The sequence below is a fragment of the Scleropages formosus genome, chromosome 8 (assembly GCF_900964775.1).
Source record: "Scleropages formosus chromosome 8, fSclFor1.1, whole genome shotgun sequence".
Classification (NCBI taxonomy): domain Eukaryota; kingdom Metazoa; phylum Chordata; class Actinopteri; order Osteoglossiformes; family Osteoglossidae; genus Scleropages; species Scleropages formosus.
Genome location: NC_041813.1, coordinates 6,452,957 through 7,029,672, shown reverse-complemented (window position 1 = coordinate 7,029,672; position 576,716 = coordinate 6,452,957). Strand labels below are relative to the sequence as shown.

At 45.0% G+C, this 576,716-nt stretch overlaps 15 protein-coding genes and 2 long non-coding RNA genes across 75 annotated transcripts; 6 read left to right on the top strand and 11 right to left on the bottom strand.

Annotated features, from left to right (window-relative positions):
- Positions 1-5,387: 5,387 nt before the first annotated feature.
- Positions 5,388-28,683, bottom strand: opn4a (opsin 4a (melanopsin)). The gene is made up of 11 exons (XM_018766148.2): positions 28,586-28,683; positions 16,288-16,427; positions 15,947-16,080; positions 13,219-13,422; positions 12,770-12,941; positions 11,670-11,831; positions 10,115-10,222; positions 9,222-9,408; positions 8,257-8,418; positions 7,623-7,691; positions 5,388-5,495 (listed from the first exon to the last, which is right to left on the bottom strand). The coding sequence occupies exons 2-11, from the start codon at positions 16,419-16,421 to the stop codon at positions 5,400-5,402; spliced, it is 1,428 nt and encodes a 475-aa protein (XP_018621664.2). The 5' UTR covers positions 16,422-16,427; positions 28,586-28,683; the 3' UTR covers positions 5,388-5,399.
- Positions 28,684-39,180: 10,497 nt separating this feature from the next.
- Positions 39,181-96,154, bottom strand: usp54a (ubiquitin specific peptidase 54a). 6 transcript variants are annotated; one of them, XM_018766244.2, is made up of 23 exons: positions 95,850-96,154; positions 78,958-79,255; positions 78,272-78,703; positions 64,739-64,831; positions 59,510-59,644; positions 57,916-58,029; positions 57,545-57,627; positions 55,635-55,740; positions 53,549-53,695; positions 53,187-53,336; positions 51,903-52,071; positions 51,471-51,650; positions 51,140-51,316; positions 50,216-50,780; positions 49,355-49,482; positions 48,911-49,072; positions 48,329-48,448; positions 46,911-47,064; positions 44,909-45,741; positions 44,687-44,811; positions 44,298-44,441; positions 43,083-43,287; positions 39,183-42,798 (listed from the first exon to the last, which is right to left on the bottom strand). In XM_018766244.2, the coding sequence occupies exons 3-23, from the start codon at positions 78,416-78,418 to the stop codon at positions 42,164-42,166; spliced, it is 4,572 nt and encodes a 1,523-aa protein (XP_018621760.2). In that variant the 5' UTR covers positions 78,419-78,703; positions 78,958-79,255; positions 95,850-96,154; the 3' UTR covers positions 39,183-42,163. The 6 variants fall into 6 exon arrangements, with proteins under 6 accessions (XP_018621768.2, XP_018621760.2, XP_018621764.2 ...); XM_018766248.2 differs by lacking the exon at positions 95,850-96,154 and adding an exon at positions 90,264-90,425; XM_029254243.1 differs by lacking the exon at positions 95,850-96,154 and adding an exon at positions 89,657-89,693.
- Positions 96,155-97,475: 1,321 nt separating this feature from the next.
- On the top strand, positions 97,476-107,878 carry LOC114911077 (uncharacterized). Of its 3 annotated transcripts, none has more exons than XR_003797878.1 (4): positions 97,476-98,071; positions 100,997-101,051; positions 101,155-101,613; positions 107,474-107,878. It is a non-coding gene; the product is annotated as an uncharacterized LOC114911077 (long non-coding RNA). The 3 variants fall into 3 exon arrangements; XR_003797877.1 differs by having other exon boundaries at positions 100,997-101,242; positions 101,478-101,613; XR_003797876.1 differs by having other exon boundaries at positions 100,997-101,613.
- A 2,560-nt stretch (positions 107,879-110,438) lies between these two features.
- On the bottom strand, positions 110,439-119,423 carry myoz1a (myozenin 1a). 2 transcript variants are annotated; one of them, XM_018766097.2, is made up of 6 exons: positions 119,223-119,423; positions 116,873-116,962; positions 112,435-112,622; positions 112,028-112,307; positions 111,736-111,913; positions 110,439-111,493 (listed from the first exon to the last, which is right to left on the bottom strand). In XM_018766097.2, the coding sequence occupies exons 2-6, from the start codon at positions 116,955-116,957 to the stop codon at positions 111,259-111,261; spliced, it is 966 nt and encodes a 321-aa protein (XP_018621613.2). In that variant the 5' UTR covers positions 116,958-116,962; positions 119,223-119,423; the 3' UTR covers positions 110,439-111,258. The 2 variants fall into 2 exon arrangements, with proteins under 2 accessions (XP_018621613.2, XP_018621614.2); XM_018766098.2 differs by having other exon boundaries at positions 111,736-111,910.
- A 6,951-nt stretch (positions 119,424-126,374) lies between these two features.
- Positions 126,375-140,277, bottom strand: synpo2la (synaptopodin 2-like a). Of its 2 annotated transcripts, XM_029253841.1 has the most exons (5): positions 139,959-140,277; positions 134,476-134,627; positions 133,365-133,488; positions 132,758-133,106; positions 126,375-129,544 (listed from the first exon to the last, which is right to left on the bottom strand). In XM_029253841.1, exons 1-5 carry the CDS (start codon positions 140,058-140,060, stop codon positions 127,200-127,202), a joined length of 3,072 nt encoding a protein of 1,023 aa, XP_029109674.1. In that variant the 5' UTR covers positions 140,061-140,277; the 3' UTR covers positions 126,375-127,199. The 2 variants fall into 2 exon arrangements, with proteins under 2 accessions (XP_029109674.1, XP_029109673.1); XM_029253840.1 differs by having other exon boundaries at positions 132,758-133,488.
- Positions 140,278-140,542: 265 nt separating this feature from the next.
- On the top strand, positions 140,543-163,851 carry LOC108918093 (protein transport protein Sec24C-like). Of its 4 annotated transcripts, none has more exons than XM_029254218.1 (25): positions 140,543-140,617; positions 144,092-144,284; positions 144,610-144,696; positions 144,933-145,050; positions 146,444-146,610; positions 146,844-147,614; positions 148,212-148,378; positions 150,053-150,121; positions 151,678-151,789; positions 151,924-152,051; positions 153,384-153,522; positions 155,032-155,144; positions 155,995-156,119; positions 157,727-157,918; positions 158,044-158,137; positions 158,599-158,715; positions 159,454-159,624; positions 160,003-160,099; positions 160,197-160,342; positions 160,556-160,694; positions 160,946-161,064; positions 161,260-161,439; positions 161,708-161,899; positions 162,013-162,102; positions 162,201-163,851. In XM_029254218.1, exons 2-25 carry the CDS (start codon positions 144,110-144,112, stop codon positions 162,339-162,341), a joined length of 3,849 nt encoding a protein of 1,282 aa, XP_029110051.1. In that variant the 5' UTR covers positions 140,543-140,617; positions 144,092-144,109; the 3' UTR covers positions 162,342-163,851. The 4 variants fall into 4 exon arrangements, with proteins under 4 accessions (XP_029110051.1, XP_018580588.1, XP_018580590.1 ...); XM_018725072.2 differs by lacking the exon at positions 140,543-140,617 and adding an exon at positions 142,448-142,568; XM_018725074.2 differs by lacking the exons at positions 140,543-140,617; positions 144,610-144,696 and adding an exon at positions 142,448-142,568.
- Positions 163,852-181,176: 17,325 nt separating this feature from the next.
- On the top strand, positions 181,177-257,336 carry camk2g2 (calcium/calmodulin-dependent protein kinase (CaM kinase) II gamma 2). 20 transcript variants are annotated; one of them, XM_029254246.1, is made up of 24 exons: positions 181,177-181,453; positions 182,814-182,908; positions 208,897-208,956; positions 212,250-212,304; positions 212,954-213,019; positions 216,962-217,034; positions 220,683-220,785; positions 221,356-221,439; positions 221,521-221,615; positions 226,558-226,680; positions 226,918-227,001; positions 230,880-230,922; positions 232,287-232,346; positions 236,265-236,305; positions 238,859-238,891; positions 241,986-242,066; positions 244,050-244,094; positions 244,503-244,557; positions 247,785-247,892; positions 250,330-250,452; positions 252,542-252,617; positions 252,742-252,836; positions 253,058-253,306; positions 254,912-257,336. In XM_029254246.1, the coding sequence occupies exons 1-23, from the start codon at positions 181,389-181,391 to the stop codon at positions 253,288-253,290; spliced, it is 1,896 nt and encodes a 631-aa protein (XP_029110079.1). In that variant the 5' UTR covers positions 181,177-181,388; the 3' UTR covers positions 253,291-253,306; positions 254,912-257,336. The 20 variants fall into 20 exon arrangements, with proteins under 20 accessions (XP_029110079.1, XP_018621779.1, XP_018621778.1 ...); XM_018766263.2 differs by lacking the exon at positions 238,859-238,891 and having other exon boundaries at positions 244,503-244,548; XM_018766262.2 differs by lacking the exon at positions 238,859-238,891 and having other exon boundaries at positions 247,788-247,892.
- Positions 257,337-259,231: 1,895 nt separating this feature from the next.
- Positions 259,232-333,560, bottom strand: ndst2a (N-deacetylase/N-sulfotransferase (heparan glucosaminyl) 2a). Of its 15 annotated transcripts, none has more exons than XM_018725053.2 (17): positions 333,373-333,560; positions 307,744-307,805; positions 307,295-307,327; positions 292,067-292,124; positions 272,556-274,094; positions 266,747-266,834; positions 265,952-266,106; positions 265,095-265,280; positions 264,516-264,644; positions 263,954-264,136; positions 263,544-263,640; positions 263,218-263,341; positions 262,617-262,791; positions 262,203-262,373; positions 262,012-262,121; positions 260,649-260,751; positions 259,232-260,209 (listed from the first exon to the last, which is right to left on the bottom strand). In XM_018725053.2, the coding sequence occupies exons 5-17, from the start codon at positions 273,570-273,572 to the stop codon at positions 260,084-260,086; spliced, it is 2,664 nt and encodes an 887-aa protein (XP_018580569.2). In that variant the 5' UTR covers positions 273,573-274,094; positions 292,067-292,124; positions 307,295-307,327; positions 307,744-307,805; positions 333,373-333,560; the 3' UTR covers positions 259,232-260,083. The 15 variants fall into 15 exon arrangements, with proteins under 15 accessions (XP_018580569.2, XP_018580568.2, XP_018580571.2 ...); XM_018725052.2 differs by lacking the exon at positions 307,744-307,805 and adding an exon at positions 291,818-291,869; XM_018725055.2 differs by lacking the exon at positions 307,744-307,805 and adding an exon at positions 282,647-282,674.
- A 2,474-nt stretch (positions 333,561-336,034) lies between these two features.
- Positions 336,035-373,290, bottom strand: zswim8 (zinc finger, SWIM-type containing 8). Of its 2 annotated transcripts, none has more exons than XM_018724991.2 (27): positions 372,991-373,290; positions 371,527-372,355; positions 366,517-366,670; positions 366,086-366,180; positions 361,740-361,912; positions 358,038-358,145; positions 357,241-357,322; positions 356,752-356,872; positions 355,276-355,477; positions 354,787-354,962; positions 351,993-353,226; positions 351,311-351,442; positions 350,935-351,114; positions 349,979-350,162; positions 349,549-349,647; positions 348,836-348,960; positions 347,726-348,020; positions 347,380-347,532; positions 346,544-346,766; positions 345,907-346,196; positions 345,585-345,808; positions 344,721-345,215; positions 342,595-342,772; positions 342,340-342,510; positions 339,588-339,707; positions 339,272-339,450; positions 336,035-337,486 (listed from the first exon to the last, which is right to left on the bottom strand). In XM_018724991.2, exons 2-27 carry the CDS (start codon positions 371,702-371,704, stop codon positions 337,283-337,285), a joined length of 5,775 nt encoding a protein of 1,924 aa, XP_018580507.1. In that variant the 5' UTR covers positions 371,705-372,355; positions 372,991-373,290; the 3' UTR covers positions 336,035-337,282. The 2 variants fall into 2 exon arrangements, with proteins under 2 accessions (XP_018580507.1, XP_018580508.1); XM_018724992.2 differs by having other exon boundaries at positions 342,340-342,507.
- An 8,042-nt stretch (positions 373,291-381,332) lies between these two features.
- Positions 381,333-399,628, bottom strand: LOC108942666 (neurotrypsin). The gene is made up of 14 exons (XM_029253939.1): positions 399,021-399,628; positions 397,065-397,110; positions 390,872-391,114; positions 390,231-390,369; positions 389,863-390,041; positions 388,070-388,217; positions 387,094-387,272; positions 386,294-386,435; positions 385,588-385,802; positions 385,229-385,370; positions 384,679-384,957; positions 384,216-384,338; positions 383,536-383,816; positions 381,333-382,984 (listed from the first exon to the last, which is right to left on the bottom strand). Exons 1-14 carry the CDS (start codon positions 399,144-399,146, stop codon positions 382,665-382,667), a joined length of 2,562 nt encoding a protein of 853 aa, XP_029109772.1. The 5' UTR covers positions 399,147-399,628; the 3' UTR covers positions 381,333-382,664.
- A 3,241-nt stretch (positions 399,629-402,869) lies between these two features.
- chchd1 (coiled-coil-helix-coiled-coil-helix domain containing 1) lies at positions 402,870-405,353 on the bottom strand. Its single transcript, XM_018766183.2, has 3 exons — positions 405,048-405,353; positions 403,787-403,905; positions 402,870-403,317 (listed from the first exon to the last, which is right to left on the bottom strand). The coding sequence occupies exons 1-3, from the start codon at positions 405,181-405,183 to the stop codon at positions 403,207-403,209; spliced, it is 366 nt and encodes a 121-aa protein (XP_018621699.1). The 5' UTR covers positions 405,184-405,353; the 3' UTR covers positions 402,870-403,206.
- Positions 405,354-417,924: 12,571 nt separating this feature from the next.
- Positions 417,925-419,504, bottom strand: LOC108942754 (uncharacterized). The gene is made up of 4 exons (XR_001966739.2): positions 419,433-419,504; positions 419,056-419,116; positions 418,199-418,334; positions 417,925-418,033 (listed from the first exon to the last, which is right to left on the bottom strand). It is a non-coding gene; the product is annotated as an uncharacterized LOC108942754 (long non-coding RNA).
- Positions 419,505-434,559: 15,055 nt separating this feature from the next.
- On the top strand, positions 434,560-453,998 carry LOC108918142 (rap1 GTPase-GDP dissociation stimulator 1). Of its 3 annotated transcripts, none has more exons than XM_018725178.2 (15): positions 434,560-434,691; positions 435,712-435,772; positions 439,530-439,634; positions 441,712-441,834; positions 442,937-443,062; positions 443,409-443,537; positions 444,647-444,772; positions 446,435-446,578; positions 447,028-447,159; positions 447,797-447,931; positions 448,011-448,136; positions 449,945-450,084; positions 451,410-451,536; positions 451,920-452,048; positions 452,584-453,998. In XM_018725178.2, exons 1-15 carry the CDS (start codon positions 434,578-434,580, stop codon positions 452,709-452,711), a joined length of 1,845 nt encoding a protein of 614 aa, XP_018580694.1. In that variant the 5' UTR covers positions 434,560-434,577; the 3' UTR covers positions 452,712-453,998. The 3 variants fall into 3 exon arrangements, with proteins under 3 accessions (XP_018580694.1, XP_018580695.1, XP_018580696.1); XM_018725179.2 differs by having other exon boundaries at positions 451,920-452,068; positions 452,584-452,653; XM_018725180.2 differs by lacking the exon at positions 448,011-448,136.
- A 176-nt stretch (positions 453,999-454,174) lies between these two features.
- On the top strand, positions 454,175-473,997 carry si:dkey-191g9.7 (G protein-regulated inducer of neurite outgrowth 2). Of its 2 annotated transcripts, XM_018766069.2 has the most exons (5): positions 454,175-454,234; positions 454,549-454,617; positions 458,979-459,147; positions 466,694-467,187; positions 470,354-473,997. In XM_018766069.2, the coding sequence occupies exon 5, from the start codon at positions 470,366-470,368 to the stop codon at positions 471,740-471,742; it is 1,377 nt and encodes a 458-aa protein (XP_018621585.1). In that variant the 5' UTR covers positions 454,175-454,234; positions 454,549-454,617; positions 458,979-459,147; positions 466,694-467,187; positions 470,354-470,365; the 3' UTR covers positions 471,743-473,997. The 2 variants fall into 2 exon arrangements, with proteins under 2 accessions (XP_018621585.1, XP_018621586.1); XM_018766070.2 differs by lacking the exon at positions 454,175-454,234 and having other exon boundaries at positions 454,490-454,617.
- Positions 473,998-478,071: 4,074 nt separating this feature from the next.
- On the top strand, positions 478,072-487,069 carry ncoa4 (nuclear receptor coactivator 4). 4 transcript variants are annotated; one of them, XM_018766011.2, is made up of 10 exons: positions 478,072-478,226; positions 481,874-482,000; positions 482,802-482,942; positions 483,139-483,227; positions 483,450-483,558; positions 484,054-484,146; positions 484,267-484,365; positions 484,497-485,450; positions 485,540-485,632; positions 485,741-487,069. In XM_018766011.2, exons 1-10 carry the CDS (start codon positions 478,189-478,191, stop codon positions 485,744-485,746), a joined length of 1,749 nt encoding a protein of 582 aa, XP_018621527.1. In that variant the 5' UTR covers positions 478,072-478,188; the 3' UTR covers positions 485,747-487,069. The 4 variants fall into 4 exon arrangements, with proteins under 4 accessions (XP_018621527.1, XP_018621526.1, XP_018621528.1 ...); XM_018766010.2 differs by having other exon boundaries at positions 484,051-484,146; XM_018766012.2 differs by lacking the exon at positions 478,072-478,226 and adding an exon at positions 480,127-480,318 and having other exon boundaries at positions 484,051-484,146.
- A 579-nt stretch (positions 487,070-487,648) lies between these two features.
- On the bottom strand, positions 487,649-498,097 carry timm23b (translocase of inner mitochondrial membrane 23 homolog b (yeast)). The gene is made up of 7 exons (XM_018766044.1): positions 497,656-498,097; positions 497,442-497,500; positions 496,345-496,438; positions 495,999-496,083; positions 494,098-494,156; positions 493,511-493,621; positions 487,649-489,064 (listed from the first exon to the last, which is right to left on the bottom strand). The coding sequence occupies exons 1-7, from the start codon at positions 497,756-497,758 to the stop codon at positions 488,952-488,954; spliced, it is 624 nt and encodes a 207-aa protein (XP_018621560.1). The 5' UTR covers positions 497,759-498,097; the 3' UTR covers positions 487,649-488,951.
- Positions 498,098-511,297: 13,200 nt separating this feature from the next.
- qkib (QKI, KH domain containing, RNA binding b) lies at positions 511,298-576,400 on the bottom strand. 7 transcript variants are annotated; one of them, XR_001964821.2, is made up of 9 exons: positions 575,574-576,400; positions 557,721-557,863; positions 547,758-547,874; positions 536,943-537,086; positions 521,329-521,416; positions 519,925-520,218; positions 517,809-517,886; positions 512,530-513,261; positions 511,298-511,747 (listed from the first exon to the last, which is right to left on the bottom strand). XR_001964821.2 is itself a non-coding variant. In XM_018724900.2 (8 exons), exons 1-8 carry the CDS (start codon positions 575,713-575,715, stop codon positions 513,245-513,247), a joined length of 1,023 nt encoding a protein of 340 aa, XP_018580416.1. In that variant the 5' UTR covers positions 575,716-576,400; the 3' UTR covers positions 511,298-513,244. The 7 variants fall into 7 exon arrangements, 5 of the variants coding, with proteins under 5 accessions (XP_018580416.1, XP_018580419.1, XP_018580415.1 ...); XR_001964822.2 differs by having other exon boundaries at positions 511,298-512,719; positions 512,844-513,261; XM_018724900.2 differs by having other exon boundaries at positions 511,298-513,261.
- Between the last annotated feature and the right edge of the window lie 316 nt (positions 576,401-576,716).

The following is a 576,716-nucleotide window of genomic DNA, read 5'->3' as shown; positions in this document are numbered from 1 at the left end:
CGTCAGGAATTGAAGTGAACATTTTACCGTGAGACACAGCAGCTCATGTACCACATTTATTTTCTAGTAGAGTAAACTATAAAGCGACACCTGAAAACGAACGAAGTGGAACATTTTCTTCTGAAGTTTACTGTTTAGTAACTCCCTGAGTGGCACTGTTAGTGTTTTTACTGACGCTGCCACACTAACTAAAAATAAAGACCGGCTCTGTCTTTCAAATTCTCTCCAAACTGCACCTGCTGCTTCTCCGGAGGGAAGATATGGGGGGAAAAATATCACAAAAGTCACTTTAGGTGAAGAGAAGTATGGCCAAAGTGTACAACAATCCGACTGAGTAAAAAGAGTATATAAGCGCTCGGCATTTATTTATCACCTAGTTTCCGGCCGCTGTTGCAGGGTCGCTGGCTGTGCGCGTCCTCGCGCCGGACGTGCGCCAGTCTGAGGCCTCGCGGCTCCGAAGCGTTTCGCTCAGATCTTTCCTCCCTCGGGCTCACAGTTAGTTTGAACGTGGGTTGGGGTTGGGGTTGGCACCGGCACCAAAGCCAGTACCCCTGCTGCCTCACAGCACCTAAGTAGTGAGAGAGAACGTGGGTTTGATCCCCTCTTAGCCTGTGTTGAGTTCCTGTGGGTTTCCTCGGTGCTCTGGTTTCCTCCCACAGTGTAAAAATATGCTGCTGGAGTGGAGTGGCAATGCAAAATTGCCTGTTGGATGAAAATGGGTGTGTGTGTGACTACCTTGCAGCAGATTGGTGTACTGACCCCCTTAGCCTTGCGTCCAACGCTTCCAGGATAGGCTCCGGATCACCGCGACCTTGCTCAGGATAAATAGTTATCAAAGATGGATAGAAGAATTATAATAAGCTCATTTCTATTATATTATTCTCCTCCTTCATATCTCAATACATTTCACTTCCACACTCTGTTTTTAGAATTTGTGTAAGACTCTCATTCTTCAGACAGACCAGTATATGCAAGCTTCCATTTGCATTTATTTATTCATCAGACACTTTTCTCCAAAGCGACTTCCAATGAACTCTGTATAGTGTTACCAACCCACACACCTTATTCACCGCGGTGACTTACACTGCTAGATACACTACTTACACTGGGTCACTCATCCATACATCAGTGCAACACACACACTCTCTCTGTCACTCACACACTATGGGGAACTTGAACAGCATGTCTTTGGACTGTGGGAGGAAACCAGAGCACCCAGAGGAAACCCACACAGAATGAGCAGGGATCGAACCCATGTCCTCTACCATACCACTCAAGCTATTTAAATTATTCTTAATTCACTGACAGTGTAAATTGTAGTGTCCAAGTAAGTGGTGAACTCGTTCATTATACATGACATATAGTACTCTCACTCATCACTCACTCACTCACTATCCTTAACCACTCATCCAAGTCATGGTTTGCAGCAGCCTGGAGCCTAACCCGGCAGCACAGGGCGCAGGACTGGAGGGGGAAGGGATACACCCCGGACGGAATGCCAGCCCACCCAAGGCACCCCAAGCAGGACTCGAACCTCAGACCCACCAGAGAGCAGGACCCGGCCAAACCCGCTGCGCCACCGCACCCCCCCCCAGGGCAATTCAAAGACACCTGATTAAGATTACACTTTAGAACGAGTGTGCAATATAGTTGAGCTCTGAGGGTCATGCAGAAGACAGCTGGCAAAGAACCGGTCGTATTAATTTTCCCCTCTTAGATACCCTTAGATGCAGAGGTGTCGTGGGAATAAACAAAAAAATGAAAATGGCCTGTTCCTCACTGAGGGGGGTACGGTGGCGCAGCGGGTTTGGCAAGGTCCCGCTCTCTGGGGTTCAAGTCTCACTTGGGGTGCCTTGCTATGGAGTGGCATCCCATCCGGGGTGTGTCCCCTCCCCCTCCGGGTTTGTGCCCTGTGTTGCTAGGTTAGGCTCCAGCTTGCTGTGACCCCACTGGGGACAAGTGGTTTCAGACAGTGTGTGTGTGTGTGTGTTTCTCATTGATGAACACATGCACATGACACAGTTATCACCTTTCTGACCTTTTCTTCATTGCCTGCAACAGTACGACCCCGTTGTGTTTTTTTATTGTGTCATTTAAGTCAACCTGCCACTGATAACCTTTGGGAACACATTTGGTTCTAGATGCATTAAAGATCATACCGTATTTAACATTGCTTTCATGGTCTTTTACCACACTACCCTTCGGCATTGAAAGGACCAAGACCCCTGTTTTTTGTATATCCTTATTTCCTCTCTGTCGTGGGATCGTGGGACTTTTTCTGTCGTATTCCATTTCCTTCATGAATGATGGACGGTGGCTGCATACTGCAGTGACACACGAGCTGATGTCCAAACATAGGCTGTCAGTCTAGGGGAATTAGCGGTAGATCTAAGAGCTGCCCACACAGGAGAAGTATATCTGCACAGATTCCCATTAGAGCTCATCTTCCACACACACACACACACACACACTGGCTGAAGCTGCTTGTCCCAAGGCTTGAGGGGGAGGGGACACACCCAGGACGGGACGCCAGTCCGTCGCAAGGCACCCCAAGCGGGACTCGAACCCCAGACCCACCGGAGAGCAGGACCCGGCCAAACTCGCTGCGCCACCACAGCCCCCACCCCCCATATTCTACATTCCATATTTATTGGATTCTGCGACATCTAGCTCAACGGCAAATGAAAAGCAGACTGTTTTATCATCTGGATGTCGACACAAATTAAGCAGAAAAGAGAAAGAGTTTTCTTCCCACTTCTTTGGATTCCCTCTACCCCGAATATCATATGGTAATTTACTGTTAAATGCAGGCAAAACATGTTGCTTTAAAGAAAGTAAAAGATATTTCATTCATACCAATGGAGCATATATTTCAACAGTTTTGAAGAACTGTAATTTCAAATTTTCTTAGAGTGTTATGAAGCGAGGGGAGCGTGGTGGCTCATAGGACTTGGCTGGGTCCTGCTCTCTGGTGGGTCTGGGGTTCGAGTCCCGCTCGGGGTGCCTTGTGATGGACTAGCGTCCCGTCCTGGGTGTGTCCCCTTCCCCTCCAGCCCTGAGCCCTGTTGTTGAATCCGCACAATATGTACTTCATGAAAAGTGTAAACTGACCACACAACCCTGGTTTACTGGTTCTTGTCACGCAATGCGTGCTTGTCCGTAATAGATGCATTTAGAGTCACCGCGGCAAGTTCCCGGAGCATTTGCTGTTCTTGGCTACTAGTAATTCCAACTCCGATTCCACGCCTCCTTGGTGGCACGCTCCATCAGCGTATTAGTCATATTCAGAAGATGCTCAGAAAAACAGCAAAAAATGCCAAAGTCAGGTAGTAATTAATTATGACATTGGAATTATTTTCAAAAGTACTTGGGATAAAACATAATTTCAGCACTTTGATGTCCGTAACTGATGACTGTAGACTGCAGTGTTGGCTCAGTAGTGCTGGCCGTTAAAGTGACGCATGCCAGAAGTATGTGCTGTCTTTTTTTAATAACTCGTCATGAGTTTCTGCTTTCATACACAGTAAAAAAGCAACAAATCCAGGTTGAAAGCATCGATTAGGAGAAGAGTCACTGGATGTTTACTACAAGGGATGTCGGCAAAGAGTGAGGCGAGGGCTCGGTGATGTATTTGTACCCGTCCTTCGCTGAAATACCCAGCCAGACCAACTTGTCTCTATGAGGCTACATTTGGTTGTGTTTTATGAAACCGCTTTGTAAGATCTCTTCCACGGACTGGGTATTATCTTATTTTTGACCATTTTGTGGACTGTCAGAATTTGTCATTTCCTGACAGCCGGAATTTATTTAAAGTCGGTTACACAAAGGACGGCCTGTAACGACGCCCGTTACTCCTTCATCTTCATTTCGAGGAGGGGAGAAAAAAAAAGCACGACTTTATTAATTTCCCTAAACGAAAATAAATAAAAGCAACAAGAACGAACACAGATTTAACAAATCTACAGCAGTCTTTCCCCCCCCCCCCAGCATTTGTTACTTGCAGAATACAACATAAAGACAAAAACTCCATCCCAAGTGTAAATGCAGTTTCTTTTCAAAAATGCTAAACTTAATTGTAAGTCCTCAGATTCATAATTCAGATCAAGCGAGCGGTACATTTATTGCACAAAAACTGCGGCCTTGAATTTGGGTGAAACAAAAGCGCTGTACAAATGACCCGGTACATTCTTGCCCACTTCAGTTTTACTCCAAGCCAGAATATGGTGCTTTAAACTTTCTACAGAAAACATACTACATTAGTGCTGCTATCTTCAGTTTCAGGTGCAAATAGTTGTTTTATTGATGTCAGACTAAATGAGAGCTATTATTAATATAAATTATAGGATTAATACACCATTTAGAAACACTGAACAGGTGTTTAACATAAATACATTACAACATCAAAAGCTAAATCTGAAACTACAGGTATAGAAATCTTTACAGCTATAGAATCTGAGTGGCTGCCAAGATCTTTTTTTTTACAGGTTCCAAGGTTACAGACATGTTCAGTGAAACATCAAATTAAAATGCATAACTCAGCATCTACAAATACTGCACACCCAGGATAGTCAGCTGTGACCTTCTCATCTTAAGTGCGTTCAGATATTTCATGCAGGTTTTCAGTACTGGTGTGCCTAGCAAAAAGTTCTAAACATAGATGGTTAAAGTCTGATTAAACAATTCTAAACAATAAAACAGGCTCTACAGTTATAAAGGACCGTACCCAACAATCTCGCGGGATTGTCATGGTAGATTCTTAAATTTCATACTGTGCAACCCCATAAGCGACAGCCGTGAAATACTGTGGTGTCCTGAGAATAAATGGTCACTTTCCTGTGAAGACATGAAAAGAAATAACATCATTTCTTGAAGTTGTGTCATTCTAGCAACAGGTAGTGCAAGGAAGGGATAGGGGTTTTGTAGTAATAAACTATTGCTGTGTTCACTCAGTATGGGACATGGTAATAATCGCAATACCTGAGATTAGTGAAGTCTTAGCTGACAATGAATAGTCTAGTATAAAAAGAGTAGGAAATGTCTGAGATGGTTGCAAACTGGGGTGAAGAGACAATTACAGCAGTTTTCCTTTGGACATCTAAACAGTAACCCCTCTTTGCCTCCACCTATCCAGAATTTCTTACAATGGCGCAGGTTACCTATACAAAATATACTCCAGTCGTATAAGGATTTAGAGAGCGTTTTCTGCTGTAAAAAGATTTAACAACAATTTATTAGCGTACCTTTATTACCAGTACTAATGAATGGGCCATAATATTGTTATGAAGACTGCAGTTGTATAAAAAGTACATTTTACGTTGTTTTTATATTGAAATGACGCTTTCGAAAATGCTAAGTGATGTAGATATTATGCGTTATCACAGGGGGTGGACATCTCTGCGTCACTGGAAGGTGGAAGAGGTCTCCGTGGGATAGATGTCAGTGGCCTGATGTTGATAAATCCTGCCCCCAAACTGTCGTTGGCCATGCTGGAACGGCTGCAAAAGACAGTTGATCTTAGTGGGCCCACTAGGGTGGGGCTTGATCCTGATGTGATGATGATACTGGGGACCTGCCCCGCATTCCCCCTGAGCAGACCCCCTTCTGTAACATCAAAAACCTATTGATCAAAATGTAAGAGGATAGCGTTAAACTCAGTTAAATAAAAACAATTAGGTTCATTACACGGAGTGCGGTCGTAACCCAAAATACGCCCTTTTGAATCGTAAGAGTTGGACCTTATTTTGAGTTTCGTTCAATATCCCTATTTCGTCTTACAAGGCATTTCTTTGTGTTCACGAGGACCGCGTTTGGAGTTTGCGTGTCTCCTGACAGCTGAGGAATTCAAAACATTTGCGTTTGTATTTCTTGATTTAGGAGACGCTTTTCTCCAGATCGGCATACGGTGGTTCCTATGTTCAGTATTTATCGGACACCATTCTCCAAGGTGACTTACAATGCTAGCTTCAATATGGCAGCATGGTGGCACAGCGAGTAGTGCTGCTGTCTCACAGCGCCTAGTAGTGCAAGAGGACATGAATTCAATCCCCGTTCTCCCTGTGTCTGCATGGGTTTCAACCGGGTGCTCTGGTTTCCTCCCACAGTCCAAAGACATGCTGTTCAGGTTCCCCCATAGTGTGTGAGTGACAAAGAGAGTGTGTTCCACTGATGTATGGATGAGTGACCCAGTGTAAGTAGTGTATCTAGCAGTGTAAGTCACCACGGTGGATAAGGTGTGTGGGTTGGTAACACTACATAGAGTTCATTGGAAGTCACTTTGGAGAAAAGAATCTGGAAATAAATAAATGTAATATAATAAACTCCCTGCAATTATTCATAAATTTCTACAGCAGAGCAATATAACAGATTCACACTCTATAGGTAGTTTAGAGTCACAAATCCGCCCGAAACACATGTCTTTAAACTGTGGGAGAAAATTGGGCATCCAGAGAAAACCCACACTTTAAGTGTACAGTTTATGTAATAGCAACAAAAGAGCTCAAGAACACAGGTAGACAGACGTAAAATATTATACAGTAAAGAATGAAGGCGGACTGCCTGATTTTGAGTTATGATAACTTGTGTTAACTGTTGAAGTAATTGTGTCCATTTTAACGGGATTTTGTGATATTTCATCATAAATGAGAGTCACTTTTGTGGCTCAGGAACACAGAAAACCTTTATGGTTTAATAGTCGTGAGCAGAGCAGCATGGTGATACAGCATGTAGTGCTGCTGTGTCACAGTGCCCTGCCTGTTTAGGCATCGAATTCGAATTCGGCTGTCTGCATGGAGATTGCATGTTCTTCCCATAATTGTATGGCCTTCCTCTGGGTGCTCTGGTTTCTGCCCACAGTCACAGGACTTGCATCTTAGATGAGATGGTGGCTCTAAATTGCCTAAATTCTATGACTGTGTTTATGCTTACTTTGCTTTGGACTAGCATCCCATCCAGGGTGTACCCTAACTAGCCAAGGGACCCTGTACCTCCAGGAGAGACTCTGAACTGCTGTGATGCTAAAAAGTGGTTAAAGAAAGTAAATTGTCATAAGTATGAGGAAAATCCTCTGCTGTGTTGTTGGAATTTTCTAATTAACGTCCTTCTTTATATTAACAATTGCTTTTGAATTTTTCTTCCAGTGCTGAACTCCTTCACATATTTTCCACTTATCCTGCTCTGGTTTCCATTGGCCTGCTGCTTCCCCCAGGGACATTCTTCATTTTGCTCTTTGTTTTGCTTGACTTTTCTGCTAATTGATTGGATATGCAAAAGATTCAGAAGTGTTTTATTTGTGATTTTTTTTTTTTATTTGCAACTCTTCTTCAAAAGAAGACATTCCTTTCAGATGAACAAAACATACTGTATATTTATCATAAGGGTGACATTTTTTTTTTAGTTATTATCCTATCATGCAAAATCTGTCAGTGAGAAACAAAACAAATAGTTAAACGAACCCAGTTTTTATACTTGCTAAAATTGTGAGTGTTTCTGATGTCTTTAACACTGCAGGTGAAAAGCAAGGTTCCAGAGTTCCTAACTTTTCAGGTATGAGTTTCATTTCAGTCTAACTGATACTTGGATGGAATAGTTGGAAGGATTTCGTCAACAGAACCATAGACACTTACAGAAGGAGGGGAACCGAAGTCAGACTGACCCATCTCAGCCATGGAGACATCATCTGCATCAACTGAGCTCTGAAAGGAGGATGAAAAGGTTAGTCCTTTAGAGACATTTTAGATGTAAAAAAGATACATTACAAAATTTACTTCAGTTTTCCTACCATCCTATCAATACCACTTCATCGCTAGGTTCTAAATATAGAATTTTAAGTGGAGTTCACGAACCAAATACTGTTCAGTTTACTGCTTTGTGAAGCTTTGACGAACAATTCACATTTTGTTATAAAGCTGTTCTCGAAACACTGGAACCTTCCGTTTTTTTCACCAGTGGAATTAGCTATTCTGGTATTATTATTTTCTGGGAAAACGCAGAAGGGAAGAACAGATGCCGATAGCTGAAATACGAAAGCAGATCTGTTATGGATTGTACTGATGACTGTGGTTAGGACAAATCAGGTCAGAAGAATTAAACCCCAATGGTTGGACTAATTTGGCAGTGTACAATACATGGAAGAGGAGGATATGTAGTACATGCACATCTTGATGTAATGACTCTGTGACTGCCTCTTATATGACACCAATATGATTTCATTCAGTCAGAGGCAGGAAATATGCAAGAATTAAGAGCTGATGGCTTTACCTTCTCAAAGATCCCTGAATCATGGCTCTTCAGCTTGACCTTGGAGAGTTGCTGCTTGTAGGCCGGCACTTCTGCGGTGTCCCTGCTAATCTCACAGGACACTTGGCGACTGGCAGGGCGCGAGCCAGTGCTGGAAAGGTCTGTCTCGGTATCTGTCCAGCCCTGCAGCAGCAAGACGTGAAAAAGAGCATGGCTTACTCTCTGCACCAAAGGCAAGCTGACAGGACTGCCCAACTACAGCATACGAGCTGAAGGAACATATTGATCAGGAAGAGCCTCAGTAAAACCACAGAAAACTCCCGGATGATGGAAACGAACTATCCTGAGACATGCCCTCTGACAAGGTTGACGATGAAAGCAATATTTGTGTTTTATATTTGGGAAATATTGTAGGCAGTAGGGGGGTGCGGTGGCACAGTGGGTTGGACCGGGTCCTGCTCTCCGGTGGGTCTGGGGTTCGAATCCCGCTTGGGGTGCCTTGCGACGGACTGGCGTCCCGTCCTGGGTGTGTCCCCTTAGCCCTGTGTTGCCGGGTTAGGCTCCGGTTCCCCGCAACCCCGTATGGGATGAGCGGTTCAGAAAATGTGTGTGTGTGTGTAGGCAGTAGAAAAAGGGGGATGTGGCGGCACAGCGGGTTTGTCCGGGTCCCGCTCTCTGTTAGGTCTGGGGTTTGAGTCCTGCTTGGGGTGCCTTGTGATGGACTGGTGTCCCTTGCACCTTGTGTTGCCGGGTTAGGCTCTGGATCGCCGCGACCCTGCTTGGGACAAGCAGTTTTAGACGGTGTGTGTGTGTGTATGCAGTAGTTTTCCTGCAGCTGCACTTGGTTTTAGAGTACCATAAATTCTAAACTTGACACTTGATTTCAGCAGCTCCATAAAGACTGTTGCCAGGGGAATGTGAAGAGATGGGGCACAGAGAAGGGAGAACAGACAGGGCAGTGAGTGGTAGCCAAGGCGTCTGCGTACAGACTCGCTGTCGGAGCCAGAGGAGAGACGAGGCTTCCCAGCACGGGTGAGCTGACCGCTGACGTCGGAACTCTGGCTGGTGACAGTCGAACGGCGTGTGGATATGAAACTGCTGGTGTAGGTGTGCTCCTTTTGTCGGACACAGAGCAGGGCGCCAAGGCACGGGATGTATTTGGCAATGGCTGACCTGACAGGGAGTAGAGAACACACAAGATGATACTCAGAAAAACAGAAGGATTTCTTCATTCAGATATGTTCCATATGGCTTGACTGCGGGGAAAATTTGAAATATTTTTAACAAACAAATGGTAGGCTCACTTGGGTGACAACAATATTTTGCAGCCCTGCAACGGCGGGAAGCCGAACACGCAGTGTTTTGTAGTTCTTAAACAATCAAAACGCAAAGTACATTTAATATTGTCAGCTGCCATTTATTTTTTGCCGTCGGGATCAATAATTAAGTTAATGAACTCATGATTGGCATAAGATGGGATTAAATTATTTGGAAAATGTGCCAGGTTCATTATAATTCTGAAAGCTGATTGATTATTATAGGACTCCATTATCCAGCGGGAAGCGGAAGGATTAGAAGAACTCCTAATACAATAATGTAATTTCCCTTTAGTGCTCATTTTTATCCAGAAACTCATGCAGGTCAGGTAAACAGACAGCTGGCCTAAATTTGAAAGAATTCCTTTTCTAATAATAGGGCTATGCCATTGGTCATAGGAAGGCATAAATAGATAGGAAATAGATTTTATAGGCAGAACATAAATATACTCACAAAAGCAGCACATAAGTATTTTTCTGTGGTTGTGCTCGTTTTACAGCTAGACTTTTCAAAAAGAGTACACAGTCTAGAAATGGTGATAGGTGGTGTAAAAACACTGTACCTGTATTTTGGGTGCGTGATAGCGTATATGATGGGGTTGTGGATGGCAGAAGCCTTGGCTATCACAGCAGGGATGGAGTTCATGTAAGGGGTGAGGATGTTGGCATACCTAAGAGATTGAAGGGAAGATATAATGGCCAAACAACAGGACAACTTCATATTGCCGTATTGTTTTGTCACAAGACAATTGTTTTATACTATAAAGGCTTATTAAACACCCATTCTTCGCAGAACAATGAGAATTTGTTCAGTGAAATCACCGTATTTAATGATTTCCCATTACAAAGGGGTTGAAATACCATTTCTTCTAATGCAGAAAAAAGATCAATTCCCAGACAAAAATATACCTAAAATTAAGATATCCAAATAAAAATGGAGGCAGAAAGTGGTGCAGTGATTAGAGCTGCTACCTTTGGACCCAAAGGGCCCAGGTTTAATTCCCACCTTTTGCTGTAGTAGCCTTGAACAAAGCACTTAGCTTGAATTGCTCCATTTAAAAAGTAATTACTCAGCTGTATAAATTAGTAAATCATGGTAAACCTGTTTCTTTGGGGAAAAAACATCTGCTAAATGAGTAAAATAAAAGTTATTTTTATACATGACAATGAGAATACCAACATATTTTATATGATATTTGTATTTATTGCTATTAATAATATGTTTGTTTATTAATAAGTAATAATAACATTAATAAGAAAGTAATTGTTTGTGCATTGCATGGTAGGATGAAGGGTTCACCCTGAATGGGAAAACCCTATAGTAACATTGGACAAAAGAGGGGACTTAATCTCTTTAATTTTCTTCTTTTTATCTTATTGTGTTTTTAGGAGGGGGGCGCGGTGGTGCAGTGGGTTGGACCGGGTCCTGCTCTCCGGTGGGTCTGGGGTTCGAGTCCCACTTGGGGTGCCTCGCGATGGACTGGTGTCCCGCCCTGGGTGTGCCCCTTGCGCCCTGTGTTGCCGGGTTAGGCTCCGGTTCCCCGTGACCCCGTATGGGACAAGCGGGTCAGAAAGTGTGTGTGTTTTTAGGAAACCTACGTGTTTTATGTGATTTTTAAACATGCCCTATTACAAATTTTTTGTAAATTATATACTATAATAAGATATAATATATAGTATATATAAGCATAAGTATATCATACACAGCGTATATAAGACATAATAAGATTATAAAATATTATTATAATATACACACACACACACACACTGGCTGAAGCCGCTTGTCCCAAGTGAGGTCACAGCGAGCCGGAGCCTAACCCGGCAACACAGGGCGCAAGGCTGGAGGGGGACGGGACACACCCAGGACGGGACGCTAATCCATCGCAAGGCTCCCCAAGCGGGACTCGAACCCCAGACCTACCGTAGAGTAGGACCCGGCCAAGCCTGCTGAGCCATACATATAATAATACATAATAATAATACAATATACATACAATACATAATAATAATAAACGATACATAAAATATAATACATAATATATAAGAATATATATATATATTTTTTTATATATAGAATTATGTAAGTATCTCTGTCTCAGTGTTTGTGTTCATGCTCACCCTGCAAAGGCTGTCAGTGCCACTGTGGAGTAGGGGGACCAGGAAATTACATAGAGAAGGATCACAACCAGGGCAATCTTGGCCGTTTTCCACTCATTCCTCAAGCGATGAAATCTCCGAACGAAGTCCTTGCAGTTGCTTCCGTTGATGTCGCTCACAGCTCTGTGTCAGACGCAAACGTTCAGTGGAAAAGACGCGCGCACAGGTGTCTAATGGAAATTCTTCAGACGACTGACGTGCCGTGGCTCTAGTCTGGGGGAATGGTTTTCGTATTCCATAACTTTGGATCCGATTTGGTGAACGCGGCCCGTCGTGAATGCACGTGCTTTTCAGAAAGCGTTGCTCACACCTACTGTATTATAAACTTTTATCCTCAAATTAACACTTTGAGCTGAAATGCGCTGAGAATCACAGCTCCGGTACTAGTCGCAAGTCCGCCGTTAGTCTCTAATGCCTCTGGGCCATTCCAATATCAAGTGTATGACTCAGAAATGTAACAGGAAAAATTGGCTGTGGTCTTAGGAAAAAAAAAAAAAAAAAAAAAAAAAAAAAAACTGGCTGTGGTTTTAGGCAAAAGGAGTTGCTAGCTTATTCCATTCCAACTCTGTCACTAAAGACTTCAATTAAATAACACATCCAATATGGCTGACAGACACTCCTGTGGAATTTCATACATTTCCCATAATGCTCCACTGTCTTAAAGCAACGATCACATTTGTGACGCACCAACAGATGGAGAGATCTGGATGTAGACATGCCATTGCAGTATAGTACATTGCTGCAGTTAGACTTTTCTCACAAATATGCGCAAATTTCAGTTTTTTTGACATGCTTCAGATAAAATTTGTTTTACTGTTTTTTTTGTTTTACTGTGAATTGAAAATTGGGTATCGAAAGGCAAAAGCCGTAATATAAAAATTTCGGATGAAGAGAATTTGTAAATCAAGGTACGCTTGTACTATATAACTAAAACTGGCAGCTGTATAGCAAATGCACGGGAAAATTTTCATTTCCGCATGCTCTACAGGCAACAAGAAAAACAGAACACGTGTACATAGGCAGTGTGCAGTGGGCCTTGAACCGCACAGGTGGCTACTCACTTGTTGGTAGCACGGATGGCACGGAAGATGAAGAAATAGCAGTACATGATGACAATGAGAGGGATGAAGAAGACAAAGGTGAAGAGCAGCATGGTGTATGCACGGACAGAGGGGCTGAAGGTTATGTAGTCCCAGGAACAGGAGGTCAGTAGACCTTCGGGAACATAGGCACCTGGAGGTCCAGAAAAGCACTTGATTATATGCTCATAGAACTGACATTCCAGTGTAAATTGTGTGTGTACATGCTTAAGAAGTACATTTGTCCCAGGGAAGAGTTTTTAACTTTTTCCAAGTTTCGAAATACATTACGAAGCATTACCGCCTATCAAGGAACTCCGCATGGTAACTACTTGATCATCGTGACATCCATCATTGATCACACTCCATATTTGCTCTACTGCACTTTCTCAGAAGATTCAGATACCAAACAGCGAATGATCCATACTCACTCCAGCCGAAGAAAGGTGGCAAACTCCAGCCCAATGAGTAGGCCCAGACAGCAGTGAGGATGAGCAGGGCTCGTTTGCATGACAACACCCCAATGGAGGCCAGCGGTCTCGTGATGACAAAGTAGCGATCCACAGCTATGACCATGAGAGTGATCATAGAGCAAATCCCGAACAGGGCACCACAGAAGGCATAGAGCTCGCAACCTTCCAGAAAGGAATCACAAGTAAGACAAAACAGTGTTCAGATTAAAGAATCATCCTTAGGAAATTACAGACAAGCACACATACATTGGCTGAAGCCGCTCGTCCCGAGCGGGGTTGCAGAAAGCTGGAGCCTAACCTGGCAATGCAGGGTGCAAGGCTGGAGGACACACCGAGGACGGGATGCCAGTCCGTCACAAGGCACCCCAAGCGGGACTCAAACCCCAGATCACGCCGGCTGTGCCACCGCACCCTCCCAGATAAACCACACATGGATAACAAAAACTGTGGCCCATTTTTCATAAAGAGAAACATAGTGAGCTGTTGGAGGCTCAATCGACATATGGTTTATAGTCATTTTGGTGTCTTGAGAGCGTATTGATAGTTCTGTAGAGTTCATGGTTGCAATGATTCCAAGTGACTACTTTATAGCCTCTTGTTCCATTCAGCCGTATAGGATATATAAATAAGTCGAGTTCTGGGTCCCAAGAAACAATTCTTCCCTTTTAATCATTATTAAGTACTGGTTGCAGACACCGGGTTGCTGTGCAAAGCTGGTTTTTGCTTGACCTCATTCATTCTAGATTGCTTTCCTAACCAAGATTTGTGCTGAGCGCTCTGATTTTTGTTCTAATGTCACTCATGCTCACATTTGATTTAAAAAGTAGTTCATTAACACATACAGCATTCCACCTTGATTAATTCAAGTGGACAGTAATAATTCTCGGTTGACTGGGATTTTCCATAAAGAATAAGTGCTCCATAGTTGTGTAGTAGTATTTACTAGCATATTTAATGTTTCTGTTAGATGAATTTGGGTCATGCAATTTTCTGCATGCAGGAACAAACATTGGCACAGATTAGAGCTTTGCGCTCAGCAAATGGATAGGATTAATATTCAAACGTAGGGCACCGGCAGGACACGTGACACTTTGGACCACCAGCTCTGTTACATCAAGGCAGAAGTACTTGCGGGTCAACTAGGAAATTTTCTGTGGGTTGTACCGTAGAGGTCATCTGATGACCTAGCAAAGGAAACTCATCTTGTCTAAATGCAAAGTAGATAGCTTCTGTCTTTCAGAAAATTTAATTATCATGAAAGGCTTGTTATTCTTGGTTCGTGCATAAATGCTTCTCCGTGGATATCAATAGCGATAATAGTTTATCACTGTCCTTGGCCTTCATAGGAGTAGCTGTAATGAGAATGAACAGTTGCTGCATGTTCTCAGATAATGTTGCACAACTTTGAAGGCAGCCTCTGGCCAAAGAAAATGATAAAGAAATATTAGTCAGCAGATGCCTTAATTTACATTTGCATGTATTCATTTAGACGCTTTACTTCAAAGCAACATACATCCGAGATAAAATAAAATGAGTGCATTACATCAACAGAAGGAGTGATGTGGATACAGACACGTGATTCTAGAGTACAGTCAATTTGTCACATTCTTCCATGTGAACCAGTATATGTCACAAAAGTCGCTGCATAAAGGTTTAGCCATTATTCAACAATTTCTTCTGAAAAAAATTATTAAAAATAAACACTTATCGCACCCTTATGAGATCAGGGGAGAAGTGCATTTTGAAGTGTAGAGAGAGATTCAGCAGCTCTGAGTGAGAGAGGGAGATCGTTCCACTACATCGGGTATATTGTTGCATCGTTACCCTCAAAGTGAACCCATTAACCCAGGGCACCTGAAATGAACAGTATCATGAGGACTGACTGAATGTTTCCAGCTCATTTTGGAGCTTTAATGTTGTGTTATTTTACATCTTAATGAATTAAATCACAGCTAGAGGAGGACTTCCTTCTGTACCTGTCATTTCCATCCAAAAGCAGAAGAGCTCCCTCCCCTTCCCTGCCACTCTTAAGAGCTTGTTTTCTGAAATTGCACTGAAAACAGCAACTCTTTTTTTTCTAGTCAGTCTGATCCGACATTAAAACGGAACAAAAAGTACAGAACTGGAGATAGCATTGTGATTATAAAACTGTGCTGTTATGCTCAAAGTATTATTCAGGTACCAGCTAGCATGAAATGGTAGCACAGGAGGACAAGAGAAAAAAAAAATCAAGAGTCGAAATGTCGTGCTTCGAAGTGTTACTGAGATGGTTGTTTAAAGCGTCAGGAGAAATCGCGAGCTGGCCTGCTGAGAAGCTCAAGGATTTCCATTTCAGAGAGTACAGAAAGCTGCAGTAACTTCTTCCTGGTCCCTTAAACATTTGCTTTCCTCTCCTATCAGATATGAAAAAGTTTTTGGGAAGAGGTGGTGTGTCACGAGAGGTGTCAGGATGTCATATGATCGTATTAATCAATGTTTTTAACCAGTACCAGGCCTTAAACCACAACCAAAATGGTCAGAAGGTCAAATCAAAAAGAGGTTTGTTGTTGTCGATGTCATCGAGTCAAACCTGACCCCTACTGACCACTCGCGTGGATTCCAAGGCAAGGGAGGAATGGAAGTGGAAAAAGAAGTTCAGGCTGTGAAAAAGACAGCAGAACGGCACTGAGTCGGAGGTAGAGTTTACCTTTTTCTCCAAAGATCCATCTTTTGTGCATGCTGTTGATGAAGAAGCTGGGAGTCTGGGTTATACACATAAGGAAGTCTGTGATGGCCAAGTTGATGATGAACATATTAGGGGGTGTCCTTAGACTCCTGCTCCTGGATACAGAAACACACCCACACGCCTTGGTTGGAAACACGTTTTGCCAACTTTTCAATCACAAACTGTGAGACTCATCTTTTCAAGCTATTAAAAGAGAAAAAAACTCTTCAAGAATAGAGAAACTCTTTAAGACGTCAAGAACTTGTGAAAGCTTAACTGCCATCTGTGGCCTGGACTCGCATTCACACTGTATTGGTCCGTACCTGCTGAAGGCATAGATTACCAGGAAGTTGCCAACCATCCCGGTGATCCCGATAGCAAGAATGAACGACCCAATGATGTAGTGGGCGTGGTCTGGCACATCCACAGTGGGAAAAGGATAGACCTTGTGCCCCATCGTCACCTAGAGGAAAAACGGAGAAAAAGGAAATCGTGAATAAATTGCAAAGTTTGAAAATAAGAGCAAACATTCATCACTGTTCTGCACATGAGACTTGCAAACCTACAATACTAAGAACAATTAAGTTTGGCTGTTTCTGCAGAGGGAATTCAGTGTTTTATTTACATATTCAGAAACTACGAACATGCATCAACGTTTAAAAATTTTAAAGTTCTTAAGCCCGGTTCCAGTGGATTTTCTTTTTGGTAATGGCTCCATTGTTCGTCTTTTTTTCCCCATTCTCTTTCGCTAAGGGTTCCAATGCATTGCTCTCGTCTCTCGACGTATCTTGGACGATGCCTGATCGTCACTGTGTTCTCTCCATTTGTTCTAGATCTTCACCTCATCATTTATTGACCGTCTGTCTACACAACGCAAAAGCCTGCGTTTACCACAGAATTCAGCCACATTCAGTACAAGGAGAAGCTGCAGGAATTCAGTTGAGGGTAACATAGTAGGCCATTATAGTTATAATACTGCTGTAATTTTCTTTTTCATTTCCGGACATCCTGCACTCGTGCCCTTTCGAGAATTGTGCTGCAAAATTGCACTGTCTTCATTACTTTCCATCGCAGTCAGGGACGGGAGACAGGAGTTAGGTGGTTCGGACCCAAGCGCGTGTGCGGTCACTCCAGATTCCATCCAACACAGAGAGGCAGGCAAAATCGGTGGTCAAGGACAGGCATAGGTCGATCGACATGCAAACGTCATTGGGAGGGCAAGACAGTCCTCAGAACATGGGAAAGCAAGTAGAGGTCGAAAGCCAGGTAGACAAGAGAACGAGGAACGGGGTACAAGAGATGACACGCTGAATCTGCTAGCCAGGGTGCACAGTAAAGCGGGGTAACATGATGGTAAATACAGCCAATGCTTGCCTGAAAATAAACTTCAGATAGAATAGTGGGGCTCTATGGTTCATAGGACAGTAATCAACAGCTAAAATTACACATTTTTCATGCAGCTCAAAACTCCCACTATTTGAGGATTTTATGCCAAGGGTACAAGTCCTTGGTATTTGAGCATACAGTCTTTCTAAATTGAAATTTGTCACATGCATTCCAGTAACATTATTTCAGCTCTCGAACTAAGCGATTTATTTTCACCTTGAATTTTCTGAAAAACTTCATACGTGTTTTGCCCAGTGAATCATTCTGTTTAAACAGCCTTGGGTCATGAATGGGAACCTCTGCGCTTTACCTTTCTTACCCAACTCTTGAGGGAAAACTGCAGGACTGGAATTTACTTGATGGCGTTGACGTTTTAGCCAACGGATTGACTGCAAACCGGCACAGCAATCACTGGCATCAGTGACGTTTTTCAGTTATGTTTCAAGGCAGTAACTTTACAGATGAAGCTCTAGTCTTTAGGGTGTTTCAGCTCACGAGGGGTCAAATACAGAACAAGAAATAACAGTTTCGAAACCTTTGACCAGCACAACCGATGCCAACTGCTGAACACAGGTAGTGAGGAAAAAGGAGAAGATCCGTGCTCAGAGGAGACACGTTAGGAACTTACTCTTCACTCTTAGTACAATGGCAACATCAAGAGGAGTTAATGGATCACAGGAGAAAAACCAAGATCCAGGTGCTGTGGATCACGGGTATCTTAGCAGCAGCACACCCAACCATCTTTTCCACATGTAGACCAATGTAAGACCTCAAGACGTTTACAGGCCAGACACTTGAGACTCACACAAGAATCAGAATGCATTTAAGTGTTATGTATTTCACCTATTTCTATGTTCAGCTAATCCTGAAAATCCAAAAAAATATCCCGATCTGGTGGAATTTTATGAATGATTGCTGTTTTATAAGCATGCATGTCATATATCGATAATATCAATCTAAGAGTGAGTCAATGAGTCAACGGCTCCAGACTTAGCAGTCTATACAAAGCGAAGACAAAGTCAGGCCGCAAATTCTGGTTCATCGATCGATCCGGATGTCAAACTGTACTCTGAAACTGTCGAAACACTCGTGAAATACTATGCCTCGAATAAGGTGCGTTGTATTTAGCTTTCTGTTTGTTACAAACCCCAAAAGGAATCAACCCTCTTTAGTATGAAAATGAGGCTGTTGTGGAGACATTCGCTTTTCTTCGCAGTCAGTGGAAGGAAGGCGGCGCAGAAGTATGGAGTCACCTGCTGGTTATGCTGGGCCACGGCAGCCTCCATAGTACGTAGTCCCCGCCGCCATCAAGGAGCTGCAGTTACAGCATCTCCTACACTTTAGTTCAGGATCTGTTCTCAGAAAAGCGGATCGATGTCTTTCAAATCTTTGCACCAGCTTCCCTAAGGATTATTGATCTAGGCTTCCTGCAAGCAATACGTAGCGTGTATGTGTTTCACTTTTTCCAGTTTTACAAATCCAGCACGACACTTTGACCAGTCGTGCGCACTTTGAATAAGAGCGAATTTTCTTCTGGCTGGAAGTACACTACGTCTGGTTCAGTTTGCGGTTTTCCAAGAACTGCATGAGCGTTCGTGTACTAAAGATACTATCCTTCACCCTTATACAGCAGAAGAAAACAAATCCATAATATTGATATTATGCAGCAAGATAAAATTGTTCTGTATTTGTCACTACTTACCTTGAAACTGCAGAAATTAAGAGCAAACTTTGAAACTCCCCCCAAAACCATTAAAGGTATTTTTTAAATTATAGGGATTTCAAGGAAGAATTGTTATGTTGATCAAATGTTACATTCCTTTCTTGATTTAACTTGTGTCATGTATCATTAACCCATTACTTTTTACGAACAAGGTCAATGCTGTGATTTGTTTTCCGTAGCTTCAGAACCCTATCGTTACTTTTCATTTCCGAGCCTCTCCGTTCTGCACAAGGTCCACGTTAGAGCTCAGTGCTGCGGTGTTATTTACTCTCCGAACAATTTCTAAGGCAGACTGACTTAGGCGATAATAAAAATAGCCGGAGGAGGTGTACATCCTGCAAAAAAAAAAAGCCCATCTTGTATTTTCTTGACATTTTACAGTGTGTGATGTTTCATTTCCTTTCAATACCAACTTTTAAATCCGGCAGATCGCATTTGCACGGTTTGCTTCTGTTAAAAGGTTAATGAAGCCAGAAATATCTCCGTTGTATGGTTCATGATCGTGCTACATCCTCCGAATTTCTCTCTCTCACATCTACGATAGAAATGTATTAAAAGATGCTCCAGAAACAAAATTAGGTACTAGACTGAAAGACAGGTTAAACGCACACGCATGCACACACAGCAAAACGTAACTATTCTTGCCTGAAAGCAGGGAAATTATTAGTCAACGTTGAGCAAAAAAAACTCAAAGTAATGCAATTAAATGAATCTGCGCCACTAGGGTTGCCAACCCTTGCAGAAGAAAATAAAGGAACACTTTTAGGTTCTTATAGGATAATAAAAGACACTCGCAATTTCTTTATAGCTGATGTGTAAAAAACAAGTCTCTGCCTGACTGAATTTGAATCTGAGAAATTTAATTTGATTTTAGCTCACTGACTGAAATCAAATGTAGTTTATACTGGAAATGTATTTTAACCGATGGATTATGCATTTCGTTTTGAAAAGTAAAAGAGTAAAGAACCGGTACCAAGAGCCAGTTTTCGTCCAGGCAAGGGGAGAGTTTTTGCCCCGGGTGGAGGAGTTCAAGGATCTTGGGGTCTTGTTCACGAGTGATGGAAGAAGGGAGCGTGAGGTCGGCCGCAGACTGGGAGCAGCGGCGCAAGTAATGCGGCGGTGAAGTGGTGAAGGGGGAGCTGAGCCATAAGGCGAAGCTCTCCATTTACCGGTCGATCTACGTCCCTACCCTTACCTATGGTCATCAACTTTGGGTGATGACCGAAAGCATAAGATCGCGGATACAAGAGGTACACCGGGCACGGCCGACTGGGGCGAGGCCCCGAGGTCGGCCCGGGACCAGCTGGAGGGATTACATCTCACAGTTGGCCCCGGAACGGCTGAGGATCCCCCGGGTTGAGCTGGAGGAAGTTGCGGGGGACAGGGGCGGCCGGGCCTCTCTGCTGTCCCTGCTGCCACCGCGACCCTTTTAGGACAAGCGGGACGGAAGACGGATGGATGAAGTGTAAGGAGAACATGCTAGAATATATATAAAAAAATCGCTACCATAATAAAACGGCAGAGGTGGTACAACAAAAAAACTAGAAATTTCTCCTCTTTGCTTGGTCTCGTGCATTCGGTCGTTCCGTCCAGCGCTTGCCGTGGACGATCTTTTTTACGACGACGACGTCGCATACAAACTGCACCGTCACCGTGTCTGACAGAAAAATGTCTCTTACAAACAAAGTTTAAATCACAGTTCGCATAAACTCGTTCTCCCTGACTTTCCTAAGCCATCGCTTCTCCGTCTCCCATTCTTTTTTATACTTTTTATACGTCTCTAATCGTTCCCGTTTACGAGCTGGACTATTAGCAGCCATCATGACATCTAGTCATCTAGTTAATAGCTACCTGCCTTTTCCCTGTCGCGGGGAGATCCCCCTGACCCTTGACCCTTAACCCTCCTCTGTTTCACATCCATTTTTGCAAAGTTTTCCTAATCTTCTTTAACACTTTTATGCCAATGCGAAGTTTACTTATGCAGTAAATATGTAATAAATATTTTTAAATGTCTCTGGGTGTGAAAGGTTAAAATGTGGGGCAAACATGATCCTGCTACATCCTTTGAATTTCTCTCTCTCTCTCTCTCTCTCACATCAAACAACTCTTATTTATCCCTAAATACAGAACGATTCCGTATTATACGGGACGGCTGGCAACCCTATCCACAACTTGAGCAATTTTTTTCTTGTGTCTAATGATAGATGCTGTCTGCAACACATGGGATGCAAATCGAAGTGAACCACAGCTTTTCTCTCCAGCGAAGCGCTTCTGCGTTTCCTTAAGGATGAGCAGCGTGTCGATAAAACATCCTTCATCACATTTATTTCCCTTAAAATCAAACCACTTTCTTGCCGTCATGTCTGCATTACCAATTTCCCCCCACCTCGGTTCTGAAGGCCCTTAGATGCCGCTACATAAGCTATATATTTATATACAATCAACATATGTAAAACTGTGTGAGTGACAGAGAGAATGTGTGGGTTTCCCCTGGGTGCTCTGGTTTCCTCCCACAGTCCAAAGGCAGGCTGTTCAGGTTCACCCATAGTGGGTGAGTGACAGAGAGAGTGTGTTCCACTGATGTATGGATGAGTGACCCAGTGTAAGTCACCGCGGTGAATAAGGTATGTGGGCTCATAACACCACATAGAGTTCATTGGAAGTCGCTTTGGAGAAAAGCATCTGCTAAATAAATAAATGTAAATGTAAACCAGCTAGACACACAAAGGGAAAGTAAGCAGAGCAGAAGCTGTGTGTTTCTAAGATGTGAGCTTTAGGTAAAAATGTGAGTCGTTCTCATTGGATATCATGTCATAGGTGACTCGCTGTAATCGGTACCTCTTCTCCCCCTTTACACTTCCAGCTCCGCGTTCGCTGTTTCCAGGAATACGTGGCTGAGACACGACTGTCAGGCACACGCACACACACACATTGCAGTATAGGACCGCTCCGATGGCTTCTCTGCGCCGCTCCCGCCAGTTACTCTCCGCACCTGAACTTGCAACCTGAACCCACGGCGGCCCTGTGCCGGAGGGACCCGAGAGGCACCCGGCAGGAGACATCCGGGGCCACCGACGATCGGCCCTCCGGGGGGGGGGGGGGGTCACTCACAGAGGTGGCGGGGGTCAGATCCCCCAGCTTGTAGGCGTGTGCCGCCTTGCGGTTCCAGGGAGAAGGCGTCTCCGGCGTCGCGGTGCGGTTGGGCTCCATCGGGAGAGGCGAGGCCCTTTCCAGAAGACAGCGGGGTGGCCGAGCTCCGGTCCCGGCAGCTCCGGTAGATCAGATGCAGAAATAGTAGATGGTGCAGAAAAACAAGCAAAAAAATGGGAGGAAGTTCAAAAAAGTCCTCGGGCGTGGGCTTTCGCTCCAGAGGCGGGAGGACGTGGGAGCGGAGGGCGAGTCGGTCGTCCGCTCTCGCCCCGCACGTTTGCACGTGCGCGGCTGCGCGCGTTTGTGCTCGTAGCAGGAGGCCGCGTAGCGTTGGAGAAAGAACGACGCGCTACCTGGATGTGGAGCTACTCCACTCTGCTAAGCCATCTTCTCTGGAAGTGCGTTCGTAAGGGCATATGTCCTTATATACTGTACGCTCCCTCACTCCATTCTCTCTCTCTCTCTCTCTCTCTCGGGCTCTCTCGCTGTCTCCACACACACACACACACACACTGTATCTCTCTCTCTCCCTCCCTCTCTCACCGACTTTCTTCTCGTCTCATCATATTCCCTTTTCAGGCTGAGCTTCGATAAAGACTTACAGCCTGAGCATTATGTGCGTTTCATTATTTTTACCCAAATAACCTGTCCGCTCTGCTCCCCGTCTGTTTTTTAAGGCAATCAGCTCCTAATCTGCAGAGGGATATTTTGCCCTCATCTGCCGAAGCGCAATTCATGATATGAAATGTCCACGTCGGTGGCTGGTGCTTTTATCGTTTTAGGGCATTTGGCTTCAACGGTAGTTCCCAAATCTTTTTTTCTCGCAGGCCTCTCTATATTCTGCTCTTTATTCCATCCGATACTCTTGTGAATTGTGCCGGACTGACTTTTTTGGTTAAAGAAGTCTCACAATACAGATAATTTTAAACTGGGGAGAAAAAAAAAAAAAAAAGATGAATACTGACACATTTTAATTATTAAACCAAAATAGTGTTAGTTGTGGAGCACCAATAAAACTTCAGGTCAAAACAAACAGGTTGTTAAGCACAGGGGCTGGACAACAGAGGTAGGACCCAATTGCGGGGTCTTTTATTTCGAATCTTGAAGGGCTGGGCAATATTCGTGTGGGTCGAAGAATCGAGGCACGTGCGTCGTTTCGTTGGAGAGTACAAGGTCGTAGTCAAGGAGGTGAGCGATGGTCGGCGATGAGGGAGAACAAGACAAGGGGACGAGGATTAGGGTTTGGGAAACGAAGGGGACGCCGGTATCATAGTGTCACGCCCACAACACATGCAACTACACCTGACTCCGCAGTAGCTCATGAGTAATCGCTCACCCTATAAAGACCTTCTTCAGCTCCCATACCGTTGCGGAATCTCGTTTGGGACAACCGCCCTTCCTCGTGTTACTACACTCTTGCTCTGTCCACGATCTCCGGTTCTTTTTTGACTCCTTGCTTCGTTCTCCGACCACGTCCACGGACCCTCGTTCCTGTCCTGTTCGCCGATCGACCGACCCTTCGCCTGTCCCTGGTTTTGAGACCTTGCCTCTTCCCTCAACGTCTAACGAACAACGCTGCGCTTGGGTTCGGCCGTCTCGGCTCCATGCGTTCCGCGTGACACATAGTGGTTACATTTACATTTATTCATTTAGCAGATGCTTTTCTCCAAAGCGACTCATCGATACTCATTGATATGAAAACCAGGGTATGTAAGAGAGAAAGAGGCATTCTTAAAAAAAGAAGGAATTGCATTACATTCATTGTCTAGGCTGTTCGGGGAACATTATAGAACCAAAACAAAAAGAAAAAAGCCAACTGCAGAGAAAGGTTGGCATTGATGGAGAGCAAGGTGATTCATGATAATTTGTAAAGGGTACAAAATAAAGATCTTTGGCCAGGGCCCTAAACATGGAGAAAAACCTTAAGACACCATGCTGACCCAGTAAGACAAAGTGCCAGAACAGACCCAGTCTTCTTGGCTAGTAAGTACTTTGAAGTACTTGTCATGTGCTCTACCTCCCCTGTGTTAAACCACAGGAAACAGTCAGCTCAGCTATGGGCCACTGGACTCCTGGAACGTGGAGGCCTGTGGTGGAAGAGATGAATGGAAAACAGAGCTTTCAAACTTTACAGAAAACAAATGAACACTGAGTGCATGATCTCTGCCTGTAGTGAGGTCTTGTCTATGACCTGGTCTCCAGGCTCCTCATACCCATGCATGAGTGATCCTTGAGGCCTCTTAACCATACTCTACTGATATTAAAGCACAAAGATAAAATCCAGGTTTTTCTGAAAACTCAATAACTATTAATTATGGTGGTGTCTTGCGGTGGGTGTTGGCAGTACATAGGGTTGTGTGGTATTGGTGCTGCTAAAGACGGCTAGAGCTATGGTAATGGTTTGTACAACTGGTGTGTCTACTGTGGGTGGAGGGCTTTAGTTAAAAATAAATTATTTTAATAAAATAAATTATTTTCTACATTGATGGACCATTGCCTTGGCACTGTGGTGGGGTTTGTGTGCCTCAGTGACCCTGAGATGTATGTCATTTGTAGCCTTGTGCTCTTGGTAGGGTCTCCATTGGTCTGGAGAGTCTAGACAAACAATGCTCCATAACAAACTCCATGAGTACATCTAAAATCCTGAGTGAACTATGCTTGGATCAGAGTCTCCAAGACCCACTCCTGGAGCCAGACTTGTGAGTAGTATTCACTGGCAAGCGACTGGTGGCCAGGCAACCTACATAACCAAGTCAGGCTCAGCCCAAAATGATGATGTGGAGTCGTTTCTTGGGCTCACCACCCACAAAGAGAAGGGGAGGCCTCGGATGCAATGCCAGCCAAGTGGCAGAATCAGCAGCATAGACATTGATGAACTGGTCTAGATCAAAACTAGCTCTCAATGTGTAATCGACAGACTGGCTGAGACAAAGCCTGAGCTGGAGCAGGGGTGGAAAGATACGGGTTTGATCTTTATGCACTGTGGTTTGGAGGCAGTTTGTGCTGTGGAAGGATCGCTGTAAGACACTCCTCAAACTGGTACACTTTTCCTCCTTCTGAGAAGGAGTGTTTGACCCCTCTGGTATGCTGAAACTCATCATTGTTCCTAAAATCACTGCTGCGGCATGAGGCCTTCATAGCAATAAGGTTAAAAACACTGGGCAGTATGGAGGTGACATGGCTTACGCTCCTCTTTGACGTTGCATGGAAGGTTGGCAAGGTGCCTCTGGACTGGAGCACGTGTTGCAACTACAGGGAATCACGTTTGATGGCCCCCTTGGCAAAGGGTCTCGGAAAGGAGGCTCCACCTGACAGCTGAGCCTCGGATTCAGGAGGAAAAATTTTGATTTTGTCCTGGATGTGAAGAGTGGACCAGCTCTTCTCCCTTCTACAGTAGCTTGAGGGACGTGGGAATGTGCTACTACAGATGACGTGTGTTCTGTGGAACTGGAAAAGACATATGCCTGTGTCCTTTGGCATCTCCAATGGGAGGTCCTTTAGAAATATGAGGTACAAGGGATGTGTTCTGTTCAGTCCGCGTATGAGAACACTGTGAGTTGTCTTCATATTTTCAGTGTTAGGTTGTGGTCCTCTAAGTGATTTTCTAAGACAAGATATTAACATGCAGCTGAGGTTTGGAGGTGGTCCAGCAGAAGGACAAGGGGTAGCACTTCTACTTTTTTACAAATGATGCCCCATGGACCTCATCCAGCAGTGAACTTCAACACGCCAACATCACAGCTAAGTGTAAATCAGCTGGTATAAAACTTGACACTTCCAAGACTGAGATTTTGGTTCACTCCCAGAAAAGAGTGTTTTGCTCTTTCTGTATGAGAGGGTGGAACAACCTGAGGTCTGGTTCACAAGCAATGGAGATGAAGAAGAGGGGCTTGAGAAGCAGGCTGGTGCCGCATCAGCAGTTTTGTAGGCACCGTACCACTTTGTGAATCTGCGGTGAAGCAGAACCTGTGGACAAGGTGGCTGCTTTACAGCTCAAGACATTGTCCCCATCCCCACATATGGTGATGAGCTTTGGGTAGCGCCTGAAAGAAAGAGTGACTGAAGACAAGTGACCAAAGTATGAGTTCACCATAGAACTGCTAGGCTAATCCTCAGCGACATGGTGAGGAGATCTGAGATCCAGCGAGATCCAGGAGAGCCTCAGGGTAGAGTCACTGCTCCTCCAGATCTTGAGGAGTCACTTGAGGTGGTTTGGGCATGTAGTAAGAATGCCCTCTAGTTGACTGCTGCTGGAGTTACACTGGGCGTATCGCAGAGGGAGGAAAGTGCAGGGCACTTAGAAAGATGATGTGCCTTGACTGGCCTGGGAACAAGCTCTGAGCCGATGTCCCACCGGGTACCACCTCCGTGTCGGTCATCAGAAGGGTCGCTGCTGATGCTGCTGCTCCTTGGGAAATTACTCGGGAGATAGAAACAGCGCTGGAAAACAATGAAACATTCTGGATTTTGAACCCGTGACGCAGAAACAACCTGCATGTATTTGTTTCTAATTTAGTGCTGCTTTCTTAGACGCGACAAACTTGCTTTAATACGGTGTCGATATTCCCATCTAAAGCGATACGTGGTCCAGCATCCAGATCCGTGCCGCAATATCTACTGGAATGTTTTGTATATTAATATAAGAGTCTTCTCTTTTTAAAACATAAGCAGAAACTGGATTCTGTTACATTTATACAGGGTGGGTTTCCGTTGTTTTTAATAAGCCAAGTAATTAATTTTCAATTAAATCAGTGCCACGTGTTGCGCAAGAGTATTCGCGCGATACGAAGTTAGAAACGAAGAACGGAACTGACGTCTTCAGAGCTACGCGGCGAACTGGATATCATCACACACACATCATCTGCAACCGCTTGTCCCGAGCAGGGTCGCGGTGAGCCGGAGCCAAACCTGCCAACACACTGGGCATAAGGATAGAGGGGGAGGGGACACACCCAGGACGGGACGCCACTCCATCGCAAGGCACCCCAAGCGGGACTCGAACCCCAGACCCCCCAGGGAGCAGGACCAGGTCAAACCCGCTGCGCCACTGTACCCTCCTCGCTGGATATTATCCAATGTACTATAATTCTATAGAAAGTTAAGAGAAGACCAGGAGCATTAGAGTCACACATAACCACACATTATCATAAACACCACCCTTCGCAAAATGTATAAAGCAGGATATTTTCAATCAACTTTAAACAAACCCTGCAGCTGATTTATCAAGGGAACAAACAAGGTTAGGAACATACATTTCAGGCGTTTAAAATTTTTATAATACCGTTCATCCTCATATATGTATATATATCGAACACAAAAGCAAGTGTCTTAAAATAATGAAGTGCAATATGTCTATCCAAGCTGTTATTTTGATCATATTTTAGATTTCCAAGCTTTCCTTTTGCAAAAAGTTACAGTATTCGAGTAAGGGTTTTGTATGTCATTAAAGAAAGAAAGCACACACACACACACACTGTCTGAGGGGGTTGCAGTGAACCAGAGCCTAACCCAGCAACACGGTGCAGGGGACACACCCCGGACAGGACGCCAGTCCATCACAAGGCACCTCAGGCAGGACTCAATCCCCAAATCCACCACACCAAGCAGTTTTTGACAATGGATGGGTACTAAACTTTGTAGGCAGTTTATTAATTACATTACATTCATTTATTTTGCAGACACTTTTCTCCAAAGCCACCTCCAATGAGCTCTATGTAGCATTATGAGCCCAGACACCTTATTCACTGCGGTGACTTACACTGCTAGATACACTACTTACACTGGGTCACTCATCCATACATCAGTGGAACACACACACACACACACACACACACACACACACACACACACACACACACACACACACACACTAGGGGTGAACCTGAACAGCATGTCTTTGGAGTGTGGGAGGAAACCAGAGCACCCAACGGAAACCCACACAGACACGGGGAGAACATGCAAACTCCACACAGACTAAGCTGGGATCAAACCCACAGCCTCTCGCACCACCCAGGCACTGTGAGACAGCAGCTCTGCTCGCCATGCCACCCTGCTGCCCACGGGATTTGGGAATCGACGTTAATCCCATAATAATCTACTTTTACAGCATCCTTCTAATACACACACGACAGACAAAATGCCTGTCGGACATAGCGAAGTCAGCGAAGGGAAAACGCGGCCAGCTCATCACTAAGGTGAGTGGTATTCCCTAGGAGGGCACCGGCTATTTCCAGATTTTGCAAAAATATTACCGCCATATTACTTAGTGCTGTAACACGGAGACATCAGTGGATGAAACTGTGACTGTAAAGTGGAGAATCGCCAAATGTCCATGCGAAAAATGACACGGTCGATGTCTTTACCGGACCAGCGTGTGGCAGCGTCAAGAGATGATTACTGGAATGATACTTTGATGATGCTGTGTGGAGATGGTGCAGGTGCCCTTAAGAGGATGGAATCTCCATGGCAGCAAACGCAGATTCTTGCCTGTATGATGTGTGGCAGAAGTGAACCGAAGGTCTTCCGCGGAACCTCACCTCTTCGGCCTCGGGATGAATTCTGGACCTATTAAGTAATAAATACACTCAGATGTGTCCTCAATATTGTTCCTTAGATTCCCCAAATCCCTCCGCCTTCAATAAAGACGGGGGGCTTTGCTGGATGAAGGCATCTTCCATTGCAAGTGCTGCGCTGGAGAGCGAGAAAGAGAGAAGGAGAAGGAGGAGTGGCAGTTAGGAGGAGCACGAGGAATCGAAGAGCCCCATAACAGACAGGCTGTTCTAATACACCAGCGGAACCAGTGCATTTTAATGCCACCTTTATTAAAAGGTAATTCCCTCGTTTCTGGCCAGATCATCTCTGGTGCACTGGGTCGCCAGTCCTCATTAGTCCGTCCATCCGCTTATCAATGGTCCCATCTTCGCTGTTATACTGACTCTCCATGCCTCACTGGTCCAGTTCTCCTTCATTGGTCCAGTTTTCCCTCACTACTCCAGTTCTCCCTCACTGGTCCAGTTCTCCCTCATTGCTCCAGTTTTCCCTCACTACTCCAGTTCTCCCTCACTGGTCCAGTTCTCCCTCACTGGTCCAGTTCTCCTTCACTGGTCCAGTTCTCCCTCACTGGTCCAGTTCTCCCTCATTGCTCCAGTTCTCCCTCTTTTCTATCTGAACATCCCTCACTGGTCCAGTTCTCCCTCTTTTCTATCTGAACATCCCTCACTGGTCCAGTTCTCCTTCACTGGTCCAGTTCTCCCTCACTGGTCCAGTTCTCCTTCACTGGTCCAGTTCTCCCTCATTGGTCCAGTTCTCCTTCACTACTCCAGTTCTCCCTCATTGCTCCAGTTCTCCCTCTTTTCTATCTGAACATCCCTCACTGGTCCAGTTCTCCCTCATTGGTCCAGTTCTCCCTCATTGGTCCAGTTCTCCCTCTTTCCTACCTGAACATCCCTCACTGCTCCAGTTCTCCTTCACTGGTCCAGTTCTCCCTCACTGGTCCAGTTCTCCCTCACTGGTCCAGTTCTCCTTCACTGGTCCAGTTCTCCCTCTTTTCTATCTGAACATCCCTCACTGGTCCAGTTCTCCCTCATTGGTCCAGTTCTCCCTCTTTTCTATCTGAACATCCCTCACTGGTCCAGTTCTCCTTCACTGGTCCAGTTCTCCCTCTTTTCTTTCTGAACATCCCTCACTGGTCCAGTTCTCCTTCACTGGTCCAGTTCTCCCTCTTTTCTATCTGAACATCCCTCACTGGTTCAGTTCTCCCTCATTGGTCCGGTTCTCCTTCACTGGTCCAGTTCTCCCTCACTGGTCCAGTTCTCCCTCATTACTCCAGTTCTCCCTCTTTTCTATCTGAACATCCCTCACTGGTTCAGTTCTCCCTCATTGGTCCGGTTCTCCTTCACTGGTCCAGTTCTCCCTCACTGGTCCAGTTCTCCCTCATTACTCCAGTTCTCCCTCTTTTCTATCTGAACATCCCTCACTGGTCCAGTTCTCGCTCGTTGGTCCAGTTCTCCGTTATACCTCGTCTCTCCATCACACACAGGTCCAGCCCTTCCTCTAATTTACTCTCCATCCTTCACCGACCAAGTGCTTTTGCTGTACTCAAATTTGTATATTTTATACTTTATCATTAAAAGTAACCAGAATCAAGTTTTGAGATGCTTTTTTTTACGAATGAACATATTCATTCAAAAAACATAGGGTTGGGGTTAACTTAAATCCATCGCAGGGACCAATAATAAATACAAAACAAGAGCGGCTGGGTGCCAAATTACCGCAGGAGGTGTGTAAACTGAATCACACACATATTGTCTGAAACCGCTTGTCCCAAATAGGGTCGCAGCGATCCAGAGCCTAACCCGGCAACACGGGGGAGTAAGACCGGAGAAGAAGGGGACACACCCAGGACAGGACGCCAGTCCATCACAAGGCATCCCAAGCGGGACTCGACCCCCAGACCCGCCGGAGAGCGGGACCCGGCCAAACCCGCTGTGCCACCACACCCCCCCACCTGAATCACTCACAATTATAGAATAATTCTACAATTAAACTATAAAATTGTAGAAAGGAGGGGAATGTAACCACATGCTTTACAAGACGTGCTTACTGAAGGTCATTACTGAAGGACTTGAGGAACTGCGATCAGAGACTTTGCAGTTCCCGTACCTGGCGCTGATGCAGTTGATCAGCACACTTTGGGTGGGGGTGGGGGTGGGGGCCCTTGCCTTTTTTCACTCACCGCAGGAAGTGGAGGTGCTGCTGGGCTCCTTTGGTGAGTGCCGACGCGTGCGAGGACCAGGTGAGATCCTCAGCAACGTGCACCCCCTTCAACCTGGAGCTGCTCACTCCCTCCGCAGTGGTGTCATCGATGGTAAGCGGCGGGGGGGGGTGAGCAGCGTGAGCCTTTCTGAAGTCGACGATGATCTCCTTTGTTTTTACCATGTTTAGGGAAAGGCTACCGGTTTTGCACCAGGTAGCCACTTGGTTCACTTCTCCTCCGTATGCCGTTTCATCATCGTTGCTGATGAGACCCCACCGCTGTCGTGTCATCAGCAAACTCGATGATGCGGCTGGAGGGATGCGTTGCGGGGCAGTCGTGGGTCAGAAGCGCGAAGAGGAGCGGGCCGGAGGCGCGCGCGCCGATCTGGACCGACTGCGAGCGGTTGCAAAGGGAGGCGCCGAGGCCCAGGTGGTTCAGTTTTGTTACCGGGGGCTGTGGGATGATCGTGTTAAATGCCGGACCGAACTCGGTGAATCGCGTCGTCACGTAGGTGTCTTTTTTCTCCGGGTGTCACAGGGCCGGGTGGAGGGCTGACGTCACTGCGTCCTCGGCGGAGCGATTCGCGCGGTACGCAGACCGAAGGGGGTCGAGCGTAGCGGGGAGGATGGACCTATGGTGCGAGACTAACCTTTCGAAGCGCTTCGCGATGACGGGGGTCAGCGCAACAGGTCGGTACTCATTGCGGCAGGACACGCGAGGCTGCTTCGGCGCCGGGATGGCGGCGGTGGTCTTGAAGCGCATAAGGACGAGCGATGGTGCCAGTGACAGCTCAGATCGAAAGTGTACCGTGACGCATCAAAAATGACCAAAGCAAAATAATGTCGAATATGTTTTACGGGGGGCGGCGGCGCAGCGGGTTTGGCGTGTGCCTGCTCTTTGGTGGGGCCGGGGTTCGAGTCCCGCTTGGGGTGCCTTGCGATGGACTGGCGTCCCGTCCCGGGTGCGTCCCCTCACCCTCCAGCCTCGTGCCCCGCGTTGTTGAGTTAGGCTCCGGCTCGCCGCGACCCCGCTCGGGACAAGTGGTTTCGGTGCATGTGATGTTCTTTATCTCATACATCATGCTCTATATCCAGTCCACTTAAACGTATGTGCATAGTCATATTATGTTGACCTAATATTTCCGAGAAACATCTTTCTGCATGTCCCTGGTATTACAGGAGGGAGACCTCCAAGACCGTGAGGACAGCACATCTCTCCTAGCCTGCGCTTCACGAGAACAGCAGTGGCAGCAGGCAGCCGAGGCTATATTTCATGTGCCAACTAGAGCTTTGATAGCTTTTGTAAGATCCCCAAAATCCTTATTCTCGCTGCTCCACCCTGACCTCAATATTCTGTTTGTAGACCAATGTCAAGGTCCAGGGGGCTTCATTTCAAAGCTTACGGTTAAGACACCCGCTGTGCCGCACTAGATGCCCGCGGCCAGGAGGCCCTGGCAACACAAATCGGTCTGCGTCCTCGTTGAGGGGGTGCGGTGTTTCTGGGTTCTGTTCTCAGAGCCGATTGTTGCTCACAGCGGTCAGCCAGATAGAGGTGGAACCGGGTGAATAGCGCAGTCCTCCGTGTGCGTGAAAGGGGGTAAATTAAAATAAAAAAAGGAAAAAAAAAAAACCAAGCATCTCTGTCAATGATGGCAAGAATAAGGCACCTTCCATTACCGTAGAGTAGCAATCGAGAACAATTTGAGCAAGATGACAGGGGCATATTCCTGAAATCACAGAAAATTGTGCAGTGCAGGTGTCTAAGAGAAAGAGCGGTGTCTCGAACATTTTTAAGAGAAAGGAATATTTTACAACATTTAACACTTGGAATAGATTCTGTCCGCAATAGGACTCATTCCCCGTTATATTGGATCCGGTACAGTAATCCAGTGCTTCTCAGACTTGGTCTTCTCACGGTCCTGAGTTGTCAAGCGAAACATAGGGGCCTGGGACGGCCGGATCCAAGCGCAGCGTCGGTCGTCCGGAGACGAGGGACGAGGCGAGTTCTCGGCGTTGGGGACAGGCGAAGGGCGGGTCGATCGGCGAACAGGACAGGAACGAGGATCCGTGGATGTGGTCGGGAAACGAAGCGAAGGGCGATGCTTGTGAACGAAGTGTCGCGGGGGACGGTTGTCCCTGACGAGATTCCGCAAAGGTCTGGGAGTCGCGGAGCGTCTTTTAAAGGGTTGATGCTGAACTGGAGTCAGGTGCCGTCGATCGAGTTGCGGGCGTGGACGTGACATGAGCGTGCTGCGTATTTGCAGCTTGAGTAAATAAATCATTTAATTTATTTGAATTTTTAAAGTGTGCCAGTACAGTGCTCCCTTCGTATGATTTTTTTTCCTGAAATTTTAAAAAAATTGGGTCGATCAAGACTGAATCTCATTTGGATTAATTGTAATAATTAATTCATTACTTAATTAGGACAATCCTATGTCATCATTCTAAGACCGTTCTAAGTAACGCTGTACACTTAAGGAAAATATCGATTTTTTTCAATATTACAGATGTTCCTTAAATAGCAAATGTGTTTCAGAAGCAAAAATGATGGGGGCCCACAGCTTATGCAACCAGTTTAAAATAATATCAGTCAGAGAATATGTTCATCTGATTAATTAACCCAAAATAATGAAGAGCCGTCACAGAGAGCTTTCTCAGCGTTAAGAACCTCTAGGGTGTTTATGCAGTACGTATGCGGTGTGTAATCGAGAGGACGGGTTTCTATGAATTCATTCCCCGGAGCGACAAGCAATGCATGAAATTTTTCAGTTACGATTTACCACATAAGGTCTTAATTATGCACAAAGTTTAAAGTTGTCCGTGAACCCAAGTGAAGTATTTTGCTGGAAGGGACCAAATGTGTAAAAAGCCCATGATCTCAGCGGGCAGGATGAAAAGAGCAACTAGGGACCGTTAGAGGAGCGAAACCTTTAGAGAGAACCTTGAAACTACTTGTTAAAGAAAAGTGAAACGCACAGATTTGAGGCCATACATTCCAGCGCATTGCCTCAAACTGACTGAAGCCATTATCATCCTCATTATCGTCGCTGCTGTGGAAAGCAAATCTGATCAATAACGCTCCACATATTCGAGGGCTTTGAATCCTGTATAGCATCACAACAATAACAGCGCGGAATACGTTGTTTGCAGCTTGAATGCGATGTGTATTATTTTATATTTCCTGTTAAAATGTAACAAAAGGAAGCTTAATCAATATGCAAAACAGCTTAACTGATAAAATGACCACATTTTGCATATTTCTCAATTTTTTTTTAACCAAATGAAGTAATTCAAATGTGTTATTTTCACTTCTACAGACTGAGAAGAGCAAAAATAAAATAATGTCTTTTCTTACAACCGTCTGTGACGGACAGGGATCCTGCTCAGGGTGTTCCAGCTAAAACAACGGATAAACCGTTTCTTGTAGGATTCCGATCCAAAGAAAACAGCAGGAACGATATATATATATATTCTCTGCAGTTGTTTTATTCTGAGCCTTATTTCATACATAAAAACTGCTTTTTGTTCATTTCATTTTAATGTGTCCTTGTGCATGATATAGAAGCAAATTATTTCATTTGTCTGACACTTTCCTCTAAAACAACTTACAATGTTAAGGTCACAATTACTACCCTTCTGAACATGTATAGGGCTGGGTAATTTTACTGGAGCAATTTAGGGTAAGTACCTTGCTCAAGGGTACTACAGCCAGAGATGGGGATGGAACCTGTGACCTTTGCAGTCCAATAAAGTCCCGCACCAATAGACTGAGGAACAGGTTCTTTCCCAGAGCTGTGGCCTCCATCACACCCCTCCCTGCCCAACGAGAGAAAACTGATTCACAAAAGCCAGCAGCCGCCTCCATTATGCTCCCGCATCCACAAGGCTGCTAAGGATTGAGGACTCCAAAGTTTCAATGTAATTATCATTCATTCATTCATTCATTCGTTCTTTCTACTGTTGTTCTTCTGAGAGTTGTCACACAAAATTTCATTGTATTGTATACAATGACAAAGTATCTTATCTTTATCTCATCTTATCTTGTCTTATCTCATCTCATCTTATTTATTTGATCTTGTCTTATCTCATTTTATCTCATCTTATCTTCTCATCTTATCTGATCTTGTCTTATCTTATCTCATCTTATCTCATTTTATCTGATCTTATTTTATCTCATCTTATCTTATCTTACCTGTAGTGCTCAGCTACACCGAATAAAATAAAAACAAATTCACTCAAACGGCTAATAACATCACAGAAGTATTTATACATTTATCTGTGATTTTGACATATTTCAGAGTATTTGCGTTTGGACCTTTCGGCGAAACACAGTCCAAACGGAGCAGTGAGACCCGTGAAGCCAGACGCACTTGGTTAAGTTGCGTAACGCCAAGCCGGACGTTGTTCCGAAAATGCGGAACTGTACTTTGCTCCCTCTTCTGGACATTCACATCTGTAAAACGTTCACTTTTGGAAGTATAAATACATTAGTGGAGTTAAACCGAAAGCAGTTAATCAAATGTGTCAAACCTGGTGTGTAGGAAAAACAAAGTAAAATACAAAAATGTACCATTATTCGATGTCCAGCACGTAACCAAAAGACGATTTCCGAACTGAATCTATGCAACTTAGTATAAATGCTCTTTAAACATTTCCTTAATGGCTGAAATAGTAAAGAATTATGTAAAATGTCTTTTAATGGATGGAATCTTTATCTGCTATTATTAGTACAGCTGCCTTTGGCAACACACACACACACAGAACCGCTTGTCTCATATGAGGAGCCAGAGCCTGGCCCAGCAATACAGAGCACAGGACCGGAGGGGGAGGGGACACACCCAGGACGGGACGCCAGTCCATTGCAAGGCACCCCAAGCGGGACTCGAACCCCAGATCCACCGGAGAGCAGGACCTGGTCCAACCCGCCGCACCGCCACCTTTGGCAATACATTGGAGTATTATTACAGAACACGTTAGAATTAGGTTGGGACGGGAGAAGTGTTTCAAGCACGTAACATTACGCTGCGGTGTGTCTAACACACACCCACACCCACAGACACACCTCTGATTACTGCACAGCGTGCACAACTGACAGCGGATGCAGCACAGCAACACTCACACTTATTACGGTTACTACACACAACCAGATCCTTCAGGGAAATCCTCTCGTCGGGCCGCCGGCACCTCCACGGGCGCCTCGGCACCTCTCCTCCTGCAATCTGATCCCCGCTCAGTCTTCGTAGAGTTTATATGTTCTCCCTGTGCCTGTTGGGGTTCCTCTGGGTGCTCTGGTTTCCACCCACAAGACATGCTGTTCAGGTGGATTGGTGACTCCAGTCACCCACGCTGTGTATGAGACAGAAAGTGTGTTTTGCTGGTGTATGGACTATAAGTAGTGTATCTAGCAGTGTAAGTCACCTTAGCGAACAGGGTGCGGGGGCTCATAACACTACATAGAGTTCATTGGAAGTCGCTTTGGAGAAAAGCGTCTGCTACATGAATAAATGCGTTTGGGTGCATGGACACAGATGGGGGAGCACAGGACAGCATGCAGATGGGCCGAGAAACACCGCGTGGGGAACTCGGCTCTGCTCCGCACACATACGAGATTAGATATGAAGTCTAGACCCAAAATCGTGTCCCTGAAGGCTGCGAGCTCACACAGGTTGGGTGGCCATACACCCAATCTGAAGCGAACCCTCTCTGGGAAGCGCTTCCGATGCCATCGCGCTAGGATCCGGTTGTACTCGGATTAGCCTGAACGTCCAAAGCGCTCTGGCGTCCTGTGGAAAAGTACAGAAGCGGTTGGAGGGAAGAGTCCCGCGGTGAGTTCTGTAGTAATATACCGGGTACCGATGGCATTCCTCCATGGCGACGGCATCAAAAGCAACCGACGCGTCCCAGCTAGCGAAGAGGGCCGGTTGCAGCTCTGTATTTTTCCACAGCTTATGACTTCAATAAGTAATTTGTACATGAGGGAGAGAGTCATACTAACGTCGCATGTAGTCGGAGAAGTCGAGGGCTTTCCGGCCGAATTACGCAGAAACCGTTGTAATTTCCTGGAAAGAGAATAAACCCCATGAAATAGAGATTGATTGATTCTAACTTGTCATCCCTTAGACTTGAGATCCTCCCCCAGGGGGGTGTTTGTCGTTCAATTTCCCGAACGATGAAAAAACACGGGCCTCGATGCTCCGTTTCATAACTTTTCGATGTAACTTGAAGCTGAGGAGGAGAGGAGGAGCACGAGGTCGTGATCATTTCTCATGTCGAGCAATGATCCCAGCAGGCCCACACAGGCCTTTCGGCCACGGCGCCTCCACGAAATTGGTTTCTCAAGCAGCGATCACGTTTTTTGGTAGAAGCACCTCAACTTTACCTGGGTAAACGCTCACTTCTTTCTATAATAGCAGACTTCAGGGGTTTTTGCTTTCCGATGTGGTTTATCGTTAACGGCCCTGAACAAAGCCTGAGGGAGAAATCGGCAACCCGTGTCCAGTTCGAGAAAGGAATTTTAAGGGAAAGATCTTCACCGAGACCCGTTGCCACATGAAGCATCAAGTGTGAACAATCACGGATGCTGAGCTGTGCCGTTTCGGAGGAGGAAGGACTCTCAGTTGGTCTTGGATCCTTCAAGGAGCAGAAGACACATGTTCCTCTGCGCAGGGAGTCGCTAATCTTCAGCTCTGTGATGACCATGTGATCAGCGCACGGAGCCTCCTGCCGCCCCTTACGAAGTCAAAGACGTTGTCAGCGATCGGTTTTTCTGGCTTTGTCCTGCGGTACGAGGGTGGCGAGAGGAGTCTGGGCAGCGCGGAGACGTCAAGGAACGACAAGTTCAGTCTATGTACAGCGAGTGCTCAGATAGGACTTGTATATGCTCTCATACAGCGGTGCTTCAAGTATGGTAACCCCTTGCGTACCCTGCTTTTACCACAAAATGGTTATTTAATGGGAAGCAGTCCGTCTCATCCAACACAACAGGTGTGTAGATACTAATTCCATATGTCGGTTTAGAGGAAATCATGTGTGTAGCAGAAAAACTGAAGTAGTGCAGGTGCAAAAATAAGTGAAGCCCAACTTGCGTTGCTTAAAACAAGTAGGTAAGTAGAATCGGGAGTGTAAATCGTAATCATTTATTCATTTTATAGGTTTTAGATTTTACACAAGAGTAATGACCAACCTCGGGGTTCACATATTTACAAGCAACACCATTAGGTCCTTTTCCTAAGTTTTAACAGCAAAAAAGTTATTGATTCATTCACTGGTGCTTTTCTTGTATACAGTGCAGTATGGAAATGTGAGCTGTTCACACTAATTTGCATTCTGATTAAAAGTTCTCATTAAGGGCTTTACTTTTTCTTTCGTGCCTCTGGGTCACATCAGTTGAATCGTTGACCCAGAATTTGTTATTTGTATGTGCTTGTTGCTGCTTCAAACACTGTGTGCACTTGCTTATCATCTCCTTGTTTACAAGTTCTCGTGAAACGTCTTCTGCTCTCGTGTTCTGTAATCCGCACTCTGGGTGAGTAAACGTTCTCATTTACGTCACACTTTTCTCCAAAGCAACTTACGATGTTAGGGTTACAATTACTTATCCATTTTACACAGCTGAGTAATGTTACTGGAACAATTTAGGGTAAGTACGTGCTCAAGGGTACTGCAGCCGGAGGTGGGGATCAAACCTAGAACCTTTGGATCCAAAAGAAGAAGCTCCAACCACTACACTACCCGCTGTCCCAACTTCTGCTGAATATAGAGGAAGGAGGAGAAACATTTAAACTGTTGTAAACACGAAAGTGTTTATTTCTATGTGCGTGCTGGCTAAAGTTTACAAAAAGCCAGGAGATAAATTTCTGCCTTTGTCTCAACGAGTCGTCTCATGGCGTCTTCTCATCCGTCTTCGGACGGTTCCCGAAGCCCCTTCAGGGGAAGCAGTAAGTCGGAACAACTCCAACTTCAAAAACAGAAAAATCCTACACGGAAGTTTCTTGCATATCTTTACGCAACGTGGAAATGTCATTTGCTCGGACACACGCAAACACATAAATGTGGCGAGTGAAACGTACACAGTGAGCAATGTGAACCGCAGCGATATATATGATTGTTCTCAGCCAATGAAAAATGATGAAAATTTTGTGAATGATGTCCGTTGCTTGTTTTGTTTAAACTGGATATTTAATGACTCGAACTGACCTCACTGAGGGAGCCGAGAGTTGGTTCAGGGAAGCGTGTGTTTGAGCTAAAAAACACAAACGTAAGAACTGAGGGCCACACACGTGACTGTGCCTTGCTCTCACTGGAGCATATTATTAACAACTTTATTGCAAAAATACAAGTTACATCTGCCCGCACAGCATTTACAAACAGGATCAAACTGGAAATCCATGTAAATACCTTTATATTCTCAAGAAATCGTTCTCTTCACATTTTTGTTTTAGGCTATTAATAGCTGTACACATGTTAATATACACAGTTAAGAGCTGCTATAAATCTACCGGTGAGGAAAATACGCTGTAAAAGAAGAGTGTGTGAAGTACACTTCCGCTGATGATCCACTAGAGAGCGATGTGGTTTGGGATTCGCGGTCTCTCCCGCCATCGACCGGATCCCCGCTGACGCGCCACACGGAGTCGTGTGTAATCTTTGGTACGGTCAGGACAGCGACGGCTACGCTCTGTCTCGCTGGGCAGGAGACATTCAGCAACACGTGCTCTCAGTGGGTCTCGGCAGTTCTAGTCTAACTCTCTCTTTCTCTGACACCGGAAACATAAAACAATAAATAAAAGCATGAAAAACAGCAGTTCAGCCAGCTACGCATGGGCAAACACGGTTCATGGCAAACAAGTGTGTCCCTAAAGGCGGGATGTTAACGTGAATCTACAGCGAATACCAAAGCCACATACTGCATCTGTCATACCGGCGCTAGTCCGTAAGGCCGTTATGTGTCACCTGCGTCACGGCGTTCACAGATGTCACATGTTTGCTCGCTAACCGGAGCGGTTATATCCTTTAACGAAAGTTTCAGAAAGCAAGTGGTAAGGCTGAAAAAATAAAGGTTCCAGACTCCTCCGAGTCCAAAGGAGCACAGTGTTACATCTCACCTGTTACAGCGACGTGAGTGAGATCACTATGGAAACGTACAGTGAAGGAAGGTAAACTTTCAGTAGGTATGGCTCTCATCACAGGACAGAAAAGTCAACTCATCATGGTACCGGCGCTCTAGGTCCACAGATATTTCCGTGATTTAAACTGAACTGCACATCAAGCCACATTAAATTCCCACCACATTGCCACAAAGTATGAAACTAGAATGTGGATTTATTCATTTATTTATTTATGTATTTATTTAAAATGTGCTACTACATGGCATGCTACTGGTAAGTCTGTTTTTACACTACAGGAGATTCTCCCCAAAACCTACTGAGTGACACTGCTCTGCATCTTCTGTGCTGTTTCGTTGTGTTATTTGATGCCCCTTTCAATGAGTTCTTCCATTACTGGTCTGCAGGAGACCGTTTGCCGTCACGCAACTTTCTGTAGCTGCTTCCTCACTGGGCAGTTAAGGGGCAGGAAACGGTAAACGGCAGTAAACAGACGTCTACGATGGCTCACCCGCCTCCAGCGCTAGTAACAGCTGACCGCGGCGTCCACCCGACACACATTTCCTCAACTTCAATTTTACGACATATTTCACAACTTCCTCAGGGTGCCTAACCCTAACCATACATGTAGTGGTTCATTTAAGGGGCAAACGAACCCGTGGTTTTACAGGACTCGCCGGGGTGCTCCACACACACTGTGCTTGGTCCTGCGACATCGAGTCTCTGCTGAGAGTGTCTTGAACTCAGATAAAGGACATGTCCTACAAATATAACCCCTCGTCACTAACAAAGACTATCCATGTGCTACAAGTTAAAAATGGGCATATTTATATTGTGATTATTGTTTACGTGGCACCTTTGTCCGCCCAACAAAAAATTAGATTCAACAAGAGCTCTGAGCACCAGGAAGTGCTCTGAGCTCAGTGGAAGCAGCTGGGATGCTGTTTACCCCTCATGAGGGCATCCAGCTTGTAGTTTCTGTCACTATAGAACTTCCGAGGGTTAAGCTCCATGTAGTCTTTGAAATAAATGGTTTATTTGATTTAATCAGCTGTTTTCAACTGTTTGTCTTCAGCTTAACCTCCACAGAAAATCTGCGCACCTGCAATCGTGTCCAAAGTGGGCGGCAGGGAGTCACAACCCACAAGACTAGTTTCGTCTACTTCGTGCCTTACGCAAGTCCACCCTGGAACGTTCTTGGAATTACTTCTGCAGGCCCCGCGACATCGAGTCCCATCTATGTACAACACAGACATCTTCTTTAATAAAAAAATAAATAAAATTTTCAGAGAAGAGAGCGGCTGTTTGAGCCACGCGCTTCATGGAACTCACGTCGCGTCGGAGCTGCTTCCCACTAAATCGGCCCGTGTTACGCTTAACTGTCGAGCGAGGGCCAGCACACCAGGGTAGCTTCACTCTCTCGGGCTCCTGAACTCGTATTTCACGGCAAGTGGTACTGACTTTCTCAATCGGAGAGGAAATACATCCACTGGATCAGGCTCCAGAACGGAAGGCTGGAACTAATGCACACTGAGAGAAAATGCGGAGGCCTCCCTTCTCACACGGATACCCTCCTTTCACTCTAAAGGCCAGACTAATGAGTGGGAAGATTCTCAGACATTACCTGTCCCGCCTCACACTTTAAATCGGAACACACATTGGTCTTCTCACAGCTCAGACTTCATCCTGTTGGAATAAGTTACTGCTGGAATGACACCTGTACCAACACACAAGTCTTTTCTCCAGCCCTACAATCCACTGCACACCCAGCTGTCTTACAGAGGATATCGAAAGCACCAAGATGAAGAGTGTTTCAATAAAAAAAGGACTCCAATGTATGCATATAGAAAAAAAAGAAAAAAAAAAAGACAGTGAGAATAAAGAAAAGGTCCATTAAATGTTGAGTAGGCTGCGAGGTGGGCTCCTTACTGACCTGTCCGAATACAGAATGTAGTTGAATCTAAAGGCATCTTTATGGGACAGGAAGAATCGGGGGGGATACTCCACAGTTTCACTCCAAACACACACCTACTGGATGAACGGCCGGGGCACCAGAGCTCCGTGATGGGAGTTAGTCTGCGGTTATCGGCTGGTGGGGCGAAAGCGTGCCATATAGGCCCTGCAGGGGGGGCAGTAGTTGCGGCTGGGCTTTACAGGTGCCTGGTGACACAGGGCACAGGGTTGGGTGGGGCCTCGTGACTGATGGGTATGTGGACCAGGGCGGAGTGCCGGGGGGTGCTGGGCCTCCATGGGGGGCCTGGAAAATGGTGGGGCTTTCTTGTAGCCGCTGCTCACCCAATGAGCCTCGGGTGGTACGTCGAGCCGGCGGGGCTGGGTGGGGACCTCCAGCGGAGCAGTGAGCGTCGGACGGGGGCGAGCCGGATGTTGGAGGGTGCCGTAGAGGCGAGCTGGCACGGTTCTCGCTGTCTGGTTGCAGCGTTCACCTGGGGTGGTCCTGCCAGTGGGGGCTACGTGCCGCGGCTGAGCGAGGGTGGCATAGCCTTGGTGCGTGCTGCGCTGCTGCATGTCTCTGGACATCCAGGGCCCTGATGTTACGGCACCTCCCCTGGCCTGAGGAGCAGAGGTTCCCAGGGCTGCGCGTCCAGGTGCCCGAGGCAGCGTGCCATAACTTAAGGCAACACTGTTGTAGTTTTCACGGGAGAGAGCTTCACCCCGGTCAAACACAGCCAAAAACTTGTTGACCTTCTGGCAATCTCCTGTGGGAGAGAGTAAGAAGCATTGGGGATGCACAGGAGAAAGGATTAAAATACCGCACAAACACATAGGATGAATCGCCTTCATCAACGAATTAAAACCCTTCGGCGATACTGAACATTACGACATCACTTCTGTGAAGCAGTAAGGAGAGAAATAAGAGATCAGGCAGCGAGGATGTGGTGTTTGAGTAAACAGTGACAGACTGCATCCACAACGAGTCTCAAAGTTTAGTTCTCACACAGCGCATGTCCCCAGGGGTGGGGGGCGAGGGAGTGGCGGTTACCTGAGAGTCCCCGAGAGGGCCCGCACACAGTGGGCTGATGTGGCTGCTGGGAAAGGTGCAAAGGTGGGGCGAAGTGATGGTGTCGGTGCTGGGGTTCAGAGGGGACAACAGCAGGACTGTGGGAGGAGGTGAAGTGGGGGGAGGCTCTAGCGTGACGTGTGACACGGGTGTCCGCATGCTTAGGTATCCTGGCAACCGAAGGCTCCTTTTTGGGCAGGAAGTCAATAAGCAAGAAAACCCGCACAAAGCGAGCCACGGGCAGGAGGGATGGGGGTGGGTGGGGGGTGGGAGAGAAGGAGACATCAAGTTAGAAGAGGCTCACAGAGAGAGCTGGTACCCTCCCTGCTGGACACAATGCTCTCTTGTGAAAAAATATGACAAGACCAAAGCAAATGATAAGGGGGGGTTCGCTATTCAACTTGATGCAAAGTCAGAGCTGTCATAGGATATTTCGTTTTCTGCATCTGAACAGCACAACACTGGAAGTGACACACAAACTGGAAGGCAGGAAGTTCATTCAAACTTCCAACAGAGAGAAAGGCAAGTGGAGTGGCTGTAAAGTCCACATGAAAAAGGACACTTTGAGGAAGGATGGGCTTTCAAAACTACCCTTAGACTTGAAGAATTTAACACATCGGATAATTTGTAGGCCTCGGGTAGCGTGGTGAAATTGAAGTCAACATAAAATACACAAGTCTTTAGTTGTTTGCGTGTTGGCAGATACTTTTTTGGGGAGGCCAGAGAAGAAAGCCTCGAAAGGACAAGATCAATAACCAAAGTGTTAAATGTCTGTCTACAGGGAGCTTTAAAATGCAGTCCTGCCTGAAAGCCAGGAAGCCTAGAGGCAGGAGCAGGGAAGGAAAGGCACCGTCAAAGTACCGAGATGCCATTGCATCATGTGGACACTGGAGGGCAGCGCCACTCACAGAAACACAGCGGAGCGCTCCTCATCTCGTGTTACACTGTATGCATGAGTGGCAGTGCCCAGAGCCCATGCATACATCGGGTTGTCTTCATTCACTGAAAACAACCTTGACTACTGTGTATTTCAGAGTCATGATGAGACAGTCCTCACAAAAACAGCCATGACAGCCCTCCTTTTCTGTCAGCACCCTAGCGGAGTTCCAAGCCTTGTAAGGTGTTTCAGTATGGGTCATTGCTCGGGATTGATGTGTGTGGGTACGTGGGTGTGTGTTTCTGTGCTGTGACACTCACAAAACTGCGAGACACGGAGAGGGGCTCAGAACGCCCCCCAATGACAGTGCCGCTAAGGCTCCTGGCGATGCGTCGCAGGTTCTCCGCACTGTAGGCCTCATCCTCTCCCACCTGTGGCAACTCATCAGTCGTGGTGGGCAGGACCTAGGGACATGTGGCACACACGCTTGAAAGGGCTGAGAAGCAGCATCGCAAATCCAAACCCCAACAGCTACAGATGTTTTTCTGGACACCAGGCCCCTTGGTGAAAGCACTGACTTCTTGGGATCCCATTTTCTGCTCATCTTTACCTTACTGCATGCAAACGGTTCATCCTCCCCTGAGGGGTGTGTCAATCCACAAGCGGTTCTTTTCCTGACAGCTTTGGCCTGTTTGGGAGGTCTGCTCACCTTGCGATGATGGGCAGAGGGGCTGGTACGGCCTGGCGTCCTGTATGCAGTCCTCTCTATCTCAGCTGTAGGGGTCTTTGAGCGGCCCAACGTCGCCGCCCCAGAAAGTAGCTTCCGAGCTGCACCTGTCAGCAGGAATGGAGGTCAGTTAAGGACCATTCAGAGCACCAGCAAAGCAGAATGAGTGCTGATAGGGTCAACCTAGGTAAAACGGCCTTTTACCTGGTTTTCCAGTAGCTGATGCAGGGAGGGTCCTGGGAATGCTAGGAGCCTGCAGGCTGGCCTGATAGAGGGAGTCCAGCTCTGAAAGCTCCTGGTCAGGGGATTCCCTCCGCATGTCAGTGGCAGGCTGGGAGCTATAGTAACGTGTGACATTCTCGGCCCAGCGTTCCACTGGCATGGGCGGCTTTGGCCCAAATCCACCGTGAGGTGAAGGGGGGGCTGCTGCCTTCCTGGGGGCATCATGACTATAATTATCAGGTGGGCTATAGAAAGGTGTGCCGATGACCTCTTGGCTGTCCAGGCTGCGGGAGGACCAGCTGTGGGCAGAAGGTGGAGGGGACACCGGCCTGCTGTTGGGGTGTAGTAGCGTGGGCTCTCCGCACTCCGCAGGTGAGGCAGTGTGTGGCATGAAGCTGTAGTCTGCTGGCCCAGGGCAGCTCAGGTCAGGGGGTAGCTGGGGTGGCGGGGGGTAGCTCTCTCCATCGCTGTCTTGCTGCCCCCAGCCGTCCAGCGGCAGATCGGGCAAGGAGGTGGCATTCAGCTGGTGAAGCGGCTTTGCTGGCACGCCAATGTTGTCCCAGCTGTCGCACTGGTCCCATCCAGCCTCGGAGGGCTCTGGGCTAGGGGGCGGAGGCAGCCACTCGCTGCTGCCCCCCGCTGAGTGGGTGAGTTGTGGAGATGGGAGGCTTGGTGGATCAGGGTTTACGTTTCTACAAGTGGAGAGAGGCCTGTCAAGGGCTGGAGCAGGCAGGGCAGGGGTAGAGCCCTGGGCCACTTCCTGGTCCTCCTTCCCTGTGGCTGTCATCAGTGTTTGGACCGGGCCAGGCTGTTCACTGCGTGTAGGAGGGGTACCGGGGTGGCGGAACAGGACAAAGACAAAGAAACCAACTCAGCAACCGTCAATCAGCTGGATACGACACACACAGTCCTTGTATCAGGGGTGCTGACTCACACTGCTGCCGGTGGACACACTTTCTCACGCACCGATACTCTTGCACAAACATTGTCCTGCAGTGACACACGCATCTTTATTTCCCGTGCGATGACTTGCTCTACAGCCACGTGACAGGCTGCGGTGAAAGATCGGGACAAACGGCGCAGACTTGAACGCCACGGTAGCTGATCAACACTAACTTCCCTTAACCTGGCGCTCTTGGGCGCCGCCTCTGCTGCCCTGCTGTGAAAGGACGGTCATCGTTAGTCTTTATAAAGGTACGGGAAGAATGTTTGCCCCCAGGTTCTGCCTTGGACTTGTATTACTTTACAACATGTCGAGGATAAACACAGATTTATTACCACAGTGCGTTGCACTGCTGTCACTGTCATATACAGTGATAGATGAGTTACACTCCAGTTACATGCGCAGTTTGACAGCCATGCGGCATTAAGTGTACCCAAGAAGGGTGAAGCAGGGCATCTCGTGGTGTACACAGAGCACACGGAACCCTGTACATCAGGTCTCTGTTAAAGAATGCTTAAAGTTACAGAGGAGCAAAGTTTGAATTCTTGCTTGTACATTTTTTTAATTCCCTTGTGTCCCCGCCAACCTCGCTGTACCACCGCAGCCCAGCAGACAGAAATGAACATCCGGAGGTGCATTTCCAATGATCGCAATGTTCCGAGAGGTGAGCCGGAAAATGCCTGTGTATGTGGCGGAGGCCAAGGGGATACCCTTGTGACGTGTGAGATGCCTCCCATCGTGTCAAACTCTCGTCGCAGATCCATCCTAGAGGAAAGGCTGGTAGCTCAAAGCCAGCCTGCTAGGATCACACCTGGTCTACTCAGCTGCCTTAAAAGCAGTACCTCACGAGGCGCAACTGTGTCCCTGACACATTCATGTACCACCACAGTGCAGAGATAAAAACTGTGCTTTTTCTGAAGTAATGGGTCAAAAATCGTTCAAGGCGTTTTTTTTCCCCGAAGGATCTCAGCACAGAAGACATTGGGAGAGGCGTTGGGGCTTGGAGCACGTGCGAGGACACACAGGAGACCGGAGCGGTACCTGGCGCCCTCCCGGGGCTTCGTGGGTTCCGGAGTCTCCTGCATGCGCTGCTGAAGGCCCCGAGCTCTCCTCATGCACTTTTGCAGCTTCTTATCAGCCACTGTTCTGCTATGAGTGTTAGCACTGCCCTCATGCATGGCAAGTCTTAGTTTGGCTACAACGCAAAAGAAACAAAAAGCAGAGGAAACAAACAAAATGCAGAAAACGAGCCGAGTTATGGAAGCATGCAAAACCACTCGTTCACAATAAATAAATAAATTACAGAAATAAATAAATAAATAAATAAAAGACAAAAACAAGAACACAACACAAAAGAAGTTCCAACAATGAGGAGAGGATGGGACAGGTGGATACTCGCAGTTGTATCCAGCTACACTGCCGCTTTGTTTTTTACTTTGATTACACCATGACTACAGTACAGAGATACGTACATACGAAAAAAATGGAAGAATGGCAGAGAATAATGTTAAAGAAAATCAGCAGTGAAGGTAAAATTAAACAGAAAATGGACTAAAGCCTGTCTGTTTGCAGAGAACCGGAGAGTGAAGCACTGGCTCTATTGTGTGACGCTCTGGGATGGGACACAAAGAGAGCCCAAACACGTCCTCCAACTACTAGTACAAGCATCTCTACTAAGTGACCTCACAAGCTTTACTGACGGAAGGAAGGGGAAGAGAAGGTGGGGCTGTGGACAGGTGGGGCTACGGAGGGAAACATGGGCTACTGAGGCACGTCCCCAGTCGGCAACCTTAGTGCGGACAGTACAGCTGCTTCAACGCCGACACAAAGACAAGATAGCAACACGCAACAGAGGGGTGGGGAGGACGAGCATACACACTGAGACATGAATCATGGGAGGATTGCGCAATTGGCCGCACATCTACACTCTGTGAGTGATGCAGGAACAGGCGACCTGGTTAGCACAGCTTTCTGATCCCCCTTAGCCCTGACCCTTGAACCCCAGTAAATTCTGAGCTGAGGACTCTGCTTTTTCCTAAGGACATGCAGAACACTGCCAATCCCTGCTAGCAGATCCCATTTAATATCTTATGGAAACATCAAGGAAGGAAAAGCAGTGTCCAAAAGCTACATTTTCAATTAACGCTTCTAAAGGACAGGTCTCCAGTTTCTTTGTTATGGTGTCCCAGCATCCAGATTTCAAATGCACCAACCGGAAGCTAACACAGAGCCCTCTTATAGGTAAATCGCCATATTAAGGAGGAGAGCAACTCCAGCGCTTCCGTAAAAGCCTACAGCTTGCAGTCTGGCTCTTATAAAGTTTCATGACTGGAGCTCTGCTCACTGTGAGGGCAAACAGGGGACACAACACAGAAAAGGGACAGGTGGAAAGAGCGAAAGACAGTCGGACACTCCATTTGGCAGCCAGTTCCACGTACAGGTGTAGGTTAGTTACTTACACGCAGCTTCGTTGCAGAGGGCCAGCGCCGCCACCAGGTCCTCAGCCTGCTCCAGCTGCAGGGACTGTTCTAGCAGGGAGTCAGCCTCTGCCACACACCTCTCAAAATTGTCCCCCTTTCCTGCTGACAAGAAGAGGGGATCTGAGAATAGTCCAGCCCAGTGCTGGGGACCCACTGCCCACGACTCTCCCTTTGTCTTTTTTCTTCACTCACTGACACAGGAGCGCGCATGTGTGTGTGAGTGAGTGAGTGAGTGAGTGAGTGTGTGTGCGCGTGAGAAAGAAAGAGAGAGACAGTGAGAGCACCTGGCTCCAAAAGTAACAACAGTTGCAGAAAGACACTCAACTACACCCAACCTGCCCCAAAACAGAAATGTAATTTTCCCGCAGCAAGGTTCAGTGCTCATCCAGGCCAACCTGTTCTCCCAGACTTCCCATTGTCAGTGCCCAACACCAGCATTCACTGCATCCAACCAGGACACATTTCTATCTCTTCCCTCCCCAAAGCTGGATGTAAAGCAAATAGTCCCTGTCCAGTCTCTCACATCATCCCCTCTTTGCGGACCCAGAAGGCTGCCATTACCCTGGTTCTGGAGCGCGTCCAAATCCATGAACTTGCTGGGTCTGGGGTTGAAGCCCATGGCTGCTTCCTGCTCCTTCTCCCGCTTCCTCTGCAGCTCTTGCTCTCTTGCTCGGCGGGCCACTTCCTCCTGCAGCTCGTCCAGCTCGCTGCGGCCCTCCCCTGCTGTGGGAGCACGTACACACAAACACACTGATTCAACATTTCCACCGTAAACCAGTGTCTGACTCCCATACCAAAGTGCTGCAGGAGAGCTGGGGTCACAAAGCCAATAAGGAAGAGGACGCATGTGCGCCACAAGGAATTCACATCACCTACTGTGTGCAAATGCCATGCTCACACTGGCCAGAGGTACACACCCTCACAGCAGGCCTCAAAACGCGGCAGTTAAACACCAGCCGTCACTCATGAGACGGACAGACGGACGGACACACACAGATCTCATACCCAGGCTCAGATGACTGCCCCTTAAAGATGGCGTCTTGAGGTCCTGCAGCAGGGCGCTGCTGCTCTTGGACTTGGGCACACTACGCCATGATGGGCCCAAGCTGAACGCCTTCTTCACACCTGGATCCCTGTGAAGGAAAGAGAGCGACTGCTGGAAACACTCGAGACTGGGTATAACCTGAACCTCCTGTGTCTCTGCTTTTACATATGTTGATTTATCCATTTAGCCAAAGTAAAATAATTATTTCATAGTATTTGGCTGACACCTTCGTCCAAGGTGATTTCCAAAGCTACACGCACTACAGTGAGCTCTACAATCATTCGCCAATCTATGCTTCCCAAACATACATTTACATTTATTTATTTAGCAGACGCTTTTATCCAAAGCAACTTCCAATGAACTCTATGTAGTGCTATCAGCCCACACACACCTTATTCCCCAAGGTGACTTACACTGGGTCAGTCACCCATACATCAGTGGAACATACTCTCGCTATCACTCACACACTACGAGGGAACCTGAACAGCATGTCTTTGGAGTGTGGGAGGAAACCAGAGCACCCAGGGGAAACCTACACAGACACGGGGAGAACATGCAAACTCCACACAGACTAAGCAGAGATCGAACCCATGTCCTCTCACACCACCCAGGTGCTATGAGACAGCAGCGCTACTCGCTGTGCCACCATGCCACCCATCTCATACATATCGACACACACTAAGGGCAATTTTAAAGTAATCAATCCACCTGAAACACAGCTTTGGACTGTGGGAAGAAACCAGAGCACTTAGTAGAAATGCCAGCAAACACATGCAGAACACACAAACTCCCACAAACTGAGTTTGAAACTGAGTGTGTACCTGTGTGAGCTAGCTGTGTGGGGGCCCTCGCTCAGGGGCATGTCCAGGCTCACAGGGCTATTGCTGTTCCTCTCGCTGCTCTCATAGCCGCTCTCCATCCTCTGGATCAGGCGTGGCTGGTTGTCAAGGCTACGAACTGGTGGAGGGGGAAGGGTCCAGAAACCCAAGCCATCCAGGGTTACCTGTTCCCCTGTGCCAGCCCCAACAGGTGCATCCACCGGCGCCCTGCCATCCTCAGGTAGGGGCGTGGCACCCAGCGGGCTGTACCCTGCCTGTCGTCGTCGTTCCCGACTAAAGATGTTGTCAATGTTCAGCGTTTCGCGCCTGGGCCTCCAGGCTGGCCGGAACCGCCCACCGGATGAGCTGGACTTAGAATCACTGCTGGTACTCTCCACCTCCCACTCCCGGGTCTTGGCCCCAGGCTCAGGACCCCCAAGGCCTGAGGTGGAGGATGACAGGGGCCTGCTGTGTATAATGTTGCTCATTGTCTCCTTGAACTCCCTTAGGCGGCTGGAGGTGGGCTTGGGAGCTGTGCGGGGGGCTTGCTGCTCCTTCAAAGTCTCTCCTGCAGGGAGAGAAGAAGGTGGGAGGAAGCAGAAACAGCTGTGTAATGATTCTTTCTTAAGTGATATACAGTAAACCAAATGGAACAGAAAGCCAAATGCTCACATGGCTTACCTTCTTGTGAAAATCCAAACCGTAGCAAACAAAACAATGAAGATGTAATGTAATGTAAATGGAGCAGTCACAAAGCACGGTGCTCAACAAACAGCCTAAGGTCTGCAATACCATGACAAGTACCACTGCAACATTATTTCATCTGCAACGTCAAAGAAAGTGCACAGAATACAGTGCTAATGATGCTCTGCACTAAGTGTGTATCGCTGCACTCAAGAAACGTGTGCCTTGCCGAATGCTGCATACCCTCACTGTGGTATCCTGCAGAAGACACCTCATCTGCCTTAGTCGCCCGGCTCCTCTCGTCCCCCCGCCGTGGACGACTAGAGCTCCTCTTTTTGTCCCCGGCCCCGCCCTTCCTGTCCACAGTCCCGCCTTTTCTCTGTGTGTGTCGCTGCGCTGGCTCACTGTCCAGCCCTTGTCCTTAACAACAAGAAACATTACAAGGTTTGAGTCTCGGGTCTGAAGTGCATGCTCACGCGATGACATAGCCAAATGGAGACACAAAGACAAGATGGTCATGATGAATGGTCACCCAGGCACTCTGAGAGGCATCCTGCATCCAAGGTGGGGTTACCTGCGAACTCGGTGCTGCTCTGAGAGGTGGCGTCGTTGTCAGGACCGCAGACGACCGTGCCCTGAGAGTCGGAGGAGAAGTGGCTGGCCATGGACTCGTGGTGCGACTGAGAGTGCTTGTAGGTATAACTGTCCGTGGAGGAGTCTGTGCGGGTGTCGCTAGAGATGGATGGCTCCCGCCCTGGAAATAAAAACAGAGCAAAGCAGGTCCATCAGAAGGCACATCCCAGCATCTGAAGCATCCAAACAGAAGACCAGAGCACTGGCACTAGGCAGCTTCTCCGGTTTTTGGCACAAACTATCAAAAGTCAATCGCACAGCAGTCTGGCAGCTGGAATTCAGGGGGCAGAGGATGGACGGGACATTTTCCTAAGCGGAAAAGGGGGATGTTATGCTGGATTTTCAATGGCTCAGCACAGCACACGGAATATACCAGAATCCTCGCTGTCGTATCCAGCCTTGTTGTAGTGACGCAGGTCGAGCTGTGCAGGAACGTCATGCGCAGACACGGGTGTCCCCCTGGGGTCAGCGTAGAGGAGCAGCAGGGGCTGGTAGTGGCCCTTGATGCACCGGGACACCACGTCCTTCCACTTGGGCCCAATCTGTCAGGGAGAGAAGGAAGACACTAATGTACAACAACCGTCTTAGAAGTTATCGTTCACACAAACTATTAGTCTTGGAATACCGTATAGGATAATAAAATAGTACAAATCACTCATTTGCAGATTTTGCCTTAACACAACTGAGTTCCATGAGGTTCAGTGATACAATCTGTTCCAGAGAAGTGAAAAATACCACAGCACAGAGGTGGAGGTTCCTGTCAACCGCTGAGCAGGACAAGCGGCGGGCTGGATATGAACTCCAAATCAGTGGAGCCGAGTAGCCATTTTGTCATACTTTCCACCGCTGTGTCCCCGCCCAGCTGCACTTTCCAAACTGACAGCCCCGTTTCCGACAACCCGCAGTCAGGCCGTTCCGTTATCCCATCTGATTGGAGGTGGCCCCCGGCAACGGTCCGCAGCAGTGGGGTGGAGATACTGTCCTGATAATGGGTCTCCTGACCCCCCTCAACCCCCCTCGTCTGCCCTACCCTCCCATCCAGCTGGGAGACAAACAATGGAGGGATTTCCTTGTTTTCCATTTCCTTTTGTTAGACCTCTAATGCTCACGTGCTGTCCTAGAGAGGGCCGTAGAAAAAAGCAGCTCTCTGCGCACTGAACCGGAACCCGTGTCCAACGGGACCTTTATCAGAATAAAGCCATGTTTGGAACAGCCCTAGCACCGGTGGGTGGGTCGAGCACCAACACCCAGCCCCCTACAATGGTGACGCACCTCCCTGCCTCCCCTCACCCCACCACAGGAGAGAACATTCTACCAGTTGAACAAACACTAACGCAGGAACAGGCAGCTTACAATCCAGGGAACTACGACACCATAAACCACCTTATTTATGGTTAGAAACCTCCAGCACTTGTGGAATTGCCTGTAATCAGCCAACGGGCCTCCTTGTCTAACAAAACACTTGAAAAAAAGCAGCATACAACAGGGACACCAATTACTGCATCACAGTTGTTTCTGTACGTTTTTACAAATCAAGGATGAAAGATTCATCCCCAGAATAATGTAGATACACTAGATACAAAAAAAGAAAAGAAAAGAAAAAAAAACACACAGATATAAACATAGCTGACTAACACGAGGAATCAGGCAGCTTTACCTCCTTGACATGGGCATCATCAAAGTACATCCATTTGCGGATCTTGGTTTGGAAGAAGAAGGTGGAGTAGTGCTTGCCATAGTAGCAGACCATGCCCACAAGGTAGAGTTCAGCCTGCTTGGCTTTGTCCTCTGTTACCCTGTAGAACAGCTGCAACAGGGGACAGGGGAAATCAGAGCCATGAGACTAAACATGTGAAATAATAAGGCAAGCCAAACTTCAAATTAAGCACAACTGTGCCGTGAATGCTCAAAACATTTTGAAGGTAAACCCTGGACATCTCAGATGGCACTGGACTTCACAGATATAAAGTATGGAGAAGGGCAATGGGGACTGGGGGAAGGATTTCTTCTATCTCTTACATCTCCCAGGCGCAGGCAGGTGCCAAGGCTATGAATGACGTCTTCGGCCAGATCCGAGTGGTCTGAGTCCCACACCAAGCCGATGGTAATGATCTCTGGGGAGTTCATCAGCACTCGTCGGATCCTTAGCTTCTCGCCACAGTTACTCTGTGACAGTGGTGAGGGACGGAGGTGTACAGGGAGGGGGGTTGAAGGGAATAAAACAGAAAGGCTGTCAGCTCACTGAGCAACAAAATCCAGCTAGACCTAATGTACTTTATTTTCTCTTCGGAGCTCAAGACACATACATAGAGTGCAGATGTCAAACTCAAAGTGATTGGTGTTCTTCTCTCCTTTAGTGCATTCCTGTGTATCCATCTCTCTTGATGGAACTAAATGCAACCTCAACTTCTTTCAACTCGCACCAACCCCCCTCCAGGCGAGCAGGTGTCTGATCCGAGAGGGACTGCCCATGCCAGGGGACAGACCACAGGCACCAAAAGTATGATATAACCTCAGTAACCCATATATTGTTTTAAGGATTGTTCTTCCTCGCTATCAATGCCTTTCATCCCACCACTGAGAAGTAGAGCGATATCGGAACCGTGAGAACCAAATGTGAGCCCTTTATGTACTCATCTTGTTAACATGAAGTGTCCACGTAATGTTCAAGGGTCGAATGGGCCAAGACTGGGTACAAGAAGGTCGGTCTTCACAGATACTGGGACAAGGATCCACTCTTAGCAGAAATGTGGTATGGCCATGTCACATGAGGTCCACCAGTAGTAAAGAGTGGTTAGACACAGAGAAGTGTACCTCATTATCAGAGTAAAGACTACCTGGCCAAAGAAGTCAGCACCTCACACAGACTCTTCTGCCTGAAGGACATGCACAGCTCTAGCTCATTCCAGAACCCATTTTTATCACCTAGAACCCATAACAAAGCCTTTGTCATGGGGAAGTATCACATGGCCACTGACTCACTCAGGTAGCACTGTAGCAGGGTTAGGGGGCCAAGAGGTTAAAAAGTACCCTACTTGACTGCCATGTTGACCCTATCCTGTTCCTTATGAGGATCCATTCTCTCTATCCCCTCAGAGGAGTGAGCAGAGTAGGCTGGCGTGGGCAGGTCTCCACCCTTTCACAGGCAAGGATTATCCATGGGCCAAATTCCTTGTAAACAGTGGCGGTATCTCAGAGTTACAGGCTAACCAGCAAGGCTCAAAACAAAGCTGAGCAACACAATATGAAGCATGTATTTCAAATCTCTACCAGGAGACTTTAGAATAAAATCACTACAGAAAAGATACATAATTTCGTCAGCTAGATGAACAAGGGTAAATTCTGTTCTGTACAGACATCAGCTCCACACAATGTCATCTAAACCTTTGGTGGAGGTCAAAGCCAAACCATAGTTTAGATTATAATGAAGGAAGGTGCTATATCCAGGCAAACTTCTCAAAGCAGTTTGTCCTCAAGCAGCTAGGGTTTTAGATAAGACATTCTGGCCAGGATATCTCCTTTAAGTGTTTCTAGAGCACTTAGCACTTTCCATCATTTCCACCCACCAACATTCACTCCCAAGTGGACATACACATGCGCGTTCAGACACACAGGCAAACAAAGCTCCCTACACTCTAGAAAGCATATGCGCCTTTGTCCACACCAGAATCATGCCGTTCCCGGACCTCGTCAAGTACCAGCCGGTGCTCATGCTGGCATCACACTGCTGATGCCCAGACAAGACTGCATGACTGTGGGACACCCCGCTGTGCCTGCCTGCAGGGCCAAACACTGGAGCAGTCGCTCACTGTTACACAACAAACAAGCATTTCACACTTGAGAGCACCATCAGTCCAAAGTGGAGCTCAGGGCTGCTTCATGTGCCACTGTCACAAGTCCATGATTCACTGCAGAGATTTGGACGTTTTTTGAGGGTTTTTCCTCGTTTAAATTGTCATGATGTTGCTTTGGTGATGTCCAGTCCTAATGCTCTTGCGACAGGGTATCCTGTCATGTGTCTTGCTTACTAGCATCACCTAGTAAAGCAGATCATGTGTCCACCAGTGCAGCTGACAAACTGGTACTGGCAAGCAAGGGGGTTTACCGGACAGTTGCGCAGGTCCCCCACGGTGCTGGCATTGCGAAGCAGCTCCCCGAACATGTCTGGTGTAGTCTTCTCCCGGCACTCCAGCATGCGGATGGCCTGGTTGCTGCATCACAGAAACGTGGGGAAGAGATAGGGAAACAGTGAGGTCTAACTGCACGCGGCACCATCAAGGATGTAGGACATGAGTTCAGTGCCACTAGCATGCAGAGATACTTTTACAGATACCACATGGTCGTTGCATTTGTCTGCAGGACTGTGAGGAGGAATCGCATCTCACTTATAACAATACTAGACATGTCCCAGGGGGTACATGTGATGGGACTTTGCTTCTACATTAAACATTATGCCACTTGAAGCTGCATTGTTACAACAAAAGTCCATTTGGGCCAGGCTATGTACTGCCATGGTTTAGTGTGCATTTCGGGGGCACCGTCAGAGAGAGCGAGGGCATGAGTGCGAGTTTGTCCCCCAGGGCATGTGGCTAGAGTTACGATCAGGCAGTGCCTCTCCATCAGTACCTGTAATTCTGACTTCATCCCTGTCATTTCACGGACCCCGTAGGGCTAATCTGCCTGCCTGCCTCAGCTGTTTACACACCACTGGGGGGGGGTCTCGGACCCACGGGGGAAGGACAGTTTCACTTTTGATGCAAGCTGAGGGGGGACCAACCATCGAGGGCAAAACGAGCGCCTCTCCAAATAAGGTCAGTGACTCTGGTGACCCACATCTGGAGCAGAATGGAAACTGCTGTCATTCAAGTATGAGGACCATGGTGCACCTGGGCACTGTCAGCTAAGCCACGGAGCAGGTACCAGATGTGTTGAGAGGCTCTAGGTTCACTAGAGGACAGTCTCCAAAAGAGCTAGCCAAGAGGCTGAACCCTAGGGTCAATCACCACTCATGTGAGCTTTCTGTAAAATGTCCCATCATATCTCTATACTTTTCACACTCATTTAGCTGACCAGCCTCCTCTGAATTAGGAACGCCATCCTCAATTGCCACCACCGATTTCAGCTTTCACTCACCCCCCACAGTGCACAACATCAGGTCTGCACATCGCATCGCTTGCAACTTTGCTTCAGCACAAACATCTCCTTAGATCAGAGGGGGAGATGAACAGATGGTAATCACAGACGAATCTGCAGAGTATAATTTTCTCACGAAATATTCTAGCTAGGCACTGAACCTATTGCATTATCTGTTTTCGTGCAGGTGTGTGACAGCATGTGCTCTCTGTCGATATCAGAAGTGCATGTGCAGGGCCTGCCTCAGGTTGCTGAAAAACACTCTGCCATGGAGGGGTGGAGCTTCAGCTGCACTCGGACACATTTGATCCATTGACTGCTTTATTGGAAAGCTTGTTTATTGTTTTTCATAACTGTTTTTGCAAAACCATAATGCCGCAGTCTTACCTGCACCAATTAGACATGTTACAACCACAGGAGCGTTCTCCCTGGTGTAGACAGGTACCAGAAGAGATAATCACCTACCACAAAATGTCCCATGACTGGTTCCTAAGCGACCTAATATTTAACCTGCTGGACTCCTTCATTTGGAGGCTTTCAGCAGCTTTGTTACTGCGATGTTATTTTCCATCTGGAACCCTGCACAACATTCGGATTCAGTTGGCAAGCAAACCTTTGACTGTCCTCAGCCTGTAGCGCAACTCAATGCCTTTGGCTGCTTTCTCCTTATGCCCTTTAACGAGCATTTCAAATATTGATGTAAATGAGCCTTAGATAAGTAATTCAACCCATTCGTTCTTCCCGTTGGACATTTGGGATGGTTTAGAATGGATCTTTTTTCAAGAGGTTTTGCAAATGCATAGTTCCAGTAAGGTTAATACCCAAGCCCACCGCACTTCTCTGCTCATTTTATCTACCGTGCCAGCAATGCCACCCACTTACCAGAGGGAGGTAGTCGATATGTAGTGGACCATCTGAATGAAGGGCAGAGGGTCTGAGGTGGCCCCACACCTGCTACACACACACTGGAGAACAAAAAGGCTTGTGACCGAAATGCTCTGCAAATTGGAGGTCTTCGCAGGACTTCAGCTGCACTCTACGTACTTTTGCTCACAGACTCTGCTCATTGGAAAACACAAGTGCATATTTACAGTTGACTGTACATCTTCCACCATATTATTGTATTTGTTTCACAACTCACAAACCACAGCATTTACACTGGCAGAGGCTCAATGACACGGTAAATTAGAGGAACACGTGACCTATAACCTGGCTCTGTGAGAGTCCATGACGGGAGAGGATGGCTCACCCACCTGCTCGAAAAGTGTCATGCCAAACTTCTGGTGCGGGATGCAGTGCTTTGCAGTGCAGATGTCCTCCTTGGTCTCATCCGAGATGTGAAAGTGAATCCGCATTAGTAGGTTTTCCTGCAGTTGGAGGCAACGGTGTTATTCATGTAGGTACTGGGATTTTTATGGTGTCTTACTAGAACTGAGTGACTCCGTGTGTGTGTGTGTGTGTGTGTGTGTGTGTGTGTGTGTGTGTGTGTGTGTGCACGTGCAATGGTGCGAAACATGCAAAAAAAAAAACAAACAAAAAAAAAAAAACCATGGGACATAGTATGTAAAAGTATAGAAACGCAATAAATATAGGGAATCGTACTGCAGATCTCTACTGCAAGCACTTAAGCTCTGCAGACACTGGTTCCTTTCTTTCTAATAAGATATTCCCGCTGCCTTACACCATCCGTGACAAACAGCCTGGTTCAATGAACAAGAGGACACAGATTCAGGGTTTGTGGATATAGTCTTACACTTGTCGGGCAGACAAACTGTCAGGGAAAAAAAGGAATCAGAACAGTCTTAGCCTCTGGTCCTTCTCTGTCTCTTGCTCCAGGTCAAGTCCCTTCTCATGCATAGTAAAGAGGGTGTATGTGTTGGTGTGTATATGTGTGTGATGTTGTATATCTAGTAAATTGTCATGTGTTATGCTATACATTGAAATGGTGTTCATGTGTTCTGTGCATGTGTGTTGTCCTGTGTTCAGTATACGTGTGTGTGTGCCGTCTTTCAACGGGTCACGCTATTACTCCAAAACTTGTGAATGGGGCTGATGCTGTCGAGTGCGGTGATGAACACAACTAATTAAGAAAAAAACATGAATTGCAGTTCTCTGGACAATCCTGTTGTTAGCATATCATGCTGGTTTGCAACACGAGCAGAAAAGATCTGGAGCCTCAAAACAGAGACTGGAATTCAGAACAATCTGTTGACAGGTGGCTTCAAGTACATTTAATAAAAGAATCTATCAGACAATGAGAATGTCACGTTACATAAACAACATCAAGCGTGACTAAAATGCAACCAATGCCGGGTAGGAAGCTGAAGACTCGCTGGTTTTTTCTTAAGCACAGGAGTGTGCGTGCACTCCGATGCACACTGCAGGAATACACTCATGTGACACATTCATATTTAAGTTGCTACAGTGCAGACCGGATGCCGCAAGCCTCGGAAATGTCCCATGGATAAAGTTGTGCAGACTAACTAGGCAGAACTTGCTGTGAGGGTCAACTTGAGTTGCATAACCTTACACAAGACCAGAGTGACAGGCAAGCAATAACAACGATGGATCAATGCTTCGGTGGCAGTAAATACCAACCCTTTTGACAGCATATTACAATGAATACCAGGGCCAAATAAACATCCCCACAGTCGCAATTACTTTGAATAATAGAAATAAATAAGCTAATTAAATTGGTTATCTTACATTGTGTAACAGTGCTGTCAGTTTTGTTCCTGGTTGCATAAGCATTCGAACAATTTCCAAGGAATGCACTGTCAGCTTCGCTCACGAGAGCCAGTAAAATACAGGTCGATTGTGGAAGGAAGTGGGGGAGGGGTAGCTTACGAAGCATTCGGCCGCGTCGTCCATGATGCCCAGCTGAAAACGCTGCTCGTCCTGGAAAGTCTTGGCCAGGGCGCTGCGCAGGGCGTCGGACGGCAGCACCTTCTCGCTGCTGAACTGGAACTGCGCAAAGATGCTCTGCAATAACAGCGTAAGGAAAAAAAGAAAACATTGCATGCATTCACCCTGTCGCTGGGGAAAGGCATTCCACGTAGAGCAGCGCCAATAGGCACTGTGCTGGTTTGCAACACCGCAACTCACACACATGACACAGCTTCAAGATGCTATGACTAAGGCTCACTCATTCGAGAGCAACAACAAAGATGTTTTTCAGCTGCACACAGTAATTCTAAGTGTCCATATCTGTGTCTGGCTGGTATTCTTGAAAGAAGGAATGACAGTATCCAAGTATGATATATGTGTGTGGGGTGGCTCTGCTTTCTGTCACTGTTTATGAAGCATCAAGTCTAGACCCCTGGAACCTCAGGGCACACAATGCAGCGATGCATCGGTCATGCAGCTTGGCTAAATGGTCTGTCATCACAGTGCACTGTGAGACATGCTACCTGGCACATCATCTAAAGTCCCGAAGACAGATCACAGGGGTCTCTCAAACAATCATTCCCAACTCTATTCGTGACAATCGACCCACAGAGAGGTCCAGTATTGCTCCTTTAGGCCACCAAGGTGCAAACAATTCCCACTCTGTTGAAACTGTGTAGAAAGGCAAAGGCACATCAGCTGCAGTGTAAAAACAACACATTCAACTGCTTAACTGCTGTGCTGCAAGAAGAACCAATAAATACATCATTGCCCCTGGGAACGAGGATTGGACTTGTCCTGTCTTAAAGGATGATCTCTTCTAAGTCACGACAACCTCAAGAATTTAATGGCCTCCTAATATCTAGCAGATATCCCTATTCACCTGCAGGATTAGCCTAAGCACTGATGTACTCGTGTGTGTGTGTGTGTCTGTGTGTGTGTGGAGAGCAAGGGAAGGTGTGTCACCAGATTCAGAGGAGGGAGCTGTTTTATGAGCTGAATGTCCTCACTCTCACCTTGTGGAAGAAGGGTTTACCTTTCATGTCAGCTGCAAATGCAATGTCAAGTAGCTTGTACCCATGACCCATGGTGGTGGTGGGTTTCACAGGAGGGGAGGGACTGAGCCACCAGATTTCCCTCCTAAGAGAGCTGGCACTGCCCAGCCAGCCCTTGGTCACCTCTAACTCCAAGTACCCAGCTGCAGGAGGATGGTGACATTCAACATCGAAGTGACTCTAGTACCCTTCTCCATCTACCAATATTGCTCTTCTTATGCAGGTGAGGACTGGGAATGACTGAGCAGCAACGCAAAGTAAAGCTTTCTCCGATTCCCTCCTTGGCACATGCATCAGGCCCTTTCCATATAACTGACACACACAGATATACTTTCCATGAGCGCAGCACACAGATCTTCAACACTTGCAACTGAAATTTTGCGGATGTCATGCCAGAGAGCTCCAGCAGCGCACCTCTGTAAGAGGCAGCAGCAGAGAATAACGTGGACCTCACATTTGTCTCATTACACAGGGTGCTCACACTTCCGTTAGCATTCGCCGCAAGGAGCCCTGATCTGAAAACACCCACAAGATGGGAGCGCAAGCGTCGAGGCCAAGAGAGCTTCCAGCATAGTTTACATTAGATGAAACAACCAATTTAACTGAGGGAAGGAAGCCAGGAGAGGACTGCCGGTGTAGGTGTGGGGCATAAGTTCTAATCAAACAATCCCAAAGTGTTGCAAACAATCCAGCTGCAGCACTGTGGCATCTTCAAGACTGAATCAAGGTGATAGCAGTGAGGAATGATATGGGAACCTGTGCAAGTCCTCTGTGGTGTAAATGGTATAAAACTGTTAACTGTGCTGCTCACCCTGGGTAAAGGGTACAAACAAAAATATGTAATGTACAACAACGTGCCAATGTAGTGTACAATTATCTGCAATGTGTACAGTGACTTCCAGGCTCCAGGTTGGTGAAGTGTTTGCTTAGTGTTTCCAAGAGGCCGAGGTGTCTCCCATAAGGGGATGAAGAGTGTGACTGATCTGGCCCGGGAATAAAGAGGACTGGAGAGGATACACTTCACCAGGACTTCCACCCTCTCTAGTAGAGCCCCTGGGGCCCCTTCAGCTTCAGATGCACCCCACAGCCCTTCTTGCACCATTGTTTGGGTTCTGCTCCCACCGGATAGTCATGTGATCACTGGAGTCAGTTCAGGACATTGGCCTCCTCACCATGTTCCATTTCACCCACCAAAGTGATACTGGAGGGAGCCACTTCACCAAGCTTCCTACCCTCACTCACGCCTTGCTCTTGACTCCGGGCCACTAGGGACATCTGGTTAAATTCAGCCGCTGAAATGTTTGCACAGTTAATATACACCATGTGGATCACACTATGGTGGAAGACCTGTACAAGCCCAAGCTAGCTAATGGCATGAGAATCCATTGCTCGCTTCAGATATTAATTATTCCCCACTTTGGATTCTTCCAGTAGATTAATAAAGCTGCCATCTGTTCTGCTTTTCCTGGAGTAGCAAACAAAGTCAGTTCTTGCCAGCTAATTACTTTGCCATGATTTGCGGCATAGCGTTTTTATCGGATTCCTTGTGAGGGTCGGCCAGGCCATTCCCTCCGCAACACACAGGCACCAGAGAGATGCGAAGCGGAAGGTGCAAAGAGCAGAGGCACAGCAGGGTGCAGTGAAAATGTCTTATCCAGGCTCACCCCTGACCATCCAGCACAGGGTGATAAAAGTGTTTCTTGGGCAAAACATGCCAATAACACTATTGTGTGATTTTGCGCTTGTTGTTCTTACAAAAACTTGCAAAAACAAAACATGTTGGGGGTGAGGTGTCCCATCAGACGAAGGCCAGCGCAAGGCAACATCTGAAACTCCGTGTCCTCAAACTACTTTGCTGTTTCCATATATTTTCGGTTTAAATGAAAAGTTAGAGGAACGCGTTTTCTGTAATCGACATCCTCTGCCTCTCCATGACGTCAGCATCGGCCGATTGCAAATACGATTGAGAGAACCGCTCAGTGAAGCATCCCTAACGCTTTTCCATCAAGCAGAAGCAGGAGGAGACTGCAGGAAGTCTGCGTGACACCAGGCTGGAATATCAAACCAGACAGAGCCTGCAGCGGCACCATCCCGTCCCACACCGGAGAAGGTCAGATATTGCATCGTTCTCCTTCCCAACCCCCAAAACAGCCCCATTTTGGTCCGGGTGTGGAGGACCGCACGTGTACAGGGAGACTTCCCCGAGCACGGGAAAGGAGGAGAGGTGGATGGCGGCATGCATGCGTACACACATACAGAGTTATGCCAGCAAGAGCAGACACATCAACAGTCACGGCCAATCACAGCACACGGACATACGGTCGTGATGGGGGAGAGTCGAGAGGAGAAGAAAGACTTTCCCTGAGTGTCGCACAAACAGTAAGACGGAGAGACATGGGCGGTCTCAGTCACAATCCTCATAGACAAGAAAGAAACCTTGATAAGGCGGTCTCACAAACCCAGTGGGGACTGAAAAAGTGCCACTGGCACTGCTGCACATTCGACAGATTTAGAAAAATTAGGTGGACAAGAAAGAGAATGTGACAAGGGGGAAAGAACGAAAGAAACAGAGCAAAAGAGAAGACCAGTGAGAGCTGGACAGAAACAGAGAGAGAGAGTGGACGGTCAGCCATAAAGCAAGAGGTGAAGGTTAAGAGAGCACAGAAACCACAGGTTACATGGAGTATGTGGGAGAGGGACCCAGGTGTGTGTCTGGATGCTACTGAGAGGTTCACCTAGATAAGGGCTCCAACCTGGTGGCTCGCTGCGGCAAAGTATGCTCAAGAACAAAGCTAAGAACAAACAAGCTCCCTCAGGTGCTCCACAGCCCAGGAGACCTGGGGAGCCCAGCCAAAAGTGGCAAGCCTTGTAACCACGGCAACAGAATCCACATACACAGAGAGACTGTTTGCATCCAATCAGCAGAAGGCATCTTCCTGGGGCAGCTGAAAACAGCATAACATAAGCCTGGTATCTTCATCTTCCTACGGTCATCCCAAATTCTGCTAATATTTTTTAATCAGAACAAGTTTAAACACACTTAAGTCAAAATTACTTACTACATTTGTTCATTCAGCTGATGCTTTTCTCCAAAGTGACTTACAATGTTAAGGTTAAAAATATTAGTTACAAGCTTACAATTATTTACTCATTCATACAGTTGGGTAATTCTACTGAAACAATTTTAGGGCGTGAACCTTGCTCAAGGGTACAACAGCCAGAGGTGGAGATCAAGCCTGCGACCTCTGGATTTAAAGCCAGCAACTCTTACCACTGGGCTACCAGCAATCCCCACAACTATTAACAAATGCCAAATTTTTGGACTGCAGTTTTTGTATTGTTTTGAGTTATTAAGCACAAATTACATTATTTCCAGCACTAATGTGTTGAATTTTCAGATGAGCATACAACCATTGCATCAGACACCTGCAAATTGTGGAATTAAATTATTGATATTTACTACCTATTATTCATTTCACCTAGAAATGAATAATGAAAAAAGCATCAGAATCCTGCATAATGGAAAGGAAACTGAACTCCCCAAAGCTATTCATTTTTAATCTCGGCAAATCGGTTCTTACAGTATCTCCCACTCCCAGTGTTTCTAATGCTTCCTGCATGTGATCTATATGTGCCTATAGGCAGAGGCTCTGCACACAGACACAATTTAAAGAGCGAGGCCCAGTCAAAATGCCCTGCCTTTTGGTTGTCATATACACTCATTTGTCCCGAAAAAAAAGGTCTTCGAACATTTATCATAAGTGCTTTGTCTTACTGTTTTTTTTCTGCCACTCACTTACTAGTTGCAGCGGTTCAGAAGTGGACAGCTTGCCTGCACTCCACAGGAGGGTCGACTTCGAGTATTTATTGCCCAGCGTGCGGGTGACCGGAGAGCCATAAACCTCTGCTCTTGTACTGTGTCATCAACCGTTTAGCGGCACTTATCTTCAGCACAGGCAAAGGGAAAATGTGGGCTGCCATGGAGCCAATGAGCCATAGGAAGAGCAGACAGATGCCCTGCTACCTGACTGCCTACACCAGCCATAATGCTGAATTGCCAGACAGCGAGCGAGCAAGCGAGAGCAAGAGCAAGAGCGAGAGGGAGAGAGAGAGGTCCCCCCCACCGGATCAATACCTTGAGGGCACAGAAGATGCAGGAGTCCTCCATGCACTTGTGAGTGGTCAGCTGACGGAAGCTCCTGCGGAAGATGTCAAGGTGCCAGAGGACCTGTGGAAAAACAAACAAGGATTTCATCCTTCCTCTTCCCTGCTTTCTTGTTGGTCTCTTTCTTTCTTTGCTTGCTTAAAGAAGCGCTTCAGTGAAACATCTTTGCCCTCCTATTCCTGAACACTGGTCCCATCCCATTCTGCACAGGCTGGATGACATCACTGGGGACCATGACTCACACATGTTAAAACAGGACCGGGTGCTCAAATTAACGCGATGTCCGACTGCCTGCATCCACACCACCAGGTTTCAAACGAAGTCATCATTTTTTGTTTACTTTCCCTGGTTCCCGCAACTTAAAAGGCTAAAACACCCTCCGAGCATGGTGTTGCCTTAGTCCAAGCTGGACAAATGTAACAGAAAGTCCATTTTCATCCAGCGTCTGATGGCGACAGCACACATCCCAGGCACAAAGTACTGATCCCTTTGATTCCTGGTTACGGGAGAAAGGGGGGGGGGGGGAGTGAAATTAACCTCCTCTGGCTCTGACTGCCCCGTAGAGCAGCAGTGTCCCATCCCCTCCTCTATAAGCATCATCTCCATTCCTCATGGATTGACCATGGGATTCCCACTTCGCCCAATCCTCTCCACAGAAGAACATCGCCCCTTGCTTCAACCGCTCAATTCCACAACTGCCCTGCTTAGGAAGTGCTTTCGAATCACGGTACTAAAGCTGCAGAAGAGAGCAGCGAGGAAGAGGAACAGAGAACTTTTATATCAGCTCAGTCCTGCCGGCAAGCTGCTCCCAGGATATCCGACACCCCCTGGAGTGGACGAGATCAATGGTGGCAGTGGAAGAACTCTGGCTGCTGGTCGTGCACTGGGAAGCTCACGTGTGCCCCCCCCCTCCCATCTGCCTGTTTCTAGGTATGTCAGCTGGGTTTGGGGCACCAAAGGGACAGAGTTCCAGTCAACTCACCAACACTCTTGTGTCGGGGCCATGCCATGGATCGGGTGATCACCAACACACATCACCCTGTGACTGCCTCCACGCAACACCATTCTGTAACCCCCACCCATTCAACTCCCCAGCATGAGAATCTCTTGACACAAAGCAACAGTCATTTGTGGCTGAGACCTATTCTTGTGTCTCTTTGACCCCAGCAATCAGCTGACCCCACATCTGAGGCAGGTAACTTGACAAGACTCAACTGAAGCAGTTAACACTAACTGACAGTATTGATCGCTCTTGACCCCATGAGTTAATTACGTTGACCTCCTCTGAGCTCTCCTGTAACTGACAGTAACGGCTTTGCATGTGAAAGAGCTGGAAGCAGGAAAATTTAAGGGCATGCATGAAAACGCCGAAACTGACGCGATCACGATCAAAGGTGCTTAAGTACATGTGCTTTCTCAAGCGTTAACACACAATATGTTGTGTGTGCAGTAATGGACTGCAATGTACTGCATACACCAAATGAAGATCAGCTTTGCACAAACAGCTAGGCACTACACACTGCTGTGCATACTGACTGAAAGCTCACAAGTTTCCAAGGAACTCTCTTTGGGGCAAGTGTTTTGCAGTGAAAGGGGCACAGTGGATTTGGCCGGGTCCTACCCTTTGGTGGGTCTGGGGTTCGAGTCCTGCTTGGGGTGCCTTGTGTGGGACTGGTGTCCCCCCCCTCCAGCCTTACGCCCCGTGTTGCCATGTTAGGTTCCGGCTTGCCGAGACCCCACTCGGGACAAGCGGTTTCAGAAAGTGTGTGTGTGTGTTTTTTCAGTGTAGTGGGCAAACAGCCACTCCAAGCTGAGTTTCCCTGTTTTGAGAGGCAACTCTGAAGATTTTTCTGATGGTGTGGTAACAGGCCAAGCGAAACCTGCTGGCTACACATCATGTTTTGACGGCAGCAATATAAGCTTCATAACAGCTGCCCAGCATAACATCAGATCCGGCTCAGAGACAGACGAAGCAGTGGAGAGTCAGACCGTTTGTAGTCCCCCTCCCAAATCCCTTATCAAATTTTTAAAAATGTATGAAGCTTCTGCTTTTCCAGTGATTCCCATATGTCATCTATACAGCCAAGTCTATGTATTGCAGTGCTATACATCGGAGGCACACTTCAAAACCATTTTGACTCAGATTTTGAGTGTTGTTACTCATTTACGTTTTACATTTACATGTATTCATTTAACCGACACTTTTCTCCAAAGCGACTTGCATCTCGTACATACACACATATAATGTGTGCATTACATTAGCGGAAAGACTTAGATGCAGATGTGTGATTCGAAGGAGTCCACTTCTTATATTCCACCATGTGACTGATGTGCATCACACAAGTAGTTGAATAAAGGTTTATCCAAACAATCGACAATTCCTAATCACATTCCTTTTTTATATTAAGCATTTGTAGCTATGTGAAAGTTTATTCGTTATTCAACAGTTACGATCTCCAAGTTATAGAGCATGAACATTTACACATTACATGAACTTTAGAGATCATGGGAGAAGTGAGTCTGGAAGAGGAGAGTAATGAGACCCTTCTTAAATATAGAGAGATTCAGCAGTTCTGAGTGAGAGGGGGAGGTCGTTCCACCACATCGGAGACCAAAACGAGAACTTTTGTGCTTTTGTTTTTGGACCTTTTGTGACTGTACTTGTTTTTCATCCAACACTTTTCAATGAGGGCAACGTTTACTTAAATGACTGCCAAATACAGCAAAGATAAAGGGGAAAAAAATATCTGGCTAAAAAGGCACAAACAGGTGATACAATAAACTCCTCATTTCCCAGCCTAATGCCGCTGTGACGTCAGGTTTAGCAGATTACCCCGAGTCAGGTGGGTCCGAGCCAGGGGGTAGAGAGCAGGAGCACCGCGCCAGAGTCACGGGCCCCTTGTTTCCAGATAGTAAATGGAGGAGCACTCCATCTCTCTCGGTAACAACACGCCGCCAAAGAGCAAGCCTCAGCAAAAGTCCGTCCGCAGCATCATCAATCTGAGCCCAGCAGCCTGATTTATGCTGCCACAATGGCCTCTGGCACAGGCCGTAAGTAACCGCCAAGACAGGCCCACGGGTTGAGATTTAGGGCAGAAATGGACCGCATTTCTGCTGTGCCCGCTTTGGAATCGCTAGCGGCCAGTATAGAACGGTTCTGGTGGAAGGCTGCCGTTGAAAGGGGGGGATGCTGTGACGTAGCACGAAGTACACTGTTACCACACATATTTCCTTCGGTGTCTGGCTCGGCCCTTCCTCTACTGGCGAAAGCAATAATCCATTTGTAGAACTTCATACAATTTTGTTAGGACATAAGCACAAAGGCAGCCGGAAAATGCTAAAGTTTGACGTAGTTCAACAGCGGAGTCTCTGCTCTTCATCAACATCTGCTGTTTATCCGCATTCCACTTTACCGTTTTTGGAGGTAGTTGTAGGTTACCCTGAGTACAGCCGTCACGGAAGTTACCTGTTGCTGTCTGCACGATGGGGAATGAAAGCACACTCAATTCATTCAATGAGAGAGCGGACACATAAAGTCAGTCTGGTGTCACGATCTACCCCTTCTGAAACGGTGTTCCAAACATTTTACCACGGCTTACCACTCAATATACCCAACTGGCCAGTTTGCTGGAAAATGCATTCTTAACTTCCAATCAACTTTACTATCAGGAGGACGATGTTAGATGGATTTCCAGTAACTTGTTTACACCCTTATTATATTGCACAAACTAAAATTAAAGATGTCACTTTGTAAAACTGCTCTTTTTTTATTGCTAAGTTTGTAAGTGAACCAAAATTTATTCGCTACTCCAAATTTCACAGGAAGTAATAACTATACTATACTACTGTATAACAATTTAGGAATGTTTCTGAGGTAGCATCGGAGGCTCACAGCACCGAAGGCTGTGGGCTCAAACATGGGTTTGAATCAGGCTCCATTTGTGCGGAGTTTGCATCGGTTTTCATGGCCCAAACACATGTGTTTGGTGTGAACTCATCTTAACTGCCTATATTGTGTGTCTCTGAGTGCATGAGTGTGAGAGTGTGTGTGTGTGTGATTGCCCTTTGATGGACTGGTGTCTTGCTCAGTCTACCCAGCTTCGCACCCTATGCTGCTGGAAGAGGCTCCGGACCATCCCTACCCTGCACTGAGAGAGTAGCTGTTGATAACACATGGATGGGCAACATTTATTTGGTTTCCTACCGTTTATTTGTGCTGTTTTCTATGTTAATTATACCTACACAGGTTACAAAATCGACACCGGAAACACAAACATATCATGCTGATGTTCATTCCAAACAAACATTCATGCATAAAAGCAATAATTATGTCTTCAGGAGTCACAATACTAAGAAGTAACAAACTGCCAATTAATAAAAGTTTACAGTTTTCATTTACAGTCAATCCTCGCTGCCCGTGTTGCGTGTTTGCTCATTCACTTGAAAATGAAGCGTAACCCGTTTTTCACTATTCACCTCACGGCTATTCACCGCCATGCAGAGCAGGCAAAAAAAAAAAAAAAAAAAAAAAAAAAAAAAGAGACTCCTACCACGCATCATCACAGATGGGCTCCAGCGAGGAGAGGATTCTTCTTTGTTTATGTGGCTCCTGTGTTAAAACGTGTGTTTGTCGAGCATCTTGTAATCAACATTTTTGCAGCTTTACGCTGCTTTTCATTATTATTTTTTTTTTTTTAAATTAAAAATGCCATCCACACGTACTGCAAATGCAAGCAAAAGTGTGTTGGCAAGCGTTCCCAAGGGAAAAAAGGCTGAGATGAGCTATACTGATAAAATATGAGTATTAGAGAAACTTCGTTCTGGGATGTCTGTAGCATTCGTAGGCCGTGAATTCGGTGTTAATGAATCCACTATTCGGCTGATTCGCCATAAGGAAGAAGATATGCAAAAGTTACATCTGTGGTTCGTGATGAATCAATGTACTGCTGTACCATTACAAAGAAAACAGTGTATAACATACATTTATAAAACACACAATAGAATAAATAAGCTGTGTTTTACAAGAAGGGTATATGAAATGATGGGTTTATGGTGACAGATAGCTAAAGTATATGGTGAAGAGGGATCCGCAAGAACATAACCCCCTTTTTTCCATAGAGTCAATGGTTCTGTAGTCACATTTTCCATATTCACTGGGTTTTCTAGGAACCAAACCCCTGCAAACAGCAAAGGCTGAGTGTATTTCACTGTACATCACATGTTCAAAGAGCTACATGGACTCAATATCTTAATCCAACAAAGAGCTCTGTGTGCTTCCCCTTTAAGGTTACATTATCGGAGGGGCCCTGGGGTTTGAAAGTGGGTCCTAATTCCAACAGCGCCACTCTAACAGCCCTTAGAGAACAATGTACTTTCTCCATGAGATCTACTGAGCGCTTCCTTAGACTCACCTTCTTTGGCAAAAGGCTGCTCATTAAGTGAGATGGGATCACTGTTGGTTAGTTTCAACAGTGTGTGGCCAAAAAAAAAAAAAAAAAAATCTGTTTGCCACTGAGTCGAAAATATATTAAACTAATGCACAGACTCACATGCAGGGATGTTTTCTGACATCGACAAACAGCTGTGTTATGTCTAGTCCAGTGGCACTGAAATATCATTGGAAGAGAGGCCCAAAACTGACCGCACGGAGGAGAAAGCAGCAGCCGAATAAAAGTGGCACTGTGGACAGTCCGTTTTGCATTTTCACACACATATGTAAAGTAAGCACTGGAGGAGGAACCAGGGCGGCTCCTCTGCTTGGCAGGACCCCCAGCATCTGCTTCCTGAACACAAAAACCAGCTGGCTTCTGTTTCTGGGGTTGTTTACTTATCTTGTCTTAGAAGAGATGCACCGACACAGTAGTCACACCTAAATCTTTGAGGCTTTTCAGCGCTTCATGGCCTGGTGTAGTACCGAAACAGTGACGTGCGGGAGAGACGCGAGCCCATCACTGTGCTGTGGAGAAAGAGTGCGATCCACTCCTTTAGCTCTTTGATTGGGAAAGCAAAGAGAAGGCCAAAACAGCAGCACATTCCTTCATACTCACATATATTGCTTCCTCTCAAAGGCCAGTAAGGAAGCGAAGGATACTTCACTTCCTCTCATGCCATTCTAGTTGGACATTGTTGTGTCATCACATATTTTTCTTGTTTGCAGTTCTCTCACTCTCTAATGGATGTTTCTATGATCAGTGTCACTGTATTTTCTAAGTAGTGAATAGAGACAAACAGGCAGGCAGGCAGGCAGGCAGGCAGGCAGGCAGGCAGGCAGGCAGGCAGGCAGGCAGGCAGGCAGACACACACACACACACCCCTCCAGCTGAGAGAGGTGTTCACCATCACATTTTACCCACGGCATCTTCTCTGATCCAGGACATGATGTCTTGCAGAGTAACAGGTCAGATGTTTCAAACTCAAAAAAGGCCTCAACACACCGCCAGGTGTAAAAGTCCACTTCTATGAGGAGCAGGGAGTGCTGGGATATGAGCGAGATACTCATTTATATTCTGTCAGACTCTGCTGTGACAATATACTTAAGGAGAACTAGGACCCGTTCTTCCAGTGAAAACAGTGATCCATGGGAGTTTCCCCAAAGTGTTCTCTCCAGGACAACATCCTTCTAGAAGACACTCCAGCGCATTATTATTATTATTATTATATAATTATTCATATTGCTGTATTTAGCTAATGTTTCTGATCAAAGCAACTAGCAATGTAAGATGTTGACCCCAATGTACTCAGTGTCTTACCCATGTTTTACAGTGGGAGCAGGGATTCGAATCCAGGACTACACTATCTGTGTCACTTCTGCAGTAGGACATGAGAACAGGAACCTGGGGGGCAACTTTGCTTTTATACTTTCCTAGCATTTCAGCTGGAGAGTGACATTAACCCTCTTTTTGCAGTAGAGTGGGAGGCACCTCACAGAACCAAAAAGCCTCTTTCTCAGCAGAAATCTTTGCGGTCGCTCTAATCACACCATTGAGAACTGAGAAGACCAGGCAATAGTCGCGCCTGCCCCCAGGATGCTTTGTCAACAGACATGTGCTACCAGTTGTACAGAATCACCCACATGATAGCAGGGTGGTTAAAGCTACTGCCTTTGGATCCAAAGATTGCAGGTTCGAGCCCCCCCCCCAGTTGTATTATCCTTGAGTGTGGTAGTTACCCTAAACTGCTCCAATAAAATTACCCAGCCCTATAAATGGGTAAATAATGGTAACCTTAACAGTGTAAGTCACTTTGGAGAAAAGCTTCAGCTATAGGAATAAATATGAGAACCCACCCCTCTGTATCCTCTTGCTTTGCCTGGTTCTTCACTGCCTTCATACATGACTCCTAACATTGTCATTTCAGCTGTAAAATTACTGTTTTCACCTCCCTCAGACTCTGCATTTTCAGTCTGGGTTTATTGTTATGACTGAGGTCTGAAAATAATACCGCCGTCTACACCCACTCCACTCACACATAACTCTGCCAATTTATGGCTTTAGTAGTATTATCAAGTAGCCAAGTAATTTAATGTCTATATTGTCTAATTATAAGGTGATTCAGCAGCGGAAGAAAACCAAAGACAGGCCTCAGTCTGGGTAATTACAATGTGAGGTAGGAGCTGTCTGACAGTTGCTCAAGGTCCAACAGCATCCTACCAGCAATCTGTGAATGAGAGGTAGCATATGGTGAAGTCATGCAAGCTGGTGTGTCTCCCATCACACACGTTTACCTGTGATAGGCAACAAGCAGGCAGTCTAATTTCAGTTCAGTCTCTTACAAGTACATGAACTCACGTTGGAAAGGCTAGTTCAGGAGCCACAGACAGTCCCTTAAAGCACACTGAGTGTTGGAAATTTCACTGCCCCCATGACATTTGTGTCAGAACCTGGGCTCAGCAATTAGTCCAATTCAGCCTTCGAGGACCGATCCTTTGGTTCCACTACTTTTTCCAGGGTGTTTTTTCAAAAGAGGACTGCATATTCTGGCAGTAAATTCCAGGGCGGATGACGGATTTGTTTCAAATTTGAAAATGGCTAAAATAACAGAAAGACAAGAAACCAGCGAGGAAACATAATGTGTCTTTGGGAACCGACAGAGAGAAAACGCAAGCTAAAAAGGAAGTGAAAAGAAGAGCAACAACTCCATAGCTGGTAGAACACGTGACTCAGCCAAGGGTAAAGGAAGTGGCCATTTGAAAATGACCTCCGACAGACCCAGCTATATAGGCCAGTGCACATCTGCAGCACAGCGACGTATCAATTCAAGCCAAGTCAGGTGAGCAGCATATTACTGCCTTGTCAAAAAGGAATGCAGCAGGTGGCGCAGTGGTTAAAGCCACAATATTACAACACAAGGACCCAGGTTTGAATGCCTGTTACTGCTGTAGTACCTTTAGGTTCGAATCCTAAATTGCTCCACTAAAAACTTCCCAGCTGTGTAAATGCGGAAATCACTGCAAGTAGCCTAAATTTCTAGTCATCTTGGAGAAAGGTATTAATAAAATTATAGTAATTCAGCCAACTGGTAATGTTATTCTCCTCCGTGAACCGCCACCTTATCGTGGTGGAGGGGTTTGAGTGCCTGAATGAGTCCAGGAGCTATGTTGTCTGGGGCTACATGCCCCTGGTAGGGTCTCCCATGGCAGACAGGTCCTGGATGACAGACGAGACAAAGCGCGGTTCAAAAACCCCTTATGACAAAAAAATCAAGGCGTCCGTTTACCCCGCCCGGTATGGGGTCACCGGGGCCCCACCCTGGAGCCAGGCCTGGGGGGGGGGCTCGCATGCGAGCGCCTGGTGGCCAGGTCTATGCCCACGGGGCCTGGCCGGGCTCAGCCCGAAGCCACAACGTGGAGCCGCTCTTCGGTGGGCTCACCACCTGCCGGAGAAACCATAAGGGGCCGGTGCGTTGTGATTTGGGCGGTGGTCGGGGCCGAGTGCCCGGCCGACCCAAACCTCGGGCGCCAACTCTGGTTTTTGGGACTTGGAATGTCACCTCACTGGCGGGGAAGGAGCCTGAGCTGGTGCGGGAAGTTGAGAGATACCGTCTAGATATAGTCGGGCTCACTTCCACTCACAGCTTGGGTTCTGGAACCACTCTACTCGACCGGGGGTGGACTCTCCACTATTCTGGCGTTGCCCAAGGTGAGAGGCGGCGGGCTGGTGTGGGCTTATTAATAGCCCCCCAGTTCAGCCGCCATGTGTTGGAGTCTACCCCGGTGAATGAGAGGGTCATCTCCCTACGCCTTCGGGTCAGGGAACGGTCTCTCACTGTCGTTTGTGCTTATGCGCCTAGCGGCAGTGTAGAGTACCCGGCCTTTTTAGAGTCCCTGGGGGGCGTGCTGGAAAGCGCTCCCACTGGGGACTCTGTCGTTCTACTGGGGGACTTTAACGCCCACGTGGGCAGCGACAGTGATACCTGGAGGGGCGTGATTGGGAGGAACGGCCTCCCTGATCTGAACCAGAGCGGTGAGTTGTTATTGGATTTCTGTGCTAGTCGCGGTTTATCCATAACGAACACCATGTTCATGCATAAGGGTGTCCACCAGTGCACTTGGCACCAGGACACCCTAGGTCGGAGGTCGATGATCGACTTTGTAGTCGTTTCTTCTGACCTTCGGCCATATGTCTTGGACACTCGGGTGAAGAGAGGGGCTGAGCTGTCAACTGATCACCACCTGGTGGTGAGTTGGATTCGATGGCGGGGGAAAAAGCTGGACAGACCTGGCAGGCCCAAACGCATAGTGAGGGTCTGTTGGGAACGTTTGGCGGAGGCCCCTGTCAGAGAGGTCTTCAACTCCCACCTCCGACAGAGCTTCAACCAGGTCCCGAGGGAGGTGGGGGACATTGAGTCTGAATGGACTATGTTCCGCTCCTCCATTGTCGGTGCGGCTGTTCGGAGCTGCGGCCATAAGGTCTCCGGTGCCTGTCGCGGCGGCAATCCCCGAACACGGTGGTGGACACCGGAAGTAAGGGATGCCGTCAAGCTGAAGAAGGAGTTCTATCGGGCCTGGCTGGCTCATGGGACTCCTGAAGCAGCTGACGGGTACCGACGGGCCAAACGGAGCGCGGCTCTGGCAGTCGCCGCGGCAAAAACTCGGGCTTGGGAGGAGTTCGGTGAGGCCATGGAGGAAGACTTTCGGTCGGCCTCAAAGAGATTCTGGCAAACCGTCCGGCGACTCAGAGGGGGGAAGCGGTGTTCCACGAACACTGTTTACAGTGGAAGTGGTGCGCTGCTGACCTCAGCTGAGGATGTTCTCGGGCGGTGGAAGGAGTACTTTGAGGATCTCCTCAATCCCTCCGACACGCCTTCCGTAGAGGAAGCTGAGGCTGGGGACTCGGAGGGGGACTCGTCCATTACCCTGGCTGAAGTTGCTGAGGTAGTCAAAAAACTCCTCGGTGGCAAGGCTCCGGGGGTGGATGAGATCCGCCCCGAGTTTCTCAAGTCTCTGGATGTTGTGGGGCTGTCTTGGCTGACACGCCTCTGCAGCATCGCGTGGAGTTCGGGAACGGTGCCTCTGGACTGGCAGACCGGGGTGGTGGTCCCTCTTTTTAAGAAGGGGGACCGGAGATTGTGTTCCAACTACAGGGGGATCACACTCCTTAGCCTCCCTGGGAAAGTCTATGCCAGGGTACTGGAAAGGAGAATCCGACCGATAGTCGAACCTCGGATTCAGGAGGAGCAATGCGGTTTTCGCCCTGGCCGTGGAACACTGGACCAGCTCTATACCCTCACTAGGGTGTTGGAGGGTTCGTGGGAGTTTGCCCAACCAGTCCATATGTGTTTTGTGGACCTGGAGAAGGCATTCGACCGTGTCCCTCGTGGCATCCTGTGGGGGGTGCTTCGGGATTATGGGGTTCGGGGCTCGTTGCTACGGGCTGTTCGTTCCCTGTATGACCGGAGCAGGAGCTTGGTTCGCATTGCCGGCAGTAAGTCAGACCTGTTCCCGGTGCATGTTGGACTCCGCCAGGGCTGCCCTTTGTCACCGATTCTGTTCATTATTTTTATGGACAGAATTTCTAGGCGCAGTCAGGGAACGGAGGGTGTCTGTTTTGGTGGCCGCGAGATCTCGTCTCTGCTTTTTGCGGACGATGTGGTCCTGTTGGCTTCATCAAGTCAAGACTTGCAGCGTGCACTGGGGAGGTTTGCAGCCGAGTGCGAAGCGGCGGGGATGAGAATCAGCACCTCCAAATCCGAGGCCATGGTTCTCAGTCGGAAAAAGGTGGATTGCTCCCTCCGGGTTAGGGGGGAGTTGCTCCCTCAAGTGGAGGAGTTTAAGTATCTTGGGGTCTTGTTCACGAGTGAGGGAAAAATGGAGCGGCAGGTCGACAGACGGATCGGTGCGGCGTCTGCAGTAATGCGGTCATTGTACCGGTCTGTTGTGGTGAAGAGGGAGCTGAGTCGTAAGGCGAAGCTCTCAATTTACCGGTCGATCTACGTTCCTACCCTCACCTATGGTCATGAACTCTGGATCATGACCGAAAGAATGAGATCGCGGATACAAGCGGCAGAAATGAGTTTCCTCCGCAGAGTGGCTGGGCGCACCCTTAGGGCTAGGGTGAGGAGCTCAGTCACCCGGGAGGAGCTCGGAGTAGAGCCGCTGCTCCTCCGCATCGAGAGGAGCCAGTTGAGGTGGCTCGGGCATCTGTTCCGGATGCCTCCTGGACGCCTCCCTGGGGAGGTGCTCCGGGCTTGTCCCACTGGGAGGAGGCCTCGGGGCAGACCCAGGACACGTTGGAGAGACTATGTCTCCCGGCTGGCCTGGGAACGCCTTGGGGTTCCCCCAGAGGAACTGGAGGAGGTGTGCGGGGAGAGGGAGGTCTGGAGTACTCTGCTCGGACTGCTGCCCCCGCGACCCGGCCCCGGATAAAAGCGGAGGAAGATGGATGGATGGATGGGTAATGTTATTTAGTCAAAGCTGCTAGAGTCACCCCATGTAGCAGGAAATACAGGCAGAGCAGGAAGTTTCCCTGAATGAGAGCAACCCTACACACACACACACACACACACACACACACACACACACACACACACACACACACACACACACACACACACTTTCAGAACCGCTTGTCCCATACGGGGTCGCGGGGAACCGGAGCCTACCCGGTAACACGGGGCGTAAGGCCAGAGAGGGAGGGGACACACCCAGGACGGGACGCCAGTCCGTCGCAAGGCACTCCAAGCGGGACTTGAACCCCAGACCCACCAGAGAGCAGGACTGTGGTCCAACCCACTGCGCCACCGCGCCCCCCTTAGCAACCCTACAATTTATTTCAATTATTTGACAGCATTATTGTGAGTCACATTTTTCAGGAGCAACGGTTGTGTCTCATAATGTTAATGCGTGACTTTTTCCTTCTCCTCCGTCACTTGTCAGCTGCTGCTCAGCAGGAGGAGGGATGTGCAACTGGTTTTTGTACTTCAACAAGAACGGAGGCAGGGAAGGGCACCCGGGGCATCAATATCACACACGTACAGGAAGAGGGCAGAGACAGGGTTATTCCGCAGTCTTCTACAAAGCCTTCCAAGTCTGAATGCCAGAACTGAGAGCAATTAGTGTTACGCTGATTACAGACAACCCAACCTCCCCACACGGCGCCTCCCTCACGCAGTGCCCTGCACAAGGCAGTCCGAGCGGAACTCGCAATCTTGTGAGCTGCTTTTCCCACCGTCCTTCCAGTGCAGTCACAACCGCGTCTATGTTTTTCATTCTTGAATAAAATGTTGAAATAAAGTAAATCTTAAACATATAAAGTGAATAAATAACTGATTCATATGTCATTCTACTTACCTACTTGTCTTTTTATTTAGACCTGCACACTACTTCCATTTTTCTATTACACACATGATTTCTTCTAAACCAACATATGGAATTCGTATCTACACAACTATTATATCAGATGAGGAAGACCGGTTCTGACCGAATAATTTGTGGTAAAACTAAGGGACACAAAGGGTTCACATAGTTTCATGCAGCACTGTAAGGTGAACACAAAAAAATATATATGAGCAGAATACTTTGCACTTAAATTACACCAGCAAAAGTGGAAATGAAAAATTAAATGTCAGCTGTTCCAAGGTAGGACCTGTCACAACACATACCAGAGACGTGTATGTAATGCACGAGTGTCACCCCTGCAGGGCAGCAGATTGTAACAGGGAGTACATCACCATGAGCAGCAGAGCTCACTCGGAGAAAGCCACACGGGACGCTAATCCAGCCAACGGATACGGTCGACAGAATCAAACACCTCCTACAAGGTGGTTTGTATAACTAACGCATTGTCTTTTGTGAAGAGAGAAGACTGAGCACAGAGTACAAGTTCCCTTAGTCCACTCCGGCTCCAGGTGATCTCAACAAGAAGACATCTTTCAAGGAACGTGCCTTTGCTTTTGTGGGAGGAACGAGAGGTTCGAGTGTAAATGTAGTCCCTTATATATGAGCCAACGCCTGTGTGAGTGGCTTACACATCCAGGGGTGGGTGTACACCAGGACATTGATCTCACCTGCAGGGCGCTGTTGAGGAAGCAGCTGTTCTGGCCCGGCTCGTTGCTGAGTCCTTTGCTGGGCGCGATGGATGTCATGGTGCGTGGGGTGAAGATACCCTGCAGCCCGCTGCTGCCTGACGCAAAGTAGTTCCTCTTCCAGGACATGCTCCCCGCAGGCGGACGCCTTGCCCGGGACCCTCAGGGACTCTCAGAATCAGCAGAAAACTGCCCTTTGTTGAAGAGACTTGGCCAAGGTCATGATCACAAATTGATCGTGGCTGGTAGACAAGAACACGTTTAAAAAGAAACGCCCACCGTGCAGGGAAGAGAAAACAGCAGCACCGCAGTATTTTTGTGCCACCCTGGTCACGCTTAAGATGGACCCCACGTCCTGAGAGAGTCCCAAGGTAAAGAAGGCGAGTTTAACTTTCCCCTCTGCTCAGAAAATCTCTGCACAAAGTCAAAAAAAAATAAATACAAAAACAGCTTGAATGCTCCACAAGGAATGGCACGAACATGGAATCTTATGACTTCTGTACAGTTAGAATAAATCAAAAAAGGAAAATCTGAATTAATCCCAGGTCCTAAAAGAAAACAAACTTCTTTGCCTCTGATGTGAAGCGGAGTAGCAAAACTTCAGGAAGTGGCGGGAAAACAGTGGTAGCTCTCTCTCTCTCTCTCGACTCCTTAGCTGCTCTCTTTACCTCTGCGTTTCTGCGGTTGTCTAAGGAGACGCTGTGACGCAGCTCATTAGGTGTGCGGCTGCCACTGCTTCCCACCGTCTTGGGACCGGTTTGTGGAATCCAACACGGCTCTCACACCAGAGGCCTCGCACTTGTTGTTGCTGGAGGTGAGCGTGCCTGCGTGTTGAGTGTGTCTGCTGCGTATGTGTGTGGATGTGCGTCTTGGGCCTCTTCTGAAACAGCCGTCACCGCTGTGCCCTCTCTACTTCTACATTGGCATCCTCAGGGAAGGGGTGGCATTGTTCGCTCTTGGACCAGTCTGGAGGAGACAAAAAGAGAGAGAAAGGCACATGAATTAAGAGCCATCACGATCTCCACCCCGCTTACAGCAAAGCAGCTATAAAAAGACGAGACCCATGTTAGGCGAAGCAGCATAGCACTCCACCTCCACAGCTGAACGACCCGTCTTGTTCGCTCCGTACCTGCAAACTGCCCCCAAGGTTTGAACATACATACTGAAATCTCTCATGCCACCACACCTGGCCCTGGACTCCAAGGACGAGAAGCGAAACTCAGGACAGGGCGTAGGCAGATATATGTACAACCCCCGAAATGTCCAGCGCGTTGCAGCAACAAGTTAACCCACACAGCATTCTCAGGTATGACCCACTACCTCTTTGCCTCTCTCTGTGGATAAATTAATCCACAATGATGATAATTGCATTGTCGATGTTAGACAGTGCGATAATCGCATAGCAACGCTACTTTCACAGCTTGCAAACAAACACAATCGGCGACAGGTCATTTAATCGCTCGATGCTGGTTCCCCAGAGACGGAAGGTCCGGGGGATCCGGGGATCCACCCTCAACGGTGAGCTGCCAGGCTGCTCGGAGCGATGAGTCACAGGCACCTGACCAACCTCGCGGAATGTTTGCCTAACACTGAGTCACCGATTGACCTTTGACCTGTGAGGCGGGCCAGTCAAAACATGCATTTGTGCCACCCAAGACGCACACCTCCCCCCTAAGGAAAGCAGGCTAATAAAGTGGCACTCCAGCAGATCGCCAACACACAAACCCTGCATCGCAGTGACGGCTATTTGTTTGCAATAATTACAGTAGCATGCAGCTAACTGCTTGTTCCCAAAGGGCAACACTAGAGTGAAAAAAAAAATAACCTGACTGATTACATAAGAATGACCCCAGGGTGAATTATGAATTCTGAAAAAAAAAATTAATCTCTGACATGTTAAACTTTGTCCAGAGGGCAATTTGTACTAAAGAATACAAACAATGAAAAATAACAAGGCAGCATAGTGATTAGAGCTATTACCACCAGACTCAGGGGTCCCAGGTTTGAATCCCACCTCCTGCTGTAGCTCTTACACTGATTCAGTGAGCTGACGCTTTTCTCCAAAGCAATTTATAATGTTCGCCTACCTACAACTGTTTACCCATTTGTAAACCTCGGTAACTTTTTTACTGGAGCAATTTAGAGTAAGTACCTTGCTCAAGGGCACAACAGCCAGAGGGAAATTCAAACCTGCTATGTTTAGGGCCAAAGACAGAAGCTCTGACCATTATGCTACCAGCTGCCACTATTCAATCAAGCTTCTCACCGCAAGTTGTTCCAGCAAAAAGAAAAAATTGCCTGGCTGTATAAATGGGTAAAACCTTGTAAGTAGCTTAACACTAAGTCAGTTTGAGGAAAAGTATCACGTAAATGAATAGATGTAAACAGCAAAAAGCCTCTGTGATGCAGGTATATGAGCTTCCAACTCATCCAACAAGTTTCCCATAATGTCCAAGCCCATTCATCTACACACTGAGTTCCTGACAGGGAGGGGAATCAGTATCATGCTGGGGGGACTGGTCGCCTCATGGTGCAGTCAGTAACACGCAGGCAGCTGGGGGGGAGGAGTCGTGGGGCTTGTTTACTACAAGGAAGAGCAAAGCCCCACATGGCCATGCTCTTGGGCCCAACAACTCCTGGACTCGACTCAAACCTCACCAGGCACCCTGAAGACCATGAGCTCTACAGCACGTGTTCCTGATCACATGTAACGTGTACATGCTCATGCGTGTGAGGAGACGGCCACCGGTGTCCTCTTTAAGGTAGCTATTCCCGGTCTGAGCCAAGTGGTAGGTCACAAAGGGAGATTAGCCCGATCAGACACACAGATTAGTCTGTCCCGGGACCTGTCTGGAGCCCAGCGTAGCATCACACCTCCTGTCACACAGTGAGCAAACACACACACACACACACACACACACACACACACACACACACACACACACACACACCCTGGTGACCCTCACTCTCTTTGGCCTCACTGGCCCAGATGTCTTTCCTTCAGTTAAATCACAGCACCAAGCTCCAGGACCCCTAGCCCCAAGGTGTAAATGGGTTCTGTGTTGTGCGTGAGAGGGAGACCTGGGCTTGGAGTGGAAAGCGCCCAGAATCTCACAGCTCCAAGTCAACCACAGTACGGGAAGTTTAAGGCCTTCATAGATTCAGGTTTAACCTAACAGGTCAGAAAGCGGGAAAAAAAGAAAAGCTATTTTCTCATTGTTACCGAGTTCACAATTTAAAAAAATAAAAGCATCCTTTGTGAGCTCCTATACCATGTTCAGTTACAAAACTGCTGACTGTGCAAAGCTGACCCCTTGTTTATGGTGACACAATGATGTAGAGCCGATAAGAGAAGTGTGAGAACTAGACAAGAGGAAGGACACCAATGTCCTTCGGAAAGCTGAAAAACCTGCTCTCTGGGCACTGGAACACTCAGGTTCTGCGTTCGCACGGTTCAGTACACATTCAGTCCAAACCCTGACCTTAGCTCAATGCCAATTATGCATTTTAGATGAGTCAAGACCAGTCAATGCTGAATTAACATGTCCGGTAATATTTACATTTATAAATTAATTCATTTAGCAGACGCTTTTCTCCAAAGCATTATATATTGCTGAGAACAGTACAAAAGCTGCAATACAGCAATACAAGGACAGATCTGGATGCAGATACATGATTCTTGAGTACAGTAAATTTGTCACTTACCATCATGTAAACCAGTATACATTACATGAGTAGCTAGATACACTAACCAAATATCTGTTAAAAACTGTATGTTTACTTAGCACATAGCAGATCAGTGGAGAAGATGGAGTTTTGAGATCCTTCCTGAATATTGAAAAAGGCTCAACAGTTGTTGAGTGAGAGAGGACGATCATTTCACCACATCGAAGCCAGAACCAAAAACTTTTGTGCTTCCAATTTTGAACCTCTTGTGTGCGGGACCATCAAGTAGGCACGGGTGGAGGTGTACAGCAGTCTGCCTGAAGCATAGCAAGTAAGTGGGTCTTGTAGACCACTCGGTGTCTGGAACAATGTAAAAATTTTACTGTTTGAATTGACTGAATGTACATGTAATATCAACAGTTACACTGACAACAGTCCATGTTCATGATCCCCACCTCTGGCTGTAGTACCCTTGAGCAATGTACTTACCCTGAATTGCTCCAGTAAAATTACCAATCTGTATAAATGGGTAAATAATTGTAACCTTAACACTGTAAGTCGCTCCTGGAGAAAGTGTCAGCAGAATGAATAAATGTAAATGTCCAATCGGTATACTGTTATGACAAAGAGATGCTTGGCCATTTCACAGCCAAAGCTGCAAAAACTTAAATCACCAACTGCACAATCGTACAACTCCACAATCACACAGACCAAGAGCTTCTGAATATGCAAATTTGATTTAAAATGCAAACACAACATCCATAATCATAATAACCAGCAATGTAAAGCGCATGTTAAGCACTCTTGTGGGTTCAAATCATCCAGATGACAGTAAAACCAAGTGAAAAGGAAAGTCAATAGGACAGAAACTATACTAGAAAATGAGTATATTTAGAACACAAGCTCGGCTTGGCTGAGCATCGCAAACAGTCCTGTGCATGCAATGCTCCAAATTCAGTGCCACTTTTACAGTTGTTACGCCAACTGCAAATGTTGCCCGAACATACTGTACTCGTGCTCCGATCCCCACGTCCCGAAAAGGCCAAAACAACACATTTACTGGAATTGACCGTTTAGTTATTTCTGAAGCAGCTGGTAAATACACAGTTAAGCGCTTTGCACATGTATCCCCCGGTTCCTCTGAGTGTTACGGAAGCTCCCAAGGTAAATAACCTACTGTTAACGTTTACAGCGAGATTAATGGCTGCTGAGGGAAACGTAGGACATTCTTGTCAATATCATAGCAGATCTGTGGCACGCTTCCTTGTATCCGTGTTCGCACGCACACCGTGTGCGTTCAGGAGCTGTTGGCAGTGCCTGTTAGAGCCCCTGGTGTGTTTGCAGAGAAGACCAAGTCACAAGTCTGCTCAACCTGTGAAGATCCTGTTCTTTATGTCATGGACTGTCCACAAAAAAAAACCTAATGCCATCAGCTGCAAATATGTGCTGTCCTGGTGTGTCATGGAGGTAACAATGTGTTGCTGCATTAATTTCATTCAGTCTGCAACAAAGCTGCGCTACGCAGGACCACGTTTAAAAATAGCAAACTGCCAAACACACTCAGCAGCGTTGGAAGATATTCTGATTATCCGCTCACTATCAACAGGAAAGCCAGCCATGATGTTTTCTAAGGGGCATAATTTAGATTAATTACAGCTTTTCTTTGTAACATGTCATCCAACATGTCAATCTTCTACATTTTCGTTCCCCCCACCTCCTCAGTTGAGTACAGTGGCGGCAGCAGTCAAGGACTAGCGACTAGGCAAGGCTTCATTTAGCATTTCATTCACAAGATGCCAGGAATACTTTTTAGTGGAGTTTCAAAACTGACATTTTAGTTTTGGAAACAAAATTGCCTGTATGCAATAGTTCTGGAATGATTCTTACAGGTAACTGACATGGGGGGTGGCTTCCCGCACCAGAGCTACCTCTGGTCAAAGAGGTCCCACTTTTACTTCTTCGGCAGGACCATTGTCATAATGTAACTGGTAAACTAATGTGAAACCATCCCTTCCACGCATTAGCTTATGTACATGTTCATCAGCACTGGTGCCTCACAGGCTGTGGCTTCACATGTGGATTGGAATCCAATTTAGACTGCATGGACTTTGCAAATTCTCCCTGTTTTCTTGCATGGCTTTACCCCCCAGATGCTCTGTTTCCTCCCACAGTCCAAAAACCTGTTTCAGGTGAAGCACTCACTCTAAATTGCTCATTGTGTGTGTGTATGAGAGAGAGTATGAGTGAGTCTCAGTTGTACCTTGCCTTGCGCCCTGTCCTTCCAGAACAGCGTCCAGACAACCACGGCCCTCAACTGGTCAAATGGCTGATGAAAACTCCAAAAATAAAGAAATAAACAAATATTCATCAAATGACTGCAAATCTTTAGAATACACAGGTTTAGCTGGCCTGTTTCAAAATCAATTATTCAATGCACAAGACCATTATGGAGATGCAGCCCCACTCCCCCTCCAAGCATGTCTAATTCCTCAGGCTGGCACCCCTCCAACACTGCAGGCCACACTGGCACAAAACCACAGGGGTGCCATGGGAGTGGTGGGCACACTCAGCTTGCTGCTAATGATTCCCCCAGCACCCTCCCAGTGCCCCTACAGTTTGCATCTCTGCACTGCCTTCCAGATCCCTGAAAAAAAGAGCCATTAGCACTGCATTACACACACAGGGCTCTACTGTGACATGAAGGGGGGTGCAAGATACTGACAAAGCAATCACATCCTTGTCCCATAGGGTTCAAGCCACCATCACTCTCATTCCCCAAGATGGGCTGTGGAAGGGACACCAGCAGATGGTCAGAAGTCAGAGCTGACCTGGGGCACATAGAGAGACAAGGCCGGGAAATGGTGCGAGGCCCAGGCTGTTGCTGCTGGACATGTAGCATTCACACCGTTAAAATCAGCACGACTCTCACCCGGGCTTCACATCACACCTCCAGATGACACTCACATCACTGACAGGGTGGAGAAGTCCTCTGTGGCCACCAAAGTACCTCCTTGTAGCAAAACAGAAAATGCAAAAAAAACAAAAAAAAAAAAGGTACTAGAAATGCAGCGCTACAAAAATTATTAGATAATGAGAGAACAGAGGGCAAAGAAAACAGACAAGGCCAACCAGCATTATGTCCCAAACGCAGTTACACAAACAAGCTCAGCTGTGCTCACAGGTGTGCAGACGTGATAAAATAAAAACATTGTTAACACCCTACTGGTCCTATCAAATGAATAACAGGATGTGGACCCAAACAGCACATGGAACAGGGGGGGGAGAGCGCAGATATTAATGTGCACAAGGCCCCTGCCAGCAGGCCCCCAGGTATCGAGAGCGACCCCAGCTGCTTGTCTCCTCTGCCCGCAGTATGGCCCTCTTACAGTCCTCCTGTGCCTGCCTTCAAGTGTCAAGGTGCCATTGCCCGAGACCTGTACCCAGATGACATCCCGTGACGCCCCATACCGAGGGCAGCAGCCCCTGCATCCACGCACAAGGGACACATTCGCTGGCACAGCTGTCCACAGGTGACCTCACCACTCCTACTGTACCTGTCCCAAAATATCGGTCGTCTGCTTCCATGGCTTTAAATCTCAGCTGTCTGGGGATTTATTCTGTCCTTGTAATACAATTAATGTGGAATTACTGCATTTATATAATAAGCAAACCCTTTTTAAAATAAATGTTATAACCTGAGTGTGGTGGTGCAGTGGGTTTGACCGGAGTCTGCTCCCTAGTGGGTCTGGGGTTCGAGTGCCTTGTGATGGACTCTCATCCCATCCTGGGTGTTTCCCATTATGCCCTGTGTTGCTGGGTTAGGCTCCGGTTCGTTGCAACCCCGCTTGGGACGAGCGGTTTCAGATAGTGTGTGTGTTATATCCTGATCACCAATGTTTGTAGGTGTCTGTAAAACAGTGATTCGGATATTCAGCTCGAGTAAACATTCATGCCCAGAGGGGTTCGAGTCCAGTTTTCACCCCTCTTTGCTAATCACAGTTTGGATTTTATTTACAAGTCAAAGTTCATTGCCTCTATGACTAACTGCAGAACAACTCATTTTTCTGAACTGAAAAAATGCCATTTGCCCACTGATATACACTGATTGTAAGGGATTACGAACGTTTCAAAATGTCCAACAGCACAAAAATAAAACATGCACTCTCAGTGTCTGAAGTCAATTTCCACAAATTCTGGAAGCCCTTCCTGTCAGATGTCAGTGATTTTCACCTCGCGCTCCAATTTACTACCTCCCTGAATGAGCACAGTCTCTTAACTGCAGTACGCTAGAGGCAATATTACATTTTCAGTTTCGGATAAAGACCACCACTCTTTACCCCATTTTCAGTGTGAGCTGTAATAAGAGTTGTCATTCATTTTTAATCATGTCACCACAGTGCATTTCATGATCTATGCATCTGTACGTGTTCTTTTAAAAATATTTAAAAAACCCAAATGCAACATATACTTGCTATAACAGGCAAAGAAACTCACACAGTACAATTTTGCATACGCTAGTGCATCAGACAGTCACACAATTTCACTAATTTAGCTATCGCAATAACAGTATTATTCATAACAACAACGGGCACAGCTAGTAACGCAGTGGTAAGAGCTACTATCGAAACTCAAAGGTTGCAGGTTTGAGTCCCACCTCTGGCTGTAGTATCCTTGAGCAAGGTATTTTTTGCAAAATTGCTCCAGCAAAAAAAAACCCCAGCTGTATAAATGGGTAAATAACTGAGTAACTTAACATTATAAGTCACTTTGGAAAAAAGCATCAGTTTAATTATTTATATATACACTCACAGCTACCACAATAATAGTTTGAAGTTTTTCCAAAAGTCTTGAACTTACTTTGTTGGGCAAGATGGTAGCACAGTGGTTAGAGTAGCTGCTTTTGGATCCAAGTTTGAATCCCACCTTTGGCTGTAATACCTTTGAACAATGTACTTACCCTAAATTGCTCCAGTAAAATTACCCAGCTGTGTAAATGGGTAAATAATTCTAAGTCACTTTGGAGAAAAGCATCAGCTAAACGAATAAAAGTAATGAGCATATCAGACTGCCATGGCTCAGACTTAGAAAAGCAATTAAGGATATGAACTGAAAATACACCTTTTTCTTTTCCTTTTTTTTTTTTTTAAAAAAACCCATGTAATAACAAACATGACTAATGATTTTAATGGTGAGACAGCTTATGTCAAATGATATGTATTCATAACAGAACCGTAGAAACTGCCCACTATAAACGCAGGGTGACGCTAAGCCAAAAGTACCACATCGCGGCACAAGTACACCAACGGTAGAGTCCTTCATGTCCGCAGGACACAAAGATAGAAGCAGTGTCTCCAAGAACACAGAGTTCACCAGACAATACTGATGATTCAGCTACATGCTTTTCAGCAAGCCCCCGTCTGGCATATTCTCCTCAAAAGAACAACTACAACAAAATAATTTACTTCATTGTGGAGGTGAGCAGAGATACGGTTTCGGGTCAAGGGGCAGGGCCCTGCTGTTTGCGATGAGTCAGGCGAGCCCTGCGGCCTTGGTGATCTGTTTTCCCGGAGATTGGAAAGGCTGTCATGGAATGTGTTTGCACTTGGCAGGGACGCGAGGCACAGACCCCGCAGTGTCCCCCAGGTCCACACCGACACCCTGCCTACAGAGGACACATGTCCGCTGCTCAAGCAGAAACCTGAAGTGACACAGGACCATAGAGGGAAAGACGGGTGGGTAGGGGGGGGTTCCAGTAAATTTCCAAGAAGCGGTGAGCATAATACTAGGAACAAGGGCCGCACGCCACAGAACCGCCGCCTGTTTCCGAGGAAACGCGCTGGGTGCTGTTAGGAAGGAGGGGGCGTCGAAATTCTCTGACTGGAGGCAATGTCAGCAGTCGATCGGGAAACATCAGCTGAGATTAGCCAAAGCGGTCGGGACTGATGTGGTGTTGGGGGGGGTTTCGTCTCCAACAAGGTGCTCAGCACAAGCAATCAACACTCATTTACTCCAAAATCAATTATTGCTCGTTTGTGTCACCGCCTCTGCAGCACAGTCAACCAATTCTATGTAGAGGGTTTTAAGAACACAAAATGTGCTTGTTCACCTTTCTCCTCCAAAAAAAAAAAAAAAAAAAACACATGAATACACCACCTGCAAAAAAACATCACTATAAAAGACCAACATGCCAATCAAAGCAGCCCCTACTGAACTGAAGCTTTGTGAACAGGCCTCGGCAAAAAGGTATCGTTTCCAGGAGGGAGACAGCAGCCACCATTCACTTGTAAGTCTGAAGGTATTTCTTGAACCTTTGTTCATGGGCATTATATATTAAACTATATAGTTAAGGTATTATAATTGAGAACCTCCCTTGTACTGTTTCCTCCTGCAGTCATCCACCTGTTTCCCTTAACACCAGCAATAGTTTTATTCATTTAGCTCAATTATTCAGCCATTTATACAGTTGGGAAATTTTACTGGAGCAATTTGGGGTAGGTACCTTGCTTGAGGGTACTACAGCCAAAGGTGGGGATCGAACCTGCACCCTTTGGATCTAAGGCAGTACCTCTAACCACTCCGTTACCAGGACGATTAACATTAGTATTTTAATGATTATAATCCATGACCATTTAGAATCGCTGTCTACACAGCACTGGAACATGCAGTTTCTCGCTATAGACATCATAGTGCTATTATAGACATTCCCTTAAACCGGAGGAGTTTTCCCCTCTGGTGAAATAGAAAAATAAAACTTAAGCAGAAATGTGGATTAAAAAAAATACACAGTAGGGAAGGATTTTAAGCAAAATATAAACAAGCAATTAGGGTAAATGGATAAGGAGCCAGTGCTGGCTGTAACATCAAGGAGCGTGGGGCTCCTGGTACGGTTTAAAGTGGGGGGGAGGGTGCGCAGTATGGATGTAGCAGCATGGACGCATGGAGCACGAGACACACGTGACCCTCTTGGGTAGTCTGTCTTGTCACCTCCTTGTTAGGACCTAGTAATCTGACCGCAACCAGCATGGCCTTAGGACCTATCCAGGGTCTACTTAACACAATATGCACCGAGACCCTTTCAGCGTCTCATGGGTTTGCCCTGGCCTCTGCTAGCCCCCTTGGCTTGGTCCCCAGGGTGCGTCAAGCTCGGGCCCTCCATCTGTCCAAAGATCCTCGACATGGTAAAGCTCCTTAACCAACGCCGTGGAGCGCAGGGATGACCTCATTACTGGGTTTCAGCACTCCTGTAACACCCACCCTACAACCCCCCCTTAATAGAGAGGAAGACAAAGAAAGGGGCAGCGGTACAGCTGATCGCCGTCTCGAACCTGTTCGCAAGTATCCTTCATCAAAATATTGACACAACGGCGAGACACGACGATGGCAAAGTGGACATTAGAAAACACTTGACGTCACTGATAGGGCCATTATTCAGAGGCGCACACATGACATGTCCAGATTCAGATTGGAAAGGTTTAAACATTCCGATTTATCAATAGCACCTCATCCCACCATCTCTGGCATTTTGACACGGTATCACTGCCCTTCTTAGAGAGGCTTGAATGCATGTGTAGAGTAAAGTACCATGATGTCTGTTAGAGGACAAGCACCTGTTGATAGGCTATGGGGCAACTATGATTTATCAAGTAGGAAATACAAACACAGAAAAAAATGACTGAAGAGAGGGAAGGTGTCCACTTTTACCTTCGGTTGTCTACTTTTCTCCTTCTTCACGTTAAATCCGATCCAAGTAGTGTGTGGGTGACAGTCAGTGTGAGAGAGAGAGAGATAGGTGACGCTGCAGTGCGTTGATGGGGAAAATGCTCCTAAAGTCCTGTAAAATTCAAATAAAAAGTAGGTCTCCGCATGTTCTGAAGCGTGAAAATAAAACTGTTGCTTTTTCTCCGGCGTTCGTTTCCGAATTTTTCTTTTTTTTAAAAAAAAGGCGCGGACACGGACGGACGTCAGTCAGTCAGTCAGTCGCGCGACTATTCACGCGGATCGCGTAACGCGACGTGTCCCCCCACAAAAAGTTTTGGTGTTAATTAATGTAAAAATTCTTGGTGAAACAGACGAACCACTGAGGACTTTCTCTACCAAGAAGGGCTGAGAGGCACTTATGTCTGACTAGCAAAACTTGGGAGGGTGCGAAGTGGAGGAGAGAAAACGCTCCTGTCCCGCAGAGAGACAGTGCGCCTAACGGTACAGCTCCCGCTCCCCCAGCGCGCGCCGCGCCGCCTTTTTCTTCCCGCGCACCAGTTGCAGTCGTTTCAAGCGCCGCGGTATGTTAATCATCAGTAAATTAACTCACCCTTTCAATTGATTCCGGAGAAGAATTCGCAGTAAGAACCGTGCTGCATAAAAACAAGTGTCCACGCTTTCAAGCGTTTGCATCACCTTCGGCTTCGCTGCCCCTCTCTTGCGTCCCAACTGTGGAACGCAACACTGCACGGCAATTAGCGCGCGCGCTGGACCCATCATAACGACCGAAGCTTGGGGGGGAGGGGCTGCTGAGGGAGGGGAGGGGCTGCTGAGGGAGGGGAGGGGCTGCTGAGGGAGGGGAGGGGCGGCGCCATTACCTGCCTTTTCAAACAATGACAACCCACCAAACGTACGTACGTCGCGGAACGCACGTGCAAGTGGGCGGCGCCAAGGCCGCCCGCGAGCCGCGACGCGCTGCGCTGCGGGTTAGGAGACGTAACGCAAACGCGCTGTAGCTCTGCTGGATATTTTCTTTGCACCTTGATTTACAGTGACGCCGTCGATGGAGCAAGAAGAAAAGTGAGGTAAAAGTGTTGCTAATGGCTTCATCAGAATCCTTCTTGACCGAGGAGGCGACTCCGTGGACTCGTTAGGGCACTGAAATAGTCCGGGCTACTCCGAGTTACAACGCAACGGTGGCTAAGCCGGGGGCAAGTATTAGTATGAGTAGTACTCAGTGTACTCATACAGGTTTCCTGTGTATTGAGAGGTTACATTGCTAAGAATCAGAAAATAAATTCAATACATTTTACTCATTTAACTGACGTTTTCTCCAAAGCTACTTACAAAGTACTGGGTACCTATATTCACCCATACAGCTCGGTAATTTTACTGGAGCACTTTACCTTACTCAAGAGTACTGTAGTGTAGTCTAGTAGTTGGAAGTGAGGATCAAACCTGCAACCTTTAGGTCCAAAGGCCACAGCTTTAACTACTACACCACCTGCTGTCCTTTATGGACACAGAGATGAAAATGGACCAGTTTATCCTGCCATTTCCCACAGCAGAGACATCTTGTACAGTTTACCATTCATATTTAGTTAATGAATTTCTCTAAAGCAAATTAGTAATGTTTTACTCACTTATACAGGTGAGTCTTTTTCACTGGAGCAAGTACCTTGGTCAAGGGCCCTGCAGCAGGAGGTGGGATTCGAACCTGGCTCTAACTAGTAAGATGCCCGTTGCCGGAGAACAGTCTCATGGTCTCTCCGCTCCGGCAGGTGATTGATTCCTCGACAGCTTAGTGACAGAGACATGATGAGAGTCCTAATGACTAACGGATTTATATCTTAAACTGCTGAGGAATACCGTATCATCCTCTCGCTTTTAATTCGGTTTATATTGCGTGACAAGCCTTGGTTATGATTCAGAAATTAATAGTCCAAGATGAAGCATTGTGCTGTAATATAGTAGAGAGCCTCAGCATCCTGTGTGCTGGGAAATGGGTCTTAGGCCCGGTAAAATTAAACACTGTACCTGGGGTTGTGAACTTAAGCCAGGAAATTGCTGCAGGCTCTTTTCTTGGCAAGTTACACAGAACAGAAATGGCAAAAGCAAATTCTTTTGCTATAATTGAGGACAGTGATGGAAAAAAGCCTCAAGGAGCCAATGTATGAAGCTGAAGCTGAAAAAGACCTTTTTGCTGGTTCTGGTTCTCCTTCTCAAGTCCGGCATTAATAATCTGAGACTGATATGGATTTGTGAACAGTTATAGGAAATAGTTAAATCACTTAAATATTTAAAGCAATGTATAAGAATACAATTTTTAACACATGTGATGTAAAACGGTATGGAGGTTGAATTTTCTCCCCATGTTTGCATGGTTTTCCTCTGGGTTCTCTGGTTTCCTACGACAGTTAAAAGACCTATTTCAGGTGGATTGCTGATGCTAAATCAGCCATAGTGTGTGTGTGTGTGTGTGTGTGTGTGTGTGTGTGTGTGTGTGTGTGAGAGAGAGAGAGTGTGTTTTGCGCTAGAGTATAGATAAGTAATTGACCGTAATTGATGTACTGCAGCGTATATTACTCTAAATAACCTCGGATGGGAAAAAAGTGCCAGCTAAATGCTCCGGAGAAAAGTATGTGCTAAATGAATAAATGTAAATATAAAATCTTTAAGATCATTGTCATGGCAAAATGATTTAAAAAAAATCATTTCAATGATTTTTCCAATCATATAAATGTACATTGGAGTTGGAATGACAATTAATAGAAGGATCCATTCATGTGAGAATGAACTGTACAATGTGGTGACCTTTCAGCACGCTTAGTTTTTTACCTTGACAAGGAAAGGATGTATATGTGTGTGTGTGTGTGTGTGTGTGTGTGTGTGTGTGTGTAAGGCAAATACGCCTGCATTGGAAATTTTCTTTCCCTAAGACAGAGCTCACAACAAGAGGCCTAGCAGTTCTTGGTACATTGTTCACACACTAGAAGGTAGTCTGATGTCTCAACAGCAACACAGTTTTTTTTTTTTTTTTTTTTTTTTTCCTGGTAGCTGAATGAAACCATGAAAACCTCTAGCTTGAAAGGCAGCATATGTGAAAGCACAGCGACAGCAATATTTCAGAAGAGTTCCGTACTGGAGAGGTCAGAATGTGATGCATCGCAGCTGAGACAGACAGTGGGGTTTTCAACCAGCTGAGCAAGCGAGTAGTAAAATACAATAATGTTAAGACAACAATGTTAATCTTTAGTCTTTTTCTGCAGCTGCTTTGCAATGGACTACGAAATCCTGATTTTCTGAAGTGCATATAATAATATGAATTACGTCTAAAATATAACGGCTCTAAAATTTCACAAAAATGACTATTGGCTCTGCTAATTATATTCATGTTGATAATCACTGTAATTGACTCATAATAGTCCCTACTGTGATACAGATTACAATTTTCGCCTCTTACATTTTTGTATTAAATTATGGACTTGAAAGTGTAAAAATGAAGACAACTGGCATATAAAAAGTTTCAAATGCAGTGGTTTTTCTTCTAATATTACAAGTGTTCCGGGATGCTTTGCCTGTTTATGATCTGTTGTAACTCATCCACACGTTTCCCCTCCCTTCATCTCCGTTTGTCAGTATTGATAAAGGATTCAGAAAGGTATCACTGCTGTCAACTTATCATTGATAAAACATCCCTAGCCTACCAAAAACCAAAATCAATGGTTGTACGAACCCAAACCAAGCTACATCTCATCCAAGAAAGTGCAGAATTCACTGGCACAGGAAGAAGGACGTAAAATATAAATGGGAGACAACTTACTTGCTCTGTTAGTAGCCTAGAAGCTTTTTAAATCAGGGGTTTAAACTGGCAGTGAAAACACTATTAACACAATCAGCTATTCATGTGGAAAAACAAAGGCCAATGTTTGAATACAAAGGCCTCCCCAGAAACAATGATGGCGCTTTCAGCTCAAGCGCAGCTTCCTCTCTTCTATCCCAAACCCTCTTCTTACTCACAGTGGAATCTGCAGCAAACAATCCAGATTTGCGGGAAATGTGAGTAATTTTTCCCAGCTAACACAATGACAAGGAGGGGGGCTTCGGATACAACTTTTACCTAAAACATTTATGATTACCTGATTAGCAGCTGGTTCTTTCAGAATAATTCTGTGGTCCTGTAGTTACAAGAAATTTTTTTTTTTTTTTTTGCACGAAATCTCAGTATGTAAGATGCTATGACGCGAAGATGGCAATATATCTTTGACTACTTCACAGATGCCTGAACAGGTTTTATCTTTTTATTCTTTGTCCTGATGGACATGTACATTTAACAAACTTATGAAGCCATACCCAAACATATTAGCCACAAAATAAAAAGATTAAAAAGAACAAGCATTTAGAATATTTGGTATGAATTTTGGTATGGTAGAAGCACAAATGACAGACTTTACAAAAAAAAAAAAGAAACTGAACTGTGGATACAATTTTGTTGTTATTCTAAAAAACCATTCTAAAACAGACAGCAACAATAAGAAATAAGTCAAGAGAACTCATGTGTTTGTATTTCATGACTCAGTTTTCCGCCCCCTGTTTCAGCCTGCTTATATGGCCCCAAGGTAAGAAGAGATGGGGATTTGGGCATTTCTTGCATGCATGCATATATAACTTTTTCGCAACCACATTACTTACAAAACAAGTGGATGTTATAAATATTTTTTATGATGAAGCACTGTCTTCCTTAACACATCTGGAAGGAATAATAAAGTACCCTCATCTGAGAAATGTTACAGGGAAAAAGTTACATTCATACTATGTATGAAAGGAAAGATACTTGCGCAAAAAATTAAAGGTTAATAATAGAAAAATACCCAAAGGTAAGACAATAGTTCATGCAGAAGTTTCCTTCTCAATTTCCTGCATGCCTGCTGGGGGCACTGAAACAGTCTTACATATGAAGCCCCTTTAAATTACATGGATCAGGATTCCTTTAAAGAAAGGTCTCTAATTTAAGATGACTTAGTAGTAAACATAGGTGTGCTCATTCTTTACCAGGATTTCCTTTGTTCAGGGTAGTTTCGTGGAGGATAAAAACGTCAGCAGTCAAGCAGCTCAACAAGAGGACTGTGTAACCTCTAGGTGCTCTACACACAGTATCACTAGCGAAGAACAGAAAGTACGATGCCCGCCTCAACAAACAGTGCTGTGGCACATGATCGTTTCCTGTTGGCAAGCTCGAGTCCCTCACACACTACGTGTCCTCACTGGCCCCATTGCTGCTACTGTTTACTCCTCACGCTACATGCGCACACACACACTGTCTGAAACCACTTGTCCTGAGCAGGGTCGCCGTGAACTGGAGCCTAACGCAGCAACACAGGGGGCAAGGCCAGAGGGGGAGGGGACACGCCCAGGATGGGACGCCGGTCCGTCGCAAAGCACCCCAAGCAGGCCTCGAACCCCAGACCCACCAGAGAGCAGGTACAGGCCAAACTCGCCGTGCCACCACACCCCCCTTTGACGCTACACTATGATGCCTAAATACCAGATCATAGGCGTGCGACTGCTTCTAGTGCCAAAACAATGTCAGGAATGTGACCATACAACAAGTGGAAGAACTGGTGAAACATTCAGTTTATCTGTCAGTATCAGCTGAACTGTTTTATGCAGGTGAATATATGTCTTCTGCCTTCTGGGCTTTTGTCACTCTTGCTCCAGCTGGTGACATGAGTAACCCATTTATCACACACTTCACAAATACACTGCTTACCCATTCATAAGGCGCAAAAAAAAAAAAAAAACTATTTCTATCAACCACATAAACCTGGGCCAAACTAATTAAAATTGTTAGTGAACTCTAGTCACACAATATTGTAAATGTAGATTTACATTAGGCTGCCTGATACTGTATCGTTTAATCTTAAAGAAAAATCAGACATAAAATGGAATTAATCAAAAAAAATAGACTATAAATGTTGGAATACAAAATGAAAAGGTTAAATATATGCAATATAAGACGATGTGTACAGTTGCGAAACACAAAGCATTAGTCACGAACAAGGATAACACTAGTCATCTATGCACAGATGATAATTGGAGTATTCTTTAGTGTTCTGAAGAAGTCCGAACTGGTTCCGAACCCTTCGCTTGGGAGTATAAGAGTTTTCAATTAGCCAGATAAACTGTTTTTACTGACCTGGAACTTGGCAGGCTTCTGAGGATCAGCTCTATCAGCCGTACTGTCTCATGGTTCTTCCCAGGTGAGATTAAAACAATGACATCACTGTTGTCCGCACACACACCTGTTTCCTGAGGAAGCCACGCCCCCTCCATGCCTTTCTACACTTTTAAAGAGACAGGTCAAAATTGTGGCTCCTGACAGCAACGAAATCGAACTGGGAAGGCTATTGAGTGGCACATTTTTCAACGTACTCCTCAAAGGTGTACATTTGCTGACATTTTTGTTTAGTCTTTCTTTTTTAATTAATACTTGCTGTAAGGGGGGCACGGTGGCGCAGCGGGTTTGGCTGGATCCTACTTTCTGGTGGGTCTGGGGTTCGAATCCTGCTTGGGGTGCCTTGCGACAGACTGGCATCCTGTCCTGGGTGTGTCCCCTCCAGCCTTGCGCCCTGTGTTGCCGGGTTAGGCTCCGGTTCAACGCAACCCCGCTCGGGACAAGCGGTTTCAGGCAGTGTGTGTGTACTTGTGTATTTTTAACATGTTGAGTAGTTAAGTAAGGCCCTATAAGTTCTCCTCGATGTGACAAACTGAGGCATGCGCTGTGTAATACAGAACCTCATAGAAGAACCCCTTCAAATATTCTCATTACAATTTTTGCAGGACCGTTGAGAACGACTTGCGTTTCACTCAGATTAATAAACTTGCGCTGATGAAGTTCACACGTAAGTCCTTTCGGGGTAAAACAACAAACTCCCGCTGAACACTGAAATCAGCACACCGTGTGGGTGGAAGAGTCATAACAAATGTGTATTTTTATTGTATTTCCAATGAAAGATATGTAATCAGCTAACAAAATTTACTTTTCCACGTATGTCCCTGAACAGACTGTGCTGGCATTTGATGTGTTATTTTGTACTCTGTTACACAGACCGTGTGCCGAAAATGTCATTCTGCATTAACAGGAGAAAGGTCAGTTAGTGAAAACGAACATCGATGATGCCCTTGGGATATTTGTAAATGAATTGCACTGTTTTTTTCATACGCTCATAATGAAGGTGTTACAGTCCTTAGATGATTACACCGTGTTGCACAGTCAAAAAATATTTTTTCCTGAATATCGTGACTATGAACGTTGTGACTAAGGAAAATTATCCAGCAGCGAACCCATGGTGGCAGTCGGAGCAGCCCAGCGAGGTACACCGACACTAGGGTGCTACAGGAGGACACCCAAGAAGACACTCAAAACACACAGAATGGCATAAAGGAAGAAAAACAAACAAACTTAATCAGCTGTCATACAGGTTGCTTTCTGAAAACTGTGGAAGATGGAATGGTAGCGAGCATTCAAAAGAAGCGATGTGAGTGAAAGCCACAAGAAACCAGCTGTTCTGTAGTCCAAAACCACCTGTGGTCAGGAAGCCACATTCCTAACTTTTTTTTCTTTTAACTGAAATATTCAATTCCGGGGGCGCAGTGGCACAGCAGGTTTGGCCAGGTCCTGCACTCTGGTGGGTCTGGGGTTCGAGTCCCGCTTGGGGTGCCTTGCGATGGACTGTCGTCCCATCCTGGGTGTGTTCCCTCCCCATCCAGCTTTGCGCCCTGTGTTGCCAGGTTAGGCTCTGGCTTGCCGTGACCCCGCCTGGGACAAGCAGTTTCAGACTGTGTGTGTGTGTGAGATATTCAATTCCATCTTATAGCAGCATTGTGTTGTCAAAGACGTTTAAGGTGTGTCATTGGGTCACAGTGAGCCTCATCTTTGCCATGAAAATAGAGAACTAGAATGGTTACTAATTTTCACCTTACAACACTCAATTGTCCACTTTTTACAAAAGTGTAAACAAGGAAAACGGTACACTACATTGGCCATAACCAACCAGAGATAGAAAGTGTCATGACCAGAAGCCCCAGGTCCTTTGAGACAGACTGGATGGATCATCTCGATGGATACTGACATGTTCACGGTCCATCTGCGCTCTGCAGGAGGTCTTTTTTTTCCCTGTTTTGAAAGGTTACTCTGAAAATTAAACCTTGCAAGTTTGTTTTTTTGTTGTTGTTTGTTTGAACTGGGCAGGATTAAGAAAATTTGACTTGTTTTGCTTTCCCCTTGAGGTTTGCAGGCACACCTATGACTGTGAGTTGGCCAATTAGAACCCAGTGAGTCACAGTGCATCCAGAGGCAGAAGAACAAGATCCCTGTGTCTTTTTGTTGCTACGCATCAAGCCGCATTCAGCTACACGGTATGTGTTTACTTTTATACACGTGTCTCTTACAGGCTATTATAACAACCGGCTCTTCAAACAGACTCTTGGAAACGGGTTATCGGGCCCTTTTCACGTAGCCTGCTTGATTTAAACAACACGCTCTGGTTTAGATTTTCACTGAAGATCCACAGAGAAGTAAAAGTGCGGCGAGAGCTCCAGACATTCTCCGTTTTATGTTGGCCTAGTGTAGGACACTGCGGCATTTCAATCTATTAGTGCCTGGCCTGATTACACCCTGACTGAGAGCAGTACAAGGCAACACAAACCCTCCCATCGTTGATGTATGGATTTCGCTCTCCCCTCTAGCGAAAGAATGGGCCCGACCTGAGTCATTATGTCGCCGGATGCTAAGAATAGGTCCTCAACTGCATTTCTGCAGTAGCATGGAGGTGAGATGCATGGGACTGGGAGGTTGTGTGGGAGGTACTAAACAGGGCATATCAGGGTAGTAACAGACTAAACACATGTGACCGTTCTAAGAACATGGCTCATAATCCAAGATCTTCATCAACCAAGACTCTAGTTGTTTTGATCCAACATTCGAATATTTCTGGTTGTAGTTCTGAGACTCTCTCTGTGTCTCTTGTCTTACTGCAGTTACACTGCTTCCCTCTTTGTCCCAGGTCACCCTCTTCCATCAGGCCACTCTGTCTTTGGCCCCCCCACCGTGCCAATATTTTCTGTGCATCTTTATAAGTGGGCTGGAGCAACAGGGCCTGGTCGTTCCCATTCACGTTTAGCCAGAGTACCATGCAGCACGGTCGTGGTACGGTGTGGGTAAACTCTGCTCCAGCCTCGAGGGGGGTGGGTGGTCAATTGGGCTTCCTAGGACTGCTGTATAGCTAGAATGATTAGTGTTTCCCTGCAAGCAGTTCACTTTCAGCCCATTTTTAACCTAATCAAACATATAGTCGTTGACAGTTTGCATTCACCAAGAGCTCTATCCTACTGTATACATATTCCACATGCACAGGGTACTGCTTTGGCCACAGCATGACTGTTTTTTTCCCCTTCTTCGGAAAAAGGATGAGTAGTTGGGCTGGGTTGGCTCTTCCCTTCCTGAATTCCACTTTTTTAATGAAATTCCATTCCAAAGCCCACAGTTCATCAACTTACACTGCAGGTTGTTAGTTGTTGGTGCAGGCATGTGCTCTTTCTCCAGGCCAACCAGGTACTTGAGAAATTGTTGGGGGGGGTGACTGGCAGGACAGCAGTAATAAGCACATCCATTACATTTACCCTACAATGCTCTGTAATGAAATGAGCCTTTCAAGGGTTACCCCAGCATGCTGCTGCAAAAAGCGGAGCCAGAATTACCATCCTTTTTCAGGCCAAATAAAAGCTTAAAGTGTCAGCCATTCTTCTGTGATTTCTCTGTTTCTATCTGAAAATATACGTGAAAAAAGAAAACGAAAGGCGCCACAAGTGCTCCACAAACGTCTTAAGAAAATACAGTCTGATAGCAGATAAAGGGAAAACTAATCAGAAAGTGAACACTCTGAACGTTGAACACTTCTTGATGTGCCAGAACTATTTGGCTCTGATAGTTTAGTGGTGGGGGGGGTGCGGTGGCACAGTGGGTTTGGCCTGTACCTGTTCTCTGGCGGGTCTGGGGTTCGAGTCCCGCTTGGGGTCCCTTGCAATGGACTGGCATCCCGTCCAGGGTGTGTCCCCTGTGCTGCCGGGCTAGGCTCCAGCTTGCCGCAACCCCCTTGGGACAAGCAGCTTCACTCTCTCTCTCTCTCTCTCTCTGTGTGTGTGTGTGTGTGTGTGTGTGTGTGTTTGTGTGTGTGTGAGTGTGAGAGTGAGAGAGTAAGATGACTACATATTGCAGTGTGGGACCAAAATTCTGCTTCTTCCAATTCCCAAAGAGCCCCTGTTGTATTCAAGTGCAAGTCATTCTGTATACATGAGTAAAATGTCATAAGCTCTAATTCACCTTTGGAAAAAGGTGCCAGGCAAGAAAATAATAATTAATGTTAATAATGAAAAACCATAATATCTTATAGATTTTGACTGATAAACCAAAAACAGCTCTTGTTCTCAGACTGTAACACAGATCCTTTTAGGCATTTTCCCTTTGATTGAAACCGCATCACTGCACATCTAATGCAAACATATTTTCACATCAAAAAGAAAAAAACGGATGCATTCTTATATTCCTTTAGCAGAAAGAAAGCGATGCCCTCTTGAATCCACCTGACAGTGTCATTCTTTGTTCATAGCAATGAACTTACACATTTTTCACAAAGAATTTATGTACAGTGCCTCAACAGCTTTTCAGAATATGAAGAAATTGTCCATAACAAAGAAAACAGCAAAATCCTCTTAATCAGTGCTGGACTCAGACTAGTTACTAAAATGATTTGAGATATTCTATATGAACAGTGCTGTGTGAAAGTCTTAGGCACTTAGATGTTTCACAAAAATATTTGTTTTAGACGGTTATTTAATGTCTTCTGCATTAGTGTCAATGGGAAAGAGCATATTTTAGATTTCCAAGCTTTCCTTTTGCAAAAAGTTACAGTATTACAGTAAGGATTTTGTATGTTGTCAAAGCGCGCGCACACACACACTGCATTTCCCAAGCAGGGTCCCGGCGAACCAGAGCCTAACCCAGCAACACAGGGCGCAAGGCTAGAGAGGGAGGGGACACACCCAGGATGGGACGCCAATCCATTGCAAGGCACCTCAACCAGGACTTGAACCCCAGACCTGCCAGAGCGTGTGAGCCAACCAAACCTGCCACACACCAAGATGTTGACGATGGATGGTTACTAAGCTTTGTAGAAAGATTAATTAAGAGCATTATTTTTTTTGGAAGCATTCTCCCTTTACAGCTTTTGCACAGTACTGTTTATATTAATAAAAAGAAACATTTCCATTCTTTCCGCCCCATAGATAATTTGCAGACCGATGTACAAGACCAGTCAACACCGCCTCATCAGAGACCTATGTGGGAAAGGCACTGTATTATCAGGCAAACACCAATTCAGCAAAGCACCAGTTCCTCAATTGGTTTACTGTACGTTCCTCTCCCTCTTGTAACTCTTATTCAGGTACAGTGATTTTGAGCACTTCCCCTGCTCAACAGAGTCTCCGTGACAAAGGTTGCAGTTGATAAGGAACATACGGCTGATTCCGAAGGTAAAGCTGAAACTGATGAAAGCGAGGAGCCACAGTTACCATGTTGGTTACATCGCCAATAGATCTAACGAGTACACTGGAAATGTAATACAGTAACCTAGCAGCAACTTGACAAATAAGCTTCCATTCAGGTCCTATTCTTTCTTAGTTTTGCTCAACTGCTACATAGGTTTACGACCGCTTTCTTTGGTACAACTAAGAAATACCAGGTGAGATCCAGTTTTTTCCTTTACAGATGCATGAAATCAATAAGTGTGTTGGATACAGATCTTAAGGCTTTGGGTCTGTGCTGGCTGGACAGTTTCATACAGTTCGTGCAGAAGGAACATCGCATTCCACCTCACCCCAAGGATGCTCTGCTGGCTTGAAAGGTGGGAACTGTGCTGGCCGTTCGAGTAAAGTTGTAATGTTTGCGGAACCAGTCTGAGATGATATATGCTTTGTGAAATGGTACATTGATGCTTCAAGCAGGATAATCTGAGAAATTCCAGACTCGCCATGAAAGGATGCATTCCCTCGGCAACAGTATTCTGGCACATGGTGGCATTCAATCAATGCTCAGATGGTACTAAAAACATATTGTGTGCCAAGAAAACGTTCCCCACACTGTTAAACCACGGCCGGAATCTGCTCCATTGATACCGGGCAGGATGAATCCATGGATTCACTTTTTTTACTGCCGTTTTTGACCCTGCCATCAGCAACCGAGATTTGGCAGACTAGGCAATGTGTTTTTTCCCGTCTTTACTTGTCCAGTTTTGGTGTCTGCATGTCTGCTGAAACCTTGTCTTCATGTTCTGAGCTCACAGATGAACCTGATGTGGTCCTCTGCTGCAGTAGAAAAATCAACTTCAAGGTTTGATTAGTTGTGTGTTCAGAGATGCCTTTCTGCACACTACCGAGCTCTTCTTTTTGTCCCAGTGGCCTTCTTCTTAACTTCATTCTTCTCTGACCTCTCCCATTGATGTGGTGTTTTCACTGACAGAAGTGGCACTGAGTGCATGTTTTTTGGTTTATCACACCATTTTCTCTAAGCATTTGACACTGCAGAATGTAAAATCCCAGGAGGGTGGCTATTTCTGAGATGCTGGAACCAGGGTGGCTGGCACAACAGTCATGCCACTTTCTAAGCCATTTAGATAATTTGTCTTTTCCATTCTAATGTTCATTTGAACAGTTAACTGGACCTCTTCCCCTTTTCTTAATGATTTACGTACTGAGTCACAACCATATGACTCTCAGACTGGGAGGGCAAGATGAATGCTGAATGTGTAAATGGCTGGGTGTACTTAATAAAGTGCCCACTGTGTGTGAGCGTGCTTGCGTGCATGCAGGTGTAAAATGATGTGCATCTTCTTCACCTGGATGCTTTGTCAAGGAATTTAAATTAATGTGAAATAACATTCTTTCGGACTTTCCACACGAGTCACGGGTGGCATGGTGACACAGAGAGTAACGCTGCTGTCTTGCTGCGCCTGGGTGGTGCGAGAGGACGTGGGTTCGAGCCCTACTCAGTTTATGTGGAGTTTGCATGTTCTCCCCATATCTGCATGGGTTTCCTCTGGGTGCTCTGGTTTCCTCCCACAGTCCAAAGACCTGTCATGCATAGTGTGTTCCACTGATGTTTGGATGAGTGACCCAGTGTAAATAGTGTATCTAGCAGTGTAAGTCACCATGGTGAATAAGGTGTGTGAGCTGGTAACACTACATAGAGTTCATTGGAAGTCACTTTAGAGAAAAGTGTCTGCTAAGTAAATAAATGTAAGTTAACAAAAAAAAACCTTTTGCTGTAGAGATACTACTGCAGCTTCTCAGCACTGGACTATTCACTGGTGGAAGACAAAAAGCATCAGTCTAATACCTGGCTATCCCCTCCCACCAAGTGAACAGAGACCAGCTGGTGCTCCATCTCAGGAAGCCGTGTTTCCAGGGTGGCCTGTTGCCTTTCAGGGTTGTGCTGTGGTCACGGAGTGACAGCATTTACACCAAACCCCCTGTCACAGCCTAATCCTGTCCAGGCTTTTTCTAATGACACTAAATATTGGCGTTATTCAACACCATCACATTCCCACCATCTCGTTCATGTTTTATGTGTACCCGATACCCAGTTCTTTCCTCTTAACTGGGTTATGCGTTGCTCAAAATAGACAGTCAACAATAGAAAGGTAACAGGTCATCCCCACTCGCATATCCCTGAACTTTTCGACAGACACGGCGGCAAAGTTTCCGTTCCACTTGCTAATTTATTTAATTCTATACGTGTAGGCAGCACCGTTGAACGTTTGACAAAGTCAAGGGAGCGCCACTTTTCTTCATTTTCGGGACATGACAGCAATTTCTGTTCTTTGCATCTTGTGATCCGGGACACATGCGAAGCATTTTCAGTAAGTCAAGCGCTGTCTCCGGTCTGCGCTGCAGTGATAGAAGTGATTTTACTGATTAATTATAAACACAGGAGGAGGCAGCATCCCTCACCATATGTATAATTTGCTTAGAAAACAGTGACATGGCATGTTTTTTGGGGCAGAGTGAAATTGAGGTTTCTGCACTGTTCTGCAATGTTTCCGATCAATCAGTACCGTGAGCTGCTGTAAGGGAGTAGCCGGTTTGGCCGGGTCTTGCTCTCTGGCGGGTCTGGGGTTCGAGTCCCGCTTGGGGTGGGGTGCCTTTTGGTAGACTGGCGTCCCGTCCAGGGTGTTTCCCTTCCTCTCCAGCCTTATGCCCTGTGTTGCTGGGTTAGGCTCTGGTTTGCCATGACCCCGCTTGGGACAAGCGGTTTCTGTGTGTGTGTGTGTGTGTGTGTGTGTGTGTGTGTGTATAAAGACATGCCTTCACAGCACTGCTGCAGAGAGTATAACAGGTGAACATATTGCACCCCACACAGTAGCTTTACCGGGTACGTGCAGATCATTGTTCAGCACCTAATCTGCAGCAACTCCCAGAAGTACACAGTCTTCGCAAAATTAGTCGAAATTCTCTGCTCCAGTCTGATTTTAGCTGCCCCCTCGAACGAGAATTTGGCGAAGTTCCTTCGATACAGCTTTTCCACCCCTGCTGTCCAAATACCCTACCTGCAGTGCTCAAGACCATGAATAAGTCCCCAACCCCCCACTCCCCAAACCAACCATTCACTGCTTCTGCCCAACCACATTACCCCCTTCACAAATCCTGCCATCTCTCTATGAGGATGCATGGGAACAACAGCTCAAATTACCATGAGACGTGACCATCAGTATGTTAATTTATTCATCCCTAATTTTTACATAACAATCCTCATTCTCATTTGGCATGCATGCCAGGCTCAAATTTACTGTTCATGGCTTGGTGGTAGGGGAGATGAACTGAAAGTGAAGGAATTGGGGTGAAATGGAGAGAATTGGTTTTGACAGTGGTGCTGGGAGGTAATGGAAGGATGTTTGGAGTTATAAAAGTATGTTGTATTTTCATATTTCATAGAAATGGTTACCGTGATGGTCACATAGATTCAAGGCATATCTGAGTGTATGTTCAGTAACATTTGTACCAGATCTCAAATGTCACCAAAAGAAGTGACAAGTGATATCAAGCAGGCAGCACGGTGGCACCGCGAGTAGCGCTGCTGTCTGACAGAGCCTGGGTGGTGCGAGAGGACATGGGTTTGATCCCCACTCAGTTTGTGTGGAGTTTGCGTGCTCTCCCCGTGTCTGTGTGGGTTTCATCCGGGTGCTCTAGTTTCCTCCCACACTACAAATACATGCTGTTCAGGTTCCCCCATAGTGTGTGAGTGACAGAGACAGTGTGTGTGTTCCACTGATGTATGGATGAGTGACCCAGTGTAAGTCACCGCGGTGAATAAGGTGTGTGGGTTAGTAACACTATACAGAGTTCATTGGAAGTTGCTTTGGAGAAAAGTGTCTGCTAAATAAATACATGTAGAACAGTTTATTGGATCAGATCCTCACTCAATTGCATTGTCACTAAGATCACAATAGCTCTGAAATGGCTTATTTATTTTGTCCTACAGCAGGAAATGAACATGAGAGCCTCATGAGAATTGTGAGATGAGGAGCAGTACCACCCTGGTGGGTACACACAGGATGAGGTGGTAAACACACCCAGTGTCCACCGTGTAGATCCAAGCCCCATAACATGTGCACTGCCAGAAATGACACTGTGCCATGGGGGACAACAAGAAGAATCTGATAAAATCCTGCCATTGGTTTCACTGCAGTAGAACGCTTTGAAAACGGGGTGGCGGTCGGGGGGGGGGGGCGCGCTTAAAATAGCTTTACAATCATGTTACATAAGTCAGTACTGTATGGGCCAAATGACAAAACCCAATGGAATTTTTTTTTAAATTCTTGCTTTACTATTTCCTTTCAGTCCTCTAATATTACTCTTATTTGTGTGACCTGGGGGAGGGTGAACATTAATATAATTAACGCGCTGTATATAATTTTGTTCCTATATTATACCTATACGATTAGTAAATAAACAGAAGTAATCGATTGATTACGATTTGATGTAGGGCATGAGCAGAACTGGATATCTGAAATTAGCTATTTGACCCTTATTTAAATGGTTTTAACACGTTCTTGTTCCGTCAAAGGTAAACTTTACAATACAGGCAATCCCCGGGTTATGAACATCCGACTTACATACAACCCGTACTTACGAACAACCCCCTTACTGACCGAAAGTACATTTTTTTTTGTCACCCTTAAGTAACAATCAAATAAAAACTTCATAATTAACCCAATTATATTAAAAATCTGAGTTACATACAACGGTTTGTAATAAACGGGCGCTACCTGGCGACCCGCATCAAAACATCGCACGTCTACGGCGCTTTGTCGGCTCATGGGCGGGGGCGCGTGAGCTTGAGGTAGGACAAAGACTTCCTTCTTTTCAGTCGAACCACACTGCTAAGTGTCTCGTGTGTTATTGTATTTGGCTTTATTTTTTTTTGTTTTTACCCTCCTGACCATGGCACCAAAGCATATATGTGATGCAAGGTGATGGTGATGCATCAAAGAAAAGGAAAACGATCACGACTGAAACTAAAGTGGAAATAATAAAGCGACTGGAAACAGGTAAAATGCCAACGAACGCTGGAAAAACAAACATTCGCTCCCTTATAAAAGACATGTCTTCCCAGTTGCGGAATCTCACTCGAGACAACCGTCCCCTCTGCGTTCTGAAACCTACCTCGCTTTGCTCTTCCAAGTCCCGTCCCTCAACATTCCCCAATCTCGTTCTAAGTCTCTTTGATAACGACCGCCTTCCTTGTCCCTCAACCACGATTTCGGATCCTCGCCTCTGTTCGGTTCGCCGACCGACCGACCATTCGCCCGTCCCCGACCACGAGAATACGTCTAATCCTTCGATTCTGAATAAACGATCCTGCACTTGGGTCCAGCCTCCTCCGTGTCCTCTGTTCATCGTGACAGTAGTAACATTATCCCTATCTCTCTATTATAAATACTGTAGTTACATTTATTATCATTATTGTTATGATTACATCATTATATTGTATTACCATTATTACTATTACTACTACTGTATTGTTACAATAAAGATGTTTTAGTGTATCCGAAGTGTTTTTTTAATGTTTTTTTATGCATAGAAAGGTACACGACATACTATATACTAAGACATATAGTTGACAAACTGACGTTAGATACCCACCAGACCTAAATGTTCCGACTTACATCAAAATCCGACTTAAAGACAGACCGAGGACACGGAACCCGTTCGTAATCCGGGGACTACCTGTATAGGTGAAAAGAACAAACAGAAAAAAATGAACTGATAACCTTTATGACCACTGGTAGATGGTATGGCCACTTTTCCAGGACACTGTACTTCTTCAAAGGCTGTAACAAAACCAGAGTATTTGGGAGCCTTTGAAAGACTCTCTCTGTGTGTGTGTGTGTGTGTGTGTGTGTGTGTGTGTGTGTGTGTGTGTTACCATACCAAATTTGATTACCAGCTCACCAAAAGAAGTGACGTGTCGTGACAGCAAGAGAACAGTTTACCGGATCAGATCCTCGCAGCATCACTCCACCGCATTGTCACTGATCACAATATCACACCCTCACTTTTACCACTCATACCATAGTATCCCTTCATCACACACAGTCATACTGTGACTTCATCGCACCATCATTATTCTATTTATTTATTTTTTAAATCAAGCCATCACTCTGTTACAGTGTCACTCTGATCAATCCAGTGCGTTTGTCCCGTTAGGAGCGGCGAGGATCAAACTGCACGGCTCGGTGGCGGCGCGCGCGCGCCGGACGCAGGAGCATCACACGCAGTGAGTTACTTTCACTGAAGTGCACCTCGCTGCCAATGTTACCGGTGCGCTCATCTCGGTTATTTTGCAGTCACGCATTTAAATTAAAGCACTGTTATTTCTACGTGAAGGGACAATCAATGTGAACTCTGACTTTCACACAGGACACGGACGGACGCGGAGGGAGGCTGTCGTTCCAATTCGTGCCGCGCGCGACACACAGTGCGTGTGCGCCGGCGAATGTGGTTAATTTTTTTTTTTTTTTTTTTTTAAAGAAAATTTTTAAAAAAAGATCAGACGCTGTCGTTACCTGGGTTGTGCTGCGTGGGGGCTGCGGGCAGCATCCTCCGATCCCCACGACTCGACTGTCCGTTCCCAAAGGACACGCACGCACGCAAAACTAATCATAATCGACTGCTCTTCAGCCTGGACTCAGTTGCTGCGCCTTCATTCTTATTGCTTCTAGCTCCTCCGCCAGTTTGGTGCTCCTAAGTCAAGTTGCGCGGGTGCGAATCCAGCCCTCGCCCGGGTGAAGACGCAGCCCCATCTACCCCCGACCGAAGGACTCCAGGCGCTGAAGCTCTGCCAAGATCTCGCTGCGCTGCGGCCGAGGCCACCAAATCTCGCGATATCGCGACGGAGCCCCCCTCCCTCCCAGATCGTTAGCTTTTCGTGAAAGCGCGGGATACGCTGCGCGATGGTGCTCCGCTCGGCCGCTACTCGCTTTTGGAAACCTTTAAAACTCTTTCCTGCTAAGCTTATGTCTACAACAGCGGCCTGCCAGTTTATGGAAACACTTCTTAACCTAGTTTCCCGTAGCACCATAAAAGACCCACAGCTTAATGTCTCAAATCTCATGAGCACCTCAGAGTGTTACCGACACTTTGCCTCAGCTGATTTAAAAAAAAAAAGAAAAGAAAAAAAAACTGACACACATCCTATTTCGCAGCATAAAATGCTGTGTTTCCTTTGAGTATTTTTCAGTTTTATTTAAATAGCTGACACAGAACGCTGCTGCATGAGTTGTGTCGGAACTACCGAAGCGTTCCCACGTATCTGCTCGTCTCTGCGTTGGCTTCCTAGTCGACCGGATTAAATTCAGGACTCTGGTTACGGCCTACGAGAGCATCGCTGGAACTGCTCCCTACGTCTACAAGACCCGGTCATCCGGTACACCCCAACCGGACCGCCACGCTCCTCCACCTGTCCCCCGCTTGGCGGTCCCACGCACGAAAGGTAAAGCGCGGAGGTTCTCGGTTCGGGCTCCGTTGTGGTGGAACGACCTCCCCCCTCTCACTCAGGACTGCTGAATCCCTGCCCGCACCTAAAAAGAGTCTTAAAACTCATCTCTTCCAGACTCACTTCACCCATGATCTCTAAAGTTCAGGTAACGTGTAATTGTTCACGCTCTATAACTTTGAGATCATACCTGCGAAACAACGGATAAACCTTCGCGTAGCTACTCGTGTAATGTAAATGTCTATATAAATGTATGTATATTATTAGGAATGTGATTACGAATCGTTGATATTCAGATAAACCTTTATACAGCTGCTCGTGTGATGAACATTGGTTCATCTATGTCTCTCTTTCTGCTGATGTAATGCACACGAATTTTCTATGTGATGTACAGACGTTTGGAGAAAAGCATCTGCTAAATGAATACACACACACACTGGCTGAAGCCGCTTGTCCAGAGTGGGGTCGCGGCAAGCCGGAGCCTAACCCGGCAGCACAGGGCGTAGGGCTGGAGGACGCACCCAGGACGGGATGCCAGTCCATCGCAAGGCACCCAAATTGGGACTCGAACCCCACACCCACCAGAAAGCAGGACCCAGCCAAACCCACTGTGCCACCGTGCCCCCCTAAATGAATACAAGTAATTGTAAATACTGAAGTATGAAGAGAAATGTTGAATGAAGTGGTTCAAAGCAATACAGTGCATCATCCATGAAATTATTCCCAATGGTAATAGCACAACGGTACTCTGGCATAATAATGAGTTTTTAAAATCAATACTTCTGTTATGCTTTGAAGCAAGAATTGGTGCTCAATACTCACCATGTGCACATGCATCATGGGTGCTTGGAATGCTGGTGTCCAGTGCAATCTCAGACAAGGATGACCCCCCCAAACCTGCAACCTACCAGTGTCGCTCTGCACCTCCCTCCGGCGACACAGGATATCCACAGTTCTGTGAAACAGTACCGTGGTGCAGGAGAGAACACTGTGTATCGGTGCCAAGGCGAGCGTGCTCGTGCGTGAGCAGGATTGATGGGACTTTTTGCTCTGCACTATCTGCAGCAGCCTCAGCAGCTAGGATGGCGTGGCATTTCTGGAGCGGGACTTTAGCCGCATGGTCATGTCACCTCCATCTCTGCCAGGCCTCTCTGGAGAAGGGATGACCGCCATCGACAGAGGCACGAGCACACTGACCACCTTGCATACCTGCCCTGTCTTTGCCAGCAGACTCAGAAAGGCATCAGCTGCCTGGTTTTCGTTGCGTTGCCAGGACAAACGCATTTCTCTGATCTTACACACACACACATCATCTGAAACCACTTGTCCCGAGTGGGGTCGGGACGAGCTGGAGTCCAACCCCGGAACGCAGGGCGCAAGGCCGGAGGGGGAGGGGACACACCCAGGATGGGATGGCACCCCAAGCAGGGCTCGAACCCCAGACCCGCCAGAGAGCAGGACCCAGCCAAACCCACTGCGCCACCACACCCCCCCCATGCTGCAATTCTTATTTAAAACAGTAAACAGAAATTTTAACTGCATTCTGCACACTTTAGTCTATTCAATGTGAGTCTAATCTTTTCCTTGCACAGACGACTTAATCTGCACTTCCCCTTGTGTTATACTGTGTATAATCGCTGTGCAAATAGTGACAGGACAAAAAAAGGCATGTTTCAATTAGCTTTAAAATGTTTATTGCCTTAGTAGGTAATTAAAAAGGAGAAGCAGCTATGTGAAGTGCTCCAGTGTAGGAGGCTGGCATCCCAGCGTTCACTATAGCAGCTGGGTGTATCGGCATGGTGGTGAAAGAGACAGTTTAAGGGCCGAGCTGCCAAAAACAGTCTGATGCATGATGAGGAAACACTAACTACATGCCAGCTCTGTCACCTAGACGTGGTCGGGCACTGAGAGAAACGGATGAGACCAGCAGTCGAAGTATGTACTTGAAAGCAAGGGACACAAAAAGCAAGGGAAATGCGGCGTTGTTCTTGTCTCTAGTACTGCCATCACAATCAGCGCAAGTCATGCACTCACTTCTAAGCAGGGGAACCGTTTGTTCGGCGTCTTTAGCGTGAAATTCCCGCAGCGGGGTCGCTGACATCAACGAGAACAAATGTCTGAATGAAACCAGGAAAGCTGCACATGGTGAAGATGAAGCAGTAAGGCATTTTGTGGTGATTCTGAGGTCAGCCTTGCATTTGTTTTCTGTTGACAGTACTTTAAAGAGTTTTGCTGAATTCCTAAATAAAAAATGTAAAATCTACATTTGAGGTGGTTCAGTTTCTCCTTCCCCTTTTCTGTGTTAATGCTCTGGAGCTGCCCAGTCATTAGCGAGGGGAGGAATTATGGTCAACTGTGTTCCGTCTCCTTTTCACAAAGTGATCGTTTAAGGGATTTGGACTGACCCAGGGAAAGCTGTCTGAACCGTTGGCTACTACTGTGTGTGTGTTGTGTGTGTCTGTGTCTGTGTGTCGGGTTATGAGAGAGAGGGAACACATCACAGATCATCGGTCTCCCCATCAAAGGGGATGGTGTCCACCTCCACGTGAATGTGGCTTGTCTCCCCACTGCCCACCCAGCCTATGGGTGTGCGGTTAAAGGAGGGTCGTGAGCCGATGTCCTGCTGGTAAACCACCGCTGGCTGTGGCTCCACGGGGGCCACGTCAACCTCTGGCAGCTGAAAGGTCATAAGCTGGGTGGCTTTCTCAAAGCCCCCATAGGGCATGGCACTCCTGGTTGGGTGCGGGGGAAACAAGACAAGCAAAAAGGCTTTAAATGAATCATATAACCACATATGGACGGCAACCATTTTTGTAGTGTGACAAGTTGTTGTCTCATTGCTATTAATTTTGTGCAGCCCAATTTTGCACTTTATTTTCCAGTGCCTTTGATGTTGTGTCACATTCCAGTGCAGTTTTCTATCTTCCACACACTGCACACACAGCGACCGGGGGGCTGTCAGTGGATGGCTCACCTGTTAAAGCACTTGTACTTCGGCAGTTCCCGGTACATAATGGGTCCCGGCATCTCAGCCTTCATGGTGGCCATTAGTTCTGCGTTGCCCTTCATTGCTCGTTCCCACGGCGATATGTACGTCTTCACGTATTCGCATTTCTTCTTGGACTTGTCCGAAGCCGAAGCCGTCCCACCTGCTGGGACGCAGACCCAAGTGTACTTTCAGAATCTCTCTTTCACAAGAATGAAATTGCATTAAAGACCTTTAAATAAAGCCCTCTGGCAGTCTATAATTCTGAACTTATCCTTGCCTTGTTGGCTGGTTCCACCTCCTTGTCCTCCAGCACCCTGCCCACCAGCACCTCCTGCGAGTCCTCCGGCTCCTCCGGCTCCCCCCGCACCTGCAACACCCACAGCGCTCCCTCCCGCACCCGTCACCAGTACTCCCTTGACCAGGCTGCCAGGTTTGGGAGGAGGGATGGGTGCACGCCCAAGCCTGCCAACATGACCAACCATCTGCCCTCTCACAATGTGGCCGCCTACATCCATCATCTGTCCCCCAAGAGTGGGCACCAGCTTCTGAAAGTTCTCCTGAACGAAAACATCACACAAAAAAAGCTCAGTATTCATTCCGGGCTCTTTTAGAAATCCAACAAAGTGAGCTCAGCACAAGTTTTCTACCCCCATGTAACATGCACCCCTTCCTCCAGCGCCTCACCATGGATTCACTGGTGAACACATCTGGGTTGTTTTCATATATGAACTTCTCCACACGCAGCTGCCTCATCTTGAACATCTTGGAGCCCTTGTTCTTGAGCAGGGACAGCTCCTCCAGCATGATGTCCTTGGGGGTACTGATCTTGGGGCCCAGGTCGAACTCGGAGGCTTCGGGCTCGGATTCGTACTCTGTGGGAAGGTGCGCGGGGTTGCAGACTGTGCCTCAGCAAACTACTCCAGAGCGTAAAGAGTAAAGTGAACACGGACTGTTGGTGTCCTGTCCTGTTTTACGAGATTCTGCGCTCCCGTAACTTGTTCACTAATATGGTTGTTGTCTCACAAACACGAAGAAGCAGCTGACTGAGACAGCAGACACTCGCTGGTTGCAGATATCAAAGAACTCTGATTTTGAGATGCAGATGAACGGATCATTGGTTCATTTTCGTGTGGGTATGACTTCTGTTCATCCATCCTCTGCATTCATCTCATAACTACGAGTCGCAGAGCTGAACAAGCATGGTGGCACACCCTGCCATAGACCATCTGTCACCTCCGTGACACATTCTTGCAATATTTTCAGTACCGTGTGAAGAATGAATCACCTCTGGATGTTTCTTTGCCGTGTTTTTCTCCATATGTGTATAAAAATGAAAACTTGGCTCCCGTGAGAAGCATCCCCTCCCTCCCGTCTATGTGCCGCACTCCACATCTGATATGACGTTAGCTGCCAGTTTACATAATGTGCTCTCACCTTTCCGGCTGCTTCCCTATGACTCCGCTCTATAGAGGCAGAGTTTATCTTTGGCTGAGTGACATCATATTAGACGGTGCTGTTTTATATTCATACTTCCTTCACGGGAACAGTAGGGACAATCACCACATTCATACCACTAGTAATTATTCACACCTTACTCCGAGGCCCATGAAACAAAGGATTTTAAATCCCTCGTTGCATTTAAGATCTTAATTCATGAAAGACAGTAATTTAATAGCCTTTCCAAGCAGACCAGGTGCTTCAGTAGGAGTTTGTCTGGGGTGGGGTAGTGTTAACTATAGAAGAAATGCATCTACTTGGCATGGTGACTCGTTTACGTTTCACACTGATGTGGCAGTGCGATTGCAGTTATGGATAATACCTTGGGTGAAGTCTCCCACCCTGATGTGATGAATCCTAACACCCGGGTAACAGCCAAAGGCACGCAAACCTAAGTGCTGGTCCCTTTCCGTGTGAAGTGTTCGCCTCGGACGTCCCTGCTGAGCAGCGTAAGTCAGCTCCCGCCATTCTCTGCGTGTGTGGGAGTGTGTGCTGCCTTTGCAGAAGTGTGAAGTACACAGTCAGACTGGAGAACCTGGGCTGTGAAATCCCCACTAGAAAAGTCCCACGAGTCGCTTCCCTTATGAAAAGCAATTCGCACAAATGTACTCTTCTGGTGTACAAAAGCACGCTAAAGATGAATTACGCACACGCTGTCTGAAACCACTTGTCCCAAGTGGGGTCGTGGTGAGCCGGAGCCAACCCTGGCAACACACAGGGCGTAAGGCTGAAGGGGGAGGGGACACACCCAGGATGGGACGCCAGTCTATCGCAAGGCACCCCAAGTGAGACTTGAACCCCAGACCCACCAGAAAGCAAGCAGCACCCCCCAAAGATGAATTAATATGAATGTATTATGTTTACTCTAATGGGTGACACACGTACACTAAAGATGAGGTTAATATATAACTAGAATAAATAAAGTAAACTTACCAAGTATGATAAGCATCACTGTATCTTAATATTTACTTATTTTTTAACAATGCCTTTTCCCATTATGAAAGGTAAACTTGCGTGTGGAAAATACAGTTATGAGAAAGGGCCACTTACAATGCATTTATTGACGACAAACGCAACCTCGCGGGGAAGATCTGTCAAGGCCGGCGGTTCGCGTAACGTGTCCCCTTGTTTACGGGCCCACCTTTCACTTGTGGACCACGTGTGTGATTTGCAGCTGCTTTTCCTATTTTGTTAATCGCTATGGGATAATGTAACGTACAGGCCTATCTGCGCATTAGCTCACCACAGGTCTCAGAGGAGTATACAAAATCAACACCTGCATGTTCCTGTGGACAGTCGCTGTGTTCAGGACTCACAGGCTGGTGGGCGGCTTTATCGATACAGACAGTCTTCGATTTATGATGGTTCGACTTGCCATTTATTTGGCTTTGCGATGGTGAGCCCGTGATAGACATTCAGTAGAAACCATGCTTTTAGTTTTTAATCTTCATTTTTTTTTCCCCCAGTCAAGCTAGACACAGAGCAATACTCTCTCACGATGCTGGGCAGCGACGGCGATCCACATCTCCCGGTCTGCCACGCGAAGGTGTGTATTAAATGCATTTTCACACATTGGCTGAAAGCACTTGTCCCAAGCGGGGGTTGCGGCGAGCCGGACCCTAACCCAACAACACAGGGCGCGAGGCTGGAGGGAGAGGGGACACACCCAGGACGGGACGCCAGTCCATCGCAAGGCTCCCCAAGTAGGACTTGAACCTCAGACCTGCCAGAGAGCAGGACCCGGCCAAACCCACTGCACCACCGCACCCCCAAAATGCATTTCCGACTTATGATATTTTCAGCTTATGATGGGTTTCGAGGAACATAACCCCATCGTAAATCGGGGATCACCTGTGTAGCATTACCATATTATTAACCCCTTTGGGCCGGCAGTTTGCTGAGCACCACTTCAGTGAAGTCCCACCTGTATCACTCACTTGCGCATACCTGTAAATGATCCTGTAAACAATTCAGCCTTTAGCGTGATCAGTTTTCAATTGATCCTTCCTGTCTAGTTTTATGTTTTTCATCGGTTTGATATGTTCGTCCCGTAACTTGCAGCCCGGATCCCCCCGTTTTCAGCAATGCATTTGCCATCGGGTCGCTTGCTGTGTGGTGCTCGAGACAGTATATTGCACCACTTTTATTCTGGTGGAGAATGATTGCTGCTGGAAACCATAATTAATCTTGATGAAAACAAATTTGATTTTTCACTCCAGAGGAGGAATTGCACAAATAATTACATTACTCAGCCGTACAATAAGGCAAGCTTGGTTCTTTTCTAATCGTGTTTAAACAGAAAATCTTTTATTTGTTTGGTTGTTTAATGTCAGCACGTCTCATTATATGTCTCCTTGACATTTACATTTATAATTTTTGCACTTCATGTTTTCGGCCATTGCAATGATTCGTGCACACTTGGAAGGTATTATGTCATAAATAATTTTTTAAATTTCGCTCTGATGAGAAATTGTATTAATACTGTTGTCTTTGGGAACTTTTGTACTGCTGTTTTTTTATTTGCTGTCATGTCCCATCATTTGCAAGAATCGAAATGCCACGGTGTGGGGGGGTGCAGTGGGTTGGACCGGGTCTTGCTCTCTGGTGGGTGTGGGGTTCGAGTCCCGTTTGGGGTGCCTTGCAACGGACTGGTGTCCCGTCCTGGGTGTGTCCTCTCCCCCTCCAGCCTTGCGCCCTGTGTTGCCGGGTTAGGCTCCGGCTTCGGCTCTGCCTTCCGAGAGAGAATGTGTGTGTGTGTGTGTGTGTGTGTGTGTGTGTGTGTGAGAGAAATGCCACAGTGGGAAGATTTGCAAGATTGGAGTGAAGGAGTTGCAGTGCCAGCCAGGCCTGGGCTCTTTGTCCAGATGCCAACGAACCCAAGCTCAGTGTTGCGGTTATGTTACGCGGCTTTAGCATCTTCCTCTAGGGACACCAGCAAGTGCGAGCTGGGTATTGAATTGCATTTTATGGCATGATCAGAAGGAGTCACGAGGAGGTAGATTATCACCTATGACTGACTGACTACTCCACAATAATACATGCTGTTGATCTGGAAGTCTGCACTGGGCCTAAAATGCTGCGTGACGAAGGACATGCAATCTATCGAATGTTGGGCGGCACGGTGGCACAGCGAGTAGCGCTGCTGTCGCACAGCACCTGGGAGGCGTGAGCGGACGTGAGTTTGATACCTGCTCGGTCTGTGTGGCGTTTACATTTTCTCCGTGTGTTCGCACGGGTTTCCTCCAAGTGCTCTGGTTTCCTCCCACACTCCAAATACCTACTGTTAAGGTAGATTGGTGACTCTAAGTCACACATAGTGTGTGAGTGACAGAGAGAGTGTGTTCCACTGATGTATGGACGAGTGACCCAGTGTAAGTAGTGTATCTAGCAGTGTAAGTCACCGTGGTGAATAAGGTGTGTGTCCTCATAACACTAGAGAGTTCATTGGGAGTTGCTTTGGAGAAAAGTGTCTGGTAAATTAAGTAATATCTTGAAGTAGAAAGCTGGGATGTGTACCCTATCAGCGTAGAGTCAGTTGTCACCCTGCGGAGAAGGTGTGTGTGTGTGAATGCGAGAGAGAAACAGTGAAAGAGAGACCATGACGGTGCTCCTGCTGATTTCTTACCATCCTGTGTGATGTGGGAGAAGTCAGTGATGATCCTCGATGACTTTTTCCTTTTGATGGGCGCGGGTGTCCCTGACAGAGGCATGATTTCTGCCAGGGGAGATTGAACAGATAGTCACTATAAGGGTTGTGCAGCCCTCACACATCCACTGAAGGCTCTGCAGGGCAGGCTGCTCAAGTGAGGAACTGCAAGGGGTCCCTCCAGTGGCCACCACGTGTCACTGCAGCCTTTCCATCAACAGTCTGCCAGCTGGAACCAGGGATGGGAATTTACAGAGAATCAGGCTAGTGAGGAGTATTCCAGTCACTGGGGGTTCGAAAACGCCAGGATTTTTTTCTTAAACGGGCTCAGCCTTATGCAGCCCACAAGAACATTTGCAAAATGTATCATGGATACGTACTACCTACCATAAATTCTATAAATTCAACTGAACCACATCATCGTAGAGTTATAGCGACAGCCCTATTTGAACACACGCTGCACCTAAATGAAATACAGTACAATAAATAGTAATACTTAGAGATTTAAGGTTCAGGACGTCATTCGCTATGATTTTTATATCTGCGACCCTCGGACCAGTTCGCGATAATGATTTTGGCCCTTGGTAAAAAAAAAAAAAAGGCTGGACACCCCTGCCTTATGACATATCATATATAGAGAGGAAGTGCTGGTGAGTCCTGGACAAAGTATGAAGTTTGGAACATGGCATGATTGATGAAAACAAGCCACATACAGCATAATTCTGGACTATTATAACAGTAAATGACAACGGAGATGAAATCAAGCAAAACATGAAATTTATAAAATACTTGATGAGTTTAAAAATCAAAGGTTATAATCAGCCATTCCCTAAACAAGAGAAGGAAGAGGATTGTAGCCCAAAATGAACACATTAATTAATTTTATTCGACGTATAAACTACGTGCAGCGAGTTGATTACAATAATACACACACACACACATTTTCAGAACCGCTTGTCCCTTACGGGGTCACGGGGAACCGGAGCCTACCCGGCAACACAGGGCGTAAGGCCGGAGAGGGAAGGGGACACACCCAGGACGGGACGCCAGTCCGTCACAAGGCACCCCAAGCGGGACTTGAACCCCAGACCCACCAGAGAGTAGGACTGCGGTCCAACCCACTGCGCCACCGCACCCCCCCGATTACAATAATAATATTTCATAATTCTTGCAGACGTTGCTGGATTAACCAGATTGTTTCCTCCTGCATTCCAGCACTTCTCAGTGAGGTGCCTTTTAGAGGCTGCCCAAGTTCTTTATGCATGGCTAACTTTACACACACACACACACACACACACACACACACATTCCTGTGAGTCATGAGAATGGGCAGGCAGTACATCTTACGCATATGGAAACAGAGGCAGATGACAGCCGACAGAGGCGATGATATCGGAGGCACTAAAATTCAAATAAGAGTTTTTTTCTCTTTACCAGTATAACTGTGCAAATGGTTTCCTTTCTGGGTGTGCAAGAGTGAAATATATAATATTATTACATGGGCGCACTGGAATGTCAAATCCTCACTATCACAGGTAGTACAAAAATGGACCATGTGCACGGGGCTGACGCTCTCGCTGCCCAGCGTTTTCCTACATTTTCCCTTGACGCTCCTGTCTGCATTTTGCAGCTTTTACAGTATCATTTTGTGTTTCTTTAAGGAGACTGAATATTGCTTTGCGTTGCCCAGATTGTAATCCTATCATCTAAGGCTATTTTTATTCACTGTTTTACAGCGAGACCTTTCCTCTGCATGCACGGCTGTCAGCGGAGCAGCGGACACGCAAGGTCTGTGGAGGGACACTCTTGGACAGTCCTCGTACATGCACAGTCGCACGACCGGTGTCCACACCAACGCAGCTCGAGGGACAAGTGTAGAGTGTTTGCTGCGGTGCAGCGCGGGCCGATTCGTAGGCGCTGCCAGTTCAGAGGCCATGCTCCGCTGTAAAACCATCACACGCCAGCCTTGGGGTTCGAGTTTCTCCCACTGGTATTCCTGGCTTTGCAAGCCATATAAATCTGAAGCGGGCAGCTGAGAGGGGCGGTCAGCAAATAATTCTGGGTCAGCCTGCGCTTAAAGACGTTGCGTTCTTAATGTAAAATCAACGCATCGGTGCATTTTATTGAGCGGTAGAGCCCATAAAAGAGAGAATGCATAACTGCCCAAGACTGGAGAAGGAATTTGTAGTATACAGTGATGTGACATCAGTCCGTCTTTAGAGAATGACCCCTTATCTGACCTTTTGCTAAGAGTTTAAAGACTGCCACGCAACTTTGTTCAAGGGTTAGGGAATGCCAGTAAGTGCAGACGCAGTGCTCATCCACTCACCCGATCTTGAGAAGTCCCAAGTACGAAGAGCGTGTCGGAAGAATGGAGCCTAGAGATTAGTCAAAAGGAGCGTCGCACAAATCCCAGATTCCCTCTGACCTGTCCCTCCTCTGCATCCCAGGGTACACAAGATCCCAGCAGGATTTGGATGGCAGGTCTTTTGGGGGGGGGGGGTCCTGTTCTGCCCAGCACAAAATGCTGATGCAAAGCGCACGGCTATCAGCGGACCAATGCTTTCTTGCAGATGCATCACAGGTCTATATATAGAACTGCGGAGAGTGAGGAGACCAAGGGAGGTCATAAGATTGGCCCCCTAAGGCTGTAGGGAGAATTAGAGCTAATTGATTTGCCCTTTTCCCCCCCACTCTTGAGTAATTTGTGAAATTCCATACTGGATTTTCACCCTTTCCCTTATGAGGGAGTCCTGGGAACTGCAGCTCAGCCCCTGCGGTGGTCTGATTGACCGGTCTTTTGGGATGTCCTTCCCGCCTCATCACACTGAGACCGTTCACCGATAATGGATGCACGGGTTGAACCGACTCATTTCCTCACAACTCCACCGACCAATCGGCCAGCTGGTTCCGTTGTTACGTGAAGAGCGGCAACGCCGGCAAACGCCCTGTGCGTGTGATCCACAGCCAGTTCGCTTCCAGACTGGAAACTAATAGTATGTACTGTACGTGTATTCATTTAGCTGACGCTTTTCTCTAAAGCAGCTTACAACGCAAGGCTACTTTATGATTATTTACCCATTTATGCAGCTGGGTAATTTTAGCGGAGTAATTTAGGGTAAATACCTTGCTCAAGGGTACTACAGCCAAAAGTGAGATTCAAACCTGCGACTTTTGGGTTTAAAGGCAGCAGGTCTAACCAGAACACTATCAGCTGTCGACATGTCAATCCCAGGAACTTTTTCTTGTACAGATGTCCCTATCTGTCTTAGAATATACTCCCACTTCATCCTCTGCTGCTCTTTTGCAGAAGTATTTCTGCTAGCCTACCTGGCTGCGCACAACCTAAAGCGGTTTAAAAATTGCTAGCCGATATGGATATCTGTTGTATCACATGATCTGAAAATCGTGGCCTCATCTGCAGGGGTGTGAAGCTTTGTTTTGTCTTTTTCCTGCCGTGAAATTCAGCAGCTCTGGAGCAGCCCCCTGTCACTGAAGGACAGGTGAAGGACAGGTGAAGGACAGGTGAAGGACAGGTGGAGGAGAGGTGTCCTTCAGTGGCAGGGGCTGCTCCAGAGCTGCTTAACTTCAGCCCCAGAAAAAGGTCCCTGTATACACACTGGCAACAGATGAAGAAAACCTCACGACACAAGCAGTTGTGAAGCTCTGCTCAGAATTCCCTCATAAGAGAAGTTCCTTGCCTGGACTCTCCTACTATGTAAAACCATCATATGAAGTGTAACCTGCTGCTCAACCCTTTGATAGGCCCAGTCTGAACCCTTGTCACCTAATGGTCTCTCTGACACCTTAGTAACTTCTCCAGCCATTGATGGTCTGACCATCCATCCATCATCAGCAACTGCTTGTCCCGACCAGGGCGCAGGGCCAAAGAGGAGGGGGGGGACACCCAGGACAGGATGCCAGTCCATCACAAGGCACCCCACGCAGGGCACAAACCCTAGACCCACCACACAGCAGGTACCAACTGAACCATCACACCACCGCATCACCACACCCCCCCGATGGTCTGACCATAAATGTTCAAAGAAAAATTCTTTGCAGTTACGGAACATAAATAACAGTAAATACACGAAGCAGGCATGTGCACGAAGGTGGGCGCCAGTGGAACGTTCCCCTCACCTCACCCAGTATTCCTCCTTATTGCTTGGGACCTGGGTGTGAAAGAGCTTCCCCCTAGAACCGACACAGTTCAAATGTTGGAGTGGCCCGATTCATCCCATGACCCTCTCGAGGGTTTTCTGGTACCAAACAAAGGTCATTGGGTCATGAAGCACATACAGTTATGACGCCGTAAGCGCCTGAGTTTAAGAACTGAATTTAATGACTTTTTCTGTACATGTAAACCCAGATGGACCTCTGCATATTCTATTAATACGGCGGATAAAACGAGGGTTACTAAATTTGCCGAGGCGGTTCAGTTGCCCCCTCTTCGTCTAACGAAGAATATAAAAAGCCCAGGGAAGGTCGGGCATCAAAATTAAATCTTGAACACCATCTTGTGGTGAACAGTAACACACACAGTATTGGAAGTGTCTGTCTTGAGCAGTGCTTCTCTGTTTACATTTCCATTTAGGTTTACATTTATTTATCAGACACTTTTCTCCAAAGCGACTTCCAATGACTCTATGTAGTGTTATGAGGACACACACCTTATTCACCACGGTGACTTACACTGCTAGATACACTACTTACACTGGGTCACTCATCCATACATCAGTGGAACACACTCTCTCTGTCACTCACACACTATGGGTGACTTAGAGTCACCAATCTACCTTAACAGTAGGTATTTGGAGTGTGGGAGGAAACCCACACAGACACAGGTAGAACATGCAAATCTCATCTTAACGTTGACGACGTTGACGACACTCGTCATGCTTGCAGGCCCTCTCCGCTGAGCAATTCATAAGTATCATGTGTGATAAAGGAGTAGTAAATGTATCCTTTATAAGAGAAGAATAAAAAAATCAAATCACAGAAATTCACTTCTAATGATATTGCCTTGGGTGCGGTGGCGCAGTGGGTTGGACCGCAGTCCTGCTCTCCGGTGGGTCTGGGGTTCAAGTCCCGCTTGGGGTGCCTTGCGGCGGATTGGCGTCCCGTCCTGGGTGTGTCCCCTTCCCCCTCCGGCCTTACGCCCTGTGTTGCCGGGTAGGCTCCGGTTCCCCGTGACCCCGTAAGGGACAAGCGGTTCTGAAAATGTGTGTGTGTGTGTGTGTGTGTGATATTGCCTTTTAGAAGAATTCTGTGTGGTCACGTTTTAAACTGATAGGTAAGGCTTTCCTTTGTCTTCCCAACTTCTTTTTGCACTTTTTCAAACTTTTTGCTTTACAGCTCATTGTGTTGCCGGGTAGGCTCCGGTTCCCCGCGACCCCGTATGGGACAAGTGGTTCCGAAAATGTGTGTGTGTGTGTGTTATAAGGGGACGCGGTGGCACAGCGGGTTTGGCTGAGTCCTGCTTTCTTGCCAGTCTGGGGTTTGAGTCCTGCTTGGAGTGCCTTGCGATGGACTGGCATCCTGTCCCCTTTCAGGCTTGCACCCTGTGTTGCTCGGTTAGAATCTGGCTTGCCGCAACCCCCGCTCGGAACAAGCAGTTTCGGACAGCATGTGCGTGTGTGTGAGCTCATTATTATGATAGGTTATTGTTTTCCATTATGATAAAAAGTATCAAGGTTTTTCAGAGTTATTTGAGCTGCATGGTGGCATGGAGAGTAGTGCTGCTGTCTCACAACACCTAGGTGGTGTGAGAGGACATGGGTTCAATCTCTGCTCAATCTGTGTGGAGTTTGCATGTTCTCTGTGGGTTTCCTCTGAGTGCTCTGGTTTCCTCCCACACTCCAAAGACATGCTGTTCTGGTTCCCCCATAGTGTGTGAATGACAGAGAGAGAGTGTGTTCCACTGATGTATGGATGAGTGACCCAGTGTAAGTGGTGTATCTAGCAGTGTAAGTCACCATGGTGAATAAGGTGTGTGGGCTCATAACACTACATAGAGTTCATTGGAAGTCGCTTTGGAGAAAAGCGTCTGCTAAATGAATATAAACGTTTGTGGGCAGGCGCACAGCTACAGGACGACTGAGATGAAGGAATACTGTACAACAAAGTCGTGGGGCGTCTGCATGCCTTGTGTGATGCTTGTGTTTTAAATTAGAACATATGCTGTCTTCAGGCGTTTCTCTTAAGGGAGAGTTGGTAGCTTGTTATGTAAATTTCAGGTTTCAAACTGGATTTGCTTGGAAGCCCAAATTCTCACAATTTCAGTGCTCATCGGAAGCATTAGTTGTATTTATTTGCATTCAGTTTCCATTTTTCATCACTTTTCTTCATTGTCGTTGCTGTTTTTAATGGAAATGTTCCTTCGGCAATGCTTTTGTAGACCGATGCCAGAAAAGTACTCGTAAGTGAATGCATTTCATGCAAAGCAGGTTTATTGGACAGCCATAAGTTTCTTTAGATACAGTCGGCTTTGAGACTGTCCTTCAGACAGAGAGTCTGTTTGTTTTTGATATTTTGCCATCGGTTGTGTGTCGTATTGGAACTGGTCTCTCTCGAGGAAGAGCTGCTAAATGCGTGGCTGATTTTGAGCTTGTATCCTCACCCAAAAAAGCGGCACTGCCGAGTAACGGATATGAGTTTTAAATGGGACTTCTTTCCCGAAATTTCCCCTTTGTCACCTCCAAAGTGCTCCAAGAGCCATGGTTTGTTGGGCTGTAGACTGAAAAGCAGAACTCTGCATTACGGTCTTTCGGCAGAGCTCAGAGGATGATTGATTAAAAAGGAATTAAATAAATAAATACATCAGTGGCTGATACTACGGGGGCAAGGTGGCGCAGCGGGTTTAACTGGGTTCCACTTTCTGGTGAGTCTGGGGTTCGAGTCCTGCTTGGGGTGCCTCGCGATGGACTGGCGTCCCGTCCTGGGTGTGTCCCCTCCCCCTCCAGCCTCGCGCCCTGTGTTGCCAGGTTAGGCTCTGGTTTGCAGCAACCCCACTTGGGACAAGCAGCTTCAGACAGTGTGTGTGAAGGATAGTTGTGCTTCCTGAGCTGCACAGAAACTGAAAAATATAAGAGAACTATTTCTGAAATATCTTCTAAAGGTGAAAGTGCAGATCTGTCACACACATGCAGAGAAAAATGTCAAGATCCAGACATGTGGAAGCTTCACAGTCTATTTTATTCCCATAAAACTGCATTTTACAGCCAGTAAGAGCACAACAATACTCGCTTCACATTGCTGAAGGGTTTCAACTTCACAGTAGTATATTCATCATTTCTAATCTTTCCTTCTTAACCCTTCAAGATTCTTTTTTTTTCATATATTAAAGAGGAGTCACAAACATAATACACAAGAGAACTGAAATAACCAACCTTTTGATTTTAGATGTATATGAAAATTACACTGACATAATGTGGCCCTTTGTTATCCTATGCAGTGGATCAGTTTTCCACCTCAAATCCACAGAAGTCATCTCTTTCACTTCATGTTCTGTGTATCTCTCTTGGTGTGATGGCATTTCTCGCTAAATCTCAGCCCACAGAGTCAGTTTTCTTCAAGTAGCACAATGAAGCATGCCCAACCCATCCTCCTCATCACATCCCATTTCTACAAGTTACTATTAAACCACCTGGACAGTTAAAACGGAAGTTATCGATTGCCCTCCATCCTCTGTCCCAGTAAAGACTCCCAGCTAGTCCCACACCTACAGCAACTCACATTGCAGTTTATACCCCTGTGCCAATCTTTCCTTGCCCTTCTCCCTTAAACTGACAATACACTGATCACATTCACAGAAAGAGAGAAAAACACTCTGGTGATCCTAATGATCTGGTTAACAGTCAACACAACGTGAGCAGTGATAAAAATGCCAGACACCCAATTGCCAAACTGCAAGCAGCCCCAAGCTTCATGCTGGATTTTCCCATCTATGCGTAAATGCAAAGTTAGCTGCGGACACCGTGTCTCCGCATACCTCTTTCAGACCTAGACAGGCGGGTTTGCGTACATTTCCAAAGATCTCGGTATGCAGAAGGTATATGTGAAGAAGGCCCAGTGTGAAACAGTAATGTAGGCGAGTCACTCAGTCCTCATCCCTACACAGCCATGTCCACAGAACGGTAACCCCGTGGGGACCTGGTTATGCAGGGCTCCGCCATCCAGGTCCAGACGAGACTGCGTACGGCTACACACAATCCAGTCCAAAGTCCCACTGACCCTGTGTCAACTGATGGAGCCTAAGAGGTGCATCGAACCTGCTAAGACCATCCAACTCCCAGTCCTCGATCCTGTCCACCCTATGTACTCTCACCCCCACCGTGAGGCAACATACGAGATGAAAGACAAACCCTCTTTCGGTTACCTGCAATGAATCTCTCCTCTCAAGGTCAAAAATGAAAGATGACAATAAGACTCACACTACTTTGACGAAAGGTTCTCATCATCATCGCCCAACGAATGTCTTCTTGAGGAAAGTCACAGTCTGAATTTCACAAACACAGGTCAGTTTCGACAAAAAAAATTATCATCCAATTCCTTCATCTCTCTTACAGGGCAATTCCCCACAACTCATTCCATCATCGAAGGTACAGTACATCACTGAAACACATAATTGTTAGGCTCTCCGTGTCTAATGCATCAAGATTTTCATGATAATATGACTATATTATCTAACGGCATGTAAATGACAAGAGTAGGCTCACTTAGAACGTGCTGAAAGAGGCAGTGGGTGGACAATATGATCAGCGCTACTGTATGTGAACATTGAAAACGATAGAGCAGGATCATCTTTTCATGTAAGAACAGCCTCAACCCTTGGGAATATTATCAGATTTTGTCTTCATTGTGTTTCGTGTGCCTGTTGCTGAAGAAGGAGAGCCACCATGTCTTTGAGGAGCAAAGGAGTCTGGAATCTGCTCCACTCCTGCTCCAGAACTTCCCCCAACAAAGACTATATCAGTAGACACCATACTTTTCGTCTTACCCAGGGGTCCAGGTCTTAAACTTGTGGCTCCAGGTTATGTATTTTTGCACAGTGGCCTTGGACACAAGACATTTTTAAATGACAGCCCTCCCATAAATACAAGCTTTGCGAAGTTCACAATATAGTTTTCGTTGAGACTGGGTCGCAGCGATGTTCATTCAGTTCTGAATTCATCTTCAACGCTGATGTTTTCACTATGTTTCCATTCTTGCCAGTGAGCTTTGACAGCGAACAAGCCCCATTCTGTTCAGGTGTAGTTTTTTTTCTTTCTTTGGAATATGTTCTCATCATTTTCAACATTATTCTCCCTGCTACAAATTATTTTACATTATTGTGATAGAGAGGGGGTGCGGCGGTGCAGCGGGTTCGGTCGGGCCCTGCTCTCCGGTGGGTCTGGGGGTTCGAGTCCCGCTTGGGGTGCCTTGTGATGGACTGGCGTCCCGTCCTGGGTGCGTCCCCTCCCCCTCCGGCCTTGCGCCCCGCGTTGCCGGGTTAGGCTCCGGCTCGCTGCGACCTCGCTTGGGACAAGCGGTTTCAGTCAATGTGCGTGTATCTATCGTGATAGATGCACCACCAGTTCAGTCACCGACCATCACACTTTGTTCAAGCCCCATTAGCTGCCTCATGTTTCCTAAGAGGCTCTCATATCCAGCTGACACATATTGTAAATAGCATTTAACTTAACATGATTGCCCTGCGCACCTGCATTTGAAAGGATTATTTTACTGCTTTCTAGTTTAAATCCTTTTGTCAAATGGTATTGGATACGATGTCTCTACCCGCTATTGCGAAAGAAGTCCCCGAGGACAGACAAGGCTGGGTACAACTGATTTTAGGAGGGGCTGAGGGTCATTCTTGCGAAAATAAAATGAGACAACATCGCACACATCATTCCAGGTCCCCGATTTCTTTCCTGTGAAAAAAGTAAGCGGTGATCACTGCTCCATCGTGTTTCGCTCATCGTGCACCTTCAGCGCGGCATCGGAAGGTATACGCAAATCTGTCTGTCCAGGTCTTCGTGAAAGTGGATAAAAAAGCGTCGAAACGATCTATAAATGCATTTCTCAGCACTGGAAAAATAACTTTTTAGTCTACGCAAATTAATCTGAATATCGTTTATTTGGAGGAACGATTATTTGTACACTACTTTATACTGTTGTGAGCAGGCAAGCTTAAAGAGTTTGTTTGAGTTTCATATTTATGACATGAATTTTTAGCTCTGCAGATTTATTCAGCATTTCACAAGGGGCGGTTTCGGGGTGGGAGACAGGTGCGAAACAGCGTGGCGGTAGCAAGAGAGTATTCCCTTCAGGGTTGCATGTAGCCGGGCCTCCACACGCTGGCGTGGACCCCCCTCCTGGAGGCCACAAAGCGCGGCTTGGGGGCTTGAAGCGCAGCTGACCGCTGAGGTGAAGGCGGCAATGGGCTTAGCTCGGGAGCACTCTGGAACAGCTTGGATACATGCAGGCCCGTGTAGGCCGGGCCTGGAAAAGGCACCGGGCCCGAGGCGTGGACCCTGCTGGGTACGGGGGCGCTGCTTATTCTGGGCAGCTCGGGCAGGGCTGCCGTGGGGCCGGGCGGTGGGGAGCGTATGGTGGGGGGACGCTGCTGAGCGGGGGTCGGGGACGTGGCGTCGGAACGCAGCAGGGGGTCGCCGAGCGTGGTGGCGGCGCGCGGCGCGATGACGGTGGGCACGAGCGAGGTGGGTGCTGACATTGGTGTGGGCGTCGAGAAGCGCCTGATCTCGTGGACGCGACCGTATTTCACGGGAACCTGCCTGGGTGGGATCAGGGAGCTGCCCATCATGTAACTGCTCTGGTGCTGCATCTGGGACTGGTTGACCTTTGATTGGCCGCTGGTGCCAGTGAACATGGCCGGATTGAGTTGGTAAGGCTGCCTCCTTATGAAATCCAGAGCCGGGATCCCCTCCTTGTGCAGGCCACCCTTCTGAGCCCCTCGCTGGGTTTCGGACACCCTGCTGCGCTGTGCTCCAGGGGGGCACGATGGGGACAGCAGGGGGTTGTAGCTGATAGGTGGGGGAGCGCGGATGTTAGGTGAATATTTCCAGTGCGCCGGGAGGGATGGGGTGGGAGAGAGCTGATGCAGCCGCACAGGTGACGGTGGCTCAGCTGACTGTTCTCCGCTGCTGTCCACCACGTACCTGTCCATTCGGCTCTGCCTTCGGGCAAACAGCTCAGCACCTTTGCCCTCCATCGGGGGGATGTGAGGGGTCTCTGGGATCACACGTGGCTTGGGTGCCACCGGCGGTGGGACTTTAGGCTTCTGACCTTGCAGGAAGTTGCAGGCCTCTGTCTCCTGGTTGAAGATGTCCTCTTCATGGCTTGACCAAAGCCCTACCTTAGGCTTCTCGTCCAGGTCTTGCACCAGAGACAGCAGCTCTGGGTTTGGGGTGGCACCCTTCTTGTCTTCGTAAATGCTAAACATTGGCTTTTTGCTGCCACGGCGTAGTGCCTCCTGCAGGATGCCAGTGCGTGCTTGGGGCGCAGAGGTCCTCTGCTCATGGGAGACCGGGGCTACTGTGGAAGAACCGGAACTCGGAAGTGGAGCTGGAGGAGCGGAGGGCACAACTTCCCATACGGTGGAGGACACGAGAGGAGGCGGCTGCTGGTTTGCACCCGAGGAGGGCGTTCCAGGAGAATGGGTGGGAGCAGGTGTGAGCGGGGGGGAGAAAGGAGGTGAGAGGACTGATGGAGAGCCACTGACAGGGTCCTCTTGGCCTGACATCTCGGAGGAAGCAATGGAGATGGAAGGCTTTGCCTCCGTTGAGGCTGCGCAGAAAGACGTCTGCATGACCTCAGCTGCCATCGCAGGCTTCGTCTTCTTGGTGACATGTGGGCGGAAGACCACGGGAGCCGTGGCAGCCCGGTGGCTGATAAAGCCGGGGGCAAAGGGGCGTGCAGTTCTATTTACCACAGAGCTGGGAGGCAGGACGGGTAGCTGGCTGGAGACTGGGCGCGGGAGCAGGGCTGGGTGAGGCTCGGCTGGCTGGCTTCTCACAGGGGGCAGTGACATCACCACGCTGGCTGTGCTCAGGACCACAGGTTCTACGTTTGGGATGCTGAGGCTGGGAGGTGGGACAGGAGGAGGGATGTGTGACTCCTGCAGCAGGGGCTGTGACAATGGAGGCTTTTCCGGGCAGGGCTGCGCTCTGGGTTCCGGGAGGGCAGGGTGCTGTTGCTTTTGTGCGGCCATCTTCCTCATGTGCTCCACCACCCTCTTCCTCTGCTGCTCAAAGAGGCGAGCTCCTTTGCCTGAGGTGGCCGTCAGCCCCGGGCCCTCGCCATTCTCAGACTCAGCTGGTGGCTGCACTGCTGCGCTCCTCTTCTCCAGGACCTCCAGGTAGTCGCTATCCCAGGTGGGATCGGGGACCGCAGCAAAGCCATCCTCGTCAAACTCAGACTCGCTGCCGGGGAGGAGGCCATCATCCTCGTGCGAGTCTTGCAAAGCGTCCTCTTCCACACTGCCGAAGCTGGTGAGGGTGTATTTCTTGGAGCGCTGCCTTCGCTTCTTGAACATGAGTACGCCTTTGGAGTGGGGGTTGGGAGCATCCGTGAGCAACGAGGCAATTGTACGACATTTAGTGCGGGCCTCCTTCACCTGCTTGTCCTGCACTGTGTCCCCCCGGTGCAGCTCTGTGGGGACACACAGATGAGATGTCACAGGTCACGGGGGGCAAAACCTATATCCAACACAGTTCAGATACCTTCCAGCACATGTGAAAACTCAGATCAGTTAGACCGAGAGCAAATCCTCACACCGAAGGATAACAAACCTGCTTTCTTAAGGTCTGTACGTGGCAGTAGGATGTCTACAGCTTACTTCTTAACCATAGAGTTCTTTCTATACTCTTTTTTCTTACCATGAGCTATTTTTTTATGGGACGGCTGGTACCCTAGTGGTTAGATATACTGCCTTTGGACCCAAAGGTTGCAGGTTCAATCTTCACCTCTGGTTGTAGTATCTGTGAGCAAGGTACTTACCTTCCCTTGCTCCAGTAAAATTACCCACCCAGCTGTATAAATGGGTAAATAATTGTAACCTCAACACTGTAAATTGCTTTGGAGGAAAGTGTCAGCTAAATGAATGAATGTATAACATTCCCATTTGGTAATTTGACATAAAAGCACTGAGTGACTGGATTGATTCTAAAGTTTCTACAAATGTGTTTCAATCCAGTGCTCTTTATATGGTGAGGATCTTGGGTCCTGGATGTTGGAATGTCATTCTTGGGAAAAATAATATTCATATACATTTTCTTAAGATGCACAACCTCAAAAGCATTCGCCGCTCACGTTCCTCAGTAAATTAGTCATGAGCATTTAGTACGTGTGACATTTAGAACCCAAGCTGGACACGGCCTGGATGTAGGTCAGAGAGGTTCCATCATTTACAAACAACCAGATATGACCTTTAAACTGAGAAGTCCCTGAGGTCATTCCCTATAAATAGCCGATGCGGATTTTAAATCCAGCCGTGATTGTCGCAACATCCAGCAGAACGACTTACTGACTTCTGGGGTTTTCTTAAAGTGCTTCAGTAGGCAAGTCAAGGAATTATGGAGGTGGACTTTTCTCGGTGAACTTCAAACTGCCAAAATCTCACACGTCCAGTGAGATACTAATGACTTTATTCAGATGACAGGTGCACAGAAGGATGAGTGAGTGTGCGACCCATTTCCAGAAACTGTGTTTTGGAACCAGCTGGTTAACATAACGCAAACCGAGAGTGTCGGCTGCCCCAAAATGTGCTCCCAGCTCGTTTTAGTAAGCGATCTCTTACAGAACAGGAACTTAGCGGCTACTGAGCAGAGGTGGTTAGGAGATCTATATCCTCATATCCCTAAAAATAAAAAAGTGCCTGATAAATGTAACGCTGACAAAGTGTGTTTCTCCATTTTCCTTTTGACGGGGATCATTTATAGGCGCTTATTTATATTACCCCCTAAAACAGAATCCACTCGGACACATTCTTTCATTCCCCTTATCCATGTGAAAGTTAGTTTAGGTAAATCTTTACACCTGTGTTAAAATTCTTTTTCAAAAGTCCATTACAGATGTAAGAGCCATGAAATATTACACAGGCCAGTAACAAAAGGTCGTTAGATTAACAACTCCAAAAAAACAGCTCCGCAGCAGTTTCAATAAGTTATTGAAATTAAACCGTTATTCACAAGCTATAAATAATACATTTGTCCGTCCACCAGCAATATTTTATTTATAGTCCTTCATTTCCACTACCTGCTTTCGGAATTGTTCCGCACACAGGTCGGGTAATTCTTATTTACGGTGGCTGAATCACGAGGACTCTACTGCCACACTGAGCGAGCGAAAGGCTGAGCGACGATCATTATTAGGTTATTGTTGCTCTGCTATATTATTAGGTTATTATTACTAGGGTTACTTAAGAATTGCATGTCTGCAACTATGTCTCTTTCTCTTAATGTAAAGAACAGGTTGTATTTTTGCTGAGATGTACGTCGCTTTGGAGAAAAGCGTCTGCTGAATGAATAAATGTAAATTTAAATGTATTAAACAGTCCTCTTCACAAGCTCCGGCATGGAGTGAAGTAACTGCTGACACAAACCCACATGATGAACAATCGGTCCAAGTCCACTCCCACGCTGACCCCCCCCCTTCGCCCCCATGCCCACCTCGCATGCAATTCCACTTTGAGATAGGGGCCGTTGAGCGGGTCCAGTGTCACCGCTGACCTGTGCTTTTTTCGTCCGTTAGACAAAGGGAGGGCACCCACCGGGCAGATCCAGGAGCGATAATGATGTACAAAGCACTAGGACAGTCTGCTGCGCTATCGGTGAAACATGCACTGGCATACCCCTGATCTCAGGGGTCTCTCAGGGTAAAGAGTAGCCAGGCTCAACGAAGCTTGGCCATCAACATTTTTGAATGGCTATTATAGTACAATAGATAGGTCACCATTCCATTCCCGTGAATAAGTAAAACACGGCCCCTCCGTTCAGTTCTGCAGGAAGGAGCAAATTTAGAAGTCCCATCAGCGTAGCATCCGCACCTGACAAACGCACCAGGGAAGGACCGTACCTCCGTGGCACCTTCTCGACGTTCTGCTGCCGGCGTGCCAAGACCCATTCTTCAGTCTCGCCACACTGGATTGCAGATCAACTGCCTGTTACACTAGCTGGAATGCAGCCCTCAGAGTCTATAAATAGCTATTGTGAGACACAGAGTCATGAGATTGAGGTGTCTGAGATTAATACCTGTGTTTGCGCGCGCGTACGGCCGTGTGTAGGTGACGGAGGGGGAGAGCTGAGCTACACCTCCGCTTGAAATCAGAGAGCTTCTGGAGGTGCTCTTCAAAGTTGTTGAACTGGATCGTGAGACAAATATAGTCCTTATCGATAGACCTGGGCTGATGGCCCTTTTCCCTCCGTGAGGTTCTCTCAGTGGGGTTCCATGTTGAGCTACACCTTACAGCTGTCAACCTTCTCTCTACTGGTTCTTCAGACATGGTCTCCTCAGGGTTCTCCTCTTTCTTCACACTGCTCTGATTACCGTTTTTATCGCTTTGTTCTGCTTCACCGAGCTGGATATGGGAACTAATGTTATATATTTAAAAAAAGCTACATTTTTTCCTCATTCCTCATTTTATGACTCAGGGTACAACTAAATAGGGACTCTTTGGTTCGATGGATCCATAGCCACCACTCAAATCATCTTGAAAGACAACACCTTGTCAGGGGAATTTCACTGCTTTAGCTCCGGAAGATCCAGAAGCTGCACTGGTCAATAACCTCGGGTCGTGCTGAAATCAGACAGAGGTAAGACAATGCAAAGACCGCGAGCAGTAAAGACAGCTAGGGGTATACTCACTGGCTTGTTTGGCCTTGTCCATGTAGGTGACAGTGAGCTCTTCATCCACAGGGTTCTCTACTGGTCCCACCATGGGTACCAGCTGCTTTCTAGATGCCAACTGGAGGGCTCCCCGGGCCCGCTCAGGGGACACCAGTGGCGGCAGGCTGGAGGGCTCCTGGAAGCCGCTGTCCACCTCTGTGGCTCCTTCACGTGGGTTCTGGTCATCTGTGCTCACAGAGGAGTTCTCTGCAGAGGTTTCTGTCTGGGAGGACCACCCCCCAGGCGGGGGATGGTAGATCACCTCCCTGCGTGCCACTCCAGTGGGGTTGCCCAGTTGACCTGCCGTAGCGTCAGTCGAACCATGCCCCTGGGTGGTAGAATAGGTACGGGCGTCAGGTGCACTGTCATATCCACTCATCTCGGACGTCTCCTCAGGAGTAGCCCTCCCGGTGGGCTTCGCCGGCGTGGTGCTGGGACTGCGACGCTTCGGACGCCGCTGCTTCTCATGCGTGACATCGGCATCGCTGTCTGTTTCACCATAGTAGGCCTCACTGCCCTGCGGGGATGTTAGGCACTCCCGCCTGACTCGTTCCTCACTCCCTACCACGGGTGCTCCCCGGCGTACCTCCCTGGCTGTCGTCTGGGGAGATTTGGGGGACATGGCTCTCAGGGTGGCCCGGTACTCTTTGTCAATCCTTGGGGACGGAGCCCGGGTGAGCAGGACCACAGATTGGAACCCCACTGGTGCTCTGTGGAGGAAAACACCTGTTTCTATACTCCCATGTAAATTTGTGGCAAAGAACTGAATAAATGATTCAATGCTAAGACCACTTGTTAAGAGCAACTGTGCAAACATCCATTAATTTCTAACTTCCTATTGCAGAATTATGCCAAATGAATACAATAAAACCCGTCACGTTGTTAACCTTAGTAGCTCTAGAGGTGAACTCCAGAAAGGGATGGCTGGTACCCAGTTAGAGTTGCTGCCTTTGGACCCAAAGGTCACAAGTTTGAATCCCATCTCCAGCTGTAGCCCTGTGCTTACCCTGATCTTCTCAGGTAAAATTACTAAAACGGGTAAAGAAGTGTGAGTTGCTTTGGAGAAAAGCATTAGCTAAATGAATACATGTAAAGCCATACATTTTGCACTTCACTTGATTGTTTATGTTGGTTTTTTTTTGCTTGGTGTCCTACCTAACAAGGAGGGGCAGCGGCGCAGCGGCGCAGCAGGTTGAACTGGGTCTTGCTGTCTGGTGGGTCGGGGGTTCGAGTTCCGTTTGGAGCGCCCTGCAATGGACTGGCATCCCGTCCTTGGTGTGTCCCCTCCCCCTCTAGCCCTTCGCCCTGTGTTGCCGGGTTAGGCTCCAGCTTCCCACGACCCCACATGGGACAAGTGGTTTCAGATGGTGTGTGTGCCCATCCTACCTAACTGGCAAAAGCAATGACAATTTGAATAAAGAGATTTCTTGAGCTAATATTTCTTTGCATGATGAGTGACCCTTCTGGTTTACATTTATGTATTTACCTGATGCTTCTCTCCAAAGCAACTTATAGTGTTAAGGTTACAATTATTTACCCATTTATAGAGACAGGTAATTTTATTGTAACAATTTAAAAGTAAATACCTTGCTCAAGGGAGCTACAAGCAGGGATGGGGATCAAACCTGTGACCTTTGGCTCCAAAGGCAGTAGTTTTAACCACTACATTACCAGCTGTTCCACTGCAGGACGCTCACCTCTTGACACGAATGAGCAGTGTCCCTGGTGAGCTGTCAATCAGGTTCATGGCCTGAGCATGGGACAAGCCTGCACAGGTCTCCTCGTTGATTGACACCAACTCGTCGCCCTCCCGGAGTCCTGCCCGGCACGCTTTGCTGCGTTTGCGCACCTGTCCCAACAGAGGGAGACACACGAAGCAACCACAGTCTCGGGGTTGGTGGACTGCATGAAGAAATGCTGCAAAAGCCCATCGTCCACAACTGCTTGTCTCAAGCAGGATCGCGGCGAGTCGGAGCCTTACCCAGAAACACGGGGCGCGAAGCCGAAGGGGGAGGGGACACACCCTGGATGGGACACCAGTCCGTCCCGTCGCAAGGCGCCCCAAGCACAGCTCAAACCCCAGACCCACCGCACAGTGGGCACCGACTGAACCCAACGTGCCACCACGCCCCCTCCTCTTGCTCCTAAAAGTGAAAATTCTCAAACTCTGCAGCTGTGCTGTTCAACATTTATGTAAATACAGGTTCATCTCTTATTCAGCGACACTGGGGGGGGAGCGTGGTGGCGTGATGAGTTTGACCAGTTCCCCCTGTGTGGCGGGTCTGGGGTTTGAGTTCTGCTCAGGGTGCCTTGTGGTAGCCTGCCATCCCATCCAGGATGTGTCCACTTGGTCTTGCGCCCTATGTTGCTGGGTTAGGCTCCGGTTTGCCGTGACCCTGCTTGGCATAAGTGCGTGTGTGTTCAGTGGCAACGAGTGCATCGCTCTCCTGAACGCAAGGCCATACCCCAGCAAAAAGAAAAGCGGACAGATATTGTAAAGGACGTGTTTAGGGCTCGCTAGTCTCTCTCTCTTCTCCTAGATAGAACTTCTATTCTGAGCACAGAGCCACTGAGAAATGAAATAGCACAGAGTTTTACATCATCTGCATTGTGCTTATACACTGACAGGTATGCAAGCCCGAGCGTGAAGCAAGGTCAGAACAGGCTAATTTCCAAATAAAATGAAGCTGCGGTTGACAGATAGTCTCCACAGCATCCCATGTTGCGATCGCTATTGAATGGAAAGGTAAATTCTGGACCCAGGTTATATTCCCAGCTCCTTGTACACAAAAAAAATACATTTGAAAATATATTTCTCTCATGCAAGTAAAGCTGTTCTGAAACATACAAATGAAAAGATCTAAACATTGGTGAAATATAGATAAGGAAACTTTGCGATGCACGTTTTTCCATAAGCATGATTTCTAAAGTCTTGCTTATTAGTCCAAAGTCTAAAACCGGAACCCTGCAACCAGGCCGAGCGACATGAGGCAGCATGGATAAAGAACCAGTTGGGGCCCTGATGTTGTACCCTTAGGCAAAGTCTTTAACGTGAACCGCATCATATTGCTGCGGTAAAATATTGACCTTTATGAAAGGGAGAAACTCTAAGTTGCTCTGGAGAAAATGAGCTCTTCATCAATGACAAAGTGGCATCTGTCTCCCAAGCTTGAAATAAAATGAACCCAGTGGGGGCCATCAGCCTCTCTGGAAGATTTAACAGACACAAGCCTCCTTAATAAGGTCCAGTCCCTGGAGATGTGAGTCCAGTAAATCAGATGCTGATTCCTCAGGTCCAGAGAACTACAGGTTATCATTAAGCCACCACTTCTGTCTTTATGCACAGTGACCATGACACCTAATATCTTATTAAGATTTTCATTATTCAGGTTGATCCCAGGATTATTCTCCTGCCACTTGATGAGTTTCCTTACATTCAAGGGGCATGAAGGAATGAAACCACACACACACACACACACACACACACACACACACACACACACACACACACACACACACACACACACACACACACACACACACACTTTCAGAACTGCTTGTCCCAATTGGGGTCAGGGGGAGCCAGAGCCTAACCCGGCAACACAGGGCATAAGGCCGGAGGGGGAGAGGACACACCCAGGACAGGACACCAGTCTGTCGCAAGGCACCCCAAGCAGGACTCAAACCCCAGACCCACCAGAGAGCAGGACCTGGTCCAACCCACTGCACCACCACACTCCCTGGGAATGAAACCACTGACTTCGTAAAATAGAAATCCGTAATATTCTGGCAGCAAGGGATTACGTGGATGAATTAATCAAGGTTGCCAAAGTATTAGTCCTCTGTCTATGATTACTGGCAACTTTTGAGTCATCCCTTAACCACGTCCTGCTTGTTCATCGTCCTTGGCTTAAGATACACCTTTATGTACAAAAGGTCTATAAGCCTATGTTGCAATGAACTAGAGATAGCTGGTAGTGTAGCAGTTAATACTGCTGCCTTTGGACCCAAAGGTCACAAGTTCTATTCCCAGCTTCTGTTGTAGTACCCTTGAGTGAGATACTTATCCTAAATGGCTCCAATAAAATTATCCAGCTGTGTAAATAATTGAAAGTAATCCAACATTATAAGTGCTTTGGAGAAAAGAATTAGCTAAATGAATATTACATTATAATGTAAATGATGGTGTTATGTGAGGTCATTGAAAGTGTACAGGATCTCCTAGTTATATTGCAGTTATGTCCCATACTGTTCCCTGGTGCCACAGACGAGAAGAATGTCTTCATCTGATACGGTCATGGGGGTGCGGTGGTGCAGCGGGTTTGGCTGGGTTCTGCTCTCTGGTGGGTCTGGGGTTCGAGTCCTGCTGGGGGTGCCTTGTGATGGACTGGTGTACTGTCCTGGGTGTGTCCCCTCCCTCTCTAACTTTACGCCGTGTTCCCGGGTTAGGCTCCAGCTTGCCGTGACCCCGCTTGGGACAAGTGGCTTCAGCCAGCGTGTGTGATACGATCATGTGGGCAAACTTGGTTCACAAGGATAAGTACGCCCTAGGTCACACAGCCCCAAGTACACCAGTGTCTGCCTGCTTGCCTGCAAACTAGCGCTGCCCCCTCAGCTGAAAATACCAACCAGGGCAACTGTGTCCCAAGGGGCTGATTGTCATTTCCTGATAGTTACTGCCCACCATCACTGCATGTTTGGAACCTTGACCTCTAGTGACACTTTACTCAGAACCCTTCGGTATCAGGCCACTAAAATATCCCAGTTACATTTAGCAGATGCTTTTCTCCAAAGCGACGTACATCTCAGAGAAATACAACGTGTGCATGACATTAGGAGAAGGAGACATAGTTGCACCTTATGTACCGATGTCCATCGCACCAGTACGTGCCAAAAACTCGGAACAGACGAATCCTGATCGCCTTCCTACGATTTTTCTTTCGTTTTTTTTTCTTGCCGGAGTCATAATGCTTTGTGTAACGTGCACAAGATACTCACCGAAGTTGCCTGGTTTTGGTTTTACACCAAGATTTCCTGTTCCACTGATCTGTTAAAACGAAGAGCGCTGATATTTTTTTACGCCGTACTAACGCCACGCTTCGGCGGGAAAACTCGCGAAGCGTGACGGCCGATTGCCGAGCCCAAGCCGAAGGTGGACGGTCAACGGTCGGTCACCTTGCTCCTCACCTGGCAGTCCAACGAAGCACGCATTCCTTTTGTGGAAACAACATGCCGTACGTGCCTACACCACAGCTGCCACTTTGACAGCTTATTCCATAAAATACCACAACTGCCGCTGTCCTCGGTCATCCAGTCATCCCCACCATCACAAACACCTGTTCAAGGCACATCAGCACATAAAATCATCCCGTAATCCCCTCGTCTCTGGTTAGCATGAGATCGGCTTGTTTTACCCCGCATCCTCCGAAGAGCGAGAGACCGCATTGTCGTGGATGTATATATATTTCACTTTAACTGTCCTTGTTAACAGTTAACAGCCTGCTAAATCAGGACGCTTTCAAAGGATGAGCCGTTTGTGACGAGCTTGAAGAACAACCGAAATTACTGGGATGCTTCACTTAAGGGCCGCGCTTGACACCGGCTCGCCGCTCAGGAGCGGAGATCGGGGTGGGCTCTTTGGCAGCCAAGAGGAGAATTTTAAGCATCTTCGAAGTTACTGATATCAACTAGCTGAGCTAAATTGTCACTGGGACATTAGTCAAAGGCAAGATTAAGACAAGTCTTTGCTGAGCTTTAAGCTTCCTACAACTATCACTCTTCTGAAAGGCCTAGCGACCAAGAATAGCCTTTTGAAATTGGGGGTAGAAGGAAAATTCTGACCGGAAAATACCACGAGGATGTAGTCCCTCGTCGGGTCCTCGGAAACCCATGAATAAAGACCTTGTCCTAAAGCCTCTAGACAGAGTGGTTGGGAAGAGAATCTCAGTGATGAGAAAAGCCGAATACCTAGCAATGTGATGAGCCGCTGGACAATTATACCGTCGAAACTATTCGACTTTGGAGAGAGAGGGAGAGAGAGAAAGGCAGATGCTTCTGCCTTTACTGATTTTGCATTAAATTTTTAAAGAAATTTTAAAATAATGCTCTTTTAAGATCCCTTATTATTTAGCAGTTTTTAAGCAGAAAATAGGGGGGCATGGTGGTGCAGTGGGTTTGGTTGGGTCCTGCTCTCTGGTGGGTCTGGGGTTCAAGTCTCACATGGGGTGCCTTGTGATGGACTGGCATCCCGTCCTGGGTGCGTCCCCTTGCCCTCCAGCCTTGTGCCCTGTGCTGCCTTGGTTAGACTCCGGCTCCCCGCAACCTCACATGGGACAAGCGGTTTCAGATGGTGTGTGTGTAATCAGAAAATGACCATAGAAGAATCAAAAAGGCTTTTCACAGAAACTGAAATACTGTATATTTGATTCAATGCTTACTATTTAATCTAATTCAACTGACCTGGCTTTTAAACTCGTGGTTGTTTTACAAAAATATAGAACGCCGAGGATACCAGTGAAGGGAAGCTCCTCAAAATGCATTAATACGGAAAACGGTCTTTAACAAACAAAACACTCAAGGTAGTGAACCTGGGTTCAATGCACTTTGTGTTCCCCGCCGCTCTCGGTCCAAACTTAGACGTGCTGAGCACTTCGCACATCAGCGATCCAGCAGGAACAAACCATCTTCCGAGTAATTATCACCTCCAAGATATAATAACCACAAAAAGGCGCACAGAACAGGACTCGCTGCCTCTACTTAAAGCTGGAGATTCAAAGTAGGCTCTTTAGAATCAGTGGCAAAATGTTACATCTAGAACTCGAAAAAGCTGAGGGTTCAGCCGCAGCTTGTAACGCACGAACGCAAATCATCAAGGCTCGGTTCCGGCATAGATGGCGGTCGCTCAGACCTCCAGCTATGACCCCCTCGCTCTTCTTGTCCATGTGTTTCCTGCCAGTAAATGCAAGTCTGGTGTCCCATTAAATAGCCTTTTTACACAGCCTTCATATCACTGACACCAACATCACAGTGATACGCCGAATGAACCAACGAGAGCAGCAAGATGCCACATGACCTCAAAATCCATCTAAAAAAAAAAAATCGAAAACGATCTTTTCAGGACCGCATCAAAAGGATCTCCTGGCCGTTGTCTCCATTTCCTTACCCAAGCTCTGCACCTTACCTTAGCCACCTGGAGTGGCTTCTTCTGCTCGGCACCGCCCTGCAGCCTGAAGCCCCACGGCGCACCCCCAGACAGGGTTATCATCACCTCCTCCACAACCATTGTCCTCTTTTGGGTCTCTTGGTTTTTGTGTTCTGGCCTGCAGAGGCCCTCAGTAGCGCTGTGCCATGTCTGGAAGGGCTTCCCTATTGTCAGAGAGTCCTTGCACTCCTCTACTGTTTTGGTATCTAGGGCCGGCCAGGATTCACATGCTCCCTAGAACCCAGGCAGACCCATACGCACATGCGGCTTGAGTGAGGGTCCGCAGGGGGCATGCTGGGAGAGTTAAAATAGAGAGCAGGGCTCTGGCTGTAGTGGTTGCTTACACTGTGGAATGTCTCACAGGGTACTGGACCGCCCCATCGGCCACACTTGTCCTGTCAATCTAGCCCCCGCACTGCCAGGGGATGCTGATAGACCCTCTCAAAATAGCCCCTTGCCTCCAGAGCTTTGTCTGGGTAACCCCGAACCTGTAGCCTGAAGGAGAGGGGTATTATTTCAGGAACATGACTTGACCAAACCGTGGCCCAGGGAAAGTGGGGAAATCTTATCAGGATTTTATGATCCGTTGAGGAGACGGACAGGAACAGCGTGACTCTCAGCTGCGGAGACTAGCGAATGTGAGTTTGCAAAAAAACACGAGCGTGGAGTTTTTCAATCCAAAAATTTAACCGAGCAACAACGACGTACGTCGCTTTGGAGGAAAGAGTCTGCCAAGTGAATAAATATAAATGTAAATGTTAAAGGATGCCATAATCTTTATCCAGTATAGTTATGGGTGAGGGTCTGGGGTTCGAGTCCCGCTTCGGGTGCCTTGCGATGGACTGGCGTCCCGTCCCGGGTGCGTCCCCTCCCCCTCCAGCCTTGCGCCCTGTGTTGCCGGGTTAGGCTCCGGTTCGCCGCGACCCCCACTGGGGACAAGCGGTTTCAGACAGCGTGTGTGTGTGTGAGTTATGGGTGAATGCAAAATGTTGAATTTTTTTTTTTTTTTTTTTTTTAGAGAAATTACTATTGTGAAAACTTCTAAAGTTATTTCACAAAAAGAATCCTTCTTGGGTCGGGTTGAGTTGGGTTGGAGGGGCTGAGATTAATAACAACATCCTGACCACAAGGAGCTGATTGGATTGAGTCAGTGTCCTTACTATTGGTTCATAGCCAGTTCAATAAAGCCATCATATAAGCCCAACATTCCAGCACTATATCAGACCGACACTCGCGAGGATCGCCAGCTGGCGTAGGATGAAAGATAGATGACTGAGAAAAGAAGTGACAATGGCTGGAATAATTATTCACTTGTAATACTATCAAAAATAACAGCAACGCTCAGTCAAAAATTCACATAACACCTTGTTTCAAAGCACATAATGCAAAAAATAAAACAGAAAACTATAAAAGAAAGCACACACGGAGCAAATTAAGTTTAAAAGTTTTTTTTTTTTTTTAAAAAAGATTTTCAGATTTAACAGCTTACACAGTAGGCAATTCTCAGGTTCATTTAGGGGGCTAAAAAAAGTAAGTCAAATTTAAGATATATTTTCATCCTACATTTATCCTAAGAAATATTTTACTATTTTTCTTAAATTGGGAATCTCAGTCTCTGCCCTTTTTCAATGCTGCAGGTGTGTTTATAATAACATAATAGCACTTCACATACTTGTACCATAGTAATAAGAGAACAGCTGGTAGGGTTAGGGTTCCCGCCTTTGGATCCAAAGGTTACAAGTTTGATTTTCACTTCCCTTGAGCAAAACCCTAAATTGCTCCAGTATAATTACCCAGTTGTATAGATAAATAATTGTAACTTTAACATTAAGTCACTTTAGAGAAAAGCACCAGCTCAATGAATAAATGTAAACCTTAATAGGTACCAACGGACATATAGTATATCTTTCAGAAAGGTAAATGTTTATATTATGGGCTAAACTCTTTGGAGTATTTGAGTAAAGGTTGAAAGGAGCTGGAAACTCAGGGAGGGAACCAAGTAGACCCTGAATAGGCCAGCAGCACAACGCAGATTAATTAATGTAAATAAATAAATGTAAATGTAATTACACAGAGTCGGAGACATTATCTACAATTCTGATACCACAATTCGCCCGAAACACTATGGTTACTGCGGGGCACCAGCGCTACTGCTGAGCCGCCGCACTGCCCTAATTTTTCCTTCAAATTATTATTTTATCTTTTATCAAGAAATTAACTTGAATTAAGACAAAGTACTACAAATAGCAAGCAAAACACCAGTGCGAAATGGGTTGCGACTCGTTACATCTTCGTTAAATAAGTACGCGGCTTAACCGCTCGTACGCGAAAAGAGCGCGCAACACTACCGACTCCAATCTGTTCTCACGCACTAACTGTACAATAACTCCCAAGTGCGCCTGCGCAGCATCCGGGGGTTTACGTGGCGCACAGTTGTTGAACTTCCGGTGTATGTTTCTGACATCCGAAGTGCTGGCGAGGGGAGGGATTAGAGGCTCCTGTGTAGCGAAGGACCTGAAACGAAGGTGGACGCGGGTGGAGACAGGTGTCCCCCGGGTTTTGTCAGCACCCTCTTTGGCTGCCTTTCAGGTGGGTGAGGAAGAGTGTAATTTTAAGTTGTACTCCGCCTGGCAGGGCGCTGCGCCGTCCCCCTCCCGGAGTCACAGTTGATGTAGGCCGCGTTCGGAGCCGGGACTGACTGTCCGGCTCGTCAGGGAAGGTCCGCGCGCGCTGATCTGTGCCACCGCGTTTCCCTCCCCGAGGCATTTCCGGGCCGGTCGGCCGGCTGCTCCCTGTGCGGTAGCGGCTTGTGCTGGAGCCCATGACGGCCTGCAGGCGGTCAGCAGCAGCCGCTGCCGGCGGCATCTCGTCTCTGGTACGTTAGACTAACTTAAGTGAGAGAAGCGTGTAGTACGAGCTTTTTTATGCTCTTCTTGCTTCAGCTAACAGTTGTATCAGTTTAGTAATTGGTATCGAAGCAGCGTAGTGCAGTATTACAGGTGCGGCTGACTGGACATCATCATGATCATGATGGTTCAGTACTACTGATAGCGAGCAAGTGTCCCTCATGTCTTCTCCTTATTTGTCTCTTTGTGAGAATTATTGTTATCAGTGTTATCATTGGCAGCTAATAAACAGTGCTGGTGAAAAGTGGATCTAGGGTGAAGAGGAGAGTTCATCTGGTGTTACTGTGTAAACCAGTACAGTACATTACTAAACACACCTTGTGTACCACATTTCCGATGGATCCCTACTGCTGGTGCTTGGTTGTAAGCGCTCCCACCTTGAGATCCAAAGGTTGCAGGCTCAAGTCCCATCATCTATAGTATTGTACTATCCCTGATCACTGCTTACCCCAGATTGCTCTAGTAAATGTCATCCCACTGTATAAATGGGGTAAATCGGCGTAAATGGCTTAACGTTGTCACTTTCGAGAAACCCGTCCAAGACGAACGAATAAATGCGAATGTAGGTAAACTGGTGTACTGTAGCATCATAAGCGTGCTTGATGTGGCTCCACTTACTCTGATTTATTTCCTGCCATGTGCTGTGTGTGTCTGGTTGTTGTCTATCCTTTTCATAATAGGCCAGGAGGTATTGTAGTCTTTAAAGCTGTTGTCTTAAGATTTATGGATGGAATCCCTCCGTTGCAGCAGTACCCTTGATCAATGGGCGCACTCTGAATCGACACAGTTAAAAATATCAAGCTGTAAAAATGGTAAAGTTGATTAACATTGTAACACACCTTGGGCAGAGACATTTGCTGATTAAAGGTTAATATTATAACATATTTGCTGTCTTAAATATCCAGCAATACAGGGAAATACTGCAAGAAAGGTAGTGTATAAAATGTATTTAGAATTCAACTGTCATGAGAAGGCAAAGCATGTATTCTACTCATTATACTTGGTCTTGGAGTTTGAGTTCTCTTTTGACCTGTTATAGTAGCACTGTTCCTGGTGCTTCCAGATTGCTTCTCATAAAATATACTGTAGTGCAGTATGTAGAAGTTCTTGTAATTTGCCTCGAAGCACTGGATTCTTCTGAAGTCTTGCCTCATTGCACGTATTGACCATTATGTCTCCTCTCTTTTTTCTGGTGTCGTGCTACAGATCTAGGAATGCACTAGAATGAATGTCAACCAGCAAGCTCACATGGCCTCACCATATGGACAGTCCCATCCTGGCTACCAGGGCTACCCTCAAGGAGGCTATGGGGGACAGCACATGACAGCTAGTTACTCTGGACAGTATGCACCCTACAATGGCCCAGCTTCAGGATATCAGCAGGGAGGCCTACCTTCAGGTTCTGCTCTCTTTTGTCGGATTCCGTCTTTATTCTTCCTTGGAAGTCTAACAATGTCTGCAGCTCTTGGTCTTGAAAGACTGGAAAATGTGTGCTTTGTTATGAACACTTTCAAACCTGGAGACCCAGGCAGTCTGCCATGTAGTGTCCCTGGAGAAGGTTTCATAAATGGAGGCTAAAAACCAAACACTTTGCCTGTCTTGGTCTTGAATTGCTTTTTCATGGAGGTCAACAATACTTAGTACTTGGATTCATCATAACTTTATAGATTTGAAGACAAGCATAACTTCTTATTTTATGCTTCATATCTTTTCTTGTATTCCAGGATATTCTCCCAATACAAGTTTTTATTCTAAGGCTCTGACTGAAAATGTAATTTCTGACCTGTCCTCTCCCTCTCCACTTCACTTGGGTAACTTTACTTTCTTTGGTTGGTCTGCCTGAGTGGATTGCTTCCTGTTTGTGTCTTTAGTTGTCAGCTACTGTTTATGTTTCAATGTATAGTACAACAAAGTTCTGAACATTTGTTGAGTCAATGTTAGCATAATACCTTTTATGTATTCTTCCAACTCTTTGCCTTTTGTGAATTGCAACATTCTGTTCAGGGTTTTCTGCGGATTAGAATTTGACTCATCTTTGCTTGTCCAGGTTCAGTACGACCACCCCTCACATCAGGGGCTCCAGTCTTGGCTTCTCAAGATTACAACCAGTATGCCCAGGGAGGGGTTCAGAATGGTCCTCCTACCATGAGCAGTCAAGCACCAAGGTTAGCTCCAGTATGCTGCTGTTCTCTTAGTTAAACAAAACACTTCTAAATGGTAGTGCTGCATTATTAAAATTAATTTGATTGTTTGGTTTTAACTGATTTATTCGAATCGATAATGTTTTGGAAAAAACTGACATTTTAATTTGTATGTTCGGTTTGTGTATCATTTTTAAACATGTTAGATTTTCACCAAATCAGTGATGAGTTTGAAACTGAAAAGTTGGGTAGTATACTGCACGTACACACATCCATGCCAATAATAGTATACATTCTGCATTACTTTGTATATAATACCCAGCAGTGATTTATGTAGCTTATTTAATTACATAAACATTTGTAACAAGATTTTTTTTTTTTTTTAAACATATTCCAGATTCTTTAAAATAGCAAATTTTGGCACTGAGGTCTAAGCACCAAATATTGCAGTACCTTTAAGGGTCTAATGCTTTCTAGAATGTTTTGGTGCTTTCTAAAAACTTGTAATGGGTGTACAATACCAGAATAAAACTGACACTTTAGAAGAACAAGTGGCAGAAGTCAACATAACTAAGAACTTGGAAATGCTTCTATTTTGCATTATTTTCTAATTTTAATACAGAACTTCTCATTACAAGTCATGTTATCAGCATGACAATTTGAGTGAAATGTAGTAGTTTTTTTTTTTTTTTTTTGGCAACAGTGATCACTGGCTCTGACTACATGACCAGTAATAATGTCTCGTGTCCCAACATACTCTGCCATTCAATAATGGCAGTATGGTGTTAGCAAAGCAAATTTAAAAAAAATCAATTCATGATCTTGAATTGAAATAAATCAATAGTTTTTCCTCCAATTTGCACAGTACTACAAAATGAGTGACCATTTTGTAGGAAAAATAAGTCAAATTTGGACAGCAAAATATGTAGTGGTTAGAGCCGTTGTCTTGTAATGGATTCATAACCTGTTGCGGTACCATTGAGCAAGGTATTTACCATGAATTGCTCCAGTAAAAATTAGCCTGCCCTGTAAATGGTTAAATAATTGTAAGCATTACCATTAGTAGTATTGAAACCTAACATTGTAATTGACCTTTGCCAAAGGTGTAAATAAATAAATGTGAAATAGTTTTTCCCCACCATTTTCAAACTATAAACATGTAAAATGTTTTAAAGGAATTATGGGTCATATTTACAGGTAGAAACTGTGTGCTTTGACTTGCCTAGGAATTGTACTTCAAAGCATCATTTCCTTATAGCTTTTATTTCTTAGTATTTCAAACACATGACATAATTGTATGGGTATTATACTCATTCAGTGTTTGGTTGTAATATATTATTGAAGTTTTAAATTGTGAGCAGCGATCACCAGTGTGGGAATATTGCACTTGCTGCAAGTATCCTGTGTATCATTTCAGGCCCCCTGTCTCCCAGTCCTACGTGCCTGCTCATGTGCATCCTGCTGGCCCCCAGCCAGCCTACCGACAGCAGCAGAGTGGTGCTCCGCCCGCAAGCGTTCAGCAGATGACCAATCAGATGGCCGGAATGCAAATGGTTTCTAGTGCGTCGTCCCTGGCTGCTCCGGGTACGATGGTATTTTTAAGCAATTTCGATTGTACAACTAAAGCAACAAGGATATGAAATGCAGTTTCAGTCTTTAATGTCCAATTGCAGTGTTGTCATGGGCTTAAAAGGCTTTTCTGTCAGAACCAGCGCTGAAAATGTCTTGCACTGATGTTAATGGCCCCTGCAGATATTGCTGTTGGTAACTTAAAACCTCTTATGATTAATTACTAAAGGCTCTCTTGTTTCTTTCAGTTCCACCAACATCCTCACAGCCTCCCCTCATACCTGCCCCCCCTTCATTCTCTCAGCCTCCCACTAATGTTACCATATCACAGGCTTCCCCTCAAGGTTTCTATGCAGCTGCCCTTCCCTCACAGCAGTCCTTTACCATGTCCACCCCACCATCCCAGCCCCCTGTTTGTGGAACAGCACCTCTTCCTTCACAGCCACTGTTCTCCAGTGGGCCACCTCTTCCAGCTCAGTCCTCATTTAGTGGGCCACCCCCTCTTTCACACTCCTCTTTTCCCGTTGGACCCCCACCTAGTTCCCAGGGCCAGATAACCCCCACACCCCCACCTGCAATCCAGCCTGTTTTTCAGGGGGGTCCTTCACCTTCTTCCCAGTCTCAGTTCCCTGGTCCCCCATCTCAGCAGCCCACTGTTTCACCACCTTCCTCTCAGCCTCAGTTCCCTGGCCCCCCAACTCAACAGCTCCCTGTTCCTCCACCTACCTCCCAACCCCAGTTCCCTGGTCCCCTACCTCAGCAGCCCCCTGCTTTCCATCCTGCCCCTGCTCCCACCTCTGGCTTCCCTCCAGTAGGTAGTGCTTCCCCTAGACCTCCAAGCATGCAGGGACCACCCCTGTCTCACCAGTCCTTGTCAGGGCCTCCCATGTCCCAGGCCAGCCAAGGACCTTTGTCAGGGCTGCCAGCCACATCTGGGATGCCTCCTGGCCCACCTCCCATAGCCATGCAAGGCCCTCCAATGCAGCCGGGAATTCAGGGATACCAGTCACAGCAAAATGGTGAGTCCTTGCATTACCTATCATCTTCAAAGCAAAAATGGACAGGCTTCCTTGTGGCTGCCCTGTATGTAAAATATTTCCACGTTGAAATAATTGTCTGGGTCAGTGGTGCGGTGGTAGCCCCAATAGGCTGACAGAAATGTGCCTTGTCGTTAATTCTTGAGATGTGGAGTGGGAGATTTTTGTAACCATAAAGACCCAGCTTAACCTGTTTTTTTTTTTTTTTTTTTTTTTTTTTCTCCTGTGTAACTGAACCAGCCTGGTGTGAGTTACCTAATGAATGGTGTGCCCCATTGTCCATTACCCACTGCAGGACAGTCTGGTCTGTGGTTTCAGATATCTTGCTTGAGGTCCAAACAGAAAGTAGTTCATGTGGAACAAATGACCTCCCCTGCCAATAGGTAGATCTCCGTTTAATGTTGAAGTTAGTGATGCCATAATTTGTTTCCAGACAATGTCTTCTCTGCTGATTTTTGCTTTTTGCCCGTTTACATATTCATTTATCTAAAACTGTGTAAACCTAAGTCCAGCAGAGGTCTATTTAATCAGAAGTGTGCATAACTTACAAGACCTGGTCCTTTCTATTTTTGTTCCAAGGTGCTTTTGGGCAGGGCGGAGCACTGCAACCTGGTTATTCCAGTCCCTATCCCGTGCAGCAGAATTTTGGAGCTCCACCCATTCCTCCTGGCCCAGCCCCAGGCCCAGCCCCAGCCCCCTCTCTACCAGGCCCAAAGAGGCTGGATCCTGACTCTATCCCCAGTCCGGTAAGCTTGCAGCCCCAAGCTTTGCTGGTCCTCATTGGAGAAACCTATGTAACCAGATCTCAGAATGTTACTAATCTGAATATTTGAATCATATTCAAGTTGAGCTACCCATCGTATCCTCTTGGGTTCAGCATTCATTCTTTTTTTGTGCACTTGCAGCGTTTTAACAACTTAATTCTCATTGTAATGGCTGAAATGTCTCTTTATTTAAGTGTTACTCATTGGCCTACAGCTATTGAGCATGTACTTTGTGGACTTGCTTTTGACAATAGGTTCTGATGGGCCTGCCTGTCCTATCTGTTATGCTGTACACGTGATGAATTGGTTTATTTTTAAAAGTATGGTTATCTTAGCAATTTGCACTGAAGGCAGCTGGTAGAGTAGTGGTTAGAGCTGCTGCCTTTGGACCCAAAGATCGCAGGGTCAAGTCTCACCTCCAGCTGTAGTACCCTTGAGCAAGATACTTACTCTAAATTGCTCCAGTAAAAGTTACCCAGCTGTATGAATGGGTAAATAAATGTATGTAGCTTAACTTTATAAGTCGCGTTGGGGGGGGAAAAGGGTCAGCTTAGTAAATACATGTGGAGATAGTTAAATGTATATTTACATTTAGCTGATGCTTTTCTCCAAAGCAACTTACAGTGTTAAGGTTACAATTATTTACCCATTTATACAGCTGGGTAATTTTACTGGAGCATTTCAGGGTAAGTACCTTGCTCAAGGGTACTACAGCCAGAGGGGAGGCTTGAACCTGTGGGTCCAAAGGCAGTTGCTCTAATCACTATGCTACCAGCTGTCCCCTGGTATATAAACCATTTTAATATATACAGCATGTAAATATGACTCAAAACATGGCTGTGGTTAAGTACAAATTTAACAAACTAAATCTGAATGTGAAATGTACATGCATTTCCTTATGTAATGTTTTCTGTCGTACTGTAATTAACAGTTGAGGAATTCCATGTTGCCCTATTATTCTCAAATAGGATCTGGAGCAGCAGTAATACTAGATCTGTAAGGCTATGTAATGTGGTTGATCTGGAAAGCCATACCTAGAACTCCATTACATAGTTATTCTGTTGCACTTGTGGATCACTGGCTTACCATAGTGTTTTATTCAATCTTTATTTCATTGTACACTCTCTGAACTTTTGGTAATTATATAAGAGGTATAAGAAGTTTCTTCTCAAAGCCACTTTAAGTATATTTGACTTATATGCAAATTATTTACTTGTTGAATGCAGGGAACTGTTGAAGCACTGATGTAAAGTACAGTATTGAGACCCTCCAGTAGTAACTCGTGCTAATGTGTGACCAATTCTATCATGTGGATCTGGCATTATTATCTAAGGGAGGGATAATTTTGATGTGACTTACCTAACGGGAAGCCCTACATGTAATGTAAATGGTCTGAAAACTACAAAAGTGACGGTTCCAGTTATGTTTTGTCTCCTGTGCTCAACTTCTGTTGACTTTTTTCTTTTATGCTGCTTGATTTAACTGGAGTTTTGCATGTGGGGTAATGTTTGAAAGCATGACTAGTGTTTAATCTCTGCGAAGACATACATGACAAGCTGTTACCTTTCTCTATTTTGTATCTCTCCCATCGATCCCTTTTCATTTGTTTTATTTTATTTTAACTTTTGGGATATTGTTTAACTCTTTAAATAAAAGCAAGCCTCTGAGCTTCCTCCTGCGCAGAGAACAAGACATAGAATAGATCCAGATGCTATCCCCAGCCCAGTAAGTGCAGTGTGTCTGCAGTGTGGTGTGTACATGTCTGTGTGCCTTCGTAACCACCCACTTTTATCAATGCTATCAAATGCAGTTCCCCAAACCCTATGTCTCCTACTTCTGGCCTGCACCCATGCATGCTGAAGCTCCCCTTCTTTCTCTTATCTGCTATGAGAAAACCACCTCTCTCTGTGTGTAGACCATGGAAATGTTTTATAAAGCACTGAAGTACTCTTTTGGCATATTTTCTGTGTGCCCAGACACTGAAAACAAAAAGAATGCGAGCTTGAGATGGGAGATGAATTACGACTGTATCCCACATTAAGGAAAGAGGCATAGTCTGACTGGCATGAGATGTTCCTGTGTATGGTCCAAAGCAGTATTGTATTCCAAGGTACACTTGCTTTGGAGACTGGTTTATTGAAATACAGATTGAAGCAATTTCTGTGTTTGGGTGCCATCACATCTGCTAATCTTTCTGACATTCTTAAGAATTTCTCTAAGCTGGATACAAGCAAAAATCAGTAGACTGGTGCTGTTGTGTTCTTCCTGAGTACATCCAGCCTAAAATTGGCTTTCCTCAACTTCTGTGTTTTAGAATTCACTTTATAATGTCCCAGAATTTTCTGTAGTGGGACATATGTTGGCTACGTCTTGGTAATTACAGCACAAGAAATGCAGTGAATGAATTGGTTGAGAAAGGTGGAAAGTGTGTGGTCCCTGTGTATCTTTGTCTATGAAATAGTAGCAGTTACTGACATTCATTTGTTTTTACTCTTGCTATGAAAAGTTTTTCTCTGATTTGTAAAGTATTTATTTGTACAGGTTGTTTCTGACAAAATGATGTAGGTGCAATAATTTTAAATCCCTCTTTTATTGATATTTTTGTAAGCTTTTTAGTATGATATTGTCTTTTATTTTAATTTGGATTATTTTTGAAAATGAATACAGAAGGTCCCCGACTTACGTACTGTCGTAAGACGGAAGTATTTGTAAGTCAAAAATGCATTTAATACACTCAACCTACCGAACATCATCGCTTCTTATCCTTTAAGATGGTTGAGATCGTCGATGGCAAAAGTCCAAGTTCACCTGCGATGGCCGTTACAGGCTTTTTCCTCAAGAGTAATTGCCTTCCTCTTCTTCTTCTCGCTAGTAGCAGGAGACACAGATGGACATTTCGTAGACATGATAGATACCCCCCCCCCCCCCCATATCTATGTTGTGTATCTAAACTCTGGCAACACAGTATACTGTGGAGTATCAGTTGTATACACTAGTGACCACGTGGCAGACTGGGAGAAGCAGATCACTGCCCAGCATCACGAGAGGGTATCGTACCGCATATCGTTTGCCTGGGAAGAAAATCAAAATTCAAAGTACAGTTTCTGCCGAATGCGTATCACTATTGCACCGTTGTAAAGTGGAAAAATCGTAAGCCGGACCATCGTAACTCGGGGACCGTCTGTTGTATACTTTTATCCGACCCAACTTCACTGTCAAACAGCCACTGTGTTTTGCAGTGAGGGATGTATGATAATGCTGCCTCACTTCTCCTGCTTCAGATTCAGGTGATTGAGGATGATAAAGCCAACAAGAGCGGTGAGCCGTTCAGTACAGGGGTCAGAGGTCAGGTTCCCCCCCTCGTAACAACCAATTTCCTGGTCAGAGATCAAGGTGAGTACTGAGCACTTCCACTTATATTAAAGGCCAACTTATTGATCTGTACTACAGTTGATGTCATTTCTCAGCTTGAAATCTAGCATTGCTTAAAACATGACCAAACCATGCCTGATCTGCTTTCTGTCCAGGCAATGCCAGCCCCCGGTACATCCGCTGCACAGCCTACAACATACCCTGCACATCAGACATGGCCAAGCAGTCGCAGGTGCCTCTGGCAGCTGTCATTAAGCCTTTGGCAACATTGCCCCCAGATGAGGTAAGAGATGTGGGAGGAGCAATAGGCCCATCTTCTACCTGTGTGATACTATCTTGGTGTACTGTTACAAAGTAGGACTGTTTAGGGACAGCTGGTAGCGTAGTGGTTAGAGCTGCCACCTTTGGACCCAAAGGTTGTAGGTTCGTAGTTCACCTTCAGCTGTAGTACCTGTGAACAATTGCTCCAGGAAAATTACCAAGGTGTGCAAATGGGTAAATAATTGTAAGTAGCTGAACATTAAGTGGCTTTGGAGAGAAGCGTCAGCTAAATGAATAAATGTAATGTAAATGCTTTAGTGTTCTTACCGTTGCAGTCCCCGTGAAGAAAAGACGACGACTCTGTTACATTTCAGATTTTTCATTTATCAGCCTTTTCTGTTCCTCTTTTTATGTGGAACCGGCATCCTAACATCAGTGCATATACATTTTCTCCAAGAAATATGTTATGTTATTAGTTTGCCTCGATTTTCCCTAAAGTGACAATGTGAGCTGTTGGTTGGGCTGAAGTGTTTGAACCCCTGACATGGGTGCTCCCGGTGTTGCCCTGGTTTAGATTTATGAAGTACCTTGATTTAGTAATTGCTGGGGGACATTTTGTTTGACGACTTCTAGACCCATTTCTTCTTTTTCACCATGTGCAGCATTAAAAATGGTGCTTAATGAAAATGCAGCCATGTGCAGCAGTGTTACTTGAATTCCTCAGCTTTTCAATTTTTCTTGTTCCTCTTTATGCTTACTCTCCTACATATTTCCTGTTGACACCATCCGTACCCCTCCCCCCCAACCTGACTCCCTCTGTGTGCTTTCTGCCTTGCCCCTCTGCCCCCCATCCACTCTGCCATGTTTGTGTTACTAATGATAGATGCTTGTTTAGCTCTCTTTGCTGCAGCTGTCTGAGTACATCAGGGGGAAAGTGATCCCGCTTGGACATGGAGCAGGTGCTCCTCCATTGTGACCACAACACCCCCTAAAGTCTAGTGTAGGAAATACATGTTGAGGAAATATACACACGAAAATTGCTGTGTGTTGTGTGGGTTCAGTAAGCAGATGTTGTGTTATCAGTGTGCTGTATCCCCATGAATGGTGTAGACCCAAGCGCCAAAGGTATTCCAGAACTAAGAAAAACTAAATAAAACATCATTGCATTAGTGTGTACAGGTTGTCAAAAAAAAAAATGGGTAATGTAATTTTGGTATTAATATTCTCATAGGTAAGCAGTCAGTCTACAGAGCCCTAAATGATTTACTTGAGTTCAAGACAGGCATGTGTAGTATGCCATTTTACTGGTGTGATGAATTCATTTGCTCTCGTAAAAGAAGTTTCTGCATTTTAGGCCCTATCCTACCCTGTGGACCATGGTGAGCGAGGTCCAATCCGCTGCAACCGCTGCAAAGCATACATGTGCCCATACATGCAGTTCATCGAGGGTGGCCGACGCTTCCAGTGTGGCTTCTGCAGCTGCGTGACAGAAGGTGGGTGAGCTCATTTCTCTCCACGTAATCAGGGGTTCAGCGCTTGGTGCTTTGATAACCCCTAGTTGTTTGAGATGATATCACCCAGCTGCTGGGAAGACTTGAATTTCATTTTTCTAAAGCCCCAGTGTAATTTATTCTTTTAAATGTGAAGATATGACTAGTGGTTCCTATATATTCATTTAGCAATCACTTTTATCCAAAATGATGTACAACTCTGCAAAAATAAAAGTGCATTTCACCAACAGATGGAGAAAAATAGATGCAGACATTATTGAAGAACTGTGACTGTCTGCCAGCATATGTTACATTGATAATTGCCTATAGAATAGGTACAGTAGCATTACATGGGTAGCAGCATATACATATTATAGGAAGTACAGGGATATTTGTGACAAATTATGTCAATTTATGGAGTAGATAGGAGATCCAAAGAGAAGTGAGTAAAAACATGTGTTTTGAGACCCTTCTTGAATGCTAAGTGGGAGTCAGAGGTTCAGAGTGAGCTCATTTTACTACTTTTGAGCCACAACCGAAAACATTCTGGCTTTTTATTTTGGACCGCCAAGTGACCAGGAGTGGAGGAGCATAGCAGTGTGGTTGGAGCATAGTGGGGAATCAGGTCTTGTAAGTATCATGGAGCAGATCTGTTGATGATTTTAGGTTGTAACCAGAGTCTTAAACTTGATACAGGTAGCTACAGCCAGGCAATGGAGAGAGCCAAGGAGGGTTGATACATGAGAACATTTTGGCAGGTCAAATACAATTTGTGCCATGACATTTTGTATCAGTTGTATCAGAGGCTTATGTAGGAAGCTAGAGAGAAGAGAGTTACAGTAGTCCAGGTGGGATATCACTATAGCTTGTACAGGAAGCTGTGTAGTTTGTTATAAGAGCAGGGTGTAACTACATGACAGGGTTATGGTAACACTATGTTGAGAGAAGCAGAGATGCAAGTTGGTTGTTACTCCTAGATTCTGAACCAATGTGGTAAGTGAAATGACTGAGTTGTCCACTTTAATAGAGTTCCTTCAATACATAGATGGACCAGCAGGGAGGTGAAGGATCTCCGTTTTGGACAGGTTGAGTTGTAGATGGTAATCACCCAAGCAGAGATGTTTGAGAGGCAGGTAGTAATATGGGAGGAGCAGGTGAAAAGAGAAGAAGCAGGTATTGTTGGGATGGCAATGGTAGGAGACTCAAAGAGAGGCAGTGACAGATAACAAGAGAAGAGGTGTAGATGGAGAAGAGTAGGGACCCAGCGCTGAGACCTGTTGAACATCAACTGAGAGAATGAGAGGTAGTCACACCAAATTATCAAACAAGATCTATGTGATAGGTAGGACTCATACCCTTTCAGTGCCAATCTTTTGAGGCCATGTTGTCCAAGAGAGGAAAGTAGAATCCAGTGATGGATAGTGTCAAATGCTACCAACAAGTCGAAGAGAATGAAGACGGAGGACAGGGAGGCCACTCCTGCTGATTGGTTTCCTGTCCTCCCCATCCTAGTACCTCCATACTACTTCCAGCACTTGGACCACACTGGGAAACGGGTTGACTGTGATCGGCCAGAACTTTCTTTGGGCAGCTATGAGTTTCTGGCCACTGTGGAATACTGCAAGGTCAGTATGTCCAAGACTTCAGCTAGACAGTGTCATTCCCAAAGACCTCCAACCGTTGATTAGTGTTGGTCTCTTCTGAAACTAACTTCATCAGTCCTTAAATCAATTTTATAGTTTTAATAAATCTGTTAAATTTATAGTAGGTGGATTTAATGTCTTTAAACTTGCTGTGTAAAAAACAGCGGTCCCCCTTATCCACAGTTTTGATTTCTGCAGTTTGTTACCCAAGGTCAACCACTGTCTAAAAATATTAAATGGAAAATTCCAGAAATAAACAATTCATAAGTTTTAAATCGCTTGCCGTTTTGAGTAGCCTCATGAAATCTCTCACCATCCTACCCGGGACGTGAGTCATCCCTTTGTCCAGCATATGCACGCTGTATACGCTACTTGCCCGTTAGTCACTTAGTAGCCATCTAGGTTATCACATCAACTATTGTGGAATCGCAGTGCTTGTGTTACAGTAACCTTTTTTTGATTTAGATAAACTTTTATAAAAAAGATCAGTTCTACTTGTGCCTAATTTATAAATTAAACTTTATCATAGGTATGTATGTATAGGAAAAAACACAGTATATATAGGGTTTGGTACTATGTGTGGTTTCAAGCATCCGCTGGGGGTCTTGGAACATCTCCCCCACGGATAAGGGGGGACTACTGCGTTATAGACCATTGTGCAGTTGATTTTCTGTAGGAACACACCCTCGGTAGTGTTTTCCAGCAGTGGGAGAAGCTTTTGCCCTGTAAAATAACAAGCCAGAGATTAAGAGGCCGACTTAAAAATATATGCTTAGGCATTTGCTCAACTGCGCTAAACTGACATCCAGTTTTCTCCAACTTTGCCTGGCAGAACAACAAGCTGCCCCAGCCGCCAGCCTACATCTTCCTTATTGATGTATCATACAGCGCCATGAAGAGTGGTCTAGTCAGCATCGTCTGTGAGGAGCTGAAGACCTTACTTGACTACCTGCCGAGGTACGCAGTAAAGGGCGCCACAGAAACATTGTTCCCTGTATTGGTAGGCTGTGAGAGTTCTTACAAGACCCTTACAGCCACCCCTGGCTGTCAATGTACTATGTCTGGCAAATGTAGGCAATCAGGTGCACGTGGGGTGTTCAGAAATGTGGTGTGGACCAGCTTCCTCTACTCCTTCAACGCTGAAAGAGGGAGAGCAGAAGCTCACAATTCACATCCTGCATGCAGAAAATATAAAGTCCATCGAGCCGTTCTCAAAAAAGAACTTATAAAAATCCATGCCCTCCACCAGATTCCCAAGTGTTTCCCGTTCAAAGGATGTCAATCCAGAGACACAGATTCTTCTGAAAGAATCTCACGAGAAGTTCCATTCACCACTGCTCATACAGTATAAGTCTACATGTGACAACCTGCTATATCCTCTGAAATGTGTAATCTTTTCATTTAACTCATAGGTTACCAAGTACTAGAACATACGATGAAATAAATGTGGGAGTCAATTTGGGAATTGTGTGTAAGGAGTGGCTTTAGCAGTCATGACTGGTTTTGGAGAATTGAAGTCTCTGCTTTTTGCGGACGATGTGGTCCTGTTGGCTTCATCAAGTCAAGACTTGCAGCGTGCACTGGGGAGGTTTGCAGCCGAGTGCAAAGCGGCGGGGATGAGAATCAGCACCTCCAAATCCGAGGCCATGGTTCTCAGTCGGAAAAAGGTGGATTGCCCCCTCCGGGTTAGGGGGGAGTTGCTCCCTCAAGTGGAGGAGTTTAAGTATCTTGGGGTCTTGTTCACGAGTGAGGGGAAAAATGGAGCGGCAGGTTGACGGACGGATCGGTGCGGCGTCCGCAGTAATGCGGTCATTGTACTGGTCTGTTGTGGTGAAGAGGGAGCTGAGTCGTAAGGCGAAGCTCTCAATTTACCGGTCGATCTACGTTCCTACCCTCACCTATAGTCATGAACTCTGGATCATGACCGAAAGAATGAGATCGCGGATACAAGCGGCAGAAATGAGTTTCCTCCGCGGAGTGGCTGGGCGCACCCTTAGGGATAGGGTGAGGAGCTCAGCCACCCGGGAGGAGCTCGGAGTAGAGCCGCTGCTCCTCCGCATCGAGAGGAGCCAGTTGAGGTGGCTCGGGCATCTGTTCCGGATGCCTCCTGGACGCCTCCCTGAAGAGGTGTTCCGGGCTTGTCCCACTGGGAGGAGGCCTCGGGGCAGACCCAGGACACGTTGGAGAGACTATGTCTCCCGGCTGGCCTGGGAACGCCTTGGGGTTCCCCCAGAGGAACTGGAGGAGGTGTGCGGGGAGAGGGAAGTCTGGAGGACTCTGCTCGGACTGCTGCCCCCGCGACCCGGCCCCGGATAAAGCGGAGGAAGATGGATGGATGGATGGAAGTGTTAAGGTTTTATGAAAGCAGCCAACTGGGATCCACCCACGTTTCAGTGGCTTTCACTTGTTAAATTTCATCCATCGTGGCCAATGAGGTAGTAGCTGAATTGAGTGCTTTGCGTTATCTTCCCAATGCCAAGGCTGTCATGTGAACTGCTCAGAGCATAGGGAGACTCTGTGAGTGGGGTCAGCTCTTTAACCCAGCCCTGTGTTTGCTGCTGCAGAGAGACCAACGAAGGAGAGTCAAGCATCAGGGTTGGCTTTGTCACCTACAACAAGGTGCTGCACTTCTACAATGTGAAGAGCTCCCTGGCCCAGCCCCAGATGATGGTGGTCTCAGATGTGGCTGACATGTTTGTCCCTCTACTTGATGGCTTCCTGGTGAATGTGGGCGAGTCCCGCGCTGTCATAAATAGGTGAGGACAGGGCACCATGTATCTGGAGAGCCTTTGAACAACTTCTTTCTTAATGACTTTGTTTTTGTATGTGGGGATCATGGAAGTTTGTTAGTGGCTTTGACAGCATGATGCTTTTGTTGCAGTTTACTGGATCAGATACCTGAGATGTTTGCCGACACGAGGGAAACGGAGACGGTGTTTGGACCTGTTATCCAGGCTGGACTAGAGGCCCTCAAGGTTCAGAACTCATTCCTTTCACCACGTTTTCCTAAAACCACATTGAATTATTTTTTGTTTGTTGTTCAAGAGCTGCATTCCACTAAGTGAAAAGGCAGAGCAACCCAACGAAAGCACTCCCACAGAAGGAATTTTAAATATCAGAAATATCTTTAGATATTCTGTCTCTAAGTAATTGGCTGAGTTTAGCTAAAATGTGCCTTATTATATAGTAAACCAGCAGAAAGTAGTAAGTACAAGTTGGACTTTAAAATCCATTATATACATAGGGGACCTTTTGTTGGCTTTTTTTTTTTTTTTTTATTATTCTTTAAGAAGAATTGTGTGGAAAGCCAGACCATTGCAATATTAAACGCTCTGTACAAGCTAGCCCCCGGAGCACACTGCAGGCTGGTGGAACCAAAGTCTGGTTAGAACAGCACTAATAAGGAAAGGGATTTCCTTGGTTTACTTCCCCACAGGCCGCTGACTGCGCTGGGAAGCTCTTCGTCTTCCACTCATCGCTGCCAATTGCAGAGGCCCCTGGGAAGCTGAAGAACCGTGAGGATAAGAAGCTCATTGGCACCGACAAAGAGAAGGTGTGTGTACTTGTGTGCATGCACGTACAGTCATGTGCCACTTAACGACTGATCGTATCTACGACGGTGGTTCCATAAGATTATAATGGTCCTGAAAAATTCTTATCAACTAGCGACGTTGTAGCCGTCGTAGTGCAGTGTGTTACTCACGTGTTGGTGGTGGTGCCGGTGTAAACAAACCTACTCCGCTGCCAGCCGTATAAAAGTATAGCACATACAATTATGTACAGTATATAATAATTTTCAATGATGATAAACACTTATGTTACTGCTTTATGTATTTACTATACTTATTATTTTAGAGTGTACTCTTCCTAGTTATAAAAAAGTTTACTGTAAAACAGTATGATGCGTTATGGCAGCAGCAGCATCATAAATCTCGTGTTTACCACGTCTGTTGACTGCATCGAGGCTATACCATCTAGGTTTGTATAAGTAGACTTTATGATGTTCGTACAGCGACAAGCGGTTCTGAAAATGTGTGTGTGTGTGTGTGTGTACAGCGACAGTTGCTTAACGATGCATTTCTCAAAATGTATGCTACTCTGGCCATGTTTTGGGAAGGTTGTGTGTCTGTTTATGAATGGTACCTATTAGCACTACGCTTTTGCTGTTCTTGCTTGTGATTTATTGTGTTCCAGCAGATGAGCAGCATACCCTCCTGGAGTCACAATGAAATGACAAAAGATCTTCTGCTCATAACACAAGAATTAAGCTGGTTCTTTTATGTGCTTCCAGTCCCTGTTTCAGCCCCAGGTCACTTTCTATGGTAACTTGGCAAAGGAGTGTGTGGCTCAGGGTTGCTGTATGGACCTTTTCCTCTTCCCCAATCAGTATGTGGACGTGGCTACGTTGGGCATTGTACCCTCCTTCACTGGAGGCTCTCTCTACAAATACACCTACTTCCAGGTGAGGGTGTACTCCAGAGCTCCTTAAAACAGGTGGTCAAATGACAAAGAGATGCAAATGAAAATATCCTCTCCTGATTTATAAGCACAGAATACACAAAAATATGTAAGGATACATAATGCTTGTCCTCCTAATGGATAGGTCCATATGCATGTGCATTCTAGAGGTCTTGTTAGGTATGTTTTCATGTGTACTGAATAGGTCCTGGTGCATTTTCCTGTCCTGCAGTGGTCTGCTAGATGAATGTTTCCTATTTCAATACCTTAGAAATAAGCAAAGCTTTTAATTTAGTCAGTTGGCGTCAAAGACTCCCCCCCATCCCCATTCCAGTCTGTGGTTTGGGTACATACTCATATATATGGTGTGGTTTGTCTTTAGGCTACCACAGACAGGGAATGTTTTCTCCACGACCTGCGCAGGGCTGTTCAGAAGCACATGGGCTTTGATGCTGTGATGAGAGTGCGGACCAGCACTGGCACGTAGAACTTCGTCCAATTCACTTGTTCCTGTGTGTGCTGCTTTGATCCCCTTGGCCTTGCCACTCAATCCTCGCCTTCTCCCTGTTCTGCCAGGTATCCGAGCCATGGACTTCTACGGCTCCTTCTACATGAGCAACACCACTGACGTGGAGCTAGCTGGACTGGACTGTGACAAGACTATCACAGTTGAGTTCCGACATGACGACAAACTCAGCGAAGAGACTGGTGCCCTCATACAGGTAAGACGGCTACGCACATTGTCCAGGTCTCCAGCTCGGTACCCTCTTCATAGCGCTGCATCAGTATGGTGATTGATCCTGAATCATAAGTGCTGTCCGTAAAATGATAGTTCCATTTTTCACTTCTATGTTTGAAGTAAATTGTTGGATGAAGTCTGCTGCTTTAAGTTCTCACATTCCCCCTGTTTTGTAACTCCTGTCTCCGCTACCCAGTGTGCCGTGCTCTACACTAGCTGTAGTGGACAGCGGCGGCTCCGGGTCCACAACCTGGCTGTGAACTGTTGCACGCAGCTAGCAGACCTGTATCGCAACTGCGAGACAGACACCCTAATCAACTTCTTCGCCAAACACGGTAAGGGCTTGGCAAAACGCCTCTTTTAAATTTTAAGGTACCGCTGACAGCTTCCAAATATGTAAGAGAGACTTGTCACAAATGGCTTAAATGTACAAACTCAGAATTTCCTGATGTGCAGTACAACGTACTGCTGAACAGATAATTATTTTTTACTGAAACAATGTACCCATGTTCAGATCTGCTTATTGTTTGTTGCTTAAATTTTCACAATTTCTTTTAAAATCTGGCCGCCTCCCTCGTGTGAGCAGCTTATCACAGTGTTCTCAGCAATCCCACCAAGAACGTGAGAGACGGCCTCACCAACCAATGTGCCCAGATCCTTGCCTGCTACCGCAAGAACTGCGCTAGCCCCTCATCAGCTGGACAGGTATGGCTATACTTCCATCCTAAGGAAGGGTGGGGGGAACTGGGCTGTTACTGCTGAGCACTAAGTACATTTGAGGAAAGTGAAATTACACCCAGTCTTTACAAGATATAGCTCCTTGGCTAAGACTCGTAAAAAGCATCATACGAAGCTCAGAATCCGCCTCCGCACCATGTTCTGACTGCGACTGTCCTATAGTTGATCCTGCCAGAGTGTATGAAGCTTCTGCCGGTCTACCTGAACTGTGTGCTGAAGAGCGATGTGCTGCATCCTGGGGCTGACGTGTCCCTGGATGAACGGGCCTACCTGCGTCAGCTGGTCTCCTGCATGGATGTGGCTGAGAGCCATGTGTTCTTTTATCCACGCCTATTGCCACTGGTGAGGCACCTGCTCATCTCATTCTCTCTTGCTGTATAACATGTGTATGAGTACGGTGGGTAATTGTTGCCTCTAATAATGGTATGTATGCTGTCATTGACTTTTGTACATGCACTTTTGTTTACATTCATTGAAGGCATGCATTGTGGTTCACTGAACACGGTTGCACAGTTGTATGAAATATGTCTATATATGTTGTGATTTGCTGTTGCTTGTTCTGTGTTTGTGTATAGGTGCTGCCATTGACCTTCTGTGCATGTTCTTGCAGCAAAAGCTGGATTTGGAGAGCGAAGCCCTTCCAGTGGCTGTGAGGGACTCGGAGGAAAGGCTGTCGAAGGGAGGGGTCTATTTGCTGGAGAATGGCCTGCAGCTCTTCCTCTGGGTGGGAGCCAACACTCAGCAGGAGCTACTGCAGAACATCTTTGGCATCTCTTCCTTCGGGCAGATTGACCCCAACATGGTGAGTAACCCCATTCCCTCATCAGTCACTTTACCCTTTCCGGTAATTGCATCAGTCACTGTAATTTCCAGTGCAATGGAAAAAAGTGAATTAATATTTTTACCCTCTTACAGACAACTCTACCAGTGTTGAACAATCCTTACTCAAAGAAGCTGCGCGACATGATCAAGTCCATTCGCGATCAGCGGTCCCGCTATATGAAGGTATGGTGCTGCAGTGAATTGTCTCTCACGTGTTGCTCTCTGGACTGTTGGGGAACATCTTGGCCGACGCTCATTTCACTTCGCTCCTCCTCCCACAGCTGCTGGTGGTCAAACAGGAAGACAAGCTGGAGCTCATTTTCAGGCACTTTCTGGTAGAAGACAAAAACAACAGTGGTGGTGCATCCTATGTGGACTTTCTGTGTCACATGCACAAGGAGATCCGCCAGCTGCTCAGCTAGGAGGAGGGGCTAGTTTGGCCTTGCCCCACCCATTTCCTAACCCTTTAAATGAGACTTTCATGTTTTTATTTTACTTTATCACAAATAGGTCTCCATCTTGTTACCCACCTCTTTGTCAGTGAAAAGTGGGATGGAAGAGTTTGCGCTGTCGGGTTTTAATGGCTCTTTTGGGTTGAGCCTTGATCTGGTAACTAAAATTGCTGTCGTTTTGATGTTATGTGGTGAGCAAGCGTGTTGTGCACGTGACAGCATGGCGGCAACTGTAAGTGCTGCTGCTGGTGGTTCTAACCTGTTCTACAGATGAACAAATAACCAGCCCCTAACCCTGAATGATCTGCTGGTGAGAAATGCTGGCAGCTGAGGATAACGAAATCCATCATTTCCCAAAACACGAAATCGTCTCGTAATTTTTCCTCACGTATATTTTTCTTCTCTGCTCTAGTGATTTGTCATTCTGAGCCATGACCTTTCTTGCTGCATTATGGCGTTTTCAGACCCATTAATTTTCAACATTGTCCCCGGTTTTGTGTTGCAAGTTTTGTTACGCGAGACAGGAGGCGCTGTTAGCGTAAGCCACAGCGTGGGCTCATTGGAGCAGCAGCACACTACCCTTTAGTCCTTATCAATCTTTCCTAAACATAACAAATCATCAAGGCTAGAGCCTTCGGAGATGTGGGCACGGTGGCGGAAGGAACTCTGCCTGCTACCTCTGTGCTGCTGTCCCTTGGGCACAGAAGCTCTGCGTGTCGTGTAATACACCTCATTGCTGGGCTGCTTTCGGGGCCGCAGTGGCTCAGAGTCCCGTTATTGTTGGAGGCAGTCCCACCGGTAGATGGATGGGGTTTGGGATGGGGGGGGGGGTCCCTGCTTGTCAGAAAATTGTGTTGTGCTGGAGCACGGCTGGAGTTCATGTGTTGCTTTTATCGCGGATTATCCGCAAGCCTGATTACACTTCGTTATTATCAAAGTCCTGATGGCTGAGTGTAACTTGATGGTGAGTGATTGGTACCTGTATTGACTATATAAGTCTGCTTATTCCCTCAATTTTTTGCTTTTCTTCTTGAAAAGGCCTCTGTTTACTGGTCACATCTGACATGTGTGGTGCACTGTTGTGCTTTTTTTTTTTTTTAATCTCCCCATGTAAATAATTTGAATGATTATAAACTGTTTTTCCTGTGTACATAACATGTAAATGACTGGATAATGGATGACTTTCCGTCAAACACTGGACGCAAATCTCCAAACAAACCCTGTCCATTACCGCTCGGTAGGAATTGCAACTGTTTGTCTGTTCACCTACTGAGGTCTGCTGGGAAGCGTTTGCTTGGTAGCACTTAACTTTTATTCCCCACAAGCTCCTTTAGTGGGACGTTTGTGGGTAATAAAGCGGGCGAGGTGAGTCGACACACATTGTGGTGAATGTGTAGTTAATACCCAAGAGCTCTTTAACCATTTTAAACAATGGCAGAAAATGCGAGTTCATTTGTTTTATTTTTTCTTGAAAAATTTCTGTTTTTTTTTTTTTTTTTTTTAAATACCTTGTTTTTTGTGTCTGTACCATTCTCTATTATGTGACATAGCTACCCTCAATATCCCTGTTGGAATGTTATCTTTCTACTTTCTTTTGCAAAGTGTATTTCTGCCTTTGGACTGCTACAGAAAATCAAAAGGTATGACTATAGCATCTTATCATGGTGGCTGGTAATATTTACCACATTCTCTGTTTTAAATTTCCACATTTCTGTGCAAACAGAAGAGGTTAGGCCACTTGGCATAATAAACTACTTTTTCCCTAGCCTCAAACAGCTATCTTTGGGAATACCATATTATGCAGTTAAATATTTCAAAAAGCATGTAAATACTATATCTGTAAAATCTGCTACCAGTCCATTAATTTAACGGTGATGCCTCTGTGCATCAAACCAGAACTGATGACACTGTCTGGATTTTAAATATCTCAGACATGCACAAGTCAAAGTGCAGGACTGAAGTGAGTCACTAAAGAAAAAGAAACCTATAAATAAATTAAATGTGTCCTGCTTTAGCTGGTGCTCTGTTAAAGCAGTGCTATTTTAAAAGTGACGTTTGGAAAGGTGGCGTCTAAGGGAGCTTCAGTCCTGCTCTACTGATTGCGCGCTAGTCGCGGACAGTCGTCTCGGCAGCATCAAAAGCGTTGTGGAACTGGCAACGTGCAACATGGTGAGGACATGATGGTGTCCACTGGGGGTTGGTTTCACAATGGGGACAGTTGGCTTTTCACTAAACCATCGGGACAAGTGTCTTCGCCTCCTGAAACCACGAATCGGCCGCGATCCCCTGTGGAGGGGAAGGTAACTGCATCATTGTGAACGTCAGCCTTTCCTCCCCCCTTGCTGGGACTCTCACCGAACTGTTCCCCCAATTCTAATTTCCATTCCTGGCGCATGATGTCCGAACGTATCATTTTCAGAGGCTAAACCTTAAAGCCATTTTGAACCTTATATGTCCACCCCATGTGGTTTGTCATTCTTCTGGGAGTCTGTGATGCTATTGTTTTTGTGATTGTCCTCAGTTTTTTTTTTTTTTTTTCTTTATTATTATTATTTTTTAAATCATGTCGTTCTCTTGTGTAATTTGTGATCCCATTTTAGTCGACTGCTTATTGAAATGTCTACGAAGGGCTCTAACGAAGTGACTTCACACCGTATAGTCCATCTGTGGTAAAAGCTAAGTGAACAAGCATTTGGAATCCATGTCTAACTGTGGTACGAGCTGTCGTGTATGAAACTGAATGCGTGAAAGACGACCAGTGAGCACATTCAAACTGGGTTAACTTTGTATGCAGTTTTTGTCAGGGCCTGTTCGGGGTGACTCTGCTTGGGCTGGGCTCATCGAGTGAAGGCATGTGGCATGTTTCCTCCACCTGAGCTGCAATAACAATAGTTCTTGGGGAAGAATAACACCTTGAGACAGTGCAGAAGAGGGAAGAGGGGCACTCTTTTTAATGCTTAGACATGAGAAGTGAACCCTGTGCGTTATTTATTACTGGACTTGTGCTCAAAATGCCTTTTCTCAAGCCATGCGAAGTGAAAACCGTGATCTCCGGACCACCCCCGAACCCTGACCTCAGCCTCTACATAACCTTCCACTTCTTGCACCATCTATGCAAAGCTGACGGGAAGGAGGGACTGCTGCGCAGCGGCGACACAGCCGCTGTTGAAACTCTGCTCTGATTGGCTGCCTCGATCACAAGGGCTTTGCGCTGTTGGCGTAAGACTTGAGCCTCAGGGAGATGTGCCCAGTGCTGCGCTCACCAGCCGCTGGCGCCATCGCCTTCTTCACCTTTTTGTTTCTTCCTCCCGTACCCTCGCAGTCAAAAGCATTGCCCCCCAGCTGACTTGTCGGTGTCCCTCTGGAGCACAGGGTTCAAGCAGTACGAGACAATATACCAGTTTTGGACTCGCCTCTCTACTCGCTCCCGCATCTCCAACCACGAATGACTGCTTTCTTCAATTAAGGCTCTCAAGATGACCCGTCTAGATCGCAGCATCCCTTCCCCTCATGGAGCAAGGATTCGCAGAAGCAGTTGAGTGCTTGTGATCAAGAACTGTTTACGGTTCGGTCCCCCGGTCGTCATCTCGCACTTCCTTGCTCCGCTTTAAACGGACTCTGAAGAATTTGTCCAGCCCTGGCTGCTGGCAGGAAATGGACTTGTTCGTTTGCATCTTTTTTGGTTTTTGTTTTGTTTTGTTCCACCCCCAGGTATGGTGAAGCAAGGCTGGTAGAGGGAAGGGGACCAGTAGGGTCCTCTCAGCACAACGCCGAGACACACACGACGGACTGGCAGCTGACACCACAGGATGGATTCCATTTCACTGTCCCCAAGAGAAGTCATTCCTCTTCGTGCGATCCGGTTACACGTCAATATTCCTAACCCTTATGTTAATCTTAATCACTTTGAAAACAACTGCAAGATGTGACTATTCCTAAGATTGTTTGCATTTTCTTTCTTTTTTTTTTTTTTTTTTTTTTTTTGAATTTAGATCTTTATTGGTTGTAACTTTTTAATATGCAAATAAACTATTGTTTATCCTTTAGGTGCTGTCTGTTTTTGCCCGAAACATGACCGTGCGCAGCGGAGAAGCTGCAGGTGTTCCGGGTTGACCCACACAACTCGGTTTACGGCGTGACGGGGAGAGTCCTGCGCTCGGAAGCGGAAGGTGTTCGTTTTGGCTTGCGTCTCGGCTCTTTCGTACCGCTACGTGTTCGTCTCTCGTGTTTAAGATGGCCGTGCAGAAGACCGTGACGGCCTTTCCTTGGGGCGTAGCCGGTCTTTGAGACACGACAGCAGTTAATTGTGCATGTAGACATTCTTTTTGGCTGCCTTGGCTCTCTCGCTGCGACACACCTTAAAGGGACCTTTTGTCTCAAACTGGATTTTCTACTGACCCTTTTCTGTAGATTGTGAAACAGGATGACAAGTATGTGAGCTATGATCGCAAAGAATGTACATCTGTTTTACATTTATTTAGCAGACTCTTTTCTAGAAAGCAACTTCCAATGAACTTTATGTAGTGTTATCAGCCCAGACCTTATTCACCGTGGTGACTTACACTGCTAGAGATACTACTTGCAGTGGGTCGCTCATCCGGACATCAGTGGAACACACTCCCTCTGTCACTTATACACTATGGGGGAACTTGGACAGCATGTCTTTGGAGTGTGGGAGGAAACCAGAGCGCCCAGGGAAAACCAACACAGACACAGGGAGAGCATGCAAACTCAAACCCACGTTCTCTCGCACCACCCAGGAGCCGTGAGACAGCAGCGCTACTCGCTGTACCAGCCTTTTATTTTATTTACCTGACACTTTAAAGTCACACAGTGCTGCATTAAATTATTTAAAAATTTCTAAATTTGTACAGCTGGGTCGTCCCCCCCACCACCACCTTTTGACTGAGGCACATTTGTTGTCTGCACTTCAACAGGAACAACATGCAGCTCTCATTTTTTTTTTTTTTTTTTTTAATGTCTTATGCCTTTGTGTCTTATTAATACGCTCATATTGATCATTACTAAATTTCATGTGATGTGAGGTTTAAATGAAAGAAAGGAGTGGGTGGGTCCTGGTACAGAGCCCAGCACAGTTCTTTGTTGGGCTTTATTTACAATATGTCAAACGCTCCTGCCAGAGGACTCCTAATGCCCAGGTGTGAGGCCTCACCCCAAGGAGGGGCGTCCGTCCCGTCACTTTCCGCAATCTGCTACAGAAAGAGCCTGTCCTTGAAGCTCCCGTTTACCATGCTGTCGCTTCCCAACCTGTAGAGCTCGCCAGATTGCTGACCTTCTTTTGTTTCTCAACAGCGAAAGAGATCCAAATGCAAAGCCACCTGGTCCAGTACTGATGTTGTCACCAGCATGCATTGCACTGGTATCTGCATATACAGTTTCTGAGGAACCCTGGCCGCTCTGTGTTGCATATGACTTACAAACGTAGAGAAGCGAAGAACACCACACGCTCGCACACTCTGAAACCGCTCGTCCTGAGCGGGGTTGCGGCAAACTGGAGCCTAACCCGCCAACACGGGACGCAAGGCCGGAGGGGGAGGGGACACACCCAGGACGGGACGCCAGTCCATCGCAAGGCACCCCAAGCGGGACTCGAACCCCAGACCCACCAGAGAGCAGGACCCGGTCAAACCCGCTGCGTCACCTCGTCCCCCTGTGAAGAACAGCTCGATGGTCCCAATGAAGTCAGTAAGTCGAGGCCCAACTCTTAGTTCCTAAACCAAGTTTGCAGTGTGATGTAGTAACAGCTGTTGACCAGCAGGGGCTGACAGTGTTTTCACAAGTGCTCTAATTTATTTATTTATTTATTTATTTATTTATTTATTTATTTAAAAGCTGTTGCCCAGGGTGATGGGATTTCATCCTAACCGTTCTCTCCTCCCCTCTGCTGTTTCTCGCATTTTCCTCCCACCCACTTTCTTCTCACTCTCTTATCCCACCTCTCTACTCCCACTTCAGCTGCAGCCCCATACCAGTGCATGGACATCTCTTCTTTCCCGCTTCCCTGATGCTCTCGCGGCTCTGATTTGTAAGAGGCCGAGCCGACCTTCGTCCGACTTTTAATCCCTATTCTCGGCAATGGACCAAACTCGTAAACGCACACCCCTGTTCACATCTGCCCTCATTCTCCCCGTACCAGGCTGACCAGCTCGCTTTGTGTGTGCAGCTGAGTCTGGGATCGCTTTCTACGCAGCGCCTGTCGATGAACCTTTGAACCGAGATCTGGTTTTTGTAATCTTGCTCTTGATGGTCCAATAAGCCCATATGTGTTCCAGGGTCAGGGGGGTGTGGTGACACAGCAGGTTTGGACTGGTCTTGCTCTCCAGTGGGTCTGGGGTTTGAGTCCCACTTAGGGTGCCTTGTGATGGACTGGCGTCCCGTCCTGGGTGTGTCCCCTCCCTCTCCAGCCTTACGCCCCGTTTTGCCAGGTTAGGCTCCGGCTCACCGCGACCCCGCTCGGGACAAGCGGTTTCAGTCAGTGTGTGTGTGTGTGTGTGTGTGTGTGTGTGTGTGTGTGTGTGTGTGTGTTCTCATTCCGGGGTCTTTCGGTGAGTTCTCTCTGCATGGGTTCAAATCCCTCCTTGATACCCTAGAAACCAGTTAAGGAGCAGGCCAGAGTAACCCTTGATGACCTGAAATCTGAGCTTAATAATCCCAAAGAGAGGCTTCATCAGATTTGCTGTTCTTCCAAGAAGCCTCCAACCACTCTGTTTCCCTTGGCTTGTCCCCAGAGTGGCCCACCCCGCTGGTACTGCATCAGGGCCACTTCCAAAATACAGCAGTTGGATTGTATTAGATTTCACGCTACAAGACCGTACGTTTGTAATGTTCCGAGACGTGACCTGAAAGATCTGAGAGACCGTCTCTTTGAGCGGGAACACCCAAGAGGGCGGGAATGTGGGACAGAGAGCGGAGACACACAGCTGATCGTTTTCGCTCCACGCGTCTCCGACCACGTCAAGCGAGAGCGCCACGGAAGCGGTTCGGTCACGGACAGGACAGGCCGGTCGTACCTGCGGTTGCTCGATAATCTCGACCCAGCGGGAGTTTTCGTAATAGCCTTCCTCTAGGGCAATGGGGCAGAGGGCTGCGTCGGAAGTGGCGGCGCTCCAATTCAGGAAAAGAACGGCGCTGGGAGAAAAGTGGCTCTTGCTGTTCGGTGCTCTTCGGCAGCCAAAAAGCCAGAGGGACCAGGTGTTCCGTGAGAAAGCGGATATAGATAGGAGCCAAACGCAACCGAAATTGCGCTGAGGGCAGCTGATCGGCTTGGCCGCCACGCACATTTCGCCCCGCGTGGTCACACGTGATCGTCATCGTGGTGGACGACCAGGAATTCGGTGCCTCCGGCATCCAGATGCCAGTCATTTAAGGGCTGACTAGAGATGACGTGAAAGTGTAAAATTACTACGACCAGCCCGTGTGCACACAGCCGACGAAGGAGCGGAGAACGAGTCCTGCCGCAATCCTGGGAGGTCCAATCCTGACAGCACCACGGTGTCGGCCGGAACATTAGTGCCCTTTTTATAGCTGTCTGGTGATTTTTCTTCTTCTTTTCTTCTTCCTCCAAGGTGATGTACAGTGTTAAGCTACTTACAATTATTTACCCATTTATACAGCTGGGTAATTTTACTGGGGCAATTTAGGGTAAGTACCTTGCTCGAGGGTACTACAGCTAGAGGTGGGATTCAAACCTGCGACCTGTGGGTCTAACCACTATACTACCAGCCGCCCTGTTCTTTGAGTGAAAAGTGTGATCTCCACCCGCAGGGTCTTAAATCCATTTATCTCAGAATGTTTCATATGAATCGGTGCACAGGGTGGAATATTTGTTTAGAAAATTGTCCACGGTATTATCGTATACACAGTTGGTCCCCAACGTTTAACTTAATTGGTTCATCACTCAAAGTGTGTAATTCAGATAAGGGTCCGGTGGTGCAGCGGGTTTGGCCGGGTCTGGCTCTCTGGTGGGTCTAGGGTTCGAGTCCTGCTTGCGGTGCCTTGCGATGGACTGGCGTCCCGTCCTGGGTGTGTCCCCTCCCCTCCTTGGCCTTGCGCCCTGTGTTGCCAGGTTAGGCTCTGGTTCGCTGCGACCCCGCTCAGGACAAGCGGTTGTAGACATTGGTTGGTTAGTTGGTTAACACCTCAGAGCCGGAGATTGAATGGTTATGTTAGTTCTCTTTATGAAAAATGTGCACTAGATACTCCTCAAGAAGCACACACCAGCCAAAAACTGGTTGCTCACATCTTGTAAGTAGGGGACCCGCTGCATTAGAAAATGTGGATTTTGGATTAGCTGCCTTCCTTAATTTCACTTTTCAACGTACGATGTATTCAAAGAATGTATCGATACCACCTTGCGTGTCGTCTGAGAGAAAATCCATGTCAGGGAAGTTCTGAGCGAGCCGGAACTCACGCTTTGCCACGATGTGAAGCATCCTTGGAGATTGATTTTGACGGAAGGAGAAAGATGGAGTCTGCCCATACCCTCATGGTTTTCGTGGAGTTTTTGGATGTATTGCCCAATTTTGCTTTGCACTTACTCTCATAAGATCCACACAGGTCTCCAGCATTCCACCATCTGGCATCGACAGCCCCTCTGCATGCCCTAGGACACCCCAAACTGGTGGAGAGGTTGGCAGGTGGACACACTATGTCCACGCTTGCTGGACGTAGAACCAAGAACGATTTCATGCAGGTCCTGCCACTGCCTGTGTTGCAAGGTTGTCTCTTGTGCCTTTCAACTGACTGCAGCAGTGAGTCAAGGGCTTTCAATGCGGGTGGAGGACCTGGTGGTCTTCATCCACAGCCTGTTGCTAAAGGTCTTGGTAAGGAGTGTGATACCCTAGATGGAGAAATGCATTAGCAAGGACCTGATGCATTTCCCCATCTAGGGTATCACACTCCTTACTCTGACCAGGATGCCTAAGTAACATCTTCAAGGGTCTGGAGAACAACAGTGCAGTGGACACCAGTGAAGGTTTCCTCTTTCTGACTACAATTATTCAGTGTATTGGTGGTCCAGGAAGGAGGATTCCAGTATCCAGCAGCAGAGGTTTGAGTTCTGGAACATGGCTGGACAGAACTTGATCCGGGAGGACGATCCAAAGCTGCGATGAGGAATCATTGGCTCATCCCAAACTTGAAAAGTCAGTCCCGTGAAGCAGAAGTCTGGCTGGTTCTTTAACATTACTGTTGATTTGCAAGGGAGTTTTCATCTCTTTGGCAGTCAGTGACCAGGATGTTTTTCTGCCATGTAACCATCCTGAGTTCATGGAGGGGAATGTCCTTCTGGTTGTGCAGGTTGAAGGGTAGACATGGCTGAACCAGTGTGGCAGTAGAAAAAGGTAAAGACAATTACAGTGAGACAGTGTAGGCTGTGCAAACTTCAGGACCTCTTCAAGAGAATCAACAGGCACTCTGTCCTCTATTGGTTGCAGGTCACAGGCCCCAGATTCAATGGCTTAGTGTCCCTTCCTCTGTGAAACACTTCACTGGGATCATCAAGCATTCATGTCCGGTATCATTTTCACAACCAGATGGCACAATGGGGCCTTTCCCGGGCGGGCGTGTGACAGGCGGTGTGACTTGTGCCATGTTTTTTCCTCCTCTTCTTCCTTACCGGTACGCTCCTGATAGACAGCCGTGGGTGTGCGCGTGTCACCCGCCCATCTGTCCAAAGAAAAATTCACGACGACAGCAAACCTCAAGAAAGAAGCTGTCTTCCCAACGACGTCTCTGACCTTCCGCTCATCCTGGCTCCGCTCGAGCTTCACACTCGGCCTCGTTGGTCCTCTGTCGCCTCTCTTCGCTCTAAAAACGGCATCGGTCTATATAGCCAAGGCCGTAGAAATACGAAAAGAAAAGGGTCTGTTTAAGGGGAAGACTCCTATTACTTTCTCAATCCTTTTCACTGTTGGTGTCCTCTGGGAATATATACACACACACTTTCTGACCCACTTGTCCCACATGGGGTCGCGGAGAACCGGAGCCTAACCCGGCAACACAGGGCATAAGGATGGACGGGGAGGGGACACACCCAGGACGGGACACCGGTCCATCGAAAGGCACCCCAAGCGGGACTCGAACCCCAGACCCACCGGAGAGCAGGACCCGGTCCAACCCACTGCGCCACCATGCCACCCTCTGGGAACATATTGCCTCCTAAACTGATCATAAATGTTATACAATGCCGTTTGCTCTGTTTTTTTTTTTTGTCCTGTTGTCAGACTGATGAGACTTTGCAGAACAGTAGTGCGGAGGATTTGAAGCCAAGCGGGGGCAGATGGGCTGGGATCTGCACAGAGGGGACCGGCAAATGGGTCAGGCCCTCTTCCGCATTTCTGTCACCTTCGACCAGGGACGGAGGCCCACCCTGCTGGTACTGCATCAGGACCACTTCCAAAATACAATAGTTAGATTGTAATATAATCAAAGACACTGGCCTTGGCAGAGGGGGTGAGCAGTGTGTGTGTTTATGGTTGGGGTAGCTCTCACTGTCTCTGCCAAGGCACTGTCAGCATTCTCGCCTTCTTTACCTCCCTTGGTCACCCCCCACTTCATCCCCTGCCAACCCACTTTCCCTCTCTTTCTGTCTCCACCTCTCTCTCTGCCTGCTCCCTTCTCCAAGCACTGCTGAGCTTAGAAGTAAAATTTTAAAGGTTTTTTTTTTTTTTTTGAAATCTTATTTTATTTGTTGGGGAAAGCAGCTCAAGACCTGATGGTGAGCATTCCGAATTGTGATGTGTGTGTGGTTCCATGAGCGGCATAAGAAGGGGAAGGGCTCCCCGTGTCCCCGTTGTTGCGCCATCCGGCAGCTCCGTCATTGTCCGACGTTCATCCTGGTGTTCAAGGGATTTAGAAGGCTGTCATTTGAATAACTACATATGACAGTGTTACTCACCTTCTTCATTTATTCTAATGGCCCCATCCAGCACTGCTTATAGTATATGGAAATAGCTGATCTGGCAAGCTATGGTCAGAATGTTAAAGGTCTGCGAATGAGATCTGGGTTTAAGGATGAAGGAAAAAAGTATGTGTGCTGTTGAGGCATTAACATTCAGCTTTCAAACTGATGATTTCATTTTTTTTATATTAAGACAAGGGGTTCTGCTGTTCTACTCTTCTACATGCATGCTTTGCTTTAAATCCAGCTGTGTAAATAGAGGAAAACTGAAAATGTAATAATAATGGATATGTATGGCAGAGTAGGGGGGGGTGCGGTGGTGCAGTGGGGTTGGCCGAGTCCTGCTTTCTGGTGGGTCTGGGGTTCGAGTCCCGCTTGGGGTGCCTTGCGATGGACTGGCATCCCGTCCTGGGTGCGTCCCCTCCCCCTCCAGCCTTATGCCCCCATTGCCAGGTTAGGCTCCGGTTCCCCGTGACCCCGTATGGGACAAGCGGTTCTGAAAATGTGTGTGTGTGTGTGTGTGTGTGTGTGAGTGTGTGTGTGTGAGTGTGTTGGAATGACAATACTGAAAAAGACCATGATAGACTATTCCCCATTGATATGTTCTGTGCAATTTAATATGCATAAACAGTGAAACTGTTTTCTTTTTGTAAATCGAAATAGAAAAATATCGTGCTGGTCGCGGTGTTACACCAAGTGTGAAAGCTGTAGTTCTTTTGTCCTCGCTGTAGAAAGTTTAAAATTACCGCGGCGATGTGCTGAGGTCTATGGAGCCGAGAGAGAGAGATTTTTAATTGCCTCTATCAAGAGAAGGCTTGAAGGCTTCAGTCTTTGTTCTAAATGCTGAGGCTCCTAGGAGAATACGGTAAGGTGAAGGTCTGATAATGTCCTATGCAAACACAAAGTAATGGGACAGTGATCGAGTTACTCGTAGGGCTTGGAGAACAAGTCATGGCTTATGGACACAGACAGCAGCTCCAGCAATATTTCATCCATTAGGTCTATTACTGTCATCTTTTGCGGAGCATGTTGGCAAACCTGATGAATGCAAACAGAGCTCCTGAGTGTAAATGTGTGTGTCACGCTTGCAAATGCATTGTAATATATATGTTAAAATTTAAAAAAAAATATATATTCTATTTTATTTTTGGGCTCCTTAACCTTACAGAAGTTCAATTAATAAAATGAACAGAAATAAGCTATTCCTCCTGGGCCAAACGGTCTGTCTTGGTTCAATGTCCTGAATGTGATTAACAGAAGTTGCAGTCTTTTCTAAAAGAAGCCAAGAAAAAACATGAATTTATTTGGTTGTAGCTGTTAAGTGCAGTTTTGATTGTATATAATTAATTAGGCTTGCTATGTTGGATTTACTGTGGCAATACCTAATTACACACACACACACACACACACACACACACACACACACACACACACACACACACACACCTAAACCGCTTGTCCCATACGGGGTCGCGGGGAGCCGGAGCCTAACCCGGCAACACAGGGCTAAGGGGACACACCCAGGACGGGATGCCAGTCCGTCGCAAGGCACCCCAAGCGGGACTTGAACCCCAGACCCACCGGAGAGCAGGACCCGGTCCAACCCACTGCACCATCATGCCCCCCACAAATACCTAATTAGTGAATATATAAAAAAAAAAAAAAAAAAAACCAAAAAAAAGTCCGTATAAAAGTGTCAGCTCCATGGGATCAAAATGTTTTGGCGCAATGAAAAATAAATTGTATGCATGCAAATTTAAATGCTGGCTTCTCTGTCCAGCACTATCTACTGCATGTGACTCCCGTGTTTCAAATGATAGGAGGAGAGCTGATGCTTCTCAGCACTAGGTGTTGAGACCGTATCTGAAAGTGGAGGTTGTCATTTTGGGAGCCGAAAACAGGGTCCTTGCTGTTGCAACATGGGAACAAAAGCGCTTCTGTCCATTTGTGCGGCCACCTGCTGACACTTGAGATGATGGAATGGGAAGCAGAAGAGGAAGCGGGTGGCAGCTGGTGGTGCGGATCGGCTGGCTGTTTCTACATCGGCCGCCGGGCCTCCGGCCTAGGATAATCCACTCGCCGCGTCTCCCCCGTTGCCTGGAATACGCAAGGTGCATCTGCGTGTCTGAGCTGTCTGACGCATTTGCTCCCCTTGAAACTCCTTCTCCAGTTGGTCACAGCCTCACCACAGCCTCATCACACCTCCCGCTCTCCCTCCACAGACCCTACTTGTAGATGCGATCGGGAATAATCTGTGGCACACCCGCCCACGCAAATACACTCGCACTGAATGGTGGCACCCAGATGCCTGGATGCTACAGCGGATCGCTGCTCACTGTGTGTGTGTGTGTGTGTGTCTGTGTGTCTGTGTTTCCTTCCAAGACACAAGGAGGGGTAAAACACATTGAGTTCTCTATAGTACTTTGGATGTATTATAGATTTGAACACTTTTAATGAATTTCCTTTTAACGAACGGACTCGGAGATCAATATTTTCTTCAGATTGCCATCTGAATTTGTGTAAAAACTGTTTTGAGATTTGCTGAACAGCAGCACCCAGTTACACAGGGGATTCGTCTTACTAGTGTGGGATGAATGTTAAATCTCGCATCGCATGACTCAGCTCGGAGTGCTGTGAACAACTACATTTTTATCCATTTTTTGAGAGAGACTTGAATTCATCAAGTAAATGATGAGTTTACAACCTGACGCTATCAGCCAAATCCTGCGGTTTTGGATCCTGGTTCTTACCCGTCGTGTCATTTAAACCACAATCCTTCGAGATTAAGAAACGGGCAAATCTGGCATTGCAGTGTGACTTTTAAGGGGCGCCTTGCAGATCGGGGTGTTTTCGTGAGTGAGGCTGAAATAAATGCATTTTGCTGGCAGAAAAACTCTATTTTTCTCCAGCACTATTACCTCCATGTTGCAACCTGAGCGTTCTTCTCCTCTAGCTGTCTGCAAAATAGAGCTGTCTTCTCTGCTCCGTCTAAACATGTTTCCACTTACCGGGAAAATGAAAACCAAAAAATAAGGTGAGAACCTGTAAGGCAGCAGCCCCACTTGAGTTCTGTAACAATCTGCTTACAAGTCTAAGCGGCACACGACGTGTATTGATTTGACATTTTCGGCCGCGCGTGACGTGAAAACGGAACCTGTTCTACGCGGAGGAGCGTAGGGTGGAGAATCAATAACTCGAATTTTCCGCAAGACGAGATCTTTTTCCCGTCGCTGTTTTTGTTAGCGTTGCTAATCATCGGTGTCATCTTGTTCCATGCACAGCGGAAAGCCTGGAGGGTCTTTATTAAGGATATTTTAGACAGTACGTTGAGGTTTGGAAGAATCGGATAGGGTTAGGGTCAGGCACGGGATAGGGATTGGCACGGAGGAGGAGTCTCTTTGCTGCCTGGAATGGGCCGCAGAACGAGTACGGCAGAGCTGGACAGTCGCAGGAGCCTTCCGCTCCCTTCATGCACACAGTTATGTCTGAAGGGATCAACACAGATATCCAGCAATTAATTCCAGGGAACTTTTGCACCACTCTAATTAGACTTTCACATGGCTCTCTCCCCTGTAATTACCACAGAGGCGTCTGCTGCTCCTATAGGGGAGGCAAGATCACTTTAATCACTGCTGCTCCTCACAACGACGGTTCCGTGAAGATTCGTGCTCAACGGCATTCTGGAAAAAAGGAACGCATTGAGTAAAACGCAAACGTCAGCCCGGACCTGGTCACTGGCTGGGTTTGAGGACACTGGGCAATGGGCCTGGATCCAGGGTGAGATTCTCATTGCCCCGCTGAGCAGCTTCTTAATCCACTTCCCTGCGAAAACAGTTCAGACAGCTATAAAGAGTAATGTGCTTTTTGCAGAATATGCTTCATTGCACAAGCAAATAATTTAATATTCTCAACGTAGAAAGCAGACTTTAGATTGCAATAAAACTTTATAATTATAAAACAAAATCAAACAAAAATCTGTGTCTGGAATTACGTAAAAGTGGGTCTTAGGGTCTTAAATTATTCCTAGACTTTTAAGAAAGGTTTCCATTATGTTTTATTTGTGTCAATTTCCTGGTTAAACATATGCAGTATGGTTTTATGGGAGGGGGGTGCGGTGGTGCAGCGATTTGGCTGGGTCCTGCTCTCTGGCGGGTCTAGGGTTCAAGTCCTGCTTGGGGTGCTTTGTGATGGACTGGCATCCTGTCCTGGGTGTGTCCCCCTCCCCCTCCGCCCTTGCGCCCTGTGCTGCCGGGTTAGGCTCCGGCTCACCGCGACCCCACTCAGGACAAGCGGTTTCAAACAGCGTGCGTGTGTGGTTTTACTGCGGCCCATTTTGCCTCGTGGGGGGATGTTCATCTGACTCCATGAGGAATGGGTGATAAATAATTAAAAATGGCATTGCCATCGCTCACCGGGTGGTGGGGCTGAGCTGAGCGTACACGTTCCTCAAATGCAGTGTGGCACTTGGGGTTTTGGGCACAGGCCAAACCTGGGAAAGGGTCTGCAAAACATGACTTCAAAGTGCATACAGTTAGAGTCTCTCTGGTTGCAGCTGACAGGCCTGAAGCACAGCAGTGGGTCTCGTGGCTGGGAAAGCAATTGCAAGAGGAGGGCAATGACGTACACCGAGGAATATGGTCATGAGAATATGGTAATGTAGCTGGTTGCTTGCCAAATTAAAGCGATCAAGAAAAAAAAGCCTTTCGCTGTTGTTTACTGCTGTCGGTTCGTATGCCTGCATGGATGCGTCCGTTTGTAAGGGGAATACGATCAGTTCTCAGTTTACAAAGGCAATTTGTTTGCAGAAATCCGTTCACAGTGTGAAATTTTCAAAAGTTAAACACTGTCCAAATGGTGTTATATGGAGAAAGTTGTAACTCATTCCTGATCCTCAAAATGTCACCCAAATGTTTGCTTTTAAAAAAAACCTAACAATCAGTTATTCAGATTAGAGCAGCAGTAACACATACACACGCACGCGGTGGCTGAAGCTGCTTGTCCCAAGTGTGGTCGCGGCAAATTGGAACCTAACCTGGCAACACAGGGTGAAAAGCTGGAGGGGGAGGGGACACACCCAGGACGGGACGCCAGTCCATCGCAAGGCACCCCACGTGGGACTTGAACCCCAGACCCACCAGAGAGCAGGACCTGGCCAAGCCTGCAGTACCACTGCGCCCCCGTGCCCCCAACCCCCCCAGTAATACATAGCGTATGTATTTTTTCTCGAACACTGTATTTTTTTAATCAACCCTAAAAAGGTACTTCTGTGGTGGTTTACCAAGTCAATCTATTCTGCAAAGTTATTTTTGAGTGAAATTACATTGATATTTGAAAGTTACGAACACTAAAAATCAATGAAGAGTTTAATGTTAAACTAAATAGAAAGTGCAGAAAGATTAAGTGAGTCATTCTTTGAGTTGGTGGTAATGTACTTTGGATACATATATAGAAAAATTGGTATAAATAACATGTTGCGTTAATCTTGAATCCAAGAGAATGGGTGAGTTGCCCTTTGGGAGATGAAACCTGAGCTTTGTCGGACAGCATCTGACTGACGGCATGATTAAACGCACATGCTCAAAAAACCGGTGTGGGATTCATCATGATCCCTGAGCGTGCAGTGCTCCGTTATGCATGCAGAAATGTGCGAAGCCACCTGCGTGCACCTTGCTAAGAGTAAGACTTGGCTACTGTGGCAGTGCAGATGGACCAAAGGCAGCCATGAATAAAGATCCAGAGCTGTCTGAGCCCAAGCAAGCAGGTGAGAAAGCTAGCAGGCCCCATGGGATGGCAGGGCTTAGCCCATATCCTTCCTCATAGTTTCCTCAGAAAGAAACACCATGCCCATAAAAGGCAATGCGCTAGTACGTTTTTTTTTAAAAAAGTAAAAGTTGTACGTTTTTTTAAACTTTTTCTACTTGATAGTGATACTGAGTCAAACCATCAATATTGTTCTGTTGAGCATAACGACAATGAATACTTTTTAGACTTTCCATCAGCAAACAGAGTGTAAATAATCAACTGAAAAATCTGATGTTAAAAGCAGACCAAAGGACAACTGGCTTCCCGTACCATAGCTCCATGATAATATATTGTAATTAAGAAACAAACTCTTGTATTACTTACTTCATAGCTTAGCTAATGCATTTATTCATAGCATGAAATGGTCTGAAGAAAGTGTTCTAATACCTTCCTCAAGGATGCTACAGCAGTAGCAGGGGGTTGAGTATTAACATCATGGTAAAAGTCAATGTCCTTTAGAAGTACCGGTGCTGGTTGTTTTTATAACAAGCAAAAACCACACCGGATCAGCTTTACCGAGCTTACCATTTTAAGCGTAAACGTTACATGTTTACCCATCTGTACAACTGGCCGTCTAGCACTGGATTTCAGATCAATAATCGGAAAAGGTGAAACTGGCAGAGGTGTACAGTACGTGCCTACTATTCCCACCTGGACTGGATGTGCTCCTTCGAGTGCTGGTGTCACAGGAAATCATGGGAAAAAGTAGGCTATTCATAAGGTTCTCTTATGCAAAGCATGGTCTCTTTTTTTAACCTGGAGGTAGGTGCATATGGCCTGTATGAAATATTTACCAGGCACCTTTCAGATGGCAGACAAGAACAGGAACTGGAGGCCATGTGCGGACCAGGATGTTTATCTCTTTGATGGCACGATCACCTGACAAGCTCCTCGATGCCCAGCTGGTGAGTTGGCCAGCTTGACCGGGCAGCAGGCCATGGAGCAACCGGGCCGGGAGCGCTAACTCTCAAGGAATACGGCCCGGGCGGCCTTAGGCCTCGGTGATTCTCGTGTGCTGGGGACGCGTGTCGTACTCCCGAACGCGTAATGGAAAGATGCGTTTGCAACCTCAGCAACGGCTTGCTGTCATTACATTTGTACAGAAGCCCAGGAAGACACGGAAGTATTGCTACACAGTCCTTCGACATCACGTGCACTGCTTTGCAGACAATCGATGGTCTTAATTTAAGATCCTGCGGAAACAAAACTACGAGGCAGCAAAAATAAGGACGGTTTTAAAACTTGACTACCGACGAAACAAATCTTTCAATAAAACCGAACAGGAGCGGAGGAATCCCGCCTACGGGTCGGACGTAATTCACGGAAAGGTCAAGAACGCGTCAGGAGAAGGAAGGGACGTGCGGGAAGGCTGCGGATGCCGAGACGCACGGATAGTATCGGAATTTAGGTGAACTTATGCAGATGACGCTCGACACGTGGCAAGGGAACAAGCTAAAAAAACAGGTCTATTATAACTACGAATAATTAGCAGTCTGAAGCGATTACTATTGGGGTGAGTTACAAGGGTGTTGTCTTTAAGTACTGTTAAGGAGTGTGTTCTAGGCTATGGGTTACATGAAAACCCTTCACGTATTATGCCATCCCTGTGAACACAGATGGCGGTACTCCTTCGCCAAGCCACAGAATCATGACAGGCTGAAGCAAGATTTAAAAAAAAAAAAAAAAAAAAAAAACGAATAAACTATTTTTGACAAATGAGAATCTAAGACTGAGTTATTACTGTTAAGAAATAAAGGGACATTGTGGGTTGCATGCACTGTTTTACATGGGAACGTTACAAAGGCCTATTTCATACACCGTAAGAGGCCCGAAGGGCTAGCAACCAGAACACTTCCCGCCAGTGGGGCTCGAATGAGTGGACTGCCTGGACTTCCCTTTTCTGTCACTCCCTTTACTTTCTAGATTCAGACACCGATCTAGGATCAGTTTACCATCCCTCGGGCCCAACGGCCGCCACTGCGAGCCGAGCGTTTCGAACTGCTCCGGGGTTAGTTTCGGTTGTTGAGCGCGCGATGCGCGAACGCCTCCCCTTGTCTCGACCCTTTGGAGAAAATCTCGCGTTGTTGGCCGCGTTTCATCCGCACCTCGGCCGCCAGCGGCGGCGGCAGCAGCAGCAGCGTAGCCACCTCCCCCCCTCCCCGCTCCTCCTCCTGCCCCCTCCCGCCTCTATGTCTCTCTCTCTCCGAGCGCAGGACACCCGGAGCGCGCGAGCTCTTCTGCCCGAGTCCGAGCAGCGCGTTCAGCCCTAGGAGAGGCGACACCCCGCGCGCGACATGGCCACCATCGTCACGTCCACCCGCTTCACGGACGAGTACCAGCTGTACGAGGAGTTGGGCAAGTAAGAGAGAGAATTCGCGGCGTTCGTCCGTCGCCGGCGGCGCCGTCGTCGCGCGCTCGCTTGCCCGTCCACTCCTCGCGGTCGCGCATCGCGCCCATGTCGCTGGATGTTGACAGGACGAGCGCGCGCGGGGGGGGGCTTCTCTGCGTGTCAGGAGCGCGCGCGACGCCGGGTTTTGGCGCCGTTCAGCCCCGGGCCGCCAGCAGCTTTACATCCGCCTGACGTGTTTTAACAAGAGCCCGCCGAGTCAGTGGGTTTGTTCTCCATGGAGCCGAAGCTAACCGGCTAACCAGCTAATCAGCTAGCTTTAGCTAGCGCAGCATGACGGGCTTGCGTGTTAACGTGTGTGTGTGTGTGTGTGTGTGTGTGTGTGTGTGTGTGTGTGTGTGCGCGCGCTGGGTGGTATAGACAGTCTCTCTGTCAGGCGCCGTCACACACACACACACACACACAGTGCAGCTCTCCGTGGTAGGACGAGTGTGTATCCGTGTCTGTGCGCGCGCAGTAACTCAGTCACACTGGTCATATTCATAATAATGTCTAGAAAAAAGCAACTCCCTGTTTTCTGTGTGTGTGTGTCTCTTATAACTCTCGCTTTTGTATCGTGTGTGTGTGTGTGTGTGTGTCACTCATAACTCCCTGGTTATTTCATTTGTATGTCTATGTGCCTAAACTCGCTGGTTATCCTACTTTCCTGTGTGGGGGAACCAGGCCAGTGGTGTGTTTACTTTACATACATTGTGTTGTGTACTGAGTGCCACACAGTTAGGAGTTGCGTAATTATACTGCTGACACACACACACACACACACATACACACACTCAGTAGAATACACCTCATGTTTCCTGTGTAAAGATCATTTATTGTTACACGTTGGCGGCACATCCACGCTCACACTGCACCCATCCCTGTTGCACGCGTTACAGTAAAGGGGGATGGAAGGAAGGCTGTTTGACAGAATTTCTGTCGAGTTTGTGTGACTTCGAACAGCTCGCCGGTATCATCATGTATGTAGCGTGTACAGTAGGATCTGATCAAGATGTTAAGCACTTTATCAGAGGCTTCTTCTCTCGGTTCTTTCCATCACTGGTGCAGCAGTTACAAAGGGCCTCCTGTTCTCCTTGTTCCCTTCCGTGCCCCTTCCGACCCTTTCGTTCTGCTGCTTATGATACTTAGTTATTTTGAGCACATTTCAAACTAGGAATTATCTTGTCAAGTCTGTGCTCCTGTGAATACTGGCATATTTTTTTAGATTGATTTTTATCTTTGCGTATTTCAATTCTTTTTTTTTCTTTTCTGATGACAAACGTTGAAGGTCCGTGTTGTGTCACGGTTGCTTCTCGTTTTCTCTCAAAAACAGGGGCGCCTTCTCTGTAGTCCGCAGGTGTGTGAAGAAATCGACTGGCCAAGAATATGCTGCTAAGATTATCAACACAAAGAAACTTTCAGCCAGAGGTAAGTGTGTGGTATAGATGAATTTAAGTGTCACTGGACTGTATTAATTTGCTGAAACAGATATGGCACAAGCATCAAGGTGTTACCGCTGGCATAGTCTTTGAATCACATTTTCTCGAGTTTTTTTCCTGGATGGCATAGTAAAGTATTGCAGTGCTTTCTTGAGTCGAATATTGGCAGTGTGGAAAAAGACAGATTAGGGAGTGAACCAATTATTGTTGCAGAGAGCTTTGTGTTTTGGTTTTTTCAAGTCGTTTCTATTGTCATTCCTCTATACAGCTTGTGTGCAGTGGAACGAAATGTCGTTTCTTCGGAGACCACGGTGCAACACGGAACATAGCACAGGACAATAAATAAATACGCAGGACAGTTCGTGGACGTGGGTATGGCTGCGAGCTGTAGGCAGTTGTGGTGTGGCGTAGTGCTGAGTTAATTGTTCGACGGAGCCAGGTGAGCGTTGGGAGGCAGCTGGGTGTCGAGTAGTCTGACTGCCTCGGGGAAGAAACTGTTGCGGAGTCTGCTGGTGGTGGTGCGGATGCTCCTGTACCTCCTGCCAGATGGCAACAGGGCGAACAGTCCATGAGGGGGGTGAGAAGGTTCGTCCACGATGCTGGTGGCCTTGCGGATGCAGCGGTTTTTGTATGTGGAGTCGATGGCGGGAAGAGGAACTCCCACTCGCTGTAGGGTCTTGCGGTTGGAGACCGTGTGGTTCCTGTACCACACGGTGAGAGCTGGTCAAGACGCTCTCTGTCGTCCCACTGTAGAAAGTAGTGAGGATGGGAGGGGTGAGTTTGGCTCTCTTCAGCCTCTTTTCTTTTTTTTTCTTCTTTTTTTTTTTTTTTTGTGTTATGGTGGCTTGGCCTAAAATGATGTATTCCCACACAGCATCCAGTTTGCATCTTTGCAGTCTTTTACACAGGGCTCTGTTCCTGCTGCACACCTCCCTCCGCCAAGCTGATTGTTTACCCTCTGAAGGAATGAAACTCTGATCAAGTGTTTTGTGTTCCCACCAATATATGTGCTGTGTCATGATAAGGAAACGGAGAAGTGTTTTTCTACCTGTGCATTTTCACCTTATTTCTGTGTTTAGCATCTCATTTTAACTGACCACAATTTAAACTGTAATCTGTGTTCTGCAGCATATGTTTAGGCCTACAGTTAATCTCAGCACCAATAAGTTAATGCACTGTATCATTGGTTTTTTGACTGGAAATCGTGTTAGATTTCCACACTACTTACCTTCATGTTTATATTTTGAATTAACATAATATTCATGATTTGGCTTAGGGAAAACTACTTGTTTGAGCCTCATTTGGTCCTCTGGTCACTGTGGGCTGCTGTATAACGTGATTCCCCCCCCGAGTGGTGATGCTGTCATCTCTGCCCTCTAAACAAGGTCCAATGACTATAGTGCTTGTTTACACTTTACCCGTGTCCACAAGGTCCAATGTAAGCACTCACTTTTCTTACTGTAGTGTGTTCTCCCAAGCAACAGAGTGTGTCTGGATGTGGTCTTGCTGCAGCATTACTCCCTTTTTATGGTGTGAGTTGTATTAGAAAAGAGTTTGAGAAGAGTGAAGTGGAACTACTGTAGCACGGTGAATTGTGAGGGGGTACCTGGGGTGAAACTGGCTTCTCAAACTGTGTGTCAAGAGGAATGTGGTGGTATTGTATGCTTTCTGGAGCACCGTCGCTTGAGAAACATTGAAACCAGTACTGCTGTGCACGGATGTTGTGCTGTCTTCCGATCTTGCATAGGAAACTTGCAGTAAACTGGTAGCTCAAATATATTTCCAGACATATTGTCTTATCCTCTGGCCTGTACCATACCATACCATCCTCCCCCCTGCCCGTGTCTCTGGAGGCAGAGTGAATGCATTCGGTCCTGGGGATGCACCTCCATGTCAGTATCGCGCAGCCTAATTGAATGCGGCAGAGCAGAGATATGTGAGCTGCAGCTGCCCTGGAAAACAAAAAGTGCAGGATCTGTTTCTCGAAAGCGGACACTACGTGTACCGTTCCATGGCCATGGAGCGGGGGGTTTTATTTGCCCGTGATTTAGCCTGATACTGAGGTGGAGGTTAAGCTGGCCTTTATTTACTGCTTCAGCCCGTGTTCCTGTTTTCACTGGAAATTCGTTTTCCTCAGGCACCTGTAGTAATTTATAGCTGTTTGGTTTGTAGGCAGTGTAGGTTAAATGCCATGTGTCAGGCGGTTTAGTAAGTTGGGATAGTGTTTAAGTGTAAAATTTAGTCATGATCTGTACTTGTATACACAATTGACCTGAACATCCTACTGCAACAGAAACCCATGTATACTGGCTGGGCATTTCCATGTGAAATAATTGCTGAGTCAGAGTTAGTGTTTCTCTACTCACTGTCAAACCTAGGGGTTTAGGGAAACATCCAGATTTTTACATATATGGCAAATTTGTCATAAGAAACTGCGGACATTCAGAACGGATGAGAAAACCTTACTGTGTCTCTAATGGAGCTGTTTTCCTCACTCTGTTTATTCATTGGAAGAAAACCTGAATAGTTACAGACATCTTAATAGAAAATTGTTTACCTTTTATTGACTGTGGTTTGCCATCATTGTGCTGAAGCCACCTTTAGACACTTAACAATTATGCAACCAACTCCAAATACATTTACTCTGTACTTAGAATGTCTGTTGAGCTGTAAGTTAGTAGCTGATGTGCAGTTTGGTGCCAACTCCTTTAGCAGTGTGCTCTTTTTGTTTTTGTTGCCGAACCACTGCTTGGTGTGTAATAAGTGAGGAAATTTGAATTGAGCCAGCATAATGACAGTTGGAAATTGGTCTTAAGGTATTTCTACAAAATGAGGTTGAAATGTAAATATTTATTTGGTTCATACATGTTGAGAAATATGCAATGTGTACAGCACTATAAAGTGCTAGTTATATAGTTGTGTTCAATAACTTGACAATCTGTTCGATTTTTACTTCCCATAAACTTGTGCTTCTTAAGATTTTTAATATTTATGTATGTAACCCAAGTAATTTTCTGCCTGAGAATATGATGAGCAGAGTGGTGTCTTCAGATCTCAATGCGTTTGACAGTGATTGTAAGCTGTCATTCAATGGCTTTTGTAATTTCAGACTGATAGTAAGTAGAGTCCTGATTGAAGGACTTTCTTTTTAAAGAGCATTGAGGATTTGGGTGCAACATGTCCTACCTGTAAAGTCTACTAATATGGCTGGAAAGTGAATAAATTAAACATTATAAACTATTATTTAGATGATATGTGAATGGATGTGTGTTCCTTTATCCTATTGTATAGGGCATTTTTCAGACTTTGATAACGGTTTCGTTGTGTAACACATCTTTTCATGATCTGTTTTTTGATAAATTTATAAAATTTTTCAAATGGCAGTTTCACAGTCAGATGTCAACCCCGTTGTCTTTTAAAAAAAAAAAAAAAAAAAAAAAAAGTATAATAATCATTAGCTTAAAGTCCTTTTCATAAACAGGCTGAACAAAATAGCTGCTGTGTAGATAATGTGTGTGAAAAACAAACATCTTTAATTTTGTCAGCTCTGTCTGACATTCCTTCAGATGAAAAGTTATTGCTGTGGATTCTGAACATCGTGATGTGGAAGTAGAATTTTTATCTCTCAGTAGTCCAAATGCCCATTTTTAACCAAGACGTGGCAAAGATGCATCTTTCTGTCCACTTGTGAGTTTGGTATCCTGTCGTTCTTCCATTTGTATAAGCAGAACAATAGAAATTTACAAAATTTCTCTCGATGTTATGGGTTTTATTGATGGGGAATGTCAGTTGTCTGCTACCCAGTAAATATAAAAGAACTGTATGTCATGTGGCGGTGAAGGCAAATGTATATGTATTCAGAAACAAATGCAGGAAAGGGATTTTAAGAAATTATTTAAAACGGGAGATTATTCCTTTATTAAATCTGATAGCGAAGATCCTAGTCTCTCAAAACATGTAGTAAAATGTTGCTTAAACCAAAAAAATCCAAATTAAGAAACAAAATCTTCTTTTGCCCCAGATGTCAAGAATGCCTGATCTTTAATCTGGTAAATATTTAGTGTCCTCTTCTAAAACGGAGAGGAATTGGTTTGCCGTCCTGCATGGCTTTGGATAGTTGACATTCGGGCCAAAAGCCATAGGCTGATGCGACCGTCAGTGGAGATGTTGTCCCACCCATTGCTCCCTCACAGGAACAAGGGGCTTTTGTGACTGTCAAAAACGAGAAGCTAATGGAGATTACTAAGAATTGAAAGTAGAATGATGGCCATTGAATATATCACATGATTTTTTTTTTTTTTTTTTTTTTATTAAGTGATCAGTTTTTAGGCATCTATAAAAAGCCACCATTGTTATTCCCCCCCATTAGCCACCATACTTCTGCTCTCTTTTCAGAGAGTGAAGAGGTCCTTGTATGTGTCGGGTCCTGCAGCGTTAGATCTGTTTCACACTGACTGGCTCAAGCGATGGATTAATAGATACAAGAGTATGTCTCTCTGTTCATCTAGTCTTTTTCTAGGAGGTTTTAGGTCACCGTCTTGCACAGCATGCCTCTGGCTGGGGCCATATTGTTTGTCTGCTGGCTGTGGCAGTATTGGGTCATTTTCAGGTACTCACGAGCAGCTTGTGTGTGTGTTATATAAAAACACATAACTAGGCCACACGGGGGGCGCGGTGGCGCAGTGGGTTGGACCGGGTCCTGCTCTCCGGTGGATCTGGGGTTTGAGTCCCGCTTGGGGTGCCTTGCGATGGACTGGCATCCTGTCCTGGGTGTGCCCCCTCCAGCCTTTCGCCCTGTGTTGCCGGGTTAGGCTCTGGCTCCCTGCGACCCCGTATGAGACAGGCGATTTCAGATGGTGTGTGTGTGTGTGTGTGTGTGTGTGTGTGTGTGGGCCATACAGCTGTCTTGCGGACAGAGAAAGCATTTTTGAAATGTTGAGAAACTGTGTATATGTGATGTCGCGTGTCAGGCTAGAACTGCAAAGCACTTATTCTTCTGTTTTCAAGACTGGCCTCTGAATTATAGCAACTCTGCTCTTCTGATGGTCCCTATGGATGGCCAGTAAACAAAGAATTTATTTACAAAAAATCTACGAAAACCAGCAGGTAATTAGATCTGCACAGTTTGGAGGCTTTGGCAGAGTTCCTTCAAGTAACCAGGCAACTGTTTTATTGAAACTATTCATCATTGGCTGGTGCTGCATTTAAAAAAAAAAAAAAAAAAAAAAACAGCAGTGCTATTCATTTTGGGCAGAACAAGAAAGAGCCCATTTCACGTAATCTGCTCAAGACCATCACCCTAATAGGCACTAGGGACCAATACTGGTTTACAAATACAGGATTCCATCTTATTTTTTTTACATTCTAGATTGTATAGGTGCAGAATACATGCAGTTTTCTTGTAACCAGGACAGACTGAGACTTATTGTATTTAGTTGTTACTGAAGGTTCTCAAAAATGCTGGGTTTACATTGCATTTATTTATTTAGCAGATGCTTTTCTCCAAAGCTACTTCCAGTGAACTCTATGTAGTGTTATCAGCCCTTACACCTTATTCACTAAGGTGACTTACATTGCTAGATAAACTACTTACACTGGGTCACTCATCCATACATTAGTGGAACACACACGCTCTCTCTGTCACTCGCACACTATGGGGGGAACCTGAACAGCATGTCTTTGGACTGTGGGAGGAAACCGGAACACCCAGAAGAAACCCATGCAGGCATAGAGAGAACATGTAAACTCCACACAGACTGAGTGGCGATCGAACCCACATCCTCTCGCGCCACCCAGGCACTGTGAAACAACAGCGCTACTTGCTGTGCTGCCGTGCCGCCCCTCGTTGCACTTGGGCTGCGCGGTCTGAGACCTGCTTGTGTTTAATTAAGATGCTGCTTCAACTGCGTGGAGGATCGCCCATAAATGGTTGAGGCACTAGACAGCCTGTCACCATACTGACACTATAAAATGCGGTATTGTGCCAAGCCAAACAAAACCCCCATACCATTCTGTTTGTCCAGCCTGCACAGTTTCCTGCATGTGCTGTGCCAGGTGGGATTTGGCCCTTGCTAATTGACTTCTTGATTGGCTGAAGCTCATTGTTGGTCCCTGGTTCTGGAGTGAATCCCTGGCGTACAGTTGCTTTTAGGTGTCAGGAATAGAGAAATGTCCAGTATTTCATCTGGTGTGAGGCATCATCGTTTCTTAGATACAGCCCTGGTCTCCTGGCTTAGTCTCTCTGTTGCTTCTGCTTTCTCCATAGTGTCCCAGGGGATAGCAGAGCACATAAGCCTCCACCGTTATGCATGTCATCATGGGCTGGCAAACTGGTGATCCCCCAGTGGCTTCCTCCAGTTCATATAATCATTCGTATTTGTTTTTAGATCATGCCCCACTCTTATATGTTGCTCCCTGCTGTAGGGTCGCTGACCGAGTAGAACTCGGACAAGGTTTAGAATGGGACATTTTGTCACTTCCCACAGAGCCCCAGAATTAGAACTGATTATCGTACATGAAGTGAGGAATATGGACTCCATCCCTCAGTTGCGGGCTGTGTTTATGAGTAGAGCAAACTTGCCCGTTGTGGCTTCATATCGCAAAAGGTCCAGAAGCCACTTTTGTCCTTCTCTCTTAAATGTTTTGAGTCATGTTGGCACTTTCAATAAAGGTCATGCTCAGTGTTTTTTGTGTCCTCAACATTTTCTCAGACTATGCCTACAGTTTGACCCAACGCTGTGAGCAGCCTGGCCCGGTGCCTGGTTTTACTGGTTGCTGCAGGCTCCTCTGGCGCAGCAGAACTCGACACATGCAACTCGCCACGCTGCTGGACTGAGCACGCAGCCACATTGCTGAATAATTGACATCAACTGGCTACGGTGCCATACATGTGGGTGGGGTGCTCCTGGCACCCTCCTCCTCCAATCACTGGGTGGTATCATCTGTGCTGTGCTCTTCAGCAGGGGCTTGCTCCCTGCTTATTGGAGGCTTGTCACCGGGTACCTGACAACGCCCCATTCGATGTGATGAATGTTTAATTGGACAAATGTGTGCTGTAAATTTTTAATGAGGCAGTCAGTGGTGATGTTGGAGATGCCTCTGTGTGCCTCCTCCTGCTCAAAGTACACTTCATCCCCAAGAGAAGCAGCCCACTCACTGTTTTACATCCCTAGGGGATGAAGCTTCCTCAGCTGCTGTGGTTTTAATTTGAGTGCCCTGGGTCCTTGTTTGGGCTGTGAACACATAGAGGCGACTCAAGAACTAGCTCATGCCTGCATGTAATGGATGTAATTCTATGATTCATTCACCATCAGTGGCCCCTTGCCTTGATCTGGTCATCTGTCAGGGTCCTGTCCTTCCTTTTGTCATTTGCACTTTCATGGGAAGTATCATTATGGGTCGCATAGGTCACTGAATTGGTCAGTGTTTCTCCTTTTTCCTGACTGTTGTTACACCCTGTGTTTATGTTTTGATAAAGTGAACTGAAGATGTTTTGCTGTAAAGCAAGCAATGGAGGAGGAAAAATTTCACAGTTTTATGTGAACAAGTGTGTTGTTGATGAAAGTTTTGTCTTTTAATGTGTTTAGTCAGTCTCAGCCTACAGGTTTTGAAACAGACAAAATGGGAGGTAGGGACTAAATGCAAGCTAAGGAGTTTCTGTGATAAATAAGAGAATCAAAGCTAACGTCCTTCAAGAATCTGGCACTTTTTGAAACGCTGTCTACACTAGAACATTTTGATTGTAACGATGAGCTGCTTTCTCTCAGCAAACATCAGTGATTTAATCCTGCCTTCCTTAGCTCTAGACCAGGAGCAGTTGGCCTAAAACTTGTAGAAAACTTCTTGCACAAGAAGGCAGCTGCTCCTTTCACCCATTGACAAACTCATGAACATTCTCCACCGCTCACTGATTTTTGGGGCTCGTGTCAAACAATTGGTTGTAATTTCTAAAGTGAAATCAACTTGTTGCTACTGTAAAGATATTGGCCACTGCCCCTTGGGAACTGTAGCTTTTAAGTCATCAGTGGCCATTTCCTTAATGGCTGTTTCTTTGGCAGTGCCTGCTGGAACAAAGTAGGAACATAGTCTCCCCCCCCCTTCCCATTTTACCTTGAAGCTCATTACTACAATGCTTGTTTGTTTTCAATGTGTTACTGTACAGGTTTCACTGAGAGAATAGTTAGTGTTCAAAATGTCATCTTACGGATTTCCTTCCTTCCTGTTTGCATGTGAATCTCTGCTCTGAGAATGAGGATAATGCTGTCTTCAGATATGTGTTTCTGTGAGCTGTGGTACCCTTACTGCAGACTTTTAGTTTCCATTATCTTATGTGCGGGCCTCTCCTTTCAGTACATTGAGATACAGTAGATGTGGTGAGCGTTGTAGAGCCATACAGTGAGTCCATTGGACTGTCTAGTTTTGGCATCTGAACAGGTTCTCATTATGCCTGCTGTGGTTGACTGAATTCCTGTATGGTGGTTAAGTCTTACCTCAAGCATAACTGTCATTGATAAACAATTTATACTATAATAACACAGACAGCTGGGGTACAAGGTATTTATAAATTATTTGACATGGTTGTGTGGTCTTGCATATGATAACATCGTAGGTTGTTGAGTGTAGTCCACAGCAGAGCTGGCTGTGGGCTTTGTGTCCTGGAGCAGATTGCATCTCGCTGTATGATTGGCATAACAATGAGTGAACAGGCACACTCACTCCATCAATGTAGCAAAGCTCAGAGAAGAAATTGTCCTAATTTAAGGGTGTGCAACTCATAAACTGCAAAGCTGCAGTCCATTCTACCTTTCATTTGTTTAAACCACTGCTCGAGCCACATTCCAGGGCCTTTTACATGTGACCTTGTGTTACCTGCTTCCAGATTTTCTGGTGGAGTCTGGGCATCAACCACCTAATCAGTTTCAATAAGTGATATTAGATGTCTGTTCACCCAGGTACATGTGGTTTGGAATGATATTTTAGAAGAACTGTGCTGAGACCGGGTTTAAGACCACGACTGGGACCAGTGTCTCCTGTTGTTGTTGTTAAGCCTTCTGAACCCCTCTCTAGGGTCTCCCTTGGTATTGTGTTGAATAAAAAAGTGAGAGTAGGTGCAAGTGCCTATTTCTGCAGGTGCCGAATAGAGCAACAGAGGACAGGACACGCATGACAAAATGCGATACAGGAAGCTGCTACGTTCCGTTAGGTCACATTGAAATTCGATGTGATTTGTGACCTTGCCTCATGCCAATCACTCGTCTCCCTGAACAAAGAACAGTGGTCATGTTTCAGATCCTCGCTGCGTGTCTGCAAATACAAGGAACGGTGAGGGAAGCTCTTAGCTGCTCAGGTGAAACAAAGCTACTGAAATTCAGCAAATGAAGCCTCATCTGAGTTATTGCCTCACTGATGAGTGACAGGACAGGGTTATAAGCTTCATGTAACCATGGTTACTGTGTTCTCAGCTGTGTGCATTTGTTTAAAAAAAAAAAAAAAAAAGGGGGGGGGAGGGGTTTGTAGGACCCCCCCCCACCCATACTCAGCTATTTGGACTGGTACCAATCTGATGTGTAACAGCACAGATTGAGGAGCTACACTTTACTGAGCATGAAGCTGGGCCTTAGGGTGAGGGTATGTGTTCCTGTTTCCCAGCTGGGTGGCATGGGCTGGGGCAGCCGTGTCAGTCTGACTGGTCTTGAACCTGGGCTGCTAACCTCACAGTTGAGCAGAGCCTGCTGTGTTTCAGACATGCAACAGCTTAATCCCCCATTGATTACACGGGAGGCGTAGGGACATGCTCAGTCAAAATCTGCCCCGAAAGGAAATTCAGTAAGCACTGTGTGCATTTGCACACACTGATTTTAGGAAACTTGAATTTATTGTAACATTTATGAATATAATTAGCTGTTAACAAATTGTGTATGTACTGTATACCCTTTTCGTAATGCTTGAACAGTTATTCGCGTTGATAAATTTGTTCTAATATAGCAGCTTGAGTAGCAAAAGAGATTGTGTCCCAAACTGGTGGAGTGTTTGGTAAGAAGTGTGCTGAGTTGCTTTGCCTGAAGGCATGAGGTGCACAGAGCTTCTGTAATCGCTGGGTCTGTGGGTTTGAGCTCTGCTTCCTCTGTCGGGTTGGATGGCAACGTATTCCAGCTCTCCAGCCAGCACTCTAACGAAATGCATCAATCTCATTAACCTGGAGCTTTTTAATTAGAAAAAAACAAATTGCTATGCTTGCTAAAGTTCCTGAAACTGGTTCAGGAAAAAGGTTATGTAAAGAGAACCTGCTGAGGTTCTGTTCTGAGCTTCAACACTGAGTGCTTCAAAGTTGTTGCAAGAAGAGCCGTATCAGCTGTGAAGCAGTAGTGTCACTGCCCTTTTTTGTAAAATGTTATCTCACAGACACACAACACACCACATGCGCGTGACTACATACACACACACTCTCCACACACCCTGTCCTCGAGCACCTTGTCCTTGTGAGTAAATATTGAACCAGCACTGGTAATATTTGTTGTACTTCATGGCTGCTGTCCTCTCCAGGAGAAGGAAGTAAAAGACTTTCCCAGGAGGATGTGTTATTTCATTCCTGCTGTTAAAGAGTAATGTAAACACAGTGTTAGACAGGGCAAATGCTCGGCCCTTCCATGGCAAGGTTAGCAAAGACAGCAGACCAGAAAGTGGCAGATGTCACCCATCACACATGGCAAAGCCTTCCTGAACCACAACCCATTTCATAACCCTTTGAGCTTCAAGTTCGGTACTTGAACCAGTGTACTGGTTTTGAGAGGAGGTAAAACCATTAATTTATAGCGGAAGATCGTGGGGTCATGGACATCAGGGGAGTTCGGGATCAGTTTGCTTTATTGGTTGTAGCTCATCCACTTGCTGCCACTAACTTTCCCAGAGCTTGAGTAATGAAGGTCAGGGTGCAGGCTATGTGTAGAGCTCCACACTTTTCCTTACAAGTGGCAAAGTGCCACTGAATCAACGGAACAAATTAAATCATTGTCACATAGCTCCCTGGATACCAACATGAAGTTGCTTTTGCTATGGTTTAGCTGTAAGTCTTGGTTGCTAAATAAATCCGTTGATCTGCGCTGGGTGAATGTGGCTGCGCTAGGCCATGATGACTGGTGCCATTCTGTGAAGACTGTGGTTGTTGGCAAAGAGGGCTGGCTGTGTGATTGCATGCTCAGTTGCACAGGTATGATCAGAAACCTGGTCATGGCCCACTGACCTTTCACTGCAGTCAGCTTGATCATAATGGGAACAGTTAGAAGCCTGCATGGTGTCACGTGAGCCTCAGGTATTTGAGGAGCCCCACCCTGCTCAAATGGAGTTGTGTAATCCTCTCCCTGGCCACACCCCTGACACAGGCTGACCTTTGACCTTGCTTCAGTGGACATAGTGCACCTGTCTCACTAAGTGGATCGAGACAGTTCCCCACAGTCTCCACTCCACACCTGATCAGGTTTTCACTGAAAACAAAGAAACAAAAATAGTGGTGGGTTTCAAGGATAACCTAGTTGAAATTAACATTGGGACAACTTTGCCTCTCAAGAATTGATAATGAAGGACTCTCCGAATTGAATATTCATAAGGGGGTTTTTTTTTTTTTTTTCCCCTCCTCTAGAATTTTCTCAGATGTCTGGTTCCTGCTGTGCTGGGACTCCCCCCCACACACACACACACACACACACGATTCTATTCTCGAGCAAAACATTAGTTACCTGGCAGCCTAGTGACATTCTGCATGTCATGCTACAGGCCTCTCGCCTGACCTCTGACTTTAAGCCTTTACTCAGTCTTGACAAATATGCATGTGTTGAAGATGCATTTTGATAAATGTAGAGCCTTTTATGAAGACATCATTTAAAAACTTGTTGACTGGACAACAAGGAAAATGTGTTTGAAACATACAGGGAATCTGTTATTTTTTTCATCCAGATTTGTTTTGTGTGGTATTTGCTTTTATTTGTTGCCACCCACCCATGATCAGTGGAATGATCAGTTTTGGGCAGCTGTACCTGGGGCCCACAGTATGCAGTGTAATTGCTATTATCCTTAGCTATCACCAACTTGACCTGTTTCCCAGGTACCCATCTGACAGTTTGCACCCACAGAGCTGTTTGGGTCACTTTGTAGGGGGGGAAAGAGCAGGGTGGTCTTTGTGGTACACATAAGCACCAAGTGGCTGTAGGCTGGAAGAAACCTTTTTTTTATATTTCTACGTTTATCATGTTATAATGGGTAGATTTCTGACATTAAAATGAAAGGTAAGTTCTTACACGAAGCAGGACACTTTTTCAGAGAAAGCAAAAAGTGAAATCATTTTATTTTTTGCCAGATAGTTTATTTAGGGACCTTTATGGAGATTTTCTATTATACTTTACTCATTCTTACTGCTGGGACTGAACAGGAGAAAGTTTTTTTTTTTTTTTTTTTTTTTTTTTTTTTTAACCTGTGCATTCTGTGGCCTTCCTCATGGTCAGTGTCATAGTTTTTGTGTGTGTGCACATGTGCACATGCACACACATTTGTCCTTCTGTCTGGGTGTACATATATCTGAATTGCATCATATGACTATGTTTTTGTTGTTTCATTCCCTTCACTTTCCTCCATTATAGTACCTTTACATCTACCATTTGCTCAGAACATAAGTTAGCTTGCCCCTTGGGCTAACCTTGACTTGCAGAAAGATTGAAGGAAAGAAGCTTCACACCTCCATGTGCAGAGGAAAGCTCATTGATGTGGCCTGGAAGTACCTGCTTCGCCACTGCTGTGAGTTTTTGTCCGGTGATGGAATAGGAATATGCAGCTACAGTCTGCTTCTTTGGCTTGTTCACAGTGGGAAACGTAGGGAATGCAGTGAAACCATGACAAAGGTGGTGGGCAATGGAGCCGATAGTGTTCCAGCACAGAGAAAGGAAGACGTGTCCATGCGATACCGACTTTCTCCCCAGGGGTTCATCTGAGCTGGCTGCTGAAGGACAGTAGTGAACACGACGCTTATGCTATGACTGAGTTGTGTTTGTATTTGCTCTACATGCCATAATAGTTTGCATTCAGACACTTCAGGTACTGAGTATGCATTCTCTCACTTTGCGGAGAGAGGGATGAGATGGAAACACTGTTGGGTGGGGTGCCATTCTCAAGCAGCAGAGCGAGGTGTCTGGCACAAGTGAGATAGAGTATCACAGAGCTGGCATCGAGCCCTGCAGGGACCTGCAGTCTGGCCACTTTGTGCACTGTGTTTGTGTATTGTTTGAGGCCTCAGAATGTGGCTCCTGTCATTCGTTCTCCCTCCCACACCGATGACTTGGCTAACACTGTTTGCAGTGGAGTTTGGACGCCCACGGAGCCAGTTGCTGGGTGCCAGACTCCTTCCTCTTATGCTCCCGTTTCTGTTTGGCTGTTAGGCCACTAGCTGTTCTGTTCACTGTTTGGTGTTAGGCATCTTTGGTGTGCTAATTTTCTTGGTCCCTGACAGCTGGTGTTACCCCACCACAGTCCCCCTGGCACTGTGAAAAGAGTCGGCGACAGAGCCGCTGCAGAGAGAAGGGTCACCTTCCTGTGTGAGGCCGGACACCACTCGTGTTTGGTGCTTGGAGTGAGTGCCATAGTCTTTGTCCAGTGTGATGTGCTTTAGAGCAAATTATCAACGTACCCAATTACCCGAACGTGTCAGAAGCCCGAGAGCCCGGTCACTGAAACTTTGGCCCTGCTGGATGAGCAGCTGTCGTGGTGGTATTTGCTGAGAGGCAGGCACAGCATGACAGGCGAGAGTTTGAACCCTGAGTTAAGAGTGATGGACTGACGATGCACAAGTTGTGAAGTGACTTGCTGAAGTTGAGGGCTTTTATATGAGCCTCCTTGTTCTTGCTTACAGTCACCAAGGTTCCCTCCAAATATATCCACCCATGTCCCAAGAGGACTCCCTACCCTTCCTGGGCTAATTTTAGGCCCCCTCCTTGCGTGGCCACTGCATCGGTTCACATCAGACTGGAAATGTCACGCAGGCTGGCCGTCAGCGCGGTCCCCAGAGATGGATGGGCAGTACAGAGAGGGGCCTGCTATCTGTACATTGCCAGTCTCCTGTCTGTTAACTGTTAATCCTCTCTTTGGCATTTTCCTTTTGCTTGGTTCAGTGTTTCTCAATCATGCTTTCTGCTTTTGCTAATCTGTGTCAGTCCCCTCCTTCCTTATTCACCCTCTCTCCTCTCAGCTCACCCCCAGGCCGGTGCATTGAGGTTGCGTGTGACAGGCCCGCTGTGTGCTAACCACTGAGTCATGGTTTACCACACATTTACCACTTAGCAGATGGTGCTGTGCCCTGACTGAAGGTTCATTAGTCAAGATGGAGTAACAAAGTGATCAGCCCTGAGAGAGCCTCGCATGGCTCATGAACAGGCCACTGAAATGGTGACTGAGGTGTGAAAGTAGGAAATGACATAGTAACAGTCTGTATGAGCAGCTTGTGGTGTGAATGCTCTCACTATGTACTCATTCCTGTTCCTTTTCAGAAGTCTGCAGTGAGTGTGAACAACATCGTGAGAGAGAGACACAATCAGATGTCTGCCTCTAGTGCAGTACTTCTGCACATGTGCATTATCTACATATGTCTATACTTAGCTCAAAATGTATTTTCTTGGCCATATTTGACTATATTTTGACTGCTGTTGTCCATCCCTCCAAACTTTGCTGAAAAAGTTTGGCATGCAAGACCCCTTGGGCTGTGTTGCACCTCTGAGCATTGCGTGCGTGCACACTTGTACGAAGCTGTCACTTCACTGCTGAGCTCCCATTCGGTAGTGTACCTCCGTGTTCCTGGTGTGCCTCCTGTAATTCCCAAAGCACTAATAAAGGTACTAGGCTATATCAGCTGACATTGGTTTTGTTTTAAAACAGTTTTCTGTTAAACCTTCTCTTTCATGTGCTGTCCCTGCAGCTGGTTTGTACCTTCCTCATCTGTAAGACCCTTTGACAGTAGTCTGCTGTGCTGTGACATGGGTTCATGGTTCTGCTGCCCTGCAGGAAATGCTCCTGCCACCCGCAATGGCTGAATCAGTTTTCTGTGTCCTCCCTTTGGATCCCAAGGTTGACACTGGTCCTTCATTATGGGCTGAAATGTAGTACGATGAAACTGGTAAGTTGCGGACACCACAGACAAATTGGACAAAGCCAATGCTGAAGTCCTCTGTTAGTATTAACTACATGAATTTTGTGTTGTCATTGTAACAGCTGCATGAATAAGAAAATGGCCATTGTAGAAGTTAATTAAATACCATGGGGGAGTTTGTATGGCTCTCCCGTTAGATGTGTCATCCAAGACATAAGAAGGATCATGCGACAATGACGCAAGAATGTCGAGCAGAATCCCTTTCCTTCAGTGAACACATCTCAGGATTACTTGTTATCCCCTGTCCCCACTGTTAGGGCTTCTGTTGAGACCACCCTGTGCTGTCAGAAGCTGAAGGTCTGAATCAGCATTTTTAATTATTTAAAAAAGAAAATCTCTTCTAGGATGTAAGCCCTGTTTAACTTTTATACTCCGAATGTCTGAAGACACTTTGTGTGGCAGGCACTTTCCAGGTTCTCCATGCTTCTTCGGTGTGAGGTCTTGAAATATTTGAGAGAGATGTGATGGAAGCTTTTGTGTGGGGAGGAAAGGTACTCGCTAAAACAGTGATTCAGTGTTTGTGATAGCAGTGGAGCTTGAAGAAAACAACCCCAAACTGTAAGGGTTTAGACTGACAAGTTCTCTTCTAAGAGTGATACTGTCATGGGTTTATATGCTAAACTGTGTGAACCGCAATCTAATTTACTTCTTGAGAAGGGACTTTGACATATTTTTCATACCCATATTTTATGGTTTTAAGAAGCTTGGAAAGCTGTAGTCACTGAGAACTTCTGGCTGTTCCTCTCAGTCTCAGAAAGCAGTATCTCTTTCCTGGAGCTTAGCTGTGCTGTAAGCTAATTATGTGTTGGTGGCTGAGAAGTAGACCAGAGCTAACTGAACCCAGGTGGGCCCTGGTGCTCAGTCTCGGGTGGACCCTGGGCAGACATGCTAAATGACAAGCAGTAGGAGTTGATCTAGTTTATTTCACTTTTGGACCAGAACAAAGGAATTGCTGAAGACTGTCAGTAGAAGGGAGGGAGGAATGATGTAGCAAGCAGACGGTAATGAAGATTTATTAGTATGGAGGGTGTACTAAAGACATACGCAGACCCTGCGTCCAGGGCGAACTAGATAGATGCCTGCTGACAGTCTTGGAGACCTGCTGGTCGAGGGAATTATGCAGGGATGATACAGTGAGAGAAGACCGTGTGAGAGACCAGCTAGATGAGCTAGTGGAGGGCGTGGGTGTGAACTATTGACTTGCTTGAAAACGCCTACAGTTCAGAGCGCTCTCCGGCTATCGCTCGTGCAAGAAAGGAGGACGAGGAGTAATGCGGAGAGGACAGTGCTCTGAATTTCCCCCCCACACGATTATGATGGCATAAGCTCTTTAAATACTGACCTTCAGAGGAGAGTGGGGGTGACGTGATCTGATGAGATGATCGTACAGACAGCTGGGGTGGGTGGGTGTGGGAGTGGAGGGTAGCACAGGCAGGCCTGTGGGGAGTGGATGTATACTAGAGCCCAAAATGGATCACAGCAGGCTTGGGGGCAGGCTTCTACTGGGGTAGACGAGCAGGATCTCTACACCCAGGTGCTGAAAGTTCCAGTTGGACTGATGTGAGGTGGGGGACACCTCTTCTACACCTGTGGAGTTTGTGTAGTAGACCTCATGGTCTACCTTTTTAGGCTGAGAAAGTGCTTTTCAGTTGAATCTTCTCTTATGTATGGGTGTGCAGCAGATGCATGCGTTCATTGCGCAATTAACAATGGCAGCCTCGACATTTTGTACCCCATCTTGCGTGAGACAGTGGTGATTTGGGGGAGTTTCTGTGTTTGCTTGCTCTAACTTCTCTCTCACACCTCGTCTCTTGCTGGCCCTTCATCCAGCCCACTCCTAGGGGCCAGAGAAGCCATCCGTGGGTAGCTCAACCTCATCTGCAAGTTGCGGAGGTGGAGGGGGTGGAAACTGTTCCTGGCACGGAGTGTTTCAGCATGAGGAGCGTCTGGGAGAGTAAGGCAGTAAACACACCATGGCGTTAATAAGAGAAGAGAGGCCCGTTATGCAAGCAATTGTATTCCCACCTTCTTGCTAAACCTGGGATTCACCTAATGCACCTCTCTGCTGCTGGGAAGATAGTTGTGGGCAGGAGCCATGCTGGATTGCTCTGCTCCATGGGGGAGTTCCTCCCCCATAGGAGCTCAGACTCTGCTTTTCCACATAAGATTTTCTATTCCCCACCTTTCTCCCCTGTCACTATGTCACTGTGTTTCTTCTTTTGCTCTCTTGTTCCTCTGTCAAATTACTGTCACTGCTTTCAGACTCATTGCACTAAGGGTACCCTTGTCCCAGACAGTGCAGCTACATCTCCCTCTATTGCAGCTTACCATTTATTGGGTGGGGCTTTCTGTTTGCTGGGTGGGGCTTGAGTCACCTTTAAGCTTCCCAGGGCTGCACTGACCTCTCCCTCAGCTGTGGGTAAGTCTCTTAAATCTCAGATAAACATGGTAATCTCTCAGCGATTTCCTGCTCATCTGCCTCAGCAAGGCCGTTGTTTGTGTCTCCTGAGGCCTGCCTTTCCAGGTGACACACTCTGTGCTGTTGTGTCCAGGTGGCAAAAGGCAACAGCTCTCCGTTCTTGGATTGTACACATTGTCTATGTTCCATTGCAGTCCTTCTCCCTTGTAGCTCCATCCCTGCTTCTTTAATAGAACAGAAATGAAGCTTCAGTACTTAGAAACATTGCATAATGTGTGCTTACATGTATGCCTATGTATATTTCTGACAGACGCTCTGTAGGTGTATGCTGGTGCTGATGCAGTTTTACCGTGGCTGAGCATCTGCACAAATGGTCGTGAAGTCCTTGTTGACACCTGTCTCGGAATGATTGGGACGTACTTGCAGGCTTTGATTAAAGTAGGCACGCAGTGATCACAGCTGTACTCACTTTAGACCGTCTGCCCTTTCAGCCCCAAGTTCTTGACACACCCTCCCAATGTTGGCCATCTTTCTTGAGTAGAGAACCTGGTATGGCACAATACTGATGTCGTTTCATGGACTGTGCCCTGCTAGCATGGGAAGGGTTACAAAGGAGTCTTGTGTTTTTTGTCTTCTATGTATGCATGTAAATCTTAGAATTTCTAATTTAAACAGCTGGGTGTTTCTGCTAAAGCCTGCATCCATCAATCCATTAATCCATATACCATAATCAGCAACTGCTTGTCCAGTACAGGGTCACATTTATTCGGAGTTTGTCCGAGAAGCATAGGGTATGAGGTGGTATACGTACCCTGGACAGGATGCTAGTTTAAAACACGGCAGTCACACTCAGTCACGCACATGCTGTCTGTAACTTAGTCACCAGTTCACCTGAGACATGTCTTTAGACTGTGGGAGGAAATGTGATGGCTGGGACAACATGCAAACTCCACACAGTTTGAGTTGGATCCGAACCCACGTTCAAACCGACAAACCAAAAGCTAGAAGGCAACGGTACTACCCTCCGCTAATTATGTCTCTCTTCTAAAGCAGTACAAGGTAAATGCCTTTCTCAAAGGTCCTGAAGGATTTACCTTCTTGCCATTTAAAATTGCAGTCTAATTGCTTAAACATCACAGCCAAGCTGCTACAGTGACAGTGGGGGAAGTGGGCTATGTGAGCTCAGTTGTGTCCCTGTGCACATTGTGCTGAGGCTTGGGTTGTCTGTGTGGATGCTTCCTCCGGCTGGAGCGCTTGTGCTTCCTCATAGCCTGCAGATTCCTTTGTCATGTCAGTGGCATCCGTAGTTTCTGTAGAAGTGTGTGTGTGGTTTTTTTTTTTTTTTTAAAAATTTATTTTTTTAATTTTAAACTTTTCTGTGGTGCCTTTAGAAAGCAGCTGGCTTTGATCACGGTAACTGTGTTGAGGGAAGGATTCAAAACATTGGTGAACACTGTGGCCCGGTGGAGTTCTCCCCCTAAAACACCGCTTGCCACAGCCTCTGCGGGTTTGTCGATGCAAAGCCTGTTTATTAAACGTAGAATCAAAGCTTGTCTGCCTTACTTTCCTCTGAACATAGTGATGTACGACGATCAAGGTATGGCGCGCTTTTGCAAAACGGTGAAAAATTCAACCCCTTTCTCCCTCGGATGACTCTCATTCCCACAGCACGGAAAATCTTGGCAGATGCCACAGAGGAGATGAGAGCTGTGTTGTTTTCTGTGTACCTTTTGGAACTTTGGGCACTCTAATGTGAATGCCACCCAAACTTGGACACTTCTGTTTCCAACACATTTATTTCTTTGTCTTCTTCTTGCCTGAGAGGGTGCTCAGAAACCCTGCAGCTCTAGCAGGCCTTGAGCAGGTTTAGCAAAGCCCCACTACAGACCCAAAGGGATGCTCAGGATCACACTGGAGATCCAGCTGGCTTTGCATGTGGTGTGTTATCAGAGTTGGCTATAGGAGTATGACAGCCAAGAAGTCTGTATTTGCATAACAGCTGCTCACAGCACTTGGAAAGAGTGTAAACCTGTACCAGAGCATTTTCCTGCAGTGTTATGTTTGTTTAGTAGAAGGAGTGGGTTTGATATACAAGCCTCCTTTGCTCCCTTCTGCAGAGGGCGTGTGATGTGCGAGAGGATGAGAAGTCACTCTCTCCACCAGCACAGTCTCAGGGACCAGCAGAGAATTACTTGGCACACACATGCTGGATGTGCTGCAGGGGTCAGCTGAAGTCCGTTTGATAGTTTCATTCAGCTTAGTGGTGTGTGAAACGTGACGTGAGCTTTGTGCGTGCGTGCGTGCGTGCGTTGAGTACCTTTGTGATTGACCAAACTTACCTGTGAATCTCCTGAAGCATACGGTTAGTTTTGTGCTGCCTCCGCCCTAAGGATGCATGCACACCCAAGTGCTATTTGTATGATCCATGCAGTAGATGAGACTGTCACCCTGATCCAGAGAGTCCTTGCTGTGGAGGCCTGAACTCTACAGCAGCATGACATGTTTTTGTTCTGGGAAATTTTGCAAGGTCAACTGATCTGGGTAGAAGTGCAGAGACATTGACACCGCATGACTGGCAGCTAATGATGATTGCTTCATCCTGTTGAAATGTACACACAGCTACATACTTTGTTTCAAGGTCATCACTTGATTCTCCCACTTCTCATGGATCCCATATGCTGATTTTGATCACCGAAATGCAGTGATTCCAAAATTCCTGATCATTTATGTTCCCACAGTACCTCCCTTTTGTAAATCTGGTGAATATTTCATAAAACATGCATATGTATTTCCCTGAGATCAAAAGGTTGTCAGTGAATCTCAAGTTGCAAGATTTTTTTTCCCCAGCTTGATAGGATGTTGGTTGTTCCTGGAACCCACAGGCACCTCCATCTTCTCCCCAAATCCCCCTGTTAGCTAGAGAAAACTATGGCAGTTAGTTTCTTCATTGCCAGCAATCAATGATGTTAATCTGCACTTTCCCCATAAGGTTGTGATTTATTTAATTCAGTAAGAAAACAACTTGGCTGGACTGTGAAGTACAGGCTTCCTTTGTATAATGAAGGCTTGCTATTGATTTATTTATTTATTTAAAGTTGTAGGCACATGTAATTTCTACTCTTAACAGTTGCATAACAAGTATCAGTCATACGAGAAATGTTTTTCATTGAAGAACAGAAATTTCAATTTAAAATACGTGACTTGGCAGTGAAGAATTACCTACCGGTTTATGTATCTATAGTATCTACTAGAATTACCTACCAGACTTGGTAAATGTTATAATGCATAGAATTCTCCTGAAGGACCACATGATTTGATCATTTAATTTACTATTTTATTGCAAATACCAGCTTGATAAATAGCTCAGCACTGGGGGATTACAAGTGATGACATTACCTAACAAGACAATTCTGAATGTAATTAATGTTCTAATTATAATAAAATTCTTTATCTAGCACATTTAAGAGCAGCTTCTCAAATTAATTCAAAGATACTGGATATAACTGTTAGGGATTTTGTAATATTTTTAAATTGCAGCAGTATAACAGCAGAATCCAACAAAATAATGGTAAAATAAATGAGGAAAATGAGATCGGAAAGAGCAAGCAAATGTGATGCGTATAAGTGCTTTTGAACAACTTTTGAACTTTAGGTGTCTAAAGTAGTTCTAATGTTAGTTTTCAATTTCTTTGTTTAAATTGATTCATTTAGCTGGCTCTTTTCTCCAAAATGGCTTAGTGTTAAGCTACCTAGAAGTGTTTATCCATTCATACAGCTTGGTACTTTTTTATTGGAGCTATTTAAGGTAAGTATCTTTGGGTCCAAAGGCAGCAGCTCTAACACCTACGCTAGCAGGTAGTTAAGAAATTGGCATGTTTGAGGAGGGGAAAAAATGGGGGAACCTTTTTTCGTTCAGAAACACCTTTATTTTTTCTATTAGTATTAATTCTAATTAACTCATTTTACAAGAATTCATTTTACAAGGAAATTTCCAGGAAAGAATTATGCTTATTTTCTGAGGAAGCCTCTATGCAGTGGACCAGCTTTGCACATGGAGTTTCTAAAGACTTGAATACTTTCTGGAAACACTTTCCTTCTGGCCTGGTAAGGTGGATGTATTAGGAGTGTGGGACCCCCTCTTTCTGATGGACATTTCTAATAGCTTTAAGCAATTTGTTAGCAGCAGAGTTAAGGCAGGTGACTGGCTCTGGTAGGAGCAACCCCTTAAATTACTGTCTTCTCAAAGGACCATTGGTGATGTGGCAGGGGGTGAGACTGTGCGGGACCCTTTGATGCTAGGGACATGATCATTTCTTAATGTGGTGTCACTGTGTCCCCTGCGTTCTGGGAAAGGGATAGTGTAGTGGGTGATAGCTTAAAAAAAAAAAAAAAAAAAAAAAGGGGGGGGGAGAAGCTAAACGGGCAAACACAGTTGTACAGGCATGTGTAGATACAGTATGTGCTGTGTTTCAGCATGCTGGGTATACAGATATGTACACGTGCAAAATGCAGCAGTTTGCTCTGTGATGCTCATAGGGAGATGGTGGTACAGGAGCATAGGGCTGAGGTTTCCACTGGGAGGGATGTGTGAGTGTGTGGTTGCTCCCGATAGCCTGTGTGGGTGTCAGAGGTCATGTTGCGTTCTGCTCTAATCCTGTTGGCGTTAGCATGCTGTGCTCTGTGTGAGAGAGGATCTAATCCACTGCTGTAGAGGAGACGGGAGGTGGTCTGGGTGGGTTGAGCCTAGATCTGAGCTGCTGTAGATCTTCATGTGTGGCCTAGAATTCTTCAGGCCGCGTGCATGTGCGTGTCTGTTTACATGGTACAAAGACCACTGGTCCCTGTCAAGGCCATGCTGGATTAGGACTCAGCATTGCGGCTAACCACCTTGATGTAGCAGCCCTCGTTTCTTGCAGAGGTCACCTCCAAACACTCGCTTGGCTCTTTCTACTTCGATTTAACACATATACACAAGAGTGGCTAATGTAGATGCTGGCTCTGATTATTTATGTGAAGAACACAGCTAGTATCTCTGTTCCTGTTCATTTCCTTTTAAGTCTCACTCCTTCCCACTGTGGCAGTAGCAGACAGTGCCTGATGAGGACAAGGATCTCAGAGTACAGAAAGAGAGCAGAGCTTTCACTCTCCACTGGCAGGTGTTTCACTGGCGGTCTGTCTCGCAGAGCTGTTTAGCTAATGGCTGCAAATTGTGCCAGAATCCCATCTCACTCTTTAGGTTTGTGTCATTGCAGTCTGCTCCTTGCCAGCACATGTGCTTTCTACTTATCGGTTATTAGAAATGAAGCTTCATCTCATTTAACGGACTGCAATCCCCTTTACGTAATGCAGACTGCCTCTAGATCCAACTGCATGCCCACACTGCTTTTTGGGTGGGTGTTTGGCATTGGGCTGCAGCAAGCTTGGCCTGATTGCAGATTGAGAATGAGCTGCGTCTTGTTGCGCATTGAGGACTGAGCTCAGTGCGCAAGGCACTGGGGCATTCTAACAGCATGTTCTAACCTTAAACTTGAGTGTCTCGGTAGTACGTGCAGTATATAAAGGATTAGAAAATGTGGCCCAGTTTTATTCAAGACTAGGTGATTTGTTTATTAAAATCATTAAGTAGAAGCAAAGCCCTTTTTAAGTTACGCCCATACTTCTTGTGTCACCCTTGTGCATGTTACGTGTACATCTTGCTGTGTGCCGTTGTAGTGGCTACACTCGCCAGTTCAGTAGAGTGCGAGACCAGCACCACAGTCAGAATTGGTGGAGTCTCACTGGAGGTCTTGTAGTCCCCACTCTAAAATCATGGCCACAGAAAGAGAAGGGGTAATGCGGGTGCATGATTACGGAGGGACGCGCAACCTCCCTGCCTTCACGCTTGGCTTCATTATGCAGGCATATGGCCCTCATGTATACGCACACATGTCCTCTCTACCCGTCTAACACCAGCCTGTACCTCTCCTTGCACACACGTCTTTTGTATAAATGGATGTGTGCGGAGGGGGACATTGGTGAGGTGATTAAGGAGCCATACACAGGCCCTTACAGCAATCTGTTGTTTGCAGCTTGAGGTGTTTATGAAGTCGGACTCAGGGTACTACACTTAAATTGCTTGAGAACTCCACGAGCTTGGTTCCAGTGAGGATTACGCCATCTGACCAGAGTAACTTCATTGATCTCCTCACGACAGACAGTGTGAAGAACACATTTAGATGCATACAGCAGCCCCTGATGTATTAAAGTACTAATTCAGAGCTCCCGTTTTTTTTTTTTTTTTTTTTTTGGTGTCACCTGTTCCACAGGGAAGCCCCCCAGGAGCAGTATTATGGATACTGATGTCTGTGGTTCCTGACTGTGTCAGACTGTACTGCAGATGTCTATCTGTAAGCTAGGTTATACGAAGTGGAGGGGCTTCCAGGCACCTTTTTCCTGTTTCCCTGCTCGGTTGACCCACTCCAGAGTGCTGAGGTCACACATGCAGGGGTGACACTGGCTTCTGAAGTGAGTTGGCTAATCGAGCTAAACCAATGACAATAACAATAGACAGTCACTGAGCTTGTGGTGGGCAATAACGTGTAGGGGGGACCACATTTCCCAGGAGCTTGCCTTTGTCCAGATCAGCTTTCAGGGAAGTGGCACATGCTTTTCTTTAGTAAGAAACTATATGACCGGAGTGACTGTGTCTGTGACAGTCCCTCAGTCAAGATCCCACTTCACCCCCTTTACTCAGCATGTGTTTTCTGCAGTTGGCATTCTTGGGGTTGCTTGGTGCTGGTATTCTAGACAGTCCATCATCTAGAACTGTAGTGTGAAGTTTTTTTTTTTTTTTTTTTTTTTCCCCCCCCTCTTTTTTTAAGCAACATTATGGGAATGATTGCTTTTTTCCCAGGAGTGCTGTGTGATGAAGGAGAATGGGCTTTGGCCCTTTCAACGTGCCTAAATTTCTGTCTTTTACTATTTCTATTACCCAACCTGCCTTGTGTCAACAGTCCAGGCTGGTGGTGGTGGTGGTGTAATGGTGTGGGGAATGTTTTGTTGGCACACTTTGTGCCATACTTTGGGCACAAGGCAAGCATTGCTTGAATGCCTGTCTGAGTATTGTTGCTGACCATGTACATCCCTTTATGGCCACAATTTACCCATCTTCTGATGGCTACTTCCAGCATGATAATGCACCATGTCACAAAGCAAATTTAGTCTTAAACTGGTTTCATGAACATGACAATGAGTTCAGTGTTCTTCAGTGGCTTTCCCAATCACCCACCAGATCTGAATCCGTTAGTGTAGTGTTCCTTATAAAGTGCTATTCAGTGTATATCAGACTGGCAACACAACTCCGTGTAGTATGATGCTGCTCCCAGTAATAGCGATTAATGGGTTAGTAGAGTTTATTCCAACGACGTATTCACTCAATACAACTTTGAATCCCCGTGTTATGTTGAAGGCATGGGCTGATTTGGAGTAGGGAAGTACAGAAAGCTTTAAGTGGCCCAGGGAGAACAGGGTTTTAGGGTTGGAGGCTAGCAGCAATGCAGCAACGTGTTAAGGGTTTCTCTTGGGTCTCTGGTTTTTCAGACTTTCAGAGGAAGATTTAGGCAAAGGGATTCTACAGTAAAGCCTCAACTTTTTGATTGATCTCAGCCCGCACCCCTTTTCCTTCATCCCTCCTGCTGCCCTTATACTCCTTCGCCCTGGCTAGCAGTTACACTACCCAGGAGCTAAAGTCATTAGTCCTGTCTGCAAACCACTGTGTTCCCATTAATCATGTGGATACCAGTTACCACAGGCTGACTTTATATTTGCAGGTGAGAAGAAGAAGGATCCTGGCCTCAGGGTGGCATATCCCCTAGTTCCAGATTCGGGACTCTCGTCCCGCAGTTCCTTTCACTGAGGCAGAGCTTATTGCTTAGGTTTCAAAGTGTTGCTTTTGTTATGTGTTTGAGAGCTAGTGCTTTGCTCATGCATCGTGTTGAATAGATGCTTCGGTGAATAAATGCAGGACCCCTCTTGGGGCTTCAACCTGTAATGATACAGTTAGAAGTTTTGATTGATACCCTACTGTAAACAGCTTCAGAGACAGTCACCGTTCTGGTTGTGGTTTTGCTGATATTGGTGACTTGTATATCTCTTTCTAGTTGGATCAGCGGGACCTTAGAGTTTTTTCCTTCCCATGGTGCTGTATTGTTGAGGGTCGGTTTTCTGCATAGTGTGATATTATTAAGAGTTAAAATAGTTTCAGCATTCGTGGACCTGTACTTTGAAATTGTCATTTTCCAAATGTGGTGCTCACAAAAGTCATGAAAGGTTAAAACATCACAAGTATTAGTCATTCCTTCTCATTTTGTAATAATTGCACCTGTTTTTTTTCCTTCAGATCACCAAAAACTGGAACGAGAGGCTCGGATTTGCCGCCTGCTCAAACACCCCAACATTGGTAAGTAATTTCCCAGCATGCTCTGCTGCTTGAATGTCTTCAGAAAACAGAGGTGTTTTCAGCAGTTGCATATTACTAGAAATAGTACATATTTTTCTGAAACCAGCATGTCATAAGATAAACAGTAAAAACTGCTAATGTCTTTGAGAAGATGAATAGTTCAATATTTTGATGCTCATCAGTTCAGACTAAATTACTGGCTGGACAAAACAGCAAACGCAATCTGAGAAAGGAGTTTAACTTTGAAGTAACTAAATGACAATTACAAATGCATTTGCAAAAGTGAGTCATATTAGGGTGATTGCCAGTTAGCAGTGTGTCTCAGCTGTAGAAGGGGTCTGACAATTAGCACTTAGACACGAGTTTTCAAAGCAACCTGAGGCAACTAACATAGTTACAAAGAGGTGAATAGCTGGTGCCTGAGTTGCAGGGTATTTCGTGTGTCAAAGGTAACGGTCTCAGAAACAGTGGCAGCACAGGCCAAACACAGATAAATGACATTGGTAAAGAGGAATGGTGGTCGTGAATTGAAGCTCAACAACAGGGAGAGATGGACACTTCACAGGATAGTTGCTTAATGAGACCGAAGTACAGTCTCAAATTACCACAAAATTGAACTAGCACCTTTGTGACTGAGTCTCAAAAAAAATGTATGTTGTGAGCTTCACAAAGCTCGAATTTATAGCAGGGGTGTCATTTGGAAATCGCTTGTATCCAAGGCCAATGCACAAAGACTCATAACCTGGTGTAAGGAGCATAAAATATGGAACCCTGACCAATGGGGAAAAAGGTAATATGGTCAGATGAGTCATCTTTCACCCTAATTTCAACATCTGGACAGATCTAAATTTGGAGAAAACCAAAGGAAGCCCATAATGTCTATTGCCAACTGGCAAGGGATCCGCAAGGACGTGGGGTGCTGTCTTTCTTGTAGGAGTCATTACATCTGATTGCTATGCCTGGTCGTATATCGGCCAATGAATGTGATGCCTTTTTAGAGGACCAGGAACACCGTATGGTGCAAGTACTGTTCCCTCATCATGTTCCCATGTTCCAAGACAATAATGCCATCATACACATTACTAAACAAATTCTAGTGTTTTTTTTTTTTTTTTCGAATTGGATGAAGCCAGATAGTTTCTAGGCCCCCCAGTCACTAGATCTAAATATCACTGAACCTTTATGGGAAGTCCTGGAGCACAAAGTGTGAAGCAAGTTTCTATTTGAGGATTCCAAGAAGGACCGAAGCTGTTCTGAAGGAAAAGCGTGGCCCAGCTCCTTACTAGGTCCTTGGTATTAACATGTTGTTAAGTGTTTCTCTTGTTTGGCACAGTCCCTGTGCGATGATTCTGTACAAACTCAGGCTTCAGTGGTACAACACCTCTGCAACTTATGCGCTTTGCTCGCCTGTGTATGTCAGAGTGTTGTCTACAGCGGGGCCTCATGTCAGGAAAGCGGGATGGATGCAAATGGACATTCAAACTGATGGAGGGCAATTTGCATTGTAGGGCCAAGTCTGCATGATGTCACCTCATGCAAATCTGGGACTCGTAGCGCTTGGTGGCGTTGCAGTCTCCTCTCGCTCGGAGCCTCAGAACTCTTTTCCGTACCTGTCTGGTGGATGGATGCAACTGTGTGTGCCTGCCAGAAAATATACATGTACGTGGCTTTGTGTGTATGTGTTCCTAATACTAAGAGAACAAGGGAAATTGTAAAATAAAGGGTTGGATTATACTACAAACTGGAAGTGTCAATTTTGTTGTCATCTTTCATATTTTTGTGTTCTCGTGTCTTACAGAGGGTTTGTTTGTTAGATTTGAGAGTGTTAGACTACGCGATGATATTGAATTTGTGTGAGGCCATGTTGTCTTTACCCCACCTGTTTCCTCTGGGGAAGCAGGAATGTCTGCTTTCCTATCCTCACAAGGATGTAGCAAATAAGAACTCTAGCAAGAAGAGGTCTATGCAAGAAATATAAATAGGAGCCTTCATAAATTCTGTGGGGGTGTAGGAGGTGGGCTGGTGGCAGGGGGTGCTGCGTGGGTGGCAGCAGGCAGTGGAAAGTGGGGCTCAGAGAGACAGAATGTAATTAAAATGTAATTAGAATGTGCCTGCTGTGGTATGTGTATGAGGTGGAGGGGGTCACACTACAGATTCACCCACGTATCATCCAGGGGTGGTGTTCTACTGTTGGACCCTGGACCTGCAACCCCTCAACCCACAAGCAAACATACACTGGTACCACAGGTCTGTGGCATTAGAGTGCAGTACAGAGCTGTGCACCTGTCTTCAGTACCTAGCCCACACTCACCCTTTCTCCAGTAAGAATGTGCAATAAAAATGCCATCTTTCACTATACTTCTGAATCATTGTATAAATAGTGAACAGTCTACAATGCAGTCCTACAGTTGCTTTGATGAAATTCCCAGCAAAGCCTGGAGGGGACCTGATCGCCATTGTTTCCATAAAGGTATGATAAACATTGCAGGGGTGTGGGTTAGGGTTGACAATGGCAGCTGGCTCTTGTGATCACAGCTCCAGCTATCCTGGTGTCCTGAGGGGCTAGTCCTGTGACACAACTTTTCCCTCCAAAGACTGGGAGTGGTCAGACGGACGCCCCATACCACACAGCACTCTTACGCTGCTACCCCTGCCTAGCCGTCCTTGTCCATTACTTTCTCTCTCTCCTTTTTTTGCTCTCCTTCCCTCCATCTGTTGTTCTCTGCCACTCCCAGAATGCAGGCTTGATTCACCCTCTTTATGACAGGCTGAAGTTGGGTGTGGCAACCAGTCATGGGAGTCCATTTGACCTGGATTAGGCCAGTCTTGCTCTGTTATGCACAGACCCAAACTTGTTTGTTGAAAGCACATTTGATCTGTATCCTCAAGTATTTCCCTTTTCCCTCCCTCCATAAGGTAAAACATTATATTTAATCTCCTAAAACCTGCTGCGATTACAGCGATTCCTTTTGTGTTGGTGGGCTGATACACCTCTCTCCTTGCCCATTTTGGATTGAGGGTGTCGCTGGGGGTAGGGGGCTGGATCTTACTTGGAAACGAGCCTTCTAGGAAGGAGTCGACAGTGTGAGATAACAAGATGACAGCCCTTTATTTTGTCGGTCCTGACGTGTTGCCACGTGATGGGGAGGGTCTTCTGAACCGGGGGGCTTGAGGCCCAAAGTGTCTTGCATCGTGTGCTGTTTTGCTCTTTACCACACATTTTTTTTTTTTTTTTAAGTCCTCTCTGCATTTGTCTCATTCTCCCTCTCCCTTTTTCTCTGTGTGTCTCTCAGTGCGACTCCACGACAGTATCGCTGAAGAAGGCTTTCATTACCTCGTCTTTGACCTGTGAGTATGAGTGCTCTGAGAGGGAAACCCTGACAATGGTGAGAATGTATAGTGGCTAGTACTGATGGTGTTTCATGGATGCAGTAATGCCATCATTGTATTCATGTTTAGGATGGTATATGGAGAGACACTAATTCCGCCCAAACCTTACGGACTGTCCAGTTTTCACTGCGTGCCGCATAAACACCAGTCAGGATAGAGACCTTAGAAATGTCCTTCCAAGTCTGGACGGCTTCTGTAGTCAAAGATGAGCTGCTCTTGGGAGGCTGCCAGTCAAGGGGCTTTATAAGTTTGGGGAGAGAGGGGGGGGGGGGAAAAAAAACTAAAAATCCTGCTCTGGGACGCATCCCTGCTACTCCAAGGATCAAAAGCATGCTGAAGCTGCTAGGCCCTCTTCTAGTTCATAGGGTGGATCAGTGGGTTATTTAGTGTAATGAATAAAGACCTGGACTTGTGTGACCCAAAGGTAGCTGATAAAAGCCACAGAAAAAATTTTTTTTTTTTTTTTTTTTTTTAAATTTTTTTTATTTTTTTAAAAATGCACAGCTTCATGACTGCAGAAAGTGTAAATCGGCAACACAACTGCAGCTGACCTGATGAATAATGTTATCCCTTTCATACTAACGGCCAGTTGTTGTTCTCTCTGCAGTGTCACTGGTGGGGAGCTTTTTGAGGACATCGTTGCCAGAGAGTATTACAGCGAAGCAGACGCAAGGTGGGCACTAGAATGCACCGTTTCCATGGTTACCAGCCTGTAGGGAGCGGGTCAGAGCAATAGGAGATTGGTGCGATTATAGACCCACATGCGCGCACACAGACATACTTTCCCTCTCCTGGAAACAAAAAAAAAAAAAAAAAAATGCATTCATTCATGTCACACTCATTCTCCCAATGAAGAAAACACAAATTTATTTCCCTCCTTGTTGTTGTGTCTGTCACATGTTTAGCTATAAAACAGGTCTAGCTTTTAGTGTAGAGTACAAAAACACGGACTTCTGCATTTCCAGAAATATGTACTTCATTACAGGTATATCAACACACATGCAAAGAAAGAAAGGGACCCTCTCTTTTATGTGTGGCCCTTTGAATAGTTTCTGTGATGAATTGTTAATAAAGAAGAACGTAGCAGATAGAGCTGTAAGCTTTTACAGCGTTTGGCTTCAGTTTCCTACATGAAGTTGTGAAATACAAAACTGTGGCACATTTCGGTATAGTAAAATTAATCTGAAGTGAGGATGCAATTTGATTATTCTTCCTCGTGGCCATTGTATTTATGGAGTGGAAGCCAGACTGAAGCTCAGTGGGGGGAGGTATGTTTTGTGTGATTATTGTGAACTGAAAACATAAATGAGAAGTGAACCTACGATAGGAAGAGAAATTGAAGTCAGCCTTTAAAAATAAAAACTCCTGCAGTCCCTTAAAATAGTCCCAAAAATAAAAATAAACATTTGAAAGGCCTGAAATTCAGTGATTCACAAAAAAATGCATTCACAGTATACACACTTGTGGTAACATGGAGAGTACACAATTATTTCTGGAGCGGTTATTTGTCTTCCTTGTGTAATATTGGTTAATAATATACTTAATTTTCTGTTAAAATTTAATAAAAACCTCTGATCCTGTTTCCAGCTTTACTATGGCCCAGCTCCTCTTAGGTGTGATGTCATTGCAGTGAATTTGACTTTGATTTGTTCGTGTTTTGACAACTGAAAATATTATTTAAAAGTAACAACTATTGCAGTTTACATTTATTAATTTGTTCATTTCCAGTGCAATTCAAAACTAAATAAAATTGCATTTCACAACAGACAAAGCTTTAGGTAGACACATGATTATCAAAGCACACTTACTTTGTTCGCTACCACCAGTTTTGCTGTCACCTATTACATGAGTAGCTGCAGATACACTTTATACACAAAGGCAGTTGTAACATATGCTAAATAAACTTGTATAAATTCACATTACATCATCTGCTAGGAGATCAGGAGAGAAGCCATCCAGAAGAAGTGTTTTTAGATGATTCTTGAATCCTAGGGGGGATTCAGCAGTTCTGAAGAATAGATGGCGTTCACTCCACCACACTGAAGCTCTAGGAGAGATAATTTCATGCAGCTTCTCATGCGATGAACATTCATATGGTAAATAAGCAGGTAAAGCTGGTAAAGAAACAAACTAACTGCACTTAATCACATTTTGGCATCTATGTCTCTCTTCCTGCTAATGTAATGCACACATTGTATTTTCGATGAGATGTACGTCACTTTGGAGAAAAGCGTCTGGTAAATGAATAACTGTAAATGTCACGTAAGCCAAAACTGAGAATCTGTGGACTTTTGACTTTGGACCTCTTGCGAGTGGGGTCATCGGGTGGCCAGAGCTAGAAGAGTGTAGCACCCTTACTGGGCTGTAAAGGATTATTGGGTCCTGTAGGTTTCAGGATGGTGATCTTTTACTCTCTTGTAAGCAGAGGACTGAACTTGATATGGGCAGCCACAGGAAGCACTTGGAGAGAAAGATATCCAGATAAAACTGGGAAGGTTTTTGTTCACATGTAGCCCCTTTGATCCCTCTGTTATCCTCTTCCTATCTATCAGAACATGACTTTCTCTGTGTGTAAGGTACAGAATTGGAGAAGTGATGCTCGTGTCCACGGTGGTCATTGTGTTGAAGCCTTTTTGCAGCTCCCAAAGCTTAGTGTGACTCAAACACCACGATGGGCACCAACAGCTGAGAGAGCTGCTTGCACCACTGTGAGGTGGGGCTCAGTGGCCCAAATATTTACTTATCCATGAAGGAATGCAATCTGGACCTAGCAGGTCTGTCGTAAACCACTTTTATTGAGCAAACAATGATAAAGGAAAATCTGATAGGGTGCAGAAGACCCTGGCAGTGTGTCTTGCCACAAATAGGAGGGAGGAAAAAGAAGACAGAGCAAAAGAAGGGGAAGAACAAGAAAGATGAGTAGAAGGAGAAAAAGCACAAGGGCTAAGAGAGACACTGGGAGAGGGGAATATTGGGAGAAGAGGTTTTTGTTTTCTGTACATGAGTACTGTGAAGCCTGAATAATGGACTGGAATGCAGGGCACAGAGTTAGCCAAATTTGGATGCAATAAAGTTCTCTTCTTCTGATTGCCTGAGAAGAAAACACTGGAGACTATTTCGAGCTGCTTCCATCTCTCCCTAGCTCTCTCTCCTCCTTTCTTCCCTTGCTCATTCTTTTTTCATCCCACTCCCACTTCATTTTCCCTCTTTGTATCTTGGTCAAGAAGGAAAGGTTTTTAAATGCTTTGAGAGAATTATGAATTGTCTGCCACATGTCCTTCCTCCCAGGTCCCTCCTAGCTTGCTCGGCACAGTCCCTGCACGTGTTCGGAGTGGAAGCACGCTGTGCCACGTAGTACGCATGGCTGCTTAACCCATAGGCCTCACAGGCTCTGCTAGCACTCTGGGCTAGCTCTGACTTCACGATGTCCTTCAATGTTACCAAAGAATATAGGAAATGTAACCAGTGGGTGAAAGTTGTTTTGCTGTCTACATGGAAACTTTGGATCAATTGTAGTGGAATTCATTGGGAATGTTGATTCTAGGGACAAAAAAGGATGAGAAGCTACAGCTTTTTGGTTGCTCTAGTTCATTAGCAAATACACTTAAATACCTTGGCTGAAGTAACCCAAAATTAGTCTATGTGGTGTTTTAAAAAAGAATGACAGTTGTAATTTTTCAGTGCTGTAGATAAAATGTGTATTTTGCCATCGAAATTAAAGCACTGAACAAAATACTGAAACTATATTGTATGTGTTGTATCTGTACTGCATTTACATACTGGCACTGCATCAAGTTCTGTCTTTTGAACCAGTTTAGCTATGACATGAAAGTTTGGTCTTAAAATAGGTGTAACATAACATGCAATGTTAAAGTCGTTGTCTTGGATTCTGGGATATTGAGTTCAGCCTCAGGAAAGCGATCATCACCTAAGAGCAGCAGCTGCTAGATGTACATATTCCGCAGCCCTTATGCAGAGAACCAGGCACAGACTGTCAGCAGCATATTGTAAATACCATTGGTTGATTGGACACGATAGCCAGGTTGCTGGGCACAATCTAGAGATGAGGCATCTTCTAAGACCTGTTTTTGGGTCACACAGCTTGAAGAATGTTGGGAAAATTTTTTTTGGAGCAGCGTGACGTGCACTAGTGTGTTGTCTTTTTTGACAAATGGATACAATACTGGTGGTTCTGTAATGGTACCCTTTATTTGCAGTGCCTGAGTCCACTTAGTCTGCTGAGCAGTGCAGCACAATCCTTTACTAGCCTGCATGGCACTCTTGATCCTGCATTACTGCTGAGTGCACTGTCTTTATAGACAGCAGTTCTTATATCCTGCAAGGTACCTCTTGTCAGTGGGTGGTTTGAAAAGCATAAAAAAAAGTTGCTCTCTACTGTCACTTTCAGCACAACCTTCACCAAAGAAATCCTTGTCTAATAGAGCATCTATATGATTGTCTGAAGAGATACTTGTGAAAACAGTTTTCATTTTTCTGCCTGCGTCTGTTCGTGCATGCCCTCCTGCCTTTCTGGCTTTTGTATCTTGGCTTTGCTGTTGAGGATCTAGTTGTCCTGGTTATTTCTGCTGACTCTGCCATCTCTCGTTTTCCACAGCCAGTGCATCAATCAAATCCTTGAGAGCGTCAATCACATCCACCAGCATGACATCGTGCACAGGGACCTCAAGGTGAGTGCTCATCACCATGGCAACTTCAGATTAAACCTGCATCACTAATCTCCATGGCGACTTGCTGCGTCACATTCACTGTCTCCTTCGCAAGGGACTGATTGCTTTCTGATAGGAGGCAGTAAGCCTCCGAGCCTTTGTAGGTGCTGAGCAGCCCTGTTTGTTCTGCATTTCCACATCATTGTGGAAATACAGAACAGTCTTTAAGTGAAACTTATTAATCAAAGGCTGGGAAACACACAAGTGCGTTTAAAATTATTTTACACATTGCATTGGGGAATGTTTTCTTAGTTTTTTGGGAAGTTTCCTTAAATATTTAATGAATAAGAAATGTGTTCCACATGGAGTTATGCTTCTCACAGACTTCTTTGTAGGGTTCATCAGGTAAAGGTATTAAATATTTGGGCTCTTCAATCCCCACTGCTTCTCCGGTGTCATCTTGACCACTTTTTTCTCTCTGCAGCAGTTTTATACAATTTAAATATGTCACAGAATGAAGGGAACTTAGCATCTGACATGCAAAGGACAACATCTTTTTGAATATGTTGTTATATCCAAGGTCTTGCTGTACCCCTTGCCATGTGTCATCTGACCTCATTACCACCCCATCTCATTGGCTGTCTGATTTCGAGTTCCAAATGCTGGGCATGGTGTCTGCCTGGCATTAATCCATCCAGTGCACTGAAGGTAAACAGGAGATATGTGGAAGGCGGTTGCTGTAGCAACAGGCATGACGTCACAGCTGCGCCAGCTTGGGGTGGGGAGGGGGGGTGGAGGGACTCATTATGCCACCTCTCATCCATCATAATGGTGTCATTGCTACCGACTCTGTGAGAGAGGACAGTTGAGATGCTACAGATGCGTCATACACCCCAGCCCCCACCCTTGTACACTTTGCAAGTTGCCATTCGTCTTACAAGGTCACCCCATATTGTCACGACCCAGACAGTGGGGCTCCTTTTGTTTTCGGCTGCTCTGTTTTTGCTTCACTTGCCTTGCTTATAACCCATCAATTGTGTGGGAATGGAGAGAGTGCAAGCAAGGTTGTCTAAGCAAAGATGGAGCAGCTATACAGAAAAGGAACTGACTGCTTCTCTTTTCAAGTGTAGCTCGCTACCCCATTCTCATGTAACTGGGAGTAGCAGATGACATAGTGAATAAAGCTGTTTGTTTTGGATCCGAAGGTTGTAGGTTCAAATATCACCTACTGCTGTAGTACTCTTGGGCACCATACCTACCCTAAATTCTTCCAGTAAAAGGAAATTGCCCAGCTGTATAAATGGATAGACAATTGTAGGTAGCTTAATATTGCTTTGGGGATAAAGCATTAGCTGTATGAGTAAATGTAAATGTGTGTGGGTGGAGAGCATTCTTCCTGTTCACCAGTGGTAACTCCCCCCATGTGTACCCCACTGTCCCACCATCCGCATATAGTTTGCAGTTTCCCATAGATGACAGCGAGTGAAAATGTTTTCTTCTAATTAAATACTAGTCACCTTCTAAGCATAGACTTGTATTCATTCAAGGTTTTACCAAACTACAGTTACACCTGGAGTTCCCAAAAGCAAATATACTGAGTGCACTTGGCCACTATTAGAAAGGATGATAAACCAGGGACTGATCAAGACGATGCAGAGTCTTACCTTTCCAGCCTGCACTTTGTGTTTATCTGCACACTGTAGTCACGCTACACATGTCATGGTGTTTTCCTTAATGACAGTTTTTTCTTTTATGGGACCTTTCTGGTGAGTGATCGTTATAGAAAATGGGGAAATTCAGTTGATTGACACTACCAGAATGAAGGATGCTTTCTTCTGTCCCCCCCCCCTCTCTCTTTTGGCCAACATGACCTCTGGAGAAGAGTAACTGTGTAGGTGTGGTCCTTGAAAAGCTGATTCTGGGGGCCCTACTATGTCCATTGAAATTGCTGATAGCTATCATTTTTTTACCTTCTTGTCTTCCTCCACACCTATTTAGGAAGGTGGCTCCTGGACCAGGTTAGTCTTTCTATACAGTGGAATTCTTTTTAAAAGCCCTCTCCAAATACAGTATATAAGTCCTCGACCTGTCTACAGCATTCGACACAGTCAACCACCGGATTCTACTCTGCTTGGTCAGCTTTGCATCAAAGGAACCACACTAAAATGGTTTGAGTCCTACTTATCAGACAGATCCTATCAGGTGGTCTGGTGGGGCTCCCCTTCTTCTCCTCTGCCTCTCTCAACTGGTTTCTCGCAAGGCTTTTTACTGCACGCGCTGCTTCTCAGTGTACACCTCTTCCTTCGGCCCCATCATCGCCTCCCATGGATTCAACTGCCGTTGCTATGCCAATCATACCCGGCTCTTCCGCTCATTTCCACCTGGAGCATCAGACATTTCTATGCGCATTGCTGCGTGCCTGTCAGACATCTCTGCATGGATGTCTGATCACCACCTACAACGCAACCTCTCCAAAACGGAGATCCTTCACCTCCCAGCTGGCCCGTCTTCCAGTTGTAAAGTCTCTATCAAACTGGAGAACTCACTGATTTTGCCTACCTCCTCAGCTAAGAGTCTGTGAGCGATGATTGACTCAAGTCTGTTTTTCTCTCAGCACATTGAAGCCAAAACTCGTACCTGCAGATGCATCCTGCACAATGTCTGCAGGATCCATTCTTATCTCACAATGGACTCCGCGCAACTACTTGTCCAGGCCATGGTGACATCCCACCTGGACTACTGTAGCGCTCTCCTGTCTGACCTTCCTACTACTGCCATCAAACCTCTACAGCTGATACAGAATGCTGCTGCACGAGTTGTTTGACTTGCTGAAACATTCCCATGTATCTCTGCTTCTCGTCTCTCTGCGTTGGCTTCCTATAGCAGCCTGGATCATATTTAAGACCCTGGTTATGGCCTACCAAAAGCATCAACAGAACTGCTCCCAGCTATCTACAAGACTTGATCATCTGCTACACCCCAGCCAGACTGCTATGCTCCTCCACATTTGCTCAGTTGGTGGTCCCACGCATGAAAGATAAAGCACAGAGGTTCTCGATTCTGGCTCCGTTGTGGTGTAATGACCACCCTTTCTTACTCAGAACTCTTGAATCTCTCTCCACATTTAAAAAGGGTCTTAAAACTCACCTCTTCCAGACTCACTTTGCCCATGATCTCTTAAGTTCATGTGATGTCTAAATGTTCATGCACTGTAACTTTGACATCATGCCTGTTAAGCAATGGATAAACCCTCACACAGCTACTCCTGTAATGTAATGTAAATGCTTATATGTATATATGTATATAAAATATATATATAAAAGAATTATTAGGAAGGGGATTAGGAATCGTTGATATTAGAATAAAGTTTTATGCAGCTACTTGTGTGAGGTACAATTGGTCATATGGTGAAAAGAAACAAACTGTACTTAAGTCTCTTTCTGCTAATGTAATGCACACATTGTATTTTCTGTGAGATGTATGTCGCTTTGGAGAAAAGCTCCTATAAAATGAATAAATGTAAATCAGTTCTCTGGTAGCGAGTGCTTCGGAACATCCGGCAGGTCTTCCAGAAGTTGTAGCCATAAGAGTGTTTTGCTGGTGGTTTTTATCTCTTGCTGAGATGTCATATAAGAACCTTTTTTTTTCCTCTTGTTGTCCCATCTGCAGCCTGAGAACCTGCTCCTGGCCAGCAAGCTTAAGGGGGCTGCTGTGAAACTTGCAGATTTTGGCCTGGCCATTGAGGTGCAGGGTGACCAGCAAGCATGGTTTGGTGAGCAAAGCCCAACTCCTCCCTGTTTATCCAGCAGTCCTTCACTGCACATTGTTACTGTGCTCTTTTTTGACTAGTTTCTGTTGAGAATCTGTGTATAAAGAAGTATTGTCATGTTTGTTACTGTTATGCATACATATACTGTATATACATAAGTGTGTGTGTGTGTGTGTGTGTGTATATTATATATTACTGTGTTGTGTCTGAGATGCCCACTGCTACTGCTGGAACTTATGATCAGACCCACAACAGGAGCTGCTTATAGAGGTTTCTTGAGTTAAGGAGGCCTTCCAGGTCTTTGTCAGTCTGCTAGCTGTTGCTTCCCTTCATAAGACCTGCAGGAGCTGGTCTCCAAGTAGATCCAAAATCTTTTACCTATAAATTGGTGGGGGATATCTAATGTCTGTGTTGTTGGGCTCAGGTTTACTTTTGAATGGTGTATTTGAAATTTTAATATTTTATGTTCTTTGTCCTATTGGACTGAACAGTTCTGAGAATATATTTCTTTGAATTGCAGTATGGATTTTTAGAGATATCGTGGATGTCTGTGATGTATATGTTTGTGTTCAGGTTTTGCAGGCACCCCAGGTTACCTCTCCCCAGAAGTCCTGAGAAAGGACCCCTATGGCAAGCCTGTGGACATCTGGGCCTGTGGTGAGTCCTCCAGCCTGGGTGGCTTCAATTTCAAAGTGCCTTGGGAGCATTCATGCTAGAAGAACCTGCTTGTCTGTTTAGGTGTGATCCTCTACATCCTCCTGGTGGGCTACCCTCCCTTCTGGGATGAAGACCAACACAAGCTTTACCAACAGATCAAGGCTGGTGCCTATGATGTGAGTGCCCAGTATTCTTTACTCACATGCAGTTAGGTACTAGGTGGTTTAGAGTTGGTTGTTGATTTGATGAGAAGTAAAGGTGAGATTTTATTTTAATAACACCTATAAACTAGAAGTTTTACTGGTAATGACTGACATTAACCATCCTCAGTTCATTGATTGCAACCTGCGTTTAAATGCGGCTGGGTGTAGAAAGTGTCCTGATTAATCTCATGATTAGCATAGAGCCTGGGATCCCTCATCACATTGTAATTTTGACATAACAAAAGGGGTCAGGGGCTCAGTGCTCCTGTGGCTGGGTACCAAACACTCTCGTTCTCAGGAGAATGGCCCACATTGATCTGGAGAAGGCAGTTGCTAAAGGGTCCAGATGACATGCTTGTTAATTTTTAATTGGCCACAAATTGAGATCTGCCTTACTGGTATTGATCCTGCCTGGGTTCTTAGGTGGAGTTGGAGGGGAGTTTTGGTTAGAGGTCCTCATATTCATTAGAATGATCTTTGATGGCGCTGACATTATCACTGCTCTAGTATTATTCTGTGCACAGCACCATTTCTTTTACCTGGCCTCATCTTTTGCATCAGTGTTCTTTACAATTAGTGGTATCTGTTAGTTTTCTTATGGTCATCAGGTGGGAGTACAGTGTTGTATAATGGACTTGTATTGCAGGACTAAGTTATGGTACAGTTATATGTGATGTGCAGGTTCTTGGATTAATGGGCAAAATACGCAAATAGTTTGGGCTTTTTTCCGACAATTTCATCCTGAGGAATGTTTGAAACTGGCTTTTCGGCCTATGCGCTGTAACATTTCCAAACAGTGAAATCTGATAGAATAATATCCATCCATCCATCCATCCATCTTCCTCCGCTTTTATCCGGGGCCGGGTCGCGGGGGCAGCAGTCCGAGCAGAGTCCTCCAGACTTCCCTCTCCCCGCACACCTCCTAGTCTCTCCAACGTGTCCTGGGTCTGCCCCGAGGCCTCCTCCCAGTGGGACAAGCCCGGAACACCTCCCCAGGGAGGCGTCCAGGAGGCATCCGGAACAGATGCCCGAGCCACCTCAACTGGCTCCTCTCGATGCGGAGGAGCAGCGGCTCTACTCCGAGCTCCTCCCGGGTGGCTGAGCTCCTCACCCTATCCCTAAGGGTGCGCCCAGCCACTCCGCGGAGGAAACTCATTTCTGCCGCTTGTATCCGCGATCTCATTCTTTCGGTCATGATCCAGAGTTCATGACCATAGGTGAGGGTAGGAACGTAGATCGACCGGTAAATTGAGAGCTTCGCCTTACGACTCGGCTCCCTCTTCACCACAACAGACCGGTACAATGACCGCATTACTGCGGATGCCGCACCGATCCGTCCGTCAACCTGCCGCTCCATTTTTCCCTGACTCGTGAACAAGACCCCGAGATACTTAAACTCCTCCACTTGAGGGAGCAACTCCCCCCTAACCCGGAGGGGGCAATCCACCTTTTTCCGACTGAGAACCACGGCCTCGGATTTGGAGGTGCTGATTCTCATCCCCGCCGCTTCGCACTCGGCTGCAAACCTCCCCAGTGCACGCTGCAAGTCTTGACTTGATGAAGCCAACAGGACCACATCGTCCGCAAAAAGCAGAGACGAGATCTCGCGGCCACCAAAACAGACACCCTCCGTTCCCTGGCTGCGCCTAGAAATTCTGTCCATGAAGATAATGAACAGAATCGGTGACAAAGGGCAGCCCTGGCGGAGGGTATCTATCTAGATATCTCAAATCTATAGATCTAGATCTATATCTAAAATAACAATAACAGAATATCACATCTGGACAGCACTGTGGCACAGCGAGTAGCACTGCTGTCTCACAGTGCCTGGGTTGTGCGAGAGGACGTGGGTCTGATCACTGCTCAGTTTGTGTGGAGGTTGCATGTTCTCCCTGTGTCTGCGTGAGTTTTCTCCCTGTGCTCTGGTTTCCTCCCACAGTCCAGAGACTTCAGGTTCCCCCATAGTGTGCGAGTGACAGAGAGAGTGTGTTCCACTGATGTATGCATGAGTGACCGCATTCTACATAGTGTATCTAGCAGTGTAAATCACCTTGGTGAATAAGATGTGTGGGCTGATAACACTACATAGAGTCCATTGGAAGTGGCTTTGGAGAAAAGTGTCTGCTAAATGTAATAATGTACATCTGTTATTTTCAGCTATCTTGGTTTCCAAGATGTTTCTACAAATAAATGTTCTGCTTCTTGTTTACAGGAATACTAATAAAAAAATTAAGGCATGTGTTTTCTTCATTGTTTTTATTAGAGATTTACAAATCTTTTTGCTTCTGATTATGATGGGATGAAATGTGCTGAAATACATCTGTTTGAACACGTAGATGTCAATCTGGTAATTACTATACCAGCTGAGGCAAATTTCCTTGTGAATTACTCACTGGCCCTGCAGTGCTAATTGTTTTTGGGCATTTTGCTTGCATGCAATGTTTTGTTTCAAGGAAAATCTGGAAAGGGAGAGAAAATATGTCTCTTTGCGGTGCTAGTTAGGTTTTAAATTGATAGTTTAACTATTAATTTAATACTAAATAATATATCGACTGATAATATAGCCAATAACTGTAAGGTGCACAGGTTGCGTAGTTGCCAAACAATCCCAAATCATCACCTCCAACCTGCTACTTCACAGGTGTTGTGAGGTGTTTGTGGTCATTCTTTGTGTTTAGTTTTCGTCAAAAATGCTTTGGTTCAAGGGGGCGCGGTGGCGCAGTGGGTTGGACCGGGTCCTGCTCTCCGGTGGGTCTGGGGTTCGAGTCCCGCTTGGGGTGCCTTGCGACGGACTGGCATCCCGTCCTGGGTGTGTCCCCTCCCCCTCCGGCCTTACGCCCTGTGTTGCCGGGTAGGCTCCGGTTCCCCGCGACCCTGTATGGGACAAGCGGTTCAGAAAGTGTGTGTGTGTGTGTGTGTGTGTGTGTGTGTGTGTGTGTGTGTGTGTGCGTGTGCTTTGGTACATAATAACCAAAAATCTCCACTTCGGTCTCGTCCATCCAAAGAGGATTGTTCCAGAAATCTCATAGTTTGTCCAGATGTAACTTTACAAACCTATGTCATGTGCTCATGTTATTTTTTGAGGGGTTTTCTCCTGGCCATCCTTCCATGAAAGTTACACTTGTTGAACAGCAGGGTTTGCCGATTTAGATCACGCTGATTTAAATCATGATTTAAATGAAGTGATTAAAAAACAATCTGTTGATTTAAATCAAGTTCACTCCCCCCCCCCATTTTTTTCCTCCTCTCTTCCTCCCTCAATACATTTTTCATGAAATCTTAGAAGGTTTGTTTAATATATTTAGAACTACTTGAAAACTGCTTTAAATTATAGGAAACTATCAGCACAAACAATTTAATAAAAGGAATTAATTAAATGGCATTATTTATGAATTAAACAAGGACTCTACGATAATTAAACCAGTGTTTAATACACTTGTCTGCCTTAAACAGCTTATAACATATCAAAATATGTCAAATTAAATTACGCCACAGGTTTTGGATAATGATGATATTATCGTTCTTCATTCCCAGACACCAACAGTTTTACGTGACATATAGGTTACTTATGTCTCATCGAGCTCTTGTTCTTGTTCAGGGTCTTAAAGAGAAACACAGGTTTTGCCACATGTTCTTTACTAAGCCTGTTCCTAAGTTTAGACTGGATAAGTCCATATGTGCTAATAAAGACAAGCTCTACACCTGCAGAGGGTACAATGGCAGGAAGATGCTGCTTGACAGCAGCCATGGATTCCACATCAGTGACATCACTTATTATCAATTAAAATTTAATGATTTTAAACATATTTAGGAAGAAACCAAAACACACACACACACACACTCACACTTTCTGAACCGCTTGTCCCATACGGGGTCGCGGGGAACCGGAGCCTACCCGGTAACACAGGGCGGAAGGCCGGAGGGGGAGGGGACACACCCAGGACGGGATGCCAGTCCATCGCAAGGCACCCCAAGCGGGACTCGAACCCCAGACCCACCGGAGAGCAGGGCTGTGGTCCAACCCACTGCGCCACCGCACCCCCCGAAACCGAAACCAAAACATTTCATTACTATTAAAGTAAACATTTAGTTACACAGAATGCTCAAGATTAAAAAAAAAAAAGACTAAATTGCCGACCCTGCTGAACGGAAAACTGAAGAGCCAAAACACAAGAATGACCACAGAGAAAGCTGCTAACATGAACTGTGCAGAACAGTTCACAAACTTTAACGTTTTATATGTTAACAAACTTGTAAGTCCTTGGACGTAATATTCTCACCGCACTACTGTCCTCACTGTTGCATAATGGATTTTGAATTATTTGGAAATGATTTTATAACCTTTCCTATACTGATCAATGGCAAGAAAATTACTGATGTATGTTCTCCTTGGCATGGTGTTAGAGACCTGAATGCTCCAGACCACCAAACTGCCAAAAGCTCTGCTTTTATAGAGGTGAAAACTGGAAATGTCTTTCTTGGTTAGAGTGGAGAAAAGTTCCTAAGGAACAGAAAGATTTATCTGGATACAAGAAACATTTGGAATCTGTGATTTCTGCTTAAAGGGGTGTTACTGACTCACAGGGTGCTCAAACTTTTGTACATTCCACATTTAAACATGTCTTATTGTTAATGTATGACTCTTTTCTCAGCACAATAATCTCTTTCAGACAAGTTGATGAGGTACTGAGGTACCAGTAAAAGGTTATAGGAGTTTTAGATAATTTTTTGCAGCTGTAAAGTTTTACTTTTTTTTGCTCTTCTGTTGAAGTTTGAAGCACATCCAGAGTGTTTTTGTGAAAATGATTTCCAAACCTTAGTCATCTCTGGATCCTTCTGAGAAGAATGCTAAATGTTCTCAGGGAACCAAACTCACCTTGCCCTTCCTCTCTCTCTCTCTTTTCCACCCCTCAAGTTCCCTTCTCCAGAGTGGGACACGGTCACCCCTGAGGCCAAGAACCTTATTAATCAGATGCTGACCATTAACCCGGCCAAGAGGATCACTGCTGAGCAAGCTCTTAAACACCCATGGGTCTGTGTAAGTACCCCTCAGAGCTGACAGGAGTCAAGTCCTCTTTCCTACAGTTATACTCTCATTCGACATGTCTTAAACATGGGTGAGAGTGCCATGAGTTTGAGACCTTTGAGATATTTGCAGTATATCTCAAAGACCTAGCTCATACTAACTTCTCTCTGCTATTCATTTTAAATGTAAAAGTTTGGTTTCTGTGCCATCGCTTGACATGCTGTACCCGTCTTTTTGTGTTCCATGAAGCAACGCTCCACTGTGGCATCCATGATGCACCGCCAAGAGACTGTGGAGTGTCTGCGTAAGTTCAACGCCCGGAGGAAGCTCAAGGTATAACCCTCAGATCGCCACTCAGACTGTACTACTCTCTCTGACTTCTGCTTTGTAAATACAGCAAGGAAAAAAACCTTACTCGGTCTCAATAAACACGAAAATGCTCTTTGTACCTCATTCTTTTATATCCTGGTCCACCTTTCCTTGCACCATCCATGTTAACAGCTTCCTCTGTGGTCATTCTTGTTCTTTTTCAGTTGTAGTACTGTGGTGCAAATGCTGCTCTTTGTGTTTCCAGCTACTAACACAGTGCTTTCAGAAAATGTTTTTTTTTTTTTTTTTTTTTTTTTTTTTTTTTACACGCTTTGTTTTGTTGTAGACTTATTTCAGAATGGATTTAACTTTTTTTTTTTTTTTGCTATTAATTGGCATTAAATACCCTGTAATGACAAAGTGAAAACATTTTTAGAATATTAGAAATAAAAAGCTGAGATCCCCTATTTACATTGGTTTTCGGGCCCTTTATGGTGACGTCCAAGATTGGGATGAATGTTTCTTTTGATCATCTTCGAGTACTCTCTAGAACTTGATTGTAGTCCACCTGTGAGAAATTCATTTGATTGAACATGAGGTAGAAAGGCACACACCTGTCTTTATAAGGTCTAACAGTTTACAGTGAATGGCAGAGTAAACACCATACCATGAAATCAATAAAACTCTGTTGACCTGTTAGATAGGATTGTGTCAATGCAAAGATCTAGAGGAGAGTATAAGAAGTTGCCGATGCACTGAAGGTTCCCAGGGGACATTAGCCTCCATCGTTGTCAAACTGAAGATGTTTGAAACCACTAAGACTCTTCCTAACATTTGCCATTTGGTGAAATTGGGTATTTGGGCAATAAGGGACTTTGTCTGGCGGGTTTCCAAAAACCCCCCGGCCACTCTAACAGAGCTTCAAGTTCCTGTGTACAGATGGCAGACTCTGTCAGGAACACAACCATTTATTCAGGACTCCCATCAATCAGGTCTCTATGGTAGAGTGGCTAGATAGAAGCCACTCCTGAGTAAAAGGCATGTGACAGCCCACTTGCAGCTTTCCAAATGGCACTCACAGGACTTTGAGAGCATGATGAAAATGATTCTCTGGTCTGATGAGGAAAAAAATTGAACTTTGTGCATTTAAAATAGGTATTTTTCATCACCTGGCTAATACCAGCCCTGTGGTCAAGCATAGTTGTGGCAGCATCATCCGGTGAAAATGCTGCACCACAGTGACAGAGCCTGGGGGACTGGTCAGATTTTAGACAAAGATGAATGGAGCCAAATACAGAAGAGGTCCTTGAAGAAAAGTACACACAACCTTGGACTAAGGTGAAGATTCACCTTTCAGCAACAATCCAAGGCGCACAGCCACTAAAATGCTGGAGTGGCTTGTAACAAGTCTCTAAATGTCCTTGGATGGCCCAACCAAAACCTGGACCTCTACCCCATAGAAAATAAGCATAAAGACTTAAAGATCACGGTTCACTGACGCTCTTCATTCAATACCAAAGAGCTTGAGAAGTTCTGTAAGGAAGGGTGGGAGAAACTTCAAATCTGGGACAACTCCTGGCATAGTAGTTAGAGCTACTGCCTTTGGACCTAATGGTTGCAGGTTGGATTCCTACCTATAGTAGTACTGTTGCACTAGGTACTTACCCTAATAAACTGCTCCAGTGAAATTACCCAGCCTATAAATGGGTAAATAATTGTAAATACCTCAACATTATAAGTCGCTTTGAAGAAAAGCATCAGCTAAATGTATAAATGTAGGTAAATGCATACCCTGGTGTGAAAAGCTAGTAGAAGCATACCCAAGAAGACTCACAGCTGTAATTGCTGCTAAAGGTGCTCCTACAAAGTACTGAATAAAGTGTCTGAATACTTCTGTAAATGGGAGATTTCAGTTTATTTTTAATGCATCTTCTAAAATTCCTAAAAACATGCTTTCACTTTGTCATTATGCAATATTTTAATTGTCAAAGAAGAAGCAATCAATTTTGAAAAAAAGTTTACAACCCAACAGGGGGGGGGAGTGGCGCATTCTGAAAGCTGTGTAGTACATAGTTATGAGTAAAAGGCCAAGGGATCACAAAATTTATCTGGTTTTCTACGTGATTTGTTCATAACATGTCATCTAATCTTTGTCCACGTCTTAATAATAGTCTTTTTTAACAAGCAACGTGGATATTTTACATAGCTGTTATCTTTATTGAACAAATTGTTTAAGCAAGTTCATGGAAGAAGCATCTGAATCATTATGTAGTAGTTATTGGAACCTCCTTTATTAGCAATAGCCTCAACTAAATGCTTCCTGTAGCTTGCTGATCAGATCTTCAAAGTAGTTAGCTATTTTTGCTCATTTCTTTATATTCAGTTGTTTCCGTTCATATGTATTTTTGAGATCTCTTGCTTGAGAGGGCTGTCTAGATCACACCTAAGCATTTCAATGGGACTGAAGTCAGGTCTCTGACTTGTCCATTCTAAAATACAGAATTTTTGTTTGAGCCACTCTGTTGTTGATTTACTCCTGTGTGGATCCCTGTCATGTCTCATCACCCTCCTTTTGAGTTGTAGATCATAGACATCCTGATAAAACTTGGAATTCATTGATCCCTCAATGATTGAAAGCAGTCCAGGCCGTGCGACGACAAAGCACTCCTCCACTGTGCTTCATAGTTGGGAAAGTTGTTCCAGTAGTGCTGTGAAACATCTACTGTTTAGTCCATTTGTTCAGTAGAGAGATGGCAGTGGGAAAATGTTGCATGTGTTAATCAAATAAGACTATTTTTGACTAAGATTTATTTTGTCTTAGATGATCTGACCACATTTAGGGGAGCCAATTATGCAGAAATCTAGATAATTCTAAAGATTTCAGAAAGTGTTTTCAGAACTTGTGTGTGTATGTATGTATATACAGTGTGTGTGTGTGTGTGTATATAATATATCCCCCTATTGTGTATGCTGTACACATAGGGCATGCATGTACAGATGCTCCTCGACCAACAATGAGGTTACGTTCCGATAACATTGTAAGTCAAAAAATCGTACATCCAAAAAGAATGCAGTACCACACCTACCGAACACCATAGCCTAGCCTACCTTAAACATGCTCAGAACAGTTACCATAGCCTACAGCTGGGCAAATTTAAGGAGGAGACACATATGGGCATTCAGCAGACATGATGGGATGCGAAAACACAAAATTAAAAAAAAAAAAAAAAAAAAAAAAAAACCACTTTCAACACAGTATCAGTTGTTAACGCTTGTTTTTGTGATCGCTACAAAGACTGCGAGCGTGGTTGAGTGGATGCTACGACTTGCTGCCGTCACCCAGCATCAGGAGAGAGTATTGTACTGCTTATCGCAAGCGTGGGAACAGATCGAAATTAAAAATTCGAAGTATGGATTGTACCGAATGCGTATCGCTATCGTACCATTGTAACTTAAAATTGTAAGTCGAACCATCATTAGTAGAGGAGCATCTGTATAGGTTAAAGCAGTAGCATTCCTTTTACGATGCATTATTCCACATAGAACAAGTCCGAATTTTAAAGAAAGTTTTGTTTGATCCCCAACTGTCATTCGTCAGGTCTCCAGTTTGCTTTCATGGGTAAACCACTTGTGAAACATGAAGTGATGTCAGCACTTAAGTAATATCAATCAAAAATATTGATTTCCCCCCCCGTGTTGACATTTTACATAAACTGACAGATGTTTTAGTAAATGTCAGTGCAATGAAATCCAAAATACAGGCTGGAAAAAGTTTCTGAAGCGCAAATATTTTTGGCACCAAAAAAGGCTGGGTCGCTCTTAGTGTGTGTGTAACGATGTGTCTGGGTTACCTGTTTTCCAGCCATCCTGCCTCCTCACTAATTCTTGCCTCTGTCTTGCAGGGGGCTATTCTCACAACCATGCTGGTGTCCAGAAACTTCTCAGGTGAGTTGCAGATGGGTGATGAGAACAAAAGATTGGTGCAAAGGCTCTGGGGCCACCATTGAAGGCCATGTGTAAGGCCAAAACAAAGCAGGCCAGACATGGTTGGTTGGTTGGTTGATTCCTAGAACTGCGATTCTGAGCCATGAGAGACTATGTACCGCTGTTTATTCCATCTTTTTTTTTTTTCCCCCCCCCCTCCCCCTCCATTTAGGTCTGTAGAGCTGTGTATTGAATGTATGACAATGTTTAGCCATATACGTTAGTGAAGATTTGTTTAATTTCGAATTTATGCCTTAACTTTATTTTAAGGATGACTTGCAATGAGCAAAAATGTTTTTCTTTTTTCTTAAAATGAAATATACAGCCGTCAATATTTCAGTTAGGGTTAGAACTGTTGCCTCTGGACTCGAAGGTTGCAGGTCGACTCTCCCCTCTGGCTGTAGTACCCTTGAGCAAGGTACTTACCCTAAAATTTCTCCAATAAAATTCCCCAGCTGTACACATGGGTAAATAATTGTAGTTAGATTGTTACATTGTAGTCGCTTTGGAGAAAAGCATCAGCTAAATGAATAAATGTAAAAGTGTTATCCTGATTGTCTATCTTGGTTTCAGGACAGATAGAATAAATGAACGATTGACCCAGTAACATTTTTCTTACATGAATTTTGTTTGTAGATTCCTTTGCTAACACATTTGATTTAATGTTTGGAGTTGTCTGATTTTTATTGGTTATGTTGAGCATAATTAAGAGGTCACCTGCCACAAGAACCAGCACTTATATGAAGATTAGGGTTAAGATGAACTGAACATGCTGTGGTGTCTCCATGTGGAAAGGTGTTTATATTGTACATAGCAATAAAAAGTAAGTTTACTATACAGATACTTAGCCCCATGAGTGCTTTGGGGGGGTGGCCTAGCCTAAAATTTTAGAGAGAAGGCTGATGTTTTAATTTTCTTTAAAAGGTGGTCATCATTTGGTGTTGTACCTGCCAAGAAAATATTTTAATATGTATTAATTTCCTCACAGATTATAACATAAGTAAGCAAGTAAACAAACTTATTGTATTAAAAGTACGTAAAGATGAAAATGTTACCATGGACTCAGTTTACCTGTGGCTGTGTTACCTGTGCTAAGGCAATGAGGTAAACCTTTCCTTTTTTTTGGTGGATGGCTCACACACAGGTGAGTAGGGGTTCGGGGGTTGGGTTCTGCCAACTCACTTCATATTGTGTCCAAAATGTGGACACAATAGCTCAGTGGCACAGAAGCAGCCCTAGAAATGGTGCAGGGATGGGTCATCAGGTCGCAGTAGGTGTGTAAGCCATGTGCTGAGCCCTCCCAACTGAACCTTTCTGTCCGATAGTGGGCCGGCAGCACACCAGCCCTGCCGCCACCACCAGCACTGCTGCGCTGGCACAGGAAGGTACGTTTATCAGGGGAGATCATGCCCCAGCATGCTGTTTAGGGAGGGAACTTTGCACTGGCACGAACATGCAGAGTGGCCATCTATCCATTGGAATGTTGGTAAACTCTCCACCTTGGTTCAGCATCATGTTCTCCCATTGAAGTACAGACTTAAGGTCAGGGGCACCTCTAGGAAGCCCACTGATACTTGGCAAATTCCAATATTGAGGGCCTCGAGCACATGCTTACACTCTCAATTCTCCTCATGATAGAATTATCATAAGTGAAGCAAGGGGTTGGAATTGGGCAAAAGTCTCAGCTTGAAGACAGAAGGGCAAGTGAACAATTTTAATGTCCCACTTCGATTTCACGTATGCGAACCCTGTGCCCTTTACTCATCTGAATTCCTTGGCCGAGTCTGGGATACGGAGTTAGTGTCGAAATTAGACGGGATATGTTTCCTCCCTCTCGCCGGACAAATTTTCAGTGTACCTTATGACAAATTCATCATCAGTCTGCATATAAGTTTTCAGATGTCCTCATAAAATCAAGAAAAGAGAGCTTTCTGGACCTTTTTGTCATTGGTGCACGTTGTGTTGAATGCTTTGCTTTTCACACTCCTAGGGTGCTAAGTATTAGAAAAGCCGCTCTCCTGGTCTTTCCTGCATTTGCCTCTTCCAGTATTTATTGCAGAAACAACTGCCTTGAATTGCTAGAGACGCAAACATCATATTCCAAGAACGGGGGGTGGTATTGAATTTTTTTATTACAGCGTGGTCTGAGAAGTTAACTCTATAGTCCCCTTCTTCACTGCTCTAATGGCCTTTCTGGTAAATGATTAATGGCATCTTGTGTCTCAAACTTAAGAAGCACTCTGTAATAACCAAATTCCTTGCCACTGCATCGCTTGCCTGTTTGCAGCGTGAGACGTCACAGCAAGCCAGCATGCCTGGTCTGTGCATGTGAAAGCAAATGATCTCGAGTCTGTCATGTTTTTCTTCTTGCTTTGCCTGGTATGTTGTGTGTGTGTGGAGGGAGCTCATCTGAGATGTCACTGAAAGCATGAGGAGAGCCTGCATTACCTGGACAGAGTACCCCACTGCAATCCTCATGCCATCTTCCTTTGGGCTCAGCAGAGTGTATGGGAATGGCTGGGTGACCAGCAATTGGTCTGGTTTGTCATTGGGGTTATGTGGGCATTCTGTTAGCCATCACAAGTTTCTGACTGGGGGGGGGTGCACAAGAAGAGCAGATCAGGGAGACTTTGCTGGACGACAGGTGAGCAACTAGGCAGCGATAAAACTGCGCACATTGCTCAGTGTGCCTGCAGAAACACGAGTCAAAGTATGCATCCGATTAGTTAAGTCTCAGGAAGAAGTCACTGGGTGCCTCAAATCTTTTTGAATGAGGACAGGCCTCACATTCCTGTGTCTGGTTGGCTTTTCAGAACACAGTTTCACAAGCAACTACATTAACATCATTGGGAACATCTTGAGTGTGTACAAAGACCGCTTCTGTCCATAATTAGTGTTTTAACGGGGATGTTTTAAAACCCATATAGTAGTGTTTGAATTGCTTTTAGTATGCCTTATTGATTCTTGTTCTTAATCATCAAGGCTTTGCTTTGGCTTTTTCCTTCGTTGTCTACTTCTTCATATGCTTTAGGTGGTTGATTTTCCTGGTTGTTCAGCCAGTACAGGCAGTCCCCGGATTACGAATGAATCCCATTCCTAAATTTGTCTTTAAGTCAGAACAAGAATTAGGTACAGTTTGTGTCTAACGTCAGTTAGTCAAATGATTGTCTTGGTATACAGTGTATTGTGTACCTTTCTATGCATAAAAAAAAACATTCAGAAACTTCTGGATACATTAACACATAGCTAACATCTTTAACATAATACAGTGTAATAATGATAATAAAAAATGTAACTACAGTATTAGAGACACAAAGGTAAATGTTACTACAGTATAATAGAGATAGAAGGAAGAGAATGTGTGTGTGTGTGTGTGTGTGTGTGTGTGTGTGTGTGTGTGTGTAAGTATAAAAAGCATTGAAGAATCTTTGTTTGCTTTTCTAGTGTTCGTTGGCGTTTCACCTTTTTCCGATTGCTTTATTATTTCCACTGTAGTTTCAGTCATGATTGTTTTTCTTTCCTTTGCATCACCATTACTTGCATCACATTTATGCTTTGGTGCCATGGTTAAGAGGGTAAAAACAAAAAAAAAAAGAAATTAAAGCCAAATACAGTAATGTGCACAAAACAATGTTAACAACAAATTGGTCCATGTCACACTAAGCGGGCAGGAGACTGAGGTAGGTGTGTGGACCCAATTGCTGGATGTTTATTGTCCGTACACAAGGGAGCAGGAGAGCGTTGTGGTCGGGGACAGGTGTGGGTTAGTTGATGCACAAATGTAGGTCTTGGGGAGAATCCGATGTCATAGTCATGGAGGTGATGCAAGCGTTGGGAGCCGTGGACATCAGGAACGGGAATGAGGGACTTGGAAGGACGGGTAGGTTGTTATGGGTTCACTCGAGAGCACCGGAGAGACGGGTTTCTCAAATGAGGTTCCGCAACCAGGTTGCGTGGCTTCTTTATACCCTGCTGCTCTGATTTCGGCCTGGTGCGGATGTTATCAGTGAATCAACACATGGAGTAATCCTTTTAGAACTTAGTGGGCTTTATATCTCCACTATTCCATTCTCATTCCACATAGGCATTTTCTGTCGCTGGAATTACTGTAGCAACCTGATGAGACAGTGTCAGACCAGGGATTGAGAGCTAAGTCATCTTTCCCTTTTGCTGGGAAAGTTTTGCTCTTTGGGCTGCATTTTGGTGTGAAAATTGCATGTCCAGCCGTGGATGTAACCTACACACTGATTTCCACCATGTTCTAACTGCCGCATGAAGCACTCCAAGCCTGACAAATATTTTTGTCTGCAATTGAAAGCCTTTTTTTGTGTCATTATTGATCTTTTTTTAATCTTCCATTTTTCTCCTTGCTTTCCTTCCTTCCTTTTTTTCAATGGAAGGTAAGATCCTTCAGAAGAAATTAGGAAGTTGGAATAGTTTGTCATTTTTTTCTGTACATTGGTGCTTGAAATTATGTGAACCCTATAGGGATGGTCATTGTTGTCTGTATAAAATATTACATTCATAAAATGAATAAATTGATTGATTTACATGTCTGATTGTACTTATCTACTTGGTTTAACCAGTGCAACTTGGAGTTCACTTATTATTGCACCTACACTATTTCTGTTTTTCTTCTACGTGTGTGGTTTCCTCTCAAACAACATATGGAATTGGTAATTACACATATATTATGCCAGATGAGCAAGACTGGTTCTGATTAAGTAATTGTGGTAAATGGGACACATTAGTTCACATACTTTCAATCAGCACTGTATATTTGTGTGTGATATTTGTACACACACATTATTAGGACAGTCTTGGAAAGAAAACACTCAATTATTGATATTTAGCTGCTTGTTGCTGTTAAGCGCTGAAGTTATTACAGTGTGGGCTATCAAAGCACCACCACCACCGACAGCGTGAGGTATGGAATCGGACAGAATCGAGAACTTTGTCAGTGCTTTAACTCGGAACCATTTGGAAGGTTTTTGATGGATCGGTTCTACACTTGTAACTCACTGCCTTGGTCTGATCTGCTCATGGGTGACAAGCAACTGTCTAACTTCCTTGGACAACTCGGCTCTTGGGAACCTCAGTAGTGACTATCTAAGAATGAACTTGTACGCTTTTTATCAAGATATCAAAGTTAAATGACATGTTTTTGTATTGAAAGTAAAATTGGAAGGTTTTTTTAAGAAACAGTGGACACATGTTGAGTGGGAATGAAACTGTTTTTCATGTTGTCATGGAATCAAGGAGCCATCCTGACTGCCTTCTTTCTCTTTTGTTCTTTCTTGTAGCATGCAAAAGCTTGTTAAACAAAAAATCCGATGGTGTAAAGGTAAGAGCTCCATGCTTTACAATACTTGTCTCTTGATCCTTTTGTTCTTTTTTTTTTTCTCCCCCCCCTTTCTCTCGGTGTCTGTGTATTTCTTTCCTCTTTTTCCAATTTTCAACTTCTTAAGCTCATTTACTTTTTGCAGGAAATGTTTGAACTGGACCCCAGGAGGACCATCTTGGGTGTGAGGGGGACTTGGGTGGTGGTGAGGGCAACATGAGGTGGCAGCAGGTCTCCCTCTGTGGTCTTGTAGGAGAGAGATTGAGCGTAGAAATGTCTATTTGCCCTTTATTTACAGTGTAGCAATGCAGACCAGGCACTTCAGAAGGGAGCACTTCCAAAAATAGCCCTTTGTGCCATAGTTCACTACTATTACTACTGCTTCCTATACACTTGTTGGGTAATGGTGAGTTTTATGTCTCAGTTGAAAAGTTACGACATGTAACCCTGGTTTTAAGACCCCAGATGTGGCCAGTGACCTGAAGTATCTCAGGAGTTTTAGGGCTAAGTCCTACCAGATGAATGGAGCTATGTCTCCAGGTTTCTGTGGAGCTCCTCTGCTTGGGGGGGTTTCTCTGGAGTCACCAGCGGATCTCAAAGCCAGGAGATGGTAGCTGTTTGGATGTTCCAGGCCTGAGAGTTACAAATAGTTCGCAGCATATTCTGTATACTTTTGAAGATTTAGGAAAATTGTAATTTTTCTTTCAATTACAGATAAAACTTTCCAAACCATTTTAGATAATTAAAAACCTTGAGCTTGAAGGAAAATGGTGGCCGAATGCAGTGCATGCAGTGAAGTGTCATGACTGATGAGGGTAAAAGCTGGTGTCTCAAAGTTTAAAAGCTGTCTGCGAGGGGCCACTTTGCACCCCAGCACACCCCCTTCAAAGCTGGTTTACTATACCCTAAAGTGTTTAGGGTTAGTGTTTTCTCAGCAACCATATTGGCCAAAAAGAAGCATCTGTGGATGCATTTGCATTGTGAAACTGCAGATTTTAGCACGAGTTTCCCTTGTTGAACGAAGGTTCTTTTTACAAGAATTCTGAGATACGAGCAAATGTTGTTTGAACCTTAACGTTCTAATAAGCTATCTGCTCAAACTTTTGAGAAATGCCTTATGAGAGCAAAACTTTTACTTCCAATATGTCAGGCACCGTATGAGGTGGGCAGGCACCCACCCTCGTGTGGGGCGCGACTTCTCCCGCACATCTCTTGTCTGATGGGCATGAGCCCATATGATTGTCATGTAAAAGTGAAAAGTTTATCACCTAAAGCAAAAAAGTTATGGAAAAGCCCAACATAAAAGTTTCAGTAATAAAATGCATAGAATTCTCTGGAAAAGCAAAGTATCACTATGAAAGACTTTGTGTGATTTACTATTCTGAAGTAATATTTTACGCATACTTCAGCAGATAGTGTTTACGAGCGTAATGAGTGATTACTGTAATTATGGAAATTGCTTACTTTTGTAGTGTTTTAGTAACAATAATGATCAAAATATTTATTTTATATAGCATATTTCAAAGCAGTGTCTTGAAGTGCTTTACAATAAAGAGAATAGATTTATGATGGATATCTCTATTTTTAAAAACTACAAACAACAGAGAGAGGAACAGAATCCACATATTATTAATGGTCACTTGTCCAGTGCAGGTTCACAGCGATCTGACCTTTATCCTCAAAACACAGGGTGTGAGGTAGGGTACCCCCTGGTACAAGGGGCACTCTTTGTCGCACGTACACACGCTGCAGGCAGTTCAGATTCACCGATTCGCCTGAAGCTCATGTCTTCGCACTGTGGGAGGAAACTGGAGCACCTGGAGGAAACCCACACAAATACAGGGAGAACAGACTCAGAACTCACAGACCAGGAGCTGTGAGGTACCTGCTGTGCCACTGTGTTGCCCAAGCACTACAGAATAAAACAGAATAAAAAGAGAAAATGGTAATAAAGAAATGATGAGAAGGGAAGGGGAAAAAAGGAACATGCAAATGTGTTTGAGTTTAAGCGCTTTTGAACACATGGGTCTTCAGCATATATTTAAAGGTGTCAAAAGTAGTTTGGATATTTCGGGCTTAGTCTTGGATTAGATTTTTCCCATGCTTAAAAGATAATGCTGAGTTTTGCATGTTTGAATAAATGGATGAAACCTTTGTGGCTCAGGAACGCGGTATTTATATTGTCATTTAAATTCACGGTAATCAGATAATTTTGCAGAAATTCAGTTTACGAGCAAATCTTTAGGAAAGAATTATGCTTATAAGGCAAGCGAAGTTTGGACTTGAACTTACCTGTAATCACTAATCAGGTGATTAAAGAAGGTGTATTAGAGATGTGATTTCTGTTTGTTTTGTGTTTTGGAGGAAAAGAAAAGATGCCCTTCCACTATTGTGTTTTTCTGGTGTCCCTTGTTGAAATTCCCGTTGATGTTTTCCTGTTGGATCGTCTAACCGCCAGCTCTGTTCTTTCTGTTCTCTTCTTTATTCTTTACTTCTTTTTCCCCTTCTACTATGATTTCCTTGTTCTTTCCTCCTCTCTATTTTCAATCTGTTCAGAAAAGGAAGTCCAGCTCCAGTGTTTATTTGATGGTGAGCTCTGTTTGGTGTCTTTCTCTCTCTTGTGAGATGAAGGAGGGCTGTGGGTTTGTGATGTTGTTGGAGTTCCATTGGCTTTTCGAGGTTCATATTCCCCTTTCTCCTTACCTTATCTCCATCATTGTCATTATTGTCGTTATCATCATCACATACACACTTCAGTACACACACAACCTTCTATGCTGGCTGGCCTCCTTGGCACATTGTCGTTGCCCACACTACCTTATAAGTCTCAGTATCTCATCATGTTCTGGACAGGTGTGTGGCCAAGCCTTCCTGTCCGTTTGTCAACCTGTCCCCCAGTGCCACTTTGCCACAGTTCCAGCACCCCTGGGGTAGTGGTGCACAAGTGGACCAAATCATAATTTGTAGCTTCCATCTGGGAAAGGATCTTTCCTCCTGTAATGCAAAGCTCTACAGAGCCTGTTAAACTGAAGCTGAAAAAATAAGGTGCAGTTAACTCCACTTGGTTGTACATTTCCTGATTTAATTTATCTTTGTGTCAAATGGAAGGTAATTTCCAGGGGAAAAAAGGCCTTAAGGCTTCCCCCGGATGGGCAGGGTTTTTTTATTTTTTTTATTTAAAAAACACAAGTCTTACCTAAGTGGGGGTTTCTCCTGTACAGCTTAATTCTCAAACTGTCAACTCTCAGGATCGGGTGATTGCTGTCACTGTGGTGATATTGGCATGGTGACAGACTTGACTTATTGGCAAGAGAGGAAGAGATGAGTGCTGTGGTTTTGTTACATTTGACAGTTTTTGCTTTATGGAACTTGTCATTCTTTTATTTGTTTTTGTTTTGCTTCCTTGCAAAGTTTTTTTCTTTGAAAATCAGAAGCGTGACGAATAATCCATATAAAGGGGAGAAGTGCGGAAATGCACACTCAGATTTAACATCTAGGTCCCAGGATCTCCTACCTTAACTCGCGTCCTGCCCTAGCGCTGATACACATTCATTGTTTTCCTCATCATCTTGGTGGTCTTGTTATATTAGTTTTTTGTACCACATACATCAGCAATGTGAGATTGGTTGAAAATGTCAAAATAGCTGATCAGCCTGGACCACTGTGACTGCCAGAATGCTTGGCTTCAGGATGGAAGGCTTTATTTTTGTATTAAAATATGCATTCAGTTTAGCTAATCTTACTGTCTGGTCGTAAGAGGAATTTTAAACGTGTTAAAATCTCCACCAGATTAGATATAAACTCACCTTTTACCACTTTTTGCATAGTGGCAGTGAAATGCAGATGAGCCTTTAACTTCTGTAGACAGGCAGAGGGAGGGTGGGCCATGTGCACATTCCAAACCCCAGCTTTACAGCCCTGGTACAGTTCCCTCTACACAGATTTGGAGTTGTCCTTGACCAGCCTGTCATTATTTGGGGCTCCGTATGTCATCTGCTTCTGCATCCTGGACTTTTCATGAACTGAACTGTGGCACAATGTTGTCTGAGCAGACAGCTTCAGGCCAAACAACAAATGCTGGGCTGTAAGCTCTTAGCATGCAGCTGAACTGTCACAGGGAACGCACATGTCCTGTATATGAACGTCAGAAATGTGCAAGCAGGACCCCCAGAGGCCATTTCATAATTTCATATTCAAGGACATGAACCTCCTCTGTCTCATCACCACCCCACTGGGGGTGTTATGCAGGAAAAGGAACAAAGCGTACTCACTCCCTTCACTGCCTGTTCATAGTCTACTCTCAGGAATCTACCTTTTCAGGTAGAAAGTGTTCTGTTGAGGAACATCAGAAAGGGAACATGTGCACACACAGACAGACACACACACACGCACGCTGCTTCTTGGCATTTGTAATGATTCTTTTGAAACTATGAGGGGGCAGTCATCCCTCATGGGAAAGCAATCTTGATTTGCATTTATTAGCAGCAATGCTGCGCTCTTGTCAGAGGACCTGTGGTCTTCTCCTGATATACAGTGATTCCTGCATGCTGATGCATACGCAGTAAATTTCTTAGATATGAATGTGTTTACACCCCACTCTTTCCTGAACAAAACCAGGGCTTCCTAAAACCAGCCTTGCCAGCACCCCACTACGTTCCCTTTCCTTTCATCCGTACACAGCTTGTAAAAGGAATTAATTCAAAGCACAAATTTTTTATTTTTCTTTTTTCAAGGACCATTTTTTATGTTTTTTCAGCTCATATCTCTTTGTTGAGGACAAAAACAAGCTATGGTGATGCCATTGGCAATAGAGTAGGCTAAACGCTGTCTGCTATGTGGGGAAATTAGTGTTTGTGCTGTTATATATTAAAAAAATCATTACTCTGCATGGATCCCCTGGCCCCACAATTGAACTCCTTTTGATTTTCCCAGACAAGGAAAAGATGTATGATGATACACATTGACCGTAAAGAAAAAAGAACCCTTTGTATCAAGGCCATTCACTGCATGCACAGGCTGATGAACCACTGGAAATGTGTAGTGTCAGTCAACCTCAAGGCTCTCTGATGTTCAACCAGCAGGAGGCACATGGTCAGATATCCTGCTGTGGGATTAATTCCGATGCATCCTGTTATACTGATTTATGATACATTAGGTGTTGCTGTCTGTGAGGTACTTGGTCACTTGTTCTTCCCCAGCAGGTACTGAATTATCTTTTTTTAATCTAACCAGCGCTTTGGGACTTATTTAGTGTTATCCCTTATCCCTTGTCTTTAGAAATTCTTAATATGTATATTTTCATCTGTGTATATTTCAAAATGTCACTACACTTGCTCATATGTATAGAGTCTATGAGGTAATGACGTATAAGTAGTCTGAAGCTAATAAAGGAGAGACAAATGAAGATAAAATGATTAAATGTAACCAGTAGCATGAGGAACAGATCCTGGTTCAAGGTGTACACATGCACACACATGGAAGCCCAAATCTGGAGGTGTCTTGTACTTGTGTAAGTTGTCCAGACCATGACCATGGCCATGGCCCATGTCCCCCAGGATCAAATGGGCCAAAATGGATTTCTCTATGGGGTGGGAGTGTTCTCCACCTAGGGTGGTTGTCCATCTGGGTCCTTGCTGTGTGCTAATGAGAGAATTCGATCTGTGTTGTCTTGTTTTTGCCCCAGCCACAGACAAACAACAGTAAAAACACTGTAGTCAGCAGCACCAGCACCAAAGACAGCAGCATTTCATCCTCTGCACCAATGGTATCTCATCTTAACTTGTTTTCTCTCATTGCTTTGTACTGTCATTGTTATGGTTTCAGTTCTTTTGCGTTCAGTTTGGATTTAGTCTCTGACTTAACCTTTGTTGTATTTCGTCCTACCCTCCTCTGTGCCCTACGCCTCCATTTTGTAAATGTGGCATATTGACAATGTCTTGCTGATGCCGAGCAACTGGTCTGCATCCCGTGGCTTGCATTTGGCTCCTTTTTTACCTGTTTTTAGGACATGGCATGTTCAGTGTTGTGCAACACATTGGACTTGGTGCTATGTATTTTCAGTAGGAAGTCCTATTCCTTTCTGTGGAATGTCCAAATAGCACATGTACGGTATGATGGTATTGTGAAAAAGGAGACAGTCTGTCCTAAATGGAGGAAAAGGGAACTGTTACTGCACAGAAATAGTGTGTAGACTTCAGAAATATGCATATTTGAAAATAGAGAGAACTAATATTGATTTGCTTTTCTTACCACTTAATGACCCCTCAAATGTTGTCATCCTATGGTAGCTGTAGCTGAAGTTGAACTGTGCAGCTTGGATTCAGATTCAGACATACAAAAAGGTCTGCTTGGCAGCAATATTTGGCTTCCTCAGCCAAAACTGGAATCTGGAGCACACTGTTAGTATGATGCAAAAATGCTTTTCCAATGAAGGTTCTGATAGTAAAACTGGAGCCAAAACTGTCCAGAGACTGTATATTCCAATTGCATTGAAGATGCAGTACCGATGTTTTGTTTTACAGCTCAGGGGCTTGTACCATGTTAACATCATGGCCATGAGATGGCTTTGAATTTTTTTTTTGAGATCAAGAGCTTCCAGAGAAGGGCATGAGAAACTGATATAAAGAAGAGTACATCTAACTGATGGCAATGACTGTGGTGCATACATAACAGGGATTAAGTGCTATCTAATACTGGCTACCTGTTGTGGGGCATTAACTGAAGCTGTGCAGCTGTCTGCTGCTATGTTGAACTGGTGCTGAAGCACCAAGATGTGACATGTGACATCTTAAGGTAGGAGAACTAGTCATAGTGAACATGTACAGCAAACAGCAGAGCCTGTGTTATTTCAAATTCTCTCTGGACAACTCAGAGACGAGATAATTTGACTGATGTACAGTGGCTACTTTGATTCGGTAAAGAGGCCAAAATTAAGTTTTCATATATGTCCTTTACAGTAACTATGGTAATGGTTTTCTTAAGTGGACCAAATTCAGTTAAATCAATTATGCTCTTTCATCACCTTAGACCAGGATTTGCTCAGCTTGACTGAAACAAAAGAACAGACAGGGGAGTAAATTCTGTACCTTGAAATGTGCGTACTTCTTGGAATCTCTGTCTCCAAAAACATACCGGCAGCTTACCTGCGACGATTAGGAACTGCATCTTTAAGTGTGTAACTTTGTTATGATGAAGTGGCTTCCTGTGTGAGTGTGGGGTGTCTCAGGGTGTGGGGAAGGTGGTGACTGGTTGTGATGCTATGCTGTGCTATGAACATGGGTCTTGTGAGGAAGGTGAGGCCTGGTTCCCTGGCAACAGCACGTCCTGAGTGGAATCAGTGGGCGACAGTGACAGATCACCAGTTTCCTCCCTGTTATGCCCCCTCATTCCTTCTCTTCTAGTTTTCTCCTAAAATTGTAAGACCCTTTTCTTACACTTATGTCCAGGTACTTTATTCATCCTTGATACTACTCCTACCTGGTCTACTACACATTTATAATCTTTCATTTTTCCTTGGCTCATTTAAGCTAGAGCCTTGTGTGTGTGTATGTGTGTGCGCGCTTGCCCCTCCACCTCCCCCCACCCCACCAAACACCTTCCCTGTTTCAGCAGCGCAGGCTGCTAGCCTGGAGTCCGGTCAGGTGTGTCTCTCTCTCTCCCTTTCACAAAAGCCCTCCCCCACTAAACCAACCTGACACACACTTTTCCTCTTGTTCCTGCATGTTAAACTATCTCCTGCTTCCCGTAGGAACCACAGACCACTGTTGTGCACAACCCTGCTGATGGCATCAAGGTAAGTACCCCTTGAGCCCCTGGCCCCTCCCCTCTCTCACCTTCACCAGGAAAGGGATCTATGGCAGCACAACCATTAGGCTACTAGTGGTAGACTCACAGGATGGTGGTTGAGTGAGTGATCCTCTCAAGCTGAGACCCACGTAAGCCCTTATTGGAAAGGTATCCCTGCTACTTGAAGATGTCAGCCTGCTTTCCCACTGATGAGCTGATATCTGTACGTGCAGTTGCTTCTCAACACAGTGGCAAAGTGAATGTGAATTGTGGGCTCTTGTCCTGCTGGATCAGCCTGTTTGTATAGCGCTTGTTGCATTACACATTTCTCCTGGTGTGTGCATGAGATGTTCACTGGGATGTGCCTAAGCTGATACGTGACTGTCTCTCCTCCTCTTGTCCTTTGTCTTTGCAGGGTTCCACTGAGAGCTCTAACACAACAGAAGAGGAGGATATGAAAGGTAGGAAAGGTACACATGGACCCCCATTCATTCTATGCATGCCTTTCAATTGAACAGGTTATCTGCTTGCAGAAGATCTTTACTGCTTCTTGAACTATATTTGTATTTGAATTTATGCATGCATTTCTGTATACAGAAATGTACTTTGTTTGTAGACTGCTCAGTACAGAAGATGATGAAAAGCAATTGGGATAGATATGGTTCTGTATTTTATATAGATCTAGTATTAATTTTTATGTGTTTTTGGTATATCTGGTGCTATTGTGTGTTCAAAATGTTGCGAATGGGGTCAAGAAGTGTGTTGCATGGTAATTAAAAGCAAGGTGAAGTACCATCCAGACGTTGTTAACCACTTTTCAGGAAGCAGATAGCCCTAAAGTAACCTCCAAACATAGCTGTTCAACACTTTATTTTGGTGGCCTATACATTCTGATGCAAGTTTTTTTTTGAGAGGATTCTGTCCAGGAAAGTACTCAGATGTAGAATATGTGTGAAAATTGTAGGATTTCTGTGAAAAGTGCACCCCAACTACTTCCATATTAGCTAAGGTAATTAGAACATTTACATTGCATTTATTCATTTAACAGATGCTTTTTTCCAAAGCAACATACTATGTAGTGTTTAGCCGACGACTTTATTCAAAGTGACACGGTGCTAGATACACAGCGCTAATCCTTACACTCATTCACCCATGTGTACACCAGAGGAATTAAACACACACATTCAGCAGGCAGTTCAGAGTCACAAATCCATCTAAAACATATTTTTAGACTGAGAGAGGAAACCCGTGCAAAGAGAACATGCAAACGCCACACAGGCTGAGCGGTAATCTCACTCGCGTCCAAACCCACAGCCCAAATGCTATGAATCACCCACGCACCACCTTGCCACTACAAGTGCTGGTAATCAAGTGTACATCAGTTATCATCAGGTTTACAGCATAACAGTTACAAAACATAGTATGTTGATATGATCTCAGACATTCATCATAATCTTGCTGCTTGTCGGTCTGGCAAGGGTTAAAAAGCCATTCCCAAACATAGTTCAGCATTCCTCAGTGAAAAAGAGAAATGACAAAAGAAGGACTTTTCCAAGAAATGTTTCAGTCCAGCCAGGAGTGGCCGTCCTTCATCAAACCATATGATGTTCAGAGAAATTGCGAAGAGCCCAAATGCTACATCAGTGGATCCACAGGCTTCTGTCAAAATTGTAAATGTTAGAATTCAGGACTCTACAGTTAGAAAATGATTGAGTAAGTATGACTTGGAAGAGGACCAAGGAGAAAACACTTTCTCTCAGGAAAAAACTTTACCACATGGCTTAAATGTGCAATATTATACTTGAAAGATTCAGAAGAACATTTCTGGAACACTACTTTGGAAAAGCGAGACCAAAGTGGAGTTACTTGACCATTATACCCAATGCCATGTTTGGCAAAAACCAAACCCCTCATATCATCACAAGAACCTCATACCAGCATGGTTGTGGAGAGGAGGTGATTTGGGGCTGTTGAAGTCAGTGACGACTTTCTGTGTTTCTCTAGAAACATGTTGTTTCAACTTGTGACTCTTCCCAATGCTGGTGTGTTCTAGAGAAAAATGTAACGTCATCATCTGTCAACGAGAGAATAACCCTAAGCACACCAGTAGATCCACGAATCAGTGGCTGAAAAGGAAAAGCAGGTTTTCGGAACAGCCAGGTCAAAGTCCAGACCTCAGCCCACTGACATGTGGTGGGACTTGAGAGTTTTGCATAATCGAATTGTCACGCATCAGTATGCGGAAGCAGTTTTGTAAGGTAGAGGGCCAGAATTCCTCTGATGCGATGTAAGGCACTAATCCACATACGGTTCACAATTACTTTGTTTTTGTCACCAGGGATTCTGCCAGTCACTGAATTATGGCGTGCACTTTCCCACAAATGACTTTTGCATATTGACTTAATTTTGGTTAAATAATAACAAAGTAAAATGTGTATATTTGTCACAGGTTGGATTTATGCACTATTTGACTTGATGACTAGATGAGGGTTATTAATGTCCTAATAAGTAAAACATTTGCATTTATTCATTTAGCGGAAGCTTTTTTCCGAAGCAAAATACAGTAAAGGGTCTTGAGGTCTTTAAGAGTCTAACATTTGCCCCCATATCTTCCTGAGATCCAGCATAAAAGGTGCTTGCATTTATTTCTAGGAAGCTGTCCAAGTTTTCCTCTATAAGATGGATTAAGACTTAGTATTGTAATATGTGGTTTAGAAAATACAAATAAAATATTTATCCTCTAGAGTAGACAAAAATTAATGGCTTAGGAGATCAGATGTTTTATTAAGAGAAGTTTTGATCATTCCAGCACTGTCTGTTGGTGTTGCAATATTCTGTATGCGAGTCTCTGGAGTGAATATGCACTTTGAGTCACTTGCTGAATGAACAAGTTGAAAATGTGCCAGGGTTTTACATTTACATTTATTTATTTGATGCTTTCTTCCAAAGCAACTTACTAGGTTAAGCTACTTACAACTATTTACCCATTTATACAGCTGGGTAATTTTACTGGAGCAAATTTAGGGTAAGTACCTTGTTCAGGGGTACTACAGCTGGAGGTGGGATTTGAACCTGCAACACCTTTGAGTCCAATGGCAGTAGCTGTAACTACTACCACTACCAGCTGCCCCATAACACTATGTGCAGTGTGTAACACTGTACTACACTACAGAACTCACACTTTGTATTGGAACTTCTGAGCACTAGTGTACACACACACACACACACACACACAGACAGCTCTAATCAGCCTACTGCATGGAAGTACAGTACGTAGATGTACGTGTGGGATTGGACAACGCTGTGTTGAGGGCTGTCCCTCGGTTCACCTTGGAGCAGCAATCTGCTGCATGTACTGTGAAGTGCAGTTAGGGTAAATATGGTGAGCTCCGTGATTCCTCATTAGGGGACTGCTCTGCAGTTTTCTATGGAATATGAATGTCACTTTGTCCCTGAGCTTGCGCACAGTGTACTCCAGTAGAAATCCTCATATTTCTCTACTCTTAGGTGCACATTCTTACCTATATGGGTATTCTTAATCTAGTGTCTCCCATAAAAGATGGGGGCTCACGCTGGTATGGAACTACTTTAGTTGCTAAAGGGTGGAGGAGGCTGAGGATGGGGGGGTCAAACTGTAGAGAAGACCTGTGTCTCAAGTCTCAACCCCACCTTATTTCTCTTTGGCTGGGTTCGGCAGCAGCCGCGCCGGCCAGCGGCACTAGCAGCGACAGTGCAGTGGTGAGCCAGTGCAGCGCCAGCGAGGAGCCGGCTGCTCAGGTTGAACCACCCCAGTGTCCACCAGCCAGTAAGTGTGATACTCTCCCAACCCACTGCTCCTCACTATCACTCTTGATATCTCTGAGAATATAGAACCCCCTACACCTTACCTCTAGCTCCTTCCTCTAATGGAATTGAGACCCAATGATTTCCTTTGCCCACTCTACTATACATGGTCTTCGCGTCCTTCTACCTTCTGTTTTGTCTCCAAATGAGCCTCTTGGCCACTTCCCACATTCTACTCCCTCAACAGTCCTTACCTGTCAAGACAAGTACTTACCTGCTCTTAGAGACAGCCCTCTTTCATGATAAAGGCCTGCAACATTAGGTCTTTTGCTGATGTCACAATGTCTTCAGAACCCCAAGCACCTAACCTCCACGATTGCCTTTGTCACTTTGCCGACGAGTTGACCCCGAACAGGGGTTCGCATGTCTAGCTAACCTTCGCTTCTGTGGCATTGCCATATCCTGCTTTAAGCCTGCCCCACCTTCTCACTTGAGCAGGCTGAACTGGAGTGTCCTTGACACTTCTCCACTTCCGTAGGCTGTGATTCCACACAGCTCCATCCAGCTCTAGGCAGTGACAGCTGTATACATGTCTTCTAAGCACATGCTGCAAATGAAAAGTTTAGAAGCTGCATACATCAGACCCTCCTGGTTTAACGTGGCGTCCCCTTACGCTATTGTCCGTTTCTCTCTGGAGTTTTCATGTTCCCCCCCACCGTCTTAACAAATCAACAGGTAGGGAAAGGCAGATTCTGTACTGTGTTCACTCCTGACTATTCTCTTCCTAGGTTTTCTTGGCATCCCTATCTGGATCTTTGCTCTTCCATTTTCTCATAAGCTTGCTTCTGCAAGCCATCTGCAGCCAACAGGATCTGGGCTGGCACGCAAAGTGCCGAGTGTTGAATTAATCTGTTCTTTTTCAGTCCATAATCCTCTATGTAAGCATCTGTGTGTGTTGAACAGTGGCGGTGTCACTTGTACTTTGCTGTCACGAGCGCAGGCGTCGTCAAGCTGCTGAAGCTTCCGGACTCTGACTTGTGCGGAACGAGCCGCGGGACACGCATCCTATGTACGTCTTCCACAGGACTGTTGTCTAGCTCCTCCTTTTGCTGCGTGCAGTCAGTGGCAGATGGGCAATGGCTTGGAGGGCACGTGACTTTGAGTGCTGGCAATTTTCCTTCATGTCTGCTGCATAGGACCTCAACCGTGCCCTGCATTGGGGTGGATTAAAGCATTGTTTTTGTGCCAAAAATATAATATTCAGAATATTAATGTTTCAGCTCTTTTTTTTCAGATTACTGCAGACAGTTTGTGTGCATTTCTGCATAAAGTCAATGTCCTTCTGATTTGACTCATCACAAAAAACTGCCCCCATCTTGTTTGCTTCATTCCACTGAGCAATGAGTGTGTCCAGAAAGTCTCCCTGCCCCTTTATCCTTGTGTTCGTGTGCCTGTTCGTTTCTGACAAACCCTAAGGAACTCGAGCACTAGTCCATGTGCATTCCAGCTTTAAAACTTTGCTGGGAATCTGAAATCTGCTGTTCCACTGGACTCATGTGAAACAAGGGCTCACAATAGAAGCGAGTGGAAGGTACAAAGTTCACTCCTAAAACCTGTGCCAAGCAATGAATTCCTGCGGGCTGCTGTCTGACCCCCTGCAGATTGTCCTGCCTCAGCCTATAATGGGCTGGTAGTTGTTCTCTGCTAGCCTGAATTGGCTCCCCCTCTCTTCTCTCTTTCATTGTCTCTCCGTTTTCAGTCACGGAGAGAATGAGGATGACCTTGCAGAGCCAAACAACCTTCTCACTTTTATCTCTCCATCTGACATGAGCAGATGGACAGGGAAGGATGCTGGACAGTGGCAGTGTTACTGCTGTCAGAGCCGCAAGGGGAAGAGTTTCTGGTGTTTGAGATCTATCTTCCCCAGTCCCAGTCCCAATAGCTGCCCACCCTCACCTCCCCTCCATAAATTGTGTTGTTGCTAACTGCTGCCCCCTGTTGGCTTGCTTGGTCATGTGTTCCAGCACCAATTAGCTGAATTTCAAGTGACCTTTATCAGTGCATTGTTTTTCAGTGTTCAGCACTGCCTCTGTGGGTGGTCTGTTTTTGCCCCTGGCAGTTTCCCACCTCACTCTGTTTACCACTCCAACAGCTGCAGAGAGAGAGCAGTAAAGGCCAGTCAATGTACAAATGAGCAGCCTCTGGCCCAGATACACATTGCATATTGGATGCTCCATTCTGCAGCACATGGGTGCTGTAGATGGATGGTTGTTTTTTAAACCACCTATTATATTTGTTGTCTTGTATTTTATTTCTGTTGCTTTGCTATTAACATTAGGTTTTTCTTTTTTTTTTTTTTTTTTTTTGGTTTTGTGTGCCCGTGTTTTTCTTTGCTGCAAACAGTGAGTGCATGTGTGTGTGTCCACTTTTTATGTTAATCTTTGTGCTGTGTTTTCCAGCTGCCACGCATGATGTAAAGCGCATTGCATGGAACAGTTCAGGACAGGCCTCCTGTCCCGATTTAGAGCATGCTCAACCGGGGGCTGCCACCGTGCCTCTAGGGGGCAGCAGCACGCAGCAGTGTAAGTTCAGGGCTGCATTGGCTGTCTTGAGGGGCACTGTGCTCAAATGCTCCTTCTTCTAACACGCTGATCCCGTCCACCTGTCGATTGTAGCAAAATAACAGAGGTGCCGCTTCAGCACCTGCTAGCAGGTTTCCTCGGCGTTCCCTTTTTGTCTGACCCAATTTCACATTCAAACAGTGACATTGACACACAAGCTATGTTTTATTATTCAATATATAGTATAATATTAATAATGTACTATTTATTGGAGGTTCCCAGGTTTCATTATAAATTTTAAAATTATGGATGGCACAGTAATGTGGTCCTTGAGCACTGCTGTGATTTTGCACAAATTGTTCCTCAAAATTATTTGTGAAAGTATTCCATTCAAACTGATAAGACTAATACATCCGAGTAGACTTCTCAGCTGCTGAAAAACTGATGTTCAGCAGTAGGAATTTAAGGACTGATCAGTAGTGCTTTTGAAGAAGGGGTTTGGACTGTTAAGACAGCTACATATAGAAAAATACAGTGTTGCAATAGTGTTTTATTTCAACATAATGTGCCTAAGTATGGGATCCACGGGATCCACTTTCAAAGTTGATGTTCTGTTTATAATTGCGTGTAATAGGTGAGGAAACCCCCCCCCCCTTTTTTTTTTTAAAAACAATTTCAGTTACATCAGCACTCCTAACTAGCCTGTGATTTAATCTGTTTGGCTGCCATTAGGCACAAGTGGGCTTCAGTGCCCTATTGCTGTATTTTGCTTTGTGTTGGGGGTGGCTGGGTCCGAAGTGGCCAGCCTCTGTGTGGCAGATGACTGAGAAGGTCCACGGTTCCCCTTGCTGCTGCTGCCTACTGCTGTTAGGAGCTTCATACTCATAACCTTGGCTAATAATTCCTCTATTTTAGGGATGACCAGTTTGTGTGCTCGAGTGGCTATAGCTGTGAATTACTTTTAATTTGTGTGATCTACGGCACCAACTCTGATGCATACAGAAGCAACGGTTGTTTAATTTTGGGAACACTAATGAGCTGTTTTTCTGAGTATGTGCTGTTTTTAACTTACAAAAACACAATTGGCACAAGAAGCCTGTTTGTCAAAAGTTTAATAAGAGAAGACCTCCCTTGCTATATTCACCGGTCTTTTGCTGGGTGTTGGTGGTCCATAGGTTATTTCCGAACCATGGTGCAGAAGGCAGGGTACAACCTGTGCAATATTCATCAGCATCCGGTTACTTTGCTTTATTATCTATACAGTCAATAACATTAGTATTCAAACCTCTGTTTCCTAGGGAGGTTCTGTAAAAGTCTCGGCTATAGCTATAAGAATGTGGTGGTATTAAAGCTTGTGTAACATTTCTTACTACACCCATTGCTGATGTAATGCGGCGATTTTTGCTGTGAAACTGTTAATATTAACAGTAGGCGGTCTGCAACACATTATGTGGCACTGTGGTGTGCTTTGTAGATGCAGTAAAAAATGACCAGATAATGGGACAAAAATGTAGCTTTATAAGACACACCACAGCTGCATGTACATTAAACTTATAAGCATTCGCTCTACAAAATCCTTTAGAATGCTGCTTGTTGACTGAATTGTCCTACATCCCTACTCAGTTTAGGTGTGTAATTGCAGATTATGTGAAAAGCACAACTTGAGGTACATTTTCCAATTTATCTTCAGATGTGTGTAGCTGGAATGTTTGTCACACAGACTTGATTGTACAGGAAGAGATGATTTTGGTGCTCAATTTTCTGACGCGACAGGACTGTGTTCTTTACTTTGAGCTGAACTTCTGCTGCAGGTTAGTTGTGAAATGAAGACGGTTTTTGCTCTCTTTCATCAGTGATGGCCTAGTAGGTAGCAGAGCGATTAGAGCTGTTGGCTGCAGCTCTGAAGGTCACATAGGTTTGAATCCCACCTGTTGCTGTAGTACCTTTGAGTAAAGTATTTACCCTCAAGTAACAATCACACAGCTGTATAAATGGGAAAATGTTAGTTAGCATAACAATATAAATTGCTTTGGAGAAAAGCATCAGCTAAATAAGTTTTACATCTGGGTGTTACAAGTCATTCTGACATTCTCCTACTTCCGATTTCTAGCTCGCAAGCAGGAAATCATCAAGATCACGGAACAGCTGATCGAAGCCATCAACAATGGGGACTTTGAAGCCTATACGTAAGTAATGATTCTTTCGGTGACACCATACAGCACCAAGTCAGTCTTCCTCTGTTCCAACTGTCTTAACGGCAGGTTGTCGTGAGCAGCGGAGACTGCAACTTATCACGTGACCTTCTTTCAGGAGAATCTGTGACCCTGGATTGACCTCCTTTGAACCAGAAGCACTTGGGAATCTGGTGGAGGGCATGGATTTCCACAAGTTTTACTTTGAGAACTGTAAGTAGATGTGTGACACATATTGTACTTGAGGGAGAGCGGGTAGCGTAGTGGTAAGTGCTACTGCCTTTGGACCCAAAGGGTGCAGGTTCAAACCCCACCTTGGGCTGTAGTACCCTTGAACAAGTACTTACTCAGCTGTATAAAGGGGTAAATAATATAAGTTGCTTTGGGGAAAAGTGTCAAACATAGCATGCGCTGCTGCACTCCCTCTCTTTCAGTGTTGAGTAAGAACAGCAAGCCCGTCCACACCACCATCCTGAACCCCCACGTGCACCTGATTGGCGAGGACGCCGCCTGCATTGCCTACATCCGCCTGACGCAGTACATCGATAGCCAGGGCCGGCCGCGCAGTAGCCAGTCGGAGGAGACGCGCGTGTGGCACCGCCGTGACTCCAAGTGGCTCAACGTGCACTTCCACTGCTCTGGCGCCCCTGCTGCCCCCCTGCAGTGAATCCTGCTGGGCACAGGTACTCCTGCACACCTCCTACTGTGCCCCATAGCCTATTTCCACTGAATTTTTTTTTTACTGGGTCGTTGACAGCAGTCAAACACTGAGCAGGGAAGCTGTGACCTCTTTGTTAGTGCTCTCAATGTTCACAGACAGCAGCCGTTCTTGTATACAGGCAGTCCGTGGGGTTACGAACATTAGTTACAATGCAATAACAATAATTAATGTATTATATTGGTGTAGCTGGAAGTGTTTAATGTTTTATGAATAGAAAGGTATACACTATACTAAGACACCAACAGTAGACATGAACAGTACCTAACTGTTCCGACAGACTGCGAACTCGTTCATAATCCGGGGCCTGCCTATACACCGCTTGCATACTCAAATCTCTGACAAGTCTCAATTTTTTGAGTATTGAAATTGTACAGATGCTATACTGAGCACAACTTGTATTTTCCTTTATAAGATTCCTGGAAGAAAACATCCTGCTGTGGAACAGCCTCCATGCATTGATTAAACTGCTGCACAGGGGGACCATAACCAGAAAGCACAATAAGGAACTTGGCGACTTGCTGCGTAATTTATCAAATAACCAGCACTTAGTGCTAACAAGGGCTGCAGTACCTGAAATCGCTCTCTCTTTTTGTGAATGGAAAACAACTTCTGTTCAAACAGTGACCATAATAAAAGGCTGAAGAAATTACAGCCCCTGATCCATATATCTGGTATAAATTCACTATCTGCAATGTTAAAATTTAGTAAGTACAAATTTTACACTGATTTAATTTATTATTGCCACAAGCAACTTCAGGAATTTGTATTCAGTCCAATTGCTATTTCAGCATCGGCAAATTCTTTCACTTAAGCGAATGAAATATCCCTTTTACATTTAGTACGATTTACTTTGCTTTATATGCAGTTAAATGTAAATATGCAACACATTACTGAAGCGGTCACCTTTTAGGAAAGGGTCGTTACCTTTATTCTGAGGACCCGTCTGTAGCAAGGTGATGGGTTACTGCGCCTGCCTGATTCGGGCACAGAGCCCTGCAGTCAGCAGTCCGGAGAGAGACCACCAGAAAAGAAACGATTGGAATCCAGTGGTGTGTAGGAGATGCTGAGAGTGGGTTTTAAAGCCGCTCCTCACATCGTCTGTACGGACCACCTGTCCTGACACTACTTGAATTTATGTCTGGAACGTCAGACTGTCCAGTAGCTTCTAAGCTGGGGTTTTTTTTAGCTCAGCTGACAAACAAAATGGTATGAAGTCTGGTACTTTAAACACTGAAGTGGACCATAGCATCTCTGATGTTGGAAAAAGGACCTCGATTCAAATGTGCACCCGGGATCATCAAGGATTAACGTTATGCTGTTTTCATCTGAAATCCAGTGGTTCCTGTAAAGTTCTTGACCACTAAAGACAGAAATATCTAGTCTGGCAGATGAGAGTTTAGTGCAGTGATGTATAAGATGTTCACGTTCAATAATTCATTTTCATGTTTTAACAGCTGGGCTGTGTACCTTGGACTAGGTCGTGCACTGGCTTTCACACCACACAGCTCCATCTCTCCTGTCTGCTGCCTGACTCAGTGATGTTCACCAGCCCTCTTCTCTCCTGCAGGTCACACGAATTCTCATGTTGACTGGAGTGTTTCTTCTCCGAGGTGGGATTAGCGCCGGGAGCCTGGCAGGACGACACCTTGAAGGTTAACACATTTTAAAATCAAAACCTACAGCGCCCAGCGACCACCACCACATATACAACACAACCTTGCTGACGTGGGGGGCCGGCTGTGGTGCTGGCTACGCCCTCTGGACGGTGCATGTTTGTGGTGCCCGCATGGGGGTGCCGTGGTGCCCTTTCATGGAATTTTTTTGGCCATCTATGCTGTCCAAAGGGTGTTTAAAAGTATTGATATATACACACATACACACAACAGTACATTTAAATGTAACAGAATTGACATAACCTGTAAGTAAATGGACAACAGGAGCTGAAGTTGTTGCAGTTTTGTTTTTAACAAACTCACCCCCACTTAGTTTCAGGTAATTTAATTTTTTTTTTTTTTAATCTTAAATGCATATCTAGATTTGAATGGAAACGTCAGCAGTAAAGTAGGGCAGAAGTTCTTTTAACTGTGTTAACATAACTAAAAGCACCAAAGTGTAGACTGTAGGTATTTGATATTGTTTTACTATTTTGAGAGGGGGTGGGGTAAGTTTTGTATTCTGTGTGTTGTCTCCTCAATGATGCTGTATTTGGAAGTATTTTGTGTTTAAAGCAAATTCATTTTTTAATTTAAGACATGTATAGATGTACAAGGTGGAGGGTGGGGGAAAGGGAGCAGTTGTGTGTCTCCTCTGTCCTGAGCCCCAGTCTGCCATTCTGCACACAACCTGAAGTTGCAGAGTAGAGGAACTAACGACGTAATGTTAAGGCAGCTGTACTACTGTCCCATGGCTGAGAGCCCTCGCTTAGGCCTCGTACCGCCACCCCAGTTCCCTTATCTGCGCTGTTTAGTACCGTGATCGGACCCGAGACTCAAGGCCGCGGGCCCTCCGGTGGACTCTTCTGCAGCTTCAGGTTGATACCTATCCCCTACTCCCACGATCCTGTCTCTCACGCGAAAGGCCACCGATTCGTGGGTGGGTGGGGGGCAGCTTGCTTAATGGCGCCCCAAAGGACCAACGGTGTCTGTCCTCTGCCCTTCTTTCTCATTCTGGTTGTTTCTAGACACAGCAGCATAGGGGAGGAACAGATGTGGGTGGTCACATGAATGTCAGCCAGAGTGGTGCACGGTGGCAGCAGGGGCCCCGACTATGTACCGTATTAGTTAATTCTGTGTCCTGTTGAGTAGCTGATTTTCATTCGTGGTGTAAATAACGAAGGATAAAGAGGGAGGCAAAGCTTAGACCTCAGCCCTAGTGAGCGAGGTAAGTGTGCTGCGCAGCGTAGCGGAACAGCGCGTAGCTCCACACTCCTCCACACTCCTCCAAACTCAGAGGGCTGGGGATGGTTGAGAATGGAGAAAGGAGACATTTTGCACCCGCTCACCCATTCGAACTAAATGTTCCCTTTAAGAACAAGACATATCACCGTGTTGACTGAACATCGGAACACTGTTTTCACTGTGTTGTAGTGTGTCAGTTGCAATGTTGGGGGACTGGGGCTCAGCGTACCTCTCACCGTCACGTTCCAAACAGCCCCATCGTAGCCTGCGAGAGCCTTGCAAAGCTGTTGGAGGGGAAGAGAAAGCCCCTACTGGGTGTAGTCCTGGCCCCCCATCACCCTACTTTGTACAACACACCGTTAGCCGTAACACATTAATACCGTGACACTGTGTCTCCGCAATGACGCAATGTACAGTACTATAAAATGTGATATGTTTATCTTGACTTGCGCTGTGGGTTCTGGCTGTGCTGCCTGGTGATGTTTCTTTCATTCATTGTGTGTGTAGATGCGCACAGAGCCAAGGATGTGTTGCGTGGAAGAGTACAAGATAATGCGCCATTTACTTCAGCAAAATCGGAAGTGAATGTGGGGGGGGGGGGTATGACACTAAAAAATAAATACCCTTCAAGTTACTTAACTATACCGGTTGGAAGTGATTATATCCAAAAACAAGATACTGAAAACAAAATTAAGTCTCTGAATTGAACAGGAGGAAAAAAAAAAAAAAAAAGAAAACAATCATAGATGCAGTTTTACTCGAAGGAAATATGCATGTCTACTTTCTGGTAAATATTTTTCACTGTCTGTGTTTACTTGATACAATGGAAATCTATGTTAGTTGCATCTGAGGTAAATGAAAACTGCGCAGTTGAAAATACAAGTGATACATCAAATTGAAAAAAGCCTTAGCTTGGTATGTTCCCTCCTTATTAGTAAATTTATTGCATTGTAACAGTATACTATGGGGCTACATATATACTCTTGAGTTTTAAATTGGATGCTGGATTCTGCATGATCGTATGATGAATAAACCATGAATTTAAAACTTACCCAGTGTTCGTTTGAATGTTTGTAGGTCCTCAGCTTTGTTATTGAAAACTGATCTGAAAGTATTTAATAAAAATATTTCAACAGTGTGTGTGTTGTGATTTTGTCAGGGCTGATAGAATCACCCAAAGAACAAGAGCTACGGGTTTCCTTCTCTTACAAATGGTCATAGAAGAACCTGGTTACATGAGCTGTCACCACATGACACACCTTATAAGAAATTAACTCAAAATACTAAGTTATCATATCTAAGGGTATTTTCTTCCATCTACTTAGTAAAATTTCTCTCTTGTGGAGCGAAAATGGTTTGTGATTCACATGGCTTACCGCAGACGGTGTGTCCGGCTGCTCCGTCCGCATTCGAAAATCAGCGCCGCCTCCCTCTGGGCTGCATATCCACTTGGTCAGTGAGGGGAAAGTCTCTTTTCCCCATCTAAATAATGAGAATTCACTTTATAAGCAGAATTCCAGGAACAATTAACGCTTATTTTGTAAGGGAAGTGTGTAATAAAGAACATTTTGGGGAAAGTAGAAAATGGAAATTTAGAAGTTCTCAGTGAAGTCTTACATCCTAAACCAGTCAGCCCTGTGACCGTAAGCCAGGTTCAGGAAGCACATTTTAAAACAACTTTCAGTCACACATCGCTGTCATAAAACCACATTAGCAGCAAAAGCTAAATTTTATGACAGTTTGCAGTTGCTGAAAAATGGCTTTGCTATTTGTTTGGATCATTTTAAAAATCAATGACTTCTCCACCAAAGGTTAAACGATGAGAGATGTCCCACACGTCACACCTTTCCTCTCCTTGAGTGATGACTGAATACTACAGTGATGTGCTCAAAGTCAGCTGCTTATTGTACTCACTGATACGGAGGCAAGCAGTCAGCAGTACAGGTATGATACACAGAGAAGTGACACTTCCGAAGTGCAGAACTGCCATTCTTACCTCCAAGTTGGACCTGTGCTTCTTGCAGATCTCTCAGTAGCTCTGGTAGGATGTGTGCGCAACCTGCCAGTGAAAGAGCATCGCAAAAAACAGACAGCAAAGGTGCTAAAAGAAATCTCCAGCACTGCTCAGTTTCATGATGTTTAACAGTTTGTTTCATTACTGTACTTTTTCAGGTTGGTTTCATTTAAAAGTTTTCAAATTCAATTTCACGTTCGTACACTTTTCAATTACGTTGTGAAAGTAACATTCACGAACGGCTTCCGTACCGTAGTGCAATACAACTTAACGAACGATAAAATCACTAACTTGCGTTCTTTCTGCACTTATTCACTGAAGCATCAGATTGAACCTTCACAGCACAAGTGATGAATGGGCACTTTCAAGCAATGTATCCTGCAATCTTCAAGGTCCCTGGGCAATGAAATACTTCACAACCATCAGAATGGAGGTCGAGTCCCTCGTTAACGGTAAGATTCTGATTAATGCACAAGATGTGTCAAACATTTTTCACAAATTCATCATGATGGTGTGATCAACAGCGTATATAAATCAGTGCTTATTGGCCAGCTACAACTACAAAATAGCTTCTACCCTGATGTATGTGGAAAACCACACCTTAGGGTTTGAAGGGTGTTCTGGCTCACACTAGAACTGATGTGGAGAAACTTGCTGAGGCTCTAAACTCCAAAGGCTGCAGGCCGCAACATCGGCGATAGCTGCACCTGCAGCTCAAGATCCATCCATTTGAGTCTTCATGGCTCTCCAAGCAGAGAAGCTGAGGAATGAACAGGTAGAAGGGCTGTGTGGGACAAACCCCTCAAAGATCTGGCACAAGCATCTCGAGCTGTTCACAGTTAAAACGTGACACTAAGCTACTCCCGCATCACCCAAGAGACACTGCACAAACGAAGCAGAACACAGGAGTTTCCCAACCTCTTTATGTGTTTATTAGAGGTGATACTGCGTTGGTATTTTTCTCTTTTTTTCCCCCCTTTCTTTTTTTTGTTTTTTTTTTTTTAAGACCGTTTTTACAAAATACACAAAAAAGAGCAGCTCCTTGTTTTTGAAAGTCTCACCACAGCTTCACAGTGACTCCCATACAGTTCATGTCCTTGAGGGTGGAAATACATCTCCACCTTGTTTCCTGCCCCACTCAGTGAGCATGCAAGGCTCTATTTAAACGTTTGATTGTCTGTAGATATGTGTGCGCATCTGTAGAGTGGTCTGGTCCCAGAGAGAGTGGCCAGCAGAGAACGTCCACGGGGGGGGGCAGAGCTATAGCAATGCTCATCAGAGGCTCTCCTTGAATGGACAGGAGGAGTAGAATGAGGAAGAGCTCACAGGCTGCTTTACTTTTGACTTCAGTTCGCAGGCCTTCCTCTTAGTCCATATCTGTTCTGTCCTCAGAGACAAACCCAAAATATACAACAGATTCAAAAATGTACAATGTTTTACAATTGTTCTTCACAATAAATGCATGATGAGGCTCATGCCTCCATTCTGTGTTGCCAACCTGTAGTGTTTCCTGCCTGCTTAAGTCTTTGTGGTGGTGGTGGGGGGCTAGGGGTTATTTTGCTTACAACCCAATCACAGAGCACAAAGTCCAAACTGAGCCAGTGCAGTGCCAACTCCAAATGTGGAAAAATATACTGCATGTGTACGTATGTCCGGCAGGCCCGCTTTATCCCTTGCTGCTGCAAAGCTACGTCAGCTCCCATGCTGCTCCTCTCCAGCGAAACAAGAGGAGGTTCATGGACTCTGGTGGCAATTTGAGCTCGGGAGTGTGCTAGCTCCTGGCCCCCAGTCTCCATCCTCCCAGTGAGACTCCTAGTAGAGGTTCCACTCAGCTCCAGCTTGTGTTCTGGATCTCCTCCCTGAGCCAGGATGGCAGTGCTTGCCCCAACCGATTCAGCAGCTTCAGAAGCTCCATGTTGTGTTCACGATAGTACTCTGTCAGGAAGGAGCGCGTCTGCAACACAGGAGAACCATCAGCAGGGAGCACAAAGGGCTGAGAACATCTACTGAGCGCACCTACTGCTCCTCTTTTCCTTTTCGTGCAGGACCGTTCTACATCACAGAAATAACTCCACTAAGGAGCGTTAACCTGGAGCAGTTTGTCATGCTGAAGGATCGTTATGAAATCCAGGTGTCGCCAATTACAGAAAACCCTGAACATTAGAAACCAATCTGAATAAAAGTGTTAAGCAAAGGGAAAAGGTTAACCACATTTGTAAGACAGGAAAATTGAAGCTCTGTTTTAATAATAAAAAAAAGGGGTGTTTCTACGATTCCAATATTACATGCAACGTTTCTCTCACGCAGTGTTCCCGTCAACCCCTGGATGCAGGCACAACCAATACAAGCCAGAACCACTCAGTGGTGACAAATAAGGGTGAAATAACCGATACCTCTGTGCCCATCTCTGGGTACTTCCTGCCCTTGCTCTTCCCCAGGCATTTGGGGCGACTGCCCTCCGTTTTCTGGCACCAGAAGCCTTTGCTTTCATCAAACCTAAAACAGAAAAGAAAGCATATGGGAGGAGGGTCCCAGGAGGATGAGAAGGAGAAAGCTTTGGACAGATACAGTAAATATGTATAGTTCACATTCAAACATAATTACACCAAAAATTACAAAAGTACCTTAGGTTATGAACATCAGAATTCCAAATTCTCAAGTATTTCCAATTTTTTTTCTTAATTGCATTTTCTTCCCTGTTGTACTTTCTAAAATATCTCTACTGCACACCAAAAATGGCCTGTTCAGTTATTTTCCCCCCACTAATCGACAGTAAAACGCACTCAGAAGGGGGTGGTTCACAGTGTTTCGCTGATTTTCCGCATAGATTTCATTTTCTGAATTTCATTCATTCTAGCTGTTTCCAGAACCTTTACAGAAACACTCCAGTGAATAAGGAGAGGTATGTGGGCAAACTTTTTTGACTGCAAAACTCAAAGTGGCCAGATGCTGACAATCATGTTTTTCACCAATCAGTTGCTTCCTCCTGGCCGGTAAAGTACAGATAGGATTTTTAAGTGAAATATTTGTCACTACTTTTTCCAGCTCACTTACTCTACTCCACTGTTTCTTTATTCTCTGGCACCTTAAGAGCAGAAGTAACACATGAAGTAACATGCGACTGTCTTGCATGTGTGAAGCAGGACACAGTGAATATGAGATGGTAAACACTACATATACGTTTTTAGTCTGTTTAAAGGCGACTTTACTGTTGCTTCATCTTAATAAACAATAGCGAAATAGTGAAACTTGCGCGATGAACGTCGGTGCACATAGTGAAGGAAACTAACTGTACTTAGTCACATCTGCAGCTATGTCTCTTTCTTCTAAGGTAAAGTACAAGTTGTATTTTCTATGAGATGTACATTGCTTTGGAAAAAAGCATCTGCTAAATGAATACATGTAAATGTAAATAACCTGGTGGCCCACCCATGGGGTTCCCCATCTCACACCCTGTGCTTCCAGCATAGATGAACACTGAGACCCTGCACTGTATGAGCTGTTGATGAAAATAGAATGTTTACAAAATCTTAACGTTAAAATGAATTAAAAATTCACCTGATGTTTCTAACAGAACCTAACCTGTTAATACATACAGGGATTAAGCTGTTTTATTAAGATTTTATTGATTTTGATATAGAAGATTTATGAATGACTGAAAGTAAACAGACTTCCAGTAATCTTTGTGCTTGTAAGCTGAGGTACAAGTCTATTCCAATAAACAAGAGAGATGGGAACAGAGTGACATGTAATTACATCAGCGCCTGGGTATAGTTGAAGATGGGGGTGACACCCAGGAACCTCTGGACACCATCCATAACTTGCACAGGGTTGGAGCGCAGCTGGGCTCCATCCACTATAAACAGCTAAAAGAGAGGGGTCAAAGGTTACACATAGAAAGTCTGAGTATCATTCTCGTCTGCTGAGCAGCTGGATTAGGGTGGTACCTGGGTGGGCTGGTAGTAGCGAAGCCAGCGCTCTAAGTGTGTAGCGTAGGCCCCTGGCACCAGGCTCCGGCGCTGCAGGGTCAGGAGCTCGGGTGAGGATGTGGGCCCAGCTGTCACTACCTGGTGGAAGGTATAGTTGAGGGCTGCGGGGTCTTGATGGGCCCGCTGGTGCTGAAGAGACAGGAGCATAGAGAGTGAAAAACTATCCAACAGCCCCCCCCATCAAACACCTAACAAGCCTCTACCATTTAACAGCGAAGGAACAAAGAAAAGGTATCACAATCCATCAAAGTTTTAGAGTTATGAAACCACAATAGTTTTATGAACGCATGACAACAAAAGCAGAGCAAACCAGTTTTTAGCCAACCTTCCATTGTACAAATGTAAACTTGTGAGCTGGAAGGAGGGACTCACCTGGTACCAGGAGTATGCCCGGTCAGCTGGGTTGATGAGCACTGCCAGGATCTTGGCTCGGGGCAGCAGGGCGGCTGCTCGTTTGGGAGCCACCTCCGTGTCAAAGTAGTTGGCACTCTTCTCAAACATGAAGTCTGTGCTGGCATTGGAGGGGAAGGGAAAGAAGTCCATGTACCTACAAGGATAACAGAAAAGTGTCATTCAAGATCCCCCCTACTAATAAGAGGTTGAGTAGGACAGAAAACAGAAAACCAGGAACAAAGTCTACATTCAACAACCCACCAATATGTAACTGAACACTTGTACCACTGGACACCGTTTACCTAAAACATTCTTTCCTAATAATGTTTATAAAGCTTTGTTGAAAAAAAGAATAGAAGGTTAAAGGCAACAATTTATGTCTACCAAGTGCCCACTAAAAGCAGTCCACAGAGAGCGGTAAAACAAAGAAACGCACTGGTTGGGGATTGGGACCCTGAAGGGTGTTTGATTTGACCCCTTGAGTCGCGAGCCGTTATGTCAGTCTACGTGCTCAAAATGATCAACCATCGTGCGATCTGAGGTAAGAGAACTGCCAAGAAAATCTAAGAGATGTGGTTACCAGTCGATGCCGTTATGATAGTTGGGTCCGTTGAAGAACTGTATCTCCTCAAAAGTGACAGGGCTTTGGAAATTGGCAGTAACAGCAGGATGTAGGCTAAGGAACGAATGTAGTGCTGTGGTACCTACAAGGGAAATGGCATAATTCAAAATCAGAGTCCCATTCATACTTTTTATTTCACTCAATAGACTTGCATAAGCCACAGAAGTCATGCTCAACAAAAAAAAAAAAAAAATCTCCTGGTTTACCATTTATTGGTTAAACTTTTCTGAATACTCCAATCAGTCTTTCAGCATTATACAGTATTTTTTAAATGCGGACTGCACCTGTTTTCTGTGGACCAATGACCAGAAACTTTGGTAACCGGTCACAGGTCTTCTCTTTAGACCAGATGTCTTTGTGTCTCTTGTCGTGGCAAGGATTCTAAAGAGAAAGGCACAGTTACTGACCCTGTCTGAACTCCCGAGCAATCACTCCGAGTGGCGAAAACTGGTTTGAGAAAATGTTTAGCAGGTATGAATTATGGGGGAACAACTGTTTATGCATGTACAAATTCCAAAAGGTTACACCTTTTTAGTTGAACTTAAACCAAACTGGAGACAAAATCAGACCTGCTGTTCCTTAAATACTTTTCATGATCAAGTTACATTAAGCAAAGGTTCGTACTTTTAAGTGTGTTGAAAAGGGTGTAAAAATCAAACTTTGCAGCAGGTGCTGAACAACTTATTAAACGTGCCTGCCACAAGGGGTCTCTCTCTTCAGGGAAGATGTGGAAGTACTTCTCAGCCAGCTGCACTGGAGGCAGCGTTTGCAGCCGCAGGTTTGTCCAGCACTGCACAAACTTCACCAGGGACTCAAAGGTGTATAGGCCTAGCCGGTCATTGCCATAGTTCGACAGGTGAGTCATGAAGATGCTGATCTAGAGAGAGGTTGAAAACATAGCGGTCATGCAGCATCAACACACAAGATCGGATACAAAACATCACATTCTTAAATGCACGAAGACGGATGTAGTGCAAACGAGTGCAACCCTAAGCCCCTACACCCATCTCCTCTCCGGTGTACTTTTACTGGGTTAAACACAAGACGACGAGCTTACAAGAAGGATAAAGGTCTGTACGGGTGATGTTTCCAGAGATGTTCACATTTTTAACCGAACAGGTGTCGTCAGCTGCTTACAAAAACTGATCGCTTTCATCTTTAACAAGTGCCACTAGGTGCTTGTTTAGTTCTGAAGACCTGTGGCCTGGTGTTCCTCTATTAAGAGAAACAAAGAGTAGCAGGTTGGGAGCTCTCACCGGGTTCAACAGCACCGTTAGGAAAAGCTCTCCACCGCGGATGCTCTTGTCCAACTCCTTGGATCCCCCTGGATACTCGTTGTAGAAGATGGTGTGAGTGAAGAGACCACACGTCTGTCTGGGTAGAACCTATGGGGAGAGGTCGATAAACCGATGAAACTTTGCAGTATTGTTCTCAGAGATACATGTCATTTTGGAGAAAAGCATCGGCTAAATGAATAAATGTAGATGCAACAATTTTATACTGACAGAAGACATGTAAACTGTAAAACAGTTTGGCTTCCCAGGTGCTGAAGTGTAACCAATCTCGATAAAATGGTGATGGAGAAAGAGAACCACAGAATGTTAAGTTCACTCAGTAATGACTCATTTAATCACCCTAGAGCATTGTGACAAATCCAAAAAAAAAAAAAAAAAAAAAAAAAAAAAAAGCTACTCATTGAGTGCATTCATCAGTTATGGAACTTGAAGAGACTAAAGTTCAAGTTCAACGTCACCTAGCGCTTATCTGGAGATTGTGGGTTGGGGGGGGGGTATTGATCTGGAGTTGGACATGGGCGTGAGGACGTTCAAGCTCACCATGATGCTACTGTGGATGAATCCACGGCGGTAGCGGGCAGGACGCAGGTGGGGGTACTCCTCTGTGCTGGTCACCCGGATCCCCCAGACTGCCTTCCAGGCCTCATACAGCTGGCTGTGCACAGGATACACCCCTGAATGGTGGGGTGCCACGGCGTAGCCCATATCTGTGGGAATCCCATGCTCCTGTGTGCATGTGGGGCACAGCTCATAACAAAGTTGACAAACACCACCAAACCAAAGAGCTGTCGAAGAACATCATGCTATATTTAATACAATATGCAAGAGAAATGACTCAAGTTTGTCACCAAACGAATGAAAACATGACATCACTACCAGAAGACACTGAAAATATTTTCCACAAGTAATTGCTGTACAAAAACTAATATCCTTAACAGAAATAAGGTGCGAATATCAGGAGTGCAGGCTCTGACTACACCTTTCCACTCTGACAAAATAAAGGAATGGACTGGGGTGGTGAGAGGCATTTAACAGCAGTGTACCTCTTCATTGTTTGATGGAGAACAGGTATCAGCTACAGTGGCATAAGAGCAGAGGCTGGTGGCACACTGGAATGCTGTTGAGCTGTGTGGTAAACTGTGTTGGAAACAGGCTACACCTACTGGTGGCGTGTTTCTTACCAGGACACCATCTTTTTCGGGGGGGGGGGGTAGAATCTCGAAGAACAACCTAATTTTGCTTTGCCCGTTTTCTGCCTCATGGTCTTAGTTTGCCTGCAAAGTTCTCCGGTTTCATCAGCAGCAAGTGTGGGCAGGACAGACTGATATCTGGTGCTGTAGTGCAAGGAGTCCCGCAGACCTCAGTGTGGTGAAGAGAACCCCAGCCTCGGCGCTCACCTTGGCGAACAGCATGTTCAGACGCATCTGCTCGGCCAGCACGGTAACGTTGTGGAACAGGTGGGGCTGCATGTGGCTCCACATGTGGGGGAACCACCAGAACTCCTTCCTGTGCTGCAACAGCATGTCATCGCCGCGGTCCTCCTCATCAGTCCCTGAGGAAGAACGGGGCCATCATCTCAGCGTATTACTGCCAAATCCACTACAATCCGACACACCGAGATCAGCTCCTCCACAAATTCAACAATATATAAAACTACCTTAATCACCTTTGTGAGAGCACCCATCTCTGCGTGAGGTTTGTCACGTGTGCGAGAGACGGCACACAGACGTGCGCGGGAAGAGACAACAGCGCACTGAGCCAGCTCTAAAACACCGTGGCGACAGACAGCGAGGCAAAACCCGAAACATTAAAGAGCCTCTAATAACACAACACTGCCAGACCTTTAAGGGATCGCTGGTGATGCCATGGATTCTCATGTTTCAAAAAAAAAAAAAAAAAAAAAAAAAAAAATGCTGGATCTTGTCAGTCAGACCTATTTAGACACCACATAGTGCAGGTCATACTCACCACAACAGACAATGCTGGGCTTTAGTCTCAAACTTAAAAACCTGTGCTGAAGTGTTAAATGAGGGGATCGGAGGATATACCTCACTCAAAGACTGGGAGATGAGCAGCACAGCCTCTACATGTCTGTTGTATTGACTGTTGCATTCCTGTCAAGTCAGGTGGTGCTCTCCTCTGGCGGTCAAGAACACGGCTCAGCCCAGAGCAGTTATTCCTGCAAGCCTCACCTGTATGGTAGAACTTTCCAGAAAAGCCCAGATTGAAGGTGAAGTTGGGGACCAGGGTTCGAAGTCTATTCTGAGTGTTAAGCAGAGCCTGAAAAACCCAGTGAAGAACAATTTGACAGTTTACACAAGAGAACTCAACAGGATTGAAATCATCAAGCACCCACTTGCAGGAGGAAGGCTGTGAAATGACAGCATTAACGTCTGTGGTACCAGTCCCGCCACTAAGGCGGTAAAGCTGACTATCCCACTGTCAGATTTCACTTGTCCTACCATTGATGACTATATACCAACAGCGATGATGACGACGAGGACGACGGTGACGGAAGTGCTACTGAGCCAAAGCCACCTCTTGGCAACCATTCATGCGGTTTAGTAAGCAAAGGAGGGAATGGAAGTGGTTTGCCATTGCTTTCTTCAGTGTGTATTCATAGGGTGCAAACACACAGAACATGCGAACTCCACACACTCTGAGCTGGACTTGAACCACAAAGCCACTGAGCAGCACAGGAACTGCGAGACACTGGCATTACCTGCTGTACCACCATGTCCTTTCACCAACAGTGAAGGCAATTCATTATTAAAAGGCAACAGAATCAAAGAGCTGTAGACGTTGCTGTACAAATTAATTGAAGCCACAGGACAGTTTAAATACATATGAACGCTGTCAGAAAATGTTTCTATGCTGGTGAATTAGCTGCTCCTTGCAGCTGACTGACTTACACGTCACCGGTCTGTCTGACAGCTTGATGACCACTGATGGGCTTTAAATAAATTCGACTCCAACAACATAGAGACGTAATGTGCTTTTAAGGAAAATGCATTCGAATCAGGAACACAGCTGAACAAACATACATTTCTGGCACCATCACATGCAGCATTTTCAGAATATGTCCATTTCAAAGTGGCTCTCAAAATTAATGTAAATAATGCAATGCAAACAGGCAAATTCTATATTACCCTGCTTCCCATGTTAAATGCCGTGAAAGGTCAGAACTTTCCGGCAAGACACCCACTGCCATACCATAATCGAAACCGGTCAAGATGTAATTAGCAGATTTATCAGCATTTAGGTCATGGAAAGCTAGGATCAGGCTAATTTGCAAAATGTTGCAGGAGGGTACTAATCCTACGTAAACAAGGTAAACGCACTGTTGAAAGAGCAGGTCGGCCCGTTTCGGGGAAAGGCAAGCAGTTTGAATGCAACACTGTTAAAGGGCAAAGCACCAAACTAAACTTTGTTTCAGCTGAAAATACCTTTGCAATTTATCATGATTCCAGTGATATCAGAATGAGGCACTGTGTGCAAGCATGTAAAAATTATCCAAAATCAAAATGTTCCTAGAACAGTATCATGCGACACCATGAGAATGTAGTTTCAACTTTTCCAAAGTTTTTTTTTCCTGAATTTAGTTCAAATTTTTGCAAATAAGCGATGAAAATGTTCCAACAATCATTATGAGAGTGCGGTACACAAATAGCCTGTCCTACACAACCCCTAGGTGGCATCAAAGTGGTGGAATAAAACGACGTGCTATGGTAAGAAACACGAAATAGAAAACCATGATGGGGGGGGGGGGGGGGGGGGTCTGAACAAACACATACATATTAATGTGGATCGAAATGAGCCTTTCTGAAGTGATCTCTCAAGCTGCACAGCTCCACACACTGCAGCACAGAAGCTGGACGCGGGTGATGGGGATTCTCGTCCAACTCCAGCACCACAGGGGTGGGCCTGCTCTCTGCTCTGTTCCTAGCGTTTCCCACCGAGACAGCCAAGCCGCCCCACACACGCTCCATTGTCGATGACAAGCCAGCAGACAGGTGTGTGTGTGTGTGTGTGTGTGTGTGTGTGTGAGAGAGAAAGAGTGAGTGTATTTCGTGAGGAAACAATGTAAACAAGGCACGGCTACGGGAAGGACAGTGCCCTGGTGTCCCCAAGCTTCCTGTCACCATCCCCAGTGTGTCTGTTGTCACACGATCAGTGAGCCTCCTCAGATGAAAACACACACTTCGGGGCCGGAGCCCAGTAAGCCCCGCAGCGGACACATTTTAAGCCAACATAACGCGAGATTAACCTACACGGCCCTCTTCCCTGCCTTGTGATATGGGTACATCTGCTTTGATCAAGACCAGTTAGCAAACACTAAGAGCTGCAGTTCTACCAGGGGGTGCAGTCTGCGGGGAGCGATGCAAAACACAAGCAAAACCCTAAACTAAACTAAAAATGATAAAAGCTCAGAACTGCAGAGATCCTGAGGGCAAAATAACACTCTAAGCATTAACACAGCAAGTGGACTGAGGAATGAAACATTTTGTGTGTGGGAAAGGAGTGGGGGACTGGGAGGGGAGATCAAGGGGGTCCAGCCAGAGCGAAAGCCCACATCTCCAAGGCAACACACAGCACTACAGCCGGAGTACAGCTGTGAGCCAAAACGGGGTCAGTGGAACTCAGGTAAACGAAGAAACTCTTTGCCCTGCCTCATCTCCCACTTGTTTTTGCCGAAACACAAGCACAAACAGGACATCACGGGCCTCGCCAACATCAGCAGCGGGATGCTTTCCAACATGCACACTATTTCAACTCAGCCTTGAGCAGCAGGCCCATGGGCGATGACCTAGCACCACTAAGAGAACCAGATTAATAACTACTGGTGACTGAGGGAGAACTTGATACGAGGGAAAAACAACAGAAAATTAACAATGCAGGCTTGTTCTGAAAACATCTGTGAGCAGTTTCCACAAAGTTCATAGCTAATGTAGAGATGTCTAAAAGGAGAAGTACTGGAAGTACTCAGTCCAGAGGAGGGAAAACTGGTTCCTAGACCTCTCCCTGACAGTATCGGGTCAAGAATGGCACAATGAGGTTCGATCCCTGCTCGTTCTGTGCCGAGTTGGCACGTTCTCCCTATTGTGTGCGCGTTTGCGTAACTGGTATAGGGACTCATTGTAAGTAGTGTATATAGAAGAGAAAGTCACCGATGGGTGAATAAGGTGTGGGCTGCTAACACTAGTGCTCATTGGAAATTGCTTTGGAGAAAAGCAGCTGCTAAATTAAATGCAAATGGTAAACACGGAGATGAAAATTTAAAGCAGAGCCACAGTGAGTCCTAGCTCCAGCTGTGTGGTCCTCCTGCTATTTTGTGCCCGAGGCTCTGTTTGTACAGGAATTACATTGCAGGATTCCCTACTTGGGAGTGGCTATCGCACAGTCTGTCCAGTGAGGGCTGGAAATGAGCTTTACTGCTACCATACCGTGTTGGGGTTGCAGAGCGACTGAGAAGAATGCGGATTAGCTGGTCCCTTTCGAGGGAATCGCACCTTTAAACCCCATCCATTGCGCTCACATGTGCAGGAGGCTCTCAGATAAAGTGCTGCGCGCCAGCCAGCATAAGTAAATCACCGCTAAGCAAAAAAACAAAAAAGATGCCATAGCCAGCATTGAACACTTAGGGATGAAAAGTGGCACCAGTTTGATACATTTAAAATAACTCAGACTACCAAAATAATTAGGCTTTACAGTTACAACTGCACAAACAACTTTTGGAAACCCACCCAGAATGCTCCAGAATATTTTTCCATCTGTGATTTTGCCAAGAGACTGCCACCAGCTGGCTGTGTGTCCTTTGCGCACTCTGGCAGCTGGTAAGGCATACCATGCTCAACTTGTGGATCAGTCAACAGGCAACACCAACACCTTCATTTTTTGACTCATTCCTGCATTTGTAATTCATGCGTTATCAAAAACGGTAAAAACGACGTCTACGCTTGCACAACTTCAGGCATGACATTAAGACAGAAGTTTGCGCCCATGACAAGTCCATCGCCCACATGGTCTGCAGGCAACGAGTGACCCAGCATGCAAATGCGGTGCAAGTAGGTACAGCATGCGGCAGTCCTTCCCACTGCTTCCTGGCGCATCCAGCTGCAGACCAATGTTGACAAATTAAACTGAAGACAGACTAATTAATTGCCTGACTGACTCCAGCGAGGAAGCTCTCGGCTTCAGAGTGCAACGCATACAAACAAGGCTGTTCCTTCACCCGGCGTGCACCCCTCACTCTTTCGTTCCTCTGGCTGCATTTTACATGCCACCAACAAGTAATTAATCTACTCATTATTCCAATTATTTGCAATAATCTCGTTTAACGCATCTGACAGAGGAGACCCTCGGGGAAACGTCTCGGTTTACGGTGGAACAAACAGTACGAAGTTTCAACAAACTCTGCACAGAGCAGCTGGAGTCTGCAAATTGACATTTATTCATTTAGCTGACACTTTTCTCCAAAGTGACATACAATGTTAACATACATACAGCTACTTACCCATTTATACAGCTGGGTGATTTTAGTGGAGCAATTTTAGGCTAAGTACCGTGCTCAAGGGTACTACAGCTGAAGGTGGGATTCAAACCTGCGCTCTCTGGGTCGAAAGGCAGCAGCTCTAACCGCAACGCAACCAGCGTCCTTCTGGAAACTGCTGATATGACCAGTGACCAGACTCATATATGAGCTTGCTGCTTCAACAGAACTTTTAATTATTGAAAAAAGGAGACTCACAACCCCATTAAAGGAGATGTCTCCGTCTCAGCATGTCCTCACTCCCACCACAATGTGAAAAGCTATATATGCCCAGGTAACAACTGGATTTTTCAGGCTCTAGGCAGAAACCTGTTATGATGACAACACATTATTGCACTGCTGACTGCACTAGCAGACCACAATAAACCCTTCCCAGCAACCAGATACACTTTGTTCCCGTCACTGTGTCTATCAAGGGAATTACCTTAGAAGAATGTTTTATAATGCAGTTATTCCTTAGGTGAAATGTATAATATACTCCAAAAAATCCACCAAAACTATACTAGAATGACAAAACTGTGACCTGTAGCCATGCAAATTTTGAGAAAATGGACAGAATGAAAATACACAATATCAATAACAGTAATAAACTGCTGTTTAACAATAAAATGTACTACACTCCTTTTGTAATAAGTGATAAACGCTTTAGACGGCACAAAAACATTCTACAATATCACGAATAAATATATGTACTAACTGTCCAACACTTTGAAATTACCACTTAGAAGAGGGGATTCCATGACAATGTGTAAATTCTATATAAATCATCATAATGATGATTGTGACAAATGTTTGCATGCTAAACGGCTTGATGGCTATTTGGCTGCTTTCACTGCTAGGCCCTCGTGAGCTCAGCAACTTCGGAGTCCCTTGGAGCTGGTGCCGGCGCAGCTTCAAACATCTTGGGGTGACATATTATTCATTTCAACACTTATTCATGTGGACTCCACATCAAAAGACTTCCTCTCTGTTTCTTTGTGCACATATTACCAGAAAGGGACAAAACATAAAATAAGAAGTGTGACAAATAAATCTGACTGTTTGGAGGAGACAGCAAAGGAAGAAAAGGGGGACTCTGGAGATACTTTGCAGCAACGACAGAGAGAGGGGGAATTGCTTTAGTTTCCTGTACTTGATGTACGCATGCTGTGCAGTGGAAGCACCCTGCTATATGGAAACATTTCAGGGACCTTCTGCTAAGTTAAGAAATTGGTATAAACTTGCTCAACTCTAAACTCAAACAAATTTCTGTAAAATATCCACTAACTGGTGATAAGTGTACCTGCATATGTGTAAGCCATTCATCAGACCTATGCTGTAAGTAACATGTCACGTTAAACTCAAATAGCGTGTCAATTTCTTTGCCTTCTCTTTAATACAACAGCTTCCAGACATAGTTCTCTAACCACCCCCAGCTCTAACCAGCAAGTGTGCCAAACCGACGTACTCACTTCCACGTCTGAAACCTTCATGCGGGTGCCTTCTTTGCCCACAAAAATGTCATCCACATCCACCAGCAGGTAGCGCTCCAGTGACAGGCAGAGACGCTTGCCTGTCAGATAAGCAATGGCATCTACAAAGATTAGCTTGTGCAACCAGAAGGAGAGGTTGTTGCCAAAGAGCACCCTTTGGATGCCATCATGAAGACCAAGATCCTGCACAACAGTGGCATGTGCCACACGCTGGGAGCCCAGATGGGAGCCAAGATGGGAAAGTGCGTCCGAGGTCCGTGTGCTGGCCAGAAGCACTGGCTCGTAGGTACTATGGTTGGACTGGAAAACGGTCCAGTCATCCCCTGGCAGAGGGCCCCGTTCCACCTCATTGGCCTGAGTGATGTAGAGCAGTGGAGCGGCGGGGTTGATGCGGTAGTCCCTGAGGCCCAGGTTTGAGTACAGGAACAAAGGGAAGCCCTTTAGTTGTGCACTGAGCAGTGAGTTCTCATTGGCCTTGAAGAAGCCAATGATTCCCACGCTGAACTCCACACAGTACTTGTCAAGGAGCTCGCGGTTCCATGCGTCGAGGTTGACGTACTTGAGGATGTTCTCATAGATGATGAGGGCATAGCGACCACGGTTACCTTCTGTAAGTGTGGGCATGTCCCCCTTGCCAGGGGCAATCTCAGTTCGGTACTTGAAGCGACTAGACTCTAGGATGGCCACAATCTCTTGGCCCAACTGCGAGTAGATGCTCTCAACGAAGACTAACACTACAGGTTCTGTGCGTGAATTGTCCACTGTCTTGACGAAGCGCCTGCTAGCCTGCAGCGGCAGGAAGAGGGGCGCCCGCTGTCCCCCCGATGAAGCAGCTGCTGCCCCACAGTCACTGAAAGGCAAGGGGGGCGCCTCCTTTATCTTGGGGCTGCTGCTGACATAGTAGGCCAGGAAAGCCATAGACAACAGGGAGAAAACGATGAGCGCCAGGATGAGGCGGTGAAGCTCCAGCTGCCTCAGTTTCCAGACGCCCACCATGGCAGCAGCGGGCAGGCCAAGTTGAGGGTGGTGGGAACAGGGCAGTGGCGGGCAAAACCACAGAGCAGGGACAGGAATGGGAGGGTTGAGCAGCAGACAGTGGCACTGAGCTCTCCTCACAGACAGCCATTTAAGCTAGGTCACCATGGCCCCTGCAGCCCATGACTCACTCACTCCTCTTTCTCCTTCACCACTGTCCAGATTCCCCCCCTGGATCACCAGGCTCTGGTCCTCCTCCTTAAAACAACTATCTGCTTCTCACACTCCCAACCTCACTCCCCCCAGCTCCTCAAGAGGATTGCATTCCACTCCAGTTTTCAGTCAAACCTCTTCCCATTTACAGTCGATGATGAAGCTCTGTCTCTCGGCTAGCCACCCCGTGCTACGTCTTCAGTAACCACGTGGCGCGTGATCCATTTCAAGCGGTGCGGCCCAGGCAGCAGGGGTGGCTAACACTAAAAACCGCCCCCAAGGTAATCCCTGGCAGCTCATTCACAGGGTGAGGGCAAGGGGGTCTCATTCCTGTGGGTAACGGAGAAAAGAGATTGGTTAGTGGAGCACTTGTACAGGCCACTCACCATATAATTATCCCCCGTCTGACCCCAAGTCCTTAGTGCTCCTGTACACAAATACATTAGAATGGAACAGAAAAATAAGGCAAGCAATTTACAGCAGTTCATTAAGACCACAGTGTGGAATAATTTTCACAGAAGACCTGAAAAATTTGTCATAGATAAAGTTCCTGTAACTTGGTTTGTAAAATGATTTCTGGTCCATAAACCACAAGTACTATGAGCTCACAAAGTTGGATGTGGGAAGTCAGCTGACATCTAGCGAAGTCTGGAAGGGGATCAGGAAGCGTGCCCTGAGGAACCTGACAGACTTGTTAACCCACATCTTTAACATGGAAGTGACACACAGTATATGCCAGAGGCGAATATGTTCCGCAAGGTCACGTGTCCATAGTAGCAACCTTTGCAGCGAACAGCAGCCTTGAAGTGTTGAGCTATCATGGGCCAGTAACAGCAGTTTCTGTACTATGCTGTACATTTTCCCACATGCAGTGAGGGGATCTGGTGCTCACAGTAGCCTCTTAACACCACATCCATACCCTACTTTTTTTTTTTTTTTTTTTAAAACATGGATCTTAAAAGAGCTGCTCAAAGTCCCCATCCTCCTCCACTGGGATAACCTTACAAGTGTGGTGGAAAATGTTATACTGCGGTGAATGACGTTACACCACTGATGGTTTAAGTTTTTTTTGGAGTGTCAACCACCGCTTCCGCTTTCCCTCTGCTGCACGAATGCAAATCAGCTTTGCTCCTCCTCAGGTTCACCATTCAACACCTCCTCACTGCTTCAAAGCACACAGAAAATGAGATAACCTAATACTCACCGCCAAGGATGGCTCAAGTCAACAACTGTCAGGACCACCATATCAGTAAAGGCAAGAAATCATTACCAAGTGGGTGGGGGCAGGACTCCTGACCAGTCCCTGAACTCCCTACTTTTGTATTAAGAACACCCAAACTGGATGCCCCCATCCCCAAATAACCCCTCTAACCCTACCACATTGTGTTCAGTAAGTCTTAAATAACTGCAGCAGCAGGGTGTCATCTCTTCAGCACAGAACGAATGACCATTTACATCAACAGCTGTCACCAAGGTTGAGAAAAGCACTACTCAACGCGTACCTATGCTCTGCGCTGACCCTGCAAGCAAAACGCATGAGTTACATTAGATAGTCAGTCACAGCAGCATATCTTTAAAATGGTCAACCTTGCAGATTTATAGCACTTAAGCACAAGTGGAACCTGAGCAAAAACAGAGTTCCCGGTGTTAATGAACCAGTGTCATTCTGGATGTTACCGGCAATTCCGTGTCCCTCTGCCCCCAAACATATTTACACTCAGCGAAGGGCTTTGAAAGCTCACTGAGCTACAGATTTGCACTGTACCTGTACATTTTCCATTTACCTGGAAGCAAGCGATGGTGGTGGTCCTTGAAACCTAACCAAACAGTGAACACATTAGCTTAGTCACTAACCCCACCCACACGCAAACTCGGAAATAGCTGACCTCCTGTCGTACAGGACATGGCTCCGGTTTGCCTGGCTAATGGCCTACTAATGTCTGTCCACCAGCCCATGGCCTCCCTATCTCTACACCCATTATGTTAAGAGGCAAAGTTCATCTTACTCTGGAAAAGTGAGAGTGAAAAGAAGCAAAATCCTAAACATGACTAAAATATTCTGTGTACACCAACTTGCCCAAAGTAGTATTGTTCTATTGTTCTTCTTCACTTGTGAACATGCCTTCAAATCACACTATTATGAATGAAGTACAGAAACTGAAGTCAGATACATGATTGACAGCAGGTTCTCCTGTTTGATGTCCCTCTGCTTGCTGTAAAAGGCCCGATTCATACCGAGCAGAACAACAAAATCAAAATAAGCCTGAAACAAAAGGAAAGCCAGTGTGAAATGTTACAAGTTACGGCTTCTGAACTAAAAAGCCAAGAAAACAGCCCCTGTAGACAGTGCAGGCGTAAAATTGGAGATCAAGCCTTTCTGTGGTGAAGGACCCTGTGCGAATAGAAGCGAGTGCACTTGTTTCAAATAAAGTGAGCGTTCAAAAGGAGGTTGGAGACTTCTCTCTGTAGTGTAGTCAAAGTGTGAGAAGGGACTACACACTGGTACAAGGAACCAGGGTATGAAACACATCTGTATATACCTGTCTAGAAACATCTACACATTTGGAAGGCAGAATAGGAGAAGGAAGTCTACACAGTGCTGCTGCAGCAGTGAGACCTCACCAAAAGCCAAGGACATTACAAAAGCCAACATTTAGACACTCAAGCTCTTATCTAAACAGCCTTCCAGGTCAAAGCACACAACCTCACATAAAGACTCATTTCCACTCTCTGAAGCACCTTGGCAGCCACACTGTATGTTAAGAATTCTTAAACACAGTGTAATAAAAGGCAGTGAGTACATGTAGGAGGAAAAGTGCACTGGGATCCAGGCCGCTTGAAGGGAAAAGGCAGCAGGAGAAAACCCTGGCGAGGAGTTGGAATCTGGGGTTGGAAGAATGGCTTTTTCTTGTTCGGTTTGGTTCCTCTGCTCACTGACATATCAGCCCACCCAGAACAGCCCTCATGGCAAGCCTGAGCCGCCCAACAGAGTCCCCACCATACCCGATAACTACCACTACCTTTGTGCCAAAGCCTACAAAAACGCAGCAGTTGCACATGTTTGGGGGAACAAGCCTTAACATTGGCCCAACTATACAAATAAGCCCATAATGAGCTTTCAGGGTCAATGCAATTACAAACCAAGTCCCACCTAGGCATGAGCTGCACCAAAAATCTAAGAAACCTCCCATGAAGACAGTGTGTGTATAAAGCGGGCAGGGGAGTGTAGATTTGTGAAACGCCCAGACAAGGTTAATTCCCACCACTTCAGCAATGGTACCAGGAAGCACGCACCCACGCGCACACACAAATACAAAATGATTGGCCCACACAGCAGTGATCACAGAGGTCCTAATAAGAAACAGTCCATTTCTTGCTTATGAGCAAAGCAAATAACTTACTGCTGATGGGCACTAAAAAGGTATTGCTATCTGGGAAAATGTATAACTAATCAAAGTCTACGTGAATTCATAAAACAGTGATTTTTAACATGCTACATGATTTTATCTGACACCACATGTTAACCACAAAAAAGTTTGACCATCTCTATTAAGCATTTTGCAAGAACACCTGGCTGAGGCCAGAAACCATCTGCTTTTCATATGGACATTCAAACCACTTTAATGTTTCTCAGCAAATCAGCCATTTTATTGCCGACAGAGGAGGAAAAAATAAGAACAATAATCAAACTAACCCAGTATGAAGCCACCACAGGTTCTGTATATATTCTCTAAAAAGTGCTGTGAGAAGTTGCAGAAAACATTTCAGGTGAGGTCATGAAGCAAACCAGTGAGACTATGGTACGAGACATGTATACCTTCAACTGAACTGCAGTATCATCCCATCAACGGAAAACAAACTGCCCCAAAGGAAGATGGGTCTTTAAGCGGGCACAGTTTACGCCCCTGTTGGGGTCAGGCTTGGAGGGTCCGGGACCGGCTTAGCAGAAACAGGGTGAAAAAATGCAACTGAGCATTTGTTACACAGCACAATGAGGTGCGACTGTACATAGAAGTCCTCTCAAGAACACCTCACAGCTTACCCTTGTAAGTGTCACACCTTGGTCAATTAAGGACATAACGATGGCGCTATGGTAACCAAGAGGAGAAGATCGCCACTGCTCTGTATTTTTGCAGTTACGGCACAGCAATGTCCAGGAGCATGCTTTGAATGCCAGTGCTGCAACGAGAAAGGATTAACCACCAGTTAGTTTCCGGTGCTGAGCAGAAAGCAATATTTTCCAGATATCAACCCCCACCTCTGCTCTGGGTTACTTGTATCATGAACATATGGAGCTTCTAAGAGCCTTTTCTGATAGTTGGCCCATCACATAAATAAAACCTATGAATACAACTTACTACACGATTAGGAAACTCCAGCCAAACAGTTAAGACATATGAAAATCACTGTGGAGGTCTGCACGCAGCCTTCATGCATCTCTTGGAATATTCTATATGGATGCGGACACGGACACACGGAAATGATATTTAAGCACCCTCCAGAAGGGGGTGATACAGCTACAGTGGCAGACCATCTCTGTTGACCCACAAGAAGGTCTGGAGATGCAGCTCCAAAGGACGCAACTGTTGATTACCCAGAAAGCCATATATGAGGAACAGTCCCAAACTCACTCCCTAAAGTTATGATCTCACAGCTTGCAAAGTGGAAGACCTTCCAAATTCCAAGAGGGCAGATGATTGTAGGGAGATCACTAGGGCAAGTAAACAAGATAAACTTTCAACATTCGTGTTGGTGCCTACTTAACGTTATCTTTGAACAGCCTCTTTGCCCTGATTGTACATGAGTGCATGATGAGGGTAGAAGAGTCGGGGGGGGGGGAAAGCTGCATTTCAACCATAGCTCATCACACAGATGTAATATCAGATACCCTTGTGAGACGGTGACTCATGCTTTTAAGAGCAGATTCTCCCTTTCTCCTTTGGCACACAAATTCACGAACCCACAGACGTGTCAAAATACTTCTAAAATAGCAGCCATCTTGACACATCTGCGCTTGCAAAAACAGCTACTGTACAATTCATGTGTCTGCAGAAACCGCTGTCAGCCATACGTGACGCTCGCAATGCGAAAGCTTTCAGACACATTCTAATTAGCAGCTCCATAATTACACATATTGCCAATTTTAAGGGGAGGGAAAACTGAAGTTATCGCAAGGCTCGCTTGACAACAGTGAAATATTTCAACCCATAGCTGGTGCAGTCCCTGAAGTACCGCAGGAGCAGTCACAGTTTTGTAGGGCAGTCGGCTGGGAGAACAAACGGCTCACCGATCCACAAGCTTCTGCAGCAGACCGGTTCAGTGTACCTCACAAAGTCAGAGAAATTGGCTCAGTAAAAATGTGCTCTGGTAAAGAACACTGTTATCAAAGGTCCCTATCCCTCCCTTCCTCATCACCCTGAGATTAGTCTTCCTGGCAGAAGGCAACATAAACGGTGTCTGCTTCCAGAGCAGCACGTCTTTTTATTCCACACCCTTAGCCGCCAAAGTGCTCAGGGATAATCTCTCTCATTAGAGGTGGATAAATATTTTAAGATTAAAAATGGCACTTCATTAGCAGGCCAATCTGTCTCGTGCCTGCCCTGCAGTGGGGTGGGTGGGTGGGGTGGGGTGCAGAGACTGGCTCCTGCAAGAAGAGCAAAGAGCAGTAAACTAGCCCTGCCCACGGCATATTGATATCCCAATGGCACTGACCCATGTGTCAGACCCTGATCCTTTGTCTGATCCGCGTGGGGTTAGCTTCACGGTCATGGACCAGGCTGATGGTAAAAGCAAGTTCAGCTCCACACAAACACATCTGTGCTAAACGTATCGATGACAAACGATCAATACGACGTTCCAGCTGAAAGCCCTGCTTACAGGAACAGCACCGACCGTAACGGAGACTTCTGTCAGAGAAAGGACTGCTGTACTCCTGCTCTCCATATGCTCGTCCCATTGTTGATTCTCTCCTCTGCGTTTAGCTTTTTGTTCCCAACAGCATATGCTCACATTCTGAGCACATGAAAGATGTGTCACGTGTGAGAAGGATGGAGAATCATCTAATTCTGCCAGCTGAACCAGTGGCTTTGAGAATTCTCCCTCAACAGTGGCCCAATGATGACCAACTACCTTTAAGTGCAAATTTATTACAGAGTTTCCAGGGACACCTTCTCCTTCTTTGGGAGCAAGGACTACTTGCCTCATGCCTCCACGGCTGTGGGTAGCTCCTCCTGGCCGCCAGCATCAGTGCACTAACAAAATGAGTGAAGGAGACATGCACATTCTTTCTTCTCCTTTCTCCCAACATCACTGGTTCTAAGGAAAAGTACCATGCCTGCTGGGAACAGAATGACTGCTCTACCCTGAGAGTCTTGATGGAGAGAACTTCAGGTCAGAGAGGAAAAGTCTAAGAGGAGGCATTCAAAGCTCTGAGCACATTTGATCAAAGAATATTCTGTAGATTCACAGTTAAACATCAGCTGCCAATAAGAGAAAAAAATATATATTTTAAACAATTGGACTTAAATTCCAGCAAGAGAAAACCTCATTCCACTGGCATAGTGAAACTATTTGGCTCAATACGATGTGGTGCCATGTACGGGAGAGAAAACAGAACCGTAAACAGTGCTTTTCCAGGAGTGTGGCTGACACAGGAAAAGACAAAAAGTATTTATTCAATTTAAAAGAGAAAATTATAGGGCATAGTGCACACAAATAATAGCTTGGAATGAAATTGTAGAAAATCATGAAAATAATAACTGGGGGGAGGGGCCAAATCCTGTTTTACAGCACCTACAGAATATCTGTACTTTGTAGAGTCCCTTTTGTGAGTGAACATTCTGCTGTTCTTGACCTTTATGTGATACAGTGAAGAATCCATGAGAGACAGTATAGCAGTACCACCCCTGTGCAAATCATCATAACCAAGTTCAAGCTTTGGTATCGCATTTAAATTGTGAATAAAAGATCATGCTGGTATTAAGGTACTGTCAAAACATCTCTGGAAAGGTACTGGTACTTTGGACTTAAGGTATCCGTTACCTCAGTGAGTTGCAGACAATCACAAAGTTGCTGTTACTAATGAAAAAAGTAGAGGAAACAAGTTTTTAAAAAAAAAAAAAAAAAAAAAAAAAAAAAAAGCAGTGTTTTAAAACTTGTGGATTCAACAGTCGCAAAACAATCTGAGAATTTACACAATGAACCTTGCGAGAGCAGGGTCTGTTTATTTTTATGTTTTCAGACAAGTGGAAATGAAATCTTAGCATCATGTTGCAAGCATAGGGATGTTAGGTAATACAGAAGTAAATAGTGTGTTCAAACACATCAATCTGGTATTACGATCCAAGCTGTTTAACAGCCAAAAAAAAAACTGTCCAATTCATTTTCAGTTACTGCATATCCGGTACAGGTTTACAGTACCAATCTCAGGAATCACATGGTACAAGGTGGTGTACCCTGGAATGGCCACCAGTCAATCACACGGCAGTTACAGACACCGTCACAAATTAAATCCTTGCTAAAATGTACATGGATTGTTACTAGCATATAAGTTATCTTAAACTTGATATTGTGAATTACTGTAACGCACCACATTACGCTTATCAGTGAAACATTAAGGTGTTTCTTGATCGGTATCACTACAAACTGTAAAAATCAATGTTGACGTGTGACTAAAGATCATCCTGAACAAGATGTTATCTGACCAAATGATCCAAAGATAAACAATTTCTGATGTTGCTTCAGGAGACGCATTAAGCTTGAATTCTGTCGCCATTTTTTTCCCCATTTTGCTGACACCGAAACAATAAATCTTCATAAATCTCAAAACCAAATGCCTTCTGCTTACTTTACATATCTTTAAAATGTCACTTATCAACTTTTACAAGTGACAAGGGGATGCAGCCATGAGGAAGTGCTGTATGTTTTCACTATACTGACTCCAAGCCTGGCATCTGGTGACTGTCCAACAATTCTGCAATATTTCACTATTTAACTGAAGTTCATGGAGGTAGTATTTCAATATTATTGTCCCTATATTGACAGCATTCTCATATGTGTCAGACCAGGCAGTGATATTTTTAGCTCATCTGGGCAGTGTACAACAAACCCTGGTTGACTTTAAAATGCATCATCTGGAACATCCCCCTATCCCCTCTGACACAGTCCTCAAATCCATGTTCCCAGAGAGGCCAAGAGTTTCTCTCGAGTTCAGCTCCTTGTTCTGAAAGAAGACAGCAAAGACGTGTGCGTGTGTGTGTGCGTGTCACGGAAAAAAGGTAAAGTGCGAAGGTTCTGGTTCCGCTGTGGTGGAATGACCTCCCCTTCTCGCTCACAACTGCCCACATCTAGAAACGGTCTTAAAACTCACCTCTTCCGGACTCAATTCACCCATCATCTATCAAATTCATATAAGGTATAAATCTTCATGTGCTATAACTTAGATTGTGCCCAGATAAACCTGTAACACAGCTACTTCCATAATGTAATGTAAATGTTTATATGTATCTCCAAAAAAGGGAAGGGAAAAAAAATCAGAACCGTGGATATTCTGACAAAGTTTTATGCAGCTACTCGTATGATGTACATTGGTTCATATGGTGGAAAGAAACTAATTATACTTAAGCATTCATCTGCATTTAAGTCTTTCTTTCTGCTAATGTAATGCACACATTGTATGTTGCTTTGGAGAAAAGCATCTGCTAAATGAATAAATGTAGATGTGTGTGTGTGTGTGTGTGTGTGTGTATATATATATATATATATATATGAGAGAGAGAGCGTGTGTGTGTGTATATGACAGACAGAGACCGAGTGAGTGTGGGGTGAGATGAGACATAAAAATCATCTCAAGTTCTAACAGCAACAAGATGCCAATGACTCACCAGAATTAGTCCTCCCTTAAGTCCCACTCTGTGGAAAAAAGAAAGCCACAACTAACTTTGAGGAAGCATCCAAGTACCATTATTTCTGTGAACGGATTATCTACCTGAATTAGTCAGGATACAAAACGTGCTGCTCCATGGTCTGTAAAAGTGTTTTGGGACGTTGAATCAACATGACAGCCACCAAGCCACAGAGCTGCTGTTAATTGTCTTGAGTGGTCGCCGTGGCGACAGGTGCCATGAGGCCTGGAATCCTCTCAGCACCTCTGCAATGCACTAGTATGCTGGACCAACTGCTCTTGCCATCACTAATGACATTAACAGAAAGCCTGGCAATTTTTCCCCAGTGTTCCCCAATCTGAGCATACCTAAAACTCCATGGGACAGGGTCCATAACCAAGAATCCTGTTTAGAACCCTAACAAACACCAACCCAATGAAGGGCCTGCTGTTTCCGATTTCTTGAAGTCTCCTTCAAGACAGGTTAAGACAGCTCTGCAGTGAAGGACAGAAGAACCCCAGAATATGGCCTCTAGGCTTTTCATCATCTAAAATCTGGAGGACACTGGGGGACAGATTTTACCTCTACGAGCACACTCTGCTATGTTGCGGATAACGAACATCTTGCAGGCGTGAGCACACATGGACAATCTTCCATGTATACAGCCTCTTAGAGCTACTGACAGATGTTCTGCTAGCAGTGGTAGCCCAGAGTGGTGAGAGAGTATGCCTATATCAGGACCGCGCTCTTGACTGTCAGGTCTCATTATCAGCATTGCCAGCCCCACCGACAGTCGAGTGCCAGCATGAGGGGCTGCAGAAGGCCACTCCAACATTAGAGTGGAACACTTAGAGACAGTCTGAGCAGAGAAGATGGGCCTGGTGCCGACTACCACCAAGACATCCTGAGGCAGCACTATGGAACAGGCTTTTCTACCTCCATACCACCGGAGAGCGAGCGCTCCGACACAGCAGAGGCACGGCGCAGAAGTGAGAAACTTATGTTCACAACCATTTCAGATAAAACCTGTGAGGCTATATTGTCTGCAAAGCAAGGGGTGTGCTAAGATGCTCCTAAAGCAGACCTTGGAGAAACACTCTACAGCACACTGCAATTTGTGGTACTCGCCAACGCATTCTACACTTTACATTTCAATATGCCTGGAACACAACTGGAAAGCACTTTACATGCATACAGAGAAGCAACACTCCGCACATATGGAAATGGAGAGTGTGTGTGTGTGTGTGAGAGAGAGAGAGAACAGGGCTGATTTTGTGTGTTGAGCCCAAAGAAAGGGGTTGCCTGATCTATGATTAACAAGTCCAAAGAAAAAGGGAAGGAGGTAAGTTCCTAACAGACCACAAACTTTTCACAGATCCAGCTGGGAAGGACACTATGCTGTTCTCACACATGCAGCAGGTTCATTTTACTGCCGTACTGTTAGGTATAGAAGGCAGCGGGGTGGGGAAAAAAAAAAAGAGGTTATTTTTAAGTAAAGCTCAGTCAGCACAATTGACCAACGGGGTCAAAAAACGATCTGGCTCTGCTCACCCGGCAGCGTGCAGTACTAAAAACTATGACCTTCCTTAAAACTGGAACAACTGAAGGAGCAGAGGCGCAGAGACCCTTTGTAAGAAGCATGTAAGAAGCAATAAACACCGAACCCAGCCCCCATCCAGCACCGGCACTCAAGATGCACTACTCCCTGCTCCCGCTCTGGAACCTCTGCAATAAAAATGTAGAGTCCCAGATGGCCACCCATTTTCAAATACTGGGCACATAAGGCTGTCAATACATACGTGCCCCTGTGATATAACCTCTGCCATTTACTTTCCCCCGTATGGAATGTTTACTGGTCTCCTGTTCACCTTCATCTTATTGCACTGTCTCTTGTCCTGGCCCCCCATCATGTGTACGTGACTGACAGCCGTCATCCCTCCTCATTTAAAACCTGTACTGCCAGTGCATTTGCTTCCGTGATTGTGTAGCAGGTTTTTTTTTTAAAAAAAAAAAAAGCCATGGAGTAGTCTACTAACACACACACAGTCAGTCACAGCTGACAAGCACAATAACCTAACTCACAAACAGGTTTTTCTGGAGGAAACCAAGTTCCAGACTGAAAATGGCCTAACATGCCTTTGTGTTCCTCAGTCTACCTTGCCCAGAAAATCTGACGTGGTGGTGTGGATAGTACTGTGCAGCACAGAGGAGCGGGTCTACGGCCAACTGCAGACATCTTACGAGCAGAGGGGGGCACTCGTGATTCTACAAGCTGAAGGGAAAAAAAAAATCCTTTCATTAATGTAGGGTTCCAACAACCACACACATTTGTTAGGTTCAGTGTGCAGGCTTGTTAGTGCCACCATCTGATGGAACTCTGTGAAATGCACCCCCAAAGCAGATTGTTCCTCTGGATGAGGGACTCTGCTTAGCAGGAGCTGTGAGACCTTCAAGCACATACTTACTGCCCCCCCAAGAACTCCATTCAGCATCTTTTTTTATGAAGCAAGAACCCAAAACACCGATGTTCCGTCAAACCCTACCCACTCTGCCACCTAGTCCTATTTGTCCGCTTTCGTCCTCACCGTTTAAGGATGACAGTGTGATGGGATACTATATATTTGCTTTCTACCCAATCACTTCAGTGATTTTCAGGAAGTGAAAAATCATCACGAAGAAGCACTGTGCTGCACTAACATTCTGAAGAGTTGGCCCTGAACAAGATCTGTCGGCACATGGGTTTTGTCTTGACATCTGTGATCCAAATGTAGTTAACCTGCAAAACTCATGAACCCAACATAATGTTAGGAAGAAGAAATGGAGAAAGCCAAACCAATCCTTTCACGGGAAGATATTGCTCTGGATCTTCAAAGAGATAAAAGGACGTATCACTTTTTCCAGAGACCCCTCTCTTCCATTCCAGACCATTTCTGCAATCATGCCAATGAACAATAGCAATGTAAGGCTCTGGAAAACTGACAGCTCTCCACCTAGAGACAGATCAACAACAGACACATGCAGCCTCTACCCTGACAATACTAAACACAGCACCGCTGAGAGTATCTGTTCACAAAGGTGGCCGAATGTTTTTTCAGCAAAATTATTCACACACACACACACACACACACATTTCATATGTCACAAAAAACGTAAAATTGACCTTATTTCATTTTTTTTTCTCTCATCTATTAAAGTATTAAATTATAAAAACATTACAATGAAACCTATGAGCTGTTCCGTAAAAAGATAATCCTTGTTCAATGGAACCTCATTCTTCCTTTGCGCTACCTTCACTAAAATATGGAAATACAATTAAATTCTTGAATATATTACAAAATTTAACTTCTATACCACAATAGCATCAGAGTTCAGCTAAACTACGTGATCTCTAGCAATATGAATTATGTTCCATAAACACACAGCTGGAATACCGTACACTGAAATCATCATTCTTATCCAGCTAACATTGCAGGATGTCACAACTGTCACAAAAGAAAACATCAAACATCCCTTCAGCTTGACCTAATAAAATTTTCTCCAGTGCCTTGCTACTGTTCAGATAGGGAAATGAGAGCAGTGGTGCATATGGCTTGTTTACCCAATCGCAGGTAATGCTGATCATAACGGCCTGAATGAGTCAAGTTCCACACCTAAGAATGCAAGAGCGGGGGAAAGGGAAATCAAGCTGTAGACTCACATTGTGCTTCCTCACTTCATCTAAATGGCAGAGAGAGTGAAGCCTAAGCATCGGGGTTGTAAGCCTTCAGCATGTTGACATGCCAATAGCACAGGTGTGCAGGCCCCAGGAAGGCAGGGCCATAGTACCCCAGTAGACTTCCAGATCAACACCTAGTCACAAAAAACTACTCTCAGTTCCGCTGAGTGCTTCCACGACTGAGCGAAGGCAGACCGGAGCAAGCACGCATGCGCTAACACACACGGAAGAAAAAACCACCCCACGGCTCGATGGCAGCATGCCTCATTCACAGAACCGGCCCATGAACAAAAATGCACCATTGTTGCACACTGTTCTCTCTCTCTGAGGTGAAAGCAGGAGGGGGTTGCTCTCCATACAGGAGTAAAGAGCCCAAGAGTTGATTTACTGAACACCATGCAGCTTACTGCACCCAAAGCAATGTTGCAAGACATCAAGTCTTCTTTCTCATTTACCAAAGAGATAGTTGGGGGTTAAAATGAGTACACAAAAGAAACATCCTTTAAAGATCCATCTGTCCACAGCATTCTGCAAGAGATTAGTTCAAAACATACATCACACTCGTCTGAACAGGTAACAGCCGCAGGGGCAACAAAGGTTATCAATGAACCGCCAGTGAGATCAATGTCCTGAGCTTGAATTGCAAAAGAAGGGAGTATCTGACATTTCCAGTTAATATTGGGGAGACTTAACTTTTGTGGGTTGAAAATGACTCCAGATTAATAAATTATTTTTCTGAGCCATGATTGTAGCTACGATATGGACAAATATTTGTGCTCATCTATAACAGCACCCATGCTTTCTTGAAAGTTTAAAATACTTATTAGGCAAGATGACAAATCAATCAATCAGAGCAATTGACATTTACGGCGCGAGTCCTCTTTACTTCAATTTAGATAAAACTTGCAACATGGGGCATAAACAGCACTAAGAGTCAGCTAAAGACAGCACCTTACCTTAGAGCTTCTTCAGCTCTGCTCCAAACAAAGCTCAACCCACGCAACGCAGCTCTGAATGGCAGACCTGCTAATCTCTGCCAAACTAGCAGCTTCTTCTCACTGGATGGAAAATTCCTTTCAAAACAGACTCGCCATTCACATCCATGCCCCCACCCCACCCCACCCCCAACAGCACGCTATGCTATACAATGTCAGAAGCTGTTGTGCTGTTTCCTCATGCCAACAAGTAGTGATAAAGAATGACAAATGATGGACTAACCTCGACGGAGGCTCCTCACGCATTAAACAAATGACAATCGGGATGTAGGTGAAGCAGGGCAAAATCCCACTGCAGTGCTGAACTCCGCAAGTCCCTTGCTCAGGGGCTTCTCTTACATCTTTATCAAAGCAATGCAATGCAGTGGGAGACACGGCAAATAAAAGCAAAGGGATTGCTTATAAGGGTGACAATGAAAATGAGCTATGACTACAGAAGGCACATTTAAACTCCCTCATTCGATGACTGTATTCATCCAATTCGGTGCAACCTCCTACCAAACCTCCCCATACTGACCTTAAAAGTTTTTAGAAGAATGGAGGTACAATCCTGACAAAGCTGCACCTCATTACCACTCCTACAGACCATTGATTTTCAAGATTAATGCCACAGACAACAGCTCCCTGGCTCTTAAATTAAGTTCACTTTGATCAAGTAACATGGCATCAGTTACACTTACCATGCCCCCCTTGAAATAAAGCCACCAATACCAGAATACATTTGGATGTTTCCTGAAACACAAGATCAACCTTTTTGCACCACCTCGCAAACCCACAAGCTATTCCACTGAAGACACTGTCAGTTTTGTCAATTGTGGGGGGGGGTTGGCTTCACCAGGATACTACATGAAACTAAATGGATTAATTCGGTTTCCAGGTGACCAGACCAGAGCTCAAGAACACAATGGAATGGCAGTCATAGCAGACAGCAAATGTTACAGATAGCAAATGTATGAACAAACAGGTGCCTTATCAAAGACGTGCAGGGCTGTCAAGCCCCAGACTTCTGTGACAACTACCAAAATTCTCTAAGTCTCGGTTCAACAAGACTGCAACAATCCCAACACTACAAAGAAAAAAATGGACTAAATCCCAGCGAAACGAATGGAACTTCATACACCACTCTAGCCTTTTCCTGCAGGAAGTCTTTCCTCTTCTGTACCGACTGTAGCTGGAAAGCATTGTTTCAGTTTAAAAGCAAACTGCTTAGACTCAATACAGCAACATAAAAGGCAGAGCTATCAGCACCTCCAGCTCTCTCAGATACTCTTTTCCATGCAAGTCGCTTCACTTTGTTCCATTTTATTAAGACTTCCATGCATGAACAGCGGGAGGCATTCAGAGGGAAGAACCGCTCCTCATTTGTTATTCAAAACAAAAGGAATCCTCCAAAGATCTGGCAGACCGACGCCTGTGGAACAAGCAGTCTTTGCTTCACAACAGGCCCGCCAGAACAGGCCGCCAGAGCCCATCGCCAAGCCGTCAATCAGCCGGCAGAGAAAAGACATGCTGATGTCTCAATTTCACTTCTCTCTCTCCACGTGCTGTTGAGGAACTGTGGAGGACTGAGGTGGAGGAAGCACCGTGAGAAGCGGACTCCCGACAAACACAGGAGAAGGAGAGCATCGTGGGAGTGACAAACCAAAGCAGAAGGGTCTAAACAGGGCAGAGAAATGGAGATAACAGTGTTGAATTCAACCCAAAGTGTTCTTTTAAAGGGGTATCCACAGAGAGGTGCGTTTGCAGTGACTGCTGAACACAGCCCTATTAACACCGTCACTTTTGTTGCCTTCGAGCAGGGCTGCGTGTCATCAATGGAGGAGGAACCAATCCTTGGAGAGCGGGCTGGGGTAGCCTCAGGTCCACTTCCATTACAGGGCTCAGCCTCGCACCTCTTACTCCCAGGACCAAATGCTAATTGCTTCCCTGCATTTAAAACAAGTTGGTGCAGAGCACTCTGAATTCTGTTTGGCACAGGGATTGGCTCTTAGCGTCGGGCTCTTGCAAGCGGGACCACAGACTTGTCTGATTAATAATGGAGGAGAGCTAAGACTCAAGAGCGAGGACACTCAGGGGTACAAATGTTCCAGCAGGCCTCCTGGGAAGATCATCCACATGGCCTGCATTCTCCACATCACACAACCTCACGCACCACTTGCTGCCCCTTTCCCAACCGCCACAGAGCAGGACAGCACCTGACAGAGATGTCATAAATCACACACAGCGCACTAACTAAAATGCTTTTTTTTTTTGTATAAAAACATGTTTTCGGAGCACCTGATAGCACAGTAGTTAAGAGGTGCTGCCTCCAAACCCAAAGGTTTCCAGTCTGAATCTTACCTAGTACTGAAGTACCCTTGAGCAAGGTACTTGCCCTTACTACTCCAGTAAAATTGCCCATTTGTATAAAAGAGTAAGTAGCTGTTGGTTGCTTAACAGGGTAAGTCACTTTGGCTGAATAAATAAGTGTAAATGTGTTGTTCTTCATTATTACTCTTATTTTGGTACAATTGATCACTCCAATGTGTGCTCATAGTCACTGGACATGGTAGTAGAGCCAATCACCTGCAACAAGTGGTGATACTGAAACTTGCAGATTTATCTTCATTTTGCCAGATTAGGTGTTTTTTGAAGAGCTCCCCGAGTTTGAAATCCGCACACTCCGAAATTACAACAACATGGGCCCCTGCAGGACTTCTGTCTTTTGTCCCTCGAACGTGATGGCTGCAAAGAGTAAAATAAAAGGCAATGAAAAGAAACAAACATCCATCACTCCCCCGCCCCATGCTGGCAGCACACTGACCCACTGACCCTAACACCCCCTTTATGAAGTCTCCTCAGACCACCCCCTTCCTCCTCACGCCTGCTCCGGAATATTCCATTAACTCATGTGACCCCCCCCCCCCCCCCACACCTCCCCCCTGACTGCGATGCTGACATTTCACAGCCATCTCAATTAATTCAGTTTTCATCTGGGAGGAGTGTGACCTGCAGACTGCGGCTGTGTGAGATGGTCTGCAAACCCAATCAGACACGAACACTAAAGCAACACACGGACTTCGCTTCCAAGACAAATGAATTCCCAGCCTGGGGAGTATTTTTAGAGTGCTCACATTCAATCTTCATTTGCTATTCTGACTAAAATAATTTTCTAAATGAACTGGAAAGGAGAAGGAAAAGAAAACTCAAGAGTCCCCACACAGACCCACAGCCGCCACCCCCCCTCCGCAGCTTTGTGTCCTGAATAACGAAAAGAAAGACAATAACATGACGTTAAGTGCTCCGACGGAAAGACTTCCAACAACAGCTCCTTCAAACTGGCCTTGAAAGCACTATTCATTGTGGAGAATGAAGAGCAGGGCCATCGATCCTAGACTTTTTAAAAGTTCACTCTCTCCAAAAGGTTCGATTACACAGTGGGATTGCTTGTCAGGGAGCGCTCGCTGCTCTCTCCCCCAACCCCCGCCGCAGGGTAGTCGTCAAGCACCGCTCTTGGAATTACACATGATCGATCCCACCACCCCCCCCCCAACGGCCAGCGATTACAGGAAGTGCGATAGCAATATACTATTACGGCCTGGAAAGCCCGGGAACGCAGTAATACCCCGGGGTGCCCGCTTATTGGTGGCACATCCAGGTTCGAACAAACGCTTGGCAAAATCAGCGGTCATCGTTGGAACGCATCAGAAGCATAAAGCAGCATTAAACACGAGGGCAAACATTACACTGATTTTTGACATTTCACCCCCTTAATTCCTTTCATTTTAGTCAGTTACGCGGTTTTTAAGTCACCCCCTCGGGGGGTGAACGGAGGCGCACACTGTGGATATCCACACACTTATCTTTGCTCCGTGGGTACTGTTCCACTATATTGATCGCAGGTGTTGCTGCACCCGAGGAGGAGCTGAGAACCCTTGCCATCAGCCAGCTCTTACCCACCCATGGGCCTCCACACGTCCTGCAGTGTGGCGTGATAGATACTGTAATGTAGCGATTTAGTAATGCCCCACCGGGCATGTCCCCATTAAACGGATTTCAAAATATGGACAAAAGTGGATGTTAAGTCCTGGAGCAGAAAGATGACTTTTGATCATTTGTATATGGCCACAGAGAACTAAACCACACAGCAAAATCACTTTTTGCCGTTTCTGCCTACACATGAACGTTAAGATGCTGAACCAGGATTTAAAAAATAAAAAAATAAAAAAAAGGGAAAAAATTTGCTGTTTAATTACCTTAGCCAGACAGTGGCATTCGACTGCTAAAAATTCTCACAGCTTACGATATTATCATATCCCTATGCCACAGCTCAAAACAATGTGTGCTAAGACAACTGCTAATTAGCCAATACAATTGTACTTTTGAGACAGACGTTATTGCTGTAATTAAAAACAACAATGGGTGCTTTCGCATTCCAATCTACCTTCAGTAAAAGTGTGCGGCAAATATTACACAACTCACCAGAAAGTGCTAATGAGGTACATGCCGTCTGTTACCGCGCAAATGTCAGGGGCTGTGGAAGAGATGGATCACTTTGGTGATGACAGACTCCCACTCTTCCAATAACACCTTAATTACACAACCCTGGCTTCAGGATACACATTCTGTACCCATCCTTCACCTTAAACACATACAGACATGCCAGCTGCTCATAGTGTACGTTGCCCACTTGACGTAATAACCGGCTGATTTTACACACAGTATCCTCACCATTTGTACTGTCCATTGCTCTCACCACATGGACTTCCTGCCCCTGCTCTTGTTCTTCCTATTATACAGAGAGAGAGAGAGAGAGAGAGAGAGAGAGAGAGAGAGAGAGAGAGAGAGAGAGAGAGAGAGAGAGAGAGAGAGAGAGGCTTTTTTGTTATCAGCCGTACTCAAATAGAAAGCCAGAACAGGTCCACTGGGGGCTTGCAAAGTCATGTAGCGAGAAGCTATTGGTGAGATTGATGGGAGGTCAAGAGAAAGTGTAACGTGAAATGTGTGTACATTTTTATTCATTCACTTAGCAGACACTTTTCTCCAAAGCAACTTCCAATGAACACTATGTAGTGTTATCAGAGCACACATTATTCACCCAGGATGACTTCAAATGCTTGATACACTATTTGCAATGAGTCACTTATCCACACGTCAGTGAAACACACTTTCTCTATGTCACTCACACACACACACACACACATGGCTCCTGCGTGTAGCCCATTCTCAGTCTTCCCTAGAACTCTTCATTCCCAACAAGGTACAGTCTCCATGATTACACAGCGAGCACCCTGTCAAATAAGGGAATGGGCATTTAGGATATATGAGCAATGATGGACAAGTACAGGCCACAGAACACTGTGCCTTTGCAGATAAGTTCAGTTTAGACACAGCAGGACCAGCAGGCCGAAATCATTGAAACCAGGTATCGTCAAACATTCTGGAACTGAACGAGCCAGCAAAACATTTTTGCCACTGTGACATGTTGAGTGTGCCAAAGCAAATGTTTAAATCAGGTAAACATACTGAAAAAAGAACTAGAGATATGAAACCATTATGCAAAAAAACCTCCAGTAAATCAAGGGGGGAAAGGGAACAGAAAACACTGTTAGGGAAAAACTCAGAAGGGCACATGTAATCCCATATGATTTCATCACACCTATTAAAATTTGTCTTTTCCAAGCTATATTTCTTTTCAACATGTCTCAGGGAATCATTGTATTTGCAGTAACTCATCAAATCGATACGCAGATATTAAATTCTGGACATGAGCTTAAAGATACAGCTGAAATGTGAACAGAGTTCAGATATTCTGCCAAATGTTTATCTTCTGCTGAGAAGGAAAAACTGCAAAGCTCCATATTGTATTTTCTGGATCATTGGAAATCCTCCATTTTTTTTTTATGTTCTACCCAAAGTCTGCAGTGTTTAAAAAGCCATCCAAGCAAGTTTTTCTTTCCACTTTAATGGCGGAATGTAAGTTTTTTTTTTTAACCATGTGTGGCAAATTACATGCTTCATTCACCAAACCTGTATCTTAACTCAAAATTCTGCTGCCTTCCAGAGATTAAGACTTCAGTCACACCTTAACACTTTAACCAAACAGAGAAATCTATGAAATGACCATCACGTTGCATTGCTATTCTTGTACGTGCTAGAGAAGTTCAAATGAAAAGTGTAATGGGATACTATAATTCTCCTGTGTTCTAGGAATATCAGCAATTAAACTGCCCAAAACAATGTTTAACAGCCCTCTCTGGAATACAATTAAACTGACTAATGGAGTGGGTGACAAGGCTGTGCACTCCTATGGGGTTGCCAGCTACTGGGGATTGCTGGGAGTGTGGCACAGGGTAAAGACTCCACCATCAGCACCACGTTCCCCGCTCAGCACATCTGCCGGGTTAACGTTCCTGAATGCAGGACTAATTTGAATCTCATTGGAGAACTTATTACCGTGAGTGAAAGGAGTTAAGAACTAACCCGAGCTATGCCTCAGTCCCTTGTCCCCTCGGGCATTTGGGACATGATGCACAATGTTTAAGGACTGTGAGACAGATTACAACCCAAAAACCCGTTTTACATTTCTTTAGCTGACGCTTTTCTCCAAAGCGACTTAAAACGTTAAACTACTTACCATTATTTTATACAGTAGGGCAATTTTACCGGCGCAATTCGGGGTAAGTACCTTGCTCAAGGGTACCACCCCTGGAGGTGGGAATCAAACCTGCGACCGTTGGGTCCAAAGGCAGCAGCTCCAACCGCTATAATATCAGCTGTTCTCAGTCTAATATGATGGCTTGAGGTCAGTATTCAAAAGAAATAATTAGTACAACAGGCAGTGAGCACAGCCACTACTTGAAGAGAGTAATGAAACTGTACAGTGGTTTATGCGATATACACAGCACTACAATGACAGATGGGAGCATAAGATGATGATGCTGCTGCTGCTGAAATAACAGGATAAACTGACAACTGAACTCAGATCAGTGACTCCAGGTTACGCAAAAGGGGTAATGGAACATGGGCACCCCAACTGAACAGGGGTTGCACTCACTCCCCACCATGTGGTGTAATTCCATTTCCCCATTCAAAGCTTCTGGAGACACCTCAACACATCTCTTTCCACATGAGCAGCATCATCTCCACAGACCCCTGCCTATATCCTTTCACTTTGTCAGTATTGAAAAATACAATCTCTATGCGGCGGGTGCTTCTCTACAGCAGCAGACTTACTAACTGGAACGCCAACAGATGAGTGGCTTCAGCCTTTGCAAATGTTAGCAGGGCAGAGCTGCAGCGGGGGGGACAACAGCAGTTGGAGCCACCTGTAGACTGTGTTCATACACTCCACGTTCTGCTAGAACCATTTCGACTGGGGAAGCCGCTTGTAAAGCCCATGTAAATTAAAAGAGCGACTCCATCATTACGGTGACCTTTTGCTTTGCTTTCGGGGACAGGTTGTAGGCGAGAAGCCTTGTGGTAGTACCTGCAGAGCGGAATCGACCCAGCCCGTTTGGTCGGAATTGCATGTCTGGACCATACATTTGCAAATCTTGAGATAGGAATAATCTGGGGTTTAGTACACCCATGGGACACGCCTGGGGGCAGGATACATACTGGAATAATTCAGTAGGGTTACTCCCTGCTATTGCTCACTTTCCAAACACACCACACATATTTAACACTGACTAAACAAAACCGCAGTTTTAGAAGCACATCACTGTTAAGAGAGCAAATTATGAAATTTTCCGAATGATCAGAAAACATGCACGCGTGTTAACACTTCAGACACGAACAAACTTTCACGTCCTTCCTCCACCACACTGCCTTCTGGATTGGATAGGATTCATGAGCACAGGGATTTCATGCAAGCCGTGCTAATTCAAAGTGACCCTCCTTTGTTCTAACAAACAAACAATCATTAGGAGAAAACAGACCCGCCGGTCAGCATCACCAAGCAGACCCCAGGGACACACAGCTTGAAACATTACACTCGAAAGGGAAAAAGTTCATAATTTTTGCTGATTTCAGACAGAAGAGAAGGAAAGGAGGCAAAATGTCAGATGACTAAGTGCTGTGACGTGCTGAGCGGCGAGCAATGCAAGACCGCCTGCGGGGCTCTGTGTGGGTGTCCGCATGTGTGCGGGGAGACGATAACGCAGTACAAGGCCCCGCTCTCAGAACTTCAAACAGCTCCATCAAACAGCGCTGTCAAAGCGCTAAACTTAGTGGCGTGAAACATCTGCCTGGAAACAGCCTTCGGTTCTTTGGGAACTGGTGTGCGAGGGGGTGCTATGGATACAGCCACCATCTCTCCAATCTCTCAGAACAAGGTGTACAATAGCCCACTCCCTAATTCAGGACAATGTTCATTAAACATTAACAGCACAGCAATACAGTACTACAGAATTTCTTCCACAGGGTGATTAGGATTACCTATAATGGCCAGGGTCTGCATGAGCAGGTGTCCTGTTTGCAGAGCTCTTTCAGTAGGACTCCAGTCTGCGTGGGCAGTTCTTTAGAGCAGTCCCTTAGAGCAGTCCCTATTGCTATGCAGTAATGGACAGAGTAACACAATCCAGACCAAGACACCTCCTATCAGTACAGCATGCAGCAGCGAGTTTACCTTAACAGTACAGCTTGGTGGGAGTTTCTCAGTGAAACTCAAAACTAGAACAGCACCCCCCCCCCCTCCTCCCTTTGTGAGTCCTGTCACACCTTGCTTCAGATAGGTACTGGCTCCTGGAGTTCATAGTCATTCTCTTTCACAGAGCAAACAAGGAATCTACTCTTTTTTTTTTTCCTCTAAGGATTGGATCTGGACCTGTGCTACACATTCCAACCTTATGCAAAATGAGACAAGTCACAAAGAACACGGGCTTAAGGCCAGCCGGACATGTTGAACCGCTGCAAAAAAAATCACACACGCAGTCTACGCTCCTAGTCAGCTGTTAATGTAATGTTTTTGAAACAGCTATTCACTAAAAGAAAAAGAAAAAAAAGCAGTTCAACAGGCAGCAGTTGGGTCGTTTTGTGCCGAGGGGGCTTTTGGATTACGGATCTGTCTCCATGACACCATGTTTACACACTTAACTCATACAGAAGGCATCTTATTCTTAGGATACTTGTGATGAAAAGCACTAATTTGCTGCTACACTCCCGATCTATTGAATCCCTAAATCCTACCAAATACAAAAGGATTGTGGAAAACCAGTATTTCTGGTTAAGACGCAAACTACTGACATGACTACGTACTGAACTGGTAGTCTATTCCTACTGTTCACACTAAAAGGAGACTGAGTAGTGAACTCTTACCCTCCTGTGAGAGAGGTCTGGGCCAGAACAAACCTTCTAGAACTCCTCTATCTGATATAGGGGCTTCATCACAGCACCAGTGACCAAGGCAAGTTTCTAGTTAAACTCCATAATAGCAATGACTACAAGGAAAACATCAGCAGGCTGGAATATTCTGGCACTGATTCTTGCCCAGCAGCCAAGGAAAAAGACTTTTGATTCTGTTTTGTATGCAGCAGGCAAAGTTGTTATTGGTGCTAGGTGTTATAGCTTATAGCAGTAATTGTCCCATATATAAGGGCAAGTCATACGTATCCGCAATATTAAAAATTCGTCTAAAGCAAATTACTGCGGATACTTTGAGACTTACCCTCGTGTATTACATAGGAACAAACACTCAAATATACGGAAAAAACTATGTCAAATATCGCTATGTAATAAAACATTTCTGAAGGAGCTAAGGGAAGATTTGAGTAACAAGACAAAAGCTGAAAGGCTGGGGAAAGCAGCTGAGGGAGCGTTTTAAACATCCCTCCGTGAGTGTGGGGAATGAACAAAATCGTGAAAGTGATAAGGCAGCCCTGAAGTGAGGACATGCCGCCTGAGAAGAGAGGATAATCTGCATGCAGACTGAGGAAGAAGAAGAGAAGAAAAAAAAAAGAATTTTCAATTGAAGGAATGGAAAAATACTTGGATTCAGTTTAAGGAATTCCCAAGCAAGTAACAACCATACTGCCTGCCTTACGCATCACATTATCTCTCATGAGAAGGGGAAAAACTTAAAGAAAAAAAAATTGTGATGGCGCTGGTGTCAGTGAAATGAATGCTCCTGTTAAACGGAAGCTGTTAGCACACTTTGAAGTGTAATCTCTGGAGCTAGTGATCCCTCAGAAGTGGTGCACTGGACATGCTCAGACTCCTACACTCTCCCCATTCAAAGTGAATTTGGCTTTAAAGTCCTTTCATGAGCTCCTCATTCGCTTCCATGCCATGGTTCAGTTAGCAGCACTCAGCAGAGGCCAACTGGCCAATTTGATATATTGACTTTGAGAGAGGGGTAGCCAACGAGCTGTACAGCCCGAAGTATTCGTGAAAACCAAGTATTGCTTTTTGTCCGCAGAGGTGTATTTTTGTACGCAAGTACAGATGACACTTGCACGCAAGGGTCATGGGAGTGAGGTGAAGGATGATAACCAAGGAGAATGATGATCAAAGAGAAGGTGTTAGAATTCTAAGACCAGTAAATCTGGAAGGGCCAAATACATATATCTTCCAGTTGAGCCAAGGAGTCCAGTATGGAGATTTTACTTCAACGGCTCAGCCAGACACTCTTTTCATCACCAACAAATGGGCCCCAAACACCCAAACTCCTCCATCACATTCTCTTCTAGGCTTTTTATGGAGGGGGGGAAGGCAAAAAAACTGAAGAATTTAGAGAATGTGTGCTGCGTGTTAAGTTACCTGGGAATTTTAATGAACATTGGAGCTAATTTTACTTTGGCACAGTCTGCAGGGAATAGGAATGCAGGTTATTAAAGCAAAAATACAAGAGCTCTTAACTGCAAGTTAATGGAATATAAAAGAACGAATCATACATTTGCACTGGTCATTGTGTTCTGCTCTTAAAGAACATTTGCCACACGCCAGGAATGTAAGTGTGCCTATCTTCCATCGTCAAAGTTCATTGTAACTCCTGTGGCTGTAACACTACTTGCTTTATTGAACAAGCAAGAAACGTCAACCATGGCCAGCAGGCATTGATAAACAAGAAACGATCCATAACGAAGCCATAAGCACACAGACCGGACAACTCAAGCATCGAGAGCTGGTATAATTAAGGCAGTCCAAAGTGAATTTGGTATTAACACTAATTACAAGGAAACTGATTACACTGAGTGCTTTCCTCATTAATGAAATTCCATTTATCTTCCTGTGACAGGAAGTGACAGCATTCTTCAGTGATGTCATGAGACCCGTGAGATAGTTGTGCTGCTCATTATAACGAAATGAGCATTGTTTTGTCTAACTCCTTGGCTTTTTACGGAGAGTACAGGATTAAAAGTTAGCATTTTTAGAAGTAGTCTCACTGATGCTAACAGCTAATTGGTTTAGAATGTCTTCAAATGAAAGAAACAAATTAGAAATGTAATAAGAGGTACAAAGATAACTGATTACATATGCATCAACCAAGACGGAGAGACCCTGCTTCAAGTTACATGGTTCATTAATGTACAAGACTAGGAGTCAGAGCAACTGACACCACCCAGCTCGAACCTGGCAGCACTGCTCCTCCTAGGGGGCTTTTTTGTTTCTCTGAATTCAAAAAAAAAAAAAAAAAAAAAAAAAAAAACACTTCTCATTTGCCTTGCCAAAGAGGTGCATTAATGCCTTCCAATAACTTCTCATCTGCTCCATCTGCCCAACTGTTGTTCCCACTTGGCTGGATAGCACCTCCACTTAGTGCGAGCTTCTGCATACACCTGGCGGTGTCCACAATGTTAATTTTTCCTAGATCACCTGAATAACCCTCCCCCCCAGCCAGTCAGCTTCCTCCAACGTGTCCCCCTCGGCTCACAAATCACCTTCCATAGCCCTCACGACTGCTGCTCCAAACGACGCCTTGCCTTTCACGCTCCACAAGCCAAAATGGATGGCTGCAATTACAACTATACAACCTTGAGGTCTTCAGAAAACCTGGGAACAAAACAGTGAGAAAAAGACAGGAGGGGTGTGGGGGAAGCAACTGCCTGGGTACAGCCTTTCCCCAGACAATCCACTCCCTGCTTGAGGCAGACTACATTACACACAGATTTACAGCCAAGGATAAAATTTGGTCCACCTCCCTCCCACCTGCCCATCCCATTGGCATTCAGCCCTTTCTTCAGCTCAGTTGTAGCCCTCACACAGAAAGCTCCTCCCATGAAGGCCATCCTCATGAGAGGGGTCCTCTCCAAAGCAGGATCCTACAGGAACCAATGGTGTCAGCTGCAGAATCATGACCACAAGCAGCAGCGCTGCACTGATATATTGGACAGAAATGACACGGTTGGAATTTTTGGAATAGTAAAATACTATTTGATGATGTCAACAAGTAACATAATTACAGAATGTGAGCAAATCTTACTCATAAATATTCTGGAAGTACACAAATAAAAACTATTAATGGGATATTTGCAAAAGCAAGAAAAACAAGAAAGCGGGGGGGGGGGGGGGGAATCAAGGGCAAGGTAGCTATTATACTGGACACAAGTGGGACGTAAGAAGGCTTGCAGATGGCAAGATTCTTCAGTGGAATTTGTTTGCTAAAAATTAGAAAAAACTGTGCATATTATGCTACAATTAACATTCTAACACCATTCTCTTCTAACTGACTCACTGTTTCCCATTAAATAAATGTAGAAAGTATACTTAACTCCTTATTATACTTATTCAGAAGAAGTGAAATCAAAACAGCATTTGCTGAAACTCATATTGGTCTCTTGGACAGTTGCAGGACAGGATGTGCACTGGTACCAAAGATAAATATAGTATTACCTTGGCGACGTAGTAAGAACAAACATCTAGATTTTTTTTCCATCATACAGTCACCACTTTCATTCAGGCCTGTTGTCAATCTACAGTGGTATTACTGGTGATGTAGAAGTCACACATCAAATATATCCAGTTAGGAGACTGTATGACTAACATCACTTCAACTTTTACTAAATCATATGGAAAAAGAAAAAAGGAAACTTGCGGCAAACTCGTCTCCAATTTCGCTGGACTTTCACCAACAAGATGTCAATGTTAGCCAGTTGGTTGCTCACAAAGCTTACTGGCTGGAACTAAGCTGGACATCGTACATCACAGAATTTTGTATTTGTGTCCCTTTTAGCTCACGAACCTCCTGAATGTCATAGTGCTCTTTTCAACAGGTCACACAGTGTAAGCAAAGACGATCAAAGTCTACATGAGTCACATGTTGCTATAGTGACACAAATTCCATATTCAAATAAAAGACAACGGCCATGCTGGCATTCCTAAAATCGATACTGCCATGTTCAAAACCCTTACTAGTTCACCTACACTTCTAATGATCTTCTGTGTAAAAGGTTTGAATATAAAAAGTTTCATGGTTACAAAACAATCACTAGTAAAACATTTAAGTGCAGCAATAATGTCAATTATAACTTTATTAAGAACTACTAAGCAAAATATATATAATTGGTGGAAATGTTTCATTGAAATTACATGAAATGCTACCAGGAGGGTTATAGAAGGAAAAAAAGTTTAATGAAATGACAACCATCAGCTCTGATTCCATTGTTTTACTGTGGAAAACATTGTACCACGACATCCAACGTGAGCACCGAACATCTGCAACTTCACAGGCAGCGCTCATCAAACAGACAAAGAACTAGATATGATGAATGGACATCAATGAAATCATTGTGCCTTTTGGGCTTCACACACACAACAGCGCGCATGGAATTCATACACAGAAGACTTGAACCGTCCGAATATTGTCATCACCCGTGGACCAGGGTCAAACAAAAATCAAAACATCTTAGGTCGCATAAGATATTCTTCCCTGTTGAGAAAATGTACCTGGGAATCAGCCATGTTTATGTTCCATGCAGGCCCAGAGCCAACCATTTGCAACTCAAGAGATCTTAAACCCATTTAACTCCCACTGTCACTTCCAGGCATGAAAGGTGAACTGAGGGTCAGAGAAAAAGAAAAACCTTACTTGACTTGTCCTTCCATGTCTAGAACAACAAAATAACCCTGTTCACGGGCAGAAACAAATTAACATGGCTATAACAACGGTTACACAAAGGCTTGCTCAACCGTATTTTCAGAAATTCAGTTAATGAGGAGAGAACACAGCCGAAGGGCAGATCCTCAGACTTCTGCGGTCAAAAAGCAGAGCACCTATTCCACCTTAATCTTAACTGAACCTGTGTAGCTCCCTTTAAGCTGTCAGTGATGGTAGAAAGAGTTGGGAACAACCCTCCAGGACCATGTGCTGAATAACCCTGGTATCAAATATACACTCCTCCCCAATTATTTGAATTTTCGTGTATTCAGTCTGCAACATTTGGTCCGGTGCAATAAACGGTGACTACAAGGCTGTGTGAGAGAGACTGAGAGATGCATCGAATTGTTCGAACTGCATATAGATACACCACGGTACTTTATTATTCATATATTTAAATGTGACATATAACCTTCCTCTTCTTCAGGCCAATCCGTGTAAGTTGATGATCTAAAAAAACTTCACATATGCTAAACCTTTCATGAATGAAAATTTTCACAAGTAGCTCAGTTACCCTATAGAGCCAGTAAACCACGAAAAACTATAATAAAAAGGAAGAAATCGATAAATCTAATTTCAATGTTTTTACAGTAGAAGAAAAACAATATACTAAAAAAAATATTAAAATTTGTTCCACTCTAGTTAAACTTTTTTTTTTTTTAAATAATTTAGAAAAAGATGTTCGTACAGGCTTATGTTTGCTACTACAACCGCACCTGATTCATAAAAGCTTTGCAGATATTATCAAAAAAATAATTTAAATGATTTTTATCATCATCTTTACCATAATATAGGATGTATTTGGGATGAGCTTGGAAACTGGAATTTTTATCTTGTTTTACGAGGTGAGGTCTGTTTTCAAAAAACAAATCAGGACCAGGGTGGGCAGGAAAAGTGTACATCAATTCAAGGCTAACAAGAACTACAAGCCAGACCTTCTTGCAACTCAGCCAACCAATGACAGCTGATGCATCAAATAAGCAATACTGCACTGTAAAAACTGTACATTTATTTTTGTTACCTGGTGTTTTTCTCAACTCCTACTTTTTAAGCTATTTACAATGACTTAAATATTAATACAGCGGAGTAATTGTTACTGGAGCAATGTAGGGAAAGTACCTTGCTCAAGGGTTCCACAGCAAGAGAAGGGTATTCAAAACTGGATCCTTTGAGTCCAAAGGCAGTTGTTCTATCCACTAACCTACCTGCTGTCCCTGCAACTGTCAGTCAGTTGTAAAGAGTGTCTACTTATTATACATCCTGCTTACTGTAAGTTGTTGCTGCTTAAGGTGTATATCAACAGGCTTGCATTACACCTCCTGGAAATGAACAGAAATGCAATCAACAATATAATGAAGCCGCAGTGTCAGGAAGGTATTTAAAATGTCACATTTTAAATATGTCTTGTTATTGATTCACCATATCTGGTACCCCTTTCACCCTGTACTGCATTTAACAAGGAGTCCCGGAACAGACACGACTGACATTGCCAACGACGGCAAGAAAGCTCTCAATCACACCGCACCAGAAACCTCTGGAATGTCTGATACTGAAACATTAAAGAACATTTTTGCTCACAACAGCATTAATCACCCTGAAAAACTCAAATGAAAAGTGCCAACTGTTTCAGAGAGACACATCATGCTCACATTAATGTCAGAAACAAAGTGCTTGTCAGTTGCATCCACTGAAAGAAAAGCTGTGCATTTCAAACAAAAGCCCCACAAAACCACGCCTCTGCCCCCACATCATCTCTTTTTTTCCCCCCCCTTCTCCCCTCCCTTGTCCTGTTGCTTCCCTGTCAAAATATGTCCTAGCCATTTCACCAAGCAACTAATGCAGTCAAAATTACTGCTGGGTCTACACTTTACACAGAGAGATAAATTTCAAGGCACAGAGCAGAGGATGTGGTCCCTATTCCCAGTTCCGTGCCTCCTTTACATGCTGTCTTTCTGCAGAGCCCAGGAGCACGATGTGTGCATTTGTAAGGAGGCTAGTCCATCAGCAATGGAAGACATTCCCATAAAGCACGGGACACCACAACCGCAGCATGTTAGTAACAATGTTCTCACCTGCAGCACCTGTAAACACACTACTCCCTCCCTCTCCAGTGCCTTCATCGCAGTGAGTCCATTCTACAGTTCCCTTAAAAACCCTGAAAGCCTTTTGGAATCAACACCTGATAATTATCTTAGTTCACACCTCCTGAACTGCATTCATGACTCAAAGCACAATACGACCATTCAGATATGGACTGCTGCAGCTCCCTCTCAATATGTTTGTCTAACCTGGCAACACATTATGGCAGCTTTTCAACACCTTGCAATCAGCAGTACACAGAGAAATGCACCATTGTGCTTAGAGTCTCTGTCACACACAGTGACAACGTAGACTTGTCAGCTTCTGTTCCCTCATCACTGCTTGTGTGTGTGTGTGTGTGTGTGTGTGTGTGTGTGTGTGTGTGTGTGTGTGTGAGAGAGAGAGAGAGAGAGACAGAAAAAGAGAGAGCGAGAGTGCAGGCTGCTTCCCAGACGTCAGCACACACACACACACACACCATGAGCCAACGCCTCTCGCTTGGCTGCTGTCCGCGAGGCAGCCAAGAGAGACGTTGGTTCAGAGTGACGTTGACAAATGTCCAGCACTGGCCCAGACTAGACCCCAGAGAGCTGAACAATGTGGAGGCAGCGCATGTCCTAGACAAGGGCATCTGCACTGCGCCAGAATGGGTGGGGGGTGGGAGGGTGATGGGTTTTTCCTCTCACCCTTAACTCCCAACCAATTAAAAACAAGATACTCAGACATAACAAGGACAGTTTCAGTGCGCATCTCACACTCATTTATCTGTTTTAGTTGCATCCGCTCATAGGACATCCCACCTCAAGAAGACACCGTTGGGCTCTGTCCAGCTGTCTGTCAGACACCCATCTATCTCAGGGTGTTAGTATTCTGCTCATGCTACAGGCTGGGCTAACAGATGCCACCCTCAGACTGCTCTTGTGGTTGGCCAACACGCTCAGGTTCTCTCCAGCCTTGTGAAAAGGAGGCTGAGGAGAAGTGCCTCAGGTCAGGCAAGCCTCCAGGTAAATCCCATCAAGGAAGTAGGTGAAAGAAAGGGCAGCAAGACTGACAGACAAAGGAAAAAGAGGAGAAAACAGAAAAAGCTGTCAGAGGTGCAGAAAGAATCATTAGCAGACATCCCCTGGGTGACCTGAGTGATGTCCTTCACCCCCATATCCTCCTTCAAATGCCTGCGGCCCGTTACTCATCATCCCAAAAGGGCCTTGCAGTGCTGACCTGAGCCCCCTCACAATCACACACTCCCGGTCACTCAAATACTTGAACCAAAATTTCCATTGCCAAATACTGAGAGAGACTGTCATGACAACTGATGCTACTTATTCACAGGCTTTAAAAATGCAGCAGTAGTGCAGACATAGCTCCCCACCCAGAAAGACAGTTGGGGATGTCTGATAGCTTATAATGGCAATGATGACTTCAGCAATACAAGTATCTGCCTCAGGCCTAATCTTCAAGGCTAGGTGTGAAATAAAACACAGTTCATGAGGAAAAACTGGTGCTTAGCAGGGAATCATGCAGGAGATGCAGTTGTACGAAAAGAATCAGTGCAGAATACGTCAGCCGTGAAATTTAGCCTCTATTCGTTATTGGAGACACCGGTGGCGCAGCTAGTAGCGCTGCTGTCTCACGGCACCTGGGTGGTGCGAGAGGATGCGGGTTGAATCCCTGCTCGGTTTGTGTGGAGTTTGCATGTTCTCCCTGGGTCTGTGTGGGTTTCCTCCCACAGGCCAAAGGCATGCTGCTCAGATTCATCCCTAGTGTGTGAGTGACAGAGAGAATGTGTTCCACCGATGTATGGATGAGTGACCCATTAGTGTATCTAGCAGTGCAAGTCACCTTGGTGATTAAGGTGTGTGGGGGTGACTTCAGTGGGCAACTAAGCAAAACAGTCAAATCTTAGTGATGGAAATAGAGACTGTTTCTGCAAGACACAGCCCAGTTCAAACAACTGAGGTCTATCCACCTCATGAGCTCCTGGATCTAAGATACCAGCAAGTCACCTATCCCTCCTGCGTAGAATGAGTTGCAGCCCCACCGCTCTCATGACTGAGAGCCAGACAGCCACCATCACGCAAAAGACACTAATCTTGACAGCAATCAATAGAAATTATTGCTTCATCAGTAAGGAGGCTATGTCCTGCACTCTCATCTGAAGACATCTGGGGACAATCTAATCCTTTTAGGTGATTAGCTACAAGGAACAGATGGATATGATCAGAAATCAGTTGATGGGCCAAAACCTGCTTAAACTCCAGTTTGTTATCAACCAGCCATATGGACACATTGAGCTTTTGAGAGCCGATACATCAGGATGTCTTTGCATCTGCTTGTGGAAAATGTCTGAACCTGGATATTAAGTCCACAAAACACCTCACGGGGGATGTCTTCAACAGCTACATTTTCCAGTTATTCTGCTTTTAAACACAGCAAATGTAGAGGTTTAGCTGTTGAAAACATTAATTTCTTCAAGTTTTCCTGGGTTGTGGTTTAGGAAGGACTAGCAGAATTTTATCAGCAAGGATGAATGGTAATAAACACGTTTTTCCTATCTGCGCATGCGCAAGAAAAAAAAAGTCCAGGAACTCTGCGATGCACATCTCTCTCCCCCTTAAACTGCATGTTACCGCATAAAAAGGAAACAAGACATGAAGCCAGGAGAGATGAATGCTGTAGGTCAACTACAGACTGTGATTGAGGACACACATCCAGATGCATTACAATGTGTAACAGCTTCTGTTAAGGAAATCCATTTTCTTCTCTGCAATTATCCCACCCCCATCCCCTTGACACGCACAAAACCACCCCCACACTGCAATACACATCAAAAATGGTGAAAGAGAAAACAGGGTTTTTTCATTCGCTGGGGGAAGGATCAACTCCAGCCTGGCCTCTGCTTCCTGTGGGGGACACAATGAATTGCTGCTGCCGCTTCCGGGAGCGGAGATTTCCATTTGTTCTTAATTCCAACATTAGTCACAGGTCCCAGGCCATCGTCTCTCGGGGCAGGTAAACACTGTGGCCCAAACAAACCGTAAATAACACTGTCTGCTTTGGTGCAGAGACTGCAATGCCTGACAAGTGCTGCCACACGGTGAGACAGGAAAAGAAAAACGGAAACACAAACATACAAGCTGGCGCCGTAACACAGCAGAAATGTCCAAACCTCAATCAGTATGAACCCCATACCGGTCTTTTTAAGAAGACCCTATGTTGTTAATTACTTTAGTTTCTTCTTTTGTCACTTTAATATATTGAACACTGTAAGGAAAGCATCAAAAAAAAATGCCTCACCTGCATGATAAAGAACTTTGCTTAGACATGAGAGTAAAAACAGAGGAAATTACTTATCTGGATGGGGGGGGACACACATTCTAAAACTCGTCATTACGCCAATAAAAGCTTAATCAGGCCTAATCAATACCACTTCTTTAATGCGAGATCCCTTTGTGAACATGGTAGTATAAAAACCTAATTACTAACACTGTATGGTGGATATCAGTGGTCTGCCCAGGCCTTGAAAGCCCCCAGGTTCCAGTGGGAGCTAACAGGGAGGGGCAATTCAAGGGGGAGTTGTTACAAGGACAAGCACAGAGCTGTTCCAATACAGACCACAATTAGTACAAAGCTTTCTACTTTCACTTAATCATCCACTGTGAAGGATTTTCCTTAGAGTACTATTAGTTGGTTAACAGAGTTTTAACACAGAAGGCCACACACAAGTTGACTGGGCAGAGCGAAGCCAACCACCACCCCACACACAGTATAGAGAAGAGCTCACTTACCACTATGCTTGTGAGAGGGCAGCTGAAACAGACCTGGAAGACAGAAACAGGAATCATTATGAATTCAGCACACAGCCACACGAAACAGACCCCCTGCTGCACACATCTACATTTATAAGCGCCCCCCCCCTCCCCTCCAGCTCAACTAATGGTGGGAAGTAAAGAGGCAGACTTGGTTGGGTTCTTTCAGCTCCACTGCATCTGATTACATGTGTCCTCTATAGCAATAAGTTCTAACATGCAGGAATGCCACTTTTTTTCCCCTATCTATCAGAGCAGCTTCAACGCTGTGCAGAAATACAGAAGTCACAACATTTGATTACCACCAACCGGTAGAGGAAATACACACACACACAGACAGGTGACAACCTTCTCATCATAAAATTCCCCAACCGAAATGAAGTATGAAGTTCACCCCATAGCTGGTGGCTTACTGTTCGCATGCATACCAGCAATGCACTGGTGTTCCAGCCACACGTCAACACTTCTTGGGGTTGGACCTAAACCAAAACTGCCAAAAAAAAAAAAAAAAAAAAAAATCCACATTACACACCTGCAGAAGCTCGAGGCTCATTGCAGTTCAGTAAAACTTCTGCAAATTTTCTCTACCGGCAGTCAACAAGGGCTTCCCTGCAAGGAAGAGGTCCCTGACCTTCGGGGTGAAACCAAGATTCAATTAGTGAGTTGTGGTAATCAAAGTGGTAGTAACAAAGAGGGTCCTTCGAGGATAACTCTGTGGGAGGGTCAGCTGGGGAGAACCCCAAGCTGCTGGGCCAAAATGAGAGCTGGAAGGATGCACCCACACTTCCACAAGAACTCTTTTAAGAAATCCCTCATGCAGTCATTAGTGAGATAAAAGCATGTGCTTACATATTGCATGAGTGAGCAAGGTTATATCCTTCACATGTTTAATGTTAATCTAGAAGCATGTCCCTGTGCTTCTCTATGTCTTCTCTTGTCTCCAACTTACTGCTAGCCAATATACAACCTGCATTGAGATGCACAGATAACAGTGCTGTGAGAACGCAAGGTGCTGTCAGTAGTGAGGAGCCAACAGCAGAGTGGCTTGGGCACACCTGGGCTCATAACTGACCATGGCTACAGGTAAGGATACGTTGCAAAACTACAGGTACATAAACCAGCCGCGGAAAACTTGCATGGCACTTAGTGACTTATTTTACAGATACAGTGACTACTTTGAGAGCTGTCATTTTGGCATGTTTCCCAAGCTCAGACTATTCCTAGTCCAATGATTCCATTTAGTACTTCTGGGGAAACTTGTCATAGCAACCCTGGCCAAACTCCCCAGGAGGGACACAGAAACAGAAAAATCAGTACAGCATCAGTAGACCAAAGGCTGCGTGCAGTAAGTCACCAAGGCAACTGCACTTAAAATTACCCTAGACTGAGGAGTAAAACAGATGCTACCTGTAAGTAAGGGACTCTGACAAAGCAGAGCTCGGGAGTAACCGGGGTAGCATGCGAAGGGAAGGGGGAGTTGGGCATAAAGTAGCTCAAATGGCAACGCGCTGGATGTGCACTACATCACAAGCAGCACGCACACAACCATTACCAAATCAGATGACTATTCACCAGGAAAGCAGCATCTGAGTACGATCCATATGTCCTCAAGTGAAGGTACATTAGTGTTTATAGAAAGGAGCTAACTACATACATATTACAATTTAAAGCCCAACTGCACTCCCCTGACCCATCTGCTTATTCGACACAGTGGAGCATAAACAAAGTTTCAGCAAAGTCAGACACCATAATCCTGCTACATCTCCTTCTCAAATTGCCCTGCTCTCAGTAGGGGGGGGGGAAATAAGACAACAGCCAAGACCGTGTTTCTTGACAGCATCTAGGCTGGATTGTTGAGGGAGAACCTCCACTCTGCTGTAGAAACAATGAAGACAGAAAATAACAGCCAGGCTTGGGCACAGGACTCTACTGCAGCTCAGGTGGTGTCGTCTATGACTTAAGGTGTCTCACGCCACTAGGTAGCTACCTCAAGTCACTCAAAAATATTTTTAATACATTCTACCACTAGATAGAAGCGAATCATGCGGACACAAAGTAGCTGCATTTAATTTATAATCTTAGGTTGAATTTCCAGGTCTTCCTGCAGGTACGGTTTTCAAAACATATGGGTTACAAGTCAAAGGTGACTGAAGGAGAGTAAACCGTCATCATTAATCAGCATTAGGCAGAGCAGCATCTTCACAGCTCCAAGGAGTTCGTAGTGTCAGTTCCTCTGTGATCTGTTCAGATGCACCTGTAGCTGCACAGGTCCCAGTTCGTGCAGTACTGTGAACCGCAAGTAACTGATCATTTAAAATTGCTGTTCTTTTATCCCAGGCAACTTGTAAGGCACTGCATGCAGGTAGAACTAGCACATGGAAAAGAAGCAGGTCAGCTCAAAATCAACATGTACATTCATATTAAGTTTGGAGTTCCTTCCTGATACTTCTATATGAGATGGATAACGTGAAAGATACTAAAACGCCTGTGTAGCGATAAGAAGCCAAGCTGGAAGCCTCTCATATGCTGAGCTGAAAGTGCTGCTTGAAGGGGTGGATTTTAAGGTAAGGTAAGAAAGGCTTTTGTACCAGCTGTAGTGTAACACAAAGAGATGGCAGCTTGTTAAACATAAAAGTTAGTGAAAATGATAACAAGAGGTTAGGGAAAAGAGCACTGACCATCTTGCTGGAAATGCAATAAAATTTGAATATGTAGGCCACATCAAGACAATGTTCTCAATGACACACTGCAGACTCCATGCAGGTCTATAATCTAAACAGCAATGTCTATCACCCTTGTTTTCATCCCCTTTGCTTCAGCCACCCCTCACAAATATCTCCACATCTGCTTTTACACTTCAGGAGCAGCATATTTAATTTTAATGCGATTTTTTACGGTTGGATCCACAGGAAGTCCTGGCCAAAATTCCCATCGGGAATTCAGTCGGTCTCCTGTTTGGCAACGTACCTGTTCATGCTCAAACGTATAATTTGTGATTATTAAATCTTTGCTGCTCACCCAGCATTCCCAGGATAAAATATGTTTGTTTAGATCTTTGGCAATGATCTCACAGTATCACAATGTAGCGAAGTGCAGGAGATCCCAGGCATCATATACTGTACAATTCAAACTAAAAACAATCAACCCATTTAAAATGCATACATTCTAAAGGCAATAAATTACTGTACAATAAACATTTCAGCAGAAAAATTAAATAAAGCATGGCAGACAACCAACAACAGGAATTTCCACCTACCACTGTCCACCCAACCAACATGTGGTACAGTTGTCCCCAGCATGATGTCCAAATCCCTTTTCACTGCCCTCTCTGATTCATACATGGACAGGATGGACGAGGTGCTTGTGAGGGCAAAGGCACTGTCTGGTTGAAGAGCGGAGGTTGGTGGCAGGCTGTGTTCAGTGTGGAAAGGTACAAACGACTGCCGATGCTAACATTAACACAAGACACATGAACTCCTGCGATGCGCACAAAAATATTGCAAGTATCAGCTAATACACGAAGCCCGATCATGGCCACCAATTTAACACTGATTACTGTAGTAGCAGCTGGAAGGATCTTTCTGGACGGACAGACTCCTGGAGAAGCCCAGAATCCCTAAATTGAACACCATGCAAAACACAGCTTTTGGCCTTTCTCTCTAAAAGCTGCATATTGCAGCCAAGTGCACTTGCTCCGCTCAACACGATTAAGCTTAATTAAAACGGTTCTTGTTCCATTGAAAACTGGAGCCTAAAATATCACCCCTATTCCTCACTAAATTCATCCTGCTGAATGCATCGTAATCTTTGGCTATCTCAGACGTCAACCCCGACACTTCCCTAGTCCTCATACAAGACTCCCACCATTCTAGGGTGGGACTGAGTCCATAACTGGACCCTCCTTTCAGGTTCGAATGCCCCTGGAGTCTCCCCTCGGTATATTAGGGCTCCGTTTACAGCTTCAGTGGGATTACTGCATTCTCCTCATTCAGTGAGGCAAGCCTCAGGCACGAACAGGACACACAGAGACATACAGGCACAATGCAAACAAACACACAAACAGCAGAGGCTCACACAGACAGGCCATGCACAACCACGAGTACATCTTCAGAATGAGCCCAACAACATTTTGTCTACCGCATCAACACAAACCCTGCTTTGCGCTTCGATTAGGAAGCAACACACTGAGTAGTGTAGATCGGATAAAAGTGTAGAAACAAGAAATATGAGCAGAGGTGCTTTGAATGTGGGTGCATGAGCGCATACACACACACATTCAAACGTACAATGGAGCCTGTGAAGAAGCACCTGCCTACGCGCCAAGTCTGCACTGCCTTCGGCCGTCAGTCACAATGGGAGGAATCCGAACAATGAGGCAGCCGTGCTCAACACTGCAGCCACGCCAACAAGGGAAGGGAAAATGACCATGGTAGTTGCTGAGCTCCAAGCGATCAGAGTGACCAGTAAGGAAATAAAGGCAAGTTTTGTCTAGCAGGCCTAGGTGAGCAAACAGATCAGCAGTGTCCAGTGAGGCAGATGCAGGCACCTAGCATCCCCATTACTTTGTAAACAGTACCATGCTCCTTACAGCATCCACAGACAGCTGTTTCACCAACTCCAGAAAAATTCAATGAAACCTCAGTTTGAGGGTCATGCCAATCAACGACAGCAAGACCACGGATTAAGGGCCTCGCAGGCCAGGTGTAGAAGCAAACAGCAAACTGCATGTGAGCTCATTTTCAGTGTGTTATTGAGTCATTCGAGTTGGCCAAGTTATGAGCTCTTTCATTCATTTAATAGGTGCTTTTTCTACAATGATGTACAATGATTACTAACTGGTGTTTTAGCCTGATACTTTTGTCAAAGGTGACTTAAGATATTGGATGCAGTAAGACAAATTCCCTACAATCACTCACTCTGAATGTGTGTGTGTTTGTATGTATATAGGAGTAATGCAACAAAAACTGATTCACAAAAACATACTTGGAAGAGGAAAGGGGCAGTCACAGTAAACACACACAAACAAATGGAAGAATATGCAAACTACACACAGATGAAGCCAAACCAGAATCCACACAGAAATGCACAATCTAGCTATATGAGGCATCAACACCAACCACTATGCTACCACGTAAACAATCCATGTCCTCCAACCCATGTGAGTGGCCACCAAGAGTAAAGCGACTAGGAACCTAGCCCGAAGAAGCTAAAAAGGCATCATCCAGATGAGATTAAAAGAGAGGGATGTGTGGACATCTACTTCGCATGCCATATGTGTAGCAATCAGAGACAAGATCCTCCGGCAGGTCAGAGGTTACTCTGGGCACGGGGGGTGGGGACAGAGTTTCCAGCTGTCTGCCCCCAGAACCCCACCTCTGCTGCTGTGGTGCAGAATGTTCTGGATTCTTCTGCCCGACTGAAACGTTAGCCTCGCCGTTCCCCCACAGAGGGGGCACAACAGGGCTCTTCCCTCAGAGGAATGCATAGAGAAAGTTCTGTTGTTGTCATGGATACCACACACATAGACATTAAATGGCTCCACAGACAATTCAAAGACAACCTGGAGCAGTAGAAGAACCCTTTCTTCACCTCCATACAGAGGTGTGAGAACTATGGTGCCGGAGCTGTGCGCTGCCCTAGAGTTAGGACCCCATGCTGTGGGTGGAATAAGACAACCAACAGAGGACGTGGAGGGCAGTTACCTCTGCTACAAGCTTACCTCCATATCCTCAGCTAAACAAAAAAGTGAGACAAACCCCCAGAGACTGAAAGAAGCATCACACACAGCCTGTTCCTAATTGTCATAAGTTAAGGGTATTCCAGAGGAAGAGCTCTGGCTGCTTTATTAAAACTGCCAAGCACCAGCCCGATGGGTTGTCAATCACCCATTTCCATAGCAACAACACAGGCCATTTACACAGTCCCACAGAATTAGATTAGAACTGTAAGTCAGGCAAGCGTGAGGCAGCAGGCCACTTCTCAAAATGATTAAATTCCTATTGCTGTGGGGGCTGAGATCTCTTTTTGGTAGAACTAAGTGAATTAAAGCAGAGGTCCTTCACTAATGTCTCCACCCAGCCATGACACAGTGCAGAAGGAAAAGCACGTCAGCTCCAGCTTTTCTCCACTGTCTGAGTAAAGGTAACTCTACCGATGCACAACAGGAGTGAGAACAAGTGACAAAAAGCTATGTTGTGTAGGACACTTGCTGTTCACATCCAGTCGCCAGGCAACCAAATAACAAAACCCAAGGAATCTGGTATATCTGCATGCAAATAACTGTACACCAGATACAAGAGACTCAAATCTCCTTCCCTGCTAAGCAAGCTCTCTGAGCTGCTCCGTACCATTTGTTTCTGCTCTTCTGTAACAAACTTAAACTTGGCCCAGACTGATGAGCCCTGGAGTTCCTACAAAAATCACATGGCCAAATGAAAGGCAGTAGGCGTTCTTCAAGTCCTGTCCAAATGGGCACAGCTCCTCAAATTACTATCTGTCCAGAAATTCATACGAGCACCCACGAACACAAGGTTTCTTTCAAATGCAGTGTTAACAATGATCTACAGTAGTGCATTCAAGGTCACTTGCTGAATGGGGGAAGTGTTTGTTTTATTGTCAGCACAAACAATAGAATGTGACATTTAACACCATTAGCTCCCAATTAGTAGTACATTATGAACACACAGAGAAACAGTGTGCTAAGTATCCAGGTATGCTTGTATGTCTCAATTTTTTTTTTAGCCAAGTATCCATCCAGGCCCCCCCCATGAAACATCATCTCCTGCGGCCATGGAGTTGTGCAGCAAGAGGATGGGTGGCAGGGGGCTCCTTTTCCCTTCCCCAAAAAGGCTCAAAGGTCAGCTTTCCATTGCTCCTGAAGCACAGTGGGGAAACAACATTCCGTGTATACTCTTTGTGAAAACAACCTTCTCCCATCTCCCTCAAATTAGCCAAGTTGGCCAAGGAAAAACAGACAAAACCTATGGAGATGGGGTCCATGTTGCCCCCCCCCCAAACATCTTGTAGTCTGGTCACAAGCCTGCACTGATACACATCCCTTCCTCTACACTAATGGCAACAAAGCATTAGTAGCTGGAAGGAATTCACTTTTGAAAGTGTACTCCGTATTGGCAAGAGTTGTCTGACACCCTGGTGCCAGATTAGAGGGTTCCTCTCATCATAGATCTGTGGCTTTGTCCACTTCCAAGACTGAAAAACAAAACAAGCAAGACAACCCCTAGTACCTCCAGAAAGTCCAGCAGTGTGTGACAAACAATAGCCATTATCCCTGCTCACTACTTTCACGTCCCAATAAAACAGTACTCCTGCAGTTAGACTAAGTGGGGAAAACTACAGAGGACAGTGAAAATGCACTTTAAAAGGAATAAAGGAGGAGGAGGATTAGGAAGTGTTTGAGGACAGGTTTCTAGATCTGTAAGAAATGCTACAGCAGAGAGGTCGCAGATACTATGAGACTGGATCTGGGAAAATGGTCTGTTCTTCCAAAAGTCTTCGGATTACTCTGCTTTCTGGGCAGTAAGACGATTCTCACAACAGCTGGACAGATTGTGTGAAAAGGAAAGACTGGGTCAGACAAAGGACACATGATGAATAAAAAGGTTATTCAGTTCTTTAAATCTTGCAACACACCTTTGCCTTACAGAAAAGCAACCAGAATTCGCTGTCAATTCTCGGTGTTGCTAAGAAAGCCTTTTGCAAAAAGTTGAGCTGACATTCAGTTTAGAGTGATGCAAAGTTTAATGACTTCTTTGAGCTAATCAGATCATCAGTAGCTTGAAGATACACAGAACAAGCTTAAAATACATTCACAATACATAATAGGCCAACTGAATTGAACTGTAAGAGGTCAGGCTGAATAAAGCCTCGGCTGGATAGATCTTAATGCAAAACTCTGAAGAGATAGGCACCGCAGCACTGAAAAAGGCACCAAAGCTTTTAAAAGGAACACAAAGAGGCATGAAATTTCCTCCCTGAGATTTTAATGTTGCCTTTTTCTCAGCATAGCCTTTATAAGAAAAATCAGCAACAAAACTGACAGTGACATTGTAAAGAGAGAATATCAGATATTTTCATGCAGCCGGGTTAGGTGGGGGGCCCGGGTGCAAATTAACAGCAAAAGCAAAGAATTCCATCTAGAGCTGGGCCTTCTGGGTAATGTTACCCTTCCTAAAAACACAACCAGAATATTATTTGTTCAATTTTTGGATTAGCCAGTATGCAAACATTCTAAAAACTGAATTTAAAAAAAAGCTACAGTCACTGCATTGCACGCTCACCATACAGACAACAAACCAACCCATACTACACTTTTTGTTGCAGATATGCATAAAATACACACACTGGCTGAAGCCACTGGTGCTGAGCGGGGTCACGGTGAGCTGGAGCCTGAACCTGGCAACACAAGGCGTAAGGCTGGAGGGGGAGGGGACACACCCAGGACGGGACGCCAGTCCATTACAAGGCACCCTAAGCGGGACTCGAACCCCAGACCCGCCAGAGAAGGGGACCCAGCCAAGCCCGCTGCGTCACCACGCCCCCCATGAATAATACAGGAGAAGGCAAATCTAAATATTTATCTGTGCTCCCCCTTGCCTTTGCACTCAATGACTACACTAAACCCTTTGGGAAATGGGGCACGGAGCCAAGAAATTGTTCCACATGGAGGAGCCAGATGGAGACGTCACCGAACTCTTCCTCAAAGCCAACCTCAGGCATCGTTGGTGGGCACAGAAACAATGTGTTCTGTTGATTCTCTATGCTGCCGTGACTTCTTGTATTTGTATGAATACGGGCTACTCCACGCAGTGAGGCATTCTAGCTGCAATCAGACAGCACATAGATACTTTTAAACTTAACTCATTTCAAGCAATGACTAATGAATGCCACTTTTTTAAAAATACAAACCATGTATTAAGAAAAAGTTAATTTTGCAACAAGGCAAAATGTGGAAAACTAAAATTAGATGCAGAGAAGGATGGATCCTAGGTGTTACTAAGACAATCTTATAGTGAGTGCCTGAAGCAACCATCTTCATCCCCACCTGCTGCACTCAGCGTGACCCAAGGTTTCAGCATGGTGGCGTTTCCGCTGCAGTCCTCCAACCCCACCCCACGGTTGTGGAAAACCAAACGGGGGGGGGGGGGAGCAAAAAAACTTAAAAGCTTCCTGAAGCCCTCCAGAGAGGAAGGGTTTGAGAAAACAGCAAAGCACTAGAGAGCGCTTCACTGGCTCACAACAGAGTGTCACAGACAGCTGGAAGGAAGCAGTGGGAATGATGGAGCTGGGAGGGAAGGAAAGGAGGAGGAGAGGAGGCCAAGACTTTGAGAAGGGTCCCCCACATAAGTCAGAGCATTACTGGACCCCCAGTGATGGAGGTGAAAGTCATTAGAAAGACAGAGGGGCTTAAGTGCTGATCCCCTGCACATGGCTCAAAATGGGCAACTTGATGGATGGAGGAAGGCATTTGTGAGGAAAGTACCAAATGATACAAGGGAGGTAGGGTACACAGCATGATGAATAGCGAGAGAAAGGAGACAGCGTGAAAGAGAGTAAGACACAAAAATCAAAGCAAGGGGAGAATTCACTTCCACAGATGACCGAAGAATTCAAGGCCTCTGGACAAGTATCACACCATGCTAGTAAAAGCCTAGAGACATTAACTCCTCAGGTAAATAGAACTGAGGCTCCAATACTGCTTCAAGCATCAGGCCTGGAACTCCCTGTATCTGAGAACGCTTTACATGTCACATGATGCTAGATGACACAACCTCCACCTAAGCACAACACAGCATTTCAAGTGACTTTAGGGGCCTCAGATGGGGCCTAGCTCCAAGCACAAGGGTATGGCATTTGACAAGCCCAATTTGGTCCCTTGGCACCATCCTTCTGACTATTGTTTACATGAGATCACACCTCCAATAAAGGGCAACCTACTGGTGACAAGAGCACCATTTCAAGAGCTGGGCAGCTTCACAAAACAGAAAGCTGAGTTATGATTTTTTTTTTAATTCGTTTAGCTGACATTATTTGCCAAATTGCCATCTTAAAGACTGTATACTAAGCTAGTTACAATTAATTACTCGTTTAAACAATGGGGTAATTGTTAACGAAGCAATTCAGAGCAAATATCTAGCTCAAGGGTACTGCGGCAGGAGCAGGGATTCAAACCCAGGTTTAATCTGCCGTCTCTTCTAGTTCTCGCCACAAAGCATTCAATGTCGCTAGGGCTTAACAGAAAAGATAATCTTGGTGGACTGTCACCAAATCAGATGAGCAGTGATGAAACTTGTGCATTGTAGCGTCAGTGTTGTAATGCATGCAGCACAACCTACCCAAACTCAATGAAACCCCAGCAGCAGGAGATGGAAGCCTCAAAGCTCACACACTCCCTTCTGCTTCGAACACTCACAAAGTCATACCAGAAACACGTTCCAATGTCACTCCAGGTAGTCATGTCAGTGCAGATAAAATACTTTGAGAGGAAAAGAAAACTCAGACACGTGTAAGAAGGGACGGAGGTGAGTCAACAACCTGCCACAAAAACCACACTCTTCAAGAGTCTGAAATGTAGGTCAGGAGCCTTGCTCGTGACATGTCGAAAAGTGACTTCTGCATCAACGCTGATGTTCAGCAGAGACAGCAAGCCCATTAAAGTGGAGGGGAGGAAGAGAACTCCACATGGCCTGCTACACAATGCCATGACCTTCAGTGAGCACACTTCTAAAATGTGGTGCAAGTGAAGACACGTCAGATCACGGAATGAAGATGAAGAACGATTTGAGGCTCCGCACCTCGGCCTGGGGCTGTAGCTACAGTGACGTGTAGGTCACAGTGAGCAGTGAGGTCGGCAGGTTTTCAAGGGGAGGGGGGTAAAAAGAAAAAAAAAAAAAAAAAAATGTACCTTTTACTTGACCATCAGAATAAACTGTCCAAGTTGCATCACATGACCCTAAATGCTGCCATCAGGCTGGAGCACCTTCTGCCAAAAGCACCTCGACAGCTCCCACTGCCCTGCCTGCTGTCGTGTGCTAACCCCCCCCCCACCACCACCCCACCGAGCCTCACGCAACCGTCTGGCTGCTTAATTACTCTGAACCAGCGGAGACAGAGCCGTCAAACCCGTCTGATACCCCAGGCCAGACAACAGCAGTGCTGTTTTTGTCAGTTGAAATTATGATGAAAAATTAGTTGACGATGTGTTTTTTGATGAAGATGATAATGTGATAAAAATGCTGCGTAGGCTCGATGACAGTGGCTAAATAATTTCGTATATTAGTCTGACTAAAATATGACAAGAACAATGTGTCTCGTAAAATGTGGAACTGTACAAGATTGCCTGTGTAATTTATCCTCCAGGCTAAAGTTGTTTAAATGTATTTTTCTTCATCAAGGTAAACATGAGGTTCAGGAGAAAAACTGATCAAGTGAGCACACACAGAATTAGGGAGGTCAATTAAAACTGACGATTAAAAGATATACCTTTAGTGAAAGATGCGTGCGCACACACACACACACACTTTCTGAACTGCTTGTCCCATGCGGGGTCGCGGGGAGCCTAACCTGGGAACACAGGACACAAGGCCGGAGGGGGAGAGGACACACCCAGGACGGGACACCAGTCCGTCGCAAGGCACCCCAAGCGGGACTCGAACCCCAGACCCACCGGAGAGCAGGACCCGGTTCGACCCGGTTCAACCCACCGCGCCCCCCCGTGAAAGATGCAATTAATCTGAATTCAACTGTAGCATCTAAATGTCTCATTCAAGGGCACAATGGTAAGCATGTGTGCTTAAAACTTTTAACTTCCAAATGTTTAAACACTGCATCACAATCACTAATTAGCTTGTGGCTAATAGCTATATAAAACAAGAAAACTTTGGTTGCTCAAAATTCAACTCAGTAATTTCCTATCATCAGCCTGCATTTGATTGATAAAATTACATATATAATTATTTCTTTTACACACTTGTACCCATATGCAGACCAAAGGCTAAACCAAGGTCAGGTGACAAAACTGTTCTGGACAAAGACGGGGGGGGGGGGGGGTGACGACACACACCTTGTACTAGCTAAAATTTGAATGTCACAAAATAAAAGGAAGTTGAAAAAGTTAAATATTTTCACTTGGTCAGGGTTGTGACTGATCAAATGGGCTCCGTCTATTTGTGTTCTCCCGCAAGAGGAGAAAAGTGCTCCTACGTATGACTGGCAAAGGATTCTGTAGAGAGGAATGAATATAGACAGAGACTGACGGCTGGAGTCCAGTTCTGAACAGAAGAAAACACTGTAGGCTTTTTTCTGCGTCTACCCGAACTGATCTGCTCACTCAACCTGGAAATGTTTCAGGATGCCATTACTGGATGTTGTTACGGTTGAGATGCGTGGACTGGAAAGTTTCCTATGTGAAAATTGATTAATGAGATCACTCGTGGCAAACTATGGCTCTGCCGTCAGCTGATTTGGGGGAAAGACCAATTACGGGTTTACTTCTCAGAATAGAACATACAATAAAAATTAATCAGAAGTACGTTGGAAAATTATATAAAGTGTACTGTGAAGTTGGTTTGAGCGATGGAGCTACTATTCCCCTCTTGCTCAAGCTATAACCTCCCCGCTATATTTCACTAACCTTTGGTCAGTACACAAACGCTGCTAAAATCGCTTTGAAGAGTTTTAGGTCATTCAAAGGGGGGTGGGGGGAGGGTGTTTTTCCTGTGTCTCGCCAGCGTGACACAAAATCCTGGGCTCCACAACTTTTTACCCTAGTTCTGAGTAAAACTTTTCAACACAAACTCGATCACAGAACGGACAGGAGTTCTACCAAGATTCAGATTTTACAAAAAAATAACTGAAGTCAAATATAGACACTGTCCTTAGACAAGCACTCAAAAGTCATCAGTACAAGGAAAGAACTGCTGCACCGTCTCATCAGGAAAAATCTCAGCAATCCTCAAAATAAACCCTAATATACCGACTCGGATCAGCATGGAGACAACAGGCCCATTTCGTGCCATTCCGGTAGTAACTGAATTTTAGGTACATTTCAATCTTCCTCGCCAAAGACTTATTGAAATGTAACTGAAAAGAGCTGATTTAGGTGGGAAGGAGACTCTTCTTGCATTCTGAACAAGGTGCTGGCACAGCCGACGGAGACTAGGGGCTTCCTGCACAGTATGCCCAAGAGCTGGGCGAGCGAACGGCCTCAACAGACAGCTCCGAACACAAACGGAATGGCTGGGTCTGCTTACAAAACAAACAGACTTATCAGTCGTTCAGAGAGTACCTCCAACTCGATGATCCTTCCAAGAAAAACAGGACCTCAGTGTTCCTGTAAACATTTACTCGAGAAGAGAGGGGCTGGAGTGGGGAAACACCTCAAATTGAGGCAGAGTACACGATTCCTCTGTTGCGAGCAGCCTTCTTTGGTGCCATTGTGTGAGACTGCAGCAACCACACACGCAATGCTCCGCGGAGGAAGCTCACAATGGCCGTCGTTCTCCAGCAAGCTGGAACACATCACGCTCTTGAGCACGTGCCACCCGAGGTTAATCTTTTGAGTCTACAAGTCCCTGCGCTGTACAATATAGTAGTGAAGCTCTAATAGGCCAATACATTAATGCAATCCAGTGTGTTTACACAAGCAATCGGGTGAGACAAAGTCCCATCTGTACACTGATGTGAAGCAAGCAAAGAACTCTGCAGTGGCTGGAGAGAAATCTCTGTTTCGCCCTTACATAAAAACTTGGGAACATTTTACATTTATTCATTTAGCTGATGCTTTTTTTCCACGGCAACTTACAATTTTAAGGCTACTTACAATTATTTACCCATTTACACAGTTGAGTAATTTTATTGGAGCAATTTTAGGGTAAGTACCTTGCTCAAGGGTACTACAGCTGGAGGTAGGATTCAAACCTGCAACCTTTGGGCCCAAAGGCAGCGGCTCTAAGCACTACAGTACCGGCTGGCCCATCCAAGTGGCTGCTTTCATCCAATTAGCTCATAACACTATGGATTTACCTATATTAAGCTATTATCGGCATAATGTAACTGTCTGACAAGTTGCAAGGAAAAAAGATAAATGACAAGTGGGCTTGATTCAAATAAAAATGCTAGTCATCTAAAACCAAGACCCAAATACTATATGCAGTCTACTAACCAACACCTAGTCTTTAAATTAAGCAACTCTTTCACTGAAATTGACTTACGTGCCATACCCATTCACACAGCTTTGAAGTCTTCACTTTTATATAATAGTGCTACAATGATTTACCCATTTAAATAGGTGAGGAATTTTTATTATATTAAATCAGAGTACCTTGCTGGAGTACAAGTACCTTACAATGAGGCACCGCAGCAGAAGCTGGGATTCGAACCCAGGACCTTCAAGAACAAGGTTGACGGCTTTAACTACTACAATATGCACCACTCTCCTGAAGCAGTTTAAGTATGTTGGCCTTAAAAGGTACGAGAGCAAGATTCATGGGATTAAAGGAACTAACCCATACACCAAGAACCACTATACCAACTGCAGTAACGCCACCCCCTACACACAGCCGCCTGTTCCTTTATTCTGAAAGTCAGTGCAGTTAGTCCCAGTTTTACTCGGTGCAAGCCTTACTGGTACATCATTACAAACCAACAACCATAAACCTCATCAATAAGTTTAGAAAGAGCAAGAGCTCAACAATTCAAGAAACAGTTTAAGACTACACATACACAACAATACATCTTTATAAGCAATAAATCACCTTTACAAATGCTGCATCATTAATGGCCAATTTGCTTACCCTGTATCATCTGATACACTTTCTATTAGGCACTGTAACGAGATTCTGTAAAAGCTCTCGGGTGGGAACCTACAGCAAAGCAGCAGAAGTCTTCATCTGCCCAAAGGGTTATCCCCAGCTGGACCTTGGCAGCACATTGCGCATACCCCAGGGCGGCACTGAAAACCACCCTGAACAGGCTGCTTCCTCCCAACACGTAGCCTTGTAAACAGGGCCCAGCCAAATCCCATTTGTTTACACGGCTCCAATTAACATTGTGCATTAATGGAACTGAGAAAGAGCAAAACAGCACCATCCCCTGTGGCTAACCCCACAAAGGGAAGTGCAGTGCAGGGGGAGAATGCACAGAGAAAACCTGAGGAGAGTAGTGCTCAGAGAGAAGCAGATAGCAAGAGTAATAGTGGGCATGCTGGGCTGTGTGGCTTCATGTTCCTTGATAACAAAGGGCCGCAGCTCTGACATATTTATATGCCAAAATTCCTCGATGAACAATTCATCACCTTCTGGGTGCCATAAATTGACACTTGCTGCCAGGGGGCTCACGGAGGTGGCGACTCCATCCAAAGACCAGTCTGATTCAGTAGATTTTGCCAAAACCATCAATATTTTGTTCCAGTTTCAAAAGTCTACAAAAGAATTCTAGGAAATTTGAGGGACATGAGAGACCCCAGGGTTGTCCCATTCTCTGCTAAAAGCACACGACTCAAAACATTGAGTAGTGCTGCAAGCCTTACACTTCATCTGCCTTGGCCCTACAAGCTCTACCAAGGAGAGGCTGGAACTCGGCTGGGTACCAAGATTACTGAGGACAGACAGCTTTAAAGGACAAATGCTTTTAAGCAGGTAGTGCAGAGGCATGGTAGTCCATATTGCAACAGCTGTCCAACAAAGTGCTTTGACTGACAGGGTAGCAGCAACCCAACTTAAACAGTCCAACATCCTAGCCAATGAAATCAAAGGTATGGGTCTTACTCTGTTGAGCCTTAGTCTTGAAATGGACCAGGAATTAATTCAGCCACAAAATAATTGTTTGCACACCCACAAATTGCCATGAGTATTAAGATATCCTCTTCTGTAGGAAATAAATATACCAGGAAGCATTTGTTGCCAAGTCTATAACTGATCTAACAGCAATAAGGGAGCCAATGCCTCAGCTGCATAGCATGACTGCAGGTGAGCAAGGTGATTATGTTCAGGAGGGATGACAACAATTGGCAGCGAAATCTCAAACACCACCAAAAATTTTCCTCTCTGCACCTACCCCGACTAGCCCTTTCACAAATTTGACAGAATATGGATAGTTCTCTGGAGAAGTTCACACTGGCACACTACTACATAGCATAACCTTTCCTTGTACCCATGCCAGACCCCACATGACCCAGATGTCAACTTGTGCCCAGCAAAACAGAGGTCAACTACACAGAGCCCATGTGGGAGCTTGTATTCAGGTACATGTGGGGTTGTAGCTGTCACTTTTAGACCAATTCACCTTCTTCGAACTTTACAAGCTCTACACTCTACAAACATTAACTTTCTCATGTAAAAGAACAACATCTGATATGGTTTAATACTTGATTTTATTCTTCAAAACTTTTGTCAATCACATATACTAAACACTGACCAATACTCATGGCCAAACCATCATCAGAGGTCTAAGTGTTTTTACAAATGAAGTTTGTTGAGATACTACACCAAGGCAATAAATCGGGGTGACTAGAGAAAGAGGTTGTTAAATTAAAGGAATCCCCACAAAGGGTCTCCTAGCGAATCAGGATAATTGTGATGAAAGAACTCCCAGTCAGTTATGGCGGATGAGATACATGACAGTTGGGAAGGATTTGAAAAAAAGAGGTTACACGGCCAGAGTTACTAAAGGGCCCTGTTTTTACCTTTGTCAGATATAGCCCAGTCCTGCTGGGTATGATTAGAGTGAAATGCACAGCCATTTACCGACCTGGTGCTCCTCCCATAATCCTTGTTCACCAGCTGCTGGAGGCTGTGGAAACATGCCCTATGAAAAAAGATGAGGTATGCACAGTACCACGATCAAAACAGAACACCAAAGGCTGGAAAGGTTGTTGTTGAGGTTGAGGAAGCCCAAAGGTTGAAAAGAGAGAAGAGAGTGTCAAAAAGCCTCAGTGCTTCATGAAAGGGGCACTCAAGTTCCTACAGTAAACCATATGGCTATGAAGAACTCAAGCCCACAAGAACCAGCTAGAAAAAGGAACACACACAAGCTATTAATCAAGACAGGTAAAGACAGAGCTTCCTCCACATTCGAAGATAAACGCAAAGTGGTTAGGAAAGATGGGTACGGCAAGTGTTATCTAATCAAATTTGACTCTTACCAATCGCTAGCAATGTTTTCACGGTGAAGGATGATACAGAACTTGTCCATCACTGCTTTCTCCCACAGGTTTTTGGGGCTACGGGAGGTTGGCCACACGAACATGAATAGGACATGCAAACAACACAGACTCAAACACATTCGAGTCCGAGTCTAAACCCACAGCCCAGGAGCTGCGACACGTGAGCATTTTCCACTTCGCCAATATGCTGCAACAGTCAGGAAAGAGGAAGAAAAAAAATCCCTAGCTCAGAAAAAACAACATTCTGGGTAGCACGGAAAACAGTTCTAACCATTCTGTCATCTGTTCTAAAATGTAATACCAGGACTAAAAGTCATTCCCCTGGTCAAAGAGCAGGTCAGAACTGTCAGGTGAGCAACACAATTGCCTCATGAGGTCGAAAGCACACCTCCAAAAGTATACGTTGTTGAGACAGAGAAGGCGTGACTGCTACATATTACTCACCATCACCTATAGCCATTACACCTCCCACCGTTTAAGCTCAGTGTTGCTTCTGTTAGTAAGTGCAGAGCCTTTACATAACAGCAAGCACGTGAACTGTAACTCGCCAAGATCGTTTGTGGAACTACGGGCCCTATTTGGCTTGATGCTGCTCAGAGTCTGTAAACTTACAGATCTCGTTCATTTCCAGCAACGATATGTTGATACAGATAGAACAGAATTCTTCACTAATGATGTATGCATTTATAGTTTTCCATATGTCACATGTGGAGAACGCATGGCCACCGGGGCCCGACGATGCCTCGAACGGCCTCATTAATGACTTAAGCCATTTGTTTTTACCGCACACTTTCTACCAATTCAGTCCTTATTGAATCTACATGTGCACACAACAGAAAACTGTGTGCTTTGTGGGGCTTCTATTCATTTTGCCAGCATTATGATCCTGGGTGAAAGGAAATTATTTCTAAATTGCACTTTATAAACAAATGTTATGAGTGCATGTACGGGGGCTTTCTATAATTGTCTTCCCACTGCCCTTCAAGCAAGCAAGAAAAAATAGAAGCCTTTACCCCTTAGCCAATTTTTTGTCAAAGTCATTTAAGTGCAGCACTTGTAAAGGTACGAGCTGTTCAGAGAGCAGTCTATTAGAACTAATTGCAAGCCTATGGCTTCCCATCTCCAGCCAGCAACACTCCACAGCGTCTCGAATCAGCGCCGGCGTTTAATGAACACGGATCTTTGTGGATCCCGGCCGGACGCAGGCGCACAGGCTACCTGCGTCACACCGCAGCTGCTGCTGGATTTATCGTGAGAATGCCAAGAACTAATCAGCCTCTTGACTTTACAAATAGTACATTAAGAACCACTGTTAGCCACTACCGGTAAAAGTAAGTGTGGTGGCACAAGCAGAAATGCTCCATTTCTACAAGGGGCACAAGCTCTGGGACCACCCTTAACGCATGACAGATGGCTTGGTCGTATCAGAGGACCCAAACCTAGCAGGGAAGAATCACTAACTACGAAAGGTGTGATTCAAGCAGTATTCTCCCTGAGACAGCATTCAGCCAGGGGAAGGCCTGTTCTTCAGCAGGGTAACAGCAGCAACACAAGCTTCCTTCCTACATGGCTCCAGGAGCTTGATACGTGAAGCAAAACTAGCGTATGAAGTACAGCCGCATTGTGAACTGAATACTGAAACATCCCTTTGTTTGAGAGCACAGCACAGAGCTACAGTCACTCTGGCAATCTTAATTCACTTAAGGTTTTTAAAAAAGAAAACAAGCAACCACTAATCATTTATTTTACATTAACTTCTCGCAAAATGCTTTTACACATGCATAGCTAACAAAAGGACACCGGAGATCTCCATGCAATATGCAAAACACATGCATTATTAAAAAAAAATTGGTTAAAAGCAAACAAAGGACAAAGCAGGGGTCTTTTTAAATTGTAAGACCTAAGCACAGTGGCACAATAAAAAGATCAAATCACCGATTCGGTCCTCAGCAAGGCTTCAACTTCAACTTGGTCAAAAAGCAGGATCGGCAACCAACGGCTAGAGAAAGCTAAAGAGCAGATTGCGGGAGAGATGAGCCCAGGTCTTAACACATCATATCCGCTTCGACCATCTCTAGGCACAAGTGGGGGAAATATGCACCGCCAGACAAAGATTAAAGCAACTAATCTGCTTCTGCTACTTCCAAAAAAAAGACTCTTTGATCTCTCATTTACTGCTTACAGAACCAGTGTCTGTTCCTCACCTAAAGGCTTCTGCAGCAGCGTTCAGTCCTTCCTCTCCCCTGAAGCCAGTAAAGTGATCATGATCATTGATCATTTCTTTAACGCAGAAGAAATTAGGAGGTGGTTAAACCTGGATATTACCATAAAGTCCTACTCTAGCCCAGGAGTAGAGTAGGCTGACTTATTTATTACACACACGCGTCTACAACTGCTTGTCCCCAGCGGAGTCACAGTGAACGGGAGCCTAAGCCGGCAAAACGGCACGGGAGGGGAACGACACACACCGCGGACAGGACAACGGTCCGCCACAGGGCATCCCAAGCAGGACTCAAACCTCAGACCCACCACACAATGAGCCTGGGCCAAATCCACTGCGCCACCACGCCCCCCTCTACACAATAAACACATATAATATTACATAAAAAATAATAAATATATTAACTTATTAACTTAATAAACACCTCAATATCAGTAAATCTCTACATAAAAATATATTGCCATGGGACAGCTGGTAGCATAGTAGTTATAGCTGCTGTTTGAATCTCACCTCTGGCTGTAGGACCCTATATTGCTCCAGTAAAAACTACTCAGCTATACAAATGGGTAAATAATTATAGGTACATTAATATCATGAGTCACTTTGAAGAAAAGTATCAGCTAAATAAATAAATGTAACACTGCAACTACATCTTTAAAAAAAAAACCATAAAAACATCAAAATATACGTCAAGGGCCGCTGTGAATAAACCTCCTCCTGTATTTTCTGGTGTTCCCATGGCTTTAGTTCCACACTCCAAAAACATGCATTTCAGATAAACTGGGAACCTTTATTGCCCATAATGTGTAAGTGCAAGTGGGTGTTTTACTTTGCTGTACTGTATAACAGTACACGGCTGTAGGATATTTTGAACAGCATATGCAGCATTGTAAGTCACCTTAAATAAAGGTATCAGCTAAATACTACATAATAGTGCATCTGTATCTCTTGGCCTGTTGATAAAACACACTTATGTTTACTCAAACTGATCGTCACTTTGGGGGAGAAAAGCATCTGCTAAATGAATAAACGTAAATACAGATGCCGCTCAGCTGTTGAGAGCCATGCAAAAATCAAATTCAGTCCTCGTAAACATGCAGCAGAAGTAGCGGTATTAAATGAAACTCCTTGTAAGGAGAAATTCTCATAACCGGAACACGTGTATCTCTGGGTATAACCAATGCTGTTTGAGTACCAAACCAGCAAAGCTTCTTCTAACACAGCCTCACACACAAACCGGTTCCCACCACTCACAGCCTAACTACTGACACGTCCAGACCTTCCTGGACGCAAGAAGCTACTATTATCCGATACAAAGAGACCAGGTTTCCTCACCTGCCTATCAGCTGTTACGCACATGGATGTACTAACCACTCCAGGTAAGATAGAAGTGTTTCACCAGAACACCAAGTGCTGCTAGAGCCAACACGGAACAGAGGCACTTCTTGGTAAGTTGACTGCAATCTTATGTGTGATGGGGGGGGGGGGGGGGGGGGCTATGCAACACACCTGACAGCAGGAAATGGCCAGTTCTCAAGGCCAGCAGCGAATAACTGATGATGACGCAAGGAACAATGCAATACAACAATCAATTCTTATATGCAATACGTTACAGTAGAGGTGATCCCCGATTTACAATGGTTTGACTTGCAGTTTTTTTTTTTTTTTACTTTACGACGGTGAGCTGGCAATAGAGATTCGGTACAAATCGTACTTCGAATTTTGATTTTTTCCCCGGGCAAGCTATACGCGGAGTGATACTCTCTCACAATGCTGGGCAGCGACCCGCATCTCCCATTCTGTCACGCAGAGGTGTGTATTAAGTGTATTAAATGCATTTTCGACTTACAATATTTTTGACTTACGATGGGTTTCGGGGAACGTAACCCCATCGTAAATCAGGGACCACCTGTATATTTAGGATCGAGAGCTAGCACACCTATGCAAATCACAGACCAAAGCATCATCCGTTTTGCCAACGGACAGTGATCGTGAAGATCGTGAACAGCTAGGACTGCCCTAAGTTTTTCAAGACTGAAAAAGGTGTAGAAGGAAACAAAAGGCAAACAAGCTGTAGATGATCCTGTGTGTTCTGCATCTACCAGTTTTGAGCAGTAGTTGAACTGCCGCTTCTCTATCCGTCGACACCTCCAGGGAAAACCTCCAGTTTCAAGATGATGCACATTTGTTGTCTGTGCTTCAAGGAATAGAACATACAACTTTTTGTTTTTACTTCATATAGCTATGCTTTTACCTCTTATTGTTTGTATTGGGTATTAGTGAATTTTGTGTGATGTGTGGACTAAACGAAGGGACCAAGGAGATGCAGGTGAGCACCAAGACTCATTGTTGAACTTTCTTATTTTCACCATGTTTGAACTATTTCTGCCAGGAAACTCAAAACACCCAAAAACAACAAAAAAAAAAAAAAAAATACTCTGACTCCATCCTAATTTCAAGGACACAGGTGTGGCTGGACTTGCTCCAACTCACCAGAGAGAAGGGCTGAAACCTGCCCAGATGTCCACGATTTGCTCAGCGGGAGAGAGACACGCTGTGGTGTTGCTCTGCTCCCATCTGAGAAATTCCACTTTTCCCTCCTGCTCCACAGAGCTGTCCGGTTTGCTGATATTTACTTTACGTTTACTCATTTAGCAGACACTTTTCTCCAAAGTGGTGTACAACTCAAAATGCAGCCACACAACTGTCAACGTACAGACGCAGTCTAATACCACCATTTTTTTTCCCAGCACACTTTACAAGACCAACTGTTAACAGAATTGATGACCTGGTTCACTTCATGTCACATTCAACTTTTCAAGTAACAAACTTTGAGTAAGGAACCAGCTCTCGGTTTCTCTTAAATCTGTAAACCAGGGAAATAAACCTGTGAAGTTAAGAACATGTTCACTGAGGGATAATTCGAATATAAAACCTTTAAAATCTGTTTGGGAAACAGAGCATATTTAAGACAACGGGAAAGAAATGAAGGATTTAACTATGTTTTTATTTACTACGAGGCTTATTCACAAATACTGAGGAGTCCTATGGCTTTTTCGCATCAACATGATTTGCTAAAAACGGAATCATTTCCGGAGCTGGCAATTTTACTGACGTCCAAACTGTTTTTACTTACAACCATCCAACCCTACCTAGCAGTACATACATACATACAGCAATACAGTGCAACGTGAATTTTATAAAGTATCAAATTATGAATAGGTTTCTGAGTGCATTTTTAAACTTTTCTCCCCCTCTAAGTTCGTGCATCAGTTTACAGCAATTACATCACATTACAACCACTTAAGTGGTAAACACTTAAAGATAAACTTCCTAAACTATCCTTCTGTTTGGAAGCAATCTGCCTGAAATCTGCTGCAATAAGCAATGCTTGTCAAACGGCCTTAACTCAAACAATCTGTGTGAGGTCAACACTGTCTCCGTACCGTGCAGGAATAGGGCACCGAGACGCCACGGAGTTTAATGCCAAACAAGTTCTAACTTAAATCACTTTGTTGTTACCTCCACCCCACACCCATCTGCTGCACAAACCTCCAATGTGCTACGTATTAATAACGCAATCTATTAAGGAAGCATACAATGATAACCAACAAAATGTTGGGGTTTCATCCTCTAATGGAGTTCCTGCCTTGCTCTCTCATTTAAGCACATCCAATCTGTTGGCCTGAAAAGAGAATGTATGTCTGACCTGCAACTGCCATGGATTGGTTCAAAATTCTCAAATCAAGAAGCCTATTGTGCTCCTTGGAATTCAGAAGGCGCAACTGCTGGAACATGCTTCAAGTGGACGCCACGCAGAGATAAACGATTCAAGGCACCTGGAAACAGACTGAATCCAATCACAGCCTGCCACTCTGCAGTTTGTTCTGCTATAGAGATCCAGCCTTTACAGATAGAATGGCAAACGTCTACAAAATGTAGTGGACGCAATGCAGGATACTCCCAACTGGGTATGGCGAATTTTCTCGCTTTAGATTCAAAATGCAAGCTGGCAGCTGCTCAAAGAAATTCTAGCTTTACACACCAAGCAGAAATGGGATCCAGTTCCTCCTAACCATTACATGCGTGTCCCATGGACTGAAAACCTTCTAACTCCTACAAAGAAGCAAGAAACCATGTACATCACTAATGCCACAGGCCATAGCAGCAGCTGTACAAACCCACATTTGTGACAATTATGGACTGGATGACTAAGAACACTTAGTTCCCATCATGCTGACAGATGGCACAGAACTTGCAGTCTGAGAGTGAGCTGTGAGACTGAGCATTGGAGTAAACATGGGTAATGACTAGCCAGTGTTACGGTAAGCATCCTGCAGGACTAGGACTGCAAAGAGGGCATAGTCAGGCCAAACTCCACATCTGTTCATGAACCTTTAATGAAAAGGCATTAAAACAATCCATATTATTTACTCCGTTACACTCTGAGAAATTGATAATACGGCAAAAAAAGAATTTTACGCACTGAAAAGGAAAGCAAGTAGCTATGGATTTGCAGAATTAACTGGGACAGTTCAGACAGGGCAGAGGATGAAAATGGGACAATATCATGATATGTTCCATTTAAAATGTGTTCCTACAGAAGATGAAAACCTTTCTGCACTGTGACATTAAAAAAAAGGGAAGCCAACTTTAGTTCTTTCAAAGACAGATTAACACCCTCCACTCACCAATGCTTTCCTTGGAAACGCTACCCCCAGGCCTTACTCTTAATTATAAAACAGCTATCCGAGACATCAGTAATATGCTCTCTGAAAAGAAATCTTCATTTGCCTACAGCCTCAAAGTAATTGGGCTTTTCACTCAGAAGTGGAATTATAGAATGTTTTAATAAGGAAATTAAGCTATTGCTTATATCTCTTTGCACTACGAATATTTTGCTCTTACAAGAACTTGTTTCAGGTGAATGACAAAAATTACAAAGAAATCCAGTTTAGGGAGCATTAAAAATAAACTGTAAAGTCTGAATTATTACAACACATTAAATGCCATTTGTAAAGTTTAAAAAGATTTTTTTTTTTACTGAACAGATCAACTTTTACTGTTCACCAAAATCTGAAGAGCAAAAGAAAAATGTGTCCTGAGACAAACAGGAATAGACTTCAGGCAACTAGTTCATACAATGGAATCCACATCATGTGCAATGTGATCCCAATCACTGAAAAGTCCTGTACCCCAGGGAGAGCTGGTAGCTCAGCGGTTAGAGCTGCTGCCTTGCTTTGCATCTGAAAGTTGCTGGCTCAAATCTCACCTACTGCTCAGGTAGCCTTGGGCAAGGTACTGACCTTTACAGTGCGCACACACACACACACACACACACACACACACACACACACCTTCTGAACCGCTTGTCCCAGTGCTCCAGTAAAATTACCCACCTGTACAAAAATGGGTAAATCACTGCAAGTCACTCTAGTGAAAAGCATCAGCTTAATGAATAAATGTAAGCCCCACACATCATGTCAGCAGATGATATCCACAGGGGTTAAGGCCAGCAGTGTTTTAAACAGTTATGTTACTTAGTTAAGTTGTAGGGTCCCACTGTGACCCCAGGCTGAGTTGGATGTAATTTTCCTGAACAGAGCACAGTGCACACACCTTCCACCACAAAGCAAAAAAACCAAAAAAAAAAAAGTGCATCCTGTGTCAGCAAATGAAACAAACACAGCTGACTACAACATTAGGTCAGATAACCGCAGGTAAAACCACTCCGATCCTCAGCGAAGGTGGGATGTACGTACGTACTGTGTATACACACAGTGTCTATGTTAACGCGCGCGCTGTCTGTGTTACTTTGTGTCGCGGTGCGGCACGCGCGCGCGCGCGCAAACGTGTGTGGCTAACAGGTGACTCAGTGCAGCAGGGGGAGGCTTTCAAACACATCATCAGCGGGTAAAACTAACCTGTCTTTTTCGCGCCGTACGCCGCAAACTGGAAAGAAGTTACACCGGCTATCGCTCCTCTTCATTTTCTACACACACAGCCGCGCACACAACGCGTATTCGGCTACACAACTAAAGCAGCGCGGCACTGAAAGTTACAAGCAATCATGGACGCGCCGCGACACACACAGCCGCAGAGACCGTGCGCGCCAGAGGTTTAATTTAAAGCGCCACACGACACGTTAGAGTTACCAGGACTGTTAGTTACTAAACAGAGCGCCTCTCGCTCAGCGCCCCCTCCTCCTGCGATGGAGACTCCGGCGTGTGTCACGGAAGAGGAACAGAAGTGTGTCCACCACGTCAGAAACGCAGAAAAGGGGGGAAAAGGGTGTATGGAACGAGCCGCCGGCCTCGCGCCGCTTTCGGTAAGGGATGAAAGGGACAAAACTTACTTGAATGTGGTCCGACAGTCACGTCACTCAGCTCGTTATGGACAGTACAGTAGTAGCCACGAAATCACTACTTGGTCCGTTCCGACGGACCCAGTCAGTCGCCCGGCAGAGCGTTTCCACAGAAGCACCGTTTTTTATTGTTTAATAAAAAAAAAAAAACCAACAGAAGTAGCTCGCCAAAGCTGGAAGGGAGTGGAGACGAAGCTAACAGTGTCGTTAGCCTGTTAGCACACACACAGTCGGAGCGCCTCACCGTCCCCACACAAAAGCGCTATAGAACAGAAGGAGCACACGCCACTCACCTGGCGGTGCCCGTGTTGTCCAGACCCGCGAGGCAGCTCTCACGGCCCACTACATACATACGTATGTATGTTAAAATATATACGAAATATATTTAGTTACGGTTCGGACGATGAAGTTTAAAGTGTGCCTCAGCGCGGCTCGCGCCACTCCGCCATGTTCGCGCGGCCACTCGCGGACTGTGCCGAAGCTGTGGAGCGAACCACTGCGCTGTGCCGGGGGGGGGAAGGTGGTGGACAGAAATGCACACAACTGCGCGCACTGTAAGCTCCTGGTTCAGGCTCAGCACCGGCGTCGCCTCAAGGGACGTAAAGCCCTCTCTCTGTGATTATTTCAAGTGAAGATTCAAAAGTATTTATTCGGCGACAAAATCCACCACCCCCAGAAAAGTAACTGAAATCGCCGCAGTTCTGTGCCGTCGAACGAGCGCTGGGCGCCGCGAGGACGTCGCTCAGCTCCGGATACAGTTACCTCAGAAGAGCCTCAACTCGACTGTACTCAGGGTTTATACACGCTTTTGTCGTTCGTCAGTTTAAACGGACACAAACTCACTCCCTCGGATTTGTACATGTATGATTTTACGTTCAATAAGTTGTATTCCGTTAAATTTGTCCATATTATATATATTCTGATGATTTAGGGCATAAGTCCTAATTATTCTAACGCTTACAAACTCACTTATACTCATCGTCCATTTTTTTTTAACTAGTATACATTAATAAATATTACAACCGGGCGAAGGGAAAGATTTTCTGTGAAATTAATCTCAATATTATGTAAAGGAATTCCGTCAAAGACGTGAGCGCGCATGTGAATGAAGTCATACCGCCACCTAGTGGCTGTGGCTCCGCACGCAGCGGACCGCTGCTGGCTGCTTGCGGTCACCAGCGGTGCCGTAAGAACTTAATTTCTATGTAAATCACAGCACTGCTTGAATAGTGCAGGGGTTCGATTACACTCGGTTTTTTACCAGGACGTTTTCAAAATTAATTTTTCCAGAGCTGTATTACCTCATTCTACTTGCTCTGTTACTTGTGCTAGTCTTCAGACTAATTTGGCAGTTTCCTCTGTGATGCTTATGCATCTGCCTCCCGTGTCAAGGACACATTGCGGGCCTTTTCTCATCCAAGGCCGACCCTGGTTTTCTTCGTCTTCCACAGTTAGTGAGACTTTTGTTGAAGAGAGCCAAGGGTGGTTTCACTGTATAAATAGTACATTATTAGCAGTAAGCTTAATTATTACATCTTTGACCCTGTGATTTTTAGCAGTGATACCTGGTCCATGTTGGAGACATAAGGATTCATGTTTTGCATGGATATGAAGCCAGGCACTTCGTGTGCGGTTGGCATATCCTCGATTTCTGACACATTGCAAGATGGTTAGAACTTCTAAAGACTGATAACTCTTAAATTCATCCAATTCATAGCACTAGATATCTTAAATACAAACATGTTTCAAACTACAAAAATGTCCTTACTAAATCCTAAACCCATCACTTTACCATCAGCACAGCATATAAAATTAAGTACCCTTTACCACCCTGTTTAATCTAAAAGATTCTTCGCTCCGAAACATACAACTCCTAAACAAAAGTGCATTTTATCAACAGACCAAGAGATAGATGCAGACATATGAATCTCAGAAGTATACTTTGTCTAGTACCACTTTTTACTGGCGCATGTTACAGATGCAGCTGTATATAGAACTGATGGGGAATCTTTTTTTTTTTTGTTTGTTTTTTAGAACATGTAAATTTACAGAACAAATGGGAAATCAGGAGAGCAGTGGATCCAAAAGAGATCTGAGATCCTTCTTGAATGTAGGGAAGTACTGAACAGTACTGAGTGATCAGGTCCTGCCCCTATCAGGAAGCAGCTCCGTCGATGGTCTTGCCGTTGTGATGTTTTGAATTTGTGGGATAAGGGCAGATGTTATGCAGGACATAGCTGCAGGATCAGGCTATAGCTTCAATGTGTTGGAAAAAGAGACAAATTTATCATTACTTTCAGGTTTCTGCCTGATGAAGTGGATGAAATTAGCAAGCTTTAGTTCGACAGGTAAATGAACCAGCTAGGAGGTGAAGGATTTCAATCCTCCCGAGGTTTGGTATCAGCAGAGGAGTGATGGGAGAACCTGTGAGATGTGATGACAGAACCAAGGGATGTAGTGTCGATTCAGAAGAGGCCCAGGAGGGCACCGGTTTAGAAAAGGAGAGGAAACCAGGGAGCCACACCAAACCACCAGACAGAAGCTGTCTGTTAGGCAAGATTCAAAGCATTTCAGTGCTGCTGCTTTTATTCCATGCTGTTCTAGAGAAGAAAGCAGGATCTATAAAGGATGCTGCAGAGAGACCAAACAGAATGAGGACTGAGGAAAGGGAGGCGGTTTAAGCCAACTACAGTGCTTCTGACACTGCAATGAGGGCGGTGTTAGTGGCATGGTCAGTGTTGGAATTCAGAATGGTAATCTTCAAGGAGATTATTCAAGGCAAGGAATGGATTGACTGGCTATGATAGGCTGCAAATTCCAATTTGAGGGAAAAGGAAGACTAAGCTACATGAATACCTCCCCTGATGTGCGACACACACCTGCTGAAGCAAGACAACATGCTTGGTTTTTTTTTTTTTTTTTTTTGCATCACCCAACACAAATCCAGCTGCAATCTTAGAATAGTGTTTTGAATTCTTTATTAAGTAAAATCTACATTTTCAATATTGCTTTAACCTTTTTCAATTTTTCTAAATTTCACTTCTTGCAGTCAGCACAGTTCATATATATTTATATAATTTCCCCAGACTGGTTTTTCCTTAAACTTTGAAGAATACAAAAATATCACAATACATTTTCTACACAGTAGCTCTCCAGCTCACGAGCTCCTGGGACAAGGCAGGCCTCAGGCTCCCAGCACAGTGGTATCTGATAATTGCCAGAACAGGACATGGCCTGGATGGAACATCAGGGTGACCAACCTATCTCCATGGCCACTGCCCTACAGAACATGAAAGGGCAATGTGCATGTGCACATTTACGCAAGTAAATGCAGGCATGGTGCTTCTTGTACAAAGCCTACTCTGACACCAGGACCCACTCAGGGAGGCTGCTGGTCTGTGAAGGGTTTGTTTGGTCCAAACAGATACACTTGTGTGCTGAGGCCCGCAGCCTTGCTCTCACCCTTACAATGGAAATGGAACTCTCCTTATGCTTCTTTCTTTTCTTTCTCTGAAAACATTCTATAGAAAATAACAAAACAAAATCTTCACCCGTACTCAGGTTATTTTAATATTAATAACAAATGTGTTTTTTTTTTTTCTCCTTCTCATTTAAACACTGTCAATACCGAAACGTTAAAACTGTAGTAGCGGTAAGAGGTGATCTCTTTCCCTGGGAAGGAGGAATGTTTCAGTACGGATCTTGCTTATTCAGTGGTTTTTATATATAAAAGAACCTGCCCAACTTTTTTTTTCACAACCACATTTACAACCAACTTTCCATCTGAAGGGTCACATGAGGAACTGTGTGTAGGACTTGAAAGTGTCAATGAAAAGTTGGGGGTATTATGAGGCTATGAGTTGAGGTCCCATCTTGAATTATGGGAAGGTGTATTTTGTTGGAAGAGAAAATGCAAAAAAAGGCAGGGTCTGCTCAGTCAAGACACAGATGGTAAAAATTTCCTGATCTTACCCAGCATTTCCAAGGTATCCAAGTCCAAAGTGCTGCATCATCAACCAGTGACATCACTAAGGAGTTTGATGAATTGGTGCAAAGTGCAGCCTGTGTGTTTACTGTCCATTTGTGCCCACGTACAAGACTGAGGTGGAGGAGGAAAGAAAGGGCCAGGAGGGTGTTGGGGAGTGGGTGTGTGTGCTTGTTCTAGGGCAGCAGTACAGGATGCTCCCTGCATTCCCAGTAGCCTCAGGGTGAGAAGGTAGCCATCTCTAGGGAGATCCTCTGCCAAAGCTCCTTGGTCTGTTTGCCCCTCTTAAGGTTCTGCAGAACATCGTTGAACTGCATCATGCCCACGGGCGTGAGGCAGAATGCACCACGTGCACTGCGGATGATGTTAACAAAGTCATCGTAGTCCGCTGGTGTCAAGTGGATCAGCCGATGGTGTATGTACTGCCATGAACAGAGGGGAAAGGCACACAAAGATGAAGTTAGACTGCTATATGTATGACATACAGCCTGTAGAGCAGACATTCCTTGTGCACACGCAAGTCAGGTTACATCAAACATGAAGCAGATATATAATGTAAAATATGACTTATGTTCTGTTGAAAAAGCCAGTTCTGTAGCCCGACAGTCATGTTCAAAAACCTGAGAACTCAATATTCTTTACATACTCAGGTTGTGCTTTCAGTCCATTATTTGTAGTCCTGAGCCAGAAGTATTTTCTTCCTGTGTTCTGATTGAACTTTTTAAATTCCATATATCATTTAAAAATACAAAACTCTATTTTTGTGGTCAATAAATTATTAAATTAAGCACACACTACTGAAACAATATGTAAAGATGGATTCCTTCAGTTCTTTGTCTTTCCAGCCAACTAAATTACTGTATACCACAGTAAATAAGATGTAAATGTACATTTTCCTATCAAAATAGGAATGATATTTCAGATAGTGATTATGTTAGATCCGTTTCAGTATTCCTTCAATTGGCTCTATTTTTTGTATACTAAGCTACTTACAACTTTTACACATTTTCAAAGAGCAATTAAGGATAAGTACTTTGCTGAAGGGTAATGCAGTGGGAGCAGGGATTCACGCCCAGGTTATTACAACAGGGTGACAGCTCAAACCACTATGCCACCTGACGCTACTTGCACCATGGAGCTACTGTATGCATTAGTTAATGTGTGCTCTTTCTACTGTGGTACAAACGCAGGCATGAGAAGTTTGGAGTAACATTCATTTATCAAGCCAAGTGTCACTAACCTTGGCACAGATGGACTCACAGCAACTAGTGTCATTAAGTAATACAAGGAAACATTACTAATTTATAAAACAGAAATTCAACCATGCTCTGTTGCCACGCAAAACATATCAAATTGCCTACCTAACTAGCTACTTTTGTCAGTTACAGTAGGTTTGTGTGAACAACTCTGAACATCTCATCAGGGCAATGATGCGTAGAAGAGACATTACCCTCACAATCAGACACCAAATTATTTAGAGGGTCTGCCATCTTTGCTACTGGTTCTACCAATGCAAACACTGCCTCTCAATACCAACGATGTCCCTCATAGTCTGCTTCCATACATCCGCAGCAGGTGGATAAAGAGTGAGATGCTAGCGAATGAGCCAAGACTGTCTGATGTTGATGGTTAAGCGCAAAAAAAAAAAAAAAATCCTCATTCCTTGTCTTCCTTCATTAGACTTTCAAGAGCTAATACCTCCAGCACATACTGACCTTCACCATAGAGTTTGCATTTGTCTGAGGGCCCACTGAGTCCAGTTTTAAAAGTACTGTGACGTTCAGTCTTGACCTTGTATTTGTTCATTTTTTTGAATGTGCCACTTGACCATAGAACGAAACAATCCCAGACAAGAGAAGCCATGAGAAGTACTACAGAAACTGACATCTAATGTGGAGCATTAGACATTACTAAAAGCATGTTTGGGTCAGATCATCATGCGACACAGCTGGGAGACCAGAGGAAGGACATCTTTGTTCTTGCTACCTCAAACAGCACATGCGAACAAGAACAGAACTGTTTTCTAGCTTTAAGGATTAAATTCATATTCTGTTGGACATTCTACTGCATATCGATTACGAATCACATTTATCAATAATCATTTTAGCACACAACCTTAGTTAATAGCCCCCTTCATATCCCTAACCATGTGAAAGTCATGTAATCACAACCACTTCCTTTCTTTTTAACCAGCCATCATTCAATACCTGTAGGTAGGCCTGCTGACATCTCTGTACCAATTGGTGGAAGGCAGGCGTTCTGAGATGGGCATGGATGTGGGCAGGGTTGAGCCGCTGCAGTGCTTCCATGATGATTTCCTGTAGGACGAAGGGGCTCAACACACCCTTGGCTGCACCCACGCAGAACTGGTAAACGTGATTCACACCTGCACGGGCGCCCCATTTTATTAGTACAACAAAGGCAAAAAAAAAAAAAAAACCAACCAACCAGAAATGTTGATACCACTGTACTGATGCAACAGCCACCAACTCTGTATCTTAGAGCTGGTAATCTTCTGCTTACCCAGTCGGGCAGCCAGTCCTAGCAGCCATTTGACGTCTTCAGTGTAGGGGGGGCTGCGGGAGAAGTTGTTGGGATGGTCATTGTGAGCCCTCCGACCCAACATCTCAAGGGCCAGCATACCTGCAAGGAAGAGGAAGGGATGATCCACAGCGCATCCATGTACTTCAGGCCCCACAGCTACCTGAATTCTACAGCAATTTTGCACACTTCAGCCGAGTTAAATGAACTGAATGTACGTAGGAACCACATAGTTGAGGCATATTATATCAAACCCACGACTCTTGTTCTGGGGGAAAATTAAAAAGCCTTTGAGGAAACCAGAAATGAGGAGGGAAACTGGACTTAAGACCACAGACCATTAATACAGAGGCACGCAGAAATTAGATTAGCACAATCCCTTTATATATTCATGACACTAAGAAGATAAACATGTCCTTTCATCATTTGGCTCAAAAACATTTATCTGTATGCTCCACTCAAGAGGTGATGTTGGGGCAATGTCTCATTGACCAGTATGGGTGAATAATTCACAAATCTATTTTGGTTTAATCCTCTTTATGGTCACAGTACACCCTAACAGACAGTAACTAAGAAATTCATTAACTCATCTGAGTTGATGTTACACTTAATATGTAGTTTAAATACAAGCACATCCTTCCCTTATACAGCAGGGTCCCACACAGGAGACAAACCACTACAATAGCTTTGCAAAATTCAAACATAAATCAAAAAAAGTATCTGCAACAATTTGATTTTCACCAGATGTTTAAATACAGGTATAGCCTGGTGTACAGACTCAGTGGGGTGGAGGACCTGATAATGTAGAATTTATGGACCAATCAGGCCCAGACTTTAAGATATGATAAAACCTCTTCTTAATTTTGCACTGTTTTCAAAATGTTTCATAACAGTTTAACAAAAAATGGAAAGAAAGCATTTCTCATGTACCTCCTCACATTTAAGAAGGGGTCTCAAAACTCACCTCTTACTGACTTCTCCCTTGCTTTTTTAAGCGCCCCATAAACGTGGAGGTGTTTGTCGTGCTTAATTTGTTTAATAATGGAAAACCCCATCTACCACTACTCATGTAATGTATACTGGTTCATTTAGTGGCATATGGAAAATGGACTATACTCAAAAATCTGCATCCAGATCTCTCCTTACGTTGGGGGTAACGTTTTTGTATTGTCCTGAGAGATATGTGGTGTCGGAAAAAAGCGTCAGCTAAATGAATATATGCAAATGTCCTGTGTCTCGTATGTTTGTGTACTTACTGTACAGTAGTGAAAAAACTCTACCTTAATTTAGTCTTTGTTAATTTCCTTCCTTATGTTATCTTAATAGTTTGATTAGTATTTCTTCAGACTGTTAAGTATTTGGAGGATATTTGTGGAAATATCTGGGCATGTCTACAAAGTCCAGTAACTAATCTTTTACCCAATTTAAAATAATGGGAAAGCACCTCTTGGTTTACAGACTCTTGGTATACAGACCTTTTTCAGGAACAAATTAGGTCCATTTAAAGGGGGATTACCTGTGTTGTCGACATTTTAGTATATACCATTTTTCCATACAATGGGCTGATTATTCAATACAGTGGTATTTTTGCCCAGTTACACTGCCATTTTACCTCTACAACAGGCATGTCACACTGCAAAGCATGCAGACACTACACATGCCTCCCACCACACTGAAATTCATCCAGTGAGCAGTGATTATGGCAAATCTAACTCACAACTAAAACAGCAGATTCAGTACAAATTTTACAAACAACTGAACATACAAATATTTACATCTTAAGACCTTTTATAATATGAATTTCCTTACACTATCAAAAAAGAACCTTTAGTGTCCTGATTAAAGGAAGATAATGTAGTGTCAAATGTTACACATCTCTGGTTCATACTTTGAAATATAGTCATCCGATGATCTCATAAATATCCATGAGCAAAACTAAGAATGCCTCCTAAAAAGTTTGCAAATGCAGAGAAAGGTAAGTTAAAAATGGGGGAAAAACATTAAAAGACAAGTTTGAAATCATTAAGCATTTTGAATGTGGCTATAACAAAGATATTATTGCAAGTATTGGTTTAGCTAGCCCTATTGACAATTTTTCAAAACAAAACAAAAAAAAAAAAAAAAAAAGCAGAAACTTTAAACTGGTGGCGACAAATTATTAAAAGACGTCTCGTTCTCAGCATGAAAAGACAGGAAAAAGAAAATGGAAGTGGACGGGAGAAACTCACAAAAGAAGAAACAAGAAAATTAAGTGAACCTAGCTCCGATACCGCACGCGTCTCTGAGTTTTCCCACTTCAGAATCAAAATGTTTCTCTTGTAGTTCACGAATCAGTCCGAAGGGGGACACTGAAAGTCCAAAAATTCACTTTTGCACAATTTACGATGTTAGTTTTAATCATTTGGATAACAAGTGAATTCTATCATTTTTTGTTACAAATATAAAATAGCATGTTATTTAATTTTAGGTGTGGGTTTGAGGGGGGGGGGACCTATCCATCCCCCAAGAAAACAAAAGTACTTTCATTCCCTCACAATTTGAATTGCCTACAAGGTGAGTTCATAGAATGAATTAACCCTGTTAGACAAGGAATGGGTGTATACAGCTTTGTGATGTATGAATGTAATTCCTACATCAAAAAGGAAGGCATACAAACCAGGTACATAAAGATAGGCAGGATTTCTTGGATGAATACTCAGAACAAGCAACAATGCACTACAAACATCTCTCTCACCAACTCTGTAGGCCGAGTGTAGGTAATGCAGGCCCTGCTGGCTAATTGGTTGACTGTGCTCATCTTCAGAAGGAAAGGGTGTGCTGACCAACGGTGTAGGTTGGGAAGACAGGCCAGGAAGCGACGGCCCCTGGATGGCTTGGATGGTAGAGTTGGAATGGACACCGCCTACTAATGACAAAAGATGGATTAAAGTACATTGGCAGAATAAAAAGATGCCGCATATACAAGCAGTAAGGTGATCTTGCTACCCACCAGCCACCGTGGTGCTCAGGGGCAGACCCGCTTCTGTGTGATAGGGGTGCACAGCAATCTGGGTCATGGACGGCACAGGCACCCCAGGGAATGTGACTGCGGTCGCTGCCATGGGTGGGTGGGGGCTGGCAGCCACTGAAAATGGGTACTGGGTGCCAATAAAGGCTGGGTGCATTCCCTGGGGGGCACATTAATTGAAATCAGTGACTTCTTGTTCCTGCCCACATATTGTGTTCCTAATGAAACGCAATACAATTAAGCATTCCCTTAAGCATATAAACTGGGGCGTCCAACTCGTAGCCTGCCATTCCTCGCGCTACAACCAGGAGAACGTTTGCAAATTAATACGTGCTATACCTACCGTAAATATTATAAATGCTACAGGATCACACGCTAAAACAGTCATACACAGTCCGCCGTGGCTGGTAAGAGCAAGTGACAAAACAGCAGACAGTGGTCCTACTGTCCTTGGTCAAAGTACATTTTTCAGCTGCAGCTTAGGTCATCCTTGGTAGCTGTAGTCTTGTTTTGCGTATTTTGCTGAGCATAGTTTCTGAATCAAGCAAGAAAAGTTTCAAACAAACGTAGGATGTTTCACATGAGGACGACAAACTTTCACTTCTCTTTACTGAGTGAGGACATCTGATGTTGAAAGATCCAAAACTCCCAGTTACTCCAGATTATGGTACTGATGTGTCCAGGTCCATTGCAAGATGCATAATATGAACTAAACACAAAAATCTCATTTTTATACGCAATTAAGTGGTTTCAGTTCTTAAGGAATAAAACCTCTGCAATACAACGGCATGAAACAAGCATCTACATTTCACAGATTAATTCAAATTTCATCAAGACAAAAATATTCAAACTAAAAGGTAAACTTTTGGTACTGCAATCACTTATGAGCATGTCCTTCTAGTTAGAATCACTGTTCAAAGCAAGATATGGAATAACAAATTATTGCCAAGAAACAGAAAGTGCTTCTGCATGGTAAATTTGTAAAGAATGTTTTCAGCGAGCTGCTGATTTATGTCCTGAGAAAGAGGAGAGAACTGGGTTCTCAACCGGGTGGCCTGGTGGCGCGGCGGGTTCAGCTGGTGTCCACTGCGTGGTGCGTCTGGGGTTTGAGCCCTGCTTGGGGTGCCTTGCGACGGACCGGCGTCCTGTCCTGGGTGCGTCCCCTCCCCCTTCGGCCTTGCACCGTGTTGCCGGGTTAGGTTCCGGCTCGCTCCAACCCCACTCGGGACAAGTGATTGTTAACAACGGAGGGAGGAGGTTCTTAGACTGGCTCAGGGTACTAAGGAGTTTATTAGTTTTCAGAATGTTATACGAGACAGCTGATAGCACAGTGGTTACAGTTACTGCCTTAAGAACTAAAGATCACAGGTTTGAATCCCACCTCCAGATGTAACACTTTTGACCAAGGTACTTACCTGAAATTGCTCTAGTAAAACTACCCACTTAACCACTTATCTTCAACCAAGTCAGAGTTGCAGCAGTCCAGTGCCAGAGGCACAAAGCATGCAAGGCTAAGCAGGGTACACCCTGGATGGCACACCAGTTCACTGTAGTATTATGAGTGTATTCATTTTCAGCATGCATCCAGTTTGAATGAAAAATGCTGCAATTTCTTTGACTGCCACAAGAACTTTGTATTGCAAGAAAAGAATCCTATATCCCTCTTTATAGCACATAAACGATATCTTGTAAAAGCTGTTAATCTCAATAATACTGTTCCCTTATGCAATTTCCCCCCCCCCCCCCCCCCCCTCCTCCATGTAGACATTTAAGATTCACTGTCATTTGTGTTTTCTACACAAGCATCCCTCAAACCAGTTCAGAGTAATGACCGTCACCCTTGGCAATCCCTGATATAAATAACCCAGAATGGTTTTACTTGTCTCAAACAGGCCCATTTGAAATCACTTTAATTAATTTAATAAATTGCTACCCAGAGGAAGCACAGGAAGTGCAATATTATTAAAAAAAATACCACTACACACAATTTTGAGTTAGATTTAATAAGTCTTGGATTAGTACCATAACCAAGACCAGATTTCAGCCTTTTTTGTTCATACTCTGTTTACCAGGCTCCTGGGTACTGAAAGACCTGAGATTGCATTTACCTGTGGGTAAGCTGTTCCAGTGACAGGGAAGACAGTAGGGCGTGGCACGTGCTGCAGAGGATGACCCAGATACTGTGGAGTGCAGACGGTGGGTAGGTGGGTCTGGATGGTTGTGTAGGGGTGCAGGCCCTGCGGGTGGGGGTGGGCGATAGCCGAGCCCGGGATGGCGTGAGACTGGTAGATGGTGGAGCCCACAGAAATGACCGGCACCACAGCAGCAGCCGTCACCGTGGCTGTCACCGCTACCCCTCCCGAGTCCATGGGCCCACCGCTGTCCAACGTCCCCCGGCCAGCCTCGGGGGGCCTCCTCACTGCCCCACCGTTGGCACCACAGCGACCAGAGCCCTCACGTTGGGACCCCGTCCCGCCTCCCACCGTCTGCTCATACAACCAGTACCACTGATGTGCCACCTCAAACAGCACCTCAGGATACACACCCCCACCCTTAGCAGCCTCCTCCACTGCCATACAGGCCTTCTCCAGCATCACATTGTCCTGTGGGAGGAAATATTGCCATGTGATAAGCACCTGCTTCATGTGCGATCAGCTACCGTATTGGGTTGAACTGGTACCTTCACTGAAGCAAAAATTCAAATATCACCTATGTCCTTAAACAAAAAGATATCTGAGCTAAGGAGGAAATTTGCATCCATGTAACATTACAGTAAAAAAAAAAAAAACCACAAACACTTTACAAACAGATCTTATAAAATGCACAAAAAAAAACTTCAAACTAAATCCTCCAAAGGCTTGAGTACATGCCCTGATCACAAATTACACACAAGAAACATTTATCACAAAATATTCATCACTTTGCTCTTGCAAGGCACAATAATAAGTTGCGATATTTCAGCTACAAAGTACCTGTTCCTTGCACTGCACCAAAGCCCTCTGGATCTCATTGGGGTTTAGGGCGTGAGCATGTGGCAGGCAGCTTAGCGCTAGCTCTGCAGCAGCGCGCACCATGTTGGGGTCCCGCGCTCGTGATGCCCGGTCCGCCAAAGATGCCACCTCAGGTGGGGTCAAGTGCCCGTCCCAGCACTCTACAAGGATGTTGAGTGCAGCACTGCCAATCTCCATAGCTTGGCCTGAAAGAGAGGAACAGAGGACACCCAGAATCAATAGGAGAAAGAGTAGCTGTCAAGAAATCGTAACTTTCCATTATGCTCCACCATGATGGCCCTACCTGTGATCCAAGACACATGCGAAGAGTAGGTCCTGGAGAGCCAGTTGGGGGAGACAAAGTTGTGTAGACCCAGGGCGTAGAGGCCGATTTCGAAGGCACACAGGTGTAGGTTGCGATGGGGACCCTGGTGACCCCCACTGGCGGACGGCTGAGTGAAGATAGAGGTGGAGCTGTTGCCCCCTGCCTTGATCAGCACAGTCTTGGCCAGCTCAAAATAGAAGTGGGCCGCAGCCTCAGACGGCTGATTAGGGACATGAGGAGCGTGGCACTCGGGTCGTCTCCCTTTGTACCTGCAAGTGGTTCGTCAATCCAACAATAAAATTATTATTATTAAAAATAAGCAAGGACCGACGTTAATTATTCTTACCTTGATGGCAAATTGTTTCACTGGCCTGTCATGTTATTAGAGATCAGCTGCTGAATTCTGTATTTTAGTGGTCTGTTCATTTTCAAAGCAATGAAAGACTGCTGCATCAATGGTTTGACACTGTGCACTATAGCACTATTTATATGTTCATGTCTTCCTCCCTCTTTTTCCACTTGTCTGAAGCATTATCCTACCTAAAATTTTGACTAAATTTCAAGCCAAACCAGCTTTAATGTATGGAAATGAGCACATGGACAGAAATCGCCTCACCTGCTGGTATCAGTGCTTTTAGCCCTAGCTCCACCTCCAGCTCGACGGGAGCCACTTGATGACGATGAACCCAGTGAATCCGATGACGAACTGCTAATACTGTCACTGTCCTGGCCCCGCCCCCAGGAGGCAGCTGCCCAGCCCCCACGGAGTGGGCGTCGGCTGAGCGTCGGAGAACTGTCCGACGTGGTCTCAGGGGCACTGCTGTCAATACTCGCCATGCCTGGGATCATAGCCAGTGACAGAGACCCTGCCATGAGATCTGCTCTACACTGGCAAGGTCATTGGTCACTTCATAAAAAGGTACCCAGAGACACTGGTACGTGTTGTTCACACCAATACATTTACATTTATTCACTTTGCTTTTGTCCAAAGCAACTTACAACGGATACTACGTGGTGTTATTAGCCCACACATCTTATTCGCCAAGGTGACTACACTGCTAGATACACTACTTAAAAGGAGTTACTCATCCATGCAGCAGTAAAACACACTCACAATAAAATAAATTTAATGGAAAAAATTCAAGTGAAGCCAGTTGAGCAACTACATTAGGTTAATGTCTGAGGGGGGTATATTAAAAGACATTGATCATCCCAAATAAAAAAAAAGTGTAGAAGCATTCTTAGAAATTATTTCAGGGAGGAATGCCAAAGAATCAGTTTCCTAGCAAAAACATAGTATGGCCAACATAACATCCAGCAGAAAAGGGGAATACCTGTTGAGCGTTGCTGTGAAACCACCACAAGAGAACATCTTGCCTTACAACAGAGCTTCACCATGAAGGAGCTTTAGAGGTGGGTATTACACAGTGACAAGGCAGGAAAAGGGGTTACCTGTGTGTTTCTTCTTTTGCCGGACAGGTGAGCCCCAGCAGCGGCCGCTGTAACCGCCACGCCCCCCCAATGCCAGTCGGCTGGGTACTGTGCCCTCTGGTTTGAAGGGGGCAGCCTCAGTCTGCTGGTCACAGACTGGGGGCTGAGCCCCATCTGTTAACAAAAGAGGGTGGCAGCAAAGTCATAAATCATCATTTAGTCTAATCACATACAAAGTCCACGGACGTGGTTTACTAATGATTTTTAATTGACCAGTTTCAAGTGTACAGCCAGAGAACACGGCTCACGGAACTAGCACAGAAAGCAAAAAGAATAAAGTAGAAATAGATGTTCTTCAGCCACATACCCTGCTCACTGTTCTCACTGAAGCCCTCTCCTGCGGCTGCATTCTGAACAGTGCCAGGAAGCGCCGCCTGTTGCCCAGCCGCACCCCCACTAGCCATGCCCTGCACTGAGGCAGAAGCTCCTGCTGCAGGTGCTGCATGCTTGGACACACCACCAGGTACACCAGCAGCATTGCTGTGCGCTGCATGCTTAGAGGGGCTCTTCTGGCTACTGGTTGCTGGCTTGCTGGAATAGAAGGAGCTCAAGGTCTGAGGTTTATGAGTTTGACTTTCACGGTCCAGAAGCTTGTCCAGGATCTGTAACATCATGCAGAGTCAAAAATTGATGAGTATAATCTGAAAGATACACTTAACCCTTTCTAGGCCTTAGGCCCCTTAAATACGGCACATTGCTTGCCTGAGAAATCAATCAAATTCAAAATTCAAAGTACGGTTTCTACTCAATGTCTATTGCCAGCTCACCATCGTAAAGTCAAACCATTGTAAATCGGGGACCACCTGTACACTTAAGCTGGATAGTAAAAGCATACAAACAAACACTTTTCAAAATTGTTTAAACAAGCCTGCACTTCACAGAATTCAGGCTAAGAACTCCTGATCTAATTCTCCAGAGGATCTAGAGCATTCTCAGTCTAGACCCAGTCCTGGTACTAAGACTTGTTGGAAGGCAAAAAGAACTTGAGAAACGTGACACCAGAAAGCTGTGGGTACAGTATTGTCACATTCCATCTTAGAGTTACTCATTTTAGTTACAATTGCAAGAAATAAGCAATTACAGAATACATTTACGCAGAGATTATTGCTGCTAAAAGTTGCACCATTTACTAAATACAAGGTGTCATATACATTTCCAACCTGAACTGTGGATGTTTAAATTATATATTCAATACTGACAAGCAGCACAATTTCTATTATTAGTTTAAGCAGATTGTGTGTCTATTATTGTGACTTAGTTGAAGATCAGATCACAAGTTATACTAATTAATGCAGAAAGATGTATGTTAACGGTTCACATATTTTTTCTTCCAACTATTTTAAAGCAGTATGTTGCTCATTACAGTAGGTGCCATGTGCTTGTGAGCATTTGTGCATCCCGTGACACACATTTTCACCTTTTTCAGCTTGCTCTGGTCATCTTTGTATGTGATCATGAGCGCCAAAGCCAGATCTCCTTTCTCACGCCGAGTACCCTCACAAAGCAGGGGGTGTTCTGCCTCACTTACTGTAGTCTTCATCCCTGTTATGGGGGGGAGAAAAAAAAAAAAAAGTCTCTAAAGTTCAGGCAAGAAAAAGTCTAACCCTGCAGTATGCAATTACAGTAAATTATCTCCACCTTCAGAAACCTTTAAAAATGTAAAATATTCCCAGGTGTTCATGAATTACTGAAGGGGGAGAAAAAAAAAAGGGAAAAAAAAAAATGTCCTGCCTGCAGCATTTCTGAATGGTCAAGAGAGGGCTCCAAATGCACAGGGGTGATTTAAACAAAATATTATATACATTTATTTATTTAGCTGATCATTTTCTCCAAAGCAACATATGACATTAACCTACTCACACTTACCCATTTATACAGTTGAGTGATTTTCAAGGCAAGTACCTTGGTCAGGTTGGACTAACAGCAGAAGGTGGGATTCAAACCTGTAACCTCTCGAGACCAGAGCTGGCAGCTGTAACCACTAAACTACCTGCTGCACAACAAAATCTCAAGGTACATTACGTCACCTTCATTAGAGCATGTCATTAAATATCAAAGCAGACCCTTAAAGTGAAATGCTCTTCATTGGAAAGATGTAGAAAACGAGGGGGACACCAGGCACATTCTTACCCAGTGCTGCCACTGCTGCCTCAAAGCCCAGCTCCTCATCACCTGGCATGTCGTTGTTGCGGTTACGGCTGGGCGGACGAGAGCCCGTAGGAGAGACCACTATGCACAAAGACAGGTTTCAGGGGAAAGAGTCAGGGTCACGGTAATTTGTGTCTTACTGAGAGCCACGTGTTAACTTTTGTGAGGACATTTTTACATCATGGTAGCTGTGGACAAGTCCCAGACCTACTGGGGTTGTCAAAGGACTCCTTTCACCAGAACACATACATTTCACATTCTTCAGATCACTAAATCTGCAACATCTGCATGCACTTACACAATGTGTGTAATCTGTTTAGATATACGGTTAGATGTGATGGATTTGGAGCATGTGTCTATATCCATGCATGAACAACAGTGTACAACGATCCCAACTGTCTCCGTGTCTCACCTGGGGTGCAGAGCACATCAAATATAAAGCTGGCCAGCATGAGGGGAAGTACAGGTCGATAGTCACAAAAGCTGCCGTCACGGAGCTGCTCAGCTCGGTCTCTGATTGCGCTCATCTCCACAACACCCAGCGGGATCTTCTTCAGCAGGGCCACCACCTCCGATTCCTGATATGCAAGCTTCACCTAGAGGAGCAGAGCACAGCTTCGAGATGTGAAAATACGTCCATGCTCCTGTAAAACGTGCACACTCAACACTACAGGACATTCCAGTAGGGCTGTCTGTAGCTCTAACACCTTCCCCTTTCGCCTGTTCTTCACACTCAAACTGACACAGCAGAAGACATGGAAAGCAAACAAGTCAATACTTACTTTCTCTATGATTAGCAATCAAGTATCATGTATCATCAAACAGAAGCAGCCCATTGTGTCACCTCCAATGTGCTCAGCACATACTGTGCAACCAAAAAAGATTCTTTAGTTGCTCCTGGACACTAATATCTAACACACAAATCAGAGAGAGACCGCCAGGACCGACAAATGAGCCTGCCAGGATTAGCTGCTTTTTAAGCGTTTAGTTTGGTCCACTTTTGATCACTTTATAAACTATTTTCATTCATAATTGCATTTCAAAAAACATGCTATATAAACGCCAATTCGGTAACAGAGAATCAACATGTTTTTTGTATGCAAAGGATTACACCATCACCAAACGGAATGATCAGATGTTCCTATATTTCACCTCAAGCATCTGACTCCTTTTAAAATGATTTTCACAGCAACTATTAAATTTTTGTAGATCGAAAATAATTTTGTAGTAAAATTACTGCTCCCCTTCACTGAATTCTGAATCAGTAATTTTTTTGCTAGTTTCTTCTCTGTTGCTCCTTGATTTAGGACAATGTTGTTGCCCATCTGACCCCACATAGGATGCCAGGAAACAGGAGACCACGCCCACCTCCAAGGCCTTAGTGGAAGCAGGCGGTCTTTGCAGCTCCAGAGAGAACATGCCTGTGTTGAAGGCTAGGTTGTGATGCTCTATACGTTCACTCAGCACAGTCAGCAGGAAGGCTGCCTTGGACAGGGTGTTGGTGGCAACCTGTGTCTGCCGCGTGGTTGAAACTTTACTTTTCTTTCCCTGCCAAGACAGACGGGTAGTTGCACAATGTGTGAACTCTGAATTCAAACAAAAGCCATTTATAAACAAAAGTCACTACCATGAAACTTTCAAGACAAGACTCTTGAAAGGCCAGAAGCTCTACAAAGATGCAAAAAACTTTATCTGAAGCCAGAAAATCAGTCCTGTAGTAGTCAAGACTATTAAGAGACTGAACCTTTGTCTGTGGCTGTTCGACTTTGAGGTCAGGTGGGTTGGCTAGCAAGTCTGTGGCCAGCTCCACAGCAAGTCTGCACGCTTCACTGCTGTATCCATGGGCATACAGGGCTTCGGCACAGGCAAACAGCACCTGGTGTATGGGTATACAGACATTACGGCATTTAACTTCTAATGAAAAACCACACATCCATTCCCTACTTTCCAGGGTGAACAAATCACTGCTTAATAACAGAGTAATTACTAAAGCCACCAAGACACGCTTATAATGGCAAATTACATTCCAGACAATGTACCTCTAGCTAGGGTAAAACGGCAGGATGGTCAATTTAGTTCTTCATTATACTACTCATAACTCTCAGTGTTTGGGGGAAATTAAACCAATTAGCTGGCTGCACTTTAGTTTTACATGACTCATTCATCTATCAAGTTATCAGGACATTCATCTCCCTCTTAGAAGGGATCCCAGGATTGATGTCTGATGAAGCCATGTACAGACAAGCACAGAACAGCAAAGCAGCTGTATATGGTACTTACTTTCAATATTAATTAAATGCTGTTCAATTATCTGATAATTAGTGGGTCACTGACCACTTGGCCAACTAGTGTCTCCACAATGCTGGAAATCACAGGATCAGCAACCTGTGTTTAATGTCAAATGCCCAGTTTTAGCTGCTCCTGACCTCCATGCGACCCTCCTGCTCCAGTGGCTTGATCCCAGCAAAGACATCAGGCTCTTCCTCATGGCTCCCATCAGGAGGTGCACGCTCAGCCCCCTCCTCAGATGCTGCACTCAAATAGTAGGCCTGATAATCATCCTCTCCTCCTGGGTCTGCCACTGCTTCTGGGACCTGGGGGGTAGACAAAGCCTGTCCCGCTCCACTGTTCGTGTCCCTGTGAATGTGAAGAGGCACAGTGGCTGTAGCAGATGCAGAGGTGGTAGGTTGTCCATCCTCCACGGGATCCTCACTCACATCATCTTCTATCTCCACCTCCAGCTCTACCTCCTTCTCCATCTCAGGTGCTGCTACTTTATTAGGGTATAAGGGTACAGCTTCAGTGGCTGAGGGCAGCACGTGGGAGGCTTGATTGCCATCAGAGGTGGACTCCTTGGGAAAGGGAATGCTGCTGTATTTGCGGGGCTCTAGAAAAAGGGGTCCAGGAGCAGACAATAACTCAGGCGGGGCTGGCAGGAATTCAAAAGTATTGCTGGCCTCTGCCCCCAGAGCCAGGCTAGAGCCATCATCCAGGCTGAGCTCAGCCATATCCGGCTCCAGAGAGCTGTCTTCGCTGCTTGTGCGCCGTTTGCTGCCCCCGTGTTTGGCACTCATCCCTGCAGGCCCACTACCTGCCTTCCCTCCCTGGGCCAGCTTGGCTTTACTTCCCATGGAGGAGCTACTGCAACTGGGCTTGTATGTCCCCTTGCTGCTTTCATCCAGAGCCAAAGAGACCCCCCCACCAAGACGGACCAGCATTCCACTACCACCCCCCGAAGACAGACCCTTCCTCTTGCTCATGAGTGTCTCTTTGGGTCTGACAGCCAGCTCCTGCTGAGGCAGGTGGCTGCCGCGACTCTTGTGCTCAGATCCACCAATTTCTGAGCAACCCAAGCGTCCACCCCCACCTCCAGTGCTCCCAGCACCACCTCCAGGCTCTGGATGATCACTCAGTCCACCTCGTGCACCCCGCTGTTGCTGCACTGCACGTGCCCAGCAGAAAGAGGCACTCTTTTTGTCAGCGCTGCAGTAGGTGATGCCAGGTAGAGGATAAGCCACCTCCCAGCTGAAGTAGCAGGACTCCACGGCTGGCTTGAAGCCCTGGAAGAGTTTGTCCAGGGACTTTCGGTGCTGACCCCGCTTCACAATCTCAATCACCTTGAGGTGCCAGCGCTTCAGTTGAGCAGACAACTCTGAGCGCCTGAAGAACAGAGCAGACAGAAACGGGAATATATATATAGCTGCGACACACAAGGACTCAAGGGTAGCGCCATGCACACATTAAGAGTCATCAGCACCAGAGAGACAGACATCCTTAGGCAATTGGTAACTTTCTCATACATTTATAAAAGTGTAAACTATGTCTTAAAGAAAGGTGCTTCCACAGGGAGAGTACACAGATTGTCAAAATTTTTCTGGTTCATGTTGCTGAAAACATCTATACAGACACCCCTCGACTTACGTAAATAGACCGTTCTTCAATCCCTTACATAACCATTCAACGTAACACTAATAATTACTCCATCTGTTACTGCACCTTGACGTTACTTCGTTATTGTCATTTTCATGCAAGCTGTTCCTTTCACGTGCAGCCTCCTTCACTATCCTATTTATAGTCGATATGGCTAAACCTGATTCCCATGCTACAGACTATAACCTTTGTCCACCTTCATACTTCCTTATTTCCAATTTCATCTCCAAATCGATTGCTGTACTCTTGCGAGAAGGTTCTTGTTTGCCTTACAATTACATTTATTCATTTAGTATACACCTTTCTCCACAGTGATGTACATCTCATAGAAAATACAATGTGTGCATTACATTACCAGAAAGACACTTGGATGCAAATGCATGATTCTTAAGTACAGTGTTTCTTACCACCATATGAATGAATAGACATCATAAAAGTGGCTGTGTAAAACTATCTGAATATCAACAATTCCTTCCTAGTTTTTTTTTTATACATTATATTTAACCATTGTTTAACAGGCATGATCTCAAAGTTATAGTGCATGAATATTTACATGTTACATGAACTTAGTACATCATGGTCGAAGTGAGTCTGGAAGAGGTGAGTTTTAAGACCCTTTTTAAATGTGGGCAGATTCAGCAGTAAGTGATTCTTTGAAGTGCACGTTTACCACCAGGCATTGTGAATAATGAAAAGGTTAAAAAAAATAAATACATACATACATACATACATACATACATACATACATACATACGCGGAAAAAAAGCACTTCCCTAATGGGAAGAGATGGGTTCACTGCTCAAAACATGCGAAAACTGGGAAGATGCAGCATCCTGCCTTGCGTGGCTATGCCGACTTGCACTTCTGCGGCTCTGTATTTCAAAAGTTTTGCGTACGTGCCATCCTCAAATATGTATGCTGGGAATTTTTTATGCAAATCCATATTTACGCAAGTCGAATTGACTTAAGTAGAGGGGGGGTGTGTACTTTTTTAAACCGTTAAGTCTCTATCTGCAAAACACAACTGGACTCCGATGTAAATTGGGGGGAGTACATAGAGAAGCTGCTGGCAATGTGCTTTAACTGACACCCGAATATGATACTTCTGCCACCACCTTGTTTTGGTTAATTGAGATATTGACCAGTTCAGGACACAAAGGTGAGCATGTTACATCATCTTCATGTCTACAGGGTGAACCATTTCTCAGTGTTGGGAAAGGTAAGCTTGAGCATGAGGCTACTGGCCTGTAATGTGTCATGTGTGTCAATCTGTGCATATGTTCAAACTACCTCTGAGGGCTCATAGTTGGGTCTAACACAGCCAGCCTCCACAGGACCACCATCTCATCACACATGCTGGCACAGGCATGTGCTGCCACCTCTGACTGGCCATTGCTGCGGCCTGTATGGCCACTGGCACTGCTGTGGGAAGCTGAGGTGCGCACGCTGTACCACCATCCAATGATCTGGGGAGAAACAGGAAGCTCTCACCATACCCTCTTTTCAAGGCCATTTAGAGGAGGAACAGCAACAAAAAAGAAGGGGAAAGGGAGAAAGAGCAGCAGAGCTACTAACCAGGCCAACACAGTTAAGCAATGACAGATTATTCAAAATATTGCCAATTACACCAATTCTGTATTATACATTTTTTTACTGTGTGAAATGCTGGAGGGGACCATGTAAACATGGTATATAACAATTTGAACTGAGGAAAATAAGAGCACATTGAGGAAGAACATGGATAAAGGTAAAGGTGAGTGGTTCTCAACAGTACGCTACCTGTTCGTAGGTGAGGCACTGCTCTGTTAGAATCTCCAGTAGCGGCGCTGCGTTGCTATCTCTCCGCTTGAACATCTCTCTTACAATGGACAGCAGATTCCAGATGCCCTCGGGCTCCCGGCCCCTCAGGGGCCTGAGAAGGCATGCCCATTCCGCAGCAGCTGGTGGCTCCGTGGAGGACAGGTACATGGAGTTCACGTCACTGCATAGACAGCGGATGAGGATAAGGACCACAGCAGACCACAGAGGAGAATGCACCCAGAAAGCTGTGGGGTTGAGCCATATGGCTCAAGAAACAATTCATATATTTAAAAGAATAGATTTTTTTTAAAATCTAGTTTTAAAATTGTGATCAACTAGCAAGTTGAAAATTGCCTAGATAAAGGGTAAACAATTGCTAGTAACTTAGAATTCATAGGAAAGCATCCACTAAATGGATACTAAATGTACTAGCAAAAGAAAGCATTACAAATGGTCATGACGACTACTGAACCGGAGGGGCACCGTGGTGCAGCGGGCTTGGCCGGGGCCTGCTATGTGTTGGGTCTGGGGTTTGAGTCCTGCTTGGGGCGCCTTGCGGCGGACTGGCATCCCGACCAGGGTGTGTCCCTTCCGCTTTTGGCCTTGCACCCCGTGTTGCCGGGTAGGCTCCCGTTCGCTGCGACGCCGCCCGGGACAAGCGGTTTCAGACAGTGCGTGAGAGACTATTGAATCAAAATCACCTATACAGTTGCTCAGATAAAGAGAATTAAATATGCAATACTAAAATTCCGTACTGCTTCAATTTTAATGGTGATGTGTGTGAAATTAACTTTTTATTGGCACAAACGCAGTTTTCATAGATAAACACAAACTCAGTTTCTGGTACCAGAGAAAAATTATTCCTCCGCACAAGCGGTTTTGTTCAAAGTGGTTTGATTCATTAAATCAAAGGTCAGTCAAGCATAACCATTTATGAGCTCAGCTATGACAAACACATCAGCATATATTCATTCTTTTGCATTTATTCATTTAGCTGACTCTTTTCTCCCAAGTGACTTACAGTGTAATGTTAATACTTTTGTTGAATTGTTGTTCTCCAACAGGTTAAAATGACAAAGCATCTCTTGACTCGACTCCTTAGAATTATTTACCCATTTACACAGCTGGTTGTTTTTACTAGAGCAATTTTAGGGTCAAATACCTTGCTCAAGGGTACTACAGCTGGAGGTGGGATTCAAACCTGTGACCTTTGGGTACAAAGGCAGCAGCTTTAACCACTATGCTATCAGCTGCATACATGGCAATGTGAGGAGATTCCTTTGAAATTGCTTCGATTACTGCAGACTTTCTCCACACAGTTACACCACAGTTGCTACCTAAACACATTTTAACAAGAGTCGCAAAAACAAGGTGCATTATGAATGGCAAAGGCCTTGCTTCACACAAGTCAAGGACAAGCCATGACCCCAACCCCACCACAAGCAGTTCTCTTACCTGAACACCACAGGGGAAGGCCCACAGAACTTATGCAGTGTCTTTTTGATGTTGTCACTGAGCGTTGACTCATCCAGGTACCAGGTACTCTGGTCAGAAGCTGAGGGGCCTGCTGTCGGGTCTGAACAGACAGGAGAACGTGCGTCATTGGCCTGGACAGAATTTCATGCCTAAAAGATTTGGTGCACTTTTGGCTAAAAGGAAGCTTTGAATCAAACACTGTGTGTTACTGGTACAGGTGAAGTGTTTCAGAAGCACACGCCAATGTGTGTTCTAAGGCTGGGAGATCAGGTTGTGTCATTGTCTTGACTAAGTTTCCACACATGTAGACTTCTGACGTTCTTTACACTCAGCTCTGTGCTCTTTGTTTAAAGATCTAAGTCACATAAGTCGTGAATCCATTGTGGGTCTAAACCTGATTTACACAACATTTCTGCTCATCAGGGGACCCACGGAAAAGCACAAGCTAGGAGCATCTGAGGAACATACCTGGAGCTCCACACACTGTGTTGATGGCGGTGGACTGGGAAGACAGAAGCTCATCCAGGAGACGCTGGGCTGTAGGCAGAATCTGAAATGACACAACATGGTGCCAACTTGTTCTGATCAACCCAGTCTCCTTAGAAACACCTTTCGGCTTGTTCCACAAACGTATGCACAAACTGATACAAACACAGAACCACCCACAACAAGCAGCCAAACCTTCCACTTTCAAAGTGGATATTTCATTAGGCTTTGTGACCTCCGGCCACTGGGTAACATTACACCACCTACGCTGTTCTAAAGGCTGTAATGCACTGGGAGACAATGGAGCCAGTGTGTTGCTAAGACAAAGTGGAGACAGACACTTGAGGGGGCAGCTGCCAAAGCACAGAGAATGGCTATCTCTACCAGTCCGGGCCCTGGAAATCCAGCAGTCGTCCATTAGATCGAGTTACACCATACAGATGGATCCTTTTTATTACAATGACTAAAATTAAATGCACCAAACCTTTGTCTTTTAATAAAAGTGTTCAACTACACAAAGATAATTAAGTATACATTTTTCCTGCCTTATGCAAGTAAGCTGAGACATAGAATAACCGAAGTTTTAGTATTATTCAGCTGTAGTACACAATGGCCAAAAATGTCATTGTAAGAGACTAAAGTGATCTATAGAACAATAAGCCATGCAACAGATGCCAGTAAAAAAAATCATTGGGCAGTCAGCTGTACAGAACTCTAAAGGTGCAGGGTCTTTGAGCTTCTTGTCTAGTGTCTGCATTTGGGCAGGGAGGTAGTCTTACCTGCTGGGGAAGCTCACTGATGAGGTACTGGGCAAATTTTTGCAGCTGGTCCCTCTGCAGCCTGGACAGGGATTCCGAGACAGGGGCACGCAGGCACACCGCTGATGCCTACAAAGATGGGGGATGTATCACTACCATCAGCTGGATGGCACAAACCCATCTCTACTGCATCCATTACCACTACAAAAGCCACATCTGCTGCCCCACATGGGCACCACAAACACATTTAAAAGACCTATGAAACGTCAAGCTTTCAAATCAGAACACGTAATGACAAATTATCTTTTTTTAAAAAAATAAATAAATAAATAAAAAAAATAAAATAAAGAAACCAGGTTGTTGAAAACACCCCAACCAAATATCAAGCCCTTCAACCAGGAAGAGTGCCAAAGCATAGCCCCTATGTTCTGACTCATTACGTGCTCCTCAAACAGCGTCAACCAGGAAACCTTGCAACCATTTCACGCTATTCATCCCTTTAAACCAGCAGATTTAAAGAGCCAACACACTTCAGCTAATGTGCTCAAGCAATTACTTGGAATCTGAACTCGTTCACCTCCAGTCTTCTGACTATGGTTGCTGTATCAGCCATGACATTCTTCATGTAACCAGTGTGAGAACACCTGCTCTGTTCCCCCTCTGTGGTTCACATCAACACTCCTCCTGAGCACACTAAACCTCTCATTTGCAAATTGCAATCTGGCCCATGCATTATACATGAAAACAGAGGCAGCCAAGGTTTGAAGACAACAACTAATTTTCTCTGAGGCTCATGAAAAGGTCATTGAAGGGAATGTTGAATTTTCCCATGAGGCAACTGAAAATGCCACTTGTTTAAAAATGCACTCTGCTGCCCATCACACACAAGGGAGGGGGTTACGGAATGGGATTAACACTTGAGACTGGCCATTCACAACACAGAAAACACCTGGATCTGATGAGATGGGAGAGTACCGCAACAACTACAAGAACATTCATCATTACTAATTCTCAATACTGTGATAAACTAGACAACATAGGAACCAAGCAAAACACAAAACAGTGCTGCTGACAAACCTTGGATCATCAACCCATGGGAGGTAGAGTGTGGGGGAGGGCTGAAGGGGAATTCTAGGTGAGCATGCAGCTGCAAAGAAACACATAACTCACTGCAAAAACCACACAGCCTCTTTACAGGCACGGGCTAGCAAAAGGGCAAAGCTAAATTCAGACAGACCCACACAAAGCTCTGGGTTTCACTAGCCTTTTCCTCGGAGCACAGTGTCTAGAGTAAGGCACCAGCTGAGGTTGTGTCGTTTCATTAAAGAGGAGAAAAAAAAAACTATAGCATGATTTTAGTCTTAATTACAAAATGCAAAGTACAGGGCACAGGTCTGAACCCAGATCAACCTCACCTACTAATTAAATGTTTCTAGAACAGTGGTGCCATGCTTGGGTATCACTTCCATAAAGGCAGAAAAATAACTGCCAAGGAGGAGATAAAACAGGCCTTCTGTCTGGAGACTCAGAGCAGTTAATTACTTTACTGCTAATCCAGCAGATTCAATATTATATCTAATGAGGCTCATGCATGCCTGATGAAGGTCACAAGCCAGTTATGGAGGGCTATAGGCTTTAATACTTCCTTGGGAAAGGAGTTTGATGACTAGGGTGACGGGATGCCAGAAATGGATTCATTCGGCACACTTCAGAGTAACTGACCCCTTCTACGTAGCTGAAACCAAACAGACTTCTCTAGCAGCTTCTTGGTGCTTTTCAAAAATTAGGCATTTCCCCCAAATGCCATTAAATTCAATTATATCTGATCTTTCATGCATTACCGGATTAAAAAGGATGACAATGCTTCGCTTCCGATTCCCTGGATACTGAAGAACAACCATGAAGAACCAGTTTAAACTCGGAGAATAAAAGTGATGATTCTTGTAACCAAGAATGGGCTATGAGTTCAAGTTCCACTAGCACTTCCAAAGTAGAATTCCACAACAGGGCCAGCAGAGAGACATGTGTTGTTAGACAATCAAAGACAAAAGTACTGGGGGTCTACAATGTAGCTCTGATGAATTTAGATGTGCAGCTGAGCAGTGGGCTAGGTCCCCACGAGCACGTGCACAGAGCAAGCAACCTGCCTCCCACACACACTGTTCAGCCAAATGGAAACACTTTCTACAGCACACATGCTGGAGAGGCAACCGCTGGGTCACCACCAGCAACACAGCTGGGGGCAAAAGGCCAAGCCTGGTCCCACCAACTCCAGCTAGGATATCCAAGTCAAGGGTGGTCCCTCCCAATTTTCCTTTCTGGTTAGATCAGTTGTGCCAACCCACAGCATGAGGGCCACAAAAACATTTGTAAACTATTACTATGCCTACCACTACTAGTAAAAATAATATTGCATCCCACAGTAATACAGTTACAGACAGAAGGCAGTACGTGACCAATAAGGAAGATGACACTGGGGGCTTCTCCAAGTGCTGTCCTGTGTCCAGCTGCACTTCAGTTATCTTTAGTGGCAAGTGTACTTTATATGCCGTGATTTTTGCACCGTTAACGTTCACAAGTCAATAACTTATTTTGCATTTACTTGAAGTTGACCACTTAACATGGCTTCTAAATCTAAAAAAAGTTTGACAACTGTAGGATATTTCAGGTGAGATGGACAAACATCTGATACAAAGAAGCCAGTGATTTGTAATAAAGGAGCTTCAATTTTTAAGCAATGAAACCGCTTAAAGATACCACACGCAACATGCCATCTACAGCTGACAAATTTTAAGGCCAATCTGGTAAAGTTTAAGCATCCAAACTAAAAAAACTAAACTTTTGCGACAGCGATGGGTTTCTTCTCCCCCCTGAAGCAGGCCCTCTAAGTTAGGGTCACTGATCACAGCAAGCTCTGCAGCAGTTGAAATTATTGTCAAAAATCAAAACCAGTTTTGGACAGCAAAATTGTAAAGAATGCTTTGAGCAAACTGTGGACAAAATATGTCCGGAGGTGGGTGGGGGGGATTGTAAAATAACAGATTATAGGTTGGAGTACTGAGGAGAACATTATACAAACAAAATGTTCAAATTTTATTATTACTAGATTCACTCACTGTCCTTACCCAATCATCCAAGTTACTGTCACAGTGTTGCAGAGTCTAAGCCTGAAGTACAGGGTGTAAATGTAAACAGAATTTTTTTTCCCCATTTAAATATCACCAACCCTGATCCATCTATACATGAAATGACATTATTTGTTGTTAAAGCAGGTCATATATTTAACACTGCTGCACTATATTATATATATACACACTTCTTTTTTCTCCCAATTGAGACATTTAAGATTCAGTACATCACTGATTCCCCCCTCACCACATGCAACCCTTGAACCAGTTCATAACTGCAACCCTTGCCCACAAAACTTACAAAATAGAACTAAAGTGAATCCATCCAGTAATGAGCAAAATATAGTATTTGATACCTTATTCATAAGTTCAACCAAAAAGTATCAAACTCACTGTGTCCTTTTTAACCTATGTACAGGAAATTCATTTCTCCAGACTGGTACAGACATTGCATCCACACTATTTCCTAAAAAATAGGAATCATCATGTGTGACATGACTAAACCAGTTTCACTGCAATACCTCTGACAGCTTGGAGCTACGAAACACAAGAAACGGACTAAGACTTTGATTGACACTTGTGTGTCTTTACTCACATTGTGGATCCTGAAGAGGCACAAGGCCACAACGTGCGCGCACCACTTGGCTCCAGCTCCGCACGTGCAGCTGCAGGAAGTGATACGGCAGCGGTCAAACATTACGGCCACATTGTAGGCTCCCTTGGATTGGCCAGCTTGCGGTGACACCACGGTGGCGCTGAGGTGGAACCCTGCAGAGAGGAAGAGGGGAAACATATCAGCGGTCCTACCGAAACACAACCAGTAATAAAGCCCAAGCATACATTAGGTCAACCAATCCCACAGTGAGAAGAAAAAAAAAAAAAATTGCATGATGTTAGCAAAACAAAATAGATTAATAGCAACAGAATAACTGAAGAATGAGCAAAACAATGTCTAACATCAAAGAGCACATTTAAAAGGGGAGGAGGGGGGGGAAAAAAAAAAAAAAAAACTGGTCAAATAACAAGCGTAGTACTTTTTTCAGCAAACACAAGCAAGCTCCCCAGTCATGACCTTTAGAAGTACAGTACTATTCACAGACAAATTAGTATCTAATGTATGCAGTTTCACTTCAATTATTTTGTGTGTTAAATGAAAACTTTATAAAATTTCACTGTATTTCTACTGTTAAATGTATGGTAGCAGAGTTGCTCATCATTTAACTAAAATTACATATGCACATTAAACATTTGTATTTCACTGTGAATCTTTATTCAGTGGATAACATTATTTAGCAATAATAGTAGAGCTATAATAAAGGTAGAGTTCGCATCATAAGAGACAAAATCTGCCGAATTCACAGAAGCATAGTTATTTTTGTGTCATAAAATGTCCAGATATATTGTAAAAATCATGAAAGGTCCAATGCATTAGTTTTTAAACTGACTGATTTTAACATAATGGTGATCCTAACACTTGAATTCTGTTGTACACGTCCCTGTTTTCAGTTAATTTCATTTAACAGTGCATTTACACACCTATGACCTTTTGAAGAAAAAAAAAATTAACATTTCTGCAAAGCATCAGTTATGCTACAGCTTACTGACATTAGATCATAAATATATTGAAGGACATGGACTATAACTTAAATACATAACATTTACAACACTAAAACAAATGTTTTAAACGTGAAACAAACAAAACAACGTTTTAAACTAAACCGAAATACTGTTTTAATTTTAAAATTTTAAGGGAAAATATAGATACTATATACACACACCCCTCAAAAAACAAAGTAAATTTCAATAAATATCTACAACTTCTGTGTTAAATGAACAAAATCAAGTTGGTACACCAAGGTTCTACAAAAGAAAAAAACTGAAAATGATAATGGCTTCCTCTCTTTGTCTCGTCTGAGAAATTTGTAAAAGAATGTGTTTGGGTTAGAGGGTGGTGTTGCTAGGAAACCCAACAGATTTAAGGAGGAAGGACACAGGTAGACTGAAGTAATCAAGCAGTGAGTAGAATCAAAAATGCAAAACAGCAGATGGGAGATCTAGCAAGTGAAGATTTCCACTTGAAGCTGGTTCTGAACAGTCTTAGATAATAAAATGTTGCTTTGATTTAACCTAGTATGCTAAATAAGGAAGAATTCCCTCTGAGTATCTGAAAAATTCTAATTATGTGTTTGTTTATTACAAACCTAATAGGAAGATTGTTTTAATAAACCAACAGAGAATATATCTGCTGATTATTAAGTAAACAGTTGTTGCTTTGCAACAGCAGTAGAAAGTCACTTGCCATCAACACAAATGCTGCAACATGAAGATGGAAGAAAGAAAAGCAAACCTCTGGTCCAAAACAAGTGCTGTTCACTCCATTTACATTTATTCATTTAGCTGACACGTTTCTCCAAAGCGACTTACAACGTTAAGCTACTTACAATTATTTACCCACTTATACAGCTGGGTAATTTTACTGGAGCAATTCAGGGTAAGTACCTTGCTCAAGGGCACTAGAGCCGGAGGTGGAGATCAAACCTGCGACCTTTGGATGCAAAGCCAGTAGCTCTAATGACTACGCTACCAGCTGTCCTGAACTCCAAATAAACTCGCTGCTAGTACTTGTGTGGGGGAGTTTAAAGAGGTTCAGGAGAGACTAAGAGCAGGTGAGGACAGAGCCTGAGCCTTGACCCCCCCCCCCCCCGCCCCGCCGCCCAAAGTACAGGTCTTGAAATGGACAAACTCCTCTACAGCAGCCAGGAAATGAAAGACATTTTTACTCTTATGCGAGGGGGAGTGAGAGGAGGGGGCAGCCAAAGGCTTTTACCCACTGGCCGGCTGCCCGTGCTCTCCTAGGGAACCGGGGGAGACGCCACTATGCAGTACTGTGCTGCTCCGTGGGTCCAAGCTGAATGAGGCCCACCAGGGGTTGGGTGCAGTTCTTGTTCCCATCTCCGCTCACATGTCAGTTTCACCAAAACAGCTCATCCCCACCAGAAAGCAACTTGCACATCCAACATGTCCCCACCTCTACAGACAGACATACACTGGAGCAGTTCAGGTTAAGCATAGCTCTCAAGCATTAAGCTGCCAAGAACCTGGGGCTCACACCTTTTGAGATTCACCAGCAAGATGTGCAATAGGAACTTCAATTTGTTTCTCAACGCTGTTTCCAAACAGCGTTTCCACAGAACACATGGCTATGATGTATACAGCGAACAGTGTAGACTTATACAAATTAGTTTTGTGCATTTTCTACAGTACACACTGTGTGCTAATGCTGTACTGAATACTTGGACTCATTTGCCAGGTCTGTAGCCCCAGTGCTGCAAACTTCAGGCCTCTGCACAGCTTGTCCTCTTGCGCTCCTTCTCAGCATAGCTCACCACCTGAACTGTTTAGGAATATTAAAGTTCATAATCCTTTCACATCCTGGGACAATTCCTCTAAGCCTTTCATCTGGCAACACCAACAGAGCACAGCTGCCTGCTTTAAAGGGACATGCACAGCTTTTCTGTATGCTTTTATGGAAGTAAAAAATATCAAATTAAACCTTCTTACGCTGATCAAATACATTTGGCCATTTTTAAAAGCATTCCCCTGTTATACAATGATAAGTTAATAAAATAATCTAAGCTTCCACATGCATTATGGAACATGGGGGAAATCTGTTGTCAAATTAAAATGTTAAAAAATGCAAGCTAAACTAACATCACACCAGCCACTTGTGAGATAAGCAGTAATAGTGGTTACTGCAGTACATCCTCCTACAGAACAAATCTTTTTGTTCAAAGTCCAAAGCTTCAACACTGCTGCTTTCTTGAGTTAACAGATCTCCTCAAAAAGCTTTAATACACTATGAAATAAAAACACGGAACGGTCTACGTGATGTGTTGAAATGAAAATGCGTGCCAGCCTAGCAGACGCCGAGGACAAAACAAAGAATAGCGTGATAGAGGTGTCCACAAGCAACAAGTGAAAGAACACCACATTGCAAGATATTTGTTCTCAAAATCTGCTGTGCCTTCTGCCCCATGTAATGTGGTAACCATCATCAGATGGGTTCCTGAAACCTATGGGTTGACATAGCTATGCTGAGAATGTGATCACTAGCATTGGTTATGGAAAGATGCTGCTAGTCACAGCCACTACTACTGCTCCTTCTGGTGCTCAGGCCCTGGGGTGATGGGTGGTGTTCCCGTGGGTGGAATCCCCAACCCTCCCCCACAACAGTGCATGTGTAGTTCTTAGGTAATTTCCTCTGCTCCCACGCTAACATTTCTAACAGTCAAAAACTATAAAGGTCAAGCTTAGAATGATAACCACAGGCTTGGTAACCCCATCCCTGACTCAGGAAACTAAAGGACCAAAGAACCACCAGAAATAAACTATTTCTGTTAGAAGTCATTATGCTGCCATATTACTCACAAAATAAGGAGGAAATTTGTGTGCGTACACCTGATTTCTGTGACATCTCTACCTCATCAAAAAGCAGAGTTACAAACAAGATCCTGAAACTCTGATCCAACCCACCACGTTCAATACGTCAGCACACTAATCCAGCATCTTACATGGCACAAAGACCGACTACACTTAAGCATCCAAATACAAGCAATTTCAGTTAAAAACAAGTGCACACAAAAGAATGTTTACTGTTCCAAGATGCTTTGGTGAGCAAACACCACAAAACTCATAATGAGAGAACTGCCATCATCTCGACAGTATACATGCTCACCCGTCCGATACAAAAAAAAAAAAAAAAGCGGCTAAAATGCAGCCTATAGCTTAATGTACCAAAAAAGTAATAGGTTATACAGGACTGCACATCAGTTCTGGGGCCACAAACAAAAGTGATGAGTTCCACATTGTCACTGTGGTTAGAGCCCTCCCACATGCAGCTGACAAAGGTGAGTGGGCTGGTGAAGAGGAATGGCTGCTCACCAATCTGTAGTGGGTCTTTCACTGCCCTCATTCTGTAAAGCTGCTCACCACGCTGAAACTCATCAGGGCTGCCATTGGCCAGACAGGAGTACAGCCTATAGTAAGAGGGGGCGGAGGGGAGGGGAGCGAGAGAGAGAGAGAGAACAGACTTGTCAGGACATTATCTTCACAGTAACTTTAGCAGACGGGGACATCCTGTGTGAGTCACTATCAAAAACCTGATGTTCTCCTCTTAGCCTAAATCACACATGCCCTTAGCAGCTGATCTGTGCATGACTGACTCAGATTTTAAACACACACCTCTTAGAGATGACCAAAAAAAAAAAAAAAACCTCACCTGACAGAACAGACAGTAATAAGAACCAGAGCAGAGGCACCCGAGACAGTGTATAGCTGGAGAAACTCCATGCATGTACCCTGAGAATCCTCACCGGATGTCCTCCTCGTTCTCAGGGAAGCTCCAGTAGGCAATCCGCAGCTGCAGTTGCTCTGGGACAGGTGGATAGACCTTCTCCACCACTTCGAAGGGGATGTGGAATGCCACCTGTTTAGCCGACAACTCCACCAGAGGGATCACCAAGCCATCTGGACCATGGAGACAAAGATGTACTGTTAATACTATACATTCAGCACGTTAACTGTCAATATTCAGGTTTCGAAACTTTTACACAGCAAGGTTATAAAGCTTAAATTCCTGCTCGCGGGACAGGAGTGGCACAAACAGTTCCTGGGATATGAACCAGTATCCTTCTGTTCCAAACCAGTAGCCACTGGGCTACAACCTGCCTAGAGGAGAGGAAAAAGTACAAAGAAGGTCTCAGCATCCAATCTACAATAGGGATGAGTGGAAAACCATTTGTCACCAGCATGTCAGATCAACTGCACAGCCAGCACCCATGTCACAGGAAGAAGAAGGGGGGGGGGACAACACAGTGTGCATGGGTTGTTCACAGGAAGCTAAATGGATTATGCAAAATACAGAAACAATCATCATTTTAAAAGTGTCTTACTTCATGAAATATATTGTCAGCTGTGGTTGTGAAGTTGTATAGCAGTGCCATCATCCACAGTTTTGGCAGAAAGAGACAATCTTACCATTTTCTTTTGTGTTAACACTAGAGGGATCTTCCGTAACAACCTTTCCTGCCTGGGCTACCTCAATTTGGTCATTCCAGACTTTTTCCTCCTCAAGAACGTAAGTAAATCTGTGATGGAACCCATTGTGACAAGCGAACGGGCGAGGGTCAGAAACACTCATCAGCCCACTCCTTTCATCCTGTAGAGGGAGAGCATTGTGACCTTTCTCATGAAATAATTGAGGGGCCTTGTTACCCCACAAATGAAAGGAAATACAAAGTAGAGGGAAAAAAAAAAACAAGCCCCCCCATTTCCAAATCATTTTGGACAGGGCGTTCAGGAAAACCCCACATTGGACTCAAGACTGTCTGCACTCAAGCACCACTAGGTCTGTAATACCCCAAGGAACACAGCTTTCTGCACAACATCCTGTGTGGACGCTGTGCTGCTCTGAAGCCCCGCAACACTTCTGACAATACAGCAGGTACCACTACCACACGAACACAGACCACGTTGAGAAAGAGTGCCAAAGAAACAACACAGACCTTCCAAATATCTTTCAAATGCATAACCAGCATATTTCTTCAAAGGAAGTTCATCTTTAAAAATCCTGTCCTAACTCCATCTACCAAAAAACTACAAACAAGGATCTCAGCAGGAAAATTCGGGAGTGGAAATAAATATAATCCGAGAAATTAAAAACTTTCACTAAGAATCAAACCACACCTGAGCCCAGCTTCTCTTTGGCAGCATCATCTAGAGATGACATTTTGGTACGTCCATCTTATTTTTGCCAGGTGTATGGTTACCATTTAAGTCCAACTGCAGCAGTAAATGTTCTCGCACAGGTAGTCATAGAACTTAATCAGTCTGAGAGCAGCCCACTAACTGTAGGCCAGAACTTTGCAGGCTGAAGACAGCAGCATCAAGAAAGCCATGGTCAGGCAAAAAAAAGTCTACGATGCGGAGGTGGGATATCCACTCCAGTTTAGTTTAGCAATAATAGGGGAACGGCTTGTGACCCGGGCAAGACACGACCCCTCTTGGATCAGTGTGATCAACTGTGCCAGTACATAATGCAACACAGTGGTCTGCGGTCTGCTTCAGCCCCCACCCCACCCCACCCCACCCCACCCCACACACACACACACACACACACAAAGAGATGCCAAGCTGGGGGTGTTTTATCACTGCAACGCAAATCGACAGACGACTTGCACAGCAGAGGCTTTCGAGGATATGCCTGGCAATGCGGGTGGGATGGCAATCACTCTGACCTTAAGGGACCCCTCCATCTAGCTGAATCAGGATAATTTCTCTTTCCAAACAAGGACAACTCAAAATACTAAACCGAAACAAGGACCGAAAGCCCAAAAGTCCAACCATAAACATCTAATTTAAAAATTAAATGAAAGTTTGCCTTAACTTTTTAAAAATTCAATAGAAATATTCAAGGCATGTTTTATTTTGAAAGCAAGATTGGGCCTATTGCAATATTTTAAATTTGCTTTTAAAAGTCTAAATTTTAGTTTAAGCGTTTGAAAAGTGGTCTTATCTTGTATTCCCTCAGATCATGCGAGCCAACTCATTGTGTGCAGTACAAGCCGTTAGCTGTAAGAGTGGTCTTCTGATTCAGGCCCAGCTGCTAAAGATCAGAGAGATGAGGGTCTTCACCATCACTATCCTCATCGTGGACATTCGCATACGACAACTGCAGATGGGAAGGGGACTTTTAAAGGACACAACCCATAGCCAACGACTAAAAAGTATTATTTAATCAACCATACATGAAATGGAGGACCTTCAAACTAAAGCACCCCAGTAAAGATGTTCACAGGTGAAGAACTGCTTCTCATCCAAAAACTCTGTTCTGCAACAAGTCTGGGGGGGGGGGGGGGGGGGGGGGGGGAATCCAGATGAAGTTCAGAAGAAGAGAAACATGAGTGCTCAGAAAACTTGAGATTTTCAATTACTACAGGGAATTAAGGAATTGTTACATATGGATCCTTTACATATCTGCAGTATCACTGCCATATTGAACAGTTACTTGCCTTTGCAAAAAGAGGTATGTATAGCTCCACAGCTACGACATCCAAAAGGCATGGACCTGTCACATTCTATGCTTAACACAAAGCAGAAAGAAAGAAAGAAAGAAAGAAAAAAAAAAAAAAAAAAAAAAAAAAAACCCACTCCTATTATTCCTGAGGCTTCCACAGTTCATACCTCACTTAGTTACCACCAGCACCTTATCTCCTAGCCTCTCATTCCATGTCAGGGCTGTGGACCCTGTATCATTTTTTTGTCCTTGTGTAAGACCCATCAAAAATGCCTCCAGTCCCCCAGACAGTGTTTACTGTGACAGCTTCCCTCAAGAACTGATAAGTTCAAACAACTGCTATTCCACCTCATGAACATCTTTTTGTGCAGCAGCTAACAGAAAACACAGTCAGTCCCTTTGCATTAAATTTGCTTTTTTCTCCAGCTGTGTGGACCTCTAGGAATAAAATACCTGCTTAACGGTGCAAGTAATGCCAATGGGTGTGAAAGAGCTAAGCAGATAAGATTTTTGTACAGGAGCACACTCAGACACGCGTGGTTTTGGATGTGATCAGCTGAAGATTCCTGCCACAAGTACTTCAGCCCATCATTGCCAACCGTACTGGAATGAGTCGCGCCGCTTCACGGTAGAGAAGGCTGAACAAGCTCAGCAACGCTGGCTTCTGCATGCTGGCAACAGGTGCATTTTTGGTTTAAGGTAACCACCTTACAGAACTCTCCCAGACACCAACCAGAAGAGTCAACGAGTTATACTGGGCAAGCTTCAGACTACTTCAGGCAAAGGGAGGCTGATGATCATGTCAATTCAACACAAATGTTAGATACATACAAAACACGGTACTAAGGAGGAAGCTGAAAAATGCACTAGTAAGTAAAACAAGAGGGAGGGTGTTATGACAAGTACTGATATTTATTTAAAGGGGGGAGAAAAATTCATGGAACTCTTTACAGTAACTACAAAACCATTCCATGGTGTAATTAATAAAGAGAAACTTAAAATATCACAATGTACAATATAGGAAAACGCATCGAGGCCACGGTATCGTTTATTGTCCCTGGTTCCTGCAATGCAAAGAAACGGATCGATATTCTTATGAACAGAGCAGCGAAAACAGTTCTCTCAACACAGTCCAGACATTTGTTTTGAGAACACCTATGATGTATGTGTCCTAGGGGCTACAAGTGAGGCCTGAGGCCTGACCACAGGCAGTCGTGGAGAATTCAGGGCCGGCTGAAGAAAACAATCTGACGGAAGAGCCACTGCTGCAGAAGCGCGGAGAAAGGTGTCCATCCTTAAGCCCAGAGAAACCTTAATCTTCATCGGCTTCAAATGCCTGCATAAATCGGCCAGCTCAGATTGAGATCACAGCTTATGTGGGAACTCATTCAAGTGTGAATGGCCTATTAGCGGAAGCACATGAAATGAGGCAGCCCTGCCTCCCCCACCCAACACCCCAGCCTTTTAAGTATTTCAACTTGCTGCACCCTCTTCCCCCCAAAATTAGATAGCTCTAAACCAGGATTATGGTCATGTCAGGATTCAGAGACATAATGCTGCTGGTGACGGCTATAACACCACCTTTGGGTTTTTAATTAGAGCAACAAAGGCAGCAAATTCCCATGAACCCAACCAGCCAAATCAGATCTCCACCCCCCTGCCCCCAACAATTTTTGAACATATCTATGCAGTAGCCATTAACCAAGTCCCTAAGGAGTTTCTATTTAATATAAAAAAAAAAAAAAAAAAAACTGCACACAAATTCCTCCAGTTTATGTTATTATTGGACAGGGAGAGTAGAAGTGGGTACAAGGACCAGTTCATCGGAATCCAGCGTGCCAGGCAAACTTGCTGTGGGCTACTTGCAAGCTGTCTAACAGAAGATCAGAGACCAGCAGCAGGACAGAAGCAAGATGAACATTAAAGTACCTTTGAAAATACAAAGGAGGGGATGCTCACAGGGCAAAAGGGAAAATGACAAACTGAGACCAGAAGGGCATTAAACTCACTGACCTACAGTTCTACAAGAATTCAGAAAGACTGGGGCACTGCCTTCGAACATCATTTAACAGGAGCGGCCAGTAGTGTCGTTTCTACAGCTGTCGTCTTGGTGCCTTAAGGTGGTTAGCTCAAATCCCACCCCAACTGCAGTACCCTACCCAAAAGGCTGTGCGCTGCTGGTAAATCGCTGTAAATGATACTTTACCATGTTATGCACACTAAGCATCACCTAAGATTAATAACATTGAGAATGATTATTAAAAAGTAAGAATTAGGAGCTCAACTTAAAGGTCCCTGGGACTCTCACCTTTGATTTTGACTGTGGGCGAGTTGGGTCCTGCTGACTGCTTCCTCCATCCTCGCCAGTTCTGACAGAGGCTCTCCGCTTCCGAGATGAAGGAGCACAGCGAGTCCTCCTCGAAGCGGTCCGAGTCCTCGAAGGAGAACCGCTCCCCGTCCTCCCACTCGGCGAACATCAGTTCCATCACATCGGCCGGCCGCTCCTACCGAAGGCCGCAGCAGGGCGGAGGAACACTGCGCCCTGTCCGTCCGTTCTGCGGCTCACTGTCGGAGAAGTGGGACGGACGGAGTCCGTGTAGCGAACCTCACCGACGCCTGTTAGTTGGAAGGTTAATTTTTGCACATATAAAAGGTTAAAACACGAGATTCTTCTTTTAAAAAGACCAAAAAAAAAAAAGTTCACAGCGGAGCCTGACGGGTGAGGAGGGTCTCCGAACCAAACCAGCCGGGATCTTCTCGCGTCTAATCTGCCGGACAGCGGAGCTTCACAGTCGTGCGGTCCGCGTCGCACCCGACGGCCCCTCCGTGATCAGCGCTCAGCGACGAAGACATTAGAGAAAAGCGGGGGTGGGAGGTGGGGAACTCGTTATCTCCCTCCTCAGGGCAGTGCGGTTCAATGCGATACTGTTATCTGGAGGTGCTGTCTGTGTCCCGGGCGCAAGTTGAAGTTGATCTTCGCGCGCTATCACCGGCGCTGCAGCCACGAGCCGAGCGTCCCTCCGCCACGGCGCGGGACCCGAACCCGGCTCTTACTGGATGTTCATCCACCCCCAGGGTGCTGGGTGTCGCCTCCCCCCCCGGGGAGAACTGGGCGGGCAGGTTGGGGGAAACGAGACCTGTCAAACGGACGGAAAGAGGAACGGATGATTAAAAACAACAGCACAACCCAACAGAACTCGATGTGAGGATAAACACAAGAAAGAAAGAAGGAAAAAAAAAAAATGAAATTCTGACTAATCTGTTTGCCCATCCGGTCAGCAGCGTGACACCCCCTCCCCTCCCCTCCCCTCCCCTCGCCGGGTAGGTGGTGAGTGGGAGCAGACAGGGGGTACGCGCGTGGCACGCTCTTCGTACCGAGACCTGGAGCCCTCGGTTCCCGCAGCACCGTCCTTAGCCCGAAACAACAACCCTCGATGAATAGGACAGGCAGCCCGCTGCCGCCGGCATTCGTGGGCACCGGCGTCCTCGCGGCTCCTGTGACACACTGTCACTGTGTGTCACACACGACCGACGACTACGGCGCTCTGTGTGTTTTGTTGTGTTTTGCTCCCCCGCACACCGGCGACAGAGTCTGAGTCTCCGGCAGGAAGCCCTCGGTCTCCGTTCGCGTAACGTTCCACAGACCCAGCGCCAGGGGTTCGCTTCGTTAATCTGACACCTGAGGTACATCAAAGTCCATTTCCAACCCGGACCGAGTCACCCTCAGACGGCTGTCTGTCCAAACAGTCTGTGTGTAGTACGGTACACTCACTCGTATTCCCTCTTCTTCCTTTGTTTTTAAAACCCTATTTTCTCCGACCGCTCGCCGCTCCGACCCGGCTCTCGCTCCGTCCCCGTTCCGGAATCGTTCAGCGGGGTCCCGCTACCACTATGTGCCCCTCGCAGCGCCGGGAATCCCCCCGGCTTCGGCGGCCTGTCCCCCCCGCTGTGCCTCCGCTAGCTCGGGAAGATGGCTCTCGCGGACTCGGGCTTGAGCACGGGCGGACTCTCCTCCATCAGCTGATCCCCACTTCCGCCCCGCTCGTGCGCGTACGCGCGCCCTCCCCCCCTTCCGCACGAAGCAACGGCTATTTTTAATGTTACCCGACGAGCCTAATATGGCCACAGCGCAAGGAAGTGTTTTAAACGTTTAAATTTAAAAAACCACAAGATGACATCCGTTCCTGCCACTTTGAAATGTTTTTTTTTTTTTTTCAAAATTAAATAAATTAACCTTTGACCCTTAACGCCCACCCCTCTGTTGCTATGAGGTATTTTCTTTCCTTAGAGTGGCGCTGACGCGTCGACGTCGGAGGTTTATTATATTTACAACCGTAATTCACAGGAAAACTGAATGTTGCAGAAAATCTGTCCATTCATTATGTACAATATATTTGTTTTGGCACAAATTATCAAAAGAGCTTGCGTAAACCTTTAAGTATTTTAAATTACAGTGTATTGTGTATACTTAGTATAATAATATACTGTGTGTATAATAATAATGTGGTTCAAATTTAACACGTTACTTGTTAATTTGCTTTGATGTCTTTGGGGGAATCTATAAAAATCTGGTTTTTGAAGAAATTTGGAATATCTGCTGGCAAAAACCTTTGCAATGCACCTTCGGGCTTTTCGATAGGAGAATAATGAGTAACCATTTACTTTAATGCATGTTATATATTTCCATTTACACGTAGTCCTCCTTTTTGTGTCATCAGCCGGCGCAACGTATCTGCTTTACGGTATTTTTTCCGAATGGGTGTGAACTGCACGTTGTGAAATGTGAAAGCAACCCCATGAGGAGTAGTCCAGATATACTGCCCCTACACCTAGAACCTGGAGCCATTCCAAGGGTCTGTTTTAAGTCCTGTACGTGTAGTTTGGGGTGAACTGCCAGGCTGGGTTAGGGTTGGGGTTAGGGTAGGGTTACACTAGGAGGGTTAGGATTAGGGTTACACTAGGAGGGTTAGGGTTACACTCGGAGAGTTAGGGTTAGGGTTACACTCGGAGGGTTAGGGTTACACTAGGAGAGTTAGGGTTAGGGTTACACTAGGAGGGTTAGGGTTACACTAGGAGGGTTAAGGTTAGGGTTACACTAAGAGGGTTAGGGTTACACTAGGAAGGTTAGGGTTACTCTAGGAGAGTTAGGCTTACACTAGAAGGGTTAGGGTTAGGCTAACACTAGGAGGGTTAGGGTTACACTAGGAGAGTTAGGGTTACTCTAGGAGGGTTAGGGTTACACTAGGAGGGTTAGAGTTACTCTAGGAGGGTTAGGGTTAGGATTACACTCGGAGGGTTAGGGTTACACTAGGAGAGTTAAGGTTAGGGTTACTCTAGGAGGGTTAAGGTTACACTAGGAGAGTTAGGCTTACACTAGGAGGGTTAGGGTTACACTAAAAGGGTTAGGGTTACACTAGGAGGGTTAGGGTTACACTAGGAGAGTTAGGGTTAGGGTTACTCTAGGAGGGTTAGGGTTACACTAGGAGGGTTAGGGTTACTCTAGGAGAGTTAGGCTTACACTAGAAGGGTTAGGGTTACACTAGGAGGGTTAGGGTTACACTAGGAGGGCTAGGGTTAGGATTAAGGTTACACTAGGAGGGTTATGGTTACTCTAGGAGAGTTAGGCTTACACTAGAAGGGTTAGGGTTACACTAGGAGGGTTAGGGTTACACTAGGAGGGTTAAGCTTATACTAGGAGAGTTAGGGTTACACTAGGAGGGTTAGGGTTAGGCTTACACTAGGAGGGTTAGGGTTACACTAAGAAGGTTAGGGTTAGGATTAGGGTTACACTAGGAGGGCTGTCAGACTCAGACCTGAGTAGCCAGTGTGTGCATCTGGAAAGGGACAGAAAACGTAAGATGTATGCAGGTAATGTACAACATAGACCTTTTGAGGAAAGCCAAGCAAAAGCTTGGGTAATATGTTTTTCTTTCAGGCTATATAGTACAAGCATACATTGACCCAGGCAAGCTTACGTGTAGTGCTCCTGCATTTATGGATTACGGTATTCACAAAGCATGGATCAATTCTGAAACACAGCCACAGGTTAGACACCAGCATCGGAGAGGTGATGCGCGGCACTGCTCGTGCACTGTGCGGTGGGGAGCGTAGGCTCCTCAGCCAAGCAGGTTTCTCCTGTCGAATGATGAACAGCTGGCCAGCTCCGGGGGGGTCCGGGCTCTCGAAACAGCCACAACTGTGAGTCTTGAGCTCCGAAGAGCACCAGCTCCACAGTGAAGGAGAACAAACCACCTCCTCTTTTGCACTGGCTCACAGGAACATATGTGTGGCCCTTGTGTGATATCACAGAGTGCATGTCGCTTTAGTGATTGCCGAAAAGAAGTCGTAGCTAGATTTCTTGTGAAGACTAACAGTACGATCTTTCCAAACATATGGATTTCCTCTGAGAATCTCTTAAATAAATCATAAACTACGTTTACATTTATTTGTTTAGCAGAAGTTTTCCTCCGAAGTGGCATATATCTTTGAGAACAATACAAAAAGTGCATTCCTTAGAAATACCGACACAGACCTGACTGACAGATGCAGACATGTGACTCTTGAGTAAAATTTATCATTTATCACAATATGCTCCCTATACCAACCAATCAATTTCAGTAATTGCTTGTCCCAAGCAGGGTCATCGTGAGCCGGAGCCTATCCCAGAGACACTAGGTGCACACCCCGGACAGAACGGCAGTCCATGGTAGGGCCACCACTAGGTACTCAGGCACACACAGCTGGGCAAAAGTACTGGAGCAATTGTAGAGAAAGCACTTTGCCCAAAGGAACTATGGGCTGGAGGTAGGGATCAAACCAGCAACCTTCTGAGCCAAAGGCAGCCACTCTAAACACAACACCACCAGCTACCCCTTAAGTGCATATAAGTTTTTTTATTACCATTTTAAATTGAACAGAATACACATTACTGAGTACATAGGAGATCGGGGAGAAGTGAGTCCGAAACAGTTCTGAGACCCTTCTTGAACACCGAGAGACATTTGGAGTATGGAAATGCAGTTCGGAGGGAGGTCATTCCACTGCGTTGGAGCCAGAACTAAACAAAGTGATTGAACTTAAAGTCCTCTTTATAGTTTAGGGAAAAAATAATATTTAATTGGTGTGTCCAAGCTTGACACATTTTTTTGCTCCGCAGTTGTAGGACAGTCAATAAGTTTTAAGACAGCGCGACACTGCTGGGCTCTTATTCATGATGGCTTGCAACCACAGCAGCATCTCCATGTTCACTGCACCAACTATGAGTGCAACTTACTTAGAAATATCTAGAACTATTAGCCTATATTTTACACCACTCCTATGTACTTCACCATTTCTGTACCAAAAAATAGAAATTGAGATACACTGAACTGTCAGAGGGGGCGCAGTGACACAGTGGGTTGGTCCAGGGTCCTGCTCTCCGGTGGGTCTGGGGTTCGAGTCCCGCTTGGGGTGCCTTGTGACGGACTGGCGTCCCGTCCTGGGTGTGTCCCCTTACGCCCTGAGTTGTTGGGTTAGGCTCCAGTTTCCCGCGACCCTGTACGGGACAAGCGGTTCTGAAATGTGGTATTAGGCTGAAAAGTTTTCTCCCAGTAGCTCATCTGAGACAATCAGGTTAGCAGGGGTTGAGGGACAGCTCGGTCACCATGTTGGCAGTGTTACAGTGCCTTCTAACTGAACCTGTAACATCGGTTTCTTGGAGGAACCGCACACACATCGTCTGAAACCGCTTGTCCCACATGGGGTCGCGGGGAGCCGGAGCCCAACCCGGCAACACAGGGTGCAAGGCCGGAGGGGGGAGGGGACGCACCCAGGACAGGACGCCAGTCCGTCGCAAGGCACTCCAAGCGGGACTCAAACCCTAGACCCACTGGAGAGCAGGACCCGGTCAAACCCGCTGCACGACCGCGTCCCCGTTGGAGGAACGCATGCCGTTTAAACAAGCCCTCAATGGGGTCACGTGGCAGCAATCTTAATTTATGGGAAATTGTTATATACGTCCCTGGATTTGTCAGTGCTTCTTCTGTCGTCACGGTATTCCTCGAAGGTAGTTGGGGGAATAGTTAAATAACCGCTTAGGCTTGAGTTCATTAGATTAGGGTCTTACTACCAGGTTATGAAGACTTGTTATAATACGCAGAACGAATTTACCGCAGCTTTTCAAACAGTACGCGCCTCTCACAACAGCAAACTGCAGAGCAATGTGCTTTCGAGATCCGTATTTTTGAGCAACAATTAGAAGGTCCTGGATGTGATTCGTTGTCTTTTTCACTTTCTCTATAGTGGAATGTTTTTTTTTTTTTTTTCCATCCCTCCCCACCAACCTCACCCCGCTTTAAAGCATCTGCCATTGTTTTCACAGGCTGCCAATGCAAAACAGTGCACCGATCCAGGATTCAGCAGTTGCCAGTGGTCTAAATATACACCCAAAATGAATGAAATGTTTCAAAGGGCTGTTCAGAAAATGCTGTCATAAAGCCAAGGAGTTTGGAAGGAAGGCGTCTGGAATCCATGCTTGTGGCCGTTTTTCTTCCTGGAGAAGGAAAATGCGTTCTTCTTTGTCCCTCGGTCACACACTATGGGCATCATTACGCTTATATCGGGACAAATGAGGATAAAATGAACTTCTGATCACCCAGACAGCATTAGGAACAATTCATCCCGCTTATTGTTACAACCTCTCATCGGATGATATCAGTTCAAGATGACATTTAGGTCTCTCACTGTCGTACAGAGGCACTAGAGAAATACAACAGCTTTCCTGTAGGTGTGAAGAGGACGTTTTATGTAAACGGGGTCCAAGTTGAGTAGATCAGCTGTCCTCATATTTCCAGCTCTCATCCCTGCTTGGGTACCTCACTGTGGTTATCCCCTGAAATCCACAATACTTACATTTATTTACTTAGCAGATGCTTTTCTCCAAAGCGACTTCCAATGAACTCTATGTAGTGCCATCAGCCCACACACCTTATTCACCAGGGTAACTTACACCGCTACGTACACTACTTACACTGGGTCGCTCATCCATACATCAGTGGAACACACTCTCTCTCTCTCTGTCACTCACACACTATGGGGTGAACCTGAACAGCATGTCTTCGGAGTGTGGGAGGAAACCAGAGCGCCCAAAGGGAGAACATGCAAACTCCACACAGACTGAGTGGAGCTCGAACCCACGTCCTCTCTCACCATCCAGGCGCTGCGAGACAGCGGTGCTACTCGCTGTTCCGCCACGAAGCCCGTTTAGTTACTTACCATCCTGCAGAATCAGTGTTGCATGCTTTTAGGCAGGGGATCGAGAATTTTAACCTGGAGAAAATGCGGTTCTGACAGTAGATAACCAAGCGCTTCTTTTACAGCCGGGCCTTTCAAAGACAGAAGTCTCTGCACCCTCGGTTGTTTGCTGGTAAAGAGAAAGCACCTGTCTCTCCATAACCTTTGCTGAGTTTTGACATCAGAAGGTATCCTTAGTCTCTGATGGTATTCCTCTAATGTTTTTTTGCTGGGCGGTTGTTCGGTACTAAGGAGACTAAATGAAATATAATCGAAGGAATAAAATGATTCGCTAAAACCTTTTCTAAAGAACAGGTTCACCGACGCCGAGTTATTTCGCAGCCGGGACAAGCCCGGAGACCTTAACGTGTTTCAACTACAGCAAGACTGCATTACCAGCAGTACAATCCCTTCTACTGGCACCATCCTCACGTGGAAACAGTGAAAGCGTGCCTCAAAGCCAGGGTAATCAGATTCGTGGCGTGTGGCCGCACCGATTACAAACGCCGCGGCACATGAAGACAGTTGGTGTCACAGCGTGGCGCGCAGCCTGGGCTGAGACCAAAGCGCAGCTCGCAAGTTCACTGGCCCTCGGGCTGCTGCGTCCGCCCACATGGCAGCGCACCGATGGCACCGTCTCAAAGTGGAAAGGAACGTGCTCCACATTTAGAGTACGAAGCGGCGAGCCCGCAGAGAGCGCCAAAACCGCCTCTCTCCCCGCGCTAGCTATGCAGCCCGTCGGCGTCGGAGCGCTTGACAGTTTCTCTGCCGCAGAAGGGATAATCCAGTCACGGTTGAAGGCTCGGTCTTGGCGTGCCGCAAGGTGTTGCTGGAGCCTTTCCAGCAGGCCGGTCCTTTGAGAGCAGGAGAAAAGCGGGGACGAGGTCTGGATTCCAAAGCCCTTCCTCCTGCTTCCTGTCTGGGTTCTTCTAGGACCGGACGTGGAGCTGGAGGCTGAAGCAGGAGAGCGGGGGAAGACTGTTTTGGGAAGGAAGCGAACACAATCCCGAGCCGCACCCCCCCCATTGCCGGGGTGGTGGCACAGCGAGTAGCGCTGCTGTCTCACAGCGTCTGGGTGGTGCGAGAGGACGTGGGTTTGACACCCGCTCAGTCTGTGTGGAGTTTGCATGTTCTCCCCATGTCTGTGTGGGTTTCCCCTGGGTGCTCTGGTTTCCTCCCACACTCCAAAGACATGCTGTTCAGCTTCACCCATAGTGTGCGAGTGACGGAGAGCGTGTTCCACTGATGTATGGATGAGTGACCCAGTGTGGGCTCATAACACTACACAGAGTTCACTCGAAGTCGCTTTGGAGAAAAGCGTCTGCTAAATAAATACACGTGAAGGTGCCACCAACAGGAAGAGTTGCAGATGACTGGCAGAGCCTGGGTGGGCCGAGAGCACCGCGAGGGTTCTCCTGGAGCGTCTTCATCACCGTCCCGCTTCTGCTCGTGTCCAAGTATCTGTTGAGGAAACCCCATGGCAGACGCCTTTGATGTGCCGCATCGAAATAACACAGCGATACGTCTCCGGGAGCACCGTGTGGGAGCTGTCTTTACACATAATTGGGAATGAAATCTTTTCTTTCTGCTTTGCCTCCCACTTGCGCATTCGCACGAGCCCTTACCAAAGCCACCGGACACACTCAAACAGAGCGAACAAGAAGGTGGCAGAGAACAAGCCACGCAAACATTCGGAACAATACGCAAAAACTCTACATGCGTTAGTTACGGCGATGACAGGTACTCGGCGTGAGCGTAACCAGCTCCCCATTCTGGGGGCTAAAAGGGAGAGAGGCACATTTCAAAGTCTGCATCATGCCTCTTTACATAAGTCAAGAAAGATACAAAACATAAGTTACAATGAAATCAAATGCACGCACGAGATTTTAAGATGATTTACAGTATTGGCAGCACCTGTGAGAAGCGAACTGTAGCGACACCTGCTGGACAAGATGTGAACAGCAACTCCTCCCTGACTCCTCTCTATAGAAAGACAGTCCAGTGAGGCTTTGGGGTGAATATATTTGGTCTCCCCTGTATAGATTCTTTATTAGTCCTTTGAAGAGGTAAGCACAAATTTCATCCCAAGAAATGGTCCCTTGTCAAAGATCAGTCACCTTGAGCACGAAGATGTTTTTCCACTGAACAGCGAATATAGACACACGCGCGTTGACTGAGGCCGCTTGTCCCGGGCGGGGTCGCGGCGAGCCGGAGCCTAACCCGGCAACACAGGGCGTAAGGCCGGAGGGGGAGGGGACGCACCCTGGACGGAACGCCAGTCCATCGCAAGGCACCCCAAGCGGGATTCGAACCCCAGACCCACCGGAGAGCAAGACCCATAGTAAAGACACAAAGAGCCAAGTACAGTACATGAAGATGCCTATATTACCTACCTCCTGTACCATATTACCTAGCACTCTTTCCACATTCTGAATTCCAGTGACTATTAGTACGCCTACGGAAAACTTCCAGCGTTAACAGTTGGCCATCCCTTGCGTTACAGACACTGTGACACTACCAGCGCAGCAAAATGAATTCCGCACAAGTAACTGACAACTCTATCATATCTAATATCTCAGCATGCTTAATTCCATCATAACTCGTTGGCAGGTTTTCGAAAGATTTTGAAACCGGACAAGTAACCTACTAACTATATTCTGCCCTCGATAAGAAGCTCCTGCTAGAAACTCAATGTTCTCATTTATGCATTTAATATCATTAGTTTGTTGGTTATGCCTTTAACCGCAGCCACTTACGATATTTGACCCTCCTATGCAGCTAGATATTTTACCAGAGCAGTTCGGGGTAAGTACCTTGCTCGAGAGTACAACAGCAATAGTCGGGAGGGGGATTTGAACCGACAACCTTCGAGCAACAAGTCTGCACTGCCTGCTGCCCCCATACATTCAATACGCTCCTGGGCTTCTTATGGATTTCTCGGGCAATTTCTTTCCTGTTTTCGGATTCTGACTTTCTGCGCGTGAATTTCTTTGCGAGGCAGTCACTTTTAGCTGTTATACGGGTAAATGTGACTCGGCTGGTCCCGGAGAAAGGTTTACGGCTCTGCCCCTGGACCGGGCCTGGAATCAGACAGGGTGTGGCCAGCCCACTTTGTTGACACGGTGCCGCACCCCCTGGACTTACTGGCACTCCATCAAAAGCTGCAGAAGGTGCAGAAGGAATCAGCAAAGGGCCTATAGTGCAACAGAGTCCTGGAATTCGCAGCCTGGCTAGTGCTTCACCAGGAGTCACACGATTCTCACTTGGATTCATACAAAGTTGGAGACTACAGGGTTCACGTTGAGCGTTTCTGCCAAACGGGGGCTTACGTTACACGTGCGACGCTCTTTCCGGGGCTATCAATCACCGGAGTCGACTCATGCTGGAAAAATGCCGGTCGTATACATGCATTTTTTTTTTTTTCCCCCTTTCCAGAGCGCATGGAAAATGACAACAGAATGACAAGAAAAGACCGCAGCTGATCCCTTTACACGGTGAGCTGTAGGGTCTTTGCGTCACCGAAAGAGAGCAGCTGCACTGATTTGAGAGCGCGCTCCCCTGGACCTGGGTCCATTGACACTGGCAGCCCAAGTCAATGGGAGAGTCAATGCCACAGCTCCTTCAGGGCCTTGGAGAAGGGAAGGCAAACAGACCGGACACAAAAGGCACAAATACATGCAGACGTGGAATGTTTATAAGGCATAATAAAGTTCTCCGAGACTCCTCGCTGAAGGTGAACTGTCCTCCTAACCAGCAGTGAGGGTATTGAAGGAAGTCTCCCATCACAGCTATACTAGGTCACCCTTAAGTCCAGTTAGGGCCATTTAAGAATAAATATGAAAACCGGTCAGTCATTTTAGTGCGATTTTCCTCTGCTTTTTTTTTTTTTTTTTTTTTTTTTTTACACAGCCTTTTTAAACTTTACATTTCTTCTGCTGATATGTGTACGCCGGGTGCGGCCATTTCGGGGACCGCTGGCGACGCGAAGGAAAGGTTTAGAGAAACTCGGAAATGGTCAGTCTGTTCAGGTTTGGGCACAGGACCGCAAAGACTGGAGCCAGAGCCCCGCGATGGACTTTGATACGGAACACGATGTCAAACGTTGAATGATTTCGTGGATTATCTTTCCACTGAAGCCCCCCCTCCCTTCCAGGACCACCCTTGACCGGTGGTGGCTCATATCTTGGTTTTGTTGTGTGTGACCTGCTGGATCCAGCGCAGGAACCTGCTGACGCGCGTGTACACTCCGGGGTAGGAGGGATGTCCGCAGCCGTGGCCCCAGGAAATAACCCCGGTAAGGACCCAGCGCCCCCTCTCGTCCTGGCACACCAGCGGGCCCCCGCTGTCTCCCTGGCAGCTGTCCGCTCGGCGGTGGGCCGACAGGCTACCGGCACACAGCATGCGGCCGGTGAAGCGCTCGCCGTAGCGCTTCTTGCACCTCCACGAGGGCAGGATGGGCACCCATGCCTGGAGCAGGGTGCGGGAGTACTCTGAGTCTGGGGGGAGAGAGGAAGGGGGTGACATGGGGAGAGAGGCATGAGGAAAGAGGGGAATTTCATGGGGGGGAACAGCAAGACGAAGGTCTATTACTTATCTTGCAGTGCTGTGCTCTGAAAAGAGTCAAAAAGGGAGGGATTGAAACGGAAAACCCAGAAACACACACCGTCATCTGAAACCACTTGTCCCATATGGGGTCGTGGCAAACCGGAGCCTAACCCGGCAACGCAGGGCGCGAGGTCGGAGGGGACGCACCCAGGACGGGACGCCAGTCCATCGCAAGGCACCCCAAGTGGGACTCGAACCCCAGACCCACCGGAGAGCAGGACCCGGTCCAACCCGCTGCGCCACCACGCCCCCCAAATATATATATCTTTTTTCAAACACTTCTCGAAAACGTTCAGCGTGAAGTTTTTCGCTGCAAGGTTTTATGTAAGGGGCCAGCTGTATTTGGAGTTCAGCTGACCGATCACGTACGAAACGTGGCACGAGAAGGATACAGGTACGTGCTTCGGCGGGAAAGACTCGGCGTGCTGCGGGGTCATCCCACCTGTGACGCCCCATCCGGTGATGACGCAAGCTGCCGGCCTCTCGCGCCGCTTGCCCCCGGGGCCGGGGAGGCAGGCGGCGTTGGTGTGGGGGTTGAAGGCCACGCAGTTGCCCTCGGCGCCACGCAGCCGGAGCAGAGCGATATCGTACTCCCAGCCCTGGCTCTGGTACTTTCCGTGAACTACGATGCGATGCGGGGACAGGCTGCGCTCGAAGTCATCGCGCTCCTCGGTGTGGTAGTCGCCGAGTCGCAGAACGTAGCGAGAGGGATCGCCGCCGAACCTGAGGGCGGTGCCGTAGAGGTCAGCCCCTTACCGCCAGCAAATATTTAGATTCTGGCCGAAAAACATCAAACAGGTACGCAAAAGACACACTGTAACACGCCAGACTGAAGGAGAATCTATTTTCCGTGCCAAGCTTCGGAGGGGGAATAACAGCGGTGAGACATTTTTGGCAGAAACGACCGCGATGCCACGTGCCAACGCGAACGGGGTTTTAGGCCGAACGAGACGGAAGCGACGGGACGTGAGCGAGACGGGTTACGAACAGAGAGGAGCGTCGTGCGGGGAGAAAAGTGCGCGCGCGAGAGCTGGGAGACGCACCTCGATTTAGGATGGACCGAGAAGACCGAGCTTAGGGCTGTAATTCGGAGCCTTTGACCACGAGGCATCTCCCGCTTACCTCTTGAAGCAGTGGGCAGCGGTGAGGACCCAGCAGGAGTTGATGAGCGTGGCACCACACAGGGGGTGGTTCCCTTTGGACTGCGACTTGAGCCACAGGGATACCTGCCACGGCCAGTCCCCTCTGCGAGAAGACGGATAGGGAAGGACGGATTTAGGGACAGCAGCGACGTCACAGCGGACACACACACACAGTGCCAGAGCCTAACCCGGCAACACGGGATGCCAGTCCGTCGCAAGGCACCCCAAGCGGGACTCGAACCCCAGACCCCGCGCACCCCCCGTCACAGTAAAAACGAAAGTTAGACATGCGCTCGTCCACTTCGTACGAGAGGGGTGGACCGGCATGAAACTTCCCCTCAGCAAAGAGTTGATCTCCTGAAAAATTTCCAGGGTGAGCTTGTGTGTGTGTGTGTGTGGGTGTGTGCATATAAACAGCATGTGGGTGTTTGCTGACGTTGCACCTGAACGATTTATCCCCTCCGACGATCCTCCTCCTGCGCCGCTGCATATTGGGCCTCAGACCGCAGGACTGGGTTGCCGCGGCGACGTCCCGCACGGGCTCTGGCGCATAGTCGCAAATGACCCCTGCGTCTTCGCTGTGCCGGCAGTCGTGGGTCCCCGGTCCCTCGGCTGGGCACTCCCCCAAAGCGGCCTCCTTTCCGGAACATCTCACGTTATCCAGGTGGATGGGCCCCCGGCCCTCGCCGAAGTAGGCGAGGGAACGGGCCTTGGAGACGCCCCTGAAAGCCAACGACGTGGGGACAGTGGGAGAGCGGGGATGGCGGGGTCCGGATCACGCGGACCCAGGTCCGCGCTGACACACTTACGGGCGCGACAGCGAGACTCGCTCATCTTCGCAGCCGTCTTTCATTCGGGCCGCGAAAGCCGAGGGTCCCCCGGGAACGAGCCGTCGCCGACGCGCGCGGTTTTACTTACGGCGGCCGGACGGATGAGAATTTTTAAAAGGGAGCGTCGGCCGCACTTGGGAGGGAGTAAAGAACCGGGACCTACACAAATCCCAGCTGCCTGCAGACCACGGCGGCGTTGAGGTCATCCCACCCGTCATCGCAGACGCTGCCCCACTGGCCGTTCAGGAACACCTCCACCCGGCCCTCCCTGCGGGTCTCGCCGGCGACCAGGCGGACCAGGGGTCCTGGAGTCGATGCACATGTGCAAGTGAGAGCACACACACACACACACACACACACACATTGCTTTTACATTATACAGACAGATGCATTTTCACCACCGTTGTTCCAGCATCCTTCACATGAAGAATAGAGAGACTGAGATTTACAGCATCGGAGCACGGTCTCCATCCTCAGCTCTGACTTCTCAACCTGTGCTGGATTCCCTGCCCCACCGCGTACCTGCGGCCGGCGGCACCTCGGGGACCACGTTGCCGTCGCCGCCCCGCTCGCAGCGCACCCCCACGTCCTCGCCGTGCGAGCAGTCGTGTCGGCCCCATTCGGCATGACCGCAGTCCAGCAGCGAGGCCTCCGACCCTTCGCACCGCACCTCGTCCAGCAGAATAAAGCCGGCACCCTCGCCGTAGGCACCGTCCGGGGCCAGCTCTGCTCGCCCCCTGTTGGCCACACGCAGGAATCACAGAGCCGGGAACCGACAATTATCTCCCGGAAGGCGAAACAAGAGATAATGCTGGAGGTGTTACGCCTCGTATAATAAGCATAATAACCTACATCCAAAATCCCACGCTACAGCTGATCAGCGGCAAATCACACCCTTTCAAACGTTCTTATTCGGAGAAAACCTTTCGCGCGACGCGGAAAAACGCTCGGCCGGCGTGCGGAAACGCGATTTAAAATGATCACCACCAAACCAGCCGGACGTTTCGTTTAGAAGCTTTGAAATATTACGCATTGCCTTCACGTTAGGTGTCGTCAATCTGGTACGATGTAACGTCCGCCCCCTGGGGTGGCGTTACGCGAAGGCCGAGCGAGTACGGACACGACGCGCGTATCCGGGAGAGGTGGCTGCGCGTGTCGGAAGCAGAAGGTCCCGTCTTCTGCAGGGCTTCCGGAGGAGACTCCAAAGTAGGGGAGCTCGCGGCCTCACCTGAATCCCAGCTGCCGACACACCACCTGGGCGTGCTGCTCGGTCCAGTTGTCGTCGCACACGGTGCCCCAGTCGCCCGAGTGATACACCTCCACCCTGCCTTCCCAAGGACCGTCGGCACCGACAAGCCGCAGCACCCCGTCTGCAAGACGCACGCGCATCCGAAAATTAGAGGTGGGAAACAGACAGCAAGAGCACCGGCTGAATGAAGTGTGCGTTTGTGGTTTTATCGCATGTACATTTATCTGACGCTTCTCTCCGAAGCAACTTACAACTACACACACACACACAGATTTTCGGAACCGCCTGTCCCATACAGGGTCGGGGGGGACCGGAGCCTATCCCGGCAACACAGGGCGTAAGGCCGGAGGGGGAGGGGACACACCCAGGACGGGACGCCGGTCCGTCACAAGGCACCCCAAGCGGGACTCGAACCCCAGACCCACCGGAGAGCAGGACCCGGTCCAACCCACTGCGCCACCGCGCCCCCTATAACTTACAACTATTTACCCATTTATTCAGCTGGGTCATTTTTACTGGAGCAATTTAGGGTGAGTACCTTGCTCAGGGGTCCGACAGCTGGAGGTGGGATTCGAACCGTGGGTGCAAAAGCACAGCACTATGTTGCCGGCTGCCCCCGGTCGCATAACTAATGAGCGTTTCACAAGCAGTCTTGCTTGCGGTGCCACATTGGCGACGATGAGCCCAACCCCACAAGAGCAGAGAGCGAGGGGCGTGGAGGCGGCCGTGGACCAGGCGGGGCCAGCGAAGACGTGTATGAACGGGTGGGCGGGGCATACTAGTGTAAGGGTTGCAGGACACCCCCGCATCCTCCATGTGGTCACAGCTGTGCTGCTCCCAGCCACTGTGGGGACACTCCTCCAGGGACAGTTCGTTGCCCGTGCACTGCACGTTGTTCAGCAGGATGGGGCCCTCGCCCGGCCCGAAGTGAGCCCACGACCACGCCTTGGGGATGCCCCTGCAAGCAAACGAGCAGGAGTCACGCGCCGCCTGCCGCTTTCCCGTCCCGCGATGCGAACAAGTACCTCGCTCGAGGGAACCGCAGCCGGAGTCGGATCCTGCGACCTTTGGGTCCAAAGCCAGCAGCTTTGCACTGTGCTACTAAAAATGGGACAAACGGGTCCAATCTTCATTTTGCGAGTAGCAGTATCTCTACTGGTCACTTCTTACTCTCGCTAAACACTTATATCAGCACCAGGACACACACACATCATCTGCAATTGCTTGTCCCATACGGGGTCGCGGCGAACCGGAGCCTAACCCGGCAACAAAGGGCGCAAGGCTGGAGGGGACACACCCAGGACGGGACGCCAGTCCATCGTAAGGCACCCCAAGCGGGACTCGAACCCCAGACCCACCACAGAGCAGGACCTGGCCAAGCCCGCTGCGCCACCCCCCTTCTCGCACCAGGACACAAAAACCTAATTAGATGTGTACTTGTCTGTGATTGTGAACATGTTTGGTGTATCCTCCCCCCCCCCCCCCGTGAGCTGTCCCGTAACACTCCAGCTCTCAGTCCTCAACCCCAGGGCCTAGTGGGCCGAAAGCAGCAGTGAGAAGCACATCAGCAGCTTCTGCTCCCCATCAAATATTTATTTCCCACTCCTCCTCCTCCGCGTTAATGCAGCAACAGTGAATGGTCTCCTGAAGGGGGGGTGTGAGTCGGATTACATCCTGCGGTGGACGCAGACCCGACCTCAACAACGTATGAAATCAGGGCAATCCTCCGAGCACCGGAAAAGGCACAACACGTACCCGAGACCCAGCTGGCGACAGACCACCTCGGCGTCGATGTCGTCCCACCGGTCGTCGCAGATGGTGCCCCAGCGCCCGTTACGGTACACCTCCACACGGCCCTCAAAGTCCTCCAGGCCGCCCGCTAGCCTCAGGGGGGCGCCGTTGCCTGAGCCAAAGAAGGTGACACCCGTAATCGTCTGACTGGACCGCGGGGATTTCCTCTGCGTCTCGCAGCATATGTTTCCATGGAAACGCTTACAACCGAGCAAAATGCTCCGATGACGTTACCGCACATGAGAGCACTTTAAGGGAAAAAAAACGGTTAAGTGTGTCAGTTAAAATATCGCAGGCGATATGTCAGAGCGTCTAAGGTTCTGGACTTGTCACACTTTGTTTTATTGACTCCAGAGTCCAGACCGCCTTGGTTTCCTGTCCCAGTGTCTGCTGTAAGTCAGCTGGGGAACAATGGGGAAACGAAAAATGCACTTTGTTTCTTTTAGGCATATTTAGACCATTATGCTGAAACATAATTCTGATGCAGTTAAGCACCCAGAGAGTTTCTGGAATATAGAATTCAACTTTTATTCAAGAGAACTTTGCATGATCAGTGACTTCCAATACATGCGGTCAGCCCAGACTAAATAAGACTTCCTTTCCTAGATGGTCTGTTTCTTATTTATATCGAGTTGACTTTTCTACAACAAATCTGAGGGGACTAGCACTGGGAACATTCCTTCTTTTGATTTTAAAAGTAATTGGTTAAAAGAGGAACTCGTGGACCTTGCAACGTCCGCTTCGTCTGGGGACAGATGACCCAGTATTCAAACCCCTTCTTCGCGCAGTGACGTCAGATCCGGACTCATGGGTCATTAACGAAAAGCCCAAATCAACAATCTGCCTCCTCAGAAATCCCTTTTCTAAAATAAAATCGCATTCAAGTATATTTATAGTTTTGTAAAATGGGCAAATTGGGGCAAAGCCGCTATTACATTATGTGAAATATCACACGTCGACTTTATATCATATATAGGCTTGAAATATGTTTTTCGGCACATTGAGGAAAAACCAATGAAGTTATTCGCATGACTTATCTACTTATGCATCCCCGTGTCTTCAATGAGTATCTGTATGCATGTGTGTGTACGTATGTTGCATATTGTAAGCTTCTGCAAACAAGGTTTGACTCTCCTGCCGAATATCTTCAGCTCTTGCATGCGACAGGTCTCATGTGAGGTCAGCCAAGCCTGAGACCAGCTGGTCCTTAATGCAGGAGGCAGGACGGCGAAGAAGTGCATGTAGTTAAAAATCAGACGCGGGGCGGGTCGCATCTGTGCCGCGCTCTGTGGGGTGGGCTGGGTGAAAGCCGCGCGATTAGGGGGCCCCCCCTATGAGGTTTTGCTGCACTCGGATACCTCTCACTCTCTTCGTGTTCCAGCTTGAATTATTCACAGCTGGGCTAAATATACCAGGTGGTTTCCCTTCCTAAGCTCCCGTGCTGCTCCTCCTTCTCCCTTGATTTTGGGACGCGCTGACGGAGCGAAGTTCTGTTTGGTCTGTGGGCCCGGGAGAGCGTTTTTGCGCCGTGATTTGCTTAGTGCATTTCGAACCGGGAGGGTAGAGCGGCCTCGGACATGCCACGTCGGCACGCTCAACACCGGAGCGTGATCGCAGAGGACACCTGGGAGTCGGAGGTGCCGCACGGACACGGCTGTTATAAAAAAAAAAAACTGGCGCTAAGCTCCCTCTGCCGTTTCGATCCGTCTGCATAACCCGAGCGCATTGGTAAATTCATCACCTCCAAGGGTTCCTACCTTCGGGTGGAGCGCACACGACTCCTGCCTCGTTCCCATGGTTACAGTCGCCGGTGACGAACCTCCTGTTCCGGCACTCCAGCAGGGAGTTCTCGTTGCCACGGCAGCCAAGGCGCTCAAAGTGGAAGAGCCCGGAGCCGGGGCCAAAGTAGGAATGCTGCAGGGCTGTGCCGATCTCTCTGAGAGGGGAACCAGGGTATAATGTTGCCCCGTGTGGGCTTGCATTGCGCACTGGGTTTTTTATACAATGTACATGTGACAAAGAGAAAGACGTGAACGCAAGACAACGAGAAGACAGACAGAAACAGAGAAACAAGACGCGTACAGGTGAACTTTGAGGTGACTAGTGTCAGTAGAGGGGTGCTTACCCTTGACCCAACTGCCTGCAGATGACACTGGCATCACGGTCTGTCCAGTGTGTGTCACACACCGCCCCCCACTGGCCGTTGAGGTACACTTCCAGACGACCACTTTTTGTCGAGGTGCCACCCGCAAGCCTGGCAGCGCCTTGCCAAGGGAGACCACAGGGCTATTAGAAACTGATCTGCCCCTGGGTACAGCATGGCTATAAAACGTGCACACACAGAAATAACAGCAAGGCACATCATGGCAGACTTGACAGATGTAACACATAACGCCAGACAATGGATTAAACAGAAATGATTATATCCCCAGATAATGGTAATCACGCCAAGTCGATGTAATTCATGCCTTGCAAGCATGAGCACGTATACACACACACACACATTTTCTGATGGTTTGAAAGAGAAAAGAAAGACAGACAGAGAGAGATGATAAGAAAATCATAGGTAGCACAACACCCTTCATTACCCGAACATTGCCAAAGGCATCACACACAAGCACTGAGCCGACGGATTGACAGACGGAGCCAGACAGCTCCTTGCCTGACAAGCAGGTTTACAGAACGAGTCCGAGGCTCGGAAAGACGGGCGCACTCAAACAAGATGCAGGTACGATGGGCTAAAACACACCAAATGGACAGACTCACCCTGGTGGCAATCGCAATAGGCCCAGCCTATGGCCCCTGAATTCTGGCGGTAGAAGCACCAGGGGTTGGAGGCACGATCGGGGTTGCGACAGTAGCTGTGATCGCCAAGACCGCGGCCCGGATACTGCTGCATGTAATCGGGGAACTCGGTCCAGCGGAGGCAGGCTGAACCCGAGTCCGTCTGGGACACGGATCCATTGTAATAGCCGAGTTCTGTGAAGCCCTCCGAACAGGAGAGTGGGACTAGTGACAGACACAAACGCACACAAGTGAAACCATTAGCATATAACACTTATCACATATGCCATGAAAGATCCATCAGGACAGGGTAGCAGGGGACCACATCATATCCTGGAATGAATGGGTGCAAGGCTGGCGGGTCGTATACAGCCAGTCCATCACAGGGTAGCCACACCATGGGCAATTTAGCATCACCGATCTACGTGATCTATGTGCATACTGACAAGGGAAGAACATGTAAACACCACACAGACTGATCTGGATCCAAACCTAAACCAAAACAGCCCAGGTGCTGTGAGGTTGACGCGCTACACACCATGCCGCCCTTGCATGTTCCAGTATGCAGGAAATAGTTTTATTCATGTACCATACTAATTAAAGTGAACAAAAAAAAAAAACCTTATCCCTTTGAGCAAAGTAACTTCTTTATTAGAAGCTCGGCGGAGAAACGTGACACAGTGCAGCTCTGAACACACACACACACACATTGTCAGAACCGCTTGTCCCTTACGGGGTCACGGGGAACCGGAGCCAACCCGGTAACACAGGGCGTAAGGCCGGAGGGGGAAGGGGACACACCCAGGACGGGACGCCAGTCCGTCACAAGGCACCCCAAGCGGGACTCGAACCCCAGACCCACCGGAGAGTAGGACTGTGGTCCAACCCACTGCGCCACCGCACCCCCACCCAGCTCTGAACATTTAAATGTAAATTTTTCTATTAGCAAAAAGAATCAGTAATAAGTTCTGAGAGGACCCATTGGTGTGCTACTGGCGTGACTGAGTTGAAGCACAGGGAACAAAAACAGAGACACCGGTATCATGATTCTAGTGAGATGTCAGTGAGAACACAAGCGCGGAGATCGTTGTCCGAAGCGTTGTAGTCGTGATCTGCAGAGCGAGGGTTGAAAGCCTAAGAGTTCGGGTTCAAAGGCGAAGATTGTAGTCCGAGGAGTCGTGGTCATGGTCTGAAGAGCAAGGGTCGTTATCCAAAGACTTGGGGTTCGAAGGCAAAGCTTGTAGTCTGAGGAGTCACGGTCATGGTGTGAAGAGCAAGGGTCGTTATCCAAAGAGTTGGGGTTCGAAGGGTCGTTATGGAAAGAGTTGGGGTGCGAAAGCAAAGATTTCGGTCCAAGGAGTTGTGGTCATGGTGCGAAGAGCAAGAGTCGTTATCCGAAGAGTTGGGGTTCAAAGGCGAAGCTCGTAGTCCGGGGAGTCGTGGTCATGGTCTCAAGAGCAAGGGTCGTTATCCAAAGAGTTGGGGTTCGAAGGGTCGTTATCCAAAGAGTTGGGGTTCAAAGGCGAAGCTCGTAGTCCGGGGAATCGTGGTCATGGTCTGAAGAGCAAGGGTCGTTATCCAAAGACTTGGGGTTCGAAGGCAAAGCTTGTAGTCTGAGGAGTCGTGGTCATGGTGTGAAGAGCAAGGGTCGTTATCCAAAGAGCTGGGGTTCGCAGGGTTGTTATGGAAAGAGTTGGGGTGCGAAGGCAAAGATTTTGGTCCAAGGAGTTGTGGTCATGGTGCGAAGAGCAAGAGTCGTTATCCGAAGAGTTGGGGTTCAAAGGCGAAGCTCGTAGTCCGGGGAGTCGTGGTCATGGTCTCAAGAGCAAGGGTCGAAGAGTTGGGGTTCAAAGGCGAAGATTTTAGTCCGAGGACTTGTGGTCACGGTGCGAAGAGCAAGGGTCGTTATCTGAAGGGTGACTGGCAAGGACTGAAGTACAATGCTGGGTGTGAGGAAAGGTGAGGTTTCTTATGAGATCCCACAACTACTGCAGGGAGGTGTACTTCCTTTATAGGGTGTTTTTAATGAGGTGCAGGTGTTCGTCATGTATGTGGATTTAGCTCTGATGACCTTTTCCTGTGGTGCTCTGGTGAACTCTCCCTGAGGTCGTGACACCTGGACCTGCAGTTTGACCAACAAGACTGCGCTGCATGCCACCGGGGCATCGATGGAGGTCTGGTTCAGAAACTCTTGTAGGCTGCTGAACAACAGTCTAAACTTGTGACAGCAAAGGGCATGAGCCCAGCTCCCTACCCACACTCACAGCGTAGCTGCACCAGGACAAGAAGATGTGTGTGGAGCCAGAACAGGACACCAAGGCTCCTCGTCTCCCTAACAGCAGCAGGCTGCCAGGTTTACTGTATCTACTTCCACTCCTTCAAAATGTTGGCAATGTGCAAATCTCTGGGCGGCATCTCATGTTCACCCTCTTTGAAGTAAGAAGGCCTGCAAATGAGCACATGGTCCGGGAACTCAACAAACCGCAATTCCACTAACACTCACGAGTCCCCATGTGCAAAACATTTGCCAGGGTTTTATATGTCCTTCGCCTCGAGGACTTTTTGCAAGATTCTCCAACCAGCTGAAGAGTACTTACCATAGAGAGCATCACAGAATGCATGTATGAATGAATGTAAAGTCAGGATGTTGAGGAAAACAAGAAGAAAGCAGTTCAGATGCTGCTAAAGTATACTGGTTGTGAAAGATGCATTCCACTGAAACTCCGAGGCTTCATTTTAAATGAGTCTTGACTATTTTTTTATAGCTTTGCACGTGTGTTTAACTGAATTTATAAACTGTGCAGAGGAAACCCAACGGCAAGTCTTGGTTTTGGAAGTCTGGGCGCGACATTCTTTGTATCTATGCACAAAAAGTACACAACAAACTCACAGGAAGAAGGGTTTTACATAGTAAAACATTCCTCCTATATAGAAAAAGTAAAATAAATAAATAAATAAATAAATCAAACAGAAATATGAAGTCTAACAAAGGGTCAGTGTGGCACAGGGCTCACAAAGGCTTCAGATAGAAAACAATTAAGCGGAGTAATAAATCACTTAAGAGCTCCAAATAGCATAACTGCAGTTGTTTTTTAGTATTTTGAACAGTTTCGAAGTGTGGAAGCCTTTCTTCTTTGGTTTTCGTCATTGCGTGAAATATCGGGGATGTAATGGAGGCCGTATGAAGAGCAAGCCATATGACATCATTCCCAGAGCGCAGTACCTGGTGCCAGATCCTCATCTCCTGAGCCAGGGAGAGGCAGGCTGGCCGAAAAGGTACGGAGGGCACTTCCCAGCAGACCATCCAGATACACTCTCCCACTTACAACCTAGTCCTCTCACCCTCAATGAAGGACGGGTGATTCCACAGTGACGCAGGACGTCACATGCGAAGCCAACGCTTGCGATCCATTTCTGACCCACATGTTTGTTTTGAAGGCAAAGGGCTGTGACTGCAAGATGTGACCGCAGAGGGATCGTGGCAGTGCTGCATCAGACGGATATCAGAGAGCGGCACCGAGCCGGAACACTAGCCGGCCTTGTTCCGCTCCATTCCAGAGCGGGATACTATGTCTCATTAGCCGGATTGGCAGTTCTTTGGCCCGAGCCACTCCTCTCTGAGAGCTTTCACGTATAATCTCATTCTGCAGAGCCAGTCGGTATCTGACTGACTGAACCTGATCTGTCTAGTCAGATTCAATGGAATATAACAATTTAGCACAGCAAGCAAGAGTTAATGAGAAGGGTAAAGAAAGGCTGAACGTCTGTGCCGCACATAGGCAATGGTGCCACCTTTAAACACAACCATGCCCAACTGCCACCGACCCCCTCAGATCCCCCATAAATCCTTTCTTACACCTGCTGTATGCCCTTTTTACTTAGCACAAATAGCCCAGCACCGCAAGTGCCTTTCCCTCTTGGCATTCCAAACAGTGTAATGAATATTTGATACAGCTCATGCACTGCCGTGCCATGTGAGGGGGTCCTGTGTGTGCCATCACAAGAACGAGGCATGCAGGAAGCGGGAGGATACTTTGGGCGCAAGCCTACAGGCCAAGGTAAGTGGGGATCATCTGCTATGACATCCTGCCACACTATCACACCCCGGTTCTAGCAAATGGTCCCACTGATACACGTTGAACCATCAGCCAGCATCTCCTGCTGCTCAGCTCTAAATGAGCTTAGCTGACATTCTATAATTGAATCGGTTCCCAACCAGCATCGCAGCAGTGTGCTGCAAACAGTACAATGGAAAACGGAGTGTGATGCTACAGTTTATGGACCACCGTTGCGACAGACACCGGCAGAGTACAGTAATAGCTCTCCTGAAGCGCGGTGGCACAGGCAAAGCCCAGCAACAGCATGGCAGGCGGTGATCCAGTAAATGACGTCAGTGCCGCCGGGACGGCTGCATCCACAGCACGTACCCGGCATGACCAGCTTATTAACATTAGAAGCCTGACCTGGAGTTAAGGGAGATTTCAAGACACTGCTTCTAGTCTGAAAATGAATATTGCACAGTTTTTTTCACAGAGCAACTGCTGTGAAGACAAGGCAATGTCCTTGATCCCTAGATGTCCAACCACCCTTCTGGAGATTACCACGAAGGACGCTTGCTGAAGACAAGTTCCACAATGATAACTGGCAATGCGGGTTTTAGAAAACACCCAGTGCAAGTGGTATAACGCCTTTCGATTCATTTTAGCCTCATTTGTACCACTGCGGCTGCACAACGACCGCGGTGAACCTTCGTGATGAGCAGGCCGGGACAGGTGTGGACAGGGAAGACACCAACCTGCATCACATTTGGACTTTGGGGTAGGAAGGCTTGACCTTGACGAGAAGATTTCGGGCGCGCTTATTCGTACTGCAAAAACTATCAAGCTGTGATGTGTCTGACAACGTTATTTTTCCCAAATGTTAATTCGTACTATACTCCGATCACGTTGCGGACAGGAACAAGGACAAAGTGTCCATTTCGCAGAATATGGTTCTGTGCTGCATTTCTATGAGTGAACAATTCATTAACCTTGCCGCCGCAGACAAGTGCCGATGAACAGCAGTCAGCAGAGACTCACCATCACTTTGATAAAAGTATCATCCATTTCAACTGTTTTAATGTCAAACCAAGGGAAGGATTTGGGTCTGGAACCCCAAACCATGTGTTTGCATCAAAATGCTATTGCATTATACTGAGCAACTCTTCCCAGACAGGGAAGGAACTGCTGCAGGGTTTCGCCCACCCTGACCGAACCCCGTCCTTCCAAGACCCGAACCCCACGCTCTGGTTGAGTAAATTCAATTACCCTTGGCAGGAACATCAAAGGACTCCCAGCAGTGAAACTATGCCAACTTAAGTTCCTGACTTCAGGACAATTTATATACAGATGCTCCTCAACTTGCGATGCTTCGACTTACGATTTTTCAACTTTACGATGGTGAGCTGGCGATAGACATTCAGTAGAAACTGTACTTTGATTTTTCACTTTTTTTCCCGTTCAAGCAATATGCAGTGCTATACTCTCTCGTGATGCTGGGCAGCGACAGCGATCCGCATCTCCCAGTCCGTCACTCAGAGGTGCATAACTGTCATGACCACGCCCGCACCTTGAATGACAGCACCTGATGATCACCAAGCACCTGACTCACCATACACCCTTTAAAAGACCTTCCTCGGCTCCCATACCTTTGCGGAATCTCGTCTGAGACAACCGTTCCCTTGCGTCATGTTTTGCTTTTCCTCATCACTTGCTTCCTGTCTCCATTCTCCGGTTTTCAACTCTTCGCTCCGTCCCCCGACCACATCCTTGGATCCTCGCTCTCACTCCGTCCGCCGATCGACCGACCCTCCGCCTGTCCCCGACAACGATACCTCGCCTGACCCCTTGATTCCTGACGAACGAACCTGGACTTGGGTCCAGCCTTCCTGGCTCCCTCGGTTCCACGTGACAGCATTAGGCGTATTAAATGCATTTTCGACTTACGATATTTTTGACTTATGATGGGTTTCGTGGAAAGTAACCCCGTGGTAAGTTGGAGACCACCTGTACACAACCTAGGGTGGCAGAGACACGCACGTACAAATATTACAGGCACTCTGTATCAACAGTGCTGCACTGCTCCAAAATCATTATGAAGGAGAACAAATTAATAAATATTCCGAGAATGAACTCACCTACACTCCGCACTGTGTTTGTGTTAACGTCTTCGGAGATTACCTGCTGGAAGAAAATCAGTTTCAGATATAGAATTTTGCTCAGACACATCCTCCGTTTCTAATGACACACCGTTTCCTATCGCCACACCGTGTTCCCTTATAAAGCAATGGAAACCGGAAGACATAATGGAATCCGAGGAGGTGCGGTGTCGCCCGGTGGCGTGCTGGAGGGCAGCAGGCCCAAACACGACCGACACCATCTTCCTGACCCAGTCAGCGCTCAAATTCGGACCGAGAAAAAAACTGAAACTGTCATCTTCCTGCACTGCAGGTTAATACTACAGGTTCACTCCTGTTGGGTCTTGTCAGGCCTTGAAGCACTTTTCCACTATACCTTGACAGGGCAAGCCAGTAGATAGGATAACTAGCGTGCTTTTATTTGGCAAAGTGTCGAGGAAAAGCATATATGGACGGGCAACTCCGTCAGTTACGTCTGAGGCTTTCAGAACCTTTGGGTTTGTGGTCTGTTCCTATTTTCCCTGATGTTAATTTATTTTCTTTACTGCGGTTTTCCAGGTGCTACAGTTCAGCAGCTGGAGGTACAGGCTGTATGTTGAGGACATTCAAAAGCTTTCTGAGCAAAAAATATGCTTCAAAAAGCACGTTTTTACTCAACTTTCAAAAATACTGAATTATGTGTATTAAGATACATTTTTCATTTTGCTGTTTACATTATAACAATTATTACACTATAATTAATCCAAGAGGCCATCAAATGTTAAATATATAGGCATTTATGCCAGCTTTTGCAAAAAGAGATGCAAAGAAAAGACACATTTTTGTAGCCTATGGGATGCCTTCACACACAAACACACACCATCTGAAACTGCTTGTCTCATACGGGGTTGCGGGGAGCTGGAGCCTAACCTGGCAACATAGGGTACAAGACTGTAGGGGGGAGGGGTCACACCCAGGACGAGACACCAGTCCGTCACAAGGCACCCTAAGCGGGACTTGAACCCCAGACCCACGAGAGAGCAGGACCCAGTCCAACCCACTCTGCCACCACGCCCCCCAGGGATGCCTTCATCCTGACCTTATTGATTAGGGCACCAAAGAAGCCGTATTGACCCTTAACTGATTTTTAATTGGTCCTGAATTGGCACTAAAGTGGCTCTAAACCGATTCTGAATTGTCCCTAAACTGGTCCTGATTTCATGAAAAACTGGTGCTGTGGGATATCCAATGTGCTCTACGAAGTATGGTAAAAAAAAACATTTCCACACAATCGTCACTGCCTTTGTTCCAACACACTGTGTGTTGCTGTTAGTATTTGCTGAAAAATTCTGTCACTGCAGCCAAAAGCTGGGCGGGGTTTCTGGGTTTCTTAATTACCCTGTATATTCGGACTTTTTTCTTCCTTTTCAAGGGGGTGCGGTGACGCAGTGGGCTTGGCTGGGTCCTGCTCTCTGGTGGGTCTGGAGTTCGAGTCCGGCTTGGGGTGCCTTGCGATGGACTGACGTCCTGTCCTGGGTGTGTCCCCTCCCCCTCCAGCCTTGCACCCTGTGCTGCTGGATTAGGCTCTGGTTCTCCGTGACCCTGCTTGGGGCAAGCGTGTGTGTGTGTCTTCCTTTTCAATTTCTTTTGAAACTGAATTACTTCTACTAAATGGCAATAACTTCCAGGGCCGGTAAATAATTACTCCTCTATACACCAATGCAGTAGAAATAAAATGTCAGGGTAGCCCACACTCCCTCCCTTATAAAGTTGCAGAATTTAATCTGTATATTTATACCACAACAATTACACTGTTGAAATTAATTGCCCTGTAAAAGTACTTGCCAAAAAGCAAAGCTTTTGTTAAACTATTCAGCTACTGAGGGTGGATATGAGACTTTGGACCGAGAGGTAACTTTGCTATCTGTATATAGGCTGCATTTATCAGATGGGGAAAAGATTAACTGCACCACATACCTCTGCAGAGATCCGTAGCACAGAACATGCAGACACGATGAGAGCAAAAATGAGCACTTGAGCTGCATCCATCCTGGCTGTTTGAGCGGATCTCCAGATCACTGTGACACTGTATCTCTGTATCATTCACTCCAGATCCTCACGCATTCTTCACACCCCACTGTCCCTGTTCTTGGCACTTGAGCTCTGCTTCCACCCTCGCATCTCTGAACTTCTCTGCCACATGGGACGGTCGAGGGGAGACTGGGCGACGAAGCCCCACGAGCAGGACAGCAGCAGGACAGCAGCCCGGTCCAATGCAGTGTTGCCGGCGCGGAGACCCCCAACGTGGCTTCGTGCGGTCCTTTCAACAGCTTCTTCTGAGCGAGCGCCGCTGCGATGTGACATCGCGATCCACGCGCACCTCCACGTCCCTCTGTGTGTGTCGGGAAGTCTCTCCAGACTTAGGAGGGCTGCAAGCGGGAGCGCGGCGCTGTGAACGAGCAGCTGTCTGACTCTGCCCCCCCCCTCCTCCTCCTCCACTCCCCTCCTCTTCGTCCTCGGCGCGTCTCCAGAGGGGATCATACTAGACGACACGCGTGGGAACGCGTCGAGCCACCTTTCGCAGGCATGCTTCAGCACCTCCACCTTCGCGACCCCACGGAGGACATATGAGAAACGTGACTTTTCCGTCCGATCGGAGCCGATGGACGGACGGTGCCCGGCGAGGGACTCGGGCAGCGAGTGTGACACTCAGGGTGACACCGAGTTCCCGACGATCGGATCGGGAGAGCGATCCCCGTCCCTGCGGAGCCCACAGCTGCGAATTTACCTTTTTCTTCAATTAACTGCGGGCGGCTCCTTTAGTGCTATGAAAAGCGCGCAGGTCTGCGGCGGCTTGAAGCGGCGTTCATCATATAATCTTTTCCACGACGTTCCTCCTCGCTTAAAAAAAAAAAAAAAAAAAGGTGCGATGCGATGACCGCGCGCGCGACGTATTTGTCCGTTGCTGTCCTTCCGTCACTTGCGACATTTACTTCAGCGCTGTCTGAGCGATTAAAGTGAGATAAAGTGAGAGAGAGAGCGATCCCCCCCCCCCCCAATCGGGCTGTTTATGAGGCGAAACCAGTTGGCAGCTCAGACTGAGCAGTTGGGTGCGTGAGCGCGCGGTGAGCGCGCGGTGAGCGGGGCTGCGCCCAGTCCCGAGCTCGCGCCGCCGCACCTACGGCCGAGCGCGGAGCGCGAATTGACTGGGACACGTGTCCGAAAGTGCACAGCAACGCCGCGCGTTTCCACGCGTGGACGGGGAGGCAGAAGAGGGCCGGTAGGGGGACGGTGTGAAGCGGGGCTGGGACTTTTTTTTACCCACCTCATGGTGAGACCCCGGGTCGGGAATGGCACGAACTCACCGATCTGAGCTCCGTTCGTTTCGTTTGCAAAAAGCAACAGCGTGAAAAGGCACAATACTGGAGAAAAATTATTCATTTCATTTATTTATCTATCAGACGCTTTTCTCCAAAGCAACTTCCAGTGAGCTCTGTAGTGTTACCAGCCCACACACCTTATTCACCGTGGTGACTTACACTGCTAGATACACTGCTTACACTGGGTCACTCATCCATACATCAGTGGAACACACTCTCTCTGTCACTCACACACGGGACTGAATAATCCCACTGTGTGTATTATATATTCATTTAACTAAAACTGCAGTGACTGAAGCATCTCTATGAATCTATATAGAGTCATGCGGTTTCAGCTGTTGGGTCATGACCCCTGTGTGTACATTTGATCATAACAGTTCATATGTTGTGGATCCAGTTGATGGAATTCACATTTCATCAGCCTTGAGTATTAAGATAAGCAGAAAGAGTCAGACTGTAACAGAGGTGCTAGTCAGTGATTTGAGAAACCGCTCGTTTTCACTGCTTTCAAAATAGACAAATGAAGGACTCAACTGTGCTGATAACTTCTATATCACCTCGAAGAGAAAGACAATTTCTATGGGGTTTCGGAGTTGGTTGCATCAGTTCTTGATGCTCCCTTGAGAAAAGAGAGATGGCAGAAAAATTATTTTGTAGAAACTCTGGAACGTATTTGTGAATTCTGGTCGCACAACGTGTAAGAGGCCGAAACAAAAGCACAAAACAATTCCCTATTGCTATCTTGAAAGCAGCTATTGGGTTGCATTATCACGTATTTTTCTTCATTCCGGAGCTAAAAAAAAAAGTTTGTTTGATCACATAGGAGGTCTGGACTATTGTACATGGGTGTGACAGTTTACTCTGGGAGGTGTTTGTAGGGAGCAACTGCTGCAATGCCTTCAAATATCTGACCATAGATGTGAAACCAAATTGACAAAAAAAAAAGGGCATGGTTGGTATGAACAGGTTGAGTTTAAATTTCCTGAGTGTATTTCAAAATGTTTTCATAGTCTACCATCCACTAAACAAACAGACATCTTTAAAAATACTGAAAATAAGAGTCTATGCATATAAACATCCTTTCTACAGTTTATTTTGCTGGTGAAATCCATGGCAACAAGGCAAACTATATTAAGATGGGCATTTCCTTCTCAGACTGTTTGTGATATCATTTAATCAGGAAAGATAAGAAGCGGAGAAAGGAAGCGTTTTTACTTAATGAACAGAGAAGTCTCAAATTAAGGCAGTCTGGAGCAACAGAGCTCAAAGGAGAATGTGGGACCCGGTGGAAATACTGTTAAACACAATATACACATTTCCCATAATACAGGAAAAGCCCTTTTTTTCCCCCCAAGGTCAACATCCAAAAGTCTAAAATGAAAATACATCTAAAATTGGGCAAGTACAAATCTGACTACATGAAATAATGTGGAACAGATCACAAAATAGTGTGCGATATTCAAAAATTTCTAAAATAGGCACAAATTTATATGAGCTACCCTCATATCCTGATAAGATTTGCAATTTGAGTGTGGTGGTTAACATGAAGTTATTTCCTGGCCTGAACTGTAATTCTATCCAGGAATTTATAAGCATTACAGACATGCTATTACATTATATAACAATTACCATGTAGTATAATTAAATTTTATGTTGTATCCCAGACATCTCAACTGTAACTAAACAGGATATCCAGTTTAATAAGTACTCATGTATTGGCGAGACAGAAACAATAATGTTTAATTTGCTAAAGTAGTCCCTCAAAATTGTCAAATTTATAGAAAGTGGTACAACCATGCAATGTCAGTGGAATATATCAGATTTAGCGGAATAAGAATAGTTGATAATCACTGATTTACCAACTTACTAATGTAATAATAGAACAAATAATAGCTAAAGGATCATATACAGTAGAACAATGAAACGTGGCCCAACTGTTAGACTGGAATAACTGTAAAACACATTACAATGAAACAGGCCTTGTGAAAAATGAGTTGACCTGAAATGTCACAATTAAAGTGGGGGGGGGGGGGGGGGACCCTGTTCAAAATCTACTTCAGAAAATTAGCAGTTGCAATCTGATATAAAGGCATGTTCTTCCCCCATGCAGCCGCTTTGTCTTGTGCCAGTGAAACACAGCAGGGTACTTGACTCTTGAGGCCCAGAATAACACTTGGTTATTCTGGTAAACCTGCTGGCAAATGGCGTGAGGCTGACAGAGTTTTCGAATGGCTCAGCTGGGTTTCTCAGTCTTTCTTTGTGATACACAGTAAAAGGAAAACAAACACAAAAATAGCCCAGATTTGACTATCCCAAAGAGTTCAGGGTGACTAGGCCTGTAAAAGAGAGGCAATCTGCCGGAAAGGGCACTACAGAAAACCCGAACTGAAAATGCCACTTTAAAGCTTCCAAACAATTTGCTACGGATTCTTTAATCTGATGGCAACCCGGTTCCCATTTGTACACCACCAAGACAACAAAGTGCTCATGATTTTTTTTTTTTAGTTGTATTTGCTTTTTTATTTCAAATAAAGGATCCTACTATAACGGTACATCAATGACTCTCTACTTCCATACAAAAAGTGTGAAAACATTTCTTTTCCCTAGAGCAACACAGCATGTACATGGAAATAAATCCATTCAGCATCTGGGAGAATTAAACAGGGTTGGTGAAGAGTGTAGTTCTGCCCAATGAGTCCTCACCTACCGGTTACAATTTTACACAGAAAACCCCCAAGTTAAAAGAGAATGTCTGTACACGACAGGGCAGAACTAAGATGATTCTAAATCTCTTTATAGTGGTTGGGGTACCGTCTCAGCAAGGAGTTGGCCTGTTTTGGGTGCAGGATTCCTTTCTGGCCAACTGTTGTTCCTTTCTCGGCTTTCCTTGCAGCCTGTGAGACAAAGTAAACAGAACATTTCAGAATTTATTAATCAACTGGCCAATTTTAATAGCTATTTTGTTTTTTTTTTTTCTTTAATTATTTTTGGACTACTGCTCTGTAAGTTGTGTTGGGGGGTGGGGGTAGTTGCCACTCGGCCAAGTGTCATTTTTTAATCATTACTTTAAGCTTGTCCTTCACGAACACTGAGAGTGCAATTATTTCTGGCTGCCCAAACACCAGTGCAAAACCTGAAAATGTAAAGGCGTCTGGGGAAGGAAGAGCTTAACAAAACAGGGGTAATCATGACTCTGAAATGCCTCCTTTGTTGTGTCTCCCAGTCCAGGAAGTACATACACACAAAAATCTTACCAGCCTAATTACCATTTCCCTTAAGTTAATGAGTTAAAGTTTATTTAAGACCTCGACACTGCCAAAGTAACTGATGTAAGACAAGCTTCCCCTTCAGCTCCACAAGTACCTCTGCTTTTTCTGCACACTTGAAGAAGGCCCGTACTTCGCTGGAGCAAGCTGCATCGCTGAAGTCATTTTCCTTCCAACACGCCATCAGTAGCGACATCTCCGTGATGCACGTGGCCTCTGTGAGACAACATACTTCACTCATTTCGGAGTCACACTTACATAAACATGCGAGAATAAACTCAGCCAGTTATAAAGTAACAAAACGGTCCTTTTGTGTTTACGCACAGCACTGGTACATAGGCTTCGTGTGACATTACACTGGTTCTGGTGTTGAGGCCACCAGGCTGGGTTATAGCTCTAGCTCAGCCTTTTCCCTTTTCTCTCTTATGTGCAGAGCCTTGGTATCTTTGTAAGACCTGATCTGGGATATTTTAGAGGTGGTAATTGCACACACTCCACACTTTGGTTTATAGTACAACTGTGCTTGGTGTATCTGCTCACACTGTGGTACAAGGTGCCCAAGACTGTTCCTTTCCTGTCATGCAGCTGTCAGTTTAACTCTTCTTCATCACTTCAGCACACAAACTGTTTCACTACTGTACATTGCTGTCATGTAGCCATCTCTGTACATACACACTGTTCGACAGGAGCTGAGGACTGCAGACAGTGCGGTGGGTTTTTCACCAGTAACCTGAAGGTTGCTGGTTCAGATCCCTAGCTGTAGCACCCATGATCCACTATTTAATATTGAATTGGTACAGCAACAACATAAATGGGCTAATTATTAAAAAATATCTCCCGATGCCATTCGCCTTGGACAAATGCATGAGCTAATTTAAGAAGATTCAGAGATGCCGTGTGATGTGCACGGGGACAGAAACTCTGCATCTAAGTCCAAGTGAGGAAGAGTGGGCAGCACGGTGGCACAGCGGGTAGCGCTGCTGTCTCACAGCGCCTGGGTGGCGTGAGAGGACCTGCATGGGTTCGATCCCCGCTCAGTCTATGGAGTTTGCATGTTCTCCGTGTCTGAATGAGTGGGTTTCCTCCGGGTGCTCTGGTTTCCTCCCACAGTCCAAAGACATGCTGTTCAGGTTCCCCATAGTGTGTGAGTGACAGAGAGAGTGTGTTCCATTCATTTATGGATGAGTGACCCAGTGTAAGTAGTGTAGCTATTCACCTGAAGGTGTCAGTTTGGGCTGATAAACTAGTAGTACTAGAGTTCATTGGAAATCAAAGTCTTTGGAAAAAACAGCGTCTGCTAAGTGAATAAATGTAAATGTAAGAGACGTCAAGGTGCTGCGAGCAACGGTTCACGTTACCCCCTTTCTTCAGCTTTCGGTTCGCCACCTCGTCCTTGAGGGCCAGCGGCTTGTTGGGCTTCAGCACAGGTTTCCCCACCGACTTGCTGAGCATGCGGCCGAGCTTCTGCTGCAGCGCCACCCCCTGGGACGCCATGGCGGCCGGGTCCCGTCCTGCTCGGCACAAGTTTCTGTCCAAAACCCCTCAAAGTCCACGCAGCTGAAGTGCACGACCATCTACTCCCCGCACCGCCTCTCCATCACCTACCGTTCGCACGGGTAAGACGCCATTTTTGCCGTACGCGAATGTAGGCTGCTACGCCGACAAGCACTGACGTAAAACTGTCGTAAACTACCCTGCGCGAATTCGTGGCTCACACGTCAACTGCAAGTAACGGTGAAAATACCCGGATGTTCCTACATGACGTAATAGGCGTGTGTTCTGGAGCAAAATGTAGTTGTTACTGCATAAGTATTTGCTCGTAAATAAGGCCAAAGAGGTATAATTTAAGCTTATCCACAGATTTTACCCAGCTAGTCAGTATCTTCAGAAATTCAAAAATGACATTAACCCAAACTGGGCATTCTGTGAAGAGCAATCTGAAACTCCTGAAACTACTGTAACAGTTTGGCAAAAAGTTCAAAATTTAATTAATGTAAACACTCATTATCGCAAAACCATCGTCACTATTGCGACAGAATGTGTTGTTCAGTTTTTTGATTGCTGCAAGGAGGACAACAACCAGTTTTATTTATTCCGACTACTTTTTATTATTGTTAACCAAATTTCATATCCATAAATGCAATTTTTTTGAGAAACCTTGTTTTATAGTGCTCTCAGATGAAATCACAGTACATTACTACTGCTCACACTTTTTTAAATATTTTTTATCCCTTACTCACATACTCTATCTTCTCATCTGTGTCTTGTCACTGTCATTCTGTCTGTGCTGTAGTAGTTCCTGTCACCAAGACAAATTCCTTGTATGTGCGAACATACTTGGCAATAAAGCTCGTTCTGATTCTGATTCTGATTCAAGACTCAACTAACAAAAAAGCAGTTGAAGCTCTTACACTCTGTAGATTGTAGATTGTCGATTGTAGACTCAGCATCTAGTGTCATTTGTATTTGTATTCCCCTTGTTCCCTTTTCTTTCTTTTTTATGCTATATTTATACTGTTGTCTTTATTGCTGTCTTGTGCTTTTGCATTGTGTTAATTTAAAAAAGGGTGAAAATACCCAGATGTCTTGTACTCATTGTTTTTTTTATGCTACAGTTTTGAAACATTCATTGTACAAGATTGTCATATATAAAATCAAATACTTGAAGCAGTCTTGTGAAAAAAGGTAATATTGCATTCAGTCCCCCAACCACTACACCACCTCTTTGTTCTGCTGGAAGTACTAAAGTTGGACTTGACATTAGAAGGAACTGTTACATGTGCTTTGGTGAATAAAGTTTTCCAGTGGAAAGATCTCCCAGCTCATAAATGCACTCTAGCAATTTGGATCTATGACAATGTAGGACAAGCTGGAACACATCCTTGCTTTTTCTCTGCATAGCAAAGAGTCACCAGAACTGTTATCTACAGACAAACACGTTGGAAGACAGAATTAGTGGATACTTTGGGAGTGTGGGCCTCTCTTTGTCATACATCAGAACGGTGCATGGAGTTACGCACACTTTTAAAAGCTACCGTGCACACATTATTATTTTGTTTCTTTTACTTAGAATCTTCAGATGCGAATCGACCCAACATTTGGGTTGCAAGTTCATGTTTTTCACCACAGTGTAAACTGCTGCCATATGCACAGAACTGAGACAATAGTATGTAACATTTTCATTCATTTTTAGGTGATGCTTTTTTCCTCCCAAAGCAGCTTATAGTATTGAGGTTACAATTATTTACCCATTTATACAGTGGGGTAATTTTACTGGAGCAATTTAGGGTAAATACCTTGCTCAAGAGTACTACAGGCAGAGACAAGGCTTAAACCTGCAACCTTTGTGTCCAAAGGCAGTAGCGCTACCCACTGCACTACCCGCTGTCCCTCTAACAGCCCTTAAATCCTGCCCAGTTAGGATGTTGATAATTTGGATTAATATATAACATTTTCACTGGCAATCGCCCCATTCTTGGAAAGGGATCTACTCTGTTGTGGGATCTGGGCACTTTAGCAACCCCTCAGTTTTGGTCCTCTGCAAAATATACATGGTGGATTTTGGCTTTGGTTCAAATGTTAGACGTTTGCTGTTCCTTTTCTAAAAGACTGCACCTATGCTTTTTGCCCCGGACGGTTGCTTTGAGCCGAGGAGCAAAGAGTCAACAAAGCTCAGAAGACCCCTCAGAAGAAGGCCCCTTTCAGACAGATTTCAGGGTAACTGGGGAGCATTATCTTCCTCCCCTTGACTCGTATGGGAGGTACATTCCACATGTGTGCATCCCAGCAATGTAGTGGAAAATGAGATGGGGATTATTGATATGCAGCCAGAATCAATTGACAATGCAATGCAAACAGGACAATGAGGGTGCCTCAAAAACTCCCAGGCTCGTTCTTGCTCCATTGGTCGCCAGTGAATGGTATACACCCTCTATCCTCACAGGGTCCCACCGTGACCTCTCAAAGGCCACTGGACTTCGCTGCCATTCAGGGAAACCATATATCAAACAATGGCATTTGTTCTGAAGACAGTTTTAAACAATACATCTGATTTGGAGTCTTAATTCAGAATGAACAATGACGTTTTTGATGCCATGGTGCCAATTTATGAGGAGCTTTTAAAATTCATGGTAGTTTAGTATGGCAAGATTTCATATAGGAACACTTGAACCTTCTTTTCTGCATTGCATTGGATTGATGGTGTGGCAAATGATCAGAATACCGTGGTATAGCAGTGCTACTGACTTTTCTTCATCTGGGTATTACTTGGTACACCAGAGTACTGTTTTGTGCCATCGTTGTTCTCATCCGTATAAGTGATAGTGGCAATGGCAGCATACATGATCATTTTCTATCAGCTTTTGAGTTTACTGCTGCCCGGTTAGGATTGGGGTTGTTCTTCATGTGAATTAACCCCAAAAAAGATATCATAGGAGATATCAGGTATGCAAGCATTGTTCATCGCAAAAATGTAGCCTGAGATGCCATTATTTTTCCCTGGTTTGGCCACTTGGGACTTGGTCAAGGAGCTGTGAAGTGTTACTTGTTTGGCCTGCTGTGCTCAGAACCTCATTGCCTTACCTTGACGTGCTGACCATCTCAGGAGCCATGACCTGAGGATTCCAAAGATCATTTCTCCTGAAGCATCACAGTCTATTCAGTAGCAAGCACTTTTAACCTACTGATCGTTGTATGTCACCTGTCCCCATATAGAACTAAAAGGGCTCTGAGAACTTATATAAGAAGTTTGCAGGGTGCCAAGTGAATCCCATAACTGCAATTCACTGGTTTGAACCAGGAAGTGACTGGGATCCAGCAGAGAAGCCTGTCTTTGGCTTCTCCCTGGAGCTCTTGATCTTTTCTTGGTGGGAGGGGAGGGGGGCATTATTGAATGCTGTTACAATAATATTTTAAAAGGATTCAATAAAAGAAGGACAGGGCACTGCTGGGGGAGGTTTATATAAACGAATTTTCACGACATGGTGGGATGATTTAGGGAAGACTGCTTCCAAAGAGAGCCCGAAGAAGAGAGTGTGTTGTGTGGCCCAAGAATAGATGGCTTCACTACTAGATTTGCACTCGTTAGCACTGTCTATATCTGGAGCACAAATTTTCCACCTCCTTGGGTGGCATGGTGGCACAGCGAGTAGTGCTGCTGTCTCACAGCACCTGGGTGGTGCGAAAGCATGTGGGTTTGATCCCTCCCTCAGTCTGTGTGGAGTTTGCATGTTCTCCCTGTATCTGTGTGGGTTTCCTCAGGGTGCTCTGGTTTCCTCCCGCAGTCCAAAGACATTTTGTCCAGGTTCCCCCATAGTGTGTGAGTTACAGAGAGAGTGTGTATGGATGAGTGACCCAGTATAAGTAGTGTATCTAGCAGTGTAAGTCACCTTGGTGAAGATGGTGTGTGGGCTCATAACACTACATAGAGTTCATTTGGAAGTTGCTTTGGAGAAAAGTGTCTACTAAATACATAAATGTACTTCTCTGTGTGTTCAAGTTACAATGATCTGCTCTATAGATGACTGAAAGGAGTACTGTATCTAGCATTGTAAGTCACCCTGGATAAAGGTGTCAGCCAAGTACTACTTAGTAATCACAGTACATTGCTCAGGGCAACTGCTAAATGAATAAATGTAATCTGGCCCTTCCAGCCTTATAATTTGTGAATGTTTGTTGGGTTTATTTATTAGCCCTTTGTGTTTTATACTGCACTTTATTGCCACCACGACACATTCCCCCCTGCTACAAGGTGTACCCCCACCCTGCTGGGCAGGACGGCGACGGGCAATTTAAGGTCAGGCAGTCTGCTTGAACGCCTGTCAGAGGGAGCCAGTCTCAGCTCTTTGCATATACGTGCTTTGCATATGAAAACCTGCCCTTCCAAATGGAGGGTTTCACACCCAGGCCACGCTAAGGAAGCTGTCGAATAAACGAAAACTGGGTCACGGGTGTTGGAACTAAAGTCCTTGTCAGTAAAAACTATAGACAATGGTGACATCTTCAAAGGTGGCTGAACTTAATAAGAAAATTCATTTACAATGTTAATGAGTTTGAAGAAATGAATACAGGGACCGAAGAAGTATGTATTGTGATTTAGGATATTTTCTGAATGCTCAAATTTCAGTATCTTCCTCTCTTTCAGTGAAGGAGGCACTTGGGGGCCCTGGAAGCTCCCTAGGCATGGGGAATGCTGAATATTTCATGATGGGGCATCCCCCCCTGCCCGGTTCAGCTGGCATTGTAGACACAATTCAGGCATAAACATAAGTAGGAAGATGTTTACATTTACATTTATTCATTTAGCAGATGCTTTTCTCCAAAGCAACATACAAAATTACATGTACATGTTCTTATTAACATTGTTCGTGCTGCTTTTGACTGTATGATTTTTCTCCATAGGGATCTTTTTTACAAGTCAATCACTTACACAGATATTTGTTCTGAAACAGTTTTGCTCTAAAACCTGATCAAGAGTACAAGTCAGCCCTTCCTAGGACCTGATCCAGCAGCTTTTCTGTTTTCTCAATTTATATTTAGCTAAAAAAATTGCTGCTGATGACACACATTTTCTACATGAGAATTTTAACATGTTACCCTCAGGGAGACGATTTAAAATTCTGATCAAATCGTTAGAAAAATTCTTTTGTGCTAACTGCGGTTAAATTATTGAATAGAGAATTCCAAATCTGAGATTTTAGATTGGTATACAGTAGGTTTTAATATATTTTGATTGTTGCTTTATTTCTTACTTATTGTATGTTATGGTATGTATTGTTTTATGTGAGTCCAATGTTGTGCACTGGCCGTGTCATGGTTGTCCAAGACAAATTTCCCAGAAATGGGACAATAAAGTATGTTCTATTCTATTCTATTCTATTCTATTCTATATACTACCTACTGCATCACTGGTACATTATTACATAACATATCTGTTATTTATTAATTTGGCTGTTACTTATCTCCAAACATACAATGATTTACTCTTTATACAACCGGCAGTGTTTTTTAGTGGAGCAATTAACGGTAATTACCTTGCAAAAGGTGCTACAGCAGGATGTGGGATTTTAGCATGGGTCCTCGAGTGCAAAGTGTCAACTCTAACCTCTACATTACCTGCTGCCTCTTTTGCAACTGTGTTTTGTTAGCAAACTCTTTTCTCCAGGTTGACTGAATATACCGGAAGCTTTTATGCTTATTCCGTGTATATTTCGGTTACGCACCACACTCTTGGGTCTAACAGCAGTGCTCCTCTTTAACTGCTATGCCATCTAGTGTTATTGGATTAAAATAGCAGTCAGGCTCTGATTGGCTTTTTCCGATCAAAAGAACATTCACCAAGACGGCGTGGCATATTAAAACGTTCATTCAGCTTCACCTTGTTCTTGCAGTCGACGCTACGATTGATCACACTGGCATGTTTGTCCCGTTGTAAATATTGAATGGTAAGAAAATCCTATTAAACCTTCACAGCCACCCACTCCAGTCAGGAACATTGGCATTACATGGTAGAATATGTCTGGGTGAGTGAGTGCGAGACGAGGAGTGAGAGAGCGATTGAAACTCCCAGCTGAAAGAGTGCTGTCTGACCGAGATGAGCCGAATTGATTTGTGCAGGACAAAAGCAATTAGCTAATGGATTCTGCTTAGACGACAGCTCCACATGAGGTCATTGCTTCGACTCAGCGTCTCTCCTGGCTTAACCACACCCTGGAATGCTGAGACGAGGCGGATGAGGAGTTGTTTCCCTAAAGCAAAGCACCGACATCCTCTTCTCACTATCAATCATCATTCGCTGCACAAGTGCACTCAGCCAACATGCAGAAAATGTGGATGCGCTCAACATTTGGGCTATTGAATCTTCAACTCTAGCCGTGTGACCCGAACTTCAAAATGAGTAGCAGAATTGCCATAGCCAAGGGCTGGGTCTCATTTGAGGAATTTAACTAATGTATCCAACCAAGGGGATGAAATCACTTTCACAGGGTTTTATATCATAAGTGTAGCGTGTTACAAATATTCATTTGAGAGAATTGTTCCATGATGTATAGCATAATCATCGTAAAATCCTGTACAAACAAGGACTGCATCAGTTAAAATGACATGTAGTATTCGTAAATTATGTAGATCCATCATCCCATACGTCACAAAGCTTTTTTTTATATCAAGCAAAATTTTATTGGAAGAGTGCAGCCCGTGCTCCTTTATAGAGGCATCTCAGCAGGAGCGTGTAACCTGCACCCTTTCGGCCCTTTCCTGAACCAGATGCAACATTTTGCATGAAGCCTTCGTGAATTTTGTCCCAGAAGAAATGATCGTAAAGTGAAAATGTAGAAAACTGGGGCTCTTGGAAACACTGATAACACAGAGGTCTTCTTGACTTATGCTCCCTCAACTTTTAGAGCTAGTTGGTCCTAATACCCGGCATTATTAAACATTTCTAGTGATTCTGCGATTGCTATTCTCCTTTTTTTTTCTATCCTCGTCAACTGGAAGGCTCCTGAAACTGAAAATCAGCAGGCCAAATTTTATGATCTAGAGCTCCATTCCGGCAATTGAAATATCTCTCGTTGTTTCATGTTCTTCACAGATTTTGTTAAATGTCATCCGCTTGGTACCGTGACATCCATCAGGCTCTTTTGCTGCTGGAACGTTCTATCTCTCGTCACGTCTGTCCTTATTTTAGCTTCTGGGGCTGCTGAAGAACTGATCGACCAGGCTGGAAGACCACAGGCTGACCAGGGTGATTCCAAGAGAATCCACGTGCAAAGACTTCCATCGCTTGCTCGACGGTTCGACTCCGGTCAGCAAAGGATTGCTCAGATGCCAACTGGAGGAGCCATGATCCTTTGACCCTCATCCTGACCTCAAGATACAGAAGGAAGGGTTTACACCTGCAAAGTGGGTCCTGCGTTACACTGTCAGGAAGGCCTTTTCATCGGCGTTGCTGTCCCTGCCCAGTCAGTCATTTTTCAGTGGTCTGTAGTGGTTACAAAGCCTTGAACTGAGAAACTTGAACTTGTTGCTTAAGTGACAAGCGTGAGGCGCTCATTCAAAAATAACATAACTGATGTTAAGCTGTTATTTTCACTACAAATGAGTCTTCCACCGATGAGTGTAACTAAGGTTTTGCCTCAGAAATTTAAAAAAAAAAACCGCTTTAATGTGTTTAAGTGAAATATCTGTAAGTTGTAATTTTTGCTTTGCCGCGAGCTCGTAGCAAGAACTGCTTCGGTTTGGGGCTCATATGGTGTCATATTGCCCCCTGCTGGACAAACGTAAAACATTCAGTTAGGGGGCCTTCGTTGGGAACCTGTTCACTTCCCATCCAGTAGGTGGCGCTGTGGGTCTGAAAGCGCTTCCCCTCCTCGATTCTCTAATAAACCTTGAGCGTTCCGGAGATCTGAAAAACAGCCACTTATGCTAAAATACCACCAAATCCTGTTAAAAGTTAGGCAGCTACTTAAATAATCAACACTAGTCATCATAAAGTTACCCAAAGGTTGCAGGTTCGAATCTCCGTTCCAGCTGTAGTACCCTTGAGCAAGGTACTCACCCTAATTATTATTATAATTATTTATAATGCTCCACTAAAAATTATCCAGCTGTGTAAACGTGTAAAATAATTGTAAAGTAGCTCTGCGCTGTAAGTTGCGGGAGAAAAGCATCAACTGAACGAATAAGTGTAAATGTCTGGCTGTCTTCCTGCGCTTATTCAACACTTTTGCTGCGTTTATGCACGGTACGCTTAACAAGCACTTACAAACAAAACAGACGTATATATCATGCACAGTTTTTCTTTATTAATTCAATCGTTAATGGAAAACTCTAAAAAGCGAGCAAAAAAAGAGATTGAGGCCTCTCAACCATCAGGCCAGACGGATGGGTGTCGCATATTAGTACCGGTGGCTTTTGCACATCATAATTCACAGCTAAACATCCTGCAACAATGTTGTTGCCTCCTTGCACAAGACTGACAAAAACCAGCAAGTTTTTGACACCTGAATTTTTTTTTTTCTTTTAAAGTCAATTGATTTCTGAAAGGTGAGAAGCGGACACTGTTCGTTTGGAAGTGTTGGATGCTCAGTACAAGTGTTTTTTTTTTTTTTAACGCTAACTTCCAGTGCTTACAGGCTTTGAGTCTCTAACAGCAGAGAGGTGCACTTGATCTTTTCCTTATCTTTTCTCTCTGCAGCAGCCCAGAGGCCGAGGATCACAGCACGCCTGGGAGGCTTGTCCGCTGTCCATGCCCACGGCCGCAGAGACCATACATACATATATGGGGGGGTGCAGTGGCGCGGTGGGTTGGGCCACAGTCCTCCTCTCCAGTGGGTCTGGGGTTCAAGTCCTGCTTGGGGTGCCTTGCGATGGACTGGCGTCCCGTCCTTGGTGTGTCCCCCCCCCCCTCCAGCCTTACGCCCTGTGTTGCCGGGTAGGCTCTGGTTCCCCGTGACCCCGTATGGGACAAGCGGTTCTGAAAATGTGTGTGTGTGTGTGTGTGTGTGTGTGATTTCTAAAAGCAGGTTTTCATCTATGTAAGTGTCATAACTTTCTGTTTTTTTGAAACCTCTCAATTATGGGAAAAAAAAATTAGCTTCGCCAGCCAGAGTTTACTTCTATACCTTCCTTGTTTTAACACTTTTAATTCTACATGCGATGACATTCCATTAATCACTGCAGGGAAATTCATACAGAACAGCTCAGCACAGCACATGAAGTGCAGTCATACCTGATAATATAATGAACAAATGAACAAAAAAAAAAATCAAACTCAGCATTTACACGGTGCAGTTCCACTAGAAAATAAGGCAATGAAACGAGTGCAATAACTCAAGGTACTCAATCCACTTCCCAGCACCACCGTATTTCGGAGGTAACAGGCCCTTTTGTAGCACGATAGAGGCGGATGGCTGTTGGTAAGAAGGACCCTCGAAACTGCCGATTTGTACATCGTAACTAGGCAACCCAAACCGCCTGAAAAATGTTGACATATTCACGTTGGCAGCTCAGTCCGTCAATGTTCAGAAACTGCTTATTCAGCACAGAGCCGTTGCAAGCATGAGAAGCATAGGGCACAAGGCAGGGTATGCCAGGAACGGAGGACCGAGCCACTGCAGGGCAGTCGCACCCTAAGTCGCACGCTGAAGGCACTTTTAAGATTCATCAGTCATGTCTGAAACACATGTCTTTGGGCTGTTTGAGGAAACCAGAGCATCTAGCAGAAACTGAAATGGAATCGAGGTAATAAATGGAGTGGTGGAGCAATGCAGAGGGGGGTGCGGCAGCACAGTGGCGCAGCGGGTTTGGATGGGTCCTGTTCTCTCCTGGGTCTAGGGTTTGGTTAACGCTTAGGGTGCCTTGCGATGGACTGGCGTCCTGTCCTCGGTGTGTCCCCTCCCCCCCAGCCTTGCGCCCTGTGTTGCCGGGTTAGGCTCTGTTTTGCCTCGACCCCACTAGGGACAAGCGGCTTCAGCAAGTGTGTGTGTGTGTGTGTGTGTGTGTGTGTGTGTGTGTGTGTGTGTGAGATTTCTCTTTACTTGCCTCTCCCCATGACATTTGAGACAAATTGGAATGGAGGTCAAAAGGGCTGGTGGACATTTATTTATCTGCAGATGAAATGGCAGTATGTTTCATATATCTAAGAAAAAACTTTGATTTATCTACAGATTTGTATTTGGTTTATATTGTCTTCTGCAAATGTTTACAATTCCAACACTTTACTATAGCTCTAGAAAAAGAGATCAGACTATTGCCGGAGTTAAGTGAAGATGAAAAACAACTCATTTCTTTGGAAAGTTCCAGGCTGGATCTTTGGATTACATTGTATTTTAACAAGTATTGGTACCTACTATTATGATGCACTGAGGGAGACATGAAAGCATGACCTTGATTTGTCTTTCGGCGACAATGTATGGATTTCTAGCTGTGCCAAAGTTGTCAACATCTGCACCAACCTTAATTTTCTGGGACAAAACTTCAAGTTCATTCTCAACATTTAATTTACTTAATTCATTTACATACACAGTATGTAGGGGTACTGTAAATACAGTATAAAAAATCATAATAAAGAGATGTGAACCCTCATCTCAACCCACATCATGCACTGTTTCAGTTAAAACTTAAGTTTAAAAAATAGAAAATGCTATTCAGTAAAAATACTGTAGCTGGTGCCCAGTGTCTCTAGTCTAGTCTCCTATGTCTGATGTCTGTTGTAGTTATCTTTTATTTTTATAATTTTTTCTGCATTATATGATCTATGTGGTAAGGAGGTCCAAAGAGAAACGGAACTTCGTTCTTCTGTTTGAATAACTCACATATGGGCTGAATGAAATAAAGTTGACTTTGACGTTTCATTTAAATCACTGTTTAGAGCCTCTCGGAGCAGCAGGTGGCGTAGTGGTTAGTGTTACTGCCTAGGACTCTGAAAGTTGTAGGTTCAATTCCTGTATCTAGTGGTAGTACCCTTTATCTTGCTCCAGTAAAAATTACCCAGCTGTATAAATAAGTGTAACTGTAATCTTAACACACACATTTTCAGAGCCGCTTGTCCCATACGGGGTCGCGGCAAACCGGAGCCTAACCCGGCAACACAGGGCGTAAGGACAGAGGGGACACACCCAGGACGGGACGCCAGTCCGTCGCAAGGCACCCCAAGCGGGACTCAAACCCCAGACCCACTGGAGAGCAGGACCCAGTCTAACCCACTGCGCCACTGCACCCCCCCGTAATCTTAACATTGTTAGTTAAATGAATGAATGTAAATTTCATCCATTTCAATAGGAGGATTTGATCTTGATGCACTATGGTATTATTTTCAGAAAGCCGGATAACTTTTAAATCAGTGTATATCACTGGTTTACATTTTCCATTTCTGAGAAACCACTCTATGTTTGTTCAGAAATGTTGTGTAACCGGTTGAGAAAATGTGTGCTTCTGCATACGTTTCTTGTTTAACATGCTTAGGGTTTAACACCAGAGCATGACAAAGTGCTAAAACAGTCTCTAAAGTGTCGCGGTTGTGTCTCTAAAATTAACCAAGCTCAAAATACGCATAAAGGAAGTACTTGAATAATGTAAACAACCAACTTCAGGAGATGACAGTGCTTTAAAAAATTAACTAAATCCAAATTCGAGCTATAAATATTTGTTGAGTTTACAGACTCAAGAAATGAATCGTTCAAATAGTTTGTTTTATACACGTGTGATCTATCAGTTACAAGCACTGGATGAGGCAGGATGTTCAGCAAAAAACTGCATGATTGACAGTTTTGTTTCAGAAAGATTTAAGAAATTAAACAAATGTTAACTTCTTTATGTCTTCCCGATTTGGGATTTTTGTTTCTTCGTACAGGGGGGCACGGTGGTGCAGTGGGTTTGATCGGGTCCTGCTCTCCGGTGGGTCTGGGGTCCGAATGGACTGGCGTCCCGTCCTGGGTGTGTCCCCTCCCCCTCCAGCCTTGCGCCCTGTGTCGCAGAGTTAGGCTCCGGCTCACGGCAACCCCGCTTGGGACAAGCAGTTTTGGACAGTGTGTGTGTGAAAGAGTGAGCTTATTTTGTAGGTGCATTGTGGTGTGACAGTTAGATTAGTTATTGTGTTTAACTCTTCAGTAGCCAGTACTACTAAGGTCTGCTCCGTAGAATACAATTGAAAATGAGTCCCACACCAGCTCTTCGAGTCATTATTCCGGTCATTATCCGTATTGTGTTTTGGATTGTAGAGTATGTCTTAGTGGATTACAAATTGATTCTGTCAAATGTTGCAGTATATCCATCTGTTGAACTTCAGTTTTCAGAGATGAAAAATAAAAGTGCATTATATTTCAGCATTAACTCATCAGGGTGCCTCCGCTCCAGGAACTGACCAGACATGAGACAATAATGGGGGGGAAAGAGTGTTTATTAATTGTTTTACAGTCGATGACTAGAATAAATCATCAAAATGCCAATTAACATCATTGAGAAACAAAACCAATATGTAAAAAGAAAGGGAAACAAATCTCCATTGTCATGAACTGCTTTGTCTGATTCAGGATGGTGTTGGATTGGTGTTGATCCTGGGTGGTTTGGAAACTTGAGGCACAGTAGACTCTGGATGGTAAGCTGTTCCATTGCAGGGCACTCACACCTGTTCACTCACACTCCAGGCAACTTGTGGTCAGCAGTTCATGTGAAACACATTGGAGGATATTGACTGTGGGCGGAAACCAGAGCACCGGGAGGAAACCAATGCAAACTTGGAGAGATATCAGTATGTATTGTTTTAAAATGTTGCTTGCTTCATGCTAGGGCTCAGGAAGTCTGGGTGGAAATTTTTAACTCTTCAGGACTGATGCTTCCTGGTCAAATCCTGGATGGGGCAAAAGATGACAGAACTCCTATAAGTACAAAAAAAAGTGCAAACACATTCATTGTTTCCTGTTTTGTCTGTGTGCTCTTTTCATGAAGTTTTGTCCTTCATTCACATGCTTGTAAATGATAACATCTGTGTCCAAAATTTAACAGCAATACTTACAGAAGCACTCAGCTGGATCTAAAGCGATGTTCACCAAAACACATGGATCTTTGCTGGACTCGATGATGGTGACGTTGTCATAGTAACCATGGTTCTCTTGTTGATGCACTTCAGGAAACCCCAGGTCAGAGATCTCCTACAGATTTATTGCAAAAAATTTGCTTATTTGTACAACTTTCTTGGAATATGTTGCAAGCGTCAATGTCAAAATAAACGTATATGTTCAAAAAACAATGCAGTTGACTAGGTAAAGCATGAAATACCTTGTTTTTATACTGTTTTTGTTGGAATATAAGTCCAAGTAAATTTACAAATCACTCCTTTTTGTTTTTATTAGCATTTTCCATACTGTCCCAACTTTTTTTGGAATTGGAGTTGTAAAATAAAATGAAAAATAATATAGAACTAATTAAAGGAGCGCGCAGAACGCTGTGTTGGATTAGACACATTTTACTGGTGATTCCCAGGAAATCTATGCCGGACGGCTGTGCACCTACAGTAAAATCACAGTGAAAGTCAGAACATAATCATTTGTATTGTTGACTTTTTGGATGCATGCGCCCTCACAGTGATCTCGGAAGTGACACCTAATCACAGATTTATTTATTTTTTTTTTAATTTAATTTAATTTAATTTAATTTTATTTTATTGAAATGATGAAAACAGTTGGGAGTTTTATCTTTTCATTCAATGTCATTGGTCAGTAAGTCTAGGAGAAATTTTGAATTCTGTTGAATAGGTGCTGTCTGGAAAAAGAAGTGGATTCTGTCACTAGATGTGACAGAAGCTGACAAAACCTCCGAGGGTGTAAATTTAATAAAGCAAAAAGTTAAAGTAAAGTTAATAGCAATACTTACAGAAAGACACTGGTGGATCTCCACTAAGATGGCCAGTTTGGTGATGGTTCATGGCTTGTGCCTGCAATTTCAGAAATAATTCTTTTGAAAAGTGCTCATTTTAACATGTTAGAAATACTAAAGGGGAAAAATAAATTGTAGAAAATCTTAAGCTAATGAAACACTGCTCTGCTGCTCAAACTGAAAAATTGTGGATTCGGTGTACAGTGAAGGTAAAGAAAACCATCTGAAGCTAATTTGTTCAGTACAACATTGTCAGGGAGGACAATCTACCGGCATTGCAGGGGCAACATTTCCTTTCAGTGTATTTCAGCAATCATGTAGACCGCTGTTCTGTAGGGTATAGAGATTCTCTAAGGAAACATGGTGATACTTACAGAGAACATTTCAAAGTCCAGAGTTTTGATCCGAGTGTGGAATTGAACAAGACTTGGTGAGCACCAGAGCTGAAGCAAAGATGAAGGGATTCTTGCTCAACTGTTGTCCACTGCGTCCTCCTCCATGGCAATTAAGCATCGTGAAGACAAGCTGCTGACTGGTGGAGGGAGAGTCAAGCCAGAAGACTGACTGCAGCATGTTTGAGGAGTGGAAATACTGACTCTTTTGGAGGGTATCAGGATAGGGTTTAATCTGGATTTTTAGTCTGTCATGTTCCTTTAAAGTGACACTTAATCGCAGTTTTCTTTTGTTTTATTTTTTTTTCTTTTCTTTTCTTTTCTATCGATAGAGAGATAGATAGATTTTTAAAATGTTTCTTTTTTTTTAATTTTTTCTTTTATTTTTAAATTTTTTAATTTTATTTTAAATTTTATTTAAAATTTTTTCTTTTCTTTTTTTTTAACATTTTTTCTTTTTTTAAATTTTTATTTATTTTATTAAATTTTTAATTTTTTTTTTATTTTATTATAAGTATCAGAAGTGTCCAAACTTCCCAAATAACTGAGCATTTCCCAAGATTTTTCTATAATGGGTTTTATCAGTGAATAATTAGTGTTTTCTTTGTTGTTATCGATGTTTTTAAAACCCAATAAAATGTCAGCCATTCTTACACAGCAACCATAACCCCAACCTCCATATTCCCCTCTGTACATCCCTAAAAGCTTCCAATCATGGGTAAAAACTGGGCAACCAGAATTGCCCTTCACTCCAGCTTCACATATAAAAAAATCACTTGTGGATAATTGGTTATTAATGTCTTCTACATCTGGCTTTTTTAATTTATAATTATTCTTGGATGATATCACAACATTTTTCCCAAAGTGCTTAACTGACCATGAAACCCCATAAGCAATGGCACGTACCTTCTGTTCAATTTCTGGTTTGCATATGCTGCTTTCAGTAAAATTATATTTTTTTAATACAATGTTGCCATCAAGCTTTATTCTAGCGCAATCAAATGAGTCTAAATGTGTAACGTTGTCAAAATTAACAGAGTAAATTAACAAATAATCATTTATTTTAAATACAACAAAAGCATCTCCTAGACTGTGCAATGTTTCTGAACCAGTACATTCCATTGCTTTTTTAAATGTATGATATGTTGTGTATATATATCTTTTGTCATAAAGGAAACAATTGCTGTAACCTACTTTAATAAGAAGTATGCCTCCAGGGAATGTTATTTCGGGCATTTTTGATGGAGTTTCAATGTTCTTAGTTTTTAGATTATAGACGATGGGATAATTTTTATAATTTTTTTTTAAATTAGAGAAAGTATTATACAAATCGTGCATTTCTTCATTCATCTGGAAAAAAAACACAAAGCACATATGAGAAAAACTAATTGCAAGTATAAACAAACAGCTGTGGGTTTCAGTATGTTCTTGCACTCAGTTAACTGAGTCACAGCTGATATCTTTATTCCCAAATGCAACAATTTCTGGGGAAAATGCTATCAACAGCCCACAAGCCCAAGACAGACACATGGCATATAGTTTTCCTTCATATACATTTCACTCACACACACACACACACACACACACTTTCTGAACCGCTTGTCCCATACAGGGTTGCGGGGAACCAGAGCCCAGCAACTTAGGGCGTAAGGCCAGAGGGGGAGGGGACATACCCAGGACAGGATGCCAGTCCATCGCAAGGCACCCCAAGCGGGACTCAAACCCCAGACCCACCAGAGGGCAGGACCCGGTCCGACCCACTGTGCCACTGCGCCCCCCTACATTTCAGAGACTTAACAAAAAGTATAATTACCGAATTTAATGAAGATTGAATGACAAATTACTTTTTTCTAGTTATTCAACTTTGTGACATTTTACCCACAAGCCGAAAGAGAAAAAAATCAAATTTACATTTACGTATATTCATTTAGCTGATGCTTTTCTCCAAAGAGACTTACGATGTTACATTGTAATAGGAAAAACTTTGAAAACTTAAAGACTAGACATAACAGACCTACATAGGAAGCAGCACAATAAGTCACACTTACCGTTGCTTCAGCTCTAGTACTAATAATTTGCTTCACAGTCACCTTTTTATCTACTATGTCCACCAATCAGAGATCAGACAGATCCTGAAACTATGCATCGACAGCAACATGTGGGAATTTTTCACATATTACTGATGATGTAATTGCGCAACTATTGCGCACTGTCAAAATCGGATGAAAAATCTGAGACTGAGCACCTGAATGAGCTGAATGTTGGATTCTGTTTGCTTTGACTGACAAAAGACACACGTTTAATGCTATCAAAATATTCTGTGCCCATCTTCCCCTTTTGTGCCCTTCCACAGCTGCAGCACCTGGAGGAAATCCACTCAGACATGAGGAGAAGATGCAAACTCCATGCAGAATAAGAGGAGCTCGAACCCACGTTCTCTTGCACCACTATGAGACTTGTGTGCATGTTCTGGAAATTCTGAAGGCTTCCACAAACAACTGTAGACCAAAAGTTTTGGGGGAAGCCAGCTTTTTTAAACTGAAAAAATGTCCATCTTACTGGATGAGGTGGAATAATCAACAAATAACAGCAGGCTTGACAGTTTACAGCTCTTGTAAACATTGTTCTTAGTCAACGAGAGTGTTGACGAGAGAGTTTCTATTTCTTAGAAACCCCAGGGCCAGTTATTCAAAAATGTTGTGTTTCAGGTTCAGAAATAAGAACGTGAACTCCTTCATGTCTTTCCTATTGCTGCAGGTGACGTGCACAGACTCAGAGGGAAGACACAGCGATATCGGGAAGCTGAAAAGTGCAGGATGAAGCAACAATAAGAAACAATAAAAGAAAGTGTTGAAAAAAGTCATGTGTAAAATTTAAACTTAAACCAAGACTAGAAACTCTATTACTGAATCATAGTCTAAAAAATTTGGAGAAGTTCTCGCTGCACTGGTGCAATTAAAAATATTAGTCATGACTGAACAAATCCCAGCAACCTCCATATCAGTCTGGTCAGTAAATTCATTTATGAAGCACATTCCTAAAGTTCAGACCTTAAGCGTCTCAATCAACAGAAACATGAGAAGCTGCCATTAGCAATCAAAGTCATCTCCAGGGCTGCATTTTTTCATTGTTTACAATTTTTAGACAAAATGATTGCTGAGATTTTTTCAATTTAACATGACACCACAATACATATATTTACTCCGTACCCATAAGAAGTGAAACCTGAGTGTTGAGTTTGCTGAATGACATATAGTTCGTATAAGCAATGCACACAATGAGGAGTCCATATCAACTGCACTAACCCTGATGTTATGGGAGGAAAAGTGAAATATTTTTTTCAGACATTTTGTTCATCTATATGAATATCGTGACTTTCAGTTTCTTAGAAATTATTTGTTCATTCAGGAATGTTTGCTCCTTCAACTTGGCGACATGCTCCCAGTGCTTAATTCAGGGAGACTCCAGGAAGGGTGTGGTGATGGGTGGGCTTGTGGCTGTTTCTTACTTCCCATAATTGGCAAACAGAACAAAAAACAATTAAAAACAAGAGTCAACACCTCGATAAGATCACTCACAAGAAAGCAAAACCCAAAGTGAACTTTACACACATGGTTTTAATACCAGAAGCATAAGAACAGAAACCTCTCTTCCCTCCTCCAGGTTCTTGGTTTGAACTTTTATTTGGTTCTTCAAATGGCTGGATGACAGCACCTATAGCTCATTATCCCCCTTAAAACTTTTGGACTGAGTGTGGTAAGATTGGAGATTGTGACACTCTTTCCACAGCTTGTCTGCCAGCCAGTGCTGGAAACAGTTGGCAAGCCAGAGCAAAGAGTACATAACATTATGAAGTTTCTTGTTCAGGTTCACCTATTGTGTGTGTGTGTGACGGAGAGAGTGTGTTCCACTGATGTGTGGATGAGTGACCCATTGTAAGTAGTGTAAGTCACCTTGGTGAATATAATGTGGGCTGGTAACACTACATACAGTTCGTTGAAAGCTGATTTGGAGAAAAGCGCCAACTAAATGAACAAATGTAAGTGTCGGAAACACTGTACCAGTCACAAACAGTGAAGCTGGAGGAAAAAGGTATGGCATATGGTACGAACAAACTAAAGTTACTGCCAGCCACTACCCAGTTGGGTTTATTTTTGGAACAGAGGCAAATAAAAATGAAAACTCTGAAATTACAGCAGTATTCTGCATCTGCATCAAGGTGATGAGGTTATAGTTTCTTTGGCTTTTTTCCCTATATTGCAATTAGATAAGCAAAAAAGTCTATTCAAGCAGCCTTTAAGGCTATATTATCATTTATTGGACCACAGTGCCTCTGTGTGGCAGAAACTTACCAAGACTAAAAAAAAGTTTGTTAGACATGTGGAAGAGCTTTTCTACTGCAGTCATGGGTTGTTTTGGGTCTTTCCTCAACAGAAACCCTAACCCACAATATCTCTGCTGTGGAGCAATAGTTCCAATTCTCCAGATGACATTCAGGATACTCCAGAGCCTATGGAACATCTTTGGAGAGTGCTTGTAGACTTTATCGAATATTTCATTTGGGCCATACCACTTTCCAAGTAGGTTCACCCTCATCCAAGGTAACCAATAGATTATGTGGTTCTATTAAGGCCTTGCACTGTTCCAGCTCCTGGTCTCTGGTAGAATCACTGAATGTGGTTTAGAGGTAGCCGTCAACCTCCTCCTTTGAGCAGAGAAGCTGCCCATTGTGTTTGTGCAGCAGTAGCCATTGCACCGAAAAAGATAAGTTTCAAGCTTCACATTTATTGTCATGTGTATGCAAGACGTGTGGTCAGCATGCAGTGAAATCCCTTGCATATGTCCTGCAGACCATGAAGGTACTAAACACAGACAGACGACCCTGACAATAAATAAAAAACAATAATTACATTAATTCATACAATAGATTCAGACAGCAGACAAAGTAGACACCATAACGCAGAAAATAGAACAGGCAATAAATATATAACGTTGATGCGTTATATACAATATGCAAGAAATGTGGAGCTGTCAAAAAAGTGTGAGTGCATTTGAAAGCCTTATGGCCTGTAGGCAGAAGCTGTCCTTGAATCTTCTGGTGCAAATGCTGATTGTTCTGTACCTCTTATTTGAGGAATGAAAAGATCATCGGAGTCCCTCTACCCACCATCGACACCTCATACAACAACTGCTGCATCCACAAAGCCACCAGCATTGTGGATGACCCCTCTCATGGACTCTTCACCCTCTTGCAATCTGGCAGAAGGTACAAGAGCACCCGTGCCTCCACCAACAAACTCAGCAACAGTTTCTTCCCTGAGGCAGTCAGATTACTCAGCATCCTGCTGCCTCCCAGTGCTCACTTGGCACATTCAAACAGCTAACCCACCATGACTCCATACACTACAAACAACCACCCACACACACACATTGACTGAAGATGCTTGTCCCAAGTTGGGTCGTGGCGAACCGGAGCCCAACCTGGCAACACAGGGCACAAGGCTGGAGGACGAGGGGACACACCCAGGGAGGGACGCCAGTCCATCGCAAGGCACCACAAGCAGGACTCAAACCCCAGACCCACTAGAGAGCAGGGACAGGCCAAACCCGCTGTGCCACCACACCCCCCACTACCACCCATGTCCTGTGTATTTATTGTCCTGTTGTGTACTGTTCTGTGTTGCACCATGGTCCCTGGAAAAACAACATTTCGTTCACTGTATACAAGCTATATAGAGGAATGACAATGAAAACCACTTGAACCTGAACTCGAACAACAGAAAAGTGAAAAACGGCTAAGATTTTTGCTTAGAAGCTGCTCGCCTTCTGGCTCTTTCTTTCCTCCTTCTCCTCTACCACCCTGGCCTCCATAAACACAAAAGCCTCTTCCTTCAAAAGCACATTAACTCTGGTAAGTAAATGGGTTCAGTAAGCAGGTGTAAAAATAAAAAATAGTGAAAGGTCATCTTACATGAAACATGCACTCGCTTTTGATTCTAAAAGCTTCAGAAGAACAGTAATTGTGTTTTCATGCAGGTTTCCTTTCACACACAGAACAGTTGATTGATTTAGGGTAGTTATCATACAATGGGGACCCTACCATAAACCTCAAACTACAAACTAATTTCCCAGTCATACCTCTAGGTATCACATAAAGTGACCAGCAAATCACTTTTCAACAAAGATTACGACTGTACTGCAAATCCAAAATCCAAACTCAGTCAAGCACAGCCATAATCATAAACAGCAATAATCATTTCAGGCAAGTATTTTCTCCACTAACTTTATGTTGACATGTGAGGCTATTTTTAAGAAGGCAATTACACATTCTTTACTTTGTCAACAATCCTTCATATAGCCTTTATCTGATATCAAGTTGGAGTATCTTCTGTGAAAGAACACAGAAAAAAGGATTAGAAAGGACACACACACAGAGTCTGAAACCACTTGTCCCAAGTGGGGTCATGGCAAACTGGAGCCTAACCCGGCAACACAGGGCACAAGGCCAGAGGAGACACACCCAGGATGGGATGTCAGTCCATCACAAGGCACCCCAAGCAGGACTCGAACCCCAGACCTGCCAGAGAGCAGGACCCAGCCAAACCTGCAGCACCTCTCCGTGCCCTGCCATGGCCCACCACGCCACATAAAGTCACATCATGCCGTGCCACCGCACACCCCCTCCTGATCTGAAAAAGCAGCAGAACTGAAATGCTATTTATCTGTGCATTAGGCACCAGAAATTGCTTATAACAGTATTTGTTAGCCTGAACACTTTATGGGTATTTTTTACTTTCCTTGAAGCACAGCCTGAAACTCGTAACCTGGCCATCGTTGGCAAAAAAAAAATCCGACTGATTTTATCTGCACTGTGACTTTTGATTTCCTCGAACTGTGTTGGGAGTTCCTGTAAGCATGTGTGAACATGAACGATCACCAATGGTTGGGTTCAACTGGCTGGCACGTCCATACACACTGATGTAAAACAGAATTGTACAAGTGTTGCTTGTTTCAAAAATATAGTTCATTGGGATAAATACATTTACATTTATTCATTTAGCAGACGCTTTTGTCCAAAGCGACGTACATCTCAGCAAAGGTACAATTTATGCATTACATTAAGAGAAAGTGACATCGCCACAGACATGTGACTCAAGTAAACTTAGTTATTACTTACTGCACTGAGGTTCATCGTTCAAGTAGGTACATAAAACACAGGATAGACAAATCCTGATACCCTCGCTCCTACAATTTTTTTTTTTTTATAATATTAAGACACAAGCAAGCAAATACAATGCTGGAGTAGTGGCTGATAAAAGGCTTAATATACTATACTTAGGCTTTATATAAATACTATACTCATCAACATTAAAACATCTACAGAAAGGCTGGGCTTTTGGTAGTTTTAATAAAAACTCTATATTATCTATACCTTAACTTTCCATTTCCTCTGAAACGCCTATCCTGAAAAACAAAATTGGCATAGTGACACTAACATGGCGAAGTGAATTGTAGTTTTTGTCTTGTTGGATCTTGTTTGCTTCCTTTTCACCCACTGGCGTTACTGCATTCCTGTCGTACTTTTCATGTCATATTGCATGACCACGAAGGTATATTAATTATTGTTCTTATAACTTAAGTCAAAACTGAATTAAACTGTATGTACAACTGTGCCTATATACATGTGCAAAAGAAACCAAACTACATTTCATGCCTGCTTTTTCTCTCACTGAAACCGTATTTGTCTTTAGATTTAGATAGAGAAAAAAACAAGAGATTAAAAAAGAGGAATTAGGTTATTAAATTATATTTTGCTGTTTGAGAAATACAATCTCAGTCCAAAAAAATTGGGACAGCATGGAAAATTCCAGTGTAGCCCCTTCTAAAATAATTAAATAATTTGTTCCCATGTTGTATGGTTGTGTGTCTGGGATGTAAATTCTCATTGGTGTAAAATAATGTAACAGCGCTGAGGGGAGTAAATGTGTAAATAGTTGGCATTAGTGTTTATGTGTGTGTACATAGTTGTGTGTGGTTTCTGGTAGCTCCGTAGGGGAACGCTACAATAATTTTATTAATATGGAGAGGGTTATAGCTTTGCAAGCTTTGTTTTTTTTTTTTTTTTTTGTTCTCGTATTGCAAGTTTTTTGGGGTGTTTATTTGACAGGAAATGCTAATGGGGAAAATGCTCGCGATCTTCCGGGGAGAGTTCGAGAAGAGTCGAGTGAGGGGAAGAGGGTTGGAGAACGTGTGAAGAGGATTGCGGTTTTATTCTTTTAAGAGACCGGGCTAGAAGAGTAGAGAGTAACTCCGGGAAAGGGAAGAACTCAAGGAGAGCGAGCCACGTTTGGCTTCTTTTTTCGCTCGGATACTTCACTAAACTATGTGAGCGAAATAGCCACTGGGCATGCACTGATGCGGTGGTCAGTTAGCTTCGATTAGCTAAGTTAAGTAGAGGAGAAGGAACTGAGCGCGTCTGTTGAAGACCCCCGTTGCGTTGAGTTTTTCGAGTTGCGACCCCTCGTGGTGGCAGTGGAGGAGCCTGGAATTTGCCAACGTGACAGGACAGCGGACAGACGGAGCGCCGACAGGGTTCGCCATTTTCCCGCCCTCGCTGGAGAGAGAGAGTTTGTGAGGACGGGTCGTTGACTGTTTCCTGCATTACACGGAACAGTGAGTACCGACAGAGTATTGTGGCGCGCAGCGCAGCGCCGTGGGTTTGGATGGGGTGAAAAAGGACGCAGAGGCAGTGTTCACCTCTAACGTTTATTCGTACACTGGCACACAGGGAAATAACGCTCTCGGTTCCAGGACCCCGTTTCCTCCAGGACCTGTGCTGTCAGCCAGCCTCCAGCCTGCTAGTGTCCCCAGGCTTTCTCCTCTCTCTCTCCCCTGGCAGACGCAATCACTCCCTTCCGCGTACGTCACCAAGCGCTGACCAATTACAATCAAACACATTTCCCGCTCAAACACGGTAACGCGGGTCGTTACGGTATTTTCCATGGTGCTTAAATGAGCTCCAAAAAGCGCGCCAACGCGACGGTACTATAGACTGAGTAATAAAAAAAAAAAAAAAATCCAGGGTATAAATGTGCACTTTCTGTAGTGTTGAGAGTACTGTAATGTTTAAGCCTTAAACATTACAGTACTCTTTCTCTCTCTCTCTCTCTCTCTCTCTCTCTCTCTCAACACTACAGAAAGTGAACATTTACAATACAGAACCAAAGAACATTAGTATAAAAACTAAAAATTCACACCTTGAATTATCAGTTTTTATATTGAATGTTCTTTGGTTCTGTATTTGCACTATGTTAACTGGTCCTCTCCTCACTCTAGCAAGAGTCATACACCTCAGATTGGAAAGCAACAGTAGACGCATCCCAAAGTTATGTTTTCGTAGACACCACCGTGCTAATACCGATAAACCAGAATTGAGTGGGTGGGCTACGCCAATAAACACAAGAAGGAGTGATTTGTAAATTTTCTTTGACTTTCATTCAAATAAAAACAGTAAAAAGACCAGGTATTTTATGTTTTACCTGGTTAGGCAAAACGTTTTATGATTTACCTGACACAGCAACACGTTCCAAAAAAGTTGGGGCATGGATAGTTTAGGGCTAATAATGTCACAAGTTGAAATAACAGTGGTGTGAAACAGGTGATGTTAAACAGATGAGGCAATCGTGTCACAGTATATGAGGAGCTGCATTAAAAAGTCTAGTCCTTCAAGAGCAAGGGTGGGTCGAGGCTCACCAACAGATGTGTCCGCGAATGATCCAGCATTTTGAGATCAACGTTCCCCAAAGAAAAAGTCGGTAGGAATTTGGGTATTTCACCCTCTACAGTGCGCGATATCATGAAAAGATTCAAGGAATCCAGTCAAATCTCGGTACATAAAGGGCAAGTCTGAAAACCACTTCTGAATGCACATGATCTCTGATCCCTCCAGCGTTACTACCTTAACTGTCATGTGTCTGTAATGGATATCATGACATGGGCTTGGAAATACTGCGGTGAGCCTTTGTCAGTCAACACCGTTCGCCGCTGCATCCACAAATACAAGGTAAGGTTTTACTATGCAAAGCAGAAGCCATACATCAACAGAGATAAACTATTAAAATATATGTTGATATACAACCCGAATTCCAAAAAAGTTGGGACAGTATGGACAATGGTTCCTTCATGGCCTCCACCCCCCTTATTCCTAGGTGGGTGCACCTCTATTCAGTGACTGCATGACAGCTGACCAGAGCTCATTGCCTATGTCAGGCCCATGGATACCCTGGATGTGGTGACCAGTGAGTGATAGGTTCATTGGTTTGCCATTGGCAGTCCAGTTGAGGAAACTCTTCACCAGTCATCCAACCAGAACCACCTGGCTGACTATAATACTGTAGTTACTGAATTTTTGTGAGTCCTCACCAGATTTAGACCCATAGTATAATTAATGCCATTTACCCCACTAGTCCTGCCTGTAAGTTAATGGTTTGAACACAGAAATTTGACATATGCATAATATACAGTATATTTAAATTTCAAAGTATGTGTATTGGTATGAAAACTGTTTTGCTATGCGTGTATTAACAGTCCGGTTATCTGTCAAGACATACAACACTACCTTTGGGTCCCAACCAGTGGTTACCAGATACATAACCAATGGCCCCCCCTTGGATCCTCTTAGAGTTACTGGTTCTATGGGTATCTGATCTGGCTCACAGATAGTGTCAACCCTATAATTTAAGGACACAGAAGTATACAAGTTTTCTCACCTGTTTGGCCTTCCAGCTACTGCCATCAAACCTCTACAGCAGATACAGAATGCTGCTGCACGAGTTGTTTGACCTACTGAAGCGTTACCATGTTTCTTCCCTCCTCGTCTCTCTACATTGGCTTCCCATAGCTGCCCGGATCAGATTCAAGGCACTGGTTATGGCCTACAAAAGCATCCGTGGATCTACTCCTCGATATTTACAAGACCTGATCACTCGCTACACCCCAACCAGACTGCTTTGCTCATCCACCTCCGCCTACTTGGTGGTTCCAGGCCCAAAAGCTCCAAAAGCAAGAGCACAAAGGTTTTCAGTTCTGGCTCCAATGTGGTGGAATGACCTCCTCCTCTCACTCAGAACTGTTGAATCGCTGTCCACATTTAATAAAGGTCTTAAAACTCACCTCTTCCGGAGTCACTTCTCCCATGACCTCTTAAGTTCATGTAATGTGTAAATGTTCATGCTTTATAACTTTGATATCATAAGTGTAAAATAATAGATAAACTTTCACACAGCCACTCATGTAATGCAAATGTTTAATTAAAAAGAAAAATGAAAAATTTATTCAGGAATGCGATTAGGAATTGTGGGGGGTGTAGTGGCGTAGTGGGTTTGGCCTGTGCCTCCTCTCTGGTGGGTCTAGGGTTCGAGTCCTGCTTGGGGTGCCTCGTGACGGTCTGGCGTCCTGTCCTGAGTGTGTCCCCTCCCCCTTCAGACTTGCCCCCGGTGTTGCCGGGTTAGGCTCTGGCTTGCTGCGACCCTGCTCAGGACAAGCGGTTTCAGTCAGAGTGTGTGTGTGTGATTAGGAATTGTCAATTATTTGTGTAAACCTTTAGCTACTTGTGTGATGCCCATTGGTTCATATAGTGGAAAGGAAACTAACTGTGCTCCTTCAATCATGCATCTGCATCCAAGTGTCTCTTTCTGCGAATGTAATGTACATATCGTATTTTCTATGAGATGTACATTGTTTCGGAGAAGAGCCTCTGCTAAATGAATACATGTAAATCCTGGTATAGGATGGAATTTACCGAATAAGTTTCAGACTTATGATAAGCCATGCCTTGAGATGCTTCCGTTGAAGAGAAAATAAACAACGGACTTGATTGAATGTATATACATTTTATTGACTCGATACAAGTACAGAGACAGCACATAGTAACACCTTGCTTCTTTAATTGGAACCTATGCAGCTGTTGGCATCCATTTTCTCTTGTAGGAACTTCTTAGTCTTGCACAGGTCAAAGAAACGAGGTGTGACTGTGGATCTGGGGGGATGAGCCAATGTCGTGGTTGATGAAGCAAGGCGGAGGTCGAAACCATGGGGAAGCTGGAGTTCTCCAATTCAGTTTCTACCTACTTAAGAACCTCTTTATATAATGGTGTCTTCAAGCTGAGCTGCAATTTCTGTGACATTGCCTTCCTGAGGATGTGGTTGCGGTTGTAGTATAACTACGTCAGATGAGGCCCTATAATTCTTTTTTCTTCCTTTGTGTATGGTGGTTTTTTTTTCATTTGCTTTTTGCCTTCTGACTTTGAAAGCAGCATCTAGTGCTGATACAGGTTGCTGAGCTTGTGAGGGGCCCGGGTGTGGACCCAGTCGCGGGATCGTTATTGAAAAGATACTTGGGACAAGGCAACACTCGTAGTCAGAGAATCATGGTCAGTTTGATCCGGAAACGTCATATGAGGGGAGAATCTTGTAGTACTTTCTTATTTGTGTTTGTGAAGTTATGTGAACTCCATAAAATTTCAACATTCTGAAAAATAGCGAAAAAATAAAACGGAGGCTATTTAAAAAACTCGGGCTATATAAAAAGCTCAGGGTAGATTGTAATTTGTTTATTATCCAGTTCCTTCCACAAGGAGGTCTCATTCATCACGGCGTGCACTCATCAGGTTCCATCAACATGGAGTGCTGGTATTATGGCTGGCACTAGACGCTGATCCGTGGATTCGGTGAAACCAATTGGTGAAGCTTTTTTTTCCATAATATCTGAAAGTATATCTGTCATCTTTACACAACAACCATAATTGGCCCCATTCCAAACTCCTCTGTATATTCCCAAAAGCTTCCATTCTCTGTTAACTACTGGACAACCAGAGTAGCCTTTTTTACCTGCTTCAAGTATAAGAAAATCACTGTCTTGCATTTTGCTCCGAATTTCCTCCAGGTCAGAATTATTTTCTTGTTCTTCTTTTTTAGATGACATCAAGATCTTTTTCCCAAATTTTTTAATTGAATGGAAATCTGCATAAGCCAAGGCACAAGCATACTTGCCCGTTTCTGGCTTGCAGATGGTATCGTCTGTGAACATATCTTTGATTGGTGAAATATCCCCAACAATGCGTAACAAACAGTAGTCAATTTTTTCTGAAAATATTGGCTCGGTCAAATCAATAGTGTAAATGAAGAAGCTTTCAACTACTTTAAATGCTACAAAAATTCTTTCCTGATTTCTCTGCTGATTGTTTTCATGATGGCCAGTGAATGAAACTTTATTTTTAAATGTGTGATATGTTGTTAGAATGAATTTTCTGTTAAAAAAAAGCCCATGGGAATACCCATGTGCTGTAAGAATTATTCCAGCAGGACTGCAATTGTTAATTTCTCCATTGCCAGGATTTTCAAACACTTTCTTTTTGGTGCAGTATTTAGTGGGACTTTGAACAGGACCGTTGTTGTCGTATTCTGAACAGATTTTGTCATACAATTCTTTTGTTATAGTTCTCATCTGTAAAAGAACAAAAAGAGAAACAAAGAAAAACACAATTAGATTAAAAGTCCAGCGAAAAGTTACTTTCAAGAAGTTCCAACCAACTTCAAGAACCATCTGTCCCGAGCAGGGTTGCGGTGAGCCGGAGCCTATCCCGGAGAAGCTGGGCGCAAAGCTGAAGGGGGGGGCACACCCTGGATGGGACGCCAGTGCGTCACAGGCCCACAACTATCTACCCAGTCACACAGCTGGGCGAAGGGACCGGAGCAATTGCAGGGCTATAGCACCTTGCTCAAGAGCGCTACGGTCTAAGGTGGGGGTTGAACCGGCAAGCCTTCGGAGCCAAAGACAGCCGCTCCAATCACGACGCCACCAGCCTTGCCACTTTTCACACTAAATAACAGGTTAATACTTGATTTTTAATGACCATTCTTTATTACTCTCTGTACCCGCAGACAACTGTACTTATATTTTATCATCATAGACTATGACGTAACAGAGTACATAGGCCAGAATCTGGCAACAACGTACATAATATATAATATATACTCAGACAATGTAGACAATACTTTAAAAAGATTTACATATAATATGAATACAAAAAAAAGGCTATATGGGACATGTAATTTAATTGTAAACGCGAACATTAGCCACTGGACAGCTAGCAAGCTAGCTACAGGAGCAGCAATAAGTTAAAAAACTTTTTCTTTTACTTTTGCGTACTTTTACTTCTAACTCCGAAATTTTCCATTACTCGGTGCCATAACATCCAACACATACGTTACAAAAAGTCCAAACAATGAAGCAGACTTAATAACAGCAACCGCGAACTTACCTTGTCTCCAGTCGTGTGCGGATGATTTTCTACGTTTCTGAGTTTTATTCGACTCTTCGTCCAATCAGACAAGAGAAGGCGGAGTCAGAAATCAGCCAGTAGTCACCAGCCACGACAATTGCAGTGTACATGAAAATATGACTAAAGCTGTTAATATCACAACTTCTGAGCTGTTTTGCAGGTATGGGTTTGCATGTAGCTTGGGGTATGTGGAGTTTGCGTGTCCTCCTCCCCGTTGTTTACAGTGCATTGTTCTTCGCTGTGGCCGGCTGGGGAAGCCAACTTAGGTTACATTTACACTTATTTATTTCCCAGACGCTTTTCTCCAAAGTGACTTCCACTGAACTCTATGTAGAGTTATCAGCCCATGCACCTTATTCACCAAGGTGACTAAAAACAGCTAGATACACTACTTAGAGTGGGTTACTCAACATGTCTCAGCATGTTTTTGGACAGTGGGAGGAAACCAGAGCAGTCAGAGGAAACTTGTACGGGGAGAACATGCAAACTCCTCACAGACTGAGCGGGGATGAAACCCACATCCTCTTGCACTACCCAGGCGCTGTGAGGCAGCGGCACGACTAGCTGTGCCACCATGCTGGCTTAGTTCCGTTGAGACCAAATGCCTGAACGAACTCAAAAGGAAAGCCACCTTCATCATAGGACTGACCCTGGAACTCCCTGGGGGAAGTGGCGGAGAGGAGGATCGTGAGAGAGGCCATCGCGACCAATTCTGCTCTTCCCCTTGACAGAGAACTATCCTGGATTGCTTTTAGGTACTGGTTCGTACCGGCTCGTACCGGCTCATGCCGCCACCACATGCCAGGAAACGCTACGGAGAATCTTTCCTGCCAGCTGCTACTAGGGAATACAGTGCCTCTTCCTTCCAACACACCCCCATCACTCCAGGCACAACTCAGGTCAGGACAGTTTTTCAAGCGTTGCTTTCTGGTATACCGTACCTGCTAATCTACAGAGAGGCTGAGGCTTTTGGCAGTTTTAGTTAAAAACTTACTGTATATTATCTGCTCCTTAACTTTCGATTTCCTCTGAAATGCGGATGAGGTTCACGGACATGAACGTAAACTTCGGTGATTTCAGAAGTGGGAACAAAGAGACACATGATGTGTTCTTACAGTAATGAAACTGAATGTGAATGGAGCTAATAAACAGAGGAGTGATGTAGACTGGGTTAGAAACCTGGGGGCTGGACTGGATCACAAAGGACTTGTGGCAGACAGGACAGGAGCTCAGGAGTGGAACAAAATCACATAGAAAAAGTATCTTGGGAAACAGGTCAATAACATGGAACAAGGATTGCAAGGTAAATGCAAGGGAAAGAACTGATCACCAACTAGTGACATGTCTTCAGTCCCTTTACAGGGGTGAGAATTGGTCATGTGGTCAAATAAAACCAGGTTTGTTGGTGCAGTTACATGGATCTAGTGTGACGCCTCTGGTGGATGCCATGGATTTCGCCCTATGGGGTCATGACAGTTAGACAGTTGAGATGTTCAGGTGAAGTAGTATACAAGAGTCAAGTCAGTAGTTGTAATGGATACAACATAAGAGATGGCATGCATGGTGTGCCTTCGAAAGGCTAATTGCTGGCTGAGGAGCTTTGCAGAGATTTGGGATTTAGACTGTATTAGTGCGGAGCATGATGGAGCACGGGGGAAGGGAGGGGCAGGCAGATGAGAGAGGCGAGCTACAGTGAGGGAGGGAGGGAGAGAAAGTGAGAAACAGAGGCAGAGGCACAGACAGGGAGAGAGAGGGAAAACGAGAGAGAGATCCAAGCAGACTCAGCAGACGGCAAGCACAACGGCAGGGCAGTGAAACAGATGCCGGCTGCTTAGTTGACGGCGGATTTGAATCTGGGAGCTGGAGCATGTCTTGCCTGAAGGCTGCTCATTCCATTTACTGAGACTCTTGTCGCGCAGACGCACACAGCACGCACAGTGGAACACACATCCAAGGGAGAGCAACCAGCCATAGCCATGGGTGAGTGGCATATCCTTTCTCAGACTCTTCGTCTCCATTCTGTGCTCGTGTGTGGACCTGAGATGTTGGGACAACAGCTGGGATGGTCGAAGAGAGGCTGGGATTGCCACTGGCCTGGGCTTGCTTTCGATTAAAGGTCACTGTGTTGCCTCCTGAGAATGAAACGCTTCAGTCGCTGGTAGGGGGTCTGCTGACAACCTGCTCTGATGGTTCGGTGAAGGAGTTGGGACAGGGTGGGTGAGCATGAGGGTCAAAAGCTCTGGACAACCAAGGTGATGACGAGCCACCGATAGCGAGAGAGGGAATCGGAGAAACACGGAGCAGAGACGGTGTGTTTGATGTCGGGGTCCGCCTGGTTTGCTCTATTCAGCCCTCCAAGCTTAACGTCATGTATGAATCCAACCAGAGTGTTCCCTGAGGAAGTAGCCGTGACAAATAGAATGGAATAGAAGGAAGTCTCAGGGGAAGCACCCAACACTGACATGGTCTGGACAGGCTAGTTCTACAGTGCTTACTAGGGATTAACGTGGCGCACAATATGAGGTGTACAGGTGTTTCAGCGAAGCAATCCATGAAGCTGGTGATTAAAAAGACCTCACAAAGAAAGACAGAAAACATTAGCAGAAGCTGCAGAAGTAGGACAGGAGTTACATTTTTTTCACCTCTTACAGCACTGGCTATATTCCACTACCTTGGGCTAAGAAGGCATTATGGTCTGAATCTTGACATATGAAATATGTACATTATTCTGTAAACTACTGCTGTCTCAGCAGATCCAGGGACAGCTGTAGATAGACCTGTACATCCTGTCCGTGGGTCACAAAAAAGACCCAGCAGGTCACTCAGTAGGTCTGAAAATAACCAGCGCATTAGAGTGAGGTTACAACGCTCAATCTCCTCCACTTCCATCTTCTCCTCTGTTGTCCCTTCACCACGTCTTTCTCAATATCAAGTTTAGTCACATGTGCAGATTTTTATTTTCATTATTTTGCAAGTTTATATAATTAACATTGCTAATAATATTAATACTATTGTTAGTGTTGCTGCTTATGATTGCTGATGGTACCGAAGAGTGCAGTGTAGTGCCTTTTTGCTGGTAACGTTCAGATATCGGTACACTACAAGTGACGACAGTATTTTCTCCATTGTGACAAGATTTTATATGGCTCCACTGGGTGGCAGGAATAGATCTTTGTCAGTTTTTTGGATGAGGGAAAGGTCTGGTGTTCGGCGGTCATGGGATTTGCTGGTTTTCAGTTTACTGCAATTTCTCCATCCTATCCACAAAAGCATTGTATATATTTGTATAAGCATTGTAATGTGTAACTGAGATTACTGATCCCTTAAACGTGTTGGGAAAAACAAGAACACATAAGACGAAAGAGAGGTTTCAGACATAAAGTACAAAGAGTGAAAAACACATACAAATAGTAACACAAAACAAAACCTGTGTTATATATCTGTTCACTGATTTATACAGCTGCCACATGAGGGCCGATGCCAGGTATTCAGCAATGAAACAAAGGGCGAAGCTACATGCACTCTGGTTTACTGCGTCCGTAATACTCTTCAGGTCATCATTGCCGATGGCCACCATTTGCACAGTAAACCACTTCACCTGCTCTTCTTGGAGTTGAAATCTCTCTTTGAGAGCAGCACAGCTTCTGGGAATCTCTTGCCCTTAAAGACTGGAATTAACAGCTCTGCATTCGAGGAGAACAAATTGGATTTAGAAATATGCAAATCTTTCAATTTAAACCTGGAGTGTGCATTTGCTCCTTGATTTGATTGTTGAGACTGATCAGCAGTAGCTTAACTATGTTTTCTAGAAGTAAGGTACCCTCAGTATTTGTCGTCAAGTGCATTGATTTTAGGGGGCACGGTGGCACAGCGGGTTTGACCGGGTTCTGCTCTCCGGTGAGTCTGGGGTCCAAGTCCTGCTTGGGGTGCCTTGCGATGGACTGGCGTCCTGTCCTGGGTGTGTCCCCTCCCCCTCCAGCCTTATGCCCTGTGTTGCGGGGGTAGACTCCGGCTCTCCGCGACCCCATTCGGGGCAAACGGTTTCAGTGTGTGCATTTGCTTTGCAAACTCATTTGTGGAATTCAGCTTCGAACTGTCCACTGAAAGAATTCGGTTTGAGGACCTCTCTTCTCAGGTGTACCTGAGCAGCTCAGCCAACTGCTCCCAGTTCCTAGATCTCAGAGCACCTACTGGAGTCCGTCTGTCATCTCCTGACTGGGGCTCAGAGACGCAGAGCAGCACACAACTGGTGTCTGTTGCAGGAAGGGTGGCTGAGCAGACTGCGTGAAGTCGAGTGGCTCTGAACGTGCTTCATGCAGATCTGGAAGGCATCTGCAGGTGGCTGCTTGTCAGCGCTGAGATGTGCCACTGCTATAATTGCTGCTCAGTGTATCTGCTATTGACCATCCTCACAATTGAAGAAGCCTTCGCTAGTTATCGTGGTTGCATACTGGGAAAGGCAACAGGAACAGGAACCAATTAAATTCTAAAAGTACACTCTGTGGTTCTTTAATTAAAATTGCAGTCATCCAGATTGTTTATTTTTTGCCATTAGCCTCTCGTCTGGGAGATGTTTATCATGGAAAATAACGAGCAAACCACCGTCTTCTACATATCCGTAACACCTGACGGTGTCCGTGGATAACAAAGCAGCAGAATTCAGGAGCCGAGGCCCCGTTAGATCTGTTAATGAGCAAAAAAATCAAAACCTCAAAAACGGACCCATTTTCGGTCCATATCTATTGAAAGGTATCGAACCTGCAATCGGTGAAAAAAAGTTCAAATGCTCATATGCTGAACTTTGTTGGTGCAGTGATGTTCCCAGAGGAGCACCATCTGACTTTTGTCACCATTTACTTGAACTGTTCAGAAACAAGGCTGGTGAGAAAAAGACACCAGAAATGATATTAGTGGCTCTGTGTCATCCTGGCAGCCACGAGAAACGTAGAGATGCAGGGATAACTTTCTCTCTTCTATTTTCATCCGTGTTTCGGGTTCCCTGCAAGCGGTAGGCCCGTATTTTTACACACCCATGTACAGCCATGTGGGAACAAATGCACACACAGACAAGGCTTTTGTAAAGCGGGTCTGCTGAGAAAGAGCATCACCCAAAATGCTGTTGAACTTCACAGTTTTGATCTCTCTGACGGTTTCGCAGATGGCAGTCCGCTGATGTATTTGGAACAGGAGGGTGGACAGGAAGCCAAGTGTGAAACAATTTTCACGCGCTGCCTACTGCCTTGTCATTCTCCGCGCTCAATCCTAGCATCGTATCGGTGTAACCAGTGACGCCGTGATTGATCCCTGCCAGCCCGTCCTGCTTAAGAGAACACGTGGGCCTAATGAGTTTAACCAAAGAGGTGTATTTTTATTTCATCTACAGCTCTCATAAAACATTTTGAGCTGCAAGAGGCAATGTTAACGTGGTTGATCAACCTTTGGCCCGGAGCTGAATTTCCAGTCTTAAAACTTTGCAAACTTTCACATTAATAGGGAGCAAGATCTCGAGGGCTTCTGCTAAGCTTGTTTATGTTATTTAAGCCCTGAAGCGAGTTCTACCATCATGACACACGTTCCTTTGAAGCGACAAGGGTTTCAAGACTAAAGAGTCATTCGTTGTTCTAGAGAGGGTCTTGATGGGAATGGAGAATTTGCATAGCTGTTTGGTATGTACTGTTTGTTGTGGTGGGTGTACACATGGGAATGTACACGTCTCCATCTCGTTTCTCTGTTGCAGACTCTCTGAGCGATGCCCTCAAGGCCATCTCTGTAAGCACTGAACTCATAGATGAAGAGCTGAAGCCCCACTTGGACACTTTGCTAACAGTCCTTCAGGAAAAGAGTGAGTCCTCTGAGAGAGGTTGCAGGCCGTGCAAGCTCCTCTCCGGGAAATGTGCCAGGCGGTGTACGCGTTGCTTCTTTCCACCAATTCGAAGTGCCAGAGTCATTTTAACTGTTTGTGTCCGTATGCATGGAAGAAAAGGTTTGTATGGAGAAGCGCAACAACATTAATCAGTAGAAAGACATGAGTATTTGCTACACTTCTGGATGGGATTATAATATGATTGGATGAAGCTGTTTGGATGGAGCTGTAAGTGGAACATATAAAAAAAAATCACATCAATCACAATATCGACAGGCAAGAAAGACTCTCTCAAGCGGTTCTATGAATAATTCAGAAACACATTCATTAAACAATATGGTGCAACATATAGGAATCCACTGAGGAGGACTTTGCAATGTCTCCGCTGTCCAACCGTTCGATATCCTGCACTGGCTGCTTACGGGTAGGGAAATACAAGGAGGAAACAGCATGCCACGCTGCTCTGTCTATAGATTGGGAGCACTGAAATGGTAATCGGATTACTTGTCCATCTTGAACATACACTGTAAGTGACAGGTCAGATTAGCTTTGCTGGCTGTGCAGACAGAGCAAGAGCACACAGTCACATTTAGGCGTGCGGAGATACAGACGCACGTACTGCAGTCAAATGTGGGCTGTTTTTGTGGCGCAGATGAATAGTTTGTGAAGCCTGTGTGAGATTTTCGGGTCATTGCTGTTCGAGCAAAGTGTGCAGGAACACTGCGCGAGCTGTATTTGTTCGCTGAATTTGTACGTTTCCTGTTATTTCTTTAAAAGCTGCTGCTCAGATTCTCGGCGAAACGTCATTGCTTCTCCAAAATGAGCAAATTAAAGATCATGTGAAAAATTTGTCTGTCTGTGTTATGATAATGCAAATTGATGAAGTACTATACAGGGGTAGGATAAATATCAATAAAACACAGATAGATGAAACGCCAGTGAAACATTATTAATATAATTAAAATGATCTTCGATTGCAAACTGTGACATACAAATGTCCTGTGCATTATAATGAACTCTATCTTATAAACAGCACGGATGATTTATGCTCTAAGTTTCACATTAAACATCTAGTCTGACTCATTGCCAGTGTTTCCAGTGTTGCCAAAAAATGTGTCCATGAAATAAATAGCTGAAATTGTTAAAAATATCAGTTAAGTCACATTCTCAGGATTCGAATAATAAAAACAGCAACATTTCTGGGATGCCCTTAAGTATTAAAAGTACAAGTCTGCTGCTAATGTGTTTCATTTCATTGTGTGTGTTAATTGGTCTACCAATGGGTGCTGTGGATAAATTTCAGATCGTCTTAAGCTGCCCAAGCCACTCAGAAACTCTTACTTCAAAACGAAGGGGGTCGTTGCCATGGCAACTCAGCCTGCCTCCTCTGCCTTTTTTTGGAGGAAACTTCTAGTAATGACAGTGTTTCCTTGTTCCCATGTTGAGACGGTTGCCACGGCTGTCTCCTTACTAGCCATGCTGCTCTGAAAGTTCACCAGGGCTTCCATTTGTTTTTGAACATATAAATTCTGTCACGATGCCCAGAATGGTGGAAGATGGGCTCCCTGCTGAGAGGTTCAGAGAGGTGGATGGGAGGGCAACGTGGCAGTGCTGTTTGCAGCCTGCAGATAAAAAAGATGTGTGATCAACCGAAAAACCTCATCAGCAGGCAGGCGCAGTACGCCGCAGGGCGACGGACCGCCGTTTCTCTGACCCCTTGATTTCAGCTCCACTGTAGCAACAACAACAGCTGCTTCATTTGCATTTTCAGGTATTTGGTGCTGTGCACCTGTGTGGGTACACAGGACTGTCAGTACAAAAAAAGCACTTTGCAGTTTTGTTTGGCACCTAAAAGGTTAACATACCTACCTGTTCCTACCTGTAGTGAGGGACGGGGACATCTGGGCTTCTCTGCCCACCCTCTAGAAGGACAAGTGGACAAGAAGGTGGATGAATGGATGGATGGATGGTTGGAGGTTAACATCCCATACATTATACTGACATAGAGTAGGAACTGAAATGAGATGTTGAAACTCTATACTATTTCCTTCTCCAGAGAAAGGTGCAGCGGAGGAAATAGCTGCCAGTGGGATCCTGCCCACACTCGCCCAAACCCTGAGGAAAAAGAGTCCTCTCACTCCACAGGTGGCCCTGGTGGTGGCAGAAATGGCCAGGGAAGGTACGAGGATGTCTGACGGAGGACGTGGCATTACGGCAACATCCTGTGTGGAACTTAATACGTGTCTTTATAAGAATTTTTCGGTTCTTCCCAGTTCCAACAACTTCCAACTTTGTGATCTGTATTTCCATCAAAGTCAAGGCGAACACAGTTGGACGTGGTTGAGAGAGAAGGACGGAAATGAACTTGACATCTAAACTGAGCCAATTAAGGTCATTTACCCAGGAGAGATTAGAGTGCACAATTTAGTCTTCAGAAAGTCGGAATTGTTCATACGTATTACTGATGTTAATTAGGCTAACAGAAACATTTGTTAAACCCTTCTGCCTTGCGTTAATGTTAAACAGTGAAGGTCAAAACATCTTTGAGCAATGATTTTATTGTCCTTGATCTTTTGTCGCTTCAATAGCCCTTTACGGGAAAGATCATACGCACAAAGTCAAAGAACAATAGCATAAGTATTAATTATATTCACTCATTCCTTAGAATTATAGACACCATGTTTTTTTTTTCATTTTGCAAGGGAATAACAATACAAATGTGTTTACGTTTTTCTTTTTCATTATCGTGAGCGTGATTACATTATTATGTTTTGAGAACGTAATTTTATTATATGTTGACAATATTTCATATTTGTGTTTACATTCATGGGGGGTAGGGGGTTGTGGTGGAACGGCGGGCTTGGCCAGGTCCTGCTCTCTGGTGGGTTTGGGGTGCGAGTCCTGCTTGGGGTGCCTTGTGATGGACTGGCATCCCGTCCTGGGTGTGTCCCCTGCACCCTGTGTTGCCGCGACCCCCCGTGGGATAAGCGGTTTCGGACAGTGTGTCTTTTTTACATTCGTGAAGTTTGAAAGATGCTACAAGATTTGCAGAACTTTTTTTCTGAACAAAATATAAGTTTATTATTTATCAGTTCCATATCTTGATATACATTTTTGTGGCAAGCCACCTCTTTGAGTTAATTTCTGTTTACGACATTGTTTCCATAGCTCACTTACGCTTTTTGATTTATTATGCAATGGAGGAAGTTATGGGCGTTAGGTGTTACTGGAACCCTTACCTGATGGTCACATCTAAGTCAATAGGGTGTGATATTCTCCAGCTGCAGTGCGGGAGCGCTGCATTGAGGCTGGCCTTGTGACTGCCCTGTTACCGCTGCTGAAGAGCTCCGACCAGGACCTACTGCTGCACACGGGCCGTGCAATTGGCAGGATCTGCTTTGACAACAGTGAGTATCCCCCATCCTCGCACACAGATTGTGGGTGCAGAGAAGGCCAACAAGCTGCATGAATATACTTGGCAAATTTATGTGCTGATGTCCTTAGGTAGCAGAGGCAGGACTTTAAGTATTTGGCACATAAGTATGCAGGCATTCTGAGAATTTCTTCAGAGGTCACTGCTGAAGAGTAAGAGTGTTATCTGTATGTGAACCTTGATAATGTGGTCTGAAGATGGTTATGGTCTGTGCGTACATTATGCATGGGGCTGAAAGCTGAGTAATCTATTGCCTAAACTCGAGACTTTGGGGTTTCTGACTTCCTTCTCTCCTCTCACTTTCCTTCTCCCTCATCTAGTGGTCCAGCAGGATCAATTGGTTCAAAGTGGAGTCATTCCCCGCCTGGTAGCCATCATGCAGGAGTACCCTGAGAACGACCCGTTAGTCAACGTCTGCCTGCTGGCTCTGTGTAACCTTGCTGACATCGGTGAGGAAATGAGGGAAGAAGAGAACTTTCTTCAAAAACAATACTGAAGCTAAGCTTTGGTTAAGTGATTGATATAAACTAGGAAGCCACTCAAATACTGTGTGCAGTTGACAGTAACTTGCACAAATCACATATGCATGTAACATACTGCAATGGTTTAGACCTCTGCAGAAAAAATATTAATTGGTGAATTCTCAGCTCTCCTCAGATTTGCTACACCAGACACCTGCTATTGTTCTTTATTGTCAAAGAACAAAAATCTTTATTAGATTTTACATTCACTGTGGGTTGCTACTTCATGTAAAATGGTCTTAGACTTTTATCTAGCAAGAAAATTTCAGACCAATTATCTTCCACTGGTAGATGGGTTCACTCTGTGGCTGTCATCCAGGATGGACCGGAGTTACACAGCCTTAATGTGTATTAATATGCAAACAACACCTGAATAATGCTACCATGTAGGTGGCAGAGAGCTTGCTGCTGCATATGAGACACCAGCGGTTTCACCAATAATGAAGGAAAACATCCTCTTCAGGGCATATAAAGAAGAATGACTGTTTGAGTGTGTGAAAATAGACACATTAAGCATTTTAAGTGTCAACATATAAAAGTATGAATGAAGCAAACTCCACCGGTCATGGAAAACAACATTGTTAGATTTTTCATTATGCATTTTGGCTCCAGCAGTGCCCCATGAAATTAAAGCATAAGTGGATCATGCACACATCTGCAGAAAAGACTGAATTGACAAGATGATAAAAAAATTGTGTGTAGGCATAAATGATTGTGATCAAAGAGGGAGAGACACAGCTTATTTAAAGATCATTGAGGAAGGGAGTCACTCTCTAGAGATGGTTCAGACATACTTCCTTAGCTGAGAACATTATTTTTTTGCAGAGATGGAGAATGGTGACATGGCATTAGTCCCACCCATGTATCCTCAACCTCAGCCACTGGTTTTGTGATGTAGATGAGCAGCAGCAATGAATGTAAACAGATTTTAGAGAAATATGTGTTGGAAGTATATCACGTATCACAAAAATGATGATGTGAAGGTCAGCTGGTGGAGGCCTGTCTATGTTGAGAATATGAACTCTACTGGGTTTCAGACTCTGCACGTGAAGCCCTCACAGAAGTGGGTGTGGCCGAAGTCCTGGCCACCCAGCTGGGACGAGCCCAAGATGCAGAGCGCCGTCATGTAATCCTGGAGGTGCTGGGATCACTGGGGGAGAGTGGTGAGGGGGGTGCAGGGTTTGGGAGGAAATTGTGAAAGGGTAGAATGGATTAGTAACATGTGTCCTATCTTAAACTGGTTAATATATTGATCGGTGGCATGGTGTCACGGTGGATAGCAGTGCCTTTTGCTTACTGCTTCCGGGATAGACTCCAGACTGGTGAGAGCCTGAAAAGAAAATATAGTTGCCAAAATGGAGAGTGTAATATATTGATATTGCACGGTGGCACAGCAAGTAGTGCTGCTGTCTCACAGTGCCTGGGTGGTGCAATAGAACGTGGGTTTGATCCCCACTTAGTCTGTGTGGAGTTTGCATGTTCTCCCTGTGTCCGTGTAGGTTTCCTCTAGGTGCTCTGGTTTCCTCCCACACTCCAAAGACATGCTGTTCAGGTTCCTCCATAGTGTATGAGTGACAGAGACAGTGTGTTCCACTGATGTATGGATGAGTGAACCATTGTAAGTAGTGTATCTAGCAGTGTAAGTCACCTTGGTGAATAAGGTGTGTGGGCTCATAACACTACATAGAGTTCATTGGAAGTTGCTTTGGAGAAAAGAGTCTGCAAAATAAATAAATGTAAATATAATTCATTTATTCATTCATTATCAATAATGACTGGTCCAGTGCGCTGGCGTCCTGTCCAGGCTGTACCCCCTCCCTTGTGCCTAATACTTCTGAGGATAGGCTTTGGTTCACCCTGACCCTACTCAGGACAAACGGTTAAAGAAATTGGATGGATAGATGGACTTGCCTGATGCAGGGTCCAGGTACACAAGCCAATCACCCACTCATTCCCTAACAAATTGACAAACACACTGTCTGTAACCACTTGTCCCGACAAACCGGAATCTAATCCGGAAACACAGGGCACAAGGTTGGAGTGAGGGGACACACCAGGATGGGACACCAGTCTGTCACAAGGCACCCCAAGCGGGACTCAAACCCCAGACCCGCCAGAGAGCAGGACCCAGTCAAGCCCACTGCACCATCGTGCCCCCCTACAAACTGACACACTAAGGGCAATATAGATTCACCAATTCACCTGAAATACATCTTCGAACTGTGAGAGGAAACTGGAGCACCTGGACCAAACCCCTGAAAACATGCAATCTTCACAAAACCCCAGGAAACGCCACACAGACTGAACTAGATTTGAACCCAGGTCCAGCTCTGGAGCTGTGAGTCGCCAGTACTGTGTGCTCTGTGACCGTGCCACCATAATGCTGCCATAATATATTAACATCAAATAATATTTTAATCCTTTTGACACGGAGAGTAATGCATTTTCAAGCTTTTGTAAGATCAGCCTAGGCTGTCAGATATGGATGACTGCAAACGCCAGATGTGTAAAACAATTAGCTTTGTGACTGGGGTTTTAAGTCTTCTGGATGAGACCGTGTCGTGTAGGAAACTGGTTCCGACGTTTCACTTCCCCTGTTGGAAGCATCTTCAGGGAGCTTCCACATCATGAAGATGCTTCCAACAGGGGAAGCGAAACGTCGGAACCAGTTTCCTACACCACGCGGTCTCATCCAGAAGACTTTAAACCCCGGTCAGTTGACACCAGCCGCAGAAGCCTACGAGTTTTGATAAATTAGCTTTGTGTTTATGAAGTATTCAAAGTTTTCATGAGCTAATGCTCCTTATGAACTAATGTACTTTCAGATGTGCTGAAACTGCAGTTTGTTGAGTCAGGGGTACCCCAGGCCCTGTTGGAAATGATCAGAAGTCTTCAAGGAGGTTCTGACAACCATGACCTTTGCAGCATCAAGATCGCCTCCAACCTCATTGTGTCCCTCCTTCTGGGGGGTGAGTTGCCTCAGCACAAAGACTTCAGAACACTGGATATTCATATCTCCATCTGCTTCACATCAGCAGTTTTGTCCTTCTATTTTGTGCAAGTGACACGACGTAGAAGTTTTGCTCCTCCATTGCCGTGCCTCTTTTTATAGATAATCCTAAGCGGCACTCTGTACAGAGACCCTCTTAAACTTGGATGTGGATAACTGTAACGCAAACGATGAGCAAAGCAGCTGTCAGACACATCGAATGTGTGAAAATGATTCACGCCATTATAAAGATGATTTTCCATCTCTTCTTAGAAATTCCCCCCCAGAAATGTAACAGCTTAGCTTGGTTTATTGACACCAGTCTCATTTTTGCATGGCAGAGTCCTCTGTCTTGTTTCAGTTACATATTGACCCTCTTTGGATCTAATAGCTTATGGTATTAATTCCCCATCTTTTCTCATATTACAGATGAATCCATGCAGAAGTGTTTTGGTGACGGCACTGGTGCTGTGTACAAGGACATCCTGTCCTGGCTGCAGTCCTCCAACACACAGCTGCAGCTAGCAGGGGCGCTTGCCATTGCCAACTTTGCCAGGAATGGTGAAGGCACCAGAAATGGCCTGTACAACCCTAGATTCACATATGTGGGCTGTAGCCCCCTGGTCAGCAGGGGTGTCGCACTGGTCTAGCAAAGCTAACTGCTCTGCAGTATGAATAAGAATTGAAAGGGTTAGAAACAAAATTTAAAGCTGGAAGCAGTCAGGCAGGCAGACAAAAGCGATGTCATCATGCCCATGAGCGATGACACGCTGTCAGATTGCAACTGAACTAAAATGATCCAATTTCCAGCGCAGCTGTCATACTCCAGGGGCAGGCAGGCACTGACAAAGGCATTTTAGCTAAACTAGAAATGTACCATGTCACCTTGACAGTACTAAAACTCGAATGTACCCGAGCACATACGCTGGAAATCACAGCAAGACGAACAGACACAGGCAGACCCTCTGCACGGTTATTTTCGGAGGCTCACCTGTGCCCTGCTTGAAGTGTCTGCTTTCAAGAATGCCAGGCAGCTCACATTGTGTGTTATTGTAATCCTGCTCATTCACAAATATGTGTGAACAGGATTGGTTCAAGATGAGCCCTTCTTCTCTTACTCAGGCATCCGTGTTGAATGTAGAACAGACAGCTTTACTCTGCTGCTGTGTCAGATCTGTGTATCTTCCTGTCTTCTTAGACAACAACTGTGTCAAGATGCTTGAGCTGAGTGTGGTCCCTCACATCCTGGACCTTTTGGAGCTTCACGTGGATGAAGGAGATGTATCTGTCCAGCATGCTGCACTAAGCGCACTCCGGAACCTCGCCATTCCAGGTACAAAACTGTTTCCCACCTGTTCCTGGTCTCACGCAGCGAAAACACTATGTATGTTTCTGTATATGTGCCCTTCCAGCTACAAACAAGGTACGAATGCTGGAGGATGGGGTGGCTGACCGGATCCGGTCCCTGCTGCGATCTGACATGCCCCCAGTGCAGTTCAAACTACTGGGCACACTCCGCATGATGGTGGATGGCCAGGGTGAGAGGAAGGGGCTGGGCGGTCTTTCTGTCTAATAAATTTCTGGAAAAATGTCTCTTTACACATGAAATACATCATATCTCATAACTGCACCCATAATTCAAATACAGTTTAAATTTGCTCTATGCGATCACATAGATTTCATAATATTCTTCTCAGTTTCAAAAATCTTAGCACCGTGTGGCCAGTTGTGGGGTGGAGGCAGCCACGAGTGGGACAGAAGCCCAAGGACAGCAGGTTTTCACACAAAAATAATTTTATGTACAAATAATTTTAAACCAAAATTAAGCAGGGTCCTAGGCCATTTCACTTATAATAGAAATGCACTGACAACGAAATTAGGCACAAAACCGGGCAAAACAATAGAAAAATGGTCAACACTGCACGAAATCCTGGTGCAGGGAAGCTCTCAGACTCTCTCTGTATGTTCTCCTCAAAGTCTCTCTGACCAGGTGCTTAATTGTCCTTGTTGATGGGTCCTAATTTGTTAACAGCTGGTCATCTTTACTCTGGTTGGGCACTGGCAGGAAGGCACTGTCCGTCAAGTTCAACCACACATAATTGCCATGGCTGCACGGCCCACGGGTTCGCAACACCCAGACAAGGACACCAACCTTTAGCAGAGAAGAACTTAAATACGAACATTGATGCATAGACTCCTTTACACCGTAGAACAATGTAGAAAAATGTAATGTTTCTAAAGCTGTAGAAATGACCGGTGCTAAATTCAGCATTTTGGCAGCGTTGCACAAGTACTCGTGCAAAATCCGAAAAACATACAGTACTGTGCAAAAGTTTTAGACGGTTGGGGGAAAAAAGCTGCAAAGTGAGAATGCTTCCAAAAATAATGCTCTTACTTAATAAACTTCCTACAAAGCTTAGTAACAATCCATCGTCAACAACTGCTTGTCCTGAGCGGGGTTGCAGCGGGCTTGGCCGGGTCCTGCTCTCTGATGGGTCTGGGGTTCGAGTCCTGCTGGGGGTGCATTGCAATGGACTGGCATTTCATCCTGGGTGTGTCCCCTCCCCCTCCAGACTTGCAAAATATGTTGCCGGGTTAGGCTCCGGTTCGCTGCGACTCTACTCAGGACAAACGGTCTCAGACAGTGTGTGTGTGTGTGTGTGTGTGTGTGTGTGTGTGTGTGTGTGTGTGTGTGTGTGTGTGTGTGTGTGCGCGTGCTTTCTTTAACGACATACAAAACCCTTAATGTAAAACTGTAACTTTTTGCAAAAGGAATGCTTGGAAATCTAAAATATGCTCTTTCCCATTGACACTAATCCAGAACACATTAAATAACTGCCTAATACAAATATTTTTGTGAAAAATCTAACTGACTTTTGCACAGTACTGTACGTAATGAGATTGTACAACGATTGGGCTTTTACTTGCACTGTGCTAGCTTGTGAACTCAGATGCTGTGATGTGTTAATTTCATGTGGAACTTCTCACTGTGTCATTATGGTGGCTGCTGGGCTGCGAATACTGGAAAGACACACAATAGAATGCAAATTACAGCCCCGAGGACTCCCATCTCTGTGTCAAGCCAAATCACTAGGTGTTTAATACACATAGGACATTACTGAGCCAAACACCTCTTCTGGCAGAACTGGCTCTCTGTGTCACCTTTGGCATCTTGTGTCCTCCTCTTTATTTATTCATCTGCAGTAGACTCTTTCCCTTGCGAATTTCACTTTGCCATTAAAAAAGAAAGGCACCAATAAACAACACCCTTAGAGCTGAAAGTACTGTCTCACAGTATCCTCTTCAATGCTCTCCTTCTTTTTTGGTCTCATTTTCTGTATTTTAGAGGAAGCAGCGACAGTCCTGGGCAAGGATGAGGTCTTGCTTGCCCGAGTCATGGAGTGGTGTGAGGCCCGGGACCATGCCGGAGTCAGAGGGGAGGCTAACCGCCTGCTGGCAGCGCTCATCAGACACAGTCGCGCATCAGTGAGCCCCGTTCACATAAGAAAATACCCTAACTCACAAACGTACACACGTACTGTCACCTGGAGTAGAGGACGTGGGGAAGGCTGGACCCAAGTGCAGGATCATTTATCTAGAACTGAGGAATCAGGCAAGTTCTTGTCGTCGGGGACAGGCGAAGAGTCGGTCGATCGGCTGTCAGAGTGGGAGCTGAGATCCGTGGACGAAGTCAGGGGATGAGGCGAATGGTCAGAAGCCAGGGAACGAAGAACAGGAACCGGGGATGAACAGGATACGAGCGCAAAGGGGACGGTTGTCTCCAAGAGATTCCGCGAGTGCAAAGGGGCTGAGGAGGGTCTTTTAAAGCCGAGTCCTCTGATTGTCAGGTCCTTGATCGGCGTCAGGTGCTGTTGGTTGCGGTGCCGGTGTGGGCGTGACACATACATATATAGAGCTGCACATTTTCAGTGCGGACCATTGTTTTAAAATTATTTATTTGCCAATTAAAATGCATTATAACACATGCAAACAACTGATGACCAAGCCTTGATGGCTCTCAATCTACAAACACAGACATACGCACAAAAACAAAATGACCAGTGCACAACACTCTCGCACTCTTTAGAACCAGTCCAAGAAATTCTCAGGCTGTTTTAACACTTGCAGGATATTCTGCACCAAATTCATTCAATTTTTTTTTTGTTTCATCCACTGTGAATGCAAACTCTGCACCTGACTATACACCAAGAAGTGTGCCCAAGTTCACTTGAAGTTTGTGAATTTGGGTGAAGTGGGATTTGGGGTTAAAAAGATAAAAATGCCAAATGCAACATAAGCCAAAAGGCTAATTTAACAGATAGTTGTAGTGCAAAGGAGATGGCAATCATAGGTGCCGAATCTTCTGATTGAATGGGATAGGTACTTTATTAATTCCTACAGTGAAGTTCACAGCTGATGTCAAAGGTCCTTGTGTGGAAACATACATGAAATTGGCTGCCTGCAGTAATGTCAGGCATTTGCAGTGATCTCTTTCATCATAAATTATTTGGCAAAGTAGCATCTGTCATGTAAACAGTAGCAGTGCTCATAATTCCACAGTTCCATTAAGGAATCGGTGGCAGAAATAAAATGACAGGCATCAATAAAAAAATAAGCTCCAGTGATTTCAAATTACTTTTCTAAAAACTGGATCACAGGTTTTTTCGTGAATATGATTTTGATTACGGAAGCAGTTCTTAAAGTGGCTTTTAGTTGATTTTTTGCTTCACTGAAAACGGTCATGTAATAGGAAGATGGCTGGTATAGTTGTCCAGGTCACAATTATTTTCTCCCCAATGACATCCCGACAGGAAGTGATCTCTGCTGTTACCAAAGCAGACGGAGTACCACATCTCATCTCCATGGCAACAAGCGAACACGTCATCATGCAAAATGAAGCTCTGGTCGCTTTGGCAATTGCCTCAGCGATTGATATTGGTGAGGCCTAAATATGTTTAACAACAGACAAACACGAATGTCTTTATTTTGACAGGGACAAAGAAAGAATTTACATGAAGGGCTTGTCTATGTTAGATTCAGAAGAAGATGAATCTCAAATTCAATGTCTGTTTACCTTTGCAAACCCAAAGGACATTTGAAAAGAATATTAGATATATTGCTGGAAACATTTAGGTTAAGTACATTGATTGAAAGAAATACATTAGATCCTCTCCTGGTACTTTAGATGACAACCTTTGATTACAAGTCTGTGTCTTGTACTACTGTGTTACCTGCTGCTCTGGAGTTTCAGTCCAAACACTGTATGACTGTATACACTACGTTGGACGTACTCAGAGGCATGTGTGTGTTCGTCACTGCAGAGGCCATGGAGGAGCCATTTAGGGAGGCTGGCCTTGTGCCCACTCTTCAGAAGATGCTGGATGACCCCGTGGGGGCTGTGGAAGTCAAGTTCAGCACCATTGGCCTCATTTGCAGCTTGGCCAACTCAAGTCAGTACTAAGCCCAGGAGGTAAAGGGGTTGGGGAAGCACTGCTGTTGCTTAGCTTCAGTAATTCGTTCTTACCAATACATTTTTTTTAGTACCCATAAAAAAAAATTGTACGCTATCCCATTGTATCGATCATATGATGATCATCTAAAATGAAACATCATACTGAAGATAACCCAAGATCAGTCCCTGAACAAAGATAGTAACAGACAAAAACAAATTCAAACGTTAAACTGGAAGCACCAACACAATGAGAAGGACATGTTAGGTGGAAGCCCGTAAGAAACACAGCAGTGTTGAGGCTAAAGAGTCCAAGGTGTTATGAGAGGAGTTGGAACGTTGGAGGTGGAGGAAGATCTAATGGGCGCATCTTTGAACATTGAAAGTGACAGAAGATTGGCATAGCTTTCAGTGATCTCTTTAAGAAACAATTAGCATTTTCTAAACAACTGATAGCCATTATTTTAGATTTATACTAACACTGTTTTGCTGTGTTAAGTTTATTATCTCTCCCTCTCCTTCCCTCTGCTGCTTAGGGTTACTGAAGGAAGAGATGGAGTCTCTGAACATGAAGGAGAGCCTAAGCAAGCTCTCCAGTCACACCAGCACCAAGCTGGCGACGCAGGCAGACTCAGTACTGGCTGTCCTCTCTGAGGCCAGTTAGACAGCCCCACCTGCACAGCACCACCCTACTGCTGTCAGCCTGATCGCTCCCTGCCCTCACAGCAACATCCTACTGCTGTAAATCAATCAGTGAGCATCCAGCACCATATTATTACCTCCATCCTGACTGCTCCCAATTTGCCTTTCGCCATTTCTTCTGCCACTGACCTAATATAACATGACGGGTCAACACCGTAAAGGGTACTGAATGGGACCAAATGCTCTCAGAGGAATATGGGTTAAATGACATCCTTCTAAAGAAAGGCCTATGCTGAGGAAGTTCTGAGACGCGATGAAAAAATAGCAGGGCTCCTTTCATTGCTATCTGATCCTGAGTGAAGCCCATCAACCCAAACCCCCCCCCCATTAACTGAGCAGACTTGGCTTCAGTAATAAGCACAAGCTGAGTGGAAACCTTTTACTCATTATTCACACTTCATTTTTCAGTTGTTCTCATTTGTAGGGCACCGAAATCGAGTTAGAATAAAGATGTACATATCAAAAGATTAGCAGTCAGTAAAGACACACACTGGTGGCAATTCTGTTGGCTGCAAATCAAAATCAGTAAGTTTCACCACGGTATGTTGCGTACATTACTTTCCTGTTTGTGAACAACACACGTTACAGTAGAGTCAACACATTTCCTTTGTATGTGACATTATTCCTGCTGAGGAGAACCCTTTCAGTTAAATTTAATTCCACATTTCTCATGTATAATGATGCAATTTTTCAAATGAGAAAATATCATTTTTTAAAACAATGTTAAACTGAATAACAATCCACATTCAACATAATTCAGCAGTAACTCAAAAACTTTTGCTGTTGCTTAGCAATGTACAAAAATTTATGACAGTTCTTAAAGTTATGCAAACTTTCCAAAGATTTCAGTCACTGTCTACAGAAAGCTCTTCAGACAATATGAATTTCTGGATACTTTCTGATCTAAGACCTGCATTTGCGCCATTCGGTAATCAGAGTGAGTTTCCTTATAGAAAAGATGTGGGGAAAGAGAGATCAACATGTTCTGCATCTGGGAACTATAGCAAAAAAAAAATTCACCATCCAAGGATCTATTATCAACAATTAGAAGTCACAGGATGTGAAGCTTTTATAGCCAGTTTATTCATTTTGACATTTGTATTATAAAAAAAAAAAAACTTACATTCAAAGTCAGAGGTACAGTGTGTAATATTGTCTCTCCTTGATGGTTACGCCAAGAATGCAAATGGGATCGCTGATTTCATTTTTCAAATAGTCTATTTTATGTTACTAATAAAAAGAAAAAATCTCTCATCCATTTGGAATGCCTTCCTTGTACTTTCATGGATCTGACTACATTACTATTTACAGATTTTAACTTTGATTGCTACTGCAGTGTCATGGTTGGTTCCGGAAGGAAGCGGCGGACCCAAGTGCAGAGCGGAATTCGTGGTTTATTCAGGGAAATCCAAGAGTGGAGGTCAAGGGACAGGCAGTCGGTCCTCGAGGCGCGAACGTCGTTACAAGGAGAATCAGAAAGGCAAGGTTGGTACACAGGCAAAAGGTCAATGATCACAGGAAGGTACAGAAATGTAGGAGCAAGGGATGGGATTGGGGAAGGCGTCAGGGAACGGAGGAGTGGAGCAAGAGGCTAGGAGATCGCTAACAACAAGGCTGAACAAGGTTCCGCATCAGCTGGTTGTTTGAAGCAGCCTTTTATGCCCCAGTCTGCTCCGCATCGGCTCGAGGGCGTTGGCGTGACATGCAGACTGTACTATTTCTCAAGAGCTATAAGTTTTACTGTATTTGCTGTAATACATATTCATCTTCTCAGTCCCTCCTTCTGAATTGTCTCTCAGCAACCACAATCTTACAGTGTTGCGGGAATACTGATCCACAGCCTGCGCTCTTCCAACCTACAAAACCAGGTATGGATGCATTTCCTGAGTGAAGGATTGAAAAGGGGGAAACTGATCTTCGACTCATCTTCATTTTGGCAGATGTACATTTAATTTTTTAGCAGATATTTTTCTCCACTCTATGTAGTGTTATGAGCCCACATACCTTATTCACCACGGTGACTTACACTGCTAGATACACTACTTACACTGGGTCACTCATGCATACGTCAGTGGAACGCACTCTCTCTGTCACTCACACTATGGGTGAACCTGAACAGCATGTCTTTGGAGTGTGGGAGGAAACCAGAGCACCTGGAGAACATACAAACTCCACACAGACTGAGCAGGGATCAAACCCATGTTCTCTCACACCACCCAGGCGCCGTGAGACAGCAGTGCTACTCGCTGAGCCAGCACGCTGCCTGATGCACAAACAAACCTCATGTGAAAATGCAAATAATCTCATTTGAAAGCTGTGGCCCCTTGGTCCGTCACTAGATGGAGACGTTCACGCGAATGCCACAGGACAGGCGCGCTGTTGCAGCATCTCTGCATGACGTCGGCCTCGGCGGAAGCCCCAGTGATTTCATGCTCATTCAGCCTCGAGGTTCTATGCAGTGGAGAATTAAAGGCTTGAACATCGGAGTGACAGCCTCACTTCGGTTCATCTGACACAGTATATTGATGTGAGAGCTAAGCAGCGGATTTAAACACATCTTTATTTTCAATGTTGCATTAATGTCATTAAAAGACGATTATTGCTATTTTTTTAATTGCATCCGTAAATGAGATATCAACGGCTCCGACGGTAATGTCAATCGGGAGAGTTCTGGCGAAGGAAATGGTAACTGGGATGAGACTACGTCAAATTAGAACCTAAAGGTCTGCGCACTTGGGTGCTGAGGGCCTACATCGGGAACAGACCTGCTGCAGACATTCTTCATTAGGGTTAATGTGGACATGTAACCACAGCGCATATTCTTTGTGAGGCCATTGCTTTTCTGCTGATGAGGAGATGAGGACTCCGGGGGGGGGGGGGGGGGGGGGTCAACGCGTACTTATTCTGAAACATAGACAAATGTGCTTTAAGACAAATAGAGAAGGGTAGAGAAGGAAAAGATAATGGGTTTTAGGATTTACTAACAGTTATGGAGAAGTGAGGAAAAAAATGGTTGGGAACATTAGGTCGGACTCACTGACACGAGGAGGAAAACGGTGGGAGGGCGAGAAGATCAGCACCAAGCTCAGACCAGCTTGGATATCACTGCCCAATCTGACCAGATGCAGTCCAGGTCCATGTGGGCTGTCATCACACTACACAATCACGCCAAACACAATCGTGACATAATCATCACCATTGTGGTCAACTAAGTGGCTCCATTGAAAAGGCAGCCAAAACCACAAACGTGCAGAAACCACGTTGGTTTTTCAATGCATTTGTACTGAAGACAGCTGATGACTATGCTTTTCATTGGTCTGGAATCACCTGCAACCACCCTAAACATGGCCTCTGAAAGGTGTATCCGTAAGACCCAGATGCAAACAGAAATATAATTGCCCAACAAGCTCGAAAGTAATGCTGGGAAGTGAGACATGTGCCGCTTGTGTTTCATTTATAGCTGTTATACAATTGAAATATGTTCAAACATATGTGCAAAGTGGGGGGGCGGTGGTGCGGTGGTGCGGTGGGTTTGGCCGGGTCCTGCTCTCTGGCGGGTCTGAGGTTCAAGTCCTGCTGGGGGTGCCTTGTGATGGACTGGTGTGTCCTCTCCACCCCCCACGCCCTGTGATGCCAGGCTAGGGTCTGGATTGCTGTGACCCCCCTGGAAGACAAGCGATTTCAGACTGTGTGTGTGTGTGTAAAGAGGTAGGCAGCTGAGCTGTTCATTGAATCAGTGTTACAGTTCACATCTTATACGCCTATAAATCTGTAGATCCAGATTTACTGTACACAACATTAACCACAGCCATTATCCCAATCAATCTGTGTCCTTTCACTGGGACTGCTTGTGTGATGTGGGAATTTGGGTGAATCACTGAAGCATCACTGTAGACTAATGATGTTGAAGGAGTTGCCCTTAACTTTGTTAAGCTGCACCGGGTGAATGTCCAGCAAAGTTCTTATCTTTGCTTCCAGTCTTATAAGAGACAGAGGAATTCGCAGGACAGTTTTCCATAATGGACACAGACAAGTGTGGGGTGTGGTGGCACAGGGGGTTTGGCCTGTGCCTGCTGTCTGGTGGGTCTGGGGTTTGAGTCCTGCTTGGGGTGCCTTGCTATGGACTGGCGTCCCGTCCTGGGTGTGTCATCTCACCCTCCAGCCCTATGGCCTGTGCTGCCAGGTTAGGCTCTGGCTCGCTGCGACCCTGCTTAGGACAAGCGGTTTCAGTCAGTGTGTGTGTGTATATGTGTGTGTTGGCTGTGGTCCAGGATGTGAAAAGCAGAGATGTATAGGACCACACAGTGTCCACACCTATTTTTCCCTGTAATATGCAGACATACAGGATACAAGTTAGAGTGTCGGGGGGGTGTGTGGTGGTGCAGTGGCACAGCGGGTTGAACTGGGTCCTGCTCTCCAGTGGCTCTGGGGTTCGAGTCCTGCTTGGGGTGCCTTGTGATGGACTGGCGTCCCGTCCTGGGTGTGTCCCCTCCCCTTCCAGCCTTATGCCCTGTGTTGCCGGGTTAGGCTCTGGCTCCCCGTGACCCTGTATGGGACAAGTGGTTCAGACTGTGTGTGTTAGAGTGTCTGATGAGTTTCCTGTCCTTGGAGGGGCTATTTGAAGCAATGTAGTTACAGTGACCTCTACACATTGTAAGTAAGGGCATTACTATAGTAAAATAATGCAAGCAATTGAGCGGCATATTGAGAAACGGCAGGATGCAGAGAGTTCGAAGCACCGCTTGAAGAGGATGATGACAAACAGACAGATGGCTATGTGGTGCTGAGCAGATGAGGACTCAGTCAAAGGGATGTGAGAGGATTTGGGAGAACAGGAAATGTGACTGCCATCTCTGGAAGGTACAGCGGACAGGAGGAGTGCAGAGATGCATGCTCAAAGACAGGAGTATGGAGAATCATGGCTAATAGCTTTTTAGTGACAATATAACCAAAGAGATTTGGATGCTAGGATATCCCATATATATGCTTTGACCAAGCGTTATCTTCACCTCTGCCAGTAGGTACATCCTTTTTCTAGGAAGTTGCCATTCCTATAAATAGAACAGGTAAGTGTACAGTAATCACTGGGGATTGGATTGTTGACTGAGAAAAGGTCTTGTCAGCAGCAGCTCCATTCACCTTGAGAGACTGAACGGGCCAGTTTTTCTCCTTTTCTCGGCGGTGGGACAGCCTGAAGAGTAAGGAGTGTCATCACTGCCTTGACTGACACCTCTCCAGGGCTCAGCCAGAGTCACCTGCTCCAGCGGCTGCAGTAGGACAAGGCTGTGTGTGGAGGGGGGGGGATCATGATACCGAAGGAGCCCACGCTGCTGAATTCGTTCCCCGCAGGCTCCGGGTGGATTGAATCGCACCGCTTTTGTTATTGACCTCAATCTCCGTTTTGATTGGTACTTTTGAACCTTTGATCCATAAACTTTGACTGCGAAGATTGCAGACTAAGTCATCATTCAGCCTACTGCCCTGTCGACTTTCCTGTTATTTAACTCCTTTCGAAGTCAGCATACTGTCAGCGCTGATTTCTGCCCTTTGTGTTTGGATGGGTTGCTACCTAAGCAAGGGACAAACAGCTTGGCTGAACTTTTTTCATGGTTTTGTAACGCTATTTTTCTTTTTTAGTATGCAGGTGAAAAAAAACCCACATACTTTCTTTTTTCTTTGAGACACTGACGTTAAAACAGTTATTTTAAAGTAGCGCTGCTCTCTCACAGCGTCTGGGTGGTGCGAGAGAACGTGGGGTCGATCTCCGCTCAGTCTGTGTGGAGTTTGCATGTTCTCTCCGTGTCTGCCGGGGTTTCCTCCGGGTGCTCTGGTTTCCTCCCACAGTCCAGAGACAGTATGTTCCACTGATGTATGAATGAGTGACCAAGTGGAAGTAGTGTATATAGCAGTGTAAGTCACCTTGGTGAATAAGGTGTGTGGGCTGTTAACACTACATAGAGTTCATTGGAAGTCGCTTTGGAGAAAAGTGTCTGCTAAGTGAATAAATGTAAATAAATGTAAATGTAAAGTCTTTGCACTATGCACCATGTGTGCGAAAACATAACGTCTTCCTTTGTACCTGCTTGTGCGTGTGTGTCTCTGTGAGTGTGTGTGCAGGGGGTGGGGGGTGTAGGTGTGTCTCAAGTTTGCTCAAGGAGGTGTGTCAGAGGTGGCGGGGTTGGGGGGGAGGGACAATCCAGAACGAAACCCGTGGCCTGCTCACCTACAGCACACTCGCCTGTGAACGGCAGGACAGTCCATAGCTGCAGCGACACCCTGCAGGTCGGCAGAATCCTGTGTTTTGTCCTCGGAATAACTTGTCACATCCAAGGAATTACAACCTCTGCATCCAGCTGTGGATCTGAGTGCTCCGTAGCCCCCTTCTACACCTGAAACAGGTAAACCACGTTTGCTGCCTTGTACATAAACGTTCATTTAGTTCACAATTTTACAAAAGGGGACTTAAGGGTTAATAGTACAGAACTGCACTAAATGGAGACAGCAACACGGATCAGCCACACAAATGCATTTTTGGTGTTTAAGGTGTAGCAATGCTGGCCTTAGAATGAGTGGCGTGGTAGTGCAGCGAGTAGCACTGCTGTCTCAGCACCTGGCTGGTATAAGAGGATATAGGTTCGATCCCCACTTAGTCTGTGCGGAGTTTGCATGGGTTTCCTCCGGGTGCTCTGGTTTCCTCCCACACTCCAAAGACATGCTGTTCAGGTTCACGCATAGTGTGCGAGTAACAGAGAGAGTGTGTTCCACTGATGTATAGATGAGTGACCCAGTGCATGTAGTGTATCTAGCAAAGTCACCTTGGTGAAGAAGGTGTCTGGGCTGATCACGCTACACAGAGCTCATTGGAAGTCGCTTTGGAGAAAAGTGTCTGATGAATAAATAAAGTGTCACGTCAAAGTCAAACAGTGAACCTGGAGGCTGAGCTTAAAGAGTGATGTGGGTGAACTCACAGCTGGGGGTGTTTACATTCATAGCTCTGTAAGTGCATTTCTCGGGCTTCCTTCACCTTCAGCTGTTGCAATGCTCAAGGAGGTTTGGCCTCACGAGGCTTGTCTTCTGCCAGCAAAAATAAGAGGTACCACAATACACAAGGACCGAATGACCGGGAGTTCCAGGGCTTAAGATGCTGCTGACGCGAGATGAGAAAAGTTCTGGAAAACTATCTGGAGAATATTATTAAACACAACAAGATTAGACCTCATATTCCCCAACTCCATGCGATCTTACAGCGTAGTTACTGATCTTGTGGGTTATAGAGACATGAACTCATCGTACATACTTCAGGTAAGAATCCGTGCGTTTGCTAAGAATACCGAAGCTTTCTGTTGAAAAATGACCCTTGTCGGCCTTGCAGTCCGTCGGCAATTAAACTTTGCCCGTTTAAGTGTTTTTACGAGCGTGCCGGTGTTTACTGGAGCTTTCGCAGGCGATAACAGCCACGAGGTGAAGGCGGCAAACTGCTATAAATAGCCCGAGTGAAACTGAGGGAAGGTGAAGAGAAGTTCGCTTTAGTGCCGCGGGAGGTGTGGCAGTCGAGCACAGTCCTTCGATCGGGTTCGTTCTGGCCTGGTCCCTCTGAAGGGCGAACGACCCGTTGGTGGGAAGCCATTTTGAAACGGTGACACGGATGGAAAATGCCGGAAAACACGATCGTAGCGGCGGGGGCAGGGTTTAGCGTTTTCAAGAACGGCGACCATACGGGGATTCCCTTCATTGTAAGCCTGGAAGATACTGAAGTTTTTGTTTTGATATTGAAGTCATTACTTAACGCTTTCATTCACATTTCATGTTTCTCTGCTTTATTCTCCTTTCTTCCAACCGCTAAGCTAGAAGTCACTTATACGGATCTTACTGAGGCCTTAAACTCGTGCCGGTTGTAGAGGGCTAAATACCAGCACGCCGGTCCTCGGAAGCTCCTGCTGTGTCCTTTCTGCGTTTTTTTATAACCTGCGGGATTTAGGCCGACTATCTTTCTTCGATGCGCCACAGCAGGCCCCTTTGCGCAAAGCGAAGGCAGCAACCTTCAGGGTAAAACACTGCCTTTGCACACTGCTACCAGCTTAAGCGGACGGTTGCAACACGTGCTGCCTTCTCTGTTTACCATCTCCTGTGCCGTAAATGGAAGCAAAGCTGGAAGGAACTTGCTGACGCTGGGCTCGCGGCCTCCATCGGAAAACAAGAAAGCGCGATATCCTCGCGGGTTAACGAAAGCTAAATATAAGACAAAAACGTCCGTGTTTTTCGCAACTCGTAGCTGTAGGAAGTATGAAGAAAATGCGAAAAATGCCAGATTTGATCAGGTACAGGGCACGTTGCTAGATGATTGCAAAGACGTTACACGATGACTCAGGGTGTCCTCATAGACGCATCCAGAAACGGCTTTCTGAAAATGATCGATATTTGGTGTTGCGCGGTCGGATTTGCCCCGTAATTTCTTCTGATCTCTTATATTTGGCCGTTGACCGACATCTTTCATGGAGCAGATATTCGGAAAACTCCGAAAAGCAGAGCCAGATAGTCGCTGGCCTTTGACATTGAAAATAAAAGCTACTTACAGTGATCAGATCTGACCTTTCCAAGAAGGGGCTAGACCTGCTCTATAGCCAAACTTTAAAACCTGCATGGCTATATTGATACAGCGAGGTTGGCTTGTGGTGGTGTAGGGACAGCATTTGGATTACACACAATTTTTTTTCCCACATATTTAGCCTTTTTTAATCATGTAGCTACATGTACATTTACTTTTATTAATTTGGCAGGTGGTTTCATCCAAAGAGGCATATGTCTCAGGAAGCAATGCAATAGTACATACACCAGTAAATTGAGATCTGGATGCAGACTCATGATTCTTGAGTACAGTCTATTTGTCTCATACCACAGTATACGCCAATGTACATCACACAAGTAGATGCATATCTGCACGTAGTCTTTTTTACAGATAGTACATGTTTATGGAGAACATAGGACATCAATGGAGAGGTGAGCTTGAAAGAATTTTAAGACCCTTCTTGAATGCTGAGAGGTTTAGCAGTTCTAATCAAATCTGAATTAGGGAAACTTCATATAATCAATTTGTCACCTGTCCTTATCTCTTCCCACTGCTGCACAGGCATCAGCCACTTAATTTCCATTATTACTGCTTATTCCAGAAGGTATCTGTACATAATTCTAGGGCTCTTTTTAAATGTCACTAAGTCAATGTTAACTCTTGCTCACCATCTAGAGTGCCTCTAGAAGTCGTCCACTTGCGTCCTTAGTGTTTAAAGGGGTGTGTCTCTTATCACCGTGAGTCCATCCATTTGGTTACTGGTCATCCTCATCTATTTTCTTTGAGTTTCCCGAACATTACCATCTTTTTAAGAGAATCCAATCTTCACGCAATGTGTCCAAAGTACAATAATATCAGTCACATCGTTTGTGCTTCTAATGATAGTTCCAGAGTAATTTGATCCAATGTCCATCTATTTGTTTTCTTGGCAATCCATGGTATCCTTCAAAGTCTCCTTCAAAGGAGATCCTATAGCCTGCAAACAGGGGCAACTGGCAGCATCGTGGTTAGCGCTGCTGCGTTTAGACCCAAAGGTTGCAGGTTTGATCCCCACCTTTGGCTGTAGTAGGCTTGAGTAAGGTACTTACCCTAGACTGCTTCACTAACATTTACCCGGTTGTATAAATGGGTAAATAATTGTAAGTACATTGGAAGGTGCTTTAGAGAAAAGTGTCAGTTAAGTGAATAAAAAACGGAAGAACTTACGAAAAAGAGTTTCATGAAGCACTTCATTCATAATCACAATTCTCCTTTGATTTCATTCACATAACTCCCTATTCAATTGTAAAGGAGGCAGGTGCATTAACCCCAAATGAGTAATAAATACACCCGGAAGGTAAATGAAGGGCTGGAGCAGAGTGCTTTTTATATCATAGTGTTTTAAACCAGCTTAAGACTTCACAACAACACAACTGTCGAATTATCTTAAATACATTTTCACACATCCTGCCTTTTACACCTAGGCTGAAATTTCACAAGGAAGTCTCCCGTCTCCCTCCCGTTGTGTAGCTACTCTGCAATGGATTGGCATCCTGTCGACGGTGAACCCCCCTCATATTTGTACCCACTGATTCTGGCATAGGCTCTGGACCTTTCTGACCAGGGCAACTGGTTCATGAATATGGATGGTTGGATAAAAGACAGTTTTTAAAACATAGAACACTGAAATATGAAGCAAATTACATGAGTATCGGCAAAACTGCATTTTAGTATATTTTCCTTGATTACTGGTCTTTCTTTCATACTTGCATAGGGATAAGGAAAACATTTTGCTGTTTAGCAGATCAAGTTATTGAGTCCCTCACACTCCAAAGGGGAAAAAAAAAACAGATTAAAGTGCTCCTTTGTCTCACTACATGCGATCATACGTAACTCATAAGATGAACTGCAAAACTGTTCACATTTTCAGAACTATCTCAGAACTTGCTAACAATGTGTCATCTAAGAGCAACTAGGACAGATGTAAGTGCTCAATTCGTTTCTTGGGTAACTAATGGATTTCTTACGGTAGCCCTCTGCCTTAATTCTGACTTAAATTGCAGGAGACTACACACATTAAAGAGGCTTTTTAAAAAACCTTTGACTGCCATTAATTTGTGTAATCCATTTAGGGCCTCAGCCTCCCGCTGAGAAAAACAAGGAACATGGGCCAAGGCTGATACCGAGTACTTTCGTATTAGGGATAAATAAGACTTGCGTTCCGTATTAAAACCATACGGAATGCGGTTTTGTCCCGTATTTCAACCTTTGACACCAAAAGACATTTAAAAGTATTTATTACATATGTTTACTGCATAAATAAACTTTGCACTTCGCATGAAAGTGTTAAAAGAAGATTAGGAAAACTTTGCAGAAATGGATGTGAAACAGAGGAGGCTTAAGGGTCAAGGGTCAGGGGGATCCCCCCTCCCTCCCCGCGAGAGGGACAAGGCAGGTAGCTATTAACTAGATGACTAGATGTCATCATGGCTGCTAATAGTCCAGCTTGTAAACGGAAACGAGTAGAGACGTAGAAAAAGTATAAAAAAGAATGGGAGACGCAGAACTGATGGCTTGGCAAAGTCGGGGAGAACGAGTTTATGCGAACTGTAATTTAAACTTTGTTTGCAAGAGACATTTTTCTGTCAGACACGGTGCAATTGTATGCGACGTAAAACAAGATGCGTCCACGGAAAAAATTTCATCGACGGAACGACCGAATGCACGAGACCAAGGAGGAGAAATTTCTAGTTTTTCGGTTGCACCGCCTCAGCCGATGCTGATATTATGGTAGCTATTGTTTTGTATCTATTACACAGACATGTTTTTTTTTTTTTTTTTTTTTTTTTTTACACCTTTTACTTTTCCAAACAATTTTGGTTAAAATACATTTCCACTATAAACTGCATTTGATTTCAGTCAGTGAGCTAAAAGCAAATTAAATGTCTCAGATTCATTTTAGCATTTAATTGAGTCAAGCGGAGACTTGTTTTTTTACACACATTAGTTACAAAGACGTTGAGAGTGTCCTTTATTTTCCTGTAAAGGACCCAAAAGTGTCCCTTATTTTCTTCTGCAGGGGTTGGCAACCCAAATGCAAGGCTGGCCTGAGCTCGGACTGCCGTCTTTACGGCTTCTGGACATGACCATGACAGCCAGCCTTTGCGGCTGTGCAAAACCCTCAGAGGCTACAGTTTGTGACTATATACAATATTGTTTGACTGTAGATATGGTCTGTGTGGCATTGCACATTCTTTCCTTATTTACTTTTTAATAAGTCCAAACCCCAGTAGTCAGTTGCTATTTGTCCTCTCTTAGAGATGGAGTTATGGTTGCAGGGTGGACTCCAGGTTCAGCAAAGCTTTTTTTGCATGTTAAGAAATAATTTCCTAAACCATTCTTTCTATAGTGTAAAAGTAAGGTAATAATGTAGACCATGGCAGGGGTCTGTATTACAGAGGTAAAATCACCTGCTACTCGTTTTGAAATAAAAGGTTTATTAATGATATACGTACTTAAGGTAAAATAACAGAACTTGCTAACTAGAAGTACATCAAAGAATTCCAAAGTCATGCACTGATATAAAAATTGGGACATTTATCATTTAGTTTGGTGCTTGAAGTCATTACCTTTCCAGACCTGGGTTCAGATCACTGTCACCTGCTATACTGTAGTACCGTTAAGCAAGGTACTTAACCAGAATTGCTCCAGTAGAATTTACCCAGCTTTACAGTTCTAAGTACCTTATAATTCAATCCTGACATCATAAGTTGCCTTGGAAAATGGTGTCAGCTAAATAATAGTTAATAATAACTTAATTGTTTAAATTTTCACACGGGGGGCTCGGTGGCGCAGTGGGCTTGGCTGGGGTTCGAATCCCCCTTGGGGTGCCTTGTGATGGACTGGCGTCCCGTCCTGGGTGCGTCCCCTCCCCCTCCAGGCTTCTGCCCTGTGTTGCCGGGTTAGGCTCTAGTTTGCCGTGACCCCGCTCGGGGCTAGCGGTTTCAGCCAATGTGTGTGTGTGTGTGTGTGTGTGTGTGTGTGTGTGTGTGTGTGAATTTCCCCACAACTGTATGCTGTGCCAGTGAGGATATGGATTATGCGGGAATTTAATGACAGTATGTTCTGACATTTTGAATATGTACATGAAAACATAAGTGCTGGACAAGATTGCACAAAATATTCATTCATTTCTGTATTCAAGATTTTTATTTGATAGGTTGGAGCACAGCGATGAGTTCATTTTCAGCTGTCAAGGACAGTGCATCAGTTACGGTAGCTCTTGATGTTCTCTATACAGTACTGTGGTATTGATTTAATACCACTTATAACCAAGTTACTGGTGTAGAAAAATAATAGGGTGTCTGTCATCTCTTTGGTACTGTTAAGAGCTCCTCCTGTAGTTTAATATGTTACACCATGTCTATAAAGAGACCTCCCTGATCCTGCACATAACCTTTGTGAGCAGGGCTTGGGTGCGGCTTGATATGCTGGGTTTCATGGTTACTGTCTCATTATGTCAGTGAGATGGTCTTCTCTCACTCACTGTGCTGCTCATGCATCCCCCCGCCCCCAGGGGTCTTAGCCAGCGGTGAATCTGCTTCAGGCTACTCACAGTGGGAGTGCGGGCAGATCATGTGTGTATCCAGGCTGCTCTGATCAGTCCCTGTGAGACTTTGTAATGAGCTCAGTATCATATATTATACGCCCACCGCTATAATATCCTTGCACTATATGTGATTACAGATATACAATGTGTACACATTGTACATAAATACAGATACATAAACAAGAAGATAATGTATAAAAAGGCTCACCGGTTCACTTGCTCAACATGCAACTAAAAATGTAATTATACTTCTTTTCAAACCTGAAGTAGCAGAGACCCTCACCAGCCTTAGTTTTACTGATCAAAACAGCATGCATTCCGTCTCCTGTTTCCACTGGCACGCAAACATGCATGCACAATTCACTTCTTAATCCATCTGACCTCGGACAGATTTATAGATGCAAAAAGATTTCAGTAATGAGTGGATGGTGCTTGCAGCGAAAACAGCAGTAGAATGTGAAATTTGTCACGCGCAAAATCCCACCGATTTACCATATTGCAGGAAGTCTGATTTATCTCCCGCCGCATGACAAGCATGTGTGCACAGTCATTTCCAAGCTGCTGTGTTTTCACTGTTGTGCCACACCAACCTTAAAAAAATGAGCATTCATCAGGCTCCCATTGAGCATTGCTGTTTCCATAGCAACCAGGAGAGAATGATGGCTAGCGAGAGAGGCACCAGGAGAGAGGTGGAGATAAAGGGAGGCGGAGTATATGTGGGGGAAGTTGTTTTGGACATGAACCGCCACTGCTCTCCATGCATTCATTCATGCCTTTTTCTCTCTCCCAGGTGGACTGCGCAGTGATGACGACTGTCTGACGATCAGAATCCCTCTTTATCATCCCACCCCCTCCTCTTTGTCCCTATTCTCTCACCCTATTCTTCGCCATTCTCCGCTGTCCTTCCCACCCCCCCCTCTGTACCTCCCCTTCAGAAAAGACTGGGCTGGGGACTGAAGATCTGTGACAGAGCCTCTCATTTGTAATCAGATGAAAGCAGAGATAATCCCGCGCCTGACTCCATCTTGTTCCCTGCTGTAGCGGGAGGTGGAGACGGGGGGGCGGGGACAGGGAGGGGGGGGTCACCTGTGGATGTGAAGGAGGAGGGTGGCTTTCTTTTCCCTTCCGAGCCCCTGGACTGACATGGGTGGTCTGGAGAGCTCTGAGGATCCATGAACTCTGAACCTGAAAGGCAGAGCAAGAGAGAGAGAGAGGGAAAGAGAAGGAGAGAGGGAGGTAGCTATCAAGAGGAGCTCCAGGCCCAGTCTGTACTGACACTACAAGGTAAGCAGGGCTACTACCTACACTGATCTTATTCTTTCCTGAATAATTCCAGTACTGGCTGGTAAGGGTTTTGCCCTGAGACTGGCTCAGGTGTGGAGAGGTGAGGAGCAGGGTGTGGGTGGCAGGAACTGAGGCCACAGTTGGGCGCTTTTACCTCTACGGAGAGAAAACTGAGTGCTGACCCAGCAACACCCTATTGTAAGGCCGGCGACAACCAGCTTCCTCGTGGTCTCCTAAAGATCTCCGACGGCACATGCGGACAGCGGTCCTCTGCTCGGCGTCCTCCCTGTCCCGTCACACGGCCGTGATTTTTGGCACTTCCGTAAGAGGTCACACTTTAACTTGGACAAAGTCAGCTGACGGACACTCTTGTGCAGACGAAATATCTTTTGTATAGAATTGATATTTTCTGGCAAATCTGTTTGTTGCAAAGATCACTGAAGATATACCAGCGGAGGATGATGATTGAAGCAATATAAAATGTACTGAAATAAATGCACTTTTTAAAATGATGGTTAACTGCAACCTTTCTCTATATGAGTATATTTGTTTGGGAAATTCCAAAAATTATGTCTCATGTAATCGATGACAAAGGTCGTTTCCCTTTAGGATCAGAAAGAGGGCAAGCATGTCAGGAAACCAAGAGGCTGCAGTTATCCTGTCGCAAGCAGGGGAAAAACATAGAAAACTGCTTCCACTGTATAAAATAGATTATTTGGATTGAGCAGACATCGTGGTTGTGTCAGTTATGTCACCACTACGCGCAATTGAAAGAGAAGGCTTTGTTTTTTCTCGAGTTAAATAGGCTTAACACTGAGACGCAAATCGGGGTTCGCAGTCAGTTCAGTCCGTGACCATTTCATGATACTGTAGTGCAACTTGAAATTAGATCTGCTTTTCATGTTGAAAAGAATGGTTCATGACAGATTTTGAAATCAGCTGATGGTGTACAGCATCTGGATATCAACACTGAAAAAAGCACTCTTTCAGTACTGAATTCCTAAATTTAAAACCATTCTGGAAAAAAGTGCCATAAGCTCACTTGCCACTTAAATCTGCTTACAAACACGTGGTAAAATATCTATGAAAGTACGGCTGCAGAAAGTGTGGTGGTGCAGGTTCAGCTGGTGCCTGCCGTGTGGTGGGTCTGGGGTTCGAGTCCTCCTTGGGGTGCCTTGCGATGGACTGGCGTCTCGTCCCGGGTGTGTCCCCTCCCCCTTTGGCCTTGCGCCCTGTGTTGCCGGGTCAGGCTCTGGCTTGCTGTGACCCTGCTCAGGACAAGGGGTTATTGATGATGGATTGCTGTTCCTGTGAATCACGAATAGATTAAACCAATGCCTTCCTCAGACAACAGTTAAACTAAAATGAAATAGCCTGGCATCCTTGTAAGGATTACAGAGGTGTGTCCTGCTCTTGCTCCCTTATGCAGAGGTATTTAAATGCATTTCTATAGGCCACAGGTGTAACAATGCATTGTCAAAGTCAATGATTGTTATTCAGCCAAGACATGGGTGTTGGCCATCAAACATGTAATTTTAATGTAGTTTTAGTGGGCAGAGCATATTGACATAACTGGGCACTGGTTTATAGGGGCGTTGGTTTCATACATGTCCATTGGTGTTTGGGTTTTCGTTTCAAGGAGTGTGGCTATTAGTACACCAGAACGTGTGAATAAAAGTTTAGCAATGATGGAATTCATTCTTGAAAAAAGATGTCTCTTGCACGAAAGATACCCGCATAACAAAGCAACGGAGTTCAAAAGGTCAACAGAAATGGAGGGAAGTAAAGCACCTCTGGCATCCCTGCAGGCTGCCTTTTGCAGTGCTGCCGCTGTACATTGCTTGACCTCAGCTGACACAGGTCAAGATCCCACCTTCAGCCCATGCTCAGATGGAGCGGGTCAAGGCCATACAAGAGCAGGTGTCCCTTAGAGATGAATCTTGATCCTTGAGGAAGTTCAGTCTGACTGGGAGTGAAAGCGTAAACCTAACGGCCTAATGGACATCCTTTCGTAATTTAATTTAATAATAGAGAAATTAGTCAATGCCGTACTATCTTGAATCCCCTACTGACTCTGACTATTGCTTTATTGAAATAACACGGCCACGAACAACAAAAATGCATCAGGGCATTGGTAGCATTTCACTGAGTGTGGCGCTCAACCTTTGCTAAAACATACATGTGGCTTTTCGTAACAGGTTATACTCTTGTTGCACCTCCGCCTCAAAGTGCTTTTATATGATTCCAATGAACTTTTCAAGCATATAAATATCATCTACATAAATAAGTAGACCTTCCCTCAGCTGTGACCTCTGTCTTTTGTGTCTTTTTTGAATCTAGCCTGTGTTCTGCCATTATGATATTTATAATAATATGTCCACCACATGCAGTTGCACCAGGATGCATGCTCTTTACAAAGGCATTGCTCTGGAAAAGATTATCGACTCAGTGAATAAAGGCGTGTGCTCTTATTCTTAGAGTAGGTATTTTCGCGACCTTTGTGCATTTTCTTATTTTCATTTCCAGGGTATTTTTTTGAGTAATAAAAGTTCTTTAGTGTGCATTTCAGGTATCCTTATCATGGGGAAGCCCAGTGCCTCCACAGGCTTTTCTGCCCTGCCTGACAGCCTGCTAATGATCATTTATAACCAGGGAGTGTCTTATTCTTGTAGCTCGGAGATTGCATTAGCCCTGCTTACTGCAGTCCAGCTCACATCCGCAGGGATTAGTGAGAACCAGAAAGCCCCAGTACGCTGTCACAGAAAGCAAACAAACTCTCCAAAACTCTCTCCGAAATCGTATAGGTTTTCATAGATTATTCCGGGTCTAATCTGACTTCCCCATTCTGGGTCTAATGGGTAAGGTGTTTTTCAAGTTTGCATAGTGCAAAGTCAAAGCATCTCTGTTCCCATGCGCAGAATTCGGCTAGCCAAAAAATGTTTGATACCAATGATGTGTAAGATGTGCATACTCCACTGTATACTGGCCAGTACTATAATAACAGCACTACGTGTGAAATGTAAGTTCCTCTCTTGCCTGAAATGCCATTCCCAAGAGAGCTTCAGCTAAATACGTGCATAAGAACAGATGGCTTAATTTTTTTTTTTTTTAATTGTTAATTCACTTTTGGCGAAAATTACAAAATCCTTCTTTGTCATTTTCCCAGCAGACCACCCGAATGGCGGAGAGTGAGCGTCCTGCATCAGACGCTGTGTCCCCGGGGGATGCTGCCGGCCCCACCCCTGAGACTGATGCTACCTTCTCCCTCTCCAAAAGCTCAACGGAGGTGGCAGCCAGCATCCAGAGGCAGGAGGAGCTGCGGAACAGCACCCGCGGCGTAGCCTGCCCTCTTGGTACATATGAGGAGCCTGTAAGGGACAGCCTACCAGTGGACTACCACCTCAGCGGAGCCCTCACTCCAGAGACAGCGGTCCGCCATAATACGCCGCGTCCCCACAGCATTGCTGAGGCCCACAACTTGCAGTGGACCAGAGCAAATCACCACCAGCCTTGCTCAGATACGGGGTGTGACCCTGCACGGAAAGAGAACCATGCAGCATCCTCATCCCACAGAGATCTGCGTGAAGACCGGCTGGAGCTTATCAAACAGTCGGTGCAGAGGAGCCACTCGGACAGCCTGCAGGCTCTGAGGGAGGCCCCGGACCCCAGGCATGGTGAGACTGGCTTCCCATTCCCTCGGGTAGGCTACTGCTCCTCGCTGGCATGCAAGCAGGCAATGCAGTTACATCAGAGCAACACCATCCCCACCTGCCACGGCAACAACAGCAGCAACCTTACCCAGCCTCCAGGGGGCGTGAGGATCTGTCTGCCTGCCTCAGAGGATGGCCACACCCAGCACCTTGGCTGTATGGACGCTTGTTACAACCCTCACATTCACACCTGCGCGCTGGAGGACACCTTTGCAGCGTACTGTCACCCCCTGCCCATGCCGGGACCGGCCCATCTGCTACCCAGGCTGGGGGATACTGAGTGCAGAGGTCAGAGGTCACCTCACCATACTGGCCTGCTGGCCTTCCCCCGTCTCGTCTCCTCAGTGAGTGAGACAGGCCTGGATGCCAAGCGTATGACGTGCTGCCGTGGTGGTGACTGCCTGGAACAAGTCTTAGCACCTCAAACAGAAGACAGGAAGACCAGAAACATGGGCACCATGACCTCCCACGGAGACCTAAGGGAAGTGGGTGTACAGACAGGCCCCCCTGAGTCTCCCCCACCTCATGTGTTTCCTGAGGTCAGCCTGGCCGAGCAGGGAATTGGGCCAGCGGCCCAGAAGTCCCCAGTGAAGGAGGTAGCATGGGATGCTGAGGGTATGACATGGGAGGTGTACGGGGCATCGGTGGACCCTGAAGAGCTGGGCTTGGCCATTCAGAAACACCTGGAGCTTCAGATCAAGGAGACAGCAGTCCGTGCTGCCAGGCTGACCCGCCAGGACACTGGCTCATCCAGACAGAGTAGCCGGCGCCGCAAGAGGGGTGGACTGATAAGATCCCTGCGGAACCCAGTCTGCTGTGCTCGCTCTAGCACAGCGGTAGACTGATGCAGAGGCAGGGCAGAGGCAACGTGGAGGGGTACAATACTTTGCATCCAGCTATAAATCCATCAGACAATAAAAAACTGGAATGAGTCACAAACTGTGGCAGAGCACATTGCAAATGTGGCTTCTTCGTGCAGACGAAGTATAGTACGTTTAACTGAAGTTCCATTGATCACCAATAAATAATAAAAAAAAAAAACAAGGAAAGATTTTGGATAACTTGTCAATAATCTGCGGAATACAGCTTAACAACAATTTTCACTGTCAGCCTCTCCTGAGTTGGCTATAACACATATCTGACCAAATGCATCTCACCATTTTTTGGACTAGATGGAGTCTTCAGCTGATCCCAAGTGTGACTCTGACACGCAGGCGGCTCTTCCGCATTTCCTGGGAGGGTTTAAGAAAAGATGACCAGATAGTCCGGTTGCAGGTACAGAGAAGGTTCCTCCACCTCCACCCATCAGCGTGTGACACTAGGAACACAAGGAATTTTGCCCCTTTGCTAAATCTGCTGGATCAGCGGATGTCCAACGCTCAAAAGCATCACTTTCCCACCATCCTGGGTCCATCAAAGCTGAGGTAGTCTCCACCCATGAAGACCCCAAATCTTTTTGAAGGTGGGGAGACAACACGGCAAGTGTTGTCAAGTACCGAACAAGTGGCTCCGCCAGCTGTAGGAGACAAACTGCTGGGAAATCGTTCAAACCACTGCAATGTTCAGAAACACCAATGGCCTTTATCAATTTTTCTTGGAAGTATTATATATTTTTTCCGGTCGTAAACACGATACGACCACAAACCCCGTCCTATAAAGGGATTCATCTCCCAGATTCCCTCGATGTTATGAGGAAAGCATAGTAAATATTTAACTGAAGTCGTATAACGTCTATGAACCTATGTTTTTTTCCAATAGATTTTTAAACGTGTTTTTCACGAACGCCGCAAATTCTGACAACGCCTGGATTAAAATGTCATCTGCATAAAACGCGAAAAGGAAAAAAAAAAGCTACGAAACCTCTTTGTTTTACTGTAATTACTAAACAAGGACCCAAGGGTCTTCAACTCTGACATTCCAGCGCCGAAGGCCAAAGCTGATTTCTCCGTTCAGTATTATATCCAGGCGCGCTTTGCAAATACGCTGACGTTCCGTGTCGGCCTCAGAAGCGGAATTTATTTCCGTTTCGGTGTTACCTAGTTTGGGAAACAGCCGCACCGGCTTACGTTTGGTTCACCTGAGCTTTCACTCCTTGCGAGACTGCGTGAGCGAGGGTTTGCAGAGAGGACACCAGTAGGTCCTGTTTTACCAGCAGCATCTCTGATGAAAAGCAAACAGCCCTCATGGAAGCAGAGTGATCCAGGACCGGGTACGACGAGCTTTTAAGGGAGCCGGGGCTCCGGCGAAAGAAGGGATCCGTGAGCTAATTGCAAGGAGCCCTTTGCCAAGGAAACGCAAAGGGGGCAATTAAGCTACAGTGCCACCCCTCACCCCCATCGCGTCCTCTCTCCCGAAGCACTTGTCTGGAAACAATGCAGTTCAACACAGAACCGGTCATTCGCAGAATAAACGGGGAAGGAAGACGGATGCTGAAATTACGCCCGTTCTCCCTGACGCGCGCATGTACCCGCTGCACGGGTTGGGACGACGGATCAACGCAAAAGCTGTACCGCGAAATAAGGAGTGTCCTTCAGTTGGCGTAACATCCGGTTCGGAGGAATGCTGAACGCAAGGGCGGCGGCTAACGGGGTCACCCTGCGACGTCCCATCGAAAATGCCGATTGTTTATGGAATAATCTATCCTCCTTCCTCTGCTACTCCTCCTCCTTGCATCTTCTGCTGTGGGCAGTCGTTTGCGGTAAAACAAAGCCTTCGCCGAGTATATGCACGTGAGTGTCGGTGCGCTGCTGCCATTGTCTGCGGTAACCATCAAAATTTGCAGACGAAAAACGCGCGCGCACACAGGGCCGTACTATTTAGCACGAGGAATACATTTTGTGCGCGAAACACTGTGCGGAAAGGATAGCTCAGGAACTTTCCAGGATGTCTGTACTGGCCAATATGTCGTCATTCCACAATGTGAGTTTGTGTTCAGATGCACAGCCACAATGCAGCGAGACGGTCCAGCGAGGGAGGACAAATGTAGGAACCTAATCGTTCCAGTAGAACAAGCGCACTAAAACCATCCGGTCTAACCTAGGACTGGAACTCACTGCAATACTAGCCCACGCCACACACACACACACACACACACACACACACACACACACACACACACACACTGGCTGAAGCCACTTGTCCCAGGCGGGGTCATGGAGAACCGGCAACCCAGCAACACAGGGCGTGAGGCTGGACGGGAGGGGACACACCCAGGACGGGACGCCAGTCCATCGCGAGGCACCCCAAGCAGGACACGAACCCCACACCCGCCGTAGAGCAGGACCCGGCCAAACCTGCTGCGCCACCACGTCCCGCCCCACACCCTGCAGTTTACATTTAACAAAACATACAATCCAAAACACTCCTGACATAAACGTGGTAAATAGTGGAATACCACAAACAAGTGTCCACAAACGATTCTTTACATGAATATTTTTCCAGTAATCAAGACCGGCACGGATCCTCTCGAATATGCAAATTGCAGCTGTCCAACTATTAACAGCTGAGTTCCTAGTCAGGTTTCGAGGAGAAGCTTCAATATGTTAATCAATGTTTGTTTATTAGTTAAACTGGGACACACGTAAAACCCGCATTTTCTCTTTGCAAATACAAAGAAATACCTTGTAGGCCGACGGAGGTGTATCACATGAAACTCCTAGTAAAGTCAAACACTTATAACCGGAATCGCTGTATTTCAAGGAATAACTGCTCACGGATATCCGGGTTTACGCTTTGCTTTGGGCGGCACGGTGACACAGCGAGCAGCGCTGTTGTCTCACAGCGCCTGGGTGGTGCGAGAGGACATGGATTCGAGCCCCGCTCAGTCTGTGTGGCGTTTGGATGTTCTCCCCGTGCCTGCGTGGGTTTCCTCCGGGTGCTCTGGTTTCCTCTCACACTCCAAAGACATGCTGTTCATGTTCTCCCATAGTGAGTGTTTGTTCGTTCCACTGATGTATGGATGAGTGACCCAGTGTAAGTAGTGTATCTAGCAGGGTAAGTCACTACGGTGAATAAGGTGTGTGGGCTCATAACACTACATAGAGTTCACTGGAAATCACTTTTGAGAAAAGCGTCTGCGAAATGCAGTAATGTAAACGTTTTGATGTTAAGAATTATCCGATTTATCTGTGCCAAATCAAAAACTCCTAGGGGCTTCAGTCACCACAGTAACTTTATAGTGCTTGTGCAGGGGACTCTGGGCCAGATTCCCTGCGACTGAACCACGGGGGGGAGTGTTTCTACAATTAAATAAGCCCAGACATCACCCGGTATTAATAAAAAGGGAGGCTTTCGGAACTGCTGTGTGATACTCTTCTTTAACCTTTACGCACCCCTCTGCGTTCTGATGGATGAGTGGTGATCAGATCACCTGTCGGCTCAAACTTAAGAGTTTCTGATGCAGAACTTGGGCACTGTGCAGGTGCAATTGTAGTAAATAGGTGAGCGTCTTTGTGTGTGTGTGTGTGTGTGTGTGTGTGTGTGTGTGTGTGTGTGTGTTCGAGGTGCTGTGGTTATGCTAGTTATACTTTTGGCAGCAGTCCTCTGTCTGGCATTCAAAGACAACTCTGGCGCAGCGAGTTTGCATTAACAGGCCGTTACCCTACGTCAGCTGCCATGTACTCGAAATGACGTCGCGGGGCCGATATCGCAGAAAGTCACCGACAAGCTCTTCTCGATAGCCCCGCGGGCCCTTTTTACGGTTCCTGGCCCGGGCTGAGCTTGTGACGGTAACCAAAACCTTTACCCGTGCCAAAAAAAACAGACGAGCCGCCATAACGCGCCCTGAAGGAGCTTCTTCGAGAACGCTGAACAGGATCTGCCGCTGACTGCCAGGTTCAGGCCGTTCATCTGCCTTTCGCACACAGTCACAATACAGTCTCTTAGTGACTTCGAAGCACAGAGTGTTTTGTGCAGAAGCAAACATCCAACAGTATTTTCAGCAGGCTCCTGTCTCATTTTTTCCTCATCTACATACATGCAGTTGTATTTCTACGCCTTCATCTGAAGATATCTGTTTCTCACCTCCTTCCAAAATGTCATACTTCTCTGGTTTGCGTCGAACTGGCCGATGACGCCGACTCGTCCGTCTTTCTGCCGTCTATTCTGTAACAGTGTATATATTAAAAAAATCAATTGTGGCTTTGGCTGAACGGTTGCTATTTTGGCATTGTTTGTTTATCAATTATTGTGAATAAAAATTCAAGATATTATTTGAAAGAAATGGTCTCCGTTGTGTTCTGGGATGTAAATAAACTGTATGTGATAAATGTTTATAATTACAAATAGAATTTTTTAACTCCGTTATACATGGTATAGTCAGTAAGTTCTCAGACTGACCAAAACGTGGAGCTGCTACAGTTGCAAGCCATCGGCACGTGCGGCACAGCAGCATCATCGGTGTCCTGATGTACGGCAGTGGACAAACGCCCGCTGAAAGAAAACCGGCTGTGCTCAGCAACGTAGCGAAGCCGTAAGCCGGTCCTGCAGATGCATCCTGCCTGACACCCGCAGGATCCACCCCATCTCACAACAAACTCTGCGTGACTCCCGGTCCAGGCCATGGTGACATCCTGCCCGAACTGCTGCAACTCACTCCTGTCTGCTCTTCCGGCCTCCGTCATCAAACCTCTCCAGCTGATACAGAGCGCTGCTGCACGACTCGTGGTTGACTTGCCGAAGCGTTCCCATGTATCTCCCCTCCTCGTCTCGCTGCGCTGGCTTTGTATAGCCACCCGGATCAAATTCAAGACCCTGGTTACGGCCCACAGAAGCATCAATGGATCTACTCCCCGATGTCTACAAGACCTGATCGCTCGCTACACCCCAACCAGTCTGCTATGCTCCTCCACCTGTCTCTGCTTGGTGATCCCACACGTAAAAGCTCCAAAATCAAAAACGCGAAGGTTTTCGTTTCTGCCTCCGACGCGGTAAAATGACCTCCCCCTCTCACTCAGAGCTGCTGAATCTCTCTCTACATGTAAGAGAGGTCTCAAAACTCACCTCTTTCGGACAGACTTCTCCCCCCGATCTCTTAAGTGGACAATAAAGGTGTAAATTTTCATGTTTAATATTTTTTAGAAGAAATTGTTGAGTAATGAATAAACCTTTATGCAACTACTCATGTAATGTATACTGGTTCTTTTGGTGGGATGTGACAAATTGACTGTACCTAGAATCATGTGTTTGTCTCCAAATCTCAGCTCTTCTGCACTCGTATTTTCCTCTGTGATGTTTGCCACTTTGGAGAAAAGCGTCTTCTACATGAGTAATTGTAACTGTAAATCAGTAACAATGGGAGTAACTAGGAATTTTTTCAGTGATTCAAGGTATACGCCACCTCCCTTTGACAGCCAGTCATATATTTCATAAACACAACTCTACATTGCTGAATTATACTGCAGAAGCAAATAACTATCTTTGCAAATAAATATTTACCCACATATGTTAAAATATGAAAAAAAAGATTCCATTAAACTATTACAACTAATAAATGAACCTGTAATTCATATAATATAATGAAATTGGTATATATAGAGAGAATATGTATAGAGAAGATGTAGATATAACTAAAAACAGGAACTTGGATAGAGGAGAAGCAGTAGACAAGGGACAACGGTCAACAGAAGGTTGCTGGTTTGAGTTCCACTCCTGCTATAGTGGATTGGAAAAAGTTGATCTGAACATGTGGGAAGTGTAGGGCAAGTAAGACCTACAGAAGGTTAGTGTTAGGGGTTACAGTTAGGTTAGTGATATGAAAATATGCCAGAAAACTGTACAGAGCCCTACAGTAATTAATGAAGGGAAAGTCTTTGTGTGATGTGTTCTGACGACTTATGTAACTGCATCAATTTTAATGGCCTCTGGTAATATTGTAGCATCACTAGGATTCAGATTGGGAGCATTTTTTTTATCATTCGAATTAATAGTAATTACATCTTTGATTTATGAAAATTCACTATAGTAGGATTTTTCCCGTTTCACAGTCCTTTAAAATCAAGTGTTGTTTCGCCAAGGAAACACTAGGGGGAGACGTTACCGCATATACGATAACGCATTGAACACGGCGACGGCAAAGGGGCGCCTCCTGCTGATCAATGTTCCAGCCGGGGAATTTGCATATCTTACAAGAACCGCCATCTCGCGAGAATTGGTGTTCTTTTCGTTTCCGTGACGTTATAGGTAACGCCACATTCCGACGTTGGTGGTGTGGGGGAGTGTGAGGCAGAATAGTCTTTTGAGCGGTTTTATTTTATATTTCTCTCAACAATATAGTCTAGCTAGTATAAGTTTAATGATGTCTAAGTTGGCTCTGCTGTACAACAGATCGCGGTAGGTGGCGTTACGTGCTTCTTGCTATTTCGTTTGAGCGGTGTAAATCATGTTTAGTTTAATACTGATGATTTAGTAACTATAACTGTAATTTATGCGATAAAGGTTATAATAAAAAAGGAGATTTTTTTTAGAGTCACGTGTATATCGTTCTGTCAGAATGTGTGAGGAACGATAGAGCCGGTTTTGGACGGGGCTGCAGGATACCGGAAGTTGCTTATTAGCCTTGTAATAAATGTTAGAATTTGTCGTTTAATCACACTGGAATGAATAAGGAAACGTACAAAATTTAAGCGTTACTGGTTATGACAGTACGTGTTAAAATAAAAGAAGCTGGATTGTATTGTGATCGTGCTCACAAGTTAACTGACCTTGAGCTATTAATTGGATCACAAAGCTATTTTTCGCTAAGTTAACCGAGGGGCCTGGTTCTGCTGCATAGGTCCTTGTATTTAGACCCATTGAGGAACTCCTTTTTTGAGCTCTCATTCCTTAACCACATTGCTGCTATGCGTTAAATGTTGTTTTAATTAATAAGAGTGGAGATCTGAATTGCTCCTACGTACATCTAGATTTATTAGTGTAGCTGATGCTTTTCTCCAAACCTACATCCAATGTTAAGATACCTATTTTTTCTACCCATGTACAGCTGGGTTTTTTTTTTTTTTTCTTTCTTCCACTGGAGCAATTTTTTTAGGGTTAGTACTTTGCTCAAGGGTACTGCAGCTGGAGGTGAGATTCAAACCTGTGACCTCTAGGCCCAAAGGCAGCAGCTCTGACTATTATGCTTCTGCCACTGTATGTAGATGTGTAATTAATTGGTCTCCAGCACTTAATCTGCTTAAAATGCTTCCTTGATATACTTTGAAAATAGCATATTTAAACAATGGTTTTAGCAGTGAATTTCTTGCTTTGGATACCAATATCTGTTAAATAGCGAGTAGCACTGCTGAGTGGGTTCATCCCTGCTCAGTCCATTTGGAGTTTGCGTGTTTTCCCTGTATCTGGGTGCTCTGGTTTCCTCCCACAGTCCAAAGACATGCTGTTCAGGTTCCCCCATAGTGTGTGAGTGACAGAGAGAGTGTGTCCCACTGATGTATGGACGAGTGACCATACCGTAAGTAGTGTATCTAGCTGTGTAAGTCACCACGGTGAATAAGGTGTGTGGGCTCATAACACTAGCGCTCATTGAAAGTCGCTTTGGAGAAAAGTGTCTGATAAATAACCATAAATGTACAGCAGTGTGTTTGTAGATTCTCTTCATCGCAGAATTATTCTTTATATGACAGCAAGTGGTGTAGTGGTTAGTACTGCTGCCTTCTCCCCTCAAAGGACTCAGGTTCCACTCTCAGCACCTCCTGTTGTACACTAGAGAAAACACTTTTACTCTGCTCTGTAAGAGGGGAAATAAAAAAAAAAAGAAAAAAACATTGCAGGTCGCTTTGGGATAGCTGAGTGAATAAATAAATGTAAATGTCACTGTAACCAGTGTCTACCTTTGTCTTAAGGTCTCCGCAGTGCTCTCGGAATATACCTTGTTCTTTTGGGTGCTGCCCAGTAATGGCAGTTACTACAAAGGGGTCAATGGGGCCTTTTGCTGTAGCTCATTTTTTTCCAAGTACAGAGTTGATCATTTAAAGCAGCAGTTACAGATTTTGTTTGGAATTTGTGTGCTTTCTTAAAGAAGTGTTTTGTAATTTTTTGTGAAATCTTATTAAAAAGGTTAACAGTAGTCAGGAGTATTTTGATTTTGACTGCGATGGATTTTAAAGATTTTATGGCTGATTATGTAATGTGTTTTCGCTGCTGAGTGGGGACATTCCCTCAGCGGTTCGTGTCGCTGCGCATTGGCTCCGTACTCTGGAGCCTCCTCGCGGCCCCTCCCGGACTGCGTACGTGCAGAATGAGCGGCTGCTTGTGGCGGTGACGTTGCTGCGGTGTTAAAGGGCCGTCGAGGCTCGGCCGGTACAGTTGGGCACGAGCGGCGCGCGTGGAGGCTCACCGGTGTCGTGTCGGAAGAATTCTCTCTCTAGCTCTCTCACACACACACACACACACACCGACTGCGCAGACTCTGACAGCGCGAGAGAAGGTACGGCGGGCGCGTCGCTTCCACCGGCTGAGGCGCTTGTGACTCAGAGTCTGGCCCATTTTGTGTGGAATACTGACTGAGTGACCAGCCTGCTGCTGTTTTCTAGAAAATTCTGGAAGGTTAACACTTACGTTCTGGAAGGTAAAACAGTATCGGAGTAAGAGCAAGAGAAAGGGCGCAGTATTGAGAAGTGTTTTCTGCACGTTGAGGAGATGAGAAGTAGACTTAGTAGTGTTGAGTAACAGTCGAATGAAGACTGCGGTGCGTCTGTTTCTTCACGTAGCTCTGCCGCGAGGAAAAAAAGACGTGTTTTGCTCGAGTCCCCCGCGTGGGAGCTCCACTCTGTCCACCCGTCATGTGTGTCCTTGTTTAGCCAATTTGTCCTCCTGCGCGGCTTCGTCACAAGTGACACTCACTGTGCGCGTGGCCCTGTGTGTGTGTGTGGGCACGAGCTCTGCCTTCTCTGCTTCTTTTGCACACACGGGTGACACACACACTGCGTCACCTGTGTGTGCAAAGAAGGCAGAGCTCTTCGTGCCGACAGAGCCACACACACACAGTCGGATAGAGGACAGGTGATACAGAAGCACTTTGCAGTGATATGGACATATATACCTGTCACATGTCAACCAGCACTCAACGCCACACCGCAGTTGTTACTTCTTAGTGAAAATGGAGTGAATCAAATGGCTCCATACCTTCCCTCCGTGAGTCCTGATACAGGGCGTCTTTCTCCTGTCTGTCTGTTTCCGGTGCTGCGCGCCGATCTTTAAGGACACTTACAACAATGGTTCTTTGTACCGAGATGCACGGTGACCATTTACACGAACAATGGCTGTCGTGTGACTTTGTCATAAGTGTTTGCAGGGTGGTTTCTGCTCTGGTTTGGAGAAATACAATTCCTAGGACACTGTGTTTATTTCTGAATTCTTGTGTAATGGTACCCATTGGGACGCTGCTGGCGTTAACCTCTTGAACTGGGGGCTCTCTTAACAGCACCTCTTTGTAGAGTCACACGCTTTTTAGATTCTCTTATGCTGTTCGAAGGGTCCTAATGAGTTTTTCTTATAGTGCTGGTGCTACTTAGGGGCTCAGTGTTACTCTGATGTGCAGTTGTATGTAGTTCATACAGCAAATGTGTGGCAAGAGGGAAGGAAACCCCTTGGGTCTTCTTTCATATCTTTAAGAAATGAAAGTATTCAGTCTTGCTAAACCTCGAATCGCAGGTCACACAGTTTCATTTCTGTTGTGTGGGAGAAAAAAGGAAGTAATGATTCCTTGTATGTATTTTTGGACAAGTGCATTCCAGTTACATGTGCCTAAAATACTTACTTCCTGCAGCATTTACACCAAACTACTGATGGGTACTGGGTATTTTCCAAAAACAGAAGTTAAGCAGATGAGACACTTTTTTTTTCATGAATTTTTGAAGAGTGCATAACTATTGGTGTTTAAAAAGTGTTCTCAAGGTAAATGTGCAGACACTGCAGTTTTGACCCCAAGCTGAATTCTGCTCTGACAGTCATTTGTCTCATTTTACACCATCTCTGTCTAGAATGTCTCTCATGGAGGATTCTGGGAAGGCGGCACTGCGGCAGTGTATGCAGGCGCGCTCGCAGTTGGAGACGGCCATTGCCGGAGTGACCCTAGCAGAAGCGCAGCTGAGGGACAACTCGAGAGAGGTGAGAGCCTGGGGCTTTCGTGTGTGTTTGTAACCGGAACTAGGCAGTGGGCAGGGAGACAAAGGTCCAGTGGGGTTGGTTTGATGGATCACCAGGTACTCTTGAGTAATCTGCAGAGGAGATTGACTAAACCATAATGGTTACATGGCTGTAAAGGAACTCATTGTCTTGAAGCAATGTTAGTAGCTAAAATTACTTGTTATGGGGTTGATGTCATGGAAGTGAGTTGAGAGAATACAGAACATGTAGGCATGTGATGGCATGTAGAGGTATGAGGGGAAGGCTGTATAAAAAGCAGCTGAGTGAAGGAAGCAGGCAGACACACAGCAGCACGTCAGCACGAACACAGCCGTTGCAGAAGACACCGCAGAGGAAAATCTGTACTGCATTTTTTTTCCTAGTAGGTTTAGATTTATTAACAAGTGGCAAGACCTAAGAAACAGCATTTCCTGGAGAGAAGTAATTAACCCAGATAGCTAAGTGTGACCTAGTGTGCTATTTCTCTTTGACCTCCCGAAAATAATAGTAGCTTGTCAAGATCTAGCAGTTCCGTGGGAAAAGCAGCTTGTTCAGATTCTCTAAAATATCTGGAATTCTTCTTTGCTTAAAAAAATGGTCACCCTTTTGCCTTTATGACCTTCTCTTTCCCTGTGGCGGGAGCATCGAGCACAGCTCAGACCCTGAGTTTTATGTTTGCGTATTGGATGGAAACCTTGCTGCTGCGTGCAGGCATGGGAATCCTTTGGTGGAGTACTTCAAAGTTGTTCGTTTTTCCTCCATCCATCTCTTGCTTCCCTGAAGGTCAAGGCCCAGCTCCACAGCTGCATCAGCCGGCACTTAGAGTTCCTGCGCTCCCGTGAGGTCTGGCTGCTCGAGCAGATCGACATCATCCAGCAGCTGAAGGAGGACTCCCTGCGACAGCAGTTCCAGCAGCTTCACTGGGTGAGTTTTGGTGTAACTCCATGCCTCCTCTGTCACCTCCTTTCCATAGTCTCCCCATGACTATTCTGCCACAGTTCAGTGATGACATTGGGTGAAGCTAAAGCTTTAGATTTCTTACTACAATGTGTTGTTTTACCTTGGTGATAACCCTGTTGTTTTAGTTTTCATTGCTGATGTATTCTCTACTTGATTTCAGCTCCTGGGTCAGTTTGACATCCTCATTCATCAGTTGGAAAACTCAGACACCCACGATCTGGCCAATCAGCTCACCAGCTGCCTTGAGAAGTAAGAATGTTTTCTTTGCCTTTTCTGGTGGTGGATTAGCCGACTTTTCTGAGTCCAATAACTATTACTGTTGGATGGATTGGTAGGTTGAGAAATTCAATGTTATCCCCCAAATTACTTTAGCTGGATTGTAATGTTTTGTAAGGAGTTCTCACCATTATAAATTTAGTATGGGACTTCTCAACCTGTACTCTGAAGTGTCTTGGTGTTTGATACATACAGGCTATCTATTCTGAATCTGAAACCGGAGGAGACCCCCGAAATGAGTTTTCAAGCTGATGTCCGTTCCCTGCGTCAGGCAATAACCTCATTTGGAACCATTGCCACCCAGGTAAGTAAGTGGGAGGGTCTTCAACACAGGCTTACATGCCCCCCATGAATGTTGGTACGGAGAGAGTGAATCAGCACAAACCACTCAGCCAACCCCTTGACCATGACTCAGCCAGCTTGTGGTCTTCACATGCAAGTGTTCTGTCCATTTGGCAAGTCACATGACATAGTTATCTGGTCTATTCTGCAAGTCCTAAATGTGTTTGCAACATTTGCTCCAAAGCAACTTACAATGTTAAGGTATTTACAATTATTTACCCATTTATACACCTGGGTAATTTTACTAGGGTATTACAGGAGGTGGGGATTGAACCTGCAACCTTTGGATCCAAAGGCAGTAGCTCTAACCCCTATGCTATGGGCTATCTCTATAGTATTAAAGTGTTTGTTTGCTTTATAGTGACTGGAGGGTATGGTACTTCCCTCCCCCTTTGATACATTTTCACAGTGGTTGTGCCCCAGCCACACCATAACTGTATCCGTTGCCTCTCAGCAGATGGATATCACTTCCAGGAGCCCTCAAGCCTCAAATTCATCTGATAATCAGTCCTGGTTGCTGCAGAGCTGTCCTGTTCTCTCCACCAAAGAGGTACATCTGCAGTGATATTTACATCTCTGAACTCCTCCTGCTTTCCTTGGACAGTACTTACCTTTCCAGATGTTTATAGCTTTTATAGGCCATATGCCTGAGTGTTAACTGCCCTTTCAGAAGGTGGAGCCCGAGTCATCCCTGACCAGTTGTGCATTTGAATGCCAGTTTAGCAAGAATCCCCAAGACTGGCTACTTTCCTCTGGAGAGAGAATGCAGGTAAGACCTTTGCGTGAAGGCTTGAAAGGAAACTTTGTTTAAATATTACAGCATTCTTATGTTGAGAGCCCAGCGAACACAAGATTTTCAGGGATACCATAATTAATTTCTGTGCTTCTGTTCCCATGAAGGTGAGCCCTCCTGTTGTGTCCTTTGACTTCTACAAGGCCTGGGGACAGCTGAAGGACCTAGAAGCCTGGCTTTTGAAAGAGAAGACTCCTGCCAGACAGCGGACTCTGAGCAATGCTAGCAGTAGTAGTTCTACTTTCTCCATCGAGAAGATTGATGACTCGGAGCTCAATTTTGACATGGAGGAGGTTGAGGAGCAGGGGCAGAAGGAAGTCATTGCTGAGATGAATGAGCTTAGCTGCTGGCTGATGAAACCATCCAAAGGCAAGGAAAAGCAAGGGGGCAGTGGTAGTGGCCTAGCAGATGCAGAGATGTGGAAGCAAGTCTTCAAGCCCTTTCATGAGCCCTTCTCCTCCAGCGAGTGGCTCCACAGAGGGGATTGCGGCTCCTGCTGTGCCACACGCAACAAGGCTGTGGAGATCGAGAACCTAGGCAAGCTGAAGTGCCTGAAGCCCAGCACTCCCCCAGCCCCCCCTACCTCCTTAGACTTATGGCTACTGCAGAGTTCACCGGTCCTGGTCGAGCAGGTGTGCAAGGCAAACGAACCTTGCTCTACCTTCCAGGAGTGCGTGTGTGAGGAGAACTGCGGCAAGGAGGCCCTCAGTGCCTGGCTGCTGAAGCAGGAAGGCTGTGATAAGAATGGAAAGCCTTCACCTGACCACCAGCGCAAGTTGGAGTGCGCCGTGGAGGCCTGGCTGCAGCCGAACAGGAGTGGCCCCCCCATGCCGTCCTCGCTCTCAGGTTGGGTTTCGCCTGACTTGCAGGGTGAAGAGAAAGCCAGCCACGAGGAACAGAACTCTCAGTTGAAGAGCACCTCCTCAGAGAGCCCATTCCATCTGGCTTTAGACTTACAGAACTGGGTACAGCCCATGAAGAAGCCCAGTGTGCCTGTGACGCAGATCACCATGGATGCTGAGGATGACAAGTGGCTGCTGCGTAAGAGAGTGCAAGCACAAGTAAGTGCAGTTTAGTTCTTAGCTGTGCTAGCGAGCGGCCCTGGCCTTACGTGGCGCATTTCCTAATGCGACTAGCTTGCTCGTTTCAGGAGCGATACGTCCTTCCTGCAGTCTGTGATCTCTTCTCCTGTATGAAACTTGGTGGAGACAAGGAAAAATGGTTGCACAGAGGACCTATACAGGTAAGTCAGTTTACTGTGTAACTCCTTGCATGAATAAAGAAACCGATGCATCATTGGAGATTACTGTACGTATGGCTTTCAGTTTGATGGTATCTTTTTTTCTCCCAGATGTGAAAATTTGAAGAGAAGATTTTAATGAGCCACAAATTTCCTCATCGTGAGAGTAATACTTAGCACAACTTCCTCTGTCACCTGACAAAACCACTGTGTAGAGACTGGACTTTTCTCTTTGCTTTTCTTGTCTTGTTCTGGGAATTCACAGCTCCATGAAAGCATAGTATTAATTTTCCTGTGGGTCACATCAGGGTGTGGAGTAACAGCAGCTATCCACACCTGACATGTTAGCCTGGGTGATTCTTTTTTTGTGAGAATAACAAAAACTTCTTTGAATCAAAGAGTAGAGCTCTCACAGTACAGCAGACCAGAGTAACACTGAAGGAACTACAGAATGCTGTGCCACAAATCAGATCTAAATAAGCTATAGGATGTGGCACTTTAAATTCCACATTTAATTATCTGAGCTTGGGAGGTGCAATGATATGGGGAATTTTAGCCATCTTTGACTTATCTAGTATTATGCTCCATTTTAAACATGCTTGTTGGTGGAGGTGTGTAGTGTCTTGCAAACATGGCAGTTTAATCATCTTGAATGAATATTCCACTACTAATTTAAGGGTAACAGGGATGAATGCAAACTTGTATGTAGTAACTGAAGCTGTGGTTGGTGTACCACTAACATTTACCATACAATGGAAGAACTATGACGTGCTAATAACTAAGCCTATTTCTATCAGTGTAGGACATGTGCTGCTGTGGTGTAAGTGGATGAAAGGTGTGAAACAGGTGCTATATCTGCCAAACATATATACTGGTGCATCTGAGCATCTCTGCTGATTCTGTGCCTGAAGTTTGCCTGTTTGTGTTTGAACCTCATTTAGCACAGTGGCCAAGACTCTGCTGTAGCTCCACATACACAAGTTTTGAATACAAAGTAAGCAGCAGGCACATAGAGAATATATTTTAAACTGCTAGTATATTTTAAGTATTTACAGCTAGATTTTTTTTTTTTTTTTTTAAGTCTCAGAGCAACATGCACAAAACAATGCTACCAGAAATGTGTTGATCTGCCATGTGAGAGTGTGATGTGATGGGTTAGATGTCAAGCTGTTCCTGAAATGGTGTTAAACCTGACTTACCTGGGCTTGGCTACACACTCAGCTCTCATCACTTAAGCCCTGGCAGCCTGAGTCTCATCACGGGGAAGGAAAGGCAAGGTTGTTTTCCAACATACTCTAGCTTGTGTGGCCTCCCTTGTACCACGAGGCTCATTAAGTGCTTTTATCATATTCATCTTAAATGTACTTTATTATTAATGCTTGCCACACTCCTTTTCTTGCTATGGTATTGCTCTAACTTCAAATAAAAGTATGGAAAACATTCCCATCTGCGGTCTCCCCCGTTTTGTGAATTTCGCTTACTTGACAGTTGAACTTTGGAGGTACAAGGCTGCTGACGATGCAAGTCTGCAGTAGCATTGCACACGGTGGTTTCCTGTGTGAGATAGCTGCCTCCTGCTATGGCACATTGAGTAAACCAGTTCATTCTAAGGACTGCGTTTTGAACATTTCCTCACTTAGCTAGGAACGCGCCTGTTGCATGGAAGTCTGCGATTAACGCAGCTCCATTCTAAAATTTCCTTTTGTAAAGGGACAGCAGGTGGGCACTGTTAGAATAAATCCAGGACAGCATATTAAATGCTTCTTAGAGATTAACTACAGCAGTATCAAATGTTACAGGAGTTACAAACTTGAAGAAAAAGTTTCGCTTAAACCCCACTGAGTAACGTAAGCAATGCTTTGTCACCATAAACAGTAAAAATGTTTAGTTTTTCATGTAGTCTAAGCATATCATCTTGAACTTTGTTGTACTATCGTCAAGTTGACCTATCTTTCAAACAGGCAGACACATCAGGTGACAAAAGCATCTAGTTTGTTTTCACTGGCAACTTCTTACCTGTAATTGAGAAACTTTGAACTTTATTCATGTCACAGAACCAGTTCAGCTCAGCTCACAAACATGTTGACCTCTGAAACACAGCTAAGAGGAAGGGACATGTCATACTGTAACCAAAAAGCTTTAAACAACATTCTAGATCCATTAAAGTATAACCCTATGCTTTTCTTGCAATGTTAAGATTTATCATTTCTGTATAATCCCTTACCTCACCCATACATTGCACATTTTTGTACACTGGAGCCCAGAAATAGCTGTGACAGTGCTCACATCCAAATTGTCAGTTTAAATTCATTTTTCAAACCCACATACAAATGTAAATTATGTGACTAAATCAGATTCATCTATTATAATCTAAAATGAAATCCTTTCCACCTCCCCTCCCCAGTTGTCGCTTTAAAATTTATCCTAGAGAATCGAGTTAGCAGTCAGAGAAAGTTCATCTACATACATTTTTTTTCCCCTCTGTCCACCATCATTATTGCACAACACAGACACTGTTGAATACCAGCCCTCCAAGATGCTATGAAAGAAGGTTAAGAATGTTGACCAAAATAGCAACATGATGATCATCAGCAACGTACAATGACAAATGCACTGCTTCAGTGCCCTAGAAAGATTTAAGCTGAAGCACTGAGTGCCATCAGCAGAGAAGATACTTGAAAGTTACTTGGTTAACATACTCCTTAGAACAGCTCTATTTTTAAACCTTTAATTTCAGAAGAATTTCAACAGGATGACACAGAACACAAATTCAAAAGCATACTGAGTACATAATGGTTTAGCAAAACTAAAAACCCAAAACAGGGCTGGCACCCAGCAGTATTCACTTCCAAACATACGAGCAAATGGGTGGTCTTGAGTTTAACATGAACAGTGAAGAACACCCTCCACCTCCTCACATGAAAACATCTCTCAAAAGAATCTCCCCCCCCCATCAGCACACCGTGAAAAGAAAATTACAGTTTTTACATGTACTTTTATCTTAGAGGCAAAAGACAACAATTACTGCCAGGGTCTCCAGACAGCTACTTGTGAAGATGTCTCACATCCAGACAAAGTCCCCTACATGTGTGGGGACCGTGGTCCTTAAGGGTTACAGGGTCTGCTATTTTCCAGTTAAGAACTGACGCATAACTGATACTCATCAGGTGACCCCCAGTATAAATCAGTGTGATCGACCAACTCGGGTGAGGGAGATGGGCAGCCTGGAGACCCTGTGGCTTTCAGGACACACCAGTCCCCCATGCCAAGAGAGCACCTCTTCCTCGTGGAGCTGGCGTTCGAGGCTGGGATGAGCGTGGCCTCAATAGTGGCTTGGGGAGCCTCCCCTCAGGTGGTCCCAGTTGTTGTACAGAGCATAAAGTCCCGATATGGCCAGGCCTGCGAGGCCTCCCCGTGCTGCCCCGCGGAGCCCACCTGTAGACAGACACACACAACCTTTGTAGCACCACAAGGCAAAGTGTGACAGCAAGCAGTCCTGTTTGTGGAGGTGTGTGGGTGAGGAGGATCAAGGTTCTAATCTCCAAACCTTTCACTCTACACAATAGCCATGTTAATCACACACATTACCACCCTTTCAGGATTAGGAGCATGGGTTCACACAGGTGCAAAACTGAAAGTTTGCAAATTCTAGGTTTTAACTCCAATATTGTAAAATGAGCTCCCTCTCTCCCTCAGCATTACTGGCTGTCATTCAAATATTGTCTTAAAATGCACCTCTTCCAGACCCACTCCTCTTCTGATCTCCTAACAGCTCCATGCATTTGCATCACATCACCTGCCATACTTACCTTCCTTTTACATTTCCGATCAATTCTATAGGCGGCTACGTGTAATATGCACCCACAAAAACAGTGGCATCAAAAACGGTTTTGAACAGTCTCGTGTGTCCAAATCTCTTCTCCTGCTGTGAAAGCACTTTGTTTACTCTTAGCTGTATGTCACTTTAGAGAAATGTGGAAGCTAAATTAACAAATATCAGCGTTTTTTTGTGTCGGTCCTAAAGGACCAGGACCGAAGAGCTGCGTTCAAGAAACAAAACGGGCACATCTATACCCATTACAAAGTTTGGTCTTGTGTTGAGCTACAGGAGGAGGAAGAAGGAATGCGCTGAGAGCCAGACTGGTGGGTCTGCAGCTGGGCTTGCAGAGGCCCCGGGACCATGGCGCCGCAGGGATAAGACAGATAATGTTCCTGCTTAACTGGCCCACACCCACAGCCAGGCAGCCTCTGATAACTATGGGCAGGGCCTCATGTGTCACTGAACCGCCCCAGCTGAGCTCACACTCACACGCACATCACAACATGAAGCCACTGGCAGACACACAGCACAGAACAGCTGAGACCCCTTTTGATGCCAAACACCAAAACACAAGCACAGGAGTGAGACCCTTTCATCACGCACCACTGAAAAGCTAAACTGCTGTAGCTTCTCCCATGTAAAGAAACCAGGATCATCCTTATACTTTTCTACAACGGCATTCAGGAACAAGATGACTTTCAAGGAAAAAAAAAAAAAAAACTAAAAATTAGAAGCAGCAGTTTCTAATCTGTAGAGAGGTTCCTCTTACTGAAGCTCAAAGCGGTATGGTTTACAGACCAGAAATTGACCGTGGCAAAGCCGTCAAATACGTCATGCTGCACATTTACACGCAACGTACGATGGGCAATGAGCTAAATTTACAATAAACAATGGGCTTTATTGAACTTAACACCTTCTTTACGTAACAGACCACAGGAAAGCAGATGCTGAACATGAGGTAGAAAAAGGCCCTCTGTTCCCTTACAGCTCAACAACTGCAGTGGTTGGGAAAGAATTCCTCCGTTTACACTATTTTACCCTCAAATTTTAGTTAATCTGCCAGCAAGTCTTTCTCATGGCTCTTGAAATATGGTAACTGTAAAAACACTGTGTGTGTAATGATCTCCTAGCAAGATGACAGTCGTGAATCTCACTCCTTGTCCAAATCTGACACCCACGTCAGAATGACGGCACATGGGATGTCTAACAGGCCCCAGCAGCCCGCTCTGTTTGTTGAGATCCTACAAATAGAAAATTACATCCACATCCAGGCATGTAGACACACACACACGATCTGAGCATAACCTTAGATGAGTCCTATTCTTCAGCAAGACACACAACACACTTCCAAACAAACATGATCATAAAACAAAGCTACTCTGCTTGTACTGTCAAGCTCCCATTAAGTCATAACACAATAAAAGACATGTGAGCTTTGCTAAAAAACAACAGCACTCATGAGAAACAGAATCTGAGATATGTAATCACACGACATCTCGCAAGCCCAGGTCGGAAACAATCACACTCAATAAAATCAAGGGTTAGCTTGTGCATGAAAACAGCACTCTGACCTCCTCCACTACCTTTTGCACCATTTCTTGGCAACACGCTTTTCCGCTGGTATTTTAATATAGGTGCCATACGGCTTCTTGCTTTTTACAATGGAGTTCAGCCGAACGACAAAGGTAGCCTACGCTGTTATCCAGCTGATGAACCATGTGGGCTGAAAGTGAAAATGGACATGGGAAACCCCATTAGCTCAATGGCTTCTGCTAACCAGCTGGCTTCGCTTCCATGGGAACTTCAGACCATGTGCTTCAGAAAACACGGTTCATGCCTACTTTCCAGCCACAACAAACAAAATGAAATAGTACGAATTTCCTTATAAAAAGTACCTTCCTTACCAAGCGCAACTGATCATGCTTTACTGTAGTCAATATAACCAACATTCACACCCTCATTTCAACAATGAGGAACGTGGTTGGAAAAATGTGTGGTCTAAAAGTACTCTTCCTCTGCATGCATGACGGTGCACTCTGCACTGATACTTTTCCGATAACAGCACCCGTGACAAAACTTATTTCTCTGCCATTAAGAGTCTTGTTGGCATCTACTAGGAGGGAAAAAAAAAAAAAAAAAAACACACATCGAAATTACCACATTGAGGCATCTTAGTACCCAACTTGGAGTAGTCCAAGCTGTTGAGCTTTTCAGTTTGTTTCACTTATCCAGGCATGAGAAGGAAAACAAAATTTCTGCCTTTATCTCAGGCTTTTTCAAGAACTAACATATTATGAAGAAACTAGCACTTCAAAGCAAATGTAAGAGCAATGTACCTAACGCTGAGTGGTGAAAGGAAAAGATGCAATAGAATTCTAACAAAACACTTGTAAACCCCTTGGAATTACCTGGATTTCTACATGAATCATTTCTAAAATGCAAACTGATTTTCACCTAAGCCCTAATAAATTGTAAATAACGTGTGTGTTTGACATTTATTCATTTAGCAGACGCTTTTGTCCAAAGCGACATACTGTACATCTCAGCAAAAGTACAATACCAGCTGCAGACATCAAAGTCTCAAGGAAACCTAGTTTGTTACCTACCACTTGCTGCACCGAGGTTCGTCGTTCAAGTAGGTGCATAAAACACAGGACAGACACATCCTGATACCCTCCCACCGATTTTTTTTTTTTTTAATACAGTATTACAAGACATACAAATAAGCAAGTACAACGCCACAGTAGTGGCTGAGTAAAGGTTGTATCTGGGGATGCTTATGGAGTTACGATGCGTTAACAGTTACACTGTAAATGAGCTGGAGAGATCTTGGGCGAAGTGGACCTGGAAAAGGCAAGTATATTCAAGAAGGGTCTGACAAGACAGATTTCCCGCAGTTCTGAGTGACAGGGGAAGGTCATTCCACCACAACGGACCCAGAACCCAGAACCTCCGAGCTTATGTTATATTGCCACATATTTATTGACCCCGAGGTCATTTATGGGGAAGTATGTGAACCTCTAAGATAAGAGAAATTGGAATCAGTTACTCCAGTTAATGAGTCAGTGTGTATAACCTACCCTATTGTATTTAACAAAAGATTACCTACTCTTTGTAACACAACTCTGTTTAATACCAATATGGCTTAAGAAAGATTTCACAGACTCTCAATCACAGTTGAAGCTTAAAGACTGCAAAAGAATTTCTAAAGACTTTGCCTCCATCAGTCCAGTCAGGAAGATAATTTTTTAAAAAAAAAAAAAAAAAGGGGGGGGGTTCAGCACCATTTCTGCTCTCTCTACAAGTGAGCATCCTTCACAGATCATGTATGGAGGGAAAAAAAAAAAAAAAAAAAAAAAAACTGCACACCAACATCAAAACCTCATCCAAACTAAGTAGCATGGTGGAGGGAGTATAATGTGGTGGGCTTGCTTTAACGCATCACGGACTGGACAGCTTGCAGGCAGAGGGACCAAAGAATTCCAAGTTCTATCAGGAAATCCTAGTGCAAAAAATTAGGACATCTGATCTAAGAAAAAGCGGGTCACAACGGTCCAAAACACAGGAGTAAATCAACAAAAGTGAAGAACCACTCAGAATCCTAACAACGCCACTGAAAAGCTGTGGTGTGATCTGAAGCAGAGTTCAAGCAAGACATCCCAAAAATGTACATGAACAAAAACACTTAAATAGAATAATGGGCCAAAATAACTGCCAGGTCTCATCATTAGCTACAGAAAGGCTTTGAGGCTACTGCCAATAAATGAGGTTACACTAATTATTAAAAATAAAGGCTGACATACTTCTTCCATCAATGATCTTGGTTAACCTACTTATCGCATAAAGATCTAACATGTATGTATTGGTTGTTAATAATAGACTGTTTTACCTACGGCTTAGAAGATCAGATTACGTTTTAGACACGTTCCAAGTCAGATAATTCCACAGGTTTCACAAACTTTCTCACAACAGTATTTAAACAAGCAAATGCAAAGACTATGCATGTCTTACACTCAAGGCCTCATCCATTGTCCTCCCAGGCTTTTCCTCGTACAACTCACCTGTTGATTTGTACAACATGCCTGTCAACGTCCCAGCGGCCACAGTATTGAGGTCATCCTCGGCTCCACGAGCCTTCTCGATCACCACCCCAAACACACTGTACAGCAGGGCTGATGGAGCAGGAGAAAAGAGAGGCATACACAATGAAGACATACAAGGCACATTGAAAACTACATGTGTCAGCTCCATAATGTGGGACCTGTAATGGAATTCATATGATGAACGCTTGAAAGAGCAAACCTCTTTGTGCCTTTTTAAACAGTTTTCTGTCACTACTCACAAGGAGGTTCATCAGCAACTCATTGTTACTGCAAGCATCTCATCTTTCACACAGCCATTTTGGTATTATCTGTATCCTGCTAGCAGACCTGACTCTCATACTGTGTGGTTTCACAAATGATTTAAAAAGTTGATCCTATGCTTCAACAGAGACTTTCTGCAGTCTCTTGCATAATCTTAAACACAGCTATAATTATTGTATTTTCTGTAGGAACCTACAATAGCGACTGACCTAACAGGCAGATCCATAAGGTGAGCTGTGCGTGTTATCACTGGTGGACATCAAGAAACCATTGACAGCGCTCACCTACAGAGCCCAACGTGTTTGCCCATGTGGCTCCCTGCCGAGTGACCAGGTTAAGGATCCTGAAAGAGAAAGAAGCCATTTCTTGACTCCCTGGAACACTTGTACAGCAAAACATTTTTACCCAACATGTAGAGCAGTTTTCACTCATTTGGAATACTTATTGAAATTATTTACCTAACAGCATTCTGAGCTGCTTGGGTGCAAGGTATACAAACAAAGGATGTATGTTATTCTAAGAATTTGCGTTAATGGTCTTTGCCCCCATCCAGCGTGTACAAAATCAAAGAAATACGGGGGTGTCCGGCACCCTGGGCAGCGACCCTGACCCTGGACAGCGCAGCTGTGTTTGAGAGCTGCTAGCTTAGTCAACACAGGAATGCTTGATAACTGGCAACTGCAAGCACAGATGTTTAAAGGCATGAAGATCACCAGGAGATACCAAGTAATGGGCAACAAAATGTAAACGCAAGGGACAAATCAATCTCGTCAGGTCTGCAAGGTTGAGTGTAAAACATCTCCCTACAAATGTCTCCGTTAGTTATTCCTGACATTCATTTGGCCTAAAAAAGGTCTGCTTCTTATTTTAAGAAGCACGAGGGAAATGTAACTAAACAAAAAAAACAGGAGATCTTTTGTTAAGGAAAAAACACAAGTTTCTATATTTATTTCTGATACTACTGCTGTCTTTGTAATAATTTATGCAGATACAGAGCAGGTCTACTAGATGTATTTCTATATTGTGGTATGCACTGTCCTTACTATACAACAATCATCAAGCTTCAATTAAAATTAAAAGCCTTAAATCTATAGTCAGTCTTTTAACATGACTCAGTTTGAAAATACAAATAAACATGAATGGAAGCCACCAGATAAATGGAGTGGCTTTATTTCGAAGGCTATCAACATCTTACAAGTCCATCCATCCATCGTCAACAACCGCTTGTCCCGGGTGGGACTGCGGAAAGCCGGAGCCCAACCCAGAAACACAGGGTGCAAGGCTCAAGGGTAAGGAGACGGATCCAGGACGGGACGCCAGCCCGTAGCAAGGCAACCCAAGCAGGGCTCAAACCCCAGATCCGCCGCAGAGCAGGCACTGGTCGAACCCGCCACGCCACCATGCCTCCCGTCTTAAGAGTGACTAAATCAATTTTACATAATATATGGAACTAATTGAAATTTAAGATTAGTTACATTAATCTTATATGCTACTACACCAATACCTTGTTTGAATACCAGAAAACTGCAAACTATTTCATTGTGAAAGCAAGTTACATATTTGTGTTTGGTAAATGCAATACGGTTAGACTGAAACATGCAGAAGACCTTCTGGATACAACAGAAATAAGAAAAGGGTTTGCTGCTGCTGGAAAACCTTCTCTTTCATTTCTTTTCACACACAGAAAGAAAATAAGGTCTGGACTGCTAGAGTTGTTTCCTTAGCCTTAATGTGCAAAAACACAATTCCCAATTAAAATGACAGTTTAAATAAGAACTAAATTGAGAATGTGCACAAACTAGGATTAGACTACCACCTGGTGGCCATCAACACAATACTTCCATCAAATCCAACAATAATGAAGAACTTGAGCAACAATCCTGTCACCCTTACCTGCAGAAGTTACAATGTGTCTAGGAGAGGTTTTATGTTGAATTTAGTCTGTGCAGCAAGGGGAATATTAACAGAAGTCCACAACATCTGCTGTTAGCAATGGTGCATAGCTTTGCAGTTAGACCATTACAAGGTCAAAATAATCACTGTTAAACTTCTGATAAAATTGAGACTTTAAATGTTAGCTTAGAATTTAGTTACAGTACTGATAAAAATGTAACATTATTATTGTTAATATAAAGGCACTACTACTTCCAGGTTTAATTTCAGCAATCATCAATAAAGTACTTACTGCACGTTGCGAGGCTTAGACCAAGCCATGTCCCGGGTCTCCGCTAGGCCCATGCGCAGTCCATTCAGTGCTCCAAATGCCGCACCTGAATAGCAGAATACATGCCACAGGTCACCAAACATCTTGTGACACGTACCTCAGCACCACCCTTTCATTTTATGATATGTTAATATATCAATCTTAATAAAGGCAGCAGCCAAGGAAACTGTTTAACGCATTACCACATTTGGGGCTGACACTGTGGAGCAAAAGACGACAGTATTATTTAACATACGCTACATCCCAGAATGGTTCTTTAAAAAAAAAAAAAAGTTTAACAAGGGCAGGTAAGCAGGATCACAGTCACCTGTAATACAGCAACCACCGATGGTGAAGAATGCCAGCTCAAAGCGACCACGGGTCTTGTTGGCACCGGTGGGCAGGATGAACTCATCACTCTCCTATTGTACATGAGTTAAACAACATGTGTGTAACTCAGAGCAAATATTAAAGGATGATGACACCTGTTAACACCTGCTGGCATTTTTGGTTCGATCTCTAAACTTAAAGAGGAGAGACTTAAGGAAGCGCAGTGTACTGCCAAGTGAACAGTATCACTTACTGTAGCACAAAGCACTGCAGAGAACACACCAAAACAGCACAGGCCCCTATATTATTACTTAGCCTTCATCAGCTTGTACCGTGGCGTGATGCCTGTCAGTTGCTACTCCAGTTGCCCATTAGTCAAGTACTTAACCTCAACTACTACAGTAAAAACACCCAGCTGTAGAAATGAGCCAAACATTCATGTAATTCCCAATTTAATTTTTAAAAAAATATTTTTTAAAAATAGAATGACAGTGAAAAATTCAAGATCCAGGATGCACTGGTTTAATCTTGATTTAGCTTATGTCTTTGTCCAAGAGGACTTACACCAGCATGTAAGCAGCTTTACAAAGGTATACTTTTTTTATACAGCTGGACATTCCAACTAGATTAATCTGAAGAAAGTATGAAAGATGAGGCTGATCAAGGGTACAGCCCAGCAGTGAGAACAGAAGCAGGAACATTTAGAATGCAAGACAACAGTGTAAAAGACATTTATTCATTTAGCTGACGCTTTTCTCAAAGCGACTGACATTGTTGATATTACAACTATGATACAGTTACAGAGCTGGGTAATTTTACTAGAGCAATTCCTGGGTAAGTACCTCGTTCATGGCTATTACAGCTGGAGGTGGGGATCGAACCTGCCACCTTTAGGTCCAAACAAGTCTCAAGGCAGAAGCTCTAACCACTCCACTACCAGCTGTCCCAATACTACCTGCTGCAGTAGTTGCTAGAGCAGGACCCTCCTGGGAGCAACACACTACCGCTGTCTCCTAACCTTCCACTCTGTTCTGTTCATCACTGTTGTCAGTACAGTAGACATCTCCACACACGTGCAGTGGACCTGGAACCTACCTGTGTCAGGTACCTGGGGTCTACATTCAGGTAGGGGGAGAGGGGGCTCATTCCAGTCACTGCAACAGACAACACACGAGTGACGTCAGCAGTGTCCCCACCGGCCATAACCCATATATCGGCCTGACATGCAAGCGCACAGCACGACGCACAGCACCACACACACAGCTGCGCTTACGTCACGACGCGACACGTGCGGCTCCTCCACACTTACGCGGCACTCCGGCTAGTTCACTGTTTGAATACTCGGAAACGCCTCCAAAAAGACCGCCGAGTCCGCCTCTGGAGCCGCCGCCGGCCCCCTTCGTATTGTCCATAGTAATAGAAAAAAAAAACAAAGTACCAACAAGAAAACGTCCTCTCCGACGTTATGAGAGCTGCCGAACGCTGCCGGCAGGGTGTAGCTAGCCTAGCGGCCGCCTCAACTCCCGCTCTGCGCTAAGAGTGCTAGCTATCCAACGAATTCCGACAGGCCGGAAGTCAAAAAGACACGCATTTGTTATTAAAATACGTGGTTCCGCCAACAAGGGTTTCAAACGCTGTTCGCCTAACAATATTTACAATAAATTCATAACAGAAATGCCGGGTGGTCGAGCTGCCGCTTCTACTGGAACAGCGCCTTCTCTGACCTCCACAGCTCCGCGCGCGGCCGTAAAGCGGTTTGCACTGCCGCAAAGGAATGTGTGCTGCCGCAAAAGTTTGCGCGACATATCCTCATGACTCTTTCTGAACATAACAGTGTAAACGGATTCATTGCTCACATTTTATAATCAAGAAACATAGAACCAAAACCTCGCAGACCAAAGATATGTTCAGAACCGCCAAATTTGATTTTTGTAAGTTGTTGCATTTTGCGACAGTGCTTATGACACTGTGAGGGCGCATTTCGGATGCAACAAATGGAAGAACCGTATTATAGGTGACCACGTGTGCAGTGCGGGGTCGCGGTGGTCTGGAACCTATTCCGGAAGCGTACTGCGTGAGGCAGGGCACACACTGGACAGAGCACCAGCCCATCGCAGGGCAATCTCTCTCACATACACACACACACACAATTAAATAAAATCATGTTAATTAATGTTATATATGTTTATTACTTAATATCATATAATATAGCAAATTACTGAAAATTTGGTGTTCCTGCTGTAATAGCGTGTACTGTTGTATTTTGCACATGTGCTCTTTTGCTCAGCAAATCAGTTCTCGCCATAGTTTTAAATATGTAAATAAGATGAAAAAGGAAACCTTACGATGGCTCATTTAAAATGAGAAATTCACACAGAACGTCCATGGCCCCAGCACCCAATATGAAAATTCAGAAAGGGCACTGGAGAGTAACTGAACTGAGCACAGAGGGTCTCGATTGTCCCCCCAGTAAAAAAAAAAAAACAATCTCCTTTAACCACACATTTCGGAACCGCTTGTCCCATACGGGGTCGCGGGGAACCGGAGCCTACCCGGTAACACAGGGCGTAAGGCCGGAGGGGGAGGGGACGCACCCAGGACGGGACGCCAGTCCGCCGCAAGGCACACCAAGCGGGCCTCGAACCCCAGACCCACTGGAGAGCAGGACCAGGTCCAACCCACTGCGCAACCACGCCCCACCTTTAACCAAATTAAAATAAAAATCCGAAAAATCCATTTGCCTTTCTTTATCTTGTGTCTTTTCCACAATATTTTTCTTGAGCCAATCTGCCAAAACAAAACAAAACAACTGTGGTTCCGAAAGGCGAGGTTCGTCACACACGTGCTCGCATTTTATTTGCTGCGTCAATTACAGCAAATGACCACACGATGGCAGCAACACGCAGCCAGTCGAGATAGACATGCGCAGAGAGCGTGAGAAGGCGAACAAACAAGATTCTGTTCCCAGCTGAGCAAATGTCTTGCTGGGCATCTCATTTCATGCCTATATCTCTACGATACCTTAAAACATATTGTCAACAAAAACATATATATTTTTTTAAGAATCTTTGCACCGTTCTTAAAATTACTCCAAGCGCGTGACTGTGTATCATTGGAATATATGTAAGAATTGTTGAGGATGGTGCGCACGTGGGCTCCCGTGCTGCGTGTTTTCGCTCTGACGGCATGTTGGCTTCACGAGCATGAGAATCGTTCTTTAACGGAGCCTCGGCACAAACCATCCCTTGAGGAAACACACTGAAGCAATACTGAAGCAAGTGCTTCATCATCCCGATGTTACGCAGCTTCCAGCTCCAGCTTTCATTTTTATCAGTAACCCCGGGAGATTTATTTAACACAAAAAAAATAAATAGAACAACAACAAAATAAAAAGTAGAACCGAAAAACATAGCTATTCGTAGTTCAGCGTCTTTTTGATACTCTTCTTTTTTTTTTTTTTTTTTCCCCAGCGCAATCAAAAGAATGTCAAAATGAGAAGAGCATTGTCAGTCACGATTAAATCAAGGTTTCTCTTTCTGACTTTTTCTTTTGCTGTAGGCAACCTAATAAATGGGAATCTATAATTGATGTTACTTTTCCCAACAACAGCCGCCAATCGAGAGAGAAGAGTGTAAAGTTCAAAGAATCCGTATCGGCAACTCGAGTTTAATTTAGATCTAATCTAATGCAAACTGGAATCTTCACGCGAGTATCTTTTAAATGAGATAACTGGAAATAATATTTGCAGTTGCCTTAATGTACTTTACTTTTATTTCCTTCGTATAGTGGGCATCAGTAGCACAAGGAGTCGCTTCACCCGCGATCTCGAAACTAAGTTCCATGTAATAATACCTGTTACACAACGGATAAGCTTCACGCAGCTACCTGTAAATTAATGTAACGTAAATGTTTATATTTAAACATATCAGGTCCCCCCCCCTAGTGTGTGAGTGACAGAGAGAGTGTGTTCCACCGATGTATGGATGAGTGACCCAGTGTAAGTAGTGGATCTAGCGGTGTGTTACCTTGGTGAATAAGGTGTGTGGGCTGGTAACACTACATAGAGTTCACTGGAAGTTGTTTTAGAGAAAAGTGTGTGATAAATAAATTAATGTGTGTGTAAAAAAAAAAAAAATGGAAATGTGATTAGGAATCGTGGATATTCGGATAAGTACTTTTACAAGTACTTAGAGTAGTACTCGTGTGATGAACACGATTCAACGGTTCATGGTGGAAAGAAACTAACTGCGCTTAAGAATCACGCGGCGCATCTGAAGTGTCTCTTCCTGTTAATATAATGCACACATTGTACTTTTTATGAGATGTACGTCGCTGTGGAGAAAACAAGTGAAAGGCAATAAATGTAAACCGTGTACTGAGACGTTGCCGTAATGAAACGGTGTCCGCGCGCTGTTCTCGCGAGAACTTCCTTATATTTACATTTATTTAACTGACGGTTTTCTTCAAAGCAAAATACGATATTAAAGCTATTTACTCCTTTAGATAGCAGAGTAATTTAGAGTAGGTACCTCCCTGGAGGGGGGGATCAAACCTGCAACCTTAGCATCCAGAAGCAGCAGCACTAACCATTACACTACCAACTACCACCCTTTGCTGCTTCTTGCTAGAAAGTTCTGTGCCCCCTTCACCTCGCTAGCCGTCGGGCCTCAGGGATCACAACACTTGTACGGCAGAGTTGGGGGAGGGGGGAGAGCCGCTGTCCGTCTCTGTGTGTGAGGGAGACAGAGAGCGAGGGCAAAATCTCTTATTAGAATTCAGGCATTGCAGCTGGGGTTTGAACCACGAAGCGGAGCAATAAAGTTTACCATTGTTGTCAAGCTAGTGCCTCAGACTTCCTGGCAACCACACTAAATTACCCAGGCTTTCTGCAGGCCCAGAAACAGCCCACTGTTCCCCAACAAAAAGGGCATTCAGACAGAGGAGGCCGGCCTCCCAGGCTCCCGAAAGCTAACTTTAAGCCAATGAATGGATGCTGAGGGTTTCCTAAGAAAATGACTACTGTGGGAAATAGTAGTGATGTCATTTTGAATGCATTTCTAATGTTTTTGTTGCTTTTTTTCCCCCCCTCCTCCCTCTATTCCACTGTTCTCTTCCTGTTTCATTTAGGCCCATTATCAGGAACCTCAGAATGCAAAACAAAGAACCCAGGACCCCAGTGTGGCACCGTTTCCATGGAGATGTGAAAACAGTGCTGTGAGGCTTCTGTTCACTTTGAAATGAGTCTGGGCAAGATGAGATGGAGGAGGGTGGTGTGTGTGTGCATGGGGGGGGGGGGTACATCAGTGGGAATTTGGGCACCTTAAAAACAAATTTGTAATCCGTCACACTGGGGCTTTTTCAAACAAAAGGTTTGCAAGTTTGATTTAGTTTGTTCTTTAGGAGGATTTCTGTGCGGAGAGATCCGGGAGCCATTCAGCAATCTCCTCAAATACTTGTCAAGACTCAAGTTTAAAACACTGAAAAAAAAGAAAATGAAAGTGTTGATAGTTTTTTTTTTTTTTTTTTTTTTAATAGTTTAATCCCATTGGAAATTCATCATTGTATTTATGCTTGCATTTCTATCAAGAGCAATGATAAACTCTGCTGCTTTCATTGCATTATCCGTGAGCACAGCCTTAACGTGCACAAGGAAATAAAGGTTCTGTAACAGCAGAAATGTTACGAAGAAGTGAGTGCAGCTGTCTGTACGCCTTTGGTTCTCCTCACTGTAAAGTGGACAGTCACCTGTTTGGTTGGGATGAGCAATGAAAATTATTTTCCTGGACTCAAGGTGTACACTCGTACCCTGGCTTCAAGACATTCTTTGTCCTTTGTGAGACTTGTGCCCAGGGTTTGTAGATAAATCTTGCTGATTCAGATTCTGTGGGGATACGGAGTGCAGGTTTCCTATGAGGTCTGGAAGTTGTGGGATCTTGGAAAAAGGTATCCAAGAAACTCATGTAAACATCCCAGAAGACTAAAGATAAAAAATATTTAAGTACTCACCTGATTAAAAAAAAACGATCAAAAATACGAGACCATGCCAAACTAAATTTAGATGTAGGTACCTGAATGTCAAGGACTGACCCTGCGCTCACAAGAACCGAGGAAAAGGTGAACAGCTGTTGGTCATTATTAGGGGACCAATGAGGGCTTTGACATGAACTAGCCTGACTGAAAACACAGGGGGGAAGATGGAAAGAACAGATCCAGAATGGACCAGGGAGGTGAACAGCTGCCTCTCATCATGCTGATTGTGGGAGCTTTATAGTGCCTACAGAAATGATGCGCTCAATCAAGGTGGTCCACTTGTGTTCACATGCAACAGGATGATAAATATTAACTGACTTTGTGATGTCTCACAAGCAGAAACAGAAATTACATCATTTACACTGCCAAAAGGCCAAGGAACTGGCTCCGGAAATATAAACTTAAGCTGTTAGAAGCCAAAAAGTTGAAGATAATACAGTAATAATAATAATCTAAGTCTGGTCAAATCAGGACTACCTTCAAATCCATTGTAATAACAAGCAGTACAATGCAAGTGCTACAAGCAACGATGTGCCCTACCGAACTGAACAAATAGATGAGAAGGACAGTTGAAGTGAAATGACCGAGAGGGTAACTGTAACACTGAAAGTGGTAAAGTGCCTTGGCTGAAAGCCCCGATAGCATTACACAGATCTGGCACCTTTAGGAGAGTCTCGAGATGGAAGCCACATCTGAGAAAGGCCAGCATTAAGCCATGCCTGCAATGTGTCGGAAGCCAAATGACAAACCTGGAGTCCTTTTGGAAGAAAATTTTTTAGCTACGTCCTGAAAGCAAAATTCTATGTTTATCATAAACCAAAGACAGCCTATCACCCTGGTAACATCATCTCTACTGTCAAACTGGGTGATGGCAGTATCATGCTACGGGGCTGTTTTTCAGCAAGGTGGACTGAGTAGCTTCTTGGACATAAAGACGAGGCGAACAAAGCTAAATGCTGGCAAAACCTGTTGTAGTTAGCAAGGCACCCACGTCTAGAGTGACGATTTAAGTTCAGACAGGACAATGACCCAGACCACATGATAAAAACTAAGAAATAGATTAAAAACAAAAATTTCATCTTACCATACATCTCGTCAGAGCTGAAGCACATCTGCATGAAGACACTGGCAACAATTTCAAAATCTCAATTTACAACACTCGTACAGACATCTCCACATAGACCCAGAGGTGTGATTTCTGCCAAAGACGTATCTATAAAGTACAGTGGTGGGAGGGTCTGGTTTATCACGTTTCTAAATGAGAAATGTTGTCTTATATTTTTGGTGAAAAATGCTGCTGAATAAAATATTTTTGGAGAAAGAATGTGTTGAATTATCGTACTGGTGATGGGGGCAGAACATCCAGGGAAAACCTATGTTTGTGCATGTATGGGATCGCCCACATGGATAACTGATATTAAACAAATACACCCAGGATGGGACGCCAGTCTGCTGCAAGGCACCCCAAGGCAGGACTCGAACCCCAGACCCACCAGAGAGCAGGACCCGACCAAACCCGCTACGCTCCGCACCCCCCTATTTATGAGTGACATTAGTACAAAAAAATACTAAGGATTCTGTATGGTCTGGTACGGGAGGAGGTCCATGAGTGGGGGGTGACACCAGCCCTAGTGACGCCACTGCATTGAATGTCACTGTAATGAGAGCAAATACTGATGTTTTCAAACACCGACTAAAATGTGGTTTTAGCAGTAACTATTTACCTTTGTTGAAGTTGGGCTGCAGAAAATATCAGGCTAGATTAGCGGGCAAAGAAGTAAGACTGTGAGCAGGGTAAGTTTGAGGTCTGATCAGGGGCTAATCGCTCACATGCCAGCTGAGTACTTCTCCTCCCAGTTCCACAGCTGTGCATGTGCTGTTCTCTCCCACTCCCTCCGATCCCCCCCCCACCCATCCCCGCAGCTGCTGCAGCGAGTCTGGGTGGGGTGGAGGAAGCAGAAACAAACAAGCCAAATACCGACAGTTTTGTTCGTCTTTAAACAAACACGTTTTACAAACACAGACATACGCACACTCACACACATATATATTAAATACATTACAACTGCAGAGGGATCGCATGGAAAAAGGCCAGAGTCTAATGGATTCTCTATTTGTTTGGGACTAATTTCCCTGCTATTCTCTGTTTCCCTGCGGTACCCCTATTATTGTGAAACTCTTTTTCTAAGATGACATCTGCAAAGTGCTCTCTGGGAATTCATCCAAATCGGGCACCACGCGAAAAAAAAAAAAAACACGTAATTGATTCCGTAATTGATTTGTTGGTTTATTGGTCAATAAATCAAAGCATGAATCATAGTTTTTAAAATGGGACATTTTAGATTTCCTTTTACCGAGTATTCTAGGACGTATTGATTACCCTTCAAATATTTTTAGACGTTCTAATTGCAGAACGTAATGTGTCTTCCCCGAGTACTTTTCTGTCGTTTTTCTCCACGGCACCCGAGAGCTCTTGCTCTCGCGCTGTGAGTGCAATCAGAAAAGCGCAACTGATTCGATGGATGTGTTTTCAGTTTCTCTTTGATGAACGCTGGTCACAGGAAGACTGTGGAGAAGGGGGCAGGAGCCCAGGGCTTTGGGGGTGGGGGGGGGGGCGCCGCATCCGCTGGTGCAACTAAGGAGCCTATGCTCGATGTCGGAATGTCAAAATAATGATCTTGGCCAGCAGCCAGATCATTCTGTTCTGTGCTGAGCACATGGGCTGCGTCCATCACGCTCCAAGCTGGAATGCACCGCCGGACTTCGGCACAGCCAGGAAGGCTAGGGAGAGGACAACCGGCAATGGAAAACAGGAAGGGGGGGATTGAAATGCAGATTTAAAAGAAGGCGTCTTCGCTGGCCTACTCCATCCTGCTTATTGAGCCCCCCACACAAACGGCCCGTTGTCAGATTAGGCCTCGCTGCCTTAAGGCGCACACAAGGGACCGCTGTGTTCCAGGCATTGTGTCTGTGTGGTCATGGTCCTCCCACATTGTCTGTTTTCTCACTCTGCTCCCCAGGTCCTGGGTGTCCTGCTCACAAACAGCGCCTAGCCTCACCCTTTCTTTTTTTTTTTTGTAAGTTTTTTGTTTTTGAGCATTTCTGGTCCCTCGAAGCTGGGAATTCTGCAGCACTCAAGCTTGCAGTTGAAAGTGAAATAATAATAATAATAATAATAATAACAATAATGAAAAAGGCAATCACGCAATCTCAGTTTTCTAGCCGGAAAAAATTTTGCTTTTTGTCTGCTTACACTCGATATGGCATTCTGCAGAGGGGCGACTCTGACTCCGCGACAGCCCAAGGGGAAAGCAAGCCGATAAGCACAAACTAATTAGTGGAAAATACAATAAAATATTATGCACAATGCATAATTTAACCACTGTTTAGAGTGCATTAACTGCCTGAAACCAGAGGAAAATGTACTGTTTTCTTGAGAACTGAAAGGGAAACACAAAAATCCTACATGTTCCTACAAGATATGGAGCAGTATTTCGTACAAATTCCTCCAACTTCAGTGCATTATTTTAAAATCGTTTAACGTACCCCTGGCAACAATTTTGCTGAAAGGGGCAGTGCGCTATGGAATAGAATAACAACAACAAAAGGATATTTGCTTATTAAAAATGACAACGAAAGCACGGTGCGGTAAGATCTAATAACGGACCACTAAAAAGGCTGTTAACCTCCGTGTCCTTTCAGAAATTAATCAAAATAAAGGCAAAGTCTGCATCTACAGCACGTAAGTGGTTGTGCTGCATAGTGTGCAAGACGGGAAGAACCGGTGCTGCCGGAAACATGTATTGAAACTGGCTACAGCAGATTGTTCCAGGCAGAGGGGGGCCATGCTGGAGTAAGACCTGTTTGCATTTCAAGCCCAAAAGGGTAAAAAAAAAGCTTCTCAGAGGGAACTTGCTGATCTTGCAGAGCATTTGCTGAGGAGGCCTTTATGGGTTCCCCATTTCTGTTGTAATCAGGTCTGCACCGTGCACAAGAGATGGTTTCATCAGCCATCAAGTGGTAATGCAACAAATCACTGCTCTGTCCTTTTCGTTTTTTTGAAGGAATGGGCAGTACCTTGATGTAATTACGGCGTCATTCCACAGTGACTCTGTAGAGCGGCGCAGAGGGCGACATCAGTAAAACCGAAGACAGAGAAGAGCTTCTCCGCAGAGAGAAAGTTGCTTTTCAAATTCCCCACAAATGGGCTCATCTTCTTGACTTTCGAGATGGTCATCGGGGACTTAATGGGCCATCGCTGTGAATCCATGTAACTCTGTGCACAGAAATGACACCGTGGTGCAGAGGTGCAGGTGTAGGAATTGGAAGGTCACCGAAGAAGCTCTGGCACTTACTAAGGCGATCCTGGTGTGTGGACAAAACATCCTCCCAGGGCTCTTTAAAGAGTCCCAGCAAGCTCAGCTTTCGCCTCTTCTGCCTTTCTGGGTTCCACCTCCGGCAAGCAGACCAATTATCCACTCATTAGACCGCCCCCCACTGCATTCTGTTACAGCATTAGGGTTTGGGCACGGGATGGGGGGACAGTGCAACGATGAGATGGAGAAGACGCCGGCACCTGAGGCTGCCAAGGAGGGGGGTGGGGTGGTCAGGCGGCAGCAACCCTGGCGATGCAAGGAACACGATCTCACCCACAGCCTCTCACATGCAAATGCAAGGCATACGAGTATGAATATTTCATTCTGATTGATTCTTGCTCTTGGGAGGAATCGGCTTCCTAATGCGTCTGGCTGCCATGGGAATAAGGCAATGCGGAGGAAGAGGAGAGGAAGACTGGTCTAGTCCAGTCAGCGGTTTGGGGTTAACGTGGAACGTCTTCATGATGGATGGAGTAGGTGTTCGAGGAACGTAGCTGAAGCCATTTACAGGCGAATGTCTAAATGAGCGACTGGGACGTCCTGTCTCTTTTTGTAAATGTTTGTGTTTCGGTTGATTACCGAGTCGGGCGGGACTCGTTCATTTCACTTTCCAGAACCCCTGTTCTGGTGCCAAGACACAACACTGCACTTTTAATCTTCAATATGAGCCTCTTGTTGGCGCCTCAGCTCTGGCCGTGAGTCCACAGGATCCCCTGACCCCGCCTGGAGACCTGAACGCACCAGTCGCACAAATGAACACTTTCATGGCTCGACACCCGGTGGCAACGCAAGATGCGATTTCTCCTAGAAACAGCCAACGGGGCCTGAGCCGGCCTTATCAGCGCAGTGCAGAAAACTGCAGAAGTCTCTGGCAATTTCTTGCCAGTGATAGACATAGCAATTTCTTGGAAGCTGTCGATTGGCCAAGAGGAAGTAAAAAGAGAGAAAAAACAAAAACAGCGATTGGGAAAAAAAAAAAAGGTCAGGGAGAAGGGCGCACCGTTCGAACCCCAAACCGCAAACGCCGTTGAACTAAAAGTTGTTATGAAGAAGGAGGTAGGAGCGGTTGGTTCCCTACCCTTTCATGGCTGGAGACCTATTCGCAGTGCGAGGGCACTGCGTGTTCGGCGAGGTGCTGCGGGTGAGGTGATGGAGATGAGGTCTGGAAATGGAAGGGGGGGTAGCAGGTAAGCCTTTGGTGCATCTGCCCGTTTAGCCCCTCGGTCTATCCTGAGACTGGCAGCTTTGGAGATAACGGTAGATAGCGATCCTACAATCCCAGATAACAAGGCCCTCGAACGTTAAACAACACAAAGGTCCCTATTGATTTGCCCCCAGTGTGTTCATTTGGCTTTATCCTCACTCCTTTCTCCTTTACACAGAAAACGGCTCCTGATGGAGGTAATCTGACAAAACAGTCTGCAGCCCATTACGTCCTATCCATTTGCTAAAACAACCGCATCCCTATTTTATACATCACAGCACCGATATCGGGCCAACGAAGCTCCAGTTCCTACCTGCTCATATCAGGAACACATACAGCCAACGCTAAGTTCAAGTAGCGTGAATGATACTGCGACGGCTCGTGTGCTGGACCTCCGAACGGCAGATGTATTTCAAATACATCATGAGCCTTCATTTATTATCCAATCGGAAAACAATTGTATGGTGAAGTGTCCCTTTGTTTTCTGTTCCGTTCATTCATGCATATGTCTTAAACATGATCCATATCAAATGCCTTGCATTTTTTAGGCTCTGAAAACTCATTAAACTACGAATCCTTTCCACATCTATCCGTCTATATGTATGTTTACTGTAGTTCCTAGAAAAAATGAAATTAAACAGCTCTCAGAGGGCTTTATCTAAATACATGATAATTTGATCATTTTTCAGTTTTTCTTTTCATCGGAGAAACATTTACACTCTACTTTCATTTATGGAGTTGACAAGGGCATCGAGTGTTTACTTTACTCACTGCCTTGATTCTTCACATTTTGCACGTCAGACACATTGCATTTTCTCAGTGCCCAAAGAATATGTCTGATATGTCAAGTTTGCATTGTCTGCATTTACATTTATGTTTGCATTTAGTCAAGCAAGCACTTTTCTCCAAAGCGACATACATCTCAGAGAACAGTGTGCAGTCAAGCAAAACTGTAATGTCATTATGTGTGAGGGCAAAAGGAAAAACATCTTAATTTGCCATTATAATCTTAACAAAATGAACCAGATCAGTTACTCATAAGTGATTGTTGACAAAAAAGCACATAAAAGAGCCTGAACAATACTGGCGATCAGCTGAGACAGGAAAAAGTACCTTTAGGTACTGTCACAGTATAGCGTTTGTTTTAGGTCACTATGCAAAATATTTCCGGGAAACTGATTACTCTTTGAAACAGCTTTTCATAAACACAGGCATAACACATTACAAAGTGTTTTTTGCCCGTATTAAGAAATCTTTGCATTACACAATTGCATTCAGTTGCCATAAATAACACTGCCACTTTGCTCCCACAAAGAATTGTACTTATATTGGTTTTATAAGTAGCATTTGTATCTATTACACATTTTATTATTTCTCTCAAGATTTGAGGTACGTAGTGAATAGCAATCACTCACTCACACACTGAAACCGCTTGTTCCGACTAACCGGAGCCCAACCCGGCAACGCAGTGCATAAGGCTGGAGAGGGAGGGGACACCCAGGACGGGGCGCCAGTCCATCTCAAGGCACCCCAAGTGGGACTCGAACCCCAGACCCATGACAGACCAGAGCCTGGCCAAACCCGCTGCACCACTGTGCACCCCACTGAAAACAGTCCTTTATATTAAATCTTGAGCAGAATCTTGAATAGATGTTGTTAGACAAGTTTGTAAAAACCTTAATTCAACAGGCAAAGACAGATCTATTTCTCCTTAACTGTCTTAAGGAGAAATAAAGTAATTTTACAATATAAAATATCTCACCGGCTGATAAAGAGTATTGTCTACTTATTTAATAACCTGTGCGCGATGAAAGATAGGAAACATGAAAACATGAACCTGGTCGGACTTTTCACCCGGTTCAAATTTTCTCAGAAATCTTCAACAGTGATAACAGAGGAAAATAATTAACATTCGATCTGTAGTATTGATGCTAAGAGAAATCATTATGTGGAGCTAAATATAAAAATATAAATACATACTTTAGATATCGATTCATGAGCTGCCGTCCCTAGTGATCACACCTATACTGAGCAGTTCTCATAGAAATTTCTTTCTTACAACAACTGCTAGAATCAACTGCAGGCATGTCATTGAATCATAGTGTATAACATAACTACTTCAAAATTCAAAATTGAGATATATCAAATATGTATTCCCCCTCATTGGGGAATTTTAGAGTTAATCCTTGTTTTTAATTAGTGTGCAGGTATTTAGTTGTAAAGCTACAGTGAGAAAGCACCACAAGCTGGGCTTTTTCTTTCAATGTCTGTTTAACATTATGGCATTCTCCACAATTAAATATTATTATGGGCTGTTCTTTACAGATTTAGCTAGTTAGGATTCTTTCATTGAAAGGCATATTTAATTTTTAATGGAACAAAAAAGCAGGCATTCAAAATGCTCTACAGTTAATAAAACAGACTTTCTTCCATATTAGATCTTTTGAATTATAACATTTATTAAAATAACACTGTTGGTTATAAAGGACAAATTACAACAGAAATACTTAAAATGCAAGCAACAAAAAAAAACAAGTTAAACTGAATTAAAAAAATACATATATGTAGTCAGTGAAATGTTCATGACAATAAGGCTCAATATAGTCAATTTTGGTAATGTAGGACTGCAAAGCAAAAATTTTATAGAAAAAGATGAAAAGAATGAGCTGTCATATTTTTGTTTGTCTTTCTTGTTCAAATTCATATTTTTAAATAAGTCATTCAACAGTTTTTATTACATACATATAAAATAAGATACAAAAATACATTATAAACTTGTAACAATGGCTGTATATACGTACAGGTAATTTTTTTTGTAGGCAATAAATTGGGTACGTAAACATACGTACAAAGAATGGGACAAGAGCCATAACTGAATAAGGACGTGTGAATCGTATGGTGTCCCACATTAAAAAACTTGCTTTGCACACAGAGAAGGGGAATTTAAGAAAGTCTGAAAACTGAAATTAAGCAATCCAACCAAAACTAATAAAAGCATATTAATAAAATGTTAACCTGGAGTGAGTTCATAAAGGCAAACATTTTGAGCTTGATGGGCTCACTCACAATGGTCCTATTCTACTTTACTTTACAATACCATGGGGCCTTTACAGTCAAGAGTTTCGCAAAACAGATCATTTTTCGAGGTCCATCTCCCCATTCCCAGTAAAACTCAAATGACGCAATTATCCAGACTCCCCTCTCCACAAAATCAACCAGAGAACAGCAAAGAAAACGCCTTTCCGAAGTTCTTCCTCCTTCTGATTTCGTAAAAACATCTCGTAATAATAAACTGAATGAGAATGATAATAATAGATGTTCTAGTACAATTATTACGCTTCTTATTAACACTGCAACCCTCAACGGGATAAGCATATTAGGAAATGGAGGGATTATTGTTATTGTTGTCGTCACACTGCATAATCAAAACGGAAAAGAAAAAAGCAAAATCAAGCATCAGTCAGGAAGACGAGTTTGTGACACATAAACTCACCACAAACGACATTAAAGCCAACCTATTGCATAGTAAATAAAGGAGGGGAGTAGACAGTAGCACAGCACAATACTCAGTGGTGTGTTTTCGATGCATGCAGGTAAAATATTTACCTGTGTGTAACTTTGGAGGTTCTGCACACAATACCAGCCAAAGTCAGGTGTTCTCCATTGGCGTTGTCATGTTGTACTACAGTACTTCAGTTCTGTGTTCCAGGATGTCCAGACCTGCTCTTCACATGATGTTCATATGCTAATGTGGACACTTCCCCATCAAGATATGTATGTTTTCCAAGCTTCTACAAACAAAGATTTGCCCAGAAGAATGAGGATATATTTAAGTGGCCATTTCTGAATGGAAAAGTGAACCATCATAATGGTTGCGCTCTCCTCTTTGAAGAATAAGTTGGGCTACGAAGAATAAGTACGACTACATACTCTTGGTGGCCTCTCGGATTTCGAAACTTAGGCTGTGTGCCACCAACCTGTGTCTTCAGGCCATGGTGCGTAAGACCAGAGACACGGTAAAATGAATGTTTGCCCCAAACAGGGTGACAGAACCCAGCTTCAATAATTCATTCTTTGTTCACAGAGGATGAGAGCCTTAGTTGATTGACCTGGTAAGCAGTTAAAAACTGACTGATGAGACTTTCAATGACCATGAGTAAAATAAGGCACTTTCAATTTTGTTTTTCACCATAAATGCTTAACTAAAAGAAAGAAAAAGGCTGTTTTGGTCTTTAATATTTTTCCATCCACATAAAATAAACAGTTGTCCTCATGAAATAAAGGGTTTTCTTTGTTCATTTTTGTCTTTACAATACTTTAAAGTATAAAAGAGCACATTTTTTTGAAAAATATATATTTTCTCTTCACCAGCACCCATGAATCATAAAAGTATCTAGCTATTACATTAGTGTTTTTTCCTCAACTTCATACATTTATCTACAATTTATCTTCAGTTCATTACATGTGTACAGCTGATAGGCAAGCATGGCTTTTACATCCTTAAAGAAATGTTTTTACAAGGAAGTGTGTTTTTAAAATAGTTGCCAAGTAATGGGACTCATGATGCATGTACCTTTGCTGTCACCGAGTTTCACTGAAAGCTCCTTTGGCTCTTCCCCATCCCTGCCGCTCTCGAACCCCAACCCTTACTCCATCCCTTTTTCAGGCCGCTTCACCTCAGTCTGACATGAGATTGCAACCCTGGTCTTGTCCCTGTCCCCTGAGGGTCTATCCCAACCGCCGTTACGTTCTGGAGCTACGTTCTTCACAGAAACAAGCAAGAGGACAGAAACAATGCTGATGTGTCTCATGGATGGACAAGCTGACCCAAAGGTTCATGCACGTGGCCTCATCACCACACCGTACATTCAGAGCCAATTCCATTACCGTGAGTGGACTTCTGGCAGGTGGAGAGGTCTCCTGAAGCCTTTAGCAAAGAACGCTGCTATCTGCTCTCTCCCGATCTTCATCTTCCTCACCACAGGGTTGCGGGTGCCAGTGGGGGTGGTGCAGTATGGTGGTGGTGTGGTGTGGTATACCAGGGGGTGGAATTAGACCTTATTGCTTTACAACTTTTCAGTGCAGGTCTATGAGCCCGATGGCCCAGAGTAAACAGCAGGGTTGCTGCCGGGTCATCACTGTGTCGATTTTTTAGGTTGACAAGCTGTGGCCTGGCTTGTTGCCATTGAGACAGACAAGCTGAGGCCTTTTACCAGAGAACTGATCTGCAGGCAGGCAATGTTCAGGTCATCACTGGGTGAAGAGTTCAGAGGTCAGAAGGTCATAGGTTAGTTGCCGGTGGCGGCTGGGTGGTTAGGAAACAAAAAATAAAATAAAATAAAATAAAAATAAGGAGAGAAAAAGGAAACAAAAGAAAAAAGATAGAGAGGAGATTAGTTTCAGCTAGTGACAGCTAGATGACCACATGACAACTATTTAAGGCTAGGAATACCGGTAGACCACTGGGCACCATCTACTCAATGCAATAAAATCATGAGGGATTCATGATTTCACACATGACGGAGAGCCCACCCCACAGGTATAGAGTTAAAAGGAGAAATTAAAACCGATGAAGAAAGTAAACAAAAAACTATAACATTGCTAATGGTTAGTAGCAGTCAAGTGAACGAAAGAAATATGTTCAGATGGAAAAAAGGAACATAATTTTGACAACAGTCAGTGTAGTTACTATTCTCTGACTGCTATTAAGCATTATGCCTCTTTAATACTGCAAGCGTTAAAGCCACAAGTAATGATGAATGTGAATGCATTGTTATTAAAGACACGATTCTGAGAACATGGAAAAAATTCAAGAAAGACCATTTATAAGGAAAAAATAACTTATGGGCCGAACAAGTGTTTGTTGTTTTTTACTCAATAAAATTTTATTGCCTTTCCAGGAACTTTTGATCTATTTACAACAATTCTTGCTCTCATGATACAAAGCAACACTACATGGTTTGTCTATAGCAGTATAGGCATTGAAGGTGAAGCCATGGGAACGCCAAAGCTATTACTTTAGCCAAAACCCTCAGCTTTGGGAACTATTGACAATTTACAGGACACATAATATAAAATGCACTTGCATATAAACACTGAAAAGTCCTGTCATTTATATAAAGCCCTAAAGTATATTCAAAAATACAGGAAGTTTCTAAATGGTGCTATAATGTTGCTATAACGCATATTTCCTTTCCTACAAATAGCCCTCTAGAATATCATTGCTATTCTTTGTAAATACAATAAAATCTGACATTTCATATACATTCCTGCTTTATATTTTTATATATATATTTATATATTTTTTTTAAAAGAAGCCACTGGTAAATACTATTTTCTTTGCAACGACAAAAACAAAAAGAAGCTTACAGTAAACCATAAAAAAAACAAGTTCTCAAGTGGAATATGTACTGTAATGCATTCATCCCCTGGTCACTTCTCTTCCACAAAATGGACCCTAATCCACTCCACTCCACAGTGGTCATCTTAAGACTCTTAAATATACTTGCAGCTTCTAATACACATTTATGTTTCTAATTTATGAGGTTTGTCATAGTTTTGATTTTACATATCTCTTGTTTGACTGAGGCAAGAGGAGATGGAGATGTTTTTTTTTATTTATTCAGTGCAAAAAAAAATCCGATTTGTGCCATTTCTTTCAATTCAAATGAAGAGAAACCCAAACAGGCACAAACTTAGATGCAGGCCTTCTTTACCAGATCAAAAGTCTGTAAAAATGCAGAGGGGTGGATTTTAATGTCCACCCTTCGACCCTCATCTCAACCTCACAGACAATACTGTTTCACTGTCAATTTTTTGACAACCTGCACTACACAGTGTATTTTTGTTTCCAAATAATACACACTATAGGGCAGCAGCTTCTACCGGCAATAACTGTGTGCAGTATAAAAACTACTCCTCTGAGCAGAGACACTGAAAAATATATACATAAACACAGATGTTTCTATTTTGTAACTCTGTCAGATTGTGGGATAAACTCATTTTTATAGTCCAGTGACTGAGCTGGTAAAGTGGCCCACCTCTCAGATGCCATCATACATCTGCCCCCTCCCCAGAGACAGCATGTCACACACAGGTTCAACAGTTGTGCAATTTCATGTTGCATTTCCATTAATTTTTGTGAGTTTTATCTGTCTGTTACCAGACCAAACCTTAGTTTTCATTCAATATGTATTAAAATCTTACCTCTTAGTAACACAAAGCAAATTTTACTTGGCGTAAAATTCTGTAGGTACTAATTTTGAAACCTTCATTAATAAAAAGTTTTATGCATTTTGCTCTGATTGGCTTTGTTGCAACTGTAGGACATGTACATGAGTAAGAAACAAGAAGGCAATATTCCTCAGAGTTACTGTTACAATGCTTACTGTAAATTGTAAACGCCAGTTCCTTCATACCATTAGGCCCAGTCTGTATGCGTGCAAGTAAAAAAATTTTTTTGTTGTTGGTATGCATAATCTGAGGGCTTATTTTAAATAATATAAAAGAAGCATCGTTACTTAATATATTTGACAGGAATAACTCAGGCTAATAATCAGAAAAAGTTGAAAGTGCCAGATTTAGCTAAGAAACCGATATTCATCCGAATCAAAGTATTTTTGACAAACCCCCCCCCCCCCAAGAAGACGTATCGAGAACTTCAAGGATTGTTCAATGAAACTGTAAAGTGCAAAAAAGAATAAATAAAAACTGATAAACAACTAAATTTAATTGTGTTTCTTTTTAAAAGAAAGAGTACCAACTGGTCAGGATTATGTGCAACTAAAAAAAATGTCCAAGTACACAAACAGAAAACAAAAAGCATAAGCGCAGGATATTTCAGAGTAAATGATTTAACCTAAATTACATGGGCTCCTTTTATAAGTTTCAGCCCATTACTGACAGCTTCAATCAGCTTGTGTTATTAATTATGTTAATACTACCACAGATAAATCACTCCAAACACTTCATTTAATGTATATCTATAAATCAGCTAATGGTGCATTTCTTGATTTGAGATCTACATTTTGTATAGAAAATCTGGAACTGACAAAAGAATAATGTGATTTCTGTTGACCAAAAAATTGCTTTACTTTACAGAAACAAAAGCTGGCAGCGTTGTATGTTAAGGATGTGCATAACAGCTGGGTCTAAGGGTTAAAAAAGGCACAGAAATTCTCCAAAACAAGAACGTTGAAGATTTTATTGCTGTCACTGAGTTCATGATGGCATTTATTGCACAAATGACTGCAGAAAAAACTGCAATGCCATGTCCAGCTCATTTTGTGGCATTGCATTTCATTGTGTGTATTTTGTGGATGTTTCATTGTTAATGTATACAGTTAATATAAATGAAAGAGGGAAAATATGTTTGTCTGAAGGCTGTTGCATTTTGGCAGTTGCAAAATTGGGAATCTGCCCAAGAACGTTTTGGATCTTATTCCTCTGAATGTGTGTGAGCATGTGTGTGTGTGGGAATATGTGAGGCATAGTGGAACAAAGGAGCAAATCTTCAGTTTTCTCTGCCTCTTTGGGGAGGAATTTTAAAGAAACACAGATTATACTGAGTCCTATCTGTAGGGAAAAATTGACTAAGCAATATTTTCTACTCATGGAAACTGCAATGATGCAAACTATACTTCGAGGCCTATGGATCTCTGCTGGTCACGATAAGGATGTTGTGAGCTGTATGTTTCTCAGTTTAACACGAGAGTGACAATTACACGTGTCTGTGCCTATGTGAAACAGTAAAAGCATAATATATGCACATTCATCTGTTTTTCAGGCGGTAAGTGTGTAACTCGTGCTTGGGTGGTCTCTATCAAAGAGGTTAAAGGGGTAATTATGTGGGTGTATATTTCATGTACTGATCTTAAAGTGGACTGGTGTCGGTTTACAGAGTAAAAATAAAACGATTGCGTGGACTGGTTTCTCGAACATTAATGCTATAGTGAACAGTCGTGTTGCTCACAGATTTAGTTTTGCATGTATGGATTGTGTATGTCCTTGTATGCCTCTTATCTGCAAAAAATACTGCATCAAGTATCATTTAGGGTGGAGTGCAAGAGGTTACTTTGAACAGCTATGGTGAAGGCACTGAATACCAACTGCTTCAGGCAACAAAACGTCAGAAAGACTTGCTGATGACTATAGATGGCCAGACTTAGATGCTATTTAAGAAAACAGCCCAGTTTACTTCCGAATACCAGATGTCGTCTCATAAATGGCAAAATGTCAATGGTACTCCGTAATTTTAAATACGTTATGATGTGTACTTCAGATGTGTCCTATTTGTAGATTGTAACATCAATGACTTTCTCCCTAAACAAATAAATAGAAATTTACAAATTTGCCTATTTGAAAGCCACATAACAGGTAACTGAACACTTAAGTGCCTTCAGAAGATGACTGTTTTCTTTAACGAAAATAGGAAGGGAGGGGCTTCAAAATAATTCTAAGTCCATTATCTGTCATTAACAGCATGTCAGTCACATGGTCATCAAAATAATGGAGCTGAGAGGAATAGTCCATTCCATTGCAAAAAAGAAGGGTGGTGTGTATGTAAATGAATCTTAATCTTCTACGTTGTGGTCACTGTTTGGGGAGCTCCGCCACTGTATTTTCCCCTGTCTGTGGAGAAACTAATCCCAGTGTGGTCCCTTGGATCCAGGGAGAGTAAGGAACCATCAGTCCTAGTGAGGACAGGGGTGGGCCTCCAAAATGTTTGTGTTACACAGATAACGTGGTCTAGTTTTTGGGTTAAAGTTCAAACACACGGTTTTGCGAGACAGACCTTAACCAACAACAGTGGGTTGCACTTGTGATAAACATGAACACTGGAGCTAAACTAACCTCTGTCAGCGGTCACCACCCTTTGGTAGGGATGGACCCGCATTTCGTGCCTTCGAACCTTAGTAGTCACCGCACCTGCTTAAATTGCAACATCACCAAAAACAAAGTTAGATTATTCATCCTACATAAAGCCTATTAACAGTCAGTTTTTATCAACAACAGCAGGTTTTTCTTTTTTTATCAAAAATGATGAAAAACATCTAACAAATTATGCAAATAATAAAAAAAATTACAAGTTAAGGCACAATAGTACTTGTCAAAGAGTACACTGATGAAGTATTTCCAACATAGTAGCATTCACCTCTATTAAGTTGCCTTAACCAGGTGGTTCCTTTGTGGCATGATTCCTTGGTACAGTATTACTGATATCAGACACAAGCGCATTTTGCTTTACTAGCCACCTTTTCAGAGCACAGTGTAAGGAGCATCTTTCCAGTTAACATTTAATACTGATGATTCTTCTGAGCAAGCTCAGAGATGAGAGCTTTTTTAGGCACATATGCAGTAGCAAATCTCAGGTTTGACAACCCGTAAGTAGAAACAAATGGCATTGAATTAAGTGATTAGTAAAGCGAGACAATATCTTAGAGTTTTTTTTTTTTTCCCAAGACATAGCAGTCAGCAAAACAGCCCATGAAAATACATGCACTTGAGCACACGTCTGTATGATGTACACAACATCAGTAAAGTAAATAAGGGCATGACACCTCAGGAAAGGTGTGGCCATCTGTAAACGTCAAGGGGGCAGAGCTGTCTGACTGACTGCTAGGCAGAATTCATTATTTTATTCAAGGCAACTGTGAAACCAGAGCAAGTGTTAACACTCAGATCGGATGAGGGTTCAGTAAGACCATTCTTGAATGCTTTTAGCCTTTCGTGGGGAAAGCCATACCTAAAGAATAAAGGAAGGGAACGGGAAATTAGTGCCTGGAGTGTCGGTCCTCAGAGAAGCAACACACACCTCCTTCATAGCTGACCTGACCCCAGCCCCTCTCATTGTCCTCATGGGACCCCCACTGACCCCTCACCGTCCTCATGTTATCCCCACTGATGCCCCGGCCTGAGGAGACACCCCAGGAGAGAATTAGAGCATGAGGCTCAGTGCTTTTTTTCTTTACATCACACACAAATAGTGGAAAAAAAATACACAATTCAGTTTATAAAAATGCTGCAGACACTACGGGGGAAATGGCCTCAGTTTAGCTGAGTTTCAGGGTTCAATGGGCCAGTCTTCAGCCTGTGCTACACAGAGAGTGACGGGTGGGTCTTAGGGGAGGGGTTGATTAGGGCGGTGTCGGGGGTGTGTCTGCTTTTCTCTGGTTCTTTAAAAGGGAGCCCTTGACGAGGGCTCTCCCCGTTGCACTGTGATGGGAAAGTGACAGGTATGCAGGCCCAAGTACACGGGCAGCTCTTCCGCCTTTGAAGATGCTGTACAGGTCACACAAGAGAGAGAAGGGTGAGAGGCTCACTCATCTCCGTGGTCACAGTTTCCTGTCACAGCACATCCTCACTCAACAAACTGCCCCAAAGGCCCCCCAACTGACCCTCCGCCACCTGCATAAATACACACACAGTTTTTTCAAATCTGTGCAATTCTATGGCTGAATCAAAGGATGAAATCTTTTCTCTGCTCCTGGTTTTTATAGTACATGGTGTACTTTACACATCTGATGAATGCATTACTTTTTCTGACTGCTGCATTAACACCAGACCCTTTTTTCAAAATGGTTCTGATATTGCAAATACAGTGCAAGTATTGTTAACATAAATGTTTACGGACTATAGGACAAGTGAACCTTAGGTGTCAACCCCTTCAATTTATACAGAATCATGAGAGCACTTAATAGTTTCCTATGCAGAGGTTTCTTAAAAGGCTTTTTATGAGCAATGTGCTTCAAGATAGCAACGATGATTAAAAGAAAAACAAGTTGTGTCCTTTACTCACTGGCCACTTGCTAGCCTCTTTGGTGGACAGTGCTCTTTTGAGGGAAATGATCCTTTAAGATGGAGCTAAGAGGAATGGCGGACAGGATAGTGGGGGAGCCTCAGAGCTGGGGTGGATGGCGGAGAATGGGACACTCAATAGGATTGATGGGTGGGAAGGTCGCATGCTTACCTAACACCCCGCTGGAGTCGATGGGATACTCCAGGATGGAGGTGGCGGGGGCCAATGTGTAGGGGTACTCGTAGGGTGCGTAGATTAAACCTGACTCAGGCCCAGGGGGCACCAAGGTGGCGGTTGGGTGAGGTGTTCCATTAGGCATGACGGTTTGGATCTGTCTGATCAGAGGCATTATGGTGGGGCCAGCAGGGGTGGGGGTGCGAAGAGCGGTGGGGGGCAGGACTGGGGCAGGGCCTGCGATGATGCGAGGTGCCTGGGCAGTCGCTGCAAGAGAAAAGGCAAGGGCAGCTGCGGTGAACCCAAACACCCAGAGGGCGAGGGCCATTGAGAACCGGCAGACAGGGAAGGGGGTGCAAAGGGACAAGAGAAGGTAAGGAGAGGACAGCAGGAGAAAGAAGGCAGTAGGTGGAATGTGGAGTGGGATGGGGCATGGATTGGGGGACAAAACAGAAAAACAGTTAGTATCATGCATAGGTTGTAGAGCCCAAATAGAGCACATCAGTCCACAGTGAGAAGAGGCGAGAGTCACTTTGCACATGCCATCAGTGCATAACTCTTCTCCTCGCAGTCACAGCAAGGTGCCCTTCCTGAGCCTGTCTTATACAGGCGCACAAGAAAGAGCCTATCTGGTGCCTTTCTGAGTTTCCAAGGGGGTCACAATGTCAAATGAGTGCATTTACAGCCAAGTGCTTTGAGCTCCTAATGACACACTTAGCTAATGACTCAACCACAAAGTAATGACTTAATTACTTCATCACTGTAGCTCTTCATTTTGAATATTTCCTCAAAAATTAAAATTATGTGTTCAAGATGAAGGGCCTGACATATAGAAAATATTTGGGGAATGTAAGAAATACCAAATCTGTAGCTGTTTGGAGACTGCCACGTGCCTAGCTATGCCAACATTTGATTATAAGGTTTCCCAGGAAACCTCTCAAATCACTTTTGACAAATCATCCGATCCTGTAACTGGTTAAACATGTTTTCTAATCTGAAGTTAAGAGCAAAAAATTACAACAGTTAAAAACCCAGACCAATTAAGTTGGCTGTTAAATTAACTGTTAAAAGCCAGCATTTATACTGTGGAGTCAGCAGACTGCATTTATATATATACACACACACAAATATATATAGAGGATATATAATATATGATGTTTTAAGATACTGCCCGTATCAACACTCATTTTGAAAACACGACTGAAATCAAGAAAAAAGCCATCAGCACATCCAGAACATTTAAAAATAATTGGAATTAAATATCTAAGTTAGAAGCAATTTGTTTAACAGTTGGAGAGGATATTTCATACTTACATACATAATGCTTATTTCATTACATAAATACATACATAAAAATATACACATATGGTAGTGTACAGAAGACCATGAGGGAACCCTTACGGGACTTGATGTTGGCATCTCTGTAGGTCCCATTGAGGATGGCGAGTTCCATTAGCTGCATCTTCTTCAGGCTGTCCTCTCCCTCTGCCTGGAGAAAAGAGTTGACAAAATGGCATCACACACACATGCGTGCACTCACACACACAATATTGCCAGTCACCTGCTGTGGAGCCAAGGCACAGGTGTTGCGCTGTACAAATGGCTCAAAATGCAGTCAAGGCTGTTTCAATAGCAAAGCAAACTGAGAACTGCTGTATCTCCTCTGTTCACAACAGGTGTACAGGAATTAAATAGGGACAAGGACCCTGAACAAGAAATATGATCATTTGCTGTGCAACAAAATATCATTGCTTGTAGGTGTCCTCACTTTTACGCATTGACTTCTTCTCAAATTTTGTCTCATTTATATAGGCTTTCAACAGCAGTAATGGGGTTGGAAGTGACATCATTCAGTTTGAAATTGAACAGGCACATTTCTCCGTTAGACTCCAGTCTACAGTTGACTCCTCGATTCATTATCACATCTGTATTTCAGTTCCGACTTTGGTTTCAGTCGTGAGTCTGCTCAGGATCTTCAATCTTACAGTGTAATATAAGTACCATTTGTTATATTGCCATTATGATAATAGTTCTGTTTTACTTTTCATATCTGTATCTACAGGAACAAATTGATTTTGGAAATCTAATGCATATAAAAAACATTTATGCACATATTTTGAAAAAACTTAAACAGGAGATGCTCTGACCTTGTGTTTTGTGTCTTTGGTATTCTATGTTTTTTAAATTAGATTTTAGAAATAAAAAGGATACGGAAATGTGGAAATGCAGTAAAGATGAGCTGAAAAGCAGCAAAAAATTGCAAACACGCATAACTTGCATCACAACTGAAGCAGCTACAAAAATGGTACGTCCCTGCTCAAATACGTCACTCCTAACTGCACAGAATCAATACACGGTGATTTATCCTTGGATTGGTGTGTTTCACTCTCTGGGTAGGCGGTAATGGATACAGTCACATGATGATGCCAAGATCATCTGACCTGCACACAAGTAGTGAAGAGCAGCTGCACTGTTTTCTCTGCAGTCACTTGGAATGAAATGTGTCACTTGTGGGTTTGGAGGGTTACATATGAGTGGGCTGTAATTCCACACCTCTGCCAGTATGTGTCGCTGTGCTATAACGCCATACTGCTGGCAGGCTCAGCTGCCACGGGTCCCCAACACGACACTTTGCCTCGTGACTCTGGGCGACACAAATGTATAAATACTTATCGAACACGCAGTCACAACTGCCCATCGCTCTTCTCTGTACATGTGACCTGCTGTAGTGTGAGGGGTCACTTTGGGTGTACAACTATGCGAACCTTGGTTTACTCTGGCAAGGCCCTGTTCAAGAGCACGGTAAGGAGTCAGTCGCTCTCTACACGCTGACTGCTCTCTCTCACCCCATGGTTCCCTATCCCTGCATCTCCATCTGTTGCCTCTCTTTTTCTGTCCCTCCCTAACTGTGTCCTCTTTTTTTCTCTCTTCTCTCCCAAATGTTGCCTTCACAGTGTCATCTCTGTCCCTCTGTGTCCCCCCTTCACTCGCCATGCTGATTTCCCCCTCAACACCATGTAGCCAAAGGCCATAACACAGGCCGTCTGCTTCTCTCTTTCCTAGGCACTCACTCTGGTTGTACCGCAATTCAGAGTATAGACTCGCTGCAGTAGCACGTCTACCAAAGTAGACTGGGAACGCGGTAAAACGCGTGTCTGTGAGCACCTATGTGCTTGTGGGTGTGCAGTGATGGCTGGGAGGTTTGCAGCAACATATGGACAAGGTCAGTTACAATCAAGTACTACAACCAGTAAACCCCTTTCACCTCACTCCTCATCTTGCTTTACTTGCTTGCATCTACCCACGTCAACCGCGGTCATTTAAAGTTCATCACCACACATGCTCTCGCCTTGGCTCTGTGAACATAGTAACACCAGTCTGGCCATACTGATGCCAGCAATGTAGTCAAAAGCATTAGCTTTCCATCTGTCCCTCACAAACACATCAACATCTCTGCGCTTACTGACTGGCTCAAGTGAAACTGAAACCTTTTAACAACACTGTCCGGTCAAGCTAAACCGGTGCGTAATGATGTAATTCATTTTACGTGACCGCAGGGAAGTTCTGTCCCCACGCTGACACGGTCCAACCCCAGGAGAGGGCAGAGGAGTAAGGGAATGTTGACACCTGGAATGATGAAATGTGTCATTCTTTCAAAGCACTCACAAGACAATTGTGAAGGGGCTGAAATGATTGTTGGACTGTTGTTTGGACTGCGAGCCATAGCTCCCTGCAAGATGTTGCCCAGGTTTGCCTGCAAGGAATGCTTTTTGTGTCAGCTTGCATGACAAGAACTGATTCCCAAGTCAACGGGTGTGGGATCAGAGCGACCTTTGGAGCACAATGGCTGCCAGCGCAGGGCTCTTCATCAGGGCTTGTCAGGCAAGCCCCTATACACCACACTGTTGATCCCTGAGATGGGGTTAAGAGGGTTGTGTGCCACTGAAATCACAGTAATGCATACGGATTCAAGCCTGGTGCCACTGAACACATCTACACAAGACTGTACCCACCAATCAGACGCAAACATTCAAACACGTGGCTATAATGTCATGTGGGATAGTCTAACCTTTATTGGACAGGCTGTCATTGAATGAATGATAAATCTGAAGAACATATTTTGAACTCTTCTAGTCACCTTTGTCTTAAGTATCAAATGAAGCAACACTACATAGTCTGTCCACTTGAACCTTCTTTACTTGCCTGTTATTCATTCACTTACAGTAATTGCTTCTCCTTGTCAGGGTCATGGTGGTCTGGAGCCTATCCCAGAATAACTGGGCGCTAGGTTAGGGGTACAACTTGGAAAACATACCAGTCCACTGAGGGGGAACCACGCAGAAACACAGACACATACTGCAGGCAATTCAGAGTCACTGATAAACCTGACACCTTTAGACTGTGGGAGGAAACACACAAAGGTGGCAAGAACATCCAAACTCCACGCAGACCGAACAGGATTCAGACCCGTGCAGGTGCTGCGAGGCAACGTTGCTTTCCACTGTGCCACTCTGCTGCTCGCTGAACATCTCTGTACGAGCTCAGTCACACTACGCTACACACCTGTATTAATGTGGAGCCTCTTCAGATATTATAGCTCTAATGGCAGTTTATGAGTTTAAATGAGTCTTAATTTAATATGTATGTTAATCTGAGTGCTGACTCTTTTAATTGGCTGTCTAATTAAATAAACACCCATTAAATATGCATGTTTAAACAACCTGGCTGTGTGCTCAGTGTGCATCCTGGAGAGAAAGATGAAAAATATCAACTGTGTTTGTTTACACCAGTATGTGACATCACACCACATGTCTTCAGGGCTATTATGACTGGAATGGGGAAACAGAGAATACAGTGAGGATGAATGAGGGAACAGCACAGTCTCCTATTGCAGCACAGAAGAAGTGGTCCCAGGAAAACTGCATAACCTTGCCAACACGCATAAACATACAGGCCTGCCTCGTACAGGAGCGCCCTTAGCAGTGGTCTGCATTCTACTGATATAATTAACCAATAACTGTAAATAAATATTGCATATACAGTAAAACCCACAAGAGCTGCTTCCTTCTCTGCCAGTTTTTGGAAACACTTTTAGTTTGACATGTCTCCCTTGCCATGCTCCCGTCAGCCTGATGTCTGTTGACAGTGGGGTTTAACAGTAGCTTGTGGTCACCAGAGGCCAAGGCCTTTGAGATGCAATTCCTTCTAATAAAATGACCGAAGGCGCAGAGAGACTTTGTTAAGTAACAAGCCTCACTAATGAGTCTGGAAAGTCCACTCTCCTTTGTTTTGCACACAAAAAAAATCAAGAAGGTAAAATTAGAAACTGAGATATTTTGAGAAGGGTGTGCGTGTGTAAAACTCTTTCCTGTCTGTCTGAGACCGGGCCAAGGGAAGTGACCAGCGCCCACAGTCATTCTAGCGTGTGTGTGTTTGTGTGTGTGAAAGGAAATAGGACTTGAGACAAGTTACACACTTCGCCTGCTCTCTACTCACCCCGCTCCTCTACGTTAATTGGCTTTGGATAAAACCAGAAGCATTTCCCAGTCCGTGCAGATACTGAATGAATGGCGAATGCAAATAAGCAGAGCTTCTCCAAGCATGACCTTAATTTGCTCTGCCATCTGTGGGGGCCTGCAAAGACACAGTAACGCGGGACCTGCTTCTCCAGGGAGGTCTGAGGAGGGGCCTAGTGTCATGGAAAGGACATTCCCCCTTTTCATTTCTGTGTGCCAGAGAAGGAACACACCCTTGAGTTCATCCTGCTCCAGGCAGCTCCACTTGGATGGAAGTGGATAAGTTCTCCCTGTTTACTGATAGCTGTGACAATACAAAAACAAAGATATAAGCCGTAATGTCTTACCAGATGTGGCTGCGGAACTTTCACAAAATGACAGGCTTTTATAAGCAGTATTTTATGTACTATGATTAAATGAACAGTCATGCAAACATATGCTACATCTACACCGAGAGTTTGTCAGGAAACATGGTTATGAATTTTGGTTTTGAATGGTTGCTCCTCAAGTCATGGGACACTGATCTGCCCAAATCAATAAACATGCATAACACAGTGAGCTTTCTGAAGTTAACTGTGGCCTCCTATGTGCAAGGCCACCAGACAAGGGACAAGCGGTCTTATTTTGACTTTGACTAAATAGCGGTAAATGCTATTGGTCTCTCTCTCTCTCACAGACACATGTATGCACACACACACACACACACACACACACACACACACACAAACACACACACAGAGTCCTGGGTTTGCAATGATCTAGTTACATTGGTTTGTTTATGTGTGTGTTCTTATTAATACTGTATGAAAGGCAGGGGATTGTATGCAGGGGCTCTGGGATGTAGAGGTTTAAACCTCTAAAATAAATCAATTCCATGTGTCACATTTGTTTAGAGATACAAGGAAATGAAGTGAGCTCCACTAAGCTCAGTAAATGCCTTGCTGAGAATCCCGGTGCTGTACACTACACTATAAGCAGTGACACGCATCCTTATCTATGAGCTATCTGACACGTCTGGTCCAGAAGCGGAGATTTTGTAGTTTGTTCACAAACTGTAATTGTGCTCACTGCCAAGCCATCTGGGAAATGCAGACGCCTTATGTTCTTAAATGCTAGTCCTCAATTGCTGCAATGTATAAAAATGGCTGCTGGGTTTTCACTTGACAAATCTGCAGGTTATACACCTGGAAGTAAACTGGAGAAAAGAGTTTACTGACAACTGGACATTTTGTAATGTAACCTCTATCCATTTGTGTGTGCAGTTAACAGCGGGGGGGGCACAGTGGGTTTTACTGGGTCCTGCTCTCCGGTGGGTCTGGGGTTCAACTCCCGCTTGGGGTGCCTTGTTATGGACTCGCATCCTGTCCTTGGTGTGTCCCCTCCCCCTCCAGCCTTGCCCCCTGTGTTGGCTCTGGCTCCCCGTGACCCCACATGGGACAGGCGGTTTCAAACAATGTGTGTGTGTGTGTGAGTTAACAGCAGCCCTATTCTTTCAGTTAAGCAGTGTGCAAATTTAGAAAGAAGTATTCAGACTCTCAAACATTCCTTATTTCCAGAAAACAAATGAAACACATTTAATCATTTTCATTTGAAGCTGCAGTTATAATTTGAATGAGAATTTCCACAAGATGAATTATGCATTCTGGTGTTTTCATTTTTTAGCTGCATACATACTTTTTTGTGGCATTCAGTTCACACTCACCGGTACGTTAACAGTAACCACAATAAAAGATAAGAGTGAGACACACTGTACCCAACAGTGACCTATGAACAAGGATCAGACTTTCCCCGTGATGGACTAATTGCAAAAAACAAGAACTTCCCAGCGGTAACCTCCCATCCAAATTTGGACTGACAGTGAACTCAACTAAGAAGGAAGAGACCTCCCAGAGTCCAGAAAAAACAATCGTCCCGATGGGGAAAAAAAGAAACTGGAAGCAGGTGAAGACTACAGAGGAAAGGGGAGGTTTCAAGGCACAGCAAAGAAATCAAATGCTACTGACAGACTTGTGCTCAGACAGGCGTCGCTGTATTGTCATTATTAAAATAACACGGCATGTGATGGCGAGACACTAGGAAAAAGCTGATCGAAATGAAATTTCGGTTTGAGGTAAATCAGTAACTTTTTCCACCTGAAAGCGCTTGTCACACTGGAAACACTTAAGTGCAAGCAACATTTAATGCCAATCAATATGTTCGTCTGGACTAAATAGTCCCTAATTTACCTCTGAATCACTGTTAGAATTGCTCCTCTTTTTCCGAAATACCACTCGCTGTGATAATTTGTACTGTTATCTAGTCACAGCCTCTTATCCGAACACCACGACAGACACACCTGAACTCAAACTAAAAAAATGCTTCTCCAAGACATACAGATGTGCTGCAGAGATTTTCATGTCAGGCCCAATATTTTTACAATCACGCTGAAAGTAAGCTTTTCTGAGGGACTGAACGTCCATCTGACTTAACTGAGCAGGTCATCAAAAATATAACATACTGTGCTGTCCACAGCACAAAGCTGATTCATTTCTGCTCCTTTTCTTTGTTTTATGCAGCTCATTAGGAAAGCTCTTTAATGCTTATTTTTCGTTGTTAAATAACAATGACACAGAGACCGCAACCTTTAAAACCAGAAGTGACACACCGCTGACTTCCTACTGAAAGTAGAAATGATATTGAAAAGTCCGACTCGGCGACACAACTGGCCTTTAGAAAGAGAGACATTTTTGTAAGTGAAGATGCACGTTCAGGACTTTTTATTTTCAAAGTTGACATTTCATACAGACTATATTTGAATGAAGCAGAGCTGGGGCATCCATTAATCTCTCTGCGAATAAGAATCATAAGAATCAGCACCTTTTGCACACCCTCTACATTTTGATGTTTCCAATGATAAACCCCCAGCCGCATACCTCCGCCAATTCCCCCACCTCACCCCCAACCGCATCGGGAGAGAGGAGGAAGGAGGTGTGAGGATGTGAGAGTGAGGACACAGTGTTCGTCTTCGCTGCTGCAGGGTCCCTTGCAGCAACTCCCCCCGCGCCCGGAATTATGTGAAGAATTAGAGCTTTCCTTCAAGGGAGGCCGGCATGTCAGTCACATGGCTCTCATTCCCTTTGAAGGCCAAGCTAGTTGCCAAGGCAATGCCCCCTCTTCCCTCCCCAGAACACAGCTTCCTTCTCTTCTATTGAAACCCACCAGAGTGAATCTCTCTGAACGGGGGGGAGGGAGACTTAAACCTGTGCTGGAGGGTACCTGCACCTGGACTCCGGAGGAACCGCTGCCTAGTGAATCAGCCCTCCTAAGAAAGTCTCCAACACTTCAACAGGCAGCACGTAACCTAGGAACTGGGTGTGGAGGAAGGAGTCGAACCTAAGCAGTCTTTCTTAAAGCAGGGGACAGAGGGGGCACAAGGGCTCCAGCAGAGTGTGTTTCCCTGCTGTGCAGAAGAAAGCCAAACTCAGGATTTCCACACTCCAGTCATAAACAAAAGCCCTTCTGATAGTCTTTCTGCCTCAAAGACCTGGATGACTGCTCAGTCATGTGACCACCAAGTGGCTCCCTGTTGTTTGCACATGTGTCAAAGGCTCTCACGGACACACACGCACACACACACAAACACACACACACACACACACACACACACACACACACACACAAAGCAGCTCACTCTGTTCTTGGGGTTGACCACATTCCTGCAGTCTGTTGTTTCACTGCAAGGGAATTCAGTCATCCCAGCCCAAGACTGCAGGCATCGCATTTCATATTTATCTGACAGATGTTCTTCTCTAAGCTTCAGGAACTCTGCTTATTAAGGCCAAATCTATAAGCTTTGTTTCCCCAGTTATACAACTTGTGCTGATCCTCAGTTTGATCATTTCTGTGTCAGTTACAAAAATCCTTGAATGGCAACAATGGTGAGGGCAACCAAACTCCAACAGGCATTCACTGTACCTACTACTCCTCTCCTTGTAAAAACAGAAATTTTTATGATTGTAGAAATATTGGGCTTGACACGAAACTCATAAAACAAGCTCCATTTTCCTCACCTCAGTGAGCACAATATTCTCTAAACACAACCTCAGCATTGAGACAGTGCTTTAAAAATGTTGTGGGAATGTTACTTCGCTGAGCCAAGTGTTGCTATGTTGCGCAGGGCCGTAACCCATGCTCAGTACCTAAAGTGTCCATCCAAAGTGTCCATCCAACCATCCACCTTTAAAAAGCACTTGTCCCAAGTAGGGCTGCGGTGCAGCAGAGCCAATGCTGGAAGCACTGGACACAAGGCTGAGGGATAACATCCTGGCAGGACACCAGTCCATCACAGGGTAGCCATAAATGCACACATTCTCCCATTCACAGCCTAAAGGCAACTTTACTGTCATCAATTCGCCTGAACTGCATGTATTTGGACTGTGGGATGAAAGCAGAACACCCAGAGGAAACTCACACAGACTCCATGGAGACTCAGAAGGATTGAGCCCAAGGTCTCTTGCCCCATCCAAGCGCCATGAGGCGGCAGCACTACTCGCACCAAAAGTGCAGTTTTAAAATAAATGAAAAGAAACATCCAAATTGATCTCCACTCCTCAGTGGATCTCTCCAGTCTTCTCAGACACAGCTTCTCCCTCTTGGACCCCCGCCTGGTGTCTCTGCACACAGGAATACGAAGCCACGGAAAAACATGTCACGCAAGACGGAGCCCATTGTGCTGAGGAGAGAACAGATGGGAATCCACACAATGCGCAGCTCTCTTTCTGTTCGCTTGCTCTCTGTGCACTTTTGATTGATTAGCAAAACAAATTGTGGAGCCGCCTCCTTTTCATCCCTCGTCTGTCGCAGGGAATGCGCTGCGATCAGGCGTACCTGGTGTGTGGGCAGGGTGCAACTTTTCAGCAGTGTTGCCAACAGGACAATATGGGAAGGGTCACCAGTATGAATGAATGTAAAAATGGCTCAGGAATTTCTACCCCATTTTCCAGTGCTGTCCAGAGCAAGGAGGCTTTCTCTGATGACATAGACAGAAGCACTGTTCACCTTATTGCCCACAGACCCACAATACCACAAAGCCCTTGTCACAGCTTTTCATTCATCGTTTGGCAATCCCTTGTTGCAGAATCTGAGACACCATGTCTGTGTATGTGTCTGCGTGTTTGTCCAACCTAGCTGAGAGACAGAGAATGGCTGAGAAACTGGTGAGCCCTGTAAGGTGATGAAACAGAACAGGAAGAGACATGCTCCAAGCAGACCTCACCTTTGCAAGGGAGTCAAACTGGTCTGACAGCAGTATAGCCCGACTAGCTGGGGGCACGTGGCGGCAGGGATATATTAGGTAAACGGGGTATGGGGTATTATGTGGGGCTGGCAGCTTCTCCACAGGTGTGGAGAATGTGCCCCTACTCCACCCCCACCTGGGAGGGTGCACGGTCCCATTTAAATTTCACTTTATCTCCAGAGTGACAATTAATGCTGCCTGTATCTGCTAGGACCCTCAGCCAGGAGCCAGCTCCAGCCCAGCTGATAGACAGGAGTTTAATTAAAGCAGGCCCTTCAGCACTGGGCGTTTAAGACTGCTGCTGGTAGGAAGTGGGGTGGGGGGCTAAGAGACTCCACAGATATCAGTAACAACATTACACCAGGTTGCAAAATTGCTGCTGGACCTATCTCATACTTTGTACTGACGTCATCCCCATCGTCCAGTTTCTCGTGGGCTCCCGTGAAGCTCCACGAGACAGGCCTACCTACTCTGGACGGAGATAAATTACCGCCGTTCCAAATCAACAGGCGTACTGGGTGAAATGATAGACTTGAGTTTAATTTGACCGTGAGAAAGCCCATTTGTCGAGTGTGAGTATATATTTACCTATGACTGACAGATATGACATTTTCAATTTTCGTGCGCTCCTCGTCTGCAATCTTGCCAAAGCATGCCGTGTTCCTCCTGTCTGCTGGTCCACGCAGGCACTTTTCATCTTAGGCTTTTTCCCTGGGTCATTAGATCAATATGTACGGAACAAAGATACTTATCTAGTGCCATGTGAATAAAGTCAATGTGCTTTTTTAGCACTTCAATGTAATTTCACATTGATGGCTAACCTAAAGATAAAAAAGCACTTGAAAATGAGACATGAGATGGAATATTTGAACAGTTTAGAATTAGAGCCTATCCTTCTGGTAAAAAGTACCGACATCTGTGTATTATATCAATACTAGCAGAGGCATGGTCATTCCTTCCAAATGTAGTTGCTTGAAAATAGGTTTACCAACCTCTGTGCACATAAACTGACATCAAATCAAAATAAATCTTAAGAAAGGTGTGTATACCTATATGAGTAACTCAGGTGTGGGAAGATTTTGGTTTTCTTCAAAAAGTAAAAAGAAAAAAAAAAAAAAAAAAAGTAATTCAACACATGTCAAAACAAGACTTCAAGAGCGCAATGATTTAAAGGCATGGGGGTGAGGGGGCGCAGTGGGTTAGACCACAGTCCTGCTCTCCGGTGGGTCTGGGGTTCAAGTCCTGCTTGCGATGGAGGGGTGTCCCGTCCTGGGTGTGTCCCCTCCCCCTCCGGCCTTACGCCCTGTGTTACCAGGTAGGCTCCGCGACCCCGTATGGGACAAGTGGTTCTGAAGATGTGTGTGTGATTTAGAAGTTATGATTTTTCCTTAATGACTTAATGGAATGAAAGGCATCTTGTGCAAAACCACATTTGTTTCCAAAGGGATGTGAAGAAAGTCACCAAACACAGATGGCCCCGGGAACATGAGAACATGAGATGTTTACAAGCAGGGATGTTCTAGTTCTGCCTCCCATCTGATTTCTGTCCTGTGAGTAACTACCAGTGAAGAAGGGACAGGGTGGGTTGACATGTGGGTCTCCCAGGTGTGGTGGGTTGCGAGTTCATGTAGAGGTTCTACAAAGGGAGAAGGACAGCAGGAGCCCTGTTCAAAAACCTCCTTGTCTCTCTGGCAACAAAGACTCCCCATCATTGTTCTCAAACAAAGTGCACCAGACGATGCAACAGACAATCTAGAAAATCTCTTCTGATATTTTTAATACGAAAAAAAAAAGAAAAAGAAAATGAATGCCACAGAATAGGGGGCGCGGTGGTGCAGCAGCATTTGGCTCTCTGGTGGGTCTGGGGTTCGAGTCCTGCTTGGGGTGCCTTGCGATGGACTGGCATCCTATCCTGGGTGTGTCCCCTCCCCCTCCAGCCTTGCACCCTGTGTTGCTGGGTTAGGCTCCGGTTTGTCGCGACCCTGCTTGGGATGAGTGGTTTCAGACAGTGTGTGTGTGTGTGTGTGTGTGTGTGTGTGTGTGTGTGAATGCCAAGACAATATATCTTCCAAATATATGACATTTTACAGTATTTACAAAGTTTAACAATGTATGTACTATATTAGAAGGAAGATATAAAGAAGTCTGTTTTAGCCTTTTTGATTGTGGAGCGTCGGTTAAGCTTTAATTAGCTTACATCGGAGCAAGGTAAAATCATGGAGCAGCTGTCCTTTGAAAAGCACATGGGACGGCATGTTTGCAGAATGGACTTGAACCCCTTGCTCATCCCCAATTTGTGAAAAACTACACACACTGACTGCATGACACTGCAAATCAGTGATCTCTAACTCAGTACCCAGCAGGTCATGTTATGTGCCTAGCTTGACTGGTCCAATTAGTAGTTAATTATCAGCACTATCAATATTGTTTTTTTTTTCTTTTTTTTTTAAAGGAGCATTTAAACACACAAGATCCACCAATAAATGAGTGTGAGATGCATGCTACAGACTCTGGACTATGCCCTTTCTCCACAGTACCTCAAACACCAAGCGTCATGGCAGGTTGCTATACTCTCACCTCTCCCAATCCCCCAAAGAAAGGGAGTCGAAGCAGCTAAAACGGAACTCAAAGCGTTCAATCTGTATGTAAATTTAGGGAGGGATTATTGAGCTCTTTGGGAGGCCTAAAATAGCAGGCTGGTGGTTGTTATTCTGGCACAAATGCAGCAAAAGGGTTCCCCATTGCGTCTCTTTGCCCGATAAGAAGGCTAGGGGTGACATTACAACGGTAATGAATTTTGATCCTGAAATGGAAACTGTAAGCCCTGAGAGTGCATACAGAATTGAACCGAGGTTCTGGCCACGACCCTGAACCCAGTGGGAAGGAGGGATCCCTGGTCCTCAGGGGCATTTGCCAATGTGTGAGACACACGTGTGGTGATACACTGGAACAATGTACCTTCTCTGCTGCAACTGCAGCAGCAGCTGAACTGTCAGCGTCTGTCCCGGCCATGTACCTCTGGCAGACAAGCAGGCCGGCGAAGAGCTTAGGGGGTTTGCAGAAGCAGTGTAACCAAGGCAGCCTGGATTACGGAAGCACTCTAGGGCACAGTTAGAGCGACATCCCAGTGAGATCTACAACTGCCTCCCATGACAATGCCAGGCTTCTTTACACCCTGACAGTTTTCTAGAGCAGCAAGGAATGTCACATGACCAATTAAAGCAAAACACACACTGCTGGAATTCCATCAGTTTGCAGGGTAGGACTCGAGTCAGTAACTTACATTTACTTCTAACACATTTTCTCTATTATCTACTAATCTTTGATATTAAAAAAGATACTGCAAAATGCCCATAGCACACATTTTATAACTGTACTGATAACATCACTTCGCTCAAACATAATGTGTCACACGACCTCATTAAAAGACACTTCTGGACTTATGAGGTAGTTACACGGCATTATTAGCAACGATTAATACAGACAGGGACAAAGAAAGCTAATCATATAAACAATGCAAGAATGGAACAAACACTTCTTTAAACACAAAAGCAGCAAAGTCACGGCTGCATTGAGGCAGGATGGAGTGTTGATAACAGCTGAACCAGGTCTACAGCTGCCATTCATGTACAGCACACCTCTGAATCAGTACAGGCTCACTAGTCTAGCCATCGTAGAGAACAGGACCTTACAGTGGACTGCGTAAAGTTTCTGGACCTTGACCCTGTTGTCTTGTGGTCTGCATTAGTCCATGGGCAGTAATTAAATGAATTAAGGCAGCCTCGCTAGTCATGCCCCCTGTATTAGTCTGTTTCTATGCATGACTATCTCTCACATTCACTGTCAAGTTTGTCTCATGACTCTGAGCTACAGACATGAACTTTCTCTCAAGAAAGTTTGAAAAGAGGAAAATAAGCAATTCTGTTTCTTGTGTGCATATGTGTCTCTTTTGGATGATGCTGATCACAGTCATTGTAGAGAGGGTGGGAAAGCTTGAGCCATATGAGGCATTACACATCGTGCCTTGCTTTAGTGTTGTTTGTGTTACACATTCCATCATAAACATCCACAGAATTCCATCTGCCTGCTGTCTCAATAAACACAAGCAATATCTTTCCTAACCAGTTTTTCTTAGAACAGATATAGGCCTACTGTGTGCAGTAAATCACTAACTCTTCCTCTTTAGCCTCTCTTCTTGTGCAGTGTTGAGTTTCTGTCAGCAAAAATTAAAGTGCCTCCAGTATAAATGAGGAATATTTTATATGGAACATAATGACTGAAATGATGCGAGTAAAATTTTAATCACAGACGACCTCCACTCACACACTGACAGCCTGAAATGATTTACAAAGTGATTTATAAGGACTGGAGTCCTCGGATAAAATGACGGTGGTTACATGGACAGAGATGAAATAACTTCCTGTGGAACTTCCGCTGTAACAGCACTTCTCACTTCCTATTTGTGACATTAAGGAAACTCAAATGGAATAGTGCATCAACAGAAAAATGTACAGTGCTGCTTGAAAATATGTAAACAAAATTCAAATCTATAAACAAAATGAAATCTAAGTGTTAAATCTTTAAATTAACTTCAAAAATGGACAAATAATTATGATTTACACATCTGACTTTACTTACGTATTGCCACGCCCACACCATTGGCATAACCAGATACACCTGGGACCCGGCAGGATATAAGGCAGAAGCGAACGTAGAAGGACGCGGAACCTTATTTGCCAACTGCTCACTCGTCCTGAGTCAGCTTACCTGTCGCTTCTGCTCCTTGTTTCACCTCCCGAGTCTGTCTCCCGAAACCCCTTCCGGTTCTGTGACCTGATCAGTTTACTCGTGTTTTGACTTATTGCCTGTGTTCACCGACCATGATTCTGGATTTCCTGTTGTACGACGTTTGCAGTCCAAAGACCCAAGCCTGTCCCTGACTACGGTTCCTGTCCGGCCCCGGAATAAATTCCTGTGCACTCCGCAATTGAGTCTGCCTTCTCCTTCCCAGACGAAACCATGGCACGTATTTGGTTTAACAAATGCAATTTGGGGTTCACTTATTTTTGCACTTGCACTACTTTCGTTTTTCTACTACACGCATGATTTCCTTTAAGCAAACAATTCCATAATTGGTCATTACACATCTATTATGTCCGATGAGAAAGACTGCTTTTCATTAAATAGCAATTTCTTGGCAAAACTAAAGGACACAAGGGCTTCTCATACTTTCAGACACCACAGTACATGTTAGTGCACGCACAACTCATTTACTGTTAAAGAAGCAACACAACCAACCTTAGTTAGTTCAATACTAGAAATGTCAGCACTTTTATTTACTGAAGTTATGGCAGTGTCTGTCAGTTGACATTCTATGCTAATACACAAGGCCTGGACTGTTCAATTTATGATAATTGGTTTTAAAGGGCAACTGTTTCAGAACTGATTTTATTATACTGTATTAAAATGTATATTCCAATAATAAACTGGAGGTGCATCTTACACATTTCCACCATGATTTATAGACCCATAACTTCTATCTCTCACCCCTGGGATTCAATAAGAGGCCACCTCCAGTAACGGAAGACTCACGACATTTAGGCCATATATATTCATATATGTATATATAGACGTGTGTTGCTTAACGACGGGGAAACATTCTGAGAAATGCGTCGTTAGGCAATTTCGTCACTGTGGGAACATCATAGAGTGCACTTATACAAATCTAGATGGTATAGCCTCGATGCAGTCAAGAGATGCGGTAAACACAACATTTATGACGCTGCTGCCGGCGTAACACAGCATACTGTTTTACAGTATACTTCATAAGTAACTATGGGTACTCTGCATTCTGCATGACTCGGTCCTCTGGGCAGAAACAATGCACACACTGCAACAAGTCAGGCAGCTTTGCTGTACCCAGCATGACCCAGCACCTTCCTCTAGCACTTCCTGGCACAACAGGAAGGCTGCTGTTGGGATCAACACTGATCCTTGGGTCATGCCTGAAACAGGACCTTAGATGACGTGAACCATGACTGCCTGATTCATCCACAATGGGACAAGAGCGAAAGCACTGCTGCATTCAGAGTTTCCTCTCCCTTTATCTGTCTCGGTACTTTCATTTCAGTCACTTCTGCTTTCCTCTGGGGCAGAAATACTGTGTGGGCCCCAAAAAAGTATTATCCAGAAGGAACCAGAGTTCAACTTGGTGGTGCACTCACCGCAGGTACCAGTAGCTTGCGGACCTCCTCCACAGCCCGTTTCAGCTTTATTTCTGCCCGGTTCTGAGCATCTTCCACAGTGATAAGAACGTGCAGGTCCTCGTTGAGATGCTCCCAGTTCGGCTTGCCTCGATTCTGCTCCTCCTGAAAATGATTAAATGGAAAGAGAAGAAAAAACAAATAAGGCTTTGTTTGCTGGACTGAAGAAATAAGAGTGAAGTCACCATTCACTGCATTTGGCAAAAATAAAATTCAAAGAAGAAGCTACCACAGAATCACTCTGGAGAACTAAACAACATAAGAACATCAAACCTACGTGGTATACCTGTGTAGTCATAACATATACTGCAGATCCAGTGAAATGCTCTATGAAGTACACATACACACACACTTTTCAGAACCGCTCGTCCCATATGGGGTCGCGGGGAACCGGAGCCTACCCGGTAACACAAGGCATAAGGCCGGAGGGGGAGGGGACACACCCAGGACGGGACGCCAGCCCGTCGCAAGGCACCCCAAGCGGGACTCGAACCCCAGACCCACCAGAGAGGAGAACTGGGGTCCAACCCACTGTGCCACCGTACCCCCCTGCTCTATGAAGTATAATGACAAAAACCCTATGCCAGGAGTGAGCCATTCCAGTTAAAGGCATGCCATCCTTCTAAGAGCTTCTGTCTGCAATGTTAGTTCTGAAAATTTTTTCTATAGACAAAAAAAATTGTTGCATTCAAAAAGGTTGCCAGCCAAGAAGAGGATGTTCACAGTGACTTTACCTTCATGAATATGTTTCCGATTTCACTACCTTTGCTTTGTACACTTGGTTTTATTTTTTTGCTTTACTAATTTGTTGTATTTGCAGTGAAAAATGTAGATGTTACAGACTGACAGACCTGTGAAGCACAGGAAGGAAAATGTTGAGCGTATCAGTTCTGAATCCAAAACAGCTATTGATCAATAATACCAACAGTAAGATATAAAGTCATACACTTCCATGACAACTCACCTACAACATCAAAGTGATGGCTCTGGTAGCAGTAATGGGAATCAGAGCATTAAAGTGGGACAGCAGAAAAAGCAATCAAAAATGAGAGAGTCAACCGTGGCACTGTGAAAAAGTTATTCAATGTGAATATTCAATAGTTTGACTGCAGTTTTTGCAGTGTTTTTCAGTGACATGACCTAATAGTGTCAGCCATTCCTCATCAGACTCAGTAGTGTAAAGAGAGGATTGATGAATTGGAGACACACTCGCGTATGAAAAATAATACAAAGGTGGGAGGAGATCCAGGCAAAGATAGAAAACAATCACAGGACAATAACGAAGCCATGTTCCTATTTCATTTCGATGCACACAAAAAGCTGTGGCCCGCTCCTTCTGTCTGGAATATAAAGGACGTCGAGCTGTGGTGTGAATAAACACATTCTTGTGTGTGAATTACTATTCACCATTTTACCACTCAGCAATCTATATCATCTTTTTGTACTCGCCATATTTCCCTGCACTGCGTTTGCATAACTGTAAAGCATCCATCCAAACAAATCAAAAGACAGTGTCACAAATCCCTCATGTGATGGCATCCCTTCTTCAGCAAGTATTTAGAAAAGAAATACACAAAAACATGGCAGCCCTGCTAGAAATGCTTTTCACTATTTTTCACTATATCCACTATATCACAGAAGCAAAAGAGTATCTCTCTTAAGTTATTTTCATAACATTTCAAGATCTTCTTTTAACTAAACTAAGTGTGTTTACAAACGTGATCAGCATTTCAACTGATGTGCTACTTTTGTTTAAGAGTCCAGGACCTTGGTATATCTCTCAATGCCAAACAGCAGCAGTATGCTCAGCACAGGTGCACTAAAGCTCGTGACTTAGATCACCTTCTTCAAACTCCCTTGGTCATGGCTGTACGCTACTTGATACCGACCGATATGTAAAAATAACCCTGGTGTGATGGAATACAAACCCAAGATTGTCCGGTTACTACATACAAGAACAACGGAGAAACACAAACCCTAAAGCAGGTAATAAACAAATTGGGAGTTTTTAAATCTCTTTTGATTATCTGGGGGGTGTGATGGCACAGCAGTGCGGCGGGTTCGGCTGGTGCCTGCTGTGTGGCAGGACTGGGGTTCGAGCCCTGCTTCTCGTGCCTTGCGACAGACTGGCGTCCAGTCCTGGATGTGCCCTGTGTTGCAGGGTAAGGCTCCAGCTCGCCATGTCCCTACTCAGGACAAGTGGTTATAGATGGATGTCATGGGGTCTTCTGATTATCACCTTGATGTCTGAAGACACTTTAACATGCTACACTTCCTGACAGAGCTCTAACTGCCACATGAGCAACAACAGGAACAAGTTGGTCAATGGACCTACAGAGGAACAGCTATGGAAACACTCCTCTCATGTAGGCTGTGTGACAATGGCAGATACATTCCAACCCTCACTGGACAAGCTCTGACCTGTTACTCCCACTTGCTACTTTCTGGCCAAACAGCATGCATTGTAGCACAGCTCCTGACACACACAGGCATATAGACATCACTGGGTCTTCTTGTTGTCAATAAAAAATATATTAGTCTGCCTGTCCACATATTTGAAGAAAAAAACTGCTTCTTCAAAGTGGAAATTAAAAATTGATGTCAGTTAGTGAACACTTTCATTCTTCCTTCGTTCTGCGTTGAGCTGCACTGGTTGCATAACATAATAAGCCAAAATATGCAGATCTACACTCTGAACAATGAAGAACACAGACAGAGAACTACTCAACTAGACAACCAGGTTAATGAAAAAGTCAAGTGATTATTATGACATTATTCAGCTTTCTACTATTCAGTTTTTTGTAGCCTAATGCTGGGAACAGGGATGTAAACCAGGAAACTAGCATTATTTCTACAATTTGCGTAAACAAAGTTTATTTTTAGTTGCTTTTAGAAAAAAGGAAATAGCTGTTTCTTTACTAAAGCTATACAGATAGCTTTGGGGAGCTAGCAAAAAGAAGCAAATCTTTGCTGATTTTGTAGAAAGTTCAAGCACTGCAATTATTGACAATATTAGCATGGAAATGCCACCATGCTTAAATAGTAGTGGAAACCCTGTATGTATTTCTGTGAGCACACAGGCATGGCCAGTTTATAATTTAGACTAAAAACAGATTAGCGATGAAAGGTACACCAAGGGAAAACATCCGTCCTTGGGCACCAAGAACCTAATGAACAAAATACATGACAAATGTTCTTCTAAGAGCTACAGCAGAATTTCCGGCCTTTTCTTTCACATTATTATGCCTCAAAAATGCTACAGAATTTGATTTTTTTTCTCACTGGCAACAAACAGCGTCCGTGCATCTACGCTTGTTTTTGATATGAACCCAATGAATGGTTCCTCTGGGGTGCCAGCAGGAAACATAGTGGTTATACCTTGTACTCCTAGGTTTGAATCTCCTGCAGTACACTTGATCAAGGTACAAAATGTAAACAAAATAACAGAAAGATGTAACAATATATTAATACCAAGGGCCTAAAAAGGAGGTTTGGCCTTCAGAACAGCTTCAGTCCTCCTTGGAATGCTGTCAAACAAGTCCTGAAGCGTGTGTAGTGGGATATTGCACTATTCTTCAAGAAGAAAATCCTACAGTTCTTTTACGGATGAAGGAGGTGGGAATCGACTTCACACTCTGCACTTCAGAGCTTCATAAGGTTCAATGATGTCTAGACCTGGTGACTGGGAAAGCCATGGAAAGTGTTGACTTCATCTTAAGGACCATGAAACCACTCTTGAATTTATTTAGCAGTTTATACGGGTACATTATCAAAACTAGAACATGGGAACATTGCGAGGGAACAGTGTTCACACCATAGGGTCCATCTGGTCCTGTAAAATGATCTCATATTCCTTAGCCATTATACAGCCATGCAGAGCAATCAGCAGACCTAATGACTCCCACAAGATGGTTCAGAATACCATTATAAACATCCCAGCACATTTAACTGTTGGCAACAGACATTGTGGGTTGAAAGCGTCCTCTGGCTTTCTTCACAATGTAAACCTGTCTGGATATAGGAAATAGGATGAATGATGATCCATCATCCATTGCTCAGACGTCCAGATTTTGTCCTCCTAACACCAGATTATGCATCTTTGTGCATTGGCCTTGGATCCAAACAGTTTCTACATTGCAGCTCTGCCATTAAATCCGCATTTATGAAACTCAGCATGTAAAGATTTTGTTGAAACTGGGCCACCAACGTCCCGATTAAATTCTGTGGGAATTTTTGAGGATGTGCTTTTGTGGCATTTAGCAACTCTCTTGTGAAGTTTCCACTGATCCCTGTTGGTAAGTTTCAAGTTATGACCACTGTTCCTCTTTTCCAGTGCCCTTTGTTCATGTTTGGAATATGCAGTCTTTATTTTTGAGACTGTCCTCCTTAATAATTTAGCAGTTTTTGTGATGAATGCACCTGCAACTGGGACACTGGTTATTCAGCCTGTTCAGACATTTGTTAGTTACCTCAAGTTGCTTTGAAAACTCATAGTAAAGTGCTCACCATCAGACCTCATTTATAGCTGACACATACTGCTAAGTAGCAATCAACCTAGTATCACTGACATTTACAGCTGCATTGGTAATTGTGATTTAGAGGGTTTATTTGTCCATCCTCAGTACTTACCTGGGACTAGTACCATAAAATTTGTCAGCTGTATAAATTACTAAATCATGACAAGCAGCTTGGTATACAAAGCTAATGTTGTAAGCTGCCTTGGACAATGGCAACAGCAATAGTAAACAAAAAACAATAATCTCAAGAAGACTGACTTTTTCACTTTGTGTTCCAATGTCTCAAGACAAGTAAAAAATATTAGGAATTCATAACTACTCACCTGGTAGCAGCACACATATGAAACAGAAATGGTCCTTGAATGACAACCATAAAGCCCAATGTCCTTGCTATGGACTCCGGGCCTTAGAGCTTCTCCTTACCCATCTGTCTCTGTGGGCCTAATTAAAAATAAACCTCAAGAAAAAAAAAAACCCAGAGAGCGTGTCGGACATCTACACCTTAACAACTGAGCAAGATCAATACAAAACGAAACATTTCCCGAATCTGTGAGTCTGACTGTTGCCTTGCTTTCTTTGCTTACCTTCTTCTGACAAATGCCTAAAAACTAATCCCACAAGGTAAGTGCCACTGACAAACCACCTTGCCCACTGGCACGCCATCGATAATGGCCAAAAAACAAGGCATCCAGGAAGCGATCACCGTGACAACCACTACATCTGTAGTCAGGTTGCAGTCAGTTCATCTCATGGTACAGACTGACCCCCAACAAAAAATGACAAGCTGGCTGTCTAAAGGATGCTCCTCTGAAAGAAAAATATCAGCCGTTTAAATGGTATAACTCCTGCCGTGAGTCTTCACATGAAGCCTATATTTACCCCTCCCCACACACAGAGTTGCAGCACTAGAGGATAATCAATTACCATAAATCCATCCCCCTGTTTCTTTTGTAATATGAGGCAAGGTAATAAAATCCCCTTGAGGATGAAAAATCCTGACAAAAAGGCAACGGAAAGAACAAAGAGGAGCGAACAGCAAATATGACATAAGATACAGTCAGCTAATTGAGCAGGATCCATGAGGAAAAGTGGAGTGCTGGCTAAGGTAATACGGGTAGTGGGACACATTTCTGTGTCTGCATGGGTGTGTATTTGTGTGCATGGGTGTGAACATCTGTAACAGGAGACCACTGCAGCTGGAAAACATCAAGGAGAGAAAAAATAGTGAAGAAATGTAAAAAGTCTGATTACTTCAGTGGTTAACGTACAAAGGCATAGGTAAAATAAACAGCTTAGACTGAAAATTAATTCTGCATTGTCCAAAATCAATGAAACTGAAGATACATTTTGTCTTGAAATTCTAGTCAATAGATGAGACTGGATTTGCCCTCACAGTCAATGGAAACAATAAATACAAGAACTATTCTGCATCAAACAAAATCACAAGGCCACATTTCAAATGTACTTCTAAAGAAGAATTGTGATGAACTGTAATGTTTGGATGAAAAGGACAGAATGATTTTATTGCTCTAACATCCCTGTTATTCAGCTATCGGGACAACAGTCACAAACACTGATCCTGGCCACTCACAGGGCCTGTAGGCTTTCTTTCGAACCTCCGTCTCTTCTGATAGAGTTTAAAGTGCTTTCAGACCTTTTGAAGAACAACAAAAACAGTAGTTGCCTGCATATTTTTAAATTCATTTTTACTTTTTGAACAGATGAACAATTGAACACTCAGATTAATTCACAACAGTTGGAACAAAATTTGACATAACCTGTTAATCACTGGGGTTAGGTCTATGGAGGGACACTGCTGTTTTACTCATAACTGATGCCATTTTTGTAACAAAATAACAATAACAATAACATATTGGCTGAAAAAGAAAATATATTTCAGTGACTGACACCCAAATCAGCAAAAAGAACAAAACGCTCCAAATAGGTAAGGTCGAGTTTATCTGTTATACTGCAGGTCTGCATGAAAAAATAGCTGTCAACTGTTACTAGCAGAATTTGATGTGGCGTCAAGATTTTCCAAAGAGCCACAGACCTCAGCAAAGGTCACCTCTACGCTAATGCAGCAAAATCAGTTTTAACCTCCCAGTGCACAACTAACAGTTTGCCTAAGAAACTAAATAATATATTTTGTTAGATTTGAGTGGTAAATGTATTGATGGCTCTGTAAAATGCTATTTTGGGCCACAGTCTCATCCATGTATTCACATACTTGATCAGTTCAGGAAAAACAGCTTTGTGTAGAAGGAGAAAATGTTCTTTTTAAATTCTTGATGATGCCATGATTGTGAAAATGTCCTGACGTTTCTCTTTTTACATCAAACTCCATACTAAAAGGGTGTTGTGTAAGAACTGACTGTATGTTCTTTTTACATAAAACTCTCATGCTTTCAGTGGTTTGGTATGTACTTCCATTGCTGGGAGGATTACAGTCACAAGCTAACTTTCAAGCACTCGGTGGGTTTGGCACACACACACACACACACACACACACACACACACACACACACACACACTATTTGAAATAAAAGCATATACACCTAGGGGTGCATATGACCAAATAACGTAATCAAATATAATCAATGACTAATTCACTACATTGGATTATTTTGTGTTTCACTGACAACTCTTGGTGTCCGTTTAGAGCTCTTTGTGTATTATACCAGTAGCTTCAATTTTCAAAGGATCTATATGCATCCTATATATACGCAAGTATAGACTGACCGTGTAGCAATGGATCATCCCTACTGTAATAACGAGATTAAAAAACTAATGAATTATGCATTTACATAATTTATAGTATCCATTAGCTTCCCAGTTTCTGTTGAGCTGAAACAAAGCTTTATTTACAATATGTCCTAAGTGTCCTTGTCAAGACAGCATTATATACTGGAACACTTCTGAGTAAAACGTAATTAAACTGAGTTCAAAATGCAGCATTATAAATCTACTGACATTAAAAATCTTCTGTAGCAGAGACAGGAGTCCACAGTTTACACAGTATATTTTTGTTGTAATTTTCTACTGCTCATTCAAAGAATTATTCTGATTTCTCTTGCTAAAATTTCTGCAATGGTGTCTCAGACAGATGGTACCATGAACAATGCTGCCATTTTTTGGATGACTGACCACTTTCATGCAAAACAATTTGTATGCATGTGTAACTGGGTGACTTCAACTTGTAGTGGTTGTCTGCATTTGATTTCCATGCTAAATTATAATGGTAGGGAACAACTGCAATCTTTGCAGTGACATTTATCTCAGAAATATGTAAAGAGACATGCGCGTGCGTGCGCGCGCGCGCGCACACACACACACACACACACACACACACACACACACACACACACACACAGACCTGCGTTGCATGATGAAGATCCGGGCGAGCTGAAATCGATGTGGTGAGCTGGATGATAGACCTCACAATGGATTTCAATGAACTGATTCTGACAGTCATAATAACGACACAGGCATGCAGGCCGCCTTGAGCAGACAGCTTCTCTGACAGCCATTGTCAGAAAATGATGATGTCAACCACGGGGAGGCACAAACTATCCGCTTTCTCTGTGCTGCCACTCGCTCTGATATTCGCGGCTTCAAAACAAGTGATGAGGCAAGTAGTTATTATCCTACTAAAATTAACACAATGAGGCTGGTTCACATTGTTTGATTAAAGGCAAATTGCTCTGGAATACTGTGTACTTGATTTGAAGACGTGCAGTTTACTGTTCTCTATGTTGCACAAAAGGGGAGTGAAACAACTGCCCTGCAGTGGCCTGTGAGCAGCTTTGCCTGCTGTGGGCAAAGCAGAGGTGTGTGTGTATGTGTGTGTTTGTGTGTGTGTGTGTGTAGTTGTACAGTGATGCAGGAATTGTTGCGTACCAAGGGTGGGGTTCTCTAGAAATGAATTACAGTGAGAGTGACAGAAAGCACCACTCCGGCATCACAGAGTTACATGCTCCCCCCCCCTCGCCCTCAGGCTTACAGCCCAGCCCGGCGCTTCCATTAACAGCAGTCATGGATGTGGAATTAATTAAGATAACTGGGCCAAGTTCCTTTTCATAACATCAGTGCAGAGCGCAGGCCGCTGCAGAGGTGGCAAACCAGCAAGGATGGGTTGGGGCCACATAGGAAACCCGCAGTTTTGCTTCACCACCCAGGTCACGCTCGGAGGGCTGTGGGACCTGTGTCACTAAAATTGCTGCTCAGATGCTAGGCAGATTAAAACTTTTGCTTTTTCCACAGGCTTTTTTTTCCTCACCTGCAATACCACATCATTTCTATGTCTGTATGTTATTCCAAAAGCTGCACAGCAATAGTAGGAATAAACATTTAGTTAAACATGTAGCTTAAAAATCTCAAATAGTTCAGACGGAGCACACAGACGGTACGCACCTTGCCCTCCTGTAACAAGCGTTATCGGTCCCTTTTTTGCAGGCCAGCAGAGTATGATAACCCCAGAGCACGGCTGCTTTATCTAGCTGTGCTTTAGTCATTCCATTTACAGGGTCGGTGCTCTCTGTGTCACTTAAGAATTCTGTGTGTACACCATGGAGCATTATACAGAGGACAAGGACATAAACCTGTTGTGGAATAATCAAATAGGCTGTCTGCAAGAAGTGCGGACCTGTAACAGTGCCCTTCTGTCAGAGCGAGTTAGTGAGTGAGAGAGTGAGTAAGTGAGGCAGGGCGTGTGGTAACGAGACTTGTGTTCAAATGCTCCAGCCTGGCGTTGCTTTCACATACAGACTTGTGAGCAATAGCAGTAATATGCACATGGACACTGTGTTTATCCCCAGGACGCCTGTATAGAGATAGCGGGGTCAGCTGCTTCCACAGTGTTGTAGAGTTAAAACAGATGTGAAAACCTGAGAATATTAGAACAACAGTGCCTAAAAAATGTGTGTTTTATTGCTTTTTTTGTCTCCTATGCCCCTTCTCCTCCTGTGCTGAAAGCAATCTTCTTCACATGAGCTGTTCAAATAAACATGTGTCAGTCTGGAACACACAAGTGTTCTTTGCATAAAGGGGAGCGTGTTTCATGTGAAGGGCACCCCACTGATGAGGCGTATGTGTGTGCAAGCTGCACGTTCCCTCTGACTGGAGAGACAGCGACACTGGCTCACCCCATCCTGACCATGCCGGGGGCCACAGCAGACCCCATGCATCTTTGTCCAAATACAATGTTTGAACACCTGTCGTCTATTTTCCCACTGACTTCATGGGTGCACCAGTGGAATCCCACAGCGGCGCACCCAGTCCAACAGTGAGTACACCCTGTCCTTCCCAGTGATGGACAGATGCACTCAGTATGGAGCTGGGTACATGTAAGAGCCTCCATTGATTGTGGGGTGTGCGGATTATTAGCCTGAACAGCTTTTTGTGAAGCACTCAAATTTGTTAAAAGCTAAACAGCTCTAGTATTCAATGCCAAAAAACAATCAGAGATAAATAAAGGGTGACAAAACAAGACGATAACTAAGCGGTGAAAATAAAATTTTACGCTGGAAGCGTTACAGGGATGTACCGTCGCTTTTGTGTTCTTTGAAATAAAGCACTGAAAAAACATTTGCGACATCACAGCTGCAGTCTCGGCCACCACTCAGGGCCAAAGGAGGGAAGAGGAGCCCATCAATTCCTCCTGTGATGGGGCACGGATTAATTAGAATATATTGTAACCGTTCTCGGTATTGGCCAGCCAAGGAGACAGGGTAACAAGGAGACAGTGTGCCAAGGAGATGAATGCTTCTCCAGTTTTTCCCTACGTGCCTTTGGCCAGTATTGCAGCAGCTCAAGGTCCAGCAGATGAGAGCAGATCTGGGCCTGCATCAAACCCCGTGGGCCTGCTGCTACGGCTTTGAGTAAAACGTGCCCTTGGGTAAAATGAACGGGATAAACTGTACGAATGGTCACATCCTTCTTGTTCTTTGCAAGTGACAGAGGTACTGTATATGCAGAGCAAAAAATTCTGATTGGTACCTGCAAAAAATGGCAGCCAGTTCAAGGCCAAGGTGCTTTACCTGAATTACTCCAGTACATTAATTCAGTTGTATGAACTGATACAATTAAAATGCTTTGAGTAAAAAGGATCAGATATACATTAAAATGAAAACCATCTGCTCCACCCAAAGATGTACAGGTGCATAACTTTCCAGTGGCTTAAAAACTTCAGGAGGTTAGAAACAAGGAAGCAAGAGTGAACGGCCAACCAGTACTGACAGCAAGCCCAACTTGCACTCACCTTCTTCTTGTCCCGCATGGAGCCCTTCCCTCGCACCATGATCTTACAGCCCGTCTCTGCCTCCAGCTGTTTTGCCGTTAGGCCTCTCGGACCCAGGATTCTACCTACAAAATTGAACTGCCCAGTGACAAGAAAACAAAAAGAAAACTGGTTAAGCACAGGGCAGAGAAGGTTGACACAGCTTTCAGAGTACCATTGCCTTATACATGGAGATAGCCTTACACTGATCTTTAAAGTGTCATACCATTGTTCTGTAGTCTTTCACGGGTCCTGAGATGGAGAAATAAGAAGCATTTGACTGATCATGCAAAGAAACGATTAACAAACAGAAATACGGCTATAAAAATGTCATTCAGCCATCCTTTTACATTAGCATTTATATGCCTTCCATCACTCACACAGATAAAGAGAGAGCACGTGTGAGAGACGAGTGAGAGAAACACAATTAAAGACCAAATCTGACCTCTCCATATTAGTGTTATCTTAAACTCCATCACACAGTGCCCTGACAATGCCGATCGAATGCTCTGGACAGCAACTAATATCGAGAAGTGCTCCAAATCGTTTCTAGGCTGAAGGCAACAAGATAAGGCAAGACAAGACAAGCGATCGTTCAAGTATCGATCCTGCATCAGGTCCCTTTCCTAGAAGATGAGCAATTCAAGCGTCAGTCATGGAAACAGTCCTCGTCGACGCACTAAAACACAAGGTGACAGCTGCATATTTGACAGATGGAAGAATGAAACACAGACCTGCGGAATGCCAGCTAACATTATACCACCTCGGTACCTCAGTACTTCAGTCAGGGAACAATGTTACAGCCAATTTTACAATTTGCAACCAATCACCAAGCAGCCGTACTAATATTAATGAAAGTACCGATGTTAGGTCTACTTTTAAATATGAGTTAAACTGCACAAAGTGTTACTATGTCAGAGTGAGTGAGGATATTTTGCTTGCTTAAAAAATGCAGAATTCTTTAAAAACAAACGATGTTGCCTTTTAGAAATGAGGTGCTGCGCTTTCGGTTGAAATGGGGTCCTGCATCAGCAGGATTCTGTGTTTTCAGCCCCACACAGGAGTTGTCTAAGTCTAGAGGGAGGCAGTGAGCATACGCTGGAGGGGGCCGAAGGGCCTTGGTGGGGGGGGCTGTGGGGTAGTTACAGTCAGTGGTTATCTGCTTGTGCGCCACTGCTAATTTAGACAGCATCTTTTCATTTGGCCACAGCATGGCTCTCTGGGGGAATCTGCCTGAGATGGTCTGCAATCACAGTAAATCCGAAAGGGCTCTCACTCACCACCATGGAGGGGCGTGCGTACGAGCCACAGCATTCCCCAGCAGCCTCTAAATGTGGCCATCGATGGCTGTATCAAGGTAGATCTAGAGCACATCAGACGCTATTCGAAGGCAACAATTTTACAGGAGCCCTGAATACTAACGGAGATGATCGTCAAAAGGGGTTGTTCAGGCCTAGTCTCCCAGCGATCCAGGCGTGACATTAAGAGGAGTAGGATCGTGCCCATATTAAAATGTAAAGGCTGTGGCTGTGTCGTCAGGACCACTGTGTTCAAGTACGCTGCGTTTCCTGCATTTTGCTTCACCATCCCCTCCGCCTCGCTCCACCTCCTCTGTGATTACCTGTGGTTGAGCTCTCAGTTTTTAAAGCAAATCGCGCACTCTGCAGCTTCAATATCTCCACTGCAATCAAAGCAGAAATCACATGAAGCAACCTCCCCTGGACTGTAATCAATGTGCTGGCACTGCTTACCTTCAGGTATTTCTTGAAAAGATTATATTGCAGGCTGAGATGAAATGATCAGAACACCTACAGCAGGCTGATGGAGCCACTGTGCACGTGCTTTGAGAAGTTGGTGTTTCTACGTTATTAAACATGGAGGCCCTTGTGTGAATGACTGCCTACATTCTTGGGGGGGAGAAGGTTTTAATCATGCTGTGGATATTTGGGTATGTGTGTATGTATGTGTTACTCTGTGCTGGCATGTGCATCTGATTTCTTTCTAATATTTTATGGAAAATTATCATACAAAGACATTAACAATCTAAAAACCAGACCTTGTGAGAATGTCCGGGCAATGAAAATTCTGCGTAGAAGTGAGTTTTTAAAATAAATCAAAATTTGCAAAATGTTCCCATATGACTGGCACTTCTTACATTTCTTCAAATCACTGAGGAAAATAGGTGTGCTCATTTCTACACACAGTCACAAGCCACAGAGGAATTGCTTTGGAGAAAAGCATCAACTAAAGGAATAAATGCAATGTAAGCCCAGCTTTGAACTGGTTGACTTTATAAGCTTGAGACACGCAATCATCACAAACAACTGTATTGATTTTCAGCTGCTCTCAAAAATTTGAATGAGTAATAACTGCCTGATCTGCAGATATTACAACAGTCAATGGATATCAGGAAGAGGTAAACATAGGTGAACAGGAACTGGGCTGCTTTCTTCATTGCTCTGTGGGCACACTGAACACAACCTTCTTTTGCTAGTTTGTCAGCTGTTGTGTTGTGCTGTAACACCTGGCACGGTTTAAAAGGGCACATTCCCAGTTTATTTATGCCTTATCTTTTAGACTACTCCTCCCATCTACTGCCAAATTTGCAACCTTGTCCCACAGTAAAAATATCAAATAATCAGGAGTAAATTCATACAAGAGCAAAGGCTATGCAAGCCTTGGTTTCACTTGGCAGTGCCCACGTCAAGATGGTGTACTACCAAACCAAAAATAAAATGACCTTTATGTCGAGTTAAATATTCACTCACACTCTCACTCACTTTCCATAACTGCTTGTCCTTGTCAGGGTTGCTGTGATCTGGAGCACATTCCAGAATCTCTGGGCATTAGGCAAAGAGGGATACACCCTGGACGGGATGCCAGTCCATCACAGGTCAAATTAAACAGTTCCTCGACAAAAATATGGATGAATGGACAGCTCATGTGTGAGCCTACCTAACATGTTCAGGCTTTCCTTTCTTATGGGAACCCCCCCACAAGAAAATCTAAAGGAAAAAGTTATCGCTTTACGTGTCATCAGTTCAGTGTTACATTTCATGTAGTAACCTGCCACACACGGGTACAGAAAGTGGCTTTTTAAATTTATATTGCTATACTTTTGTGTTTTGCCACAGTTGGATAACAACATGGGGCAAATACTTTACTTAAGAGTATAGCAGCAGCCTGCCTCTTGACACATGTAACAGCAGCCAGCTGGTAGTCCAGCCCAGTGGTACTAACCATTAGGTCCAATATCATAATTTTGAGGTATGGTATCAGTTCACAAAACAGGAATTTAAATTCTACGTTTTCTCCAATGACTGTCATTGTCAATGTGGAAATTTCCTTTGGAATTTGTGCCCAGACCAGGATGTGTGGTGGCACAACCAGCAGCACACATTGTGTAGCACGATCAAGTAGCCCTTGATCATACCCCTTTCGACCTACTCGACCTTCAGTGTCAAGGCCCTGAGTGATAAAGCCAACTGCTGTTTCTCATTCAGGGCCACAATGCATTCTTTTCCTTTTAAAGTCCACCGCTGCATTGCCTCACTGTAGGCGTCTGCCAGGTGCATAGCACCACAAATCTCACTTTATATATTTAGCTCTGATCTCATGTATTCCAGTCTCTCTGTGAGGCGTTGTCTATTGTGACCTGTAACAATGTGTCTTCTAGAGACTTTTGTGTGCATGGTAGGTTATAGGTAATGGCAAATGTAGGAATGTGTATGTAAGTGTCAGTGTGTATGTCTACATGTGAGTGGGATTTAAGTCTCTTGGTTCGTTAGAATCTGCACGTATCCATTCCTGTGTGTCTGTCATGGTGTGACCGCACAATGCTTCATTACTAAGTCTTAAAACAGCGCATAATGTAATGGTTGAAGCTCCACGGAGCAAGAAAATCATCCTGACTGTAATTCCATTGTCATGCTTACCATGACACCTTTCCCACGTGTTTTGGAATTTTCAGTGTACATTAAAAACCACAACATTTTGCAACTGGGCCACTTTGGGGCTGAGACGTGAGTTGCTCCGGCAAAAAGAGCAATACCAGCAAAGGTATTTACGGAGATGCCCTCATTCTGGACCAGTCTCTCATACGGAGCCCAACTTTTAATTGCTCCTAGCAAAAGACATGGACGCAGCAGCAAAACAGAGGTTTACTGAACCAGCTCCAGCTGAGGAGCATAGCTTCAGTTCTCCAGAGCCCGCAGAAAACTAATCGAGGATGTAAAAATCATTTAAATGTAATGGAATTCCTAATATCTGGCAGAAAGAATGCAGCCTATTTATACAATCAGTACAATAGATCTTAAGTATATTTTCCATCAACTACAGCAAAACACAGAGCAAAATCTAATTATGGCCATTTAAAAATGCAAGCGCCGTGGACTCCAAATGACTCCAAATGATCTTATTATGAAGATAAACGGGCAAGAGCTGGTAATGGGCAAATTAATTATTGGATGGATTTTAATACCACTCAGCTCTAATTCTTTTTCAGGATGTGTTTTGTTTTCATTACAGTGGAGGACACAGGAGAAGGATGGAAGAACAAAGCTTAAATCACTCCCCTCAGAAAGGGGGTCATGTTCATGGTGGTCTCAGGGGCTCCATGGCTATCTTGCCCCTGAAACAATATCATACGTCCAGAGGAACCCAATGTGCTCTCCAGTAATCTAACACAATGCAAGTATTTACACGTTTCATTCTGGTATGTGATACATTAGCAGCTCACGTTGTCAAACGTTGTTAAATATATTAGCAGGGTTTTTTAGATGTTTATATGTACTAAATATCCAAAATGTGTAATTTATAATGATTTTTACATGTTTCTACAATTTATTGTCATCCTAAATTTTCACACCACACTATATATATATATAATGAAGTCCATCATTATATAAACAATAGTATTTCATGTCATGTTTAATTACTACAACACTCACCTGGCTAAGCAGTTTGGAAAATGAATGGATGGGCCGGGTATGCTGTGTTAATCATCCTTATTATTTATTTCATTCCTCATCAAAAAGCTGTGTTTGTCATGTCGTATGTTGTAAACGAACCCCCTCTGTGCTCACCCCTCATGCCGCCAGCTCCACACCGGAGAACAACATTTGGCAGCCACACATCAACTCAGCACAGCAAGAAAACATCAGGAAGGCGATTTTGGCTCTGCTATTGTCCCGGTGAACCGTAATTAACCTTCATTAGCAAACCAGCGATCCGGAGCTCTGCGCTTTACTGGCACATTATTTTCATCTGGTTTTGTTTGTATTTATTATGAAGTGGTAATGAGAAGCTGATTTCCAGTGGTACATCTCTTGTTATTAAGAGTGCCCCCCTCTCGAACCCCTCCCCCCAACCCTAGATTATAGCAGCATTCCTGAGGAGAAGCCTGACAGGTGGTTGCCCCATGCATGCCAAGGTCAGCCCCCACCCCTTCTGCCCTCTCACAACCCCCATAAATGGAGCTAAATTAATCATGCCCAGATGCTCTGTCTTCTTCAAGCAATACCCTGGTTAATATACTGTAGTTTGCATTTCATTACGCACTCATTCATTGTTGATTTATGGTGCCAGGTTCTCAGCATGGTTCAATTAAAACAATCACAACTCTTGGAGGGGGACTCTCTCAAATGGACGACTGTGGCGCGGGAGGAAGGGTGAGGGAGTGAGAGACAGAACAACAGAGGCGGAGACAGAGAAAGAGGAAGGGAAAGATTAATGTTTAATGCTGACTTTATTTAACATCCTTGCCAAGGGTGAGCCTCACCATGAGGCATGTATACACAGTGGGGTTGGGTAGGGGTAAGCTGAAAAAGTATATTTTGTTTACTTTTTTCTGTTACGTGCCCCTTTTTCAAAAATGCTTATGCACAATGATGCTACCCAGTCACCTCTTGCACCCGCAAGTATGCTACCGTCTGAGACGTACTTCCACTTCCACACATACAACTTCCTCCACCGTAGTCTCTCTCTTTGTCCCCCCACAGAGGCTGCTGAAGGATGTCCGAGGCCAAGAGGAGTGAATGAGGGAGAAGCAACTGAGTTGCACATAGTTCTACACAGCAATGAATTTTCATTGATGGTTGCTCATCTCCTTTGCTGCCATGCGCATGACCCAGAAAAGGACGCAGAGTTAAATGATACATGACAACAATCTCGCTCAAGTTATATATAAAGGAGGAATGAATACAATCAGAAGCTTTGTCACATCCGAGAACTTAGAGTGATGGCTCCTTCGTCACGGCAGCTCTGCCGATCTAAAAATACACACACAACCAAACGACAAAGGAACACAACCAAACGAAAAAAAAAAATTGTATGGGGCAATACTGTTCTAAGATTCCTTCCTTTATTCCCCCACCTAATAACATGTTCAGCAAATTGGACTGGGTGGGCTGCCAAAAAGCACTGCTGCACAAGTTGACAGAGCAAATTAATTTCCGCACTGCCGCGCCGAGGCCCGGAAACGCGCGCTAAACACAAGAGTGGCTTTATCAGGGAGTCCTTGCTGGCACACCGGGCCCCCATTCCCTGACTCCATCAGCCCGTTGCATTCATTATGGCTGCGACAGAACAGGCCGCAACACAGGGGCAAGCTGCTTATCACCACTGACTTCCCCTGGTCTCCCACTACCCCGACATGCCCCCCCCCCCCCCCCACCCCTGCCACACGCACCCCAAAGAGGAGATAATTACGTTGCTCATGCCATTCCCTTAAAGAGCCACTGAGCAGCATTTAGAGCGAACAGTTTAGCATTAATCGTTCCTAAGGGTTTCTCCTGCAATTACCATGTCGCTCCGTAATCGTGGCTCTCACAGAGGATGCAGGCGCTGTCTCTTTCTATTCCTGCCATTGCCTCCTTATAACATCGAGCATCTATTCTCTCACTCTTCAACCTAGGACAGGCAGACATCCCAACACAAATGCTGCACGTAGGTTGCAGAGGCAGCATTCTGAACTAATCAAGCTGCCTTCAGAATGCAGCAGAGTTAGACGTGACAGTGGAGGTAAAGCTCAATCCGCTGCTGTGATCAATGCACTGCTCCCAAAATAAGTCTGTGATTGCAAGAGACCTAACGAGTCTTTAACTGCTTCTGCCCCTCATCATCGAGAGGTATGTCAAACTTTAAGATTTTCAAGAAACTTTTCAGAGAAATTACATTACATAACCCGAAGTTGCATGCACAACCTCACACACAGACACACTTGCAAATGCTTTATGCACGAAAAACACCCAGAGCAATGTAGGCTGCGTGCTTCTTCGTGAAGAATAATAAAAGCACTCTCATTTCCCCTTTCTTGCTGCTTCTAAACGACCCCCCTAACACATCGTAAAGATCTGGTCAGTCCCGCAACCATGCAAGGACACCTGACATGAGTGTTCATCTTCCTATTCTTCTCGGTGCAGCAAGACATCCAAAGCCCAGGCTCAAACTACCTTCACACATGTGCACAAGTAAAAACTGTGGACAAGACTGAGATGCGTTCACCAGGTACATACTGAGTGTTGTATACATACTAAAAGGAATCTGAGAGCAGTTGTGGTTAAAGGTGTTGCTTTGCAATCAAAACACCACGGCTTAAATGCCTGTTCCTGCAGCAGTAACCCTGAGCAAGGTACTTACCCTGAATTGCTCCAGTAAAAATTAGCCAGCTGTGTAAATGGGTAAAACACTGTAATTAGATTGGTATAAAAAGCCGACATTGTATGCCACTCTGGGAAAAAACATCAGCCAAATAAATAAATAATAAACAATATACTGGGTGTCTCCCTGAATATATACAGTTTGGTGAAAACTGTTCTTGTAAAGAACACATGTAACAACTAGGCAGTTCTCTGCGCTGCTTCAGCGTTCATAAACTGCAAGAGATTTGTGACACCAGATGCATACACTGCGACATTTGTTACTCCCTTAAAATGCTCTATCAAGTGAATGAAAGAGTCTCAGGCCAGTCCCTCATCCTTTAACAAAGCAGAAGGCCCTAATCCTGTTCTGTGTTTACATGGCTTATGAAATGGCATGATTAATGCTGCCCACGCAAGAGTCAGTGGTAATGGAAGAAGTTAATTGGGATCAATCAGCTCTGAGCTCCTCTCGTTCCCCTGGGTGAACAAGCTTAAGTGAGGAGATTCTCAATGCGATTGCTTAAAAGATTAAGAAAGAAACGACAGTCATGGCAGAACAGTTTGAAAATCACTAACAGAGAACACAAAAGTTTGTCCAAGGGGCTTGGTACACGGCTACACTTTTCCTTAGGTCTGCTGTCCTTGCTATCCAGTAAGGCAGTATACTTATCTCCATTCATTAGGAAAAGATCATTAAGTTTCACCTTACCTACAGCAATGTCCTCTATCGAATTATGTTGATTATACGGTATAGTAATCCCTCTTTCTTTGAATAGGAATATGCACTGGAACGCATATTTTTAGGGATAGCCCACAGTTGAAAGTTACATGCAAGCAAAGCTAACGTCAGAGTCATGCCACAGTCTTTGAGCTAAGCAGTGGGGAAGCCCATTTACGAACAGGAAGGAAAATTGGTTTGGGCTTTATGTCAGTGGGAGAAACATAAACTCCTTTCTCAGTCTCTTTCTGGAGTTCCTGTGCACCCCTTTAACCAGGACCTCGGAAGCAGGACATGCTCCTCTCTCGGTCACAGCTCACGTTTCACTCTGACCACTTCACACTCGCCTTGTGATCTTTTCCACGCTTTCCTGCTCTTTGTGTCAATGACAGTGCCGCTGTCACAGGTACATTTTGTACACATGGGCTGTTTTTATCGTTGATGTCTGCGGTGGGATAGAAACCGGCTTCAAAGGGTTGCAGAATGACTTGAATATTTTGTATTATTGCATCAATGTTTCATTACTGTTGGTGTTACCAGCTAATAATGGGAGCAGTAAGAGGTTCTTGTCTCCTGCTACATGATGCACATGAATATCTAGCCCAGAGCTAACACTACTATAACACTGCTGGTGTTATTGTACATCGAGGTGAGTGGTCAACGAAGATGCACTAACAAGAAATAAGTTAAACAAATAAGACACATAGCAGATTTACACATTTTAAAAGTCAGTAACAACTTATCTTTTAAAACTATTAGTTAATTAAAAAAAAATAACAAAACAGTAGAGTGCAAAGCTTCTAGAGTAATAAAAGACATCTCACCCAACTCAAAATTTCAAAATATTTACACAAAGAAATTATGCTGTTGAACAATTCTTCAAAATCATTTAACATTCAGTTAGTATATGACTATTACTATTATCAAAAACCTAACAACAGTATTGCTGTAAGATGTATGAACTGTAAATGAATCTATGCTCTTAAAGACCTGCTGTTAGTGCTAATTCTCACAGCAGTAAGAGACATATGAACAACCTTTTCATCAAAAAGGAAACTGACAGTGTGCTTATGTGCATTTTTCAAGGAACCTTTTAATGTTAGCATTTTTACAGGTACTACTATTTGACTTCTTCAGTCCAGCAGGATAGTCATCTAGGTAGCAGAAAAAGTTTAACAAGTCTTCTTTAAACATGCTAAAAAATGTAGTAAAAAATTATATAACTCTTACCTTGATACTGTACTCAAAGTTAAGCTCATTATTACCATTCTAAGCTGCAGACTAGGAAATGTTGTGAGATATGTGACCTAAAATGTTTTTGTTTTCCACATTAGCAAGGGCTACAATGTGCTAGAAAGTCACTAAAAGAGGCTTATTCCTGGCTATGAAGTTATCTAGCGTGGAGTACTCTGAAAGCGGTTAAAAATAGCTTTCCCTGTACCAAATGATACAGCACAAAAACACTTGCCCTTGCATTGGTAAGTTATTTAAGATTCAAGGTGCCTCCTACCACCTATTCTCAACCCTAAGCCCCTGGCAACATCACCATGGGCAGTAAACACACTCGGCAGGGGAGGTGGTACTTACATCTGGATACTCTTTTACAGGCACGTAAAGTTTTTCTTGTAGCTGCACGATTGGTCCCACAGCGTCCGGTAGCTCTGAGCTCTTCTTCTCCGTGCTGCCATTTAGCGTGTCGTTGTACATATCTTTCCGTACCCTGCTGATCTCTGCAACAGAGAACACACCGATCAGTTAGCTCTGTCATCGTGTCTCATATGGGCTTTCGTAGCTGGGCTGGTAGTACCCATGTAGAACCAAGGCTGCCTTGGCAGCTGCACGGCCCACATGTGAAAATCTGCTTCACTCCTCCGAGCGCAGACTTTGGGAGTGTCCCACGGACATCTATAAAGGGATCTGCTATGTGCCACACTTTGGATGTTACTTCCCCAATCACACACCAGCAGCCTTACATAAACGAAAGGTTTTACAAGCTGAGCGCTTACGAAGCGCGTTATTGAGACTGTTTACCATCAAGCGATGAGCCACATTAAGATATCAATCAAACCGGCAAACAAGTGCTCACCAAACTGTGGTTGTGCTATGCCAATAATACAGGAGTTGGAGAGATTCTTTGTCTGTGACAGCTATGCAGTGACATTCAGACATAATATGCAGAATTTTTTGGACTTTGTTGAGTTAAAAAGGGGCTGTGGGCAGTATGAAAGAGCAACACACATCAAGGCTCCGTCCTGACGAGGGTGTCATATAACCCCAGTATAACCCCAATATACCCTTTACATAGTATTGCCTGCGGGGCTTTTTCAAAAAACTCACAGTTACAACAACAGCAAATTCCCCGCTAGAGCTGTGCTGAACTCCAGCAAGAAACCCCCCAAAAAGTTCCTCCCCTAAAGCAGCGTATGGGGAACGAAAAGTGCAGCGCTTGTCTACACCAGCCGCATGTGAGCCCAGGCGTAAAATGTCAAGGCAGAGGACAGATAACAGCAATAATTACACATGATCCAATCAGTTAATGGAAAGGTAACAACTCCCTGCTTCTTAAACCAATGGGACTCGTCCCCAAGGACGGACAGATAGACAGAGTGAGAGAGAGAGAAAAAAGGCAGATAAATGGCTCTAATAAGGTGGGAATGATAATTAAAACCACCAACTTCGTTAATATTTCATAAAAGACATTAAGTATCCCAGTCCCTCACTGCTGCTCCTTCTGCTGCTGTGCAATATGTAATTCTATTAGTGGTGAATAAATTCTCTGATGCAGTTCTCAGGGGCAAACCAAGGAGGAGCCGGAGATGTAATTACAGTGAAGACTCCTTGGCCCCCTACCTGCATGCAAACCCACAGCAGGCCTGCGCTGACCCCGCTAATCCTCCCAGGCGGAATTGCCCAGGTTCAACACACGTCTACACACGGATAGATCCGCACACACTCATTTGGACCAGCGCTTCATCAGTCAAAGGGAATGAACCCCAGGGAGAAGCAACATACATGTACCGCTCTGGTTAAGCGGGCATTATGTGTTAATGAGGACAACACAGATTTTGCAGTTTACTGCTGAGCAATCAGTTGCATCGTTTTCCAACATCCCCCGCAATGCTTTGCCATCCTCTCCCAGATGACATATAGTGTTAATCAAATTAATTAATAACCAACAGAATATTAAAAAAGCCATATGTGTCACGTCCACTCCCACAACGCAACTGACAGCACCCGATGATGCTCCTGCACCTGACTGATCACTCACCCTTTAAAAGACCCTCCTCAGTTCCCATATCTTTGCGGAATCTCGTCAGGGACAACCACCCTTCTTCGTGATGCTTCGCTCACACGTTTCGCTAACTCTCAGTTCACGTTCTCCGGTTTTCGACTCCTCGCTTCGTTTCCCAACCACGTCCACGAATCCTCGTTCCTGTCCTGTTCGCCGATCGACTGACCCTTTGCTTGTCCCCGACACCGAGAACTTGCCTCTTCCCTCGACTCCGGATGAACGATGCTGCACTTGGGTCCAGCCATCCCGGCTCCCTATGTTTCGCATGACAATATGCGAGCAAGAGGCCGAAAATTCAAACGTTTAACAAAAATGTGTCAATAACAATGATAAACAAAACAATAAATACAATACAATAGATTGTATTCACGTCTGCAGTTATGTCTCTCTTTCTCCTAATGTAAAGCACAAATTGTATTTTCTATGAAATGTACGTCGCTTTGGAGAAAAGCATCTGCTAAATGAATAAATGTAAATGTAAATATAAATGTAGATTATTTAAGCTGATTCTCAAGCCTTGTCATTTTTCATGGGAAAGAAGCTGTCCTCCTTTTTTACTGGGAGTTACAGGGTTGGTCGTCCATCAGATTAAGAACATCTTATAAGTATTTTAAAATGTAGTGTGAGTGATGTTAAATTATTTAGCTGCTTAGCAAATGTTCTCATCCAAAACAGTTCACACAGCGCTGTATTTTCGCACAAAGCACGCTATTCACTGAAATAGTCTGGGTTCTATTCCTTCCAAAAAATGCAACACTAGGCAAGTCCTTGGGACTTAAACCTCAACCATTCCGGTCACACACAAACCTTTTTTCACGTATAAGCACGTGTCAGAACTACCGTGCTGTGACCATAGTGAGATCTTTACTAGGGTATTTTCAGTGGAGTCAGAACCGGACCAGACTAACTCGCCTACAGAATGCCGGGAATCCGTTACATTAAGGATATTACCATGTACAGACTCAGACTCACTTCATACGCATTTGGCAAATGAGCTAATGAAATTAAATGTAGCTGGGTTTAATGTCTTAATGGTTCACTTTCAAGGAGATTCCTTGCCCAAGTACTGTCCAGTAGTCTGACTGAGCCCCAATTCGGAGGATGATTAAACTGTCATGGGGTGATTTATGGACAACGTTTTTACAGCGTTTTAACAGCATTTTTAGTGATTTGTCAGCTTTCTAGACCTCAGAATTCAATCATTTTCCAGGGTGCAGTGGCCTGAAGGGCTGTTCTGGACGCACCACTGAGCATACCAAACGCACCTACATGCACACACCTACCCCTATACGTGCATGTATGTGAACATCTATACGTCTGGTCAACACACACACACACACACACACACACACACACACACACACACAGCTATATATCTACAAACCTGCACATATACATTGATACAGCTATACATACCCACATACATACATTCATACACAGACCCATACACCTTCAGTATATGGACACAAAAATGTATACAACTTTCAAAAAGGCAACAAACAGAGTTATGCACCTATACCTATGTAATAGTCTATAGTAAATGCATTTTAAAAGACATAATGACAGTAGACGCATTCCACAAAGAAGGAGGCGATATACATGTTCATAGACACTGAGATGGTACACATGCTCTCTCCTAGAAATTGACAGTAGGAGATTACAAACAGAAATTCTTACAAACATTCACAAAAACAAAGAAAATACATGACCACACAAGGAAGAGAAAGACTCTTCGGGAACTTATACACTGAGAGAAGATAGGGCAGGCCCTCAGATGTTTTACACTAAGACTTATCTGTCATAAAATGAGGAACCTGATAAAAAAAGGAAAAATATTAAAACCAATACATACAGTACACACAGTATAAATGCAGTATCCATGTGTATCCGTGTGTGTGCATATACACACACACAAATACAGAGATGACGCAAAGCACGGAATCAGGCAGAGGCATCCCAAGTCCCCAGTCAGTCCTACAGAGGGGACATGAGGTTTGCTCAGTGGAATGATATCACATCTGAATGCCACTGCAGGCTTAGAATTTCATTTAATAAGCAGGAGCACATGGTTGCATATGAGTTGCGCCGTCAAAAATGGCTGCTTAGTTATACTTTCAGCAGAGCATACACAATAAATGTGCCTCTCCGTGTGTCTCCGGGAGGACAACTTTGTGGTCCTCTCCTCAGTGTGGTTACCATGGTCTCTGTCCTTGACAGCGCTGCTGCCTGCCACTGCTTTGGGTGCAGAGGAGCTGCTGTCAGCGCAAGCTGTGCTGACTGGTATGGTACGGTCTGTTTTTGGTGGTTTGTATGCATAGTAAGACTCTCTGAGCTGCACATCGAGGTGAACAATGGACAACATTTTTAAAATGTAAAAAAATGTTGCTTACAGACAAGTATATCATATAATCAATAAAAAGCAAATTATATTATTCTTCAAGACAATATTGTATTCTTAGCTTAAAGGAAGAGAAACACTTCAGGATAAATTCAGATTAAACAAGATCTCTGTTAAATGATTCCACCGAAACAATTTGCTTACAATCCATTACAGCCGTTTTTGATGCAGAAACACTTTCTGTAAAGCATGGTGCTCGCGTTCGAAACAGTTTGAATAAAATTGCATAGCAATGTCGTAATGCCTAATTTAGCCAAATGACAGAAGGATGCTTGATATCTCGATCTGACATTTTTCTCCCAGTTTCAAGTGCTAACCAATTGTTATGTCCTCCCCTCAAAGCATGACTCCCAAATCAGCTCAGGATGGGTGAACACAGTGACACACCTCCTCCTGTGTGCATGCTGACAGCGACCTTCTTCTTTTCACTCTGCAGGCCGCAGGTTTCATTGCTGGAGATCACACTGCACTCATTCCAAGTGCAGTCCTGTCGGAACTGACTGCAGGCATCACAATGAGGAGCAAAGGGGGGGAAATGCCAGGTGCCGCACCCACCACCTAGCATGGTTGTTGGGGTCTCAAACCACTGATGCGCCACACAGTGTTTAACCCGCACAGTTCGTTTTGGACATATGTAGAGTAGTGGTTAGCCCTGTCGCCTTGTAATTGAAAGACCTGGTTTTGAATATCAATTCCTGCCGTACATCCCTTGAGCAAGAGCTGCTCCAGTAAAAGGAACTACCCAACTGTATATATGGGCCAATCATTCTAAGTAGCTTAGAATGTGAACTTTAAATTGTAAGCCACTTTGTGTAGAGAGGTGTCACTTAAAGTAATAAATATTTCATAATAAAAATTAAAGAGCAGTGCTGTGAAAATGAATTAAACATTTATTTGACCGACACTTTATAAATGACTCCATCCTTTCAAATGTCCTGAAGTCTTGTGTTCTTCATGTTGGAGTTTCCACCTGTGTCCAAAGAAGGGCATTGCACTAACACTTTAAAAAGACATACTACCAGGATCCCCGATATACAAGAGAAGTGCATATTGAGACAGAGACAGAGAAAGAGAAGGGGGGAAGGAGAGAGGGAAGGAGAACCATCTCACTAACACCCTCCTGCGTTTGTAATTACAGAGCCCTGCAAGGGGCGGCCACACTGAAAGTGAAGGTTCAGCCAGGGGGACACAGGCGAGGTCTCAAACAGAGACGCCATCTGGGCTTCTGCCTCCCGCAGAATTAGAATCCCATTCCACCCACCTCTCTCCACTCTTTACAACCAGTCATTGGAACTAGACTTTTTCCCAATCTGTTTTAACATCACTTTTGTCCATCTTTCATTTTTGGTCTTGCCTTCACGTCTCTTACATTATTTTCTTTTATTTTTCTCTTGCATTGCTTTACATTTGCAATAAGACAAGCACGGGGATAATTGCGACAAAAATGTAGATGTGTCCAGCTCTGCACCCATCACCTAATACTGAGCACTGGCACCCAGAGAGTATGAGGGACCATCCATCAGTGACAAGCAACAGGCCACTGGGAGCCACTGGACATGGAGCAATGTCTAAAGTCCTCTGGTGGAGCCCTAAAACCAAACAAAGCCCGAGGGGGCTGTGAAGGAATAGCCTTTAAGCAGACACAGTGAAAAGGTTTCTAAACACTAAACTGCTGTTTACAGCAAAACACTGCTCATTCCCAAAATGTACTCAAAATCTAACTATTGCAGTCACTTATAGTGCAAGTGTATATTCAGAAAAATAATACATGGGACAGTAGAACACACACTGTTGTGCCAGCTTTCATTTTTTTCCTTTCAATATAGTGGGGCTCAACATTAATGTACATCAACAATCTGTCAGTGGAATGACAAATGGCACTGGGAATATCTATTTAGCCTTCTTAGCTGGGTGTTGTCACTTGTGCTGCTATAGGAGGAATCCAGCTGTGTGCAGGGGAAAAAAATAACAATGTCACCAAAACGCCTATCTGATGCCACCACTAAAGGGGCTGAAATGAGCTGGGACACTCAAGCAATGAAAATCCCCATTACGGGATGAGAGTAGGGAGGGGAGGCTCTCTCCGATCTCTCTGCGTCGGCTGTCTCTGGCTCAGGCCCACTTCAATTAGCTCAATGTGCCAGGATAGCGAGCTAACAGAGCCAATTCAATATTTATAAAAACATGCACGACTCTTTCCGTATGAGCAGCTCTATGCGTTCGGAGAAATGCGCCCAACAACCTTCGTCATGTGGTTTTCGGTATAATCTAAATGCAACAGGACTGTTGGCCGAAAATACTGCAAAACACACACACGCGCACACACACAGACACACTACATACAAGCAGATGGATGAATGACTCCCATGGAAAGAGCTGACGCATGATCTGGAGTGGCCCATGAAAAAGTCTGCAATTGAAAAAAATGGCAATAAACAATAACAAAAATAAAAATTCTACTTCTACAACCATTAAATGCTAAGAAGCAAAGGTGGTAGCCATTTTCCCGACACTGGCCTCATCTTAACCACACTGCAACTTATTAGATCACCAACACACAAAGAGAAAACTGATATAGCACATACACAAATACACACAAACTCCCACATACATGCACAAACACACATCCGTATTCACTGTTCTATAGACTTGCAGTGCTGATGTTGTTAGCACAACAAACAGATACACACACACACAAACATTTTCTGAACCGCTTGTCCCATTTTGGGGTCGCGGGGAGCCAGAGCCTAACTTGGCAACACAGGGCGTAAGGCTGGAGGGGGAGGGGACACACCCAGGACGGGACGCCAGTCTGTCGCAAGGCACCCCAAGAGGGACTCAAACCCCAGCCCCACCGGAGAGCAGGACCTGGTCCAACCCACTGCGCCACCGCGCCCCCCTGCACAGATATACGTAACAATGCAAATTTAGATAAAATGAATTAATTTGGTCTCAGAATCAGGTATTATAGGTGCAATGAAAACCAAATTTTAAAAAAGTGTCTAGAGTGCGCCACGAATTCACATATCAAAAAGGGAATTTTTTTAATTAACGCGAGTGTGTTTTTATTGAGTTCGTAATGACTGGGAACAAAAACAGCAGGTGTACTTCAGTAATTGTATTGATGATGCTATTCCAGTAGAGATTTAGGTCATCATATTCCCAGGTTCAAAGATCTGTAAGTACTTACAGTATGTGCATTTTTACAGAAGAGCAAAATAACTGCAGAAGTTCAATTAAAATCTACTACTATTTGATCCCTGAATGTTAAAGCAAATCCTGAAAGTATAACAGACTCAAAAGACCAAAAAGCTATTCCATATTTTTCTCCGAATCCACAAACATTCACAGAACCATTAAAATCAAGCACACAGTTATCAGTCAAAGAACAGACACTTTTTTTAATGCAAGCTTAAGAATATTTGCTGAGATATGGATCCAGCTCCTTAGCTGGCAGATACATGTTGAGTAGCATTACTGAGCTTTGTGAAACAGTGGCTCCTTCACTGTACACCAGTGTGATTGCAAAGGCGGCACCTTCAGCTGAGCACTCCATGTTGCCTGTTCAATTTTTTGACCAAATGCAACCTGGAAGGTATCAGGGTTTCCTCTATGTTAACAATATTCCATCTGCAGTGTGCGAAGTGTATGAAATGTACATGTTTATGTATGTCTGGACGTGTACGTTCTTGAGTGCATGAATGCATGTAAAATGTATTTATATCTGTATTTAGGTGTGTACAAATTCTGCGTATGCACGCCAGTCTGTGCTCACAGTGAACACATTTACGTTTTTAAAGGTGTTTGTATGGGGGTGTTTCTATTTGTTTTTGTTCATGCTTGTAGCTGTTCATGCATGTCTGTAAGTGAATGACTGTGTGTGTGTGTGTGTGTGTGTGTGTGTGTGTGTGTGTGTGTGTGTGTGTGTGTGTGCGTGCGTGCATGGGTGTGTCTTTGTGAATTTGTATGTGGGCATGTGCATATATGTACATGCTTCCTCCAGAGTTGCTGACACAAAGGAAACACTGATTTTCCTCGGCAGTCGCTAATGTGCGGTCATGATGGTGTTCTGCCACGCTGCTCTATGGAGGGGAGCTCGGACCCCTGGCCCTCTTCTGCCATATGGACCGTGGTGCCACAGAGCCTTGAATACCAGGCACCCCGCAGGCCGCCTGCTGTCGCCACAGGGCCGCCCAGAGCCCTTCTGCACGTGGCCCACCATGCCTCGGAGGGCTGTCATTAAACACCAACCGTCTGCGGTCAACACATCACAGCTACCTGCGCTGGAGTGTTACACAGTCTGGCAGCCGTCTACAGCATTTCACATTTTCAAAAGACAATAAAAGCAAAAGAAAAAGCCTTTTTACATTAGCGTGGGTGCTTCAGCTGACAGGTGGATACCGACAGTTCAGAAAATGCACTAAGGGGCTGTGATTTATCTTTTGTGCTTCAGCTTATGACCTTAAAGAAAACATATGCCTTCTGATGGAAACAGTCCGATATTGGATCAGACAAATGGAGTGCAGAATGCAGCTCTGCAACAGAATACGCGACAGACAAAACAAGGCTTGGTGAGGTATTTCCCCACGAAATGCGATGCACACATGCTCCAAGTCACGAGTCAGAGTTAGCAAGTTAATGGTTCAATGCTCCAAAAGGAGTGGCTGCAAATGTCACATATTTTTAAAAGCCCTCCCTCCACCAAATGAATAGCACACCAACAACTGCTCCTCACGCAGCATTTCCAAGGCTTTGGAGAGTTTCTCCAACGCATGATGAAACGTGATGTTTCGGATGGGATGGAAGCAAGAGACAGGCCATTAAGTACATTAGCAGTTACAATTTTGATAGCTCAGTCCCATCGGAAACATTTCATAAGGAGCGCTCACTTGACCTGTGACCTGCGGACTGCACATCTAACACAGACAACGCTAAGGAACAAGTAGCACTAACACAGTGTGTGAAAGAGCGATACTGTGTCTTGCAACATTAACAGCACATTGTGAAAATACTTCCTGTATTTTACGAAGCCGACTTATTTCCTCAAAACTCGCTTCAACCAGGTTGTTAGTATTTTAAGAGCTCAGTTGTTATTCTCCCCCCGACAGATGGACAGGCATGCTACACAAGCATGTGTAACAGATTATTGTTATTATTTTGTTACTTAGCTCAGTGATTCCCAAACTGTTCATTCTGCCACCGGCTCACCTGATTCAGTTACTCAGTTCACCGCAAGCCACATATTACTACAATGATGTGCTCTTGTGGTAAAACGGAAAAAAGATACGACTGAGCGTCTCCGAGGAGAAACCTGCGAACTTCTGACATTTTGACCCAAGGACTCATACAGTTTTTACCTATGTGTACAATGGGGTAGTTGCAGCGGAACAATTCAGGCTAAGTATCTTGCTCAAAGATATTTACAGTAGGATCCCCTTCTGGGACTCAATCCAGCAACCTTCAGGTTACAAGTCTGCCCTTAAACACTACGCAGCCTGCTGCAGGTAGAATAGAAAATGAGGCACTTAACAGTAAAGGTATAAGGAAGTAGTTTATGGCATTGAAAGGATTACATTACACCTGGTAGGGATTCTGAAGTCTTAGACAGGGTCTGCTATCTGTGCAGATTTTGCATGTTTTAGCAGCAGCACGGATTCTGCTTTCAAGCATCAAATCCAAAGGGAACAGCTTTGCCTTACAGTAAAAAGCTGCACTTCAACCGCAACCAAAACAGCAAGGCAGAAACTAAAAACAAACCACATCAAAATGTTTCAATACTGTATATCTGCTAGTTTCTATAGCCTAATTTTGACAGTAACATATGTGCAAACATTATCCTGTATATCAAAATTTCCCAACAAATCATCAGAGAAATGAGGAGTTGGTTGTGACTGTACTTTGACATCAGTCTGACCCTTGTGATGAACTTTGACACGGAGGGCGTCCACTGGGAATCAGTCTGCTGGCGGCCTTTTGCCCCATTTTGACCCCAATGAATGGCTGAAACCAAACTGAGGAACTGAATGTGAACAGTGTGTCTCCTTTGTAGAACTGTTAGCCTGCAGTGACCTCTCTGCGAGCCCTGTGAACCTCGAACCCTACGTGACACTACTGAGAGCCGCTGTCCTATATGACTCCAACCTTTCCCCAATCGTTCCATTCAATCATATAAGTAATTTTTTAAGTATGTTTGTTGAGAATTGCAGGTAATATAATCATACCGGTCAACATAATAGAATTATGCAATATTATGATAAAATACAGCTGATCGTTACTAAAGTCTTGCCTTTAACTGAACAAGCAACTCCACCGGACCCAACGATCAAGTAAAATCAAGTAATGAACAAAGAAAAAGGGCAAAAGAGCCAATGTAGCATTTCCCAAACCTCCCAGCAGCAACGAGGCCCCAGGGTTCCCTCCTGCCAAGGAAAAAGCACCAAGAAATGTGTTCATCCTCTTTTTGAATTTCAATTCAGCAGAGCTCCCACGTTCGGTCGTAACTGTACTTCTTACAGCTTGATTCACAGGGTGTAGACCACTCCTCCAGTTTCCAATCCCTTCCTCTTAAGGTTATGAGATGGGGAAAAGAATTACGATATAACACAGGGACAAGATCCAACTTAATTCTGGACAAATTGACTTTGGCTACCAATCCCCATCCCTCCCCTCCCTACTTTAGTTCTGAATTAATTAATTACTTCAATTACGTGATGAATGGAGCTACTTAGCCTGATTATAGGAGGAAACGGATGGATTTTCTTGGTCCCTTAAGGCCTTAAGTAAAAGTACGGTGTACTTGGAATCAGTCTCACCTTTTAAACCCTTAAAACTATAGCACGATGCTGTCTTCCAGATTCTCTGCAATAGCACTGCGTCCATGACCGCCTCCCACCTGACTGAAGCATGACTGCGGGTATGTCTAAACCCAAGCTCCGGGCACATCAAAATGTCATGGCTCATCCTGGTATACCGACAGGTTCAAGGGGCCATATCGCACAGTATAAGGATCCTTTTTATTCCTTAGTGGAAGAGACCCCACATAGGAAAAGGTGAATGCCGTCATGCCCCACCGAGGGCAGGAGTTAAATGGTCTCTCTTACAAACAGGAGGCCTTCAGTGCCCAGTGGAGCCGAGATAAATACACATAGGTGTCACAGACAACCTCTGCCTCACGTCCCTGCAGGTATTGTCAGCTTCCTGCATTGCGAGGAAGAGGTCCCCTGATTCTGAAGCAGCTCCCATATTCTGATCGTCAAACCGAGGACTGCCTGTATATCAAACTCAAGCGACTAAGAGGAGAATAAAAAGAATAATTTGAGAGAAAAAGCGCGGTACCCTGTGTTTCATTGTCTTTCAAACATCCTATTCTGTTCTATTACTGTGCACCCTGCAGCACCCGTCGCTCTCTGACACCTCCGCTCTCCATCACCCTCTGGGATCATATGCTGTTATTTCAGACACCCTGCTGTCACTCCCACTGTCCTGCCATTCACCCCATCCCACCCCACCCCCTCACCCTCCCCGTTTTGTCTAGATAAGAGCTTGCCGTGTCACTTTTGTGCCTTCTCTGATTAAATTTATCACCTTTGCTGCCAGGAAAAAATGCGCCTTTGCGTGGCTTGCAGCTTCAGCAGTGAGGACACCACATTCCTTAGCACAAATGGTGGTGCAGACACCACAAATCAGTCACTGCGATCTCACACGTGCTCATGTTCTGCTAGCACCTATCCAGGGCCACTCTATGGGTCGCCGTCGTTCACCCCTCCCCCAGCGGACCTTCACACTCAGAGCTGGCCTATGACGACACCTTGGCTGAGCTCCCACTGGGGAGAAGCATCAAAATGACCTCATCAAGCTGACAAACAACTGTCCTCCCCCAACCCACAGCTCACAACCCGCAAACCTAGAAACACAAAACACACACACAAACACACACACACACACACACACACACACACACACACACACACACACACGCAACTTTTACACATGTAACAATCATCACTGTGATCTGCAGGCCCAGTTATGGACAGTGACTCCTGTCCCTGAGGTCTGGGGTTTGGGATTATTCTCCCGCACAAAGGTTCTGCCTCTTTTGTGTGACCACACAAAGGCCTCTCATTGGGAGCTGTGAGCCGTGCAACTGCAGTGTTAGCTGGCTCTGTCCCAGAACACAGCAGTAGGGTGGTCACAGAACTGCCTGGACAAACTTATCCTATTCAAATCCTGTCCATGCAGCACCATGGAAAGCCACCTTGCTCAAGGTGTAAAATGAGACACTTGTGTCTTCACAGGAAAGGTGCTCTGATCTTTGTAGTCAGTAGCCTTCATTTTCCTGCTGGGTGAGCAGAATGACCGTGTGAGCTGTGACAATTATACTTCTGCGCAATGTCTGACAACCAATACCGGGCACACTGAAGGAGGGAACATAAATGCAGTCCCACAAACACACCCATTCCCATCAAACTTCTATTATAATATAAGGACATCTCAAAAGGTTCTATAGTCACGTACCTGGTGAGACTGTGATTGTCATTGATAATTCATTCTAAGCTCTGGCTTATTTATTATTATTTTCCTTATAGACATGAGACCAGCAGGCAGAGAATAATAGAGTGTAAGTGAATACACCAGCTAGAAGCTTCATGTATGATCAACTCCGCGCCCCAGCCCAAGCTGTTGGCCATATTTTATCCCGCCGTTAGGCAGAGTAGCGCTGAGCTCTGCAGAAGCAAAATGATTTAGAGCAGGTCGGCGCAGCCAGCGGAGCACGGATATGGCAATGCCGCGTGCCAGGCCTCCCCACATTGCCGAGATGTGGTATTAAAACTCCTCCATGGAGATTTAGAACTTCCTCTGAGCCGGAGTCGTTGGGGGCGTCGGATTCATCCCAACACTTGCAAAGAAGATGCTGCAGCAGCTGAACCATTCAGTAAAACCCTTACTCATTAATTCAGCAGAGGCTTTTAACCAGAACGATTAAAAGGGCCATGATGGCAATGTATAAATATAACATAATGTGCAGCGCAGTTTCTGTTTATCAAGACAATCAGCCCAGTGGGGAAATCTTCCTATTAAACTCTGCTTTGTTAGCGAAAAAAAAAAATACTTTCCCTTTGCCTGTCACTCTCCGGATCCATCCCTTGCAGGCTTGTCTGAAAAACACAATATGTCTCAGTCCCTTCTGTATAACACCACATTTTATTAAAATAAAGTCACAGATCACTTTGTGTTTCCCAACAAAACGAAAGGTCTGTGGAGGTCAACATTTAGTATAATACTGTACAGTTATGACAGTACTTAACTTTTATTAAGTTTATTATTTTTTATTAATTGTACTGCTGTTGCCAATGTCCTTTTTCCATGATTTCTGCACTGCAGCCTGACATCATACAATCCCAGAAGCACACACTATATGAATTAGTACATTATAGTAACGTAAGAAGCAAGTTATACATATTAAATTTCCGCCTCCCATGCAGCTACTCATATAATTCTTTCATACACAACACACAGAGATAAAAGTAATACAGTCACAGCAACTCATATTTAAAGCAAGACTGCACTTTAAAGAAATGTGCTATGGTCAATTCACTGCCAACCTTTCATATCTTAAAGAATATTTCTTTACGGTTAAGAAGATGAATATGAGCACCCAGACAGCCATTAATAAGTACAATTCTTTTCAATGTCTGAAGGTAAAAGGAAGTTATGAAGGAGAGACGAATCTATGAAGGGGTACTGAATGAAGCTAGATCAGGGTCTAGTCCTGATTTACAGTTGAATTACAGCAAAACCCAATGGACTAATGATCCCACAGCTTTAAATTAACCAGTAAATTCCCATAACTTAAAGAAATCATTACAACTGAAACAATTCTCACCTTCTGTAATTTAAAATGGCAGCTTAACCCAAACATGGCACACTAAACAGCCAGTTTTGATAGAAGTAAAGGAAGATGGGACATAGAATTGTAACGGAATAATAACTTATGTGTAGCTAAAACAAAGAAACTATGACTTCCACCCGTGTTCTCAATTGGTGGATGCACTCTTCATCTCATGCTCGTGACAATGAACACAAGAGAAAGACAGAAAGGCCAAAAAACACAAAACTGCACACACACATACACACACACAAACACAAACACAAATAGTGGTCTGGGGAGGACTAGTAGGCACTGCAGACCTCAGCTGTAAAAGCATTTCTTTGGTGTTGTTCCATATTACAGCTCAAAGCCTGGACAGACCCGGGCCAGACAGTGGAAGTGAAACCATTGTCTCTGGCTCTCTGTGATCTGGACGTAAAGGAAGCAGAATGAACACCCGCTGATCTGACACCGTGACTTTCTTAAAACTTTATAAAGCCCCCTATCTCTACCCAGGAAAAAAACTCACAAACATGGGCCTTTATGTGTCCATATGGGCCTGTAAAAGGACATGCCCACACACACACACACACACACACACACACGCACACACAGTACACAGTTAGAGAATCCTCCTACAGAACTGTGTTTTCTCTAACATAAGGCCAACCCACACAGTTTCGCCTCTTTTGTCTGTCACCGCTGACTACAGCGCAACTATCTATTTGTACAGATTCTGCCATGATTTCCCTAAAACCCAGGCTACAACAGGCGACACTGCTACAACACACTTACTCACATTGCTTTGTTTTCACACAACAGACTCTCTTTATTTTCAGGGCCGCTTCTGTGGAACACGGAAAGTATTAGAGGAGCCCAGAAAGGGGAAGCGAAAAATGCAAGTTCTGTCAAGCTGTTTTCACCAGTATGCCTTCTCTGTATACAGCAAGAAAACAGAACCAACTAGAGGTGTATTTTGACCTAACAGTTAATACTGAGTTCAATAGCTCCAGAACACCTATGAACAATCATTTCCTGCGGGGGAAATCAGCAATTCATCATTTTCGTTCATAAAAAAAAAGTCAGCAAAAAAATAAACAGTGTAAAATGTATCCAAACAGGAGAACAAACAGCAACTGTGCAATAGGTCCATGAATCATGTGCTAAATTTTGAATTGCGCTGACATGGATTTTTAGTAAGCCCTGCGAGTGTGTAAGCATGTGAACAGTGGATTGCTATATCACTCACTGTGTGTGTGCGGTGCTGCATGTGACTGTGTGAAAGGACCAGGGGTCTCCAGTTCCCCAGTGTACGTGAAACATGCAGACTAGCAGAGGGTCTCATAAACACTGTCTTGTTCGTCATCAGATGCAGCTCGCTCTGGGAATTTCAACACAGATGACAGATTTCGAACAGGTCGTGAGTGGGAATGAAGATGCAGCGTAAATGAAGGATGTCCATGGTTCGGCACCATCCTGGTTGCTGCTCTATTAACGGCATTCCCAGCTTCGACATTCAACACAGCTCCAGAATGGCAGGTCTTGTTCTTCATTTGCTTCTTAATTGGAACTGTATTATTCACACAGGAACAGAGCATTGTTTCTGCAAACCAGGACACAGGGATGCTCACTACCTCTGCTTCTGCCCTCATGGCGAGGAATAATTAAGTGTCCCACCACAAGCCCCAACCGCCAACTCAGCAACACTCCACCACAAGAAAAGAGCTGCATTTGTTTTTGTCATAACGTAAAATTTTTTTTAGCTTTTTAAATATTTCAACTTCAACACAAAGCACCAGTGCACATCTGAAGTGTTCAGAAGTGACTTACAGCAAAAACTGACAAACCGTGCGACTTTGAATTACACACTTACATGAATACTAAAACACAAATTTTAAAATACTTTTATGACTTGAAGCAAGGAGTAAAAGTCTGCTTTTTAAGTCACCCTAGTGCGTATCCATTCTTCATGTTCATAATAGCAGGAACGCAAACCGAGTTGAGAAAGGCCCCATTGCCTCATTGTCCCCTTTCCCCCTGGATCCCCATCTGCAGTTATAATGGAGAGATTCAACCCCACCTTGTTACTACACACTTACTCCCCATGGCAGTCTCCCCACTGTTACTTATGACTTATTTTATCAGGGTTGTTCCCTGCACAAACACTTCACCGAAATGCTGAAAGTTTGCCCGGGGCAAAGACGACAGAGACAACTTTGGTAGCCGTGTGAACGATGCTTCCTGAATTTGAATTTGAAGGCGCTATCATGCCACGGGATCTTGAGAAATATCATCTGCATTCCTTTACTGGATTGGCAGCACATGAGAAACGGCATTTGTCATATTTCTTCAGTCCTTGGTGGATCTTAACCACAAGCAGAGCACGGCCAACAATTGCACCACTTAATATATCATTTAATAAGGAATCCTTTGAAGTCATCTGCAGGGAAAGGGTTAAGGTGCAGATTGCAATTGTCCATTATCTTTAAAGAGAAACATTTAGGAATGAGCTGCTGGGAGCCCCCTGGCGCTTAGTGCAGCTTCTCCCACTGAAGATCCCTGGTTCCTGCACCTGGAGGATATGAGGGGCATTGAGGCAAAATCATTGGGGCATCAGGCACAATCAGGAAGGTATCCAGGGCACCAGGCGAGAATCCGGAGGGCACTAGGGTGCATGAAGGAAGAGTAAGGCAGCATCAGGGGGGCATAAAGCTAGAATGAGGGGGGTATCAATCTGCATCAAGCAAAATTATGGCGCATAAGGGGAGAATCGGGGGGGGATTAAGATAGAATAAGAGGGGCGTTGGGGAAGCTCTTAACCACTGTGCAGGTCAGGATGAACCGCCTGCTGCAGGCCAGCAGGGTTGGACAGGACACTCTTACCGGACAAGTTTTCCTCAGAAACACACTCACGGACGATCTTACACGCAGAAACCAACTTGTCTCTACATGCTGCAAGTTCAGCTGAAATACTGTCGCCATTCTGGAGACAAACTCAAATCTAAAGTTTATATCAGTTAATAAAATGAGGAGAAACACATAGGTTTAAGCAGCTCTCAGAGCTCTGCCACATGTTGACATTAAAGTAAATTGTGTTCCCAATAACTGTAAACGATGTAAAAAAAAAACACATTACATGACATACTGGAAATATATTAATTTTACAGTTATTATATATATATATATATATATAAAATTGTCTTTGATTAATTCTATTGACTTTCTATATTCTGTGGGAGTACAGGGTATTATCAATAATATTTATATCACTTGCTTCTAAGATAAAGCCCATACATTTTTTGGTACGTTTGGCTCTAATTTAAAAATCAATACTGATCAATTCAAGTTTATTTATTCATTCGAACCCAACTAGGCGGAGTTGATATTTTTTTCCGACGGACAACGAGATGTATCACACTTGTAGACAGACAACGAATAGAAAAAAGTAATCTTAGAGAAGGATTTTCAAAAAATATTTCATTATCTGTGTGCCTCAAAGATTTTATGAATGAATGGGCACAATTTCGGTTTTAGTCGCGTCAGCGTGTCGCCAGGCTCGGTCAGGTCAGTTCGTGCTCCGTGTCGACACGAGGACTGACTGGCCACCGCGAAACAAACGGACCCCCTGAACTTCACACGTATTCGGCGCACACGGCAGTGTTTTCCGGTAACGGGAAAAATACATTTTTAATGAGCAGGGCACGAAACGAGCCCTAAACGCCGACTGTCACCGTCGCGCGTCTCTGCAGAAGCGAAGGCGACACACAGTCAGCTGCCCCCCCCCAGAAGCACGCAGTCCGTCGGCGCGCTCGCGACCTCGCAACGACGACGGCGCCTCGCGAGCGCCGCCGGCTCGCAGCCCTCGCGCCGTTCGCGCCTCACCTTCATCCAGCAGGCGCTCGAGGTGGTTGAAAATCCCGCAGAAGTTGGGCAGGCTGCTCATCAGCTTCTTGTCGTTCATGAGCTGCATCAGATAGTCTGGGGTCGGCTTCGGCTTGTCTTTCGTTTCCATTTCCCCAACCATATTCCAAAAAATTACGCGACCCCAAATAAAACCAAAAAGGAAAAAATAAATAATTTGTCGTATAAATTAATAAATACAATATAAAAATAGAGTTAAAAAAAAAAACAACAACGCTGCGCGACGCCCTCCCCAGGCGCTGTGCTGTTCGCTCCGGCCAACGCAGCGAGCCGCTCTGCCTCCCAGTGCCGCTCAGCTCTCGGGCACAACACGCACTGCAATTCTGTTCCTTCCTCTGTCAGCTCTTCCAAGGAAACAAGAACGAAAATAAAGAAAAGGAGAGAACGAAAAGGGGGGAAGAGGTAGTTTCTTCTCGTTACGTCTGCCCTTATAATTCCACAAGTTACACTCAGAACGACAGATTAAACTCCCGAGCTTCTTTTTACTGTTTGATTTTTCAGTATCTTCTGCTTCTTCGCAACGCTTCTCGTAAAGCCGTCGGAGTGTGTCCCTTTTCCCCAGAGTTCCCCAAGCTGACAGTGTGTGTGCAGCCTGCGTGCGCGCGCGAGCTCGAAGCGTCCGCTCCTCCCGTCTCTCGCGCGCAATAACGGAGCTTTTCAATGAGGCTGGTGGCTCGTCGCGCTCCAACCGTCTCGCTCTGCTTTGCCTGGGCTCGAGGCCCGTCACATGATCAGACGGCACGGCAGAAAGCTCTGCGAGTCGGGACCGCGCGCGCGGCACAGCCCGATGTGGGAGGACGGACACGCACGCACACACACGCGCGCGCACATACACACACACACACACAGAGTATGAATGGAAATTTCTTCCAAGTTTGACGTCACTTTTCACTTTTCGAAGTAATTTAAGCAACCTGTGACGTCATCATTTTATTACCTTATGGCTATTTTCGAAAAAAAAATAGACAAATTACCAACATCATGTCATCGCTATTTGCAAAAGTCTTTGTTATTAACAATAAATAATTGAAGTATGGGATATTTTTAGCATAACATGTCCAGTTCAGAAACATATGTACTGAGAAAAACAGTTTACAATTTGCT

Bases quoted from the DNA above. Each gene is read 5' to 3' on its own strand.
- LOC108942666 (XM_029253939.1), bottom strand. From the start codon at position 399,146: ATGATACAGAGATACAGTGTCACAGTGATCTGGAGATCCGCTCAAACA. The intron at 386,436-387,093 runs GTATGCCCCGCC...TGCGTCTTGCAG, and splicing joins GTCCTGCAACCCTTACACTA to ACGGGGTGCTGCGGCTTGTC. The intron at 384,339-384,678 runs GTGCAACGTCAG...GTCTTCTCGCAG, and splicing joins GGAGGGGATAAATCGTTCAG to AGGGGACTGGCCGTGGCAGG.
- opn4a (XM_018766148.2), bottom strand. From the start codon at position 16,421: ATGGGGCACAAGGTCTATCCTTTTCCCACTGTGGATGTGCCAGACCAC. The intron at 13,423-15,946 runs GTAAACTCTACC...CCTTTCTGGAAG, and splicing joins ATGGATCTTTGGAGAAAAAG to GTTGCGAGCTCTATGCCTTC. The intron at 11,832-12,769 runs GTGAGTAGCCAC...CGTCTGACACAG, and splicing joins GCCATCCGTGCTACCAACAA to AGCTGTGAGCGACATCAACG.
- usp54a (XM_018766244.2), bottom strand. From the start codon at position 78,418: ATGTCCTGGAAGAGGAACTACTTTGCGTCAGGCAGCAGCGGGCTGCAG. The intron at 52,072-53,186 runs GTAAAGCTGCCT...TCTCCCTGACAG, and splicing joins ATGATGCCCATGTCAAGGAG to ATTGGGCCCAAGTGGAAGGA. The intron at 42,799-43,082 runs GTAACCGCCACT...TCTCTCCCACAG, and splicing joins GCCCTCTCGGGGACTCTCAG to GAGATTGCCAGAAGGTCAAC.
- LOC108918142 (XM_018725178.2), top strand. From the start codon at position 434,578: ATGCCGCCACCACATGCCAGGAAACGCTACGGAGAATCTTTCCTGCCA. The intron at 444,773-446,434 runs GTGAGGGGGGTG...ATGTACTTTCAG, and splicing joins GGGATCACTGGGGGAGAGTG to ATGTGCTGAAACTGCAGTTT. The intron at 450,085-451,409 runs GTGAGCCCCGTT...ACATCCCGACAG, and splicing joins TCAGACACAGTCGCGCATCA to GAAGTGATCTCTGCTGTTAC.
- myoz1a (XM_018766097.2), bottom strand. From the start codon at position 116,957: ATGCCTCTGTCAGGGACACCCGCGCCCATCAAAAGGAAAAAGTCATCG. The intron at 112,623-116,872 runs GTAAGAAATCAG...ACCTTCCCACAG, and splicing joins CTCCCACATCACACAGGATG to AGTACGAATCCGAGCCCGAA. The intron at 111,914-112,027 runs GCAAGGATAAGT...TCTGCGTCCCAG, and splicing joins AGGTGGAACCAGCCAACAAG to CAGGTGGGACGGCTTCGGCT.
- chchd1 (XM_018766183.2), bottom strand. From the start codon at position 405,183: ATGGCGTCCCAGGGGGTGGCGCTGCAGCAGAAGCTCGGCCGCATGCTC. The intron at 403,906-405,047 runs GTAACGTGAACC...GTTGTCTCACAG, and splicing joins CCGAAAGCTGAAGAAAGGGG to AGGCCACGTGCATCACGGAG. The intron at 403,318-403,786 runs GTACTTGTGGAG...TTTGTCTCACAG, and splicing joins AGTGTGCAGAAAAAGCAGAG to GCTGCAAGGAAAGCCGAGAA.
- timm23b (XM_018766044.1), bottom strand. From the start codon at position 497,758: ATGGACAATACGAAGGGGGCCGGCGGCGGCTCCAGAGGCGGACTCGGC. The intron at 496,084-496,344 runs GTGACTGTGATC...TCTGCTATTCAG, and splicing joins CGGTGGTTGCTGTATTACAG to GTGCGGCATTTGGAGCACTG. The intron at 494,157-495,998 runs GTAAGTACTTTA...TTTCTCTTTCAG, and splicing joins TCTAAGCCTCGCAACGTGCA to GATCCTTAACCTGGTCACTC.
- zswim8 (XM_018724991.2), bottom strand. From the start codon at position 371,704: ATGGAACTGATGTTCGCCGAGTGGGAGGACGGGGAGCGGTTCTCCTTC. The intron at 354,963-355,275 runs GTAGCGTACTGT...GTTTCTCCCCAG, and splicing joins AGTGCCTCACCTACGAACAG to ATCATTGGATGGTGGTACAG. The intron at 342,511-342,594 runs GTGGGTAGCAAG...TTTTGTCATTAG, and splicing joins CCTGAGCACCACGGTGGCTG to TAGGCGGTGTCCATTCCAAC.
- ndst2a (XM_018725053.2), bottom strand. From the start codon at position 273,572: ATGGTGGGCGTCTGGAAACTGAGGCAGCTGGAGCTTCACCGCCTCATC. The intron at 266,107-266,746 runs GTGAGGCTTGCA...GTTCTTCCTCAG, and splicing joins TGGAAAGTTCTACCATACAG to GGACTGATGAGGAGGACCGC. The intron at 260,210-260,648 runs GTATCGGTTATT...CCTGTGTTGCAG, and splicing joins ACCCAGAGATGGGCACAGAG to ACGCGCTCCTTCCTGACAGA.
- si:dkey-191g9.7 (XM_018766069.2), top strand. From the start codon at position 470,366: ATGGCGGAGAGTGAGCGTCCTGCATCAGACGCTGTGTCCCCGGGGGAT.
- camk2g2 (XM_029254246.1), top strand. From the start codon at position 181,389: ATGGCCACCATCGTCACGTCCACCCGCTTCACGGACGAGTACCAGCTG. The intron at 208,957-212,249 runs GTAAGTAATTTC...TGTGTCTCTCAG, and splicing joins GCTCAAACACCCCAACATTG to TGCGACTCCACGACAGTATC. The intron at 238,892-241,985 runs GTGAGCTCTGTT...TTTTTGCCCCAG, and splicing joins GCTCCAGTGTTTATTTGATG to CCACAGACAAACAACAGTAA.
- qkib (XM_018724899.2), bottom strand. From the start codon at position 575,715: ATGGTTGGGGAAATGGAAACGAAAGACAAGCCGAAGCCGACCCCAGAC. The intron at 557,864-575,573 runs GTGAGGCGCGAA...TCTCTGTTGCAG, and splicing joins CGAGCGCCTGCTGGATGAAG to AGATCAGCAGGGTACGGAAA. The intron at 521,417-536,942 runs GTGAGTGCACCA...TCTTTTCTCCAG, and splicing joins GCAAGCTACTGGTACCTGCG to GCAGAGGGAGAGGACAGCCT.
- LOC108918093 (XM_029254218.1), top strand. From the start codon at position 144,110: ATGAATGTCAACCAGCAAGCTCACATGGCCTCACCATATGGACAGTCC. The intron at 158,716-159,453 runs GTGTGTGTACTT...ATGTGCTTCCAG, and splicing joins TTGGCACCGACAAAGAGAAG to TCCCTGTTTCAGCCCCAGGT. The intron at 162,103-162,200 runs GTATGGTGCTGC...CTCCTCCCACAG, and splicing joins AGCGGTCCCGCTATATGAAG to CTGCTGGTGGTCAAACAGGA.
- synpo2la (XM_029253840.1), bottom strand. From the start codon at position 140,060: ATGGTTGTGGAGGAGGTGATGATAACCCTGTCTGGGGGTGCGCCGTGG. The intron at 134,628-139,958 runs GTAAGGTGCAGA...CTGTTGGGACAG, and splicing joins AGCCACTCCAGGTGGCTAAG to GTGCGCAAACGCAGCAAAGC. The intron at 129,545-132,757 runs GTGAGTATACCC...GTGTCCCCACAG, and splicing joins GGACAAGGCCAAACAAGCCA to AGCTGCACCGGGGGGACACA.
- ncoa4 (XM_018766010.2), top strand. From the start codon at position 478,189: ATGATGTCTAAGTTGGCTCTGCTGTACAACAGATCGCG. The intron at 478,227-481,873 runs GTAGGTGGCGTT...ATCTCTGTCTAG, and splicing joins CTGCTGTACAACAGATCGCG to AATGTCTCTCATGGAGGATT. The intron at 484,147-484,266 runs GTACATCTGCAG...CTGCCCTTTCAG, and splicing joins CTGTTCTCTCCACCAAAGAG to AAGGTGGAGCCCGAGTCATC.